The sequence below is a fragment of the Neofelis nebulosa genome, chromosome 4 (genome assembly GCF_028018385.1).
Source record: "Neofelis nebulosa isolate mNeoNeb1 chromosome 4, mNeoNeb1.pri, whole genome shotgun sequence".
Taxonomy (NCBI): domain Eukaryota; kingdom Metazoa; phylum Chordata; class Mammalia; order Carnivora; family Felidae; genus Neofelis; species Neofelis nebulosa.
This window is the reverse complement of record NC_080785.1, coordinates 129061072-129637787: the sequence shown is the minus strand read 5'-3', so window position 1 is coordinate 129637787 and position 576716 is coordinate 129061072. Positions and strand designations below refer to the sequence as shown.

Genomic DNA, 576716 nt, shown 5'->3' with positions numbered 1-576716 from the left:
GTAATCTTCAATTTTACCTTTTCAATTAGGATACATTTTACTTCTTTTCCTTAACTGATTTCCAATACTATGTTGGAATAAAAGTGATGAGAGTGGGCATCCTTATCCTGTTCCTGATCTTAGAAGAAAAGCTTTCAACTTTGCACTGTTGACTATGATGTTAGCTGTGGGCTTGTTGTATATGGTCTTTTTTGTTTTTTGTTTAAGGTACATTCCTACTATATACATTTTGTTGAGAGTTGTTAGCATAAAAAGATGGATGTTGAATTTTGTCAAATGCTCTTTCTCTGTCTATTGAAATGATCATATGATTTTGTTTTAATTTGTTATTTTTTGGGGGAGAGAACCAGAGAGAGCGCGCAAGAGAGAGAGAGAATGAGAATCCCAAGCAGGCTTCTGTCAGCATGGAGTCCAATGTGGAGCTCGAACTCACAAACCGTGAGATCATGACCTGAGCAGAAAACAAGAGTCGGTTGCTTAATTGACTGAGCCACCCACACCCCCTTGATGATCATATGATCTTTATTATTTGTTTTGTTAATGTGCTGTGTCATATTGGTTGATTTGTGGATATTTAACCATTCTTGCATTCTAGGAATAAATACCACTTGATAGTGGTGTTTGATCCTTTTATTTTTATTTTCATTTATTTTTTTTACCAGTATAATTCCCTTTATTTTTTTTTCTACTAGGAATGATTTTTAAAAATTTCTTTTAAATACGAAATTTATTGTCAAATTGGTTTCCATACAACACCTAGTGCTTATCCTAAACAGGTGCCCTCCTCAATGCCCATCAATGTATTGTTGAATTCAACTTGATAAGATTTTGTTCAGCATTTTCCAGTCTGTGTTCATCAGGGATATTGGGCTTTTTTTTTTTTTTCTTTTGATAGTGTCTTTGGTTTTGGTGTACAGGGTAATGAATTTGGAAGCATTCATCCCTCTTCAGTTTTTTGGAACAATTTGAGAAGGACAGGTACTAATTCTTCAAATGTTTGGTAGAATTCAACTATGAAGCCATATGTCTTGAAAGTTTTTTGGGGGATAGGTGAGGGGAGCTTTTAAGTTATTGATGGAATTTCATTACTTGTAATTGCTCTAGAAAATATTCAGATTTTCTGTTCCTTTGTGAATCATTCTTAGAACGTTCTGTGTTTCTAAGAAGTTATCCATTCTTCTAGGTTTCCCAATTTGTTGTCTTAATTATTCACAATAATCTCATATCACCTTTGTATTTCTGTGGTGTTAGTTTTAACTTCTCTTTCATTTATGATTTTATTTGGACCTTCTCTCTCTTTTTTGTTATTTATTTATTTATTTTTCTCCTGATGAGTCTGGCTATAGGTTTATTGATTTTGTTTATCTTTTCAGAGAAGCAGCTTTTGTTTCATTGATTTTTTTTTTAGTCTGTTTTTCATTTATATTTACTCTGGTCTTTATTATTTACTTCCCTGAGTTTTGGGCTTGTTTTGTTTTTCTTTTTCTATTTCCTGTACATATAAAGTTAGATTGTTTATTTGGAATTTTCTTATTTCTTAAGGTATACCTGTATTGCTATGAACCTCCCTCTGCAAACTGCTTTTGCTGCATCCTATAGATTTTGGAAAGTTGGGTTTCCATTTTCATTTGTCTCAAGGTATTTTTTGATTTCCTCTTTGATGTCTTTTTTGACCCATTGGTTGTTTAGTAGCACATTGTGTAGTCTCCTCATGTTTGTGTTTTTTTTTTTTTTTCCAGTTTTCTTCTTGTAATTGATTTCTAGTTTCATACAGCTATGGTTGGGGGAGATGCTTGATAAGATTTCAGTCTTCTTAAATTTACTGAGACTTGTTTTGTGGCTTAACATGTGGCCTGTCATGGAGAATGTCCCAGGTATACTTGAAAAGAATGTATATTTCTACAGTTTGGGGATGGAACGTTCTGTATATATCTGTTAAGTCCATCTGCTCTAATGCATTAAGGCTAATGTTTCCATATTTTCTGTCTTGATCTATTTATTTATGTAAGTAGGGTGTTAAAGTCACTGACTTTTATTATAGTGCTGTCAATTTTTTCCTTAATGTCTTTTAAATTTTACCTTATATATTTAGGTGCTTCTCTGTTGGGTGCATAACTATTTATGTATCCTTTTTTTGGATTCACCTCTTTCTCATTATATAATGCCTTCTTTGTCTTCTGTTACAGTCTTTGTTTCCAAGTATATTTTATCTGAAAACAGTATTGCTATACCACCTTTATTTTCAATTTGCATGGACTACTTTTTTCTGTCCCTTCACTTTGTGTGCGTGTGTGTTTAGATCTATAGTGAGTCTTTTCTAGGGAGCATGCAATTGGGTCTTGTTTTTTCATCCATTCAGCTACCCTCTGTCTTTTGATTGGAGCATGAATCAATTTACATTTAAAGTACTCATTGGCGGGTATATACTTATTGCCATTTTATGGTTTTTCTGGTTGTTTTTGTAGCTCCTCTCTCTTCCTTTCTTCTTCTCTTGGTCTCTTCTCTTGTGGTTTAATGGTTTTCTTACTGTTATTTTTGGGTTCCTTTTCTCATTATTTTTGTGTTTCTATTATTAGGTTTTTGGTTTGCGATTACCATGAGGTTCATAAATATATATGGCAGTCTGTTTCAAGCTGGTAGTTGCTTCAGTTTGAATGCATTCTGAAAGCACTATGTTTGTCCTCCTCCCATCCCGTGTTTTATGTTAGTGTCTTCATACTATATTCTTTCAGCTGTCATTTGTTCTTTCTGATATTTTCTAACTCTTTGTTGAAGTTCTCACAGTGTTCCTCCATTCTTCTCCTGAGTTTAGTGAGCATCTTTATGACCAATATTTTGAACTCTTTTTCAGGTAATTACTTATTTCTAATTCATTAGATTTTTTCCCCCTCATGTGTTATCTTGTTCTTTTGTGAAACATACTGTTCTGTCTTCTCATTTTGTTTGACTTTCTCTGTTGATGTCTTTGAATTTGGCCTAACAGCTACCTCTTCCTGAAGGAGTGAACCCGTGTAGGACCTGAGCAGCTGATGTGGACTGCATATGCCTGACAGCTTTGGCAGGCCAGCTGGAGCTAGAACAGTTTTGAGCCAGGGAGGTCCCAAGACTGGCCATGTCCCAAGACAGCCCCCCCTAGCTGGATGCTGGAGTTGGAGTGGGCATGGACTGGGTGTCTCAGGCTATAATTCACCTTGGCCACCTTGTTGAGATTGTTAGAACTGAAGCAGGTATGGGCCCTAGTCTAGCTGGCTGGTCTAGAATGCTGAACCCTGCTCCTACTTAGGCCATCATGGTGGAGGGGGAATGTAAAAAATGGTGCTCACCAATGCCTCTTACCGCAGAGAGAGTTCCAGCAGTTTTATGCCCATTTGGCAGATGATCTAGGGTTATGAAATGCATTTCTTTCGCTTACAGTCTAGTTGCCTTTTAAACCACTATTTATGTACTTTGCCCCAGGGCAGGTGAGTCTGCATGTGGGCTATTCAGTTATATCCCTTCCCTAAAGCAGGTTGTCTCATTGGGGTTGGGTTCTCATCATTTCTGTGTCTCCATCTGTCCTACCCTTCTCTCTCTGGTCTCTCTATCCTTTGTTGTGCAGAGGCTACTTAATCAGTCTTCAGTTCTTCAGGAGGAATTGCTCTAGATGTAGGTATAGATTTGGTGTGTCTGTTGGAGAAGGTAGTTGCAGGGTCTTGCTGTGCTGCCATTTTGAACCACCTTTCCTGTTACCTTAGGTAATTGTTAAATTTTCCTTATCAGTTTAAAAATTGAAGTTCAAGTTTTGATTAAAAAAGTAATATGTTTTCAATTCTTGAAAGATTAAAACAGTACGAAGAAAACAAAAATTGCTCAATTCTACTACTGTGACACAATTCCATTAATATTTTGGCACAGTTGAGTTTCAGTCTTCCAAATCTAGATTTTGCTAAGAAAATTTAAATTTTAAAGCACTCCTTTTTAGGAAGTTATTAAAGACATCTAGTCTATATGACCATATATTTTCTTTTTGGGGGACCACTTCCTAAGAGGAGAAAGCACTGTGGGGTTCTTGGAGATGCCTCTCTGTAATAATTCTGTTGTCGCCTCCTTTCCATACTGGTTCTCCCTCCTAATTGTCATGAAATTTTATGAGATGCAATTTGGGGATTAGTGAAAGAAATTCCTTCCTTCCTTCCTTCCTTCCTTCCTTCCAGTCCTCCCTCCCTCCCTCCCTCCCTCCCTCCCTCCCTCCCTCCCTCCCTCTCCCTCCCTCCCTCCCTTCCTCTCCCTTCCTTCTCATTCTTCCTCCTCCTTTCTCTCTGCCCTTCTCATTTCTTTCCTCAGCTGGCCCTTGATGAATAAAAACACAGACCTTCCCATGGGGATCTTATTAATCAGTACCTACATGACACACTAGAGATGTAGATTTTTCTTTGTTGTGACTGCTGTAATTTGATAGTTGCCATGCCAGTGGCCACCACATGTTTTCTTTTAGTTAAATGACATTTATTTGACATCCTTTGTCACATGAGTAATCTTTATTCTGTGCCATCCATTTATCTTCTTTCAGTCTTGCAGTGACAGTCTTTGTTCAAATAATAACAGTACCGTGAATCCATCAGTTACTGAGCATTTACAGTATGCCGGGTGCTGGTGTGAATGCTTTAAATATATTTACTCACCTAATTCTTGCACCCCTTTTAGAGGTCGCAGGTGGCGTCATGATTTGACAGGTGAGGCAGTGAGGCTCAGACGGTTCAGGAATTTACCTTAACATGGCAGAGCTGATAAATGCTGGAGCTGGGATTCCAATCCTAGTTTCTTGGTACTAAAGTTAGTGAATTAATCACATGTTCCCCCAACAATTGAAGGGACTTTATAGAATGGCATTAGGATGTCTCCCAGTTGAGTGACTTCATAGAACAAAATAGATTTATTTCACCAGGAAGTTCAGCGAAATGAGAAGAATCCTGTGAACTTTATCAAGGCCCAGGTTCTAATGGACTTGTTCTCCAGTCCTACTCACCAGTCTCTCAAGTCAGGGCATTCCAAACTTGAGGTTTACTTCCAGGGCTCTGTCTACATTCATTGATGCCCAAAGGCTCTGGTTTGGCATTTTGAACAAAGCCCCTGGAGGATTCAGACAGTGATGGGCTTCTTGTCATATCCATAGGGAGTCGTACCAGGAACTGTTGTGTGACTGAGGTAGTCATAAAGCAGAAAAAGCATGGTAGGTTATGAAAACACTGTGTTTGCTGAGAGGGAGACTCGTCATGGAGTGAGAGCTGATAAAATGAGATCTGGTCTCTCTCTGACATGGAAAGATGATACATCTTTAGGCAAAAGGAAGGTGGAAATCTGGTTTCAGTGTGGGAAATCCATCCTAGGAGAAAGGATGTGGATATTAGTGGTACTTCAGAATAAGCTCCATTAAGCATTCCTGAAACACCGTGAAACCTGAGTTTTCTTTTAATCAAATTTAGAAGATAGTTTTTTGAGAAAAAGAAATCAAGAATCCAAGCTCTTTATTATTATTATTATTATTATTATTATTATTATTAAAAGCTGATGGTGGGGGGAAATGAACAAAAAGTTTTCCTCTTTGGTAAAGACGTACCTGCAATAGCCACCTACTGTATCTGAGATCTTCCTTCACTAGGGAACAAAATTATTTTCAGTAACAATTATGAAATGAAACAGTAGTAATAGAAAAGAAACACAGACGCTCCAAATGTTTTTTTTGACTTTATAATCATGCCTTTGAAAAATAAAGCAAAATATTACTGCATCACAAAGGAAAAGAGCAATGGATTAAAACTTTAAATCATTTTGTGTGTTTTTTTTTTTAATACAAAATTTATTGTCAAATTGGTTTTCATACAACACCCAGTGCTCATCCCAACAGGTGCCCTCCTCAATGCCCATCACCCCCTTTCCCCTCCCTCCCACCCCCCATCAACCCTCAATTTATTCTCAGTTTTTAAGAGACTCTTATGGTTTGCCTCCTCCCCTCTCTCTAACTTTTTTTTTCCACTTCTGTTAAGTTTCTCAGGATCCACCTAAGAGTGAAAACATGGTATCTGTCTTTCTCTGTATGACTTATTTCACTTAGCATAACACTCTCCAGTTCCATTCCTGTTGCTACAAAAGGCCATGTTTCATTCTTTCTCATTGCCAAGGAATATTCCATTGTATATATAAACCACAAATTCTTTATCCATTCATGAGTTGCTGGGCATTTAGGCTCTTTCCATACTTTAGCTATTGTTGAAAGTGCTGCTATAAACATTGGGGTACAAGTGCCCCCATGAATCAGCACTCCTGTATCCCTTGGGTAAATTCCTAGCAGTGCTGTTGCTGGGTCATAGGGTAGATCTAGTTTTAATTTTTTGAGGAACCTCCACACTGTTTTCCAGAGCGGCTGTACCAGTTTGCATTCCCACCAACTGTGCAAGAGGGTTCCCGTTTCTCCACATCCTCTCCAGCATCTATAGTCTCCTGATTTGTTCATTTTAGCCACTCTGACTGGTGTGAGGGGATATCTCAGTGTAGTTTTGATTTGTATTTCCCTGATGAGGGGTGACATTGAGCGTCTTTTTATGTACCTGTTGGCCATCTGGATGTCTTCTTTAGAGAAGTGTCTATTCATGTCTTCTGCCCATTTCTTCACTGGATTATTTGTTTTTAGGGTGTAGAGTTTGGTGAGTTCTTTATCGATTTTAGATACTAGCCCTTTGTCTGATATGTCATTTGCAAATATCTTTTCCCATTCTGTTAGTTGCTTTTTAGTTTTGTTGATAGTTTCCTTTGCAGTGCAGAAGCTTTTTATTTTCATGAGGTTCCAGTAGTTCATTTTGTGTGTTTTAAAAAATTTTTTAGTGTTTATTTTTGAGAAAGAGATAGAGCATGAGTGGGGGACGGGCAGAGAGACAGGGAGACACAGAATTCCAACTAGGCTCCAGGCTCTGAGCTGTCAGCACAGAGGCTGATACAGAACTCAAACTCACAAACTGTGAGATCATGACCTGAGCTGAAGTTGGACGCTTAACTGACTGAGCCACCCAGAGGCCCCAATCATACTGTGTTTTTTGACAAAAGGGGGAGAATCCTTATACTCCTTTGAAGCAATAAATACACTTTTTGCTTTCAAAGCTTCTGCAAATTTGTTGATGATTTCAGTGAAGTTTATCTTCACGGGTTCAGGTTCAGTAGATGGATGGTAGAGTTGGTTTTGTTAATGTAGCTTTACTCATAGTTGACCACAGAATGTTTTTTTGTTTTAATTTCAAACCGTTTCTTTTACAGGAAGCAACAGATATGCAGATAGTCGGGATAAATTATTTTATTGCATTTCTATATATATATATATATATATATATATATATATATATATATATTTATTTATTTATTTATTTTTAGAGCATGAGCAAGGGAAAGGAGCAGAGGGAGAGAGAGCAGAATTTTAAGCAGACTCTGTATCCAGCGTGGAGCCTGACATGGGGCTCCACGACCCTAGGATCATGACCTGAGCTGAAATCAGGAGTTGGACGCTCAACCAACTGAGCCACCAGGCGTTCCTAGTTGGGAGAACTCTTAAACACAAGGCTAAATTTCACTGGGATCCATAAAATTTTTATATCACCACAAATTCCAGAAAGTCACAACCTCATCTGTGTCTTTTTTTTTTTTTTTTATTCGTGTTGGATTCTAGTGGCTTTCAAAGGTCTTTGCAGTTGAAAAATTTAAACACAAATACCCAAGTGGATATACTGAATGATAGTTCGAGTAACTCAAATTCTGTTTCTTGGTCTTTGTATCTGTTATGTTGCCTTTATTTGTTTTGAAGCTTCTGTTTAAACACAGGATTGTGTGACACCACAAGGGGCTGGAAGTAGAAACTGCACAAAACAAGCTCAAACCATTAGGAACTTGATCTTGAAACCAACACATGCAGTCAAGTTCCTGTTTGTTGGGAATGACTGTATAATTCATTTTCAGAATTTACATTCATATAGAATATGAATTAAATTATTAAAAGATAAATAGCAAAATAATTCTGATTTGAAGCTTATGTATTACTAAAACTGAATTGAGTCACCAGTTCAGTTTAGTAAACCAGTTAGTTTAGCAACTGTTTAGAATTTTGACCAATAGAAGTGATGTGTTTTTGTTTGTTTTTTTAAGGGCAGAGTATATTTTCATTGACATTGTTTAGAAGTGCCAGCTCATGGTGGTCATAAAATGAAGACCAGGCAGTTTTTATTGTTGTTTTAAAATTCTCTGCAGTGAGTGCCCTTCCTTAGTGCCTGAACTTGGGGGTGGTCACCGACCCCACACCCAGCCCTCCCCATGGGCTTTGTTACATCCCTGCTTAAAGGATTGCTTTGGATTCAGGTGTTTTGAGCTATTTCTGATATATTTCATGATTGTTTCTCTTCCAATACTTTTCTCCATTGAAGATTCCTGAGGGCAGTCTGGGCCGGAGTTAGGATTCTTGGGAAATGTAGCCTGGTGGAGGACATCCTCAGTCTGAGCATGGGAGCCCCCTCCGCCACCACCAAGAACGTAGGAGCCTGGTGTTGCTCACCAGAGGGAGTGAGTTTGACTTAGCCGTTGGCATGCTCGCTCTCAGCTGCCAGGAAGACCCCTGGCTGTGTGTCTCACCACAGTCAGAATGCCTTGTGACCCTGCTAAATGGTCTACATCAAGACTGGACGTCTTTGTCATTTGAGTCCTTTAGGGGGAGCTCAAGGGTACCAGCCCTTCCTCTTCCTACCAGAGACAGAAGTAGTGCCAATCGCGCTCTCTCGGCCCTGCCAGCCAGTCGTGGTTACTAGCTGTTCTTTATTCCCTTCCCCTAGTTGCATTTTCTTCTAAAGTGCCTGCTTAACAGCACATGGTAATCTTGATCAGCTAATCCCATTAGGAGATGGTCCCTTAGCTGGACAATCTCATCAGAAATTCCCCTGGAGAAAAAAAAAAATTAGCATTAAATTTGGTGGAAGGAATCTGAATTCCATACAGTACCTCCTTTCAAAAATATATCTCTTTTCTGATGAGACCAGAAAGATCTATACATTCATCCTTCTCTTGCTAGCATTCACTTCTTAGAGATTTTATTTTTACTGTAGAAAAAATAAATACAGCAAGTGTATTACATTTGGTTTTCATTGTGAGATAAAATACTTCCCGAAATGAAGAAAGAGTCTCTGAGAATAGTAAGTCCGTAGAACATCTGGAGGAGAAGTAAAGAAGATATTTTTGCAGATTTTTTGTTTTGTTTTGTTTTTTGTTTTGTTTTGTTTTGGTTTTTTATTTTGGGAAACAAATGGGCCTTCAGTTGTTAGAGATAGGGGTCTGAAAGCATTTTGTCTCATAGGAAGGATGAAATATGTTTATCCAGGAAGCCAAGGAGACATGAATCATGTAAATCAAAGCTTATTAGGTACAACGTTATGTGTGAGGCTTTGTTTGCCAGTCCTGGGCCTTCTTTATGGGATCCAACCTGGGGCAAGAGAGGTGACCCCTGCAGACTGAATTTCTCAAGTTCCTGCATCAGCTGGCTGGGTTGGGCCAATGGGATCTGTGGATGGAAGGTCAAAGGGCAGAGGTAGGGATAAAGCCGGGTATTCTCCTTCCCATCCCTACCTTTCTGTCTTGGATAGCATCTCCTTCAGTAGCTGTGATTTCTCTGTGGCCTGAGGCATGCAGGATTCTAGCTTCTGCTGGTGACCCCACCTCTGGGCTGGGATAAGGCCACTTTTTTTTTTTTAAGTTTATTTTATTTATTTTTGAGAGAGTGAGTGAGGGAGGGAGGGGTAGAGGGAGAGAGGAGAATCCTAAGCAGGCTCCATGCTGTCAGCACAGAGCCTGATGTGGGGCTTGATCTCACGAAACGTGACATCATGACCTGAGCCAAAATCAAGAGTTGAAGCTTAAGGGACTGAGCCACACAGACACCTCAAGGCCAGTTTTTTATCTTTGTTTATTCAGGGAAGTAATAGTTTCCTGCTGTTGCTGATCTCTGGGACTGCCTCAATGTCCTATATTGGCTTCTCAGCTCTTTCCTCCCTTGGATAACCAATTGTCTGATTTTTTTTTTTTAATTTTTTTTTTAACGTTTATTTATTTTGGGGACAGAGAGAGACAGAGCATGAACAGGGGAGGGGCAGAGAGAGAGGGAGACACAGAATCGGAAGCAGGCTTCAGGCTCTGAGCCATCAGCCCAGAGCCTGACGCGGGGCTTGAACTCACGAACCGTGAGATCGTGACCTGAGCTGAAGTTGGACGCTTAACCAACTGAGCCACCCAGGTGCCCCACCAATTGTCTGATTTAAATTCCCTCTCCTTCAATTACAGAGAAGTTTCCATTTTTTCTGATAGGTTTATGAAGGATACATTCTGAATATTTGTTTTTAGAAGTGGTCCAATGAAAACCATAGATGAGGCACATGTTTGTTTTATTTTTCACTTACTGATATTCTTTGTCCTTACCATCTTCCTCCTGGGATTCTGTCAAGGAACAGACCTAAATTGTTAAAGACTGGTATCTGGTGACATGAACCAATGTCAATGACATGACATTGGAAAAAAAAAATACTGGTTTCATACTAATAAGGTGAATTGATTGGATTAACCTTATAGGTTAGGATTGGGGTTAGGTAGGAGGCAGGTACTTTCATGGTCATAAGAATGTTCCTGTTGCTCCCACCATGACCTTGTATCCTCATGCTGCCCAAGACTTAGAGTCCTGGCAGAGAAAATGCCCTTGGCTTAGCTTAAGTAATGTGGCTCCCTCTGTCTCTACCAGAGGATACGGGAATGGGAAAAAAAGGAGCCCTATACTTCATTTTGCATAATGGGTGTGAGTTGCTGCATTAACCACCCTGCTAAGACCACACACAGCATAGAAGAGGTGATTCCCTGAGGGGAATTGGGTCACTGTTGAGGATATGCAAACTGGGCAGCCACAGTGGGACAAATATTCACCGCATGCCCAATGAATGGTAGTTCTTCTTGGTTATTGTTCCTATTCCAGCCTCTCGGGTGAAAGTCTGAGAGTAATTGCTATTTTTTGACACTTAATGAAGAGCATATTCTCACTTAAGTCAGTTTACAGATGAGAAAACTGTGGCCCAAGATGCTGAAGTGAATGCTAAGGTCTCATATCTGGAAATGTAGCACAGATAGGTTTTGATTCAGGTTTGTGTGACTCCAAGGTCTAGAATGGCAGCCTTGAGGTCGGGAAGCCTTTTTCCAGAGGTGCTACTTAGGGTCACCACTCACCCTCCCCAGATGGCCATTTTACACCTGGGTTGATTGAGGCTCCGAGTCAATTGCTCAAGAACATACATGGTAGGAAATGGTGTTAGGGGCTGTATCTCCAATCTTTGCGGGTCCAAAGACTTTGCCTTATTTTCTCATTCCTGAGGTATTTCACTGAGAACTCTGGTCTTGTGAGGCAAAAAAAAAAAAAAAAAAAAAAAAGATAAAAAAAATCTGTAGTTGTATCTACTTGGAAAAAGCTATGTGGGATTATCTTCCTTTAGGGACTCACAGTATACAGTGTATTTGAGGCTCTGAAAAGCCCTAAAATAATAAACTCTGTAGAGCTTTGGGGTCTAACTCCAAATTTACTAACCTAATTTGACCTTGGAACATGTAATACCCATTAACATTTGTATAGGCAGGATTGTCCAGAAAAACAGATCCAATAGGATACACATTCTAAGGTGGAGACCCAGGAAAGCCAGTGATATAATTCGAGTCTAAGTCCAAAAGCCTGAGAACCAGGGAGCCAGGGGTGTTAAGTCCCAGTCCAGGGGCAGGAGAAGATAACAGGAAATCTCTCAGCTCCAATAGGCCAGAAGACAAAGGGGTGAATACCTTCTTCCTTGCCGTTGTTCTGTGCAGGCCCTTAACAGATAGAATAATGCCCACTTATACTGGATTTTATTGAGTTGACTAATTCAAATGCTAATCTCATCTGGAAATGCCCTTGCAGACACACCCACAAATAATGTCTAGTCTGGACACTCCATGGCCAGTCAAGTTCACATATGAAATTAACCATCACAATGTATCTTCTGATGAATGTCAATTCGGAAAATTTTACTATCCCACTATCTTCCAATCTAGGTAAACAGATGAGGGTGCTCATGGCTGAGGATGACCAGTCCAGGGCCTGTGGCTTCTCTGAGGGATGGGGGGAAAATATCCTGGGAGCTCAGGTGTGCCACGCCACTGGCGGGGTCTGTGCCATGCGGTTTGGGTGCCAGTCCATAAATTTGGGGCCTTCTTCAGACCTGTCCACATTGCAAGACATAGCTTATTTTTGTGAGTGACTTTCCCTTTCTTTTTCTCCCCAAATAAAGAGGCACACCACCTTACTATATCACGTCCCGGAAACATTAAAATGGGTTTAAATAGATTTGGGACTGCTGTGATACCAGTTATAGTAACTGGAGATATCCTAGATGTTTAAAGACTACATTTAGGGTCAAGTACTAGCTTCACTGTTTACTTAACTCACAGATTATTGTATCCTGGGTTTAGGGGCAAACTCAGGATGTCATTTAAACTTTCCCTGACAAAGACACATAAACAAAAGGATTCTGTAATTTAATGGAAGAATTCTCAATTAAAAAAGCAGTGCCACCTCAAATCTTTTATACCTGACCTCGTCTTAGAAATGAACAATACTGCAATCTTTCCAAATAGAATTTTCTCGTCTTGGTGCATGCATGTGCGTGAATGGTGGTGGCAGTAGTGGTTGCTTCGTGGTATCCTCATTAGAGAATTAAATAATAAGGTCTCTGTAGAGTTACAGTGACTGTATTTGAATTGTCAGCCATCTTCCCATGGTACATTGCAGCTTGAATCTTTCGGCTGCAAAGCTGTGATGCTATAAATCTGGGAAGAGACAGGCAAATTACAAATTAGGCATATTGTGCTATTAGCTGCAGATTTCATGATAAATTCTGAACATAAAAACTTCCCTATGATGGTTCTATCTTTGAGAATGTGTACATACTCTGTATATATCTTTCAAAATGAGGACTGATGAATAATGGTTTGGTCGAGGAATACATACATAATGAAACATCACCTTTGATCTTTCTTGCTTTCTGTGAGGTCAAAGTTGGAATGGGTTATAAATCATGATTTATGCCTTTAAGTCTGTGGTATTTTCTTTTTAAAGCAGCCTGTTCCCCCCATTGGTTTGATTTTGAGTTGTTTAATTATTCATCAGCCTGTAGTATGTCCACTTCTTTACTCTTAGGTATATTTGTTTACTTTTGGATACAGATTGAGTTTCAAGGTTTGGTTTTGTTTTTCCACCTCCATGCATTGTCTTTGTGTTTATTGCATTATATTATTATAATGTGAAGATTTAGTTGGAGTAAATAGAAACCTAAAATACAAATGTGTATCCATGCAGTGAACTGCAAGTGAAATAATGGATTTTTAAGTAGAACTTTCAGGCATTTTCTTCACCTGATACATCTTTTTCTGTTTTGCTTGAAAACTCAAATTTCTAAAAGCTCATAGGAGCTATGGGGCCTCAAAAACATGACCTGTTTCACACACAATTATAATGAATTTAAAAATACAGCTTGACTTGGTAGTGTAGGCATCTGATGAGAAAGAATTTTTAAAAGCGATATTTCTTAGTAAGATAATTGGTTAATAGAGAAAACTTGAACTAATTTTTCAGTCTTGGAGAGGCAACCTGTTCCTATCAAACTAGAGAGACAGCATGCAAATTCCTTTTTTTCTTTTTTTGAAAAAATTTTTTAATGTTATTTACTTTTGAGAGAGACAGAGCACAAGCAGGGGAAGGATAGAGAAAGAGGGAGGCACAGAATCTGAAGCACGTTCCAGGCTCTGAGCTGTCAGCACAGAGCCTGATGTGGGGCTCGACCTCACAAAGGGTAAGGTCACAACCTGAGCCGAAGTCAGAGGCTTAACCGACTGAGCCGCCCAGGCGCCCCTGCAAGTTCCTTTTCATCTTAGTGGTTGTTTTTAAATTGTAGGTTGATGGATGGACAAGACTCTCTTAATGCATGCAGCCCTTAAAGTCCACACTTTTTAATGTGAAAATATATCAACCAACCTTTTAGTAAAATGTGATGTTATCATTAGATACTGGCAAAAAGCTTATTTCATACATTACTTCTGTTAATTTGTTTTTATGCCCCTGTTAAGTATCCCTGCCATGTCAGGCCTCATGGGAAAGAAACAGTTGACGATATACTTAAGACAAACCTGGGAGGGCCTCACATACAGGGTAAAATCCCCCTTTTTCTCCCCCATATTGTCTTGATACCTTGAGAGTTCTCTTAACTGCGAGATTGTGGAGCAGCACAGAATATTTTAGCGAAACCAGCGTCACCTCATTAAGCATCCTTAGCCAGGGTTGAATGTGGCCATGTGGCCACTCTAGTGAATATAGTCCCGGCACTAAAAAACATTTATCGCCGTCATTAAAAAAAGAACTTTTAAAATGAGTTTGAAAGAAAGTCATTACCTCCTTAACTACCAAATAAACTCAGTGGTCTATGTAGATTATGATGAAATATCTCTGGTGCTTCCATCTTATTCTCTTTGTTCCGTAAGCTGTAATTCATGCTGCGTCTGTGCTGACAGTTGGGTAACTGTGCTCTCTCCCCAGATCCCTCCCCACTCCATCCGCCGCCTTCTTTAACTTCATAGTTTTTGCTTTGTTTGCTTTATGCTCATGTTTGCATCTCAGAATAAACTTGTGTATTCCTTATCTTCTTTTCAAGTGTCTCTGTGTGTGTAGCCTAAGGTCTAGAAGCTTTAAATGAAACTTTGCTGCTTTTTTTGGTGGTGGTGGTGGGGGGGGGCAGGACCCACCTATTATTTTTTTTTTTTTATTTTTTTTATTTTTTTTTTTTTATTTTATTTTTGGGACAGAGAGAGACAGAGCATGAACGGGGGAGGGGCAGAGAGAGAGGGAGACACAGAATCAGAAACAGGCTCCAGGCTCCGAGCCATCGGCCCAGAGCCCGACGCGGGGCTCGAACTCACGGACCGCGAGATCGTGACCTGGCTGAAGTCGGACGCTTAACCGACTGCGCCACCCAGGCGCCCCAAGGACCCACCTATTATTATAGCAAGTATTGCTTTTGGATTTCTGTTAGTGTTTTTTGCAAATACCGTAATTCACTGATAAGTATAGGTTGTAATACATTGAGGAAAGCTTAAATGAGTTGACTCAGATCATCAGGGATGGAGCAGTGCCCAATTTCCCTCCCTTCAAACTGTCCAAGGTCTAAATATGCAGTGTCTGGAAAGCTCGACAAATCCTGAGAGGACATATGCAGCGCTTTTGCATTCAGAGAGGGCAGTTCAAAAAAGTTTTTCTTTCTTGTCATTTTCCCCAGCCTGCCTTGCAGCACATTCTGAACGTGGCTGTGCTCTGTCTTTCCAAGCAAAGATAGGATGGTTTGGCAAAGTCATTTGTAGGAACAATACGATAGCCCAGGGTTTGTACTCTTGTGCCAGTCAGCCATTTACTTGGCTTAACATTTCCGCAGCAATATCCAGAGGGCTTTGGGTAAGAATTAACTAAATCTCCTTTGTCAGCCAGGTCATAGTTTTAAAATTCATTGCAAATCATTGGTACCATTTTGTGACCAGAGGTTTCCTAAAATTAAATACAGGTATTCCAGTGGAAAGGGGCTTAGCAACAAACAAAGAGGAAGCGCATCAAAGTTGTGAATGCTGTGGATGTTCATGTTTATTTCAAGCTAACAATATCTCTAGTGGGGTGGGTTCCCAAGCTCAGTTTAAGTCCCCTTCCATTAGTTTTGTGCCTGGCAAGGAGAACAAGGGACTAAGCCTTCATGGCTACAGAATAACATTCATGGCTGCAAACAATGGGGAAACCTGGTTCCATTTCCCCTCCCTCCTTCCTGGATGTGAACTTACATACCCTCAGAGCTACACTTTGATCAGGAGAAAGCAAGGTTGTGAGAACAGACCAAATAATGGATGTGAAAGCGCTTAATAATGTGAATTTCTTGTGATTGCTATTTGACTTGATTGGTGGCAATGTCATGTGTGTGTGACCTGTGCACAGGCCCTGTGCTTCCTTTGAGGCTCTACTATTGCCATCTTAAATAGTTTTTCAAAATTTTATAATTTGCAAATAAGGGGGCCCACATTTTCATCCTGAGCTGGGTCCCCCAGTTGTGTAGCCAGTCCTGACTGTGAGCCTACTGTTGGTTTGTATGGCTGGATTTGTTCACTTGGTAAGTGTTACTGGGCCCTGCTCTAGGCATGTCTGGTTCTTCATCCCAGGTCTGTCTCCAGTGTTACATGGTTCCAGTCCTGGGTAGAAGTTCTCAATGCTGGTGCTCTCATCTGCAGGGCAGAGGCATATCATTGGGAAGCCACAGCCACTGAACCCAGAGGGACCCTCCTTTGCAGGTCCAGCTTCAAGACTTTGAGAAGCATTGAGATTATGCAAAAATTGGCTGACTTTCTGCTTCATGTTTGGATCTGCCTTTGCTGTTAGGGAGTCCTATTTGGAAGGGTACACACAGGGTGATGATGGTTGTCATAATAATTGGAGGTGGAGTAACACTGGCCTTTGGTGGCAGGGATGAGGGATGCTTGATTTCCTGCAATGCACGGACAGCCTCCCTGTTGCTTGGTCTTCCCAACTCAGGCTTCCTGCCATGGTTCTGCCTCTGTGATTAGCCTCAACCTCCATGAGAACAGGTCTCCCTCAAGTACCATGCTTCCTCCATTGCCTGGCTCTATGCCTGTGCCTATGCCATAGCGCCTGTGGAAGCTCCATCACTATTTGTATGCAACAAGCCCACCCTTCAAAATCTGTAATTTTTTCCCGGGTGAGGTATATGTGAAAAAAGAAAAGTTAGGCATGATGTTTTAGTACTATGTTGGCCTGTTTTTGTAAGTAAAACTTTTAGAAACTTATGTGTGAGTTTTCAGTACAGGGTGGTTGGTCAGAAAGTTTAATGTTTCAGCCATTCCATTTGGAAAGGTGAGAAACCATAATCAGGAATCACTGGAAAGGTTGGAATTAGGAGTCGTGGATGAAGGAACATTGAGATACTGCTTTTTGGGAAGAGAAGTTCTGTGGAGCTTACTTACCATGACACCTTTTCTCTAAAAACCACCTTCCCATGTAGCAAGTAAATCTTGAGTACACAAGTCTATCTTCAGCCATACCTAATGAGATTTGGGGGAACACTGACCTTTTACTTTTTGCCTTAGTCACTGTCAATATACTAGTGACTAGTAATTAGTGAATACTGTCATCAGTTCACTTTTGAGTTTTTACAGTAATTTTCTAACTTTAGGACCAAACCTATTATACCAGTAGGAAAAAAAAAAAAAGTAATAGAGAAGCTTCTTCTCTGTGATCCTTAAATGTCCCTTGTAACTTCCTCTTTGGTGCCACTGGAAGTGGCCATGTCTGCCGTAGGATCCCTTCACAAATGGGAATTTATTGGGTCACATAACTTCTGGCTTTAGTGGTTGCAGTTGTTCACACGATTTTATCAAGGACTTGTCCATCTCTTGCCTCAGGGTGCCTTCACTCTCAAGCTGGCTTTTCTTACATGGGGGCAATGCTAGCTTTGGGGGAGGGAGAAATGCTTCTTTCCTGACTCCTTCCACTTCTATGGAGGCAGAGAATTCCTAACCCCCATCACATTTTTCACGAGGGAGAAGGAGCTACATCCACTGATATTTGGACCTCAGCAATCTTTGGTTTTTTGGAACGAACTGTCTTCAGGATGTTCATTTTATTGGGCATTTGTGTGGAAAGCTTCCTAGGACTGGATATACCCCTGAGAGGATGATGCCTACAGTTTTCAGAGGTAAAGTTAGAGAGTACAATTTTGACTTGAAGTCAAGCTTCACACTCCAGCATAAGGCTGATAGCGTTTCTCTCTGTCATTCTGACTCCTCTGTCAGTCTCTCTTAATTAGGCTTGTATATAGGAGTGGGGAAAGATTGGTATTTAAACATTAACCTTTAAACTCCATCTGTGACCATAATTTATGCTTTTATTTTTTTTAATTGATTTATTTTGAGAGAGAGAGAGTGAGAGAGGACCAGTGTGAGTAGGGGAGGGGTGGAGAGAGAGAATCCCATGATGATGAAATCATGATCTGAGCCGAAATCAGAAGTTGGGCACTCCATTAACTGAGCCACAAAGGTGCCCCTGTGCTTTTCATCTTAACAGTTTAGCAATCCCAAAGAAAGTTTTCCATTCTTTGTACTATGTCTGCAGAAGTTTACACGTGCCCCTCATTGGTTGGGCCTGAGTCATGTGCCTAATCCTGAGCTGTGTCTGTTACTGATTGGCCACACCCAAGGATCACAAGGACCCTCAGGTCTCCAGGACACAAAGACTTAATGGAGGAAAGGTGAATGTCTGTAGACCTGTTTCTTAAACTGTAACATACATACAAATTATCTGGGGATCTTTGTAGATATAGATGCAAATTCAACAGGCTCCCAGAGTGGGGCCTGAGATTCTGCATTTCTAATGAGCTCTCAGGGAATGCTCATGCTGCTGGTCTGTGCATCACATTTTGAGTAGCACAGTCTCAAGGAACATGTGGTTACCATAGGTGTTGATATTGGGCAGAGAAAGAAAATCAGAGATGGCTGCCATGATCCCTTTCTGTCTACCCATTTTCCCCCTCTTCTTCTCAGTGAACATAAGCCTTAAAACTTACCTCACCAACTACAATCCACAGTGATATGTCCTTCCTTGAACTCCTTAGCATTTACTGCATGAACTTAATCAAATTATTTATGATAGTGAGCCATCCTGGCATAAAAAATTCTTAAGGCTAAATTCATTCTTAAAAAAACTAAAAGGAAGAAAGAAACCTTCCCCCCCCCCCCCCCCATGTGGGAGGACTGTTCTGTAGAGCTCTTACTGTAGTGCCATCCATTCTATAGGTAGATTGAGATTCAGCAGGTTTCTGTGGCCTGGCCCACCAAGATAACTTGCTGCATTGGAGGAAATAGGTCCTGTATTCCAAACTTATAACTTATAAAACAAGTTACCTGAAACAAAAACTGCTTGGTTGAGCAAGTTTTTTCTTCACTTGAGAATAAGCAAGAAGTCCTTTTATTATTTGATAGTAATGTATACCAACATGTTAACAGTGCTTTATCTGGAGTTGATGTTGTTTTCATTATCTAATGCATGATAACCACCCCTACCACAACAGCATTTTATCTGACTCACAAGTGTGTAATATGGTCAGGGTTTGATGGGCAAAGCTCATCTCTATTTTACTTGGTGTCAGTTGGGGTGACTAAATGGCTGGTGTCATCTGAAGGATTGCCCATATGTCTGGTTCCTGAGCAGGGGACAGTCAAACAGCTGGGCACTGGCAAAGCTGGACTTCTATGTATCTCTCACTACCCCTATTTAGTTTCTTCATGTAATCTCTCCAGTATGGAGACTTCCTTCTATGTTATAGTAGGATTCCCAAAGCACATGTTTAAAGAGTGGGGGTGGGGAAATGGGAAGGGGAAAAGAGAGAAAGGGAGAGACAGGGTTGGCAGGTGGTTGGGGGGACGAAGCTGAAGCCACATATCCTTTTATGACCTGTCTTTGGAAATTACACAGCACCACTTTCACTGAATTCTGATTGGTCAGTACATTTACAAAGATCTGCATAATTTCAAGGGGAGGGAACATGGACTCTTAATGTAAAGTGTCAGCATTGCAGTGTAGGAGGAACCTGAGTGATGGGATGCATGTGCGTGTGTGTGTAGCCATCTTCTGTCTTTCTTTCCTTCCTTCCTTCCTTCCTTCCTTCCTTCCTTCCTTCCTTCCTTCCTTCCTTCCTTCCTTCCTTCCTTCCTTCCTTTTAAATGTTTACTCATTTTTGAGAGAGAGAGTGAGCAGGGGAGGGGCAGAAAGAGAAGGGCATAGAGGATCTGAAGCAGGTTCTGCCCTGAGAGAAGAGAACCTGAGGCGGCTTGAACTCATGAATCCTGAGATCATGACCTGAGCCAAAGTCAGATGCTTAACTGACTGAGCCACCCAGGCACCCTCTGTGGCCATCTTTAGAAACTACAAACTGCCACAGAGACTATGGGTGACATTATAGCCTTGTAAAAACATATATCTTTCTGATGTTTTCAAGGAGAATATGTTGCTTTAATATCAAACAAATTACATTAAAGAGACTGATAAAAAGGACTTTGACAATAAGGTAAAAACAGAGAGGGAGGCAAACCACATGAGACTCCAAAATACAGAGAACAAACTGAGGGTTGCTGGTGGGGTGTTGGTTGGGGGAGGGGCCAAATGGGTGATGGGCATTAAGGAGGGCAGTTGTTGGGATGTGCACTGGGTGTTATATGTAAGTGATGAATCACTAAATTCTCCTCCTGAAACCATTACCACACTATATGTTAACTAACTTGGATTTAAATAAAGTTAAAAAAAAAAAAAGGACTTTGCATGAAATCTTGGAACCAAAGCCTTGGCCAATATGTAGTATGTTTCTCTGCCCTAATCTCCTAGGCGCTCTGATCACTGATTATGACAGAATTAAGCCTGTTAAACACAGAACAAAGCACTGACAATTGGACTGGCCAAATCACAAACAAATTGGTTTCTTCTCAACTCTTCTTGATATTACAGACCAGCAGCAATTAAAAAGCTCAGGATTTTCTAAGTAAAAGAGGTAGAGAAAACCTCCTTGAAGCAATTGCTGGTCCTTTCTGTTCAGCCAGACTGTGTAATTGCGAAGCCTGGCGTTGGGCTTGAACAGCAATATCCTAGCTGCAGGGCATGGTGGCAGATGGAGTATGGCGTCTAATAAGCTCCAACTCCCCATTGCAGGCTGGCCACATAAGGAGAGCAGTAATAACACACCCAGAATGAAAACATCCATCAAAGCCTGACAAACCTCTTGACATAGATTTTCTTTATGTTACTAAAGGAGCTAGTTAAATGTGATGAAACTGCTAATAAAAATTCTTTGGTGGTCCTAATGAAACAGCTTTGTACACCCAATCTCCTTCCTTGTTAGGTGAAAGGGAAAGCTGCATTAGAATTTTTGGTGGCTAACATTGATTGTGGTCTGGGGAAACTAAAGGTAACCGGATCAAAGCAACTCCACTCACTGGTCTTTTGAAGTTAGAGACAACCCAACGATGAGTTGTTTTCATGGTAGTCTTCACCACGGAAAGACTGACTTTGCCATCATAGTCAAAGAGCAGATGTTTGGGGAGAGCAGAGGATGAGAGGGTGGGATCAGCTTTTCCCTTGATGGACCTAATACGTTGTTGTCTCTTTCATCGAACATGGTCCCTCAGGCCACTGAGGTATTTCCTCTGGACTCAGCAGAATAGAGAGTGATGTGTTCCTTGCTGGTGTCAACATTGGCTGCAAAGGAATTTGACAGTAAGGTACTTCAATTGCACCATAGTGCCTTGGTCATTTTTAGGTTGTGTCCCCCTGTCATCTGACCTGCACTGACCATAAAACATCTGGAGTGATAGGGCGTTGCATTTGCCCACCCAGATTACTTCCTCTTTTCCAGTGTCCATTGCTAGAACCCTTGGTTCTGTTGGCTTCCTTGCTTCCCTGCCATTCTTCGACCAAGCTAGGAGTCCTGAGGTTTCCTATCCCCCTATGCTCCCCACAGCCATCTTTTCTGAGATCTGGCTACTTCACTGGTCACAGTCAAGAAGCAGGGTCTACGCTGACGCTATTCCCAGGACCCAAAACAGACCTTTCCACTTCCTAGTCTGGGGGCATTCCTCGTCCTTTTTCTTCTTTCTTTCCAGAGCTGTTTTCTTCCTTGGCCCATCTAGTGTTGTGTCTTTCATGGATGTGGACCTTTACACAACCCAGGGAAGGCCGTGACATCAGCCTGCCTCTGCTTCCAGGAGGGGGATACAGAGACAAAAACCTACAAATCAACTTCTCCAAAACATAACCTTCAATATTGATGGTTCCAGTGTGTCATGCTGATTTTTCAGATGAGGAAACCAAGGCCTAGGGAGATGAAGGGATTTGGGTAAAATCCCACTGTTAAGAAGCAGAGTGAGACCTGTGTTCTGTAAGTTGAAGCCCGGAATGTCTGAATACCTCTCCATCAGTCAGAACTATCAAGATAGGTTCATCCAGTACTATTCAAGTAGGCAATGCACTGCTGAATATTGGTTGTCAGCACAGCCAACCAACTTCTAATGTTCCCTGGAAAGAGCCATGGGCTTAGAGTCAGATCACTGGGTAATTCTGGCCTTCAAGCTGCCATGGTTGTGTGATCTAAGACTAGTTATTTAACCTCCTTTGATCTCACATTTTCAAAATCTAACATACTTGCTCAGTCAACCTCACAAGATGATGGTGAGGATTGGAAGAAAGTACAGGAAGCCTTTAGTAAGGTAGAAGCACCAGATAGGTAAAGCATAAACAATTGTGATTGCTATGGTCTGCCTTCACTTGCCTCAAACTCCAAGATATCATATTCTTCATCTCTTCCAGTCCTGAAAGCCTCCACAGACAGAGTCATGGCATCACAATAGGGGTATTAGAGGCATTTAGTTGCTTATTAAATGTGTGTGTGTGTGTGTGTGTGTGTGTGTGTGTGTGTGTGTGTGAGAGAGAGAGAGAGAGAGAGAGAGAGAGAGAGAGAGAGAGAGAGAGAGAGAGAAAGACCTGGGCCTGTCTCTTGCCTCATTGGGATTTGACACTCCTACACAGAAGTCTGGGATTCCATCATGTTGACAGAAGTCACTGAACAATTAACCTGTATCATTAATAGTTTGTAACCAACCTCCTGGCTTTGCTGATGTGTGGCCCTGGGCATCTCAATTAACCATTGTTCCTCCCTAGTCTGTTATGAAAGGGTTGACTATGCTCTGTGACAGTTCTATCCTGGAGGAAGAAGTTCTGGGGATTGAAAATAAGACTCCTCTCACATCTGTTTGCAAACACAGCCCCAACCCTTGCTCAAGATCTGTAGGTCTTAGGTGCCAAGTAGAGCAGAATGGTTCTTTTGTAGTGCTGTTACCATCTGCATAATGGGAATCCTTGTTTAGGTAACTGGTTGTCTCCCTTAACAGACTGAGTTGCCAGGGGTCAGTTGCCCTCTGTTCTTTATGATATCACCAGCACCATCTAGCAAGGTATTGTGTGTATTGTAATTACCCAATAACGCTTGTTTAAATTGAATTTTACTACTGATTTGTCTCCTCCAGAAAGAATGAGTAGTAGACTTGTTCGGAGCTACTGTTATTAATATAGCAAGTTTATTTTGTAGATAAAATGGTTGTTTAACTGCAGAGGGTGGATACAAGGAATGCACTTTATGTTACGTAGTATTATATGAAATATTATGCCACGGTAGAGAAAACCATGGCGTGCCACATTGACTCTAAAATTATTTTGGAGGTTGCCTTGGAAATAGGCTTATTATCGGTCTCAGAACTTAAGAGGGTCATGAAATCAGAATGTAGGTGTGTGGGGTATGAGGGGAGTACTTAAAAGTCAGTGTTTCTAGGTCCTCCCCCAGAGATCAGTACTCATTGTATTTGAGGTGAGGCCCAGGAATCTATTTAACAAACAACCCCAGTTGTTGAGGTAAAGGTGGTCCTCAGAAGGCAGTTTGAGAACACAGATATTTTATCCTAATTCATGAATAAAAAACTGTTTTAAGATATCTGTTTAAGATATCCGTGGCATTGGGATTTCTAAAGTATTGGAAAGTTGTATGACTCAAAATCTCAGAGAAGGGTAAAAACCTTAGACTTCAACTGAGGAATTCTGGGTAAGATAAAAATGGAAAGCTAATGTTCCAGTTCCCTACTACTACATAGAAAGTGACCCAGGTTGTAGCTTAAAATAACCATTTTATTTAGCTTTTGATTTTTGGGGTTGGGAGTTTGGGAAAGACTTGGTGGGGCAGTATGAGTCTGACCTGCAGGCCACCAGCTGTGCCTCTGGAGAATCCCTTTCCAAGATGGCCTTTCCAATCATATGTCTGCTGCCAACAGTGCTCTTTGGCCTCTTTTTCTTTCCACATCCTCGTAGGCCTCTCCATATGGCTCAGTTACTCAGAGCAAGTTAGTGTCAGTGTAATTGTACTTTTGTGTGGCAGCTAACTTTAAAGAGGTGGGGACTGGAAGGCACTGCCTCAGTTAAAGGCTATGTGCATACTTGGCAGAACGTCACTTCTGTCCTGTTGTTCCTGGAGTCTGCCCAGATTCAAGCACATAGGGAAATAGACTCTGCCACCTGATAGGGCATTGCAAGGTTTCACTGCAAAAAGAGCATCTGGAATGAGGGATATTCGGGAAACTGTATTTGGAAAATAAGATTTGCCACATGTAACTCACTGGGGTTTAAGCCGATGAAAGGTCTTCCTCTACCTAGGAAGAGAGTCATATAATATGCATAATTTAGAAACAAGTGCATTTGTTGATAATGAAAATGTTGCAGGTAGAATTTCACAGCACATGCTTAATAATTTCCATGCTTACAGAATGTTTGTTTCTTTGCATATTTTCATGGCATTTTTGAGAAAAGTGAACAACTCATTTTCTCATTTGCTGTTCTGTTTGTCCTGTACGTCTTGTTCAAGAGTGAGTCTCCACATAAGATGCGCCTCCAACTTATTGCATGGCCTTGGAATGTTCACACGTACCTCACAGGTCGGGCTTAAATTTATATATCCTCTGACTTCCCTTGAGTCTTAAAAAATTCATACGCTCATGTCTTTGTTCCTCAGTGGTATTTACTATCTTCCAATAATACTTTAAAATCTAATTTCATTGTTCCATTGGATGTGGTTCTTCCATTTTGATTTCTGCTTTTTCACTCTTTTGCAATTGGGGCTATCATATCAGTGACACTAACTAGTGGTTTTATTACACTAGAGCGTAAAAGAATTGCATTTCCTCTACATTTATAAATGTCGTATCCACATTCAGGCTGTGCATAGATTTCACTGAAATGCCTTGAACTTGTTAGTTGATCCACAAATAGCTCCTCTGTATATTTATGGTAATACTTTATGCTGAACAACAATTTCACACTTAAAACCATCCCTCCTGGTTTGTCTGTTTTAAATGTCATCTGCTCATATTTATAAATGTGGAATGAGCTCACTTAAATTGGATTTCTTGGGTCCAAGACACTTCTGATTTTCCTAATGACCAAATAACCAAAAAGCAGAACAGATTAAGAAGAAAAAAGAAATCTTGGGCATATACAATTTTCAGGCAGTCAGGGTTTGTTTAAAGCTGCTTTGTTCGGCAGGAATGGTTAATAAAAGAAACATTTCCCCAAAGAATTGTTGTGGTCTTTAATTAAACTCCTTTCCCATAGGTTTATAATGTGGGGTTGAACAATATTTGGTCAGTTTCTCTGCTTGGCTTTCTTAGTCACAGGCTGGACTTTATTGGATCTTGGGTCCTAAGGGAACATTAGGAGCTGAGAGAGGCAGGCTGCGTCAAATGAAAAGTTAATTGTGTTTAAGCCATCTTGGAAACCAGCCTCCAGTGTGCCTTAGCTGAGAGCTGTGCTCAACTATCAGGTGCCTGGCTGTCAAGCTGAGTCCACGGCCAACACTTTACCTGACCCAGAGAAAGTGCAGCCACAGAAAGGCTAGTGACAGCAGAAAAGGCCAATCCAGGGCCTCACCCTTCAGCTGTCATGTGCCCAGGGACAGTGGACGGTGAGGTGATTCATTCTGCCGGTGGCGCTGGAAGTGTGGGTTTGCTCTGAGGAAGGAATGCAGTGGGACAGCAGTTCCTACCCATAGTTCATTAAGACTCAGGGCTGTCTTGTGGAAAAGCTGTGATAAATTGCTCTAAATTATCTGGAAGCTAAGCACTCTGGGAGTTGTTGAAGTATTTTGTCTGGCTCTCTTCCTGTCCTTGAGTTGAGAATCGCTCTCTCAGAGCAGACACTGGCGGTGTGTGTCTGGCCTATCTAAAGCGGGTCAGTTTTAAAAAGAAATGCCCCCTTGTCTGCCCTGATGGAGGGCCATGTCCCTTTCCCCCTCTCCACCCCTGGCACATCCCTGGACACACCTCATTGGGAAGGAAAACACAGGGGTCTTCTGGGGGCTCTGTGAATACTTTGTTTCTTCCCCTAGCTGGTGGTTCTATACCTGCTCATTTTATGATTATTTATTCACTAGCCCACATCTTTTACTTACATTAGTGTATAAATTAACTTCAAACATGAAATTACTAGTAGATGACCATTTTTCATCCTACAGAAATGGCACTCTTACAAGGTTCAGTATATTTTACAAAAGGAAATTATAAAATAAGGTAGTATAAATACCATCAAATAGATCAGTAGTCATGAGGTATATTCAAAGAGGCATTTCCTTCCTTCCTTCCTCCCTCGCTCCCTTCCTCCCTCCCTCCCTCCCTCCTTCCCTCTCTCCCTCCCTCTGTTTGTTTGTTTGTTTGTTTCTTTCTTTCTTTCTAATGTTGATTTTTTGAGAGAGAGAGAGAGAGAGACAGAGTGTGAGTGGGGGAAGTGTAGAGAGAGAGAGGGGGAGACACAGAATCCAAGGCAGGCTCCAGACTCTGAGCTGTCAGCACAGAGCCCGATGCGGGGCCCAAACTCATGAACCATGAGATCATGACCTGAACCAAAGTTGGATGCTTAACCAACTGAGCTCCTCAGGTGCCCCTATTATTTTTTTTCTTTATTTAAATGTTATTTACTTACTTCATTTTTTTGTTTATTTATTTATTTAGAGAGAAAGAGCTTGAGTTCTGGAAAGCAATAGACAGGAAGTCAGAGAATCCCAAGCAGGCTCCATACTGTCAGCACAGAGTCTGATGCAGGGCTGGAACTCCCAAACCGTGAGATCATGATCTGAGATGAAATTAAGGGTCAGACCATTAACCGACTGAGCCACCCAGATGCCCCCAGAAAGAAGCATTTCTATAATCTCTGTTGGATGATAAATGTAGTAGCTGCCCCACTGAATAAGGGTCTTCATTTTCTTTTGCTTTGAGAGACCATGCAATGTGGTGGTTCGTGCTTGGCCTCCATGGGCGGACATGCTTGGGTATGATCCTCTGCTTGGCAAAGTACCAGCTGGCTGGCATTGGGGAATGCTCTGGACCCCAGTATTTTCATCTGAAAATGAGGCAAATAATAGTACCTCCTGGCTGGGATTGCTGAGCAGATTACATTAGATGCTATCTACCTTGCCAGATGCATGTCCCACAACATCCCTTTCGAATTCAGTGCTCTGCATGCTCTGGACTTCTTTTTACTTTGGGTGTTTGGGGATTCTTTTTGTCACCGAGTCTCTGCATGTGCTATTTTCCTACTATCCAGAATGTTCTCCTATGTGGTTCCCTCCTTGCTTGAGATCTCAGCTCATTTCTTGTGTTCTTAGCTTCTCTTGAGCATCTCTGACTAGGTCTTAATTGTTGTCTTTTACTCTCTAATGGAACCCTGTAACTTTCTGTTGTAATACTGACCATAGCTGCGATTTCAGAGTAAGGTATGTATGTTTTGATCCATCTGTCCCCCTCATTTGACTGTGAGCTCCTTATGGGCAGGAAGCAGGATGTGTTTTGCTCCTTGTTGTCCACTGGAGGACCTGCCTCATTGTTGGTCCTCTGGAAATATTTAATGAATGAAGTAGTTTGCATTCGAGAAGTTCTTCCATTTTAAGGCTTTGGGGAGAGTCTCTGTATTTCCGTTTACAAAAATCAAATGGGAAAGCATGTACATAAGCAGTGTGTATATGTTTTTGCGTGACAATAATTGATAAATCATCAGTTTAAAAAAACTCAGCATTTTTGTGCAATGTAGTGGGTAGGCAGTAAAGTACAAGGTTTAATAGCTGAGATGCTGACAGAAATCTAGGCTCAAGCTTAGTTCATTGTTTGATCTTAGATTTTGGAAAAGTTGCTTTTCTGAAATTCCTTTTCTGTGTCTGTACACTGGATATTTAAAATAGTACCTAGGTAGGGTGCCTGGGTGGCTCAGTTGGTTAAGCGTCTGACTTTGGCTCAGGTCATAATCTCGTGGTCTGTGAGTTCAAGCCCTGCATCAGGCTCTGTGCTAACAGCTCAGAGCCTGCCTGGAGACTGCTTCCTTCCTATTCTGTGTCTCCCTCTCTGTCTGCCTGTTGCCTGCTCGCACTCTGTCTCTATCTCTCACAAAAATAAATAAAGATTAAAAAACATTTTTTTTTAATAAAAATAGTACCTAGGAGCACCTGGGTGGCTCAGTCAGTTAAGCATCTGACTCTTGATTTTGGCTCAGGTAATGATCTCATGGTTTGTGAGTTTGAGCCCTGCATTGGGTTCAGTGCTGATGGTGTGGAGCCTGCTTGGGATTCTCTCCCCCTCTCTCTGCCCCTCCCCCACTCTGCCTCTTGGTCACTCTCGAAATAAATAACTAAAAAAAAAAATTAAAAAAATAGTACCTAAATGCTATGAGTTGAATTATGCCCCTTTAAAATTCATGTATGGAAATCTTCACACCCAGTACCTTGGAGTGTTATTTGGAGACAGGGTCTTTCCAGAGTTAATCAAGTTAAAGTGAGGCCATCAGAGTGGGCTCTAATCCAATATGACTGGTGTCCTCCTAGGAAGGGGGAATTTGGATGTAGGAACACACAGAGAGGGAAGATGAGCCAAGAGATAAAGAGAGAAGACAGCTGTGTACAGGCCAAGCTGAGAGGCCTGAAACAGATCCTACTCTTAAAGTCTTCAGAAGGAACCATCCCTGTTGACCCCTTGATTTTGGACTGAAGGACTCTAGAATGGTGGAGACCGAAATTTTTTGTTATTTAAGCCACCTAGTCTGTGGTACTTTGTTTCGGCATCCATCACAAACAAACACACTCAGTCAGTTTAATATACCGTGAGACCATATATTAATGCAAAAATACCAGTCACTTACAGTAGAGAACATTTATTTTTCTTGCCCATGGGCCCATGAGTTGCTTGCAATTCACCCAGACTGGAGGCCAGTTGGGTTCAGATCTACTCCTTGTGTGCCCGCATTATTCTACTCCTTGTGAGCCCGTACTCTGTAGGGCATGTTCTCTTGGAAGAAGGCAGAAGGAGAGCCCAACACAAGTGATGCAAGCCCCCTGAAAGCCTCTCATGGCCTCATGCCTGGTAGTAAAGCAGGTCCCCTGGCCAAGCCTACTTCCCATAGGCAGAAGCATATACTCTTCTGTAGTGGGAAGTATTGAGAGTCACATGGAAAAGGGGGAGAGTGACAACAACCCAATTGATTGCAATATCTACACATAGCAGAGTTGTCTGCACTAAAGCAGATTTTGCATGGGATGCTTTGAGCACAGTGCCTGACGCCCAGGTGGTGCTCAGTAAAATGGTTGTTGCTTTTGTCGTTTTTATTTTTTAACAAATTCTAGTGTTCATCTTCAGTGGTAAGTCTACATGAATTTGGGCCTTTCAAACTAGTAGAACTAGCCAAATAAATTGTATTAATATTTGCTTAAGTAAAAGTCTCTGTAGGCTGCATTATCGCAGCTGTGATTAATTCTTTTAAATTCTTTCAAATTGCATGTCTGCTTCAGTGGATTGGAACATAGATATGATTTCAAGCTTATGTTTCTCGTTAGGACATTGAAGCCACAATTAAATCTGCTTTTTCTTCTTTGAAAAAAATCAAAGGCTCTTAAAATGGATTGTTGTGAAAGGGCACATAAATAGGTTTTAATCAATAGTTGAATTCTCCAAAGCATCATCAAGACAAAGTGGTAAATGTTCTGATTAAATTTGTGATTGGTTAAGCTAGAAATCCATACAGTTGCATGTCACACAGTATTTAATAAATGGCGTGTAGAGTATCCTAATTGTACCCATTTATCACTTCCCTCTGTTTCTAGATGCATAAAGTTATCAAAATCAGGAAACTCAAACATTTCTATTTCCATTTCCTTGGTTGGGCTTTGTTCTGTCTTTCTTGGTGTATTGGGTCTGGTTTTGAGCTAAATATTTCTGACACAACCTTCATGACTCATTTACATTTAAATAGTAACAGGAAATCTCTTTGCCAAGAAGGCTATTGGAATCAAATTTTACACCAGATCTTTTTTTTTTTTTAAAGACGTTATTATTGATTTTTTTTTTTTTGTACATCAAAGTGCTTTTTCGCTTTTTATTTTTTTCGAAATCTAAGTATTATAGGCAGTGTACAAGTTTTTCATTTTTCATCTTGGGTGCTTATTATTGGTTCTGATGCTCATAATTTATACCAGTTGCTATAATGTTAAAAATTAGAAATGAACTTCTGAGGTGTTCATTGCCTCTGCTATTGAGATTTCATTAAAAGGAGTTTGAAGTATAATGCATGCCGTTGAACTTGTTGTCACATGTTGAATGAGATCTAGTTATAGGAAAGTGAGGATATAATTATATAAAAGGTGATGAAATCAAATAGATTCCTAATCAGCAAATGGAGGTGTGATTTATAAACATCCACATGATGAGAAGATTTAATGGGACTTGAAGCAAATTAAAGATGATCAAGGATAAACCTTTCTGGCTGAGAAAACCAGCGTCTTCAGTGGAGGATAAGAGAACAGAAACTCCCAGGCATCCCAGTGGATTTCACCTAGCACACTACCTCATATTCCTAGGAATGTTTTTAAGAAGGCATTAGAATCACAAGAAGGCTTCCCAGCTTGTAAACCAACATCAGCCACAGCAGTGCACTTAGACATTGTTATTCTAGATGTCAGTGGGAAGAAGAAATTCATTGTGTGTGGAGTTCTTGTCACAATGCTCCTGAACTGGATTTAAGAAAAGCCTCAGGAGGCGTCTGGGTGTCTCAGTTGACTGTCTGACTCTTGATTTTGGCTCAGGTCATGATCCCAAGGTTGTGGCCTTGAGCCCTATGTCGGGGTCCATGCCAGATGTGGTGCCTGCTTAAAATTCAATCTCTCTCTCTCTCTCTCCCTCTCTCTCTCTCTCTCCCTCTCTCTCTCTCTCTCTCTCTCTCTCCCTCCCTCCCTCCCTCCCTCCCTCCCTCTCTCTCTCTCTCTCTCTCTCTCTCTCTCTCTCTCTCTCCCCCTCCCTCCCTCTCCCCCCTCCCTTTGGTCCTCTCCTCCACTCATGCGCTCTCTCTCTCTCTGTAAAAATAATAAAATAAAAAAGAGCCTAAAACTTATTGAATAGTAAGTTTTATTGAGCATTTGCTCTGTACCAGGAGTTGAGAGCCTTACATATATTAGTTCATTTTATTCCTACCAAAAGTTTTTTGAGGTTGGTCACATTATTCCCATTTTTATAAGGTAAAACTGAGGCCTAAGGAGAATGGGCAATGGACCAAGTGGTAAATCTGGGAGTAATGCCTTGGCAGCCAGCCTTGAGTGTCCACAGTCTTAATTAACACATTTGTATTCAAAATCTCTTGTCTGTCCCTCCTTTGGCATCTCCTTCTTTCCCTCAGCTATTTGTGTAGACCCCTGTACCCAGTGCTCTGTGTAGGCACTGGGGATAAGGTATGTTTACAGCAGAAAAACTGCCTGTCTTCAAGGAGCTGATAGTTTACTCAGGAAACGAGTACTCATATAAACATATAATGTAATTGCACATTAAACATAAAGCTGAATAAGGAGCTTAATTGCATGTTAAACATAAAGCAGAATAAGGAGCTACAAAGCTGGGAGAAGAAATGTTGCTTTAGAGATGTTGATGTTTGAGAGATTTTCAACAAAGCTTATCAAAGTGTTGTAACATTCACTGAGTCGCTTACTGGAAAGTGAGTAACGTGCTTACCCAAGAAGGGTACCGTCATGACCCAAATGTAGTGTGCAAATGACTTGTGTTTATGATGTGGTGGGGTAGGTGAGGAAGACAGTAGAGAGGGGACAGGCAGTTAGGAGTGACTAGGTTTGAATAGGGTTCTTTCTTTCTGTTTGAGTCACACTGACATTCCTTCCGTCCTTACCTCCTGCCACCAGCTCCTTGTAGGGCTTTTGCTACACTCTTCCCTCTGCCCTCCTTTCCACACCCCTTCACCTGGAATTTGTAATCTTTCTGATCTCTGCTCATTTATCACATTCTCATAAAAGCCTTCCTTGCACAAGGCCTGCACAAGGCCATGTTCTTTTTTTATTAATTCTCCTAGAATGGTGTTCTTTTCTTTAGAGCCTACATCTCTGGCTGAGGATACATTTATTGGTGGGTTGTGTGAGTGCTGTCTTCCTGGCCTGTTGAACTATAGGCTCTTTGTGGACAGGGTCCATGTCTGTTTTAGCTCATTCATCATTTATCCCTAGAACTTACCAGAATATAGAGCTTGTTAAATCTTCTGCAGTTTATTAATAATGCATGAATATTGACAATTTGATATATCCTTCAACGTGGGTGTAAGTCAACTTTAAATTTTACTTTAGGAGTAGTTAACATTTGGATTAATTAGGGACCCATATTCCAGGGCTGCCATCAAATATCACTGTCTGTGAATTAACATAAGGGATGTTAGAAATAAGTGTTATTGGTGAAATAAATGGTGTTAAAGATATCCATTGGTTAGAATCTATCCTTGCACAAATGGGATTGTTAAAGAAAAAATGATTTATGACACTTGCTAAAAATGGTCAGGCAGACTTTATTCATGACCATCCCGATAGGTGTAGGGAACACTGCAGTGGGATTTTACAGTGGGGGAGAGAGATGGGACTCAACTCCAAATACAGCACTGGCAGCAAGTGGGGCTTGAGAGCAAAAGGAGCAGGAAGATGCTCAGTGGATGGAAGATCACTAAGAGGGTACATGTGTGTAAGAGGGTTTACTGGCTAAACCGACCTAACAGGATGGTTCCTGAAGGTAGGCCAGGTGATCAGACATCACCTGGGGGACAGTGAGGGATGAAGAAACTGATGAGATATTGAGAAGTATCATTTGTCAGAGGTCAAAGTGGGGTTCTGATTAAAACTGGCTTAGCAGGGTTCTTGCTAAAACCGGATTTTACAAGGATGTGCGCAGGTGAACCTAGGAGAAAGTTCCGGAGCTTGACTAAAGTTTAGTCAAAGAAAGAATCTTTGCCAGCATTTAGGAATAAGATTACGATAAAAACTCTGAAGAGTCCTAGTTTCTGTACTCCAGGGAAGACTCTGTTGCCTAAATTGATTAAATGAGAGGTGAACCTCCTTTGAGAACACTGTGGTATTTCCCTCAGGGGGAAACTTCGATGTAAACTGCTCTATAAAGCACCTAAAACCTAAAAACCTGAGAACAGAGACTTTGCTTGGCTTAGGCCCAGGTGGTTAGATTCTCTGGGACCTGCTTGCTCATAACTGTGTGTAGCTTGAGATTTGCTTACTTGTGACATACTGCCCAGGTAGGAAGAGGGGGTTGTGGACAGATAGAGGTCTAAATCCCCTCTAAACACTGGAGGTTCTCCAGATTCAGGAAAAGAGCTTGGCAACCATTAATGTCCAAATTGGCTTTGGTCATCTTACAACAAGAGAGCAATAGACAGTTGTTGAATGAAAGAGGCGGTGGTGGGTTAGAGAATACCAAGATAGAGTCAGCTCTTCTTGATGACTGATTTATGTGGATGTGAGGGAAGAGGCGAGGATGACTGATGTGTTGGTCCTGGGAGCAGGTGTGGGTTGGCTGAAGGACCTTATGACTCCTTCTTGTAAACTGGGCTGGTCCCTGACCCTATTAGGAAGCAGACAATGTTGGTCTTTGGTAAACTCTCACCTCTGTTTCACTGTGTCCGTTGTGAAATACTTCCCACCCAGTGCTCTGCCAAGTAACATCCTGTGCTGATGTACTGTGACTGAAAGTCTCACGGCCTTTGTTTTCCAGAAAAGGCACTTTGGAGTCATCTGTTTATCTAACGTGTATGGTGATGGCTATGGCTGGAAATCCCACGGTACTCCAGCCCGTGTAAATTGTGCTTTTTAGAAAACCTTTTATTTTGAACTCATTTTAGGTTTACTGAAAGTGGCCAAAGTAATCTAGATAATTCTCTTATATCTCTTTTTTTTACTTTCCCTAATCATAACATCTTATACAACCATGGTGCAGTTATCTGCAGTAAGAAATTGATGTTGGCACAGTATTCTGAACTAAAACTACAGGCCTTATTTGAAATGCACCAGTTTTTCCTCTAATGTACCCCCCTCCCCAATTTTTTCTTCTGTCACAGAATCCCCGTCAGGATCTCACATTGTGTTTCACTGTTAATTCTCTTTACTTTCCTCCGGTCTGGGACAGTTTCTCCATCATAGCTTGTCTTTATGACCTTGACATTTTTGAAGAGTACTGGTCAGTTATTTCAAAAACAGCCCTGAGTTTGGGTTTGTCCAATGCTTTCTCATGATTGGACTGAGATGATGCATTTTTGGCATGAATTTCACAAAAATAGTGTGTCTTTCTCAGTAACTTATAGGAAGGAGTTCATGATATTGGTATGTCTTATTATAGGTGATGTTTTCTTTGATCACAACTTAGTAAATTCACATTTGCTATGTTTCTTCTGTGTAAAGTAACTATCTTTCCCTTTGTAGTTGATAAGCAAATCTGTGATTTTAAGCCTGGAAGCAAGCCAAATGAGGGCAATGAAATTTGGGGCAGGAAAACCTGTTTCCCTCCTGCCAACCTCCATTGAAAAAAAGTATTCATTTGAACACTGTGTTTCGTCCTGGAAAACCTAAGCAGAATAGTCCATGTAGGTAAAATAAAACTATCTTTTGGCTGCTTCAGTCAGAATTTTTAAAGATTAAAATAGTGATAATTCCTTTCCCCATGCTGCTGTGATTGTAAAACCTATCTTTGGTCATTTTACTTTCTTGATTAAAAATGTTTGTGGGTTCCGACTGATGGTAGGATAATGTCCTAACTTCCCAATGTGCTCCCCAGGACCCTCTACAATAGGACAGCAGCCTACATCTCCGCTTTCTTTCTTTGTCTCTTGTCTGCCCTCCTCTCTCATGAATCCCATGCGTTAGCCATGTTAAACCAACACCTGTGCCCTGGGTCTCTGTTTTTGCTTATGCCGTTCTCTCAGGCAAGACACCCCTTCTCTTCTCACCTCTACCTTTTAAAAACCCTTGTTCTCTGTGGGTACATTTAATGATCTCATCGGTAATTAAGCTATTTTGTCTCAGCTCCAAACTCTCTCTGCTCTGCTTTGTGATGCTGAGGCTGGGCCACTACAAACCACATTTCTGCTTGTGCCAACTGCTTCCTGGAAGGCTGTACCAGGATGAGGGACTAGAGGATCCTGGAAGATGTTTTGTTCCTTCAAGCATCACTCCAGTAATGCTTCTTCACCCCGTCATGGCACTTCCTTCCCGTAGCAGCTCTGGAATATTCATCTGCTGTTTCCCCAGCATCAGCAGAACCGGCCACATTCTGCCTGCCAGACACCAGAGCTAGCAGGCCAGTGGCCTCTTCTCAGAGGTCTGGGTCCTGTCCCAATGGGAGTCACTCCTCTAAGCTCAGGAGCTAACAGCACCAGCCTGGTGGCACCATCTTCTCAAACATCTGAGTTTCAGTTCTGCAGAGAATATTCTGTAAGATTTTGAGTTCTAATAATTCCAGCCTCTTCCCTTGGTTCCTGTATTTGTAGGAGTGGTAATTCTCTATGTGATAGCTTAGTGTTATCTTTCTGTTTTCTATCAAGTTAACAATCTTATCCCTAGCTAACACTTATTTTTATTAAATTCTATTTCAGACAGACAAAGCTCTGGTGTGGTCCCTATCTCCAGCCTTGATCCTGAGTGATGAGGGAGTTGGTACCAGGAGCATTGCTAGGAACCTGGTTCTCTAAGATGGGTTTGGGGATTTGCTCCTGGGATCCTCAGCCGTGAGCACAGTGTTGAGTCTCGCCAATGGAAAATGCACTGCTGGTAACCATGGCATCTCATAGCTTCATGATTAATCAGATTTGTGGTGAAGCACATACTGAGGTAAGGATGGAGGGGGCCAAGTGACTTCTGCCCTTGACTCTTATGGCAGTAACAATGGGCGTTCATACAGCGGTGTGAGGTGGATTTTCACTAGTACACGGGGCTCTTGCAGAAATGGAGTGACAAGCTCAGGTTTTTAAGCTCTCAACTCCCATCCATGGACAGAGAACCAGAGAGCTTCCCTAGCAACCTTAAAAGACTTCCTTACTGAAGCCACAGACGGGGATGATGATGGTGGTGACACCATCATCATCATTTGTTTCCCTGGTTTCAGAGAAAGAGAGAGAACGTGAACAAACCCAGTTTGGTTCAGAAGTCTTCCCAAGTCCGTTTGGCCATAGCCAGGCAGGAATGCCCCAGGTGCAACATGGCTGCTGGCCGTGGGAGGCTTCCCCACAGGGGAGCACAGAGCCGATACACCAACAGCTGTCTTTTGACTGGCTCTGCATGGGAGTTCAGAGCCTGGCTTAGGGTGGAAACCCAGTGCTTGGTCACCTTGGAGGTGGGCAGAAGACAAGAAGAATTCTTTCCTACCTCAATCTCTATAACAGAGTCTGACCTTTAAACTGAGAGGGCCTCTGGCAATTTTCTGAAGTTGTTTCCTTGAGGGACTTTTGAGATTCAGGCCACCAGATTGGCTGCTCTGTGCCTTGGTAATCGAACAAGACTCAAAGTTGGAGAGGGGGACATTTTTCCCTTTTCTGCTTGGAACTTGTGGCTTTAGGGCAGCAGGGACTGAGGGAGCTCAGTGCTTTGTGGCACCTTGAGGGTCTTGGTCTTTGAGAGTCCTAAGGAGACGACCCCGTAGGCTGAGCAACAGCCTCCCTGAGAAGGGTTCAGGGCTGCTGTGGCAGGAGTAGGGGGCGTGGTGGGCCTTCTCCATCCTGGGGACGCCAGCCAGGGCACCAGAACAGAAAGATACATCAAAAGGATTCCCCTAAATAGCAAGAGCTTTTGAAGTGGGGGTTACAGGACCAGTGTAATTCAGATATAAATGTAATTTCATTTGTACTCATGCTGCTGAGGCTGGGGATTGCTCAGGTTACATTAAAACCTGCCTAAACAACTTTTTTTTCCTCCCTTTTTAAACAGCATTGCTATTCTGCACCATTAGCCTGTGGAAGGTTCTCCTCTTTCTGAAGACTTAGACATTTGAAACTCAGGCCAAGAGAATGACAAAGAAAGCTTTGGACATTAAAGCCCTTGTTTCCTTACGTGTTTTTTTTTTTCTTTTTTTAAGTTTCAGTGACACTTTTTCAGGGTTTCTAGAAGAATAAAGCTGACTGGCAAGGGGCTTCTGAGAGTATCAACTCCCTAAAGGCATTTTGGGGTTGGTTGTTAGCAGACTTGGCCAAGCACACATTGAAATAACTCATTACTCGTTCTACCTGTTGTTTTAAAAAGGCAGCATTGAAACTCTTTGAATATTTTGCTGTGGGGTTTTTGGCAGAACATATTTCAAATGGGGGGGTGATAAACAGTGGGGAAAAAGCAAATGAATTTCCTGTGAAGGGTGGCTAGTTGGGACACATGTGTATGTTGCTTGTGGATGTAAATTAGAATATTTGGAGACCCTGTGGTCTTATTTCTGAAGCTCTTTACTTATTATTCATGGTTTCATTATAGCTCCTTTTATTCGCATGCACATCTAAGGGTAGGGGAGGGGGCAGGTGCTGGGCTTGGCCTTAAAAAACAAACAAACATAAAACTCGCCATATATTTTAGAGTTATAGGTGCATGCATTTTTTTTCTCCCATCAAATCTTGCTTTCCCATTTTAGCCGCGTAAATGGTTGTCATAGTGACATTTGCTTCCAGCCTCTATGGCTTTGGTACAGAGCAGAGGGCTCCGGTAGTATCGGGTGACCATAAATTCAGCTCTAACTGTCCCCTTAGCTCTCTGAAACTAATCATAAATGAGGTCTGTCATGAACTGCTCCTGCTCTCATAGAGCAAGTGAAAATTACATTGAAATTAGGCTACAACAGCCCCTTTGTCTGAGTTTTTCAGAAGGTAGTGGTATTCATTTTTAAGGAAAAGTTTGCCCTTTCAGCATTTTAAAGGGCATTTAGCCAGTAAAAGTCATGGGGTGTGTGATCCAGCAATAAAGTAGGATGTTTAATTCCTTTGAACAATCTCTATATGTCTTAGGTATGGAGCTGTCTCTTAAAAGTGGTGAGTTGGTCCAAAGAGTAACTTTTATCCTATTTTCTTTTTTAAAGTTTATTTCTGTGTGTGTGTGTTTCTTGTTGTTGTAGTTTTTTAGCAATCTCTACACCCAATGTGGGGCTCAAACTCATGACCCTGAGATCAAGAGTTGCACGCTCCTCTGAATGAGCCAACAAGGTGCCCCAAAAGTATAACTTTTTCTTCAAGCTGATTTGAAATTCGCCTCTTTGGTAATATTTTGCTAATGTTATTTTGTAAAGTTTTTGTGTATATTACGATCTAGTATCATCTCTAAGGATATTTCCTGAAGGATTGTTTTTTAATCGAAAGATAAAACTATAATCCAGAGGCAAAAACTTTGGGAGAATCTCAGCATTTGAATGTTATAAGTTAGTTATTGCTAAGACTGGAAGGCCACAGAGATGGAGATACTCACTGCCAGGGCATGGACAAACCAGTTCCTTTTCTGAGTTCAGGATGGGGGTCTGTGAAGGATCAGGTATTTGGCACCAGCCCTTCTTAGGGGTCCTGTGGCTCTCTAGCTGTGGCCAGTCTAATATCCATCAGAGGATGGTAGTCAGCTGGAAAAAAACATTGAAAAAAACAAAACAGGGGCACCTGGGTGGCTCAGTCGGTTAAGCGGCCGACTTCAGCTCAGGTCATGATCTCGAGGTCTGTGAGTTCGAGCCCCACGTCAGGCTCTGTGCTGACAGCTCAGAGCCTGGAGCCTGTTTCAGATTCTGTGTCTCCTTCTCTCTCTGACCCTCCCGCGTTCATGCTCTGTCTCTCTCTGTCTCAAAAATAAATGTTTAAAAAAAAATTAAAAACAAAAAAAACAAGAGGGCAAAGATGACCCAGCATAATAATTCATTTGGGATGCTTTGGGATGCAAGAAAGAAAATGGCAACCAAGAGTGGCTTATTCAGTTTGGATTTATTTTTCTTCTCATAATAAGACATTGAGAGGTAGGGAATTCCAGAGTTGGTCCTCTGCTGGTTCACAATACCATCTCTGGATGATTGCCTCTGCAACTATCTTACACCTCCCCTCCTGGTTTAAACGGGCTGCTGCCCGCCCCCCCCCCCCCAGCAAGTTCACATCCTAAGTCAGCATCATCCAGAGATGGAAGGAGGGAGAAGATGAACATGCCTTACTTGCTTATCCATCTCCCCAGTTCTCTTCCCCTTTCTCTTTTTGAATTAGGGATCCTCCCCCCCCCACCCCCACGGTCCCCCGGCAATGTCCACTTACATAATTCATTGCTAGAACTGTATCACACCATCACCCTAGCTGCAAGAAGGGCTGGGGAAGTGAGTATCTGGCATTTTCAGTATTGGGGTGACGTGGAATCTGCCGATAGAGTAGAAGAAAGAAGTGAGCTCTTGCCATGTTGGCCACCAAGAGTGTCAGCCCTAAAGTTTTGGAAATGAAAAGATTGAATGACATTGCTTTATCCCTCCAGTTTTATTTATGAGGAAACTGGCACCAGAGAAGCTTGGTGTCAGATCCGAGATCTGAGTCTAGATCTTCTGACTCACGACGTAGAATTTGAGGTTGATGGTGACTAACATCTGAGTTGCATGTTCCAGCTGGCACAGCGAGGGCTTTGTTTAGCATGTATTAGTTTGCTTAATTTTTGCCTTTAGCACTGGGGGTGGGGGGTAGCCTTCAGGCTTCTCAGAGCAGAGGGCACATATGCTGTAGCTTCCCACTTGTGCTGAAAAGTAGCAAATCATTTCTTCCTAATTAAAGATCAAACATGATTTCAGATGGTCCCCTTCCTAAGATGTCATGGGAGACGTTCCTCTTATCTGTCACTGGTACTGATCATGTTGTCATTTTTGGCAACTAATTCCTGGAATGAATAATAAAATTATAATAATCTTGCACCAGAGGGAGGACGACCAATTTGTAAAGTCCATTAAGAACCGAGCAAAGGATTGTCCTCTAATGAGATGGAGCGCATCAGGAAGACGTACATCAAGCCTCTCTGTCACAGATACACAAAGGGACCTGGAGGGAGGGGCTACTGTAATGCTGGCAGACAGGGTGGGTTGTCTTGGATGCACATTTACATATCGTCATTGATCAGCTGCCTGAGAAGAGGATGACAAGCAGAACACCAGGGTTCTCCATTGTGAGGCTCAGGGTGTGTTTATGCCACCATTGATTCATTCCCCATGGGGTAAGGAGCATTACTCACCATTTCCTCATGTGCCAGAAAGAGAAATGGAATCAACGAGCATATCATCTCCTTGTTGGAAAATGACAGCTCCCTTATTATAAATCCCTGATAAATTGATGGAAGAGCTGTTCAAACTTTGTAGATAAAAATGTTTTCTGGGATTAATGGGAAGTTATTCCCAGAAATGACTTACAGTTCAGGAACCGACCTTAGTGCCGAGCTATTGGTTTTCGGTTTTGTTTTCCTTCAGATGTCACAAACCCCTCAAAGCAGCTGAGTGTAGTTGGCCAACGTTTTCCATCCAGCCCATCCCTGTACCCTATCACTTCCCTCATTTCCTGTTGCCAGACATTTAAAGATTTAGAGAAGCTAAATGATCCCTGCCTTTTGGAGGAATCTTCTTCCTTTTGAGAATCCTTTATGAGTGAACTCAAAATGTGAAAATCTACCTGTGACCTCTGGGGAGACATAACTGCTCCCTTGTAGGACAGAAGCCAAAATACTGTTTGTTATTGTGTCTGACAGGATTTAAAAAAAAAAAAAAACTTTATTCAGTAGCTATCTTAGCATTTTTGTTTTCAGTGTGCTTGTAAACCAGGATATTGAGCCACTTGACTGTCACTTTGGGAAGGGATTATGCCAACAATGGCTTATTTTCTAAAACATCAGGATTCTTCTCCATTGTGGCATCTAATGGTCATTGAGGGACTGTCACTTGGTATTTGTATTAATGTTGATACTCTTATTGAGTGAGTGCTTTTATAAGTGGGACTGGATCTTTTGTCCAGCACCAGGAGCATGTGGGCACTTAATAAGTGCCAATCAATACCTTTTGCTGATAGTGGAATGTAGACCTGTCCACTTCCCAGATGGCTCCATGGGGATAGATGCATTTATAGCTTGTGCTTTATTCTAAGGAATCTATGAAGGGCTGCCTACTATATTGCCTTTGTTTGAACTGTGCTGGGTGTGACAGTTACTCAAGCAACGGCACTTCTGTCTGCTGGTTGCTGGAGAGCTAGAACTATACTTTTCCTTTCACTTGATTTGCTTGGGGTAAATTAGAATTTACTCCCAAGAGTGGTCTGGGTAAGGATGGGAATGTTACTTCTAAGCCTGGCAGCCTTCTAAATTGCCTTAAGCCCATACTTCCACATCCTCCTTTGATTTTTAAGAAGTTGGAGGATGAGGGTTGAAGTTTTTGTTTTTGTTTTTGTTTGTTTGTTTCTTTTGCCATTCCACACTTCCCCTAACTTTTCCAAAGCAGGTGGAATTCTGATTACTACTATCTTCTTGCTGTTTGCACACAAATTGATTCATTTCACCTCCTCTTTCACCCTCCAAAGTCCTGCTACCAGATAGATGTTGACTATAAGAACATTTTCCAGAATTTGAGGATAATGGATGGGGAGAAGAGCATAGGGAACACATTAAATTTAAAAATTAGACAGCACTTGTTTTTTTAAACACTGCCTTGGTTTTCCTCACCATGAGGATTCCTTAATGGTCTTGCCTCCTCAGATTCTGGACCCCTGAAATGCTGTCTTGCTCTCCTCTTTGCTTAATAGGTCAACAGATACGATGGAGCATGTGCTATGCACTGGGCGCAAGACTCTGTATTTGGATACAGAGCAGTAAATGCAAACAGACACCAGCCCTGATGTGATGGGGCTTTTAGTCTACAATGAAGGGGCAGAGAAAGGAGGAGAGATTAAACACACAACTAACTAACTCACTCACTCTCTCTCTCTCTCTCTCTCTCTCTCTCTCTCTCTCTCTCTCTCTCTCTCTCTCACACACACACACACACACACACACACACACACACACACACACACACAACTGTGGTAAGCCTAAGAAGGAGAACAGGGTTCTGTGAACAAGATTAATATCTTCCCTGCTTCTTTACTATTTTTGCAAACCTCCTTCTTTTTCAGGTCACCTTGGAAATTCCCACTGCCTCCCTCCTTCCCTCACTTCTTTCTTTTTACCTTCCATTGACTCTCTTTGTTTGGATGGTCTCATTTCCGATCTGTCCCAGGTTTGAGTTCCTCACTTCTGTTACCCAAAGAGGTCATCAAGGTACTTCTTTAAAGAGAGTACTGTCTGCCCCCATAGGAAATAGGCCATCGCTCTTCTATGGGAGGACATTTGGGATTTCGTTATATTTTAAATTGCATTTACTTCTTTCCTGAAATACTGTCTCAATGTTGTGTTTTAAAGTATGAGATTCCAAAGTGAGGGAGGAAAGTTGTATGATCCCTGGGAGAATAATAATTTATACACATCTCATGGCAATATAGATATTTTCTTCTTTTTTGAGATATAATTGATATATAATACCATATTAGTTATAGGCTTTCAGCATAATGATTCAATATTTGTATTTATTGCGAAATGATTACCTCAATAAATCTACTTCACATCCATTGCTACACAGTTAAGATTTGTGTGCACGCATACACAATGCCTATAATTTCTTTTATTTCTTATTATTGTCCCTCCCTTCCTTCTCTCTCCTTACTTTCCACATTCACTAGATGGTGACATCTGACACCCATCAGTTACACATGTATGTGACAACCAACACTGTTCTAGTACTTGTTCTATTCCAGGCTCTATTCTGAGAACTCATTACAAATCAAGGTGCTTTTTTAATTGAAATACGCTTGACAAACAATGTTACATTGCTGCAGGTGCAGAACAACCGTATGTTACGTTGTGCTCACAATAAGTGTAGCTACCATCTGTCACCATGCAACACTAACACCATTGACTCCCTGTGCTGTACCTTTCATCCTCATGACTACTCATTCCATAACTGGAAGCCTCTATCCCCCACTCTTCTTCACCCATTTTGGCCATCTCCCCACCCGCCTCACCTCTGGCAACCACCAGTTTGTTTTTGGTATTTATGAGTCTGTTTCTACTTTGTTTTATTTATTTGTTTTTTGATTCCACATATTAGTGATATCAGCTAGTATTTGTCTTTCTCTGACTTATTTCACTTAGCATAATCCCCTCTGGGTCTGTCCCTGCTGTTTGCAAATGGCAAGGTCTCATTCTTTATGGATGAGTAATATTCCATTGCATGTATATACCACATCTTCCTTTTCCATTCATCTATTGATGGACAGTTAAGTTGCTTTCCATTTCTCAGCTCTTATATGCTCTTAATTGGTTCCAGGAGAAGATTTCATTTGGATAGGGGTATGATTTGGTTATTTGCCTCTCTGAAACCCTGCAGAGCAGCCCCAGGCTCAGAAGCTCCCAACGTCTCGTTAGAGTTATAGAACTTTGTTGTGTTTCATTATACTATCTTATTTTTAAGGTTGTCTTCTGCCTTTAGCAACTGACTCAGTTTCTTTTGAAAAATAACATTTTTAACATATATAATATACAACTATATAAGGGTTGGTGACCTGGATATAGCAAAATCATGTGTTTAGTTGGATCCATTAATGTTATGATATCCTGCTACCAAATGTGTCACCAGACAGTGGAGCAGGAAAGGTGATGTGGTATAGTGCAGATGGAAAGAGGACACTGGGTTAGTCAGAAGACCTGTATGAATCTGGGTTTTGCCACATGTCATCCACATGGCCTTGGGCAAATCTGTCTTCTCTTTCAGCCTTAATTTTCTCTCCTTCCAAATACTGTTGAAAACCAGACTCCTGTAACGATTAAATGAGAAAAAGCTTGAGAAAATGTTTGGCATGGCATCTGGCAAGTAGTGGTGTAGAAACATTTTTGTTTTTAAGTGGGAGCTGCAACATTTTATTGAATTAACAATTGACTATTAAAGTAAAAAGACATCATTATGAAAAGCTGCTCTGTTCCAGGCGCTGAGTTGTCAGTAATGACCAGGACAGCCTGGGCCCCATGCTCACAGAGCTTCCATTGGGAAAGACAGACAAGACACATTTACCAAGATTCCTGGAATTAGGGCTCTGATCAATGTGAGGGAGAGAGGGAGCATTTGACAAGCAGGTCTCACATTTGCTAGGGAATAAAAAAAGGTTTACTGGAACCACGGTGATAAGACATGGCTTAAACTGAGACCTCCCCAAAATATGTAGGTGCCAGCTAGGCAAAGAGGAGAGGGAGAGAATAACAGTCTAGACGTTACACACATCTCCCCGAGAACCTGACACTGACCGTTGGACACAGAGCAGATAAACTCATCCAACAAGCAAGCTCAGTTTATGGCACCCATAAAAGGGTTTCATCTATCCCAGTTCTCAAGGCAGTCTCTTTATAGTGGTGATCTTTCTTCCTGTTTTATATTACAACTGAAGCTGTTCCTTTTCCAAATTGCCTGGCAGCCAGAGGAGTTTTATGCATACTTGGGTCTCTAGAAACAAGCCATTGTTCCAAGTCCTTGATTTCTCCATCTCCACTGGCCTATTACACACCATTCCCTCATCTCCCTCACTTCATTGTCCTTAATATGAGACTTTGATTCTGTGATTGCCGTTTCTCTATTTTTCCTGAGAATCTTCTTGGATGAAGACAGGAAGATCAGATTAAATGCTGTATTAGATAGCATCTCCCTCTATATTTTTGGCTCACTTTGAAAGGAAGGTCTATGTCACCGTTCACCATGTTGTGCCGTGTAAAGAGAAGAACATGTCAGAAGCCAGATGTGAATTAGGATGGGGGTCGTGGCAGTATTGAAATGTTTCTATTCATTGGCTTTTTAAGAAGTCACTTTTCATGTAAAGGTAACTTGACGAGTAAGGGATGGTTTCATTAGCTTCCTGCTTCTCAGTTGTTTATTATTCCGAGCCAGTGACTCTTTGGTTATACAAAATTTCATTTCTACTTTCATTGCCCTAGAAATAGTTGCAGTTTTGCCTAGTCTAATTTCATCCCTTGCTGGCATACTAAGCATGAGCTACCCCATGAGTTTCTTGAATAATTCTTGTCCCCAATCACCCTTGGATTAGTTTATGAAACACCTGCTTTGTAAAATGCTCTTCTGCCTGGAACACTGAGCACCCCCCCCCCCCCACTCACCTGGACTGCTCCTTTTACTCCTTCTGGTCTCAGCCAACACATAACCTTGGGGAAGCTCTCTATGAAAGTACAAGATGTGCCTAGAGCTCCTTTTCCTCCTTCTGATATGTCTTTATAATTCTATCAGGGTACTTAATTGCAACTGATTGTATTTGCTGGATTACTTGTCAGTCTGCCCCTCACTGTACTGAGGTTGGGGGGGAGCCACCATGTTCACAGTTGTATTCCCTTTGTCTAGCAAAATCCCTAGACCTAGTGAATGTTCAGTAAATATTTACATGAATGACGGGTGCCTGGGTGGCCCAGTTGGTTGAGCATCCGACTTTGGCTTGGGTCATGATCTTACAGTTCGTGGACTGGAGTCCTGCGTTGGGGTCTGTGCTGACGGCTTAGAGCCTGGGGCCTGCTTTGGATTCTGTGTCTCCCTCTCTCTCTATCCCTCCCCTACTTATGCTCTCTCTCTCTGTCTCACAAAAATAAGTCAACATAAAAAATGATTTTTTAAAAAAATAAAAACAAGTAGAAAAATAATAGTTACATGAATGAAGGAATGAATGAATGAAGTAATGAGCTGAGTTATGTCAGTGTTATTATGTGGGATTGGTTTTGAATTCAAAATCATTGAAAGTCAGTGTATTTCCCAGTCTCTTGATACGTTTGTTTATTTTCAGTAAAGATCTATCCCTCTTAAAGATATGCTAAAGATACAATAGTAGCTTGGGTCACAGGTCATCTCTAGGACAATCCTTTATTTATTTATTTATTTATTTATTTATTTATTTATTTATTTATTATTTTTTAATGTTTATTTTTGAGAGAGAGAGAGAGAGAGAGAGAGAGAGAGAGAGAGAGGTTGCAAGTGGGAGAGGAGCAGAGAGAGAGAGAGAGGGAGACACAGAATCTGAAGCAGGTTCCAGGATCCGAGCTGTCAGCACAGGGCCTGATGGAGGGCTCGAACTCAAGGGCTGCGAGATTATGACCTGAGCTGAAGTTGGACGCTTAACCAATTCAGTCATCTAGGCGCCCCTCCCTCTCTCTCTTTTATTTTCCCTTTCTTTCTTTCTTTCTTTCTTTCTTTCTTTCTTTCTTTCTTTCTTTCTTTCTTCCTTCCTTCCTTCCTTCCTTCCTTCCTTCCTTCCTTCCTTCCTTCCTTCCTTTCTTTCTTTCTTCCCTCTCTCTCTCTCCCTCCCTCCTTCCCTCCCTCTTTTCTTTCTTTCTTTCTTTCTTTCTTTCTTTCTTTCTTTCTTTCTTTCTTTCTTTCTTTCTTTCTTTCTTTCTTTCTTTCTTTCTTTCTTTCTTTCTTTCTTTCTTCTTTCCTTTCTTTCCTTTCTTTCCTTTCTTTCTATATTCACTTATTTCTGAGGGACGGAGGGAGAGAGCACACAAGCCCAGGAGGGGGCAGAGAGAGAGGGAGCCAGTGGATGTGGGGCAGGCTCTGCACTGACAGCAGAGAGTAACCCAGGTGCTCCCAGGGCAATCCTTTTAGATTGGTATCTTCATTCCCATTTTATACAACTGACTTATCTCAAAGTAGTACTTCAGGAGCTGTTTTCTAATAGAAAGACTCCCACCAGTTAGTTCAGTGGCTGAGGCTAGAATATTGAGGGTAGAATAAAATAATTCAAATCGTGAATTGCTTCTGGCCAAGTGACTTATCTCTTGAATTTTCATCTGTAAAATGGGGATATTCATTCTCATTCAACTTCATAGAGTTGGTGTGATTAAATGTTGTATATTAGATCCTTAGAGCAGTGGCCTTTGTTAGCAGCTTGTGTTAAGCAGTAAATACAAAGTTCAAATTAATTTTAGGGGCACCTGGGTGGCTCAGTCTGTTGAGCGTCCTACCCTTGATTTTGGCTCAGGTCATGATCTCATGGTTTGTGAGATGGAGCCCCACATCAGGCTCTGCGCTGAGTGTGGAGCCTGCTTGGGATTCTGTCTTTTTCTCTTCTCTCTGCATCTCCCCCTGCTTGCCTGGGCTCTCTCTCTAAATAAATAAATATTTAAAAAAATTAATTTTAACATATATAATGCAATATTGGGCACTGGTTGAATACTCAGTAAATAACACCTGCTCTGGTAATGCTCACTCCAGTTCGTTTATGAATACGCTTCTATGCTTGCCTCTTCCTGAGGCATCAGGGAAAATGAAAGCATATTCCAAACTTCTGGGAGTGACAGCAAGTGCAGCAGTGCTAGCCACACCTCTGCCATCTTGAGAACCCCTTGTCAAAGGATATTTCAAGCATCGCTCACATCGGTCTCCCCTTTGCCACCATGTCTTTTACTTTCGCTTGTGGCAACTCCAGTGACAAAACTTCACCTTGTAACAGGGAGGATGGTGACAGGTGGCAAATGACTGTGAAGAAAAACTCTTGGGTAGAGGTTGAAGATGAACACGTGCTTTACAAATTTCCCTGGAGGGTCTCATCAGCGAGTTTCAGCCAACTGACATTATTCATGATCTAGCGTGAAAAATTGGTACTGAGGCCACTTTCAGCTTTGAAGTTAATGTGAGATTTTTTATTTTCTTCTGTGCATTTAAGATATTGGACTACGTTGGGGATGTTGTTGAACTAGGGGGCTAGCCTCATTCACCCCTGGAGCAGTGTTCCCTGCCAATTAGATTGTTGTGGATAATTAAATACTGTTGACATCTTCTTGGAAATCATCTTGAGACTTAATAATCTGGTTTTATGCTGGAACTGGTTTATGCTTAAAATTTCGTTTTTCATGGAACTGGGCTCACATTAGCATTTGATTCTTCTGTTCAGTATGCTTTTCTGCCTGGAAATAGAAGGAGTATACCTGGAATGTCTTCTCTACCTCTGGAGATGAGTGTATACCTAGGATATCTGGGATGTTACCAGAATTGGATTCACAGTAAATCTGGAGTTGATGTAGCTTAATTAGAACAATGACAGTCACGGGTGTGAAAGGAAGAAGAATATTATTTTAGAGTACGTATTTGTACACATACCTACATACGAACACGTGTGTGTTCTGACATATATAATATACGTTTAGTGCTTTAAAACAGTTGTCACTTGCCAAGATCTATAAATGACATAGAGGAACACCTTTCAACTTATAAATTATGCTTGGGATTGATAGTAATGTGAATGTGATCAGCCATTTTTACCTGTCCCATTCTGCTCCAATTGATGGATCAGTCTATCATGACATCACCCATGAGACATTCATAGCCTTACAAATCATTCTATCACTACATGCTATGTGTTATTTGCAGCAGCTTGATTTTAAAATTGAATTATTGGCAGGACTTCCAGGTATGGCTGAGTAAGGAGGTCAGCAAATGCTTTCCCCAAAATACATCAGTGAAGTGGGACAAAATTGACAAAAGCGACCATTTCAGCATTATGAAAATTAGCCAATGGCATAAAACAAGCTGAGGAGCATTCATGCTTGAAAAATTGCCAGAACTTGGGCACTATTGGGTGTCTCTGGGGTGTTCTGGTCTGGAGCTGCTCTCCTATTCCCAGCTCAGGTGGGGTAGATTTTGCTGCTATAGTAGAAGGCGTCTTGGATGAATTTGGTGTAGGGATATTATTAATGAAAGTGACAATCTTGGTGACCAGGAAGCAGAAAGGGCCAATGGCTCTACTAGAGTGGGTTTTGAGTCATGTTTTGGGTAAGCATGTTCCTGGCTGGGGCTATGCAGATGCATAGCTGACACCAGAGAGAACCTAAGCTATTTATACACCCCTGACCAACCCTAAAACTTTTCACATAGCCACAGAATACATTAAAGTGCCTAGCAATAAGCAAAAGCTGGGACAGATTTGAGAGTAGCCTGTTCTTTTTTTAAAAATTTCTTTCATGTTTATTTAGTTCTGAGAGAGAGAGACAGAGACAGTGTGGAGTGGGGGAAAGGACAGAGAGAGAAGGAGATACAGAATCTGAACCAGGCTACAGGCTCTGGGCTGTCAGCACAGAGCTCCAAATGGGGCTTGACTTTAAGGACTGAGAGATCATGACCTGAACAGAAGTCAGATGCTTAACCAAGTGAGCCACCCAGGAGCCCCAAGAATAGCCTGGCTCAAAGTTGAGCCATTGAAAGTTTCTGAATAAATAGAACCAGCAAAATAGAAACAACAGCCATTAGAGGTGAAAATCAGAATCTAGAGTTGCTACAATATATTATCTGCAATTTTCAGTGTTCAACGAAAAATGTGAGACAGAGAAACAGAAAAATCTGACTTGAAATTGGAAGAAGCCATAATTAATAGGACTGTCTCTGAATACCCCCAGATGTTGAATTTATCAAAGATTTCAAAATGGCTATTATAAACATATTCAAAGAACTATAGGAAACCATACTTAAAGAATTAAAGGATGGTCTGGGGTGGTATATTAAAGGATGGTGTGTATACACACACATACACACACACATATATATTCCTCAATATATAGTCTTATATAGTCCTTATAGTCTCAATAAGGAGATAGAAATTATGAAAAAAAACCCATGGAAATTCTCAAGTTGAATACATATATATACATATATACATATATATGTGTATATATATATGTATATATGTATATATATGTGTATATATATATACATATATATACACACACACACATATATACACACACACATATATACGTATATACGTGTATATATATACGTGTGTGTGTGTGTATATATATATATATATATATATATATATATATATATATATTCCTATTATATATTTCTTATAAAGGCACCTGGGTGGCTCAGTTGGTTGAGCGTCTGAGGTTCAGATCATGATCTCAGGGTTCGTGGGTTTGAGCCTCGGGTCTGGCTCTGTGTTGACAGCTCAGAGCCTGGAGCCTGCTTCAGATTCTGTGTCTCCCTCTCTCTGCTCCTCCCCTGCCCATGCTCTGTCTCTCTCTCTCTCAAAAATAATAAAATATGCATTCCATATATATATTAATTGGTGTAGATGATTATGGAGGCCAAGAATCCCATGATTTGCCATCTGTAAGCTGGAACACTAGGAAGCTGGTTGTGTCATTCAGTCGAAGTCTGAAGGAAGGCCTGAGAACGGGGGCTATGGATGCTGATGGTTTCAGTGCTGATCCCAGTTTGAATGCCTAAGAACCATGAGTACTGACCATTGATGGTAGGAGAAGATGGATTGTCTGTCTCAAACAGAGCAAATTTACCATTCCTGTGCCTTTTTATTCTATTTGGACCGTGCAGGGATTGAATGATGCTCCCCCACCAATCCAAATTCTACTCTTGTCCAGAAATACTCCCACAGATACACCCAGAAATAATGTGTTACTAGCTATTTGGGCATCCCTTAGCCCACTCAAGTGGATACATAAAACGAAGCATCACAGGAAGTATGACAATAATGAATTAACAGCTAGACTCTCAATAAGGAGATAGAAATTATGAAAAAAAACACACATGGAGAATCTCAAGTTGAATACAATAACTGAAAGGAATAATTCACTAAAGGGATTCAGGGTAGCTGAGGAAAGCATCAGTGAACATGAAGGTAGATCAATGGAAACAGTCTATTTAGAGGGAATAAAAAGGAATACAAATAAGAATACAGCCTCAGAGAACATGGGATATCAATTATACCAGCATAAATATAATGGGAGTTTCAAAAGAAGACAAAGAAGGGTATGGAAAAGCTCTTTGAAGAAGCAGTGGCTGGAAACTTGCCACATTTGATGCAAAACAGACACCTACCAAGGTCAACATATCCTAAGTCAGATAAAGTCAAAGAGATTATCATTTAGACACATTATGGCCAAAGTCTTGAAAGTAAAAGGCAGAGAAATTCTTCAGAGTGGTTAAGAGAAAAATGGCTTATTTCAGAAGGGGAAAAGATATTCCAAGGTAAGTAAAGGTTGAGAAAACGGGTTGCTGGTAGACCTAACAAGAAATACTCAAGAAATCCTTTAGGCAAAAAGGACAGGACACGACATAGAACTCGAATCTCCGGAAGAAATAACAAGCAACAGAAGTGATAAACTCTATAAGAAACTCTATAAATATATTTTTCTGATACCCTCTCTAATCTTTTTGAAAGACAAAGTGGTAATTACAGCATTGTATTATATATATAATACATACACATTCACAGAAGCGAAAGAGTAGGGAATTGAGCATGCTGACGCACTTTCTTTATATCATCAGAATTACATTAGTATTAATCTGAAGTAGGTTGCAATGAATTAAGACATATGTCTTAATTAAAATGTTACATTAAAAAGTAGTTATTTAATGCAAGAGAAGCCAATCGAGAAGAAAGAAACACGGGAACAACAACAACAAAGAAACAGAAAAAAATAAAGTGGAAAATGTAAATTCAACCATATCAGTCATTTCATTAAGTAAAAATGATCTAAATATCTTAATCAAAAGGCAGAGATTGTCAAACTAAATTTTTTTAAAAAGCCAGACAGTCTCTTACCTACAACATAAAGAGCATGATCCATAAAAGAAAAAACCTATAAATTTGTTTAATCAACTTGAAAAACTTTTGTGCTTCAGAGGACATCATTAAGAAAATGGAAAGACACAGACTGGAAGAAAACATTTACAAATCATGTATCTAGTTAAGAGTCCTTCAAAGTATATTGGAAAAACTCTTATAATTCAGTAAGAACCCACTTTTTAAAAATAGGCAAAAGATTTGGATAGATATTTCACCAGAAAACATGTAGATGGCTAGCAAATATACAAAAAAGATGTTCACCATCATTAATCCTTAAAGAAAATCAAATGAAAACTGGCATGCCGTACTGCTATACATCCACTAGAATGGCTATAATCGAAAAGATAAACAGTACCAGATGTTGGCAGTGTGTGGAGAAACTTAACTATTATGTTGTCCTGAAAGGAGTATAAAATGATACACCCTATTGGGAAAACAGTTTAGCAGTGTCTTAAAAAGTTAAAAAGAACTTGCCATGTGACCTAGCAATTTTACTTCTAGAGACCTACACCAAAGAAATGAAAACATGGGTTCCCACAAAGACAGGTACATGCAATAGCAGTTTTTATAACAGTCCCAAAATGGAAACAGTCTCAAGGTCCATTAACTGTAAGTGGACTAAAAAAATGTGGTATATCTATGCAATGGAATCCCATTCAGAAATAAAAAGGAACTCATACATGTTTAACATGGACAATTCTTGAAAACATTATAAGTGAAAGAAGCCAGATGCAAAATCATACATGTTGTGTGATTCCATTTATAGGAAGTTCCCAGAAGAGGCAAATGTAATAGAGATGGAAACCAGAACACTGGTTGCCCAGGGCTGGGGAAGCAAGTGAGGATTAAATAAAAGTGGACATGGTGGAATTTGGGGGGAGGAAATGGCTAAGATTTATGAAATGCAAATTATACCAGAAAGCTGCTTTAAAAAACATTAGTTCATGAAATATTGAAAAACAATAGAAAGTTTTATTGAACAATTCAGATAAGTTATGCCAGGATTTGGACTTCTGAACAAATGACCTTCGCCTCTAAGGTCAAATATGAGAAGAACTGTTTGAAATGAGTATTTGTAATAATACACACTTGTACTTTGCACTTAGGGTTTACACATACCCAGAACTATACTGTGAAGCCCTTGCTCCTGTTTTCCCAGTGAATGAATAGGGACCTTTAAGGATAAACACTGTTACATGCCAACTTGCTCAGGTTTTTTTATAATGCTACTTTATGGACACGTTTTCAAAATATATTCATATATAGCTTTACTTTAGTACATTTTAGCATACAGATACATTCTTCCCTCTAGTTGGCATGCTATATCATATGCTCTCATCCAACAGTGTTTAGCAGGCAGCAGTGTATGATTGTTGCTAATGAGTGTCACTGCGTGTATCCTACAGTAAGATCTTTTGGCCACTGAGTGTTTCCCCATGTTATTTTGAGTTGAGTGCGTTCTGCAACATGTGTTGTCAATTTATCTGCAGTCTCTCCTTCTACCATTGTTATGTAGAGTACAAGAAGAGTCACAGCTCATAATGATACCATAGACACACAAGTGATAGTAAGGGCCTGCTCCAGAGAGTCAGTGTAAGAGCCCCTAGTTTGATGTAGGTGTAAGATGTGTATGTAGTAAATGTGGCTGATGCACTTGTAGGCAAATGCTTGAGGAAATGCAGTTAACATCAGCAGGCGGGAGGGGACGGTAGGGTCCTTTGACTTTGTGATGGACACACCTTGCTAGCTGAGATGAGTGACCAACATTTGCCTAACAGATTGTGAAGGATAAAAGCCCAAGGTTGTCACATCTTCAAGGACCGAAGAGAATGGAAGTCATCACGTGATTGAGGAATTTGTCAGGGCAAGGATTTTCTAGAACACATCCTTACAGCACAGATTTAGGTAGTGTTCCTATATTCTGACAAAGACTTCCAACTCCCACCTCCCACTTCTGCTTCGTGGCTGAGGGGAGGCATAATATGCTTATATATTATTTATTTAAAAATTTTTTTAACATTTATTTATATTTTTGAGACAGAGAGAGACAGAGAATGAACAGGGGAAGGTCAGAGAGAGAGGGAGACACAGAATCTGAAACAGGCTCTAGGCTCTGAGCTGTCAGCACAGAGCCCGACGCGGGACTCAAACTCACAGACCGCGAGATCATGACCTGAGTGGAAGTTGGACGCCCAACGGGCTGAGCCACCCAGGCGCCCCAGTATGCTTATATTTTAAAAAGATAAGCATCTCGTCTTTCTATCTTCAGTGATACTACCCTAGCTTTATTGTATCAAGTCTTGTATTCCAATCCAAGGGCATACCACACTGCAGTTCGAGCGATATTTTTGAATGAATGTTTGGAAAGTGTCACTTGACTACTTTAAACCTATTAAAGGCTAGCCATTACCTTCATGATTAATATGGATTACAATGCCCTACCTGTCCATTCTGTCTCATCCTTCACAGTCTCTGTCCCCCTCCTCCCCTATCCTAACCTTTATATACATGGTTCCTCTTCTTTGGACCATTTCATTACCTCAGCCATCCCACTGCTCAAATACCCCCTCCCCCCACCCCATCATTTTCTTTCTTTTTTTTTTTAAGCTCATTTATTAATTTTGAGGAGGGGAGGGGCAGAGGGAGAGGGAGAGAGAGAATCCCAAGCAGGCTATGTGATGACGAGGCAGGGCTCTTTCCCACAGACGTTGAGATCATGACCTGAGATGAAATTAAGAGTCTGATGTTCAACTGATTGAGCCACCCAGGCACCCCTCTTCCTCATTTTCAAGTCTCTGTTTACATGTCTGAGAGACTCCCCTCTCCTTCAAGTGCTTCAGGGTGGTTTATGTGCTTCTTGCATGTGCTCCTTTAATATTTCCTAAATCCTGTTTTTTTGTATTTACCACATTTAGGGCAGACACTACTAATTACCTCCCCAAACCATTCTTTCTTCCTTATTAGCAGGACCCTGGTTTTTCTCAGAGTAACCTTGTGTCCAGTGAAAAATACTTGCCTTCCCAGACTCCCTGGCAGCTGTATGTGGTCATGTGACCTCATTAAAACCAATAAAGTGTAAGGGGATGTCCACTGGGTAGAATTTCCAGATAATCATTTCCATTTAAAATAGGCTGACTTAACTGGTCTATACATTGTTTTGCCCTGGTCTTTCACTCTGCCTCTTCTGTTTGGCATTCAGAATTGAGCCTTGGGGAGCAGCAGAGATCTTGTGAGAGCACAAATGAGGCAAAACATTAAAGATGGCAGAGCAGGAGAATGGAAGTTGTCTGTGGCCTTTGTCACACAGGGAACAGCCTTGCATGTCTGGGGCTGCTGACTCTTGTATTTATTTCTGCATGAAAACATACCTGGTTAAGTCAAATCCCTCTTAGATTAAATTGTAATATGCAGCTGAACTCATTCCTGATAGCATCGTTTTTTGTTTGTTTTTAGTTGGCTATTTGCTTAACTGACTTTATTTTAATGACTCATTTGCACAGAATTCTGTCCTCATCACTTCTGTATTCCCTGTGATTGTAGTGCTACTTGGCACAGAGTGGGTGTTTAGAAGTGTGTTGAATAAATAATTGGGTCAGTGAATGAGTCGAGGTGAAAATGTGTGGATTTTCTCATGATTTGTATTTAGTCTTCTGGGATATATATGGAGCTGGGTGTCAATATTCCATTAGAATTGTTGGCCTATGCTGTAGAACTGGATTTCTCAGCCTTGGCACAATAGCCATTTGGGTCAGATAATTTTCCATGTGGGGAATGTTTAATAGCCCTCTTGGTCTCTATCCACTAGATCCATATAGCACCCAAACCTTCCAGGTGGGGCAAACACTACTGTATCCCAATGTTGCTAGATGTCCTATGCAGGACAAAATAGCCTGGTTGAGAACTACTTCTTCAGAGCAGGGTTTCTGATGTTGAGTTCTATGAACTACTGGATAGGATGTACATGTTTTTTTTAAATTTTTTTTTCAACGTTTTTTATTTATTTTTGGGACAGAGAGAGACAGAGCATGAACGGGGGAGGGGCAGAGAGAGAGGGAGACACAGAATCGGAAACAGGCTCCAGGCTCCGAGCCATCAGCCCAGAGCCTGCCGCGGGGCTCGAACTCACGGACCGCGAGATCGCGACCTGGCTGAAGTCGGACGCTTAACTGACTGCGCCACCCAGGCGCCCCAGGACGTACATGTTTGAACTCTTAAATAACATGCAAAATTTGTTACGTGTATGTTCATTGCTTTGGGGAGAGTGCCTACAACTCTTACACATCCTCAAGAGAGCCATTGGTCCAGCAAAAGAACCACTCCTCTAGAATTTTCAAGCTGTTCTTAAATTTTTTGCCATGTTTTCCTTGAGCCTCCGGTATACTGTTGAACTTAATAACTAGAGAGGCTCAGACCACTGCTTAATGACATGTGAGTTCTAATCAGATGTTCAAGTCCAGTAAACTAGTATTGTTAAGAGGCTTACAAAACAAGCCATTTGAAATAGTTTGGAGATCCATGAGGTCCACAAAACAAGCCATTTGAAACATTTTGGTGAGCAGTTGTAAATAGGGAAATTGAGGACAGTATTTTCATGCCTTCTAACATAATGGTCAACCCACTTAACAGAGGAGAATCAAATTGCAGTTCTCAAACTCGAAGTGCAGGAGTAATTAGATGAAAAGGAAGAGAAACACTCATAAACAGATTACTTAAAAATAGTCTCAGGTGAATACCAGCAGGAAAATTTAAATTATAAAAAGAAATAAGATGGATGTAAGCATGACTGAACTGAATTTAATGGTTGATGTTCTCACTTACTTAATCACATAATGCCACTACTTGGGACTCTATTACTGAAGCAAATCATTTGTTGCATCCAAAGGGAGCTATAATAATGCAAAATGTGCCATGAAATACCCAATTAAATTATTTTAACACATTGATGATTGTGGGCTGGTACACGTGTCCTAGTCTTCCCTCTGCCTGACAGTCTGGAGGGTATGATATGTACTTAATACCTGGTTTTATTCCTCCACTCTGGCCTGTGTGTGTGTGTGTGTGTGTGTACATGTGGATTCACCACTCTGCTGTAGCCATGAAAATGTTTGAGTACAGCACAGTCAGGAACATAAAGAATAAAAATAATCTGTAAATAAGACAGTCACCTCCTAGAACATTCCTAGGGGAGGTTGGGAATATGACATACCAGGAACTTGGAAATGAGGTTTCCTAAACTTTATACTATGGCAGAAGCTTATTGTGGTGAATCTGCCAGGGGCATGTACCTTGCTAACTGATAAAATAGAGTTGTCTGTTGGAAACACACGCTTCACTTGTTTGCTTTGCTTTTGGGAAGGGGAAGGGAGAGAATGTGGCAAACTACCCTTTTCCATGTAAAGTTTTTTCATAAATGTAACTTCTAATGTTATTTTTGACTATAAGGAGTAGATGAACCATTTATAGTTTAGCTGTTTGTAGTACATTGTGAGTATTAACGTTACATGCATTCATTATAGGACAATACAAAAAAGAAAAGAAGTTTCTATAACATTACTACCAAAAGACAACCACTCAATATTTTCCTTTTCCTATGTTTCAAGTCTAAAAAATCTTTTTTTTAAGAACTGTTCTCATTAACAGAGAAAACTGTGCAAATAGCCTGTAATGCTTGGGCAGAGATAGAAATTGTTCATTTTTATATATAAATATTTTGAGTTTCTTTCCTCCAAAGCCTTGTACCCATACCTATACATAGAGGGAATGTGGTCCACCGAATTCTCTGTCATTTCTATCTCTCTCAATAGATCCACGATGCACAGAAAGCTTTATTGTTTTTGTACAAAAAGGTATGTTCTGGGGGATGGGATGAGAAGGGAGCTCTAGAAAAGTGCAGAAAAGAGAATTGTATCATCCTGAGCCTACCCTCCTGATGTAACTGAAGTCAAGGTGGAAGGATACTTAGAAACGTAAATGTCCATCTATTCAGTTTTAAATGAATGGGAACCTACTAACTATTCTAGAGAGCCAGCTTTTCATCTACACTGTGCTTTTGGGTAAATTATAAAGTTACCCCCCTTCTTGGTGGATGCAGTTCCAATTTATTCACTCACGTTTGTGGAGGGCTCCAATGTAGGCAGCAACCCTTGATTTTTTCACTCAGCAGTATGTGGAAGACACATATTATCATATGTGGATGAACCACCTCCACCACCACATCAACGTCCCCCTGTGAGAGGGAACACTAAATACAGTGTTGACTGCATTCCAGGCACTGTTCTGAGAGTTTTAGAAGTGTCATCCTTTTTAACCCTTAAACAACTCTAGTAGGTACTATTATTTTTTCCATTTTATGTTATTTATTTTTTTAATGTTTATTCAGACAGAGATAGAGCATGAGCAGGGGAGGAGCAGAGAGAGAGGGAAGGAGGGACCGATGGACGGAGGGAGGGAGAATCCCAAGCAGGCTCTAGGCTCTGAGCTGTAAGCACAGAGCCCAACACCGTGCTTGAACTCAAGCACCATGAGATCATGACCTGAGCTGAAGTCAGACACTTAACAGACCGAGCCACCCAGGTGCCCCTTCATTTTACAGATGAGAAAACAGAGGCCTAAAGACATTAGGTTGCTTGTCCAGTGTCCTCCACCTAGCGACTGGCAGGGGTGGGATTTGAAAGTCTACTCCCAGACTTTGTACTCTTACTCACTCTGCCATTCTAACTAATCTCTAGTCAGTAATTTCTTCTCTTGGTTTCTATTAAAATAATGTTCTGTGAACATTTTCATCTGACTGTTTCCTTAGGATAATTTTCTATTTAGTTTTTATTTAACACACTATTAAAGAACACTAAGTGCTGACACTACTCTAAACGTTTTGCAAAAATTAACTCCTTAATATTCCTATCAAGAGATTGCAGATGAGGCAGAGAGGGATTAACTGTAACAAATGCCAGAGCTGAGCTTCCAACCCAGGCAATCTGGACCCAGAGCCTGTTTCCTTAACCATTAAGTCATGTAGCCTCTTCCTCTCTTGAGGAATCAGGAAAGCATCATGCACCGTATACCCATATTTGGGTATAGAACTAGCAAATTGCACTGAAGAAAGAGTGTCTCATTGGGTGATTAGCATGTTAGGGGATTTTGTTCTAGCTAGCTCTTTCTATGCATATGAAAATATAATTTAGTTTATACTCTATATCCAAACTTATCCGGTTACTAATTTCTTTATTAAAAATAACTTAGGGGGCGCCTGAGTGACTTAGTCGGTTAACTGTCCAACTTTAGCTCAGGTCATGATCTCATTGGTGGGTTGGAGCCCTATGTCGGGCTCTGTGCTGACAGTTCAGAGCCTGGAGCCTGCTTTAGATTCTGTCCCCCGCTCTCTCTGCACCTCCCACCTTGCCCTATGTCTCTCTGTCTCTTGAAAAAAAAAAAAAGTTAAAAAAAAATAAAAGTGTCTGGGTGGCTCAGTCAGTTAAGCGTCCGACTCTTGATTTCAGCTCAGGTTGTGATCTCATGGGTCATGGGCTGGAGCCCTGCATGGTGCTCTGTGCTATCAATGTGGAGCCTGCTTGGGATTCTCTCTCTGCCCCTTCTGCACAGTGTATCTTTCTCTCTCTCAAAATATATAAATTTTAAAAAGGGTAATATTATTAAAAAAATAATAATTTAGAGGGGCACCTTGGTGGCTCAGTCAGGCTCTTGATTTCAGCTAAGGTCATGATCTCAGGTCATGATATGGAGCTCTGTGTCAGGCTCTGAACTGGGCTTGGAGCCTGCTTGAGATCTCTCTTCCCCTCTCCCTCTGCCCGTCTCCTGCTCATGCGTGCCTGTGTGCTCTCACTCGCTTGCTCTCTCTCTCTTTTTCACTGAAAAAATTTCTAGAAAACAAAGAATATAAAGAAAAAAGTTACATTTGTCCATGACAAATCATCCATACATAATCACTGATGTGTGCTTTAGGCTTCACAGGATTTTTTTCATGGGAGTATAAATACATATACACATTATAAATTGCTATCTTTTCTGGAGTGAAAATTATATTTGGCATTAGTCTGTAAAACTGTAGTTTTAATCTATTACCAAAACAGTCTCCATCCAATTTTTGTTTTTTTGCTGGAAAAAATAACACAGTGATGAACATCTTCTTGCATTATTCTTGATGTGATTTTCTGTTTCTTTAGATTCTAGGAAAAAGAAAAATCACACCAAAGGCTTTGAAAATCTTAGGGTTTTCCAGATGTACTTTTACTCAGCAGGTAATAGGCATTTTTCTAAGTTCTAAAAAACTGTTCATAAAGACCATTTTACTCTCTGAATAATAGGCACTTATATATAGCTAGTTCATAGCTTAATCATTTAGTTCTTGTTTTATGACTTCTATTTCAAGTGGTAGTTTTCATTTAAAGTCAACGTCCCCTTTTGATAAACATTATTACCTTACACCTCATTTAATCTTTACATAGTATTTGAATCATTGACAATTTTAGGAATAAAACATTTTATTTTGATTTTGAGAAATTTTCTCTTTAGCCTGAAAACCTTCCTTTAGAGTTTCTTAAAGTCTCATGGTGTGGGGCGCCTGGGTGGCTCAGTTGGTTAAGTGTCCGCCTTCCGCTCACAGCATGATCTTGTGGTTTGTGAGTTCAAACCCAGCGTTGGGCTCTGTGCTGACAGCTCAGAGCCTGGAGCCTGCTTCTGATTCTGTGTCTCCCCATCTCTCTGCTCCTCCCCTGTGTTTTCTCTCTCTCTCTCTCTCTGTCTCTCTCTCTCAAAAATAAATAAACCTTAAAAGAATTTTTTTTAAGTCTTATGGTGACAAATTCTCTTAGTTTTCTTTCATTTAAAAATGTTTTTAGGGGTACCTGGGTGACTCAGTTGGTTAAGCAACTGACTTTGGCTCAGGTCATGATTTCAGGGTCTGTGGGTTCGAGCCCCATCTTGTGTTCTGTGCTCACAGCTCAGAGCCTGGTGTCTGCTTTGGATTCCGTGTCTCCCCTTCTCTCTGCCCCTCCCCCAGTCATGTTCTCTCTCTCTCTCTCTGTCTCTCTGTCTCTTTGTGTCTCTCTCTCTTTCAAAAATACACAAACATTAAAAAATAAAAATAAAAATGTTTTTATTTTGAATTTATTCTGAAAGATATTTTAGCATGTTAACTTTTATTTTTAAAAGTAATATCTACACTCAGCATGGGGCTTGAACATGACCCTAGATCAAGGGTCTCACTCTCTTCTGACTCAGCCAGGAAGGTGTTCCTAAAGGACATTTGAGTTAAATACAGAATTCTCTTGACAGGGTTTTCTTCAGGATTTTACAACTGCTCCATTGTCTTCTGGTCTCCATAGTTCTTGATAAGTCTGTGATGATTTAAATGTTTGTTCCCTTGTATGTAATGTATTGTTTTTCTCTGGCTGCTTTTAAGATTTTCTGTTCATTTTTGGCTCTCAGTGCTTTGACTGTTAAGGGCTAAGCATTGTTTTCTTTCTGTTTATCCTACTTGAGGTTTGCTTAGTTTTGTAAATCTATAAATGTATGATTGTAACAAAATTAAGGAAATTCTGGATGTTATATATTCAAGTTTTTTTTTCTTCCCATTTCTCTTTCTCTTCCTTCCAGGACTGCAGTTATCTATAAACTAGTCCATATGGTATCAAATAAAAGTTCTGTGAGGCTCTGTATATTTTTCATAATCCTTTTTCTCTATTTGCTTTAGATTTGATCATTTTTTTTTAATGTTTATTTTTGAGAGACAGAGACATGGCATGAGCGGGGGAGGGGCAGAGAGAGAGAGAGGGAGACACAGAATCTGAAGCAGGCTCCAGGCTCTGAGCTGTCAGCAAAGAGCCTGACGTGGGACTCGAACTCAAGAGCTGTGAGATCATGACCTAAGCTAAAGTTGGACACGTAGCCGACCGAGCCACCCAGGTGTCCCTGATCATTTCTTTTGATCTACTTATAATTTCACTAACTCTTTCCTCTGTCATCTCCATTCTTCCAGTAGACCTATCCGTTGACGTTTAAATTTCACATATCTTAATTTTCAACTTGAAAATTTTCATTAGTCTTTTTTTTTTTTTTAGTTTCCATATCTCTCTTTATTCATTCTGAGAAAAATATGTTATTTAATTTATTGAACATGGAATACCTGTTTCACATTCCAGTGTCTGGGTTGTCTGAGGATTGTCCTCTATTTATTGTCTCTACTCTGGCTACTGGGTCCCACTGTCTGGTTCCTTATATAGTGAGTAATTTTGGATTATATCCTGGTTGTTGTGATGTTACCTTGTAGAAACTCTGGATTCCATTATATTCTTTTGAAGAGTCTTGGTATTTTTGTTTGACCAGGCAATTAACTGGGTTGAACTTGAATGGTAAACTCTCACTTTTGGGCAGCAGGTCAAATCTCAGTTCAGTTCTTTTATCTTCAGCTGGAGTGCTTTGCAATAGGCTCTGTGCATGTTTGGTTCAGGCCAGCCAGACATGTAGACAGAGGCTATTTGTGGAAACTGGACTTCTCTCTCTTGGGCTTTCTCCTCTCTAGCCTTCTCTCATTATTTTCCAGGTCTTGTGCTAGTTCCACACCCTGTCCTTCTGTTTTCTGGGTCAGAAGGATTGATATTTATCTTCTGGAGTTTGAGCTGCTTCATGTGCTAACTTCAGCCTGTCTTTAGGCTGAAAGCTGTAGAGACAAGTAACTGATTTTATGTCTTTCGAGTTTTGACTACCCTCAAGAATGTCTGCTTTTGTTCATGCTTCAGTACCTTTGTGTGTGTGTGTGTGTGTGTGTGTGTGTGTGTGTGTGTGTGTGTGTGTTGTCCAGAGTTTATAGCTATTATGTGCTGGACCCCCGAGTTCCATAAACACCTCTTTATACCAGAAGCTGGGTTTTTCTGCATTCTAAAAATGTTACATATTTTACATTTCAGCAGTTAAATCTCAAAGGCACTTACGCCCACCTGCAACTTCCATAGCACTTTCTTGGAGTCATTTATTACATAGGTCATTGAACACCAATTGGCAAAGTTACTTAATGTTTCGTTTACATGCAAGTGTGGGAGCCCCTGTGATCCCAGCACATAAGCCTGGTACATAGTACCACCTCCTAAAATATTTGAATAAATAAACAAATACAGCCAGGAGATGAAGAGGATTTAAACCACAGCAAAGGTACCCACAGTTGAGAGGATAGGGGTGCATTAAAGAGAAATGTTACAGAGAGCTTTGAGGAATTTGCTTATTGGCTAGATGGGTGGGGGTGTGAGGACCATGGAGGGAGGTAGCAAAGTCTTCAGGATTCTGGCTGGAGCTATTTGGTGGGTGGTTAGAGAGGGCAGGGGAAGGCAGCTTTGCTTTGAATAGGACTGGATTTCTGAGCGTTGAGAAAAATGACTCTTTAGTCTCGCCAGGTCGCTGGTCACTCCTAATTTTTGATTAGCGTTACGCTGCCCTTAGCCCACCTTGACTGGAACTGAGATTAAAGGGGCAGTAACCATCTTTCTAATTCTGAGGTCCTGATCAGGTGCAGCTGGCTCTTCTGTGAGAGAAGCAAGTGAGTCTGGAATCCAGGGCATCTATTAAGGAAGGGTGTTTCTCTATGATAAGAGGCTGAGTGTTGAAATTTAATCCTCCAAACCCCTGCTTCCCCAGGACTCCATTAAATTGTTCCTATTAGCGTGATGGCTCCAAGATACCAAAAGAGCAGGGGAAATATTAGAAAGCCCGAGAACGAGGGGAGAGATATTGGAAGCTGTGCTTCAGTCATGATTTAGGAGTCTCACTAAATTCGTAAGTGCAAATGTCTGACAGCCTCGGAACCTGAAATCTTTCATCTTCCTGGTGGAATATGAGTTAGCTTGTGCAGTAAAATGAAAACCGGTGGTGAGCGCTGCAGTAAAGTTCATGTTCCCTTAGTAGCAGGGTCGGGATGAGAGCATAATTGCACGTAGAAATGCTGCCTTGGGCCTCCTTTCCTGTAAGTGGCCACAATAAAGACAGCATCTATTACCTGATTCCAGGGCAACCTGCCCCATCCAAACTTTTCTTATTAGCACCTTTGATTTCATCTAGAGTCACAGGCTTTCAGCTAACCCTTAAGTGGAGAGCAGTTGTTCTTATTAGCCCCCGTCAAGGCATTTAGCACCAGAAATGCATCTCCTGATGGAGTCCCCCTGCAATTAAGAAAAACAGGTTTCCAAGGGGGGCAACTTACAGAGTGCTGTGACTTTCAGCAGGGTTTCTGTTGCTATTTATGTTTGGAGGCAGGTCTCACCAGGATGCCTGGTTCTCAGCCACCCTCATAGGCCAGGCACCAGGGGACTGATTGCCTCATCATCAGGGGGAGTTTTATGCTCTTCCTGTCATGCAGTGAGGGGTGGAGCCTGGGGGATGCTGGGTGAAGAAGGAAGCCTAGCAGTTGGCTGGTGACTAGAGGAATGCAGCCTTGAGCGTGTGCATAGTATTTTGCACAACAGAACACCACTGCTAAGCATCACACATGCATCTTTTCATAGATAATGATGTCCGGATCCCAGCCTAGAGCATTGAAATTAGGATCCCATGGGGTGGCCCCGGCATATTGGTTTATAAGCTTCCCAGGTGACACTCATGTCCTGCCTGGGTTGAAAACCACTGTTCGTGGGAAGTGGGGGTGAAGGACCTGACCTCAGTCTGGGCTTAGCAGAGGATTGCCATCCACATCCTTTGTCCCCACTTCTGGCTCCGATAACTGCAGGCCTCTTCCCTTCCACACAAATAGATGTCTGTCCTTAGATGGTACTGGTGGTGGACTGTCAGTTTGGCTGGATGCTGGAATGAGTGTCGTCTGAAGCCACGGGCTCAAGCATTGGATAGATGGCTGAGCTTGGGGATGGGGGTGGGGCAGGGGAGATGTGGGGTGGAAAGCTTAAAGTAGACACAGAATTAATTTTTGGCTGTGCAACCTTCCAGAAGTTACTTAGCCTGTCTGAATCTGTTCCCCTGCTTGTAAAATGCATTATGGAAAAGCAACACCTTGCTAGGTGACGTTAGTCAGCCGTCTTGCAGATCTGGGGCTTGATTTCCTCCTGGGGAGTGTGAGTGGCTCACTGGAAATTCACTACCACTCTGGGAAAAGCCATTCCGGGCACACATTCTGGGGATGAAAACTTGGTGTTTTATTTTTGTAAATGGGGAGCAGCATTAGCATTATTGTTTAATTCTGTAATCCTCTGCAATAGTGTTACCTCTTAGGTCAGAGTTACTGGTTTTCCCCAGTACTAGGAATTCTGGCTTTGGCATATTTTCATGTTTTTAAAATGTTATCTTTTAGGCCGGAGGTTTCAAACATCACAGGCCTCAGAATCATCTGAAAAGGCTGATTAAAAGAGATTGCCAGGCCCCACCCCTCGAGAGTTTGATTCAGCAGGTCTGGGGTGGGGTGCAAGAATCTGCATTTCTAATGAGTTCCCAGGTGATGCTGATACTTTGGGCTCAGAGACTGCACTTGAAGAACCACTGTGTAGACTTTTTCTACAGAGTGTTACAGCGTTTCCTGGAGTGCAGTGCTTCTTACTCTTAGCTACATCTTAGAATTACCTGAGGAACTTTTAAAAATACTGATCCCTGGGCTCACCATATGGCACCCAGATTGGTCTCTGTGGGTGGGGCCAGGGTACAACCATTTTATTTATTTTTTAAAGGTTTATTTACTTATTTTTGAGAGAGAGAGAGAGAGAGAGAGAACGCACAAGTTGGGGAGGGAGGGAGAGAGAGAGAAAATCTGAAGCAGGCTCTGAGCTGTCAGGCCAGAGCCTGATGTGGGGCTTGAACCCATGAACCATGAGATCATGACTTAAGCCGAAATTAAGAGTCAGACACTTAATTGACTGAGCCACCCAGGCCTCCCTGGGTATCATTATTTTAAAAATCTTTTGTGGGGTTGCCTGGGTGGCTCAGTCGGTTAAGCGTCCGACTTCGGCTCAGGTCATGATCTCGCGGTCTGTGAGTTTGAGTCCCGCGTCGGGCTCTGGGCTGACAGCTCAGAGCCTAGAGCCTGTTTCAGATTCTGTGTCTCCCTCTCTCTCTGCCCCTCTCCTATTCACGCTTTGTCTCTCTCTGTCTCAAAAATAAATAAATGTTAAAAAAAAATTTAAAAAATCTTTTGTGGGGGATTCAAGTGTGCAGCAAGACCCTCTCTGATTCTTAACAAGGCCACCATCTTTTCCGATGGTGGTGCATTACTAAAATAGAACCCTTCCTACCACTCATCCTCCTCCCCATTTACAAAAAGTTCTCCTATTTGCTGTCTACCATTTGCATAACTCTGATCAGATTTTAATATCTTGTGTGTTTGATTACTTGTGTATCATCTGCCAGTCAGTTACAAATCATCCTCCTGAGGTCAGGGACCTTGTCTAACTTGGTCTCTGCTGTTCCAGGTGCCTGCCAGGTAGAAGGCACACAGATAAATACATTGAATGAATGAATAAATAAATGAACCCTCCAAATTATGGGTTATAGGTACCTACTCTCTTCTGTTACTATTACTACAAGGTACCAGCAACCCCAGACAAATCCCAAAATAGAGTCTTCTAGATCACTGGGCTACATTTGGCCACATTGGAGGCCATGTACCAATAATTTCTTCTCCTGAGCTGGTTGACTTCTCATTCACCGTCCATCACAGTTTAGGTCAGACAATGGTGGGAGGGACGAGAGAAGACCAGCACCCGCATTGCATTTCTCCAGGAAATGTGACAGGGATGATTAAGTGGCCCTGGAGTCCTTTACACCATTCCCTTACAGAGGGGTGGGGCTGTGGGAGTGTCAGTAATCGATAATTGCCCATTTTACATGGAAGGTTTATAGGCTAGTCTCAAGAGTAATTGTTTCTGAAAGAGTAGTAAAATTAGGCAAGGAGGCCATCTAAAATGATGGCTTGTGAGGGGCGGCTGCACAGACAGGCTATTAGCATCCTGGAGGTCAGACCTGTCTCGGAGTGAAGGGCATCGTGTGTCCAGAACGAGGCATCCTAGCTTGAAGTGTAATCTTCCAGAGAGTTTAAATGGCAAGTGGAAGGTTCAGCTTCTTGAGGTAGAAAAGGCAGGGATGTGCTCTGGACCAGTGAGGTGAGTTAAGAAGGGTCAGGTAGAAAATCTGGCGATCAGAAGCAAGCAAGCTCTCTTTCAAAAGTCGTTTTCTTCGTCAAGCGGGAAGAAGTTTACCATAATCAATACAACTCCCTAATCTCTTTGCAATTGCAATATTTTCTCCTCTTCATAAAAAGTGGTGCATCGAGCCCATTTCTACGTGAAACTAAAGGTGAAAAACAGTTGAGCATCTCAGATAATTATCCTTGCATTTCAGAATTGTTGGCAGGATTGTCCCCAGTGTAGCTACCCTTACTTACAAGGTCAGTGAGAAGGTGTTGGGCCCATATATTTATTTATCACTTAAAACATTTTACTAGTATAGTAAAATATTCGTAACTAGGACATCAGACTTGTGCTTTCTGTTGTGTGGTGGTATAATGTCTCTCATTCAGACACATTTAGGTTAAAAAGTTAAAGTGATTTCAAAGGAAACTATTAAGGAACTCTCAGGATAAAATAAGAAGAGAGAATGGAGAAGTCCTGAGAACCACGACCAGGGCGCCCAGGCCTAAGCAAATGATTAAGCAAATGTTTTCTTTGTTTAATGCATGGAATTGTGAGAAGAATTGTTTTTGCTCAATATCTTGAGCCTAAAAATTTGAAGAGAGGAGCAAGATTAACCAGTGCTTGGACCACCTGTTTATTCTCTGATGAGCTGGAGGGTTCCCACATGGGCCCATTGGGCAGAAGAGGAAGGTGAGGAGATGCTACTTAACCACCTGGATTAGCCAAGCCACTGTTGGCTTTCTGATGTATGGAAGAGCACTGCTGCCATCGGATGATGTCCACATCCTCAGAAACCCTACCCTCGCTGTAGATGCACAGAACTCCTCAATCTTGTCTAGCAGCCCTTGACCCCAGCAGGGGACAAAGTTGGGCGAGGCTTAGCAAACTTGGATCTGTTTCTAACTCAGTAACTAGAGAGGGAAACAATTTGTACTTGCTGGCCACCCTACAACCCCAACAGTTGCCTGTCTTGTGGGAATGCACCAATTCAAAGAATTTAGCAGGGGAGTATTTTTAGATGGTTAACATGTGGGTCTTCCACTGTCAACAACTGCTAGTAGTTTTGAACACAGTACACGTTGACAACTGCTCTTAGCCCTTTGCGCGTGTTGATTTTGCTATAAGGGAAAAGAAACTTGGGCAGGAATTCCTAAATAAATAGGCACTTCTTTATTGTAGATACATACTGTCCAATATGGTAGCCACTAGCCACTGGGGCCATTTACATCGAATTGAATTAAAAATAAATAGAACCTAAAATTTACTTTAAATGTAAAATCTGAAGTTCAGCGTACAGTTCTCCTTTGTACTAGCCACATTCTATATGCTTAATAGCATCATGGGGCTCTTAATACTGTATATTATATTTGATAGCACAGATATAGAACACTCAGAGCAGGAAATTCTTTGGACAGTGTTGTATGAGTGAATCCCTTCTGAAACTTTGGACCAAATCAGCCTGTTCTCAGGGAGGATCATCCTGTCCTAGGAGGTTCGGGGGTATGTGTTTGTAGACAGGCATTCAGTAGCTTTTCAATTCCTAGCTATTTATTAGTATACTTGCATCACCCCAGGATGTGCCTCTTGTCGGCATATCTACTCCACCTGAGGTTGATTGGCTTCTCCACATGAGCGTTTGTATATTTTGGGTTTTCTAATTCAAAGGAATTCTTGCCATTTCTGGAGAGAGGCGATAGACAATCAAAAAGGAAAAGTCACAAATAAATCCATTCTTAAGACTTTCGCCCACCGATGGTATCTGCTTTAAAGGCAGTGAAATAGTCCATGGGCAACACTTGCTCTCTCTAGTAAAGAATAGGTTTAAAAGAATTTTAAAAATGTGATTTAGAGGTGGAAGAAAATTTATTTTCAAATTTTTCTAGGAAGAGTCAGGACATTGAGCTGCCAGAACTGACTCTTGCAAAACTCTGGGTGTTTTTTGTTGAATGGATCTTGTCTCTTGGAGCTCAGATTCATTGCTTCCCTTTGACTGATGGCAGAAAAAACATCGATTGAGCCTCTGCTAAGAAAACAAGTATCTCCACTCGATTCAAGAAAATACAGTGTGTCACACACTTAGTGAAAATCAATAATGCAGGAAAATTTACGGGCTGCTATTCCAGTCTCAGTTCCTCTAATTGTTAGAGCTGGCAAAGTCACTGGTTTTTGAGGTTGAACATTTGGGCAGTAGGTACCCATCACTAGCTCTCTGGTAGACCAGGAATGAGCCCCACTGTGTTGTTTCCTGTGAAAATGAAATGGGAGACAAGTGGAGAAAGCCAACTCTAAAACAGATTGGAAGCATTTGTGCTGAGAGCTCCTGGGACTTTGGGGTTTGTGATGCAAAAGGGAAAGATGACAAAGTGTGTGGAACAGGGTTTCTCAAAATAAGAATCCTCACCTTGTTCGCTTCACCCACAGAAGTTGTCTACCAGATTCTGATTAGGGTTTGAGTTTATGACCCTACTTTCAGGAAACCTAGGCATTGCTTATAAATAGACCTTATTTCAGGGCTCCTGGGTGGCTCAGTGGGTTAAGCATCCCACTCTTGGTTTTGGCTCAGGTCATGATCTCATGGTTTGGGAGATTGAGCCCCATGTTGTTGCATTCTGCACTGACAACGCAGAGCCTACTTGGGATTCTCTCTCTCAGCTCCTCCCCTGCTTGTGCTCTCTGTCTCAAATAAACATTAAACAAAAATAGACCCAATTTGAATAGAGAAGAAAAGGAAGAATCTAGAGGAGCCATGGAATGGAAGAGTTGACTGTTCTGGTCAGAATTGGGGGCAAAAGTCTGGTTACCATGCTCTCTTCCTTCCCGAGCCACTAATAGAAGGAATTTAGAAACAGGGTTGGAGAATTGTAGAATGCAGCGCAGGAGACAGCTGGAGGATGTGGGTACAGAAGGACGGATGAGAAGCTGTAACTGAGTATTGAACTCTGGCCGGCAATATGGTGAATTACAGCCCAGTCCTTGAATGATGGCTAGAAGCCATCAAGTGTCTCGATTTTACTAAGTTGTCATTCACATGTTATATTAGCTGAAACTGTAAATACTGCTTCCCTCTCAGAAGGGAAATTGGCTCTCCATGCTATGTGACCGCCTCCCTGGTATTGATTTTCTGTGGGTGGGCAGTGATTCATGGGACACCCCTCCCCTTTTATTTCTAGCTCTGGATTTTCAAGGGTCTCGTGTGAATTGTGCTAGTTTAGCAGCAGCCTGGCGTGCCACCTCATTGTGTTTGCAAATGATTGCTCCGGATTTGGGGAAGAGGGGAAGGCTGCTGAGGGAATCACTAAATACAAAGGGAAAGAAGACATGGAGGAAGAGGATCTTTGTAAATCTGTCAGGGATCGAAAGAAAAGCTTCTGAGGGTGGCGCTCTTCCCCTTTAACTCCCTGGCATCCCTGTGGAAAAAGAGGGGAGAGTAAAAAGTAGACTGTTGCTATTTCTCTGTTCTGTTAACAGTTTTCCAAGCCACTCTGTCTTGTTTTTGCTGAAAAATTTGCCCAGAGCTCTGCTCCAGAGAAAGGAAGAATTAAGTGTTTATGAAGACATTAGGCTGAGTGGTTCTCAGTGAGACAGAGCTAAGTTTGTCCATCATTAGATCCTGAGGTGCTTAGGGTGCTTCTCTGACTCTGTTCTCAGTTGGGATTTGGGATGTGAAGCTGACTTCTGCTGATGATCACTTTTCTTTCCGAAGCTGCCTTGGAGCTTCAATTCCGCTGCTTTTCACAACCTCCCCGCGAACTTGGCCCATGTCCAGGGGCGATGCTTATAAGTATATTGAAATCTGGAGGTGTTTTTCCATGAGTGATGCCTTGACCTTGATCTTTGACCTAGGAATCCATAGCCTTATTCTTGTTCGATTTTCGCTGTAATTCCATTCTGTTCTATTCGTTCTGTCTGCTTGATTTTAGGCAACTTACTTAGGCAGTTCTCATTTGAGGTGGGATATAATAGAAACAATATATAATAGTAACAGTCACTGCTATTGTTATACTTTTAGTAATATGTTACATGTTAATTTTCTCAATATATTACATGTTAATTACTGTATTTTTTTAATCGCTGTTGATATGATAGTTATTTTGTCACTGCTAATGGTTACTGAACTCTTACTATAAGCCAAATGTATGCCAAGTCCTTTTCATGTGTTACCTCATTTATTTTTTTTAAAGCTTTTATTTATATTTTTTGAGAGAGAGAGGCAGAGAGAGGGAAAGAGATAGAATCCCAAGCAGGCTCTGCACTGTCAGCACGGAGCCTGAGGTGGGGCTCAAACTGAGCAGAAATCAACAGTCTGGCGCTTAACCTACTGAGCCGCCCAGGTGTCCCATGTATTATATCATTTAATCCTCACTGAACCTTATAGGTAAATTTATCATTTTGCCCATTTTACAGATGGGACAACTGGGGGTTTCAGAGTTTAAGGGAACTGCCCTAGGACACCTAGCAAGGTAATGGCAGAGCTAGGCATTCTCCTTCTGTGGGCTTCATTTGTCACCCCTGTAAACACTGCTCTGTGATCTGGTGTGGCATGACAGGTGCCTCCAGGCCCAGGTGTCTGGCCTTTCTTCAAGCCTTCTGTTCTCAGGATGTTGCAGAAGCCAGTTTTAGCCTCCAGGAAGATATCATTTTCCAGTGAACTGATGATTGCCCTAAGCCCCATTAGTTGGCTGGCGCTCTGGGTTTCAGGGTGGCTGTTTAATGGATCGTGGAGCAGTTCACTTCTGGGTCACCCCTTCCTTGCTGACCCCAACGGGTGCATCCTTAGATAGGGTCTGGGGCTCTGTCCGGCAGTGGGTGCCTTCTGCAGGGTATGGTCCCAGGGGGAGTGCAGCGAATCCGATCTGTAGATTAGCAGGATCTCTGCCCCCAGTGCCGGCTGCCTCCTCTAAGTAATGTGTGAGGAAGTGTGCAGGGAGCCATGTGATGATGAATTATGGCTGGCGCTGGGGCTGGGAAGTGGGCAAAATCGACCCCGTCTTGTCTTTGTTCTCATTGACAAGAATAACAACAAATCCCAGTTGCTGAAGGTGGAATTTTCCACTGTCATCCCATGAAATCGAAAGGGTCTGAGTTTGTCTTACTCATTCTGCTCTGGGGTACCTGAACCAGCCCCCCCCCCCCCCCACCATGCTAGTTTGGGCAGTCAGGTGCTGGTGTATATTTTGAGAGCACAAAGAAGCAAACATCTGTAATTTGTTGTGTAACACCTGCTTGGAAATTTACAACAGTATTGTCCTTCTAGCCCATACTGGGGGCCCTCAGTGGGTCCAAAGCTCTGCCCAGTGAACTTCACCCTGGAGAACAAAATTACGGGAGGCTACATTTCCTGGTCACAGTGGGTTGCCTGGGACAGTTGCAGTACACACCTATTGTCCTGGAATAATTATTAATTTCCCTTTCACTCTCAAAAGTATCAGGCTGAAATATAAATTGTGTACTTGTTTTATGACCCAGTAAAGAGTGAAGGTGCTAGAGTCCACAGCCTGAGTTATACATCGTGGGTTTTCCAAGTCATAGCCCTGTGATCTTGGACAGTTAGCTTTCTGAGTTTCAATTTCCTCATCTTAAAATGGGAAGAATAATGGCAACTGTTTGTAAGGGTAGTTCTGGGGATTAAACAAGATCATATATGCAAAGGGCTTAGGATGAGGGGCTTACATGTTAAGCGCTCAGTGAAAATTGAGTCCCTGTGTAGTGAGTGTACACATTGTGGAGTACAAGAAATGAAAACTGGCTTGTTTTCTACACCCCAGTCACAGTTCTGGCTTGGACCCTTGCTTTTCTGAGGCTGGCAACACTTAACAGTCTGTGAGCCTCTGCTCGAATTTTAGCTCTGCCAATTAATACCTGTGCTACCTATGCAGGTTACTTTGTACTTTCTCATTCACTGTCTTCCTCTGTAAGTCAGACTGATGGTTATAGCTTAAAGTTTGCGATTCTGGAGTCTGGAGCCAAGTATCTGCTTTGACAGGTTGGCTCATCTACCCCATTGCTTTCTGACCTTGTGGACTTCCTTCGCTCTTTATCACTATTTCCCATTTGTAAAATGGGGATAGAATTTACCCTATAGTGTGTTGTGAGGATCAGAAATGTGGGCACGTGTAAGCCTCTGAACTGTGCCCCACACATAGTGAGCATCAATGAATCAGTGTTACTTTTCCGGGAAATAGGAAGGGATTTAAATGAGTATTCATGATCCCACCATCCAGAGATAGCCACTGTTAATATTTCAGTGTATTTTCTTTCATTCATGTTCATATATGTAACTTTTAACATACTGTAATGACATACAGATATGTTGTTATCTTTTTTTCTTATTCTTTACTTTGGTCAGTCATTTCCTCTGTGTTACTGGTTTTTACAAATTCAACTTTTATTAGTAGCCTTATATTCCATCATGTGGTGAAATCTATTTTTTATTCTGATATTATGTATTTAAATGATTTCTAACTTTGCTCTGATAAGTAATTGTTCAGCAAATATTGCTGAATGAAAAATGCATACAGTTTGGGACCACATCTTTGGTTACTTCCTTTGGATAGAGTCCTTTGTGCAGAAAGACTGGGGCAACAAATACGACTCTTGAAATATATTGTTGGGTTATGCTCTATAAATGTACCAAATTTACCTTCTTAGCCTCAAGTATAACACTGCTCATTTCATCACACCTTCACCAGCATTTGATGCCCTTATTTTTTCCTACTTACTAACTTTTGGAAGTAACCTACTCTGTGCTGTCCCATCACACTTTCTGCAGTGATGGAAATGTTCTCTTTCAGTGCTAATACTATAGCCACTAATTACATAGGGTTATTGAGCTCTTGAAATGGGTCTAGAGCTACCAAGGAAATGAATGTTTAATTGAATTTTGTTTATTTTAAAAATCATTTTTGCTAAGTAAATTATTTTTTATTTCAAAATTTTTTCCTATTTTTAAGAAATTTAATTCGAATGTAGTTAAGATATACTGTTACGTTAGTTTCAGGTGTACAATATGGCGATTCAGCAATTCTGTACGTTACTCAGTGCTCTTCAGGGTAAGCATATGCTTAATCCCCTGTACCTACTTCATCCCTCCCCGCTCCCACCTTCCCTCTGGTAACCACCATCTGTTTGTTCTCTATAGTTCAGAGTCTCTGTTTTGGTCTCTCTTTTTCTCCTTTATTCGTTTGTCTTGTTTCTTAAATCCCACATGTGAGTGAAATCCTATGGAATTTGTCTTTCTCTGACGGACCTATTTCGTTTAGCATTAGGCTCTTCAGGTCCATCCGCATTGTTGCAAGGTTACTTTGAATTTAAGTAGCCACATGTGGCTAGTGGCCATGGTATTGGGCAGAGGCACCTTGCACTCTGTTTATGGTGAATGCAGCAGGACAGCACGGTGCGTTGTCGTCCGGGAGCTCACCTAGCACTCTTTCTGGTCCCCACCAGAGGCAGGACGAAGTGGTAGCATAACTGCCAGTGATAATTTGGGCAAACAGTCCTGTTTTTTCTCCTCTCGCCACTCTGTAGCTTTCCCAGAAGGCCAGCAGCCCCGAGAGCTAGTGCTGCCTCTTCCATTGGAGGACATCTAAGTTGTGTGCCCAGTCAGGGCCATTTTCTTTCATCCAGTGTCCAGGGTGAGATGTTAAGCCCAGAAGAGCCGTCTCTGTCCGTGGCTTCGCCACCTGTCTCATGTTGGTTTGGAAGGTGGCGACTTGATTCTCCGCTTGCCTCTGCTTCCTCAATTGTAGATCCCGACCGTAGCTCAGAGTCCAGGGTTTTAGTTTCTTATTCCTCACATTCGAGGCTTGTGATGTCTTTTGTTGCTGTTTCTCCTAGTCATGTGACAAGTAATGCAGTGTGGTTTGCTGCAGGCCTGAGCCCAGTACCTCTGTGATGGAGAGCCAGCCGGCCTCTGTGAAGTGTGACTCCATCTGCTCAGCCCTGACCAGTGGGGCCGGAGCCAAACAAGGCCAAAGCGCCCAAGGAAGCAGGTGCCAAATGGCTGTTGGCAGCCATGGAGATGCCCTATGGCCTCCTCCTGACCACATCAGAAGAGAAATTAATGTCGCACCATATAATCAAGTTGCTTAATTCTTGGCAAGCTCAAGCTATAGATAATCTCATTTGTAAATAAATGGAATCATTTCAAAACCCTAACAGAAATAGGCAGTAAGACATGGTAAAAAGGTTTTGAAGTCTGCTTTTCGGTGACACTTGTTTCCCATTGTGTTCGGGGGAGAGTTACATGGTCCCCTGTGGTCTGACTTTGCCTTTTATTTTTTAAATCAACTTCTAATTCCACAATTTGAAGGAGTGGCCAGGAATTTCCACATGTCAACTATCATGTATGAATTCTTTCTAAGGCCAGTTCTTTTCAGAACTGCTGTGACAGTGATAAGGGACAGCCTTCTTAGATTGTGCCTGTGTGTTTGCTGAGTGGCTCTGTGCTAAATACTTCTCGTGGATTACTTCATTTGATCCTTACAACGTCCTCCTAGAGCCTGTGACATTTGTACTCTGATTTTCAGGTGCAGAGATTGAAGGGTGAAAAGGTAAGTTTCCTAATGTTAAGCGTTTAGTAGGTGATAAAGTGGGGATTGTAGTCTAAGTGTATGGAGTCCAGGGGCTATACTCCTACCCTCTGTGCTAGTCATATTTAGCACAATGAACATATGTATGTGTCAGACACTGTGCTAGACTCTTGATGTAGATTCTTCTTCTTTATTTAAATTCTCACAACAGCCTTATAAGCTGTGGGTACTACTCTTATTCGCAATTGACAGATGAGCGAAAGGGGGGTTAGGACTTTAGGGGTAGTAACCAAGGTGATGTAGCAAGGAATGTGATGAAACCAGGATGGACCATAGGTTGACCCATCCAGAGCTCAAATTCTTAGCTTCCAGGTTGTATTCCTTCCCTGCCAGCTAGAAGATTTATTTGGAGGTGGTCAAAGTGTTAGTACTGAGAGATTGTCAACCAATAAATAACATAGTCTATGCTTTTAAATTAAACAAACTGTGAATTGGGGTAGTGCCACAGGTCTGCGGTGATGCCATGGGACACATGTAGTGGTAGAGATCACTGCTTCCCAAAGTAGTAGCCATAGTGAAGCCTGCCTGCCTGCCTTCCTCCCTCCTTCCCTCTCTTTTCAAATTTGCAACTCATTGTGGTCCTACTGTGCATGGAAAATGATGGACCTTGTGGCACACACAGTCGACTAAAGTGTTGGCAAGACCCCACATTCAGAGACAAGGCCATAAACCTGTGCTTAGGTATCAGCCATGTCAATCTGCTGTAAGACTTTCTACATGCTTTCTCTTGATTTCTGTACATATCTCATTGTAGACTGGTAACAAATAGTCCACAGATCAGTGCTGGCCATGGACCACACTTTGACAGTCATTACCAAAAAAGAGATGTCAGGCTCATAATTCAGGGAACACTTACTCTAGCTCCTGCTTCTAGCTTGCTGTGTGGCCCTAGGAAAGTTGCTTAATCTCTCTGAGTTTAGCTTCTTCATTTAGTGGGTATATTTGGAGCAGGTAAATACCAGACCCCTGCCAGTTCCAAGCCACTATGACTCCATGGTGATCTTAAGGGTGTTCTGCACTAGAGAGGCCAGTGGCCAGGAGCAAAAGAACAACATGCATTTAGAATATGCTGAAAATGGTCTGTTTCTTGATGGAGCCTGGCACTGGCGACTCATGAGCTTAATAAAAGACTCTTGTGATTTATAGTCTGTGGCATCCCTTTGTGAGACAGATGAATTTCAAGGGTACTGGAGTAGGTCAAGGCTGCTGAAAATCAAAGCATGCCCGGTGTGCCAAAGCGAGTTGTGTGTGGTAAATCTTTTGAGCTTAATTACAGTGATGGTTACAATAACAGGAAATATAATGAGGTTTTTAAAGTACACTCCCATTGTTGGTTGTTAAATGTGGTTTCTTTCAATTTCAGGAAGGTGGAGTTGGAGTCCTGGGTTTCTGTATCAAAAGCATTTGAGCAAGTGATTCAAGGAGCTCCACTTAGATCGTAGCTTCAGAGAGATCCCTTTATTCTGTGATTTTAAGTGCCTGCCACCTGTAGTGTGGTCTGTGGCCCAGCAGCCTCAGCATCTCCTGGGAGCTCATTAGAAATTCAGAGTCTCAGGTCCCACCCCAGAGTAAACGAATGAGAATGTGCATTTTAACAAGATTCCTGAGTGAACCATAGGCATTAGGGTGTGAGAAGTACAACCTGATGTCACTGGAATTGCTCTTGGAAAGGGGAAAATGGAAGACTGAGTCATTCATTAAGTAACACTCTTGATGGTTGTATGGCAGGCTGTGTTCTGGACACTGGACTGGGGTTTGAAGGCAACAGATTTGGCCCCCTTCTGATAGAAGTAGGACCATGCGGTCATGTATGTGACACTGGACTCCGTGTTGTGACAGAGCACATGAAGGGCACCAGAGGGGCACCTTGCCTACCCATGGAGGTCGATGAAGTCTTCCTGGACCTATGGCTTTTAAGCCAAGACACAACTGTGTGATCAGAAAGAATGGGAAAGTACAGTTGTTTCTAGTGGAGGCTATGGGCATAGGGACTTTCTGTTCTGGAAAGACTTGAAGGCAGATTTATAGTTAGCTCCTGATTCCCTTAGATAGGTGGCTGGCAAACTATGGCCCACGGAGCTTAATCTAGCCTACTATTTATTTTTGTAAATAAAGTTTTATTGGAACAGAGCCGTGATCATTTGTTTGCATATTGTCTGTGGCTACCTTCATGATAAACAGCAGAGTTGAGTGGTTGCAACAGAGACTTTTATGGTCCACAGTGTGAAAAAAATCCTTACTGTCTGCATACAAAGTTTGCAGACTCCTTTCCTGGAGCAGTGGTTCTCGGAGTGTGCATTCCAGCTTGGCTGCATCCACATCATCTGGGGATGTTTTAGACTTGAAACTTCTCAGGCCCCACTGCAGACCCACTGAATTAAACTTTCTAGGGTGAGGCCTAGTGATGTGTGATGAACAAGCCTGTGATGCACATAAAGTTTGAGACACACTTCCCTGGATCCAACTCCTCTATGCTTTGGAGACTTCACATAGTCCCACCTTCTCCCTGGACTGGGAGATCCTTGCATACCTGACTTGTTCTTAAGACCCCAGCTCAGAAAAGACATGCCTTGAGCACCCCGTGTGAAGGTGACTCCTTGGACAGTCTGTCTCATCTCATCTTCTAGTTTTCACGGCACATACTCTCTTTCCCCCACTTACTACCCCTCCCCTGCTGCTTTTTTTTTTTTTTTCTGCCTGCAAAGTCATTTATTTTCTGTTTGCTTCGGTTCCTCACCTATAAAGTGACGATGATAATGAACTGGCTTTGGTTTGGGACCAGCATGTCTTGAGCTCTAAACAGAATTTATTTTCACTGGTCCCCTTGGCCTTTGTTCCACTAACTGGACCAACTGGATGTTGGAGCTGACAGACTTAAAGATAATCTGCTATGATCTGCTTGTTTATAGGGCATAGGAGCCCCCATCTGCTCTGTTGATGTAGAATGCTTACTGAATGCTTCATGTGTCTTAATCTCTTTGGTCCTCACAACCCTCCTCCTTGTCCCGAAGTTTAGGTGAAATACCTATGGCTCAGAGAGTTTCACTCACTTGGCTTACTGCCCTACATCTGGAAAATGACAGAATGATGGCCCATCCCCCAAGGTCTGTGTTTTTGACCGATGGCTGAAACTTGACCTAAGGCATCACAAGTGAACAGGATTTCTATCTGTGGTGGCTCCTTTTCAGGTCATATTCTTCTGTAAGGGTAGGATCTCACCTCCCAACATCAGCGTAAAGCGCACAGACACTATTGCAACTCTCTACTGGTGTGGCAGTGGTGGCCTTCTCTTCACCACGGATGCACGTATCAGCAAAATCTTGCTGGAGTACATGCCACACAGACATATGAGGCTCATACCTCTTGTATGCTTTGCTTCTTTCATTACTTTTGAAATTGTTGACACTGAACTTGGTATTGCTGGAATACCCTTTAGCAGCCAATTAGCTTAAGATTCGGGTGGAGGGGATGGGGGAGGGGAGAGAACACACTATGTGGGAAAGTGAATTGTTAGGGTTACTAACAAAGGTAAGGCCAGTAAAATATTCACTTACCCGTGGATCCCCTAAGATGCCTGTGGAAAAATATTAATATGTGATGACGAATTGCTAGCAAAAACAAATAATTTCTTAGACTGTATATTTTAAGGGTGAGGCCTTTTTGAAATAATAAAGGTATGAGATGGATGGTTACATAAAGCCAGGTCCTCCTTGTTCAAAGATTTAAACAGTAATAAGGGATGCTGGCTTTCCCAGGCAGTTCAGCTCAGGATTTTGTAATTACTTTCATCTTGATAAAATCGTAGGCTGGGGTATTTTTATTGCTTGCGAAGAAGAACTGCCCTCAAGATATCTAAGAGAAACCAGTCAAAGGCACGTTTATAAAGGTATTGACCTTAAGATAATAATAAAGTGTGTGGTTGAAGGAGTGTGAAGGCATATTGGGTTCATGCAGGATTCTCAGGGAAGGGGGTTGTCACTGGGGAACAGAAGGATGGAAGAAGAATTAGAAAACTGGAACCTAGCAAATGATTGAAATGCATTTGGATTCTTTTATTTTTTTGTCCTGACTTGGAGAGGCCAGAAGTATTTATAGAACATGGATGACCATGGTGCCCGGGGCTCAAGTGGCTTTCCTTGAGGCAGCTTCAGTGTTTGGGAAAGTGCAGGGGAAAAAAAAAAAAAAAGAAAAAGGGATTTTAAATAAAAATACTAGTTTAGGGCTGAAGTCTTAGCTGGTCAAGAAAAGTTCTATAACCAGAGCTATTCACTGGTGCTTCAGTCCTCAGACCTGAAGTACAGCCTTATGTTAGACAATCACTCTGGGACAAGTACACCTCTTTCCTCCCTCTCTGAAAAAAATATCATGAAAATCAAGCAGGCTCTGGTCCTTAAGTGTAGCATGAGCCTCAGTTGTGAGATTCAAGGAAGGAAAGAAGCTTAGAGCACTCAACGTATCTCTCAAATTCTTGCTCCTAGGTCACAATGCAAGATGGCAGGTGAGTTTCTTTCTTTCTTTCTTTCTTTCTTTCTTTCTTTCTTTCTTTCTTTCTTTCTTTCTTTCTTTCTTTCTTCCAGTTTTACTGAGATATAATTAACATTGAACAGTGTATAAGTTTCAGGTGAACAACATAACAGTTCTGTCTGTCTAATGAAATGATCATCACACCAGGTTTAGTTAACATCGATTACCTCACAGTACATTTTTTTTGTGTGATAAACACTTTTAAGATTTAGTGTCTTAGCAAGTATCAAACAATACCATGTTGTTAACCACAGTCACCATGCTGTATGTTATATCTCAGAACTTATTTATCTTCCAATTAGAAGTCCATACCTTTTGACCCCCTTCACCTAACCCCCGCCTCAGGCTCCAGTCCATTCTCTGTTTCTGTGAGTTACTTGTGCTGTTTAGTTTTGTTTTGTGTGTGTGTGTCTGTGTCTGTGTGTCTTTTTAGATGTCACTTCAAAGTGAGCTCATGCAGTATTTGTTTTTCTCTTTCCGACTTATTTCACTAGGTAAGTTTCTTTCTTTAGGTAACTCTGGTTTATTTGTTGTAGATGACTGAAGTCTGTGTTTATTACACTGGCCTCAGCAGGAAAGAGTACCACAACTGATGAAAATTGTCTGCCGTGCACATGAAAGAGGAGTGTGGTTTCATGTGTACCAAGCAGTGGACGTCACCATACTAATGTGGAGCTATGATGCTGTCCCAGAAAAGCACTATGCTATGCAAATCTTACGTACGTGGGGCAATAGTCACGTTCTTTCCTCAAATATTTTAGAGCAGTTTTAGCTTCACAGCAAAATGGAGAAGAGGGTATGGAGGTTTTCCATATATCCCTTGCCCTCATAAACACAGAGCCTCATCCCCCACCAGTATATTTGTTATAATCAATGAAATTGTATTGATACTCCAATTGCATCCAAAGTCCATAGTTGATATTAGGTTTCATTCACATTCTGTGGGCTTGGACAGGTGTATAATGACATATGTCCTTCCATATATCCATTATAGTATCATACAGAGTATTTGCACTGCCCCCAAAATCCTCTTTGCTTTTCCTGTGCATCTTTTCCCTACCAATCCCTGACAATAATCGCTATTTCTACTGTCTCCATATAGTTTTCTAGAATGTCATATAGTTGGAGTCACACAGTTTTTGTAGCTTTCTTCACATTGAATAGCCACATTCTTAACGAGTCACTTCGACAGGTTTCATAGCCAAATAGGTTTAATTTATTTTATTTTTTTAACGTTTATTTATTTTTGAGACAGAGAGAGACAGAGCATGAACGGGGGAGGGTCAGAGAGAGGGAGACACAGAATCTGAAACAGGCTCCAGGCTCTGAGCTGTCAGCACAGAGCCCGACGCGGGGCTCGAACTCACGGACCGCGAGATCATGACCTGAGCCGAAGTCAGCCGCTTAACCGACTGAGCCACCCAGGCGCCCCAGCCAAATAGGTTTAATTACTTAGGTTCTGCAGGTGGGTATGTGTCGTATTCTGAAGGCTAAAGCAAGAGTTGGGAGACTTTTTCTAGAAAGGGACAGATAGTAAATATTTTAGGCTTTGTGGGTCAAGAGACAAAATAAAGAACCATTTAAAATGTAACTGTTAAAAAATCTAAAAATTGTTCTTCTTTCATGGGCTGTACAAAAACAGGTGGAGTGCCAAATTTGGCCCATAGGCTACAGCTTGCAGACCTTCAATAAAGTGGATTTAGAGAAAGACTTGACCACGTAGACAGGGCATTTCCTCCTCAGTTTCCCACAGACCATGCGCCTCCCATAAACTGGCTGCTTCCTTTATTTACATTGGCTGTCTGAATTTAGGTGATTAAGTTTGCAACTCCTGGGCTATAGGAATGAGCTCTAAGGCATGAAATTATTTTTCCAATATTTATGTGTCATGTCTTCCAGAGTTGGTGTCATTATCAGTTATGAGGGAAACTAAGAGGGGCATTTGAGGGTGGAGAAACATTAGGAACTAAGAGAATAAGGGCCAGTCGGCTCTGGTAGACAGTGCTCTTTGGTTGGAGTAATTCATTAGAACAAAGGCCAGTCCTGACTTGGCCATTTATAAGCTGTGTGACTGTGGACCAGCCATCTTTCTGGATCTCAGTGTTCTCATCCATATAATGGGGATACTGCTATCGGCCTACCGACTGAATAGGCTTGTCGTAAGACTCAGATCATATTCTTTTATTATGTGAATCTGTTGGAAAGTATAGTGCTTAGTATTTTTGGACCCTGGAAGATTGAATGAAGGTGAATTTGAAGTGTGGTTTGATGGGCTGGAGAACCACATCCTGAGAGACCCAAACTGGAGAGCACCCTTGCACTCCTGAATGAGTTAGTAGAAATGAAAGAAGGAAATGTCACTATCAGGCAGATTATTCTTGAGTAGCTGTTACTGTGTAAAACCTGACAAATGGGAAATATCCATCTAGAGACTTAATTAGCGCAAGAAAAGCTCTCCTTGGTCTAGGTCTGGCCCTCAGCCATGTGGCCTCAAACGTGGGCTGTCCACACTTTCGTGACTGTGACTGTCTTTCAGGGAAGGATTCAGTCTGGTCAGGTTTGCATGGCCGATGCCCCAGAACCAGACTAATAATGAATTCATTTCTAGTGAAAACTGTAGTTGCTAAAGGGATCAAAATGCTCATGCTTGGATGATCAGCTATGTCTCTCCCTCTTGGCAGATCTATGCGGGAAGACAAGTCTTACCAAGAAGGCTGCTGGGGAGAGGGGGATCAGTGCTCAGCAGGCGAATGAAGTGAGTCCACAGGCCCAAGGCGGGGATAACCTGTTTCTATTATATATCAAGTGTCCCTGGATGGCTTTGCCCTGGAGACTAGAAAATTCAGTATTTTTCTTCAAGCGTTCTAAGTTATATGTGTGTGTTTGTGTCTCTGTGTGTGTATGTGTGTATAAATATGTGTGTGTGGGCCTGTCTACATATAGCACAGCATTTGGAAAAAACAGAAAAGCACACACACAAAAAAAAAAGAAAGCAGAAATCATCTGTAATTTGATTACTCACAACCTCAGTTGATATTTAATGGAAAGTTCTTTTCTATGTATACACACATGTCTAAGAAAATGTCACATACTGTACTAATCAGGGTTTTCAAGAGAAACAGAACCAATAGTATATACACATGTGTATATGTGCATACATATGCACATATATGTCAAGATATATAGAGCCATGGGAGCTTGAGTCCCACTGCCAGCAGACTTGTAAAACCCAAGAAGAGCCCGTGCTTTAGTTCTTGTCTGGAACCAGGAAGAGACTAATATCCCAGCTGAAGTTAGGCGGGCAGGCATTCCTTACTCTCAGAAGGTCTGCCTTTTTGTTCTATTCAAGCCTCCAATGCCTTGGATGGAGCCACCCACTTTGGGGAGGCTTATTTGCTTTACTCTGTCAACTGATTCAAGTGTAATCTCACCAGAAGACACCCTCATGACACGCTTAGAATAATCTTTAACCACATATCTGGGCACCCCATAGCCCAGTCAAGTTCACATATAAAATTAACCATCACACATACTGCTTTAGAAATGTCCTTTTCGATATATTAGGAACGTTTCCCCATTTCATTATATAACCTTTCAAAACAACGTCTAAATTATACCACATGTTAATCATCTCTCCATTATTGGACATCGACATTGTCATTCCTAGGTCTTGACGTAGTTACTGAAAATCCTTTCTGTCCTCCTAAGACAGCTCTAGTTTTGTTGCGTGAAACCGTTTTATGTAGATCTGATGTTTGGTGGCTCCTTCTTTGTGGCCAGTATTTCCTACTCCTTCCCTAAAACTTAGTGCAGTTCCTGGCATAGAGTAGGTATATGCCCCTGCGTTTCTTGCCTAAAACTATCCCCCCACCACCATTATTATGTCCTATACATTCATAGCATTTACCTCTATCTAAAATATTCTTGTTTATTTGTTACTTACTTACACATCCTCTCAACCAGAATGGAAACTCTATAAGCACAGAGACCATTATCTCTCATACACTTAGAACATAGACAGGCACAGAGCAGGTGCTCAATGACTATCAAAGAAAAGAAAAAACACTATGTGAGCAACTACTCTTTTAAAATAGCTAAATTTCCAGAATCTAATTTGTCATTCCAGGAGAGAAAGGTATATGATTCTCTTGTATAGTGAAAAATAACAAACAAACATAAACCTGATTTTGATTAGCTTTTGCCACAATTAGACCATGAAAGCTTGATCAGTGGTCTGTTTTTAGGCATTGACATGCATTCCTGATGGCATTCTCTCAAATAAGATTTCAGAAGCATGTCCTATGCGGGCTTCTTTCCTACTCTTTTTTAGCTTGGCATTTCTGTCCTTGAAGCCTTCCCAACCCCGGGGAAGGGCTGTCACTGAAACCATGGCAGGCAGTATTTGGAACACCTGTGAGTCGATTCCACATAAGAATCTAGCCCCACCTTCTGGGGCTTGTGCTGTAGAAGGTTGCTGGGAGGCAGTGGCAGAAGAGGGAAGGAGATGTATGCCTGGTTCAGAAAGACCTTATTGGCCTTTTCCCCTTTGTCCTCTTGATTCCAATAAGTATGAACCTTCTTTCTTCTCATAGACCAAAAGGCAGCATGTAGAATACCACTGTTGGTCAGGCATGGCTGGGCCATCGTGGCACAGGAGCCCTTCACTTGGGCATGGTATCTGCCAATTGAGTGGGTTCTGTCATACAATGAACATTACCGATTAGGTCTTTTGGTCTTCTCTGATTTTGAGTTGACTTCTATTCTCATGGATTAGGGCATTAAACCGTACTGGGGTCAGCAAGCTTTTTCTGGTAAAGGCTCAGACATAAGATAAGTTTGGTTTTGTAACTACTCAGCTTTCTTACTGCACCATGAAAGCATCTCTACACAATACATTTTGAATGGCATAGCTGTGCTCCAATAAAACTATATTTATAGAAACAGGTGGTGGGCTGGATTTGGCCCGTGGGCTGTGGTTTGCGTACCTCTGCACTAAAGCATTGTGATTACAGATGTGGGTTCTGGAGTCAAACACACCTGGCTTCACCCCTTTCTGGCTGTGTGACCTTGGGGAGAACAGCTCACTACATTGGACTGTCTCCTTATTCAAGTTCAGCCAATCAAGGAGTTCTGGTAAGAAAGCTGCTCTCTCCAGGGACTCCATGTTAGCATTATTTTTTCTCAAAGAAATTACACCAGGAAAAGTTTACATTTTACTCAGACTGTCTTCAGTGGGCAAGGAAAAAACCCATTCTGCGGCAGAAAATTAGACCCTCCTTTAACTTGGCAGCCTGTGATTCTGTGGCCACCCGAGGCACTGAGCAGCATAAGGCATCAGAAAGGAAACTGATCCATAAAGAGCCTTTTCTTTTAAAGTCCTGGAATAAACCAGACCATAACTGGCATCCTTTACAACTGTTAACTCGGATTTTTTTCCTCAAGAAAGTAAAAATAGGTTTCTGAAATCACATTTCCCTTTGCTTCCTGTACAAATGTACTCAGAATAGACAAAAGAGTCCCAACGTGCCTGCGAAACCACCTCCATGTGGTCCAGCCGACACCACCTCCCGTAAAGCCTCTCATGGCAGTGGCTGCTCAGCAAAATCCAGGGGGGTTGCTTAATGAGGGGTGAAGACAATATGGACTCAGGGATGCGGCCAGTTGCTTCTTCACAGTTGGTAGGCAGTGTTGCAGGTGCATTCTCTTAATGAGGGTTAATTTGTCTCATATTTTAATCTGACAGAATCTGGCCATGTTGTTGTGTATTCCTCGGAGGTGACTTGGTTGTTCTTGGTTGGCATAAAGAGAGAGAGTGGAGTATAATTTGGGGTCTGTTCGAATGATAAAGCAGCAAGCCGGAATTGGTAAGAAATCCTGCATTTCTGGTGCCTGGAGTAACAATTACATGGAGGAAGAACATTTTCGCACAACCAGCCAAGACGAAGGAGGGCTAAACTATGTTTTTGGAAGACTCCAGTTCGCAGTGGCTCACTATACCGTGAACTGAATCAGCATCCGTACCAGAGCGGTTACTTTGCGCTGTGTGTGTGATTTCGCCTCCAGGGCATTTAGTGGTTCTTACTCCAAGAGTGAGCACAGATTCTTTCCATCCTTAATTGGAGGCAAAAATGTTTTTGGAAAGGAAAAAAACCTGTTTTCACTGGAAAAAAGAAGTCATAAAAATAGTAGGTACTTATTGAAAAAGTTAAAATAAGTGAGTGAAATTGATCCACCCTCACTTTAATCTCAGTCATAGATTATCACATGTAAGTACTGTTAAATGTGTTTTAGATTTTGAGTGCAAGACATCTGGAAGCCTCCATGTATACATCCATGGTATTTGGGAGAGGTCTTTAATTTGCACGTGACGCAAAACAAACTCAACCTACCGCTAAGTCACAAGTGAAACAGCTATGTTACTGTGAAGTCGGAGAGCAGATCTGAGTTCTTGACTGGATCTCGGGGTTCATTGGGAGCCTTCTCTTCTTCCTGTTGCTCTCTCCTTCTCCTCATCCAGTTCTTCTCTCTTCTTTCCAATCCTCTGCAGACAGCTCTCCTTCCCTTGGTGGGAAAGATGCTAACCTACATCCTCTCACTGTCTTAGCTGCTATCCTAGTTCAGCAGCTCTCATGGACAGAACTTCTTTATCCAGGGACCTATGAAGGACATTGACTAGATCTGTTGGGGCTAATCTCTGTGGACAGGGGGGGCAGTGATGGGACAGACCAGGGTCACCTCCGTGTCTTTCACCAGGTGGAGGGATAGTTGTCGTTAGGGCCTCTGAAGCACAGGACCACATGAACTCCAAGGAGAGGAAGTTTATGATTCCAGAAAAAGGGGAGAAAGAATGCCAGTTAAAAACCGCAGCACAGGTGCTCCTGGGTGGCTCAGTTGGTTACGCGTCCAACTCTCGATTTTGGCTCAGGTCATGATGTAACAATTTGTGGGTTCAAGCCCCACACTGGATTCTCTGCCTGCTTGGGATTCTCTCTGCTCTTCCTGTCCCTCCTCCGTGCATGTGCTCGGGTGCTCTCTTTCTCTCTCAAAATAAGTAAATTTTGAAAAAAAATTCCATAAAACACACACACACACACACACACACACATACATACACAGTGCACCTCCCCACAGTGCACCTGTGACACACACACATGCACATCTTAATTTACATAAAGAGGAATAGAGTTTTTGCTGTTCCATAGCTTTGTTTTTTCCTTGGTGCATACCTTTGTGTGTGTCCCTGTGTGTCCTTACAGCTTTCGTCTTCTTTTTACATGTTTATTTATTCTGAGAGAGAGAGCAAGAGAGCACAAGTGAGCGTGAGCAGGGGAGGAGCAGAGGGAGAGGGAGAGAGAGAATCCCAAGCAGGTTCCACACTTATCGCAGAGCCCAGCATAGGGGCTTTTGATTGGAGGTAGGAGGGGATTCTGGACCCTGGGAGCAGAGTGCTCCTTTGGGGTGGGGGTGGGGGCTCCTATGTAGAATGTGGACAGATGCAAAGGTGGGTGGAGATAACCAAATACACGGGAGTTTCCGGGGACGTGTTGGAGCTCAGTGCTTCATTAGAGAAAGAGATGGAAAACTCTACTGCCACTTGGGGATTTGGTTCCACCTGTGCCAGTTTCCATAAGAGCCCTGAGTGCCCCCCGCAATTTCTGCCCATGTCCTTCTGCCTCTCCGCCTCCCCATCTGTGCATACTGCTTTGATCGCACACTTGTTAATATCTGAACAAAGCCCAGCCCCTTCCTGGGTTTCCACAAAGCGATTGGTGAGCATAACTTTTTTTTTTGAAAATTTAAGGAGTTTGTGGAAAGGAATAATGTGGCGGTTCGCGTGCCTCTTATGATCACTTTCTGGCACCAACATGATTTTTTCTTCATTCCTGATTGCCTTTATTTCTGGCATGAGAAGAAATTCTTCTGTATGCCTCCTACAGGATAGTTCTGTATGACATTTCTGAGTTCTCACCTTATAACCCCAAGCACTTTGCAAGAGGTCAAATAATTATTTATCTGCTGAAACAGTGTAGGGGGAAGAACACATGTGTTGGAATCAGGCAGGCTTGGTTTCAAATTCCTGTCCTTTTGTTTACTGACTGTGTAACTTTGGGTCAGTTACAAAACCTTCCCAGACGGGGTTTCCTCAGCTGTAAGATAGCAGTAGTAATGCCCCGCTCAAAGCATTTCTGTGAGCATGAAATGGACAATCTATCACATAAAATAGTGCCCGGAGCCTTGTAGGGCTGGGGGGTAGTGACTGGGTACCTCTATGAGAGATGGGTCTGAACAAGTGAGCAGAGGCTACATTATGCAACCTTCTACCTGTACACTCAGTTTTTGGCTTGAGGTTTAATCTAGTTGGGAGCCACTAAAGTTATATGAATAGAGGTAGGTCATAGCAAATTAATTCTGGGAGCATGGAGGAAGATGGGTGGTCCAGGCAGGCCCAGGCAGATGCTGATGAACTCTGGTGCTCAGACAACAGCAGATCTGAGCCATGTCGTGAACTGGCGTCAACAGAATTTGAGACATTATTAGATCCTACCTTGCAGTTGACTTCCATTCATGGCTTTCCCTCTGCGTTTATTTTTGTGATTTCTGGTATTTATTCATTGTGCGTATTGTGTGTGTAACCATTTATTGTAATTATTTTTCCAATGGCAATCAAGAGGACATCTCTGCAAGGTGTGTAGTCTTTATAGGCTCTGGTTCCCAAGCATGAGGGCTACTTATTCACTGTGCTGCCCTAGAGAACTCTGACCCAGCACACTGGGCACCTTAATTACTATGAAACGAGCCATTATTTTTGCACTTGTTCTCTGTGGAAGCCTGAATTGAGAGGTAGGGATCGTAAGGGTCTTTGATAGACTGGAAGGAAAAGAATCTGTCTTCCTAGCAAAATGGTAAACACTTCTCTACACATGGTAGTTATCCCTTGGTATGAGTATCATCCAGAATATATATCCCAAAAGGACCCTATCCCCAGCCACCCGCATTTCACAGGGTGTTTAGGCTCTTCTGACACCTACCGTATGGGGTGGGATCATCAAGGAGATGCAGTAGGGCTGTTTGCAGGAAAGGAGATCAGACAATGCCACAAGAAACTGTGCATTCAAAGCACAAAGCTGTTGGTAATAAATTTCCCTTTTGACAAAGGCACAGGGGCTTTAGAATTTCCCGGAATCTCAGGTGTGCAAGTTAAAGTTACCTCTAGGCTGTTTCACCTACGTTGCATGATTGGAACTTCTTTGATAAATCCAAGTCTCTGAAGGCTTGGCATCCAGAAAGGCTGATCTTTCATAAGGTTAAGCAGTCCTCAAATGACTTCCCTGGCATGAGAGGCACTAATCTGGCTTTCCCCCACCTCCACCCCAGCCATGTCAGTAATGCCTCCTGCCTTGTTCCACTCTGGAGTTTATTTACTGTGGGGTAGCACGAAATCCCCAATTTCTGTTTATGTCTGACATGCTGCATGTCTGTCAGGCTCATCGCTCCTTAATTATGAAACATTTAGGCGGACCTTTGAAATGGAAGCCAAATCTTACTAAAGACTTAATCATGGGTTTTTAAGTCATATAATTGTTTGTGGTCTCTCTTTCTTAGTCCCTTTTAAGCAAAGTAAGTTTGGTGTCTACATATCTGTAAGGTCATTGAGCTAGAAGAGGCGGGATCCAGTAGAAGTCTATGCAAATTGCACAAAAACGTGTGTACATGGTGCATGCATATGTGGGGAGAACAGACTCTTGTTGCGTATACTGCCTGTTCAATTAATCTTTCTAGATGCGTGTCCTCATTAATGAGTCTTGCATCATGTTGTCTCCCTGGGGTGGCCATGGAGAAGTGAGGCTTGCAAGCCAGGCTGGGTCTGCAGAATGATGGTTTTGTTTTTTGTTTTTTTTTTCACAGCCTGAACACCTTAGTGCTACCTATGAGCTTAGTGTGGGGGTCTCTGTCTACATTTGTCTTATAGTAGGATCCAGGAGCCTTCAAATCTCACTCCCAGAGGAATGTGAGTCTCATCTCTTGATGAAACCAAGAACATTTTTTCTGAGTTAGATAACGTTCGAGTTAGATAATGTTGAGGTCTGCCTAAGGGCTTAAATGTGAGGAAATGAGAAAACGTAAAAAAACAAAAAAACACACAAAAAAAAACAAACAAACTGTGGTTTATTGAACAAAGCTGCTCATCTTGAGTTCAACCAAGGCTCAAATAAAATGGGTAAAACAGTGAAATGAGGCCTTTTGCTTAGTCTTATTTCGTATTTTGCATGCTGTACTCAGAACTTTCTGTTGTCCATTTGCGGAGTAATGGGCAAGTTACCCCCTGTTATCCTTGTCTATACTTTACAGCCCTTGAAAAATCAAGCTGCCCTTTATTCTGACTGTTTTTCATCAAATACAAATGCTTACAAATGCGCCAAGGCACAAGGTCAGAAATCAATTCCGTCTTCCTAAAATTACTTACATGTGGGAGATGGCTGCTCCAGGGAGCCTAGTTCAATATCTCATATTTTACTTGTAGAGATTAGTTGTTTAGCTTCCTAATATCTGGAACATGCTACGGGATATATTCTCGGATTTTCTTTTAAAGCAAAGAATTCAAAAGTCCCTGGTGAAGGAGACCAGATAGTGTGAGACCAGAGGAGGGAGACCGGTGTCCAGTCTCAGTTTGCACATAGCGCTGAGCAGCTGGATCCTGAGTGCTGCTGGGTCGTTCCTCTGGCCCTTCGAGCATCTGAGGATGGTGTTTTGTCGTTAGTGCCTAGGAGTCTTTACCTTCAAATGATAGTAGTACAGTGCTTTGGTGGTATCGCTGGCCTTCAAAGCAGGCAGAGTTTTCTTCTCATGGATAAACTAAAACATTTGTCATAAAGATTCTTCTCCCCATTAATGGTTGTTTCCAATATGCTCACCCATTGTGAGCTGTGCTGCTAGTGATTTGATCTTAATAATTAACATATCAAGACCATCTGGTTGTAAATTATTTTTAAAAGGAAATTAATGATTTCAAGCTCATCTCTATAATAACATCCATCTCACCTGAATCCCAATAATTGTATTGAGTAGAACAAAAGGAGTAGAATTATATTCATTAAAACTTAAATGTATCCCTCCATCTTTCCAGCTGTCTGTCCATTCGTTCATCTCTCCACCCACCCATCATCTGTCATCTCCTCATCCATGCATCTATCCGTCCATCATTCATCATCTATCCATCCATCATCTGTCCATCTATCCATCCATTTACTGCTTACTGAGCACCTACTCTGTGTGCTAGGCACTGAGGTGGGAGTCCAGACAAGTGGTAGACAAGGCAGACAGGGTTCTAACCTCATGAAGCTTATAGTTTATTGGGAGAAATAGGAAAAAAAAAAAACGGTGAACAAATCGGGGCACCTGGGTGGCTCATTCGGTTAAATATCTGACTTTGGCTCAGGTCATGATCTCACGGTTTGTAAGTTCAAGCCCTGTGTCGGACTCTGTGCTAACAGCTCAGAGCCTGGAGCCTGCTTCAGATTCTGTGTCTCCTTCTCTCCCTGGCCCTCCCCCACTCGTGCTGTTTCTCTCTCTCTCTCAAAAATAAAATAACATAAAAATGTATAAAAATAGGTGAACAAATTATTAACAAACAAGAAATAATCTTTAAAAAGATAGCAAGAGCAATGTCAGATAGTGGTAACTGGCATGAAAGAAGTGAAATGGTTAGTGTGGGACAGAGCCCCCTGTACATTTTGTTTTTTGGGGAGCGAGGGGTGGGGGGAGAGACATGCACAGGAGAGGGGCAGAGGAAGAAAGAGAGTCTTAAGCAGGCTCCATGCTCAGTGTGGAGCCTGATGTGGGACTCATTCCCACAACCTTGGGATCTTGACCTGAGCCAAAACCAAGAGTCAACATTCAATTGACTGAGCCCCCCAGGTGCACCTTGGGAAGTCAACTTTTGAGCTGAAAGCTAAACATTAGAAAGACTGTGTCATGGGGTGTCTGGGTGGTTAAGTGTCTAACTTAGGCTCAGGTCATGATCTTGCGGTTTGTGAATTCGAGCCCTGTGTCAGGCTCTGTGCTGACAGCTTGGAGCCTGGAGCCTGATTCAGATTCTGTGTCTCACTGTCTCTCTGCTCCTTCCTTTCTCTCTCTCTCTCTCTCTCTCTCTCTCTCTCTCTCTCTCTCTCTCTCAAAAATAAATAAAACATTAAAAAAAAAAAAGACTGTGCTATGCAGAGATCTGGAGAAGAATATTAGCAGAAGAGTGAATGGCTAGTGCAGAAGCCCTTACGTGGGAATGAAGAAAAGCCGTATGTGGGAATGTGGTGGATTTGAAGAACAGAAAGGAGGCTCATAGGTGATGACAAGAGAGTCAGCATAGGTATGTATTCAAAGAGGATGACTTGGAGCTGCCTGAACTGGAATCCCAGTTGCCTTACTTATTAGCTGTGTGATCTTGGATAAGTTCCTTAACCTGTCTGTGCCTTTCCTCCTCTGTAAAGTGGGAGATAATGATAGCCCCGCCCCGCCCCCCACTATGTTTGTTGCTAACTAAATGAGCTGATACTTGTGAAGCACTTGAATAGTGCCTGGCACATGGCAAGCACTATCTAAGTATTTGCTAACTAACACAAGTTTTTATATTAAGTTGAGGAATTGCATGAGATCTATTTTACCTGTACTTAATAATGATAGTAATTCATTGACACAAATCTTAAAATATCATGGCTTTTGACTATAGAGAGGGAAAAGTGAATTGTTGACCTAGTCTGTATCCTCATTGTAGAGAAAAGAGAGAATTGCATGCAGATTCTATTTAAATTATTTATGACACAATATACATGACTATGTTTTTGTTACGAAACATTCACAGAATGCTTCCAAGGCTACATTTTGCACTCTTCTTACCCTTAATTCTAGGTCCCTCCCTGGAGGTCACTATCAGGCTCTGCTGACATTTATCTATACTTTCATATGCTTAAGCGACACATATGAAAATACATAGTTTTGTTTTTAAAGATAGATGGAGAACATGTTATTTTTTTCAAGTTGTGTTAAGATATATGTACAGTTCACCATCTTAACCACGTTGAAGTGCCTAGTTCTCTGTCAGTAAGCACGTTCTTGCCGCTGTGTTAGAGTATCTTGTTCTTCAACTTCTTTGTTGTTTTCACTTTTAATTTTAATTTTCTTTTTACTTAACACCATGTCCTAGATACTTTTCTTCAGTATATTTTTTATAACTTTTCTCATTCCTCTTGACCTCATCTTGGCATTTCACGGTGTTGTAAATAGTTCTTTGAATCATTTCTATATTAGTGGACATTAAATCACTTCCAACTTTCTGCTGTTGTACAAAAACTGACGCTTTAAAATAATTTCTTTCTTCACTGCTGAATAATAAAACACAAGCCAGAGCCATATTGGCTACAAGCACAACTTTTCAGTGTTTGTCATTGCTTGTAAAGCAGAATTATCCCTTCCATTTTGGCAGAAAGACATCTTTAAATCAGAGAGCAAGTAATGGGCAATTGCTCTGTGATCATCATCTAAGGTTCCAAACTGGTCTAAATGGAGCTTTAGCTTAATGAATTACGCAGGCGAGGTACCTTCTAAATAAAGCTCCGCCAGAGAGAATTGCAATCTGCTTTGTCTCCTGTTGTCCTTCCTTCATAATTTGAGGGGTGCTCAGATGTGACCTGTTAAATAACAGCGATGTGATTTGCAATCAGACACCTGTCCAGCTCGTCCATGGGGGTCCCGCCACATATGGGGCAGACCAGGTGGCCTCTGCAAGGCTGAGCAGCACTTTAGTGCCTGAGAGCCTGAGAGAGAGTGAGGTACCCCAAGAGGTGCTGGCTACTCAGTTCGGGCCCTGGAAACCCTCAGCACCCACGGATCAGTAGAGGTTCTCCAGAACTGTTGTACGAGCAGACTTTGGAGTGAAGTGAGGGGGGTCGGGTGTGGTTGTCAGAGAAGCATGGTGAGGACTGTTGGAAAGGACGTACGTATTACAGGTGAATTTAAATAGTGAGGTTTGTTTTTCTTCTTCTTCATGCTGTACATTATATCTCCAGGACTTTTTTTCTTATAAATGGAGGTGTGCACCCTTTTACCACCTGCACCCATTTCACCACGCCGCCCCCCCCCCCCCCCGACAAACACCAGTCTGTTCTCTGAACCTGTGATGGGTTTTGTTTTTTAGATTTCATATGTAACTGAGATCATACGGTAATTGTCTTTCTGTGTGACTTACTTGACTTAGCATAATGCCCTCAATGTCCATCCATGTTGCAAATGGCAGGATTTCCTTTTTTTTTTTTTTAATGGCTCAACAGTATTCCATTGTAAATATATACCACATTTCTTTTTTTTTTTTTTTAACGTTTATTTATTTTTGAGACAGAGAGAGACAGAGCATGAACGGGGGAGGGTCAGAGAGAGGGAGACACAGGATCTGAAGCAGGCTCCAGGCTCTGAGCTGTCAGTACAGAGCCCGACGCGGGGCTCGAACTCACGGACCGCGAGATCGTGACCTGAGCCGAAGTCGGCCGCTTAACCGACTGAGCCACCCAGGCGCCCCAATACCACATTTCCTTTATCCATTGGTCTCTGGGTAGGCACTTAGGTTGTTTCCATGTCTTGGCTATTGTAATCAATGCTGCGATGAACATGAGGGCGCAGGTGGCTCTTTGGGACAGTGCTTTTGTTTGTTTCCTTTGGATAGATATCCAGCAGTAGAAATGCTAGACAATAGGGATTTCTAGTTTTGGTTTTTTGAAGACACTGCATAGTATCTTCCATAGTAGCTACACCAAAATAAAAAGACAAGACAAGACAGAAAGAAGAAAGGAAGGAAGAAAGGAAGAAAGAAAGAAAGAAAGAAGAAGAAAAGAAGAAAGCAAGAGTTTGAACAGATGCTTTTGTTCACATTCTACAACAGATTCAGAGATGCCCCTTGTCCATATCAAGTATTATTGTTCCCTATTGTTGTTACCACTTCCTCGAGTGGCTTTGTGGAGATGAGAGGTTGTTGGACGGGCTTCCAGTCTGTCTCAAAATCCACAGTGACACTTTTCCCTGTGTCCCTGCTTATTTGTTTGCAAGTAATCTCTCTGCCACCTTTTTCTAATGAGGCAGGTTCATGGTCCCTATTTCCACAAACTAGGCCCTCTCTTCTACCTCCTCAGATTGGCCGATCATCCTAATAACAGTTCAGTTTGACATAGTAGAATTTAATATAGAAACATTTACTTTTTTAGAAAAGTCAGGAATGTTTCTGTCTGACACCAAAGTTTGGTCAGAATAGTAAAGAATGGGACTGTCTGGGCATCCGAAATTGTCAGGAAAGACAGGGTTTATATACAGTCAGGTGCACGAAGTATCTCATAAGTCCTATAAGCAAAACAAACCAATGATGACAATTTAAAAAAAGCCTAAAATGATCCTATCCAAAGGAACCATCCAAAATAGACCTTCTTAAGAAGATCTGGAAATGGGGTCTGGCTGAGGATGCTGTTTGATACTTTGAGTGGGAGTGTGCACACTGTGGTGTGCTAGGGATTCCACGTGGCCCCAAAGACAGGAGGAGCAGAAGCGTCGGGTACTCAAGTGGTTCCTTTGTTACCTGCAGACCATTACTGTCTCCAGTGATCATTTGTGTTATTTATTGGGGGCGTGTTCCGTGTATTTTGTAACCACTTCCAGACTGTCTAAAGGAGGGTGTTAACAGTTCAGGGACTCCCAGATTTGCTTTCATGCAGGAATGTCAGGTATTAATTGCCGAGGTTTCCTGGTCAGTGTTTGCAACATGGGACATGCCAATATCCTGTCAGTGTCTCTTTCTAGGTCTTGTGAAGAGACTGGTGTTGTGATGCTGCTACTAAAAAGTGGCCTCATAGCTTACTTAAATATGGTTAATGGGTTTGTTCCTAATGAGACTTGATGTTTACTGAGTGTTGACAAATGTACCAGGCCTCCTGATGAGTTCTTCTCATGCATTAGGTCATTTAACCTTTATAGCAACTGTCAGATATAGGTGATATTATCAAATTTTAGAGGCTTGGAAGGGTTAACTTGCTCAATGTCATATAACAGGTATCCCTCCCAAGAAATCACTTTTTGTGTTTTAAATGTTTATTTATTTTGAGAGAACGAGAGCAAGTGGGCAAGGGGCAAAGGGGGACAGAATCCCAAGCAGGCTCTGAGCTGTCAGCACAGAGCCCGATGCAGGGATCGAACGCATAAACCATGAGATGACCTGAGCCAAAATCAAGAGTCAACTGCTTAACCCACTGAGCCACCCAGATGCCCCCTCCAGAGCAATCACTCTTGATCAGAGGCAGCAAACTATGGTGTACAGGCCAAATCCAGCCTATTTTTGTGTATGGCTCATGATCTAAGAATAGTTTTTATATTTTAAAAATGGTTTTTTGAAAATCAAAAGAAGAATGACATTTTGTAATAGGTGACAATTATTTGGAATTCAAATGTGGGTGTCTGTATGCAAAATTTTATTTTAACAAAGCCTCCATCATTCCTAAGGCATCGTCTAAGACTACTTTGGCCCTACAACAGCAAGGTTGAATAGTTGCGAGAGCACTTGCAAAGCCTCAGATATTTACAGTTTGGCCATTTATTTAAAACGCCTGCCCACCTCTGTTCCTAATCATTGCACAGTTACCTGACTGTTAATCATCACTAATAATAATGGCCAACATTTCCACTACATCTGCTGTGCACCAGGCACTGTTCTGGGTGCTTATATTTACTCATTAGTGGCCCTTTGCAACAGATGTCATCTTTACTCCTTTTCTGTAAGAGGAAACTGAGGCATCAAGAGGCATTGTTGCAGGCACTTGATATCTATGAACACAACCCTGTCAACAGTCACTGACATGGCCTGCATTTGACAGATGAGGAAAATATAGGACAGAGAGGACCAGTGACCTTCCCTCAGTTACACAGGAAACCAGAGGCAGACATGTTCCTAAATCCCACTCTTGAGACCATCCCAGGGCTACAACATTTTTACAGAGGGGCTGTCGCCACATGTCCAACAGGTCAGGGTGTGGCTCTCAGTGAATCTACCAGCCTGCTTCAGCCTGGTCACATCCTTAGAGAGCCACCCCCCCCCCCACCCGCCCCTCCGCAACCCCCACTCCCATCCATCCCTGCGAACCGAGCCTCAGTAATGATCTCATTTACATCTGGGAAGGAGGAGAAGATTTAGTTCAAAACCAAGCAGGCAGAGACGTATTCCATTTACGTGTCTTTTAAGCCGCGTGCTAAAGCGGGTCTTGGTAATACCTTCTCTCCCTGGAACCAGAGGATTCAAATCCCGGTAGGCCGGCAGCAGGCCCTTCTCCTTTCATGTCAGATAAGTGGAGGCTCGCAAGGCATCAGTGGGAATAGTTCTGATGGTCTCGCAAGGTGAGCGCCTTTCCTTTCCCTTTGAAGGCGTTGCTTTTCAGGAGTTACTGTGGAGTCCCTGTTTGAATAAATTTAGATGGTATTTCTTGAAAGATCTGGTGCTCACACTATGGATGCATAAGTAGGACATCTGTTTTGGAAGCGTGAGAGGAAAAAGGTACTCTTTATATCCTTACCACGGCTTCCCTGCAAGATTTCTTTCCATTTCCTGTGAAACTGCTTTGCCTGCCTGCTCCCTCCTCTCCTCACACACACATACTTTGCATCAGTCACCAGAAAGTGCTCAATAAGTACCTCGTGCCAAAAGCAACTTCAATTTTTGTGATTTGTATTTACTCCTATAAATATTCATCTCCATTTAAAAATTGGACAGACAGAATTCCACAGACATCTGAAACTGCTGTAAGAAAACTGTTACGTGTGTATAGACAGGCCGCAGGCTCCAGGGCAGAAAGACACATGCATTTAAAATAGAAGACAAAATATTTAAAAACCCATGCTAAGTCAAGGGCAGAGTATGCAATCCTATAATTTCTGTTGACCTCCATTGCCTTGTGAGCATAAGGGGAAAGGCTAATTCATAGTAGGTGGCTGGGGGCAGTCTGGGAATGCTCCCTGATGGAGGGAGGGTTAGAAATCGGGTTTGAAATGAGAATAAGATGTATAGAAGAGCATTGGGGATGGATTTGCAACAGGGAATGGGCAACGTTATTCAAGAGGTAAAAAGAAAATAAACATACTTGATTTCCTTAGCATGACCCATTAGAGCATTAAGGGTTGATACACTCCAGCACATAGGCCAAACCTGACTGTCTGCCTACTCTGGTAAATAAAGTTTTCTTGGGGCACCGACACCCCCATTTGTTGGCCTATTATGTTGCCTTTGCCCTAGAGTGGCAGAGCTGAGTAGTGTGTCAGTAGTACAACAGAGACCTAAAGGCCCTCGGAAGCCTAGAATATGGAGTCTCTGATCCCTTTGTAAAGAAGGATTGCCCTCCACTCTGCATGGATAAAGATATACCAGGTGAAGGGAAGGAAAGGGGCGGGGGGGGGCAGGGGGGAAGGAAGGTTTAGAAGAAGATTAAGAACAAAAAGAAAGGTAAGTGGGGAGAGGCAGAGGCAAAAACTTCCTAGGTTTCATTTGTGCGGATGTGAACCCCCTTCTCAGTTCACTCTTTCTCCCTTTCAACCACATATGGCGTAACTGTTATTCACAGTCCTTGACAGCTCTACTCCCTGTGGGACTGTGGAATCACAGTGTCATTCCTTTTGGCGAAAGGAGCCCTATGATAACAGCTTGCCCTGAAGAGTTAAGTGTCATAGAAAATTTGAAAGTATAAATTCACAACTCCAGAGAGCTGTAGGATGCATGGCTGATAGCCACATGAGACCCGAAGGCCAGTGCACCAACATCCTGCTTGAGGAGTTCCACACGGAATATGACAGGCAACCAGACAGCTCACCACGGTGAACGTGGCACTTCCCCAACTTTTAGAGGGTTTTCTCTGGTATGACAAGTTTGGTCAGGTAAATTAGGGAAACACTGGGTTGCAGATAATTAAACATACTTAGTTGGAGCAGGACTTCTCAGAACCTTTAATAAGTCTCATGAAGCTCTGGGAGCAAATATATTTCATATGAGCTTTACCTTCCCCCTGCTTTTTTTTTTTTTTTTTTAACTGATAAATCATGGTACTTATGGAGCCCGTTTTGGGATGTTGTGGCCTATGCACTATTTTAAGGTCAATATATTTATATACATTTAAAGCTAGACAGAGTCTTAAAAGTCATGTAGCCACATGCCCTCCTAATGTTATGCATCTTCTTCCCAGGAAATTTTATAAAATCAAATTTAGGCCTGAACGTCTGTGCTACTGGCTTTAATGTTGCTCTTGGAAATTTGTTTTTGGTGTTTGGGTTTAGGGATTTTGTAATTGCAATATCTAATCAAATTCCAGTCTCATATTCTACACTCCTATTGGCCTCTGAATTCTCTCCTTCCCAAGGGGGTAATGGTGAAAAGGGGGTGGAAATAATAAAACTTTGTAATTGGACACTTAAAGGTCAGTCACTGGAAAAAATGAACCAGCACATTGCATCAATGGTTGTGGATGATGAGTTTCTGGTTTTTTTAAAAAAAGTCCTGTATTTCAAATACAGCCTAGAATCAGCCCTAATTGCCTGAACTGTGGGTTTCCAAATGAGTGTTTGGAAATTGGCAATCAGCGCGAGTCCACATCTGCTGTGATAAACTCCTGACTCTGCTGTGTCCTCGATCACGTGAAAAAGCCTTCCTTCTTTGCCCAGTAATACTGTCACTTCTTGTGGATTTTGCTTCCTCGGTGACATGCTCTGCAAAAAGGGGGGGGCTACCCCCACAGGCTTGGGGAAGTGTGCTGGGGTTTACTCAGAGCTCTAGGATAAACCTGATATATTTTCTTGAAGTCTTAAATAACTTTTTATTAAAGTATAAGACACACACACACACACACACACACACACACACACACACACACACACACAAGAACACACACGTCCTGATGGTCCAACCCAGGTTTTCAACATAGGAACATACCCCCATAACCGGCACCCCTGAAGTATTCATTTCAGTCCCACGCTTTATATTAAAGCAAGTATAGATAAATTACCAGATAATACACCTTCTGTTTAAAAATAAAATATAAGACCTCAATTAACTTTCGGAACACTTCAGGAATTACTATATTTTTTTTCTTCTTGGAAAAGCGGCCTGCTTCTCTAAGTGAAGAAATGTATTCTTTTTTGTCATTAGTTGCTGTTTGAGGACAAAGTGCAAGAAAAATGACTAGGCAGAAAGAAGAGGTAACCGGTATCCCCCTGAGTCCTTATGCTGTGTTAGACATTGGACATGCATCCCCCTACGTGTTCCTAAGAAGCCTGTGGATAAGTACACAGTACAAGCAGCTGGAGCTTCCAGATACTGTCTGGGAGTTACAGAGCTAACATCCCAGATCCATCTGACCTGAACATCTATTCTCTTAATTGCTCTGTTCAATTGCCTCCGTGACATTTCTCTGTTTCCTTTTGTTTGGGGCAAATGATCTCACAAAAGAATATTAGTGTTATTTTTTTTTTAATGAATCGAATATCCTGACTCCCTTTTGTACTGCTCTGAAAGTATAAAATTTATTTTTTAGGTTGGAGATACACATCAATGGTCTTGCTGTGTAGCCCTCTGTCAGTTTTAGAGGCAAAGCAATCCAAGTTGAATTTGGAATGAATTACCTTCAAATGGCCATGCTTTGCAATGTACTACTGTAATCTGGGATATTGCAAGGCAGCTTAATGTGCTGGGTGATGACACGTATGACCATTATGTGGCTCTCCCTCATTGAATGCGTTGGGCGCAACCCAAGTCATAAATCTGCCAGCAGACAAAACATAAAATTTACATGCAAGATCAAATCTCCCCCGTTCTGATTTTTACACAAGGGTCACCAGTGGGTAGTAAATTAAGATTCAGAATAAAAGTTACCTGCAGGTGCTAAATCACTAGAGCATGTCAGGATCATAGAATTTTCTTTTGTTAATAATGCTGCTGTTTGTTATCAGAGCCTGTGCTTACATGAACCCTGGGTCACTGTTTGTATAAGGAAAGGTGCCCTTTGTCCCTTAGAGATTTTGGATTTCTTTTGTCGAATGTAGTGACATTGTTTTCCCAAGCAGCAGGATATCTGGTACCAAGATCTGGGTTTGAAAGCTAAACATAGGCAAGTAGACATGCTTGGATGATCTGTCATAATAATAAATCTCGTGTTGCCAAGAAATTACACATATATTTTAATTTCATTAGCTTTCAAGAAATATTTATTGAGCACCTGCTGCCAGATACTGTTGTAGGCACTGAGTGTGCAAATATGAATAAGACAATTCCATTGAGAAATGATCAATCAGGAAGGATCAGTGTAAGAAAAAGAAATCACCCTAAGTATTTTAAGCATGTGGAGATTTAATGCCGGAAATCTGATGCTTAGAAAATCCCAGGAAGTGTCAAAGGAGTGATTGTCTGAGTACCTCTGAGGCCCAGTCCGGTCAGCTGAAAGGAGGTAACCACGAATCCATTGTCATCAGCACTGCTCTTGACATCTCCTCTTGACATTCAGAGAGTGGAGACTGCATACCAAATGCTGTTGTACAAAAACCCTACCTTTCTGAGCTCTTTATAACAAAGGCAGGGAGATGACCTCTGCCTTGCTTCTGCCTTCCCGAAGTTACATGAGTGCAGTGAGCATGCAGACTCAAATTTATATCCAGCTGCAAAGGAGGCTGGCACAAGTCATCCCATACTCTCCCAGTGGAAGACGAAGGGAATGGAGATCAGGAGAATCGGTCTGTAATATTCCCCACTGGAAATATGGTGGGGCACAGGCGCAAAAATGCATAACTTCAAAGTAATATGTGAAGTAGAGTCACTGTCCTCTGCACTGAGTGGTGTGGGAATAGAGAGGACCTACTAGCCTGGGGGATCTAAGAAGGATTCTTGGTGGGAGATGCATCCACATTGAAGCTCAAAAGGTCAGGAGGAGTAACCCAGGTGGAGAAGCCATGAGAAAAGTGGAGGGGGTATGCATATGCATGCATGCACGTGTGTCCATGTGTGCATACGTACCTACAAGCCACAAACATTTCAGAATTAACAGTAGCCTGTAAGTGGCTATCACCAGGACATGGGGGGGGGGGCGGGGGGGAAGGACTGGAGACAGATATAAATAACACCAAATTTAAAAAGGACTGTTTGCCATACCAAAGAATATGGCCACTCCATAAAATGATGGAGCATATTATGTATATTTATGGATTTTGCCTATTTTCATTCATTCTCCGTACTTTAAACAGTATCCCTTAATTCCTCTGGGGAACTTATTCTGCCCAAAAGCAGTGAGTATGGTTCACTTGAGACTGACCCCACCTTCTGACTGCAGTTAGAAGACACGTGACCCAGGCCTGCCCATGAAGGTATGATGTATTCCTGGCCATGGGATAGGAGATTTGAGTCAAGCTAATCAAAGACAAAAAGCATCAGACTTCAGACTCTGATTGCATTTACTAATAAATATGAGCATTCAAGGTTTGTTTTACGTTGCTAGGGTTCCTAAGTGGAACACATAAGCTTGGAGATGCTGAGGGTTCCCCAAGAGGCTCCTTGGGAATGATACTGACAAGGAGGAAAACAAAGCCCGGGGATGGAGAAGATTAAGTGATAATAATTTCCCTTGGATCCACGAGCTGTTGGCCGTGCTTATAGCTAGCCCAACAACCCCAGTCTCCTCAGTCACACGGGCCAGTAATCTCCCCTCTCTCGTTCAAGTCAGTGTGAATTAGATTTGTGCCATTTGTGATGGAAGAAGTCTTGAAGATTATGTGGGGCCGTTGAAAGGTCTTAAGACATGTATCAGTATGATCAGATGGAATGAGTGTGTATAAAACACAAAGCAGGGAGAGGAATGTGAAGGCTTATACCCGTATCCCAAGGAAATATGGCGTGAGCTGGGCTTGGCAGTCGTGGAAGGCACAGATTTGTGAAATGGTTGGGAGGTGAAGTCAGTAGTATTATGACTGCTAGTTTTATCTGGGCTAATGGCCATGTGTGATAGCCTCACCACTTGAACAAGTCATGTTACTAAGTAGTAACTTGTAGGAAGTACGCAGAGGTGATTTGTGCAAACCCTAGGTCTTGTCTTTATTTATTTTTTTTAAATGTTTGTTTGTTTTTGATGGGGGAGGGGCACAGGGAGAGGGAGAGAGAATCACAAGCAGGCTCTGTGCTGTCTGTGCTGAGCCTGATGCGGGGCTGGATCCCGCGAACTGTGAGATCATGACCTGAGCAGAAATCATGAGTTGGATGCTTAACTGACTGAGCCACCTAGCACCCCACTCCCCAGGCCTTGTCTTTAAAACCAAGCTCCTGTCCTCTTCTTTGCCTCTCCTCATCCTCCTCTCCTCCCCACTGATGGCCTGAAATATGGACATGGTGATTGTAAGGCAGGCTTAGACATGCTGATGAGACCAATGCTTTAGGAAGGCCAGGGATGCAAGAGCCTGGATTCTGATGAATTTGTAGAGCAAAACAACCTACGTTCTTGCACCACTAACCACTTTCTCCTTTGACCAAAAGGAAGGAAGATTTTATCTTGTTTAAGCCAACATTTCTTAGTCTTTCATGGCAGCTGGCTCATTGCCAAGACTAACATGACAGCCTTTTAAATTTGGAGAGTGAGGATGAGGAATGGTCCAGGGGGAATGATGGCTGGGCAGATTTGTGTTTCAGAAAGATGGCTCTGATGGAGAATGGATTTATTTGGTGAGTGTCACCATCTGGTGTCATGGAGGCCAGTGCACTGGTCTGAAGGGGAGAGAAGAGTGTTTGGGACTAAGGTAGTGGTAGATGGGATGGAAGGAGATAAATGGATGGACTAGAAATATATTTAGGAGCTAGAACCCACAGGACAGGATGACTGATTGAAGATGGGATTGAGGGGAAAGAAAGAAACAAATTGCCTTAGGCCATTGGGTAGAAGATGGCACCATTTACTGAATTTGGGACCACAGGAGTAGGACAGATTTGAAGGGAGAGAGTATGAAGATATGTTGGGTCACATTGATTTTGAGATATGACATCCAAAAGGGGATGTCCAATAGGCTTTAGGATACAGGCGCATAAAGCTTAAAAGGGAATGTGGGACTAGGGGTATAGACCTGATAAATAGCCATTGAATTGATGAGTACTGATGGAATTGCCCCAGAAGGGGACAAGGTCTAGAGCAGCATCTTGAGGGTGTAGCATTTAGGAGAAGGAAGAGAAGTGTGCAGAGTAGAGAAGGAGTTGTCAGAGAGATGGGGGGAAGGTCAGCATAGTAAATGTGGGTTGTGAGAGGAGGGTGTGGGTGAGAAATAGTTTGCTGCTGGGAGGCCAAAAGAGAATGGTTCTGGAAAGTGTCCATTGGATTTGGTAACAAATGGGTTGATGACCTTGACAAGAGTGATTACAGGGGAGAGGTGGGAGCAGAAACCACCTGGGAGTGGTTTGGGAAGTGAGAAGGAGGAAGATATGGAAGAGAAAACATAGACCTCTCCTTCTAGAACTTGGTTATAAATGGGAAATAAAGGATCAAGTGTTGGCTGGAGGATGACATTATATCCGAGGTGAAAGTGTATCTGGGTTTTTTCTTCCCTATTTCTAACTCCTATAAACCTGTGGATCGGTGGGTAGGTATGCATAAAGGATGTAACATTTTTCCTGAAAACACCTAGGAGTTGCTTATGTTAATATTTTAGCCAGATAAAACATTGTAAAGATCTCTGAACCAGCCAACTGGTCCATAGTGTGCATAACAGACTCACTCTACTTTCAGCCAACCAAGTGGCATTTATTGAGCAACTGCTGTGCACTCAGCACCGTGCTAAATGCTCCAAGGGAGACAGAAGGCATGGATGCTGGGATTTCTGTTCTGTAGGAGTTTAAAGTGATAACACCTTGTGAAGGCACAGCATTTAAAAATTACAAAGTCCTCTTGAGTACATTTCGTTAATATGACCCAGTAGCCACACACCTACAGGAATGGAATTCTGGGTATCCACAGAAGTGGTCTCCACATCACAGAACCTGGACCTCCGAGTGGAGAGTTGATGGGAAGCAGCGCTCTTGATCCCCACTCCTACCCCCACGATTGCCAGGAGTTCCCTAAGGACATACAGTATATGCAGAGGATGATTGGTGTGCTGGCAGAGATGCACATCAAGGGACAGGGGCTGATAGTTCAGGGTCCTAGAAGGGGGCAGAGCTGGGTTTGAGTCACAAAGAACCCAGGAGTCTGCATTTCACCTTCTCCTGCTTGTCATCATCCCTGAACTGAGCTTTTGTAGCTGGAGGGGTCCTTTGCCTTGCAAGGGATAGTCTCTTCCTCGGGTGATGTTAGCAGGAGAAGAGAGGAATGGATGGCTGGGTCTGGGGTAAGTTAGTGTGAGAAGAGTGTAAGGAACATAGAATATACAGCCAGGTCCCATGATGCCAGATCCCATGATAACAAAACCACTAATAGTTGCTGAGAGCTTATTACATTCCAGGTACTGTGCTAAGAGCTGTTCATCCATCACTTACTTACTTTTCTTTCTTTCTTTCTTTCTTTCTTTCTTTCTTTCTTTCTTTCTTTCTTTCTTTCTTTCTTTCTTAATTTAGTTTGTGAATAGATAATAGACTCACAGTTCAGAAAAAGCATCAGTGGATACTCCTGTCCAGTAGACAACAATGCTATTAATGATTTTTTTAAAATAATTTTTAACATTTTTTATGAAACAGCACAAGCAGGGGATGATCAGAGAGAGAGAGAGAGAGAGAGAGAGAGAGAGGCACAGAATCCAAAGCAGGCTCCAGGCTCTGAGCTGTCAGCACAGAGCCTGACACGGGGCTCGAACCCACCAGCCATGAGATCATGACCTGAGCTGAAGTCAGACGCTTAACCAACTGAGCCACCCAGGTGCCTCTTATTTATTTATTTTTTACAAAGAAAAAGGTGATGAATGGTTTTTGTATACCCTTGCAGATTATCTTTACCCTTATCTCTTTGTTTTTTATTTACTTATTTTTAAACATTTTATGTTTACGTAATCTCAATACCCAAAGTGGGGCTCAGTCTTAAAGAGTTGAGAGATCAAGCGTTTCACGCTCTACTGACTGAGCCAGCCAGGCGCCCCTGTTTCGTTATTTTTTAAAACACAAATGGAAGCATTCTTTACCCTCGTTCCGTACTCAGCATTTTCACTGAACAATATAACTTGTGGTTCTTCCCAGGTCAGAACATAAAAGAACCCATTTTTTTGTTTGCTTTTTTTGGGGGGGAAAGACAGACGTGTATCCCATCCCTTGTTTAGGTTGATATAATTTATTTAGTCATCTGTAAAAAGCCATTGAAATTTGTTTCCATTTGTTTGCAAATACAAGCAGTGCCGCAATGAAAAACCTTGCATAGAAGTCATTTTCCCTCATAGCTATATCTGTAGGATAAACTTCTAGAAGTATAAGTGCCATGTCAAGGGGTATGTGCCTTTGTGACTTTGTTAGATAATGCCAACAAGCCCTGCATGTTGGTTACATCTGTTTATACGGCTTGCAGCCATGTTCCACAGAGCACAATGGGCTACCCGACCTTTGCATTGCTGCCAATAAAGTAGGTAAAAACTGGCATCTTGGTATAGTGGTGGTGGACATTTCTCATAGCGTGAATGAGTATCTTTTTGTCTATTTGGTCATTTGCATTTTGCATTTATGTTTTCTTCTGTTTTCAGGGTTGTCTCTTTAACTTCCATTTCTAGAAGTTCTTATTTATGAGAGAGGTTAGCATTTTGCCCATGATTCTCTCCAGCTTGTCAGTTAGTCTTTCCTTTTACATAAGTAGTTTTGCCATGCTAATTGAAAAAAATTTTTTATATAAATGAATGTATCAATCTTTTGTATTTTATGCTGTTATCAAAAGGGTGTCTCCCACTATGATGCTATGAAAACACACCCCTGTTCTTTTCTCTAGGACTAGTTTAGCTCTATTTTCTTTTTGTTTTAAGTTTTTTAGTGTTTGTTTATTTTTGAGAGAGAGAGTGTGTGAGTCAGGGTGGGGCAGAGAGAGAGAGAGAGAGAGAGAGAGAGAAAGGGAGACACAGAATCCAAGCAGGCTCCAGGCTGTGAGCTGTCAGCACAGAGCCCGACACAGGGCTTGAACCCATGAGCCGTGAGATCATGACCTGAGCTGAAGTTGGACACTCAACCAACTGACCCACTGAGGTGCCCCACTTTAGCTCTGTTTTCATAATTCCCTCTTTGATCCATCACTGTTTATTCTGGTGTATGATTAAGGTATGTGTACGTCTTTCTATATTTGTGATGGCTACCCTGTTGTCCCAACACCATTTATTAAAACCCTTCTTTTCTTACTGATGTGAAATACTTCATTTATTTTACACCATTATTTCATCTAATTCTCGTGATACCCTTTGAGGTCAAAATTTGTCTACCATTATACAGATGAGGAAACTGAGACTCAGAGAGGTTAAACATCTAGAAGTGGTGTTGCCGAGATTTAAGTCTAAGCCTGCTCTAATGGCTCTATTATTTCTCTCAACAGAAATCCCAGAAGATGCCCTGTTGGGAACTTGTGTCTTCTCCTCAACACCAGTACCCTCATGTTATTGGGGTTCAGCTCTGGTCTGTCTCTGCTCCTACTCTCCTAGTGGAGACTGTCTACTGACATCCCCTCTCTGCAGCTTTTGGACTCAAGCGTTTTAAAAGCGAGAATGATGAGGTCAGCCTGCAGGCATCCACTGGAGTGTTCTTGCTGGGTGAGACTCCTAGGCCCTGGGCACCTGGCTGTTTACAGATCCACTGCCCATTCCACGTGACCTGTAGCCACAGTCAGGCAGAAGTGCCAGTCTATGTGGCATCAGCTACCCACCAAGGAGGAGTGCCCTTCATTCTGAGGCTTCGTAGAGGGTGGGGCGCTTTGCTCCACTGTCTAGGGGTATGGGCAACGTTCCTCATTTTTGGTGTGAATGATGTTTTGTGTCCTCTGTATAGATTAGGACTTCTTGGCTGAAATGACAGAAATCCAACTTGAGCTCACTTGAAGGGGAAGTTTATTTTCTCCTCTAATAAAACCATGAAAAAAAAGCTGTGGTCTTACTGGTCTGGGGATGCCAGGATTCAAGAACATCAAAATCATTAAGCATTTGTCTGTCTGCCTTCTCTCCCTTGTTGCTCTTTTTCCTTCTATGACACGGTAATTGCGAAAGAGGCAGCCAAGGGCTTACAACATTGTAGGTCACAAGATCTCAGGGAAAGATTCTGATTGACCAGTCTTGGGTCATAGATCTTTCATGAAATGATCAGTGTGGCTAAGAAAGGGAGGCATGGGACCTTGGATTGGCCCAGCCTGGCAAGGAGACCACCACCAGGGTAAGGGTGGGTGGGTAGTGACTTTGGAAATTGCACCAAATCATGTGGTTGGAGTGGAGAAAAACAGAGGGGTGACTTGTACCAAAGGCCAAAGAGAGAGCAGAACAACAGATTGACTCCTTTGTCTTCTGCCCTTTGATTCAGAGCCAAGTCAAAGTACTTTGCCTGGTGCCACCTAATTGTGGCACCAAACACTGCCTCCTTCTCCCCTTCATATTTTTAGGAAGTGACTCATCCTGTCTGGACGTCAGTGTGAATTTTAAATCAACCATCCTCTTCTTGAATTTGCGCCTACTGATCAGTTTGTCTTACATACATTCATTTGCATATTTATTCTCTCATCCAACAAGCTTTAATTGAATTCTCTGTGCTGGTGGGTCTGATCCATTACCAATATTGTGGGATTAGAGAGTCAAGATTTATAAATGTTCAGTGCTGCAACAGAAACCCCCTGGAACTAGCTCAAACAGAGTGGCAGGGTTTGGTTATGGTACATTGGGAACCAAAATTTCAGGAAGAGGCCAGAAGCTTAGAGGCTTAGAAAACACTCATGAGTTCTCCTGTGCCTCTCGTGTCTGCTTCTGCCCATGGACCTTCCTTATAGGTTTCAGCTGACTGACTGTCGCCCTGGCCACATGTGCCCTCCTGCGCCCGTCTTTCAAGCTTATGAATTTTAGTTGTGGACACTTACTGAGACCAGTTATATCAGTCGGCTAGGACTGCTGGAATGAAGTACCACAAAGTGTATGGCTTAAACAACAGAAATGGACTCACAGTTCGGGAGGCTAGAAGTCCAAAATCGTGATGTCTACTGGGTGGGTTTCCTTGGAGAGCTGTGAAGGAGAAGGTCATTCCTCTCTCCTAGCTTCTGGTGCTTTGCTGGCAACTTTTGCATTCTTGGCATGTAGAAGCATCACCCGACCTCTCTTTTCATCGTAACATGGTGTTCTTTCTGTGTGTGAGGTGTCTGTGTCTAAGTGTCCCTTTTTTACAAGGACATAGTCATATTAGCGCTCACCCTTGTGACCTCATTTTAATTAATTGCATCTGTTGTGATCCCATTTGCAAATAAGATCACATTCTGAGGTCAACTTCAACATATGAATTTTTGGGGGGATATGATTAAGCCCATGACACCACTTGATTTCCTTTTCTTGTCTAAATTCTAAGCCTCTGGAAGGATGCTGACTGGCCCATTTTGAGTCAGATGGCAGATGTCTACTCCCAATCAAATCACTATGGAGGTTTAACTGTGGAGGTAGATGGAGCCTACCCCTGTGGATTGGGGAGCTTTCCAGAAACCACAGAAAGGGTCCATTAGCTTTGCACGTTGACCTCTCCCATCCACTTGTAAACTGCTAATGCCCATCAGTGGTCATTCGTTATTGGCAGACATCTTGGCAATGAATAAGCAGAGCTGTTCGGACGTATCTCTATCTGGTAACTAGAATTAGGCTTAACCTGGCCAAACTGGGACCCAGTCACATTCCGTGAGCTTTGTTTTATCTGGCTAAATGTGCTTTGTTTACCCAAATATCTTTTCTCCTTTCTTATTTTCCCTAAGAAAGGAATACACTTTGATTTGGATTGTAAGTGTTCATTTAAAAAAAAAAAAAGAAAAGTGGAGGGGCACCTGGATGGCTCCCTAGGCTTAGGTTATGATCTCATGGTTTGTGGGTTCGAGCCCTGCATTAGGGTCTGTGCTGACAGCTTAGAGCCTGAAGCCTGCTTTGGGTTCTTTGTTTCCGTCTTTCTCTGCCCCTCCCCCACTCGTGTTCTTTCTCTCTTTTTCTCTCTTTCAAAAATAAAATAAACATTAAAAAAAGAAAAAAAGAAAAAAGAAAAGTGGATAACACAAAATACAAAGAAAAAAGTATGAAGCACCCTCAATCCCACCTGCCTGAAATAAACACTGTTAACAGTTTGATGCACTTACTTCCAGAATGTTGTCATGTATCAGTAATTGTATACACATGCAAATACATGCATACACATGCAAATACATGCATACATATGTTAATAGGATCACATTGTATGTAGCATTATGGCTTTTTTTACTAAAATGTTATTGATAGCATTCCATATAGTCTGTGTGGATGGACGTCAACTTTATAAAATAGCTACATAGCATTTCATAATGTATTTATCCATTCTACTAATGGATATTTTAGGTTCTTTTTTTTTTCTTTGTTTTCTTTTTTTTTTTTTAGAGAGAATAAGTTGGGGGAGAGGGGCAGAGAGAGAGGGAGAAAGAAAGAATCTTAAGCAGGCTGCATGCTCAGCACGGGGCCTGATGCAGGGCTGGATCCCACAACCCTGAGATCATGACCTGAGCTGAAATCAAGAGTCAGATGCTCAGCCAAGCCACCCAGGTGCTTCTCAGTTGTTTGTTTGTTTGTTTGTTTGTTTTTAACACGGGTATGTGAGTGATTTTTCTTATCCATGCATCTTGTTGAATCCCTAGAAGGAGCGTTGCCAGGTCATATTGTGCACTGTGCTGCAGAGGAAGAAATAGTAGGAGAGTATGAACAGCTGCCAGGTCATTCCATCCCTCTCCCCAACCTTTCTTAAAACACACACAGACACTTAGAGAAAATCTGCTTTTGAGTAGCATTCAGGAGATGAGAGAATGCCAGTTGCCCGGTAGGGGTTCTCTCGGTAGGGGTTCGTATCAGGATGCTCATGTTAGTGGCCCAATCTTCTTTGCTCTCCTATATCAATTTACAGCCTCCAGCCTTGTAGTCCAGCAGCCACAGGCACAGACCAGTGATCAGGCTCCTACCCTTCAGAGCAAATGTGGATGAGGTTTCCTGTTCTGTTTACAATGTCACTGTAGATTTCTTTTCTTCCCGTGTCTTTCTGTGTAGGTTGCGATCTTGTTTGTAAGATGGCCTGCTGCTTGCTGAGCCCAAACTGGGTGCCTAGCAGAGCAGGTAGTGGGCAGGCTGTGGCCCCAGAGGCTGGAGGAGGGTGGGTTTTATTTCAACCGGAGCAGGCAGGGAGTTTTGGCCTTTAAAGCCACCCACAAACCAACAAAAACAGCAACAAGAGATAAATTAAGTGGCCCTTTGCTCTCTAGGAAAATGCCTTGGCGTCCCTGATTTTAAAGGTCTCTGCATTAAACAGAGGGATTGATGAATGGCATTTTATTTAAGCCAGTCTTATTCATTATGTCCACAAAGTCTGCTTTCAAATCACTTCCATATGACAGGTGATAAAAATCAGGCAGTTGTGATGTCTGGGTTGAAAGTCCCCTGTAGGTCTTTGTTTTCTGGGATATTTGTAGATCCCTAAATCTTAGCTTATTTGTCGTTAGGTTTTTGGAATTTGTTGAAGAACTCTGCAAGGGGGCGGGGGTTGGGAAGATTGCATGTGTGTGCACGTGTGTGTGTGTGTGTGTGTGTGTGTGTGTGATGCATACCCACAGGCACAACTCACCTGGGTATCCTATTAGGGCATCGTCAAGGGAATTTAACCTGGTTGCAATTGGACCGCTTCTTAAAAGCTTCCTGCAAAAATATGTTCTTAAAAATGTCCCCACACTCCTTGTACGCTGTCATTCATCCCAAGTGTATTGCAGTTACTGACAGGCTTTGTTTCATGACAACCATTCATCAACCCATCGGCCACAGCGACCGTGAGGCAGCAGAATGATGGAGAATGAAGGCCAACAGAGAGCAGGGTCCACGAGGCCGTGAGTCCCCTGGTGTGAGAGGGAAAAGGAGGTACCACCACAATTTTAAGAAAACCTGTTTTACAGGATGTGAAGTTGGAGACATAGGTTAAGGGAGCCCAGAAAGGTTTTTAAAAGTGCATAGCCCAGGTGTGCTTGGAGAGAGATTAGACTATGCTTATAATAATTTATGAGGTAAATTTTACATACCCAGAGCTTACCATGCATCAGGCACCAGTGCTCAATGCTTTATACACATCATTTCATGAAATACTCCTAAAAACCTTTGGTGCCTTCATTACTATTCCCATTCTACAGACAGGAAAGCAGAGTCTGGGAGAAGCTAGATCATTTGCCCAGGATCACACTGCTAATGCACATCAGAGCTGTGATTTCAATCCTGTCCTCTTCAGCACCCACCTGGGCTCCTAGCCAGCCTTTATGGCCCCATAAGTTCATGTGCAATTTTTGGTTTTGGTGACAATGCCTTCCTGAGCAGTAAATTAAAGCAAGGTGTGTATTATGTCATCAGCAATATACTTCATTTCAACGCTGGAAAGATGGTTCTTGCCTTCCTGGATGCGATGCTAACAATCATTATTTATAATAATTGTTTGAGTTCATTGAGCATGGCCTGGGGGTCAGTTTTGTACTAAGAGCTTGACATGTATTATCTCATTTAATGCTATCCGATAGCCCTATGAAAGAGATACTATGATGATCCCTGCGTTTTCCAAAACATTTGCCTGTTTCCACCTGTTTTGTTTTGATCCCTCTCCTGCATTTATAGTTAGTAATTAGAAGTTTCATGAGGGTAGGCACCATTTCTGCTGCTTCACTGATATGTTGCTGATATCTAACCCAGAGCTTAGCCGATGTTGAGCGTCCAGAAAGTCAGTGCTGAATCCAAAAATGAAGCAGTAGGCTTGAGAGGCAGTCAGTGAAGCCTGGAGATGTTGGGTAACTAGCCTGAGACCTCAGATCTTTGTTAAGAGTCTTTGTTAGCATCCAGGGGGCTTGGGAGCACTTTGACAATCTTACCTCCTCCAAGTGGAAGTTAAGAACTTCACTTGGTGGGGCACCTGGGTGACTCAGTTGGTTAAGTGTCTGACTCTTGATTTTGGCTCAGGTCATGATCTCATGGTTGTGACCTCTGTGCTGAGCATGGAGCCTGCTTAAGATTCTCTCTACCTCGCTCTCTGTCCCTTCCCCACTTACTCTCCCTCCCCCCTCCCCCACCTTTATAAATAGGGGTGTCTGGGTGGCTCAGTCAGTTAAGCATCCAACTTTGGCTCAGGTCATGATATCACGGTTTGTGGGTTCGAGCCCCACAGTGGTCTCTGTGCTGACATTTCAGAGCCTGGAGCCTGCTTCAGATCCTTTGTCTCCCTCTTTCTCTGCCCCTCCTCCATTCGTGCTCTGTCTCTGTCTCTCAAAAATAAATAAATGTTAAAATTGTTTTTAAAGTAAGTAAATAAATAAACATTAAAAAAAGAACTTGTTGACTCCATGAGGTCTAATGTGAATAGTTGGAATAAAGAGAAATCAGAATATTAGGAAGATTTTTAAAGGGTAGACATTTGACCCAGCTTAGGAGTTGGGACAAGCTGCTTTTTAAAATTGTTTTGTGTCCACATTGGGAAATATCAAGGTTCCTACACAAAGACTGCACAAACTTGTTGCAAGAAGGGCCCTAGTTTCCCTGGCACTTCTTGCTCTGAAGTTAGTGTTTCTATGAAACCATTTAAAATCCTGCCCTGTGGCTCCGTAGGCTAGAGCACTGTGCCCCAGGCACATCTTTCTCTAAAACCAGCAGGGGAAACCTCAAGGAAGGAATTTTTAACAAAAAGCTATCGGGTTAGAACAACATGGATCCCAGAGGCTGTTCCCTCTCCATTGCCAAGGCTTGAGCTGTTCCCTTGCTTCTGGACGGGGGTTGTGGAGACCAAGAAGATACCTCATCTGAGCTTCAGAAAATATATTGCCAACTTGCAAACAGATGCCGGGTTCCTTTTTCCTTTTACATGTTAGTAGTTATTTCTTCCTTAACTATGAGAAGCCCTCACTGAGTCCTTTCTCTGATCAGACACTGTGCTCAGGAAGGGTTTGCCAGCCAGGGCACTAATGATTTGTGGCTGGAAAATTCTGTGTTCTAGGGGGCTGTCGTGAGCCCTGTAGAATCTTTAGCAGCATAATGGACCTCTGCTCACTAGATGCCAGTAGCACCCCCTTCCCATTTGTGGCAACTGAAAATGACACAAGACATTGCTACGTGTCCCTTGGGAGGCAAAATCACCCTAGCTGAGAACCACTGTGTTAAGTGATTTGCATACATTATAGGATTTAATCCTCCACAACCTACCAACTATTACTCCCCATTTTGCAGGGCTGGAGCCTGAGGCATAAGGTTGTTAAATGTTGCACCCGATGTCTCATTGCTGGGGAATGTGCACCCAGAGCTGAGGTTTTTAACTGCACTGCTCTGTGACGCTGAGAATTACACTGGCATCTTACTAGAAAGCCATGTTGCCTACCTCAGCTGAGCAATTTCTGTTCTATTTCTGTTCCTTTATCTGTTTAACACATATTTTTGGAGAATTTCCGATGCCAGGTCCCGTTCTTGATGTCGAATGGGAGACTGCCGTGAATGAAATCCTATAAATCCCTGCCCTGTGGGATTTAGAAAGTACAAATAGGCAGCGTCTCATTGCCTGAGCTCTCAGGACAAGTGAAGAGGCAGTGTGGCCACATTATCACACAGGTGACGGCCTATGTTGACAGTTTGCTTTTCTTCCTAGTATTATTGTTAGTTTTACTAATACTGATCTGTGTGTAAGAGCTTTACTCCAGCCAAGCTTTGACTTCCTGGTCACTGAAATTTAGCTTTTAAAAATAAACTCTGTTTAGTGGCTTTGGTAGAAATTGAAGTAAAACTCAGGAACGGAAAGCATATGTATTTTTAATGCAATATTGCAAAATAGCTGCTCAGCATTTTTCAAGTCTAATCAGTTAAATTTTTTTCTCACTTACTCTCCCTTCTTGGGTAAGTGATGTGGTTTTGATGTTCTTGCAAGTCATTGAATAATAAAGCATGGATTTAGTCCATTTTAACTCCCTCTTAATGGGCTAGAGTTGATGTTGTGATTTTTTTTCAAAAAGGAGAATTTTGTTTCATTTTGGGTTCACTGTAGATTTTAGCCGTACGAGTACACACATGTTTCTAACACTTATGGAAGTCTTTTGATAAATAGCACCATAAACGCAGGCAATTTTCTACATCTTGTTTGTTGGCTTTTGAAATTTACAAGGTTTCTTTTTAATACAATTGTCTATGCCAGCTAACAGGCGGTTTTACAGTCTGCGTATTTATCATTAGGATAAAAAAAAAAACACCTACTTTAGATTCTTTATTCTCACAGGAACATAAATAATTCCAAATAACCAGAAATAGATCGGCCACAATCTGATTTGGTAGCTCTGGGGAAATACCTCCTATTTTGCTAACTGTTAAGCCCCTTTCTACCACCATACATTTGAGTTTTAAAAGGTCTGGGCAAATTCTAAAATGTGTGCTATCAATACGACTTAGGTATGTCAAATACAAGAATGTCAAAATGCAGTTGTAAAGCAGTCATTGCATGATTGAAGTTCCTCTGAACCCTTTTCACACTTTTTATGTTAGGCTACTTTAGGGGAGGATCAGAGAACCTTGTTGAGAGAGGGCAGGTTTTCAGGCTCCATTTGAGACCGTCACAGGTCACAAATGCATAGAATTGTTGAAAATTGAGTTATGTTTCTGTTCTGTTGGGACAAGCATTCAGACATTTGTCATCCTTTTAAGACAATAAGACCAAATTGGTTTTTCCCTCAAATGCCTAAATTCACCTGTTAGGATAATTTTTAACAGTTATTTTAAAAATAAACTTTGTCTCCTACTCTATTTACATATAAGTAACTGCTGCCAATGTGTTACAAAACATAACACATGTATGTGTAGCTGGAGATATATTATATATACATATATGTGTGTGTGTGTGTGTGTGTATTACATAGAAATATGTGTTATACAGGGATATATCTTAGATGTGTAAACAATTATATTTTTCTCATTTGCTACTAGTTCTTACATATTTCTCACAAATGACTTTATCAGACTCTTTCAACTGTATACTATTTCAACAGGTAAAAGGAAAATGATAGAGACTTAATCAAGATTTACTTTGTTTTTTTCACATTAAAAAATACTCTGAAGGGAAAGGTTCAGGGCTGATACGGTGGTACCAGAAAGTCCTTAGGGAACCTGACTGTTTGTAGCTATTTGTTCTCTTTCCTTGGAGTGTGGCCATTGACTCATGGTCCAAAATGGTTGCTGGGATACGAGGCATCACAGCCAGTTTCCTGGCAACAGGATGGAGGAAGGAGAGAAGTCTCTGTTCCCATTCTTTTAAGAGACTTTATGGGAGTCTCACATAGTATTTCTATTTCCATCTTACTGTCTGGAACCTAATTACACAGTCATATCTCCCTGCAAGGTGGGGGTGGTGGTGGTATAATCTGACAGTTGGTTAGCTATGTACACAGCTGATAATCAGGATTCTGTCACTGAGAAAGTTGGACAGCAAGGCACATCCTTCTTCTAGGGCAGGGAAACTTAGGCTTGCTAAGTAAGGGTAACTCAGACCCTTCCTGTTTAAGACAGTTGCTTTCAGGTTAACTCTCTTTTGTGTCAATGCCGATTCCCTCCTCTGTTCTTCATTCTCTTCTCCTTGGGTGGCATCTGGTTAAGAAGAAGGTTAGTAACCTCAGAGGGGGACAGCTGGGTGGAAGGAGACACCTCTTATTTTTGCTGACCCGCGGGCCTGAATGGGTCCTGCTGTGGTGTGGCAGCCAAGGCCCAGGATGTCAAGCTGGCAGTCACTGCCCCCTGGCTGGTCTGGTTCCATCTCTGGGGTTTGCACTGGGTCCCTGCTGCTGCTGACTACAGACTTGATTATGCCTTCCATGCAGGAGGTCTCTCCCTGGCCTCTCCTGATCCACTAGCCCTCTGGAAACTTGTTGGCCTAGCGTGTTCCAGAGAAGCGAACTGAGGCAGGACCCCAGGCCCATATTTTTTACCTTATTTATCTTCATCCCACCCTAAATGCTTGTCTCAGAGTGTGCGATCTCCCCACAGTTCTATGGGATGCAGAATGCTGGCACAAAAGTTTCTGCCACCTCCTTCTTTCAAGGTCCAGTCCTTTGGGTGGAGGCAGGAGAAAAGCAGGGCATCTGTGGCCTCAAGTCTTTGTCCTGCTTTTCTTCCTTCTGTTCATGTGTCTCCCTGCTCTGTGGACTTCACTGTTCTGGGGTAAATTGCCTTTTCCTTCCCCAAGAGACTTTATGGCTAAGCCTTAGTCACCAAAGAACTGCAGAGGAAATAAAAAGAAAAAAAATTTATCATAAGCAGAAATACTTTGTAAAATGTCCTTTCGATATGTGCTAAGACTGTCTGTTTTCTAAATAAGTCAAAAACAGCATCACATTATCCTGCATTCGTAAGTGTTTGTCTGTGTGTCTTTATTGTAGAGGTTGTGAAAATCAGCTTTAATTCTCCCCTGGTCCAATTAACAAGAACATCAAATTAACAAAAATCCTGGTCACATGTTTATAATACTGTTAGTATTTGGTAAGATTAGAATATACCCTGTTTTAGCGAATACTGAGTTATTTGGATTAAAAAAAAAGACGCTATTTTTTACCACGATCAGTGTTTCTCGTTCCTGGCACGTGTTTTTTGAGTAAACGAATGAGTAAATGAATAAGCTATGGCTATATCTGAAATCAAGACTACATAAGGGAAAAAAGAACAATAAGAATTCAGAATCCTCTGGATTGGGCTTTTATTTTAACCTTAGGTATCCTTTCCCCTTTGGCATTTTGATTGTCTTAATTCAAACTCAGATGCCCCTTGGCAAATTTTTTTATCTTGCTCAGAGGCAATATGAAATTTACACCGTCTGTCTTTGGCAGTAATTGCTTTAGGGAAGCATCATCAACACACTCCTCCACCACATATCAGCTTATCCCTGTCGAAATGCATGGCACCCACATTAAGAACATGTTTTATTCTGCCTCCCTTTCTCAGTGACACTGAGAAAGAAGCATCGTTACAGACCGAGAGGGAGAGCCACTGTTTCTAAAGCAATAAACATTTTCCCTATCTTCTTCCTCTTTCATGTTGCTGGCTATTAATTGTAAACTTTCGTGATATCACAAACAGTAAAAAGGGCAATAAAATTGTTCCTGTGAATTGTGGGGCTTTGGGCCTGTGGCATTTATTTGTTTGGAAATTTATTTATTGCTTAAAATATTTTTTTTTTCTTTGGAGATCTAATAAGTCTGCTTGAGAGACCCAGGGTAGCCACTTTTTTTTTTATAAGGTGACCAAATATTAATCTAAAGATTAATAAAGTTCTGCCGGTTTCCTGGGGCTATACAAGGTACTATGATTTTTGGTTATACTTATCTTTTTTTTTTTTTTCTTTGAGAGAGGAAAATGCCTTTTGATTTCAGGAGGGCCTTATTGAACTGTAACTGGAAGTTTGAGGCTTTGTAATTTATCTGTCAAAGAGAAACAACCATCTCTGTATTCCTGGTATAATATTTGTTGGATGTGTTATTTGTGGAGAACATTTGCTTTGGAAGGAGAAGGCTGGTTTTGCACTCCCCTTAGTGTGCTCTTGGAATGATTCCTCTGGGTCAACTTGGATCCTTTGAGGAATTTATACCTATCCAGTCCCCTAAGTCCTAAACCTTTTAAAGCAAAATGTAAATGGGTATGAGTCTGAGTCTGAGAGTACGTCTAAGGTTTATAGGAGGCTGTCTGCTTCACCCATACTTCCTGCAATCCCTGGTCCCCATCCCTGGTCTGATGCAAACTAAGCTAATTGTTTAGGTCTTTGTTTATTTTTACTAATGGTTAAAGTAGTGCAGAAATACACACATATGCACAAAATAAAATAATACAGAAATACAAAAAAGTGTACGGTGCGAGTATCTGGGTAAACCACTCTTAGAAATAACTATCACTTGATGTGTATAAAATTACATGGATTTAAATTTTTTTAAGTTTATTTATTTTGAGAGAGACTGAGTGAGCCGGGGAGGGGCAAAGAGAGAGGTAAAGAGAGAATCCCAAGCAGGCTCTGCACTGTCAGGGCAGACACCGATGTGGGGCTCAAACTCACAAACTGTGAGATCATGATCTGAGCCCAAACCAAGAGTTGCACACTTAACCAACTGAGCCACCCAGGAGCCCCATATTACATGGATTTTTTAAAAATGTGTAAAATTTACACCGTATGGAAACTATGTGGTTTAGGAAATGGGGCAGAGCAGAGATGTGGTCATTATGGAGATCATTAATTCCCGCTTATACCCACCACCTGTCTGAATGGGTGATGTCACCAATCTCTGGTGAGATAAGAAGATAAGAATAATGCAGGTTCTGCCATTCCTAGATTTATGGTGTTAAATTATCATTGTCACCATGATAAGAGATGTTAATTAATATTTCCTTAATTCCTCTCTTAGAGTTGTAGACTGGTGATTCTTCAGAGTATTTGTTACCCCTCCAAAGAGAAGAACTATATATCCCCTCCTACTCTGGCCCCCAAGACATCAAGCTCCATCGTACAACTTGCTTTAGCTGTTTCATTAGCCAAGTGTATCATTTCCTACCAGAATTTTTAAGAGACAGTGTATGTTCCTCCATTATCTCTCCCTTCTTCTGTAAGGTATGACCTATTCCATCTGCCTTGGTCTCAGAGTGAAGATAACACTGAGTAGAGTGGTAGGAAACTCATATTGGCCATGTTACATGGGAGAGGAATTAAAGGCAGGTTGTTCTAAGTGACTGAGATCTGAGGCTGCTTGTTATATAGCATGACGTTACCTAAGCACTTGGCAAAATTAAATATGGCCAACCCTCTCAGGCTTCATCAGGTATTTAAAATTGGGTGAGTTTATGAAATTCAAGCATTAAGACTCCATGCTATATACAAAAATAAAGTGGTAAGTAGCAATTTTGAATATACCTGTAAGTCTGTGCTGTCTGTACAGTAGTCACCTGCCACACGTGGCTATTGAGTACTTGAAATGTGGCCACTCTGAATTAAGATGTAGTATAAATGTGAAACACACACCAGAGTTCAAAGACTTAATACAAAAGAATGTGGGGGCACCTGGGTGGCTCAGTCGGTTGAGCGTCCGACTTCCACTCAGGTATGATCTCACGGTCTGTGAGTTCGAGCCCCGCATCCGTCTCTGTGCTGATGGCTCAGAGCCTGGAGCCTGCTTCCGATTCTGTGTCTCCCTCTCTCTCTGCCCCTTCCCCGCTCATGCTCTGTCTCTCTCTGTCTCAAAAATAAATAAAAACATTAAGAAAAAAAAATTTAAGGGGCGCCTGGGTGGCGCAGTCGGTTAAGCGTCCGACTTCAGCCAGGTCACGATCTCGCGGTCCGTGAGTTCGAGCCCCGCGTCAGGCTCTGGGCTGATGGCTCGGAGCCTGGAGCCTGTTTCCGATTCTGTGTCTCCCTCTCTCTCTGCCCCTCCCCCGTTCATGCTCTGTCTCTCTCTGTCCCAAAAATAAATAAAAAACGTTGAAAAAAAAATTTTTTTAAAAAAAAATTAAAAAGAAAAAAAAATTTAAAAAAATACAAAAGAATGTGAAATACCTCAATAATTTTTATATTCATTCCATGTTGAAATGATAATGTTCCAAATTGATTGGGTTACCATAGATAGAACAGTAGCATTAATTTTGCGTGGTGCTTTTTACTTTTTTAATGTGGCTACTAAAAGTTTTTAGATGACATATGTGGCTCACATTAGATTTTTATTAGGCTTGCTGTAAGCTATGTTAGCTCTGGCAGTGTTTACCAGTGACACCTTGTAGAAGTAGCTTCCTGTCTGACACTCACACCTCATCTGTAAGGCAGGGAGAATAATATTGGCCTGCTAGGGATATTATGAGGGCTAAGTAAGATCGCAAACATAAATCGTGCATCCCATATGGTAAATGCTCTTCTTCTTTCTTCTGCCCTTCACAGTGATTTTTTAGAAGCTTCTCTTTGCATTATAATTTGTTCAATATTTTCTGCTCGGGGGGGGGCAGTTAATTTCATAATTTCCAAATGCCGCTGAAATTTAGAACCTTGGAGTCATGGGTAAGATGAACTGTTTGGGCCACACTTTTGCCCTGAATAACCTAAGTGAGGGAATCTCATTTTGCTTCTGTACTTTGGCTTCTCTGGAGGGTAGAGAATTGTCTTGGATTCCTGTTCACCCTGATTTCATTATTCACGTCTTTAGAAAATGCAAATGGCCAATGCACTCTAATGTATTATGTTAGGATGTTCATCTTGAAATCATTCATCTTTATTGATTCTTTTGACAAAATACATTTGGGGGTGCATAAAGCAAATTCCCTGTGGACTACAAATTAATTTCCTTCATGAATCTACTCAAAGATGCCAGGTGAGTTTATTTTTCCTGATGACTGATCCATGAGGCACGTTGAGTCACTTGATAAATGTGTGTCTTATCACTCTAAAATATTTTTATGTAAAGACTTCCTTCTACTTTAGTTAGCTATTCGAATTAATTTATCTGTATTTATTTTACAAATGTTTGGAATCCTCTTGAGAATTCTTTGCCTATGTGTATAGCAATCTGCAAAGTTTTAAAGCATCATTTATAACATATACGTATTGATCCAGCAGCCTCAGATTGTGGGGTTGCTCAGTGTTGTGATGAGCCAATTATGAAGCTGCGAGCTTTATGCTCTATGGCCCGTATGTCAGACATCACCCTGTTTTGTGGTTCTCACAGTACTTTTTTTCTGATGCCCCCGCCCTTGGTTTTTTTTTCCAATTTTTTATTTAAAGTCTAGTTAGTTAATATGCAGTGCAGTATTGGTTTCAGGAATAGAATTCAGTGATTCATCAGTTACATACAACACCCAGTGCTCATCATAACAAGTGCCCTCCTTAGCACTCATGACGCGTCTAGCCCATCTCCCACCCGCCTCCATCCATCAACCTTCAGTGTGTTCTCTGTCATTAGGAGTCTCTTATGGTTTGTTTCCCTCTCTTTGTCTCTCTCTCTTTTCCCTTCCCATATGTTCATTTGTTTTGTTTCTTAATGTCCACACATGAGTGAAATCAGGTGGTATTTGTGTTTCTCTGGCTTATTTCACTTGGCATAACACATTCTGTCTCCATCCACATCATTGCAAATGGCAAGACTTCATTCTTTTTGATGGCTGTGTAATATTCCATTGCATAAATATCCCACATCTTCTTCATCCATTCATTAGTTGACAAACATTTGAGCTCTCTCCATAGTTTGGCTGTTTTTGATAATGCTGCTATAAACATCAGGGTGCATGTGTCCCTTCGCATCTGTATTTTTGTATCCTTTGGGTAAATACCTAGCACCTCACAGTACTTTTTCTCCTTATTTCCATCAGTAAGGCTTAAGTTAAAGCCTAAAGTGGAGGTTGGATATAGCCTTCATGGGAAGCAGATAAAAGCTCCAGGGTATAGGCATTATGACTAAAACCTCCACCACCATCAGCACCCCATGTTGCTGGGCTCTAATATATACAAGGTGCTATTTGAGCCTTCTGCATATGAGCATTTCTTGAGTTTCTAATTTCCCATAAGCCCTGTTAGCCTGTCTCATTATTTGAGACATCCTTTTCTCCAGAACGGCCCCTGGGATTCTGGGCCTCCTTAAGCAACTTTATTATTTAATCTCAGGTTCAGCTACAAATGAAGGATGACCCAAAATAACAATGACTTAAGAAGATTGAAATTTATTTCTCTCCTATGTAAACAGAGACCTGAGGTGTAGGCATCTAGGACTGCTGGTGTAGTCTAAATCCCCAGGGGCTCAGCTTCCTTTCGTCCTGCTGCTCTGTAGTTGTCTGCCTTAGGGTCCAAAATAGCTGATTGAACTTCAGCCATCCTGGTCACGTGCTGATCAACAGAAAAGAAAAAGGTAAGGAAGGGTCTCCCTATAGCCTTTTCCGCTCAAATCAGCTTTCTATTTATTTTTTACTTTTTTTAAGTTTACTTATTTTGAGAGAGAGCGAGCGTACTTGCACAGGCAGGGGAAGGGCAGAGAGAGAGAAAGAGAGAGAGAGTCCCAAGCAGGCTCCGCACTGTCAGTGTGCAGCTCCATGCAGGACTTGATCCCATGAACCATGAAATCATGACCTGAGTCCGCAACTTAGCCGACTCAGCCACCCAGGTTCCCCTAAATCAGCTTTTTAGAAGTTACTCTTAACACTTCTGCTTACATGAGATTAGCCAACATTTACTTACTCACTTGGCTGTATAAAGCTGCCAAACAGCCTGGGAGATACTGTCTTGATTGGGGACAGCCCTGCCTACTGCCATAACTTAGAGGTCCTCTTAGTGAAAAAGAAGGGGAGAGAAGATATTGAGGTGAAGAACAAGTATTCTCTTGTGTACCATCTTTCATTTACTAGTCCTTAAATAGATAGAGGCTTTTGTGGTTCTCATTCTATAATACTTGGTTAGTCTGCTCCCAACCAAATGAGTAGTAGTTTCATTTTTCAGATAAGTAATTGAAGTTCAGAAAGTTTGCCTCTCTGTTAAGCCAAAGTCATAACAGTAATGCTAGTTATTATTACTCTGGACATTTTATGTGCATTTCTGCCATTAATTTTAGTCCCTCCACAACCCAATGAGTAGTCTCTACTGTATCCACTTTTATATAAGGAAATATTGGCTAACTTGTCCAAGGTCGCAGACTACTAGACAGAAGGAAGAACTGATAATAGCACATCAGCAATCTGCTTCAAACTTTTTGGATTATTTTCCGTTTTCTGTTGCTGTGGTAACAAGTTACCACAAATTCAAGGGCTGGAAACTACACCCGTTTGTGGTCTTGCATTTCCGTAGGTCGGAAAGCCTATGGGCCATTTCCTGAAATGTAGGGAGAAAATCTCCCCGTTTTAAGACTAGCAGATCAGTAAACTGATGAGTCACATTAATTCCATGTGCAAAATCCCTTTTGCCATGTGATGTAACATTCACAAATTCAGGGGACTGGGGTATGGAATCTCCGGGAAGCCATTATTGGGCTTACCAGAGACTGTGCCCCATAGTAAGACATACCTTTTACATTGCAACCCAGGACACACATGCGCTGCAGAGAGTTGGAATGAGTTTCACCAAACAATACTTAGCTATTCAATTCTACTACTGCACTTTTAAATGCTGGGCTTGACCCAGCAAATTGATTTCATGACCCACAACTTGAAAAACACTGTCTAAACTTCTCTCTACTGCTGTCATCTCAGTCTTGTCATCTTCTTCTCTTGTCTGGATTTTAGGAGCAGGTACCTCTCAGGTACAATTTATGGTTCTCGACTCTCCCCCTTTAAGAGAACCCACCAACCCAGCACCCTTTGCCCTCATTACTCATGGTCTCCCGGATATCTGTATTCCCCATGATTACCAAGCTAAGAACCCTGATGGGCATTTCAAAGAGTGTCACTGAGTGAGGTGGTCCTTGCTTTTCATAACCAAGGCTTGGGCGAGATGGTCACTTTCAAGATGGCAGACGGGGTTTACTTGGATCTACTGGTGATGGCTAAGACTGGGGTGCTGTAAAAAGCATCTTGACATCTCCTGAAGGACCAGTGGAGGGCGCTGGTATCGATGAGGGCTGACTGCTGTGGACACAGGAGCAGAGAGAGATGCCCCAAGGACCAGGCATTTGCTATCTCTGCAGTTTGTTGAGATCTGTCCCGCTGCCCTTACAGTTAGCAAAACCAAAGTCAGCATCCCTTGAAAAGCAAAACTGAGAGGAACGGTGGGAAACTTTAAGCAGCACTAGATCTGAATTTTAAGAAGAGGAAGGTCTCCTGTGTTTGTGTGGAGAACAAGATAAGTAAGGTCTAGCAGTTTGTGGGAGGCTGAGAAAAAATGATTTTTGTAATTTGGGAGCACGGAACAGGGAAGGATACAAATCACCTTCTTAGGCTAAAAGAATTCTTAGCTCATTAAAGCCCATTGCTGCTTTTATAACTAATTTCAGCATCATAAACCTGTACTTTATCATTTTGAGAAGTCTTCATATTTTCCTTGGTGGTCTGTCTGTTGCCTCAGACCAGAGATCAGAAGCTCAAATACCCACAAGAAAGACATTTGGAGGCAACATCTTGACCTGGTTCAGAGCCCTGCTCTGGAGTCTGGCTGCCTGGGTTTAAACCCCAGCCTTGCCACTGACAATGAACTTGATTTTCAGCAAATTGCTTTACCTCTCGGGGCTTCAGTTTATTTTTATGACGTCGACAACTGGGGGTGCCGCAAACTGGGTAGCATTTGCAGACTGATGGCCTGTGGATAATGTCTCCTGCTTTGTAGGGGCCTTTAGAGTAATAAATCAGATAATGTGTGAAGAACATGAGGCATGTCGTCAGTGACTGATAAATGGCAGTTACTAGTATTGCTTAGAATCAATGGCTCTTACTTGTACCATTGCTTAGCTATGTTGTAATTATTTGTTTCTATGTTTCTTTCTCCCAGAGAAGGCAGATCACAGGCCGACTTCAACTTCTGGAGGCTGAATGTCTATCACATTCTATGCCTCGATCCTTCTTCCCCACAGTCTCCTCTCCCTATGGCGGCCACATGGATCTTTACATCCGCATCAGATCCTGCTCCCTCTGGTCAAGCTCGCTGATGGTTCCAGTGGCCTACGGGCTGCTCCGTGATCTCTTCTCCCTCCCTGTACCACTCTGACTCCATCACCTGTCTCACCTCATTCTATGCCAGCACATGGGCTCCTTGTGATTCTCCCAACTTGCCAAATGTGTTCCTACCTTAGCTGTTGCAATATCTAGTTCCACTTTCTAGAACACTCTACACATAGAGATCTTCATGGCTGTGTTTTCACTTTATCCAGAACTTTGCTCAAATACCACTTTCTCATAGGGCCTCTCAAAATCACGTTTTGTAAAAAAGGAACCCCTCACCCCACAATCACTCTGTCCTGTTGCTCTGTGGTATTTTTTCCTAAGCATTTTGTCATATCCAGATATGTTGTATTTTGCTTATTAGTTTTTTGGTCTGTTTTTACCCATTTAAAATGAAAGCCCCATTACAGAAAGGACTTGGTTGGTTTTGTTTATAGCTGTATCCACTGTGCCCCAAACTCTGCCCAGTACGTAGTAGGGCGTCGATAATATTTATTGATTTAATGATTAAATCAAACGTGAACAGATTTTAATTGAGGGCCTACTATGTGTCAGGCACCGTATCAGACTCCAGCATATGCAAATCAAACAAGATTGGATATGTCCCTATCATCTTGAATTTTGTAATTGAATTTTGTCCCTATCATCTTGAATTTTGTGGTTGATGGAGACATGCAAGTACATAATTTCCCAATTCTGAACTTGAAGACCTTATGATAAAGTAAGTCGAGATGGCTCTGGGGAGATATTGGAAAGTCCTATTTAATCTAGGGTCTTCCAGAGGAAGGGGTATTTAATCTATACCTAAAAGGATCAGTAGGACTTGAGCTAAGGATGGGGTATTTTGGCGGGGTGGGGAAGAGTGTGTCTGGTTGAACTGGAAATTCACCCCATCACTGGAGACTTTTGTGGTGACCTGGGTGTTGGATACCACAGAAGTTTTACAAATGATAGCAGCCACACCTTGGGGGTACAGCATCTCTATGCAGTAAGGATTTAGAGGCAAAAATTTGATTGGAATAAGGATTGCTCTGAAGGAGTATTTGCCCAAGATGTTTGTACTTAGATCTTACTTTATTTTCACTGGGGACTTAGGGGGTCTGAGGAGATGAATTAAGCGGCATATTCACTCCTGGCCCCTTGTTAGTACCCCAGCCATGGATGCTTCTCATAGAGGCTGTCTGGCAGACCTGACCATGTATAATTTTCTGGACGAGGTCAAATTGTGGCCTCCAGCTTGTCCTCTTTCCTGGCTCACTTGACGTGAGAGAAGTTGACCCCATGTCATGAAGGCCCTCATACAGCCTGTAGAGAGGCCCATAGTGGGAGGAACTGAGGTCTCCTGCTGATATCCAGCACCATGGTAGTGGACCCTCCAGTCTCAGTCAAGCCTTCAGATGACTAGAGACCTAGTCCACATCTTGAGTGAAACTTCTTGAGAGCCCGTGAGCCAGAAGCACCCAGCTAAGGTGGTCTTGAACTCCTCACCCACAGAAACTATAAGGCAACACGTACTTGTTTTAAGCTGCCAAGTTTTAGGGTCATTTGATTCACAGGAAGAGATAACTGACCCAGAATTGTGCTCCGAGGATTGTTATTTCCTCCTGTAGTAACAAACACTTTGCTCAGCTCTTATCCCAACTTTCACACATGTTCTTTTTTTGTTTTTCTTCTCTGTGTTATGGATCTTTATTGACCCCACTGAGTAGATAAAGAAGTTGAGAAAAAATGTCTTAACAGATCTGTAAAAAGTCCATTGCAAAACCGGGAATGGTCACATTGGTGACTTTGTACCCTTGCACATTTTTACTGTCAGTTTGGCTCTTGCTATGGGCAAGGCATCTCGTTGTGGATACGGTGAACACATTATCTTATTTAATCCTTTCCTCTTTCCCTTGAAGTTGTTACTATTATTTCTCCCTATTTTCAGAGGAGAGACCTGAGGGTCAGCAAGGCTAAGGAATCTTACTAAAATCACACAGCTCATCAGTGGCAATGCTACTCTCTCACCAACTCCACTTTTAACTATGCTCTGAGGAGCTGTCTGCATTTTGGGGACAGAGGCAGGGAGACGAGAGATCCCAGTGATGACGGTGTAACCCAGGACTTCTCAAAGTTTAATGTGCATGCAAATCACCTATACATGAGCCCAGGAATATGCATTTCTTTCTTTCTTTCTTTCTTTCTTTCTTTCTTTCTTTCTTTCTTTCTTTCTTTCTTTCTTTCTTCCTTCCTTCCTTCCTTCCTTCCTTCCTTCCTTCCTTCCTTCCTTCCTTCCTTCCTTCCTTTCTCTCTTTCTCTCTTTCTTTCATTTACTTATTTTGGGGAGAGCCACAAGAGAGGGAGGGTCAAAGAGAGGGGGACAGAGGATCTGAACTGGGCTCTGTGTTGACAGGCTGACAGCAGCAAGCCTGAGGTGTGACTCGAACTTAGAAACCAAGAGATCAAGACCTGAGCTAAAGTCCGACGCTTAACCAACTGAGCCCCCTAGGTGCCTGGCACATTTCTAACCAGCCTCCAGGCCGGTCCAGTGCGGCAAGCCCCAAACCACACTCAGATGAGCATGGGTGTGTAGAAACTTGAAACATGAGACAAAATGACCAAAGGGACCCTGTGCACCCCCAGCAACCTTGTGCCTTGTCACAAAACTTTGGAGATCAGATTTCTTGGAATAGTAAGTGCTGACAGCGCTGTAAAAGGAAGGGCGCTCAGGAGCTTTGCCTCGTTTTTCGAAGCAGTTAGCCGGCTAATTTGGTTTAATCGTCGCAGGGAAACGCAAACAGAAAGGAGAGAGCACACAGCCCTCATCCACAGCGTTATGTTTCGGCCTTCCAGACCTCTGGACTCCAGGCTTTCACCAATACTGCATGAAGGATTTATATGTGGAATAAATATTCTTAAATCTTTATAAGGTGCCTAAAATATTTATGGTTGTTTTAGTTTGGTTTGCATGCCATATTGCGCTCTTACATTAAGCAGTTTTTACACCATCAAGCTTTTCCATTAATCATTTCGGCCTGTTCCCAGCAATCTTAACCGAGGGGAGATCTATTACATTCAGCGACCAGAGCCAAATGATCTAATTTCTCCTTTGGCTGTTTCATCGAATGGTTCATAAACCTATGGCTATTATTGTATTAGGAAGACACATTGTGGTCCTCGAGTGTCATGTTGACATGTTTACGTTTCTTTTTCTTAAGAGAAATCATGATTAAAATGGAATATTCTTTCACAGGAGGACGTTTTATAACAATTTCGGCCTGATGGAATTAAAATAGGGGAACATTTCGTCTCCCACAAATGCTGAATTGGTTGAATCAATGTCTCTGAAAGATGAAAATAATCTTGCTCCTCTCTTCTTAGGACATGGAACTATTTCAGAGGAGCTTTAAAGGAGAGAGAGATTTGCTGAGTGAGAATATTATCCCAGGAGTACAAAAAATGGTGGTGGTATTTTTTAGGGGACTTGGTGCTTGGAATGGGGCGGTCCTCATGGTGTTACTCCTTTCCTGTTGACTGAGTGTGTACACATTCTTGAGAAATAATATTCTGAATGTCTCAAAGTCCATCCTGACCCTTGAGAAGATGACAGATACCATTTTGAACACAGCTGGCTCTCGAACAACATGGGTTTGAACAGCAGGAATCCACTTTCATGCAGATAGTTCTTGATAAATACACTACAGTGTCCTTAGGGTACTCTCCATAACATTTTCTTTTCTCTAGCTTACTTGATTTTAAGAATACAATATGTAATATAACAAACAGAATATGTGTTAATTGACTGTTTAGTTATTAGTAAGGCTTCCGGTCAACACCAAGCTCTCAGTAGTTAAGTTTGGGGAGAGACAAATGTTACATGTGGATTTTCTATTGTGTGGGGGTCAGCCCTCCTAACCCCTGAGATGTTCAAGGATTAGTTATAATGTTGATGACTAGAAAAAGAGCAAAATTGAGTGAAATAAGTTTGGTTTCCATTATTTTTTGGAGTGTGTGTGTGTTCCTTTTGGACTGGAGGAAAAATGGTCATAATCACCCTTGCACCTAAGCCATATTTACACTTTTCTATGTAGTGACTAATGTTAAGAACAAATGGTCAGCCTCACTTCTTTTTTTTTTTTTTAATTTTTTAAAATGTTTATATACTTTTGAGAGAAAGAGAATGTGAGAGCAGGGCAGGGACAGAGACAGAGGGAGACACAGAATCCAAAACAGGCTCTAGGCTCTGAGCTGTCATCACAGAGCCAGACGTGGGGCTCAAACCCATGAGCTATGAGATCATGACCTGAGCTGAAGTCGGATGCTTAACCCACTGAGCCACACAGGCACCCCCTCACTTCTTTAATCATGGGACAGTTTGTCTGTTAGGAGAAAGCAAAGCCCCCAGTCTATTTAAGTTACAAAATTACCTTAACATATTAAACTTAACTATGATAACATATCCTAAATTTTCATGCTCTGGAAGGAAATAGGTTACTCTGAGTTTCACCAGTAAGAGAAATGGAGATAAGATCTAATTAAGTTCAGAAGTCATTTTTGGAAACAATCACTTTGATTCACCGACTCATTACTAGCAGTATGTTGACTCATACACAGCGCTGCCATATTCCTTTGAAAACCACACATCCGTCAGTATTTTTCACAAACATCCCTGTTTGCTTTTGGCTGTCATTTTGCATTATTATTGACAGATATGAACTGCCCACACCACTATCTGCTACCTAAACATGATTAATTTGCCACGGTATCCAAAACTAGACATGGCATTTGGGGTGGGCAATTTACATGTAATCAAAACAAGCCCAAATCAAGTCCATTGGGCTGAACCCCAGACCCTGGAGACTCTCCCACATCCGTCCATTGTCACGGCTGCTTTTGTGAATGCAAGTTGTAAGATTCAGTGTGTCTGTTGGTTTGCTGACAACTACAATTTTTAAAATAATATTTGCTGGAGTAGTCTGCTGGTAAGAAGAGCTCACAAAGGGCCAAAATTCAGTATTCTTGACCAGGATTCAAAACCTAACCTAAGTTTTGTTTGCAGGTTGACAGCCCAAAATGGTTGGTTAAAAATAGATGAATGCAGATGGCTGTATGCAAGAAAGTCACAGCTGTTCAACCTGGTAAGATTCACATGTATATGTTCTCGGCCAAGGTATCTAAAGCTTTAAGCAAAAAGGCACAATAGGGGTTGTCCTTGTTCTGATATAATTACCCCTTACCTCTGCCCTTCCTTGCTCCTCTCCTCGCTCCAGCATTATGAGGCATGAAACATGGCCAGGCTCCCTAAATCCCACAGGGCCATGATTATTTCATGATAACAATGCTCCCTGGAGTGGTCTTATTGGTATTATAAAAAGTGTTTATTGTGGAGAAAGGCTATATTTTTGGTGCTGGCAGCAAAGGCTATTGAGAGGCAAGCACAGCTGTGGTTATGGTTTGAATTGATTAATCTCATGCTTTAGACATCTCATTAGCCAATCAAAGTAATCTGAAAATAAGAAGGAAATTGGTAGAGAGGAGCAGAACACATTCCGAATGAGGCCCTTCCTTGTTTCCTGCTGCAAACAGCAGTGAAGCTTCTCCTGAGTTCTCTTTGCTCCCACTGCAGGGGAAAACGATTCATTGCACACCCTGCCCTCTCACAGTCAAATCCAGTGATCTGATTGGCTCTCTCAGTATTTTCTAAGCCATGAAGTGCCTCAGTTTTATCCTCAGAGACAAGATTAGGAGGTAAACATTGGAGACAGCCAAAAATCAAATGACGATCACCATAAATATGAGGATATTGGCAACACGATGGTTGGGAGTGAGGGGTAGCATCCACATGGCACACTTGTCCAGTCAGCACCCCCAGAATCACTACTCAGGGTGTAGTCCTTGGTGTAGGCTGCAGTGAGAAGTCCAGCTGCACATCCCTAACACAGACATCAAAATGAGTCTCGTTCATGGAGGGAGAGCAGATACTGCCGGACACGCCAAAACAGACACATTGTGGGCACAGATCGGCAATTAGGGATGAGCCTGGGGGCCCCTACAGTGAACAGAGGGGGTAGAAGTGATTGGTTCTTTTAGGCACAGGCATTACTGAGAAAACCCCGTTAGATCCATCTGTCTTTAAAATGTAGCCTTTATCCCTTGCCTCAGTAGCGAAAACATCATTATATGCCATTAGTGGAGAGATGGTGAGCATTTTGTCAGGAACTGTTTATTTGGCATCTTTTATGTGCGTTCTGGGTGCAGAAGGGTGAGGTTCACAAGTGAGCGAGGTCTGGACTTGGTCCTTGAGCCAGCGTGCTTACAATCCAGAGCATTGATAGATAATTCCTAACCCACTGAATGCTGTGGACCCTTTCATTCATCTGGTGAAGTTTTAGTTTCTGAATCATATTCTCAGAATATGTTTTAAAATTATTAAATAGCTATCATAGGGTCACAAGAGAGGCCAGTAGTACTGACAATTATCAAAATATTTTTATTTTTTTTTTCAACGTTTTTTTTTTTTATTTTTTTTATTTTTGGGACAGAGAGAGACAGAGCATGAACGGGGGAGGGGCAGAGAGAGAGGGAGATACAGAATCGGAAACAGGCTCCAGGCTCCGAGCCATCGGCCCAGAGCCTGACGCGGGGCTCGAACTCACGGACCGCGAGCTCGTGACCTGGCTGAAGTCGGACGCTTAACCGACTGCGCCACCCAGGCGCCCCTATCAAAATATTTTTAAAAATAAATCTGCGGTATAGTAGTAACATGCGGTTCCTTATTGCTGCATTAAATAACCACAATTAGTAGTGGGTCTACCAAATTAGGAATTGGTATAAAAATAATTTGATGTATCTATAATAAGTATGACATGTGAAAATATTTGCCATTTTTATGAATGGCAAAGTCACAGGTACTTGTTTCCTTTCTTTGTAGTTGAAGGGTATGTCTAATTTCAAGTAGATGTCTTTGAAAATAGGGGTGTGGATTTTTTTCCCATCTCAGTTCAGGGTGGCATTGGCTATTTAAAACTTGCCTTAAGAAGTCCGTGGGACCACATATATGTTTAAAACGCCTTATAATTCTCTTTTTGATTTCTCTCCCTATAGCACAGGTTAAAGCTGAGGTCAAGGGGAAGAGATAGAATGTTATCTGCTGGAGTCTCTAGTCACTGGGATCTCCACCCTGGGGATTGAGAAAGAGGCATGGTAGGTCTGGGATCCTCCCTCCAACCGAATCCTTTATTGGTCTGTCTTGAAGCTTTCCCTACTGTGTGAGCTGGCACATGGCGCTCCTCTGGCACTCCTCTGGCGGAGCTGCAGGTACCAAGCCCAGATGCTGCCCCTCCCCACTCCCATGCCCAGGGCAGAAGATGTGCTCCCACGGACCTTTGTAAGAAGAGTTTGTCAGGGGAGCCTACGTGGCTCAGTGGGTTGAGCGTCCTCCTCTTGATTTCGCCTCAGGTCATGATCCCAGGGTTGTGGGATCAAGCCCCATGATGGACTCCACTCTGGTCATGGAGCATGCTTGGAATTCTCTCTGTCTTTCTCTCTCCTCCAACTCCTCTCCCCTGTTCACAAGCTTTCTCTAAAATATTAAAGTAAAATAAAATAAGTTTCAAATAGACACTGCCAATTCATGGATATTCTGCAATCAAATGTACTTGCCATTTCAGCCCTAAGTGTGAAAATGCCCCTGACAGTATTGTGTTCAAGGATGACAGTGTATAAGATCCTAAAGTGAATACCTAGTTCCAGCTATGCTGAGTTCATGAGCAATGAATGTTGCTTGGTCTTACTGTGGTTTCCTCCGTCCTTGGTACTTTTGTACAACCTAATGAATTCAGCTTGCTCTGAGCGGAGGTGCTTGGTATGATTGTGCAGGTTGTGACCAAGTGTGTGAGGTCTGAGGGAAGGTGGGGCTGGATTTCCCAACCGGTGCAGAACTGAGTTCACCTTCTTGGGGCTTTTTATACCTCTTAATTTTATTCAAAGTATTTTATATGCTAGTAGGAATTTTAGGTCTTGATCTACATTCTTCCTTAATTTTTAAAAAAGTGTGTATTTTTCTAGCTCTCTCTTTCTCCTCTGCCTGAGCTAAATAAAGACCCCCTCTTTGGTCATTAAGGGAATTAGAAGCTCCCAAGGTGTAGGAGGAAGCCACTTAAACCTTCCTTTTAAAACTCTACTTTGTCCTATTTACAAAGATTCAATGTATCTTATATTCATGTTCACCCAAACTTGAGTCATTTCTATTCTATGTGTTTTCTTCTCGATGCTAACTATGTTTTTATTTAATATTTTTATTAACTTTTTTTTAAGTTTATTTGAGAGAGAGACAGAGATAGCACAAGTAGGGGAGGGGCAAAGAGAAGGCAGAGTCCCAGTTAGGCTCCACATTGTCAGTACAGACCCTGATGTGGGGATCCAACTCACAAAATGTGAGATCATGACCTGAGCTGAGATCAAGAGTTAGACACTTTACTGACTGTGTCACCCAGCTGCCCCTTTATTTAAAATCTTTAAGGGGCGCCTGGGTGGCTCAGTCCGTTGAACATCCGACTTCTGCTCAGGTCATGATCTCACAGTTTATGAGCTCGAGCCCTGGGTCGGGCTCTGTGCTGACAGCTCGGTGCCTGGGGCCTGCTTTGGATTCTTTGTCTCCCTCTTTCTCTGCCCCTCCCCCGCTCATGCTCTGTCTGTCTCTCTCTGTCAAAAATAAATAAACATTAAAAAATTTTTTTTAATTCATCTTAAAACCTCAGCATACACAATAAGAAAACTCCAATTTGAAATTATTAATGAAAAATAGGAATTAATTGCCATAAAGAGAGGTAACTGTGAGAGTGCCCCATGCTATGAAAATCAAATGTTAATGTTCAATTCTACTTAAATACTATTGTCTGAAGACCCTCAGCTCAAGGCCTACCATCTGTTAGAGCAAAGAATTATAAGCATTATAGAAGTTTTAAGGACCCATTTGTACCAATTTGAGACTTTTTCTTGAGAAGAACAGGAAGAAAGTTGAAGAGGGAATAGCTGTGTGTGTGTGTGTGTGTGTGTGTGTGTGTGTGTGTGTGTGTGTGTTGGTTTTATGTGAGTATAGTTGACATACAATGCTACATTAGTGTCAGGTACGAAACATAGTGATTCACCATCTCTATATGTTATGCTGTGCTCACCGCAAGTATAGCTACCCTCTCTTACCATACAGTGTTATTATAATATCATTGGCTACGCTCCGTATGCTTTTATTATCTATCTATATATATGTATTCAAAGCAAATGTATATATACATAGTCATATATATATGTGTGTGTATATATATATATATATATATATATATATATATGATAGATTTTTTATTCTTGTAACTTATTCAGTAACTCGAAGACTGTGTCTCCTTCTCCACTTCATACATTTTGTCCATCCGCTGCCCATTCTTCCCTCTGGCAGCCATCCCTTTGTTCTCTGTTTTTATGGGTCTGATTCTTTTCTTTGTTTATTCATTTATTTTGTGTTTTAGATTCCACATATGAGTGAAATCTTACAGTATTTGTCTCAGCCTGACTTATTGCACTTACCATAATACCCTCTAGGTTTATCCATGTTGTCACAAATGGCAATTAGCTCATCCTTTTTTAAGGATGTACCATATTCAATTGTCTATGTATATATGCACATATATGTGTATACCACATACCACATCTTCTTTATCCATCCATCTGTAGATGGACAGTTGGGTTACTTCTGTATCTTGGCTGTTGTAAATAATGCTGCAATAAACAGGGGCACATATATCTTTTTGAATTATTGTTTTCATTACGTTTCCGCAGGGGTGCGTGAGGGTTCCTTTTTCTCCACATCCTCACCAACACTTTTTTTTTTTCTTCATTTTAGCTATTCTGGTAGGTGAAAGTGATAGTTTATTGTGGTTTTGATTTGCATTTCCTTGATGATTAGTAATGTTGAGCATCTTTTCATGTGTCTGTCGGCCTTTAGTATGCCTTCTTTGGAAAAAAGCTATTGACTTCCTCTGTCCATTTTTAATCTGATTGTTTTCTCGTGTTCAGCTGAGTTATATAAGTTTTTTATATATTTTGAATATTAACCCTTTATCAGATAGACTATTTGCAAATATATTCTCCCTATTCGCTAGGTTGCTTTTTGTTTTGTTGATGGTTTCCTTCACTGTGCAAAACATTGTATTTTGGTGTAGTCCCAATAGTTTATTTTTGCTTTGGTTTCTCTTGCCTGAGGAGACGTATCTAGAAAAATGTTGCTATGGCTGGTGTCAAAACTTACTGCCTGTGTTCTCTTTTAGGATTTTTTCTGATTTCAGGTCTCATATTTAAGTTGTTAACCTATTTTGAGTTTACTTTTGTGTATGATGTTAAAAGGTGGTCCAGTTTTATTCTTTTGCAGGTATCTATTTTCCTTAGCATCCTTTATTGAAAAGATTGTCTTTCTCCATTCTGTATTCTTGTCTCCTTTATCATAGATTAACTGACCATATAACTGTGGGTTTATTTCTAGGCTCTCTTCTCTCTTCTGTTGATCTGTGTGTTTACTTTTGTGCCTGTATCATACTGTTTTGATGACTACAGCTTTGTATTATGTCTTGAAATCTGGAACTGTTATACCTCCAGCTTTGTTCTTTCTCAAGATAGAAGCTTCTCAAGCTCTTTGGGGTCTTTTGTGGTTTCATACAAATTTTAGTATTATTTGTTGTAGTTCTTTGAAAAATGCTGTTGGTATTTTGAAAGGGATTGCATTAAATTTGTAGATTTAATTTGTAGATTTAATTTGTAGGTTTATTCTGCCTTGGGTAGAATAGACATTTTAACAATCTTAATTCTTCTAATCCATGAGTATGGAATATGTTTCCATTTGTTTCTGTCACCTTCATTTTCTTTCATCAGTGTTTTGTTGTTTTCAGAGTACAAATCTTTCACCTCCTTGGTTAAGGTATTTTATTGTCTTTGCTGCAATTTTAAATGGGATTATTTTCTTAATTTTCTCTCTGCTACATTATTATTAGTGTATAGAAATGCTATTAGTTTCTGGGTATTCATTTTGTATCCTGCAACTTAACTGAATTAATTTATAACTTCTCATAGTTTTTTGGTGGAATCTTTAAGGTTTTCTGTATATAGAATCATGCCATCTGCAAGTGGTAACAGTTTAACTTTTTCCTTACCAATGGATATGGATACTGCTCATTTCTTTTTCTTGTCTGATGGCTGTGACTAGGATTTGTAGTACTGTGTTGAATAAAAGTGGTGAAAGTGTCTTGTCTTGCTCTTGATCTTAGAGGAAAAGCTCTCAGTTTTTCACCATTGAGTATGATGTTGGCTTTGGCATTTTCATATATGGCCTTGTTATGTTAAGGTATTGACTCTTCTTTCAGTCTTTGGTAGAATTTATCTGTGAATCTGTCTGGGCCTAAACTTTTATTTTTGGGTAATTTTTTGATGACAGATCTAATTTTGTGACTAGTAATTTTGTTACTTGTAATTGGTCTTTTCAGATTTTTTGTTTCTTCCTGACTAATTTTAGAAGATTGTTTGAGTCTAGGAATTTATGCATTTCTTCTTGGTTGTCCAGTTTGTTGGCATATACTTTTATATCATATTCGGTTATAATCTTTTTTATTTCTGTAGTGTCGGTTGTTACTTATCTTTTGCTTCTAATTTTATTTGGGTCCTTTCTCTTTTTATTTTTTTTGATGAATCTAAGGGTGTTTATCAATTTTGTTTACCTTTTCAAAGAACCAGCTCTTGGTTTTATTGATTATATATACATATATATAATTTAATTTGTATATTTAATTTGTAATATATATATATATATATACACACACATACACACACATTTATATATATATACATATATATAAATGTATATATATGTGTATATATATAAATGTATATATTATCTAATATGTAAATTTAGTCTCAAAGTCATTTATTTCTGTTCTTATGTTTATTATTTCCTTCTACTCACGTTGGTCTTTATTCTTCTTTTTCTAGTTCTTTTAGTTGTAAGGTTAAGTGTTCATTTCAGCTTTTTCTGGTTTCTTGAGTAGGCTTGTATTGCTATATATTTCCCTCTTAGAATTGCCTTTGCTATATCCCAAAGATTTTGGACCATTGTGCTTTTATTTTCATTTGTCTCCATGTACTCTTTGATCTCTTCAGTGACTCTTTGGTTATTCAGTAGCATATTGTTTAGCCTCTGTGTCTTGTGTTTTTTCCAGTTTTGCCCTTGCGATTTCTTGCTAGTTTCATACCGTTGTGGTTGGAAAAGATGGACAGTATGATTTCATTCATCTTAAATTTATTGAGACTTTTGTGGCCTAACGTGCTCTCCTCTGGAGAATTTTCCATGTGCACTTGAAAAGAAAGTGTTTCTCTCTTTTCTGTTCTGTTGTTCTTGGATGAAATGTCCTGTATATATCTGGTCAAATGCGTCATTTAAAGGCACTGTTTGTTTACTCATTTTCTGCCTGGTTGATATGTCCATTGATGTAATTGACATGTTAAAGTCCCTTAACATAATACCTTTATGTTTCTTAGTATTTGCTTTATATATTTAGATGCCCCAATGTTGGGTGCATAGATATTTATGCATGGATATTTATAATTGTTATATCCTCTTGTTGGATTGGTCTCTTTATCATTATGTAATGCCCTTTTTTTTTTTTTGTATTTTGTTAATCTTTGTTTTAAAGTACATTCTGTCTGAAGTAAGTGTTGCTAACCCGGCTTTTTTTTTTCACTCTCATTTGTATGGTAGATGTTTTTCCAACTCTTTGCTTTCATTCTGTGTGTCTTTAGGTGTTAGGTGAGTCTCTTATAGGCAGCATATAGATGGGTCTTGTTTTTTAGCTGTCACTCTATGCTCTTTGAATAGACCAATTAGGCCATTTACATGTAAAGTAATTATTAATAGGTATGTACTTATTGCCATTTTGTTAATTTTCTTTTCTTTTCTTTTCTTTTTTCTTTTTTGTAGTTCTCCTCTGTTATTTTGTTGCTCTTTTTGTGACCAGTGAGTTTCTGTAAAGTTATGTTTGGTTTTCTTTTTATTTTTTGGATGTCTATTAGAGGTTTTGGGTTTGTGATTTTAATGAGGTTCATATATAATATCCGGAGTGTATAGCAATCTGTATTAAGTTGCTAGTCACTTAAGCTCAAACACATCCTAAAATAACTTTTTTTTTTACTCTCTCTCCCACATTTGATGTATATGCTCTCATACTTTCCATCTTTTTATTTATAATTTTCTTACATCTAATTATGGCCATTTCTTTTCCATTTAAAGAAATTCCTTTAACATTTCTTGTAAGGCTGGCTTAGTGGTAATAAATTACTTTATCTTTTGCTTGTGAAATTCTTTATCTCTATTTCACATCTGAATGGTAGCCTTGTTGGGTGGAGTATTCTTGGTTGTGGGTTTTTTCCTTTCAGCACTTTGAATATATCACACTATTGCCTATTGCCTTCTGGCTTGCCACATTTTTGCTGAAAAAATCAGCTGGTAGCTTTGTAGGGTTTCACTTGTACATAAGTTTTTGCTTGTCTCTTGCTGTTTTTAAAATTTTCTCTTTATCTCTGTCTTCGACATTTTAATTATTATGTGTCATACTGTGGACTTCCTTGGGTTCATTGTGTTTGGAATGTTCTGTGCTTCTTGAACCTGGATGTCTATTAATATCCCTTGATTAGGGTTTTCAGCTATTATTTCTTCAAATAAGTTTTCTCCTTTTTCTCTAACTTTTTCTTCTGGGACCCCTGTAATGTGAATGTTTGTTCACTTGATGTTGTTCAAATGCTGTTCACTTACCTCATTTTTAAAATTATTTTTTCTTTTTCCTGTTCAATGTGGGTGCTATTACTCTGTTTTAAAGATTGTTGATAGGTTCTTCTGCATCTTCTAACCTGTTGATTTCCTCTAGTGTATTTTTCATTTTAACCATTGTATTCTTCAATTCTCATTGGTTCCTTTAAATATTTTCTCTCTCCCTTGTTGAAGATCTCATTGAATTCTTCAATTATTCTGTGTAGCCCAGTGAGCATCATTATGATCATTCCTTTAAATCTCCAGGCACATTGCTTATCTCCATTTCATTTAGTTTTTTTCCTGAGATTTTGTTTTATTCTTTGTTTTGGAGCATATCCCTGTGTCTCCCCACTTTGTTTGACTTTGTTTGTTTGTTTGTGTCTATAGATAGGTGGAACAGCTACTTCTCTTGAGGGAATGGTCTTGTGAATGGTCATCTCTTATGTATACTGTGTGTGCTTAGTGACTTTCGTTGGCTGGATGGAGCTGTGGCTGTTGTGGGCTGGAGGTCCTGGGGCTCTCCACATATTGGGCACCATGGCAGGACAACTAAAGCTGAAGTGGGCACAGGTTGGTGCAGTCCTTGGTGCTCTCCATGCAGTAGGTACCCTGGTGGGACAGCTAAAGCTGAAGTGTGTACATGCTTGGGTGTGCTAAGGTTCTACATGCACAGGACACCTTGGTAGGATAGCTGAGGCTTAAGTGGTTGTGAGCCCAGGTATCTTGGGGCTCTCCATGCAGAGGGTGCCCTAGCAGTGTGGCTGCAGCTGAGGCAGGGTGAAGTTTGGGAAGTGCCAGTGTTTTCTGTCCAGTGGCACCCTGCTGGGACAACTAAAGCTGAAGTGAGTGTAGGCCAGGGTGTTCCACGGTTTCGGGATGCTCTGCTCAGAGGGTTCCCTGGCAGGACAGATGAAGCTGAAGTGGCTATAAACTTGGGTGTTCCAGGAATCTCCACACAGAGGGTGCCCTAGAGGGGCAGCTGTGGCTCGATATAGGCTGGGAGCTCCCGGGCTGTTCCGCATAGAGGTCACACTGGTAGGACACCTAAAGCTCAGGTGGGCATGGGCTGGTATGATCTCTTTGCCCTCTCTGCAAAGTGTGCCCTGGCAGAACAGCTGAGGCTGAAGTGGGTGCAAGCTGAGAAATCCTGGGGTGCTCATTGCAAGGAGTGCTCTGGCCAGGTGACTGGAGCCAAGGCTGGTGTGAGCAGGGGGTTCTTGGGGTCTCTGTGCAGGTTGGCTGGAACCACAGCATGAGCTAGGGATTCCCATGGGGCTTTGTGCAAGGGTCACCTTGGCAGGAGACTGGATCCAAGGTATGTGTCAGCCAGGAGGCACCAGGGTTCTCTGCTCCAGGAGTGCCCTAGTAAGCCTTCTGAAGCTGAGGAGGTATGAGCCCGGAATGTTCTGGTTGCTTTGCACCTGCATCACCTTGGCATGAAGGCTTGGAGCTGTAGTGAACACTAACCAGGGGAGTCCCAGTGTGTACCACTCTGTGGCTGCCTTGGTGGGATGGCTGGGGCTGGTGTGGGCTAGGGACCCAGGGCTCACTGACCCAGTAGGTCAGTTACGGAGCCTGAACCCTTACTGGTCTGTACTTTCAAGGTGGAGAGGGAGCATAGCCCACGTTGACTCCTTCCTCCCAGAGAGAATTCCAGCAGCTTTTGGCAGAGTTCTAGGAGTGGCTCTCTTACAGGCTCGTTGACTCTGAAACTTTAGCTTTTGTTCTGTGCCCCAGTACATGCAAAGCAGCAAGCTGGCTGTGGTATCTGGACACTGTTGTGGTCTGCACTTGGAAGGTGGAGAAGGAGCATAAACCATGTTGCTCGCCAGTCCCTCTGACCCTGAGGGAGTTCCACCAGCACCTCTGCCACTTGTCACAGTTCTAGCGTTGTCTCTTTTCTATGCCGGTTGCTCTTTTATTATTTGTTTTGTTTTATTTTATTTTAATGTTTATTCATTTTTGAGAGAGAATGAGAAAGGCAGAGTGCAAGCGGGAGAGGGGCAGATAGAGAGGGAAACACAGAATTCGAAGCAGGCTCCAGGCTTGAGCACAGAGCCTGACCTGGGGCTCGAACTCACAAACTGTGAGATGATGACCTGAGCTGAAGTCAGATGCTTAAGCCACTGAGCCACCCACACACCTCATCCGTTGCTCTTTTAAACCACAGCCTTTTTTCTGTCCCCAAGGACAGAGGAATCCACCCTGGTCCCTCAGTATTGTTCTTCTCTACTGCAGTTTGCAATGTGGAGTGTGGGGGTTCCCTTTGTCTCCCCTTCTCTCTTATTGTTCTCTTCTGTCGTTCTTTCTCTCTCTTGTTATGCAGATGCTATTCAGTTAGCCCTCAGTTCTTCCTTCAGGAGGATTTATTCTTAAGGTAGGTTTATTCTAGTGTGATCTCTGGAGGAGGTAAGTTCATGGTCTTCCTATGTTGCCGTCTTGGACTAGAACCTCTTCTGTGTTTTTTAATTTAGTATTATTTGATGCCATATCTATAGGGACCACATTCCACACAGTGACAAATGGTACCTTAATGCAATCTACCTTGTGCAATAAAGGAAATCAGTTGGAGGAGGTATCTGCTTCCATGGAATTAAAGAAAGAATAGTCTCATTTTACAAGATGTAGAAAAATGGTTTATGCCAGCCAGCTCATTTCCAACTAAATGTGGATTAGCACTTTGTAGATTTTGTCACCTCAATCCAGTTGTTATTTCCAGAGCTTAATTTGAGTGGGTCTTGAAAAGGCAGCTGGCATGATTGGGGGTGGGGATGTTCTTTACCAAGGCAGACCTTCACCATGTCTAATCTCCATGTGTGTTCTTGGGAGCAAGCTAGCTCACAGTCCACCCCATAGGTACCGTATATCAGCTTCCAAGTCTCCTAGGACTTGCAAACAGCATGACATATAATTCCGATAGTGTATGGGACATGTTTCATGGCTTTGTCACCACAGTCTCCCTAGGAGAATTTAAACATGAAGGTAAAGGATCTATACACTGAAAACTGTAAGATATTGATGAAAGAAATTGAAGAAGACACAAATAAATGGAAAGATACACTATGTTCTTGGATCTTAAGAATTAGTGTTGTGTTAAAATGTCTATACTACCCAAAGGCATTTATAGATTCAGTGAGGTTTCTATCAGAGTTTTAAAAATTCATTTTTTCAAAAAATTTCATTTTTCACAGAAATAGAAAAAGCAATTTTAAAATTAATATAAAACACAAAAGACCCTCAATAGCCCAAGCAGTCCTGAGAAAAAAGAGCAAAGCTGGAAGCCTCACACTTCCTGATTTCAAACTATACTACAAAGCTGTAGTAATCAAAACAGTATGGTATCAGTGTAAAAAACTGGCACATAGACCAATGGAACAGAATCGAGCCTAGAAATAAACCAAAGCAAATTCTTAGAATTACAACACACTCTAGCTCCATCCATGTCATAGCAAATGACAAGGTTTCATTCTTTTTAATGAAATAAAAAGATTTATTCATAATTTCATAGACATTTGGGTTCTTTCCATATTTTGGCTGTCATTGATAATCCTGTAAACATCAGGGTGCATGTATCCTTTTGGATCAATATTTTTGTATCCTTTGAGTCAGTAAAATAAATCACTCAGAGAAAGACAAATACCATATGACTTCACTCATGTGCAATTTAAGAAACAAAACAGATGAACATATAGGAAGAGGGGAAAAAGGGGGAAAATAAAACATAAGAGACTCTTAATGATGAAGAGACTGAGGTTGATGGAGGGAGGTGGGTGGGGATGGGTTAATCGGGGGATGGGCATTAAGGAGGCCACCTGTGATGAGTACCAAGTGCTATATGTAAGCGATGAGTCACTGAATTCTACTTCTGAAACCAATATTAAACTGAAACCAGGTTAACTACCTAGAATTTAAATAAAAATTGAAAAAAATTTTAAATGAACTCTTGGGACTATATCTAAAAAAAGAAATGGTGTTTAAAGACTTTTGTAATGAAATCTGAGGTGTCCTGATGGTACGAGAAACAGCTCTTCAAGTAAACCAGAAATGAGATGATGGATTCAGGTGACGATATTGTCCGTTATTCTGAGTCAGGCAATGTGATACCCTTTGACTTCCTTTCTTCTATTTGATCATTCTGACAACTCCATTGGGCAGGTATTGTTACTCCCATTTTCCAGATGGGAAACCTGAGTGTTGATACGTTTAGTAATTTGATCAAAGTCATATTGGTCCATTCTTCGTCACTAAGGAGCTGTGATTTTTAGAAGGCCATGCCACTTTCTTTTCCCTGTCTTCCTCATTTCTAGAATCACGAACTTTAACCAGTAGTTTTGAGCTTGAAACTCAACCACAAACTGGGTGTTTTAAAATGGAAGATATGTATTCTTTCACAATTCTGGAGTCTAGAATTCCAAAATCAAGGTGTCCTCAGGAGCCACATGCCCTCCAAAGTTTCTGGGGGGACAGTCCTGCCTTGTTTCTTTTCACTTCTGGTGGCTCCAGACCATCTTTGGCATGTGACTGCATCCCTCCATTGTGTGCTTCCAGCTTCATGTGGCCTTTTTGTCTTCTGTATCTTCTCTTTTATAAGGATGCTTACTGGATTTAGGGCCCACCTGGATTAATCTATGATGATCTTACCTTGAGACCGTTAACTCTAAATGGCTTTTATGATGTTTAAGTATGTTCCTTCTATCCCGACTTTGTTGAGGGTTTTTGTTAAGAAAGGATGCTGAATTTTGTCAAATGCTTTTTCTGCATCGATTGACAGGATCATATGGTTCTTATCTTTTCTTTTATTAATGTGATGTATCACATTGATTGATTTGCAAATATTGAACCAGCCCTGCAGCCCGTGAATGAATCCTACTTCATTATGGTGAATAATTATTTTTATATGCTGTTGAATTCGATTTGCTAGTATCTTGTTGAGAATTTCTGCATCCGTATTCATCAGGGATATTGGCCTGTAGTTCTCTTTTTTTGCTGGGTCTCTGTCTGGTTTGGGAATCAAAGCAATGCTGGCTTCATAGAATGAGTCTGGAAGTTTTCCTTCCCTTTCTATTTTTTGGAACAGCTTGAGAAGGATAGGTATTATCTCTGCTTTAAATGTCTGGTAGAATTCCCCAGGGAAGCCATCTGGTCCTCGACTCTTATTTGTTGGGAGATTTTTGATAACTGATTCAATTTCTTCCCTGGTTATGGGTCTGTTCAAATTTTCTGTTTCTTCCTGTTTGAGTTTTGGAAGTGTGTGGGTGCTTAGGAATTTGTCCGTTTCTTCCAGGTTGTCCATTTTGTTGGCATATAATTTTTCATTGTATTCCCTGATAATTGTTTGTAGTTCTGAGTGATTGGCTGTAATAATTCCATTTTCATTCATGATTTTATCTATTTGGGTCCTCTCCCTTTTCTTTTTGAGAAGCCTGGCTAGAAGTTTATCAATTTTGTTTATTTTTTCAAAAAACCAACTCTTGGTTTCGTTGATATGCTCTACAGTTTTTTTAGATTCTATATTGTTTATTTCTGCTCTGATCTTTATTATTTCTCTTCTTTTGCTGGGTTTGGGGTGTCTTTGCTGTTATGCTTCTCTTTCCTTTAGGTTTGCTGTTAGATTTTCTATTTGGGATTTTTCTTGTTTCTTGAGATAGGCCTGGATTACAATGTATTTTCCTCTCAGGACTGCCTTGGCTGCATCCCAAAGCATTTGGATTGTTGTATTTTCATTTTCATTTGTTTCCATATATTTTTTAATTTCTTCTCTAATTGCCTGGTTGACCCACTCATTTTCTAGTATGGTGTTGTTTAACCTCCATGCTTTTGGAGGTTTTCCAGACTTTTCCTCTGGTTGATTTCAAGCTTCATAGCATTGTGGTCTGAAAGTGTGCATGGTATGATCTCACCTCTTTTATACTTACGAAGGCCTGTTTTGTGACCCAGTATGTGATCTATCTTGGAGAATGTTCCATGTGCACTCGAGAAGAAAGTATATTCTGTTGCTTTGGGATGCAGAGTTCCAAATATATCACTCAGTCCGTCTGATCCAATGTATCATTAAGGGCCCTTATTTCTTTATTGATTCTGTGTCTAGATGATCTGTCCATTGTTGTAAGTGGAATATTAAAGTCCCCTGCAATTACCACATTCTTATCAATCAGGTTGCTTATGTTTGTGATTAATTTTTTTATATATTTGGGGGCTCCCGTATTCAGTGCGTAGACATTTATAATTGCTAGCTCTTCCTGATGGGTAGACCCTGTAATTGTTATATAAAGCCCACAGCTAATATCATCCTCAATGGGGAAAAACTGAGAGCTTTCCCCCTGAGATCAGGAACACGACAGGGATGTCCACTCTCACTGCTGTTGTTTAACATAGTGTGGGAAGTTCTAGCATCAGCAATCAGACAACAAAAGGAAATCAAAGGCATCAAAATTTCAAAGATGAAGTCAAGCTTTCACTTTTTTGCAGATGACATGATACTATACATGGAAAACCCGATAGACTCCACCAAAAGTCTGCTAGAACTCCTACATGAATTCAGCAAAGTCTCAGGATACAAAATCAATGTACAGAAATCAGTTGCATTCTTATACACTAATAATGAAGCAACAGAAAGACAAATAAACTGATCCCTTTCACAATTGCACCAAGAATCATAAAATACCTAGGAATAAATCTAACCAAAGATGTAAAAGGTCTGTATTGCTGAAAACTATAGAAAGCTTATGAAGGAAGTTGAAGAAGATACAAAGAAATGGAAAAACATTCCGTGCTCCTGGATTGGAAGAATCAATATTGTCAAAATGTCAATACTACCCAAAGCTATCTACACATTCAGTGCAATCCCAATCAAAATTGCACCAGCATTCTTCTCGAAACTGGAAGAAGCAATCCTAAAATTTGTATGGAACCACAAAAGACCCCAAATAGCCAAAGTAATATGGAAGAAGATGACCAAAGCAGGAGGCATCACTATCCCAGACTTTAGCCTCTACTACAAAGCTGTAATCATCAAGACAGCATGGTATTGGCACAAAAACAGACACATAGACCAGTAGAATAGAATAGAGACTTCAGAACTGGACCCACAAACGTATGGCCAACTCATCTTTGACAAAGCAGGAAAGAATATCCAATGGAAAAAAGACAGTCTCTTTAACAAATGGTGCTGGGAGAACTGGACAGCAACGTGTAGAAGAATGAAACTAGACCACTTTCTTACACCATTCACAAAAATAAACTCAAAATGGATAAAGGACCTGAATGTGAGACAGGAAACCATCAAAACCCTAGAGGAGAAAGCAGGAAAACACCTCTCTGACCTCAGCCGCAGCAATTTCTTACTTGACACATCTCCAAAGGCAAGGGAATTAAAGGCAAAAATGAACTATTGGGACCTCAAGAAGATAAAAATCTTCTGCACTACAAAGGAAACAATCAAAATGAAAAGGCAACCAACAGAATGGGAAAAGATATTTGCAAATGACATATCGGACAAAGGGCTAGTATCCAAAATCTATAAAGAACTCACCAAACTCCACACCTGAAAAACAAATAATCCAGTGAAGAAATGAGCAGAAGACATGAATAGACACTTCTCTAAAGAAGGCATCCGGATGGCCAACAGGCACATGAAAAGATGCTGAACCTCACTCATCATCAGGGAAATACAAATCAAAACCACACTGAGATACCCCCTCACGCCAGTCAGAGTGGCCAAAATGAACAAATCAGGAGACTATAGATGCTGACGAGGATGTGGAAAAACAGGAACCCTCTTGCGCTGTTGGTGGGAATGCAAACTGGTGCAGCCACTCTGGAAAAAAGTGTGGAGGTTCCTCAAAAAATTAAAACTAGATCTACCCTATGACCCAGCAACAGCAGTGCTAGGAATTTACCCAAGGGATACAGGGGTGCCGATGCATAGGGGCATCTGTACCCCAATGTTTATAGCAGCACTCTCAACAATAACCAAATTATGGAAAGAGCCTAAATGTCCATCCACTGATGAATGGATAAAGAAGTTGTGGTTTATATATACAATGGACTACTACTTGGCAATGAGAAAGAATGAAATATGGCCATTTGTAGCAACATGAATGGAACTGGAGAGTGTTAAGTGAAATAAGTCATACAGAGAAAGACAGATACCATATGTTTTCACTCTTATGTGGATCCTGAGAAACTTAACAGAAGACCATAGGGGAGGGGAAGGGGGAAAAAAAGTTACAGAGAAGGAAGGAGGCAAACCATGAGAGACTCTTAAAAACTGAGGATAAACTGAGGGTTGATGAGCGGTGGGAGGGAGGGTGGGCATTGAGGAGGGCACCTGTTGGGATGAGCACTGGGTGTTGTATGGAAACCAATTTGACAATAAATTTCATAATAAATAAATAAGTAAGTAAGTAAGTAAATAAGAGACCCTTAACTCTAACTTCAAAGATTCTTTCCAAATAAGGTCACATTCACAGGTTTGGGGGTTAGGACATGGACATAACTTTCAGGGGCTACCATTCCATCCCTACACTGCGCCTCTGTTACCCAATCAGAGAAGGAAGAAACTGAAGAACACTGTGATGCTTCTAGCCAGTCCTGAAATAGTGCAACTCCCTTCTCTGTGTTAAGACAGTGGCATTGAAAAAGGTGAGGAAGAAATAAGACATCATGACGGAGGAAAGAGAGCTGTTTCATTCATGGCTTTCAGAGTCACCTGGTTTCCCTGACGGCACTGTAGTGCCAGTCTCACGGTCGAGTCACCCGCCTACACACCTGCCTTCCGTGCCCATGGCACACAGGTTTCTTAGAAAAGCTACCCTCGAACTGCCTTGATAGGCAGCGCCCCCCACATCTTCAGAATTCTCCCCAGGTCTTCAGCCGTTTCCCAATGGGCTGCCCCCTCTAAAACAAACGAAGTTATCATTCAGGAAGGGCCTCCTGATATCCTCAGATTTGCATACCCAGATGAGGCTGCAAAGCCATTTATCTCTCGAGAGCAGCCTGCTGTGGTCCCTTTTATTTTTTTATGGGATTGTCCTTAAATGGGTGATTAGTTTGGGGTGATTTATAAATGCTTCAAGCTTGGCAATTTCCTCCTTAATGAGTGGACAGATTTGTGTCTGGCTTTAAGCAGCCTTGGTTTTTGTTGTTTGAGCATGTTCGCCTCCCCCACACCTCCCCCCTGCAGCCCCCACTCGGAGTTGGCTTCAGCCTCAGTCAGCTTGATCTTTCACCACAGTCTCCCAGCATTTCAAATCTGCCCGTCTTTGGCCATTTATTTTTTTGGAAAGGCAGAAAATGAGACACACATGGCTTCTTCTTCTCGTTCCCCTCTCATTCAGGCACAAGAGGGAATTGCACTGACCTTGGCTCTGTTATTTATCCTTGCTGGGCCTTGGTTTACTCATTGGAAGGCAGAAAAATGACAGAATCTTGTTCTGTCTTAGGGGTTGAGAATGGAATTAGCTAACGTTAGGAAACTGCTTAGTGCCCTTCTCTGTTCCTGGTTAGCCCTTGATGAATGTTACCTGCTGTTTTTCCTGTTTTGATGATATGGCACGAGGCAAGCATGAAAAGTGAGGACCCTTTGAGCTTGATGCTCCTAAACCCCATTTTATCTACTTACCATTACTCATTCTTGGCCTCTGTACAGTGAGGCTTATCTGTGGTGATTCCAGCTTTCTCCCTCGCTGTGATGATACACCCTCACTTGCTCGGTTACTGCATTATATTTTGCTTTGTTCTATTTTTAATTTAATTTTTAGGCTTGCTGAAGTAATAAATGTACAGCAGAAGTCACCTTCCCCTTCCTGGGGCTCCCTTTCTGGAGGCAAAATTACTTTCATCTTTTTTTGCTATTTTCCGCAATTGGCTACTTCTACGTTTTTAAGAAATAAAGTTTTTTAGACTATTTACAGTCTTCCTAAAATGGAAGATGATAGATTCAATTTTTATATACTCTCCCACACAGACACAAACCCTCACATAAGCTTCCCTTTTCCTCATTTTTCCATTGCTGTTACATCATAATTTGGGGTCACATTCCTATTCTGTACTCTTATTATTTTCATTATGTAGACATTGTTGACTGCTGAGCCGTGCAGTGAATGATACAGTTAACTCTTCCTGTCCTCTACAACCTGGATAATTGCTTTCATTACTTATTTTAATTTGCTTAGCTTTCTGGGTACTTGTCACGAATTTTTTTTCTCAACTACTCTGGTAAAACATTAAGACCATTTTTAATATAGACCAACACATCAGATAAACCATCAGTTTTATTTCCTGAGAATCACTATTGTGTACCAACCCGACCTGGTTGTCCCATGAGCCAGCTGCATGATTATCTTCCCAGGGACTCCCTTTCCTCTTGTGATTGGTGTTCTCTTTCCTGGACCTGATGGAAATTATTCTTGGTTTACTCACTCATTTCAGTGTCCCAAATCCTCTAGCATCCTGGTGAGGCAGGATGTCTGGAACACCAACAGTATGAATGCTAGACATTGGGGGAAAAGACGTTTTATTGTTACGTTTGATTCACACTTTATTTGGGTGTGTAATTCTGGGTTGGAAGTAATTCTGAGAAAATTCGAGGCCTTGCTCTGTTGCCTTTTAGCTTTCAAGTTTGTTGTTGAGAAGTCTAATGCTGATTTTTTTTAATTTAATTTTTCTTTTTTTTTGAGAGAGAGAGAATCCCAAGCAGCCTCTGCACTGTGAGCGCAGAGCCCAGCACGAGGTTCCATCTCATGAACTGTGAGATCATGACCTGAGCAGAAACCAAGAGTCAGATGGTTAACCAACTGAGCCACCCAGGTGCCCCCTAATGCCGATTTTTTATCTTTTATGGGTGACATGCATGTGTTTATATGTATATATGCATATATATGCCTCTCAGAAAGTCCTTAGGTATGTAGGTATATGTGTACATACTTGTGTGTGTGTTTTAGGAAGTCCTCTGCCTTCTTAGTCCATCGTGCTCTAAAACTGTCCTAATGATTAAAGTGGACTTTTAGTTAGCTGCTTGGTCTGGGGATCCATGAGCTTTTTCATTCTAAAAATTCGTTTTCTGTTGCTCTTGCATATTTTCTAGTTTTATGCATTGGTAGATCCCCTTCCCTTCTTTCCTTTTTCCTGTTTACTCCTTCTGGGCCTCCCATTTTGGACTCTTTAGACTGAGCCTCTAATTTTATTGAATCTCTTCTACTTCCTGTATATTTTATCTTTTATTATACTTCCCGAGAGATACTTCTCAACTGTTTCTTCCACTTCTTGAACTATTATTTTTCTATCATAAGTTTCTAGATAGTCTTTGTTATTCTGAAAATGTTTCCTTTTATAGAATTCTCGTTTTGTTTCCTGGATATGATATATATATGTGTGTGTGTGTATATATATATATATATATATATATATATATATATACATATATATGTATACATATATATGTACATATGTAGACATAGGTATATATATACATATATATGTACATATATATACATATATATGTATATACATATATGTATACATACATATATATACATATATATTATATACATATATATATATATATATATACACATATTATCTCTGTAAGTATGGTGATTAGGGTATTTGGAAATTTAATTCCATTTCATGTACTATATATTTTTTCCTACTTTACCCCAATCTATTTGTTTTGGTACTAAGCTTTCATTTTTGAAGATTTGTCCACGAATCTGGTTGTCGTTGATTGTTCATTCATATTTTAAGAAGTAGGGAAGAAGCTGATTGAAAGTGGAGTGGGTATACTTGTGTATGTGTTTGAAGTAAGTGTGCATGTTGAGATGAGTGTGCAGCATTTCATATTTGTCTGTGTGTGTGTGTATGATGTATGTTTGGCTTATGTATGTTTGGGATATATGTGTATATGTGTCTTTGGGATATATGTGGGGGAGGAGTACCTATTTGTATATTTTTAGAGTACATGTATGCAGAGTATCTGGAGTGTGTGACTCTTGTGTGGGTATGCCTGTGTGTTTGGAGTGTGTGTTTCGTGGGAAGAGATTGGTGGCTTAACTGTAAGGTAAGCAGGTGGATTCCAACTCTTTTGTCTTGATAATCCTTAAATGTCTACCCCTGGAGATTTTTTTTCTCTTGTATCATTCAGTTTCTCAACTTGGGAATCCTTCAGTCTTCTACCTTGGGAAGTATAGACTCAGCTCCCAAGATGATTCTAGGAGCCACAGGGGGCTCATGATTGGTGTGCACACGTTTACTGCATCCCCCTTTTCTGTTCATGGCCTCATCTGACTCTTTGCTGTGCCTTGAGTTTTCATGATGGGAAAGCATGTCTGGTTTGGTATTTCCAGATAAAAGGATCCCCTTGACGCTAGAGGTCAGGATGGGTCCTAGCCTAGCACTGAGGTGTTGAGGATGGTCCCCTGGAAATCTAACTGTCCTTTTCACAAACTTTGAGCTAATTCTCCTCTTTTCGGCCTCACCCTCTGCACCTCCCTTTTGAGACCACTAGTACCTCAGCTCCCAAGTCCCTTGTGAGATTCAGCATTACAGACTGGCATCCTTGTTGCCTCCCTCCCCACCCGTACAACCGTTTCTGTGTTGAGAAAAAAAATGGTGTTTGTTGTTGTCTTTCAACTATTGGCATCTTATCTTCTGTTCTCTTTGTCCTTGTGAGTTTATAGCTTTTTGTACCTTTATAGTATCTTACTGAGATTTTGGAAGGAACAGAAATAACTGCATGAGTTCAATCACTGCTTTCCAAAAGTCTCACTCGTTGCGAACTTACCATGAGGTCCTTACATCTCCAAGGAATGTGACAGAAAGTGGGGGTGACATACATTTCTAGATGGATATATATAAATAGATATTTTTGCAAGGCTCTGTGCATTATGGTGGCCTGTACAAATGTGTTTCTTTCGACGTACATTTTCTGAGCATCTACCATATGGCCAGACATTGTTTTAAAAGGGGACGGGGGGAATGCAGAGGCTAGCAGACATCTCTGCTTTGAAGAAAATCACATTCTAGACAGTGGTGGGAGACAAAATACAAACACTGTCAGGTGGTTTTAAGTACTATGTGGAGAATAAAATATGTGAGTGCTGGAAAGTTACCAGAGGACTAGTTTAGGTTGGGTAGTCAGGGCAGGCCTCCGTGGAAAGAAGATATTTAAACTGTTCTCTGACTGGGGCGCCTGGGTAGCTCAGTTGATTAAGCATCCAACTTTAGCTCAGGTCATGATCTCACAGCTCATGCGTTCGAGCCCCATGTCGGGCTCTGTGGTGACAGCTCAGAGCCTGGAGCCTGCTTCAGATTCTTTGTCTCCCTCTCTCTCTGCCTCTTCCCCATTCTCTCTCTCTCTCTCTCTCTCTGTCTCTGTCTCTGTCTCTCAAAAACTAAACAAACGTTAAAAAAAAAATTTAAACCGATTTCTGATTGACCAGAAGGAGCCAGCAGTACCAAGGCCAGGGGCAAGGGCGACATGGACACTGGCAGTAGCTGGAGCAAAGGCTCTTCGGTGGAAACTGATGGCATGAAGAAGCATAAAGAAGGATGGCGGGTTGGGACTCAGCAAGTTTTCGTTGGCGGGGGGGAGAGGAGGGGATGTAGCATGATTTGACTGCAGCTTTTGTAAGCTCACTCTGGCTGCTCGTTTTGGAGCAGAAAGGAAGGTAGGGGCCAGGATGGAATCCACAAGGTCTGTTGGAAACTGTTTCAGTAACTCAGAGAGAGGTGCTGATGGCTTGGCCAGATGGCAGGGATGGGGCTAAGTTGTTTTGGCAGCCCAGAATGCAGGACTTACAGTTGGACTGGATATGGAAAGAGAATAATCAAGAATAATGTTGGCATTTTTGGTTTCTTTGGGAGAATCTGAGGAGCAAGTTTACAGAAAAGAGCAATTTTGATGGTTCTCGAATATGAATTTTAAAAAATCTTGGTATTACAGTATAAGCTATATACAGAAAAGCCCAACCATTCTCAGTTTTTACCAAGTGAACACATTCACATAAACACCATGCAGATCAAGACAGAGAGCATTACCAACCCCCAGGTTATGTTAATTTTGAGACTGGGGTGTCTTCCATAGCCAAGTGGGGTATTAACTGTCTGGAGGTAAAGGTTGGGAGCCATTGGCCTATAAATGGTACTTACAATTGTGGGACTCGATGAAACGAAGAGGGAAGAGATCATGGTGGAACCCAGGTTTTCTGCTGTTGCACCATGGGTAGTGTGGATAGTTGGATTGAGAGTCCAGGGGCAGGATCACACTAGACCGCTGGGTAGCAGCTGTTAGGTAGGCGAGACCAGAGACCATGGTGGGCTGGAAATCAAGAGAGGGTTTTGAGAAGAGCACGACCAGATACACTGAAAGGTGCTGAGAGACTTGGAATAACGAGGTCCGAGACAGGTTCTCTGGCCCCGTTAGCGTGAGTGTCCCTAGTGATGCTGAGGCATGGCTTCACTTGCGGGACAGCTGTCCAACTGAATCACTGAAGAAGGAAACTAGTTGTGAGGAAGTTGAGCCAGCAGTATGACACAGAAAGAGACTATCCAGTGAGAAGGGGACCACTGGAATGTTCTGGTGTGTATAGGGGGTTCTGGGACTAAGTGAGATTTTTTTCAAGACTGAGAAATGTTTTCCAAGTATGTTTACTCTTGGGAATGATCCAGTAACAGGCTGAGAGTGAGGTGGGAAGGAACGGGTCTGAGCTCTAAAGAAAGGCAAGCCTCCAGAGTACACATTTATTTTAAGCAATAACATTTTCCTGTTAGAACAGAAATTGTGAGCTGAGAGGGGGTTGTATATGCAGGTCAGCTGATGGGCACAGTGGTAGGGTTCTCATCTTACTGTTTCCATTTTCTTCCTGAAGTATCAGCAAGGGCTTTGGGTCAGAGGAGAGAAAGAGAGGTGCAGACAATGGTGCAGACAGGAGAGAAGTGGAGGGTGGGGACGGAAGAGAAGGTAGGAAAGAGCCATAGAGACCCTTGGAAAGAAAACACACCAGAGAGGTGCAATCAGCTTGGAAGTTCTCGGTGTCCTCCTGAGATCTGCAAGCAGGAATCTCTAGTGAGACCAGCCGGCATAGTGGTAGCTTTCTTTCCTGTACCCATGTTCAAGTGCTTGGGTGCCCCATTGGAGTAGGCAGGGGGAATATCATCAACAACATCACTTAGTACTGGCAACAACCCCACCAGGGGTGAGGTAAGCTGCCCGGGGACACAGCTCATCTGTCATGGAGCAGGACTCCCTTCTGACTCTACAAGCAGTGCCATTCTGTCCTGTAGAATTGCTGTCACAGAGTGAAGACGGAAGGCAACCTAAGCGTCAGAACAGGGACTTCCTCAAGTGTGGTGCTTTATGGTTTTTCTTCTGAGAAGAGTCCCTCTTTTTTCCCAGCAGGAAGTAAAACTACAGGGTGCCTGGGTGGCTCAGTTGATTGAGCATCCGACTCTTGATTTCAGCTCAGGTCATGATCCTAGAGTTGTGGGATTGAGCTCCATGTCAGTTTCCATGCTGAGCATGGAACCTGCTTAAGATTTTCTCTATCTCTTCGTCTGCCCCTTCCCCCCTCCCTCTCCCTCTGTCTCCAAAAGAAAGTGGGGGGGGGGAATAAAACCAAGAAGAAAAGATGTGGGAAGACAAACTCATTTCCAGCTCCTTGCAGGTCTAATTGTCAAAGACGGTCATGTTTAGTTTGCTTCCATTTGCACAGGATCAGTTTGCCAAGCACATCTTAACATGATTTGTGAATTATTCCGCATGCTGTGTCATCTGTCTTTGTTACCTTCTCGACTGACGGGGACAGTAATGAGTTCAGTCTATCAGGATAGTGGGGAACTCTGGTCCCCAAGTCACATACGCTCAGCCTACTTCTGCTTTCAGCCAAAGCCACGAGGGCTGTTGTGTGGGAGTGCAAGTGCAGCTTGAACCATGTGCTCCGCCTTGAGCGTGCCCATCTCTACGTTGTGCCCCAGGGCCTTGCTGTGAGGGCTCATTCACCTGGCATGCATGGTACCCAGAAGCATTTATATGCATGCACAGACACAGGTGTGTGTATGTGTGTGTTATTGCCCCTGAGGCCAACCTGAAACCAAGGGGAGTTGGGATGTCCTGGCCCTGCCACCTTTCTAGACACTTCTGGGAGGCATGCCATTTGCTCAGGAGGTCCCAGGAGCGTGGAGCCCCTGGTGCTCACAGAAGTACCCATGACAGTTGCCTCTTACATTGACTTTCTCTCCCCCCCCCCCACCTCCCCTGCCTTGCTCTTCCTGCCCTTTCTCCTATTTTCTGAGATTTCTTTCCAGATGAACCCCTATCCCGAAGTCCCTGTCCCAGGTTCTTCTTTCAAGAAAACTTCAGATACAGACTTGGGCAATGATTCTTTTAGAGTTACTCTCACAAAACTGAAAACATTTCAGGATGGTGTAGGTGAATTTGACAAGGGACAGGGTGGGTAGAAAGAAAAATATAAGCTGCTGTAGAGAAAGGGGTTAAGAGCTTGGGCTTTGGAGTCTGATAGACATGGGACCCTGAGGACTCTGCCCCATGTAGGTTAGACATTAGACAAGTGACATAAACTCTCTGAGCCTCCCTCTTCACATCTTTAAAATGGGCATGATGGGGGGGGCACCTGGGTGGCTCATTCGGTTAAACTTCTGACTTCAACTCAGGTCATGATCTTGTGGTCTGTGGGTTCGAGCCCCGTGTCGGGCTCTGGGCTGACAGCTCAGAGCTTGGAGCCTACTTCAGATTCTGTGTCTCCCTCTCTCTCTGCCCCTCCCCCTCTCATGCTCTGTCTCTCTCTGTCTCAAAAAAACAAAAAAACTAAAAGAAACAATTTTTATTTTTATTTTTATTTTTTAAAATTTTTTTTTTCAACGTTTTTTATTTATTTTTGGGACAGAGAGAGACAGAGCATGAACGGGGGAGGGGCAGAGAGAGAGGGAGATACAGAATCAGAAACAGGCTCCAGGCTCCGAGCCATCAGCCCAGAGCCCGACGCGGGGCTCGAACTCACGGACCGCGAGATCGTGACCTGGCTGAAGTCGGACGCCTAACCGACTGCGCCACCCAGGCGCCCCATAAAAGAAACAATTTTTAAATGGGCATGATGGGTAAGGGTTTCCCAACAGAGATGCACATAGAAGCGTGGAGTTCTTGTTAGAGATGCAGATTCCCGGCTCCCATCTCACGGAGGTGGAGTGGCTCGGTCAGTCTCTTCCACTTGTAGCCCCAGCATTTCTCCTGCAGGCTGTGTGCCCACCACGCCCTGAACAACGCTGTCCTGGAATCGTGTTAGATGGGGTAGAGCCCTGTGCATGGGGAGAAGGGGAAGAATTTCCTATATCACCTACCAAAGCCCTGCTAAATGCTCGTGATGAGGTTGATAGGGAAGGTTTATCGTCATTGTTCTTAAGGTGCCACCTTCAATTACTGCACCATGCCCATCACCTGCAACCTTCTTTCTCCAGAAAAGAAACAGGAATCGGAAGAGTAGGTGGTGTCTGTGGCAACCACCCAAGGAGGGAACAGATAACTGGGTGACCCTGGGCAGTCAGTTCCCAGGCTCCAGTTCCTGCGGGGCAGACAAGGATATCTGTCAGCTCTTACACAAGGAGAAGAAGCCTCCACCGCTGCTTGCCGTGGGTTCCTGAGGGTCTCCAGAAGGGGGTGCCCTGTGTGTTCGTCACCAGCCCAAGAGGGGCACCAGCTCTCTCGCTGAGATGTGCTGGGAGTTGATCTTAGCACAATGTTTATCTCCTCATGTAAACCAATCTAGCTGGTTAGAAAAACAAGTTTTATTGCATTCTTAGTGCACTTAGCTGGCTGGTCTCCTATAAAACCATCTGTCTGATGATAGAAATAACTTATCAGTATAAACGCTGGATAAATTGGATTAAGAAATCACCGTGTGCTGAGGAAGTGGACAGAATACATTTAGAAATGGAAGAGAGGATACCAAAAAAAAAACAAAAAAAACAAAAAACAAAACAAAACCCCAGTCAGGGAGTGAGAATGGAGTGGTGGCTGAGCCCAGCTGTAAGTCCCAATTCCTCTACTTGACTAGCTGTGTGACTGAGGGCAGGTTACTTGACTTCTCTGTGCCTCAGCTTACACATAAAAAGGAGAATTCAGTGAGAGAATACATGTATTAATAGTCCTTGCGGCCATGTCTGCAAATACTAAGAGTTCAGTAATGTCAAGTTATGGGAAAATTGTTGACATGTTGAGGTATGTGCTCTGCAGGGCTGGGACCAGGGTGAGTAGTGTGAGGGATGCCAAAAAGCTCAGTAATCAAGGTAAATAGTCCTTTCATGTAGTGTTTTTAAACCTCAAAATCCATGATGAACAAGTACCAATTAAAAAAAAATTTTTTTAACGTTTATTCATTTTTGAGAGAACAGAGAGTGAGTGGGGGAGGGGCAGAGAGAGAGGGAAACACAGGATCTGAAGCAGGCTCCGGGCTCTGAGCCATCAGCACAGAGCCCAATGTGGGGGTTGAAGCCACAAACCAAGAGATCATGACCTGAGCCCAAGTCGGACACTCAACCAACTGAGCCACCTAGGCACCTCCCAAAATTTTAAATAAAAACATGATGTGACCCTACAATTGTACTACCCTGCCTCACTTACCTTATGCTAATCCTGGCCCTGGACTTCCAATAAAACTTTATTTACAAAAACAGGTGACCAGCACAAGGGCTGTAGTTTGCTTCTTTTAATTTTTATTTAATTTTTTTAAGTTTATTCAGTTATTTTGAGAGAGAGAGAGAGCAAGCAGGAGAAGGGCAGAGAGAGGGAGAGAGAGAATCCCAAGCAGTCTTCGTGCTGTCACTGTGGAGCCTGATCCAGGGCTTGAACTCATGACTATGAGATCATGACCTGAGCCCAAAAGAAGAGATGGACACTTAACTTAAGCCACCCAGGTGCCCCTGATGCTTTTAATTTTTAAAAAGGATTGCACTAAAATGTTATTTACCCTTATTACTGTTTTTTTGGCACCCCCTTATATTTTGTACCCCAGGTGCATGTCTCACCTGTCTCACCCTAGTCCCCATCCTGGATATTCTCTCTGTGACTCTCAGAGAAATTCTAGATCATAGAGTCACGCTATGAGCTCTCTGAGGCTCTCTGAGGCAAACCAGAGTTTCCCATTTAGCCAGAAGATAGGAACTATTAATCGAGTACATGCATGTGACACTTTGTGGGGAGTGGCAGGCTGCAGGGGATGGCTCTGAGGTCACCTTAAGGCAAAACCCCCAGTCTAGAAAGAGAAAGATCTGCTTTCACACATTCTCTTTGCACCCACAAAGTCTGTTTTTGAAGTTAAGTGCAGGGGGCGGGGGGGAGGGACAAGCAGAGGCCAGGAGAAAGCTGGATGAAAAACTCCAGGACCAAGAGTTGCTGCCTTTTTCTTTGTTGTTTTAACCTTCTCGGTGCTCTTCCAAAGGAAGCATTTGTCAGTGCTGCTATCAACTTTAGTGCCTGGTGTTTATAGCTCTGGATTTAATAGGAAGGACATAAACATATACTTTTCATCCATTTTCACTGTTGTGCTCCCAGCTCAGACAACAGTTAGGATTATCATAACCCTTTGGAGGGAGCTATTACGGAGCCCGTGGTTTATTCCTTTCCTACCAGGGCCATAAAGACTGTGCCTCGGTGTTCAGAGACACACCATTAATGCCTCCCGGTCGTTATCCGAGGCCCCCACCCCACCCCATTTGTTAGGATTAATCCCCTTTTCAAGGCTTAAAGTCAACCAGTTTTTACCTCTCCCCTGACAGTTGCTCAGACATTGCAGGGCCTGTGTATAAGACTTAGGCTGTGGACTAACCTTTCCTGAGGGCAAATAAGTTAGGGCTTGGAATTTTTGCTCATTTGGCCCTTTGGCTAGAGCAGGGGCACTTCTGTGTCATTTAGACCCAGAATGCTGCCGACACAGCCACTCACTCCAGAGAGCCAGGGAGAAAATGAGCTTTCTTGCAGACTTAGCCACCAGCAGCCAGTGTGATCTGAGCCAGGCCAGTTAACCAGCCTGGGCCTCCTGCCAGTGGGTGGAAAATTCGGTCAAAGGTGGGTCGTCACCAGCCTGGGAAGACTGTATGTCTAGGAGAAAGGCAATGCTGCTGGGGGGCACTGATCTGAATGCCCCATCACAATTCTCAAGCCAGGGGACCATGACTACAGATTGTCTAGCTTTGCAGAGGATCTAGCAAGGGACAGAGTCCTTCCACTGTTAGGACTCTGAGTAAAGTATATATGAAATGTCTCAAATGAAAAAGGAGAACACAGACACAGACACAGACATAGTGCGCATACACACAGATGCACCAAGCAGCCATCCTTTCTTAATGAGGAAATTCTGACACAGCACAAAGAAAAGGTTGGTTTTTTATTATTTCCATACTGATCTTTGACTTGCTGGGGAGTTGTTTCTTTGAATGGAAGTGAGTTTTGTGACATCCGGGAGGACAAAAAAACTATTCAGTAGTTTTTTGTTTTTTTTTTTAACATTCAATTTATTAAAACTATAATCTTCCCTCACACTTTTTAATTCCAGTTTCTAAATCTCATGATCCTATTTATAAGTCTCGTATTTTAGCAATCTCATTAAAGGAGATTTTGTTTATTATTTAAGCTCATTTATTAAACTTAGTTAATTAAGCCTTTTTAAACATTTTAAACTTAATTTCTGAGCTAACTATATTTAGCTTCCTTTTTAAAAACTTCATTGTATTGTATGCATTTTCAAAACTTTCCAATTAGTCACCCAGTTCCTATAACTCTAATAAATTAAACTTACCTAAATATGGTTTTAAGATCTCTTAAGTGTTTCAGTACTGTTTTAAAAATAGATCAGAGCAGTTGCAAGCTTATGTTAATCAAGTGTCTGTTTCAGACAGGAATTTGTAAGAGTGATTGATTAACTCCCTCAAACTTATTTCTCACAAAAAATTTACGCAAGAAAGTAAGCAAAGATTTTCCAATGTAAAAAAATTATATGGGTTTATTGCTTACAGACCTTCCTTTACTTCTAAATCTTTATTTAAAAGATGCTTACCTAGGAAACATATATCGTTTCACAAATTCAGGTTCCTAAAATTCCCCAGCAATCAGAGATACCAGCTGGAATGTGGATTAGACTCATGTCATGTCCCTGATGGGCACAGTCCACACCAGGGTCTCCGTAACTCAGTCTACTGATCCCACAGATCCACTCAGACTGTGTTGGATTTTGTGCTTCTCTGACCTTTTAAAATATTTGAATTTGGTAGAACTCTGCACTTGGAATCATACATATTTTTATTGATACTAAAATTAATATCTGAGCGGCTTCTATATTTCACAAGGCTGTATTTGACTCATGAATACTGTTATGAACTGAATTCTGTGTCTCCCCCCCCCAAGTCTTTTACACATTTCATTTATTTGTATAAATGAAAAAAAAGATATGTTGAAATCCTAACTCTCAGTACCTCAAAACATGACATTATTTGGAGAGACGGTCTTTACAGAGGTAATTAAACTAAAATGTGATTATCAGGGTGGGCTCTTATCCTTTAGGACTAGTGTCCTTATCAGTGGGGAAGCTTGGACACAGAGGCAGACCTATACAGTGGGAGGATAATGTGAAGATGGTCCTGTGACGTTGGAGTCGGGACTGAGTGATGCACCGACAAGCCAAGGGGCGCCCGAGCCTATCAGCAGCTGGGAGACGGGCGTGGAACAGATCCTGTCGTAGCACCTGCCCCAGGGAGTGTGGCCCTGCCAACATCTTGATTTCAAACTTTTGGCCTCCCAAACTATAAGAGAATGATCTTCTGTGGCTTTAAGCCACTCCATTTGTATTGTTGTGTATTGTTGTGGCCGTCCTAGGAAATTAATCTACCTACTGAGGCTATCATTCCTATGACCCTTTGTTTCTGCCACTTGGAAGGATTTACCACAGCTTCAGAGTAAGTTGACTCCATTTTGGTTTTTTTTTTGTTTTTTTTTTTTTCAACTTTTTTTTTTTTTTTTTTAAATTTTTGGGACAGAGAGAGACAGAGCATGAACGGGGGAGGGGCAGAGAGAGAGGGAGACACAGAATCGGAAACAGGCTCCAGGCTCCAAGCCATCAGCCCAGAGCCTGACACGGGGCTCGAACTCACGGACCGCGAGATCGTGACCTGGCTGAAGTCGGACGCTTAACCGACTGCGCCACCCAGGCGCCCCTCCATTTTGTTTTTAAAAATGACATTCTGGGGTGTCTCAGTCAGGCATCTGCGTCTCATTTTCGACTCAGGTCATCATCTCACGGTTCATGAGTTCGAGCCCCTTGTCAGGCTCTGTGTTGGAAGCGTGGAGCCTGCTTGGGCTCCAATCAATAAATAAATTTTAAAGAAAAGTTTAAATAAATAAACTTTAAGAAATTACTAAAATAACAGAAAATAAAAATAAATAAAAATCGCCTTCTACCTCACCCTGCCCTTCGTTCTTCTTGTTGCTGTCTCCCAGCAACAATACTATCACCGTTGGATAAATACCATCCCCATTGGATAAGTATTGTCCCCCTTTGAAGAAGCAGTGTCCACTCTGACTCTTCATGACTGACCTCCCTTATGGACTTGTGAGTGCTCTTTCCAGTCTGACGTTGTCTTGTTCAGATCCTTGTTCATTCTTTATTTGTTCTCTCCTCTCCCATCCCACCAGGATGTTAGTTCCAGGAGGCTAAGGACCTCACCTGAATTGATGCCTGCCTGTATCTCTGGTATCTAGAACAGTTGCTTGGTACATAATAGGCATCTGATGAATATTTATCCTTTGCTGAGCTTAGAGCAAGTTCAAGATAATAAAATAGTTCCCCGCCAGTAGTTACTCGATACTTTAAGTTCTTCTTCTCCTTTCTCCATCTACTTGGAAGATATCAGTGGAAAACCCAACTCCTCTCCCTCTCTTTGCTCTCTCCCGGCTCTCCCTTTCTTCCTCTTCCCTTCCTCTTTTCTACTGTCCCTCTTTTTATTCTCCTTCCATGACAAGAAGCATCTTCCATATCCTAGGCACTATGCCAGGTATTGGCAGGTCCTTATGAAGCTTAGATTTATTGGGGTGACAGACATTAAATTAATTGTTAGCATTTTAATTAATGTTAGGAAGGAAAATCCCAAGATGGTGTGTGTGCTTATGATGCGGGACCTTCCTTAGTCTGGAGGGTGTGGGTGGAATGCAAAGCTTCCTTGAGGAGATGACATCTTAGCTGCAGACTAAAAGTAGAGGAGCGGTTACCAGGGAAAGAGATGAGGAAGAAGATTCTAGAAAATGGAACAACATCTGCAAAGGTCCTGAGTGGCAAAGAATGCTGTGGAAGAGATGAAAGTAGGCATGTGTGGTTGAAACATGGGTAAGGCTGAAGAGGGAAGTTGAAGGAGTCATGTTAAGGATGTGGGGGCTTTTCATAAGAGCAGTGGAAGCATGGGGTTTAGGCTGAGTGAGGTACATGACCAAATTTGTGTTTAAATTTTTTTTAATGTTTATTTATTTTTGACAGAACATGAGCGGGGGAGGGGCAGAGAGAGAGGGAGACACAGAATCTGAAGCAGGCTCCAGGCCCTGAGTTGTCAGCACAGAGCCCGACACGGGGCTCGAACTCACGGACCGTGAGATCATGACCTGAGCCAAAGTCGGACGCCCAACCGACTGTGCCACCCAGACACCCCCCAAATTTGTGTTTAAAAGAGATTATTTTGACTGCCTTAAGGAAGAAGCATGCACAGGATGTGCAAAATTGAATTTGGGAGGCCAGTTAAAAGACTACAGCAGTGGCCTTGCTGAAAAATCCTGGTGGCTTGGACACTGTGTAGCCCCTGTTTTAACAGACAGCCATTTGTGTAGATGACATTTTCTAGGTTGTCAAGTGAATGGGTCTCCTCACATATTCTATACAGCCAGGCAGTATAGCAGTTGGCACAGCCTTCTTGGAAGGGGTGTCTCTCAAAATGGAAAAAGATTTTGTGGGGCATCTGTGTGGCTCATTCAGTGAGCATCTGACTCATGATTTCACCTCAGTTCATGATCCCCGGGTCATGGGATCAGGCCCTTCATCAGGCTCCATGCTGAGCAAGGATTCTTTCTTTCTCCCCCTTCTGCCCCTCTCCCTTGCTGATGCTCTCTCTCTCTAATTAAAAAAAAAAAAAAAAGATTTTGCAGTAACACTTGTGGAATTGTTAAAGAATGAAAGAACGGAACAGAAGTGCAAAGATGAGTCTACTGAGTTTACTGCAGTGCTGGTTATGATAGCCAAACATTGGATGGCCCTTCCCATCTTCCCATGGTATGACTGAACACGTGTGTAGCCATGTGATGGTACACTCTGTACTTCTGAGCATTGATGCAGATATTCGTTCATTGACTTGGGAGAGTGCACTATCATTTTTTAGGGCAAAAACAAGGTTACAAGAGTTAGAATCCTATTTCTTTGAACAGACAAGTGTGCTCTGGCTTTTCAACAAACATAGGAACATTTCTTCCGGTGTTTTCGTAGACAAGAAACTATATGCTTGCTCTTACTCAGGCATGAGAAAAAGAAAGGACTGGTTGGGGGATGGTGTAGTAGGTGTCTTGCTGCGACACAGAGCTGAGGCAAAGTGACCTCGTGAGGTCACTCTCACTCATGCCATTGGTTTTAGGACTATCCTTGCAGGCTACAGGAAATCCTAAACACGTTTTGTTGTTTGTTTAAAGTGGTGCTCTCAATTTCATGAGTACTCAGCAAAGAATGCTGGCTCTGGAATGAGCCTTGAGAGTGTACCCCACTCTGTATGGGACTTTAATAGGCTGTCGACCCTTGCTGAAGGTTGACATCCTCATTAATGCAAAGGCACATATTTCAGAGGGTTTTTTGAGTGCTAGCTGAGATTCAGAAGTTTAGCTCAATGCCTGGTTGCTCACTAAACACTGAGAAATTGTTACTGCTGTTCTCTCAGTACGTACCTGCTCCCAGACACCTGAAAGGTTCCAGTTTTAATTGACTTCTGTTGGAGACCACATTCAAGAAAGGATGGTGGGGAGATAAAAACACTGGGTATAAGTAAGAGGCCTGGCTTTTTCAAACTCTGAGCTTTCCATGAATCCTTTTAGCACCACTCAGCCCTACTGGACTAAGTTGCTTTAACTATAAAAATAGAAGGCTAGGTTGAGCAAGCTTCCATGTCTATAAATCTGTGACTGCATGGCCTAAGGCACTGATAAAACTTATGTGACTTTCTTGTTGAGACTTCCAGGTAGAGACCATTATCTGTGTGCCTTTGGCTGGAAGGGATCTTTAGTGAACTAATAACAAAGAATTCTGTTTCTATTTGCTTTCTGACCCTGTTGCACCAGCTGATAGGCCTGCATAATGCTGTTATCAAGAATTTATGGTCACCTCCTTGCCTCACTCTTATCAGCAAAGCTAATCACATTTTAAGCTTTTTGAGTTTTTCTCCTTCAAATAATTGCTTGCCTTTACTGTCTAGCAAATCTTTAAATGGTGGTCTGATTCTTTGGTGTGGGAGAACTGGAAGATGGTTCTGGTAAACTCCAGTGATTTCTGCCTCAAGGAGGGACCTATTAAGAGAAAATGGCAGTGACACACTTTTTCTTTCTTTGCAAGGTGCTGTGGGCCTTGGCTCTGGCTGGCTCAATATTGGCTGACTTATTGATTTCTCTTCTGTGGGTGTCTCTAAAATTATCCATAATTCAAAGTTTATTACCAGCATTTCCCAATTACGTTTCTTAGTGAGTTGTTCTCAGAGATGTGATTGACTGGGTATTGTGAAAAGAAATACAAGAAGAAAAAAAAAAGATTGCAATGAAATAAAACTGGAGTCTTTGTAGGTTTTCTTTCTTTCTTTTTTTGGAGACTCATAAAGTCCCTTGTCATATCAAAGTCACTAAAACGTCCTGTAGTCAAGAAACCATTTCTACCTTGTTTAATCCACTTCTGTGAATAATGCTTTGTGTGTGTGTGAATAACAATTAGTGTTATAACAATTCTTAGCATCTTGGTGAATATTCGGAAAATAATCTAGACTGTGCTGTTGATCCTTTGAACAGAGTTGAACCCTAAGTGTAGCTTCTGTTTATAAGAACTCTTGAAAAACTTTTGACCTTGGCCACGAATTACCTCGCTAAGGGGTGACTGCACAAGTTCTCTTTGTGGATGTTCACTGGCTCTCCCTCCTTCTGTACCACACTGAGTGTATCCTTTGGGGTTCTGTGAGATGTCTGCTTTCCCAGATTCTTGGGCCTTTGTGTAGCTGAGTTAGGCTTCCAGGATCAGAGATGAGGGGAACATCACATCCTCTTGCTCCAGCCCCATACCTGTCTAGCAGCTCTGGCATAGGCCGGAAGGTAAGTGGCCCTTCTGGCTTCTGAAATCCAAGTTCTCCCATGCCTTCTTGCTCTTCTCTTATTGGGAATCTGGGCTGCCTGCTTCCTGTCTGGAGACTTGACATTCCCAGTCTTCACCTCATCTTCTTCCCACATGCTGACTGGGGTGGTGCCTGTGCTTGCCTCTTTGGAGACTGGCTCTGATTTTAGTTTTGAAATGGGCACTCAAAAAACAAGGCACTGGTGCACTTGGGTGGCCTACTCAGTTAAGTGTCTGATTCTTGATTTCAGCTCAGGTCATGGTCTTATGGTTCATGAAATCAAACCCCACATTGGGCTCTGCACTGATAGCATGGAGCCTGCTTGTGATTTTCTCTCTCTCTCTCTCTCTCTGTCTCTCTCTCTCTCCCCCCTTCCTTTCCCCACCTCTCAAATAAGTAAAAACTTACCAGGTAGTGATCCCATTTGAGAGAAACCAGGGATAGAAAGCATCCCCCTAAAGAGAAACCCCAGTAAACATTTTGCCGCTGTTGTGTGCTTGAGTGGGTTAGCTCACTAGCATCAATATGACAGTACTAGAAATGGAGTGGCCTAAACAATGGATATTTATTCTTCATTGTTTTAGGCTAGATATTCAGAGATCAGGATGTGGGCACATTTGGCTCCTTCTGAGAGCTGTGGGAGACAGTGTGTTCCATGCCCCTTGCCTAGCTTCTGGTGGTTTGCTGGCCATCTTTGGCATTCTTTGACTTGTAGAAGTGTCCTTTGATCTCTGCCTCCATCTACACACAGCCTTCTTCCCGCCTTTGTGTTGGACTCCAGATTTCCCCTTTGTATAAGGACATGGGTCAGATTAGGTGACAGCCCACCCTATGACCTCATTTTAACTTGATTACCCCTATAAAGGCTCTAAATAAGGTCACATCTTGAGGTGCTGGGGGTTAGGACTTCAACCTATGAATTTGAGGGGGACCCAGTTCAACTCACACATTGAGCATTAGGCAGCACCAGAATGATGATCATACTATGGCCTCCTCCACCCTGATGGAAAGCTGGATAGACATTAGCTTGACAAGACCCATGGGAAGCTGTGGTTTCCCCAGCAGTAGGAACATCAGACATTTTGGATCTATCCTTTGTTTAATGCTTATAGAACATCAAGCAAGTTTGTATAAATTATCTCATTAAATCCTTATAAAACCACCCCACGTCCCTTAGATTCCTGCCAAACTCATCCCGGTGCCTACCTCATCCTTTGGGATTTCTAATCATTTACTTCTGTTTTCCCACTCAAGCCCTGCAGGTCTCCTTGCTGTTCCTGCATATCTGGTATTTCCCCATCCTGTGTGCCCCACCACCCATTCCAACTCCCAGCTTCCTCCCTCCCTTCCCGTTCTCATCTTTCTTCAAATGGCACACATCAGTGAGGCTTTTGTTGACCATCCTGTTTAAAATAACAATACCTTTGGGGTGCCTGGTTGGCTCAGTCCCTTAGGCATCTGACTGTGGCTCAGGTCAAGATCTCATGGTTAGGTTTGTGGGCTTGAGACCTGCATTGGGCTCTGTCCTGACAGCTTGGAGCCTGGAGGCTATTTTGCATTCTGTGTCTCCTCTCTCTCTGCCCCTCCCCTGCTTACTCTCTCTCTTTCTCAAAAAAATGAATAAACATTAAAATTTTTTTAAAAATAACAGTATCTCAGAAACCCCAGAACACCTTACCCTTTCCTTGCTTTATTTTTCTCTGTAGCACTTATCATTGAATACATTCTATGATTTTCTTCTTTGTTGTTTATTGTCAGTCTGTCTGTTTTAGAAGGTAAGCTCCCAGAGGGCAAAGATTTGTTTTCTGTTTTGTTCATTGCGGTAGCTCTAGCCCATCACATAACATTTAGCGCATAGTAAGAGTTAAGAATATGTCTTTAGGGGTGCCTGGGTGGCTCGGTCGGTTAAGCGTCCGACTTCGGCTCAGGTCATGATCTTGCGGTCCGTGAGTTCGAGCCCCGCGTCGGGCTCTGTGCTGACAGCTCAGAGCCTGGAGCCTGTTTCAGATTCTGTGTCTCCCTCTCTCTCTGCCCCTCCCCTGTTCATGCGCTGCCTCTCTCTGTCTCAAAAATAAATAAACGTTAAAAAAAATAAAAAAAAAAAGAATATGTCTTTAGTGAATGGATGAGTGATTGGAGTAAGTGTTACTACCCCAATTTACAGAAAAGAAAATAAATTCAGAGTGCTGAAAACCAAGAACAGAGCTAGAAGGCAGGGCCACAAATTAAAATCCACACTCTTAGAGATATGCAACTGAAAATCACACTGAGGTATCACCTCACCCCGTTGAGATGGCAATTATAAACCAAACAGAAAATAACAAGTGTTGGGGAAGATGTGGAGAGATTGGGACCCTCCAACACCGTGATGGGCTTTTAAGATTGTACAACCGCCATGGAAGATAGTGTTCCTCAAATAATTTAGACTGTAACTTCCGTATGACCCAGTAATTCCACTTTGAGATATATATCTGAAAGAACCAGAAGCACAAGCTCGAAGAGATACTTGCATGCATACACTTGTTCACAGCTGCACTGTTCACAGGAACCAAGAGGAAACAATTCCATTGTCTGCTGACAGGTAAATGGATTAAGAAAATGTGGTGTATACGTAAAATGAAATATTGTTCACCCTTAAAAAGGAAGGAAATTCTGACCTATCCTAGAATATGGATGAATGTGGAAGACATTATATTGAGTGAAATAAGATAGTCACAAAAAGACAAATACTGTAGGATTCCATTTATGTGAGGTACTCAAAATAGAGACCGAAAGTAGAAGGGTGGTTTTGAGGCCCCGGGTGCGATGGGGAAGTTCTTATTTAATGCATTTAGAGTTTCAGTGTTACACATGAAACAAGTTCTGGATATCTGTTTCACAGCAATGTGAACGTACCTGACACTGGTCTGCATACTTCAAAATGGTTAAGATGGTAAAAAATAATAATGACAGTTATTGTTTATATAACATTGTATTTAAAAAAAATGTATTCACTGGAATAAAATGAGGGAGAGTTTCATTGCAGAAAATGGCAACTCATAAATGTGGAAGGAATGTAAAAACATAGAGCCCAAACCATCCATCCTCTGTAGCCTCTTGGAGTGTTACCTCTTGGGTATGCCTTCTCGGTGCTGGCGAATATCAAATGGTAATGACCTCAGCAAGAGCCGCCTGTGTTCACAATGAGAAGATACTGGTTCTGAACCTCACCATGAAACCAGATAGTGCCGTCTAAGACTCATAGAGTGCCTTTCCCTTCACAGAGAAGAATCCCTTAATCAAGAGGAATCCAATATTGGGGAGGTAGGCAGAGACCACATAGAAAAATGAAGGGCAGTTAAAAAAAAATTTTAAAAAAAAAAAAAAGGGGTGCCTGGGTGGCTCAGTCGGTTAAGCAGCCGACTTTGGCTCAGGTCATGATCTCACGGTCCGTGAGTTCAAGCCCCGCGTCGGGCTCTGTGCTGACAGCTCAGAGCCTGGAGCCTGTTTCAGATTCTGTGTCTCCTTCTCTCTCTGCCCCTCCCCCGTTTATGCTCTGTCTCTCTCTGTCTCAAAAATAAATAAACGTTAAAAAAAAAATTTAAAAAAACAAAAAGAAAAATGAAGGGCAAATGCATTTGCTACATCTCTAGTAGAGGCACTTCTACGTCAGAGCCAGACCACACCCTAGAGTAATGGTATGATTGGGGTGTTGAGGGAGTTTCTCTGAGCAGTTAGGGCAGGAAGTACAGAAGAGTTTACGCTGGGCAAAAGTCAAAAATAGGGCCTGAAGAAATGTTTATAAACACTACATACCCAGGAAGTTGTTTTCCAGCCAGGGATTAAAAGATGGGCAGCTTGGAGAGGGAAGAAATGGCTCCTCAGGGAATCTAGGAGACACTGGTGTGCTTGACAATGGCTGGGATGCAGGCACTGGAGGCATGTCTAGAGACACCTCAGGTCTTAGCCAGAACCAGAGCCTCCACCCCCAACCGGGACCTGTGCCCATGCAGGCGTAGTTATGGCCACGCACACCCTTGCAGTGTGAGGAACAGTTTGCCCGGATGCTTGTTGGCAGCTGGGAAGGAGGGAGAAGAAGGCGTGGTTTTTGAAATCTTGGTCTCATGAAAAGTCCTCAAATTTGGATGGCGACGGTTGGGTTAATTTTACGTGTCACCTTCACCGGGTGAGCCATAAGGTGCTCAGATGCTGAGTCATACATTATTCTGGGCATTTATATGCGAACATTTTTGGATGAAATTAGCATTTGAATTGGTAGACTGAGTAAAGCAGATTGCTCTTACCAGTGTAGGTGGGCCTCATCCACTTAGTTGCTGTGCTGGGTGGAACAAAACCTTACCCTTCTTCAAGTAAGAGAGTTTTTCTTGCCTGATGGCTTTTATGCTGGGACATTAGTTTTTTTCCTGCCTTCAGATGTGAACTGAAGCATTAGCAATTCCTGGATCTCAACTTGTCAGCCTTTGGACTGGAAGTAAACCATCTGCCCTCTTGGGTCTCCAGCTTGCCCATTCTCCCTGTAGATCTTGGGATTTACCTGCCTCCATAACTGCGTGAGCCACTTCTTTATAATAAATACCACCCCCCCATACATAAATAGGTGTGTATGTGCACATGCACACACATATATACATACATCCCATTGGTTCACTTTCTCTGGAGAACCCTGACTAGTGGTGCAAGTTAGGAGTTAGGAACTTATGGTCCATGAGCCAAATCCAGCCTGTACCTGTTGTTGTACGACCATGAACTAAGAATGGTTTTTACCATAAATATTTGTAATCATTGTGATGTCAGGAACATGAACTTTGAACCCCAAGTAAACAAAAGTCCTGCACCCTCACATTCTTCTCATTAGTGTAGGCTTATGTCACTAATACTTACACTTATAAACTTGGAAATTCATCAACAAAACATAGTGGAAATTTGTTTTCTTCTTCTTTTAAATGTAATTTCTACACCCCGTGTGGGGCTTGAACTCAGGACCCTGACATCAAGAGTCCCATGCTCTACTGACTAAGCCAGCCAGGAGCTCCCTGTTTTCTCTCTTGTTATATAAATGTCAAGATAACATTCTTGATTTTATCTCTTGACCCACCTATCCTAAAATACTTACTACCGGGTCTTTAATCAAAAGGTTTGCTGACCCCTCACCTAAATGCTAATCTTTTGCTCTAAGTGAAAAAAATTCTGGGTACCTAAAAGCCACCCAACACTCTTTTTGTGTTTTGCTTTTTCAACTTTAAAAAGTATCTGTGTTAATATTCTGTTAATTTTTAACATTAAAAAATGAAATCAAAGAAATTTTCCCAGTGGGCATAATTAGAGCAGCACTCGCATCTTTTCTTACTGAAGAAGGTAAATGCTGGTGAGGAGACAGGCTGCCTCTTCCCTGTCTGGCTGGCTGCAGGCTTTGTGTGCTGCCCAGGTTGGAACTAGGCTGGGTATTGATGATGTAGTATCAGCACTGACTTGGTGCCAGCCCTTTCCCCTGGCTCCCGGCAGCTTGAGTCCCTGCAGTCCTGTTTGTCACTGCTTTCTCTTATTTGCTGCCTTTCAACCCGTCTTTATGAAGCCAGCTTGGATTTGTCTTGGAGTGTGCTTTGTTCGTGGTGGAAATGGTGAGGGCTGGGCTAGCTTCACAATGCCCTGTGGAGAGAGCTGCTGCACCCCACCCAGGTCCTCCAGCCTTGCTTCCTGGGCAACACCTGGGAGGCTTTTTGCCCAAGGCCACTGAGAAGCCATTCTGACGGGAGAAAAAAGCCAGGCTTTCCAAACAGTGGCCTTGTCTGAAGCATGGTCCTGCGTGGTAGTTTTTATGTGCCCACCCATCAGGAAAGGCAGTCATGCTCACAGAGGTCAGGTTTTTCATCTACTAGTTAAGCTAAGAGGAGACCTACCCTTGCCTTCCTTGGAGAGGTACAACTTTGTTGTCTTCCTTGGAGAGGTAGAACTTTTCTGGTTCTGAAGAAAGGTTTTTCCTACCTCAGGACTTTTGCACTTGGCTTCTAGAGTTGTGTGGAACATTCTTGCCCGTGCTCTTTGCGTGGCTGCGCCTTTCTCAAACTTTTAGCTTGCAGGTTAAATATTTAGAGGGGTCTTCTCTGATAATCTGGGTTAAAGTATCATATCCCTCCCCGAGTGTTCATTCATGTATCATATTTTATAAACTCTGTGGTATTTCCAGGAACTCTTCTGAGGATTAGGGGTAAAAAACACAAATAGTCAAAACCTCTGTGTATTTGCAGTATTTGTCAAACTTTAGCATGCAGCTAAATCATCTGGTGGGCTTGGTAAAACAGATACCTTGACCCATGATTGCCTGAGTCAGTTGGTGTTGGGGAGGCCCAAGAATCTGCACTTCGAGCAATACTCCAGGTGCCGCTGGGGCTGCTGGTCCAGGGACCCCACTGGTCTGGTGGGTAAGTCTCCTCTCAGGCCTGTGCTTGCTTGTTTCCATGTCACAATCGTGATAAGTCTTTGCAAGTCTTTTTATTTCTTTGTTTACTCATGTTTCTTTTTTCTCAACGGGTACTCTGTGAGGGGAGATCATCTCTGCCTTGTCCCCAGTGTATCTCCCATGCCTAGCAGGTGACCAACATATAGTAGGTGCTCCAGAGATAGATGAAGGGGTGAAGGCCAGTGGACAGCAAGGAAAAGCCTCTCGTTCTTCCTCCCTGTGAACACCCCTCTCAATTTAGCCACTTCCATTTTCCATGAGAAATCTTAGAAGGAGGGACAAGCAGAACCTGAGTTAATCTCTCATCCCCAGTGAGAACCTCATGTATTTAGTCAGATGACTTCAGCGAAAGCAGTGCTTTATGACACACGCAGTAAGATTACAGAGTAGGTGAGTAAGAGGTAAGAGAGAGAGACAGGCAGACAGAGAGACAGATCGAGACTATGTGATGGTAGGTTGTTCACAGGTATTGAATGGGTGGTAGGAGGAAGGATTTTGCATCAGAGACCCCGTGGCATTTAAGCTTCCAGGCAGTCTTTAACAAGAGTTCCTAGAATTCAGGCAGTGAGAGAATTCTTGCCGAGGACCATCTTTGTGCCCAGGTTTTTTAGATTAGAGACAACTCTGTGCAGTGAAATCTCATGCAGCAACTAGGGGCAAGCCAGTCAATTTTACCTCATGCCTGGAGATAGACCCTTGTCCCCTGCCAGTTACAGCAGAGCTCACAGTGTCTTTGTAACTTAGAGCAAGACGTATTAGAAGTTTTCTAAAGAATGTTTTGGTATTTGGCACCATTTGCAATTGATGATTTCATAAGAGATACAAAGCGTCTTAGTCTGTTCTGGCTAATGTTAACAAAATACCATGGACTGGATGGCTTCAAAACAGCAGAAATTTATTTCTCACAGTTGTGGATGCTCAAGTCCAAGATCATAGTTGAGTTCCAGCAAAGGCTCTCTTCTGTGTTGTCAAGGGCTGCCTTCTTGTTGTATCCTTGCTTGGCAGAAATGGGGAGGAAGCTCTCTGGGGCCCCTTTTGTAAGGCCACTAATCCCATTCATGAGGACTCTGTCTTCATGAGCTAATCACCTTGCAGGGGCCCCATCTTCTGATACCATCGCCTTGGGGGTTAGGTTTCAACCTATGAATTTTAGGGGATACAAATATTCAATATGTAACACCAAAGGAGGCTTGAGTCATACCCTGAGGAGTTCCCAAGCCCATAAGGTATAATTTATTTCCTTGGCACCTAAATAAATAAAAGCCCCCTCAGCACAAATGTAGGGACACTGGCCTCATTTTGCCTTGGATCCATTCTACCTCAGATGAGAAACAACCTAGTATCTAATACTTCTTTGCAAGAATTGTGAACTCAATAAAAAGTGGCATATATAAATTCATTTTCTGACAGAGAGACTGTATGTAGATCTCATCAGTGTTTGCAACAATCTGTGCTCTCAAGAGGCCAAAGGAAATTTGGTTTGAGAGTTACAAGACATGAATTATTTTTAATTGTGATTTTAATTGTGATTGTGGACATACATCATAAAGTTTACTATTTCAACCATTGTAAGTGCACAATTCAGTGCATTACGTTTGTAATATTGTACAACCAGCACCACTGTTTCCAAAACCTTTTTATCACGTTGAACAGAATACTTTGTAACCATTAAGCACTGATTCTCTCCCTCTCTCCCTCAGTTCCCTGTAATCACATTTTGGCTTTCTGTCTATGAATTTATTCTGTGTGTTTCATATAACTGTAACGATACCTTATTTGTCTCTTTCTGTTTGGCTTATTTCATTTTGCATAATGTTTTCATTGTTTATCTATGTTGTGACATTTATCAGGATGCTCTTCCTTTTTATGGCTGAATAATATTCCACTGAATGCATAGATCACATTTTGTTTATTCATCTTTTAATGGACACTTGTGTTGTTTCCATATTTTGGCTGTTATGAATGGTACTGCTGTGAACATTAGTTTACAAATAGCTTTCGAGTCCCTGCTTTCAGGTTTTTTGGTTTTGTTTTTTTGTTTTTGTTTTGTTTTGTTTTTTTCTGAATAGTTTCCCAGAATGGCTGCACCGTTTTTACATTCCCGCCAGTAATGTATGTATTCTGATTTCTCCACTCCTCACCAACACTTATTATTTTGTTTCTGTTTTGTTCTGGTTTCAATAGTAGTCATTCTAGTGGATATGAAGTTGTACCTCATTGTGGCTCTGATTTGCATTTCCCCAGTGACTAGTGATGTTGAGCATCTTTTCATGTGTTTATTGATCTTATACATCTTTTGGGGAGAACTGTCTATTGAAGTCCTTTGCCCATTTTTAAATTGGGTTATCTTTTTGCCATTGAGTTTGATTAAGGTGGGCCCCTAATCTCATATGACTGGAGGTCTTTATATATTCTGGATATTAAATCCTTATCAGACATATGATTTGCAAGTATTTTCTCTAGTTATGTAAATTGTGTTTTCACTTTCTTAATAATGTCCATTAGTGCACAAAGTTTTTAATTTTGATGAAGTCAAATTTATCTATTTTGTCTTTTGTTTCATACATTTTGACATCATTTTTAAAAATCCATTGCCTAATCCAAGGTCGTGAAGATGACATGAGATTTTCTGGACTAGGAGATCATCAGCATTTGTTGTGATTTGGTTTAAGACAGTACACTGGTTTGTGAATCCCCTGAGTTATATGCACAATTTTGTGCTTGTCTGCAGTTTTAAAGAGATCTCTGTATTAAAGATAAATAACAAGGGAACATTCTGGAATCGTATGAATTACTGGCTGCTTGCTTTAGAGTTTTATCTGCTGACATCTCCCAAAGCATCACTTTGAGAGGCAGGTGTCTTGGCTCACCCTGTGGCAAGATCTGGAACAGGTAGTAGATCTTTCACCCTTGGAGGTCTTTTCTCTTTATATATGCTGAGTATTTATGAGTTTTAGTGGGTTTTAAGAAACACATTTAATATTTGGCCTTGTTTCTAAATGTAACACGATATACTTCCTTTGGAATTATGCTTGATGTTAATTGAAGCAATGAATTCCAAGTCTGGTTTGTAAATTGTATTTGCTCATAAGGGAAATCAGATCATGATAGCTTTGGTATATATTAAAGAAGTGACCCCAGTGAAGAGGAGGAAAAAGCAGGAGGGTTAATGGAGTAGAAAATAGAAACAGGTTGCATTCCTGAAAAGGCTGGGTCAGAAAGAGCCAGAAGATTGAAAAATTGATGAAGAAAAATTGGTCAGGTACAAGCCCTTCACCAAAGTACTCCTTAAAATGTTGGCTTGGAATCCAGAAAGGGGGCATGCACATGTTCTTAAGGTAACAAAGTCCATAAATGCTCATAACAAGCCTCGGGTTATGGTGAAGGTGGCTCTTAGAAACTCATTTTTTCATTAGAACCGATACCCCTTATTCCCAAGACTGCGCTACAACTGTTCTGGGTAAACGTGAGGCATTTGCAAAGCCCATGGTCCTTGTCTTAAATGTGTCCTTCCCAGGAAGTGGAAAGGCTTAAATTATATTTAATTAGGATTTATTCAGCTCCTCTGTGCTTTCAGTTGATCAGCACTGAGAAACTTGTTTATGGAGGTGAATGTTTACTGCCTTTGGAAATCTGTGGCCTCTGCTTAGGATACCTTGGAGATTACTTCTGGAGAGAAACTCTGAATGAGTGGCAGCAGGGGTTGGAAAACCGCCCTCTGATAAAGAGTCACCCTGTTAGTTCACACAGTGGGTCACAACTCATGGGAGGTGTTTCAGAAGGCTGGCTAATCAGAGAAGCTGTGTGGTCCTAAAACTACTTAAATTGTCTTCTTCATTTTACACTCAGTAGGACCATTACATCAGGTCAGATTCTTTACCTCCGGATAGTGGTAATACCTGAGAGGAACGGCTTTAGCTGGGAAGGAAGGGAGGTGGAAACTTACTCTTTCTTAGCTCCTGATCTGTGTGCTCTTGATAGGTGATGGAAAAAGAAGTCTGGATAGGGAGATGGGTGCTTACCAATGGTCACCTTGGTTAACTCTGCAGAAGTCAATTGACCAACCTTGTTAAAGTTATCATCTGCAATAGCATAGAAGTGGGAAGCAACAGGGTTATAGACAGATTTATCCCTGTGTTGGAGAAAGGCACAAAATGATTAATACAGGTTATGCAGATACTTACTGACTAAATGTTTATATGCCTCCCAAATTCGTGTCCTGAAGCCCTAACCCCCATTGTATTGGCATATGGAAGTTGGGCCTTTGGGAGGTAATTAAGTTTAGACGAAGTCCTGATGGGGTCTCCCTTATGGGATTAGTGTCCTTATAAGAAGAGAAAGACACCAGAGCTTCCTGTCTCCCCACAATGGAGAAGTAGCCATCTACAAGCCACAAGCCAGAAAGAGAATTGTCATCAAAACCTGATCATGCTGGCACCCTGGTCTTACACTTCTACTCAGTCTCCAGAAGTGTGAGAAATAGATTTCTGTTGTTTAAGCTTGAGCTAAGTAAGACATAAACAAGCCAGTCTGGCATCTGCTGCAATATGAGCCTGTCTCAGAGTGAAAATCCATGGGCCCCCTGTCAAGGAAATGCTATTTCTGAGCACAGTGATTAAGAATGGCTGGAAAGAATTGGTTTTTCCTTTCCCCTTAGTTGTATACTAGCTCTTTCACTTTGAGCAAGTAGCTTCCCTAAGTCTTGTTTGTTTTCTCACCTGCAAAAGGATAACGATCCTACCCATCTCATAGGCTCTTTATGCTCAAGCAGTTTAGCACATATAAACGTTTGGCATAGTTTCTAGCACACATTAGGTGCTCAATAAATGTTGGCCATATTGAATGGCTATTTATGGTCATGCAGAGAGTTTGGCTCTTTCCTACCTCACCAGTCCTAGCACCCACCATTCTCTCCACTGCTTTGTGAGCATAAGCTACACTGGCTGTCTTTGGGTGTTTTTGTTTTTTTGTTTCAAGTAAGCCATGTCTCTCCCACCTCAGGGCCTTTGCATATGCTGTTTCCTCTGCCTCAAATATAACCACTCTCTTTACCTAGTTAACTCACATCCAACCATTGGCTTTCAGCTCAACCATAACTTTTTTGGGAAACGTTCCTTGAATTCTGTGGCACTAGCTCTCTATCCACCCCCTGTTGTAACCATGCTGGCATATTTTTTCAAGTATTTTTGTGATGATTGGGTTATGATTTTTCTTTCCCAACAGAAAGCTTTATGAGAACTCACTGTGGCCTTAAACTCTGCAGGCACAAAAAAGTGCTGACTGAAGAAATCCATGCTGTGTTTTGATGTAGCTCCCAGAGCACAAGGGTGGCAACTGTTCCTCAGAGCTGAAAATGCTAAGTCAAACCTATAATGTCCGGGGTGGCAGCTAAGGGAAGAGAGCTAAATGCACAATTCAACCTGATCCTAATATATTTTTGAGAGACTGAGGTCTAGACACTTTCATTTGGCTTGTGAGGACTTTGGCAAGACTCAACAAATAGGTAAGCAAGTTTAACTCTACAATAGCCCCACTGAAGAAAGAGTCGTTAATGGCCCATTTTTCATTTTAAAAAGTAGCTGAGTGCACTGAGGTCAGCATTCTGCCATTGGAAGGCAAAACCACATTCCTGGCAAATCACAGGCCCCCTTGGACAGCGCTCTTTCAGGATCAGTTGAAACTGGAAGCTAAAACAAAATGGATCATTTAAGAAAAACCCATCTGAATGAAACCCAAAGAACCATGCTTTGTTTTGTACCTGCTTTAGGGAATTCACATTTAATCAGAATTGAAGGCTACAGCATTTGCCATGAGAATTCTTGCATATTATCTCGGTTTTAGTGATTTCTTTTTAATTAGTTGCTGCTCGGCAGAAATCCTAATGTGCTTCAAACAATCAGGAGACAAATAAAACTGGGAGTTACACTTGCTTATGGTACAACTGTGTTTGCTTTCTTGGTTTGGGGCAATTTTGCTAACAAGTGACCTGTAACCTACTTCTAAAGCTACCAGTAGATAATTATTTCGTAAATTTTCATACTTCAGTTTATGATACTAATTAGTTCTCCAACCAGTATTCCCCAGGCAACGTCTGTAGTCCTACCTCATCACATTTGTGATTCTTGCGACTTGGGATCTCCTGTTTTCATTTAAAAGATGAAAAGCTTAATTTAAGCCCCCAAATTCCTGTATTTTTATGTGTTGTCTGTCATATGTTCTTGCCAGGAGAGTTAGAATACTCTGTAATTTAAAACTCAAAGGGAACTGAGCAAAATGCTTGTCGTTTTGAAGCAATTTCTTTTATTGCAGTCATGACCGTATTAAAAGTAATAACATAACTTGAACAGACTTCAAGTTACTTCTTGAGAAACAGATGGAGGCACCGTGGTGACAGGTGAAGGGTTTGGCATCAGGTGGTTGCAAATTCAAATCACATCCCTACACTCAACTGGGCAAATTTCATCATAATCTGAGTCTAAACTGTTGATAAGGCCATCTGCCTTGCACAACTGCCCCACCTTTGGTGAGATCACATGGTGGTTTTGCACACTCATGCTTGATAATCTCTATCAGTGCTATGCAATAGAAATAGATTATGTGCCACATAGGTAATTAAAATTTTTCTAGGAGCCACATTAAAGATGAAATTAAAATTATTTTATTTAACCCAACACGTGTGAAATATTAACATTTCAGTATGCATACAAATTGAAATGTCCTTTTTAAATTTTTTAGTAGTCTTTTAAATTCATTTTATTAAAACATTTCAGTTTAGGTTAGCCATATTTTAAATGTTCAACAGCCAGATATGGCTAGGGCCTCCTGTATTGAACCATGTAGCAGTGAATCATTAATGAATTCTCATTTCTATCCCTTTGGGGTTTTTTTTGTTTGTTTGTTTTTGAGAGAGAGGGTGTGAGAAAGGGGCAGAGAGAATCCATGCAGGGTCTGCATTGTCAGCACAGAGCCCAAAGCGGGGTGCAAGCTCACGAGCCATGACATCATGACCTGACCTGAAGTTGGATGCTTAAAGGACTGAGCCACCCACAGGCCCCATCCCTTTGTATTTTAGAAGTACTGTTTAAACTTGAGTTTTCCAGCCAATGGAGTGACTGATGTGGAGAAGTGGGAATCTGTCTTCTAAGTCTGAAATTTATGTAGCTATGAGAGGAATAACCATGAGCACAATGACTGTTAGAGTATAGTTGCTGGTGGTTTCTTGAGTTTTAATTGCCATAGGCAGTATGGTTCTAATGGGGAAAAAAATGTATTCCTTGACATCAAAAGTGGGCATCCAAATCAAACAGTGCTATCGAGTACAACTAAAAACAGCTTGAAAAAGAAATCCATAGAATTGTCTAGTTTAGTTGGTCTAATGTTTAGGTTTTTAGATCTTGAGGCCCATGAATGGACTTTAGGGGGCACATAAGTCCTTTAAAATTATTCACAACTCATCAGTGTTATTTATTAAAATTTTTTTTTAACATTTACTCATTTTTGAGAGAGATAGAGTGTGAGTGGGAGAGGGGCAGAGAGAGGGAGACACAGAATCTGAACCAGGCTCCAGGCTCTGAGCTGTCAGCACAGTGCCTGATGAGGGGCTTGAACTCACTGACCATGAGATTATGACCTGAGCTGAGGTCAGATGCCTAACTGACTGAGCCACCTAGGCACCCCTCAATGTTACTTATTATAGGTCTATTTTTCTGTGTAGAGAATCCATAGCTTCTGTTAGATTCTTACATCGGCCAAGGAAATCAGGGAAATAAAGTATCAGCAGCTGGGGCAGTAGAAAAGTCTGTCGGTTCCAGAGGAACTTCTGTTGACACAGGAGCTAGGCTTTGACACCAGTGAGAACAGAAGTTCTAAATTGTCTCTTGTCACTATTACCCAGGAAAATCCCTCAACTCAACCACAGGCTGGGAAATGCCAGCACCACAAGGCACTTGGGAGCTCAAATTCACTGAAGAAATGGCAGATTCATGTCTCCTGGCTTATGCTCACTCCAGGGTATCCACTGGTAAAATGTGTTTATTTTTTGGTTGAGGGCACAAGTTGAATGCATCTGAATTAACTGTATATATCTACCTCTCTTGTGTCGCCATGGCACTAACAGCTATGGGAATAGGTGGTTGGTTCTAAATTCAAATTCTCATTTGTTTATTAAATGAGCCCCATTTTTCTCCTTGAGCCTCTTGCTCATGGATAAAATGATTTCTGATTTGTCTTTGAATTTCTTTTTGGAGTGGATTTGCTCAATTAGATTTGGAAACCTGTCACATTGCAAATTGTGACCAAATGTATTTATATGATGGAATGATTTTTTTTTAATTTAATCTTTATTTTTGGGAGAGAGAGAGAGAGAGAGAGCGAGCAAGTGGGGGAGGAACACAGAGAGGGAGACACAGAATTCAAAGCAGGCTCCAGGCTCCAAGCTGTCAGCACAGAGCCCGAGGCGGGGCTTGAACCCATGAACTATGAGATCCTGACCTGAGCTGAAGTCAGATGCTTAACCAACTGAGCCACCCAGGCACCCCTATATGATAGAATGATTTTACAAGTAAGTTGTAATGGAAGGATCTAGAATTGGACTTGTTTTTAAGTGGCACTGGCTGACTCCTAAATCTGGTGGCATGTGGGAAGCTCTGGTGAGAAACTTCTCTACTTGACTTTTGGGTCACATGATTGGACTGGAGCTCTTGGTTGTTGTGGCCATATACGTGCTTCTGACCTTGAAGGAGAACAGACAAGGGGAGGAAAGCTATTTCCCCTCAGAAACCTGCATACTTCCATGTGTCTTAAAGCAGTGTTTATGGTCTGTGAAATGTGAACTAGGAAGAAAGGTTGTGAGATAAGAGAGCACTACAGATGTGCATCATCTGGGAGCCGAAGGTCTGGTTCTGTTGGCTGGTGAACTTGGGAGAATATAGGAAAACCATGCCCCGAATAGTCCACCCTTTTGTAAAAACTTCTCTTCGGAGGGTTGATTAATGTAGCAGATGTAATTATCTTTGCAGCGCCTAATCTGGAAGAGACAATGAACAGACATCTTAAGCAATTCAGTGTCTTACCTTCATGACATTGTTCTGTTGCCCAGTGTGACTGACTCCTAGTCAGTCTCAAGATTTTAGCCTCAAAGAAGGCATTTTGGTTGAAGTAGGGGACAGGGGAGGAATATATGAGATGCCTACACACCTGGTCATTTCAATCACATTTTTGGCCATATCAGGCAGTAAACCAGATGTCAGACATCATTGCAAATGAAAATGACACCCTTCCAAATCCTATCTTGATTTTTTTTTCAGTAGGTATTATAGCTTCAATTGGTGTCAACACCAGAGCCAGGGAACAATTTGTAGCAAATTCATTATTTAAGACCCTGGGGGTTGTTGGGATTTTAAAACATACCAGTTTTGAAACCCACTCATTTTGGTGACTTATGTTATTCTGTGGCAATACCAGATAATTTGCAGAAATGGAAAGTTGGGGCTAGCCACCCAGAGGTGTTTTACTGGAAGGCAGTAATGGTTGCAATAGACCAAAGAGATTTCGTTGTAAACATGACCCTGATTGATAAACTTGCTCCTACTTATTCTTGTCTACAGGATAAATGGGCCAGGTTGAGGCTTTCTGCAAGACAGGAGTCAAAATGGAGGATTAAATGGTGAGTTAGATGCCTTATTCTTTCTTCACTGATAGACATTTGTTTCACGTCTGTCTTTGGGTTTTGGGCAGAATGCAGGTATTGGATGATCTGACATATATTCGCAAAGAAGTAGATAATGTAATGGAAGTAAAAAATAAACACTGAAAAAGGCTTTTATCAGCACCACTGCAAAAAAAAAAAAAATGAGGAATCACTTCAAAACATGTCAAATAGAAAATAATAATTTATTTTAACTTCATTTTAATGTTTGTAACTAATCATGATTTCATGAGCTTGCTTGTAAAACTCTGTCCCTTCAAATCTACAAAGCAAAGGTTTACTACAATGAGCACTTAAAATTCCACAAACCATCTCCATCCACAACTTTCCTGTACATGCAAATTCTTCCATTGGGCTGCAATATTTGCAAACATGCTTTAAACTTCCATAAAGCTGCATGATATTTTGCTTTCTGTTAAAACCTTTACACACTCTTGGGAACTTTAACCAGAAAAATGTTTAAATGTGTATCCCAACTCTAAACACTGCTGGTTTGGTTATGTATATTAAATCATTAACCACACAGTTTGGTAGTGTTGAGTTGAAGCCTTGACCTAAATTATATATTAATGGTCACTCATATGAAACACATCCAACAAAGTAACATTATAAAATAGAGTTCCATTAAAAATACACACTGGCAGTTGTATCTGTGTTTTCGGCAGGGGAAAAAAAAGCGTGTTTAACTTTTTTATATGAATATAGTTTTAAACAAATTATTCTGTGAAAGTATGCTTAATAAAAAGATCTTTTTGAAATTTAAACACTTTATGTAAAAGGTAGGAAGTAAAAAAGTACAATTGCTATTTGAAAAAAGCTCTGTTTGTTAATATTGCCTTTGTTAAGGGTGGTTTTTCTCCACTTAAAATAGAGCTAGTTGCAGAGCTGGCCAATCTGGACTATAAACAGGATGACCCTATTTATCTTATATACAAAAACTTGCCGCATTGAACGAGGCAGGAATTTCTACCCCAACGGTAGCGTTCTCTTTTATGTACACGACGCAGAAGTGAAAATTATACAGTAGTCACGGATAAGAAGGAATTGTATACTCTCGTGCCATCTGGTGATTTTGTGCCGTGGGTTAAGAGTTCCTGGATTGTCATCCAATTATCAAATATCTTTTTATTCCTCTTCTTCATCATCTTTTTGTGGCTCAGTTCAAGGATGTTCATCTCCTTCCTGTCGTCGGCCGCTTGCTGCTCCTTGAGGCAATCCAGCCGGCTCTGCATCATGAACTCGCGCCTGCGCCTCTGCTCCTTGGCCTTCACCACGTGCTGCTTCCTCTCCTCTTTGCTCCAGTAGCGCCCCAGCTTGAGCTCGCTCACCGCATCGTCGTCGGTGGTCATGCCGCTGCGCTCCTCGCGGATCTTGAGGGCGCGCTCCCGCAGCAGGCGGTCCCGCACCGGCCGCTTGGTGATGTAGCGCGTGCCGTCGCTGCGGACCTTCACTTTCCACTCCATCCTGGCTTCCGCCTGGCCGGCCGAGTTCAGGTCCTTGCACATGCTCACCAGGCTCATCTGGCTCTGCGCATACTCCACGGCCGACTTCTGCTGGATCAGCTGCATGTAGCTCTGGTAGTGCTGCGCGTGCGCCGGGATGTGGGCGTGTTTGTAGGGCGAGTGGGGGAAGGGGGACAGGTACGAGCCGGCCAGCTTCGGGCCGGGGCTGGGACTCCCGCTGTCATCGCTGGGCCTCCGCTCCCTGCTCTCGGGGGCCTGGCTGGTCCCCAGCTCTTGAGGAGGAGGGGGGCTGTAGCTGGCGCTGCCCACCTCAGGATCTTCGGTGATGGCCAGCAGGTTCTTTGGGGACGGCCCGTAAGCTTCTGTGGTCCCCACGGCCCCCTCGCTGCTGCCCTCTGCCACTCTCCTCAAGGAGTTGTCGGGGGACATTTCCAAGGTGAGCGGGGTGCTCCGGCAGCTCTCCCCCGTGTTGTAGGCGCTCGAGCTGTCTTTGTCGGATTTCTCCGGTAGCTCGGTGATGTCCGACAGCTCGTGCCTGCGGACGTCAATGCTGGTGTTGTAGTTGCGGAAGCCGCTGTTGTGCAGCATCCAGGACTCGCGGTACTGCTCCCGGAGCTGCTGCATCTTGTGCGCGCGCACGATGCTCAGGCATTCCAGCTCGATGCTGCGCAGCTCCTCGTTCAGCAGCTCCAGCTCTTTGTCCACGCTCTCGGGGTCGCTCTTGCTGGCGTCCAGGGGGCTACTGGCGTAGTACAGGCTGTAGGGGTTGCTGTTCTTGGCCTGGCACTTGAGCTCCAGGAGCTCCCGGAAGCGCTCGCACTCGTCCACGGGGATGCCCAGGTAGTCGGCGTCAGCGCAGTCGGCAGACAGGAAGGACTCATTGCTAAACGGCAGGTCGCCGCTGCCCAGGGTGTCCTGGCTGCAAGTGAGCTTCCTCTGCCCGGCCAGCGGGGTGGATGACGCGGTGGCGTCGTCGACGTTGTTCTCCTGCTCGGAGCTCTCATCGTTGCGTGTGCTCTCGTCTGTCCGTCCCACGCCGCTGTCCTTCTCGTGCTGGTTGGACAGGATGGTGGCGGTGTCTGTGGTTCCCCCATCTTCCTCATGCTTCTTCTGGACCAAGAACAAATGGCCAAAATGAGGGAGGCCCCGCCCGTGGTTACCAGGTTCTACCTTTCCGGTAGGGCAAGGGTTTTTCAGGACAGGGCTTTCTAAGGCTCAGGGGCAGCGTATGGGATCAGTACTAGTTCAACGATCTGGCCAGATCGACCGGTGCTAAACTCCTACACTTCTCATCCTCACTTTTCCTGTCTAAGTGGAGGGGAAGAGTCACTTTACCACAGTGAATGATCCTAGCCATTCAAGGTCCCAGTGCATGGAGAGCAGGAAGCCTACAGGGCCTTATTACTCAATTAGTACTTTATCAGGACTCTGACCACGGAAGGGGGCTAAAACAATCTAAGCAGCTCAGGCAACACCCAGGGAATTGCTCTACTTTTGAAAACATGACTTCATGTTTTCTGACCTGCTGTAGAGCTGGCCCGTGTGTTTTCCCAACAGCCAGCAAGTCAGCTGTACCTCCCATTACTGCTCAGCTTTAAAAGCCAAGCTGCACTCCCTTGGCCGGTGAGAGTATTAGCTTGCATTTTGTTGGTGTGCAAACAGAAAAACACTTCATTTTTTTGCTGCCTTCCGGGCCGGTGGGTTTCTGATGGTCTTTCACATCATGAGGGAGATGGAGGGTGCACATTTTGCTATCCCTCAGAGGGGTGAGGGGCTGTGGCCTTACCTGCTGCAGCATGCTGGCGGTGAACTGCATGGCCTGCTGGTGTTGCTCCTCAAGCATGTCCATGTGCAGGTGGTCCAGAAAGTCGTTTCTGTCATCGTCCATCCAGCCCTCATCCAGCTGCGGAGAAGAAGCAACAGCCACCACAGGCCTCAGAAAAGATTCCTTTTGTTTTCATTTTACTTACTTTTTAAAAGCAAGGATATTACCCTGGGAGAAGGGGAGAAGGCTCCCTCTTGCAGGAGTCATCAAAGTGCAATGTGCCCGTTGGTTTGGTGTCCATCAGAAAACTGGCATCTTTCACGTGAAAGAGACCTTCGACCCTATACCATGTCTGGCCAAGTCTCTGGTGTCCATGGTTTTATTTTTGCAGGGTGACACCCTTGCATCCCTAGCAGCTACCGTCAGTGGAGCAGGCCCTCTGTGTTCGGGGGTCAGGTCGGGCCAGCCCTGTCTCCTGGCCTACACACAAGGTTAGCAGGCCCTGAAGAGTGTCTAGTTGTGGTATGGGAAGAGTTCTTTTTGACACAGAAAATAGGTGTGCTAAAACTAGCTGCCTGGGGCAAGGCTCATCACTTGTTATTAGGCCAGGATCTTCCTAGCACAGACTCTTCAGGGAGCTGAGATCTTACAGCCTGTGGGCTGAATGTGGCCTGCTGTTTGTGGCCACTTCTGTGCTCCAGTGGCAGAGTCTAGCAATTGCACTGGAGACTGTATGGCCCCCAAAGCCAAACATATTTATTATTTGGCCTTTTGAGAAAAAGAAAGAAAATAAGAATAGTTCTTTAGTTTTATAAAATAAAAATTGTATTTGATGTGTAAGCTGTACATCGTGATTTAACATACATAAATGTAGTGCAATGATTCCTACAATCCACCCAATAACATAGCATTTCCTCACACAGCTACTTTTTTCGTGTGATGAGACTATCCAAACTCTCAGCCAAGTTGTAGTAGCTATGCAGTGTTACTGACCACAGCCATCATGTGGTAGGTTCCCTTGGCTCTTGGGTTAGAATTGAGGTCCACACAGTGGATCTAGGCTGAAACATTTGTCAAACTTTAGAAACTCAAACATCTTGATGGTTATGACCCCGGCTGTGTTTTCCATTCCATTATATTTCCTTCTCCTCCCTCATTCCCATGCTAATGAGCCTGCTGGGCCTGTGGTATAAATGCCAGGCTGCATGTCAGGGGTCTCCTTACACAGTAGATTTTAGGTCACATCAAATGAGACTACTTTTTCAGGGTACATAGTGCCTTCAAATTCAAACTCAGTGCTTGGGCAGTAGTCCATAGGGCCAACACACTTGGGTTTTTGGTTTTAGAAACACAGACCCAGGGCGCCTCGGTGGCTCAGTTGGTTGCGGGTCAGCTCAGGTCATGATCTCACAGTCTGTGAGTTTGAGCTCCACGTCGGGCTCTGTGCTGATGGCTCAGAGCATGCTTGGGGTTCTGTGTCTCCCTCTCTCTGCCCCTCCCCTGTTCATGCTCTATGTCTCAAAAATAAAGTATTGTATGGAAACCAATTTGACAATAAATTGCATATTAAAAAAAAAAAAAAGAAACCCAAATGCTCAGTATGCCACGGACTTCAACTTTGTATATTAAAGATTTAATAAAATGAAGGAGATCCAAATAAAAAAATAAATTTAAGAAATACAGACCCTGCTTCATTGGCAGCAAGTTGACTCACCTGGAGTTCAGGCCTTGCAATCAGCAAAGAAAAGTTCTTGTTTTCTTCACTGGTTAGAAGAGCCACAGCCTCTTCACGGTTCTGCACCTCTATCCCATTAATCTTTAAAAAAAAAGAAGAAAAGTGATGAGGCATCGGAGGGGTGGACAACAGCATAATTAGTTCACCCAAAATCATTCCATACTGTTCCAGGCGGCTGTGTCACCCAGTCACAGCTGGAACACCGAACTTCCACAGAGCTTGAAAAGGATGCTCATTTTCAGAAGGAAAGGCCCTGCTCAGACTAGTCTGTCACTGTGACAGGTGTACAAGGCTACTAATGTGGAAGCTCCTTGAACAGAAGTCGCTGAGACTCCAGAAGGCAGACTGAGAAAAATCACCATGTTGTGAAGAGGGAACAGCTGAGCAATTTCATCAGACAGAATACTCAGGCAGGAACCGAAAGGGAATTATTACAGACACTCATTATTACAGATCTTTTCAGAGAATATGGGAGAAAAAGCAGCAGCAGGTGTGATGTGACCATTACGGAAGGGGAAGGCACATAAGGAAATGGCATTACATGTGGTGTTTTGGTTGCCCGTTTGGTACCTGAACCTTTTTTAGGTGGGACAGAAAGTCTAGTGAGGGGGACTCTCTCACACCTGGTATGGAGGTGTTAGTCCCAAAGCAGAGGATTTCTCCAGGCGGCACAGGGATGGTCCCACTGAACAGGAAGGTGAGCCTGCCACTCAACTCCTTATGCCAGGGAACCAGGAGGCAGCAAAGGGGTGACTTGGGGTGACTGAACCCAGTTACCAGTGGAGACAGGCAGGGCCATGTCCAGAACCCAGTACTTCCATGCCCCGTAGTGAAGGCTAATGGAAAGCTACAGCACCCCAAACACAGGACTGCAGGTGCATCAGCACATTTAGGAATCAAGGTCTGGGTTACTCTACCAGGAAAGGGTTCTTAAGCAGCTGAGGTTTGGGATGAAGTCTGAGGAAATGCAGAATAAGCAGTGGAAGAAGAAAATAAAAATTACTCGTGGTGAGGGGTGTAATGGCAGATATAAACATGGTGGGTTAGAAATGAGATGGTGTGACTGAGAAGAGGCAGACGCTAAGCCCTGTGGCAAAGAATCTCAATTTCTGTGAGATTAAAACAGACTGCTGTTGAAACAAGCCAGTCTCATTTTGAGTCCAAAGAGCATTCGGGGTCCTGGTGAACAAACTACCCATAGAAGCCATTCTATGGTATGGTGGCATTCAACTCATGAAATTTAAAATGCTTCTCCATCTATTTTACTAAATTTGCCCAAGATGTTTCTGTTTTCGGGGCAAGACCAACCTTGACACATGTGCTCCAAAATTAAATTTTAATAAAAGGGAGGAGGCACCTGGGTGGCTCAGTCAGTTAAACATGGGACTTCGGCTCAGGTCATGATCTCACTGTTCGTGGGTTCGAGCCCCACGTTGGGCTCTGTGCTGACAGCTCACAGCCTGGAGCCTGCTTCAGATTCTGTGTCTCCCTCTCTCAAAAATAAAAAACATTAAAAAAATTTTTAAAACAAGAATTATCTTGGTTCACAAGTGGCCAAGATTACTGGCTTGACCTGGGCCCCTGCTGGGTGGTCTTTGACCAAAGAGAATGAAAGGAAATGAGGTTCGCCTTCTGTAAGGTGCTGGGGCACTCTCTCCCGTTTGTCCTAGGCCTCCCCACTCCCTGATGCATCTTACTTTCTGGGGCTTGTGATTCACTCATTCATTTAACTTGTCTGGCCTCACTATATACCACATCTGATTTGGTAATCCTGGTTCTTTAACCTCTTCAGCCCTAAAGCTATTGACGTAACCCATAAAATGTGCTCTCCACTGTCAGGCAGGGGACGAAGCTGCTGGCTGGAAGCTGACGTACCTGGATAATGCGATCTCCTTCTCGGATGCGCCCATCCTTGGCCGCGATGCTGTTGGGGTCGATCTGAAACAACACAATGAATATGTCAGCACAGAATAGAGAACTAAGACACATATAGAAATAAACAAGACTTAGTGTCATGCCAGGAGAGACCAGCATGGAACGCTCTGTTTCCAAGTCCTTTCCTGGGCGTGCTCTCGGATGCTTGCATAGCATCCCTGTTACGTGGCAGTGTGTGCAGACCCTGGGGACTTAAGGGATGGAGAGGCACAGCTGACTTGTGTTGCATTCACAGAAATGAAAACCAGTGTGATGCAGAACAGGTTCAAGGGTACCCTTCGCTATGTTGTTCATCATTAGCCATTGCCTTGATTATTGTACTAAATGCTTCAATTTTGGAAAACAACTTTAAAAACAAAATATAATTGAGACAGACAGGATTAAGTATGGGAAAAATCCCTCCAAATTCAGTCATAGAGGACCTTCTTAAGCTTGGTGAACATAGTACATCCAAAGGAATAATTATTAAGCCTAGTAAACATAACACTTTGTTCTTCCCACAGAGAGAGGTTTTATTTCCTCACGCAGTTGAGTGTCTGTGCTTGCAGACATGGGAGTATATGGGAAGGGATCCATGCTGACAGCAGTGGCTTTGCATTGTCTTCTCTAATAAGATCAAAATAGCTTCCATCTATGTACTTTGAAGATGCATTTAACTTACATGAAATCAACTATATACACATTCAACCAAAAGGAAAAAAAAAAAGAGTAAGAGATAAAGAAATATTTTAAAAAGTGTAAATGATTCCATCCACCATCCCATTCAATGAACACGAGAAGGGAAATGTGAATCTGCTCTTCTTCCCCTGGGGCTGAACACACAAAACCATGTAAACGGCTCCGTTTTATGGCCGATTTGCAGGCTTCTCCAGGGTAATTTTGCCTTATGTGCTGACATTTGAACTTAACTCCCATGTAAAGACGTAACTCCAAGGACTGTGTGATGAAGGGGACAAAGACATTTGTGTCTTTCCGAAGACTTCTCAATGAGCCAGAGGTAAGGCTGGGTAATATATAATAGAAAAAAAAAAAAAAAAACAAACCTCCTCTGGTCTTGAGACGATAGTTAGAAATATTCAGCCTTCATACCTCACTTATATAAATCCCAATGTCCTCTTCATCGTCTGTCCGGTAGCACACTGTGAGGCCCAGCTTGTCCTGGCTGTTCATTCTGTAGAGGTCCACTTCCTAGACAAAGAAAGGGCATTTCTAGTGAGCCTCAGAAGGCGGGGGGGGGGGGGGGGGGGGTGGGAAGGGTCAAAGGCTTAAAAAATATTTTGTTTCAATGATGAACTGGATTTCTTTGTATTTGAGTGTGTAGAGCGGTTAACTTACTAAACAAAAAGTGATTATGGACACAGGATCAATGCCCACGGCATTTCTGACCTTTCAGTCAATATAAAGTCATTTTGAAAATAGTTATTTTATTGATCCCCCAAAAGAAAAATTACCTATATTTCACTCAATGTCAAGACTTCTGGGGTAGGGCTTTTAAAAAGCATTTTTTCAATGTCTGCCACAAATGAGAATATTTCCAAAGGCCCAAACCATCCAGCCATTTCAGTACAAATGTTTCCACTGTGTTCGTTAGATTATTTCACGTTGCATTCCCTTAACATTCACAGTAATAGAACTTGCAAACAGATTACACATAAATTGATCCAAGAAAGGAGGGTAACGTGATAGCATGCAATTAATGCTTTCCACAACAGCTGTGATATTTACAGTCGAGAAATTAGTTTCAGCCGCTATTACCGCAAATTAAATAAGATAAAAGCAAAGTGAGCCCAAATGTGAGACACATGAGCACTGGGAACGTCCCTGTATATGCCAGTTAGTCTGCGCTTCAGAATGAAGTCAGAACTTTGAAAATTGTTGGAGCCTTGGGACGAAGTTCTGGGTTTTCTGCAAGTATTAATAGGCCACATTGCCTTCTCTCCCACACTGCCAACTACCCCGATGACATTCTGCAGCAGTAAGCCACAGGCCTGTTTGAAGGGCTGCCTGATAAGGTCTCCACCAGGTCTCTTGGCCTGGTTTTTACTGTTGACTGCTTGCCAACCAGGAGGGTGAAGGCATTCAGAGAGAATGGGACTTTGAAACCATGGTCTCTGGGGACCACTTCCTCTCTCTCTACTCTTCCTGGCGGGTAAGGATGCACTTGTTTTTGTGGGAAAGCTCAAAGCAGTTATACAACAGATACTTCCTGAACCCTCCCTTGTGAAAGGCAGGGTACCCAACACCATGGACATTTTCAAGGCTGAAGAATAGCGGGTACAAATGTCCTGGGCCAGTAATGCCAAAGCCCTGTGTGCAAGGGAGAGAGAGGCAGGCCGAGCATGGCCAGGTATGAGGACAGATTAGGTGGGACCCCATAGGCCAGAGTGAAGAGCTCTGATCTTATCTCAGCATCGTGGGAACCAGTGAAAAAGTTTTTTTTTTTTTTTTTTTTTTTAAATTTTTTTTTCAACGTTTTTTAATTTTATTTTTGGGACAGAGAGAGACAGAGCATGAACGGGGGAGGGGCAGAGAGAGAGGGAGACACAGAATCGGAAGCAGGCTCCAGGCTCTGAGCCATCAGCCCAGAGCCCGACGCGGGGCTCGAACTCACGGACCGCGAGATCGTGACCTGGCTGAAGTCGGACGCTTAACCGACTGCGCCACCCAGGCGCCCCCAGTGAAAAAGTTTTAAGTGACGACTGTCCCAATCTGACTAGTTTCCGCAGAATTTCTGGCTGACAGATGGGAGTATAATGTGGTGGTAAAGAATTGGGGCTGTGAAGACAGGCTGACCTGTGTTCAGATCCCAAATCCACCTCCTTCTAGTATCTTTGTCATGTACTTGTTGCTGTATCTAAGTGTCACTAGGAATTGCCACCCTGCTGCCTTAGGCAGGGTCAAGACTCATTGAGGTTAAGGCATGCAGAGCTCTTAGCACAATGCCTGGCCTACAGAAAGCCAATAGGAAATGGGAGTGTAATAATTACTGCAGGAGTGTTTACGTGCCTCAAGTCCCAGAAATTGCTTATAGCAGAGTGGGTACATCTGCCCCCCCCCAATAAGATGGCTTTATTTCCTCAACACTAACATGTTAGACTTCTAATTATAGCTTTAGCAATATGGCAAATTTTCATTAAATGAAATCCCATTCATTTCTGATACTTGAATTGGATGGAAATTTCTCATGTTTTGAGAACTGGACTTAAGCACAGTAATGGGGGAAGTGTGAGTTTAAGGGTCACTATTTAACTACAAGGGCCAATTCTTTCCAAATCCTTTGGAGTAACCAAATTACATACCTCAAATGTATTGTTAGTCACACATCCTCCTCTTATGTTTCAAACACATGCCCACATCTGTCTCAGGTTACTCTTCATTTGGGTCTGGGTAAGAGCAAAGACTCTCTGTTTTAGCCCTTCCCAAGGTTAGTGCAAATCAGCGGAATTTCCTGATGATTTGTTTGGGTCCAAATGCACAACTGTAGCCAAATGCTACTACCACAGAGCCCTGTGCTATGTATCATGGTGGAAGCCAGATGGTTTTGGAACAGGTCCATGTGCAACCAAAGCAGAGAGAGAGAAATGGAAAGGTTATAGGAAGAAAAACGAGCCAGTAAATGTTGTGATATTCCTTTTAACAGAATTGAAAACAGTAATATGAGTTATAGCTTTTTCCAAATAATTGAGCCACCAAGGTGAATATCTAAGCATAAAAGATATCAGAGTTCACATGTGCTTCCAAGTGTGGTTGTGAGGAAGTCAGTGCAGGCATTGAGGGAAGTGTTCAGAAACTATTACAGCATTTGGTCATAATATCCAAGAACAAGATTTGCAGGCTTGTCTCATTGGCCAAATTGTCTATCGGTTCAGGTACTGTGGACTCAAGTGGCAAGCTGTATATGGGGTGAGCTATATGGTCTCACATGGTACAACCACATATTGGTAACACACTGAAAATTAAACCAACTGGTCGACCTGGTCATCATCGTTTTTCATTGCAGACAGTCTGAGAAGCACAGCTCTGTGAGGACTCCATTTTGAGAACTCAGGAAAGTGAAAAGTCTAGAAATCATGTTTTAGAAAAGAACAGCATAATGTACTATGGTTATTCAAATGAAGAAGGAAGACTCATAAGGAATGTGACAGCTGAAGGTCTGCTATGTAAAAAATGATTACCTTTATTTGGCCTAGTTCCCAACATGTAGTCAGCTATCTTAAGGGCTAAGTAAATGATTTCGATAAAAACCTAACGTGAAAATCATTTCTACTATGTTTTTTCAGTTAGTGTTTTGACTGACAGATAAATTGGAAAACGATGGAACTATAAATGTGGACATTAGTTGATGTTGCCATTGGTAGGGGGACTGTTTCCCTTCTGAATCTGCCAGTTCCTTTCAACAAATCTTTGATAACCAGGGAGAAAACTTTCTTGCAACAAAATGTCAGACTGGAAAGGAATACATCCTCAAGTGTTAGTTGCTTTAAAACAATATTCCTGAATCCCTGATAAGTGAATCAAAGATACTACATTATACTCTCCTTGAACACATTTTATATTCTGTCATTAACCCCACATGTGATTAGCCAGTTAATAATAGTTTTCCAATAAATACTGTTGGAAATTACACACAATACATGATGGTCAAACATTCCCACTTTTTTGCAAGGGAGACAAAAGGTTCTCATTACCCGATCTACTCCTAGGTAGTGATGTACTGAGAATGCAGTGCTCCCTTCCTACAGAGAAAGATTTAGCCGACATTGCATTTAGCCTTTAAATCCTATTGCAAATCCTCCCAGGGCAGACTGTGAGGGTGACAGTCACATTTTCACTTTGGCCAGATTTGACTTAAATATCACAAAAGCCAAATTCCATCCTTGACATGGATACGAAGCTGGTTCTAGCAAGACACCCACACCATGTGACAGGGCAGAGCACAGAAGCCAGCTCTAATCTGAAACACTTGCCTTGAGAATGTTAAAGCTTTGTCTTCCAGCCCCAATTCCACTTGGCTGTGAAGCAAACTTTAGGACTTGCTTTCTAAAAGAGATTCAAGAATGGAAGGGTAATTCTAGTTTAAGGCTAGTCCTTTGGGAACAGCTTTCTGTCTTAGAAATCATCTGGTTTTAAAAAGGATGAGTGGTACCGGATGAATAATGTTGATATTACATTTCAAGCAATAATAAAGGAAGGGGTGTTCTGGAGTTTACTCCAGGTATGTACTTGACATTGATATTACCTAGGATGGCTTGGGCTATAATGTTTCCTTGTGTTAGCTGGATCTTCTGAGGAGCTCTAAACAAAAGCCAGGAAAATTTCATTAAGAAGGCATATGGTGTAACTTAGCTATGGTCACTCAATTTCCAAGGAGTGATTCAACATCCTAAAAAAGAGCCTGGTTGCTAATAGCTAAGCAAAGAGCAAACCATAAAAGGTTTTCAGAAGCTCTAGAAAAACAACATAGTAAGTAAGAACTGCTACCACTACCATCTTGACTCTCTCTAAATCTGAGTTTTATCTTGGGTGCTCCTAAAGAAGATTATATTAAGGCAACAGTAGCTGTGTAATAACGTGTGCAGTAAAAAAGGATCTAGCCAAATACACTGTGCACAGTAGGTGCTCAAAATTCAATAAAAGAGCTTGAGATTGCAAGGCAGAAAAAAATCCAAATGAAAACCAATCCTGGCTCTGCCACTCACAAGCTAGACTGTCCTGGGAAAGTCACTTCACTTCTCTGAAACTTCTCAGCTATTCTACAATTTCATAACCAGATATGGTGTTTGGGGGCTTAGCAGACAGTTCTCCAAGCTCACTGGGTAGTTTGTAAATTCTCAACATTGCATTCTGACTCCAAGCTAAAGGCAGAGCCTTACGCAACTGAGCACATCACTGAAAGCTTAGAGGTTATCAATACATATCTGTCTGTGATGATGGAGATAAGATTTCAAAGAAGACCATTAATCAAACTGGTATGAATAATGTATTAGCATTATCTGGATTACAGCTCCCCCACCACCGGTGTCCTGTTGCTTACTGGTCTAGATGGACTGTTGGATAAAAATGAACTGCTAAGCCTGACATTTCAGATGAAATTGAAACGATAGCCCAATTAAGAGAATTAATGGGGCCATTCCACCTGGGTGATTCAAGCTTTCTGTTTCAACGTCAGCCACTTTAATCAGAGGGGATCCTAGAGACTAATTTCAATGGCTTATCCCACTCTGGGAAGACGAGTCACTGAAGCATAACTCTACCTTATCGGTTCAGAACTGCTGTGCATATTTCTTTAAATTATCTCAACCCTTTCTGTGTCTGCATAGGGCTAAATGCAACACAGAGGTGTCTCTAAACAGGCTGCACTTCCCTTCAAAAACCTTCATTTGAGATACGGTAACAAGGTATTTATTCCTTCACTCAACAAATGTTCACAAGGTACCTACTATGTGCCAAGCGCTATCCAGGCATGAGGAATGTAGGTGCGAATGATTTGGACAAGAGCCCAGCTCTCATGGGACTTGTATTCTAGTGGAGGAGCCAGACAATAAGTAAGAGATGGCACTAGTGGGGCAGGGATGCTTTAGACAGAGTGCTCGGGAAGCCTCCCTGGAGGTGACATTTGGACAAAAGGCGGTGCCAGACTGGGCCACGCTAAGATCTAGGCAGGGGCTATTTGGACCAAGAGAAGAGTGGGTGGAAGGTTTTGGTGTGTACATAGTAGTCTGAAGAATGGTAAAGTGCTGATTATACTAATAGGGTGAGGAGGCCAACTCAGGGAAGGCAGGGCTGACTGTGGAAGGTTCCCCGGAGAAACCCTTAAAGGCTAAAGAAAAAAGTATAGATTCGCTGAGGCATCCTGTATCTTCTTCAGGACAATTCCAAATCCCTAATGATCTACTTAGATTATTCAAATGAAACCAGGTTGGGAGGTCATTTTAGTCTCCCCGTTGAAACTAGCTTTCTTCTCTTTTCTCACCTCAAAATTACATCATCAGAACACAACATAGGTGAGGGGAGCCTCACAGCCTGGAGAGGCGGCTACTGATGAAGCAACTGGGAAATTAAAACAATAGATTAAGGAAAAAACCTTCTTCAGACATCTATTTTCCTTCTTAATTGCCTACAGGAAGATCTAGAACAGGTGTTCAGTACCTGAAAATTTATGGGTAATTATGTGGCTGCTCAACCCTTGGGTATACTTGGGTATAATCCTTTTAGCTTTACGGTTTCACAATAACAGGGAATTGACACTTGCCTAAATACGATCATTTTGTGTGCTTTAAAAGACAGAACATCTGTTTTTCTCTACACGTGTGCTTCAGTATTATCCCAATACACTCATGTAGTTTCCTCCTATATAATAATCCATGGAACTAGTTATCTTTTGAAAGGTGTAGAACGTTGATGTCATTCGATGCAGAGGCTGAGTGGTGTGTTAACAGTGGACCCCCAACCCAAAACACACTCTTTTTGTAATCTCACCCCAAAGTGGGGGAATACAAGGGGATGGAATGTAGCAGAGACAGACTAGACTGTTGGCTGTTCTAAGAAATCTCTGAAAAGCAGGAGATGACAGGTATGTGCCAGTCTCCCTAAGAACCGGGTCTGTTTTAGCAAACCCAATTCTTGGCACTGAGGTTGGTTTATTAACATTCTGGAACTGACCAGACTACCTTCCAAAGCCTCTGAAACAGGGCAGTACTGGAGGTACAGACATCGTTCTCTTCCTGAGAAAATGCAACAGTAAGCTCCAGGAAGACTCTGGAGTCTTTCCCACTGGACTTAGAATAGACCTTTCATCCAAAACCACCAGGTTCACTTTATGAGATGTGCTTAGTTAAGAGAAATCACCTGGTGACAACTAAGCTGGTAAGGACAAACGTCCAAATGTGAGAGCAGCCTTCCTGCCTGGCATGGACTCATGACCATGTATTGGTTTTCTTAGGAGATGCCAAGCTCACGTCTGACAATCCTAATGGCTAATGAATCACAAGGGGCTTCAGCTCCTTAAGTGCAAGCAGGGTGGTGACTTCCTGATTTGGCATTTCTGGCACCAGTGTATTCAGTGTAACCGATGATCAGTGAAAGCAGGCAAATAGAAATGAAAATAATCATGGATTTAGCAAAATCTCAAGGCATCAAAGGTCTAACTTAAAACATTCAACTAATCTCTTAAATACTTGGGGTTGTTGGCCTCTGCTTTTTAATCATGAAAAGAAGAAAGTCTTAGCATAGTGCTGCATGTCTACAGGGGGCGGAGTCATTTCTAGTCCATAGGACTTCACTCTGCCCCAGGGAAGCGTAGATGGCATTGGAGTCTTGGAGGCACATCTTTACATGAGAGTGGATGAAATGGGCAACCAAAGCCCCACTGCTTTGACCCATGACAAGAGCACACGGAAGCTTGGACTTCTTCACCTCGACGTCAAGCCTCCTCCAGCTTTAACGTGCAATGAGGCACCCGGACATCTTGTTAAAATGCAGATTCTGACTTGGTAGTTTTAAAGGCCAAGATTCTGCATTTCTTGCCTTCTCCCAGGTGATTCTGTGCTGTTCCTATACACATTTTGAATAACAAGGTTCTAGGGAACGGTTTTAGAGTGGCGTCTACCAAAAGCAAGATGCTCGAAGATAGTTCACACTGAGAAAGTTACTTCGTTTACTAAGGCAGACTCAGTCTGGCTAGTCTTAACAGATCTTTAACACAAGCCAATCTCTTAAGAAAGAGAAAAAGAAGGAGTGGGGCAAATCAGCCCCAGGCTCCCAGTCCTTGCCAGGCACCACCAATTAACACTAGGATGCGGTAACACTGCCTTATGTCCACTGTCTATATTGTATAGCACCTTCTATTTATGGCAGTGATGCTGATTTTCTGTTGGAGATAGTTATAGAGCATTTCCTTTAGAATAAATTTACCTTGGTTGAAGTGAGTTGGGTTAAAGCAAAATAGAAAGTAAACAATGATTCTGGTGGTATTCAGATGTAACAAACTGTAAGGCAGAATGGGCCAGATTGGACAGATACTGTAGGAACTCAATGACCTTCCAGAAACCATCTGCAGGCTCTTTTAGACATGAGCATGTTTCTAGGAAGAAACCATAGCTTCCATCAGGCTCTCGAAAGTGTTAGACACCAAAATAGAACTCAAGAACTCACTGCTATCAACTCAAGTTTAACTAAGTGCCCATGACTTACCGAGTCTACACTATACAGCTGACTCTTGAACAACATGGGTTTCAACTGTGTGGGTCCACCTACATGTGGACTGTTTTCAATAACTACAATAAGGTACTGGAAGAAATGTATTTTCTCTCCCTTATTTTCTTTTCTCTACTTACCCAATTACAAGAACACAGTATACAACACATGTAACATACAAAATACATGTTATTCAACTGTTTATGTTACTGGGAAGGCTTCTGGTCAACGGTAAGCTAATAGTTCAGTTTTTGGAGATTGAAAATGTAGACGTGGATTTTAGACTGTGTAGGAGGTCGGCACTCTTAATCCCTGTGTTGTTCAAAGGTCAAATGGGCTCCATAAATCTAGCTCCTGAGATATTTAATAGCTTTCTAAAGACCTCTGTCACAATTACATTGATCATCAAAAAGCAGTGTTGTCCTATAAAGATTATTAAATAGCCCTTCTTCTTGTAAAGCACCGTTCCAGAGAATTCTAGACCCAGGAAATGTTAACAGGTACCTGGCCAAAGAGAAACTGTTAGAGGAAGAGAAGTAGGTGTGCATAATTCTGCCTATTCAATTTTCTCCCCCTCTCCAGGGCATTTACCATGCTCTTTAACGTATTCAAGACTGACAAGTCCTCTATGACAAAAATCTGTTCACTGTGGTTCGCTCTGACAGTTCTCAAACATAGGTGATGTGGAACCACCTTTGCGAACACTGTGTATTAACACCATAAGAGCTAGCGTCCTAGGGGAGGCACTGGCTGCTTCATGAACTGGCCCTGAAGTTGGGGCGATGAGCCAAGTATAAATAAAAGGCAGAATCCTTAATTTCCTTGAAAGGCACAAGGCTACATTTCATGTAGCAGTCAGTGGATGGCAAGTGCTGTGGTCTACAGTTGATGACAAGCAGGAACCCCGGCAGTTTATAGAGTCAGAATTTCTGCCATTCCAGTTTAGACCATATGCATTTAGCAGGACATTTAAATTTTCAAAAAGAAATGTCCCAGAGTCAGTCATAACTTTAGTGCCAAATACACTGATTTTCTGCATTGGGCTATAGGGGAGCAACCAGCGAAGACATTATTTGCACACTTCTTCAGCTTCTGTTCTGGAACAAAAACCCTTGGTAACTGTAAGGAAACCTGGACGAACACAGCTGTTTTCCACTTCTCTGCTGCTCAGCAACTCATCAACCTCACAGGTGTTGGTTAGTAGCCCAGATTACACGATGGTTGGCCATACAGCTGAATAAAGCATTACGGGACTTTTCCTGGCTTACCTTCTGATGGTGACACAGGGTTTACCCTTGACATCACGAATCTTTCTCAAAGGTCCCAATTATCCTATTCCGTAAAGTCACTTTTCAAAAAATGCTCTTGTATTTTTTGAAAACACTATGAAATACAGGAATCAGTGTTTACACAAAAGCATAAATAAATATATCTTGAAAGTTGGCTTTTCTCTTATTTTCTATCACTCTTACTAAATCACAAATGAGAACAACAACTCTGTAAACTGATGTCCTCCAGGGGAGGTGGGAGGGGGGACAGGTGATAGTGGAGGGGTATTAAGAGCATACTTACCGTGACAGGCACTGCGGTGCATACAGAACTGCTGAATCACTATATCGTACACCTGAAACTAACCTAACACCGCAAGGTAGTTATACTGGAATAAAAATAAATTGAAAAAACCTGAGAGGCCAGTGTGCCTACACATCATCTAGAATCTTGAGTCCTATTTGGCCTCAAGTAACACTTAAGGAGAGCCATGGATTTTCTAATTTTTTCAAGCTCAGTGTTAGTAAACTTTGGGCAAGCACTTTGGTGTTGGTGTGGGCTAGCTAATCATTTATCCACCTATTCTTGCCTCTGAGTACAAAAGGTGATGACTTCAAGAGCAGAAAGGTAGGGAAGCTCACTGTAGTTGCAAGAATGTGTGGACTTGAGAGCCTGATGAAAAGGAGATTACACGAATTCAAAGATCTACAACAGGACTTACTACCCTATCATTTAAGTAATTTTAAAAAAATCCTCCATTTCTGCTTTGTGATCCAATTGTTATGCTCTGTTTTAAAGGGAGTTGGGAGAAAAGCTCAATTACGCCTTTAAATGCATGAGTGAAAGTAGTTCTTGTACAAAAATCCACTCACAGTGGCTATTTTACTAACATCCATAAACTACACTTAAAGGGAACTTGTCAGTCTTGGGAAGGAGCCCTAAATCTAGACAGGCTGTGCGCTTACCTCCAACTCCAGCTCCTCCCTGTCCATGTCCTGATGGATGCTTCCAATGTAGTCATTGGGGTCATAGTACTCGTGGGCTGAGGGATGCCTGCAAACAGAAGAGAGACCTTTCAGGCCCCTTGCACTTGGAAGTAGCTGCTTTCATTCCCCCCCTCCCCCCGCCCCGTGACAAGGGTCCGTTGTGATGTGGCACAAATTCTCCAGGGTGCTGTCTCAGCTTGCTTCTCCCTGCCTGTGTTTCCCAGCAGGGTCAGGACCTGTCCTGTAACACTTCTGTCCTCTGCACTAAAGTCTGTCCCCTTGGAAGAAGATGGAGATGACAGTGGGGCAGCCTTAGGTGCTTCCAGGGACCATCCCCCAGTTGACTAGTCATGTGGGTCAACAGGACTCATTTCTGGTTTGTTTTTTTTTTTTATGTTTATTTATTTATTTTGAGAGAGAGTGTGAGTGGGGAAGGGGCAGAAAGAGATGGACAGAGAGAATCCCAAGCAGGCTCTGTACTGTCAGCACAGAGCCCAGTGCAGGGCCTGAACTCACCAACTGTGAGATCATGACCTGAGCCAAAACCAGGAGTCGGACACTTAACCGACTGAGCCACCCAGGCACTCCAAGAGGACTCATTTCTAACTCGAGGTTGGAGACATACTCCTATTTCCTGCTTATTGCTTCACCGATGGATTTTATCTTTGGGGAGAAAAAGGCTGGGCTTCAGGCTACATTCAAAGACATGTGTTGGCCTCTGAGTCAGGTCCAAAGGGACTGTGACAAAAAGTGCTATGCTGTCATCTAGGACAGTGTTTTCACAACTTTTGTCATTGTTCCCCAACAAGGAATACATTTGGCATGAAAACCTTGTATGCACATACAGGTATATAATGAGCATACATACATGCACACATAAAATGCATGAGTGATAAGCACACATGCATAGGCAGCCACTGCTCAGAGAACAGAACCTTGAGTCTCTCTCTAGGACAACAGATGTGAAACACTATTTACAGAAACACTATACTACTTACACTATTTACAGAACCCACCAGCTCTCTGGAAATAACATTAACCGAACGTCTAGAAGCAAAGGCAGTGGGAATGATAAGAGGCTCGGCCGGCAACTCTGAAAGGTGCCAGATGTGGGCGGCAAGTTTCAGCCTGATTGTTGACTGTGGGCTCAAACCTTCTTGTTCTCAAAGGTCAGCACAGCAATCAATGGGCTCTGGTCTTCCCTCCCACGCACTTACTTTTGAAAAAACAGACCAGACATGAATGGTCATTCCAACGAGGGCTGGCTTTCAGTTTTCTGGACCTATCAGGGCCTATCAGGTAAACATACTGCCAGCACTTAAGGGGCTTTTAGTACTGAGGATGCTGTTGGAAGGCCTGGGCTTTCAAGCATCAAGTTAACACTCCCCTTTCAATCCCGATGCGTACTCTTGCTCTCCTCTGACCTTGCAGCCAGAACCTGGTCTGACCTCTGCACTCTACTGACATTTCTCAAGTTTCCCCTTGGGGGTAAGTCATGTCATGTTAACTAGACTTAAGAGGAAATTAAAGGTCTGGTTTCTAAAAGGCCCATCACTGTGACAGTTCACCATCTGAGAGTCAGGACTTGCCATAAAGGCCTCATCAATACTGGGAGGCAGTTTTGGTCTATAAAGTCAAGTAACTGGCATGAATGATGGTACTCAGTGAATCAGGCAATTCTTTCACAGGACCAACTGGGACGCAACCGAGCAGCGGTGACTAAGAGCTGGGAGTTGAGGTGATGCGGGACCTGCCTTTCAATCCAGCTGCCTACGTAAGCTGAGGAGAACGGGTGAGCATGTGAGTTCCCCACTGCATGGGAGGGGCACTCGTGAGGCATAAATGAGCTAACAGTTCTTTGCACACTACCATGTGCCCTGAGCATGGATGTGATCGGTGGCCCCTCCTTTCCCCTTACACACTGTCCACTGCAGGGGAGATGACTTTGTCGGGCCTGGGCAATCGACCCTGGGTTCCTATAACGGCTAACAGATAGCACCACGGGATGAAAGGCAAGCCTCTGTCTGGCACCTGACAGAACCACAGGGAACGTGTGCTCACTCCTGCTTCTGAGTTACTAGCAGAAACCCAACAGGTATCACTCAGAAGTTTGCCACAGAAGAGGAAAAACGCCCTTTAAAATAAAGCACAAGTCTATGATCTGAACAAGGAGCAAGACACGAAGAGCCAGGAGTGACTCTCACATCACCTAGAGAGGCTGAGGTGGGGAAGTGGACACATTGCCCTCAAATATGCAAAATCACAAGGGAAAAGCTATCTTAAAGGGGCCGTCTTCTCAGCCAGTGGTCTGTCTTAAAAAATGTCTTGCTCTTCATTTTCTTCCCCTAAATATTTAATCTGTCACTGAATTAATGATGATTCCTGCTGCCACTTATTAGGGAGAAATTCCCACACATTATTTCCTTTAATCCAACACTGTACTCTAAATGCTATTACTATTTTTCCTCTATTAACACGGGGATAAAGTAAATTACTCCAGCTGCCCAGCTAGGGATGAGTCTGAGCATTGGGCTTGTCTGACTGAAGGCTCTGAGCTCCTCTGTATCTCTGGCAGGAAGGAAGGTAAGAGGAGAGTCATGTGGAGGGTGATTAATGCGGGGTGTTGGACCGCAGCTGTTACTTAATCGGTAAATTCGGTACTTATATGAGGCACGTGTGGGCTTATTAACACAGATCCAGGTTTGAAACGAGACCCAAGAAAGCAGAACACACAACCTTCAGGGCTCTCTTTACGCTCCCAACATACTTTGTTGTCTATTTAAAAGAATCATCAGCATTCCCTCTAGTTTTAACGCCAAACCTTCACATTGCCATTTGTGGTGATTACATTTTATTCTGAAATAACTTTGACGACATTTGTAAGTCATTTTGTTTTGGGAATATAATTTGAGTAACTCTGCTCCAGGGTTATAATAAAGTAATTAATATGTCGGTGCGGTTTTGAGCAGGATTCAATTGACTGCCTCTATAAACGATAAAGTTAAGCATGGGCAACGTGGAGGAAAATTGTAAGAGACATCAGTTTTTTTTTCACCACATGGAAGGGAAGAAACCAGCTTCACTGGGCTACTTTACCACACTTAACACGTTAGCGTTGTATGGTCACGTGACTTACTCCTCTGGCAGGAGATAGGGATCCAACACAGGTGGGGTGGGAGAGGACATCTTCGTGAGAGCCATGATGTGCTCGAAGGTGATGTCGGTCTGGGTTCCTGTGTCCACCAGTTGCGACTCGGATGGAGGCGTGAACATTTTGGTCCGTGGGGTTCTCCTCAACACCTGTACCACAATGGGCTCTTTGGCCGTCTTGAAAGCTTCCACAGCCTGGTCATGAGTTGCTCTGGATAAGTCTTTGCCGTTGACCTGTGGAAAAATATTTAGGGTGAGAGAGGCTTATAGTCAAGCAGAAGCAGGGAAGATTGTTCTCCTGGATGAACGCGTAAAAATAACAACTCGAGGGTGTCCAACAATTGCAGTTCTCTCTGGTTTAGGTTTCCTAAGGAATGCCTAGTGGGATGGGAATGAGTTTGAAAGACTCCAGATCTGGTATTAAATAATAAATCTCACAGTGGGGAAGTCTTGGCTTCCTACTGGGATGTCTTTAACACAGGTTCATCACCTGCTAATCTTGCTTGTGAGAGAAAAGAGCAGCCTCCGGGCTCCGAGCCTTTATCAGGCAATAATAGCTAACTGGAAATTAATTACATTGTTATGTTTTAATGGGGTGTATTATGTCAGGTGACATTAGCTTTCCCTTTATGGGAGTGATAGGAAGTTTTCTTTTTAAATGCTTTGCTTTTTTTTTTTTTTCCTTTCAAAAAAAGTCAATTAGAAATACTCAGGAAATGATAATCCAGGCCGTAGGTGGATATGGCCGCTATCAAGGAAGTACACAAATGGCTGGCATTCTGGCTGACGTTCGGGAAACGACAGCTAGTGTGACTGCGGTCCTGTTTCTCCCTGTGTACGGCCTTTGCTGCAGCCGCATCCCCAGTGCCTGTGTTTACTGAGTGTCTACCGTCTACGGCATGACTTCCATGAAGCCACCGCTCAACCCTTCTCTCAACATAGCCTGAGAAGTTGGCAGAGCAAAAATCACGTCCATCTCCCTCCTCCGACAGCCTCGAATAAACCACAAGAGATCACCTATGTAGTGGTGGGTCGCAACTCTGTACCACTGGAAAGAATCCTGGAGGCAGCATCCGATAAAAACTCAGTCAACACGGCTATCTTTAGCACGGCTTGCGCAAGAGGAAACAGAAGCCAGAACCTTATTTCTAGAAATGAAGCCATTCCCAGCAACCCGTTAGCCCAACTATTTAACTGACCCCACGTTCCAACAGTCTGATAATGTCAAGTGGCAACACTGCATGCGAGTTATCAGGCTCCGGCGTATTTCAATATTTTTCCCCAAGCGGTTGGTTTGCTTTTTTAAAGTCAGATATAAGATGACTGTATAGGAACCAAATTCTGCAGCATATACCTCTGCAAATGTTCCTCAGCTTCTCACATCTCTGGAGAACACTGACAAGTTCATGTCACTTAACACAGGAAGTCCTGAATTTAAACCTCTTAGATTAATATTCCATTTTTTCAATAGGCATGTTTGTAGTATTTCTTTATAAATGTCAAAATGAACCCTGAGCCTTTTCTTGTCTGACATACACATCCTCCCCTTAGCCCCCGCCCCCCCCCCCATTATCTTGTACTTCAAAGCACACTGACAGTTAGGGTCCCTCCTCTGAGGCAGAGGGCACTTTGGTTTCTTTGTCCGAGCAGAACACGAGTATTGATTACGCAGCCATTTTTCTATTTTTGCTAAGCCCCTTCACTCGGGCCCTACAGGGACAAGAACTCTCAGGACCGAGTGTCTTGTAAACAACCGCTGGGTTAAAGAATAGATGTCGGACTCTTTCCTTGTAATGAAGCCCAAGTGCATTGTGCCAGTGGAGATTATTAATGATCTGGATTCAATCTACTTAAGTAATTTGCTTACATCACAAGGGAGTCACGGAACAAGAACCCTGGGCTACACAATGGTTCAAATGCACCCTTCGCCGAAGCACTATTTGCTCTCAAACAAGAGCCCCGCTTCCTCAACCCGCGAGGATGGGCAACACCGGGGTTTAACACCCCAACTGTCTTCACCCCTCCTCCCTTAAGAAGGGGGTAAAAGGACACAAAGGAATTCTTTCCAGCTTTCCAAACAGCTGACCGTCTTGACCCCCTCCTTGCTCAGAGCCCAGCGTGCTGAAGGCTTGGGCTGGGAAGGAAGGGGGAGGGGGTGGGTGGTTCAACAGCAACGTGGAGATCTGTGAACTTCATGCTGTGGCAGAAACTCTGAGCCTTACTTTCCACTAGTGCCTGACACCAAGAGTCAAGTAATACAGGAATTTACAGTGTGATAGTCAATTTGTCCCTAGGTTAAATTAACGCCAGAGGCACCATGGGCAGGAGATGTGGGTGTGGCCCAGGCCAGCTAGCCACGTTCGTCCTCTGCCCTCAGTAGTCAGTCTAAGGCTGGCTCGTACCACATGTAGTTTTTACTCCCAATGAACTCAAACGTGAAGACTTCTGAATGGGTCTCACAAGATATATCCAATCTATGCTTTCTCTATTGACACGTAAATACCAGGCCTTTTGCCGAAAGGGAATGAACAAGAGATTTTCTTCCAGGAGTCTTTTAGTTGTGTCTAAAAAAGAATCCATCCTTGGAGTCTACTTTTTTTTTTTTTTTAAGTTTTATTTATTTTGAGAGAGAGAGAGTGCAAGCAGGGGAGGGGCTGAAAAAGAGAGAGAATCTCAAGCAGGCTCTGCACTATCAGTGCAGACAGAGTCCATGTAAGGCTCGACCTCATGAAACTTCGAGATCATGACCTGAGCTTAAACCAAGAGTCAAACGCTTAACTGACTGAGCCACTCAGTTGCCCTTAGGAGTCTGGTTTTTAAATATACAATTAGGTCTTGCAAATACAACAGCAGACAATGTCAGCTACCTGGTCAACTAGCATCCCTCCTTGACCCATGTACTTCCTCTCTGCTGAGAGAGAGTAGATTTTGTTTCCTTTCCACCAGATCAGAGAGCTTTCCCTCCTGGGAAGACTGAGGTGTGGGTCTGATTGACTTGGACCCATTATGATCGTCTTGTTCCTTCGGTGATGGATTTAAGCACGGACAGGCAACATACTTCTTCTGACTAGTAGGATAAGACTGGGAATCTTTTGAGGTCTTGTTTGTTCTTAAAATAGGACACGAAGTAGGAATGGCCCTTTTCTGCCTCTGGGCAGGTCATCTGCATGTGTTGCTTAAACTCAGGGGAGTATGTTGGGATCATGTTAAGAGCCAGTCTCTGAGGCCAGATTAACAACATACTGAGGGAATCAGAGCAGAAAAATGGGAGAACTGGAGTCTCTGATGATATCACTGAGCAAATGAACTAACCAAGCTTAGAACCTCTTACCCCGAAATTTCTTATCATATTCAATACCACATTCCTTATCCTTTAGACTACTTTAACCATTTTAACTTAAATCTTCACTGCTTGCAGCCCAGAACGTCCCAGTAGGTGTAAATATCACACAAATGTATTGTAAAATTAGGCAGGAATGTATTCTGATGTGTTCCTAGACACATCCTTCTATCTGTATAAAAGAATTTGTAAAAATGCTTTTCTGATTGGGAGTGGATCTTAATCAGCTCATTTTTATAGAAAAGTGATGGCAAATATTAGATTTTATGCATCAGTGCTACAAGACTGAGCAGATGTTTAAATGGTACCTACAAAAAGAAACACTAAGGACCCATGTGAATTAGTCTAAGCTAAGAGGATTCTCGGGGGCAGACAGCTGCCTTGCATCTCCATGCACACAGTTACAAAAAGCAGGAAGGCTTTTCCAACCCCTTCCCGCCTCTGACATTGTTAAAAGGCGCTGGTCCGACAACATCCATAACATCTCTACAGCCTAGGTTGAAGGAAAGCAATGGCAAAGCCAAAGGGGGAGGCCTGGAATGTTGGGGTGACTGTGAAGTGACGTTCCGTCCCCCCTCCGGGACGTCACTTCCACATATGGCTGAGTTCCAAAGAGAGGCCTTTCTGGCACCTGTGCTCACCAGAACAGTTTCAGGAGCCCAGTGCCATGTGTGTATGCTAATCAAAGGCAGTTCCATTAAACCCTGTGCACCATCTAAATGAGCTCCTCCTTCCTTAGGTTACAGCTCAGGGATGGAGTGCACAGTGTCTGCGACTATGAGACCCCACAGGGGTGGGGTCCTGATTGTGGGCTTTGGACAACTTGACTATTCTGAGTCTCAGTTACCTCATCTGCAAAATAAATGTAATTATAGTATTGTGCCTCTTAGGGTTATTATAAAGTTTAGTGAGATAATGTACTTGTAGTGCCTCACATGCAAATAACAGGAAATTTACTAAGATACTAGTACTAATGGGGATCCTATACCAGAATAGTCACATTTTCCCCAAGAGAAAATCATCTATAAATCAAAGCAGCAAAATGCAGCTTAATTAGGTAGTCTTAAGAGACATTTGTGTACTGAAAGGCTCCCTACCTATCTCCTGTTCCCGGACTACCAACATATACATTAATATTTTCAAGTCCTCGAGTTCGGATTCTCCCATGGGGGTGGGGGGGGGAGGGGTCAGGGGTGCAAGAGATAAATTTTAAAGACTTGACCCCTGCCACACAAGCTTCTTGACAGGGTATTTTAGGGATCATTACATTCTCTTAAAGGATGATGAGACAAGGCAGGAGTGTACTATCCTAGACGATCCATTTTTGCAGCCAAATTTGTTTTGAATTACCTTGTGCACATAACACTTATTACACTGTCATCTTGGAATCACATCACTGAGAGCCTTAGCGAGGGGATAACTCCGGTACACTGTCAACCATCCGAGAATGACAGCCTTTATTCTCAGGATTAGCATTACATCTACATTACACAGAACGGCTATGATGATGGCTGCAATTACAGATGGAATGCTCATCCGGTGACGTTTGGCCCGGTCAAATTAAATATCATTAACTCGCCCAATTGAACAGATTGCTTTTAAAACAGTTTATGCAGCTCTAAAACCAAGTAAATGGAATGTTTTGGAACCAGAAATGCTGATTGCAAACTTTATCTTTATTATAAATTAAAGGCTTAAGTTATTCACCTAAGGCTCTGGCTGGCCCCTTGGGACTTAGGTGCAATTATGGTGAGAATCCAATCAGTCTGTCTCAAGGCAGACATCATTGCCACAAATATGACATGACACTAAGGAACCTTCAAGAGGTCCGTTAGTGTAAGGTCTCCTGAGACAAGACAATTATTTCGAGGGTGTGGAATGATTCCTGGTTCCGATTAGGCCTGGGTAACAAGCCTGCAGCTCTTTGTATGAGGCACTCGTGACGGTCTTCTCCAAGGTCCTGAGAACTAACACAAAGCTGAGAGGCGTTTCCATTTGGGAGTAGATTTCACGGACAACCCATCTGTCCATCTTCCGGTCATTCAGTTCCTGAGAAAACATCTGCTGAGGTTATCCAGTGAGAGTCGTTCCTCTCTTGGAAGACATCAGGATGCCACTTGGGAAAATTTCTGGTGCAGAAATGAGGCTAGGGCATGTGCGAGCCACTCAAGAAATGGTCAGAAGGAATGTTGTTGTGGGCAGCATTTGCCCTAAGACATTTCGTGAGGGATCTGATTTGCTGAGGTGGCCAGAATGTTCCCACAGACTACACATCCTGGAACACAAATTGAGCCCATAACCCAGAGTAGGGGGGGGGACCTGGGTCGTCACTGTCTACCTAGAAATGCCATTGGTGAAGGTCACGTCATACATCTGTAGTATCGCCTTTCAAAACAGGAGCTTGGAAAGCTTGCACAGTGCTGTATAACTTAACTGTGAGCAGTTCGGGATACGTGCATATGTAATACTGGGAAAAGATATACCACAAGGTCTCTAAATTAGAAAATAAGTATCTATTTATGGGAAGACATTTGATTTCTGAGGATCAACATACTGCAATCACCTCTATTTCTACTGCATGTGCAAACGACCCCCAACCCCAATATAAAGTGCTAACGCAATTTTGAATCCAGCCTCCTATCAATTACGCCCCTGGCTAAAACACAACTTTCATAGGGTTCATTTAATTAAATACAGGGGCAGTGATTTCATTCTGTAAAATATCACACCTGTGTTGTCAAACTAATTAAAACTTAGGTTCCAATGGAAGTAGCAGACAATAATAAACTACATACCAACAAGTAAAAGGTTTCAAGCCCTGATTTGGGCTGAAAAAAATGGTTCTTCATTTGGAAAACTCCTCGTTCTGTCTTAATTTATTTCAAATGTATAGTCTGCTCTGGGGCTTGACATAGCGAAGGCCAACTTATCTAAAATGTAGGTGTTATGTCTGTTAAGAAGAAACAGGAGTTGGGGGCACCTGGGTGGCTAAATCAGTTAAGCATCACACTTCGGCTCAGGTCATGATCTCGCAGTTCATGGGTTCGAGCCCCACATAGGGCTCAGAGCCTGGAGCCTGCTTAAGATTCTGTGTCTCCCTCTCTCTCTGCCCCTACCCTGCTCATGCTCAGTCTCTCTCTCTCAAAAATAAATAAATGTTAAACAAATTTTTAAAAAAAGGAAAGGGAGTCTTAATGAACAAACAGTGTTGGCAGTAACTTGTTTCTGTGGAAAACCCTCACTTTACTATGTGATGTCCATGTGTAAATAGACAACACTTGCATAGATTTCAATTTCTTTGATGTAAAAACTTAAGGCATGCCTGCTTGGGTGGCTCAGTCCATTAGGCATCCAACTCTTGGTTTCGGCTCAGGTCATGATCTCACGGTTCGTGGGATTGAGCCCCGTGTCAGGCCCTGTGCCGACAGCATGGAGCCTGCCTGGGATCCTCTCTCTCTCCTGTCTCTCTGCCCTTCCCCTACTTTCTCTCCCAAGGTAAATAAACATTTTTTTAAAAACCCTTAAATCTCTTGTATGATACCTACCACGGACCACACTAGAGTTTGTCCATGTTAACTTCTAAATGTATCCTGATGCTGGTTCCTTGGGCTTGCTCCCTCTCCAAGGGGAAGATCACCTGCCATACTGCACCTGCGTGCTGTGCACACCTGAATTTATAGTTGAGGTAACTATCCTGTGAGAGGGGCCTTCCTGATGTCTGACTTAAGTATCTCAGATTTTAAAATCCTGTACTTGTTTTCTTAAAGAGAGAGTATTCCTGGCTGCCAGCCTCTAAATAATAAAATGGGTAACATGTCTTCAAGAAAGCGAGGCTAAAAATCATCTGTGTACTTAGTTTTTTGTAAAGTTAGTCCCAAAATACTGTAAAATGCTTTCTTCTCAAGTAAAAATCTACCTTAATATTTCATCTCCTTTACAAAGAAGCCGTGATGGCATCACCCCAAAGTCCCATTGTGATGACCTCCAAATGTCCATTAAACTACAACATATTTAAATTACTCTACATCTTAAGATAAACATGCACATTTCAAAAAATATATTTTTGAGAAAGAGAGAGAGAGAGAGAGAGGGGCAGCTGGAGAGGGGGACAGAGGATCCAAAGTGGGCTCCCTATGCTGTCAGCAGAGAGCCCAATGTGGGGCTCGAACTTACGAACGAACCATGAGGTTATGACCTGAGCTGCAGTTGGATGGTTGGATGCTCAACTGAGCCACCCAGGTGCCCCAAACATGCACATTTTTAAAAAAAATCATCTTAAAGGTGATAATTTAAAAATGCAACTCAACATAGGAAAGCCCAGTGTCGTGTTCTTGGAAACAAGGTGTTCCTATAGCTAAGTCTCCCCTACTTTCTATGATTCATAAGTTCTTTGGAACAAGTCTTCTCCAGTTGTATCCTTAATGCCTTTGCAGCAGGGATTGGTTTCAAGTTTAAATTCAGTTAAAAATGGTTGATCACATTCCACGGTCTGTCACCGTTCACTCCTGGCAGACATTCTTCCAAATGCCTCCAACCACCCTCGCCCTTCTCTTATTCTTCATACTCATCTGGAAAAGCCTTGACCAATTCTTAAGATCCAACCACCCGCCCAGTGTCCATTTGTACACGAGTGTATTGATGCTGGAGAATATTCACACAAGGAGAGGTCACTGAGTAGAATTCACAGCATTTTCCTTGATGTATAATCACATAGTTATTTTTCTATTGACTGCCTGCATTTTCTCACCAGGTCTTAAAGTCCATGAGGGCCTGAACCGTGTCTTTTGTTCCCCATAGCACACAGAGACCTGCTGGAATGCAGAAGGCTTGCCAACAAGTCACCTGAGTGACCTATTCATTCGTTTGCAGACACAGTCCCCTCACTGTGCACATCTGCTGGCATGGTCCTTTCGTGGTCCTTTCTACCCTTACACAAAAATATATTTTCTGCTCTATGATCTTATATGCTTAGCTAAGTTGAACACAAATCTGATGGAGTCTACTTTAGAAGTTCCAAGTTTCGAATGAGAATAAAACATATGTTTTATATATTTTTACATACATGCATATTTAGTGAGAAGCATTTTCAAAGTTAAATAATATAGCGTGGCATCCTCAATAGGATCCACATGCTATCAAGGAAAGTATCCTCTGCTTTGTGGACGGTGTGAACCATGAGGCCCAGAAAGGTTATGGGATGTCTGCGAAAGAGCACGGCAGCTCTACCCAAGCTTTCCTGTCCTCCGTGGGTTCTGTACTGCATGAGGTGAGGCGGGGCCGCTTCAAGTGAAAACGCAAAACCTCCCATTATAGGGGAAGGAGAAGACAAAGGCCAACGTTACAGACCTTATAGAAAAATCACAAAATGCAAAATGGTTTCTTTTCCTTGACCATTCTCTTCTCTCTCCTTCTCCCCTCCCCATCCCCCTGCCCTCTTCCCCCACACCCTCCTCCAGGGATCACTGCTTCTGGTTGGGCAGACTGAGCTGTGCTCCGGGTGCCCAAACAAGGAGGTGAGTAGGGTGGGTGGGCTCAGAAGAAAGGGAGCCCTTTTCTACCCGTCCCTGCCAAAGGAAGGGCAGGCAGGGGTCCCTCTGCTGGCTGCCACGAGGCCCGAAAGCCCGTACAGTGGAAGCATGTGAACACTTGGCCTCTGGGCACCTGCATTTTTGCCCTGGACACACAGAGAGCTCTGTCGGGGGGCTCAGCTCCCTTATCCCTAGGCCAAAAACGTGTCCTTCCCGAGTACTACCCTGTTGCCGAGTCTGGGAGAGGAGGCATTATCTCCCTGCGCTCCACTGCTCACCTGGGTATCTAATGAGCGGCCATAATGGCCACAGCGAAATGCAGGAGTTTCGGACACTTCCGTCATCATCAAGGCAACAGGGGCACAGAGCTCCCTCTGTGCCAGACGCTATTCTAAGCACTGTGCATGCATTTACCCAGGTGATCTTCATGTGGGGGAGATCATGTAACATTATCTGCATTTTACAGATGACATGGAAAGGCCGGAGAGCATCTGTGTAGCTGCAGACCTCTGGTTCAAGATGCCAGTGCCTTCTACCTCGCACTGGGAGAGGCACACTTAGTTCAGAGGTAGCCAAGCTTTATACATGTCAATTTTATTTAAAAAAAATTTTTTTAACGTTTATTTTTGAGAGAGACAGAGACAGAGCAGGAACGGGGGGGGGGGGGGGACAGAGAAAGAGGGAGACACAGAATCGGAAGCAGGCTCCAGGCTCTGAGCCATCAGCCCAGAGCCGGACGTGGGCCTCGAACTTACAACCTTGAGATCGTGACCTGAGCCGAAGTCGGACGATTAACCAACTGAGCCACCCAGGCACCCCTCTACATGTCAATTTTATTGCATGCAATGATCCATAAAAGCAATACAGCCGCCAATCAAAGGGGAAAGGTGTGGTTACATTTTTGCAAGCATCGCACCCAAGGCCTTATGAAAACCATTTTATTATGTCATTTCCATCTCCCTGGTGTGAACTTCATATTGGTCTCATAAATATCTCTTATAAACTTAAATTTGTTAGCTGTTTTCCTCAAAGACTAGGGGAGTGTTTAAGATAAAATTCCACCCTCAAGCCTCTAATCATAAAGAAAAGGACATATAGGAAGACTCTGGCAAACAACTGCTGTCATGCAGAAATTAAAAGAATATTAAGACAAATGTTTAATGATGTTTTATGTGACCATGGTCATTTAAGTTTCAAATAGGATCATAATGGAGATTGCATGAAGCTGTGCAAGATAAGGAAGGGGTTAGTTTCACATGTGTTAAGACTCTTCGGCTCTGGGGGGTGACAGCCTCAGTTTATTTTATTTTAATTTTTTTTAACGTTTATTTATTTTTGAGACAGAGAGAGACAGAGCATGAACAGAGGAGGAGCAGAGAGAGAGGGAGACACAGAATCTGAAACAGGCTCCAGGCTCTGAGTGGTCAGCACAGAGCCCGACGCAGGGCTTGAACTCACAGACCGTGAGATCATGACCTGAGCCGAAGTCGGACGCTTAACCGACCAAGCCACCCAGGCGCCCCAGACTGCCTCAGTTTAAATACAGGCTGATCACTTTTGTGTTAAGTCATCTTGAGCAATTAACCTCCTGGTGACTCAGCATTCTTATCTGTAAAATGGGTCAACAGACGGACCTAACTCACTGGGTTGTTGTTAGAATTCATGAGGCCATACATAGAAAGTAGTTAGGGTTTGCGCCCCGGGAGAGTGAGTGCTCAATAAATGTTAGCTGTCTGTTATCCTCATTCATTTCAAGAATTATTGGGGAACCCACTATGTGCCAGGCACTGATCAAGTGGTAACCAAAGCTCGGTGACACTGGGTGAAGAGTGAACACTGTCTGGGCTCTGGGGTGAGACACAAAGGGGTCTGAATCTCTGCTCTGCCATTTACCATATGGGATGCCAGGAGGACTACCCTACCTCTGTGCGCCTCAGTGTCCTCCACTGAGAATTTAGGTCATTCCAGCACTTCCTTCCTAGGGTTTCTGTAATCACTGAACGGTGTCAAAGGCCCTGGGGCAGGGCTGAATGTCACCATTGTCACCACCCTGCAAACCTGGACAAGTTACCAGAGTTCTCCCTGTACCTCATCTGAAAATGGAGCTGTCAAGATTCAGTGTAAAGGGTCTGGCTCAAAATCAGCACTCTCACAGGAGACACCAGCCCCTGTGTGGTTTCTAGACATTCCGGCTGACAAATCTTGGTAAAACCTGACTGCAAATACATTGTGTGAGGACATCAATAAAAAAGATTTTGTGTTGCACTCATGTCTATGGGAAAGAAGCCTTTCTCGATCCCAGCATCCGCCTCAAGGATATAGTATTCTGGAGTACTTGTACTGGATGTTTGCTTTGTGCCAGGAATTGTGCTAAATGCTGTAGACGCATGATCCTATCCCCTCTTCCCAATAAGAAGGTCATGGGTGAGGTCAGCGGCATTCTCTGTTTTTATAGATGAGAAAATCAAAGCCCAAGGAGCTAAAAGCAGCATCCTAAGACTTGTGTGAGTCCTAAGCGGTAGAGATGGGATTTGAATCACGTCTGCCCAAGTTCAAGCATAGGTTCTAACCCTCTAACCCCTGACCTGCACAGCTGGAGCACTGTGACCTGACCTCGGCCCAAAGCAAAGGTAAGATTAGGTGTACACAAGATGGGGGGGTAGAGTGAAGAAGAGCCTTCGTCACAAAAGGGGCAGGTGAGGCACAGATAGGAAATGCAAGGCTCTGATGAGAAGCAGGAAATTCGTGGCTTAAGAAAGACATCCACGGTTGACAGCTTGGTGGGAACGGGTGAGCCGGGCCAGGCTGAACCAAGGTGACTATGTCCATGGACCTATCCCAGAAACTCCCCTTGGTAATGGTCCATGTTTAACGAGCAGAATGAGAAAACACTGGTTTTGGACCTTCACTCACCCACCCCTTCCTACTAAACTGCGAAAAGCTAAAGGCACAGGAACCTCTGGTCTCAATTATCTTCTTACAAAGTTGTCCCTTCAAATTTTAGCCTCTTGTTTCTACCAACTTCCTGAGGCATTCTGTGGAGCTCTCACGATGGGCCACGATTTAAAATAGTCCAACTAGGAGGAGAGTAATGTTAGTCTTATGTTAAAACAGGAAACTCTTCAGCAGGAAGAAAACCAGCTCCATGAGACATTTCGAAGTCCTTGAATCTTATAGGAGCCACAGGCCAAGATATCAAATTTTAAAAGAAGCTTTTTGACCTCAATGATCTGTGTTTTATTTACTCCTCTTGACAAGATTATGATATTTCCTCTTTTTCAACAACACCAATGTCAGGTAACAAACCAATGGATGCCAGGAGAAATGAGAACTAATGATGATACACTTTAAATACAATTTCCTGACTCTTGTGGATTTGTGTCTTATATCTTTAGTGGAACTTCAACAGTGGTTTGAAATCTTTTTTGTTTGTTTTCTATATTTTTTAAATATTTATTTATTTATTTATTTTAGAGAGACTTGAATATAGACTCCCTGTAATGTTCTGGATCCTTAATCACAGTTCCTTCTTGGGGTCCCTCACACGTGCGCGGTGAGGCACCATGTCACCACCTGCTGGTTCCTGTCCAACGGAAGCTACTATATTGTTAGGAGCCTCTGCGTCAGAGAATCCGACATGTCCATTCTTTTGCTAGAAAACCATAGTAAGGTTGGATTATAGGAAGAAGAATGGTTTATGCTTCCAACTGATTAAAAAAGCCACTTAATCTCGTATTTCAACACCTCTCTCTACACAATGGGACACACAGTCCCTAGCCTCAACAGGAGAAGCCCCATGCATTTGCTCCTAAAATACTTTGTTCTTTGCACAAGCTTTCCCACATGATTGGTGTTTTAGAACTGTATTTTTTTTTAAAAAAAGCACATCATCTCTAATTATACAATTCCTACATTTTTAGTTTTAATCTTTACTGGACATCAACAGTTCCAAGTGGTATTATGATGGGTAATTTTCAGCATTTTTATTATGAAAAATTTTCCTGATCATCTTTTCCCTCTTAATTATCCCCATGAGGCAAATTGTAGAATAAAGTCTGCAGTTAGCAGGATGGCCTTTGCTACTCCAGCGTCCTCAGGGTCGGGGGGATGTGCTCCATATTTTATTCTCCTAGCTTTTGGCAATGCACTCATTTTGGAGAGGGATGATGGTATGTGTGTGTATTGTCCTAAACTGTGACAATATTCTCTGTTTTTAATTGCGAATTATTGCTCTATGTGTTGAGAAAATTTAGGTTAGAGGAGAAAAATATGTGTCTCTTTCCTGCTGGTTTGAGATATACTTCTAAATTTGAATAAAATTTCTAGAAGACAAAACACTTGATCCTACCCACTCACACTTCATCTGTACTATGTCTAAGAATATTGCATTTAAGAGTACTTAACATGCAGCGAAGAATCCAGATAGATCTTCAGTGAATTGCCAAGAGATTCATGGTTTGCAGATACTCCCCTTGCAACGAGAGACAACTTTCTATCAATAGACTATATAAATTCTCTTTACGTTGTCTCCACTGAAGTACAGAGTTACCTAGTGATCACGGAGAAATTAATGCAGAATTCTGGAAATATTAGCTTTGAAAGAAGAGCCAATGAAAGTCAGCAGGAATGATGGACTCTGGAGGCATGGAAGAAACAGAAATTGGTAAGATTTAGAACCTTTATGAATCAAAAATAAACTTAAGGTGGTAGTTCTTTCTCAAAGATTTATAAGTGTGATTTATAAATGGCACCAAAAGAATAATGATGACATCGTGGGATATTTATCGCCTCTAAAATAGGGAATAAAATGACTCTCCCTCTCAACTTCACAGGTACCGAGGGCTTTAAAATATGACCACATTATAATAATTGATCTTCGCTTTTTTGGTGATTAAATTCTGGGGAATAAGAATGGCAGAGTAATTACAAGTTTAAGCTGCACAGAACTCCAGCATAGAGAAGGCCCATGATACTAAGTTTTTGGATCTTAACAGAGATAAAAAATAAAATGAAAGATGTGTGTGAAAAGGATGAACATTACAGCCCTTCTAGATTCAATTCCACAATCTCCTGCTCCAGCAACTCTGCCCCGTTGTGGGAGCATCAAGTATGTCCCCAAGGATAAGGATACTCAACTGTTACAACCTCTTGACTTCATTTTCTTGCTCTCAGTTTTGGTTACCCAGAAGCATCACATCAGCGTGGCAGGTCCTTCAGACAACCCCCTCTCGGGTCCAGCAGGGGATACAGAGGAGACGGACTCCTTGCCTGTGGCCACCTAGAGAGACTTTGTTTAGGTGACAAAATAACCTGGAGTCTATTCCAGTGAACCCAGCCATGGACGACTCCAAGGAGAGGCTGGCCAAAGCACAATTGTGAACTCTCTCCTCTGCTGTCAGACTGTTAGTGACCTTTAATGAAGAAGCTAACCGGGTTGCTTTTGTGAGAGCAAAGAGGATAAAACTCTTTGCAGGGCACAGGAATTAGCGTGCGGACTCCCATCCCTGCGACAGACAAGAACCTGCAGCATTTTCTAAGATGATTTATTAGACCTGGGCAACATTTGCTAGAAACCTACCAAGAGCAAATCGTCTGGGAAGGAATTAATGATCCAAACACAACACTTGATAATGCAATTAGAATATGAGGAAATGCAGGGGTTTTCCAGAGAGAGAGAGAGAGAGAGAGCGAGAGAGAGAGAGAGAGAGAAGTAGGGAGGGAGGGGGACACAGGGAAAGATGGAGGGAGGGGGAACAGAGAGATAGAGGGAGAGAAACAGAAGTATGTGTACATGATTTTGGTTATGTCAAACCTAAAGCCAGAAAAAGGGTCTAACGAATTTCTTAAAGAGTAAAGTTGTCAGAGGGGAGGAGAGGACTGGGGTGAGATTTCTAGTTCTGGTGTTCGCATAGAGTTTAGCAAGTGTGCCCAGCTGAGTGGAAATGCACTTGCAGCTATGTTTCAGCAAAACGGGGTGTGGGACTGACAAAAATAAATCAGATGGCTGGCAGCCAAAATATGGATCCCCATCATGGAATGGCAGAGCCCAGCTTTGGGAACAGTGTTTGTCTTTAGCTCCTGTAGGCAACAGTAAAGATGTCTCCCCCGCCTGCTGCTGGTGTTTGGGTCAGGGATTCTTTTCCTTTAAACCTTTACTTAGTTGACTTAGAAACCAAGAGTCTGAAGCTCTGGAAGCTTCTCTCTGACCTCATTTCATCTTGCCTCATGGATGAGCTCACTGAAAAATGTGTTTTCCAGGGGTAACATCCCCCGTGTGTATCTAGAGGAAATGTCTGGCAGTGTATATACACTTGTTCTAACTGCTATCCTACGATGTGCACACACTCTCCCTCTGGGTTGTGTTACTAGGTTCCTTTTATTTTTACGAACGTAGGACTCTATACATTTTAAAAAATGTGTTGTTGAACACTATGTTCCCTTACCCCCTCCATTGGCTTTTTTAATCTGGAGAGGATATGGTTAACATTTTTAATGCCTCTCCAGAGCATTTCTTTATTTAAATCTTCGGTGTAGTCATGCTACACAGCCCTTTCATACTCTTCACATATTCTCCTCTGCTTTAGCTTGGCAAGTAGAAGTCAAGCTTGGGATGGCACCCTGGCAGCCAAGCCCTCTTGGGATACGAGAGAACACAGGGCACGTATGCACAGGGGAGTATCGGTCATGAAATACTTTTCCTTCAGTCCAGGACTCCTTTGGCCCTGCAGCCTCCGCCCGGCCGATGCTGACGGCTTCCGTTCAGACGGTCAGGAAGCCCACCCTGGCCACCGTGACTGAATCCTACACCCCGCACGGGGGGCCCTCCTGCCCGGCACCGGCCACCCGCAGAGCTGGGTACCGATGCATTTTCATCTCCCTCCACCTCCGGGTGCTAAGATCATGACTTCGTAAGCCTTGCAGCCCCTGCATCCTCACCAGTGGCCCCTCCTACGGGGCACACACTACATGTGTTCAATAAATACCATGTTGGACAAGTGACACAATCTGAGCACTTCCTCCAAACACGCTGTGTGTCTCTACCTTTGTGTGTTACGTTTGGGAAGACTTGGCCTTTCGTACTTCTTTTGAAAGCCTGTTTTCCTGTTTCCCCTTTAAGAGAAATGACGTGGCTACGGTGGGGGCCAATGATGTCCACACAAGTTGTCCTTCCCGCAGCCGCTGCCATCACTTTACCTGTCTGTCTCCTAGAGACCTTTTACCCCTAAAGATGACTCTTTTAGCCCAACTGTGGAGGCGTGGCTGCTCCTCCTCTGGAAATGCTGGCTTCCTCCCTTGGTCCCCAGAGCCTTGACTGTTTGACAATATGTAACAGGTGACACCATGCCATACAGACGCCAGGCCATGAGTGCTGGGAGCACAGGGCTGGTTTCAGTCTTTCCCTCAGCATGTGGGCCAGAGAACAAAGCAGGCCCTCAATAAATGCTGGCCTTGGGGCACCTGGGTGGCTCTGTCGGTTAAGCGTCCAACTTCGGCTCAGGTCACGATCTTGTGGTGAGTTCGAGCCCTGTGTCAGGCTCTGTGCTGACTGCTTAGAGCGTGGAGCCTGCTTCAGATTCTGTGTCTCCCTCTCTCTCTCTGCCCTTCACCCACTTGCACTCTGTCTCTGTCTCTCTCTCAAAAATAAACATTAAAAAAAATTTTTTTAAATAAATGCTGGCCTTACAACAACTACAGGGTGACTCTCTACTGGGATAACTTGCAAATGAATTCCTCTCCTGCCTTAACACGGTGCTAAGATGAACCTCCCTTGAATGAGGCATCACAGGATGAATGACGTAACCCCAACAGCTCTGGAACTGCCTCCCTTTCAACAAAGGAGGAAACTGAACACAGTTTCTTGGTCCAGACTTTTGACGATGCTTCTGCTGCAGATCTGTATTCCCTAGATTACCTTACACTGTCATTATACGCTCATTAGTAGAAGATTTACTTTCTGACCTCCAGCCATCCCAGAATGTAAACCCCCGAGGAGAGGGACTGTGCTTCTGACCACACTGCCAGACATTCAGTGCAATGCCAGGGACGCTGTTCAGATGGTGTGCTTGAGTCACACAGTCCTGTGTTCGGATCCCCGTTCTGCCCCTTAGCAGCCGTGCGATCCCAGGCCCGTGAATGAGCTTCTCTAACCCTCAGTTGCCTCGTCTATAAGATGGACATAACAACAGTACCTGCACTTTAAGGGGCTGTGTTGGAATCACACGGGATTCCACATATAACAGCTGTACATAAACCACGTGCATGGCAAATAACACCCCCCCGTTATTTATCATTGCTACTGGCATGAAACTTCGAATCAGTGGAACGTATTCGTCTTGGGCCTTCGCTGTCAATTCAGGGACAAAGAATACAATGCTGGAATTGTTTCCTCCTTTCTCTGGACAGTTCTTAACTGTGTCCAGATGTGGAGTAGAGTTGGTTCTGAAACTTGACAACCCCTTGAGAACAAGATGTTCTGACTCTTCACAGTGACTTCTCCCTGATGTTTTCCCCCATCCCCCCTCCCCCGTCCCCGTCACCATACGGGGCACAGGCACCTGCTCTCAGGTTCTACTCCTTGGAGGAACCCGGACAGAACCCTCATTGTGGGGGGCAGAGATGAGACAGACAGGCCAGCAAACTTGAACTTTCATTCCTGGACAGTTTCCAGCTACCTAGGTTTGTACTACAAACTTGAGGCTTAGAGAGTTGCTAGCGAGAGAAGAGAAAAGGGGCCCAGGGAAAGAGAGGCACCTTTGGTCGGGGAATCCTAACACCTGCCAACACAGTGATACACGCAAGTGAGGGCAACAGAGGGCAGCTGGTACCTAACATGCCAAGTGGTTGCAATACAAGTCATTCGTGCCAGGCGTTTTATAGCTCGATAAAAAGGAACAGAATCCTGGATGCAAAATACCGCTGCGATTCTGGGGGGAAATACCCACTGCTTTTCATCTCCTGATGCCAAGTGAAATACCGGTAGGAAGGATACTAATTTCTCTCTAGGTTTTCCAGACTCCCTAAACAGTAAACAGCTGCTTGGTAATGGAAAATCGGTTCATATTCTTTAGAGTTTTCTTTTATTAAAATGCATGTCACTTCTAACGTTACGTGCCACACCGCTGACACTTTTGGGCAGAGGAGGGGATTCATTAATTGCCACGTATGGCGAAACAGGAATGTGCTTGGGCCGCGGTACACTGTTTAACACACTGGGAGGAAACCGTTATTTTCCCACATGTCTCACAAATTAACTCTGTTTTCATTGGTTCAATGCTGTGAATCGTGTCTGCCTGCGTTATCTGGTTTATGCATTGTTTGTTCACAAAAAAGACAAAAATTTTCCTTCAGATTTCTTTATATAGAAACACACAAACATGTCAACCCCTAAGAGATGTGTTTGTAAAGACACAAGTTCTAAGTGTAGTCTCACAGATGTCTTCTGTTACAACAAATGGTGTCGTTTCAGAGAATTCGTTTGCAGATGAAGAATGCTTTATGTTAAGGAAAAAAGTAACCAGCATTTTAATACTTTTTAAAGATCTTTACAGACAGCTAACTCCTTCCTCCCCATTATTACTGCGTCTGGTTTACTTTTCTTCAGAGTTTAGAGGGGGGAGGGAAGCTTTTTAACATTTATTTTTTATTTTATTATTATTTTTTAAAAGCAGGCTGTATGCCCAGTGCAGAGCCCAACATGAGGCTTGAACTCACAACCTTGAGATTGAGACCTGAACTGAAATCAAGAGTCGGGTGTTTAACCGACTGAGCCACCCAGGCGACCCTGGAGGCTTTTTATAATCTATGATATTTCTGGGTGAATATCCTGAGTCTGGGTGGCTCAGTTAAAGGTCCAACTCTTGACTTCAGCTCAGGTCATGATCTCACAGTTTGTGGGTTCGAGCCCCACATCAGGCTCTGTGCTCACAACAGAGCCTGCTTGGGATTCATTCTCTCTCTCTCTCTCTCTCTGCCCATTCTCTGCTTGTGCTCTCTCTCTCTCTTTCTCTCTCTCACAAAATAAATAAACTTAAAAAAATAATCTATGATATTTCTTCTTGGGGCTGTTCTTCATATTTTATTCAGTACTGAAGACATTAAAAGTTTTGTTAAGATACACGTAAATATAAAGAATGCTACGCTGACTACTTGTGAGCCCATCCCCCAATTCGAGAGAAGAGCCTACCAAGTCGTCACTTTGACAAGCTGCAAATCACACGTCCGTGGGTGGCCAGAGTGCCAAGAGCTCAAGAAGGTGGCACTAGAGAGAGACCTGCCCTCCCAGGGGACCAGAGTTACCGCAAAACTATAGCACAGTAAAACAGACACTCTTAGTGCGAGGTTGGTGCAGGGAGACTCTCAGATGGCCAGAACAAAAAGGCCAGAAATAGCCCCAAACTTGACACAGGGAAAAGGGCAGTGCCCTTCGATGGAGAAGAGATGGGCTGTTCTCCAAGTGGTGCCGGGGGATCCATACTAAAAAAGTGAGGTCGACTCCAGCCTTACACCTTTCTGTGAAAAGCAACATTTATATATAGCTTTTGGAAGAAAATATAGGAGAGTAGCTTTATGGCTTTCACCATAGAAAATGTATTTCCTGACACAGACTAAAAGCACAGACCATAAGAAAAGACTGATATATTTGACTATGTTGAATTAAGGGATTTGGTTCAACTGGAATACATCATAAAGAGAGGGCAAAGACAAGCCACAAACTGGGAGAAAAGGCCTCCAACTCCTATCTCATAAAGGACCAGTATCCAGACTATGCTTTTAAAAATCCTATGAATCAAAGGAAAAAGATGAAAAATCCAAGAGAACTGGGGCAGACACTTGAACGGGCACCGCACACACACCAACGGAAGCACAATATGGCCAATATACACGTCAAAAATAGAATACTCTATTTCATTAATAATCAAGAATAAACCAGATTTAAACCAAAGTGAGATACCTCTTTATATTCACGGCAATGGAAAAATTAAGAAGTCAGGCAATACCAGGTAGGGATGTGGATCAAGAACCTGTCCACTATGATGTTGAAAGACTGCCTGGCATTAATAAAACCAAAGAGATATACACCCTAAATGCCTGCCTGCCTTCACTCTCCCCCTCCCTCCTGTCCTTTCATCCCCTCCTCAGTCTGTCCATCCATTCACCCATCCATTCATCCATATGTAATTACATACCTCTCACAGCAGTGGTTCCCAAGGGGTGCTCCCCAGATCAGCAGTATCTAAACTGGAGGTGGGGCACAGGACTCTGTGCTTTTACCAAGGCCTCCGGGTGATGCTGATGCCATGTTCAAGCTTGAGAACCAGTGCCCTAAAGGAACTTTTGTACCTTGAAATTGGTGTAAGAACGCAAGTTACAAGTGAAGAGTCCCCTCCTCTACCCCACTCCCTTTTTCTATCAAATAGAAAAAAAGAGGAAGAAGTGAGAACAACTTTAATACCCAGTGAATATGGGAATGAGAAGCAAGGCGAGGCAGATACTTAGTTGCTGGTGGGTGTCATACAAAGAGGCTTACTGGGGGGGGGGTGTAAATTGGCACTACCTATGAAGACCTCCACAATTGTTTATCCTCTGACACAACCCATAAAAATGTACACTAAGATCATTATTAAGGATCGGTCAGTGGTACTGTTTCATTGACACATACAGCTAGACCGAGTCCTGCAACCTGGAAGTGTCCCGGGAGCAGGGTCTATCCATCGGGACCTGCCATCATGGTGATGGCCACACGCTTCATCATCAGAAAGGGGACCGTGCTCTACTTATTTCACCCAGGATTCTGCAAATTACGATTCATTTGGTTCACAAGTCCTTTCTAAAAACACATTTTCTTCTGGTAGGAGGATTGTGCTTACCATCATTCACATTATTGGGGATTATGTTTATTAGATTAATTTCCCATTTACTATCGGGAAGGTAGTGTTTGTAGGAATAGGAGGATGTAAACATTAGGGGGATGCAGGATAATTCTAGAACCTCAGGTAATTCTGAGAGGGACACCGGTTGAAGAAAATTGAAGCTTAATCTGTAGAAGATACCCACACATTTACACACACACACGTATTACCTGCATACACAAGAACATGTGTCAATGTGTGATGTCTATATGTGCACATAAATTTTTAACAGACAAAACATCACGAACCTTCAATTTTCCACTTGTAAATTAGATGTTATAGAACAACTTGCTCGAAAAAAGCCCTGCCTAATCGAAACAAAATGACCTTTTGTTTTTTGGTATTAACCAACAAATGGTTATGTTTTGATCTGAACCTAAGTATCTGAGAAATGAGCTCTTCCTGCTACCAACTCATCCAAAGGAAGACTTAAGAGAATCTGCCCGAAATCTTGGGTAACTTAAGACTCCTACCTCTTGCAGTATTTTTGGTTTAACGTTCAACAGAGGTCCTCAAGGCTGAAGGAGCAGCTAACTCACCTGGAGGCCTGGTTCCACACAGACTGCTGGCTCTGCTCACAGAGATTCTGGCTCAGCAGGTCTGGAGTGTGGCTGGAGAACCCACGTTTCTAGCAAGTTCCTACGCGATGGTGATGCTGAAACTTCTGGATACCCCTCAACAGTCAGAAAAGCTCTCCTTGATCCCTTCTGCCCCTCACATCAAGATACTTGCATTCCACAGTCGAACGCTGATGTTAATAACTTTCTTTCACGTGTGCAGTATTTCAGCTTTTTCTTTATTACAAACTGATGGGTGTAAACAGATACACTGGGAGAAATTACCCTGCCAGGCCAGATGACCAGCAGACTGGAAAAGGAGGGACGCTTTGCCCAAAGCCGACAACAGACACACACACAACTCAACATGCCCTTGGTGAAGAATAGGGAAAGCAGGTCATCTGACGTAGACAAACTCATTCCTGACTTTTCTCACCGCAGTCCTTGCTGTTAGGCAGCAGAGTCTGATGGCATTTCACCAATGTTATGACACCTGCCACACCGGTGAAGGTGATGCTTCTAGAAACGTGGAGCTTTGTGAGCTTTAGAGAGTGGATGCTATGTTCCCTGCTGAATCCCACACTGGTCAGAGAAAGCAGGAGGGTTATTTTGGCTCTGGCATGCTTCTGGAGCTGCTGATGGTGTTCTTTTGTGCCTCCTCTCCCCCACACCCAATATAGCCATGACCTCTCCTTGCATTATTAATGAGTGCAAGAGAAGTCATTTATTAAAGCTACATTTTTTCAGTGTTCCATATGTTTCTCTCTGCCAGCCATGGCAGGCGTGTCATGGGAATGCAGAGAGGGGCAGTCCTCTCCCCTGTGACCATGAACCACCTGCCTCATGGCAGTATGCAGCTGTATCTATGGAAGCCATTAGGATCCTGGGACATTGACTCATTTGTCACTGCTAAATGCCTTCCCAGACCAAAGTGGGACCTACTTGATACATTCCTCATTCAGAAGCCAATTTGGTAAACACGTCCTGAATAGTTTACTGGTTATATGTCAGGACCTGGGGTGTCACATAGAACCAGACAAAGTCCCTGCATTCATGGGGCTGACATTTTCCTGGGGACTGGGGGGTTGGAGACAAGTTAACAGGTACGTGAAATTATGTTAAGTGCTAGGAAGGAAATAAACCGTATACAGAGAGATCATGGGTGGAGGTGGGGGAACCTCTTAGGTCAGGAAGGTCTTTGGGGAGAGGAATGTTCGAGCCGAGTCCTCAAGGATGAACTGGTGAACCATGTTACAGATGGAGGGGAACAACCAGTTGTAAGGTCTTACAGGGAAGGAATAAGGTGGGTTCTGGGGGCTACAATAAGCCTGCCAGGACCAGAGCAGACACACAATGGGCACACGGCAGGCAGCTTGCTGGAGAGGTAAGAAGAGGCCAGACCACACAGGCCCTTGCAGGCCACAGTTAAGGAGTTAGTTTTATCTTACGGGCAGAGCGGAGCCAGTGAGCAGGGAGTGGAATCTCAGTTCTGGGCACAGGGCTGGCTGGGCAAACGTGTTGGCAGAATGAATGAAAAGTAAATGTCTTGCAGCCCCTGTGGTCTCCAGCTGCACCTTCTCGATCCAAATCACAGTCATCTCGTCCAACAGCTCGTTCAGGGATTCCTGACCAGTACCCTTGTTTCCGGTCTTGCTCCTGATGCCCTACCAGCACATACAAAATCCATCGTGTTCAACCAATCCCATGCTGAGGGTAAAGGTGGTGACTAGACCTCCCAGGATTTCCAATGTAACTGAAGAGGATGATTTAACAGATGACACTGAGACGAGGAACAGAATATGCTCGCCTCATGGGAAGGCTCAGTGCAGGGATACGGAGGTGCACAGGACCTCACGGAGGTTCAGTGCAGGGATACAGCGGTGTGCTGGGGCTCATGGGAACACTTAGAAGGACATCTAAGCTGGGGTGGTGGCCAACTGGCCTCAGTTCTAAGAGGAAAGCAAGAGGACTCCTCTCTGGTCACCTAATGCTTTGTACAGCAAGAAGAGGTACGTAGAAAGAGGGGAGCGGGCCCTGGCCTAACCCTCGGCCTGTCCTTCCCATTGCTTCATCTACATTAAAGAGGTTTACGGTCCACTGTTAACTGATGGGAAAACAAGTACTAGTGACAGATAAATGCCCACCATGAAAAAACGTGACTTGCTCAGCCACAGGTAGGTGCCATGTCACTCGGGCAAGAAGAGACGGTTTTTGTTTTTGTTTTTTTTCCTCTTGCTTTGCCTATAACAAATCAGTTTGTGAAGCTGCTTCTAATAATAAAGCTCCGTGAACTGATAGGTTGTTGAAGCAAACACACTCTTACTTGCAGGAATGCTAAACCACGTTCAGCACTTCTATATGGAGGTCGAGTTCATGTTCATCCAATTAACCATCATTAACTCTGTCCACGCTCTATCATACCACAGCCTGGCTGACTCTCAAAACCAACAACTTCAGATGGCGTAAAAGGCACGGATTACTCCCATTGTTTTGTTGCTGCTCCTGAGAGGCAAAAGAACGTGAACTTTCTTAAATGATCCATTCTTAAAAGTGCCTGGGAAGGTGATGGGAACTCTGCTCTCGCTTGTGTCCACCACCTTCCCCTGGCATGAGGGACCAGAGGCCCTGTCTCAAGCCTTCTCATTTGTAAGAGAACAGACCCAAGCATCCCCAGGCTGAGAGAGGTGCCAAGCAGCACATGGCCAGCCCTGAGTGAGAACGCCGGGTCTCCGTGTGAGCTCCGCAAAGGTGAGCATGATTTTTAAAAACTAAGCTAAGCGTTCCGTATAATACAGGTCATCTCTTCACTGGTTTGGATAAATATGATTTCTATAAGAGAAGAATTCAGACCTCGGAATCACAGCACAGACATTGCGGCCACCCCCATTTGTGTCTCCTTCGTGTCTCAGTTTATCTTGGAAACGGGGATGGTAATATCCCCAACCCCTTGGTGCTGCTGTGAGGATTTGATGGAGAAATGCACAGTCAGCACTTGGCAAAGTGCTGGTACATAGTAAGTGCTCAGCAAATAATCCTGTGGTTGCTGCAATGAACGTCGCCGCAATTTTATCAGTATGTTTCCCTTGCCATCTTGAAAATGTCCATGGAGACTTCAGTGAATGTATTAGTTATTACAATTTCTACTTTGAAGCCTAAGTCCCAAACAGAATTAATTCCTTACTGCCCAATCGAGTGAGCAAAGATCACTATTCTGCAGAGTCTCTGGCTGACCTGAGACCTTAGAAGAGGTGGAGGGAATGGGCATGATAACCCCTTCTGCTCCCCCTGGCCTCTATCTGAAAGCCCTCATCAAAACATCTCTCCATACCCGCCTTCCCTGTGTCCTGAAAGGACACAGCTGTGGGGAGGACTCATGCCTGGCCAGTGATGAGGTCCCTGGCACCAAGCCAACGGATCCACAGATGTCTCCATCCCGTGACACTGCTCGCACACCCTTTGCCCATAACCAGGTGCCCAGTGTTAGCCAGGTTCTGGCCACAGCTCTAGAGCTCCCAGGCTCCCTAGCCCATCACCCCCCCGAACATGAGATATTCTAGGCAGTTAATCTATCCAAGTAGAAGAATGCCCCCCTTGATAGCCTGAAAGCATCTTCCTTTCCTGTTTCTCTCCTTTTCTTGGAAGCAGGCATGCTTCTGAGTGGTCCGAGATGGGGTACTTTTCCAGAGCAGGAAACAACTGCTAACTGAAACTTTAAAATGTCCCATGGGCACGGGCCCTGTCTTGATGCTCCCTGGTACTCTACAGTGACCGGGAAAGCACAAAGACTGCTATACCTCAACAGAAAGGGCAGGCAGGACACTTGTCTTGTACTGTCCTCAGAAGTACTGCAGACATCCCCTAGTATCTCGGCGTATCCCGTAACGCAGGGCATGCATCACTCATACGTGTGTGCTCTCTGCAGTGTCCTTTAACGACCAGGCAACTTCATGTGTTGCTGTTGTTTTTCTAATGTGATTAAAGGTACAATAAGGTATGTGTGCAACAAGAGGCAAAGCCATTGTTCTGCATCATTAAGCTCACAGCAGCCCCAAAAAGAAATTGTAGGCAGCTTGCCAAAGGCCCTAATGAAGAGCATCTCTTTGAATTATCTCTGGATGAGGAAAGGATCAAGTCTGAGCCCCAGAATATTTGATCCTCTTTGTGCTGCTGTTACGAGGGCTTACTGAAGCCAGACACACTGGACCTTCTGGAACTGTAATTTATGGAAACCTTAATTTCCCTGCTTTTAATAAGGCTTTGCATAATAAGAAGGGGAATGCAGTTATTAATTCCTGCAAGTGTTTTGTGAATTCCTTTATGCTATGGTTCAGGACTCGCAAAGAATAGGAGAAAGGGGATTTTACTTAGTTGGCACAAGGGTAATGGGTCCGAAAAGTAGTTTGAGTTTCCTGAAAATAAATCTGCATGGCTTCCTAAATTGCTGACAAAGTGTATTCCAGATGGAAGTCATTTATCAGCAATTTACTGCATGATGCGTTGGCCAGAAATATTTCCACATAAATTCACCTAGTAAAAACAAACAAACAGAATCCAGGCTCTTTCTTTTTGGGGGCCAGGGGGAAAGAGCCCAAATAATACAGGTGAATAAAGCACAAGTGAACGCAGATTTGCAGGACACAGGGCAGGGTAACCACATTGTGGAGGGGGCCAGTGTAATTAATACACCTACAGCAATGGATCCTAAATAATAGTTTTGTGCATGACAACCAAAAGAAAAAAAAAATACCCAGTAAGTTATTAAGACTCCATTTTTATGCCTTATATTATATACACAGTAGTGAAAGTCTTCACCATAACCACCCTGGTGATGCTTCTGCTGTTCTGCGTGGTTTGCTTCTGAACGTCTGACTCACTGAGAACAGGGGACTTCGTGCTCATCGCACATGATAACCTGGCAAAATGTGGATTACAACATCACCATATGATCACGCAGGGGATGGAGGGCAGATCTCCAGTGCCAAGGGCACTTTTGCCCAGGTTTCCAGTGTGCCCCCAGACTGCTTTCAAAGGACAGAAGAGTCCAGCGGAGTGCTGGGTGTGAGGTCTCAGGTCAGAAGTGTATGACCAACACTGATTTAAAATGCTTGGGTTTTGTAAGATATGTGCCCTCTGTATAAGGGGTGGTTGGGGGTGGGGGGCATGACCAAGCCCCCAAAGGTTTGACATTCTGTATGCTTCAGTGAAGACACACAGAGACAGAGACAGACACACACACACACACACACACACACCTTTTCTTTACCCAGGGTCATTCTATCATTAGATTGTCCACAGAAGCAGCCTTGTTTCGCTGTGTCTTTTTAATGCTAAGCGCCCTCTGGTGGCCTGTGCAAAAATGGTGCCCAACTGCCGGCTACTCCAGTTCTTTTTTTAAACTGTCTGGCTCTTTAAAGAATATGTTAATATGCGACTCAGTGTGATAAATTAAGGAATAAGCACCCTTTTTTTTCTGACCATAAAGGCCTTATTCTAGCATTCTAATTTAAAAAAAAACCTTTTTAACAGGATTATAATTTTTAGATCAATGAAGAAAAATTGGAAAGATTTAGAATGACTGAAGGGGAAAATACTTAACTGCCAAGTCAAACCTCAAGGTTCAGGATAAAACTTGAATATCTAAAAATAAAACACTCCACACAAAGGTCAGGTAAGTTATCTGGGTTATCCCTTACATGTCCTATTTCATCTCCACTGAAATTTCACGTGACTAATGATACAGAAGTTTCGAGAAGTCACCTGCTGTGGATGGAGGCACCCAAGATCAAGCCACCTGCTCTTGAAGTTGTTAACATTTTCACAGAGCGACGTACAGAAATGGCAAGAGTGAAGCATAAATGTGAACCACATGTCCCAGGACAAGAAGTTGCTCAAAGAGTCAAGTCTGCAGTAAACGCCTGTGCTCTGCTGAAAGGCATGCCTTCTAACTATTTGTAAACAGAGACAAAACGGCACGGGCATTAATCATCATCCCCGTCTCCTCTCCAACTTGTTCAAAGGGTGACCACGCTTTGACCCTTCCCAAGACATTCGCTGACACTCCAGAGGGCAGTCACTTGTAAAGGAGCTTTGTGACAGGACTGCCGGAAAGACACTTTATGACTGTCAACATCTTTACATATTCAAATACAGGCACCTAAGGAAGTGCCCCTGGGAGGGAAATTACCCAAGAGATTTAACAGAGAATACAGAGAAAAGTCCACAAGGCGGTCTCAGTCAGAATACAAGTACGCACCCGAATCCCTAATTCCTTTCCCAGAAGTTACCGTCTGCCAGGTGAGTGCCTGCCCACGCCCCCGGAATAAAAGGCAAAGCGTTACCTGACAAACTTCATAGAGCAATTTGTACTGCTCCTCTTGCTTCTGCAGGCTGCACAAACTGCATCCCATGTTTAGAGGAACGTCAAAGGAAGGCTTCAGTACGCGCCAGCACCCGGGAAAAGCAGCGTCCTGCGCGCAGGCATGAAGGTATCCTCGGAGAGCCTCAGGTGCATCAGGCGGCTGCAACACTTCACATTGGCGTTGCTCTCCAAGGCTGAAAACAACTCTCTCCCCTTCCACGCTTCCCCTCCTTCCCTCACAGCGTGCACACACACACACACACACACACACACAGACACACGCATGCACGCACACACACACACATACACACACACCACTCCCTCCTCTGAGGGACTCTGGCAGCTGGATTGTGGTCCAATGCACACGCTATATAGACTGCTGCTCATGCATATTAATCAGCTCTCATTGACTATTCATAACAGACAATGATACAGAAGCTATAATTGCCAACTATGACAGTTGAAATTTCTCTAATTAACAAGCAAGTGCTCCAGTGGTAGGGAATAATAAAAGACACTAACAATTTTGTAAGCCATTTTCTGGCAGTTACAAATAAACATGACTGCATTTTTAGCAAGGTCTCTTAGGATAATCCCTAACGCATTTAAGCTAAGTAGAAATTCATCTTTAAATATATCATAAAATTTCTGATGATATAAAATGTATTTAATGCTGCAGATAATGATGGCATATAAACGAGTTTTGTGGAATGCACATGTTTTGAATAATATTCGTATAATATTTAGTGCTTTCCCAAGTTGCAGGAAAAATCTGCCACATATGAATAAAATATAAAAATTTAAATTGCAAGGTATATATGTGTGTATGCAAAGTAACCCGGGGGTTGTAAGGAGACAGGCTGCCCTAAAGGTGAGCAAGCAGATAATCACTGCTAAAGTGCATTTTCAGTTCCCAAAGCAGAAAGTTATTTGTTACAGGGCTGCCCAGCTCACTGGAAGGAAGAGAAGCAGCCAGCTTCGTGCCATCTCTTCAGCTATGCAGACGCTGACAGATTCCTCGGAGCTCATGCCACTGAGCTAACTGTCCCTGTCTACTACAGATCTGTGTCTGATATTCCGTGTCTGCCTAGACTTAACCCCCTTCTGCTCTGTGCTGTGTGTCTAGAAAGCAGGGAGTTGCGATTACACATGGAAGGTGAGGACCGGCCGCATTTAAGAACTGATTCCTCTACCTTGCCTCTTGTTTCCCTTCATCCAGCCTCTGACCCACTAAGTTGGATGGCTTTACAAACAACAACTTTCTTTTCTCAAATGACTACCCCACCACCCCCAATGAAATGCAGAGGTAATATTTTTTCAGCCCAAATCATTCACGATTAAAAATCTCACCACTGTTTCCAAACCCTCACCCCACCTCCATCTTATAAAGGTTGAACTGTCTCCCAGGAGGACTCCCACATCCTGTCAAGATGCATCACAGGGACTGAAGAATAATGCTCCCTTTCTCTGGGAGTCCAGACACACCTGGGATGTGAGTAAAACAGTAAATAAAATCCCACCTGGGCTGGTGGCCAGCAGATACATCTGGTCCCATTTCTCGGACCCAGAAGATGAGGCATGGCAACTTGTCACAGATGAGCTAATAGTCCCGGCTTTTGCTGGAGGGGGAGGAAGGGAACCTCCATCTCAGACCCACACCTGGTGTCACTATCGTGGCTAGAGCCGACAGCTGAGGCGTGCCACCAGGGAAAAGAAGCCACAGATGGCGCTGGGCAGCAGCAGTGACCTCTGACTTGCTCTGATGTTGAGAAGGGCCGTTTGGATCCATGAGCAAGTTACTGAGGGCTCGGTTTCCTGATCTCTAAAGAGCTAGGCAACAAAGTACCTTGCAGAGTTTTGTTGGAACGATGTAAGAAAACACAAGCTGTCAAGCCAAAACCAGAGGTCATGCTTGTCCACTGCCCTCACCCAGAGCCTTCCATCTGTAGTTCTGCTCTCTTCTAACCCAAGTGAGATCTCAATTCCTTCCACTTCCATTTACCGCCACTCCACCTGGATGATCCTAAGACCCGCCCCATGCACCTTCTGCTTCCTCTCTTGCCTACCCGCGGGGTACCCATTGTAAGGTTGCCAGGTCGGTCTTTATAAAGCAGAAACACGATCACTTTTTTTGCTTAAAAACGCTGCTACGACTTCTCGTCAAACCTGGATTAGAGTCACATCCTTCACAGGGCTTCCCATGCCCTGTAAACTCTGGTCTTTGTCCATCGGTTTCTATCATCTACTGGTGCTCACTTCACTCCCAGCAAGCCACGTCCTTCCTCAGGGCTCCCTCCGCCAGAATGCCCCTCCCTTCTTCTTCCTACCCAACGCAGCACCCCCATCTCGGCTCAAATGAAGCCTCATTAGGAAAGCCTTTGTTGGGGTACCTGGCATGAATTTATTTCTCAATCCTCCAAATTACTGTTCTATCACCCCATTCACTTCCTCAATCTTCCTGTTCATTCAGGCTGTTTGTTGCTGTGTCCTTGGATAAGAACGTCGGCCTCGTGAGGGCAGGGAACTGTGTCTGCATCTCTCCGGGGCTCAGCCCTGTGCAGGCACTGGGACAACACCTGTCCTTTGGTTGAAAGAACACATGAAGATGGATGCCTCACAAACCCATGCCCTGTAGGGTGAACCGGAAGTACCCTATACAGAGGTCAAGAGGGAGCTTGGTTTTCCTCCCCCAAAGCTGTGGAGCATTAGGTCATTTTGTGGTAAGCTGTTGTGTGTCACAGTAGCTTATACCCACCTTTTTTCCTGCACGTCCACAGAAAAATAGACAAATGGGCTCCAGCTCAATGGATAAGGAACTGACGCAAACCCTTTTAGTCTTTGTTACAAAACTTTCCAACCTTGTTCAGAAGCGAATTTTATCACATATTGCCCTGTGCTTCAGAAATGTTTCTCAAACTTCTGGGTCTTAGGAAGCCTTCACACTCTTAAAAATTATTGAGAACATCGAAGGGCTGCTGTTTATTTGGGTTACACCTACCGATGTTCACAATGTTAGAAACGATCAGAAATAAAAAAATGCCGATTCCTTCATTTAAAATAGCACTAAGAAACCCATTACATATTAACATAACTAACATTTTTATGAAAAAATTACTGTATTTTCCAAAACCAAAAGAATTTTGCGGGAAGAATGGCATTGTTTTACATTTTCACAAAGCCCTCTATGTCTAACTTAATTGAAGACAGCTGGTCTTTCGTTTCTGCATTCAGTCATTTCTGCTGTGTGATGGCTTCTAGAAAACTCTACTGGACTGTACATGCAGGAAAGAATGAGAGCAAAAGAAAAAAAAATAACATCTTGATGTTTATCAAACTCTTGATGTTTATGAACATAGCTTTGACCCCATAGACCCCCTGAAATAGTTCCTAGGTGACAGTATTGAGAATTGCCACTCTAGAAAGACACATCTGTGAGCTAGGAGTCCAAGACTCTCACACTTGGTGGCACCTGGGTGGCTCAGGCAGCTAAGCCCCCGACTTCGGCTCAGGTCCTGATCTCACAGTTTATGAGTTCAAGCCCCACATCTGGCTCTCTGCTGTCAGCGCAGAGCCTGCTTCAGATCCTCTGCCCACTGACGCCCCCCCCTGACCCCTACCCCCGCTCCCAAAAATAAATAAACATTAAAAAAAAGAGCATCATGCTTGGGGGCGGGCAGAAGAGTGGAAGGGATACTAATCCAAAGGCAACTCATGGTTGGTTTTCCACTCTTACGATCAATTACATAGTATTTGGATTCAAGAATGAAAAACACTTGTACCCATTATGCCTAAAACAGGACTTACCAAAGCGATTATTTGCCGTAGCTATACCCCTTCCTTTGTACAACCATCTAGAATAGTTTCATTTGCAACATGTTGCTTTCACGGAGTAAGAAACACAACTGTGTAAAAGGAGGTTCACCGGTACTGTGATACGAACCAAGGCATTTCATATCGCGGATCCAAGAGGCACAGATCTTAGCGACAGGAAGTTCTTTACAACAGACCTGTTTCTGAGAGAACGGCTGTCCCAGTAAAAATGAAAAACTAGTTGGCGACACAGAGACGCACATTGTTTGGCGAAGATGCTGAATGTCCTTTTCAAGTCGGTAATCCCATCATCGGAAAGCGCCTCACAGGCTCACCCGCGCATGTGGGCCCTCAGACAGCCGCCTCCTCCTGCCTTCACAGGGATGAAAAATACAGTGCAAAGTAGGGTCACCGAGGACCAAGGAGACACAGACAGAAGAGGCACATACTAAGGGCCGAGGGTGCCCAGGGAATAGCTTGTATAATCATTCTCTGAACTTCCTAAAGTCATCAGGGATGCCGTGAGAGTCAGCAGATGGATGCGAGAACTTACGTTCACCTGACTGTGGAAACAACTATCTCATTCAAGCACATTCCTCCAGCACACAGACTGCGGTGCCTGTATGTCCGATACCTGTCATTTGACCTTCCTGGTTTTTCCTGATGGATGATGAACACAGGTGTCCTCAAACCAGAGTTTCAGTCGGAGGAAATATTCTTCTGGGAAGAGCAATGACAAAAACCAAGTGGGAAGATGGACCCAAGTTCATCAAGTTCTCAAGGGAGAAGCGGAGTCTCTTTGGGGGTCCGCACCAGGGGGCTGTGGAGCCGATGTCACGTCCCTCGACTCTCTCAGAGACCCGCCGGGTGGCTCTGCCTTGCCTTAAGCTCTTTTCAGCTTTCTTCTGGATCGTGACGATTCATTAACTTGGTTTCTTCCTGCTTTGAATCTCACTCTTTCAATTCCTACTGTACAATGCAGCTACACACACACACACACACACACACACACAGCTGATAAACCACCTCACTCAAAGCACAGACCAAGCTCCCAAGCACGCGGATCTCACCCATTCTGCTCTGCCCGGCCTCCCCTGTCTGTCTAGCAGCACTTCCTGCATTAGTGTCCTTCACGCCTCATGTTTGTGCACATGGTGGGCCCTCGGCTTGCACCACCAGTTCCAGAGCCTTCGGTGTGCCCCTTAAATCTGCCCCCCTCTACCCCTGCAACGGAGGCCCTTAGCACTTTTGCGGCTTCCTTTGGGCACGCTTCACACTGTGTGGTCCTTCTGTGTTTACATCTCTCTTCCTCACTGGGGAAGACCAGACCTAATTCAGCTATGGATGCCCACCCCTCCCCTCCCCCCAACCCCAGGGGCTCAATACGTATCTCATGAATTAATTCAGCATCTGATATTCACTAAGTACCCCCTCAGGTATGAGGCACCTCCCTGAGTTCTGAGAACACAGGAGTGACCAAAATGGGCACAGAATCCAACTCTCACAAGAAGGTCAAGGCCATAAACCTCGGCCTTTTATGCCTGCTATGGTCTGGATGTTGTGTCGCCCGCCAATTAATGTTGAAATCCTCATGTCCAGGGTGATGGCATTAGAAGCTGGGGTCCTCGGGAAGTACTTAGTTGATGAGGTAAGGGAGAGCTCATGAACAGGGTTAATATTCTTGTAAAAGAGACCCCACAGAGCTCCCAGTCCTTTCTGCAGGGGGATGATACAACGGCATCTGTGACTTAGAAGGAAGCCCTCAGCCAGACGGGCTGCCCTCTGATCTTGAACTTCCAGCCTCCAGAGCTGTGAGCAATACATTTCGGCTGTTCATAAGCCACAGGATCGACGCTGTTCTGTTAAGCAGCCCAAATGGACTGAGATTCTACCTTTTGTGGGATCAAAGTTGTTCCTATGAGCCTGGTAAACCGAGTCATGGCCAGAGATTCAAATCCACCATGGGCTGAGGAAACAGTTTTGTGTCTTTTCGTTAACCTTCCCCTTTGCTGGGGTGGTGTTTCAGTAGCCTGTCTGAACCACGTTTAGTGCTTGAACGAGGAGTAAGAGCCGCGAGAAAGCCAAGTGTGGATGAGAATCCCATCACCAGCGCGAAGAAAAAAAGCCGCTGCAAAGAGGTTAGAACACACAAACGCATGAATGTCACAGGAGCTGAAACCACACAGAACAGCAGCTCTAAGTGCAATTTTGTTTCTGAAAAGGTCTCTAAGCTCAGAACATCTGCGCAGGACCTCAGCTCCTATTTTTATAAACCAGAGCACGTCCTCCCTTTGGAGTGAGGTGATGCTGTCCGGAGGGCACCTGCTGGGCTCCGGGGACCTGAGGAACACCCTGGCTGCCGGCCACCAAGAGCTCTGCCATTTTCCCTTGAGGCAGTCGGGAGCCAAGGCGCACACGAGGCCTTGGGAGGGGCCGATGAGGCCAGGGCGAGGGCCACCTGCTGCACCCACCCACAGCCACCGTTCAAACACCACGCGGGCGGACGAGCCCCGGCCACCGGGAGCTGCTTCCTGAACCCCAAAACATGCCACTGGACAAGCCACCAGAGCAACAGGGATTCGTCACGGGGAGGCTGGGACACGCGTATTTTTGTGGAAGGTAGCCAGGGGAAAAGAGCTCCAACAGGCCTCAACTTCGACAGAAAATTCAAGTTTCCTGGCGGGCGTGAAGCCTTGGGGACACCCCAGTGGATGCTTTTGTTCCTTGAAGGCCCCGCGGCACGCTGTGTCCCTGCTGGTGCTTGCTACCGGAAGTGAGTGCGTGCCTCCATTTCCCCAGCTAGAGCTGAGATTCCTGGAGGGTGGACTCCTGACTGAGTCATCTCTATGACCCCTGAAATGCCTAGAACAATATCCAAACCCTCTCCAGACTGAGTTCCTCACACAAAAGAGGGAGCACACCCTTGGCCGTGGCTCAGGGAGTCCGGTGAGGAAGGAAGGGTAACGGGTCAACCTAGTCCAGCCCAGAAGAACAACTTGCGGGGTATAGGAAGGACATTCACAACCTCCTGGGACCTTGGGTTTCCCCATCCTGCAGGGTGGCACCCACCCCCCAAACCAGGACGATGGAGGCCTCCCTCCACACACTTATTCTACAAAGCCTGTAAAACTTCTGTGAACACAGCCTGAGGGTGTACCATAAGCCAAAAGGGAAGTGACAAACCTGGGGAGCCCAAACCCTTCCAGAATGTTCTAGAGCAGGGGGTGGGGAACTTCTACCACAAAGGGCCAGAGAGTAAGTATTTTACATTTTGTGGGCCAAGAGAGGAAATCGAGGACACTACGTAGGAACCATTTTACAGTGTAGAAAACACTCTTCATTGGCAGGCCGTGTGTACACAGGCTGAGGGTTGGATTTGGCCTCTGAACAAAAATTTGCCCACCAGACTGTCACAGTCTGAGCAAAGAGCTCATTTTGTCTGTGTAACACGATGAGGCACTGCTCCCTCCTCTCCCCATGTCATGAGGAGAAAACTGAGGGGCAGGCAGGCAAGGTGACTGACCCACGCACACATGGCAGGTAAGGGCAGAGACGAGACCCAGATTCAGACTGGGTAACCCCCAAGCCCGCGAGCCGCTGCACATCCCTTTGTTTCACACAACCTACTGTGTTCGTTACGAACACTGGTGCAGGCAAAGAGGCTCTAAAGGCCAGCTCCCTGGCGGGAAAAGTAGGAGGAGCTGCAGAAAAAACTCTAAGTCACACAACGTATTCACACTGATGCTGACCGACACCCAAAATCTGTAAGTAACTGGCCTGCCTTTTGCTGCAATGGCGATGTGTCTCTGTCTCGTGCTGGGTATTAGTTTCCTTTTTGATGTTTACAACCACCAGCAGCCTGACCCCAGGTGTCCCTCCTGAGGCCAGGGCCTGGGAAACGTGTCAGGTCCTCCCGGAACCTCTTTGCTCTCACACAAGTGACAGACTCCTCAAAAGCTACATTCTGAACACCATGAGGCGTGAAGAATTTTGTAGCTCTGTGACCAAGCTCCCGGCGACCCTGGGGGATGTCTCAGGCCTGCTGCGAACCACGCAAGTCTGTTCCAACCAATGGATGTGGGATTCCTGACAGCAGGAAAGAGGATTCCAGGCCTGGAGTATAGGCAGGAGATGGAAGAGAAGGAGACGTGACAGAGACAGGTGTGTGAACACAGGGAAGACGACTGGAGAGGATGTCAGGACAGGATCTGGGGGAATTAAGTTGGGGACATGCACATCCTTCAAAGTCCTGATGGGGTAAGCCAGGCTCAGCTTTGTGGAGACTGAACGCAGGTGACCAAGAAGAGACAGCAAGCGACAGGACCACACCGCCAGGATGAAGGACACTGGGCAAGAGGGAGGAGGGAGAGATTTGGAACTCACATGGCAAGAGCACCAACTGCGTTGCTGTGGATTGAGAGAAATGACTAGAATAACAGGCTGGGAAAGAAGTACATAAAGGGACAACTGAAGGGGACCAAACCTTGGAGGGAAAGAGGAGGAGACGGGACTTCACCTCAGTATGTTACAGGTCACAGACTGTAGGCTGGACCCATGCAACATCTTCAACGTTTTGGGTGAGGTGCTAAGCAAAAAACAAAATCCTGAAGTTTCACCTAAAACGTGTAGTTTCTTTGTCAACTTTAGATAACCCCCCCAAATCCGATACACGGGTGGCAAACGTGTGTCCCCTTGAGATGGGGGGGTGCTCTGTGGTCCCCACTTCCCTCGTGGGCCTCCTCACTGGCCGGTTTAAGTGGCCGTGGCAATACAGTAAGATAGAAAGCATAAGCAGGTGGGCGTGAGACCGCGGGTGGAGACTGCAGGCTGGGCTCCTCCGCCCGCAGGGAGGAGGCAGCGCGCCCCGACGCGGGTGTGCTGGTGTCGTGAGCTCACCCGGGAGGGGGTGTGGGAACCAGGCTGCTCCCAGCTCACCAGCTCTGGCCGGGCTGCTACGAGGAAAGCAGCGGCCAGACTCCGTGCTACAGGTGGAAATAAAAGCCTCGCTTCATACCTACCACCAGTGATTCACACCTTCGTACTAATTGCCTGCTCTGAGCCAGACACTGTGTAGGGATGAACGAGAGACATAAAACCCCCGCCCTCACAGAAGAGCCACCCTGCGCCTGACCTGTGGCTACCCCGGGACTATCGCAGCTCTAAGTTCAAGGATGGCGCCCAGGTGGCAAACATCGACAATCCCAGTAGGTCGACCTTGGCCTGGGTAACTTTCCTTGCCTCCCCTTCCCACTGGGGGATGGCAGGTCAGAGGGAGGAATCTTCCCATTTCTATGCTGGTCCATTCCAAATTTCCAGCCATGGGGGATCACCATTTTTTTTTTAAATTTTTTTTTTTAACGTTTATTTATTTTTGAGACAGAGAGACAGAGCATGAACGGGGGAGGGTCAGAGAGAGGGAGACACAGAATCTGAAACAGGCTCCAGGCTCTGAGCCATCAGCCCAGAGCCCAACGCGGGGGCTCGAACTCACGGACCGCGAGATCATGACCTGAGTTGAAGTCGGCTGCTTAACCAACTGAGCCACCCAGGCGCCCCGGGATCACCATTTTTGATAGATGGCCCCAACACAATGTACTTCGTATTTTTCTTTAAAACTACTCCCTTGTTGGGGCACCTGGGTGGCTCAGTTGGTTAAGCATGTGACTTCGGCTCAGGTCATGATCTTGCGGTTTTTGAGTTCGAGCCCCATGTCGGGCTCTGTGCTAACAGCTCAGAGCCGGGAGCCTGCTTTGGATTCTGTGTCTCTGTCTCTCTCTGCCCCTTCCCCATGTGTGCGCACGCGCGCTCTATCAAAAGTAAATAAAATGTAAAAAAAAAAAAAAAATTTTAAAGCTACTCCCTTGGTTTTATTTAAATAAAGTATTTTTGAAAACAAATTGATATCTATGGTACACGGGAAACCATTTTCATCTACCGTGTATAAAAATTACCACAAAAATAATCAAGAATTTAAAAACAGAAAAGGGGCTCATTCCCATACCACACAAGATCTTCTATCCTGCCATGTTTAACATGTTTTTGGAATGAACATCCACTTGGCACTGAATTTTAGCCACACCATGACGTTTCCCATGCCTGTTTTGCCAGTCTTCTCTGTCTCCCACTGTCCCTCCTATGCTTGGGTCTGTTTTATGACGACACCCCCAATTCTTCCAACCCTACTGTCCTTTTATTGAGCCTGTTAGCTCTACCTAGAACACCCTCTGCACACTCTGCTTCCTCAAGTTTGAATTCCGAGCTTTTAAATCCCATTCACGTTAAAGCCAACCCCAATTTCACCCAACAGAATTCACCTAGGTGAATTCGCCTAGAATTCTAGACCCTAGGTGCTGGGCTACAGCTTTGCTGCAATCTGCTGTTTGCTAGTTTCTTGGGGGCACGTCTTTCTGTCTTCCTAACCATTTGAACAAACAAACGTCATGCTAAGTGTTCACAATGGAATGGTGACTCCAACCAGCTTCTTCCTTCTAAGGGGAAAGCTGCAAGTTCCCAAAGACAGAAACCCCACAGTGTTTTATGACTAATAAATAGCTTCATTACAGTGATTCATCAATAAGCAGGTATTTACCAAGCATCTGAACTGCACATTGTACCCACTGAGGGAACAGAGAAAAACTGTGAAACCTTGTCTTTATATTCAAAGACCTGACACCCTCCTCTGGAAGACAGGGCTGAACTATTAAGGGGGAAGGGAAACTCTGTGCCGCGGAGAGCCAAGGTTGAGGAGAACAAGACCATTGCTCCTAATGGCCCCCATGAGATAATTATAACAAAGCTCCTCGGGGCCATGCTGCTGGCTCTGCTGTAATTAAGACAGCCTCTGCGGAGGAGGCAGGGTCTGAGCTGGTAGTGCAAGATGGAGGTAATCTGGATGAGGGAAATAACCCGGGTGGTGCGATGTGTGCGGAACAGCACAGGAGAGAGCCTGCCAGGTGGAGACGATGCAGGATGTATGGGCCATGGTGGGAAGTCCAGGGGAATGATGGCCTTGAGGACACATAAAAGGTGGGACAGAAGCCCCGTGTGAGGAAGCGGTCTGGGACTGGTGTATATGCTGGCGGGAAGGGGGGGAAAGTATAAAATGGCCAGAGGGTGACACAGGGTAGAGGCAGGGACGGTGAGAAAGGGCCCAGACCCGAATTCCGAACTGGGTGTCCTAATGGGCAAACTATTTAGTACTTTTCTTGGTGGACGCCAGGTTGAACTACCGCCAAAAGCGGGTCAGGGAAATGCAGCTTCTGCGTTTGAACGTGGGCCAGCCTCTAGGACTTAGGACCAACCCCTGCCGTAGACTGTTTTTTCCCAACAGCTCGCAACTGAGCCAGAGGCTCCTGCGCTGTTCATGTCTGAAGGAATTTGCGGTACAGGAAAGGCGCGAGCTGGATGGAGGGCTTGGGCGCTAACGGGGAGCTAATTCTTTATTTTAAAATCACTCAAAAGATAAACAAGTAGTTGAGAAGAAGAGACTTATTTGACGGGGGGAAAAAAAGCCACCGTGGCAAAGTGAGGCTTCATAAGTCACTTGTACCACTAAGGTTCATGTGGTATCAAGTCTGACGCTACTTGTCAAGCTTCTATCCTGGATTTACTTTTGATATAAAACAGCACTTCAGAGAATAAGTAGGCAAACAATATTATGACCAATGGCTTGTTTTAAGAGAAAAATGCTCTCACAAATGGCAGTACTAATTTTTTAACATTCTCTGGGAAAATACAGCAACTTGACATGCCTGAGAACTGGGTAAAAACTATTGACATTGTACTTAATCTTTAAAACTGATATATGTGTGTCCAAAAGCTAATAAAGTTCCCTCTAGTATAAATGGGGGGGTGGGGAGTAAAACACTAGATCACAGGCCACACTCCTATGCTTTTGATTCCGGTCTTATGGGCAGAGCCCAAGGGCAGAGAAAATTGAAGTGATTTAAAATAGCCTCTGATAGGATATATCTGATATTAGTGGGCTTGCTGAAGCGAAACCGTAATATCGGAGACATACAAAGGTGTAGAGCCCGTTAATGTGCGTCCGAATGTTTGGATGCCTGGGACCGCCACATCTTTCAGGTGACCCATCCACGGGTGGGCAGAGCTATGCAGGATAGTATGAATGAGAAAGCCAGGAAGTGGGTGCTCCAAAACCACATTTTATTTTATGGGATGAACGAAGGAGCACTAAGGGCACCTTCTTTCCCTTTACACCTTCCCCCTGGATAGGAGTCCCCGCCAATACACCGAGTTCTGCCCATCTCCTTTCTGGGTCCCCCTGACATGACCTACCTTGGGGCAAGGCAATTCACCGCTGGAAAAGAAATAAATACACAGTAATGTAGACGGAGGGTGTTTGTCAAAGCTTTGCTTGACCAAGCCGTCCCACAGTCCCACTTGCCCAGCACACACGCTAACCTATTAATTGTACTGAACATGAGACTGTTAGTTCTCTGCCCCTTGGGAGTGTACAGACCAGTAAAATTATAAAGGGGAAAAGCATCTAAGAGAGTAGCCAAATGTATGTACAACCTTGTAAGGACTTTTAAAATAACCTGTTAGGGGGCACCTGGGTGGTGCAACTGATTAAGCGGCTGACTTCAGCTCAGGTCACGATCTCACAGTTTCTGAGTTCGAGCCCCACATCGGGCTCTGTGCTGACAGCTCAGAGCCTGGAGCCTGCTTCCGATTCTGTGTCTCCCTCTCTCTCTGCCCCTCCCCTGCTCAGGCTCCCTCTCTCCTCTCTCTCTCAAAAATAAATATTAAAAATAAAATAAAATAATTTGTTAGTACCTCAACTGGAAAAAATCTTCAAAGATACAATCTAAGAATTTACAAAACAGAATAAATATGTATTTACAAAGTACTCACTGTCCTATTTAGCTGTCTGTAGATACATACTCTGTAGGAACGTACTCTCTGTATGCACGGCAGGTACAGACAGCAACACATCCCCGGGAAGCTCGAGAAGAACATGCAAACCGGGATGCTTCTGGTGACATGAAATTTCCCTGCCTGGAGGGAAGGGTTAACCAGGGTGCACAGAAGGATGGAGAATGAAGCACTGTTTCTTCTCCTTTCCTTCTTTAAAATATCGAATCGGAGGTGCCTGGGGCTCAGGTGGTGAAGCGTCGGACTCTTGATTTCGGCTCAGGTCACAATCTCATGATTCGTGGGATTGAACCCCTCATCGGGCTCCATGCTGATGGCACAGAGCCGGCTGGGGATTCTCCCTCTCCTTCTCTCTCTGCCCCTCACCTATTCTCTCTCTCTCTCTCAAATAAACTTTAAAGAACAAGAACGAAATACTGAACTGTAATGCTGCGAGCCAACCCGTTTTGTCTTATCCTCTTAACTTGTGCCTTCCGTGTCTCCCATGTGTTCAAGGCCGGGGGAGGCGGACCTGCAGTTCCTGCCTCTCCCACTTCATTGACTGCCAGCTTGTGCCAGCTTCTGTCACAAGACGTGACAGAAAAGAGGACAGAAGGAGTCCTGACTGATTCAGACTAATGTGGGCTGGGCCTGCACTGCTTCTCGCCAACCTCATGAAAATACACCCATCCTTGCAATGTATGTGTTTGTCTCCTGGCAATAACTGCCCCCCTCGCCTCCCGCAGGGGAACTTGGGTGGCTCAGTCAGTTAAGCTTTGGACTTCGGCTCAGGTCATGATCTCATGGTTCATGAGTTCAAGCCCCACGTTGGGCTCTGCGGTGACAACGCAGAGCATGCTTGAGACTCTTTGCCGTCCTCTCTGCCCCTTCCCTACTTGCACTGTCTCAAAATAAATAAAAGAGCTTAAAAAATATAACTCCCCTCCACCCCAAAGTTATCTGAACTGGGAGAGAAACAAACTCGGCACATCCTTGCTCTGACCGTCCTGCCATCGTCCAGCTCCTCCAGTTTCTAAGGAAAAAGGAGGCCTCTCTCCTTCTGAACTCAGGTTCTTGGCACTCACAGAGAGGATCTCTCCAGCTCCAATCCCTCCCACTGTGCCGTCCATGCCCGCCCCTGCGATCTTTTTCCTCCCCAGGCCTGTAGACATTTCCTCACTACTAACATGTCAAGAACCAACCCCCCCCCAAAAAAAACACATTTAATTACTTAGACGTTGGGGTGTACCCAAATCACCCCTTCCTGAGTGGGTAAGGTGGTGGGGTTAAATGCAGATTCCTAAGCCCTACCCAAAGAGGCAACCATTCAGCAGACCCAGGCACCCGTTTTTCATGCAGGTGGTCCATGAGTCACAGGATGAACATGCAGATTGTGACGTGGCCCCAAAAGTCAAAACAGGCGTCTATTTAAAACGAATCACCATGACTACCACCACCAGAGTACAATGCCTATTAAGCACCTTGGATTTCTCGCTATAATGTTGCATGTGGTGTGGTTGGGGTCGTTAGGCTGATGTTCATGAGCTTTTGAACCTCTGCTTCTTGTATGTTTCCTTCCATTCTATTGAAGCCTGGTCTTTGAGACAGAGGAGGAAGAAATCACAGATAATTAGGGCTTAAAATATTCTTATTTCATGGTGGGGATAACAAGTGAAACTACAAGTAATGATGTAATCCAACTTGTCAAAAAGGAAGAAAAGAGGAGACAGAAGGCAGGACAGAGCCTTGGGACCCGGCATGCCATGTCATCTTGTAATTAACTAACTGATCCTTTAAACTGTCAAACTCAGAGAGGAGCTCCATGGCCTGGCGTCTGATTAATATTCATATTTGGGCACTGGATGCTCTGATTTAGGTCCCAGTGGTTGTAGTTAAACATCAGTCTTTAAAAAAGAGAGAGAGAAATAAAAACCTGCCTGGCCAGCCAAAATCTCCAGGTTTTACATTCATAGGGAAATGAGGGGAGGCCACCCTGAAGTCCATAATCCATGGCAAGAACAAATCCTCCACGGATGCATATTGATTTCTGCATCATGATGAGGACTTGTATATTGAAAAAATAATTATTTTGCTTCTTCCTACTGGCAGCCACATTGTTAATCACACTCTGGGCCTCATTGTTAAATAAGCGAACAGCGCGTGTAAAATTACATAGCATTCGGTAATATAATCAAGCTTTTAATTTCAAACAAAAATAACTGAATATGTAATTTAATCAAAACATGCTAGAATCTATCATTTAAACTATAATAAGGGGCAACCTGGACTTTGATTCTTCTAGCACAGGCTGCAAAAGAACATATTTCCCTCCCTCATACAGACGTCCCTGGATGAAAAATATACTTCCATCCAGGGTACAACAAGTACCTGTACTAACAAATGCGTTTTGCAGAAAAGGCAGTTCGCTTAAGAAAACAAAACCAGCCCCCCACCCCCACCCCCACCCCCCCATGGTGTGTGAACCCAGGTCACACTCGCAACCATCAACAGCCGGCTGGACACCCTGGGGGTTGCTCTTCCAGAAGGTGGAGTCATGAGGAAGCGTTCTTCGGAAGCACCGGACCAACCCGGCCTTTGCCTTCATGCTCGGGTCACGTTTTAAAAATCAAAACCCTTCCAAGGAAGAAAATGATTCAACCCAGCTTCACTGTGACTTCCAACAGCAGCGGCTTTTAGGAAAGATTTCCCAAATTAGGGGCACCTGGTGGCTCAGTCAGTTGAGGGTCAGACTTGGGCTCAGGTCATGATCTCATGGTTAGGGAGTTTGAGCCCCACGTCAGGCTCTGTGCTGACAGCTCAGAGCCTGGAGCCTGTTTCAGATTCTGTGTCTCCATCTATCTCTGCCCCTCCCCTGCTTGCCCTCTCTCTCTCTCTCTCTTTCTCAAAAATAAACAAAAAAACTTTTAAAAAAAAGATTTCCCAAATTATAATTTGCGCCTTGTCTCTCATGGCATAAGTCCATCCCACAGTACCCTATCCTGGATCGAGACGCCTTGCAGCCCACACACTTTCTCCACTGTAATTCCTCTTCATCCTATAGAACTTACTCTCGGGGCGCCTGGGTGGCGCAGTCGGTTAAGCGTCCGACTTCAGCCAGGTCACGATCTCGCGGTCCGTGAGTTCGAGCCCCGCGTCGGGCTCTGGGCTGACGGCTCGGAGCCTGGAGCCTGTTTCCGATTCTGTGTCTCCCTCTCTCTCTGCCCCTCCCCCGTTCATGCTCTGTCTCTCTCTGTCCCGAAAATAAATAAAAAACGTTGAAAAAAAAAAAAAAAAAAAAAAGAACTTACTCTCAAGCTCTTGTTAAACTTACCACTATGCTATTTCAACTTAGATTTGAAAATGGGTGACACTGCTAATGAATGCTCCATCTTGGGATCATAATTCACAAGCGTACTGAAAGTAAGTGGTGTGGAACAGCTAGACTCAAGTTGATGAATTCAGCCAACAGATATTGAGGCCCAACCATGTAATCAGATACATTAATAAGTCTCAGTTCATTTCCATTTGGTGGGGAGAAAGGCCATACCACTCATACAATCAATATATTTTTAATAAAGGAATAGCCCACTCCTAATAAATAAATATATACATTACAAATGATTGAGAAGAAACTCATGGCCGAGCTGGTGCAGGGCACAAGTTTAAATTCCACAAGGCATTTATGGACTTTGACTAAGCAGACGAGGACAAGGATGAAAACCACCCAACAGCATTAAGATTATGTTGTCTGGGTCAGAGCCACCTATGAAACATCAGAGCTAAAAACCTCTGGAGCAAAGACCAGCTGATGGCCACCCATTAGGAACCTTGGATCTTTAGCCCCTTTGGATGAGACCATCAAAGTTAATGGTCAAAAATATCGTTTCCTCTGACAATTATTTCTAAGATGACTTGGAATGGTTCTCACGCTTTAAAAAAAAATAGCTGACACAATGCCAAATTCACAAACACCCACCACTACTTGGTGGGTCTAGGCCATCGGGGAAACCTACCGTCACTGCCAAGCCTGACCTGTGAACTCCACATGGGGAGGAATCCAGTACCAAGGCAAGGAGAGTCTTGACGTCTCACTTCAGAAGTCAGCACACAATGTCAGTGCACTGCTTGCCAGATGACATCCTGTGCTGTGTTCCTAGGAGCTGCAAATACTCCTTCGGGAGGAGAGCAGACTTGGGGACACCGAAACTGGCTCAAATCCACAGGCAGTAAAGTAATTAATGGTGCCTTTCAGGGCAAGCGCAGTAAAAAAATAATTGCTCTCAAATTTTTACTGCTAATGAATGATTGGTGTAGTCAATATTTGTGTTGTTGGGAGTGGACGTGTGTGTGTGTGAGTGAGAGAGAGAGAGAGAGAGAAACAGAGACACAGAGAAGGAGGAAGAGTCTTTTGGATGCAAATACCCAAACCAGTCTATCAGCCTGGTTAACAACTTTGAACCTCCAGACCACAAATACTGAATACGTTGACTTTAAATGTCTAGGGGGAACATATGCCATGGATCAAAGAACACACTGATTAATCCAACAGAGACTAAAGTCTGTCACTTTGGTCATGGTGCAAAAAGGAGCCAAACAAGGTCACTAAAGAGCGTAAATAGATGGGAGAGAAAGACCAAAGTTAAACTGGTTTCAAAGAGGGGTTGAGCTGCCAACCCCCTGTCTAAACGTGACTGGATGAGGTCCATGTATCTCTTTCCCCGGCTCATCTGCCCGCTTGTGTTAAAACAGCACTTCCCCTTAAGACAACTACCAGCTTGCTGACGCCAGGTAACTCTCACTTATGCCGTAATCATTTACTATTACATTAGGTCATCAGCTCTGCCTCTACTGAATCGCAGGGACGCTCCAGCTTCTCATCACACACACGCAGCCCTGTAAACAGATGTAAAGATAACTCTGCTCTTGTTTAATGGGAAATCGGTTCTCATAAGTAACAGGAATCCACTGTGAGTATGAACAGTGAACCCAGAGAGAAAGTTCTGAGAGCCAAATACAATTGGATCTTGGCTAGTGTACTTAAGAAACAAGCTGCCGGGTTTTTGTTTGTTTGTTTGTTTGTTTAATGGGCCAGTTTGCCCACTGGTTAGAACACAGATGCAGCTGAGGCCATGGCAGTGAGCCTGATTCCCATGTGAAGAGGACAAATGGCCTTGTAGCTACAGAATGAATCCTTAATCTCCACATCATTCCAGAAATATGCACTCTTTGGGCGGGGGCAGAGCACATGATTAAAAGACAGAGTCAATATGGTGGGTTAGTAGCAGGGTCTCAGGCAGAAGTGGGGGGAGGCGGGGGGCGGTTAGACTGGGCCACAAACACATTTCCTTTCTCTGCCTCCAACACGGGGATAATCATTTGTCATCTTCTGCCAAGACACCACAAAATATCTGCCACAGAGAATTCTCTAAAACTGATGTGGGAACAGACACCTTGTGCAACTCTGTTTACATCGGCTTCCGTCTCACTGTGCCGAAGACAGAGCCGTGTGCTGGGAACTGCATGCTCTTACAGGGAACAAAATAGGAGGCCGAGTCAGTTCGGGCTGGGCCAGGCTTCTTGGATGCCCTCACTGCCGCCTCCACGGTATCATGATTCATGCGTTGATTTAATACTGGGAATTCCAAATCACATGCGTTTTTTTCCCTTCAGCTCTCCTTCTGGGCACCCTATTTTACTTGGTTCCAAGTTTTGAGTTACTGCAAGGCCACCCCCCACCCCCGGGCAAACCAGGCTAACGCTTCACTAAGAGGATATAGTTGAAAAATTTTATAAGTTATTCATGAAGTAACAACTGGTCGGCACCAAAGCAAGCTCTGCAAGGGAAATTCCTTTTAACCAGCTACATATCTGGGGTATTTTTTGTTTTAAGTCCATGGCAGTTGTCCTTAACTTGTTCTTCTGCATAATTTATTGGGCAGCTGTCAAACATGCATGTTCTCTTGTCGCGTATCTGACATCTGTACGCTGAGAAATGACATCAGAAATGGGCAGCAAACAAACGGACACTCCGAGATTGAATAAATGACAGCAAAGGAGTACAGTGAGGAGAGAAAACAGTTGGGACAAAGTATACTACATCCTTTCCCAGCGGGCAGGCCTATGAATGGATTTACTGTTAATTCTTCAACAGTCCACAGGAATGGACTTATTTCACAGAAACACTTACTTCAGAATGACTGGCAAGCTTTTGTTTAAAAAAGCACAATCATTTTAATACATGTGAATTTGTCTTCTTCTTGCCTGAACTACACACACACACACACAAACTATATATATATATATAAATTATGCATAATTATACAGCCTATGATGATTTTATAAAGTCAACAATGTTGATACCATAATGAAATACATGGTTTGAGAAACTCCTAAATCTCCTGAAGAGAACGCCTAATGCCCGCAAATGGGCCAAATAACGCAATTCTGGCAACCTCACCTGCACAGACAATTGATCTCCCTGCTAACCCATGAAGCATTGTTGCTAAGCTAACACACTCATTCTTTTTGATCTCTTTCCATCTCCTGCATTGTATTCTGTGCCTCTCATCCACATCCAACATCAACAGGTCATTTGCAGAGTGGTCAGTGTTGGCCAATATAAATAACTATTATAAAACCTCTAGCATGTTTTAAATCAACAACCCAAGTGGCCTACGCTGTTTGAAGACTAAATTCCAAATATTTTGATGGCAGAGGGTAGCCTGGGCCTGTGAAAAGTACAGGTACAAATTATCATTAAATAATCGGATCACAGCAAGCTATTCTAGCACAACGGTCTCTATTTTTAAACCAGCTTGAAAACAAATAGAGATGACAGCGCCCCTTGGGCAGGACGGTAAGCCTGGGCTTTGTACCACAGGCAGGTGTGTTTCAGATACGGCTGAAATTACCAGTACATACGTAAATCTACAAGAGCCAGAGAATTTGAGAGCCCAGAGCAACTCAGAGCAGGCAGAGGTAGTGACTCTTAGTCTCTAGCTGCCTCTTTCTCTGCCCCACCCCCAAAGCCCATTAGCAATGACCCCCCCCCCCCCACAACGCTCACCTGAGCAAGGCAATGCATTGCGACATCAATGTGCCTCCAAACAAACTCTCCCTTGACAGAATAGAAACGGGCTGATGTGAACAGTCTAAGAGTTGCTGATGTCTCCCTTTGAGAAGGATATGTATCCTCACTCCAGATTTACCACTTCTGTTTGCCCAGGTTGTTATTGGAATTAATCTGTATTATCTAAGAACACAATCATTAAGCTGGGTGGAGTAGTATCTATAAATGCTAAGGACCAAGTGAGCCAAGAAAAATATTGACCATGACCATGATGAAGATCTACATGTTACTGCCATGGAGAGATGACTAGAACATGGTGCTGAGAAACAGGAGGTTCTAGAACAAGCACAAACAGTGCAGCAGTATTTTACATGTAACTCAAAAGGTGGATAAAACAATGCAGGAGTAAGTAAATATATAACATCCAGAGGATGTTTACTCACATCTCATCTCTGTGTACTGGGATATCAGCTGATGTGAAGTCTCTTCATTATTATTATTATAAACATTTTTTTTCTACTGATACTTGGGTATGATTGACTTCTCATCCCTAGGATATTGGTCTTTGAATTTCTACACTCTCTTGGTGCACCGGCTGATTTCTTGTAGAGTTACATCCAATTCTGCATCTCTTATTTCAAGGTTTGATTAGTAGTGTACAACTGAACCCTTACCATTTTGGAGTTCCCTTCCCAATTTTCATAAAAAGTTTAAGTTTTTCTAATTGGGAAAAGAAGCTCTTTTCACTGTGAAGCAAGAATCATGCTGAGTAATGACCAAAGACGATACTGAGATCATCATCACAGATATGCTGTAAGCATCAGTCAGCACCATGCATGCATGCATTATTTAATCCTTATGATACCTCCACAAGGTAAAAACTCTTGCCTAGCATATTCTTTCCAGTTTGCAGACAAGAAAGGTGAGGTCGAGAAGGTTAGGTAACCTACTCAGAATCACACAATAATTGTTGGAGCCAGAATGTAAACTTACTTGATCCAAACCTAGAGCCTGAGTTGTTGTTATTTGTTTTTTTGTTTTTGTTTTTTTGGGTTTTTTTTGTCTATTTATTTCTGGGAGAGAGAACACGATGTGAGCAGGAGAGGGCAGAGAGAAAGGTGGGGGGGAACAGAGGATCCAAAGCAGGCTCTGTGCAGACAGTAGAGAGCCCAACTCAGGGCTCAAACTCACAAACTGTGAGATTATGACCTGAGCCAAAGCCGGATGCTTTACCCACTGAGCCACCCAGGTGCCCCTAGAGCTTGAGTTTTTAATGACTTTGTGACAATGTGTTAACATTACGAAAGAGGTATACTGTGGTCCCCACACTCGTAAAGAAAGACAATTCAGATAAAGGAATTCAATGACATTCCTTGAAGGAAATCAAGACTCTGGCCAGTACAAGTCACCTATACAAATCTACTTTTTTAGCCCAAAAAGGCTCTCACTAGCAAGGCATATATGATTTCTGAGCTTTTTTTTCTCACCTGTAAAACATACTAAAATAAATCTTGTTCCAAGGATGAGAATGCTTTGTTTCCAAAATCCTCTGAGAGGATGGGATATAATATCCCACATTTAACAATGATGAGTCGCTTTTCTCTAGCACTGAGCAAACAAAACCATAACACTGCATTTGGGTTTTTCAAACACAAATTGATACAAGTCAAAATGTACATTTTCTTCACTTGTTTTTGCCAGGCCAACTGTCCTCCTCTGACCCCCTGCTAATTTTCCTGATGATGTTTGAACAGAACCTGCTGATTTGGGTAATTCCATGTCCATGCACAAAAATAATTGATGACATCAGCATAGTTAGGGGAATTAGACTTATTACTTAATTACAGAACCAGCAGAGGGAGCACAAACCCTGCATAAATAATAACCATTTCTTCTGAGCTTCTTAATAGTGGCAACGGTCGTAGGGAGAAATACATTTAAAGCTAAATTATGAGAAGATGGGTCTTTGCTTTCTTGGAATGGTGTTAAGGCAGAAATCCAACATACTGTCTGTACAATTTACATTACATAAATGTCACCTTCTTGGGTATTGAAGAGGAAGAAGGAAGTGTTTGTGCACATGTGGACATGTGTGCATGTGTGCCTCTTCGTACCATGGTGAAAAACAAATGACACCCTCTCCACTGGTGAATTCATTAAGGTCAGATGATGAGACTGTCCTAGAGTTGGCAAATATTTACTTGTTCAACCATTATATCAGAACGGCTTTCATTGTAGCTGTGCACATCCTGACAAAGTACTGAGAGAACAGACAAACTTGATTCTTTTAAGATGCATTCAAGGCTTACATTTACAGTTGAAGAAAGGTTCCACACAAAATAGCATAATATTGTGATGGTAAAAAAAATAAAGATAATCGTATTTGTAAAGAACTATCTGCCTTAAGTACGGCGAAGGCTCTTAAGTAATGGTCATATTTTTGAATTTGAAACAGATGTTGTTGACCTTTTTATTCTGGAAGAATAAATGACCAATAGCCAGTAAAGAGATAGGTTCAACCAAAACAACACTTTCAGGGATAAATGGAAGAAATAGGGCACCCATTTATCCTTTATTTGATAGGGTGGGTCAATGGCTTTAAAAACAGCTAAGACCACTCCCCCACCCCACCCCCTGCCACCCAGCAAGATGTACAATTTAGCCACAGAGATAATGGAAGACTTGATTTCTGTGCTATGGATTTCCTCTGTTGATTTTGCCAGGATGGTCTCCCCATCACTAATATGGGGAAATTAAAAAAGCAAATCATGGAACTTATACATTGAAATTTAAATGACACACAACCTGCCACACTCAAACAAAATGTTTATTTTGAAAAAGTCTCCTGTGGAAGGATAGAGGGCAATGAATTTCAGCTTTAGCTCATATTCAGAGAATTACCAAGACCCAGGAATAGGGAAATGGTGTTGGTGAAGAAAGGCCCCAGTACAGGTTTGTCTGCCTCAAGTGAGAACCAGGTCAGAGGATGATGGGGACGGCTGTACTGTACCCAGGTGCCCCCAGCGCTTCCGCCAACCTCTTCTGCATGAGGCCTCTGTCCTATGGGCAGTGTTTCCCACTATCCTGCAAGCCTACTACCCCAGGAAAGTGGAACGGAAGAGGCAGCAGCAGACCGGCCATGGAAACTGGACAGGCACTCTGGTGCAGAGAGACCTGGAGCCTGGTTATCAACAGGGAAAGATGTGACCCACCCTTGCCTTTCCCCCCCCCTTGCTTTTTATCTTTATTTACCCATCAAAGACTCTGAACACAGTGGACCCTCCAAATGTGACCCTGGTCAACTGGCTGCAGTTTACTTTGGGCTGGGTGTGCTTTCTTGATGAACGTGATCAGAAAAATGAGGTGGTCCTAGAGGATGGAATCTACTATGGTGCCCACAGTTAGGACTGTTAGCTGACTGCTTCCACATCTGATACCACCATCAGATGGCATCTCTCTTTCAGGGATTGGTGGCCTCTCAATAGTGCTTTCTTCCACTGCTTTGAAAAAAATCCAAATGAGTTCATCTTACTGGGACAGGTACTCCCCGTGAATGAGTAGTACGTCTCAGAGCAGATGTGTGTGGATCCTTCTTTCCATTTAGTTTTCCTCCAATGTTTTGCATATTCGAAGGTTTAAGGGCAAAGCAGGATTTACTGAATACCTATCATATATACTAGTCCAGTGTGAGAAGCCTTAGCTACATGGTTTCACTTAATCCTCCAAGTAGCTTTATGATTTAAATAAGCACTCCCTTTTCTTGCTAGTTCATAGACTGGGGAACCTGGAGATCAGAGCAGGTCAGCAACTTGCCTAAGGTTAGTATGCGGTAGTCACGAATCACATCCAGAAGTCTGTGAATAAAAGGGAGATGGTAGAATCCACCACTCTTAGAATTCTCAAACATACATTGTGGCGATTTTGTTGTTGTTGTTTTATGCAACTAAAGCTTGCTGGTTTGAGAATTAACAGCAAAAGAAAATGTCTGAGCAAAAGAAACCCCCTGGAAAAAAAAATCAACTGGTGAGAGAATAATGATTGGAAAAATAATGATCTAGGCTAACATTCTCTTCAGTGATCTCTAGTACCTGCATCACGGGTTGTGTCCTCCACAGGAGTGAGCTTTCTTTTCCAGCATGATGGCAAAGGTCATTACAGACCCAATCAACAAGCCAACTAGCTCCTCATGTGTCAGAGTCATTAAGACCAAAATAAATGGGACCGACAGTCTGAGGTCTGGAATCCTGATCCGTCTTAACAATCCACTGAAAACCACAGGTTTTCTATGAATTCAGAAACTTAAAAATTCTCTTCAGGGAGCATGTTTCTGGCAAGAAAGTCATTTTCTTTATTGATGATACCGTATTTTCTAAATGAAAAGTTTAACATTGAAAGTGATATGAACATACTCTTATTGAGTTTTCGTAGTTGATCAAGAACGAGGCAAGAAAATAACAATGTTTATTTTCATCCAAGAAATGCATTTACCATAGCTTGTCTATGGATTACATATGAATATAGGGATTCATACTGTATTTATTACTATAACTCATTATAATATGTGTCAAGTGATCTCAGAATGAGTCAGTCAAGAGAGACCAGTATGGAAGGCGGGGGGGGGGGGGGGAGGGTCTTATCTGATCATGTTAGGAAATGGTTGGAATCCAAACCCAACAATTATATCAGTGAAAATAGCCAGGTTTGACTAGAGCTAACCATTTGTCAGGCCTATGCTATGTGCACATGTTTTTATTTTTAGCATTTCACAGCCATCCTGAGCCAATTCTACATATAGTTGAGCAAGCTGTAGAAATTTAGGATACGTAGTACAAATTTGGAGAACCCAGAAATCTTTAAAGGAATCCTTTGGACACTTCCCCCACTTAACTGAATAAACACCAGAAAGACTGTGTTAGTGAAACTCACCTCATGAACATATGAAGCACTAATTAATAAGCACAAATGTGTTTGTGTCAAAAACAGGTAATCTGCTTCATTCATCTGTTTAGAGACACTGTCTCTGCATTCACACCCCCAAACACAGTTTAAGTTCTGGTGACAATCTAGGAAAAAATGCAAAATGTTTCCAACAGATTACTGGTTTGCTTTTTCAGAAAGACCTAGAGATAATATTAAGTCATCCGGATGGTTCTTTGGCCAGTCGATGTTGTATCACAGACATGTCACACACTTGTGAGAAAGTACATGTCACAGCAACTGCCAAGTCATCCAGAGTCTGAGGTTCCCTAAGGACAGGGGTTCGGCCAGGGGGCGGCCAGAGAAAGGGCCATGATTCACTCTCACAGCACCACGGCCTGGACAGACTTGTCTCTAATTGCCTGGCTGTCATCTCTGAGATACTCCTGGGTGATATTGTGGCTAGAGTAATGAAGAAAATAAATACACCGAATCCCATATATTCCAGGATCCTGAAATGCTCTATTTATTTGCTCAATATTCATTAATGAGGAAAAAAAATCAGAGTATCATCTTTCATGTTATGCATCGACACCGTATATCATTTTTGCTTGAGTGTAAATTGTGATGTGAGTTCTTTCAATTGTATGAAAAGCAAGGTGTCAAAGAGACGACTAATTTGCAGTGATGCTGTTCTTTGTGCTCACATTTCTGATTGTGGAAGTCTGCAGTTCGAACACCAGCATAATCAGCTCAAACAATCTGAACGGTAATTTTGCTCGAGAGGTGGAGAATCGTAATTTCATCACGGAAGCGTTGCATAGCTTGTGAACCTTTAAAAAGGAACTTGATTCCATTCAAGGTCTAGAGGCTTTCACCCTATTGTATAATGTCACAAAAAGTCTCTAAAGCATTTTAGATTGGATATAATGACATGTCAAGAGAAAAGCAAGTCTCTACTTGGCCTCCAGATCCTTCTGAGTGTGCCATCAGGGGGCCGTCCCAGTCTCTCAATTAACAACAGCAGTGGCTGCAACCATTTATTCAGTGGCCACCACCAGATAAGAGGTACCCTGCAAAGCACTTGGCACCCATTACCGTGTTTAGTTTCTACAACACCCTTTTGCTGTGGGCTTTACTTGCCATGCTTCTACACACAAGAACAAGAGGCTGAGAGGGACTCAGTATTAGGCTCAAAGTCAGGATTCACACCCGGACTGTCTTGGTTTGGGCCACCCAAGTAGACCGCTGCCTACGGCCGCTCTGCTTGTTGTGTGACTGCTCACTGTTGGGACCAGCACTGGCGGGAAGGAAATGGCACAGGGAGAGGAGAGGCTGAAGTCTCGGTCTTGCAAGAGATGTGCACTCAAGCAAGGAGAAAAGGAAAGCTTCAAAAAGAACTGGTCGTCTTACTGGGGGAGCAGTGGCAGAATTCTTGCTCTCGGGCGGGCTCACTGCATTGTGACCTCAAGGAGGGCCCATCCTTGCTCCGTCAGACTTAGGAAGGAAAGATCTGGCAAAATCAAGAAGCAGACAGCTGAGATAATCATGTGCAACAGTATTTGGGAGCTGTCTGGTTACTCAGAGTCAAGAGGGTTTTTGGCTCTAGGATCCCCAACAAACAGCATGAGACATCACTGGATAATTCGTATGCTACTACTTATTACAGACATTCAATATATATTATATTATGCATATATATATTGAATGTCTATATAAATGAATATGTATTTATTGAATAAATAAAATAATATATATATTTACTGAATGCATATATAAATGAATATATATATATATATATATATATATATATTTATTATAAACTGATTTATAACGTAGAAAGTGGGGGGGGTCTCTTTTTTTTATCTGAAAGCCAGATTCTGCTCTGCTAGGTTTTCAGAGACCCCCCCCTCATCCAAAGGTGCAGTTGCTAAGTTGTCCCCAGATCAAGGAATTGTATGAATCTTGTAATAAATCTTAATTACAAAAGAACAGAGTATCCGCCTCTCTTTGCTGGACTAGAAAGGAAGTGCTCACAGGCAGAGGTGGTGTAGTATTGGGTGTTTTACCCACAGAGGTAGCCTGGCACCTGGCACATAATACGAAGCCCTCGATAACTAATTCATGAATAATAAAGGGTATTTTCTTTTGGGTTTATTCATTTTTGCATTCTGAACCTCAGGCTCTCTTCCTTTTCTATGTATTTCTCTTTCTTCCCCTCAGGTCCAGCATCCCCTATTGAAAACAAAGCGACTTCCTTAGGCATGGTGGAAGAGGACAGGATCTGAACATCCATCGGCTCGTGTGCTTCTAGGTGGCAGAATCTGAGAAGCAGACTTGGAAAACAAAACCCTAATTAAACCAAACAAAATATCCCTTTCTAATTTTCTATGGAAAACCTCTGAAGGGACCAGAGTTGATGAACAAAACCACACTGCCATACTTCACCATGATGAAGCAAACCCTAGTGGGAGGGTCAGAAAACGGCTACTGGGAAGTCACAATTATTGTTGTATATTATTTGTGTTTAGTGCCAGAGAAACGATTTTCTTTTTGCAATATCTCTGTCCCAATAAAATTAAGAACTTAGCGTAGGATCCAAATTCCCCCCAAAGGAGTCAGCTTAAAAAAAATTTACTAGCTCTCCTGCCACTGGGATTTATGGTTTCTTCTTTAATAGCAACAGTCTGATACACTAGAAGTTTCTTTGGTCACTACATGGATTCATTTATCTTTCTTTTGAAATATGCACTGAACATTTTAAACAAATTCTGGTGCTCCGAATTGATTGAATTTTGCATCGAGGAATGAATTGTAAAATGGCTTTTGGAATGGGTCTCCGGAACAAGAAGACTTTAAAATAAAAACAGATACTGAAGACTGTATTTTCCTGATTGTCAGTCAAGCTAATTATGCTTTACTCTAAAGCTTTGTCTATCATGCAAGAAAGCAAAAGGCAATTGGGGGCTTTCTCTTTGCACAGGCTGATGTCTGGGAATATAACACCAGTTTATTCACAGCAGGAGGCTGCTGTAATTGGCATCCCATTTTCCCCTACTAGAGGGTAATTCTCAAGCGAAGAAAACACAATGTTAACAAGATTTTACAAATTTGACATATGGTGTTCTATCTGAAATGACCAACACAAGTTCCTGGTCTCCCCAAGCAAACAGTTATCACTAGATAGGACTACAAGAGAACATGACGGGGTGTAAAGACACCTGGCATTCTGTTAGCCGATTGGTAAACCTGCCACCATAGGAAAACAACAAATAAAAGCAACAAAAGGTAACACACCCAGGATAGATGTGTCTTAGAGAGGTAGTGAGGACAGAACAACAATAGCCTCACCTAGAACACCAGGCTTCGTTAACGACATTTGGTTGTGCCTAAGGCATTCGAGGCGAAGATTCAGACCAAGGAGAGAATGCTTCCTGAGTCCCGTAAGGTGGGGGTAGGGCTGGTCCACAGTGTGAGTGAAAGCAGTAATCATACAGGATGAACAGCACCTAGAAACGGTTCTTAGCTTATATTCATTCCCTCCCTAAACACAGAGAAACTCTAGAATGAACTTATAGGTAAGGTCAGATTGCCTTGATGTGAATCCAAAAACTTTATCACAACATCTTTCTTGTTCAAAGTAACCATATACCCCCCAATGGGGGGATTCTGTTTTAATTAAAAAAGGAATGGAAGAAAATATTCTAGTACATAAAAAACAAAGCAGAAATACATAAAAACTTTCCAGGACAACAGGGATTTTTCTCCCCCTTCCCCTTGAGCAACATTTCATTCTTTCTTGGTAAGGCATTGGGTAGATTCCAAAGAAGGGCAAACATGGATCCCTAGGAATTTATCCTGGATTTGCTACTAAGATACTCACAGTTTATTGTCTATAACTGTTGCCAGACCCCATCTGATATTCCATCTGACCCCAGCTGAAGAGGTGGTGCGCGGACTGGAGATTCCTTTTAAGGTTGGTGATCTCAAGGGGATTACACAAAGGGATTAATGAGCGTTTGCAACCACCAGGTACTGGCAGTAAAGGCACAGAGTCAGGGCAAGTCCTGATTTTCATGGGGAATTAAACTGCCTTTTGTTACCACCTGCTGACACATAATTGACAATCAATGAGAATCTGCCCAGGTGAAGGAAAAAGCATGGTAGAGCCACTCTTTTCTTTCAGTGCACTCAATCCCGCAGACACCGCATACCCCGCAACAACTGTTTCTCCCGTGAGCCTATTTGCGCGTTCCTGCCCATTTCTTCCTTCCTTTCTGGATGTGCTACAGTGGTGATTCTCAACAGCACCTGAACTATTTTTAAGTAGTACAAGGACAGGCTTTGAATTAACACTGAATCCCATCACAAGGAGCGTTTTGCTCTTTGCAATGTCTGACTACCCTCTAGACCGCAAAAAAAAAAAAAAAAAAAAAAAAGTCAGAGGTCTCAGATATAAACAAGTAGGAAGGAATCTCAGTTTGGGGCCGATATGTGTTTTTGACCTTGCTAATATGTGCTAATCTAAAAGGGAGATGTGAAATCAGAGTGTCCAAAAGATAGTACAACCCAGCTGGCATCTATTAGCGGGCTGTTTTCAGTGTAATTCATTTTTACAATCATTTTTTTTTTTTTTTATGACAAGTATTACTGATTCTCCATTTCCAGAAGTTAGAGAAAACGGTCACTGAAAACATTACTCACGCTAGGCGAAATAAGCTAGCCACAGAAAGACAAATATTTTGATTCTACTTATATGCAGTATCTAGAGTAGTCAAATTCATACAAACAAAAAGTAGCGCCGGTTGCCAGGGTCTAGGGGAAGAAGGGAATGGACAGTTGTTTCCTGGGTACAGAGTTTCAGTTTTACAAGGTAGAAAGTTCTGGAGACTGGTTGCACTACAATGTGAATTATATTTAACACCACTGAACTATACACTTAAAAAATGGTTAAGATGGTGAAACTGATATTTTACTGCCACGAAAAAACATTAGAGAAAAAGCAGAAGATAATGTGACTGTGAAGAAAGGTCAGAAAATGTAACATTGTGGGCCTGGAAGACAAAAGGAGGCCTGAACCAAAGAATGCAGGTAGCCCGCAAAAGCTGGAAAAGGACAGGAAATGGATTTTTCTCCAGAGTCCTGCCAATGCCTTGATGATAGCCCAGTAGGGCACATTTCAGCCTTCTGCCTTCCAGAACTGTGAGATAATAAATTTGTGTCGTTTTAAGCACCCCTTATCTCCTTACCCCCTGAAAAACACAAGCACACAAACACTTTTCCCCTGAGTTAACTAAAGCATATTTGGAAATGCTATTTGGATGAAGTCCGTGTCTATGGAAAAACTGTGAATACATATGAACACCTGATGTTTGGTGAACACACACCTCATCTGCTGGGCTATAAAAGGCAAACAAAGTTTTCCAGGATTTATTATATTTAAGAGGCCTCATGACCACGGGGACGGATTCAAATTAGATGTCAATACACTTCACATACAACTTGACTGCAGGCCAACGGTCTTTCATTATTAAAAGCACCTCCCTCCCAAACTTTCTCATCACGCTGACTGACGGAAATAGGAACCAGGAATTAAGTTGAGGAACGGGAGGCAGCAAGCCTAGATTGGGCTCATCACTTCATTTCCAAGCCTCAGTTTCTGAAACTATGAAATGGGTGAATCAGTACTTCCCTCTAAAGAGCTGCTGTGAGACTCAATCAACATGCAAAGGCCACTTTTGGCACACGCCTGGTTCCTATTATTAATATGATTATTACCAGGCATTCTTCTTCTACCAAATAGCTATTTTCTTTCTGGGAAAAAAAAACAATTAAGAAAAAAAATTCATCACTTTAGCATATATTAAATCTGAGCAACTCCAGCCACCAGCCCTTCGATAATTTGGAGGTCACATTATTTGGAATGATCTAGGACACTGCCATGTTGGGGCAGGCATGTTCTTGGGGACGGCCCTTCCATTTGCTCAGCTCTGAGTGAAATTTGCCAGTGCTGTGTGCCTGTTCACCGGGTCACGACTGTGACTGTAAGGGCCAGCCCAAGAGCTTGAACCATTTAATGTTTAAAGCCAGGCCTGAGCGCCAGGTTTTTCCACAGCTGTCACTTATCAGCAACACAATACCCTAGGGATATGTATTCATCAAATACTTATTGACTGAAGCTGCAGGGTTTTTTTTTTTCTTTCATAACGTTAGAAAATATTGCTTCTGATTTAAATAGTTTTCTTTGAGGGATGGAAATCAAAAACAAAGATCCATTTTCCAATTGTACGTGTTGGCGAAAGGTGAGCACTTCTGAAAATATCTTGGGAGCTTAAGGCAGGGTTTCTCCACACTGGCACTACTGACCTCCTGGGCCAGATGATTCTACATTGTAGAGACTGTCCTGTGCTTTGTTAAGATGTTTAGCAGTACCTCTGGCGTCTACCTGCTAGATGCCAGCAGGACCCATACCCCTAGCTGTGACAATCAAAAATGTCTCCAGACACTGCCCCAAGTCCCCTGGTAGCAAAACTGCCTTCAGCTGAAAACCACTGCATTGGACTATGATACCAACCCTGAGATTACGAACAGCAGCTGTTTCCTTAAAAGAAAAATTAAAAAATACTTAACACAGAAAGAGTCACAGTTATGGCTACTAGTTGTGAATAATTTAAAAGAAGCCTCTTTATATTTTTATAGTGTCCTTCAATCCAATAAATATAAATTAAATGTAATAAGTGAAATAGCTTTGTAAATTGCAAAGTGCAGTGCTAATGATTATTAAAATGATATCAGCATGCTCTGGGACTATACAAAGCATGGGCTGCTTGAAGAACTAACTTTTTATTAAACCCATGCTTTGCGGCAAATACTTTACTCACACCATCTCATTTGAATTTCAGCCTCTGATTTGTATCAATGAGGGAGCAAAGGCTCAGGAAATAAAGTAACATGATCAAGGTCATTTGGCTAGTTAAGAGGTGGTGGCAGGATCTGAACCTAGGGCTATAACTCTCCAAAGCCAGTATCTCCTATCCCACCCACTGCTTGCCGTATGCTGTGGATGCCAGTCTGGAATGGGAGGGAGGCACTCCTATGTTGTTTGACAAGCCCTTCTGGAAACAACGGCACATGTATCTAGAGAAGCCAACCAGGGTTGGAATGAAATCTATAACCTGGAGCTGAAGTCATCTGACCTGGTTAAGTTGAGCCTAAATTCCAAATTCAAGACCCACTGGGCCAATCATCCAACGAGCCAGTCACAAACTGACATTTTTAGGGTCCATTCTTAATACCCACTATCCTTTTTCTCCCTTTAGATAGTCAGAAAAAGAAGCTTTGATGCAAATAGGAGAAACACATGTCAAACTGACCTAAGTAACAAGAAAGAATCTACGTTCCGTTTTTCAGTTTTTAAACTTAGTATTTGTAATGGGTTGAAATGGGTGCCCCCAAAAAGGTTTTGTTGAATTCTTAACCCCTAGTCCCTCAGAATGTGACCTTATTTGTACGCAGTGTCTTTATGAGGTAATCGAGTTAAAATGAGGTCATTAGGGTGGGCCCTAATCCAATATGGCTGGTGTCCTGATAAATAGGGAGAATTCAGACACAGATGTGAAAGAAGAGAGAGAGCACACCAGGTGAAGATAGAGACTGGAGTGATAACACCTACAAGTCCAGGAACATCAAAGCCTACTGGGAACCCCTAAGAAGCTACAAAGAGTCAAGAAGGAATTCCCCTACAGCCTTCAGAGGGAGCATGGCACTACCAACACCTTGATTTTAAACTTCTAGCCTACAAAACTTTGAGATGATACATGTCTCTTTTTTAAGTCATCGAGGGACTTTGACAGATGAGGGAAATGAATGTTACGGCAGTCCTAAGAAACTAACACAGTTTCTATTTCAGAAGTTAATCCGTAAGCAGACTTGGGAAAATAAATGCACATGGTATGTTTTCAGGGGGTTCTAGAACACTGTGTTTGCATGACTGTCAAGCACACGGAGCTGTCTAAGGTGGCTTGTCAACTGAGTCGTGCCCGCCATATGCATGTTTTGGCCCACTGCCATGTAGTGACAGGGCCCTCACCCATGCCAACTGGCAGCTGGGCCCCAGGTGGACTCTGTCCACATCCTCAAGGCAGATCTCTCCTAGGTCCGAGGCAAAATGGCCTCCTGGCTTCCCCCCGAAGGCTTAGAATGTTTATTCACATGAATTCTAATGGATCTGTAAAAAAAAATTACCATCTTAAAGTTTCTATTATATTTCTGTTAACATTTTCTATTACATAAATATGTTCAGAGGAAAAAGGAGGGCTATTTACTACACACTGAAACCCAAGGGGCATTAATATTCATGCCCATCTGAAATGTGGGCAAAGGCAAGGATGAAGTGGTGGGCTATGGAAAAGAGCAACAAAAACTTTTCTGGAAATTTTCTCAACTTAAGTACAGAGCCGATCTATTGCCTTTAAGATACCAGGGTAGAGGAAAATCGATGTGAAAAGTTAATAAGCTCACATCTGGCATTAGTAAAGCAATGCAGAAAACCACACAGCCCATCTCCTTGGTGAGCTAGGCCAGTGCTGTTATTTAATTATTGCAGTTCTGGCTTTGTTAGACCTGCCAGCGCAGGATTTGTTTATAGGTGTCCCTTCCTTCAAATCCGCCCGCAGAGGCTCACCCTTGTCATTTGTCAGGGGCTAAATAGCTCCGGGCCAAGAGAAGACATTTACTTACAGAATCTTCAGATTCTTTTAAATAGGCCTTTGGGATTTTGCCACTGACTGTTCTGTGGTGAGAGGCTCTGGACACCTTGCACTGGGTGTTTCTTTTAATTGACTAACCTCGATGTCGCTGATCAAAACCACTGTAACCCACACATGCCCTCAGTCTGAAGCTTCTAATGACCTTTCCCTGGCCCTCAACACATATGGCCGAGACAATGCAAACATCATTTGGAAGATGAGTAAATTCAATAACTCAATTACAGCTACACCAAAGCACCATTTATCAAACTCGGACCACAGCACTTTGTCTCTCTTAGGTCTCTGTTTTTCCACAGCCAGGCATTTGGGGAAAGTCACTAATCAATTTAGGAATGATTAAATTGGAATTTGTAACACTTCCCATTATTAAACCTTCAATCTTCATTACGGCAACTTAATGATTACATCATGGCTGAGAAAAACAAATTATGGGTAGCTGGCATCATTCAGAGAGCTGCAGGAGCAAGTAAACTGTCAGAAACACCACAAGTCTCATACGTGTCGGTGTATAAATGATTGCTCGATGTGTACAAAGAACACCAAACTGCCATTCACTGTAGATAAAAATACACAGGAAAACTTGACCTAATATGTTGGCCTATACTGTACTCTTGCTTTTTTTCTATAGATTGAGTTGGTTAACCTGGGATGAATGGATGGGAGCTGGGAACCCTTCAAAAATCTATGCAAATCTGTGTGCAAATGAGCTTCAATCCCAGAGAAAGGTCCTAAGATCTTACCTGACCCCTACAGGGGTACAGAAATAGAGATGGTCTCTAGTTAGTAAAGGGAAGGCATGTTCTATAGCTTTCCACTCTTACTTTCCTCTGATGTCCCTTGTCTTCTTTCAAACTCCAGTGTTAGTTCCCCGATCAAAAACTCTTTCACAGGAAATAATTTTTTTCTCAACTCCTAATAACATGGCCAATACTTTATGAGGGTACTTTGCAATTTCTACCATTAACCATATCCTCAATATTCTGGCAGTCAGAGGAAACTCAGCAGGGTTACCCATGGGACTTTAAGTACTGACATTCTTGTGGATTCTAATTGTGGGCAAACAGGAAAGAGGATGAAATTCAAGGAAGTGAGGGTGATTATTAATGGCGAGGAGAAAAAGAAAACATGAATTCTCAATATATATTAGGCCCATTTAAAAACGATACTGGGCGCCTCGGTGGCTCAGTAGGTTAAGCACCCGGACTCTTGGTTTCAACTCAAGACACAATCTCACGGTTTGTGAGTTCAAGTCCACATGGGGATCCGTGCTGACAACGTGGAACGTGCTTGGGATTCTCTCTCTCTGCCCCTCCTCTGCTCGTGCTGTCTCTCAAAATAAGTAAATAAACTTAAAAAAAAATATTACACACTATAGAAATTTACAGGGTAGATACAGCAATGACGATGATAAAAGTAGTACTGAGAGTCTATCGGGCGTCAGATAATGTGCTAATAAGCACTTTAAAATTCAATGTTCACTATTAACCCCCTGAGGTAAGTATTATTCTCCTCAGTTTACAGATGAAGAAACGGAAGCTCAGAGAAGGGAAGCAGCCTGCCTGGTTACAGTAGCCAGCCACCAAGATGGCCCTCAACAGGCCCCCTCTGGTGTTCCCAGTCTTGCAGTCCTCTCCTACTATGTACCAGGGCTGGTCTGGGTGACTAATGGAATACAGCAGAAGTGACCAGATGTTACTTCTAAGGTTAGGGTATTAAAACTACTAAGGCTTCCTTCATCTTGGGCACTCTCTCTGTCTCTCTTTCTTGCTCTCAAGGAAGCCAGATGTAATGTCATGAGCAGACCTTACCATGGGAGAGTAACTGAGGCCTCTTGCCAACAGCCGTGGGAGGGAACTCAGAGATGGAGGCCCGGCCCTGCCCAGCCTCAGATGGCCGCTGCCCCAGGCAACAATCTGAGTACACCCTCGGGAGAAACCCTGACCCACAGCCACTCAGCCCTAAGCCACTCCAGATTCCTGACACTCAGAAACTGGGTGGCAGAATACAGGTGCGTTGTTTTAAGCTACTAGGTTTGGGGGTCATTTGTAAGGTAACGATCATTAAAATATTAATCACACACCTAGTAAACAGGAGAGTCTGGATTCAGACCCAAACCGGCCTGGCTCTGGAGTTGGTGTTCTTACCCTCCTTCAACGTTCCTAAATCACTCCTTTAGGCACCTAGGACCTCCCTTTTATGGGAAAGCAGAAATTTCTTTCTGCCCCCACTGCCACCTTAGGAGGCACTGGTAGAAGGAGCTGTGGCCCTCCTCGGCCTGCCAATCACCAAAGACAAAGGTCAAAGGTAACACAGCTCATCATCCTGACAGATGGGAGAAATCCCAGCGCTTAGCAGGTGTGCTGTCTCCCTGCTTCTATCAGCTTTGGAAGTTAATTTTATACACACAGGATTTCTAAAGCTGCCCGCTATTAATGGCATTCAGTGGGGAAAATATAACCACATCTCATAATTGCCTTATTTATTTAAAAAGGTGGAGTAGATTAAACTCACCAAACAGCATCTTCCACCATGGGGTTTACATATTAGAGCAAATCTAATGAACGATAAGGTCACTGTCTTGCATTCGTCTTCATTTAAAAATGGATGCAGTGAGAAAACACCTGCCTTAAAACACTGTAGGTCCATAATCTCCTTGCAGTCCAAGCTTCATTTATGGTGAGAGTGCAGAGCAAACGCTACCATTACGGTGACAGTGTTCACTTTTAAGCTCAGAGAATAGAGAGGCATTAAACAAAAGCGGACCAGTGGGAGACCCATCCATTTCAGGCCCTGGGAAAGGTCCCTCTTTGCCAAGTGAAGGGGGGAAAATGAGCCGTAAGGCATTAAGAAAGGAGCAAGCTGTGAAATGAACCAAGGGGTAGATGGTGCGGTTCATGACCCTGTAGCCTCATAACACAGTCCTTCAGCCACAGGGTCGCTAATGAAGGGCGATGCCTGGAAATTAATGGAGTGGTATGGGGTATTCGGGTGAAAATGGGAGCATGGTGATTCTTCCAGTCCTTTCTGCTCAAAGAGTCAGGGCAGAATGGTTATTAAAGCTTCCAGCACTTTGGTAAGTTAATATTTCACCATTATATGATTAGAATGAGCAAGCCCAGACATCAAGTACCCAAGCATCTTCTTTTTGAAAAACAGAAGGGACCCCTAGTCCTAGAAGGAAGAAAGAGAATAAAGGCAGGTCCATCTGATTCTAAGCTCTGATGTTCTGATGAGGCAAGGGCCTTCATTTTCTTTTGTTTTAATTCAAAAGGCCCCTTTAGCCAAGTGGACCCTGCAAAAATCCTCCACTGGGAGCTCACGTCCTAATCACCTCCTTCCAAAAGCCTCACAAATAGATATTTATGGCAAATACAAAACACTGAGCATGCTGACTTATGAAAGGCCATTTGTTCCATCTGTGAATTGAGACCTGAAACCTTTCCACTTTCATGTTATCTGTCATTTTTCTCCCACAAATGAAATGAATAATTCCTCCTCATGGCAGTCAATTTCAAATTCACAGGGTTCCCCCACCCCTGAACCCATTATATTTTGTTGCATAAAACCCATCTCATAAAATAAACCTCTCAAAGTTGTAAATTAAAAAATAAACATTCTTGAGAAAATGTCAAATGCAGGCCTGAGAGAAAGGCCAAAAAATCCATTTAAGGGAATATTGCAGGGAATCCGTCCCCAGAAAATTGGGAGAAAACACTCAGACTGGTGATTGAATATAAATTCACCGCCTTCAGCCGATTTGTAATGAAATGAACCTTTAGCTAGGGGTTGCTATATACTTTTAGAACGGACTATGAGCCATGCCTGCAGTGGAGGGAAATCAAAAAATATGTACCAGAATATTAAAATAAAAGCGAGGGTGAACAAATGGAGAGGGCAAACAGAGTATCTGGCACCATGTCTGGGTGTGCAAATAAAAAGTCACAGAAAATACTCCCCCCACTGCGTGGCAGGTGCATTTAACCTATAAAATGTACCCATATACCGACTGCTCAGGCTGGTAGGCTTTCAGTGGCAAATCCTGAATGCTAGAGACATTTTCCTAGGGTCTCTGGTCGCTTCCCAACTTCATGGTTTGGCACGTGCTTCAACATACTCAGAAGCACAGTACACAAACACCACGGTGGCAGTCACCTCCAAGATGGCCCCAATCATCATGCCTTTTGGTATTCACACCCTGTGTACTCCCCTCCCACATCGTACCAGAGTTGTTCTGTGCGACCAACAAAATACGCAGAAGCAGTGGTGTGTCATTTCCAACATTAGGTTATAAAAGTCACCGCATTTTCCATCTGTTGTTCATTCTCCCTCCTTCTTTTTCTTTCTGATCACTTGTCCTGGGGGAAGGCGGCTGGCATGTCTTGAGTAGCCCTTTGGAAAAGCCCACCTGGGGAGCAACTGAGGCCTGGTGCCAACAGCCGGGGAAGACCGGAAGAAGCCTTGGCAACAGCAAATCTCTGTGAGGGAACCACCATCAACACAGATCCTCAGGTGAGCCTTCTGACGACCATCCAGGTGGCCAGCCTGACTGCAACCTCCTGAGAGGCACTGAACCAGAAGAGCCCAGACGAGCTTTCCCCAGATGCTTGACGCTCAGAAACTGTGAGACATTAAATTTTTGCTTTTGCAGACATGGTAAACTTGGGGGATATTTGTTATACAGCAATAGACAGCGACTACACCCACTGATGACACCACGTATTTAGTGAGTTCTTACAATGTACCAGACAGTGCATGGAGTGTTCTTCACGAACTGTCTCACTTAATAATACATCACACACCCTATGGTGCAGATCCTACTTTGTTATTCCCAGGTTATTATACAGCATTGCAGGGAGGATTAAATGACATATAAAGCACTTGGAAGAGTGGCTGGCACTTAGTGAGTACCTTCTAAATGTTAGCTATCAAGACTGTGACTATTCCCGTCAGAGGAGAATATCACGGGTTAACAAGAGCTTGCTCTGGGCCACACTGCTGGGAGGTAGCAAACACACATTACACATCTCCCAGATTCCAAGGCCCATGTTCTAAAACCAGAATGCTTCTTCCTCTGACAAAACAGTCTCCAGTAAACAAAACAAAACATATGCTATAAGCAAAAGTAATTAATTCACGGGTTATCTATGGTCTTGGATTAACCATGATTTTTGGGTCTTAGATTAAAATCCTCTTTGTGTGGGGTGGTGGGTCAAAAATATTCCTGAAGGCTACAAAACTGTTTTTAAACATTAAAAAATACTGAAAGCAAGGACTTAGCAAAAAACAAAAGCCTACTAACAAATTGAGATTTTTATTTGGTGTAAAAATTTACTGAATACCAGCGGCATTTACAACATGAAACTGACTGAACGTTGCCCTGAGTCACTAAGTTGCACCTATCCTTAAGATGAAATCAAATAACAGAGGGGTCTATGTGCACTACTCAGGCCAAATCCTGAACCTGCAGAGAAACTAACTTAAGGGTTCTGTTACTAGGTTCAGAAGTAGTTGTTGAATTAAAAACAGTCAGAGAGGTCCAGCCCTCTGACGAACGTTTTTTGTCTTGAGCACATCACAGGTAGGCTTATAATCTCTGTGAGATTAAGTACTCTATAAAAGAATAGGAAATAACAGAAGCTACAGGCTGGTAATGTTCAAAAAACTCATTTCAACCAAGTCTCATCCAGTTGATTAATCAACATCCACCTTTTATCTTCGGAAGCGAGCCTTCAGTTCTACATAATTCGCTGTTGAATGAACATCTGTTCACTGCTGAGATTTACTCAGCCTAAGTGCTTGTGGAATGAGAAACTAAGAAATGTGGCTTTAATCCTATTCCACCTTGAAGAGGTCTCTCCTCCTCTGTGGTTAGGCAGCTTGAAAAAGGTACTGGCTTTCTGCACTCTCATTACTTTATGATGCTCTCGTCATTTACCAAAGTAACACAGCGACTTCAACACTGCCAATGAGGGCATCCATACTCTTTGAGCCTGCAAGGAGTCAAAGTTAAATTCCTTCTGGCAGGGTTTTCAAATTGTGAAGGGAGCAATCAGTAGAACCAAATCCCGCGGGACTCTAATGCGAGGAGACGTTCCTTTTTGCCAGTATACACTTGTCCACAGTCAACCCGCCAAGCTCCTTTCCCATGGTTATTTTGTGGCTGTATCCGGTAAGTACCCAAGAGCACCTAGGGGGCGTCATCCCAGACTGCTGGAGCCTGGAGAGCAGGCACCTGCTGATATCGCTCCAATCTAGCAACCACGTGTGAGCTCGGCCTGAGAAGCAGATCACCACTGGTGTGGCCACCAGAAGTACTTCAAACATGGTCTTTGTAATGACAGCTTGTAAGGAAGGACCCAGGCCTCTCCCCACTCCCCCTCCTGGAACAGTTTAACCAGACAGGTGGGGCAACCCAAAGCAATCCTGCCTCCCTTCTTGTACCCTGCCCCATGCCCATGCTCCCAATTCATCATGTGGGGAGCTCAACTCAGTCTACACAAACGTTGCAGGTTCTCACCCATTTGCTGAAAACACAGAACAAAACAAAACAAAACAATACAACCTGCTGGAGGGATAGACTGAGTAGGAGGGGTAGCTTATGGGAGGAAGGGAAGGAAATTAGGTTACGTGCAAGGGACACTGTAGTGCCTTGGAATACAATTTCCAATATAGACGCTGGCACCAGGTGTTCCAATAAACCCTTTTGTTTGTAATGTGATTTTATTGGGGGCAATCCAATTACAGAGAAGTTCAAACCACCATCCTTAGGGTAAGACCTGAGGCCAGGGTCTAACTATTAATAACTCTATTAATACTCCTCTTCACCAAACAAACCATGTCTGCCCTTGGCTGTTGTGACTGCCTGTCAGAGAGTGCCCTGATCCTAAAACCGCTGGGGCATGAAGGCCAGCCAACCTGAGATCAGCCACAGCTCGAAGCCACTGTTGTCAAAACTGTGGCCAAGACGTTATCAAGTCCAGCAGAGTTCGCAGCTCTCAGAACTCAGCAGCTGGGACAGGCCCTTGATAAGGTGGTTATTTCCCACTGCTCAGAACTCCAAGTGACCCTCTAGAGTTTTCCTCTGCTGAAACGGTATCAGTTCAAGATCCAAGTGAGTAGGCTCAAACCTTTGGTCCTCTGCACACACGGATGGGTCTCTCTGCTCGGAAAAGCTGCCCACGGTCAGTCTGACTTGCTTGGCTAGCTCTCTGCTCAACCATGTTTAAGACAGGCTCTGCTCTGTTCTTTCCTGGACACCGTCTCCAGTCGGCTCTTCAAGTCCAAATCGGAAAGGAAAGCTCTCCCGGGACCTCCTCCCTCGCCTGCTCCCCACAGTCCATGCTTGTTTCCATACCAGCCCTGGGTCACTGACAAGGGCAGTTGGTAGTTGCACCTCTCACTGTACTACACTGTGTGTCCTCAAGACAGGGGACCTTTCCTTGGTCGATCTGCACCCCTCCCACAAGCAGACGATGGATCGGTCTGAAGAAATGCTGTCAGTGCATAACCTTGCTCCCAATTCGGTATGTTTAGAGTGTCTCCTGCCCCTGTGTACACACGGCTTTCTCAACCACAGGCCCCACACCAGTTTCTTCCCCATCAGGGTCCCAGGAGAAGCACGTTCTGCACTTGGCGCCCATGTAGTTACTGGGGGTGGCACTACTGAATCTTCCACTCACAGTTCTGTGAATGAGGTACTTGTATTATTCTTAGTTTAGGGCTAGGAATTAGGGATCAGATAAGTGACTTGCCCAAGGCCATGAAAGTGTAGTAAAAGACACACGCGGGATTTGGCCCAGTCTGTCCTGACCCTGAAATCTGTGCTCTTCACCACTATGTGTGCAAACAGCTTATCCTTATGGGCTTTTGGACCCTTCGACACGGGGGCTGTATATGGCCATCTGAGGTGTCAGAGGGTAAAAGGGTCACGTTGCCCTTGCAGGAGTATGTCACTTTGGAGAATAATCTTCTCCTCTTACCTCAAAGTAACAAAAAAATGGAGGTAACACAATTTATTAAACTTTATAAAAAGGTCAGATGATAGGAATCTATCTCCTAAAAGACAAAGAGCTGGATATATGGAAACCCAGAGTTCATGAGAAGGAAATCACTCATTCTACCCTTGAAAAGAAAAAAATGGAACCAAGTATTCAAATTTACGAGCAGGTTGTTCATAAAATTTATAGTATCGTTTTAAAAACTTAAGGGAAGGGGCGCCTGGGTGGCTTAGTTGGTTGAGCATCCGACTTCAGCTCAGGTCAGGATCTCACACTCGGGGAGTTCAAGCCCCACGTCGGGCTCTGTGCTGACAGCTCAGAGCCTGGAGCCTGCTTTGGATCCTGTGTCTCCCTCTCGCTCTCTGCCCCTCCCCCACTGAGGCTCTGTCTTTCTCTCTTTTTCTCAAAAATAAAACAAACAGTAAAAAAAAAAAAACTTAAACGTAAGAGACATCAGAGATTCTCCAATCCGCCTCTCTCACCTTATGAAGGAGGACAGAAAGGTCCAAGAAGAGTGAAAAAGAGCAGAACGACAAAGCTAGCGAGGGGACACAGCAGGACTAAGCCCAGGTGTCTTCCATCCCCGCCCAATGTCCTTTCCATTATCCAAGCGTGGCAAATTGTTTCAACACGAAGGGCACCTCTGACTGACCGGCAGTGGCTGCCTGGAGTGACAAGCTGTGAAGGCTCTGAAGCCATGGGGGGAGGGGGGGGGGTCTGAGGATAAGAAGGCAGTGAGTGATTAATCAGGCCTGATGCAGGGATGGGTCAAAAGATGAAAGAGTCAGCTGCTCCCTTCTTAAGGTCTTTATTCACAGAAATGTGTCTACTTAATTGTCGTGAACTCGTAATTTATCTCAAGAGCAATTACATTAATACCATCACAAGAGTCTAGTTCATCAGACTGTTACAAATCTATTTCAAAGAGAAAACGCATTTTGATTTGCAACACGGGATCCCAGAAACCTGGACTCTGCTTTAGAGGAAAGCCACCAGAAAGGGAGATGAAGGTAAGCTCAGTGGAGAGCAACACACTGGAGAGTCTCAACTCTTCACCCTCCTCAACGCTTTTACGTTAGATGTACATGCCATGTCCCACTGGCCACCGTGGCCACCACTCAACTAGGCTGTATCAGAACGGCTAAATCATACATTTACTACCTGGTTCCTAAAGGCATCTGACGTGTTCTTTTGTTTTGTTTACACATCTCTGACAGTCTTCAACTCCATTTTCTAAAACATCACATACGCGAAAGTACCTGTGCAACATGCTAAGAGAAAGTTCCTGTCTATTTTGTGATGGCTCTGAGCAGGCTCAGCTGAGTACCCTAAGACCCTGCAGGAAGGGAGGGGCCCTAGGATATCCACAGGGCTGGTCTGGAAAGCCCCCCAACAATGAAAGGACCTGGGTTGCCAGACACCATCACATAAGTAATACAGCCTTTGAGGGATCTTGAACTGACAATGTTTCTGAGGACAAGACATTTTTTGGTGTTTCTGCCAGGAAGATCCAGAAACTGTCATACATGCCTGGGTCAATCCAAAGTATCCAGCCTCTCTCCAACACTCCTCATTACACTAGCATGACTGGTCCCTGGACACCAAAGGCTTAGGGAATTGCTACTGATGGTTTCCTATGCTATTGTAAGTAAAATAAAATAAAATGTTCTTGTGCATTAGAGAACCAACACGCCTACCTTGCCTTTGCTTCATAATCCAGAGTAGAAGAGGAAATTTTCCCTCTACGGCGGGGTTTAATGAACAAGATCACTGTGGTTGTTACAGATATCCCAGGCACCCGAGTGGCTGATCAAAGCACAGAGGGAGAACATCACCAAGAAAAATCTCCAGGGTTAAGGGAAGAGCTTCATTTTGCAGCAGTCCAGAAGAATCCACAAAGATACACCTTCTGGAGCTCACTCTCCCCACTTGCAAAGTCAACATAACGAAGATGTGAGAAAGAGCAGTTAACATGTAGCTTTTAGGCTAGATGCACGTTTGTCATCAGGATGCTCTGTCAATGATGTCTTCACAGGGCTGTCAGTTGTCCCCGGGAAGAAACGTGTCTGGGTTCACAAACGCTGCGGTACTTCCAGAAAAGGACAATTTAGCTTCTAGTGTTCATCAGGGGCTATCACGGCAGCTATCGTAATGCTGTTTCTGGTTTCCTGTCACTAGCTCTTGCCTGTGCAAAGTGTCGGCCCTGTAGTTAACCAAATGTATGCCTATTCTTTAAGATGCAAATACAGAGGTGATGGAACCTATGTGCTATAAAGTGAAGTTACTTATCTGGTTGATCATGTTATCCACAACATACAGCCTTATAGACCAGGGGGGAAGGGTTTAGCAAGAAGCTACAAATACAACTGCTTCTACTGAGCAAGGGGTCCTGCTTTCTTGGAACCACAGCCTACTCAAGAATTCGGTGGGAACAAAGTCCACTGATGATATCAGCAAGCGAGGCTTCAAAATTAGCCGTGAAACACTCTCTACCCTTGCTTTTTCCTGATTTGTTTTCAGAGGATGGACAGAATGTCAATTCTCTTGGTCCCCTTTCTAGGAATAAAAACTGCAACCCCATCACTTAAAAGAGGAATTGGGTTTCACTGACAAAGCTGGCAAAGGGATCCCAAATGGAGGAGACAGTGGACAGAAAAGCACAGAAGCATGACATTCTTGGATGTACCTGTAACACAGGATGGCTGGTGTGTCAGGCTTGGGTTACAGCCAACTGGAGAGGTAAGTGGGGGCTGGGAGGGGCCGGGAAGGGCCCTGGGGACCTATGGCAGCCAGAAGAACTTTATTCCATGAGGTAAAGATGAATCACATCATGGCTTCAGAAAAATGTTTAACTCTTGCAGAAAGTGTAACAAAAGGATTGCAGGAAGGAGAAAATGGACGGCAGGTGGGAATTAAGGAAAGAGGTACAATGACCCTGGCAAGATAAAGGGGGGTCTGGGGTGGAAATGCAGAGGAGGGATAGATATGAGAGACAATGACAGGAAATGAGAGCTCACAGGAACTGACAGGTGAGTGAGTGAGCAAGCAGAGTCCAGAATATTTGCAAGATTGGTAGCTTGAGCAACTGGGTGGATGGCAATGCTAGGCAGACTTAGAGGGTAAGGACAAGGAGAAGGAGGGAAAGCAGGAGTCTGGCTCATAAGCCTTAGGCTTGACGTATGTGACATCTGAGGAGAGATGTCCCAGAGACGGGGTGGGGGGGAATACAAATCTGGGTTCTGGAGATGGGGCATGATAGATATGGGAGGTGCCTAAGCAAAGACTGCTCAGAGCGTGTAGGGAGAGGTGAGGTCACAGGAGCACGGGGAGGGGTTGCTCAAATGTCCCAAGACCCAGGGGTTAAGAACTGACAGTGCTTGCTGGGTAGGACAGCAGGAAGGTCTCACAGTGTCCTGTGCCAGAAGATCTTCAGGAGAAAGGTGGGGAAAGAAGCCAGAATGTGACACAGAAAGTCAAAAAAAAAGGACAGACTATTCTTCCAAGATGACTAGTAGCTACCAGCAGATAGCGAGGAGGCAGGGCCATCAAGGGGAGGAAGGTGTAGCCTGGGGAGGGAGCCTTGCTGCAAAGCAGGGCCAACAGGCCAGGAGCAGCAGCACCACCCGCGAGCTTGTTAAAAATTCGGAACCGGGGCGCCTGGGTGGCTCAGTCGGTTAAGCGTCCGACTTCGGCTCAGGTCACGATCTCGCGGTCCGTGAGTTCAAGCCCCGCGTCGGGCTCTGTGCTGACCACTCAGAGCCTGGAGCCTGTTTCGGATTCTGTGTCTCCCTCTCTCTCTGACCCTCTCCCATTCATGCTCTGTCTCTCTCTCTGTCTCAAAAATAAATAAACGTTAAAAAAAAAAAAAAAGTTAAAAAAAAAAAATTCAGAACCTCAGGTCCATCTCCAGGATAAAGGAGTCAGAATCAGCACCTGAGCAAGATCCTCAGCTAATGTGTTTGCATATTCAAGTCTGAGAAGCTGGTAATGAAGGAGGCTTGGACTTCCTGTGTGAGCAGGACCGGAGGCACCTGGGAAGAGGGAGAGCAAATGCTCTCCTAGGAGAAGTGAGATGAGGTGACAACAGAAGGAGGGAATTTGACCTTAAAATGAAGCCAGAAAAAGCCAGATATCCTAGTATTTTCTTCCTTTCCTCAATTTCCAACAAATACACCTGGGTGACGAAAGTAAGCTTTTTACTTACAGAGAACTGAGGGTCTCAGTTCTCTGATGCATGAAACAGGGATAATGGGGATTAATTTCACAATTAATTTAATTTATATCATCATCAACACGACGGAATGGGAAATGCTTTCCTCAAATCCTCTTTACATCTTTTGAGAATGAGGCCCTTACAGAATCTGAACCAATGACAGAAGGATATTACAGTGTTTCAGATATGGCTCCACCCAGATTCTTCATCGTAGAAGTAGTTTTCCTACCATGATTTGGCTACTAATGGTCTGGCAGCTTCAGAGTCAAATATGGTTTGCATCAGAAAGAATTACGTCCTCCATTTAGGACAGACAGTACTTCATTCTTCCAGCAACTTTGTGAATGAGATCTCTGTCAAGTAGAAACCTAGAGGGGTAGCAAGACATGTTCATTTTAAACTAGAAGACCATGAAAAATGTGTTTTTTAAATACAGGCACTGTGAGAAACATAGCTAGCATGCAAAGGATGACAATTAAAGTAAGTCAATTTCAGGAAAATTGGTAGGTAATCTGATGTGTGTTGATGTATCCGTCTCCACACATAATGTTTAAGAAGAAATTTGGAAAAACTTACAGGCAAGGCAAGGCTGATAAAAACCTGTAATTACAACCAAAGGGCGGCCCGTGTAGCCTCTTTATCAAGTAATTAACAACATGTCTGGCCACAACGGCCTGTGACTCAGTGTTTCCAATTTCTTTAAGTGAATTTTAAAGCTATTACCAACGCCCTTGCCAACACACAGCAAGAGATGGGCTGAGGAGCTTTTGTGCAAAAAACTTTATCTTCATCAGAGGAAGGTAAGTGGATCAAGCTGACAGGGAGCAGGCAAACAGCATGCGGCAAGGACGGAAGAGTGTGGTGAGGGAAACAGAAAAATAATCAACACACTACCAGACACTGGGGTCGGGGAGATGCCAATGGCTGTAAATGGCTTGCTTTTAGGTCAACAGCTTGAATCCGGCTCCGATGGGCAATAACTCCAAATTCTATGGCCTGTGTAAGAGCCCATGGATGGGAGGGGTGGGATTACAATCCAGGCCCAAGTACACAGCTGGGAATTTCCACGGCTTTAGACTTGGCAGGGCACACACAGACTGGAGAGGAGACTGGGAGAAAAACGATCATTCAGCCGACCGATATGATTTTTCAAACACCAAAACAGCCCCATTAAAACCAACAGACAAAAAAAGCCATACGCTGGCTTAGCAGTTGTAGAGTTTCTGTTTGGGACAATGGAAACGCTGTGGATATAGACAGGGTGATGGTTATATAACCCTGAGAATGTAATTAATGCCACTAAATCATACATTCAAAAATAGATGAAATGGTAAATGTTAGGTTATACACAATTAAAAAAAAAAAAAAAACAAGAACAGAAACAAAGGAAAAACCATACATTTAACTTATCCAGTCCATGAAAATTTCCTCAATGTAGCATCAGCCAAGCTGGGAGGCAGACCTGGGAGGTATTTTGTGTTGTGATTATTTATGAAGCTACCAGTACCTGTTTGTCATCGATAACATTCAGACCTTAGTGTCACACATGTCAGAAGTCAGAGACGTTTAACTTCACATCAGAAAAACTAAGTATTTTTAAAGTGTTGGAGGGGCACCTGGGTGGCTTAGTCGGTTGAGCATCTGAGTTTGGCTCAGATCATGATCTCACAGTTCATGGGTTCGAGCCCTGCGTCGGGCTCTGTGCTGACAGCTCAGAGCCTGGAGCCTGCTTCAGATTCTGTGTCTCCTTCTCTCTCTGCCCCTCCCCCGCTCATGCTTTGTCTCACTCTGTTTCTCAAAAATAAATAAATGTAAAAAAAAATTTTTTTTAAATAAAGTGTTGGAAAAATATTAATAAAGTAGCCTAAGAAATACCCTTAAACCTATGCTCTATTATAAGATAAATATGCCTTGGAATCAAAATGTCTTTTGCTCCAAATTGGAAGTCCATTGTATTTATACTGTCCTCCCTACCACCAAAAAACTGGCTAAACATATAAATACTCAACATTTCCAATTTATACAGGAATCAAATGGATTTTCATAGTGAGTATGATTAAAAAAAAAAAAATTTGCCAGTACTGAGCACTGACTTCTATAAAGAAGGGATCTAAATGTCAACTTCTGGTACTGATTTTCATTAGCTTCAGTATCTCTGAACCTAGAGATGTTTCCTAAGAAACAGTTTTAGGCTTTGAAATTCAAGGCACTTGAATAATTTTTTTTTTTTTTTTTTTTTTTTTTTACCAAACTTAGATAGCGTTTAATTCTGTATCTTATTATCAGATGGTCAAGTTCTTCTTCAAAAAGAAAACAAAGAACTTTTACCCCTGGAAAAAATAACACCAATGCAATAAACACTTACGTAATAAAATGGAACAGAGGAAACCCAAACTATCATTTCCTACATTCACTCTGCACAACAAACAGGAGAAGGCTGCCTTCCCTTTCTATATTTTCTGGGAGGCCAACTAATCAGTTCATTAAAATACACAAGATGAAGACGTCACAATTACCCAAAGCCAACTAATTACCGCTGAGACTGCCCGGGACACAACACAGCTCTCTCCTCTAGCAACATCCAAGCCTTCTCTGGCTGAAAACAAAAACCAAGTTTTTTGCAGAGTCAAAACAAATGTGCCACCATTAAAGAGCCAAAACATTCACCATCTTGAATTTCTGCAAGTGTCTTAAGAATGGTTCTTATGTAAGCCCGTAATTTGTGTGTTGCTATCTGACACCCAAGTGTGGAAAACATTTGGAACCCATCTAACTGTCCCAAGGATTTCTCACTCACTGCCTCAAGTGTGGCCTTTTACTGCTCCCTGTTCAAAGCATTCAACTTTGAGGCCATTTCTCAACAGGGCAAAGCCTCCCAGAAATATCACCTCATGAGAAGGCCAGAAACCATTTTCTTATCTCAGAGCAGTGTATAGAAAACACACACACACACACACACACACACCATACACCAACTGCAGGCTGATTTGCTCCAACTTTAGATATGCTCTTTTCAATAAGGGTGTGATGGAGGCATTAGGCTTTTATATTTTATGAGGGCAAATTCAAGGCATGGTCTGTGGCTTGACTTTTAGATTAATTGTCAAGCCACATGCCAGTACAGGTCCTCTAGCTACTAGATGAAATCCCCCTTTGAAGGAAATGGATGAAAATCTAAGTTTTTGTCCTAAAAGTTTCCTGGGGGGGCGGGGGGGGGGGAAGCTGAGCCTTTTGGGCAGAAATAACCCACGAATGAGGTGTACAAAGATACAGGTACAATTTAAGGAAAAGAGCGCTATAAGGAACTAAACTTGTCTCCAAATACCTCTACCAATTCCGTATCAACCTTTCCCACCTTCTCCCACACTGCCTTCATTATTCTTTGTGCCTCAACCACAACATCTGCTTTCAGTTCCTCCAACAGGCAAGCCCTTTCTGGCCTCAGGGCCTTTGCACGTGCTATCTGTCCTGCTTAGAACAACCTTCTTCCCAACTCTTGCCTTGGTTGCCGCCTTCTCACAGCCTGCATTCTTGGTTTAAATGACCCATTTGCTAAAAGACCACCTGCCTACCATTTCTAAAACTGTCACCTTTTTGGGTTTTCTTTGCCTTGGTCTCCGTATTTATTTCTTATCTTAGTAGAAATTATATTCATTGGAGGCGGGAGGGTGGACAGATGGCATACTCTTTTTTACCTGTAGGACCAGCTCCATGTACTCAGAAGAGCCCCATGCTTGGGGCTTAATGCTCTGCAGTCACTATCTTGAAAGTCTTAATAATTTTACCTTCGAATTTGTGTTTTGAAACTGAAATCTGATTATACGATGTATCTGCCGGAGGCTTATAGGCTTGTCTCACGTGGCGTCGCCCTGGGTGCTGCTGGCTTCCTCTTCCCTGCCTCTGCTGCTGACTCCACCCTTGGTGGGGGCTGGGCCAGGAGAGGGTTGGAGTCAGGTGTATGTGACTGTGGCATCTTTAGGTGGGGCATGGCAGTGGAGGTTTCCCAGTATGTTCCGTGCGGGGTTAGGGCTGCAGACCCATGGAGATACCTTCCTTCCCCGGCGGGGTCACGGGGCGATGGGCAGGCAGCTGACGGGAAGGGGACCCAGCAGTTTGTTGTGCATGTGGCAGATTGCAGGGCGGGCCCCCAGAAGCCTGTGAGGGTCTGCACTTGCACGTGTTCTGTGGATAGCTCTATGCCTGAGGGAGCACAACATCAAACAGCAAATAAAAACCCCACAGTGGGTAGACAGAGAGACCACGGGAGAAAAGGAAACAGCATTATTTACATGTCTTTAAATGACTGACCCCCTCTTCAGAGTTTTCAAACACCGTGGTTCTCTGCTTTCATTCCACATTGGTCCCTGCAAATCAGGAAGCTTACCCTGTTTACAACTATATCCCTGGCATCCAGCACAGATCCTGAACTTTTTTTTTTAATGTTTATTTATTTTTCAGATAGAGAGAGACAGAGTGCAAGCAGGGGAGGGGCAGACAGAGAGGGAAACACAGAATCCAAAGCAGGCTCTAGCCTCTCAGGTGTCAGGACAGAGCCCGACTTGGGGTTTGAACCCACAAACTGTTGAGATCATGACCTGCGCTGAAGTCGAACACTTAACCCACTGAGACGCCTCCCTACCTCCTTTTTTTTCCCCCAACTTCTGTTGAATAGAACCCTCTACGCCTTTCTGTCAGAACTAGTTTCAAGGGGTGGGAGGAGGGCTTTCAGAGGGCACACTACCGAAGACTGAAGGCAGTATCTGACGTCCTCGCTGGGCTTCTGGGCAGCTTCCTGGATGCGTGCAGGCACCCGAGGCGGCGGTGGTGCAGAATGTTTCCGGGCTACGTGAACCCACCAACGTGATTACAGAAGAATGATGGGATCTCACAGGAGCCTGTGGAATCAAGCCCCATGACTCATGACCACGTCTCCTCATCTGAGAGCCTATGCACTAACTAAAAATGCTCTGCTAAACTGACTTCAATCGCCACTATCTGCCCTACAGAACCTTAAAGACATGAGTTTTCTTCTACACAGCTAATTTCATCTTTACACCCCAGCACCCGTCTCCCTCTGTGAGGATGTGTAAGCAGCAATGCCTGCCTTCCTCCCCCGGGGGGAAAGGAGAGCCCCACGTGGGCCAGAAGGCTCTGCATGGCTGGGGTAACACTGACCATCCCATCTCAGACACCGACTGTCACCACTGCACACAGAACCCCAAGTCCCCTGCAGGCCACCAATGGGAGGGAAAATACTGAGCCTTGTCAGGATTCCTGTTTATGTACAATCAGGTACCCTGAAGCTTTTTGGATCCATGCATCACTCGGCCGAGAAAGACTCCAAGCCCCTCTTATCATTCATGGCAAGAGTGATTCGTGCTTCACTGGCATGGGTGTCCGCACCCAACGTGGGCGAAAACCTCACAGCCACATTTGTACCTGTGGCCAAAGATTCTATCCTTCATCAATTCTCCGGCTAGAAGTTCAAATGCATGCCATGTCAGCAAAAACTGGGGGTATGTGGTTACTCTTCTTTACTGCGATCAGCATGAAATCCTACGTAAGGAGAAAAGGCTGCTGAGAAGGTACATTCAGACTCCAATGGCCCTTCTGGTGGAGGCCTGCTTCTTTGGCAGGCACGACGCCACAGAACTCTTGCCTGAAATAAAGAACGCAGGCAGGGGCTACTGGTCTCTGCACCTCTGAACTTCAAAGCAATTAAAGCAACTGGGCCCAACTGGCTGCCAAAGAAAACAGTGTCAGAGGACTCCCCAGCCAGAGGTAAGTGCGGGTGTAGCAATCCTGAAATGCACAGCACCTCTCTCTTTGCCATCTCAGGCTGAAACTACAGTATCAGGAGCCAATGAAACCCTGCCAGGCAAACCCTCCAAGGTCAGGGTCAGTTCAGTAAACTCCAGGAAGGCTCAGGGAGCCGGCTGCGATTCCCAACAGTCCCAATGGCTAAAGGCTCACACGCCATGACCTTCTGACCCTGCTGGCAGCCAGGCAGGCTGCACAAGTAAGTCCCTGGCCAGGAGGGCCCCTGCTCAGGTTACAGAAACTCCTATTTTAAATCCGTGAAAGTCTCTCCGGGGTGCTTAGGAGGAACTCCCGCAGCCAGGTCATTCCTGCTTCAGGGACTACACGAAGATCAGCCTATAAATGACTCAATGGTCCACCAGGGGCTCCTCCCCAAAAGAAGAACTCACAAACCATTGTAAAGAGCAATCTTAGAAGATTCTGAGAACCAGCAGTGAAAACCAGCCAATATTTCTCATGTGCTCGACTCCGGGAATCCTCTTCCTGGGCCCTATCATGTCTGTACACCGATTCAAGGGGTCTCTGAGATTTGTAAACTGGTTTTCCAACACTAAGGAATCAAAATATTCACAGAAAATCCTGTCGTGCTGTCTCCTCTTGCAAAAACGTGTAAGTTCAGGCAGCAGGGGCTTGTGTGTCTTTGAGGCAGTGACCTGTCTTCTTTTGTCTGTCTGAAGCCAGGCTGTGTGCCCATGAGCCCCCTCCCAACAGTGCCCCACCTCACTCTTGTCCTTTGCCTCCTTTGCCCTAGGAGGCGCTTGGGTTTATGACCCTTGTCCTGAACATGCTCTGGAAAATGCAAGATTTACCACCTGTCCAAAGCACTGGTAGAGGATATTCACTGAGCGCCTCTGTGCAGTTCCGCGCTTAGCAATATGGGAGCGCACAGGCGTGTTAGAAAGCCTCCCTTCACAGGACCTGAGAGCAAGGGGAAAGATGAGGCATATTTAAGAAAAGGGGCACTGGGGGAAGCAGTGTGGTACTGAGCTAAGCTGCGCCATCTGGATTTTCTGGGAACCACCAAACATGAGCATTTCCCTTTCTTCCTCTACTTACAACTTGGAAATATTTCTCATACAAAATTTTATACGAAAAGAAATATGAAAGTGGGAGGGAGGGTAGCTCTGAGGCCCCCATCTCTTTGGCTTTCCCTTCTTATTCCAGACCTTCTTTTCGGCCCCAGAGAGACCTCCCCTGGAACTCGAGGCTCCCCAAAGCCCAAGCTGAGCCCTCAGGGACCTGCATGAAGCCTGAGGTCTCTCCATACTCTCCTGCTGTGTCTGTCTGAGATGCCCCATGGAAACGAGCAGGGGGGTGTGATGGGAGAACTCCCTGTTACGCGCCACAAGAATACAACTGTTAAGAGATACGATGACAATACTCAGGACCTCATCTACAACATGGAGCCTATGAGTGACTGGAACTGTAAGGTAGAAGATCAAGTATCGTGGTACATCTCTAAACCATGAATGAGACTCATCACCCAAACATTCAAAATGGCACCCTAGCAGATGAGGATGCCTACGTATGCACGTGCCCGTGTTTGTACCCACACCCCTCCACACACACACAATATGAGCACTTGGCAAAAACCAGACAGACTGCAGGCTCAAATACCTGGTATTTCTGTAATGCGTCTCTCTTTTCACCTATACTGTATCCCCACTTGGTAACAGCTCCTTATTCCTCCCCTCCTTCTCTCAACACGGTTCAGCTGAACTTGACCCCATTACTAGTTCCAGAGATGAGCATGTGCCTGCCTCAGCCCGGCCAATAATACGGCTACAAATCTTTGGCATTAGTGGTTGGTTAAAGGATTGCACATGACCTACACTGGTACAATCAGAGACTGCCGTAAGATTTTCGATGGAATTATTAAAAAAAAAAAAAAAAAAAAGAGCTTGCTTTTACCCTGGGTGGGGCTGGGCTGACAGGAACAGTCTTGGAAACGCTAGGGGCCTTTTTTACCACCGTGTGTGTAGAGCGGGGCCCCAAATGAAACCAACCAGAGTTAAGCACAGCTACGAGATGCAGACAAATCTACGTTAGATGACAAGATTTGAAGAGCTGGATCTCGTTGAGCCAAAAGCTAGATGTGCTTGTATTTTTCCACTGCTTGAGCCAATGAATTGCCATTTGTTCTTTTTTTTTTTTTTTTTAAATTTTTTTTCAACGTTTTTTATTTATTTTTGGGACAGAGAGAGACAGAGCATGAACGGGAGAGGGGCAGAGAGAGAGGGAGACACAGAATCGGAAACAGGCTCCAGGCTCCGAGCCATCAGCCCAGAGCCTGACGCGGGGCTCCAACTCACGGACCGCGAGATCGTGACCTGGCTGAAGTCGGACGCTTAACCGACTGCGCCACCCAGGCGCCCCCTGCCATTTGTTCTTTGTTTTGTTTACTGCTGAGGCCAATTTGTGCTGGGGTTAGACACATGCATTCCAAAGAATCCTGACCAATATAATCTTCCTTCACTGAGCAATGCTGTACTTCAAGCTAGTTAAATATCTTCAGTGCATACTAAGGCTTTCTTACTACAAACGAAGAGAATTAAAAAGTAAAAGGCTATTTTCATGATCTGTGTATTCCTATCTCCGACATTACTCATTAAACAACTGATTCTGACTACATGTCCAAATCTGACCATTCCTTAAAGTAACTCCCTTTCTCTTGGTTGACTATGAAGCTCAGGGCACGACAGTCCTGACACATTTATAGACAGCTACTCCTGGGAAGATGTAGGAATAAAATCTATGTGTACCTTCTGTCAAGCCATTTGCCCTCATCCAAAGCAGCACTAATATAATTCAAATACCTCACGTAACACTTATAAAGGGAAATACTTATAACCTATCAAGTACTATTTGCAAAAGTTTTGCGGCACCTGCTTATGGATTGTTTTTACTGAAATGGAGTATTTAAGAGCTGCTGGTTGTGGACATAAATTTCTTTACTTTCTTCAAGAAGCTTAATTTATAAAGTAATTTTTACCCACCTATGACATTTATCTTCTGCATTATTTTAAAGACACTTATGTAACCACATGAATTTATTCAGTTTCTCCAATGCCAAAAGACAAAATCCAAAGACTGTAACTTTTTTTTAACGAAGAATATGACTTCTGGCTCCTCAGCCGGCCATAGTGTAAGACAAAGCTTACTTTTCACGCACTAAACAGAAAAGAAAAAAAATCTAGTAGTGCAAAACCAGTAAATCAAAAAATTGCTTTACAGAATGATTTACCAAAGAGTTCCTTTCAACAGCAAGATGTATTCATTCAGCAAGTGTCTTACCTTTTACGTAATTTTTAAATTGTCCAAGTAATATAAGAACACATTTTGTTTGACAAAAAATTAAAACACGCCCAGCATAGCTAAAATTCCTGCACTCATCTCCAGTTCCGACAAGAAAGCAGTGTTGCCTGTCTGGGATGTGCCCTCCCAGATATTTTTCCTTATAGGTCTATACTGCTTGGTATGGATGCGTCTTTCCACAAATGCTGTCAAACATCATGCAGCATTATGTAACTTCGTTTTTTCTCCCAATAGTTGTATTTATTACAGATCAGTCCCTATTAGTTAGTGCACATATATTTGTCTCATTATTTGATATTCCATACTTTATTCTGTTGTTGATTGGCATTTAGGTTGCTTCTGATATTGTTTTTCCTCCACTACAAATAATGTTGCCATGAGCCTCTCTTATACCAATAATAAAGGCCTTCTCTTGGGTTGATTCACACTCATTTTTCAGGCAAACACATGTTATATAACAAAAGGTGGCCAACAGACAAAAATACTGCCCCAAACTATCATAAACCAAAGGTGGTTTTTCCTAAATTTTTAAAGAAACAGATTATTTTTGGGGCACTTGGGTGGCTCACTAGGTTAAGCGTCTGACTCTTAATTTTGTCTCAGGTCATGATCTAATGGTTCATGGGTTTGAGCCTTGCTCTGGGCTCTGTGCTGACAGGGTTGGAGCCTGCTTGAGATCCTCTCCCTCCCTCTCTCTCTGCCCCTTCTCTGCGTATGCTCTCTCTCTCAAAACAAATAAACTTAAAAAAAATGTTTTTTAAAGAATTAGATTCTTTGCTTTTCAAAAACTGTTACAGAACCATAGCTCGTATTCAGTTTTACGTGATCAGATACCCTGTTCTGATCACAGATGGTTAAGAAACCACTGAAATATCAATACAGTAGCATCCTCCAAAATGCCCAATGGCTGGGGTTGGAGCAAGAACAGGGAGAAGGAAGGGCAAAGGGGGCTTCTATTAAATTACCAAAGGCAGTAGGGGACCTGTGGATGCCAGGTGGCTCTGATCTAGGTTTGCCGCTTACTGTAGCTGTATCCTCTGGAGTGAGTTATGGAACTTCCCCACGCTTCAATTTCCTTGCCTGTAAAATAAGGATAAGGACGGTACCTTCCTCTACATTGTTGTGATGATTAAATCACTTAATACATTTTCAGTGCCTAGACAGAGCCGGCCACGTAGAAAACCTAATGGATATTAGTGAACGTCATTGTTCTTACTATTGTTATTGTCACATTTCTTTCACTGTTTGGAAAACAATGTCCCCATAAGAATGGGGGTTTATAAAGAATATCAGGGGAAGTCCTCGCTGCTTTTGAAGTCTTTTATTAAGACTGAACTTGAACTTGGCCTTTTAAACTTCTTTCTGATCTCCCCCCATCCCCCTTTTCCGATGTGAGGTATGTCACATTTCACTTTGGGCCCTGAGTATCTCCTAGCTCAATTACTAGGGCTGTGGGACGTTAATCGCCAAGGCTCCAGTCTATACCAGTGTCACTGCCAGAGTAATCCTCCTAAAACACAGCCTTAACAAGCTCTGCCCCCACCCAACAATGGTTCCTTGTTGTAAACTGGATTAAGGGAAGGCTCCTCATCCTTTTACTTTGGCAACTCAGTAACCCAGCCTAGCCCACCTGTCAGGTCCCACCTCCGCTCAAGACTGATCCCATTTTGGGGCGCCTGGGTGGCGCAGTCGGTTAAGCGTCCGACTTCAGCCAGGTCACGATCTCGCGGTCCGTGAGTTCGAGCCCCGCGTCAGGCTCTGGGCTGATGGCTCGGAGCCTGGAGCCTGTTTCCGATTCTGTGTCTCCCTCTCTCTCTGCCCCTCCCCCATTCATGCTCTGTCTCTCTCTGTCCCAAAAATAAATAAAAAAGCGTTGAAAAAATAAAAATTAAAAAAAAAAGACTGGTCCCATTTTAACCACCTACTTTGATGTTCTGGGCCCTTTCCACCTCTGTCCACCACAGCCACACTTTGCAGAGACAACTCCTCTCTTTCCACATCTGTCTATCCAAAGCTCTGATTTCTCCGTGATGTCTAACCTAAATAATGTAGCCCATGTGGATCACTCCATCAACTCTTCTGCTCATTTTGAGCCTTGATTGTTTGTTTTTTCTCATGTAACATGGCTCGATTTTTGCACGTCTGGTCTACCAAGACAGATTCCGATTTTCTCAAGCGGAGGCATGGTGTCATACATTCCTTATGTAGTTCACATGCTTTTCTTCCCAAGCAAAGTCTGTTAGGTGATTCAGACATCTTGTAATCTTCGGAACTATCTGGATAGGTTATTTTAAACTCTTGCTGAAATTTTGCTATGACTTCAAGAACTCGATTAAAGCTGCAAAGTCCACACACAAAAACCACAGCCGCTTTAGTTTGTTGTGGGGCTGTTAACAACCAAACCAATTTCTCCATTTGATTCCCATCTCTGATTAAATTGTGTCAACTGCCCTCCTGAGGAGGGCATCTTTCCAAGTCCTTTGTACACTCAAGTGGGAAGTAGATATCAGAGGTGATCCCTTTATTGAGAGTCCCATGTACTGGTGTTCCCACTTCTAACCTAGCGAGGATTCATTCAACATGTATCTGTTGTGTGCTTACTATGTAAAAAAAATAAGCAACCCTGTCAGGGAGGAAGGTATAACCCTAGGCTCTCTGGGTGTCAAAGGAAAGCCGTGCAAATTTGACTCTCTGGTTCCATACTTGGTGGGAACAAAGTGGCTGACATTGTCATCTAAACTCTAAAATAAGCTGTCAAACGAAGCTCCTTGGATTATCTCCCGCTCTTAGAGTCGTGTTATCAAGGAAAGACGAAAAGCATAACAACAGCTGAAAGGAGAGAAAATCAGATGCTACCACACATGCATCTTGATTAAGTTGACTCATGATGCACAGAGTTAAGTGTAAAACTTGTTGTCTGAAGTAATTATTATGTTTTCAGTCAAAATTATAACTTGGTTGCAGCTCAAATGATAGGTTTTTACAGCAAAGATTCCATTTCCATAACGGTGTTCTTCACTGTCTAAATAAATGGCTTCTCAGAAGAAAGGGGTCTGTCAAGATAGACGTGAGAAGAGAAAGGAAGATACGTAGTTTTCTAGAAGTTTAGGCCAGCATCAAGTACAATTATTTTCTTCAGTATTCATTAAATATTACATTTAATATCTTTCTGAATGATCTTTTATTAGTGTGGTTCCCCTTCGCGCCCCCCCACCCCCCCCCAAACAGACACACCTAAGTAAGGCTGCTTGATCTGACTTCCTTTTTTGCAGTATGTTATGTTTTGGAACTGGCATCCTGAAACCAGGCAACTGAAAAAAAGGACAATTTTCAATGTGTAGCTACAGAGAAGGCAGCTTGGTCAAGGATGTTAAGTGGTCAGACGTACGGCAAGTCCCTCAGGGGTCCAGGCATTTGTAAAGATCGGCCGTGGGATATCTTACAGAAAACTCTCCAGTGTGGCACACGGTGGCAAGAGGCTCTCTTCAGCTGAAAGGAATGACCGAGAGGTATGGTATCAGAGCGCCACCTCCTGGCAGAGCTACAACAATGTTTTACACACTGCAGTCCTTCCTAGAGAAATTTTTTTGACCCTCTTAAAATAAGAAAAAGTGAAATTCTTCTGAGGCACGAAAGAGATGCGAAACACAGTTGTGGTTTTGCATTTTGGGGGCTGGATATATGGGTACTACTGGGCAGGGAATATTCTACTACCACAGCTAGTTTTATTTTAGATAAGGCATTTTTATTGCAAAGTTTTCTCGATCTCAGTTTTAAAACTTTAACACTTTATTATAAATATAAAACGTCCTCTCAAAGAATTGTGGTAACTGTTTTTTAAAAAGAAAATAAACAAGTTTCAGATAGCTGTATGTGTGTGTGTGTGTGTGTTTAAGTAGGTTCAATCTAGATTTTAATGGTTCCTTCAAAAATTTTTCTATTAGGTGCTACTTTTACAAGCAAATGTGTAAGTGGCACATTATTTACCTAGAAGATTCTACTGAGGTCATAAATCTGATGTGAGTTCCATTTACAAGTGACAGGTGGGTTAAACATCTGGGAATGCATAACCACGTTCTAGCATTACACATGGGTAATTCTTTATGTTTAAACCTCAACGAAGTATGATTTCATAGTTTAAATACTGAACCTTAAAAAAAAAGCAATTTATTCATTTTAAATCAAACCTTTATCCATAATGCTTCATCCCAAAGAGCATTCCCACTGCTGTCTCTTCAGTTTCACCTAACGAATAACGAAAAAAGTCCTTCTTTCACTCTGTGTTACTTTTTGATTATAGAGGACACCATCTACTGCTTTTCCCCGTGCACGCTGCAAAGTCTTAAAGGACAGAATACGAGTACTTTTCCAAAAATACAACACAGCATTTATTGTGTCTGAACTCAACTGTCTCAGTTCAACCACGAGTGTGTCTCAAGAAACATGGTAAAAGCTTTGAAATTCTTAGGGGCAGAAAAGCATCACAGACTGAAATAAAAAACCTACAATTAAAGCTTTTATACAAAATTTATACATAGATCAAGTTCTGCTCTCTGACACATAGGCAAGAAAGCAAGGGGGGAGGGAGAGAAGTTGGACAGATGCGTTTTTGTATTATGTCTACAACCTCCACATTTGAAACAGAACTCAGTGAAAGAGAAATCCCAGCATGTAACTCCTTTTTTGAATAGAAATGCAAACACGGCATCCCAAAGTCACAGGGTACATGCCTGTGTATCATTTACTCGTACTTCTGTCTTCTTTTTATTAAAAAAAATCATTTACTCGTATTTCTGTCTTCTTTATTAAACGGAAATTAATATTACACTCGTGGCTGTGTATGCGTGTCTGCCTTTTGTGGGTACATTATTGTTTTCCCAGGATGACCAACCAATGCACCTCATTCTCACCATTAATTAGAACACGTATGTGGTTAAACACACAGGAATACGGGGTTAGTTAGCAAGTGTTGTGTAACAAATGAATTCACATAAAATTTACATGTGATTTAATTAGCTGATAATGGGTCATTAATTGAGGGGCTGAAGAAAGGAAACAATATTCTTTTGGACACATAAAGGCGCCATTCAGGAAGAATAGATTTGTTTTTACTGAGCCCTTCTCGGCTAGGAAAACCACCTGTGCAAATACGGGGCTCAAGTCAGATGACAAGCAGGGTTTTTATGGTACCAGGAAGATTTTCATCTCCATGACAACTTTCCTGGTTCCAAATAGAGAATGTTATTTTTCTGGAATCAACATCTCGGCCCCACTAGCGGACTCAATCCGAGCCTGGCGCTCATCTGAACACTCCTTGGGCAGCCATAATGCTGCTTCTGCCAAATCATTATTAGTTGGTGATTATAGATCTGACATATTTTATAAGAACTCTGTCTTCTGAGCCCTGCATTTTTAAGGAATGAAGTAATGCTCTGAGTCAACAACTCACCCGAACGACAAACCACTGCTCCCATCCCCACAGTATATTACTTATTGTTAAGCGGGTCCATACCCATGTTAAGTGGTAAGATTTCATTTATAAAGATAACCGTTTGGGGATCACACATGTGTGTGCACATAATTTAAGAAGAAGAATTGCTCAGATACTAATTAACCACAGGACTGGATGATTGGCATGTTGAGAAATGCACGGGGAAGCTTCCTAGGAACTCTACTCAAAACAGGTACGGAAGAAACCAAACAATGGTGTCGCTGTGCAATTGTGCTCGTGATACGGAAAGAATGGTTTTTCTAGCAACGCCAGCAAGTGCTTCTGGTTCCCTGGAAATACCATTCCATCAGGTTTCTGCTCTTTAGACAAATCCCATTCCTGTTCTACAGTCTCTCCACACCCTGGAGAGGCAAACGTAGAAATCAAGAGCATGAGACAGAGGAACTCAAGGCAGGGTTTTGCTCTTTTGATTAAGAATTAAGCCATACTTTCACACATAGATGTCGTTTTATTTCACTGGTTTTCCACGAATAACCCATTTGGGCACTTCTGATACTAAGGACCCCTCAGACAGAACACTTCTAATAAGCCTCAAGTCCCTAAAAGTTACAGGCTTGGAAGACAGACTTCGGGAGAAGCACAGACTTGTGTTAAAAATTCGAAGTCACAGAAGTTCATTTAGGCAACTTTCTTCACTGGGTCAGGTTTGTTACTGTTGATTTTAAGAGAACTGAGCCACAATGCCCTGGGTAGATATAATACTGCACCAAAGACTCCCAGACAAAAATCAGCAAACACTGATTACCTGTATCAGCAAAAACATCTTCCAGGAGACAAACCACTAGACGTATCAGCCTGAAAACCAAAATTTTCAAATAGTATATCTTGTGAAAGATACTCAGTTACAATTTATCAAATCTCTGACACTTGAAACTTAATGCATTATTTATTTTATATGCTTATTAAATAAGCAATGTTTATTAAAGATGGTTTATTTGTATCGCTCGAATCTCCAAAAAAGGCAAATGGGAGTAAATACTTACAACAAAGATGAAAATGTTGGTTATATTTAATATAAATGAAGCTTTTCTACATCAGTAAAATAGAAGAAGATGAACATATGAACCAAAACATGGGGATGATAACAAGCCTTGCACCAAAGAGGAAATATGATTGGCTAATGACAAGGTCAAACAAGATCCAACTCTGTATGTAAAACAGGTACTAATTTAATTTTAATGTTATTTAAAAAATTTTTTTAATATTTATTTTTGAGAGAGAGAGACAGAGTGCAGCCAGGAAGGGACAAAGAGACAGGGAGACACAGAATCCAAAGCAGGCTCCAGGCTCTGAGCTGTCAGCACAGAGCCGGACACGGGGCTCAAACTCACAAAACCACAAGCTCATGACCTGAGCCAAGTTCAGAGGAGTTCAAAGGCTCCACTGACTGAACCACCCACGCGCCCCAACAAGTACTCATTTAAATAACAAGGTGCCATTTTTTCACTTATCAAGGGAGCAAAGGTTAAAAATAACCCAGTCCTAACAAAGGACAAGGGGAAAATATGCTCAGATATTACCTATGGGAAAGCAGTGGTGCCCACCTTCCAAGGGAGATATTCATAATAATGGGACAAACACTCCACTTCTAGAAACTTTGAGGAAAAATGCATAAATGGACTGAAGGATCCACATATAAAGACCTTCAACACAACATTGTTTATAATGACAAAAAAATGGCAATAATAGTACGAGAAGCTATAACACAGCCATATGTCAACTACATAGCCATTAAAAGCCCTGACGCTCAAAACTACCTCACGACAAAGGATACCATTTATGGTATGCTAAGTAAGAAGAGGCTACCGTACATCAGGGAAAAAAATGATTTCTTTTAAAACTCTGTGTGTAAGCCAAAATTTTCATTCTTGCTTTCTCTAATGCAGTTATTTACACACCCCTACACACCATCAACTACAGATAAGGTAGGAAGGAGTAACAGGTTTTTTCTCCACATTGTCGGGGGACAGGTGACTTCTCTGAGCATCTCAGGGCTTTTAGAAACCAGACTGTACCACTTCAGTAACTTGGAGAAGTGATGGCGTTTGGTAATGTCAGGTCTAATTAGAATCAGCCCAATGAGAAAGGACTTTTGGCAGTTGAACACTTGGCACAGAAAAGACAGATTTAAATGAGGCTTTCATCAATCTCTAAAACTGTACACAAGAAGGAGTGCTCAGGTGTTAATAACTGTAAGTCAGACTTACATTTTATAATCAAGACTCAACTACTGGGGGCGCCTGGGTGGTTCAGTTGGTTAAGCGTCCCACTCTTGATTTCCACTCAGGTCATGATCTCATGGTTCATGGGATCGAGTCCTGAGTCAGGCTCTGTGCTGACAGCATGGAACCTCCTGTGAATTTTCACTCTGCCTCTCTCTCTGCCACTCTTCTGCTCATGTTCTCTCTCAAAATAAAGCAACATTAAAAAAGTAAAAAAAACTCAGCTACTGCCACCCTGTTCTCCATTTGTCACAACACACAGGACTATCGACTAGAAACTTACTTGAAGAAAACCGCTATCCCTCACAGGCTGGACACTCCCACCAATCCCTCTCACCATACAGCCTGGAATAAGTAAGTTCCCTGGACAGAGCACCTCCCAAGGCAGGCCTGCCTCTCTTTGGTTATCATAGCCTCGTGCCTAAAATCTGTCTTGAGTCATCTCTAAATTCTGGGGACAGCAGCACAGAAGTAGAAGAAAACAATGTGAGTGAAAGAAGAAACACCAACCGGTTTCTCCATACAGAATTCTGCCATCCTGGCAGTCAATTTCACCTCAGAGCAACACATCAGGTTGAGGGTAGTGCCTCAACGGGGACCAGTTCTGCAGCTACTTTTCAAGGACCACCGATGACCCCTGGGACCACCAGGGGGCGACAGAGGAGTGACCAGATTTCCATCCTTAAGATCAGCCAAGAGGCCTCTAATTTGGAGAGCAGGACTTCCCAGGTAAGGCCGGTTTTAAATTTTAATCACAAATATAAGCAGGGTCTTCCTAACTTCTCTGGAAATAAAATGATAAAAGGCTTTCTGCTGCAGATGTGAGAAAGGGGAAGGAATGACACGTGAAACTGATAAGTTGGAAAATAAATACTTTGCTCTCTGCTGTCCACACCCCTAGCCATAACCAAGGCTTCCTCTTGCAAAGGACAAAATAAATAAACAAACCTCTGGCAAAAGAGCCTTTAGCATCCCTGGGAGGTTCTACTCATATATTACAGCCGTGGTATAAACGGACGGACCTGAAAACTTTCTGCTGCAGCAAAGACAATTTCACCCACTCTTGTGCTCAACATGTGTTACCCATAAACCTTGTGTGGCCATCAGTTACTCAAGGCCTAGTGAGGGCTCTGCTACTGGTGTTTAATGCTCCTAAGATACCTTAAATCCTTTGTGGAAGGAGGCAAGACATAAATAATAATTTTTAAAACAGAGGCTTACTCTGCTATTTACATTTTTCATGTGTTTGACTTTTCCTTTCTTATTTCCCAAGACCCCCGTGAGGAGGTGCCTCTGCCTTCATGCTCACGTTGGAAACCAGCCACCGTGGGAAAGGAGGATTGCAGGATAACACATTCACTGAGTACCTACCATGTAACGGGCGCTGGGTGCCTTCTGGGAGCGGATCCAGCAGGACACAGATCCCCGTGGGGTCTCTGCCCTTGGAAGACAGAAGAGCTGGCTCTCCACATTCCATTTGTCCCCTAATTTCTCCACAAGGTGTGAATTACTCATCACTTGATTTCCTCCTGCCTCAGTTTCCTGATCTATAGAAACGAAGGAATCGAACTAGATGACGACTAATGGTTCTTCTGGATCTCACAGTGCTACGGCTCAAGGGGGCATCCTGTCAATATTTATTTTATTTATTTATTTATTTAATTTTTTTTTTTAACGTTTATTTATTTTTGAGACAGAGAGAGACAGAGCATGAATGGGGGAGGGTCAGAGAGAGGGAGACACAGAATCCGAAACAGGCTCCAGGCTCTGAGTGGTCAGCACAGAGCCCGACGCGGGGCTCGAACTCACGGACCGTGAGATCATGACCTGAGCCGAAGTCGGCCGCTTAATCGACTGAGCCACCCAGGCGCCCCATCCTGTCAATATTTATTAGCTAACTGATAGACTGGACTTTGAGCCGTGGGGGGCAGAAGTGTCCCATCGGGAAAGACACACCAAAATGTCATTTTAAATCAGGGTCTCAGGCTTTTAGGCCTTGGGAGAAAAAATATCCTCCTAAGCAATCACCAGCCGCAACTTTCAGCTCTGACAGAGTAATCAATTCTTGCCAGAAGTCGCCTGAGTACCCAACAGACAACTTCCTGCCTCCAGTCCTGGCAAGGGCAGCTCTTCTCTAGGATGTCTCTGCAAATGGCTGCAAATGTTTCCACCTGGGGGAAACCAGGGGCCTCCAGCCACCTTTCCTTGAAAGCAATAGTTGCAAATGTTTTGAAAACAACAGATTATCTTTAAAGAAGAAGCAACAACAAAAAGCCATTTGTTTCTTCTGCCATGACTGATTCATTTGTTGTACACTGGGGGTTGGGGGTGGAGAGGAGAGGCCCTCCAACAAATGTTTCCTATCAGAGGCAAGTATTTTGATAATCAGGGAAACATCAAATAAATGTGCAAGTAGCTCAGAAAATTACTTAGCGTGAAGGGTTCAGTAGGATCCCTACTGCGTTCTGTCTGCTGTCTCTTTGGTCTTTTCTCCTATGGATTAATCTGTTGGCCAGAAATCAAGCACAATTACAATAAATACAGTCAGTGGCTACGTAGGTAAACGCAGTACTCCGTACTCTTGCATACAATGTTTACAGTCTGGTCTTGCCCAAGAACCAGCAATTCCATTCCCCTGTCTGTCCCGGACAAGAGCTGGTAGCACATAAACATAAGGGAAAGCGTGCAAGGAAGCTTGCAGCAGCATTGCCTGGAAAAATGAGTGCAAACAACGTGGCGATCCAGTAACAGGGGAATGGATCCAGTGTGTGTTCTGCAAAGAGGCCTGAACCAGAGGGAAAATTTAAAGGCCCCTAAGTAGAAAGTAAAAGACTGAAAGAACATGTATCAAATTCAAAGCAAGCACTGAGTGGGGAGAGGTTGTGATCCAAGGAGGGCTTTAGTTATATATTTAGTCGTTCTAATGACGACCTATGAAGAAAAGGATATTCAGGTATTACTTTTCAATATATAAGCAGAGAAAGGAAAAAAAATACCCCCCCCCCCCCCCCGCTCCAAGCAAAACGTGGCAAAATGTTCACAGTGGCTACTTTTATGGGGGGCAGGAGTATGTGTGACTTAATTTCTCCTTTTCTCTATTTCTTCACCTTTTCCCAAAGTCCAATATGAAAACAAATAAGTAAGCCTTTGTCCTCATGTGGTCTCCCACCCGCTCACAGTTAGGAATAAGGAAGTCTACTGAAGCGGTCTCTAGTCAATGCAAAAAACAAGGGCCAAGGCAGGAAGCAGGTAGTTACTATTCCCTCAAGTACTTCTCCAAGCTAGAAAAGTGGCCCCCGTTTCCAAACCACTCCCACCCCAGCCCTGGGTATCTGCGGACCCCCTTCCACAATCCTTCCAGTCCTTGGTTGGATTCCACACTTGGGCTTGCTTGTATACTTGGACATGGGGCAAGATTCTCCCTTCTCATGTTCCCACTGATACTTGAGGAAATGACAGTGCTGCACATCTCAGCCTTTTCCTTAAATCGGATCCTTGGGGTATCAGGCCTGGGGCAGATCGGGGAGGGGGAGCAGACGGAAGGAGAAAATGGCAGCATTTCTCACCGCCCCAAAGTACGGTCCACAGCATCAGCAGACAAAGCAGGGCATGCTGTAAAAAGCAGTTCTGCTGGCAAACAGAAAACAGATCCGTGCCTTTGGACCAAGGCTTCACAGCCGCATCTGAAACAGACATCTCATTGTGCTCAGCTTTAAAAGAAGCCCTTCCCAAGCAGAGGCCTTTCGGGCTGACAGTTAAATCACAACGGCCGGTATTTACACGAACGGCTTCCAACTGTCTGGGCGAATACATAATATTTCTATTTCACAGAAACCAGGGACTGTAACAACACAGAAGCTGGCAAGACCAGAAAGTAAACCTCTGATTAGTACGAATGTGCTTAAGAAGCAAAGCTTATATCCTTGCAGGAGTTAACATAGTCCTTCTGCAAACAAGTTTGTTTTTTCTTTAATTAAGTGACAAATGTAATAGATCAGAATACACCCATACATACATGTCTCGAGACGGCTTTATGCTCATTAAATCAAGTATGCTGCCGTGAACGCTTTCAGCCATTCGGGCATTAGCAGGGAAGCTGTGTGGTTCTTAGTTTCTTATTAAAAGCTAGCAAAGCACTGCTCGGTCAGCCCAGAGCAGCAGCTAAGCATTCCAAATGCAGACAGGAAACACCTGGAACTCTGTGCTCCGCTCGGACCACACTTTACATTTCAAAACAGAGGATTCTGAATTGTTCATAAATATTTGTCTTGTTTTAATAAAACACTCTTCAACCAGTTTCATAAACCCTTGGTTCAGAAGGCTAAAACATACACGCTACTAGTCGTCCACATTCTTTTAACGTTGCATGTATTTATGTGGACAATATCCTAGAAACATAAAACCCAAAGAAAGGCATTTAATAGCGTCATAAGGGAATTTCAGTGTGTGTGTGTTTTGGTTTTTTTTGAGGTGGGGGTGGGGGGGGTGGGGGGGTGGGGGGAGGGGACAGCTCTCTGCCCCTATAAATAAAGCCCAAATCACGCATGTTTTCTGAAGAGATTTTAGAAAATACTGACTTGAACTGTAAGTTAAACCTAAGTTTCCCTAACTTGCCTATTGGGGTAAATAAGACCCAGACAAACCCTTCTGGAGGCTCAGAAAAGCTTTAATAAACTGATTATTGAACCTCCAGCTACAGGGGAAGCAGAAGCTAGCGTAGCCAAATTTTCATACTTGCACAAACATGTCAAGCCTTTTAAAATGCTTTAAAAATCTGTTTTTACACACGGAAATGAAATTAGCTCAGCTTGCATGTTGAAAATTCTGTTTGTAAAAGCTATTTTCTTATTTTCAGACTCCTCCAGATTTTCCATCATGTAGAAGACATGTATTGCTTTCATTTAGTTAACGTATACTTTGATAATAAGAATACGGAAAACGTCACACTGACATACACACATTTAGACATCAGAAGAGCAAAGGAGACGGAACGAAAAGGAAAAAGATAGGGCTTCTTCAGAGCAGTTTCTAGATGCGGTGTGTCAACCCAGGAAACTGGAATGTTGGAGATGTCTGTGGAAATTACTAAGGGCAGGTTCCAGGTTCCAGGGCAGACTTAGCCGGGAGTGGTGGCCTGGCTGGGAGCACAGCTAACACAAGGGCCACTGAAATGGGACTCCGAAGCGGCACCAGATGAAGCTTCAAGCCCAAACTGCCTGCCAGAGTAGGGTGTCTTACTCTACCCTGCCAATGTTGAGTCTTCCAGAGTCAAGAAGAAAATGCAGAGACCCAGGCTTACACCCGGAGTTAAGCGGGACAGTAGGTCATGAGAATACCAACTTGTGAGCATGGTCCAGTGACTGCAATGAGTGAGCTGCTGTCCTTTTTATCTTTCTTTAAGCAGTTGTGATTGAAAATTCCTCAATTGACCATAAACTGCTTACTCTGGTCCAACTAAGAATTATCAGCCCACTGGCCCCTGGTTAATGAAGATTAGGCTTGGCGCTGATAAGAGATTTCATAGAAGCTCTTCGGAACCATAAAAGGGAGTAGTCAGAGGTAATGATAAACTAATTCTGCATCCATGGGGCAGCAGCCGCTCAGCATCAGGTTAATGATTAACTTGCTGGACTCTGGCCAGTTAAGAAGTTGTTTAACCAGCGCCCCTGAGAAGCAAACCTGTGAACATTCACATGTCCACATAACAACAGCGCCGTTTCCTTCCTCCATCTACACAGAGCTTCAACTGTAAGAAAGTTTTCACCTCTCTCTGCCTCAAACCCAGACATTTAACATCCAGGTCCTGAACTCAGCAAGCTAGGAGTCAAGAACGAAGCTCCTATAGTTTTCTTGGATCCCTGAACCTTTATTGCAAAAAATCCACCAAATAACTATCGCTCTCCCACTAAACAAAAACATTTGGACCCATAGTTGAATGCCCCTTGGTAAAAGCTTAGTTTGTTATTCCTGAATGAAATAACTTCTATCACTCTTGAAAATGGATACCCACAAAATTTAGGCTCACTGATGAGAATGGGCTTACAACACTGGATTGAATAGAAGGATCATATCTGTTCCTACATGCAAAACTTTAAGTGACCTTTGGGTTGGTACTTTCATAGACTAGCCGCCCAAGTTTAAAGGGTCAGGCTGCCTTTGTCAAACCCATGGGAACTATTTGGGGGCAGTTAATCTAATTTTAGGAACAATGCATTTGAAGAGGGTGATTAGTAATGCAAATGAAAAATCACCTTTGGTTGGGATAAGCAAGACAAACAGGCAACTCCTGTGGGAGGAGGGGACACTGCTTTGATCCTGCAGAAAGATTTCTAAAAAGAAGGAAAGGCTAAGTCTCCAGGATGTGGGGTCCGGGGTCTGTTTATCCTACTTAGTTCAAGTTGGAACTAATTCACTGAAAAGTTTGAGACGACCTAAATCACTCTTTCATTGGGGCAGGCCTGAGAGCAAACAGTAGTAGATTCAGGCAAAGGGACTATACTGAGTATCTGTGCATGTGTCTTACAGTGAAGTATGCTTCTATCCAGATCTTCTTTGGGAAAAAAAAGAGCTAAGGAAAGGGTAGGATCGAAGGCTTAGCAGCAGAGAGAAGCGAGGTGGCTGCGATGGGTATGCTCATGACTTTCTATCTGGGCAAACTCTCTGGTCTTGATTCAGGCCATGACGATCATGAAGACACAAATACACTCACATTCCAACAATTCCGGTCAATATCTGACCTAAGAAATTTCAACCGACACATCTGGATCTTTTATATTCTACACTCCAAGTTAGGTTAACAGTCTGAGCCAACTGTCTGGAGTTCTGATTCTTTGACCTGCTTTCCTGTTCTTCAGTGCTGGTTTGTAACCCATTTAATTGTCAGAATCCCAAGCAATAATCTATCTAAGCTACTTGGTTTTGATGCGGGCAGAACTGCAAACGCTCCTGAGCTACATTTGTGCAGCTGTGGTCCAAGAGAATGACAGGTACCAAAGAAGGCTTGCCAGGTGCTAGGTGGGAAGATGAGCATTTCTCCTGCATTATCTCATTTAACCCTTAACAACTCTGTAAGCAAGATGTTATTCACAAATCCGTTTTACAGACAGGACACAAGTTATGCTAGAGCGCAAAGTCAGAAAGTGATAGAAGACATATCGGATTGAGAAGAAATCACCCCCCCCCCATACTGCTTCCCAACATGAAAAAGCAACCACCCCAAAAAAGAGTGTACCCTTTATATGCTCATTAGCTGTGTAACACAGAAGGGCTCTAAAGATCCAGGAGCCTAGGTGTTCTTCCGGGGAGCCTCCTTTTTCACCAATAATCAGCCTTGCGCAATGTGCCTCAAAAAGTTCCTACAAGGGGGGTGCATTGGTGGCTCAGTCGGTTAAGGGTTTAACTTCGGCACAGGTCATGGTACCCCGGTTCATGAGTGCAAGCCCCATGTTGGGCTCTGTGCTGACAGCTCAGAGCCTGCAGCCTGCTTTGGAAACTATGACTCCCTTCTATCTCTGCCCTCCCCTGCTCAAGCTGTGCCTCTCTCTGTCTCTCAAAACATAAATAAATGTCAAAAAAACCATTTTTTTAAAGTTCCTAGAAGGAAATTGCCTAATCTACACATTCTTGTTTCCAATGTAACCCCACCCAAGACTTTATTTTTTAATTTTTTTAATTTTTTTTTTTATTTTTGAGAGAGACACAGAGCATGAGCAGGGGAGGGGCAGAGAGAGAGGGACACAGAATCCGAAGCTGGCTCCAGGCTCTGAGTGATCAGCACAGAGCCTGATGTGGGGCTTGAACCCACAAACCGTGAGATCATGACCTGACCCCAAGTCAGTTGCTTAACCACCTGAGCCACCCAGGTGCCCCTCCACCCAAGACTTTTAAAAGATGGATTTCTACAGGTAAGCAGAGGCCAGGATATACCCAGATCGTAATGACCCCCTATTTTTCTCTCCTTAAAGAATAGCTCTGAATGATTGGATTGCACAGATGAAATCAAGACTTAAAGCTAAATGTGGTTACCTATAACTGCTGGAACCACTTTCACATGTATTTCAGTCAAATTTTGATTTGAGTGACCTTTGGGTCAAACAAGATGCATGGAAGAAAAACATTTTTGAAGTATGAAATAAAAAAATAAGTTTACCCACACTTTCAAACAGTAGTCCCAAAAGTTTAGCCATTGTTAACAATTTCTTGCGTGTCCTTCCAGATAAAAGCATATACCAGTATGTAGATATCATTAACAGAAATAAATAACTGTTTCATTAATAAAGCTTGAGATCTAATCGAGCACTTGTAGATCTGCTTTATTCATTTTAACAGGGCAACCCATTGTATAAAATGTATTGTCACTTATTTAGCAGTTATATTTCTAATTTAGGAGAGGGGTATCTTGTGGTGGTGTTGGCTTTCCATTGCCTAATGTTACAAGGAGCACCTTTGCCTGCATGCACACGCGTGCACGCATCCGTATCTTGGCATTCTCTTGTGATTTTATCCCCAGACTGATAATGAAAATTTATGAGCCAGAACGCATTATCTATTTTAATAGATATTGCCAAAAGCTGCACCAATTTAAATTCCCACCAATGGTTTACGAGGATGTCTACGTCAACACACTCATCAATGCTGCATATTATCAGACTGTTACACCTTTGCCAACCACGTCTCAGTTATGAATGAAGTTGAGCACCTTTTCATACATTAACTGATGGTATTCTTGGCTAACTTTTCTATTGGCTAGTTTGTCTTTTCCCTATTGATATGTAGGAGTCTATTAGGAAAGCAGGAAATCGGCCCTTTGTCTGCTTCTGCTGGTTTAATTTTTATCGTATTTTTGCCACCGTATGTAAATTCTAAGTTTTGTAGTCAAATTATCAATCTTTTTCCTTATGGCGTCTGGGTATACAAGGTAAAAAAAAAACAAAACAAAAAACAATTTGATTCAGACCTATAAATAGGTATCCATGAAAAATGTAAAAGTAAGCCTGGCCAAAATTACCCTCGAAGCCTGATATTTAAAACAAACACTCCAGAGAGAGGTCTACACTTGTTGCAGTTCAGAAAGTTCTGGACACCTGCCCAAACCTTCCAGAGCAGAACTCTGCAAATCCATTTATGGTCCTGCTATGTTGCTGCTTGTGATCATTTGCCTACAGACTAGAGCACTGAGGATTTTTCCAGGTTAGAGCAAATGCCTCACACAATGGAATACTGAGTCCCAGTTGCTGTGCCCAGCTGAGCTGTAACCAAAGCTGTGCTAGCTAGTGTTCAGGTCGAACTCTCACTGATCCTGGTTCCTCAAATTCCACCACCATGCAGAAAATCAAAACGCTTCTTCTTCTCTCCTTTTCTTTTAAGTAGGCTCCACGCCTAGTGTGGTGCCCAACCTGGGGCTTGAACTCACGACACTGAGATCAAGAGTCAGAAACTTAACCAACAGAGCCACCCAGGCACCTCTCAAAATACTTTCTTTATTTAATATTTGAGGGGAGTGTTCATTGGCTACCACAAAGTAGGTGCTAAAGCAGTCCAAATGTCTGAGGAAGCGGGGTGTGTGTGTGTGTGTGTGTGTGTGTGTGTGTGTATGTGTGGTTACCCAATGGCATGCAGCTACAGGTGGAAGAAAACAAAGTGTGATGAAGCATCAAGACCCAGGCTTACATTATATATCCTCCATTTACCAGCGCTGTGCTTGGAGTAACTTACACAACCTCTCTGAATATCAATTTCCTTGATACTGATAAGGATGATGATAATTCTATTATCTTTGTTATTCAAGTAATAATAAGATCAGACATTTAATGGGGCGCCTGGGTGGCGCAGTCGGTTAAGCGTCCGACTTCAGCCAGGTCACGATCTCGCGGTCCGTGAGTTCGAGCCCCGCGTCAGGCTCTGGGCTGATGGCTCGGAGCCTGGAGCCTGTTTCCGATTCTGTGTCTCCCTCTCTCTCTGCCCCTCCCCCGTTCATGCTCTGTCTCTCTCTGTCCCAAAAATAAATAAAAAACGTTGGAAAAAAAAAAAAAAAAAAAAAAAAAAAAAGATCAGACATTTAAGAGTTAGGTGCTTGGGCTACGTATTGTTACCTGTTATTCACGTGCGACAGCTTTTAGGAAAGTTATAATACAATTCCAAGCATATTACAGTATTTTAAAAATGTATAATCCTGGTGTACCAAAGATTTTCCAAAGAGGTTTTCCTTCTACACGAAAAGAAATCTCATCTTGACTTGCAAGATGCAAAAGCATGCATAACATGCTTTCACTTTTGGTACCTAACATATAGTTTATAGAAGAATAAGTTATTTTTAGATAAGCAACCAAAACCCCCCAAACTTATTATCACAGTTAGATTTAGGCCTGAAAGGATGCCACAAGACACTTTAAAAGGCTGGAAAGCCTGGAAGACTGAGCTGTATTGACGAGTATACTCCCAAGATGACACACAAGAAACTCAGATATTATCTGTAGAATCTGTAGCCATGGCAATCAAAATATTCAGTATGCCATATAATTGAATCCATATCTGTAATTTACACATCTGCTTTGAAAACCGGCTTCATATTTCACAGGCAAGATGATGCAGAGTTTCTGCAATGCATTTTGCTAATACATTCTGAGGACCAAAATATTTGCCAGCTCAAAATTATAAATGGGTGTAAGCAAAAGCAGTTGACCTCATAGACATGACTAAAATAAGCTCCTTTGATGTGGGATACCATATAGATACAGCAACTCCCAGAGTTAGTCTTTCAGGTCAAAGTAAACAATACGCAATATGGTATATTCTCAAAAAATTAAAAATAGAATTGCCATATGATCCAGGAATTCCACTCCTGGTTATACACCCAAAAGTATTACAAGCAGGGTCTCGAGCACCCAGACTTAGAAGCAGCATTATTCACAAGAGTCAAAGATGAAAACCATTTCAGGGACTGAATAAATAAACGGATAATAGCAGATGAATAAACAAAATGGAGTATAGATAAACAGTGGAGTATTACTCAGCCTTAAAAAAAAGAAGGAAATTCTGGGGCGCCGGGGTGGCTCAGTCAGTTAAGCATCAGACTCCTGATTTTGGCTCAGGTCATGATCTCACAGTTTCCGAGTTCAAGCCCCATGTCTGGCTCTGCACTGACACTGAGGAGCTTGTGATTCTGTCCCCTCTATGCCCCTTCTCCACTCATGTGCACGCCCGTGCTTGCGCTCTCTCTCTCTCTCAAAAATAAATAAAGTTAAAAAAAAAAAGGAAGGAAATTCGGACACAGTAAGTGATAGTTATACAACAATGTGAATGTACTTAATACCAGTGAATTGTGCACTTAAAAATGATTAAGAACGCTCAGGCAGTTAAACGTCCAACTTCCACTCAGGTCATGATCTCACAGTTTGTGAGTTCAAGCCCTGTGTCGGGCTCTGTGCTGACAGCTCAGAGCCTGGAGCCTGCTTCAGATTCTGTCTCCTCCTCTCTCTGCCCCTCCCCTGCTCATGCTCTGTCTCTGTCTCTCAATAATAAATAAACATTAAAAAAATTGTTTAAATGATTAAGACTAGGGGAGAGGGTTCAAGATCCTGAGGCTCACCTCCCCCCAAGAACACACCATAAGCGCATATGAAACAATTTTATCCAAAAAGACTTGAAGACTCCAGAACAACTCTACCACACCACACCACACACACACACACACACACACACACACAGGGGTAGAGGGGAGGAAAAGAAAAAAGCCACAACCAGATCGGTAAGAGGGACAGAGAAGCACCCTTGCCAGGACCCCCACCCCTAGCCCCTGGCACCATGACCCACAAGAGGGAGACATAACATAAATGCACAGCTCCTTTCTGAGGAGGAGTGTGAGCCCTACATTGGGCACTCTACCATCTGCATCAGAAAGGTGAGTCCCCACAACTACTGGCTTTGAAAACCAGTGGGGCTAATATCCAGGAAAGCCAGAGGACTGTTGGAAATGGAGACTCCATTACTCTGGCTGTGTATGAGGGAGATACACTGATTACTCTTAGGGAGTATACTGAAGGAGCAGGGGTGTGATACAGATTGGTACCAGAAAAGAGGTAACAGTGAGCACCCCCCTTTTTAAACTCTTCTTCTTCCTTGTTAGCACAGGGTGGGCAGATGCTATTTTTGGCATGATCCATCTACCACCCTAGTGCTGCTTGCTTCACCCCCATTATTTTCCAACAGTCTACCAGACCTGGCCCAGTGCTCAACCACCTGGTCTCCCACCATGCCACATTCAGCACCTGTGCTCACCCTGCTGTTTCCATCTTCCTAAGCCACTGTGGCCTCTACTCTGCCAGACCCCATGGGCAGGACCGGCCCTAGCCCCTTAGCTCCAAGAGGGGGGTACCTGTGAACATGTGGCATTGCTGGCCAGTACGCCTTGCATTTCTGGGCCTTCAGGACTGAAACAAATGTAGACACAAAACTAAGAAAGCTACCACTCCATAAAGTACTCCACAGACAACAGAATTAAACATCCCTCCCCTCCCCCGCCTAGTGTTCTAGTGACCACTCCTTCAAGACAGGGAGAAATACTTTCTTCAGTTAATACACAGAAACAAAGGAAAAATGAAGAGACAGAGGAAGAACATGTTCCAAATGAAAAAAAAGAAAAAGAAAAAAAAGACAAAGCCTCAGGAAAAAAAAAATAATGAATTGGAAATAAGCAATTTATCTGATCAATAGTTCAAAGAAGCTGTTCACCAAAGATGTTCACCAAACTTGGCTGAAGAATGGGAAGTGAGATCCTCAAATAAGAGAGAAAAATTTAAAAAAGCAATAGAAGTGACAAAGCTCAAGAATATACTAACCAAACTGAAAAATACACTAGAGGGGTTCAACAACAGACTAGATGAAGCAGGAGAATAGATCAGTAAGCTGGAAGACGGAACAACGGAAATTACCCAAACAGGGGAGCAAAAGGAAAAAATATTTTAAAAGGTGAAGATTCCTTAAGGGATCACTAGGACTACATTGAGTAAAACATTCACATTATAGATGTCCCAGGAAGAGAAGAAAGAGAAAGAGCCAAAAATGTTGTTTCAAGATATAATAGCTAAAAACTTCCCTAATCTAAAAGGAAAGAGATATCCAGATCTATGTTGCAGAGAGTCCCAAATAAAATGAACCCAAAGATATCCACACCAAGACACATTAGAATTAAAATGTGACAAGTTCAAGGTAAGAAAGAATCTTGAAAGCAGCAAGGAAAAAAAAAAAAAAGAACCCAACTTACATATAAAGGAAACCCCAAAAGGCTATCAACAGATTTCTTAGCAGAAACCCTGCAGGCCAGGAGGGAGTGGCAGGACATACTATAAGAGTTGAAGAGAAAAACTTCCACCACAGAATTCTCTACCTGACAAGGTTATCATTCAGAAATGAAAGCGAGATCGAGAGTTTTCCAGATAAGCAAAAGCTTGAGGAGTTCATCATCACTAAACCAGCCCTACAATAAATGTTAAAGGGACTCCTATGAGGTGACAAGAAACGGCACTAATTAATAACAAAAAAAAACCATATAAAAGTAAAAATACCACTATAAAAGGTAAATAGATAGTAAAAGTAGTGGGCCAATCATTTATAAAGCATAAAGGTTAATAGACAAAAGTAATAAAATTAACTAAAACTACAATAATTAAAGCAAGCATAAAATAAAAAGATGTAATATGTGATATTAAAAATACAGAATGTGGGTGTGTGGGGTGGAGTAAAAACATAATGTTCTGAAATATGCTCAAATTTATGTTGCTATTAGCTTAAAAAAGACTGTTAGATATACAGGATGCTATATGTGAACCACACAGTAAGCACAAAGCAAAAACTCATAGCAAATACACAAAAGACAATGGAAGAGCAATATAAACATCACACACACACACACACACACACACACAGGCCATCAAAGTACAAGGGAAGAAAGAAAAAGAAAGGAACAGAAAGGAACTAAAAAAGAGCCAGAAAACAATGAACATAATGGCAGTGAGTACATACCTATCAATAATTACTTTAAATATAAATGGACTAACTGCTCCAATCAAAAGACACAATGTAGCTTAATGGATAAAAAACAAGATCTATCTACATACAGCCTACAGGAAACTCATTTCAAGAGTAAGTACACACAAAGACTCCAAGTGAAGGGGTGGAAACAGATATACTATGCAAATGGAAACGAAAAGGAAGTTGGTATTGCTATACTTACAGCAGATAAAACAGATTTTAAACAAAGGCTGCATTGAAATGTAAAGAAAGACATTATGTAATGATGAAGGGATCAATCCAGCAAGAATATATAATGTTTATAAATATTTATGTACTCAACATAGGCACACCAGGATATATAAAACAAGTATTAATGGACATAAAGGGAGAAAGTAATAGCAATACAGTAATACTAAGGCACTTTAACACCCCACTTACATCAGGAGATAGATCATCCAGACAGAAAATCAGTAAGAAAACATGGACCTTAAATAACATATTAGACCAGCTGGACTTAATAGACACATGAAGAACATTTCATCAAAAAGCAGTAGAAAACACATTTTTCTCAAGTGGACAGGGAACATTCTGCATGACAGATCAAATGTTGGCCAAAACAATTATCAATAAATTAATGACTGAACTCATATCCAGCATCTTCTCTGAACAGAATGGTATGAAATTATAAATCAATTACAAAAGGAAAAGTAGAAAAACCATCAAAATGTGGAGATTAAACAATACGTTACTGAAAACCAATGGGTCACTGAAGAAATCTAAGAAGAAATTTTAAAAATACAGAGACAAATGAAAACAGAAAGAAATCATTCCAAACTCTATAGGACGCAACAAAGGTAGTTCAAAAAGGGAACAGTACAGGACTACCTCAAGAAAAAAGAAAAATCTCAAATAAATAACCTAACTTTACACTTAAGGAACCAAAGAAGAACTAACACAGCCCAAAGTTAGAATGAAGAGAATGGTCAAGATGAGAGTGGAAATAAATGACACTGAGACTGAAAAAAACAAAAACACAAAATACAACAACAAAAAAGGAAAAGATCAATGAAGCTCAAAGCTCAAGTTTGAAAAGATGACAAAATTGATAAACCTTTAGCTAGACTAAATAAGAAAAAAAAACTGAGGGAGGGCTTAAACAAAATCAAAAATGAAAAAAGAGATATTACAATTCAAACTATAGAAATAAAAAGGATCATAGGAAACTATTACCAACAATTACATGCCAACAAACTGGACAACTAGCAGAAATGGACAAATTCCTAAAAACATACAATCTTTGAGGTCTGGATTATGAAGAAATAGAAAATGTGAACAGACCAGTTATTAGTGAAGAGATTAAATCAGTAATTGAAAACTTCCCAACAAACAAAAGTCCAGGACTCGATGAATTCACTGGTCAATTCTACCATTCAATACCCATACCAGTATCCTTCTCAAAAACAGCAAAATATTAAAGAAGGGGAATGTTGCCAAACTACTTTCATGAGGCCAGCATTACCCTGATATAAAACCAGGCAAGGCCATTACAAAAAAAGACAATTACAGGCTAATATCCTTACTGAAAACAAAAAACAAAAAACAAAAAACAGGCAAAAATACTCAACAAAATACAAGCAAATTTAATTCAACAATACATTAAAAGGATTATACAACATGATCAAGTAGGATTTATTCCCGGGATGCAAGTATGGTTCAAACATCTGCTAATCAACCAACATGATACACCACATTAACAAAATGAAGGATAGAAATCACACGATCATCTCAACAGATGGAGAAAAATTTGACAAAACTCAACATCCATCTATGATAAAAACTCTCAACAAAGTGGATAGAGAGAGAACATATCTAAAGATAATAAAGGCTATATATGACAAATCCACAGCTAACATCATACGCAAGAGTGAAAAGCTAAAATCTCTTCTTCTTAGATCAGGATCAAGTGAAGAATGCCCATTCTTGCTGTTTTCATTCAACCTCATGTTGAAGTCCACAGGAATTAGGCAAGAAAAAGAAATAAAAGGCATACAAAGTAGAGAGGAAGAAGTAAAACTGTCACTATTTGCAGATGACATGATACTTTACACAGAAAACCCTAAAGATGCCACCAAAAAACCAAACAAAAAACAAAAAAACAAAAAAACCCCCAAAAAACCTGTTAGAACTAATTCATGAATTCAGTAAAGTTGCAGGACACAAATCAATCTACAGAAACCAGTGCTGTTTCTATAAACTAATAAACTATCAGAAAGGGGAATTAAGAAAACAATCCCACTTACAATTGGGTCAAAAAAAAAAAAAAGAATAACTAGGAAGACATTTAATCAAAGAGGTGAAAGACCTATATACACTAAAAACTACAAGACACTGACAAGGGAAATGAAAAATACAAGTAAATGGAAAGATATCTGATGTTCACAGATCAGAAGAATAAATATTGTTAACATGTTCATACTACCAAAAGCAATCTACAGATTGAATGCACTCCCTACCAAAATTCTAATGGCACTTTTGTAAAGATTTCTTTTTTAAAAAAAATGGTTTTTTATTTACTTTGAGAGAGACAGTGAGCAGGAGAGGCACAGACAGAGAGGGAGAGGGAGAATCCGAAGCAAGCTACACACCATCAGTGCAGAGCCCGATGTGGGGCTCGAACCCACAAACCATGAGATCATAACCTGAGCTGAAACTAAGAGTAGGACGCTCAACCAACTGAGCCACCCAGGCAGCCCTCCAATGGCATTTTGACAGAACTAGAAAAATCTTAAAATTTGTGTGAAACCACAAAAGATCCTAAATAACCAAAGAAATCTTAAGAAAGAACAAAGCTGGAGGTATCCTGTGCCCTGACCTCAAACTATATTACAAAGCTATAGTAATCAAAACAGTACAGTACTGGCATAAAAAGACACACAGATCAATGGGACAGAATAGAGAGCCCGGAAATAATTTAGCTACACATACACAATTTATATCAAAGGAATAAACAGAAAAAGGATAGTTTCTTCAATAAATGGTGCTGGGAAAACTGGACAACCACATGCAAAAGAATGAGACTAGACCACTATCTTACACCACACATAAAAGTTAAGTCAACATGGATTAAAGGCTTGAATTTAAGACCTGAAACCAGACAATTCCTGAAAAGAAAACATAGGCAGTAGGCTCCTTGACATCTTTTTTAAAAATTTTCAAAAATGTTTATTTTTGAGAGAGAGAGAGCATGTGCGAGCACAGAAGGGGCAAAGAGAATGGGAGACAGGATCCAAAGCAGGCTCAGCACTGACAGCAGAGAACGCAATGCGGGGCTCGAACCCAGGTAACTGTGAAATCATGACCTGAGTCATGACCTCTTAACCGACTGAGTCACCCAGGCACCCCTCCCTGACGTTAATCTTAGTGATGTTTTTGTGGATCTGACTCCAAAGACAAGGGAAACAAAAGCAAAAATGAACAAATAGGACTACATCTAAAAAGCTTCTGCCCAGCAAAAGGAAACCATCATCAAAACAAAAAGCAACCTGCTGAATGAGAGAAGATACTTGCATATTACATATCCAACAAAGGGTTAATGTCCAAACTATAAAAGAAATTTATACAACTTAAGACCCAAAATAACCCAATTTAAAAATGGGCAAAGGAGCTGAACAGAAATTTTTCCGACAACTTACAGATTGCAAACAGGCACGTGAAATGCTATCTGAAATCAGTAACTATTAGGGAGATGCAAATTGAAACAACAATGAGGTATCAGTCCAAATTGGTTAGACTGACCATCATCCAAAAGATAAGAAATAACAAGTGTTGGGGAGAATGTGGACAAAAGGGAACCCCTGTGCTCTGTAGGTGGGAATGTAAATTGGTACAGCAACTATGGAAAACAGTTTGTGGAGACCACTCAACAAATTAAGAATAAAACTACCATATGATCCAGCTATTCCACTCTCGGATATTTATCCAAAAAATACAGAAGTATTAATTCAAAAAGATACATGCACCCCAATGTTCATAGCAGCACTGCCTATAGTAGGCAAGATATGGAACCTCTGTAAATGTCCAATGACAGAGGAATGGCTAAAGATGAATGGAATATTACTCCCAAGATAAAAAAGAATAAAATCTTGCCATCTGTGACAACATGGAGCGACCTTGATAATATAATGTTAAGCGAAGTTAGAAGGGAAAGAGAGAAACAGTATGACTTCACTTCTATGTGAAATCTAAAACAAGAACAAAACAAAACAAACAAGAAACAAACTCACAGACACAAAGAAGAGAGTAGTGGTTACCAAGAGGGAAGGGGGTTGGGAGCAGGGTGGAATGAACCACGGTGGCCAAACGTATGGTGATAGATGGTAACAAGAGTTCTGGAGGTGATCACATTGTAATGACTACCAATGTCAAATTATTAATTTTGCACACCTAAAACGTACACTGTATTTTACACTAATTTTACCATAATCAAAAAGAAAAAACAGGAAGAAAAGGAGAATATGGTAATCAATTTTATGTTCTGCGTAGATTTTACTACACACATATACCTAATACAAAAGGAGTGAGGTATATACTTCTGTAGTAAGGAAACAGATGGCATAATTAACACCAACAGGGCTGACTTCCAACATGAGTATGGGGGGAGGACTGCAGGACCAACACAAGCAGACTGTTACCGTGTCAAGGCCCATGTTGTGCAGATTGTGTCTTAAGAGTGCACTAAGCTTCCCTCTACATCCATAGCCGCCCTCAGATAACCTCGCAGGCAGAGGGTGAGAAACAATCCCCCAAATCCATTTCCTTCCTCATCCCAAAATCCTGCACAGCCCCTGCTTCCTACCCCCACCCCGCCGTGGCCAAACCCTGTTAGAAACCAGACAGCACTGGACTGTCGTGTGGACCCCTGAGCAGAGTGCAGGGTGGAAACAAAGGCCACAGATGTGAGAGGCTATCAAGATTCAGCAAAATCCCTATATACCATAATAGAGGGAATGTCCAACACTGTTGAATGAAAAACAGCAAGTTGCAAACCAGAAGGCCCGCTATTATATGATTCAAGGTAGGGGGAGGGGGACCACCACAGTAAGTGTATATTCTACCAGGAAATGCAGAACGCAGTCTAACGGGATATACACCAACTGGTAAGAGACACCTGGGGCAGAGATGAGGGGAAGGGACTTTGGGCAGATCTGTAATTTTTCAAAGATTTTTAAGAAAAATGTGCTCATGTGCTATTTGTGCAGTTCCATTTTATTAAGAAATGAGTAAATGCAATCATTTCACTGTTTTTTATAAAATGCAGGTGCCTCTAGCTCTTACAAAATTGGATTAGGTAGCCAACGTGCAGACATGTCCTGGAGGCTTTGAGTAAAATGTTACAACAGAACAAGTTCCATCATTATCAAGCTCTGCCTGTACCAGTGGTTCTCAAAGTGTGGTCCCTGGATCAGCAGTACCACATCTCTTGGCAACTTGATAGAAATACATATTTTCAGGCCCAACTCTACTGAGTCAGAAACTGTGGGACTGGCGTTTAGGTAGAGAGCTGTAAGGGATGTCACGCTGGGTCAAAAGTTCAAGAGTAGATGATGCTGGGCTCTGTGAGCCAGAACCATCATGGACAGCAGATTAGGCTATACACTGCACAACTGAAGGAGGCACTATTCACACAGACTATGATGAGAATGATATCTCCTAGGTTAGTGTGGTGCACTAACCTGGGAATTTTTAAAGCAGTGGGAAACCCACAGGAGGGTTTAATGCAGAGAGAATACATGATCAGATTTGTATCTGAGAAGGGATCATAAGCACCAGAGTGATAGGAGAGACAGAGTCAATAGAATACAAGTTGTTCTTATAGCCAAACCTCAAATTCAGACTATGAGATACTTAGGTCTGGATTAGCAGATGAACAGGGGGAAGAAAGAAAGACCATCAAAGATTTGCAAGTTCATTTAATACAGAGAGAGGTGACAGACAAAGATTGAGAGAGGGAGAGAGGGAGAGAGGGAGGGGGGGGAGAGAGAGAGAGAGAGAGAGAGAGAGAGAGAGAGAGAGAGAGAGAGAGAGAAGGAAGGAAATGGAAGCAGAGGAAGCAGACTTGGTCTTGCAGAGGAAGAGATGAGCTCTTTGAGAAGACAGCTGGAGGAAGAAACACAAAGCCAGGGGACCGGTCTGGCTGGAGATACTGATCTGAAAGCCATCAGTGCCCAGATGGTAATGAAATTCCAAGTAAGGGTAAGATCAGTCGAGAGGAATGTGCAAACACTGGAAAAGCAGTGTGCTAGGGACTGGGCCCTGCAGAAGTGGGATGCACCTGGTTTGAAAGCTAGGAGGCTGTAAAAAAAACAGCCAGAACATAACCAAAGAACTATTGGCATGGAAGAGTCAAGAATTTAATTCAAGCAAGACACATCAGTGAGAAAAAAAAAAGGAGGAGACAAGCACAGGGAAACAATGCCAATGTACTCTGTCCCTGGGGAGCATTCTGCTGCTGGTGGGCTCTTTAAACTGGTCCGTGTGCATGCACTGCTGGTGCCCCCCCCCCCCGACCCCTGCACAGCCTCAAGTGAGACGTCACGCTTCTGGACACCTCTTCTAGGGCCACTGCACACCCCTCCCCTCCATTCCCTGTTAATTCTCATTTTTGAAGACTTAGATCGGCTGAAGGAAGCTTCGCCAAGCTTCAGAGGACTCAAATGTGTGTCTGGGAGGGGTGGGTGGGCAGATGGCACCAGATTAAAAAGATGCTGGGTTTGCTTGCCGCTCTGTGGTGTCTGAATGGTCTCCAGCATAGCAGTGTGGAATCAGGAACGCCATCACATGACCTAAAAACTTGTGTCTCTCCAAAAAAACTTCATGCCCTACAAGACGCTGAGGAGGAAGGGAGGCAATTCTAGAGGGTCTGAGAATCCAGAAAGCCCAAGATTGACCAGAAGCTCGTTAGAGTCAATGATCCTATTACATACTTTGCTGTAAGTCTGAAGTATTTTTCATGTTGTATTGCAGTTGTTTACTTTTTACCACTTTCACCCTGATACCCTTCCCTCCAACCAGACTGTCAACTCTCTGAAAACAAAGGTTGTCTCAATCATCTCTGTACTCTCACTGCCCGAGCTGGGGCTGCCATGCAGTAATCGGCCCCTAAAACTATTTGTCAAATCAATGTCACAGGGGGCACCTGGCTGGCTCAGTCGGTTAAGCGTCCGACTTCAGCTCAGGTCATGATCTTGCGGTAGTCCGTGGGTTCGAGCCCCCGTCGGGCTCTGTGCTGACAGCTCGGAGCCTGGAGCCTGCTTTGGATTCTGTTTCCCTCTCTCTCTCTGCCCCTCCCCCACCCATGCTCTGTCTCTGTCTCTGTCTCTCTCTCTCTCTTTCTCAAAAAAAAAAAAAAATTTAAAAATGTTTAAAAAATCAGTGTCACAGGAAGGATGATTTAAGTGCTGGTCAACAGCACACCTCTCCATTTATCTGAAGTTCTAAGACTTCAGTGTGTCAAGCAGGGTTGAGTGAATATAACTCCCTGAGTCAACTTTGGCTGTGGGCTGTGTGGGTACGGTTTATGAGTTTACAATAACTAGAGAAAATTTTTGTGATGTGTAAAAATTATATGAAATTGAAAGGTTTGTGTTCGTCAATAAAGTTTTATGGGAATACATCCACACCCAGTCATTTCTATATTATCAATAGCTGCTTTGGGGCTATCTCAGTACTGTTGAGCAGCTGTGACAGAAATAGCATGGTCTAAATGCCTCAACTTTTTATTCTTTTTTTAAAAAAAAATGTTTATTCATTTAGTTTGAGAGAGAGTGTATGTGCGTGAGAGAGAGAAAGAGAGAGAGAGGCAGGGAGAACACGAGCAGGAGAAGGGCAGAGAAAGGGGGAGAAAGAATCCTAAGCAGACTCTGCACTGTGAGCACAGAGCCCAACACGGAGTTCGAGCCACAAACCGTCAGATCATGACCTGAGCCTAAATCAAGAGCCGGACACTTAACCAACCGAGCCATCTGGGGGGGGGGTCTGTGAAATTTTTATTCTTTGATTCTTTATGGAAAAGGTTTGCTGACCCCTAATATCAAAACACTAAATCAGGAGATAAACATGAGATTTATCACGATAATTAGTTGATAAGCAATTATCAGACTACAATCCTCCTAACAAGTAGAGTCCTTTAAGACTTTCCAATTATTGACATGGAAATGAAAGACGTTTTAACCTACCGTGGGGCACAAACATCAAAACATCCTAGTGGTATAAAGAAGCAGACTCTGGACTCACAAGACCTTGCATTTATCACTATGCTTATAAGAATGTCTGACAGGTTATTTACTTCCTAAGCTTCAGTCTCCTTGGCAGTAAAATGGGCACTATAAGACTTTATCAGAAGATTGTTCTAAGAATCAGATAATACAGCGTATTTTTACCTCTCAAGCTTGTACTTGACATCCAGTAAGCATCTCGTTAATCAAACTTTCTTCACTGTCTTTGGAGGAGTGTTTCATTTTGATATGTGCTCTTTGATATTTCCACCCTAAAATGAATTACTTCAAGGGTCCCTGGGTGACTCAGTCGGTTGACCGTCCAACTCTTGATTTTGGCTCAGGTCATGATCTTGGGGTTGTGGTATCAAGCCCCGCATCAGGCTCCACACTCAGGGTGCTTAAGATTCTCTCTCTCTCTCTCTCTCTCAACCCCTCTCCTGCTCTTTCACTCTCTAAAATAAAATAAATAAAATTAAAAAATAATTTAAAATTAATTACTTCTATCAGACTGCAGGTTTTTACACCTAATGATGAAAGCTGAATTATTATGCTAGGACATAAATGCTGACTATGAACTCACTGATATCTTAAGGATGAGTGTCTGAATAAAATGTTAGATTCTTACAAAGATGTTCTAGCCAATGAAATATGACAAGAAAAAAAGCAATAAATGGTTAAGAGATATTTGAAAGAGAAACAATTCTCATTATCTAGAAAGAACATGATAGGCTACTTCAGAAAAGCTTACAATAAGCTATAAAACTATTTCAATAGTTACCGATTAGAAGAGCTATATGTATGTATACATATACATGTACACAGGTACACGTATGTATATATACATACATGCACACAATGTACATGTATATACACACAGATGCACACACATAAAATGTCAAACAACAAAAGAAATGCATAGTAATTCTCTGCAGAAAGATACAATATGTTACTGAGGGGCACAAAGGAATGTCATGAAAAAATATGGATCATAACACTTCAAATAAGTGAAAAACACCACCACAAAGGCAGAACAGTTGCCTAAAGGTCCAAAGAGAAATATGGTGGCTTAACTACAGGGATGGAAGAGCTTCAAACAAACCTCAACCTCGGTATCTCACAGCGGGCTGACGCACAGCCCTCCCATTGCTCCGATGTTGGCCAGCGCTTTCTGGAAGCTGCTTTCATTTAGGCCAGAGCAGATGCAACTGGCAGAAACGAAGCAGGGGGCTTTCAAAAAGCAGCAGGAAATGAACAGGCAGGGAGCACATCCACAGAGACCCTGGCAAAGGATCCAAAGTGTTCTGTAAAAGGAGTTGGGAGCCTGGGAGCTGATTCTTTGGATTTACAAATCAGGAAGGAATAGTTTCAGTAGTGTGAAATATTTCTTACACACAGATAGATACCAGAGGCCATGGTCACCCTTCCCTGAAAGCTTTCTGTTCACAGTGAACTTGTATTATGGTGTTTGGGAAATATCTCAGACTATAAGGGCTGACTTATAATTTAATTTATACCCCTGACAAAGGGAGACATGGTGACTGAAGACTACCATTCCTTTTTAGAGGCAAGGCTGCAAACGTACCAAAGGATTTTGGAGACTAGGAGACAGTCTGCCTGACAGACCTAAAAAAAAAAAAAAAAAAAAGTGGGAATTTAAGTAAAAGTAGAAGCATATACATATTTTACGTTCCTGTAATACAAAACTCCTTTCTCCCAAAGGTATCCAAAATCAGTCTTTAAAAAAGGCTTGAAAACTCCAGTGATTCCTATTACTGCTAGCAGCCTAAAGGAAATCACAGGGACATCTAAAGTTCCATGGGATGAACAAATTAGCTGCACAAAACACATTAAGTGCAGAAAAAGCAGAGACCTCTGAAAGCAGGTTGTGACCCACACAGGCCGCTCTTCGCAGGCTCCCTGCACGGGTTGCACTGTGGTCAGGTGTGCCCTGGGAGATCAGAAAACCCCTTCATTAAAAATGAAAGAGAACTTGATCTTCTCATACTGCTTTGATCTGAGATCAGCAATTTCTAATAAAAGGGATTTTTTTTTTTTTTTTTTTTTTGGCCTGGACAGGGCCACAGAACCAAAATCTGTATTTAGAGCGTTATGTTTTCACTGGCAAGCCCTAGTTTAATTAATTATGATTTATAAAGGGATAGCAAGGGTTAGTGACATTGTTACCCAGGCATGCAAATTAAAAGTGAACATAATCCTACTTTACATTTTGGGAAAATAGCCGGTGTAGCTCAGGAGGTAAAAAGTACCACAGAGACACAAGAGATATGTGATTTTCAGTACTTTTTTTAAAAAAGAAATGGCAGAATCAAAAGGCATGGGTAGGTACTCACAAAAAGGTTTTCAGGAAACATTTCTGGTGGTCTCCCTGATGTTGTTCTTGTTAAGAGCAGAGCAAATAAATTAGCATTCATTAATTTTATGCATAGCGTGCTTCACCATTTACAATTACTCTGCTCTTTTGAGGACTCCCTTGCTCAGAGTTATGACTCTGTTATATCTTTTTTTTTTTTTAAAGAATGTATATAAAGGCAGAGGAACATCATTTTTTATGAACACATGTCAGGTTCTAAGGAACCAAGCCCCATAAAAGACCACTAAGGAAATATTTGGAGGCAGAACTTCAAAACTTCTCCTTCCTTCTGTTTTCCCACATTTGGAAGAGGGGAGGGGACTGTGAAATGTGGCCAGTTATGGGCATTCATGAAAAGGCTAAATCTCTTTCATGTTTCTAAATTTGAACACATGTAATAAAAGAGAGAAAACACTTAAAGCCACAGAGGCAGCTGCAGAATCTTCAACTGATTGGGAGTTGTTTTTTAAGATCTAAGTATTCTTTCCCAGGACCCATGTTCACTCATTTGGGGCAGCTACTTTATAGGAGCTGCTGGCATATAGATTTCTCCCACCTCTAGGCTTACCCACCATGTCCCCTCTGCTGAAGTCCTCGGCTCCCCAGTGGTCACCTGGCTAACAGCCATTCTTCTAGGTCTTAGCTCAAATGCCACCCACTCAGAGAAGCCTTATCAGATTCACTGGCCTCACTTAGTTTCACCTGCTTGTCCCACTCTCCCCACCCTGTCTCCTCCCTTCATAGCACTTGGCACAGTGTGTTGCTTTTATGCTCTTTATGTTGCTTATGTTCTGTCCTTGCCCCACTCGACTGTGAGCTTCGGGAGGGACCCTGTGCCAGCAGAGCACAGACAACTACAATGTCATGATTAAAACGCAGGTTTTAGAGGTGGATTGTTCGGTCCCAATCCCAGCTCCATCATGCACAAACTGTGTGACCTCAGCAAGTTACTGAACTTCTCTGGGCAGTGGTTTCTTCAACTTATGTAAAGAAAGGGTTAATAATATGTAGCCTTATGTTTTTGATGGTTAAAATCAAATGTGACACTAAAGGATTTAAAATGACCTTTGTCACACAATAAGCCCTTTATAAAAGAGCACTGTTATTATTTACCACTGTATACCTACCTAGTACCAGGCACAGCTGTCATACTATAATGTGCACAAATACTAACTAAATCAATACACTTTACTATAATTGTATCAGAGTACTCTCACAACCCATGAAGCGTTCCTACATCCACTTCACAGGTAAGGACTAGAGAGATGACTGATGCCCTCTCTGACGTCTCACAGAACTCTAGAAACGTCCCATTTTTGAGACCCAGGGCCACCAGCAATCAACTCAGGATATTATTTCCAGTACATCTCTCCTGATAGTTTTTGCGTCAACCTGCTGAGGGCAAGCGTGATCAGAAACGAAGTAAACAAGAACAGATCTATAGGCGTGAGACAATGTTCCTTCAGTTATGAATATGGTGTGATATGGACTGTCTCCCATAAACCCTTTGAACTTCAACTTTTCCCATCTGTGAAATAGGGATAACAGAGATGAAAGGAGGTAACAATATATGGAGAACATCTCCCACAGGGCTTGGAATTAAGTAGATCCTCAAAAAAAGGTAGCTTCTGTTATTTACTTCCTCATTCTCTCCAGGGAATGTGAACCAGTAAATGATTTTTAAGGACATAAGCTACACTTATCCTGGATCTCATCAATTAAGCATCCATTACAGTGGTGCCTGGGTAGCTCAGTCGGTTAAGCATCCGACTTCGGCTTAGGTCATGATCTCATGGTCCATGAGTTTGAGCCCCGTGTCGGGCTCTGTCCTGACAGCTCAGAGACTGGAGCCTGCTTCACATTCTGTGTCTCTCTCTCTCTCTCTGCCCTTCCCCCACTCATGCTCTGTCTCTGCTCTGTCTCTCAAAAATGAATAAACATTAAAAAAAAATTTTGAAAGGAATCCATTACAAACAGCTATTTTGCTTTCAAATTATAGGGCAGTTAGAAAGCTGAGGTCCTTGGATTTATAGCAGATACTATATGAGGCCATTCTCCCTGGAAGTTTCTAAATTGCCTTATGAAATATGAAATATGAAAATCCAAAAATCCCATCTGTACTGGAATCTGACTGCCAACCTGGCCATTTCCAATTCCTAAATCTAGCCCCGCCCCCCAATATCATACATTCTGAGCTCTTCTTAGAATTCTCAAACTCATGAATTAAGTTCTTTTAGGGGAAGTGGCTGTCTTTCTTTAAGCTATCTACAGTAGTCCAACTAATTATTTAAAGACTTTGCCCACTTCCACTATTAGAAAGATTGATTTTCCAGAACTCTAGTCAACGGGGGGCTAGCACTGTTCCAAGAAAACAGGGGGAATCCTAAAAAGTCGTGTTTCATCTCACGTCCCAGACCACACAGAAAGACCATGTGACCTAAAAACCAAATGATGCAAATAAAAGCCTATTTACTCAGACTGGGAAAAATGTAAAAAACATGTAACTCTTCCCCATGGTAAGCTGATGAGTAAGGCTCCATTCATGAGGTTGGTTTGCTCACTGGCTTACATCTTTTACACAATAAACCTGGACAAATCACTCAGAACTATGAACGTCAAGGTCAATGGGCAGAGGGCTGTGAGGTCCAGAGCTGCCCATCCCAAACTAGACAGGCTGCAGCCAACATCACTCCTTATGACTGACACAGTCAGTCACTTTGGATTCCTCCTGGCCTAGACCTGCCAGAAAAACAGGCATGCTTGAGCAGCTGGTTTAAAAATATGCTGGTCTCTTGCTGCAGCAACGCGAGTGGGAGCACCAGTCGCCAGGCTCGAGGCGGAATTCCACGGATCGCTTTAAAAAAATGGCAGACAAGCCAGACATGGGGGAAATCGCCAGCTTCGATAAGGCCAAGCTGAAGAAAACGGAGACGCAGGAGAAGAACACCCTGCCGACCAAAGAGACCAGTGAGCAGGAGAAGCGGAGCGAAATTTCCTAAGAGCCTAAAGGATTCCCCACCCCCGTTATCTTCGAGACACCCTAGTCGTGGAGGAAGAAGAGCCACCTGCAAGATGGACACGAGCGACAAGCTACACTGTGAACCCGGGCACTCCGTGCCGACGCCACCGGCCTGTGGGTCTCTGAGGGGACCCGCCACCAATCGGACTGCCAAATTCTCCGGTTTGCCCCGTGGCAAAAAAAAAAAAAAAAAAAAAAAAAAAAAAAAAAAGCTGGTTAATCCGATGAACGCCCGGTCCTGCTTTCAGACGGTGTGCCAGGAAGGTCACGCTAAATGGCTTCCCTTCCAAAGGTCAGGAAAGCTGGCTAAGGAGTTTGAAGACTACCGCTCCAGAGAAAAACATTTCAATGGGAGTAAAAGCCAACAGATCAAGCAGCAAGTGATGATCAATAATATTTAGATACATCATGAAATACACAGTACAGGTCTCCTGAAGTTAGAACCATACCACAGAAACAGAGTGTGGCCCCAATTCAGCCCAAGGAAGATGAGAGAACTCTTGAGGATACTGTCGGAAATAACAACTCAGAAAGCTGACCATCTTTTACACGCAATTATCAAGTTATAGAGAGGATTCCAAATTCTGCTAATTATCATTCATCACCCTTTCTGCCTGCATTATTAATTATCTTGGTATTATACCAGTGCCATATAGTGGGGATCAAAACAAAGTAACAAAAGGAACCATTCTTAAAGGCTAGTGAAACAGAATGAGGAATGCCTTCCCAGAGGACCGGGTACTAAAAATATATTTTATATCTGACGCAATTTAACACTGAGGTCTGTGCATCACTGCCTTTAGGAGGAGGGGAAAGGCAGACCGCCACAAGGAAAAGTGGGTATTTTTAGCCTCAAGAACCTTTTCTACACAAACAGCTAATAGAGGTTGTTTTATTTTTTTTTTATTTTTATTTTTCAATATATGAAGTTTATTGTCAAATTCGTTTCCATACAACACCCAGTGCTCATCCCAAAAGGTGCCCTCCTCGATACCCATCACCCACCCTCCCTTCCCTCCCACCCCCCATCAACCCTCAGTTTGTTCTCGGTTTTTAAGAGTCTCTTATGCTTTGGCTCTCTTCCACTCTAACCTCTTTTTTTTTTTTTTTCCTTCCCCTCCCCCATGGGTTTCTGTTAAGTTTCTCAGGATCCACATAAAAGTGAAACCATATGGTATCTGTTTTTCTCTGTATGGCTTATTTCACTTAGCATCACACTCTCTAGTTCCATCCATGTTGCTACAAAGGGCCATATTTCATTCTTTCTCATTGCTACGTAGTACTCCATGGTGTATATAAACCACAATTTTTTTTTTTATCCATTCATCAGTTGATGGACATTTAGGCTGTTTCCATAATTTGGCTATTGTTGAGAGTGCTGCTATAAAGATTGGGGTTCAAGTGCCCCTATGCATCAGTACTCCTGTATCCCTTGGGTAAATTCCTAGCAGTGCTATTGCTGGGTCATAGGGTAGGTCTATTTTTAATTTTTTGAGGAACCTCCACACTGTTTTCCAGAGTGGCTGTACCAATTTGCATTCCCACCAACAGTGCAAGAGGGTTCCCGTTTCTCCACATCCTCGCCAGCATCTATAGTCTCCTGATTTGTTCATTTTGGCCACTCTGACTGGCGTGAGGTGATATCTGAGTGTGGTTTTGATTTGTATTTCCCTGATGAGGAGCGACGTTGAGCATCTTTTCATGTGCCTGCAGGCCATCCGGATGTCTTCTTCAGAGAAGTGTCTATTCATGTTTTCTGCCCATTTCTTCACTGGGTTGTTTGTTTTTTGGGTGTGGAGTTTGGTGAGCTCTTTATAGATTTTGGATACTAGCCCTTTGTCCGATATGTCATTTGCAAATATCTTTCCCCATTCCGTTGGTTGCCTTTTAGTTTTGTTGGTTGTTTCCTTTGCTGTGCAGAAGCTTTTTATCTTCATAAGGTCCCAGTAGTTCATTTTTGCTTTTAATTCCCTTGCCTTTGGGGATGTGTCAAGTAAGAAACTGCTACGGCTGAGGTCAGAGAGGTTTTTTCCTGCTTTCTCCTCTAGGGTTTTGATGGTTCCCTGTCTCACATTCAGGTCCTTTATCCATTTTGAGTTTATTTTTGTGAATGGTGTGAGAAAGTGGTCTAGTTTCAACCTTCTGCATGTTGCTGTCCAGTTCTCCCAGCACCATTTGTTAAAGAGACTGTCTTTTTTTCCATTGGATGTTCTTTCCTGCTTTGTCAAAGATGAGTTGGCCATACGTTTGTGGGTCTAGTTCTGGGGTTTCTATTCTATTCCATTGGTCTATGTGTCTGTTTTTGTGCCAATACCATGCTGTCTTGATGATGACAGCTTTGTAGTAGAGGCTAAAGTCTGGGATTGTGATGCCTCCTGCTTTGGTCTTCTTCTTCAAAATTACTTTGGCTATTCGGGGCCTTCTGTGGTTCCATATGAATTTTAGGATTGCTTGTTCTAGTTTCGAGAAGAATGCTGGTGCGATTTTGATTGGGATTGCATTGAATGTGTAGATAGCTTTGGGTAGTATTGACATTTTGACAATATTGATTCTTCCAACCCATGAGCACGGAATGTTTTTCCATTTCTTTATATCTTCTTCAATTTCCTTCATAAGCTTTCTATAGTTTTCAGCATACAGATCTTTTACATCTTTGGTTAGATTTATTCCTAAGTATTTTATGCTTCTTGGTGCAATTGTGAATGGGATCAGTTTCTTTGTCTTTCTGTTGCTTCATTATTAGTGTGTAAGAATGCAACTGATTTCTGTACATTGATTTTGTATCCTGCAACTTTGCTAAATTCATGTATCAGTTCTAGCAGACTTCTGGTGGAGTCTATCGGATTTTCCATGTATAATATCATGTCATCTGCAAAAAGTGAAAGCTTAACTTCATCTTTGCCAATTTTGATGCCTTCGATTTCCTTTTGTTGTCTGATTGCTGATGCTAGAACTTCCAACACTATGTTAAACAACAGCGGTGAGAGTGGACATCCCTGTCATGTTCCTGATCTCAGGGAAAAAGCTCTCAGTTTTTCCCCATTGAGGATGATGTTAGCTGTGGGCTTTTCATAAATGGTTTTTATGATCTTCAAGTATGTTCCTTCTATCTAATAGGGGTTGTTTTAAAACCTTGCAAGAAACATCTCACACAAAGAGGGATAAAATGTGAACAACCTATGTTCACCGAAAGAACTCTGACAAGAATAATATATACTCAAAAATATTCAAGAGGCTTTTGTTTTATGTTCCCATGGCTAGGGCTGGGGAGCCAAGATTTGGGATTTAGGTCCACCAGTGCAAATAAAAATTAAGCATTTCTGTCAGAAAGCATTGTACACCCTGTCTTTCTTCATAAGCTGGGCTTCATTCATTATCCCACTAAACTTGAACTCAGCAACCTCAAAAATGTGACTCCAAGGGCTGCTCAGAGTTCCACTCCTTGTTCAGAACCTGTTAGGCAGAGACTGTAGGAGTGTTCTGACCTTTGCCTCTGCCCCTTACCACTGGCACGTCAATCTGCTTATCTGACGCATTAAGACAAAACTGAACTGAGGGCAGATGACCTGGACACAGGGGTGCAGACGGCTTGTGGGGTCTGTGCTACATGCTCTTCACTACCCTCAGTCCCCACCCCCCTCCTGATTACTCTGTACCCCTGGTCACTTGCACCGCTGTCTCTGGTGCCCTCCCTGCCTCACTGCACCCTGATGCGGCCCAGATCACCCATTTCCAATGCAAGCCAGCAGATACTGACTCCATTATCAACCCACTCCGTTAAGCAAGGGGCTCCAGGAAAAAGCAAAGATACAGGGAACTGTAAGGACACTGCTTATCCCCAAGGGGACGGCAAGGAAAATAAATCTTTTTTGAAACACGTGCGGTGTAACTAGATCATCTTGATGAACTCATTAATTCTTTAAAAAGAAGGGAAACAAAGAAAAGCGGGAGGGGAAGGAAAAGGAAGCATGAAAAGGAAACAAGGAATTCACTAAATGGCGCCTGGCTTAGCCTTTCTTTAGGGAACCCAGTCTATTTCCTGGTGATCCCTTCATTCTTTGGTAAGCCAGTTCCTGTGCTCTCCCGTCTCACAGCACATTAAAGACACAATGGGAAGACAGAGGGAAGGGGGAGATGTGCTCTAAAAACCCAGCAATAGCTAACCGCCCATCGGTAGGGAGAAGATGAAAGAAACTGCAACGAAACCAAAGCCTGCAGATCTGTGAACTCCCAAGTACATGCTGGGAGTTTGAAAAAAAAAAAAAAAAAGTGACACAGTAATTCCTTCTAAAGAGCAGGACAGTAACAGTCACCGTCCTTCTTGGAGATTCACAGTCATCTCCAAAGATGTGAATTACACTCACTCAATGCTCTTGAAGGCAACAGGAAAGTAGAGCACACTTTATGAAGAGTTTCATACAAGTGTTTCAGTGCACCATCCGAGAAAGTGTCTATGAATTTCCCGACAGAGCTATAATGCCTCAAGAGCCAGCTGTTCAGGCCACTGAATTAATGAACAGGCAGAAAGGAATGTTTTTTTGTGTGTCTTTGTTTTCCCCAGCTCTTCTGAAAAGCAGGCACAGGAATTAAGAACATCAACGAGACAGGAAGGTCTAAATTCTGTGCCACTTCACTAAATGCCCTACTTGGGGCCAGTCACGTCATCAGTCGGTGCCTCAGGTTCCTCACTTGTAAACAGGGGGGAGGAAGAATACCTTCCTCATAAAGTTGCTGGGAAAATTAAATGAATTAATGCACAGCAAACCCTCAGAGCAAGGGGTGCCACAGGTGAGCCCTCTGTCAATGTTTGCTGTCAACACCGGCGACATTATTAGCATGATTTTACTTCTTAGCCATTTACTTAATTCCTGAAACTTGTGATAACCACTACAGAAGCTTACTGCGAAGCCACAAAACACAGATTCTCTTTCCACTTCGGGAGTCAAATTATGCCCTCCCTGCAGTAGTCTTGTTCAACCGTGCTCCCCATCAGCCTGAAGTCAACAGTGAAATGCTAGAACAATGATGACAAAGATGTCTAGAAAGGTCTAGTTCTTTTACTGAGCACAGGGTAGACGCTTTTTATGACTCAATACTTATGCAATAAAAATTAAGTGGTTACATACGACCACCACCAAATGACAAAATTACGATTATGTATCGGTTTACATATGAAATCCTTCACCAACATGGATGCTAGTTGAGAACTACTTATTAACATGAATAACCCCAATATCAATGCCAACATATTCACATTTTTGTAAAAACCAAGGTATTCTTGGTTCCTTGAGAATAAAAAAAAAGCAAAGTAATCAAAGTGATCTTGTAAAAAGTCCTGATGTACCAGGTTATGCTAAATCTGGGTCAAGCCTAAGAACCAAATGGCCTACAAAATTGTAGATGTCAGGTCGCCTGGGTGGTTCAGTCGGTTGAGGGTCCGACTTCGGCTCAGGTCACGATCTCTCGGTCGGTGAGTTCAAGCCCCGCGTCGGGCTCTGTGCTGACAGCTCAGAGCCTGGAGCCTGCTTCGGATTCTGTGTCTCCCTCTCTCTCTGACCCTCCCCCATTCATGCTCTGTCTCTCTCTGTCTCAAAAATAAATAAACACTAAAAAAAAAAAAAAAAATTAAAAAAAATTGTAGAGGTCACTCAAAGTAGAACGTGCCTCTTAAATTGTAGCTAAATAACAGAGATCAAATTTTTTAAAGTAAATTCAAGTCTTACGCCCTGAATTTATTGCTTAGGGGAAAAAAATCAGAGAAATCTTCAGTTTACATTCATTGCTTATGTACGTCAAAACATAATCAAAACTTTGGAATTCTATGGAAGACATATTACTAATTCACTGAATGGACCAGTGAATCAACTGACATTTCTTCTGTCACTTGTGACAAATTTAGCAGGCTGTGATGAAGACCAGAAATGTATAAAAGCTTTGAAGAAAAGAAAACCAGGGAAATGCAAAAGATTATCACTAGACTGTAATTTTTTTATTGAAGTATAGTTGACACACATGTTACATTAGTTTCATGTACACGACATGGTGATTTAACAAGTCTGTATGTAACGCTCTGCGCACCTCAAGTGTAACTACCATCTGTCACCATACAACACTATTACAGTACCAGGGACTATAGTCAGTCCCTATGCTGTTGGTTTTATCCTGGTGTCTTACTAATTCCATAACTGGAAGCCTGTATCTCCCGCTCCCCTCCACCCATTTTACTTATCCCTGCACCCTCCCCCTATGGTTCACCTGCAAATCTATCTGGTCCTGTATAATTTTTAATTACCTTTGATCAAGAGTGCTGATCTGTTCCGTATCTTGATTGATAATGAATTATCCTGCCTGTTTGGAACCAACTGAATCCTGCCTTCTCCATTATAAGCCATATTCCCTATTCTATTGATGCCCTCACTCTAATTTTTCCCATTCACAATCTCTACCATTTACCATGTTTGCTCATGTGGTACTTGAGAATGACTTGGATGGGCATCTATCGCCCCACTCAACAGCTGGTCGTAGGGGCTGATCCTCCTTCCGAATCCTGTGTCCCAAACCCCTTCCCACACACTACTTCTGATTAGTTGCTGTCAAAAGTGCCTGTTTTAATCAAACTGACAGCCTCCTTGGAAGGAAGTGCCTCTTCTTCAGTCAGGGGTGTACAAGGGATTTCCTTTCCTCATCAGAGCCAAATACATCTCAAAGCCCATCTGTAGCCTCCAAACTTCTCCCTGCCACACAAAGAAAACAGACACATTTGCTCACTGAGTCCAGTCAGCCTACCGTCTGGACTGGGGACCGTTAACACTTTAGATGCAGTCAGGGAGCAGGCAGGAACACGAAGGGGCGAGGGTGTGCTCGTGTCCACCTGAGGGAAGCCAGCACTTCTCAGCCCCGACTGACATGTTGGTCATAGGGGAAGGGTGTTATTGCCCGAGTGGCAATTTTCAAATATAGCCAGAGACCCAGACTTCTCCGTAAAAACCTCATTTTTAAACGTCGGCCACAAATTCCAAACATTTTTAGACACAGTGATAGTTTGAACAAACATCCCTCTTGGCCACATCTAGCCTATAGGCTGCCAGTTGTAGAGATCACCACTCCCCACCCCACCCCCCCCCAAAATCAAGGGAAGATGAATAATAACTCCTAGCTCTACAGTATTTGTAAAAAAAAAAAAAAAAACTAACCAATAAGGAGCACCAATCATGTGCTAGCCATGGAAGTGCTTTCCATGCATCACCTCATTGTGATTCTCAGCCACCCTGATGATGATGAAAGACACTTAGAAAGTTAAAACCTTGTCTAAGTTTCCCCAGCCAGGCAGTAGCAGGATTGGAACTTGAGTCTCAACTTTAAACACCACCAGCTTTCCCCTAAAACCACAGGATTTGCACCTAGAAACAACAATAGCACAGAAGAGACCTCGCAGGAGGGGCCTCTTAGGCCCTGGGGAAACCAGAGAGATGACATTACAGATCTCCGTGTCATTTACTAAGCTCTACACTGCCAAACCTGTTGTTTGGAGGTCAGTGGTCCAATGTGGACATCTCCGAAGTCAGAAATAATACTGTCTTCAACCACATTTCAAATGATTCACCCCTTCAGCATGACACTTGCTAAAAACTGGTATTTGACCTGCCAAAAGTAGTCAGATTGCTGGCCACCAAAGGCATCTGCAAGCAAAAGGGCCCTTGATGATTGATGATGATGATGATGATGATGATGATAAGGAGGAGACGAAGAATTTTTAGACAGTAAGCCAAAAACGTTTTTAGAAGTGTTCACTCACTGGGGCGCCTGGCTGGCTCAGTCGGTTAAGTGTCCAACTTCGGCTCAGGTCATGATCTCACAGTCAGTGAGTTCGGATCCCGCATCGGGCTCTGTACTGACAGCCCAGAGCCTGGAGTCTGCTTCAGATTCTGTGTCTCCCTCTCTCTCTGCTCCTCCCCCACTCACGCTGTCTCTGTCTCTCAGGGATGAATAAATGTTAAAAAAAAAAAAAAAATTAGAAGTGTTCACTCATTGATTCCCCTTGCATCTATAGGTTTCATGTTTAACAAGTTGATTTGGGGGTGCTTGGCTGGCTCAGTAGATAGAGCGTGTGACTCCTGATCTCAGGGTTGTGTGTTTAAGACCCATGTTGGGTGTAGAGATGACTTAAAAAAAAAAGAAAAAAAAAAAAAAAAGCAGATGGGCCACCTGGGAGGCTCAGCCACTTATAAGCATCCTACTCTTGATTTGGGTTCAGGTCATGATCTCACGGACATGGGATCGAGCCCTGCCATCTGTCAGCACAAGCCTGTTCTTTCTCCCTCTCTCCCTGCCCTTCCCCAGCTTGTCCTCTCTCTCTCTCTCTCTCAAAATAAATAAACTTAAAAAAAAAAAAGGTTGATTTTAGTCTTATTATTTCAACATCAAAGAGAGAAAAAAGGTTCAACATCAAATGGATCAGAAGTGAAGTATTTTTACAGAAGAAGTCCAATAACCTCATCCAGCACTCCTTCTTAATTAAGTTAACTTAAGCAACTTTCCATATTTTCCTAATGCTTATTTTTTGGCACAAATTAAAGCAAAAGCAACCGAATCCAAAATTAGTGCACAGGCCAGTTGTGATTTTTATTTGCCTTAATTTCACTTGACAATAGAGCCATTGTGAAGGATACACTTCCTCACAGGAGTTCCAGCTCTTTCCTCTTACACTAACCCATTCAACAACAAGCTTCAAATTATTTACAGGACTGTACGACTATAGGAGTTTTTAACCATGTATCAACCCACTGCCAGCTTTCAATTCCAAATGCAAAAAAGAAACAAATAAATTCAGAAAACCTCTAGGCACAGTCTACTATGAATTCAGAGGGCATTTTTTTCCTGGAATTATGTGAGCTGTATTCCACTCTACTTGATGCAGCAGACTAAGCCCTGCATCAGACAGGTCTTACAAAGATGGAATATACAACATGAGAAACGCAAGACAGAGGTAAGCAAAGAACTCAGCTAGGGATAGCACTGCCATCTCAGCTTGTTCCACTTTGTACTTTCTGTCCCCTCACTCTGGAATATCTTTCACAAATATTACCACCATTACCTCTGGGTCTTGTGACCTATTCAATGACACCTAACCTGAACAGTCTATCCACACCCCCTATTTCCTACTGACAGAACTTCCTTCCTTCTTTTATTTTTTTATCCCAGCACTTAGCACCACCCAACATCTTGTGTACTGACTCCTTGGTTTATCATCTACTCATCCCCCGTTAAAATGGCCCGTCCAGGAAAGCTGTACTGTTGCCAGTTCCCTTCAATGCTACATCCTCAGAATCTAACAGTTTCATCAGTGAGATCTTTTGAATGTAACTAAGTAATAAACAAGCGAACAAATGATAGATCATTAATGACCGTGCCCACCAGAATGTAAATGCCTGAGAGCAGGGCTCCTGTGTGTGTCTTAGTCTCCCTATAGCCTCCACAGCTCCATACCTACAACAGGTCCCGGCATACAGTGATGCAGGGCTGAAGCAGTGAGCGGATGAATCACACACTCCAGTCCATTCTGTGGCCAAGCTATTTCCATTGGCTGGAAATAGCCATGCTTCTCCGTGTGCAGTCAAGACTGGAACGGAGTTTCAAATTCAAATACTGCTTGTTTTTGATTGGGGACACCTCCACATCTTTGGAGGTAAACTCTGTAGCTACTTAAGTGCATCTTTTACGTGTTAATATATTAACCCTTAAAAGAGTACTATGGAAAGGAACAGACTCATTCCAGTCACCTCATGGGATGGGGTGTTCGTGGAAAGGAATATGTTTAGGGGAACCAAGGGAAAAATGGTGATCAGATCTCAGAAGGTTCACAGAGGAGTCTGTGAACCTTGAAGCAGAAGGCTCTCAGCCTTACCCTAAGGTAGCCCTACTTCGCTTGCAGGCTTGTATTTTGCCATACTTCTCCAAGATTTCCCAGTCTTGTCCTCACCTCTTGTGAGTAACACCTTTGGACACTGAAAATTCCTGATCACCTTTCTGGCAATGAGGACTAAAAAAGAGTGAGGATTCCATCTCCATGTTTCTAATGGTATGTCATTCAGTCTCCCCAAACTACTGTAAGACATGTCTAGTTTACAAAGGACAGCACTGAGAAAATCAATTTTGCCTTGCCAAGTGCACGAGGCTGTGTTATTGCTCAGAATGTTTGCTGCCCTTCCCTGGGTGAGGATTCTCCTTCTCTGTCCTAGGGATGTCAGACTTGATCAAGTCACTTACTAATGACACATGGCTGGGAGAGAGCATGCCCCTTCTGAGCAGAAGATTCAGGACCATCACCTGGATCTACGTCGTCTTCTCCTTCTGCCTGCACACAGACATGTCCCAGGCAGTGGGCCACTCCTTCAGCCTAGCTTCTGGCAGGCTGAGGGCACAGAAAACAGCTGCTGCTGACCCAAGATGGACACATGACAAGAGCAAGAAATAAACCACTGTTGCAAGCAGCTGAGCTTTTCAGACCATGCGACTGCAATAGAACTTAGCCTAAGCAGAACGGTACTCTGATGATCCTTTGGCAGTGATCCTTCTACCCTGTTATTAAACATGTAAACAAAGAATTGGTGTCGCCTTCACAATAATCAAGGTTTCCACCTTGATTACACCTGAATGGAGACTAACTGGCTCAGCAGTGGCAAAGGCCAACATATTTCAGCCAAGTCATGGACCCCCCACCCCACTCCCAATGCTTAAAACATCTGAAGTGAAAACAAAGGCCCTAGGCAAGATAAACACAGACACACACCCACAGAAGCGGCTTTTTGGGGATAGAGTAGCTTGTGAAAGTTTCACCTGACAGTTCACATAGGCAGACGGCAGCTTAAGAACAAATCAAGTTCCATACAGGCCCATAATTAGAGTAATTACACACTTAATAACCTGCATTTCCTAAAGTGTCCTTCATGTCATCTGTTGCTACGTATGGGGTAGACCCTGCACGTAATGTATACCTTGAAGGTGACTGTAGAATGGTATTTATTATGCACATGTACACAAACAAGCAAAGCAGATTCCAGGTATGCCCTGGAGGCACTCGGCTTAGGATTCAACTGCAGGTAAAGGAAGAATTTACAAGGATATAACTTTAGTGTTTTCTACTATTACGTATCATGTAACACCAGTGTTAAAAGAAAATATGGTATGACCTAGATAGGCTCTGTTAAAAACACGCATGTGCACGCGCGTGCACACACACACACACACACAATTTAATAAATGTGACAGATATAAAAGCCAGGATGTTTTTGTGATGCTAAGTTGACTCTAGAAAAACCCCAAGGAATGTTACTGTAATTTCTTTGTTTGGGCTACAACTTTTCATCACGGTAATCAATACCAATGTCTACGCCACTGTACTCCACAGTAAGCCAATTCTGACAGATATGGCATCTGTTAAACTTAATGACTCACAGCGTTCACGTGTACACCAAAGAGATGTGGCAAGTCTCCTTAAGTAGCTAGATTAATAAAATCGAAAGATTCACTGCTCCTTATCAAATTCTCCTGGAGTCCCTACAACAGCAAGGGTTGACCAGATGGAAGAAGAGGAAAAATTCCCACAGCTGGATCTCCAGTAGTAAACTTTGCGGTGGTCCAGAGCCCGCCCAAACAGCCCAGCCATCACTTCTGCCAGGGCAGACGCTCTGAGGATGTGGCTTTGCTGGCATGACAGGTATGTGTGTCATTCTGGAGCCTCTGTGGTACCCAAGGAAAAAAGACTCAGACGCAGATCTGAAACCTCTGCCCCCTTGCAAAGATTTCCAGCTGTTTCTAATCCTGAGCACTGAGAAACTTATTTTAAGAGACAAAGGTTTCTTTAAACCAATATCCATAATTTAGAGACTGGAAGGAGAGTCCTATGCTAGAATGCCACATGTGTTCTTCAGATGTCCTGTCCTTAAATCCCCCGTGGTGGCAGGTTCTCCACAAGAACATGTTTCCCACACTCAGGAACGACTGCATCAGAGACAAAAAAGGGAATGGACCCAGAGGGAAATTTGACCCAACAGATCTACTTTACTGGGTATAGGGTAGTAGACACCAAGGTCTTGACCACTCCAGGAAACATGTTAGGCTCACAGAGAATTTCTCCTATACTGCAAGAGTCCTTTTCCTTGCATATCAGCCTCGGGCCACTGGAGAGGCTTCTAGGGCTGGTGTTAAGATGTGTAACCATGTCTGATGGGGCAGTTACCCTCTCCCTTGGTCCTCCACTGAAAGGCAAGGACCCATACTGTCAGCGCTCAGAAACACTGCATGGTTCTTACAACTGCACTTCTCCATGTGCCTCTCCTAAAGTCCAATGAGGTCAGGGAGTATGAGTTCCGGCCAAGAGAATGTGAGAAGAGATCTGCCTCACTTCTGAGCCTGGCCCAAAGAAACCTCTCCTGTGGATCTTCACTGGCTTTCCCAGGGAAGAGAGAGACTCAGGAGATCTAGAGAAGGTGGGCTCTGCACGGTGGGAGAAGCCTGGATCCCTCAACTGGGGCAAAGAACAGAAATGAGGGCATCTGGCTCTTGATGTGAACAAGCAATAAACATTTATTGTGTTGGACTTGTGAAGTTGGGGGATTATTTGTTATAGCACTTAGTCTATTCTAATACAGTGATAAATTTGCTTTAATTGGCCAGATGGCTTTAATCTACGAGGCACAACTGTCAAATACCTGGGAACATGTGGAGACCGGGCATCAAACAAACCCCAGGCAACAGTCTTAACTTTCAATTTTTTGTGGAACACTATCCAATCAGGACAGCACTAGTTCAAGAACAGCCAACAGAATCCAACTATTATCTTCTTTAAGAGACACGAGAGGTCTCTGTTTCATGTTCTCCTTGAGTAGAAGCTGCCACCACGGGGGATTTAAGGACAGGGGCATCGTAAGAACACACGTGGCTCTAGACACAGAACCCTCCTTCCAGACACCAAATCACAGTTATCTGATTAAGGAAACCGTGTCTCCTAACTCATGTTCAACATCAGCATTCAACTCACCACTGGGGCTTCAGGAACCAAAATGATTCTTTAAAGCTCTAACACATCTTGACTGGGGATGGTCACACAGTAGACGCACAAGCTGTGTTCACTTGTCCCAGGTCTGGGCTGTTACCTCACAACCTAGGATATGCCGTGATGCATTCTAGTTTATTTTCCACCTCCATTTTACCCTTCAGACTTCCGGGAGTTTGCATGTGTTTTCCAGCAGCCACAAAGACATCCTCTAATTGCTTCTGAATGAAAGCAGAGACTTCATTTCCTTGCACATAACGGGATGCATTACGCACATTTCCAGCACAATGAGGCTGTCTCCCTTCCTATGAATTCTGGGCAGGGGCTCGCTGGCAAAGAAGAGCTTTTTCAAATCAAAATAATACTCCTTAAAAAGGCAATCTAGTTTTTTCAAGTTCTTCAAAATGAGCTTAGCCAGAACACCCGTGACTCCCATCACATATATTTACCTGATGTACGTTTATAGGAAACATAATTCAAAAATTGCAGGCCGACTTTGACACTGTGTACTACGCATTTTTAAAATGCACTTATGACGTCGAGCCCTCTCTTTTGTGGTTTCCTGATGCTACTACCTCTCGCTCAGAGTAGTTCCCTGGTCTTTCCTTAGGTGAGGCAACACAGTTAACCTGCAGCAAAATAAAGAAAGCACTTAAGGCTGGAGCAAGCCTTATTTTACATCTACTTTTCTCCTGCATAGAACATTTTATTTCTTCATCTGGTTTTAATCTTACACAACGATGTAGGTAAAGGCAAACTCTATGACCTGGTAATTAAGCCCTCATGGCAGCCCAGCAGATGCACACGAAATGCTTCCTAATCACTGTGATGGGCTGGATGTCCTCATCCAGAGGGCTGTATATCTTACAGGGTCTTGAAAGTTACTTAATCGAATTGCTTACACAAAGACACATACCGGACAAATGGCTTTCTTGTCAGAAAGCGTATTCCCAAAGAAGTGTTATTTTTAGCCCCAATGGGCTTTGACCAGAACAGTATATGGCTCTGCCCCACTTCCAACCCCTATGGGAACACGACCACTTCCACAAATCTGTCCCTAACCTTCAAGGCTGACAAGGAACTTGTGTTTTTTCAAGGGTCAGCTTCACGGACTTTACCGTACTTATTAAAATATAACATAAGGTAATTATTCTTCAAACTAGGCAGTTCCCTCCCATTTGAGCCCTTAAGTAGGTTTTCATATTCTCCTAACTACTTAGTTTTGAACCACAAAATATTTAGGGAAGTGACATTTAGGGACGGTGTGGTAGCCTGAATAAATTTTAAGCACGCGAAGTTTGCCACGTTTACAGACGTCACTGTAGAGAATCAGGTTTTGTGTGTTTTTTTAAGTTTTAATTTTTTAACTGTATATATTCATTCTGAGACAAAGAGAGAATGAGAGAGCATGCAAGCCAGTGGGGAAGGAGCAGAGAGAGAGAGAGAGAAAGAATCCTAAGCAGGCTCCACGCTGTCCTTGCAGGGCCCAATGTGGGGCTTGAACTCATGAACCGTGAGATCATGACCTGAGTGGAAATCAAGTCAGATGCTTACCCAACTAAGCCACCCAGGCACCCCTCAGAGAATCACTTTTAAAAAAAGGTTGTGGTGGGTTTAACATGGCCACAACTTGTCTGTTTCTCCTCTCATCAAGAGGTGAAATCCATTTACTCACTGCCAATCTAGGCGGGCATTATGACTAACTTTGACGGAGACCTCGCAACTTCTACTCTTCCCTCTCCATGTTCTGAGATTGCCCCATCAAAAAGCCTGTTAGCCTCGGTAAGCAGGAAAGACTACATGGAGAGAGGGACCCATCAACATCTAGCACCAATCACCAGACTGCGAGTGTGGCCATTTGGACAATCCAGCTGTTATATGAATGAATCCAAGTAAGGCCAGGGGAAAAACGGCCCACACAATCCACAGAATTATGAGGAATTATACATCAATGTTGTGTTAAGTAACAGACACAGAAATGGTTCTGTACACAGCGAGAGGTAACTGAAACCAAAGGCAAAAAAAGGGACAAGAGACTTACTTCTTATTCCTAGTGGGTATATCTGTAATTCCAAGAGTCAGATTGACTGGAAAGCAGTCTTTTAAAGGTTAATTTTGAAAGCGATCAGTAAGTGGTTAATTGTGGATACCACAAATATCCTTTTATACGGTGAAAGGGAAAGTATGTTGAAATGCTGTCTGGATGAGGATTTACGGCTCAGAATGAAACACCCTGTGATATACAGGATTCAAGAAGGGCTCTGACTCTAACAAGTCAGACAAAAGTCATGATGGTATGCTCTGGAAAACTACAGGATGAAGAAAGGAGCTCTCATGAGGTGACAAAGACACTGGTGTGAACTATGCAAGGGAAGTTTTAATAAGACTGTTTTATAAAATAAGATAGTAAAAAGGCAGTATTTCTAATTTAACATGTTATTTTGTGTATGACTCACCGGAGATCCTAAATGTGTAGAGCTGAAACATTTTATGTTATGAGTTAATACTTCACTATTTCATCTCCACCTGTAAAAGTTTACATATTAAGGCTGGCCTCTTCCAAAACAAAACAAAAGTTGTTCTCTGTTTTTCTCATTGGGGAAATGCTAGAATTTGGCCTACATTTGGGTAGGTATTTTATATGGTATTTTATAAAATGATAAAGCTCAAAGATATAATAAATGGAGACTACAATTTGGCGGAAGTTACTCCGAGGAGGTACAAAAACTATTATTTTTTTGGAAACACCTGTGGTTAATTAAATTACCCGCCAAGATGCCTTTTCATCCAATTCTCAACAGAGAATTGCCCATTACTAGTGATAGAGGCAATGAAAGGGTCTATCCTAAGGTACGCTAAAATTCCCTGTGGAGCAAAGAGGTTATGGGAATTTGTGGTAAACCTGAAATTCCATTTATGGAGGTGAATAAGAGCTTTGAGTTAAATGTCAGCAAAAATGTTGCCTAACCTCATGAAAATATGCTCTGCAATGATTTTTCGTCATCTAAGTGTGACTCACCTGTGGTATATATATTTGTAAACCCTACTAAGAGATCCTGCTTTAAAGGCACATGTTCATTGTAGAAAATATGAAAAAAATTAAGACTATGATGAACAGACTGTTCCCATTATTTCGCCATTCAAAAATGCCCAATTTAGCTAATACTTACTGAGTGCTGACTGTAAGCCAGACAGTGCAATTCTTTATAAATATGAATTCATTTAATCCATCTAAGTTCATGAGTTATACATGAGATTGACTGACTGATTTATAAATGAGGAAACCGAGGCAGAGAGAACTAAAGTTAACTTTTATTTCCATGGTCCACGGTCTGTAATTTCCATGGTCCACGGTCCGTTATTTCCAAGGTCCATGGTCCGACAGCCTTAAAAAGGAAGAGTTGGATGTTCTGGCTCAGGCTCTCACTACATACGGTGCTGACAATGAGCTGGCATTCTACTACTTTCCTTCCAGTCTTTTTTCTGTATGGTATCTATGATGTACGCACTCCAGACTTATACTGAGATTTTTTTTTTCAGAGCCCTAATAACCTTCTGTCAAAGTCTCACCTTTGCCACAAAGTCTTTCCAGGTGTCTCTAAACCCACACTGATTTCTCCTAGGTGGCTAATTTAGCCATTTCAAACATTGAGTATTTACACTGAGGAGTTAAGTTCAATACATTTCACAGGTCATTAAGCACAGGGTGCAGGGACCACATCTTATTTTTTGTCTCCCAACTTTCTGAAGAGGTCTAAAATTTTGTAAATGCTAGAAACATCTGGGTGCTTGACATATTTTCAGCAGAGGAGGATATTAAAAGAGTAGTATGTGAGTAAATGATTTCCAAAAACTCTTTGGAAATATTCTAGACCTTGGATGAAAGAGATGTCATGGAAAGTGAACTTGGGGGAAAGCAAATAGAAGAGTAATCTCAAGTTTCTCTAGAGAAGAACTATGAACAATGTGGTCGATGTTGGGATGGGTCTCCAAAATTCTAGAAATGACATGGGCAGAAAGTACACAATCAAGTTCTCACTTTGACAGCATTATTCAATATGGACAGAGAAATGCAAAGCACAAGAGAAATCAGCATGTTTTACAGGTCTCTCTGGATGACCAGAGAAGCAGAGAAAGCAGCAGGTCAGCAGGGCCTGGGCAGGAGCACACTGGGGCGTTTGTGTTGCTAAGAACAAAGTCCCCATCATCACACAGCCTGGGTTTCAATGTCAGCTCAATCACTCCGTACCAGTAAATCTTTAGCAATGGATTTTTCTAGAAAATTTCTAAGTTAAATTCAAACAAGTCATTCCCATGGATCAAGGCACCATAAAAGGTCATTCTAAGACCCACTTGCTGACAATCACTGTATGAAAAAACACACATACTAACTTCACAGAGCTGCATGCAACGTCATCTGAATTGGTACTTTGTGAACCCAAAACACATCACTTCCAAAAATGGAGTCAGCCATGGCAAACGCTGCTATGGGCACCAGAAGTGTCTGGCACGTCCGGTGACTTCAAGTTATTCTTTTGGATTCACGTTCTACAGATTTAATTACAAATATACACAGCTCGTATTCACGGATAGCTTTAAGAAGGTCAACACGACACCCAGGGAAAAACGTCAAGGGCACATATTTTCCGTTGTTCCAAGTATCACTAAGCAGAGCCAAGAGGGGTCTAGGGTCCAATTCAGCAGGCAGGCAAACCCAGAGCCCTGCGCTGTGAGGCGGGCACCTAGCCTATGGCATCTTTCAACAGCCCTCCACAGAACTGCCTTATCCACATTTGACTGACCCACTTCCTCCTCAAAACCGCAAGATGAGGCAGCATCTGAGAGATAAGGGAGTTGCCTTTTATACACACTAGGCAAAACTGAGTCTTGTACTGAAAACAAAAAGGACGTCTCATCCAGACTTTAGATTGAGTCTTAGAAGTTGCAAATGAGATCTGGCCTTATGGGTTTGTTTGTTTGTTTGTTTGTTTAGTCTTAACTGAAACTTTAAAAATAGAAGCAAATATTTTTTTCTTTTTTTAAGTTTATTTATTTACTGTAAGAGAGCAAAGGAGGGGCAGACAGAGGGGGAAGAGAGAGAAGCCCAAGCAGGCTCCTTGCTGTCAGCATGGAGCCCAGCATGGGCTCGATCTCGCCGACCCTGACCTCATGACCGGAGCTGAAATCAGAGTCGGGTGCTCGCCCGACTGGGCTGCCGGGCACCCTGACATTTCAAATAGATCAAGGATTCAGTATTGCCTTCAGACTCCTGCCTCTTCCACAGTTATTTCCAGGGATAGCTCTCAATGCACCTGGCACTGACAGACACCACAGGCATGTTTTAGAAAACTGGACCAACTATTTCACTTAGAAATGAAGTTCACTGTAGATGGGAAGTAAGCTCAGCACAGTCCATCCTTGGGGCTAGAACACAGGACACTTCATACTTTAACAACCAAAACAGACTATTAAAACTGTAGACTAATAAGCACTCTGAAAAGAAAGAGCATCACCTGCCTGAATCAGATTCGGTACGTTTAGTTGTCACTATCCAAATAAATGTTATGTTCGTCAGAAAAAAAAAAAACCTGAAAGAATAAAACATGTGTAATCAACTATTTCAACTAGTTTCCTGTGCTTTCCCAACCCCCTCCCCCACTGCAGTTAACCCTGTGCTTCTTCAAATTGTCCTCTGCACAATCTACCCCCATGGATGTTATTGAATGCGAATGAGACCATGACACCTCTTGTTTTAAGCCTTGCTCTTTTTATTTAACAATGCATCTTAAAATGGTCTATTTGTTTGTTGTCTTTGTTTTTTTAAGTAGGCTCTAAGCCCCAATGTGGGACTTGAACTCACTACCCTGAGATCAAGAGTCACTGGCTCTACCAATTGAGCCAGCCAAGCATCCCTTGAACAGTTACATATATTTGAATAGTAAACAATGGAGGTTATCTTAGAGAAAGACATTCAAAGGTACCATCACTCCATGGTGCCAACGTACTAAGTTTCACTGCATTTTTTCCAGTGACTACCTTGAATCGCCAACTATCTGGATTTTTTTCCTGGAAAGAGTCTATAAGATGGCTTTTGAAAGAATCCAAAAAAATCTCAAAACATCGGGTACTTTATTTTGAGAAGGAAGGAACTAACTGTTGGAGTTACTGTTAAAAACAGCATTTTCTGGGTTATTATGTGCCAGGCATCAACCTGCGTGGCAGGTTTCCTTATAGATTTCATAACGTGCATGTGATTTGATATGAAAACTGAAGCCAATACTGTACCTTTTCATCAAAATCTCCACGTCATAGTCCCCACCTCCAAATACTTACACCCATACAAACAAATCACAAGACAACAAAAACAATTTTCAAAGGAAATTTTTTTTGGAAAAAATCCACTTAGATATCCTGTTCATTTCAAAGCATGCGTACCTACAATGACCTTTTTAAATTATTTTTTGAGTAGCTTTGACACAGTGTTGCATTAGTTTCAAGTGTACAACATAGTGATTCCACAAGCTTATGTGGAATCTCACATGCTCACCATAAGGGTTGATATCATCTGTCACTATAATGCCATTTATCATAATATCATTGACAAGGCTGACATTTAATAGCAATGATAAAAATAACTGCTAACATCTATTGAGCCCCACTGGGTGCCAAACACCTGGTATTTCAGGACAGGGCCTGGGAGGCAGGGAAGCTGAAGCGGTAGACAGGGCTAATGAAGTTGAATACGCACCTGCTTTATCCTGTGCCTTCAAGACGCCTCTCATTAGTACCTTCCAGGATGAGGATACCACCAACATCCTTTTCAGTGAGGTTATAATCTGAGGATCAGAGAGTTTAAGAAACCCTTTGGAGAAGGGATGATCGCACTGTGAAAAATCCTATAAACCAGTGCCATGAAGTTGATGAATAGTTAAGTTTTAACAAAATGTTATACAACTTTAGCTACATACAAAAACTGCAAAATGGACAGAAAACAAATAATTTAGACTGCTCAGAAGTGTCTGAGTACCTGGGATATACATAGCAATTTTGCTTACATTTATTAAGCACTTACTACATACAAGGTACAAAGAGGAAGAAAATCTATCAGACTAAACCATGAGGAATTGCCAGTATTTGACCATTCTGACCTATACCAAAAAGAAATTTCATATGGCTCACCCTCAAAGTTCTAGTCCTTGAGACATCCTTAACTAGAAATTACTCACAACATGTTGCCAAAAACCCCTGGATCTTTAAACCTCTTGGCTATACCAAAATTCTGATAAAAATGCTTTTTCCCTCAAAGTCTTCAATTTCAGTGTGGTAGAGAATGATGTGACAGAGTTTTTTCCATAGGATGACGGGAAGGGCCATTCTAAGGGAAGTCAGCCATAGCTCAAGTAGGAAGGAAAGTCACCACTCTCTCTCAGCGAAGCTGAAGGCCTAAGTTCACCCCTTGGCTCTGTGACTCCTTGGGTGAGCCCCAGAATGTAAGCTGTACCCACAGGAACAGCTGTGTCAATGGAGAAGTTGCATGTGTCCTAAACACTACTTCCCAGCACCTAGAATAAGTCTCCACACAGGGAAGGCACTCAGTATCTGCTTAAGGAGTAACTCAATCAATTAATCACACTGGGCAGAATTCACTGGATGAAGTGCGACTTCTATTTGTCTGCCAGAAAGTAAAGTACTGGAACACTGAGGGGAAATTAACAGACAATGTGTATAGTGTTTGGTTATCTGTAAACCTGAGGACCCACATATCACTGAAGAGTGAAGACCAGCAGGAGGCAGGACAAAATGAACAAAATCTTACCCACTGCTCATAGAGCCAAAGGTCCTCACCGTCTATCAAGTAAACTTCGACCCCTTGAAGGCGTTTTTGCAATGGACTGACGGCTGTCTGTCCTTGGATCATACAAGAGCAGGCTTACGCACTTTGAGAAATAACTGTGTGCACCTAGGACCCTGGTGCAAGCCCTTTCACCTGTGACGGGGCAGCTTCAACACAAGTATTGCTGGTAATGGATTTTTCCCTGCCATGGGGTTTCAGGTGATGCTCAGACTTCAAGGTGGCACAAGACCTAATTTACACTTTTCCAACTTGCCTAAAACATAGCTGCTAATTTAAAATTTCCGCTCAGAATGGCTCCCCCACTCTCTCTCTCTCACACACACACACACACACACACACACACACACACACAAACACACACGCACACACACAGTATACATAATATTTAATTGTATCATCTTCTTGTTGAAGCTAAACAAGGACTTTATCAAATTTTATGCACAAGAAGACAGAGCACACTTCTCCAGACTCATCCTCTGAGTCAATGTCATGTATGAATGAGTGGATGACTTTTACTACATTGTATGTGTCCACGTGAATAAATAAACACACTCTGGAAAGAGCCTGAGTTCAGCAGCTAGAATGCAGGGTGAGGGCTTCCAGGTCCAGCTTTCTTTCCCACTCCTTCCAGGCCTGTGCATTTCCATGCACCCAGGCTGTGGCCCCTGAAAGGCCCAACACCACCCTGACTGAGGGAAGTGAGATGAGATGTGCAAAGAAGAAGGCAGAATTCCTCCCCCGCCCCCCGCCTCCCCACGACAACAGCCCAAGAGAGGAATCCTAAGCTCTCGAGTGGCTGTACATAATCCATCCCCTTTAGGATCACAGAGGACAAGCGAGAACCTCTCACTATCTGAACTCTGAAAACAGGTTGACTCCTTTCATTTTTGGGGGTGTACAGAGTAAAAGCTCTAAAGTCCTAATGGCAGTAGTTTCTTCCTCAAAGCTTATAAGCTTTTCTTGCTGAAGAAAAACACTCAAAAAGGTCATTAAATGACAGGAGTGCTACCCTAAAGCCTAGTTTATGGTCCCGGATGTTTCGGTCACCATTCCTGCAAGACAGAAGTCACTGGTGCAAAGGAATTCCCCTGGTAGGAAATCCATGGCTGAGAAAGTCATAAAGACTTAACTTAGCGACCAGCCAGCGGACGAGGTGGGCAACACTGCCAGGAAGCACCCCCCCGAGCTTCTGCAGCGGGCATCTTGCTCGCCCAATGGGCCAGAGGGGGGAGGTTCAGCTATGTAGATCACTGGCTCTCTCCGGGAGAAGCTGAGGACCAGACCAAACCCACTGTCATGCAGAGTTTAAATGGGATTAGCGCCACTTCTATGGCACCTTCAAAAGGGTAGAGAGAGAGTCTTTTCTGTTTTTGCTGAAGCTGTGAGTGTGCTCAAGTTTGGTGGGTCAGACTAGAGACGGAGTCAACCCTGAAGCTTGATTTTATTTAGTCTTGGCAAGTCCCGACTTCCTGGTTCTAAGGGGAAAGGGAGGGAGGTGTTTAAAAGTCTCATAAAAAGGCTCCAAATGCTTCTTGGACACCAAAGAGCTCTTACAAAACTACATTTTGATGAGCTACATGTAAATGAATCAGAAACATATGGATTTCATTTCCTTTATAATACACAGGGGTTTAGGAATGAAGAGGTGGGGGGAATGCTCCACAAGATGAGTCTGGGCTCTGGCGAAAATGTTAAAAAGGGGAGGGGGGAATGGGTAGCGTCAGACATTTGCTAAACCTAAATGAAGACTAGGACAATAACCGCCCCATCTCTTCCTCTGTGGGCCTTTGGTATCCAGCAACCAAGCTTAGATGTTAGTGAGAACAAGTACCACATACCTGGAGGCTGGGGCTTTCTTTGGTGACATTTGGGGACCTGGAAATTTTCCGTAACAGGCCAAAAAAATTCGATATTTTGTGGCTGTTGGGAATCATGAAGCAGCATATATAAGAACTTTATATCCCTGGGATTCCACTAAAGGGAATGCGGGTGGTGTTTCCATAAGACGGGCAGACTCAATGTGCCACAGCAAACAAGGAATCCTCCCAGGCATGGGCTAATTGGAGGTTCTTCATAGCACCACGTCCTGGAGGCTTGATGTTCCCAGGGGAAGCTCAGTCCTCTCCAACTCCTGGCATAGGGGCAGGGGACGGAGCAGGCACGCATGCACACTGGAGAGCTGTGGTTTCGACCGCTGCCCTTTCACACGTGCGTTTTATTAAGCTAATGAATTATGAGGAGGTAATAAAGAAGCTAGGAGTAAATGAGGTTTCTGGAGTGAGCCACTTGATAGGATCAATCACTCAACACCTATTTTGGCTAAAAATTAGACTGTTTTCATTTTACACGTCAGAAAGCCAGTGTGTCCAAGTCAAGAAAAAGTGATTCTCACCCTAGAAGAAAAATGAAATATAAAAGCAAAAGCAGGAAAGCAGATGCTGGAAGGCCTAAAAAGAAACGGCCAACAAGCAAATGTTACAAAGACAGTCCCAAGAACTGATGAGAAGGAACTTGAAAGCAGCAGGATGAGAGAGAGAAAGGCACCGAAAACGGCACCTGCCCAATGTCAAACGCAAAGGTAGCTGGCTATCGGTGGGAGGGAACCTCCTACATCACAAGAACCAGTTCTTTGTCTAAGTCTCTTCTCACCTCTGAACACAAGCACAATCACTTTCTGTTGACAGTAATGTTAAGCTTAATTATACAGAGATTCCACTTGAACATTTCCTTCCTTTTAAAGCTGAAATGACGCCATTATTTTTCATTTCATTGCAGAATAAGGGGCGCTCTGTTTGTAAAGTCCAGGGATTGCTAAGACAACAATGGTGAATGCCGTGGCAGTGCATGACTTCAGTTTTCATGATTACTATTAATTAAGGGTCTGTCAAATGGATAGAATGGGCTCTTTTCTTCTCTATCAGCCAGCACTGGGCACTTCAACCAAGAGAAACTACATGGCAAGAAGGAAAAGTGAGTCGAGCCGCGCCATCGCTTGGGTTCAAAGCCCTATCCTGGAAGGCCGTGAGCATGTGACACAGAACAGTTGCTTTTACAAGTTCACCCCTCTGTTACAGTCAGGTGTAGACACATGGGCAGCAATGCAGTAAGAGGGATCCCCGGACGAGGCTGAGGTGGAACCCTAGAACTTCAAACACTTCCTAATGGGTTTTTCACTACAACACTGAGACAAGTATTTGGAGAGTGAAAGGGGACTAGGACAAGTCCCAAGAACGAGATAAAAAGAAATTTCGGGTGTCCATTTAAAGAAGAAATCTATATGTCCGGTCATAGACCGTACATTCTGCAGCTAAGGGGCCCTCTTCTGGGGGCCAAGCACCATGTTTTTTATTCTTGTTGGCACTACAGTCCCACAGTCCAGGCTGCCCAGAGAATTGTTAGTGTTGCTGCCACTCATGTGTTCCCCAGCTACCTATCTCAGTAAAGCTCCCCCATCGATGGGCCATTTGCTAGCCCGAGTAATAATTCCATAGGCCCTTGCAATGTTTTCTTTTCTTTTCAACTCTTACCCACCTCCAATCCAGTTCCTTTCAGATCCTGGGGATCTAGCTGCCTGCCAGTTAGCATACTAGTTTAAAAAAGCTAATGGCCCAGCTTACTTAGGAATGGGCAGTATAAAACTTTAATACTTGTGCCTAATGCAGTTGTTCCACTAAAAGCAACACTGGGTATTTGTGTAGGCATCACTTTTTTTTTTTTTTTTTTTTTTTTACTGTAATAGAATCTTATAAAGCAATTGGAAAGATCCTTCCACACTAGGTTCTTAAAGTGGGTTCCCAGAACCAGCACATCAGCATCATTTGGGAACTTGCTAGAAATGCAAACTCTCCGGCCCCACCTCAGACCTACTGAACCAGAAATTCTGAGGGTGAGGCCCAGTTGCCTGGTTTTAACAAGCCCTTCAGGAGATGGTACCACAGACTCAAGCTTGAGAATCACAGTTACCTGGCCCTGGTTCTCCATCCTGGCTGTGCATTACAAACCTCTGGAGAGCCTTTCAGCCTATCAATACCTGGTCCCACCCTAGGCAACTCAGCCAGAATTCTCTGAGGGTGGGGCCTGGGCTTCACTCTTTATTTACAAGTCCCCAAGTTGATTTAGTGCCCTGTCAAGATTGGAAACCACTGTTGTTGCTGCATAGCCCTGCCCTGCACAACTTCAAGCTAAACCTCACATCAGCAGACATTTCCAGCACTGCAAGCAGTGACCCTGAAGCAACTTCACTGTGGTGGCCTGAGCGCTGCATTCTAAGCATAAAAGCACCACGGCTTCCACGCAAGCAGGTCTTTTTGTCTAATATCCTATTTGGGCATCAGAAAGAAATATACAGGTGACAGTGATCAGGGCAAGGGGAGAATGAATTAGTTGATGTTCAAGAAAACAAAGTCCACATCTGGGCCCACCTCTGAAACCGGAAGATTTGTTACCACAAGAGTCAGACGGGCATCAATGCTCCAAAGGGTCCCTGCCCTACAGAAGCCGATGTTGCAAAACGTTCTTTTTCACGTTCATTTTGAGAATATCAGAAAGAAAACCCATTAAAGCTGAACAGTACAGAAAAGTTGCGGATGCTCTCAAGGAGCGATGGTTTATTCCTCTCCATATGCCATTATCAGAGTTCATATTTGAGGCAGTCACAACTGTACTGTCATTCACTTAAGATCAAGTGAAACAAGAGCGCTCACACGAGGTCCATGCTGCCCCCCCACCCCCGCTCTGTGCGAGGCTGCTTGGGTTCAGAGAGTCCCCGGCAACTGAGGGCAGAGGCAGCCGCACCGCCATCTTCCCACGGGTCGGGCACGCCTGAACACACCCATTTCCAGCATCCTAAAACACAACCCACGAGGAAGGTGGTCACAACCCAGGAAAGGAGCCCTGGTTGGACTCTGCTTTGCCATCTGTCAACTGGGATGGCCACCTCCTGGCAAATTCAGGTCAAAGGAGACCATGCTGGAGAAGCCCTGCTCTTAACAGTCAGGTGCGTATCTTCAAGCTCCTAGATCAGGGGCACATGTCCAAAGAGTAGTGCCTTCCCTTCTTCCTTACTATGCTTTGCCAGGGCCCTAAATTCCGCTTTGAATATTCCACCCCACTAAATACATCGTCTCTGGACTGCGGACTGTAAACTTGCCGCTATACGCTCTTCAGTCTAGATTCCACTCTAGTTTACGTTCATCTTCACATCAGAGTTCACAAAGAAGAGGAACAGTTACGCCACATCCTCAGAGCAGACTCTGAAGTCAAACCAACAGGGTTTGTCTGCCCACCGCTCCACTTGCAAGTTTTGTAACCTTACTAAGGAAGATCATTCCGACTATCTAAAGCTTCAGCTTCTGCACCTGTAAAATGGGGAAAGTTATGTTACCTACTTGGAGATTAGAATAAGGAATGAAGGGATCTGGTGGGGGTTTTTTGTCTGAATTTTAATCTAACAAAACATCCATCTTAATTCGAAAAGAAGTCTTTAAAAAAGCAAAGAGATAGCAAAGTCACACACCAACATTAGAACGCTCCTTCCACATCCGAGGACAGAGGGAAAGGGATCAAGCAGAATTGGAAATGGAGTCCCATCTGTCTTCCACAGTATTTACCCCTTAAAAATGTTCCAAGCCATTATGGTAAAAGGTCAATACTTGTTAGAACACGCCCACATCTGTGTTTTAGTCACTACTCACTGCATTTGAGGATATTTAAATCTTGAGTGTATTATCTGATGAAAAATAAATTTAAGGGAAGGAAGCGCAACAAAAACCGTACACAAAATAACCTTTACAGTGATCACTCATAAAAAACATAACGTCATCAACTAGAGAAAGTGTGTTTTTCAATTTTTTTCCAACATTATGCTATCACCAAGTTTTAGTGTTTTCATTTTGTCACTTCCATTGCACCTAAGTAAGAAAATGTTTTCTTTAGAGATGGATACTCAAGTAAGCTGCAGTACAGCGAGAAGAAAAGGAGAGAGAGGAGCCAAAGGAAAGCCAATGTACCACAACTTATGACCTATGCTGAATGTAAGTAATGGCTACCATTGTTCCCGTTTCTTTGGCTACATCTGAAACTTACATAATTATTTTCCTAATTGTAATATTAGAAGCTCAACAAAAGAGTCCTGGAAGCGTTAAGGGACTTATTTTTGGATGCCATGCCCTTGAAGCAGTCAACTACTAATCCTCTTGTTACACACGGTTTATTTTTCATAGCAATACAATGGCCATTACCTTTCCCCTAATGTACCAGTGAAGAAGCTGATGCTCAGAGAAGGCCTCACTTAAGGCCACATTGCTAGGAGGTGGCTAGGCTGTCAGACCCATCCACGTCCAAGCAACTGATGTCTATGGTCTCCCAGTCCCTTTCACAGCTTCTCCTTCCACGTGGACACCCCTCTCTACTTGAGGGCAGGGTCAGTTCTAGAAAGGCAGAGACTCCAGTCACCTGGAGCACGTTTATGTTCTGACTTCTTTCTCCAGCATCCTCTTCTGTCCTCACGGTTACTCATCCTCTCTGGGGCTCATCGTCCTCACCTCAACGCTGCCTCCTGGATTTCTTATGGGAATGAGAGGGGTGAACAGGTGCATGTTTAACTACATACCTTAGAACAGTCACTGGATATAGTAAGTGTTATATAAATAATGTTTTATTAGCAATTAGGGAATAATTACCCTGGTACCTTCCTACCACTCACAACTTGCCCATTCCTCATGAAGTGTCCTAGTGACTAATTTTAATTGGATAATAACTAGATCTAGATGGTTGGTTCATGAGGATTTCACACAGTTACCTTACTTAACTCCTTATGACCCCATAAAATTAGGTTATTCTCTTCCCTGGGAGAAACAAGGAAGGTAGATATATACAGAGTGTACAAGTTGTGTGTGTCTGCCTAAAATAGCTTTCAAAAGGACAGTTCATTTTGATCAAGCAGATTCTAGCAGAAACAAAGCAAGACTGCATAAAACATGCTGCTAAGACATCACTGTGTTATTCAACAAGTTCTAATTGGACTGATCTAGATGTCTGCCTACAGAGTATCTGCCCAGGGAAAATAAGTGCCATTGTTTGTAAGAAGTATGACTAATAAACTGTTTGGAATTTGAAGATACTCAAATATGGTGTTTGGAAAACAGCTCCCCAGAGTGAAGGTAAATGTTTTTATTCACGGATAAACAGAGCACAGCTTACAGAGCACAGATGCTCAACATGATGAGTCAGTCACGCATTCTCAGCAATGTTTTATTCTGTAATAGCCAACACCTACTATCTGTTCCCCACTCCGGCTTGATTCTCTGGTGGAGAGGATCAGGTGACCCTAGCCCCCATAATTTAAAGAGGCAATGCTACCACATAAAATAGAATAATCAAGGGCCAAGGGTAAGACTCAATGAATGTAAAAATAGCAGTAAAAAGAGAACATTTTTTTTTGACAAAATTATCTTATTTACTCTTCCTAGCTGTATGAAATAATAACCATTATCCCAATTTTATAGATGAAGAAACTAAAGGCCAGCGATCCAGACACTCTGACCCCACAGTTCACATCCTTAAGCATTCCACTGTATGGTTTCAGAAAACACAAGAGAAAAACGTCAATATAGGTTGGAGCGGACAGTTGGCAAAGGTAACAGGGAAGAGATTATCTTGTGCTCTGGCAAAGGACTGGTAGGATTTGGACAGATGAGAAGGGCATGGACGGGCGGGGGGGGGAGATGAAATGTGCATGGCACACAAATGACAATGTAGTTGATCCTCACCCGAGGCATGAGGGGTTAGAAGGGAAACAACAATGAGAGTGCGTGGGGGTTGGGGAATAAAGATACCTACAAGTGTATGTAAATGTCTCACTGGCAGCTGCAGATGCAAAACAGAGGCAAAGAGCCATTTTAGCAGTTTTATATAGATAGATAGATAGATAGATCTATCTATAAAGTTCTATCTGGATTCATATGCCAGCTATCGAACTTAGTAGCTCTGTTACAGTTGTCGAATTAGAAAATGTATCTAGATCTCATTTTATTCCAATATAAAATAGGAATAATGAGAATACCTTTCTCACAGGATTGTTCTGAGGATGAAAACAAACATACCAAGGATGATAATAAGAACAATGCCAGGCACGTAAGCACTTTCTAAGTGTCCTTTATTGTTTCGGTTGTTGTCATCATCATGGTTCATGTTAAGTATGGTCTGTATATCACCTGAATGTACATTCATGGAGAAATAGCTACCCCATGTTATCCCAGGCAACAGTTTAAAAAACTGGAGAACTGTTCCGTACATCTCAACCTGGAAAGACCTTCAAGACATAAAAGGTTAAGAGAAATAAAGAAGCCAAATTCTGGAATTCCCATCCATAGTCACTCATTGTGACAAGGCAGTAACCGAACGATCTTTCACACAAACATCTTCAGGGTCTTAGTAACTATTTCTCAGTAGAAAAAACCTTTGCAGACCCCCCACATGGTAGGGGGAACAGTTTTCTATACTGATGCATTGAACAGGGCGAAGCACATCGTCAGGGCTGAGCCAAAGCCCTCAGTGGCAGGGAAAGGACCAGATTCCAGCAGGCCTGACTGGCTGTCGCCTGTTTTAATCACCAGACAAAGCAGATAAGTTGCAGAGGGGAAAGAAAAATTAAACATGTCTGTTTTTGCGTTTTAGAGGCAATTAGGGATTTATAGCCAAAGTGTTGTTATTTTTTTGATTCAGAGCCAGTAATTATTTTTTTTCTTTCAGTGTAGATAATTATACCATAACCATTCACATTTTAAAGGAACATTTTAGAGCCACTACTTTATCCCCCTGGAACAAGCACTACTTACTAAAAAAACTAGCCATGTCCCTTGGGACCGTCAAGCAGCTATGAGCGCAAGGCCTTGGAGAAGCTTTCAGAAGGAGAACCTTTGTTTTCAGAATAAAACAACAAAACACAACGGCTACAATGGTTATCAAAATGCAGAGCCAAACTCTGAACCCACAAACCCATAGGGAAAACCCAAATTTTCACAGATTCCTCTAGTCCAGGATATTTAGAACACTTCAGTTCTCTTAAGTAATTATTTTCCCAGTGACATTTTGTAAAAAAAAAAAAAAAAATCATTCTCCTTGGCATACCCTCTCCTTATGAGCAACAAGGGTTGTCTTCAGACTTGTTCCTGCATGATGACCTCCAGCTCCACATTACTTGAGTCTGAATCAATGCCATGTCTCAAAGTCCTCAACTTTGGAAAGATAAAGCTGACAAAAAACATACACAGTGAATACACATGGTCCAAGAAAGAGAAACTCTAAGATAAGAACGAGCTTCAGGGCATGAAAAGATGGCAGGGAGGGGCCAATGGTAACCTTGATTCTCTACGTCTGAATTTAAAGCAACTACTGTTTACAATGTATTAAAGTAAAAAGAACAGGCTTTAATACAAGACTGTTCATAGATGGATTTATGTCATCCCTCCATGTTCGTACCCATAAGTAAATACATACGTTGATTCAATACTGTGTCCAAAACCTAATATATGCTGGGTGCTGTGCTCATCACTGAAGGGAGCAAAGTGACTCAGAAAAGGCAATAATTACAAAATATGCTTCAGAATTCACAAGAGACAATTCTGAAGATGTCTGCTAATCTCCAATTTTCCTTCCCAAATCTACCACAATGAGAAAATGCTCTCAACTTTCAAAATCCTTACCTTTAAAATGAGCCTAATAATACAAACTCACTCTTTCATCTTTGAAACTAAAATAAACACCAAGGAAATCCCCAACATAATAAGCAATAATCATTATCTACAAATGTAAAAAACAATTTGAAAATTAAGACTTAGCCAAAAATGGTTTCAGAAAATGTAAAATATAAACGTTATTTTATAGTAATATAAAATATATTCAATATCTGGAATAAAGAATACTGTAATTCTGTTATTTTCCTGTTGACAAATGTAATGCTATGCCCCCAAAAGAGTGCTATCAACGTTTACATATATATTTTCATCAAGAGATTTCAGATATCTAAATAAAGCAATGAGAGGTAAAGTTAATTCTCAAAATAAAAGTCACCTTTTCCTTTATTGACTATTTACCAAGAGCTTCCTGTGGGCCAGACACAGTGCCTGGTGCTGAGGACAAAATGGTGACTAAACAGGAAGGAGGTGACATTTATCAAATAATCCTACTAATATTAACTATAAACCCTGATAAGGAAAACTAGCCAATGTCTGGAGAGGAGTCGACGCCAGGAATCAAAGGCAACCCTCAAGAAATGACACCCAAGCTACTCTCCTAGGGACCCTGAGGTCATAGGGAGTTTGTAGAAGCAACCCAAGAACGGAGGTAGCTTCCAGCCCCAGGATCTTCCCTACGCGTCCCTCTGGAGAATGCTGGGGCCAGCGGATCACGGCACCCAGTGCAGAACTCCACGGCTAACCCTGAGTTCTGTGCACCTGACCAGGGAACAGCCTTCCCCACCCTGTGCTGCCCCCTCCCCCATACCCCCACTCTGCCCTCCCTCCACAAGGCCTGCAGGACTGCCCTGCCAGCCTGTTCCTCACATTGCTGGAGCCCTGTGGGCAGGGTCATGGTGGTGAGACACAAAGCAGCAGGCTGGCCCTTGGGGAAACACAGAAGGGGCAGAGGAAGGAGGGCCTGTCTGTCCTTCTTTCCTCTGGTCCCCACACTGCTGCAGCTGGACCCTGCACAGGATGGTCAAAGCCACTTCTCCCCTCCTCCCAGCTCCTTTACAAGAAAAACATCCAGGGCCTGGGGTTTCTCAACTCGAAAACAGCTCAACCACGGGAAGCCAGCTGCTTTCAAAAAGAAACAACAAAAGTATTCTTTATTTTATAAGCCCTTTTCCTTTTCCAGAAAAAAAAAAAAAAAAGTACTGTATTAAAGACCACAGCTGCTTCACGTTAATAAAATCTGAATTATCTTTGCTTGGAACCTGATCACTAGTTTTAAGTTAGGAAGTTGGATTTCTATGACTATTTCTCATCTTATGATTTGAATCCTTCCTTCTTGTGGTGGCAATAAAACTGAATATGTGGTCATTCCTTCTTTCTAATTCAGGTGAATAATGATACACTTTAAATCCAAGACCTCGTATTTAAAAAGCTATGTAATCAAACAAGTGGTTGAAAATAAAAGCAATTCCAAGTCTGGAATGTATCTCAGCATTTTTAATCAATTAATCTCACTGGCTCTTTTCTTCCACTTAATATTTAAATGTCATATTTTATGCCTTATGATTAACATATTTCTGAAGAATGTTTAAAGATATGGGAGACTGGGGGTGCCTGAATGGCTCAGTAGGTTAAGCGTTCAACTTCAGCTTAGGTCATGATCTGCAGGTTTGTGAATTCAAACCCCACATCAGGCTCTGTGCTGACAGCTCAGATCCTGGAGCCTGCTTGGGATTCGGTGTCTCCCTCTCTCCCTGCTCCTCCCCGACTTGTGCTCGCTCGCGCGTCCTTGCTGTCACTCAAAAATAAATAAACATTAAAAATTTTTTGAAGAAAAAGATATGGGAGACTCTGGTCATAATGATTCAAAAAGGCAGGCAATATATTAACATTTTAAAGCATCATTTCAAATCATTTCACTGACTCTATTGAGTTTTAGAACACTAAACACCATTTAATTCAACTTGTGTCTTACGAGCAAGAAGGAGAAATATGAAAATTCACAGAGTAACCTAAATGGTTTAATCACAGTATTTTTCTCCTATGGTTAAGAGTAGGAGAAACACCAAAATACTAACAGTGGTTATCTCTTGTTGGTGGGATTTCACCGTCACATAGTTTTCTGTACGTTCTATAAAAGGAAAATGCATTATTCTCACAAAGTAAGAAAAGTTTTTATCTTTACTATGGTTTTTTTTTAAGATTAAAGAAACCAAATATAGACACTCTGCTACCAAAAATAGGCCTCTGCAGTATAACCAGTTATTTTCATATAATGAAAATGAAACTCTTGGCTAGCACTACACTGGGAGGGAAAACTCCTTGGGTATATTGGGAAAAAAATCTTCAGGAGCATGTCTGGAAAGCTAGTAGACAATTTTTTTTTTTAATTAAGTACTATATATTCATGTAAATGTCCTATTCTTTCGCACAGTGTACGAGAGGTCTTTGTAAAATATAAGCATTATTACAATGGCTCAAAAATATCTTTCTTTTAAAAACTAAAATTTTCTTCCTTTACCATATAATAAACCCCCGCTGCCACCACAACCATCACAAGAAAATTTATGGTAAGCTCCAGAGTAACCACTCAATCAAAACAGAAACGTAGACAAAAAATAAATGATTTACCCTTCAGTGTATTTTGCCCCATCCCAGGCACAGCCAGCACCCGGGCCCAGAAGTGTGAACATGTAAACTGTCCTTCCTATCCCTCTTCCTGCCCAGGCTCTCTCCACTGCTCAGGGGGCCGCATCTTCCAGACTGATGTTAAAGTCAGGAGAGAAGTGGGCGGCTCCAAGCCTGTAGAGAATCCAGTCCAAGGCAAACACAGCTAGCTTCCTCAGCCGTTCTAAATGCAAATGCAAGGGAGGAGTAGACTAAAAACTTTACCTAAAACATGCTATGTAAGCTTTACCATAATGTCTTAAACCATGCACTCTCAGAAACCTGTGAATTTCATCAATGATCCCCGAAGCCAGGAACACCTGAGGGCCACACTGTTTGACAGCCTATGCAAGACAACACAAAACAGTCCCAAGGACATGGGAATGCTCTGCTTGGCCAGCTGCCAGATGGCCCAAGTGTGCACGGCAAGTGATTATGGCGTATGCTATATGCACATCACTAGGATTACACCGCAAGAAAAATGCTACAGGAGTGTTAAGACAGGGCTCCTAACCTCAAGAAGCCTGTAGGTACTCCCAGCAACCAGAACAGAACACCCAGGTAGCCACAAGGAGCCAGGGGCTGTGCATGGCCATTCTCTGGCTAATGTGTTTCAGTGGGTTTGGATTTAACACATTCTGCCTGATTGACGAGGGCTTTCCGAACCTCATGGCTGAACTGGAGAAGTTACTGAGATCTGGGTTCTTAAAAATTACAGTTTCACGCCAGCAACATACTGAACTTTGATTCCTCTTGGTTCTGATGCTATTTTATAAGTCAGGGGAATGGGACCCTCAAATGATAACCATGTTAATAAAAGATTAGGCTATGCCATTCAAGGAGGTCTTATTTATTTAGGATTATTTCTTTTTAAAATTTGTTTACACTTAAAAAGAATGAATTTAGGGGCACCTGGGTGGCTTAAAAAGAATGCATTTAGGGTGGCTTAGACAGTTAAGTGTCTGACTCTCGGTGTCAGCTCAGGTCATGATCTCGGGTTCATGGGTTTGAGTCCTGCATCAGGCTCTACAGGGATGGCATGGAGTTTACTCATGACTCTCTCTTTCTCTCTCTCTCTCTCTCTCCACCCTCCTCTCTGCTCCTGCCCTATTTGCTCTCCCTCTGTAAAAAATAAGCCTTAAAAAAAAACAGAATGAATTTAAATAAAAATATTTTTTAAAATAACAATACGGACAGAAGAACTGTGGAAACGTGCCACACCACAGTATCATCTTAGTTTTTCTTTGGGATCAATATTTACGCTCACAGAGAACACGCGAGCACACAGTTCACTGTCAAATCACAGTTAATATTTTTTGCCAAAGGCAGAAGCTGTGGCCCTGCCCTGCCCCCCATCCCTGCCTGACATGGTCTAATTAGTGCCATGAACCCTGGAACTTCTATCTCTGCGGGGGACAGAGCCTGCACCAAACAGTGCCTGCTCTCAAGGCAACCAACAATCTGAGAGTATTAACATGACTTTAACGCCAAAGGTTTAAAACCCTGTCTGTTAAAACCGTGAAACTTTTTTCCTTAAAATCTCAAGAGAAGAAAAACACTGTGCACAGTCCTTTTTAGGTGCCAACGGCTACATTGGGCAATTGATTTTGATTCTAACACAGGTCCTGTTTTTTTGGCTTTACTGATGACCCTGTTCAAGAGTTTAAGAAAGGGAGACTAAATAAGACAGGCTGACTCGGGTAGGGGCAGGTCAAAATTCAACCCTAAAGCTGGGTGCCCTTCCCTCACCCCGCCATGGGAATATAATCTAGGGAGCTTAATTTTTATAATCAGATTGAGAAACAGAGCATGCTGTAAGAAAACCTGTGCCACTGTATACATGGTAGAAGAAATGGGAAATCATGTAAACATATCTGCTCAATGGCATGACTGATACATTTTGCTCCATAACGGGAAATACCCAATCTACTCATTCAAGTTTATTTTTTTATAATGTTTTATTTACTTATTTTGAGAGAGGGAGAGATACAGAGCCAGGAGGGGAGGGGGAGAGAGAAAAGGAGACACAGAATCTCAAGCAGGCTCTGCACAGTCAGCGGAGAGCCCAATGCAGAGCTCGAACTCACAAACCGTGAGATCAAGACCTGAGCTGAAATCCAGAGCTGGACGCTTAACCGACTGAGTCACCCAGGCGCCCCTGAAAGGGGTTTAGATACAGCTTTGTAATGTCTGTTCCTCTTCTCACTGGATGGACTATGGCCTTTGGCAGATGGATCCCCTTGCATAACCATCAAATTAAGTGTATAGAGATGGAGGTTTTTAGAACAGGGATGTTTCTGTGTTAATACAGCCAAGGCTGACCCTCACTCATAGGCAGGAATACTGCATTAAGATTAAGAATCCTTAGTACAGAAAGTCCCTTGGCTCCAAGGGGACAGTGCTCATGTGCATGAAGTAGGTTTGGCACATTTGCAACTACTCGACTCTATCTGCTAAATCTAAACGATGTTGGTCAGAGAGCAACAGGGAGAGGAGCAGGAAAAGAGAAGGACAATCATGTAAACAGCTCCTCTGGGGAAACCATTTGAAAAGTAAGTGAATTCACCCATTAGCACACCATGTCCCACTATAGCATTCCAGATAATAAACTTCAGACAATGACTTTCTTACCTTGCCTGCAGTTAGGAACACTTTACTTCTAATGGATTATTGGATGCTTGGGGAAAAATGTGTAGTAGATTTCGTCGATACATGGGCTGGATAATGTTTTCTTTCCACATCTGCTAAAATGCTTTTGTGGAGCTGTTTTCAAGAAAAGTAGCAAATATTTTTGAAAGCTCTCCACGTTTCATGCAATAGCACTCACCCCTACTTTGGCAAACCCCACACCTTCTTCCCTCTTTAGAATTGCTCTGAGCACAGCAAGCTGTCTTTCTGTCCAGGGCTCCGATGGAATGAGTGTCCCTGCTCTGATTACTCAGCATTTCTAGAGAGGCTGCTGGACACACGAGTGAATGCTGGGCTGCAGGGAGCAAGGGCGTCCTGCACAATGGATGCTTTTCTTCTACTCACCAACGGAGATCCCTCAAGTGTATCCAACATGTAGGCACCTGAGAATGGAAGCTTTATAACTTAGCATCTCACATTACTAGTCCGTTCACCTCTCAGGACACGGCTATTATCAGAGAAATACTGGACTACTTCTGAGGAATCACACGTTTCACATGATCAACACAGGAAAGGGTGCTGCAGTTTGAACTTTGAACTGGCACATGTCTGGATTTTTCTGAGGCCAGGGTTTGGGAAATTTCAGCCTGAACTCATTAAGTCCTAGGTCTCCATTCCAGGACAAGCCAACCTAAAAGCCAACTCTTTCCTCATTTCTTTGTGCTATTTTAAATCATCACAGCTTGGTACCATTAATATGACAGAGAAAACCAAATCATCTTTTTTTGCTGGAAAAGCTGTCTTGCTGTTTTCTCGAAATACCCACATAAGCTTTACAAATTTCAAGAAGATCCATTCTGCTCACCAAACCCCACTGACAGCATCGTCAATTTTGGTCAGAAACATCTTCTGATCTGGGTGGATTTCAAATCTTTAAATCGGTACAGAAAAGCCTCAGTCTTCATGACATTCACATTCAGGAGTGAGTGGACTGCACATAGTAGGAACTAATGGGCACTTGATGAATTCATGTCACAGACACATACATAATAGTCATGAAAACTTCCTCACAATAGTCAGGGTCCAAACTAATAAAAAGCAATCTAAAGATGTAGGTTATGCAGAGAGTGTGTGAATACTGGACATTATGTTACAAGATGACCGTGGGGTGTGATTCGTAGAAAACACTGACCTGAGAAACGCCTGATGTTAGGTTTCATTAGACTGAAATTAGAAACGCTTTCCAGAGTTCTTTTGAAAAATTAAAGAAAAAAGGCCTCATTCCCTGCAAACTGCAGACGAAATAGGTCATTACTCAGACCTCACTTTGCTTTTGCTTTTGGAGAACCTTGTTACAAAATATGTGCCAGGCACCAAAACCTGTATTTACCACGGTCAGCCCCATTTAGGCTGGCCATTTATGCTCCCTAGCCTTTATTTAGTGCAACAGCATCTAAAATTTACAGAGCTTGAAGAGAGAGCACCCTAACATGGCTTTCTGCACTTTCTTCACTTCTTTTTCTTTTTAATTTCAAGAGAGAGTAAGAGAATACTTCACCAAAAAAGGTTCCAAGATCCATTTCTCAGCTGCTTCTCACCTTAAGGATGAAGTACATCTCCCAGTGTTACTGGCAACACACAACATCTCTAAGCTTAACTCTTTTCCTTGTAAATGAAAAACACATTTTCAGACTTTTTGGTGGTACTTATTTAACTATGGGCTGCCACTTGCCAAATTATATTTTCTATTTGAAAAAGGGTAGATGAGATAGATAAATCAAAAGGAATGTTAGGACAAAGGTGGGTAGACTTAGAGAAAGAACATGCCTCATATTATCACATTTAGGCAGCCTAAAACTTTGTATTAAAAAAAAAAGGAGGTGGGGAGCCTGGGTGGCTCAGTCGGTCAAGTGTCTGACTCTTGATTTCAGTTTGGGTCACGATCTCACAGTTCATAAGACTGAGCCCCATGTCAGGCTCTGTGCTGACAACACACAGTCTGGTTGGGATTCTCTCTCTCCCTCTCTGTTCTCCTCTGCTCACGTTTTCACTCTCAAAATAAAGAAACGTTAAAAAAAAATAATAAAAGTTAGCCATTCTTTGCATTTGACTGTGTTGACACTCTGGAGTCCAAAGTCTAACACTTATGGCTACCATTTTATGCAATTTCATTTATAAGCCAAGGGCCACTTGCCTACTGCAGGCTTTTCTGCAAATTTCTATGACAAATAACAGACTTTCAAATGCCGGAACTTTCCTCCAGTTTACAGCAGCATGGAAGAGTCTCAACAGAGACCACATGGCTCCCAGTGCCACAGATATTCACCATTTGTCCCTTTACAGAAGAGATTTACTGTTACCTGCTGTAAATTCTGTGAAGCATTATTATTATTCCAATTGTACACGAGAGGCTATTTCCTGATAGCCACTACCAACTGCTACTTCTACAACATCGAAGCTATCTAAATACAGAATTGTTATAGCAACAACACATATGATGCCATTTCTGGAGGCCCAGAAAGGGAAAGCAATGTACTAGAAGTAATAAAGCAAGAAGATACAGGAGCTGGTAAGTGATGCAATCTGCCTCCATGGCTCAAGCTCACAACCTGGTGTAGCCTCTCAGTCATTGGTGTTGCTGTAATTATGATCACCAACAGGCGCTATCTGGAACACATACCTTCTTCCCTGGGCTTCTGGGCTGCCATGAGAGCGGTTACTGGTTCAGAGGATGTGGCTCTGCAGTCTTTGATATTCCGCCCTCTTCCTGGCTCTGGGTCTTGCTTCCTGAGCTACGCCTTCTAGAGTCAAACCTGTTTAACTCTACATCCAAAATCTCAGAGCCAGGGCTGGCAATCCCAGCTGAATGACTTATAGCTGCCGACCTGAGCCTGACTTTTTTTTAAGTTTATTTATGTTTGAAAAAGAGAGAGAGAGACCAGGGGAGGGGCACAGAGAGAGAACAGGGGAGGGGGCAGACAGGAATAGAGAGAGAGAATCCCAAGCAGGCTCTGCACTGTCAACATACAGCCTGATGTGGGGCTTGATCCCACAAACCCAGTATCAAGAGTCAGATGCTTACTGACGGAGCTACCCAGGTGCCACCTGATGCTATCATTTCAAGTCTGTAAAATTTCGTTTCCCACCTGAGAGTTTTCTACGATCCTGAGACTCACCCATGCGCCTTGCAGGGCTGTGGCTATTGTCTCCCCGTGTGTCCATGTGGCCTAGTCTCACCTGTCACCTAAGCCAGCATCTGGGTCTCTTTGCAGCAGCAGCCATATGGCCTCAATTTGGGATGTGTGTCATGGGGAGCTAGGATCACAACCCCAGCCCCATCTGGATTCCATCAGCTTCTTCCAGCACCTGAACCAACTTGTCCCACCAGGGACTAAGTCTTTGAGGCTCCTTCTCTCCCCCTCTCTTCCACTGCAGGGCCGAGTTCAAGTTGCCACCTGATCGACACAGCAGCCCATGCCGGGGGTGACCCATCCCGTCCTATGGCTGCTCACTCTTCCAGGTCACACCTGATGCCAGTCAGGAACCTTCCTTCTCAGCATCACCACGACAACCTGTCACCCAGGGGTCTGAGATCAGCCCAATGTGGGCCGGAATCCTAAGCCTGCTGCTGGCCAGCTGTGCGAGATTGGGCAAGTCTAACGCCTCAACTCCCCTTTCCTTGGCTGTAAAAAGGGGAATACTAACATGACTGTGAGGTTGAAGCGATGATGCCAGCACAGGTCCTATGTGTGCCGCCTGGCACACAGTAAGTGCTCACTAAATGTCAGGGAGTGCTATTTCTTGATAGCCACTACCAACTGCTACTTTTACAAATCAAAGCTATCTAAGTACAGAACTGTTATAGCAACAACACGTATGATGCCATACAGGATTGTGTGTGCTGTGTGTTTTCTGGGGCCATAGGGAATGAAATACCCACTGAAAATCAACAGAAGTGAACAGATCACTTATTCTCCGTAGGCCCACGTTTCCTCTGAAAAGGAGAAAAGTTGGATGCGCCGAGAGTTCATGTTCCTGAATACTGTCTCTAAGAATAAAGCAGATAAACCTGTAGGCTGACTTCAACTTCCTCAATACCCTAGGAAGATAGGACAAATCTTACAGGTTCCCAAACGACCCTGCTTGTTAAAAACTTTATTTCCGGGGCGCCTGGGTGGCGCAGTCGGTTAAGCGTCCAACTTCAGCCAGGTCACGATCTCGCGGTCCGTGAGTTCGAGCCCCGCGTCAGGCTCTGGGCTGATGGCTCGGAGCCTGGAGCCTGTTTCCGATTCTGTGTCTCCCTCTCTCTCTGCCCCTCCCCCGTTCATGCTCTGTCTCTCTCTGCCCAAAAATAAATAAAAAACGTTGAAAAAAAAAATTAAAAAAAAAAAAAAACAAAACTTTATTTCCGATAAAAGGCGTTCCTGTTATAAAAACCAGGTTTGTCTTTATTGCTCAGGCCATTTTCTGAAGCTTATCCTGTGAGATAAGGATTTTTATGTCAAAGAAATAAGTGACAGCTGAGAAAAGTAAAAATAAACTCAGTACCTTTGTCAACTTCAGAAAGGTCCAACAATGGAAAGCCAAAAGGTTCAAAGTATTCACATAATTAGGGAAAAGGACAAGGTACCAGAAGCTTCAAATTTCCAGATGCTACATGATGACTGCTTGACAATTTTAAGTTACCTTCCAAATTTTCTGGGGTGACAGGAAGGAGGAGGGATGGTGTGTTGGGCAACTTTGCAGTGAGACTTACTCGAACATATTCCCTTTCCTGGTTTACACAAAATGACATCTCTTCTAATACAAGGACTGTAGAAAACCCCAACTGGGAAACAGTCATGCTCACTCACCAGATTGAGACTAAAATGTGATTTTATAATCTTACTGGAATATTCCCATGACCTGTGAGCACAGGATTCATTTCATAGAATACTGAACGACTGGCTTTATCACAAAACTACCAGAAGGCATAACTAAATCTATGTGAGAATTCCACACCGAAAGAACTCTCCCTTTGTTCCAATTTCATAAAATGCTCATTATCTGAGGGCAATAAATACATTTACGAAGGGGGCTTCCAGTCAGAGAAGCCTGGAATGGCAGTGACCATTTACTGCCCACCTTTCTCTTTCACACCTTTTCTTTGATGGGACAATCCAGAGTTAGTAACCCTCAGAGACCATGAATGAATCCCGTTGGGGCCAAGCCAATCACAGGAAAATTATGTCTTATAATGGAGTTGGGGTGTGACCCACTCTATTTAGCAACTCAATATAAAGGTACGGTCTGTTTCAGGACTTCTAGGAAAGCATCTTTGTCTTGTTGCTGTCTCTGGAGGCTGTCCAGATGTGATGTTAGGACCTGTGGCAGCCATCTTGTGACCATGAGGAGACCGAGCTGACATGCTAAGAATGACCAAGAAGAATGTAGCTTTTTGACAAGGTCACCGAACTACTCAGCTCACTGACCTTACAATCACTCAGTCCTTTTACCTAACACAACATGTTTAAGCTGTTTTGATTTACAAGTTCCATTATCTATTGCTCAGAACATCTCTACAGTAATAGAATTGGATCCATGGAAAAACGTTAGACAAAAACCTAGTTCTTCATTACGTGTGCCCTCCAAAGGGCATCCAGAAATGGGTTGCTCTTCCCCACCCCAAATGGCAAGATGTGAAAAGAACAAGTTTCAAGAGCCTGTTAGCTTGAACAGCATGGACACTGATCACTGAGGACACAACTGGCACAACTATGATGTGTGTAGATACTTCTACAACAAGGGCACAATGTCTTAAACATCCTCCTGTGTTGAATTCTGCAAACTGTGAAATGAGGATTTAGGAACAAGCCTTCTAAACTACATATGGAAATGATGTAAGAAGATAAAAAAGAAAAAAATCAGTGACTACGACATCCCTCAACAAACACCAGGTACGGTTGTTATTAAAAACCACAGGCCAAAATCATGGCCTGGGATTTCAAAGTTCTTAACAAATGCCTTAGGGGTTCAAAACAAAACTGATGATTAAAAATTTTTATCAATTGCACACAAATAGAACAAACACTGAAATTGCTTCTTATTCAAAGTCCATTTAATTACAAAAAAAGCCCCCCAAATTAGTCCTATTTATCTGGCAGACATAATTCAGAGAACTCTACATATATTAAGGTAAAAACCAGGTTAATTTATGGAAAAAAATTTTTAACAATGCTCGCACCTCAATCAACCTTCCTCCAGACTGCTTTCTGCCTTTTAAACATAAACTTTCAATGAAGTAGGCTTAATATCCAGCGTGGAGCCCGACACAAGGCTTGAACCTATGACCCTGAGATCAAGACCTGAACGGAGATCAAGGCTCAGGGGCTTGGGGTGCCCGGATGGCTCAGTGGGTTAAGTGTCCAACTTTGGCTCAGGTCATGTTCTCACGGCTTGTGAGTTTGAGCCCCACGTGAGGCTCAGTGCTGCCAGCCTAGAGCCTGGAGCCTACTTCGGATTCTCTATCTCCCCCTCCCTCTGCTCTCTCAAAAATAAACGTTAAAAAAAAATATATTTTTTAATGTCAGGTGCTTAACCAAAGGAACCACCCAGGTACCCCTGAAAGGCTTACACTTTTAAAACTTCAGCTACTACCTTCCTTGCTTAAACAGTAACAGAGGGCCTCAGGTGTGTCGGGCACTAGACGAGGGCAGCAGGTACAAAAACTGGGGCCTCTTTTCACGGAGTGCATGGTTTAAAGGTGGGGACAAAGTTACATAGTAAATACTAGTAAAAAGAAACACTAAAATAAATTTTATTTCAAGAAATAAAATTAAAACTTGGGGCTAATGCGGGATGCCTAGGTGGCTCAGTGGATTAAGTGTCTGACTTCGGCTCAGGTCATGTTCTCATAGCTCGTGACTTCGAGCCCCATGTCGGTCTCTTTGCTGACAGTTCAGAGCCCGGAGCCTGCTTCAGATTCTGGGTCTCCCCCTCTCTCTGCCCCTCCCCTGCTCTCTCTCTCAAAAATAAATAAACACTAAAATAAAAAACAAACTTGGGGCTAATGTTAATAAGGGAATAAGGAAGGGGCTAAAGGAAACGGGGTAAGGAAGGCAGTTTTACTTCCAATGGGAGAAGTAGTCAAGGTTTCTCGGACAGGTGACAGAACTGCTCTGATCCCAGTGAGACAAAGGCACCAACCAAGGGACCAGCTATGTGAAGCCGGGAGGCGACAAGAAATGGTAGCTGGCACCAAAGCCACAGACCACGCCAGCAGTCGTATCTGTAAAAAGATACAGATCCTCACTAACCTGCTCTTCTGCCTGGAGCTGGTTACGATGACAGAAAGTCCTCCCGTTTTTAAATTCAAGGTTAAAAGCCCTACAAATGGTAAAGTGCCCTTGTTATAAACCTTCCAAAAACCATGAGGCTTTAGGTGCTCCAAAAATAAACTTGCTGGTGTCTTATGTTTCATGCTGCATCTCTGAAGCAGTAAATTAAAACTACTTTTGACTTGAGACATTTTACAGCCTTTGAGCTACCTGGAGATCCACAGGGCTCTTCCCACATCGGAGCAGAGAATCACTCTTCCTGCAGAATTTTGGTAAATGCATGCCGGTGCCCTGATGACGGACACATTACACCACAGAACTACCCTCTAGTGACCCAAGTGAGAAAGGCCAATCAGCAGCGAGCTGAGGATTCCTGTGCCAGTCATCTGATGCACCAGCACGTGGCAGCAAATGTGGCCTGGAATCAGCTGGCAAAAAACCAAACCCTTTTTGCGGCATACCCTTTTCATAGCCCTGGCTCCTGATACGTGGTGTTTGCCATGCGATTTCTTAAAAATTAAATAACCAGCTACAGCACTAAGAGGAAATTGAAATCCTGTGACTGGAACAAGTGACAGGCACATTGATAAGCCTACAAGCGTTGTTTTGGACCCACCCAGAGCACTGTGCTGGAAATTGTCTCTATTTGATGAAGGTAAGCCAGCCGCCCAAGTTTGAAAAAAAAAAATTTTTTTTTTTTTACATTTATTTTTGAGGGGGGCGGGGTGGGGGCAGAAAGAGAGGGAGACACAGAATCCAAAACAGGCTCCAGGCTCTGAGCTGTCAGCACAGAGCCCGACGTGGGGCTCGAACCCACAAACTGTGAGATCATGACCTGATCTGAAGTCGGACCCTCAACCTGGGCGCCCCCAGACCCCTAGTTTTTAAAAGAGATTTTCTGGGCAGCAAGGGAAAGGCAATGGAAGTTAGGGAGCCCTGACAAAATTCCTATTTCGCTCCTGATCTATCAGGATGTACATGTCATTATCCCATTTCCAGATGAAAAAACTGAGGCCCTAAGAAGTCAGTGAACTTGCCCAAGGAATGTACTACGGCCAAAACGTTAATCAAATTCATGTGGTTCCAAATCACATGACCTTTTTCCTCATCACGTTGCCTCACCCCGTCAATTATGTTCAATTCTTCTTTATTCCTGGAGTCATCACAGGACACAAGATTTTAGAAGGTCCTTCCTCAAACTTTTAGTTCCTAGGGAAGAGGAAGCTGGAGAATGTTGCATGAAATGAAGACTTGAGTTTCACTCAAAATCACCTCAGGTGAACATCCCGAGACAAGCAGGTTAAGAATCTCTTCTGAGGAGGAGTGGAGGGAGGGGCCGCAGGCACACCTCATACCTATACAAAGGCACCTATTCCTGCGTCTTGGGGGGTCACATTCTTTCAAGCCTCTGATTTCTACTCTGACAATTCCTACTGCACCAAATACCTTTCTCTCCTTTACTCTGTACCAGCTCCTCCTCAGTGAAGTTCTCTGAGAAGAGAACCAGAACCACCATGCCACCACTGCACCCCAAAGCCCACAGTGCTCAGGGCTCCCGGGACATTCTAGCACGGTGGCAGTGTTCCCAGGCACCCTCTTCACTGCTCTGGGACTTCTCCAGGCAGTACCCAAGTTCAAGTCTCTTTCCTCTCCAGTACTTGGCATGTTGCCTTTGAGTTGCAAATTCAAACACATACCCACCAATCCTTCACCGGGTCCTGGGATAGAAACGGCAGCTGTCAAGATGAGGGACACTGGAGGGGTTCAGAGCAAGGGCTCTGGGTAATATGACATGTAGCTCCTATGTCCCCTTAGGAGGACATAAACATTGTGCCTTGGTCTCCTCATCACTAAATGGGGATGAGCGTCTTGCTGTTGTCAGGGTAACAGGCAGAGAAGGTTAGGAGATGCTGATACCTGAGGGTAGCTGGGAACATAATGGAGGCTATGTTAGCATTCGCTCACTTCCGATCCCCCTACCCTGCTTCATTTCCTTCCAGGCACTCACTGTCCAGCCAACACATTATATACTTGGTTTGGCTTATCGCTGGCTCTAACCTCCTAGGATAATAAGCTCATCAGTAAAGGAGGCTTGTTTACTTCTCTGGGGTGTAGTGGCACCTGAGGCAGTAACTGGTAAGCACAAGGCCTCAGGTATTTCTTGAATGAATGAATGCACGAACTAACAAGTGAACAAATGACTGAACTAACGAATACTGACTGGGCAACTCATAGAGCATACAGTCTAGAAGACACCTGAGGAGGGGTGGCGCCTGGGTGGCTCAGTCGGTTAAGCGTCTGACTTCAGCTCAGGTCCTGATCTTGCCGTTCCTGAGTTTGAGCCCACATCGGGCTCTGTGCTGACAGCTCAGAGCCTGGAGCCTGCTTCAGATTCTATGTCTCACTGTCTCTCTGCCCCTCCCCCACTCACACTCAGTCTCTCTCAAAAATAAACATTAAAAAAAATAGAAGACACTTGAGGAACATTAACAAAACTGAAGACCTTGCAATGGCATTTGATGTCAATAATTACAGGGGTATTCCATTTTTTGTGTTAGTCGCCAAATAAAAGCAGCACATCAAGAAAATTCCTGGACATGAATTTATTGTTCATATCGCACTAAGTGGCAAAGGAGTCCTCACTTCACACCCATACCTTACCTGTCCCCAGCCTCACCATTATTAATGCTGTGTGAACCCACACCCTCACCCAATGATGGAACTATGCTTTAGCAGAGCCCTTTAGAAAGGACTAAAGCCTCTGTAGGAAAATCTACCACTCCAGTTGGCCAGCTGCCTAGCTTCAGGTTTCCCCAAAGGCTAGTCTTTGACTGATGAGGGGTCAGGGCCTTCCTACCCACAAGGAAGCATGGTGGAGGAAAGTAGGAGCCTCAATGTGTCCAAGGGGCAATGGCATCATTTCCCCTGGGGACCAAGAATGGGGGAGGAGGAGGACCCCCACCTCCCAAATTCCTCTCTGGACTCATGCCTTTCAAAATGTTCCTCAAAAATTTCTTACAGTGCTTACTTTGTTCTCACCCTTAGCGTGCTGCAAATGAGTGTTCTTCCTGTTTTTTCTGATCTACCTAGTTGTAGGCAATGTCAAGAAAACTTGTGCAGGAAGTAAAACCAAGATAAAGGTCCTGAGTTTTAGGATCACCATAGTTACCTGTTCAACTTGCATGAAAACCCTAAATCAAAAAACATCATTTGACTCCATTCAATGTATGGACTGAGTTTTTAGAAACTCTGTCTAAAAACTTGTATTTTTATAAAAGCTTTCCTCATAATTGAATTACAACGTTTCACCTCACACCATGCATACCCACAATCTTGGTTCTACTGCAAACATTCTATATCATTTATAAATGCTCCGGAGCACTTCTTTTCCTATTTTTTAAAAAAGGTCTTTGCATTCCTTTCTTCTCAATATCCAGTGGTGAGAAAAGTGATTTATCACCTGCCATGGTCCGCTACTCAGTATTCCCACCATAAACCCTGGCTTTGTGACAAAACCCTTATCTTCAAACAGAGATAGCATCCACCATTACTGCTTTCTGTATCAGCGTCCTTTTATTTAAGAATGACTCTCTTCGTTATAAATCCTTAAGCATATTAGTTGAAGACACATTCACAGCAAATGCCTTCAGTGAGGGGCAATCCAGCTCAAACCACATTCTCACTTCTAAGCAAGGGCAAAATCCCTAAGTAAACACGTTCCACAGAGAATGTGTGCTGAAGTACATTTTTCAAAGACCAATGCCATTTGGTTGCAGTCAGCTCTGGAGGGCTACATACCTTTTCAATCAAAGCCACAGCTGCCGGAGGGTGAGTCCTGCCCTGGGGAGAAGGGCCTTGAGAACTCCATCCATCTCCAAGAGGTGGGCCCCACCTCACCAACAGACTCTGCTCCCAGGGTTCACATCTAAGTCGGCTGGTTGGAACCCTGAGAGCAGAAGCCACGCCCTGAAAGTTGGGACGGTCACAAATGCTTCCCAAGTTCTGTTTGGTAAAGACAGACACATAGCTTCCTCTCTCACAGGGTCAGGCAACGCTGAGACCGAGTCTGGCCAGGACAAAGACTGGAAGACCGGGTTAGGTTTGGTGAAAACGTCCCGGGCAATGCTTGTACTTGATGTGAGCAAGGGACAGCATGACTGTTCTCAGAAAATTAATTAGGCTTGTTGTTGACAGAATTTTGACTCACACACACACACACACACACAAATCTTAAAAATCACTTCATTTAGCATCTTACTTTTACACGTAAGGCAGCTGGACTGAAATGACTAGGATTCAGGTCCCTACAGTCATTCCACTCTTTTCAAACTTGGTAATAAAATAAATAAATAAAATATCCAATCTGTTTGCTCACAGCTATGTGTTTTCTAAGTTTTGACCCATTTAATGTGTGGTCCCATGGACTGATTCTCTTTCTCTTTTATCTCTCTTTCAAAAATTTTAATAAGCTCTTCCAATGTATCAAAGTTTATGTAGTCAGATTGCTAGTTATTAACTCAGTGTCTTGGAAATCCAATACTACGTTCTGTTCTAGTGGAGGAAAAAAGTAAAGAAGTCCTGGATCGAGGCGCCTGGGTGGCTCAGTCGGTGAAGCGTCTGACTTCAGCTCAGGTCATGATCTCACAGTCCGTGACTTTGAGACCCACATTGGGCTCTGTGCTGACCGCTCAGAGCCTGGAGCCTGCTTCAGATTCTGTGTCTCCCTCTCTCTCTGCCCCTCCCCTGCTCATGCTCTGTCTCTCTCTGTCTCAAAAATAAAAAATAAAATAAACATTAAAAAAAAAAAGAAGTCCTGGATCGATTAATCACAATGCTTAAAATATCATTAACTTCCATCTGCTCCTTCCAGTATGTTTCTCTTCCTCTTCCATGGGCCTCAAGACCTTGCATGGATGTCAGGCAATCAAGCTATCTGGTGATCTCTATGCGAACAACTTCCATAAATCACACTGTGCATTCCGTCTGTCAATAGAGCATATAATTCAACTACCGCTGGTTGCTTCACCAGTCCAGGCACACCTGAGATCCAGGGAACAGTGAGACAGCAATACGGCAAAGGAGCACAACTGTCCAGAGAGAGCAAATAATTAGGTACTGATTGAAATAATCTGACCAACCCTAGAGGGGTCAAAGAGAAAGAAGCCTGCTTTTCTAAGAGCGCCCTCCTCCCAACTTTCTAATAAAAATGCAGATTCCCTTCTGTATTTGGGAAAACTATATATAACTTGGATTTCACTAGTTTAAAAGGAAACTTGGGAAAACTTCTGGAGTTTTGGAAAGATTGTTTCTGGAGCTTTCGTGCTGGAGACCTTGGATAAATTAAGTAAATGCCACCAGCTCATTAGCAAAAGGGAGGTTTTCAGCTTTTCTTTTGTATCCCACAGTGCGCCCCAGGGACTATGGCTTATCTCAAATTCTATAGCTTATCTCAAATTCTATAGCTTGTTGACAGTTGGCTGGAAACCAGTGGTGGCTTGCGTAAGTGCTGATCAGTTTTGCTGGCCCCCGAAAGCCTCTCTGAGGTCCTAAGTGACCATCCTGGCAGTAGTACAAGACCCCAGAACTGATAGCTAGGGCCTTCTGTTGCCTGCGAATGACAGAACATGTACAATGCACCTCAGGAATGACTGTTTTTATTACAAGGCATATAGCAAGTGACAGTGGAATGTAAGGGACGAGGAGGAAAATGAGGGACAACGGCCTCTAAGATGAAATCTAACCACAGAGCCAAACCTATGTATCAGAAGCAACACTTTCTAGCCAACGTCAGCCGACCACAGCCAGCAAACCAAATGTGGCTCACTGTCTGTTTTTTTTTTTTTTTTAAATAAAGTTTTATTGGAATGAGTCATGCTCGTGTGTTTACATAATGTCTCTGGCTATTTTCACACTAAGAAGGCCAGGTTGAGTAGTTGCAACAGACTATGTGGCCCCCAAACCCCAAACATTCACTATGTGACCCTTGACAGAGAGTAAACCCTTTTCAGTGATAAAATGCACATGTCCTGGGCCATGTTCTTTCATCCAAATCTATACAACCCTCCAAAAAACACCTTATGAGGCTTTATAAAGGGCCAAAATCATATAAAATTGACCTCCCCATACACAGGGGTCATTACCACATTAACCCATGTTGTAACACTTTAAAAAAAAAAAAATCACAGCAAATACTCAAGGGAGTTTTCACCACACTCAGGATAAGCTGTTCACTTCTGCCTTTTCACAAATGCAAACTTTTGGCTGCCAGGAAGAATATGTAGCTAGACTCCTGAGTACACCCTCTAGACATAAGTAGACTGTGGGCGACAAGAAGGCCTAAAATTAAAAGGGCAAATACTCTACATTCTAACATCACAGAGAAGTAACAGTTGCCAGGATTAATGAGCTGGCTCTAGCCCTGTCCGATATTTGACACTCAGCCTGTAAAGAGAAAAAATGTCCAACATTAATTACCTTCTAGGGCTAAAGGCTGCCCTCCGAGTACATTCTAACTGCCGCTCTCAGAGCCTCTTGACTGCTAATCTCCTCAGTATCAAGAAAACCTGCCCCAGGACAGAAGGGCCTTCTTGGCTAAAGCTCTCCAAAGCTTCGAAAACCAAACTGAGTATTTGACCATGCTAATTAGGCAGCGAGAGGCTGGACAGCTAAGAAAGCTTTCTGAGCTCACTCTCCCTCCCCAACCCTTGTTTAAAAACCTAAATGAAATCAACTGAGTTCAGTCAAGCAAGCACAATTTTATTTTCCCAAAACAGCCAGAAGGCAGCAGCCGATACTGACTCCACCTAAAAGAAGGGGAATTTTAAAACAGATTCAAGTTTTTCCCCTCCTCTAGACCATTGCTGTCTCTGGCAGTTCAGTCCTGTGCTCGACAATCGCTTCATTCACAACCAAGTCATACTAGGGCATGCCATCAAGTATAACTAACTGGGTTTTATACCTCTCGGTTCACGGAAGGGCTGTGATAAGATGCCTCTTCTTTGAAGTGTAGTATGAGAGAGCAACGGCATGGTTTATAAAGAAAAAGTTAGTAAGTTCATATACAGAAAACCTCTCAGCTCGGAAGGATTTCATCTTGCAAATACTCGTGCTTCTGTGATTCAACATAATCGCCTAAGAACACAATGAACACAAACAGCGTTGGACCGTACTTAAAAGGAAAAAGAGGGCTTTATAATTACAGAGCTAAGTCTTCAGGAACCTGACAAACAAAGAGTAAATACAATATGTGTGCGGTTCACCGATCACCAAGGTGCCTGCCACGTTCTGGAAAAGCCATCTCTGCATGAGTGACTCCAGTGTTAATACATCACACCTCTGAGCATCCCGTTTCCAAGGCAAGTGTTCTTTCCAAAGTGACATCTGTGGCCGGCACAGCAACGCTACACACAAGAAAACGTTGTCCCTGGAATGCACATCTCATCTTTGGCTCCCAGAAATCAAACGCGGTAACTGTCTCAAGGAGAAACCTGAGAGGTGGCGGGCAAGTCACATAGCAAACTCACCACCAAAGCTCATAATGTTTACCGTGGGGCCAAAATGCGATGTGTGTTTAAAAGACAAAGTGCTTACAGAAGCTCAGGAAAAGGTCCAGAATGAAGAAACAGAAAAGCATCTGACAAGAACACGTGTTGGGGTGTGGGCAGCGCGCTGCGGCAAATGAGGCCTCAGCCCGTCCCCAAGTCTTCCACCTGTCAGATGACGGGATGGGAACAAGCCCCTCAGCGCTTCCTGTCTCTGTCTTCTCGTTATACAAGCAGGAGACGAAATGGACCAACCTCCAAGGATCCTCAGACTGCTTCTGTGGCTCTCCACTCATGTCACTCAAAACCAATTTTTATATAATAACTCGGCAGTAACCCTCTCAACAAAAGTATGTCTGGCTGCCAAGAATACTTACAAGGTCATGGAACCTGAAAGTCTGGATGAAATGTGACAGAGAGAGAGGTAAGGGGCAGTATGATGGGAAAGGGAGGGAGGGAAGAACACGGCGAGAAAAACCCAGTGAAATCACCTTTAGTTCTTTTGCTGTCATTCTGCAAGGAAGATGTCCCTTTGAAGAAATCACACACACATGCACTGAAGTACACTGGGCTAAGGAACGGCCCACTTTCTGCCAAAGTCTTTCCTTTACCCTTCCTCCCCCCAAACTGGGAAGTTCAGCTCTTTGGTTAAGAACTGGCGAACAAAGTCTAAGATGAGACAGATTAAAATAACACAGTTAGCAAACCTGACGGTGTTACCCATCGCCATTCAAAACTAAAACAGATATGTAAGGACAGCCACCCACCTCAGTAAGTGCTAGAAGCTGAGCCAAGTATCCTCAAGACCTGAGATGTATTTTGTCCCCACTGCCAATGCTCAAGTGAAGACAACTGGTGATCTCTCCAAGTTGCCCCGTGCCAAATATCAATGCCACAGATCTGAAGTTTTCGTGGCAAACTTTCGTGTGTTTTCTGAATGTAAAAATACATGATCCAAACTACAAAAATGTAGAGAAACAAGTTTTCAGGGTGATGCAAGTCAAATTCTAAGACCCCGCCAAAGAGTAAGAAATTTCTCTTTTTAAGACCATTTACTGGTCAGAATACAAGCATCAGCACCTACCACAAGCTCCCGGAGATGCCTGCCGAAATCCTCAACCTTTAGCCTTTTCAAATTCTGCTTGATTCAACTCCCTGACTACTCTTGTTGACAGAAACCAATACCCATTTATCCTATATCCTGCAAAAGTGAGACTTCACGAAATTGTTATCTGGTTGGTGTGGGTTACTATGCATTTAGTGATAGCTTTGAGAGTTATAAATAAAGAAGTCAAAGTCCTAGAGATAAGTGGAATTTTTAGAGAAAGAATCAAGAATCTGAATTACAAAGAATACAAAAAAGTGAGGATAAAACCAAGCACAACACATACTCTCAAGATACTTATTTTCAAGGCCTCTGTTAGTGTGGACTGCAAGGTTACCAAAGACATTCACTTTTGCTGACCTCACTTTAATCCACAGTGTGACGTGATGTTTCAGGACATGACTAAATTAGTACTTTCCTTAAATGGAGTCATTCACTCATTCTGGTTGATGCCTCTTTCTATTAAAGGTCAATATTCACCCATTCATTCAAGCAAACAGGGTTTCCCTGCTTTCAAACTCCAAAAGAGACCTTAATATAATAACTTTCCAAAATCATCCTTACAGAAAGAACCCTGTGGAGAGCCGTGGAGAGCCAAGGAGAGCTTGCGTGGCCCCAGGGATTTGAATCAATTCTATGACTAACTTCTGCACTGAATGGGTCTCTGTACCAAGTTCTCTTCAAGCTCCCTGGATTCATTTACCCTTCAGACTGTAAAGTGAAAGAATGCACATAAACCCCACACAGAATCAGACATGTAGATGTTTATGAGAGCTAGGAATAATAAATAACAACAGGAAGCAAACGTTTACACAACCCGCCTTGGAACTGAGAGATTCCAGGTTCATTAACTTCTCAAGTCAGACAGCTTCCTTCTTTCCCCACCCTGTCCTTTGTTCCCAGGGAGGGCACTCTACAGAATAGGTCAGTGTGCTCCCTCCGCTCTGCTGGCTTAAGTCAACGGGGCACACGAGAAGAGAAGCAAGGGAGGGAAGACAAATGAGGCGTGGATTATTTGTCCTTCCTCATGGGGTGGTCTCTAGACAGCAGTGTCCTTCCAGAGAGGACTGTTCCTGTCTGGGAAGTCCCTCTCCACAGGGCCCCTTCCTTCTAGGATCTGGTAACTCCTTCCTGCCCTGCCCTGCTGGCCCAACTAGGTCACAGCACTGCTCTTAGCACAGGATCCTGCCCCACCTCTAGGCTTCCCCTACACCAGGGGTCAACAAATCAAGGCCCAGGAGCCAGATTCTGCCCAAAGTACATTTTGGTTAATAAAGTTTTATTGGAAACCACAAGCATTCATTTCTGTGCTGTCTATGGCTGCTTTCTGCACTTAACAGCAGAGCAGTTGAAACAGAGGCCACATGGCCTCCAAAGCTGCAGATATTTACCATCTGGCTCTTTACAGAAAAATGTGCCCCACACTCTTACCATACCCTTGAAAGTAATCCTTTAACTTATCCCTTTTGATTTATCTTATGTTAAGTTATGCTACCTATTTATTCCTGGGATATTGCATGATAGCCTTAATTACTCCTATGATGTAGTTTTAGCTATGGTAATTATTCCCATTTCATTCACAACAAAGAAGTTTAAGATTCATTTTGGAGGAAATATTTAGGTAAAAGAGAATGAAACGAGTTAAAAAAAAAAAAAAAGCCAAAAAGCAGTTTACAGAGAGAGAGAGAGAGAGAGATTGATTGACTCATGGGTGAAGTGTTTAAAATTTGTCAATTCGTTAATGATCCACAGGATTTTCCCCTTTATTTAAAAAGATAAATTAATAGCAGCCAAGAATCTAAGTTTGTTTTGGTGACTGATGAGGAACCTGCCCCCACTTGCCATTTCCTGCCATTTCCTTGCATTATATGCTTGGATATGAGACACATGAATACTTTGCTGAATGAACTGGAAAAGATTTTGCTACAGATTTCTTTCCTCATTCATGAAGGATGTCAAACAAGTTCATGGGCTCTTGATTGGTGAACAGAGAGAGCTACATGGTTAAACACAGGTCTCCGTGGGCAGCCCCCAACCCCTAGATTTTAGATATGAACTCTGTAATATGTGAATCCTGTCGAAAAACAGAAATCTTTCAAGGTACACTGAATTTGGAAGGCCCCACCCTGTGGGGTCTGAGACCAATAAACGGCTACCACTAGATAACAATAAATAGCCATCAATTCAAACTTCCAGTTACTTAGCACTTTAGATGTGCCAAGGCCTATACAAACACTCCATGTTCGTTTTCTCCATTTACTGAGGCCTACAAGCTTCATTTTAAATGCACTACTATTACTTTCATTGTTGGGTGTGAGAAAATGAACGTTAATGGTATTTAGAACTCGCCCCACTCTGTAAACGACAAAATTTAAAGTTTATAACCTGCCTTTCTGAAGGAGGCAGGCCAAAAATTGCCACTGTATGAGAGGGGCTGTCACTCCATGAGAAATAAGAAGCCTGCCTTTGATTATCTGACTATAGTAAGAGTACAAGTCAGAGATTATTTCATCAACCACTGCCATCACTGTTCTTGGAGCTCCTGGGAGTTTCAAACTATTATTGTGGTCCTGACCTTAAATGTCAGGTAGAGTGTTTGCTCTGGGGGTCTATGCTCTTAGGTATGGAGCTAGTTTGGGAGGAGGCCTTATTTACATTCACACTAAGCTTCCTCAGACCTATGTAGAAAAAGTGACAAGTTTCAAACCCCACTAGAGAAGCAAGGGCCGCAGATGAACTTATCCCAAGAAAGGAAGGTCCTTCCTGTCTCCCTAAATCACCGTCTATTGTTTCCCACATTATTTGGCACCTCGTACGCAGGTCTACAGTGTGAACTCTTCCTACGGATGGTCATTTATCAAGTGGGAAAATGGAAAGCCCATTTTAGGACGGAGTTAGTCTTGGCTGAGGGAAAATAAGGATTTTGAGAGCTTTGTCTAGGACCCTGCAAACATAGAAATTCTTAACAGGTTCATGGATGGGTCCCAAGGAGTCTGAGTCCCGTAAAATTGTGTGAGCGCACACATGAAAGGAACAAGCAATGAGAAAGAATGAGAGAAGAGGAGGATGTGCATTTTTTGGCAAGAAGATCCAAAACTCTCATCACATCCTTATTGAGGGGTCTGTCTCCCCTGAACCACAAAGCATTACTGAGATGAGAGCTAACACAGTCCTTGTGCCTTGTGTGCAAATCAAGTTCACGAGGCATGCTGAGGTAGATGGGCAAACGTGTCAGCAGTTAGCTCCTCCTCCTTGTAAGCTGAGAGCATGTGCCATTACTCTTTGACTTAGGCCTTACCCACCATTTACTCACAATGACCCTGTGACATCACTATTCCCCACAGAGTGGAATTCAACACAAATAGGAGAAGGCTGGACTGGACTCCACCCAAAAGGTTTAGTTACTGGGGCACCTGGGTGGCTTAGTTGGTTAAACGTCTGACTTCGGCTCAGGTCATGATCTCGCGGTCCGTGAGTTCGAGCCCTGCGACGGGCTCTGTGCTGACAGCTCAGAGCCTGGAGCTTGTTGTGGATTCTGTGTCTCCCTCTCACTCTGACCCTCCCCCATTCATGCTCTGTCTCTGTCTCAAAAATAAAAAAAATAAAAAAAATTTAAAAAAAGGTTTACTTACTCAAGTAACACCAGGGTCTTTTCTGTGGCCATTTTACCTACAAAGCAGTATCCTGACACACAGCCTAAGTCTTAAAATAGGGCTTTTATTTCATCTCAACCTCAGTCTGACTACACAAAGTGCACACGGACCTCCCCACATACCCTATCTGTGGGTTTGCTAATTCCCTATAAACGACTGTGTTCTGTAATTGTTATTTTTCCAGAGACTGGTTTGAATTATATCTTGCTGCATAACAATGAAATTTACCTCAAACCGATTCAGAAATCCAATACGGCCGACTTTAGAGTAACCAGTCAACAACTTCAGAAGCAACACCCCAGAAGCAACCAGCCATGGGTTTTATTTCAGTAAAATGCCCTTTCTGGTGGGTGGGGGGGGGGGGGGCAGAAAGAGGATGAATTCTGGAGTCTGAGGTTTACCTAACTATACATTAAGGTCAAACCTACTCCCATATACAGAACAGCCCTTGAAAAAGTAGAAGTAAAGTAACTTTGGGATTCTTTTTCAACAAGTTTGTGTGCACACGTGTGTGTGTGTGTGTGTGTGTGTGTGTGTGTGTGTGTGTGGCTTTCTTCCACTCAGCTGAGTAGGCAAAGAGAACTTATGGTCTGCTCACTGTGTTTGCCAGTTTCCCCCAAATTTTAAAATAACAAAAACACTCTCTGTGCCATGACCATATGTCTTTACACATTTTTTTTTTTTTTTTTTTTTTTTACACCACAGAAACCCAATGCTGAACACCCAACAATGTTACATTAATCTTTGAATAAATGTGACTCTGCTTTTGGAAGATAAATCCTTCATGCTGGCTTTGGAGTTTGTGCGGTATGTCTGTGTGTGGGTGTGAATGTGTGAAAATTGAGCTCTATGTATTTTACTTGAAATCTTTCTGATTATAAAGAAATAATCTGCTCATGGTAGAAAATAAAACTGCAAAATTATATGAATGTATACAGTACACGTAGTTCTTGGGGTCCAAACCCTAGGACCAAAGGAAGTACATACGTACAAAGACATGCTTACAGGACTGTTTGCAGAGGCAAATGTTGCAAAATAATTGAAGGATCTGTCAATACATGTGCCAGAGAATAAGCTGAGGTTATATTCATATGATGAAATCACATGCATCTATTAAAACCAATTACATAAATCTGTATCTATTTATGGTATGTGCAGGACATACTGTTAAAGAAAGTAAAAAATGAGTACAGTAGGATTCCATTTGTGTAAAGACAATGATCTAAAAAGAAAGAAAAATCCAACATCCCATATGCGTGGGTATGTTTCTATTTTTGTATAATGATGCAGAAGGCTGTGAAAGGATATGTGCCAGGCTGAAACACTGCTTACCCCACAGCACAGAGTAGGAAAAGGAAAGAAAGGTAGGCAGAGAACGGTCTTTCTCATTTTAAAACTTCACTGGTTCAGGGGTGCCTGGGTGGCTCAGTAGGTTGAGTGTCCGACTTTGGCTCAGGTCATGGTCTTGCCATTCATGAGTTCAAGCCCAACGTCAGGCTCTGTGCTGACTGCTCAGAGCCTGGAGCCTGCTTCGGATTCTGTGTCTCCCTCTCTCTCTGCCCTCTCCCACTGGCACTCTGTGTCTCTGTCTCTCTCTCTCTCTCCCTCAAAAATAAAGATGAGAAAAATAAAAAAAATAAAACTTCAATGGTTCAATGATTCGGGAAACTGCACATAACTTTACAATTGGGTGGTAGTATGTTCAATAAAAGATGTCTTTTTAAAGAGAGAGAGAAAAAGACAACTAAATATTATAAAAAGATTTCGGAAGCCACCCCCTTCCACCCTCTAAAGTAGGCCACTGCTGACAACTTGTATACAAATTTTGATTATTCCCCTTACCTACACTAAGTTTTTTTTAATGAAATTCTTTATATTCAATATTAATATAAAATATACAAGTGACATACATGTCACAGATGTAGTTTTTTAATATGTGTATTCATTTAATGAGGCTTAAACATGTTTGCACTGGCATGGGTCTGGCTGGACAGAAAAGCGACATAACCAGATGGGGACTCATTAATGGCTAGATATGGCACTGAGCTGAGTCTCTGTGGTGTCTGCCGTGAAATGGAAACAAGACCCCCTGCTGTTGCAGGGCTGCGTGAAGGATACAAAATTCATCAGGATAACCAACTTCACTCCCCGACAAACAACAGGTGCTCAAAAAATGGAAACTGTAAGAATGACTCAACAGTAACAATGACACTGAGTACTTGCCATGTGCGAAGAACTCTTCTGAGGGCTTCTAAAAACTTAAGACATATTAAATCATTGAAGCCACACACGTAACTTCTGAGATAGATGCCCTCACCCTCATTTTTCAGACAAGAAAATGAAGGTTCCGAGAAGTTGGGTAACTTGCCCAAGGCTAACACAGCTAAGAGTACCAGAGCTGGGATTCAAACCCATGCAGCTAGTTTACTCTTACCCACTACAGACACTCTGCTGTTCAAATACTGCGGCTGTGGAAGGTCTTTAGAGAAGGTAAGTTCTATAGGACAATCTGTGTGTACCACGTAACAAGTGATACAGCTAAAACAGCCTTGAGCCAGCAGTCAATTTTCTCAGCACCAGTTGCCAGGCCTTTTCGTGTGGGGACATACATGTGCGCTCGCTTGGATACCCCAAACTAGCCCCTCTATGACGTTCAGCACCCTCTGCCTATCTCTCCCCATGTGTCCAGCCAGTTACGCCCCACAAAGAAGCCCCGTTGGCCAGGAGCTTCTCTTCGCCCAGAAGTACTTTCAGCACTCAAAACAAAATTTAAGCAAAGAGGAGGAGGAAATGCCACAAGTAAAATAGGACAAGGTAACCTCAAGGGCTCGACTCACCTGAACCACACGGCTCTTCACTGAATGGCCAACAGCATTTGCATCCCAGGTGTGCGGCTCAGACCGTGAGTATCCCATTAGCTTATGATGGAATGAAGGGCCCCACATCAGGCTCTGATCATGGGAGTCCCATGACCAGCCTATTAAACTTACAGGTGACCCTAATGTCATGAAAAAATAACTTCTTTCTAATCTCCAGAAACCAGGGATGTTTAGCAACGTGTCTACCACCACTTTTAGGACTCTCTTAAATTAAATCAAAATGGCATTTCTGTTTCCCCCAAGATCTAAGAGACCTCAAGTTCTGGCAGTGTCTCAGTGGTGGTCTGTAACATTACACCATCAACAATGAGCTTTATGTTTTCACTTCCAGTGCCATGGCACTTCTTTTCTCTCTCTGACAAGGCCAGGACATTCCTTCCTTCTGTCTGGTGTGGTGAATGGGGGGGGGGGGGGGGGAGAGAAGGACACGGGGAAAAAAAAAAAAAAGCATGCCATTTATAACCACAGAGTTTGCTTCAATGCTCTTAACAAGCAGAATCTGTCATCCCTGTGACAGGAGCATCTTCTGTGGTCACTACTGAACTTTGGGTGCCATGGGGTTAAAATGACAGAGGAGAGAAATAAGAGAAGAAACACCTTCTCCCAGGAAGAGGGTACTGTTTTCCAACAGACCGCTCCCACTCTGGAGCTGAACATAAGCTCCTGACGTGTTTTGCTCAATTAAGGCAACAGCTACATTTCTAGCAAAAGTCACCCAGTTTTATTTCGTGACTGGATGCTCTATTTAATGGTGTGTGTGCGCACGTCTATGCGAAGAAAATAAATGGAACCTGATTTAGAAGAAAAAGAAAAAATTATTATTAATAAAACCACCTACTTTTTGTTTGTTTTCTTAAAGTTCCTTCAAACATTTACTTTCAATCCGTCTAGAGTTCTTCTGGTTTAGATTCTCGTGTTACTTACAGGACCTCCTTAAACCACATTTCATGGCAGTTTCTCTAAAGGAGATACAAATATAATACTGCATTCTATTCTTAATATTGTACATTCTCATCTGGGTATCAAGCTAGGCAAAACGGTACATCAAATGCATTCAAAATCACCAAATGTCAATGAAAGCGGCTCATTATGCACAGAGCTTAGTATTATCCTTACAACCTCTGTAACACACATCACTTACTTTTAAAAATGTCCCTTTTCAAAGAACTCTGCCATTCCCCCCTGCCCAAAAGAAGAGAGAAACTGCACTGTTCTTGTCTTCTTCTGAAACCTCTAACAAAAAGTTATGTTTTTGTTGTTGCTGTTTTCAAAGTAAACTTTCAGGATGAGGTTGCCTCCACCTTCCAAAGGGAACATTTCAGGTTTCAGCTGGCCGGCATATAAACGTACAAGCAAACGCCCTCTTTTCTTGGCTTAAGTGTTCAAATGAAAAAATTAAGATAGCTGTTCTGTCTTATTACTCTTAGCATTCCAAAGCATAGGAATTCACGTTTTAAACTTTCTGTTAGCAGATGTTACTGGGAAACAGAGCAGGAAACGTCTATTAAGAAATTTCTATCTGATGTATTCATGTATATTAACATTCACATGGTTTTTAGCCTTTTATTCATTCTATGAGGACACTCATCTATTTCCAGCTTGTCACCTTTTTCTCATTAGTTCAGCGCAGAACACAAATCTCAAACGTCTCAGAAGAAAGGTTAACAGTAGAAAGGTAACATATATCTGTTTAGTCCAACAGGCTTCAAACATCACCTCCCTCATCAGATCCCTCCTGGGGAGTGGGACTGATGGTAAAGGAGCAGTGAAGACCATTCCCCAGGCCTTTCTTTAATGCTTCATTTATATTCCCCCCCAAAGAAGCCCTCAGAAAGTTCCACTGGGGTTTACTGCTTCACTGGCAAGTTGGTTTAATCAAGCAATTGTGGTAAAGGAATTATTTCCTGGAACATGTATGAAAATTCCATGGCAACGATAGTGGCTAAACTTTCATCTAAGAAAACTGCACACTTGAAAAAGGAGTGAAGGCATCTTCCAGAACTTGCTGGAAGTTGCTATCAATTTTATGTTCCTAAAATCGGGCCCTTTAGGAAGACAAGAACAAAGCCAATGAGACAGAGACAAAGATGACCAGAGTTATTTATTATCCAAACAGGATAGTAAAGGCTTCAGCTTCATAAGCAAAAAACACAACCGCTATAAATACATACATACATACATACAAACAAACAAACTTTACTGCACATAAATTTAATTAACTGGAGGTAACACAGTTTACTAAATCTTATTGCTAAACATGACTAATAAGAAAAAGGGTTTACTTAGGGGCACCTGGGTGGCTCAGTTGGTTAAGCTTCCAACTCAGGCTCAGGTCTTGAACTGGTGGCTAGTGAGTTTGAGCCCAGTGGCCTCTGTGCTGACAGCTCGGAGCCTGGAGCCTGCTTCAGATTCTGTGTCTCCCTCTCTCCCTGCCCCTCCCCCACTCCAACACTCACTCACTCTCTCTCTCTCTCTCAAAAATAAAAAAATAAAAGTAAATTTTTAAAAAAAAGGGTTTACCTAAAACATAAAGATTACAATGCTTTATATTACAGATAAAACATAAAGATTACAATGCTATATACTACAAAGCTCATAAATGCTGTAGAGTTTTTCTTAACTTTAGTTTATAAAACCTAATGTGTTATACCAAAAATTCAACTCTTTATTTTTTTAGGCTATCTTTATATTTATCTTTTAAAAAAAGGTGGGGGCAAAATAGGGCTTCTTCACGATTTTCCTCTGGCAAGCCAATTTACTCCCTTGTTTCCAAATAAAGGAACTCTACTCCTAAATCCCCCTGGCACTGACAGCAAGGTCTATTTTAAGCCACTGCTATTCTGGGATGGACAACTGGCAGATTCCACCTGTCTGCAGGAGGTGTTGTCAAAGTCTCCAATTCCCCGGAGACCTCATGACATAGTGTCACCTGCCTCTAATGCTTCTAATGTTAGACCTCCTGCAGTTTTACCCTCAGAAGTGGATCGTGTGACTTGAAAATCTATTTCCAGCTCAGGAAATGGATATTTACTGGTTGAATACTCTGCAGCAGACACAGTGGTAGGTCCCAGGAACACAGCAAATACACGGCTCTATCAATGTGTCTCCCATCCCGGGTGCTTATCCTCACACGGGACTCTCCATGGTCCTTCATTAATGACCTATGAACGTCACAGGGACACCTCACCAGTAGGGTCTAACAAATGCTGAATTGAGAAGCCTATCTGGGTACAGCTTACCCACTTCTCCATAGACTCTGGAAGGCAATGATGACCCCTACCACACGAAGCATCCACCCTGAACATCAGTCAGACACAAATCTCATCGGAGAGATGACCCTGCACATGAAAGCTTCACTCTTAGAAACAAGTTAGGCTTCCACAGGCTGAACTTAGGTCGCTGTGTGGTAAGTCTATTATATTATAACACAAGTGACCACTAATGCCATCGGTCTGCTGGTGGGCGTGCACAGCCCGTGAACTTTGCCTCAGGCAAGAACTTTGTAAGGGGAAAGTTGATAGGTAATGAGACTTATTTTTGCAAATATGGTCATACATTCTAATGTCACATTTGATTCCATTCTTCTTGTAAGAGCTGAGACTTAGGCATGCTTTCAGCAAATCTGACAGATTCCAAGGGATAATATCCGAAAAAGACATCTGCTATCAACATGGAAGTTATCAACATGCTCTGTCCTCCAGAGCAGAAGGTTTTTAAACTGCTGGTCATTGCCCTTTAGTGAGCCATGCCATCAACTTGGTGGGTGGCAAAGAGCATGAAAAAAAGAATAAAACAGAAATACCAGACTGCTGCGTCTAGTCAAGTATCTCTCATCAACATTTTTTTCAATTTTTGTGCATATGCACCCAGGACCCACTCTCACTTGTTTTTACATAAAACCTATTTCTTACTGTCGGTCTTTGGAAGAGCAGTCTCCACAAGGAGCTGTTCCAGGTGTTTGCATTACTGAAGTGTAGGTGACACAGTGTTACATTAATTGCAGGTGTACAACATAGTGATTCTCTGATAAAGCTATACATTATGCTGTGCTAACCCCAAAGTAGCTACCTTCTGTCACCACAGTCCTATACAACACCGCTAACTGTATTTCCTATGCTGTACCTTTCACTCCTGTGACTTACTCATTCTGTACCCCAAGCAGTTCCTAGATCCATGTTTGGGTTGCATCAATCGACAAATGTTCATACTACAAACTATGAATGGAATGGAATTCAAACTACAGCTACGACTGGAATGCCTACCCACAGCATGGTTGTTGTTGTTTTTTAATGTATAAAAACAAATAAAAGTTGATCAACGATGGATTCCCTGATTTGCGGCATATGACACTAATATTCACCTTTTGCCTGTGAAGTTCTTTAACAATGATGGAATTATTTTTCTTTGTAGTGGACTGTAATCTCTAAAAGCTCCTCATTCCTCAACCAAACAAACTTGAGTAGCTGCACAGAGCAGTTAGCCCAGACTGGCTCATGGCCACACAGGAAAGATGAAGTCACAAACAGGCGACATGTACTGTAGGTGGTTCTGGGCTATGCTTTTCAAGGACCCTGACGGACCTAATGAGCACACCTTTCTGTTGTAAATTTCCAAGCAATGTGGAGGGGACAGAAACAATATGGGACCTAAATGCTGGTAACATCATTTTTAGGAATAAAACTGTCTAGGTGTGACATACGTATAGGAAGTCAATAAACCTTACATGTACATCATTATGCATTTTCACAGCCTGAGTCCACTCATTAACCATGACCCAAAGGAAGATTAGAATGGGGTCCACACCCCAAATCTCTCCTGGGGCTTGCTTCCAGTCATCATCCTTATGAATCCAAAGAATAATTTTGCTCTCAAAGAGAAAGCAAGGCTCAGAATCAGTGATCAGCCAGTGATAGTACAAGCTGCAATTTACCAACTCTACCCTTTCATTGTTTTTATTTTTATTACTATCTTCTCTTTACACCACATGAAAATGACTTTCCACTTACAATCATGACACAGTCTCCTTTTTAAAATAAGTTTAAGTTAGGGGCGCCTGGGTGGCTTAGTCGGTTGAGCGTCCAACTTCGGCTCAGGTCATGATCTCACGGTCCGTGAGTTCGAGCCCCGCGTTGGGCTCTGTGCTGACAGCACAGAGCCTGGAGCCTGTTTCAGATTCTGTGTCTCCCTCTCTCTGACCCTCCCCCGTTCATGCTCTGTCTCTCTCTGTCTCAAAAGTAAAATAAACGTTAAAAAAAATTTTTTTTTTAAATAAGTTTAAGTTAAACAAATGTATGTTGCTTTAAAACAATGTTAGGTATTTCACAAAAACAGGTGGCACAGAGATGATAAGAAGATAGATGACTGAAGTTTGACAAACACTTGTTTCAGTTTGCTGATCAGTACGAAATGCTACACAGGCCTAACTGACCATCCATCACTCCGATTTTCTGCAGATGAGGGTGCACTCTCTCTCCTGTCGTGCGGTGTATTGCAAGGCCTAATTTCCTCTCCCACCTATGTTCATAGAAGTTTAATGGCTGGTCCTTCAGGGAAATAATATGACACTGTTTTTACACCCTCTGGCTTATATTTCTCCCATGTATCATGCTTAACAAGACTGGAATAAACGGATTCAGAACGAATGGAAGCTTATCAGATTTTTCTCTCCTTAAACCTCTATTTTAAGCTTTGAGAGCTCACTTACAACTGGGATCAGTTATAACAAAAACCTACCAACAGCTCACATTGAATGCCTTTAATGTTCTAATTATGGCAAAAAGCAAAGGACGCTTATATGTACTTAACTTTCAAACTAACTAAAGGGGGAAAAGGAAAATATTTTGATAGAAAGAGCAACTTCCTTTCTTCTCTTCTTCTCTCTGAATTAGTCTAATTCCCTATATGTTCTATTAAATCTAGTGAGTTCAGCAGATGAGACTGCATTTCACTTACAAGACTGAGTATATATGGCCAAGTAACCTACATTTACCTATAGGCAGGCTTCACAGGTAATTAAATCACCTTGTCACAACAAAGATTTCCTTGCCTCTATTTTACATAATACCATCTGCCCACAGGATTCTCCTTTCCTTTCTTACAGAGTATAAACCAAGGTTACCTACCAAACAGGGACTATATTAAAAATAGCTTAGACCTTCAACTGGTCTTGAGTCTCCATTGAGTGACTCATACAAAATAAAAGCAAATCTCGCAAGTGACTCACGTTAATTTAAGGAAGGGCTATGTATTCAGGCATACACACTTACCCACAGATTCATATACTCATAGAGAGTCAATATGTAAAACCTATTATTTTACAAGCTCTTTAGGCAATCAAAAACTTTTATATGTCAAAACACAGTAAATTAAAGGACTCTGTCTAGTAATATAAGTTAAAGTGTCATTTAGAACTTCATTAAAACCCCAACACCAAGATTAAGGCAACATTTCTGTGAACATGATTCCATGAAACTTAGCATTTGACGTCCTGTGTGATCACTTTCCTTCTGCTGGTTCATACAGCAAAGGAAATTAGTTCTCTAGATACCAAGACGCTGATTAGGGCACCAAATGGAGAAATTAAAACCGTCACCAGCTTGTGATACCATCACTACTAGTCCTCTAGAAGGAAACAATGAAGTAGAAGGTAAGTCAAACTTACCTTTTAATCACGGAAGAAAATTCAGATGTTGCTCTATTGATAGTATCAGGAGCTTTCAATAAAAATATGATGAAATACTTTTTTTCTTGCTTGATTCCTCCTCCTCTACAATTCCTTTATCACCCGCAATCTCTTCTAAGTCACCATCAACATCAATACTCACCAAACGTTCTTATAAGCGTATTTCCAAAAATGATATAAAGCGTTAGAAATCCATTAACAATGCCACAACAAAATCGTACTTAATCCTATTTTATTTGAGCTGTTCCCAGTTAAGACAGTTTAAAAACAAGTAATAAATATGTGTCCCTTATGCAATTTCCACGCCCCATCAGATCCTGGCACACAGGCGATTGTATCTCTTCCTCTCTTTTTGTCAAGACAACGCTTACTGGGGCGCCCCGGAGGCTCAGTCAGGTAAGTGCCTGACTTCGGCTCTGGTCATGATCTTGCAGTCTGTGAGTTCGAGCCCCACGTCGGGCTCTGTGCTGACAGCTCAGAGCCTGGAGCATGCTTCCGATTCTGTGTCTCCCTCTCTCTGCCCTTCCTCCTCTCTCTCTCTCTCTCTCTCAAAAATAAACAAACATCATTAAAAAAAATTTTTTTTTAAAGAGACAATGGTTACTATCAGTAACGGTTTCTAGTTTAATCTCTACACTTTATTGTATTTTTCAATTTTTCTACATTGGTGTATTATATTAGCATCAAGACACAGAAAGAAATTAAATGTGACTTGTAATCTTAAGGGATGAGGTAGTCAAACCCTTCACAGTTTTAAGAAAATCCCAACATTCTTCATGAGTCAACTTAAAAATGGAAATCTTATTCTGTTCTGGCATTTTAAAAATAGCTGATATTAAACACGCAATTGTTTTACTTTATTTTTAGAACACTTAAGTCAGCACATATGCAATGAATTACCATGTTGTTCACACTATGATGTAAATTAAGAATTATTTCTGATTGATCAATTACTGTGATTTATATGGCCTTAGGAAGTGACAGCTCTTTCTCAATCCAGATTCAAAAGGTCACTAACTTAAAAAAGAACTCCAAACCAAATTAAAATGATCTACTCACAACTGTAATTTCAGGCTCACGAAACTGTGCCATACAATCATCATCAAAGCTTGAGCTCGCTGCAAGGTCCCTCCAGGCCAGCCTCTACACAGCTACAGGAAACAACCCAACAAAGCTACCTGGCGAGTGTTTATTCTGGGGCCAAATTTACAGTATTCAGACATATGCATTATTTTCTTTATTATAGCAACCTTATAATATATGAAACAGTGTCCATATTTTACAGAAGAAAGCAGTGCCCAGAAATAATAATAAGCTTGCCCAGGGTCATGAGGGTAGTGTGAAAATTTAGACAGGGAAACCTCGCTAAAGTAGACGTGAGATGGTAGAAGGAGAAGCTGGTAGGGAGAGCTGTACACTCAACGTCAATTACAAGAAGAACTGTCAATTACAGAACTCTGTAAGAAAAACCCCAGTAGGGGAAGATACGTGTTGTATCTCCTACAAGAAATCAAATGCCCCTGGCAACTTAGCCAAAGAGAAATCATCATCACCCTGAATTCCTGATTCCCTTTAATGTAATTTTATTCAAAACAACTCTTCCCAACTTCCTCCTCCTCTTCCATACAATAATGTTCCTCTCTTTGGTTTGTTGAACTTGCCTATAGATTTGCTGTAGGTTGCTTACCCCGGATTCCAATTCTCTACTCTTCCCAGACAAACCCACCTTTTTCTGGAAAAATAGCTGGTAGTTTTAAGGCTAACAATAGCAAATGGCAGGACTAGAATTCAAAATTTGCTCTAATTTCAGAGTGTGTGACTCTTAACCATTCTATGTACTGACTGGCTTTCTTATAACCCTAGTGTCAGCCATCTTGTTCTATATACTGGCCTTACAGGTAAACACCCTACAGTCAGGGACCACAGTTTAGCTCTCTATGGATCCTGATCTCTCTCGTAATAAGGGGAATTTGATTCACATCCACAAAGAGATAATACACTAGCCAAGGATTTCTCTTCCACTACTATCCTAAGAATCACACAACATGAAGATTTTTTTTAAGATTTTATTTTTGTTTTGAGAGAGAGAGAGACAGTGAGTGAGCATGTGAGCTGGGGAGAGGGGCAAAGGGACACGGAAAGAAACAATCTTAAGCAGGCTCCATACTGAGTGCTGAGGCTGACATGGGGCTTGATCCCATGACCCTGGAATCATGACCTGAGCTGAAATCAAGAGTTGGACACTCATCAGACTGGGCCACCCGGGCGTTCCCACAACCTGAAAAATTTCAATAAGCCACAACCGTATCATTCTATATAATCATCTTCCTCCCAAATTTTTAAACAAACACCTAATAATTTTTTAGGTAGGAGTTCCAAGTGTCTGCCTAATGAATTCTCAAATCGTTGTGTCTGGCTTTAGCCTCTACTACAAAGCTGTAATCATCAAGACAGCATGGTACTGGCACAAAAATAGACATACAGACCAATGGAATAGAATACAGACCACAGAAGTGAACCCACAAATGGATGGCCAACTGATCTTTGATAAAGCAGGAAAGAGTATCCAATGGAAAAAAGACAGTCTTTTTAGCAAATGGTGTTGGGAGAACTGGATAGCAACATGCCGAAGACTGATACTAGACCACTTTCTTAAACCATACACAAAAATAAACTCAAGGGGCACCTGGGTGGTGCAGTCGGTTAAGCGTCCGACTTCAGCCAGGTCACGATCTCGCGGTCCATGAGTTCGAGCCCCGCGTCAGGCTCTGGGCTGATGGCTCGGAGCCTGGAGCCTGTTTCCGATTCTGTGTCTCCCTCTCTCTCTGCCCCTCCCCCGCTCATGCTCTGTCTCTCTCTGTCCCAAAAATAAAATAAAATACATTTAAAAAAAAAAAAAAAAAAAAAAAAAAAAAAAAAAAAAAATAAACTCAAAATGGATCAAAGACCTAAATGTGAGATAAGAAACCATCAAAACCCTACAGGAGAAAGCAGGCAACAACCTCTGTGATCTGAGCCACAATAATTTCTTGCTCGACACACCTCCAAAGGCAAGGGAATTAAAAGCAAAAATGAACTATTGGGACCTCATCAAGATCAAAAGTTTCTGCACTGCAAAGGAGACAATCACAAAACTAAAAGGCAACCGAAAGAATGGGAAAAGGTATTTGCAAATGACGTATTGGATGAAGGGTTAGTATCCAAAATCTATAAAGAACTTACCAAATTCCACACCCGAAAAACAAATAATCCAGTGAAGAAACGGGCAGAAGACATGAATAGACACTCTCCCAAAAAGACATCCAGATGGCTAACAGGCACATAAAAAGATGCTCAATATCACTCCTTATCAGGGAAATACAAATCAAAACCATACTGAGAAACCACCTCACACCGGTCAGAGTGGCTAAAATGAACAACTCAGGAAACAACAGATGTTGGCAACGATGTGGAGAAATGGGAATCCTCTTCCACTGCTGGTGGGAATGCAAACTGGTGCAGCCACTCCAGAAAGCAGTGTGGAGGTTCCTTAAAAACTTAAAAATAGAACTACCCTACACAATAGCACTCCTGGGAATTTATCCAAAGGATACAGGAGTGCTGATGCATAGGGGCACATGTACCCCAATGTTCATAGCAGCACTTTCAACCACGGCCAAATTATGGAAAGAGCCCAAGTGCCCACCAACTGATGAATGGATAAAGAAGATGTGGTTTATATATGCAATGGAACACTACTTGACCATGAGAAAGAATGAAATCATGCCATTTGCAGCAACGTGGGTGGAAATGGAAGGTATTACGCTGAGTGAAATAACTCAGTCAGAGAAAGACAGGTATCATATGTTTTCACTCATATGTGGAACTTGAGAAACTTAACAGAAGACCATGGCAGAAGAGAAGGGGGAAAAATAGTTACAGAAAGGGAGAGGCAAACCATAAGAGACTCTTAAACACAGGGAACAAACTGAGGGTTGATGGGTGGAGGAGAGGGGAAAATGGGTGATGGGCGGTGAGGAAGGCACTTGTCGGGATGAGCACTGGGCGTTGTATGTAAGCGATGAGTCACAGGAATCCACCCCAAAATCAAGAGCACACTGTACACACTGGATGTGAACCAGTTTGACAGTAAATTTTATTAAAAAATAAATAAGTAAAATAAAATAGAAAGTCTCACAGCAAAAAAAAAAAAAAAAAAATCATGGTGTCTGGAAACACGGTATTTCTTAGTAACAATCATTCTGTGAAAAGAATAAAAATTTTTTTCTTTGATTAGAGACTGTCAAAATTGATTCCGTTCCTAGAGTTTCTCAAAGGATTGAAAAATAAAAAACATATATATTTAGCACATTTTAAAACGCAGCAGAAGGTCTCTTTTGAGAGGTGGAAGAGGAGTTGGAAAACCAACATGCGTAGGCTTTCAGTTCCCCTGCCCGGCAAGAGCTGTCAAATGACTCCCTAGCACCAGCAGGAAAAGAGGAAGCGATGAAAGATGGAAGTTCAAAGAATCAGAGGAGCCAAAAAGACAGCAGGGAGTGCCACCCTCAGGAGAAAAGGGGTGGGACACAGACTCTGTGCAGTTCAAACGGCTACCAAAATAGACAAAGACGGGTAAATGGTAAAAAGGTCTCCTTGGAGCAGTGTGGCACTCGGTGTGGTGTGGCACTCGGTGTGGCAGAGGCAGACAGGCTCTGTCCCAGCTGCGCTTCCTGGTGAGGCTCCTGGGAACCATTCATCATCATTAGAGGAAATGCTGCCGCCACTTCCCACCCCCCCCCCCGGGGTATTCAGAGTCCCCAGTGAAAGTGGCATAATGGCAAATCAGCACACACAGCTGCCATCCACCCCAAGTCTTCCCATTTGCAATTTGCACTGACAATTTCCAAATCAACGCTCCCTCCTCCTGCTCCCTCCTCCTGCTCACCGCACCCTAATCTATAGGCAATGGGCTTAGTTTCTGTTTCCAAAATGATGCCAGTCTGCTGCTCTGAAGGGTCCCCAGACCTGTGTCTCTCCAGCTCTCTTTGCCTTATAGTGAAAGAAAGACAAAACCTTATTTTAAAGAAAATTGTTCTCAAAACCCCCCCAAACTTAAAGGTTAAGTGTCTAGACATCATGTGTAAAGAAGATGAGTGAATATAAAATGCATTTTATCTGTACAGCTATCAAAAGGTTTGCGGTTTTATTTTGTTTTCCTTGGGAAATTACCAAATTATACTTTTTTTGGCCTAATTTTTATTCAGAAAATTTAACAGGGACACCAGTCCCTTCTGATTTATTCTAGATTTTCAAGTACTCTGTGGGTGATCTAATTAAATCTTTTTATTAAAAGAGGACCATGAGGGATAGATTTAAAACTTCAGTAGAACCGGAACTCCTGCACAAGTACACAGGCCAACATCAGTGAACTTTGATCAACTTACGCTGAGAACAGGGGGGAGGTGCTCTGCCAAAGAGGAGTGTCCAGGGCCCTGATTCCAGAGTTTCAGCATAAAGCTAGCTGCCTGCACGTGTCCATACATGGGGCAGAGGCCATGAGCTTTCAGACAGGAGAACGTCAAATAACATTTTCAAGAACTGTGAGCAGGAGCCAGCCTTGTGACATTCAAAACGAAGAAGAAAGTCACGCCTGGGTGGCTCAGGTCATGGTCCCATGGTCATGGGTTTGAGTCCTGCGTTGGGCTCTGTGCTGACAGCTCAGAGCCTGGAGCCTGCTTTGGATTCTGTGTCCCATGCTCTCTCTGCTTTTCCCCCACTTGTGCTTGGTCTGTCTCTCTCTCTCTCTCTCTCTCTCTCTCTCTCTCTCTCAAAAAAAATAAATAAACGTAAGAAAAAACATTTTTTTAAAAACTGAGAAGAAACTTCCAACATCACATGTTTCATCTTTACTTATTTATGGATTAGAAAACTAATGCTCACTTTGGAGACGTCCAACATTAATGTTACTTGAGAAATTTATTTTTTTATTTTTATTGTTTAGCTTCACCATCTTTTTTTTTTTTTTTTTTTAATAAAACTTATCGTCAAATTGGCTAACATCCAGCATGTACAGTGTGTTCTTGGTTTGGGGGTAGATTTCAGTGATTCATAGCTTCCATACAACACCCAGTGCTCATCCCAACAAGTGCCCTCCTCAATGCCCATCACCCATTTTCCCCTCTCCCTCACCCATCAACCCTCAGTTTGTTCTCTGTATTTAAAGGTCTCTTATGGTTGGGGCACCTGGGTGGCTCAGCCTGTTAAGCATCTGACTCAGGCTCAGGTCATGATCTCACAGCTCTTGAGTTCCAGCCCCGTGTTGGGCTCTGTGCTGACAGCTCAGAGCCTGGAGCCTGCTTCAGATTCTGTGTCTCCTCTCTCTGCCCCTCCCCTGCTTGCACTCTGTTCCTCTCTCTCAAAAATAAACAAATGATTTAAAAAAAAAAAAGAGTTTCTTTTGGTTTGACTACCTCCCTTCCTCCCTCTCTGTTTTTAACTATTTTTTTCCCCTTCCCTTCCCCCATCGTCTTCTATGAAGTTTCTCAATTTCCACATATGAGCTGACTTCAGAAATTTCAAGTCTCCCCCCAATCTCCCACAAAATTAAGAACTATAAAATGTTTATTAGCTCAGAGGATTTTTCCTATGAAAAGACAAATATATAGAAATGCTTTTAAAATACACAAATTGCATCATGCCATATGTTCTGTTCTTCATCTAAGTTGTATGTTTATCTGGCTGGTGTGCAGGGATGTCTGTTACAAAGATGTTCAGTGAAAACCTAGTTGTTCTTGGTTTGTTTTTTTTTTCCAAAAGCTAGTTTTAATAGCCCAATAGTAAGACAGCAACAACACTAATACACATAACAAAGTCAATACATCAGTACAGTCATTAGAAAGCAATTAATATAGATCAGAGAGGGTATATTTGGTTTTAACTGGTCACAATGTTAATTCAAGAGATGACTACTCCTTGAAACAGGTCAGAGTTTTCTCAATAATCCTATAGCAGCACTATATTCTTGCCAAAACACGTAAGAGGAAAACAGATCTCAAAATTATTTTTGCTGACTTCTATGTTTAGCTTTGGTATTAAGTTCTTGGGTCAGAAGCTAAAATTTTAATTTAAAAGAAAATCAAGGGGCGCCTGGGTGGCTCAGTCGGTTAAGCGGCCGACTTCGGCTCAGGTCATGATCTCGCAGTCCGTGAGTTCAAGCCCTGCATCGGGCTCTGTGCTGACAGCTCGGAGCCTGGAGCCTGTTTCCGATTCTGTGTCTCCCTCTCTCTCTGCCCCTCCCCTGTTCATGCTCTGTCTCTCTCTGTCTCAAAAATGAATAAACGTTAAAAAAAAATTTTTTTTTAAAGAAAATCAATTCTTCCTATTTGTACTTAATAGCAACAATCTTTCGACCTGCATTATCTCCTTGATCCACCCACACAGCATGACAGGTAAGGGAGACAGTAATGCTCTTCCTCTTTTAGAGATGAAGAAATCAAGGCTCACCACTGAGGATACCAAGACCACAGAGTCAGTAACTGGGCACAACTTCAACTTGGGCATCTTGATCTAAAACACAGGGCTTTTTCCACCATTAGGATGAAAGAAATTGGCTGCATTTTAGAGGAACATCATTTTGCCAGTGTCTTCCATTGCTTTAGTGTAGGACATTAGGGTAAAATGAAAATGGTTCAACAGAGGGGCAGGAGAAGAAAAAAAAAAAACAAAACCCAAATACTATGGAGGTGTTCGCTGCATTTTACATGTCAACACCAAAAAGACTGACTTTTAGCTGAAGAAAGAGTACTCTTTCTTATAGTGGAAAGCCAACTAATAAACACAGAAGGAATGCAATTAGAAAATAACCACTTGTCAACCACCCTAATACTGATCAATTCAAGTAAAAACCATAAAAGAATGCTAAAACCAGTGTATTAAAGTTTGAGGAGCAGCGAAATATTTACATAGCCACAAAATATCCCCCTGTAAGATATGAGGTAAAGGAGAAAACAACTGGATAGTGGAGAAGTCTGGCAGACAGGACTTGAACCAAGCAGTCCAAATTTATGTCAGCAATTGACATCATGTGACTCCCAACAGGATGTGCTGAGAAGGACACACTATCACTTCTGTGGTATTCCCATTCAAAATATATGACCTAAATCCATATTCATGAGCAACAAACAGATCCAAACTGAGAGGCACTCTACAAATGACCTTTTCTGTAAAAGACAAAAAACTTCAACAATTGCTGTCAAGTAAGAGACACTAAAGAAATATGACAACTAAATAAAACATATGATCTAAGATTTTCTCTCACTGTAACGGACATTATAAAGATTATTAGTGAAATCTGAATAAATTTGGTAGATTAACAACACCCCCCATGTGAATTTCCTGATTTAGACACCTGTACTCCAGTTCTGTAAAGTAATGTCTTATTGCTAAAAAACACACACACTGATATACTTAGGGATTAAGAGTAGACAGAGAAAAGAATTCAAGTAAATGTAATAGATGTCAATATTTGGCAAATCTGGGAAAAGATTATGCAGGAATTCGTTTACATATATCTGAAATTATGTCAAAATAAAAGCCAATATGATAATAAAAAGAGAGTCTTAATAAAAGACAGTAATTTTTTTTTAATTTTTTTTTTTTTTTGAGAGAGAGAGACAGAGACAGAGACAAAGACAGAGAGTGACTGGAGGAGGGGCAGAGACAGAGGGAGACACAGCATCCAAAGCAGGCTCCAGGCTCCGAGCTGCTGGCACAGAGCCCATCACAGGCCTCAAACTCAAGAACCTCAAGATCATGACCTGAACTGAAGTCAGATGCTAAACCGACCGAGTCACCCAGGCACCCCAAGTTGTTTTTTTTTTTTTTTTTAAATAAATGCTTCATCAGGTGAATGATAGGCCATTCTGCAATTTTTATTGGTCTCAGAACAGTATCTTCTAACAATAACAAACGGTAAAATCTCATCGTGTTCTATCAAAGCCTGGTTCTGGAAGGAAAGGTATTGTTAAAGCTTTCTGGTCCGTCCTGCAACCCAGCCTTATTAGCAATGACAGGCTAACCAGACCTACAGCAAACAAAACAGAGTAACTGGAGTACACAAAAGCCGCTGAGGTCTCACGGCCTCTGTGACCACAACCGTGGGTCTTCATATCCTCACGCTTTCAAGGGGAACCTGTATTTACAGGCGACGGTACAAAATAATGGCTCTGGGCCACCGTCCACTTTCACTGCACTCCACATGTGCACTCTCCAAGTACAACAGGACACTGCATTTAACCCAACAACTGTCACACAAGTATGCTCACTACCACATGGGAGTCTCGCACAATGCAGCTGTGAGCTCAGTTCTCCAACCTAAGAAGCCTGAAAACTGGCCATCAATAAATAAATAAATAAATAAATGTGGGCGGCCTCTACAAGTGGTTTAAGAGTTGCTCTGGAACTACATCATGTGGTCATGCATTTGCCATGCCAGCCATGTAGCTACAAAAAAAAAATTTGAACCAAGACTCTAATATACCGATAGCACATGCCTCCAAGTGAATTCGCCAGTTCCCTAGTAGGCTTTGGTTTTGCTGTGCTTTTCTTGGCATGAGCACTATGCCCAATGAGGTATTTGCATAACAAGTCAAGTACCTCATATGGAAGTCAACTGAGGGAAGAGCGAGATGCTCCAATGCTAGGGAAATCGGCTGGATGGACTCAGGGAGAGATGTATGCTCCCCACATGGAACATCCCTAAGGGATTTTTCAGGGTAATATCAACCATATGTGATTTTTCACCTTTTGGTTTCTCCAAATCACTTACAGTAGAATTGGGCAGAATGTGACTGGTGGTCCAGAGTAGACTCTAGAGGTCACAGAAAAAAGCACTCTATTTGTGATGGATTCTGTTTACATTGGTTAACACATACTCAGCTGGCACTGGGCAGATTTTTCCAAAGGTTTCAAACTGTTACAAAGAACAAAAGCAAAGTTCCTTTAAGAAATGTGGTGGTACTGAGATATGAAGAGTAGTGCGTTGTCTTTGAAAGGGAGTTCATAAAGCAGACTAGGCTCTGAGGCAGAGAAACTAAACCACTGGGGTATTTATGGTACACAAAAGGTACTGTGGGGAAATTAAATTTCTAAAGAGGAGCTGACTACATGCAATCAAAGGTGAGGTGAGAAGTTATGAAAAGGGTCTGAGGCAGCTCATAATTAAGGACAGGGAGAACACACACACACACACACACACACACACACACAATCACAAGGAAATACTGAGTAAGTTGGAACTTGCTGTATCTCAGTGTCAGATGTGAGGTAGGGTGGGCACAACAATCTGTCTGTCCCAATCCAAACCAGACAGGAGAACACGGGATGCAAATATTGGGTGTGGGCTCCTGGAATAGTCAGGCTCCAAAGCTGTAGCTATGTGGGCTGGGAGGACACTTGGTCAGAGGGGGCCCAAGACTTCTAGCCCCAGAATGAGCCAGCTCAGGCCTTCTCAGGCCTTGAGGGCCCCCAGACAGGAAACTCCAGCAGTCAGGCTACAAGGGGGGGGGGGGGGGGGCACATTCACAGCTCTGCTCCTGAGCAACTCACTGTGCATCATAAGGTTTTGGAGTAAGATAAATCTCTACTCCAGTGATTCTCTCTGGTACCCCCACTATTCCCTGAGGTAGTACTGGAAATCTGTGGGGGCATTCACTGGCACAAGGATTGGGGAGGGGGCCAAGGAGGCTCCAAGTCCTACAATGCACACAGTCCCATGCAATGCACATTAAGCCTCCAATGCAACTGACACAAATCCTGCCAGACTTTTGTGAAGGTAAAATAACAGACGTTTTATAATTATTGGAGTGGAGAACCTAACTCTGTTTCATATTTAAACACTAAGGGTTTTTTTTTTTCAGTTAAATATATACAGATTGTACACCCTTGTTCATAACAGCATTATTCACAAGAGTCAAAAAGTGGGAGCAAACCCAGTGTCCGTCAATACAGAGATAAACGAAATGTGGTATAGGCATCAATACACAGTGGGAGAGTATTTAGCCATAAAAAGGAAGCAATTCTGATATATCTTACAATAGGGATGAACCTGGAGGATGAATCATGTCAGATGGAATGAGCCAGACACAAAAGGAGCAATATTGCATGATTCCACTTACACGGAGTGCCTACAGTAGTCAAATGCACAGAAACAGAAAATGGAATGGTGGTTGCCAGGAGCTGGGGGCAGAAAGAGCACAGAGTTGTTTCACGGGGGGGGAGTTTCACTGAAGGAAGATGGGAAACCTCTGGAGATGGATGGTGGTGATGGCTGCATGACAATGTAAATGCCACAGAAGGGTAAGACTAAAAATAGTTAAATGGTCAAGATTGGGTTATGTTTATTTCAGCACACATTAAAAATACACACACACACAAACACGGAAGTGTGCAAGTCACAAGAAGACTGGACTTGGTTGTACCAGAACTCAACCACAACCTGTTCACCACTGCAGAAAATTCAATCGCAGATGGCGACAGCGCTCCCAGTGCCAGAGTCCCCAGCAACACCTTCCCGCTCTGGCAGCCTCTCCAGCTGGTACATCAGGTTGGGTCTAGCAGGGGGCGCCAGCACCTGGCACCTTCAGGGTACCTTCCAACGTCACCGTGTCTGCACACATACACCCTGATACATGGGATTTATTATCAGTTATCTTCATTTTCACTTTTCTATTACAGTACATAGAGATCTTACAAGTAGGGGTGTATGCATCTATTACTTTCTTTGTAAAATTCATTTCACAACAGTATCGGGGGCAGTGAAACACTATTTGTTAGAAAAAAACTGAAGGGAGGCGGCCTGGCTTTGGTCTCAGGGAGCAGACAGCAGCAGCAAGAGCCTAAAGACCGCAGGAAAGCACGAGACTCAGTGAGTCCCCGTGGATTTCACAGAAGCACCCTTTCATGAGAATTCAAGTTCTTACGGGGAAGGTCTGCTGGTAGTTGGCCCACTCCCCCGAAAAGGAAGAAATATGGTAGGAAAGTAGAAAGCGCCTGACTCTCCTTAGTGATGAAACACAGGCACAGTTAAAATCATCAAATTCGTGCCCAGTAATCAACTCCGACACAGACGAGGTGAAACAGGGTACACTTTTTTCAGTCATGGGAATTACCGTATCATGTCAAAGGAGATCAGGGTTTAACAGAGAAGGGCACGGTGTGCCGATTGCAATGACACATATGTTGTTTCTCTGTTGCGATCATCCTTCTTTCCATCTCAACACTGGGACATGATTCATATTTTACATACTGTCCAAAAGGGGAATGTGACTTACCAGAAACCATCCTCAACATTTCAAATACAGATCCCCCCTCTGCCAAGAGAAAATCCTGCCCAGCTGTAGATTTCTCATTTGCAAAACATAAGAGCAATGAAATTCCATTACTTAGAGAAACTGGCTGTTCCACCAAACCCCTGGCAACGGAAGCTGTACTTATCTTTCTGAACAATAGCCTCAGAAAATGTATTCTTTCTCTCTCAGACAAAAAGAAAAAAAAAAAAAAAAAGACAGTAAGTATGCCTTTGAGCTCTTGAGAAAGTGCTCTTGTCCAAGCCAATTTCTCTTCGGGAAAATCCACTCCCCTGACCTGGGAAATACAAAGACTGACCCTAAAACATGCAGTAAAAAGAGCTCCAAGTTGAAGAACGCTTCAAAAAGTCAATGGGGATGTAACAATATTAATAATGTCCTTAAAACAAAATCAAGTATCCCTTTAATACGTAAGTGACCACGATGTACCCGCTCCCGCAGAAAAGTGACTCTTAGACCCTAACATGTTCAATTTGTTTTCCTGGTGACGTTTAACTGCATGTTTTCCTGAGGACATAAATGATCCTGAAGTGTTCTGCTTCGCACATTGCGGAATTCATTCAAACAAGAATGGAAAGCCAGACTTTGTTCTCTGTCTTCCCAAGGCTCCTTTCTCTGGGGAGAAGCATGTGGTCAAATTCCAGTGGGTTACATGAACTCCACTCATGGCTTATCTCATAGTTAGAGTTCCCACTCGGCCCAAAGTTTTGAAACGGACCATGAAAACACTCAAGAAATACAGACGCTACGCCAATGTGTTTGGAATACCAACAGTGCTGCTTTTCCTGTTCCCCGTTTAATGTGCCGAGTTACATGGCTACAGCCTTGGAGACTTTCTTGTGGGATTCAACATATTACCTAGGATTCTCCTATTTAGTTTTGTCCTCACAGGAGACCCAACCACTTAGTCCATGTATTTACCCATTAAAAGAGCAATCAAAATGATCAAAAAACAGCAGCAGAAAACAGTCATTTGTATCCAACTTTGCACCAAGAGCCCATACAAGGAGACAATGAGTAACTGTCTCCCTTTGGGCAACCTGGGGCATCTGAGGCCATCTATGTGACCCTATTCCAGTGTGTTGGATGGTGGGCCAAGAGATCTACCTCCTCCATAGAAAACCCACAAACCTGCTCTATAAAACCTTAAAATGCTCCATGAAGAACTGAATAGAGAGAGTTGGGAATGCTGTGAGTGACTATCCTATCAAACTTTGCCTGCACATCCCTGGACCATCACTTGGTAAAACCAACAGAAGACAGAACGATGCATTTGTAGCAGTAACTGTGTGCCGCGAGCTGGGAGGACATGAGCAAGCCCCCAGAGCTGCCACGATCTTACCCTGGGAACCAACGTGAACACCGACACAATGTGCACAACGGGTTGCTCATCTGGTTCTAACTAACAGACAACTCTCCAACGGCTTTCGCACAAAACTGTAACTGAAGCCCACAAAACAGATGCAAGGCTAAAGGAAGAGAGCCAAATTGTGAACATGACACTCATAATCTGGCTTCTCTATATTTAATATAAACAAAAACTTAACACCAAGGCAATCAGCGCTCCATAAAGTCCCACACAATGGGAGAGTTCTCCTGCCCAACCATCAGGAGGGTTCAGGCCTCCCTCCCTGACCAAACTGAACCGGACGAAGACGGGATGGCATTCAGCCTATTAAAAGACACTGCCCAGCATTCACATACCTCAATAATCCTGTCATGAATTTGCAGGCCTCCGTCCTTGGCTGCGGGCCCACTGTCAACTATTTTGGATACAAAGATTCCTTCAGTGGACGATCCATCTTGGTTGTCCTTTGGGTTAAAAAAACACACACATGAATGCTAGGCATTAACTTGGTTAAAGCTTACACTCTTTATGATGGACTCAAGCTTATGTCAAAAGTGGCAATGGGGTGAAAGCCCATCTGTTACCCCTAATTTCTGTCTTAATCTAAAATTAATACATGCACATGGTACGATGTTTCAAAACCTATCAAAATGTGTAAGTCCTTGCCACCTCCTACCCAGTGTCCTTTTCCCCTTTATAGCATCTTTCAGCAGTTTCTATACCCTTTCCAAAACATTTTTCATAGATCACCTTTCTTCAACATGTATCTGTTCCTTTTTCATGCATACAAACAGGAGTGTGTTCTCTCAATTCTTGTGCACCTTGCCTCTTTCGCTTAACCTCACAAATCTTAGGGACTTTTCTCCAGTCTTCCTTTCTACCTCACTCCCTTAAATGGCTGAACGGTATCCCAGTAATGGGATAGTAAGCAGCTTCCATTTGTCATTCTCAGAGACAATGATGTGTCTCATACCTTCTTCCAACCTGTACAATGAAATATCTTTTGCGGTATTTATCTAGGGCATATCCCTAGCAATGCAACTGGTGGTCCAAGGATATGTAGATTTGACGGGCATTGCCAAATTAAGCACTCGTAGCTCATGAGAGTGTTTTTGCATAGCCTTGCCAGCACAAAGTACTATTAGAACTTTTAAGCACGCAACAATTTGATTGTGAAAATAGGTGTTTTATGCGTGCTCTGATTTACATTAGAAAAGCTCACCACCAGCACCCCAATCCTAATAAATTCTCATCTCCGATCTCAAATCCCTTTAGATCTTTCAAAGTCTGGACTGAAACTTTCTGGGAAAAGCGACGGCTCGCTGCTCAAACTCCTTCCTTTATTTAAAATCAAAAAGCTCCAACAAGCTCATAAAAAAAAAAACCCTCACAGCTTGTTCATGAACTTCTTTCCAAACAGCACTGGGATGAATTCTCTCCAAGTGTGTGGATTAAATTTCTAGTGATTAACAGATGGATTTATAAGTTAAACGGCCCAAGTATGTGTTGTTTCCAAACAAAAGCATTTGAAAAGTAATTTCAGGATCTTCCACAGAAACTCCAAATTCTGGAGTTGCCATAAGGCCGTAAGATGATCTATTTTAAAAATAATTTCTGTATACAGAAATACATATAAATCCCATTTGTTAAAAAGTAACAATGAAAATATAAAATTTTTCTCTTTACACAGAAAAGAAAAAACCCATATTCTAAAGGAGAAAGGGAGGACTTTAAAGTAGTTCAATCGACCGCTTCAAGTGAAAGAGCAATGGATAAGAATAAGCAAATGCACACTCTGTACCTCTTCTCTCTCTCCCTCCATCCTCACCCCTGTCTCTCAAACACACACACACACACACCCTATAAGGTCATAAGTAGTATTCGAAAGAAATCAAAATCACAACCTAAAATGAGCATTAAGTGTTTTACCCAACATTTATCCCCCTGTGACAAAGACAGGTCTCCAAACTGACATCTGGATTCTATCAACACTCTTCCAAGAGAGAAGGGTCAGCGAGACTGTGGGTGCTGTGCTAGATCAGCCATCCTCAACAGGCAGCCCTGCCCAGCATCACAGCACCCTGCATGGGGCCACTGCAGACTAACCCTTCACTGTCTGGATTTCTCCCTGCCTCCTTTCTCTCTCACAGCCGCCTCACTAATGCACTAATCCCAGCACATTCATGTATCTCCCCACGTGCATATCTCAATTTTAAGTACACAGTTGGGCAACTGCTTCTATTTACTGACTACACGCTAGACAGCAGGCAGGTAGGGAGTACCCTGTGTCCACTGTTTCATCCTTCTAATAACTAAAAATGGTAAGTACTATACTATTCTCCATTTCATAGAGGAAAAACCTGAGACAGAGAGGTTAAATAACTTATCAGAGGTCACAGAGCTAAAAAGTAGCACAGGTCAGTTTCAAAACTAAAGGCATTCCCTTACACAAGCTCAAAGTGCAATACTGCCTCCTATGGAGAAAAATCTCAACAAGAAGCATTAATTCGGAAGTTCCACATTCCAGGCTATGGAATATTCCACAGGAGAAACCTGAAGAATCTCAATGGACCACACAGGATTTGATTTGTGGGCAATTGTGGGTTCCCTAAGAGGTGATGTCAATATACCCAATGAAAAGAGATCTGCACTCACTCTGAATTCGTTGCTTTACATTTCTTGCCGGAAGAAGGAGATGGCAACAGGATTTTGATGTTGGTTTGTTTTGCAGAATACTACTTTGTGTACAAGTAATTTTTCTTAGGACAATCAGTAAGTTCAAGCAAAAGCAGAGGAACAGGCAAAAGCAAACAGCACAATTCAGGTTAAATTAATAAGACAGTGGTAGGAGGTGGAGAAAGAATGGAAAAAAAAAAAATACAGCAAGGACAAAATCCAAGAAAACCAAAGCAATCCCATCCTGGAAAGCTAGATGTGTCTCTTCAAAGACATTGCTCGATTCTTTGGCCCCTCTCTGAATACATTTTAAGTCCAAGTTATTTATCAAGGTGAACTAACATGGCTCGGGATTTGTTTTGTTTTGCCAGCTTGAGAAAAGGAACAATCAAAGGGATTGTTTCCATCAGAGGGGTACCTGAAGATGAAGAATACCCGCCAAAGGCCGAAGTGACAGGTTTGACACACCAGACTGGCTGCTGTGTCTGAAGGGATATAAGAATTAATGAATGAATGATGTGACTCTGCGAAGGGCAGTGCATCATGCAAGGAAAAGCCTCGTGTCAGCGCCCCCCGGCCGGGCTTATGTCACAACCCAACCAAGCATCTAACACAAGAATCCCTTGGGAAACGCACACGTCATGGGTACTGCCTTCCACTTCCAGTTACTAACAATGAGTGTGCATTGTTGCATCTTGGCTTTTTAGCGTGTTCTCAATGACCTGCCAGATTTCCAGGCAACAGTTCAGAATACATTTAGGGTTCATTATGCTATTTCTGCTAATCAGGACAAGTTTTTTAAAAACACTATTGTAACCACATGCATATGGAATTAAACTTTCCTCCAGGGGACATGCACGCAGTTCTTGAAAAAAGACCACAGGAACTAAGAACACTTATGAATGCTACAAAATTCATTCTGGCTTTCACTTCAATCAGCTTTTTAAAGGAGAAAGAAAAAAAAAAGCACCTAAAACATGTACTTTGATAAGCACAAGAAAGAACCATATTCCAATGAGGCTGGGAGTGGCCTTTCTTCCCAGAGAGGGACAGAAAATAAATACGATCTTCACGGCCTTTCACGTATCAAGTTCTCCAACCATCCCCAAGACACAGGCATGCCTCTCCATTTCAAGCATTTTGCCAACCGTGGGCTCCTTTTTCCTACATATGCTTTGGTGAGGCAGAGAACAGACCTTCCTGGTTTGGGCTCTTTCTGCTGTGGAAGTTGCTGAAACATCTAACGGTGAAGTGCATCTTAGCTGGTTGAAGTCATTTCTTAAAACTATTAACAGTGAGTAAGGACAGGAGAAATAATATTTACGAGGCCAAACCAAGGACGGCCTCTGTCATTCCCCCTAAGCGGCAGAGCACAACACATTCTAAAACGAGTTGGGGAACACGGACCGCTCATTTCCTGGGACCAATTACTTAGACATCCGAGCCCCTCCCTCAGCCCTTCCCTTTGCTGGAGAGTGTAGACTCCTGGCAGCAAGGACTCAAGCAGAGCAGCATTGCAACATGTTGCCAAGCTGTTCTGCCAAATGGCTACAGTCAAAAGGAAAAAAGTACCAACGGGACAGAATTCTACACTTTCTTAAGAAAGTCACCGAGACAAGGAGACAAACACAACCGTGTGTGCCCATCCCTGGGGCTCAACAAAATGTCCCCACCCCTCTTCATTCTCACAGTTTAATCTCGTGGTCTGAAGCGTTCTTCTCTGTATGTATGTTTTATAGGACAGATAATGGGTCAGTCCATCATTTAATGGCTACATATCACCTGTAAGTTAAGTTGTCATTTCTTAAAATTAACCCTGTGTGTTTTTGAAACTGTGGCTTTGGCCTAAAGCCAAGGGAACTCAACCCTCATTTCTCCTCACGCTAACTCCCCCATCTTCTCCCAGTTTCTTTCTGACCACTTCCTGCCCGCTCCTCTACTCTAGCCATGCTGAACTCTTTGCAGTTTCCCCAAATGCCAACTCCGACCCTATTCTAGGCTTTGCATGGGCTTCCTCAGGCCTGTTCACTTTCCTCTAGCTCAAGTGGTCTTCAAAGATGGGCCCATGTACAGCAGTGCACTGGAATGATCAAAGAACATACAAGAAATTTTATTCACACTCACATTTTAATTTCATCTTTTAAAATGCTGCTTTTTGCATGAAACTTTTTTAAGTCACGTACCATAGTTCAGCAGTGAAAATATAATTTAGAGCTAACTAAATAAGCTCAATTTTTTACAGTTAAGAGCGCTCAACTAAATACAGTATATCTGGGCCCCAAGGGTGAGCCAGACCTAGGCACACAGTTTAGCCACATACGGATGCCTGGTATCTCCTTATCCTTCAGGATCCAACTTAACATCTTCTCCGCTCTTTATCACCCTGGCCAGCGACACCCCTTGCTGCTTGGTCTCTACCACCTGCCGTGCTCCCATTTTTTTTCCTGCATCACATGTCCCCCAATCTGTAACTGTTATTATTTACCTGTTTCTTGCTTGATGTCCCCACCAGGACACAAACTCCATGACCACAGGGACCCAGTCTCCCTGGCCTCCACAGCATCTCCCAGCTCCTACCAAACAGCCCCTGTTCACGATTTTCTTTTCCTTCCCTTTGACTATTTTCCTTTTACACTAATAGATGAGGAAATGGCGAGCAGAAGAAACGAGCAACAGACGATGCACATTCAGATAACCCCACATGAAAGGGGAGATCCTGCAACGCGCCCTTTGCCATGTCTGGTCCCCAGAGCCCTTTCAGCGGCCATTTTCCTCCCAGTTAAACCTACTGGTCTGAATTTGACCTCCTCTTTCTGGAGGGGGAGCTAATGATGAACGGGGTGAGCTGCAGTGGGAGGAAAAGCAAAGGGACGCAATCGTTTACAAATGAGGAACTGTCCCTAACTAATGAAGAGCTGACAGAGCAGAGCTCCAGATCAGACTTCCAGGCACAGAGTCCCCGCTCCAGCTGGGTTACTCTGTTCCAACTGGCCGCATCTCACACAACGTTCTTCACTCAACTGCTACCCAACCAGACATGCCCCCTCCAAACCTAAACGGTTTAGATAAGCTGTTGTATTACTAGGACGATGCTATTTTAGGAGACCACAACTAAATAAAAACTCCTGAGGGTGAAGATGTTAGATAAACAATGAACTCCCTAATTAAAGAGAGCAGAATGAGGTGAGCGAGGTTTCTACTTCTCACTCCCCAAACCTTGACCCGTCTTCCTCCTACAGCAGGGAAAGGAAAAATTTTAGTAATTAACATACCACACAAGGCCGGCCACCAATAATATTGAATCCCAGGGAGCCAGAGTCTCGATGTAGGACAAGAGTCAGACTTTTGGTTTCTTCTCCCTGTAGGGAACAGAGGAGTTCAAAATTTTATTTACAAACAGGGAATAAATGGTAGCAATTTCCTTTCTATCTAAGCAGACTCACGGGCTCTTAGCTCATCATTAAAACCCCACGTCTCTTGGGTAGTTTAAGCAAGGCAACTTTTAGGGCCCAAGCTGAAACCGTGTCCTGTGTTGAGGAGGTTACGAACGTTTCTAGATCCCAACCCTGCAGTGCCCGCATAAGAATGTCTGGCGATGTCCAGACATGCCTAATGAACATTATCTATCAATGACTCCTTGGTCTGCACACGCATCTTTCCTTTGACTGGCCCATTGCACGCCAACTGTCTAGACAGCTACTTTCTGTTTCTCAACCATCCTCAACAGCGCCATTCTTGTTTTGTCATGAGAGGTTCAAGGAGCAATGCTCTCGGAAGTCTGAGCACACGTATGGCCTGTCAATAGTCATCTGTGTTTGAGAGACTTGGGGGAAAAGCAGTCTGTGCAAAGTCAGACGCGAACGTGGAGGGGAAAGAGAAAAATCCTGTATCTTACTGCAAAGCAAGGGGGAGGGGGGCAATTTCACAAAGTAATTACTGTCCAGTCCACAGGAGATGCCGAGACGTTTAACAGAAAACACTCTGTTCAAAGGAGGGCTGGTCAATGTGAACCCCTTTAAATCAAACAAGCAGAAGTCACCCAGGCGGGTCTCACAGGCAATGGTGAACAGTCAGAAGGGACAGAGATTCCATGGCACCTCAGTGAACACTCTCAAGTAACAGACAGATGAATAAAAATAGGTTTAACCTTACGTGCACACTGTCATTAAATAGGCATTGACATCAACATTAACCTCATTGAGACACCGCTGAAATGTTTCCACTTATTTGAATGATACACAAAACTTTACACGTAGGGACTGCAGAGACGTGCAAACGCTTCACTCACGTTTTCTGTTTAAACATGGTATTAAACACTACATTTTTTAAGATATGACTACTTCGTTAGAAGCTTAAAAAAAAAAAAAAAAAACCCGTAACAGCTTATGACAAAATAGATTTTGTTCTGATATTTACCACTTCCTGATCAAACCTTTGCCTTCTCCTTTTTCTGTGGAAATAAATGACAACATTTGAATGGCATGAAGGCCAAGTATCTGACCCAGCTACACTGGCAAGGGAAACCACTCTTTCTGACAGGCAGTCAATGGCTTTTCTGAAGCACTGCTCCATTTACAGCTAGAGTTGTCAACAAAGAACTGTGGTTCTGTATTTGGGCAGCAGAAATGTGCCCAACACTGGGGTGCCTGGGTGGCTCAGTCAGTTAAGCGACTTCAGCTCAGGTCATGATCTCGCGGTTTGTGACTTTGAGCCCCGCATCAGGCTCTGTGCTTACAGCTCAGAGCCTGGAGCCTGCTTCGGATTCTATGTCTCACCCTCTCTGACCCTCCCCTGCTCACTTTCTGTGTCTGTCTCTCAGTAATAAATAAATGTTAAAAAAAAATTTTTTTAATGTGCCCAACAGAACCAAATATATATATATATATATATATATATATATATATATATATATATATACATACATATATATCTAAGTATATATATATACAGGCACCCCGTTTAAAGCTCTTAGTAACCACAACTGTTTCTCCTGCCTAGTGTACAGAATTTAAAATATTAGAATTTTTCAAAATTTTAAAACTGTTACATAAGCCTAAGCATCAATTATTAAAATCCTGTAAAAACAAAAATGACAATTTTTCAATAGAAAAAGACAGTCTTTAGGGGCACCTGGGTGGCTCAGTCAGTGAAGCATCCGACTTCAGCTCGGGTCATAATCTCAGGGTTCATGAGTTCAAGCCCCATGTTGGGCTCTGTGCTGACAGCTCAGAGCCTGGAGCCTGCTTCCAATTCTGTCTCTCTGTCCTCTGTCCCTCCCCCACTTTCACTCTGTCTCAGTCTCTCTCTCTCTCTCTTTCTCTCTCAAAATTAAATAATAAAAAAAAGAAGAAAAAGACAGTTTTTAATGAAAGAACTAGGTGTCCTCTAAGAACAACACAATAAAATATTCACTTCCACCTGCTTGCTTACTTGATATGTAAAACAGAGTGTTTTTTTTTTTTTTTTTCAACGTTTATTTATTTTTGGGACAGAGAGAGACAGAGCATGAACGGGGGAGGGACAGAGAGAGAGGGAGACACAGAATCGGAAACAGGCACCAGGCTCTGAGCCATCAGCCCAGAGCCTGACGCGGGGCTCGAACTCACGGACCATGAGATCGTGACCTGGCTGAAGTCGGACGCTTAACCGACTGCGCCACCCAGGCGCCCCAAAACAGAGTGTTTTAATGTAAAAGGCAAACAACTCTCTTACCAAGCTGCTGTACCTAAGCAAAAACAGAAAAGCCTCTATAATAACAAACTACCAATTTTGCAAAAAAAAAAAAAAAAAATCTCCAATCCCTGGTACCACCATCCAGAGTATCCGTCTGTCAGTGGTACTGATACAATTAAATTTGATCTACACAAGTTACCGGCCAAGAACGTCACTGTTCTAACAGAATAAACATTCGGGATCAACCAGATAGTTCTGAAATGTAAACGTGAGGATTCGCAAACTGAAATAGTTTATATCTCTCTGCCTTGGAAAAGCAAAATCCTGGTAAGTCCGCGTCTCACTTTGCTATCTTAGAGGGGTGAAAAAGTTGGAAATACATTGGAATTTGACTGAGTTATCACACATATCTTGCATTTCTGGCTTTCCTAACTAATGATAGAAACTGCACGGTTACACAGTAATCCGAGGCAGATGGCTCTAGTCTGGCAATCTCAAATGATGTACGGAAGAAAACGCACAACGGAATTTTTTAAAAGACTAGTTTCAAACCCACTGTGTGATAACCCTTGCTCTAAAAATTATAGAAAAACAAGGAATTCTTATTATAGGGCATTCACATTTACTGGCTGCTTACCATGTCCCAGAAATTATATTAAACATTTATTTAAATGCTTTATTTTCTTTAATAAATCCAACCCATCTCCTCCACTGGCACTATTACCACCCTCATGATATAGGTGGGAAGAGCTAGTAAGAGGTCTAGCTGGGTTTTAGACCCAGGCTCTCTGATTCTAGACGCCAGTTACTCTTCTACACTACTCCCTTTTCATGTTGAATGCAGAAAAGAAGGCCATGTGGGCTGGTAACCTCTTAGGTCTCTCTCAAGATGGTTCAATGTTTGGCGTTCCATAAAGGAACTCATCATAGGAGCTCTCACCCGGGAAACCAACATCAACACAAAACTCCCAACTGTGCACTGAACTAATTATCTCCAGAAGACCCAATCTGAGATGCCCAGACACCTAAGTCTATACCTAGACTCCCAGATCTCTCTCCAGGGACAAGCCAGACAATGCCTCAGACACAGCATTCCTCAGCCAAACAGCGATCTGCAAAGAACATTTTGGAACAATCAGTTTGACCATCTAAACTTCCCTGCCAGATGCAATCACTGGAGAGAAAGAAGGGGTATTCTCATTTCTACAAGTATCTTGATGTAGTCTGCTGTCCAGGAAGGTAAGAACTGGCTTCAAGTGCCATTGCCTATTTTAGGACTGATTTGTAATAGTAAGTCAACGCAGGCAAGACTCACCACACGATGCTGGGAGCAAAAGAAGAGAAAAGCTGCATATGGGCTGAATTTCTTTCATTTCTCCATCTAACTTCCAGAGGTCTCTTCTCCTCTGACACCCCGAATTTGACTCTGGTTTTCCCTTTCCATTCCTCTCCCCACAAAGCAATCTCAACTACTCTACTTTTTAATTCTTCACAAATAAACATTAATCGAGAATTTAAACACTGGGCTTCACACAATGTACTTAACACGTTAACGTTAATTCCTGCTTATATCATTTAACCTGGTACTGAGCTGAAAATGCTTCAGGATGGAGGGCATTTAAATGCTTCTGGCTCAATTATGCTCTATGTAATTAAAGAGACATATATAAATGGGACAAGGGCAAAGGCTCCTGTCAATGCCCCTTTGCTGACTTTTCACGGAAATGTTAACGACGGGTTCTTTCGTCTAAAGAAAAATTTAACCGATATTAATCTGTATGGGGAGTTTATCATAACCCATGCTTTGCAATGTTCTCAATGGCCTAATGAAGTAATACAAACAAGGGGAAGAGCTCTATTTCACATAAACACCTGACTAAAGGATCAGCTTTGTGAAGCAGGCACTGTATCCACAGTCTAACCTGAGAAACTGAGGCTTCAAGAAATTCAGACACTTGCTTAAGATCACACAGCTGCAAAGAGGGAGAGCCAGAAATCAAGATCCATGGGACTCCAACATCCGTGTTCTTTGTACTCCGTGGGTAAATTCTGGCACTGTATCTTAAATCCTTTTGCCTCACAAGAGTGAACCTCCACATTAAAATGTCATGAAGGATTAGACATCTAATTAGTTTTGTAATCAGAGTTTTAAGCAAGGTTTCTTTGGACTATGTAATAACAGTGGCAAAGATTAGAGTGTCTATTATACCGTGAAGGGTATCATAAGAGTATTACGCCCCTGACAGGAACGGGGTGATGGTTAAGATCTCGGACTGCACAGTCAGAACCTGAGGTGAGTTTCCTCATACCCAGAATGGGCATAATAATGGTTTCTTCTCACATCACGGGGTTATTATAAAGCATGAATGAGATAGACAACTGCCGACCAGTGCCTCAGTACAGTGCCCGGCCAACAGACTTGCTCACAAGACGAACAGGGCACAGTGTGTGGTGAACGCTATGACACTGAGCACTGAGGGCCCTGGTTCTCTTTAGCCACATAAATTACTCTGCCACAAAGTCCAAGCAAATCCCAAATTAACTCAGTCCATCTAAGGCAAGGTTGGGAGAGCCTCAAGTTAAGCAAAATACGATAGTTATGTATTCATCATACCATCTGGCCGTACGATGGGAATTCTTCCACGTATGTGTCTCTGTTTTCCCCCCAAAGTCTGGAGACAGAGTGGCACGTTCTAGGAGGGCTGGTTAAGTGCCAACAGATAGTCGGTATTTTAGAGATGGTAGCAGGATGACAAGTAAACACAATAGGAGCAGCTGGGGTTGAACCTTCAGTGCAGCGAGCTAGGACGGGCAAGTGATACTGTCCCGGTGGGATACGGGGACAAGGAGGGGAAGTCAGACACATGACGTACCCAGGCCTTGAGGGAGGTGGCCATGAGAGAACAGGGAAACAGGTGTTGGCTCACAATGGGACAGGAGAAACAGTAAGTCCAAGAACGTGTGGACTTGGATAGGGATAGCAAACCTAGAAGATGCTGGGGAGATGGAAAGTGAGGGGGAGATGGAAAGTGAGGGGTAACTGGCGACCACTGAGGCATGTGGACTGCTCCACGTTCTACCAGATCAGTGGGTCCTGATGGGCTGGGAAGAAAAGGTGAAAAACAGGAAAATCAGCAACAAAAATGTTGGTGACATGGCATCTCCTTGGCTGCTTTCCCTAGAACTGCCCCTATCCTATTCCTCTTCTCTGGTGGCCTGTGTCTCTTTCCTTCAGGAGCCAGGACCCAGGAGACAGGCATGTCTCACCAACAGCCTGGGCAGCAGATGGAAAACGACGCCTTCAGTCGTTCTCTGGACCCCAGATACAGCACGGGCTCCTTGGGGTGGGGGGTGGGGTGGGGCTGGAAGCTCTAACAGATCCTCAGCTCCCCAGCCTCCACCCAAGAACACAGCTCACTGCTGGGTCCCTAGGGCAGGGGAGGACCTCTTGGGGAGGTGCTTAGGTCTTTAGAATTAAGAAAGAACAGAGATATATTAGCCTTGGAGAAGGAGATGTGGGCACCAAGCCCTAAATAAATGGCACGAAAAGTCCACATAACTTACACCATTAAGTCACAGCAGAAATGGAAACTCAATGTTCATGAACACCATAGTTGATTTCTCTGAAAATAAGCTTTGCTATCATATTCGAACAAGTAAATACTGGATCAATGTTTAAATTGTCCAAAACACAATCTGCTCAAATTTCAACTCAAGGTCTAAGTGGACAACAATATGGGAGGAAAAGTCAACGGTGGAAAAGGCAAAAATCAAATTTACTTTGTCAAAGTCACCTTACATGGTGGCTGGGGGGGGGGGGGGGGGGGAGGAGTCTTTGTTTTTTAAGTGTCCAAGGACATGAAGTGTCTCCTACAGGAAAAGTCCCTTTTCCTTAGTATTACTCTGTCACCACCCTCCTCCAAACAATCTGGCCTCAGAAGCTTGGATGTGTGCCATCTCCTAATCCATGCGGTGGCCTCCAGAGCCCATCCATGCCACTATCAACGTGGATTCTTTCTAAACACTCCTTTCCGCCCAGTGACGGGTGTCCCCCAATCATTGGTGTTGTGGGACTCACAGCCGAGAACTGGCTGGACTGGAAAGCTGCCCAGTGGGTTCTGAGAACTGTAATTGACTGACCGCCAGTCTATGTATCTGGGGTGACAGGACACCTCTCAGCCTCAGATTATGCAAAGCTTTCAGAGGGTCCCACAGCTGGGAAACAGCTCTGTCTGTGCACTAGTGACAAGAAAGCACAAAAATGTACAGCGGTGGGGGCTGGGAGACCAGGAGGCAGAGCTGGCTGCCAGAAATTCCCTACTGAAGAGATGAGGGTATCTTCACTTCCTTACACCGAAATGTGTTTGTCCTCTTTGTCATTCAAACTATGTTTCTAATGGCTGGCTGGGGTCAATCTCCTCCCTGTAACTCAACCTCCAGTTCTAAAGAAGGGATATTCTTGGGGGAAGAACAGGGGAGGACTGTTCAAGCCTCAAACTGAAGGTAGTCATGAGGTTGATGCAAACGAACTGAAAATGGATGAGAGGTGCCCGGGTGGCTTAGTCAGTTAAGACCCACTCAGGTCACAATCTTGCGGTTCGTGGGTCAGGCCCCATCGGGCTCTTTGCTGACAGCTCAGAGCCTAGAGGCTGCTTCGGATTCTGCATCTCCCTCTCTGTCTCTGCCCCTCCCCTGCTCATGCTCAGACTCTATCTCAAAAATAAACATTGAAAAAGACATGTATGAGACAGTCAATGGAAGTATCAGTGGTGTGCATCTGTCACCAAAATAGAAGAAAGCAAAGATGAGAAAGGCAAAGAGGATGGAAAAAGAGGTGGAAAGAAATACAAAAAGAGCTTCTCTGAAGTCATACTATCTACAGAATAGTATACATAAACCCATCCATAGGCCACACAAGTTATTTTTGAAAAACAGTATAGAGAAACAGTCCCGAGGTTCAAAGGTACATATGTAGTGTCTATTGTGCAGTTTTATTTAAATAACGTAAGAAATCCCTAAAAATTTACTTCTATATTCCCATGAGTTTGATTTCAAGTCTGCACCTTTAACTTTTATCAACTCCTGTCTCTCCTGGTGAACATCTACAAGCAAGCCTTCACCGGAAAACTAACAAACAAGAACAAACTTCATTTAAGGAGCTACCAAATTGTCACATTTCCATAGGGTAAGCAAGCAAAAGTTACACAGCTGGAACCCGGTTAAGTTCTCCCTTATAGGAAGGCAGGGGCTCTGCCCAGCCAACCTCTCCTGAGCCTTGTTACTTTCAGTTAGACAGACACAAACACACCTAACAACCCCCTAAGCCTCATTTTATTCATGAGCTTTAACCACCTCCTTTACATGTTAGCCCAGAGGCTACCCAGACACAGCGAAACTGACCTGGCATGTTTCTCTTCTACCCAGTGGCCACCAGGGGAAAAGAGTCAGATAGGAACCCAGAGAACTAGTCACTCAGGGCAGCACGACTCTCACAATGAAACTGTGACCCTGTGAGCAAAAACCCCTGCCCATCTTCTCCATTACACCACTTCAAATTTCTCATGTTTCTTCAGCAATTCCTTTTAAAAAGATCTAAAAAACCTACAGGTGCCAGGCGCTCAACAGATGTTCAATTAATGCTCGTTAAGGCTTACTGTGCACCTAACACCAATCACCTGGTTTAATCCTAAAGCCAACTCTATCAGCCCAAATAGTATCCCATTTTAGAGATAAGACAAATAAGGCTTACAGGAGGTTACAAGATCCTCCCAGAGGCCCTTAACAATGAGCCAGAGGAAACATGTGAATCCTATTTTCACCAACTCCAGGACTACATACGGCAGAGACACAGACACCTGAAAACAGTGCCTAGAAAAATTCTAAGGGTGACCTCTCTGCCCAGGACTCATTGCTGCTTAACCGCTGCCCAAAGAATAGTTCATCCCTCCCCGTTCCAGGGGACACTGCTGCAGGACCCACTCACACACAGGCTGCACGGGGTCTCTGTCCCCTAAGCTCCCCACGAATGTATATATGGAACGGGTGAGAAAGGTGGATGCCTGTGTCCATCTGTTAGTTATTTTCTTTACAAGACTAATCATTATGTTATACCACTTCCCTTTTTTATTGGAACAGGCTTATTAGAACACCATTAGTTCAGGGGGGGCAGAAGCTAAGCCATGGCAAAAGAGCTTGAGTAAACAAAGAGTAGAAACACTTGTGTCGTGTTTTCAAAGACTCAAGTGGGTGTCTGACCCCATGGGTTAAAGCTGCTCAGGTTGACCTCTGTATCCAGTGGTGCCTATCATGGTGCCTGGCACAATGTGTCTAAGAATGTGTGGAGCTAAACAGCAAGAATACACTCGGAAAATATTCTATTTACTTTCTACCATCAACCACTCTGTAAATTATTAGCATGAAAATTAGAGAAATGAGCCACTATTCCATCCAGGATTCCATTTCTTTCTTTTTTGTTTTACTGGATTCTCTTTTCATAGGATCTGTTTTATGTTCTGTGTGTTCTACACCAGACCTATAAAAATGGGAGTCACGGCATGGGAAGAACACACTTCATCAACATGGACCGAAAGCCATCAAACCAACTAGAAGGAGCCAAAGGAAGACAATGGGAGAAGATGTTTAATCTTCCAGGCCTCGGTTTCTCCGCCTGTAATATGGAAGGTAATGGTTTGTTGTACCTACCTCACGGGGTCTGAGGATAAAATAAACACCTCCAATTAACATAGTGCCTGCATATATAAATAATAGCCCTCTAGAAACATGTATGAGACCTCACAGGAAACAGTGCCTCGGAAGAAAATGCTTTTCTTATTGTGGCCATAGTGTATGAGCCTGGAGTCAGACACTGGGCTCAAATCCCAGTTTTATACTTGGAATCTCTGTAACTTCTGGACTTTACCTAACTTTTATCTAACGTGTTTTAGAGAAAAAAAAAAAGAGAGATCTACCTAATGAAAAAGATAGAGGAGCTCATATACATACGTACATAAAGCACCCTAAGTGTATGGCACCCAACGTAATTCAATGAATACTTCTTTTCCTTTCAAGCTCCTGGTTCTATACTCTAATGCATAACAGCCTTATAGATTCTTAATTTTTTTTTTTTTTACATTTTATTTATTTTTGATAGAGACAGAGCACAAGTGGGGGAGGGGCAGAGAGACAGAGACACAGAATCTGAAGCAGGCTCCAGGGTCTGAGCTGTCAGCACAGAGCCCGATGCGGGGCTCAAACCCACAAACCTTGGGATCATGACTTGAGCCGAAGTTGAACCCTTAGCCAACGAGCCACCCAGGCGCCCCACGGCCTTATAGATTCTTATGCATCAAATATTTTTACAAACAGGCAAGCATTATTTCCAAACGCAAAAGGAACCACTTATGAATAAATATCATCAGAATTCCCAATTCAAAAAGTTCAGTTCTAATTATTCAATTAAGAGTAGCTAACATAATGTAAACCAAATCTTAATTCTGTGTATCAAACATTTAAATTAAATGGATTGACAGCCCACAATTCCTTTAGCTCAACTGGGCTACTTTGTTAGATGCACTAGGAAATGGTTATTCGCTGAAGCTTTTCCAGAAACAGAAAATACACTGGAAGGTGAACACTGTGATAGATACATTTCAAAGTGTTTGCACATCTGGAAAGCCTTTTGATACAATTGTCTATTAGATTCACTTACCTCCAGGAGTTCTGAAATGGACAAAATCGTTTCTGGGATTTGGTGCTTGATACAATTTGATCTGGGTGGATCCAGCAGAACGAAAAGAATGCCTCCCAAAAACCTGGGAACAATTTTGTTAACTTGGGGGTCACGGAAAAACTCATTCTTTTTCAATACAAGCTCACTGTTGGTTTTCAGAAAACTGAAAAGTTGTGATGGCTGACAAGACAGCCTCTCCAATCTTGAATTCACCCACAAAACCCACACATATTGAAAGCTTACAGTGCACATGGCAATCTTGTGTCCAGGACACAGCCCTGAAGAAGAGGGACGTGCTTCCTCCTGGGGAGACACAATAAACAGCCCTTCCAATTATTTAGTTACAGCTTTGATAAACACCATGCAGGAGGAGGACCAAAGTGAACACCTCAGGGCACCAGACCTCATCTACGAGGTGAGAGAGGGCTTCGTGGATGTAGGAGTGCTTGAGCTGGGATGGGAAGGATAGAAAGGTTATCTAGTGATGAACAAACCTTAAGGGCTGGCATAAAGGCAGGGCAGAAGGCGACATTTCAAAATTTGTGGATTATCTAGTGATGAGTATTTGCAAAGACTTGTAAGTAGAGAAAAGATCAAGTGTAAAGGCCCAGGGGCAGAAAGGAGCATAGGGTCATATTCATGGAACTTCCTGAGACTCAAGAAGCTAGGAAGAGAGAAGCAACAGGGTAAGAATGCAAGCAGACAGACAGGTGGTGGCTGGCAGGATCCAGAGCACCATGAACCTTACAGCCACGCAAGTGAAACTAGAAAACAAATGAAGGGTTTCAGAAGGCTTCAGATTGACATTTCTGTTTTTCTTTGTAAGTTTGAGAGAGAAAAAGAGGGCGCATATGCACAAGCAGAGGAGGGGCAGGCAGAGAGGGAGAGAGAATCCCTGGCAGGCTCCTCGATTGTCAACACAGGGCCTGACACGGGGCTCAAGCTCACAAACTGTGAGATCATGACCTCAGCTGAAATCAAGAGTCGGACACTTAACCAACTAAGTCACCCAGGCGCCCCTCAACCTGACATTTCTAAGAGATTATTCCCGGTGGTAGGTAATTGCATGAGAGCAAGAAAATATGTAGTGGGAGCAGTTGTGGTATAGGCAAGAGGTGGTGGTGGCTGAGATCAAGACTGATTTTGTTTCCGAGGTGACATCTGGCAATGTCTGGAGACACCTGTGATCACCCCAACCTGAGCAGTGCTACGGGCATCCAGCAGATAGAGCCAGGGATGCCGTTAAAGATCCTATAAAACAAGGAACACTGTCCCCGCCCCCCCCCCAACACACATACAATGAAGGATTATCTAGCCCAAAATGTTAATAGCTGGAGTTGGAAAACCGATGGTTTGAACCAGGGATATCACTGGATGGGGAGGCAGAGCAGTAAATAGATTCCAAAAGTATTTTGGAGGGGCACCTCCATGGCTCAGTGGGTTAAACATCCGACTTCGGCTCAGGTCACGATCTCATGGTTCATGAGTTCCAGCCCCACAATAGGCTCTCTATTGACAGCTCAGAGCCTAGAGCCTGTTTCGGATTCTGTGTCTCCCTCTGTCTCTGCCCCTCCTCCACTTGCACTCTGCCCCTCTCAAAAATAAACATTTAAAAATTTTTTAAAAAGGGTTTTGGATGGAAAATCACTAAGACTTAATGACGGACTGGATACAGAAATAAAAGTGCAAAGGTACCAAGGAAGAGTCCCCGGTTTTTCAGTAATTTTCAAGAAAATTTATGCTCAGAACTTTCCCTTGCTTGGAAAGCCAGAGAAGTCTATGAAATGCTTTTTCTCTTAGAATCAGGTAGGTCAGTCAGGGTGGAAAAACTGAGGCTGGCAGCAAAACTCTTGAACTTATTCAACCAAACCGTCATCACCAAGTCTGCTGCGGCCCAGAAGCAGCTTCTTATTGGTTAAAGATGCCTGGTCAGACCGTAGTTAACCACTGTGTAACTGCTGGGTAGGCCTGGGTTTTAGAACTTTACCCAGGTCTTTTGTAAAAGGAGACTAATATGTGTTCATCTACGTCTGTACTTGAACCCTAACTCTTCATCCAGAAGAGTAGCTAACCCAGCCTGACAAGCAGAGCAGCATCACCTGGGTGCTTGTGAGAACTACAGACTCTGAGGCCCCAAGCCAGCCCTAATGGATCAGTATCTTGAGGAGGTAAGACGCGGCAATGTGTTTTAACAAGCTATCTGGGTGATTTCCGATCACAGGGATGTTTGAGAAGCAAGCCCTAGTACCCATTTTAGAGCAGGAGAAACAACGTCTATGTAGGTACAGCACAGACAAATCCTCAACACTCAGCGAGCGTCCAAAACCCAAAGGTTAAGGTCATTTTTAAAATGCCAGATCATTTTATAGAACAAGGTTTAGGTCTTGAAGGGCTGGTAGGGAAAAATCTAAGTGTTTCTTATCTACTTCAGCTTGGGACAGATAAACATTATGACTTATTAAAAAAAAAAAAATCAAGTGTTGTGCATCAGAGTTTCCAAGCAATATAAATCCTTCTGCCTTTTGGAAGAGAATAAACAGTACCCAGCAGGAACAGAGAGTCGACCCAATGAAATAAACAAGTTCTTAAACAGCTCGCAGTGGGAGAGGTTTTTCTGGCTGATGCAGGACCAGCAAAAGCTTTTCAGAGAGGGCCACTGAGGGTTAACTTTGGGGCAAGAGGAGCAAGCTTCCCTGAGGCCTCAGTTGAGGCCAGCCAGGGTCTGAAGCCAGAGAGAGGAACTTATGCAAACTGCAGGCCAGGCCATTCTTGGCTGTCCTTGAGGCTAGCGCTGGGGTGCATAGGAGTCCCAGGGCAGGCTCCAACTCCAGACCCGAACTTTCTCTGTGAGCTCAAAAAGCAACAACATCTTGTCCCTAAGCTTAATACCTTTGATTATCCTATTGGCTCACCCAGCACAGCTCCAAACACAACCACAGTTCAGATTCAAGTATCCTATTTTTGATTATGAGAGAAGGTTTAACCAAACACTCCAGAAAGAAAACAGAAAGGCAAGAAGAAATAATAAACTAGCTTAACAATGAATGATGTATCAACTCTGGGGTAGTGAATGGCTTATTTATAAATAAGCATCACTTAAAACTACGCAGGAAGTTCGCATGACAGCATAAACAAGAGAAACTCAGGAACTCTTCTGCTGCAAACCCGATGCCTGCTAGAGGACCAAGTCTTGCCCTCTGTTTTGGTGAGCGGGCTCACACCAGTCTTTTGTATGCCTGTGCGGTCCTGGGTGAGCCTCTCAGTTGTAAATATTTGCCCTTCGCCCAGAGCTGGCCAGCTGCTCAGACTGCGGCTGACAGGCCAGGGGGCCAGGATGGGGAGGGGAGGAGCGGGGGAGAGGGAAAACTTGCAGGCCTGGTGTGTGCATAAAGAGGGGGGTTGGGAGAGGGCAGAGAGAGGCGAAGCAGATGCAGGCCCCTGGGGCAAATATGTTCTCCCGCAGCCATATGGAACAGGCAACCACACAGTGGCACCACGCCCCTCCCCGTTTGCATAAAACGTGGCCTTTACAATCAGGAAAACCCTGGTTCTCAACAGGCGATTTTGCACGCGTCCAAACACACACCCCACCCCCAGAGAACACCTGATAATATTTGGAGACATTTTTAGTTGTCATGTCTTGGAGGCAAGAATGCTACTGGTATCTAGTGGGTAGAGGCCAGGGAAGCTGCTAAACATTTTACAATGCAGAGGACGGCCGCCTCCAATAAAGAATGATGGGACTCAGTATGTCAATACATCCCAACGCTGATAACTCCGATGTAGAACCCGAATCCTCACTCTGTTCCCGGAGTCACAGTATGACTCTGGACAAGTTCTATGACCTCTCTGAACCTGCTTCCTCCACCTGAAAGGATTAAGTAGATAATGCCTGTAAAGTGCTTCCCACAGTTGCTAGAACATAATAAACACTCAAAAAATGGGCCTTGGGTTTACACTGAGAGGCAACACAATAGTGCTTATGACCCTGGGCTGGAAAGACAGGCACATGAGCGTTCAGAAGGCAACTCTGGCACTAAAAGCTATGACCCAGGTACATGACTGCCCCTCACAGGGGCTCAGTCTCTTCATCTACAAAATGGGAAGCATCCCAGCTGCCTCACTTGATTAAAAAGTAAACACCTGAGAAGTACTTAACATAAGGCCTAGAGCAAAGCAAGCCTTCACTCAGGGTGACCATTGTAATTACACCAACTATCAGCTCAAGGGGATGGCCCCAGGGGGATGTTAACATTTTGCTGAGCACACACTCTCCACCCAGCACAGGGCCAGGTCTTTGTAACTATTCTTTCCCAGGAGGCTGACAACCACCCATTTTACATTTAGGTAAACTGATGCACCTGGATGTTAAACTTCACAGTCACTCAGTTGGTGAGCAAAACACCCAAGTTCTAAAATAGTTCCAATTTGAAAGAACTTCCTCTCAATTATTACTTTATGATTGGTGGCACTTTCTTTTTTTCTGGAATCCCCGCATGAACGCCACAGACGGGGCCTGGCTGTGTTTTACCCGTGTCACATCTCTAGGGACCAGTTTCTAACTTTAGAGAGGCTACGGAACTTGCTCAAGGTCAGCCAGCCAGTTGGCAGCACAGCCCATGTCTGAATCCAGCTTTCACTCCAGGGGCCTTTCTTCTGGAATCCTTCTGAACTTATTCAGAACTGTGTGTTTCATTTGCTCTTCCTGAAATTCCTAAGGATGCATGGATACAGTTTACCCTGTGTGTCGATATCGCAATCCTTGGTGCCACAGGTATAGAGAACTAGGTTTTTCAACCTTAAGAAGTTAAGCAACTTCCCCAAGATCACCTAGCTGATCTGAGCAGCAAAACGTCTGACTTTGGAACTGCACTCATTCTTACTCCACGCTGTGGGGTCCTTTTAGTCTTTCCAGACCCCCGGAAGCTGCTGTAGCTACATTTCACCCGGTGTATGTGATCTGCAAGGACCATAGTTTCCAAGCTTAAACTGTTTCAGCGGCCCGCTCTTAGTGATACAGCGAGTAAGCAGTGGAAGGAGGCGGCAGGGATGCTCCTGGGAAGTTCCAGGCATCCCGGTGCCCAAAGGGACCAGGAGGGGCCCTGGGTACCCAGGGGAGCCCGGCAGGGGGTTGGGGCCGGTGGCGGGCGCCTACCTTGCCGCCGGGCGGCGCGGCCACGCAGCGGCTGAGCGAGTCGAGGCGCGCGCTGTACTCCGTGAACTTCTTTTGGTAGCGCAGTGCGGTCATCTGCAGCTCCAGCTGCGCCGCGGCCAGCTGCGCCACCAGCGACTTCTCGCGCTTGCCCGCGCGCAGCGCCTCCTTCTTGAGCGCCTTGTGCAGCGCGCCCAGGCGGGCCTGCAGCGCGCTGTTATGCGACCGCAGGGCCCTGGCGCAGCAGTGGCCGCCCGCGCGCTGCTCGCCGTGCGTCAGGGGCAGCCCGCAGCCCTCCTGGCAGCGGCCCACCGGCCGCGCGTCGCACGCGTCGCGCATGTGCGCCTCCACGTCGCGCCGCAGCAGCACCTGGCCGCAGCCCGCGTGGCGGCAGCGCGCGGGCGCGAAGTCGCAGCGCTCGAGGTGCTCTGGCAGCTGCTGCAGCTTGACCACCCGGCCGCAGCCTCGCGCCGCGTGCGCGCACTTGATGTCCAGCTTGAGGATGAGGCGCTTGAGCGGCAGGACGTGGTTGAGCTCCTTGGCCGACAGGCGACCGCGGCAGCGCGCCGGGCAGCTGCCCTCCTGCACCACCCAGGGCAACACGCAGCCGGCGCAGAAGACGTGGCCGCACGGCGTGGTCAGCGGGTCCTCCAGGACCTTGTGGCACAGCGCGCACTTCAGGTCCGGGTCCACGTCGCCGTCGAACCGGTCCAGCTCGAAGCCCATGGTGGCGGCCGGGGCCCGGGGTCGCCGCCGGGCGGCCGGCCGCCCCCTCCCTCCCTGCGAGGCAGCCCAGACGCGCCGGCTGCGCCTCCCGCTCGCTCGCTCGCTCTCCCCGGACTGAGCCTAATTGCTCCAGACTTCCTCGGAAAATGCCCGAGGAACAGGACTCCTCCAGCCGTATATGCGCGAGCGCGTGCGCACGTACATCCTGCCTCGGCTGTCTCCGGCCCGCCCCCTGCCACAAGGAGGAGGCAGAGGAGGATGGGGAGACCCCGAGAGAGGACTGGCCTGCCCAGGACGCCAGTCTGAGCCCTTCTCTCCGGCGACTCCTCTCTGCTCTCTTGCAGTTTTTGCTAGAGGGTACCAACACAGGCCAAGAAAAGCTCACTGAGTTTGGAGCGGAGGCTGCTGTTGCCGCCCAGAGACTTCTCCTGGAGCCCCTTCCGGGACAGATCGTGACTTTTAACTCCCCTCCCCCGCCCTCTCTTTTCTTGGCTGATTGCAGAGAACGAAAAATATTTTGGGGTCAGCTATCTCAGCACTTACGGTCTTTATTTATTTCATTCCAGGGAAAGTTACTGAGCCTGCGGAACGCTCCAGCAACTGCAGTTCCGACCCGAGGTTCTGCGGACCCCAGGATTTGGGCAGGCCAAGGATTCCAGGACCAGAGGGCGAATCTGCAGGGGGGAATGTGCGGGGAAGAGAGCTGCTCACAGGCTGTCGGGATGGGAGAGGGTAGAGTCCTGGCTCCGTCCATTTCACTTAACACCTCTCAAGTGTCCGCGCTTCTAAATCGGTCCCTTTAAAAATCATCAGTACGATGTTGTGAGAGAGTGTTAGCGCCATTTAAAAATTGTTTTACCGCATGATAAGAGAAGTAACGCTGGTCCTACAAAGTGAAAAATCGCACAAGTATAAATCTGAGAGAAGTTCCCCATAACCCACCCTCACATCCCCAGTCATGTGAACTGTGTTCAGTTTTTTTTTTTCCCTTTGTTGTACACAAATATTACTTTGTTATATTTCCATTTTCCACTTAGGGGACACTCAGGCTGGGAGAAGAAAAAAAAAGGTGCTGTCAGATGTCCTACAGCAGTGTTTCTCAAATTTTAATGTGGAGGTGGATTCTGATCCCGATCCGTAGGTCTGGGGCGGGGCCTGAGAATCTCCAAGTTAAAAGAGCTTCCAACAAGAGGCTGATGCTTCCGGTGGCTGTACCTCCACCTGATTGGAAAGTGGCCATCCTTGAACCTGGACTTTTTTCCTTCTACTCAGGGGCAGTTTTTCAAGCGGTGTCGTGACACTTGTAGTTTTCAGCAATACTCCAGTGTGTTGAAGGAATACGTTGAGATTGCAAGTTAGATGATAAAATACATAGCAACATCCATGGACTTGGTGATTTTCTTTTTCTCCCAAGGTCATAGACATTGATGAGAAACATGCAGTCAGCGCCAGTAAGGAAGAAACCAAGGGAAAGAATTCTCATTTGGACTCTGCTGGCAGTTTCTGAATAGTGAAGTGGAAAAGTTGTATCTCTGTGTTTAGTGTGGCTCTGAGGTCTAGAAAGTGGGATTACAACATCCATTTTGTCTAATTGCTTTTACTTCTCTCCTTTATCTGGCTGCTACAGCCCCATGACCTTCACTAGTTAACTGCTTCACCAGAGTGAAAGGATTCCCTTGATGTCCATAGGATTACTTGTTTTGAACTGACCTTTAAAAAGATGTCACTGACTAGGTTTTTCAATGCATCATTGAGGTCACTGGACAGTGTTCTTTAATCAGTGTTGGTGGCATTTGCTGTTTGTGGTAGAGGCTTTCTTTTCATTGCTGTAATCAATTAACGCATTTCTTTGATAGTACATGGGGTGGAATATAATTGGCCTTTGTTCAGAAAAGCATGTGCCAGGAATCCTCCATCAGTATATTTATTAAGCAGCTCACAGGTTCTCAGATAATGAGTAAGAAACACATTCTTTTCAACAAAGGTGTGTGGGCTTGTCAGTTTCACAGGGTGGGCTAGTGTCAACAGGGGGATAATCTTCAAACCAAACTGGTTTTGAGAAACCGGGGGAAGCTCATCATACACCATAAATGGGAAATCAGTGCTTGCTTTGGGTGTAAGCTTCTTTTAGGAGCCACCCACCACCACCTCCCCCTGCAGCCGACTGAGAGGCTGTTGATAAAATGCTACAGCTGAGGCCTTCGAGAAGCTGTGGAGGAGTGTGGATCAGCTTCTTTGGGCAAAAGCAAAGTCTGGCAGAGCCCCTCCTTATTGGTTAATTTTAGTATCAAAAATTTTGGAGGTCGGAATTAAAAAACACCTCCTAGAATGTCAGAGTTGGCGGACCATGCATATTATTTAGGGGCTAAATTTAACAGGGGGGCTGAGAACTAGAAAAGTTTAAAACAAGTACGGTTTAAGGCAAGGTTTCTCAACCTTGGCTCTACTGACAGCCAAGCAATTCTTTGTTGTGGGGGCTTGTTCTGTCCATTCAACAACGTTTAGCAGCATCTCTGGTTACTGCCCACTAGATGCCAGTGACAACCCCATCCTCACACACACACACACACACACCCGCCAGATTTTGCCCATGTGCCCTGGGGGCAAACTTGCCCTGGATTGAGAACTGCTGCTGGTTTAGGGCAACCTTTCATTAATTGCTGAAGTCAGGCAAGCACTAGCAGCCCACAACCCCTGCTAGCTGTAGAATGACCTAGGGAATGCAGCACAGAGAATGGTGTTAAATTGGAAAGCTGAGACAGCACACTCATAAACGTGAATACAAGCTTAGGAAGGTGAGTGTTGGGTCTGGCAGGCCCTCTGAGAAAACTAGCTAGTTTTTCTGACCTGGATGAGATACCAACTCAACAGTCGCAGAACCAGCTGACTGTTCATAAACATGATTCCTTGGGGACAGGTGGATCGGTCATTTTGCAAACGATCCTTTTTTTTTTTTTAAATATTTAGTTTGGGGAGAGCACAAATTGGGGAGGGGCGGAGAGAGAGGGGGACAGAGGATCCCGAAACAAACTCTGTGCCGACAGGCTGAGCCCCATGTGGGGCTCGAACTCACGAAATGTGAGATCATGACCTGAGCCCATTTCAGACTTGCAACCCCACTGAGCCACCCAGGTGCCCCTGCAAATGATCCTTATGGCCTCCACCATCTTTGCCATCCCGCTTTCCTCTTACAGTCAGGTTTGGCACTTCCTCACCAAAAGTGATCCCAAGCCTAACTGCAATGCTACGTTCACTATCACCCTGATTTTGGCTTTTGTCCTCACGGTCTCTTCTATCGGATTGCACCAGACGATAATGTGTGCCCTGTTGAGAGCTAGTACTCTGTGCGAAGCATTGTGCTCACTACTTGACCTTCATTTTTTCATTAACCCTCACAGCACGTCACAAAGTACTTGTGTGTGTTGTTGGCTCCAGTTTACAAGTGAAGAAACTGAGGTTTACAGAGATTCTGTGAGTTATCAAAACAGCAGTCAAGAATATAGACAGAAGGATTCCACAACCCTCACACTTAACCTCTGTGACAACTATGCGGTTTCCTGCATAACTCTTAACTCAGGAGTTACTACCTTACAAATGATGTAGAAAATCACTCCATGCCTTCAACATGACTCACCTGCCTCTTCCCTCCATCAACCCTCAGCTTCCCCTAGGCTTTAGATAATTTGTGTGTTCGGTATTAGAGAAGGCAAAAAAGTCAAGGTTTTTTGCTTTTTTTGGCAGCAGCTTCCCTAGGCTTAACTACTTACATTCTACTAGCTGAAATAGTTCCATACATACAATTTGATTAATAAACCTTTTTTTTTAAACCAACCAGAAGTACTACCAGAGAGTAGTAAGCTGTATTAGTCACAGGTGAACAGGTGTGACGCGTCTTAAGCAGATTGCTTGCCTCCTGACATAGCCAATGTCAGCCCTTCTAGGGCCTGGGGCGTTTCATTTGGCCTTGGGCAGGAAGAAGAACATGTAATTTTTTATCCTAGAGACTTGAAAATTTGGCTAAGTCAAGATGAGCTACCACAGTGGGGGGCATTGGCTAGAGAACAGGGGGAGTTGTGAAAAAGCTTCTTACAAATTTGTGCAAGACTCTGGTGCTGCACAGTGGTGAGCCCTCCTTTCCTGTCCCTTCAGATGGGACTAGCTTGTACAGCACCATGTATATTCCCATGTATAACATTCATCACACTTGGAATGCCTTAATTTCCCCAATAGTTAATTAATTCGTAGCCTCTGTATGCTAAGAAGGTGCTGTCGTGGCACTGGGGTGACAGGGGTGAACCAGATGGGCAATGGTGCCCAGCTGAGTCCTCGTTCCACGGTGCAGAAAACCAAGTATCAATAAACAAGTGACCGACAGCATGATGGTATGTTGGAAGTCCTCTACAGCAGTGCTGATCAAAGCGTGGTCAGAGGCGTGGCATCATCTGGAGACCTGCTGAAACTACAGGATCTCAGGCTTCCTCCTGGATGTACTGAGTTAGAATCTGCATTTTAACAGTGTCCCCAAGTGGTATGTATGCACCTAAAGTTTGAGAAGCACTGCTATAAACACTATGCAACAAGCTGTTGTGCTAGAGAGAAATTAGAGGAGCCCATTCCAAATAGGGAAGTCTGATGAGAGGAGAAATGGGAGTTGTTTGAAGGGTGAGAATGAGCTGGCAATAGTCAGCGGAGAACATTCCAGGCAGAAGCAGCAGAAAGTGCAGAGGTCCAGAGGGAGTCAAGCACTTGGTTTAAGTTAGAGCTTGCCTAGGACCTAAAACAGGGTGAGAAAGGGGAAGGATAGCATTGAGTAAGGGTAGAGAAGTGGGTAGAATCCAAACATCCAGGGCTGGCAGGCCACACAGCAGACTAAAGGGTTTCAAATGACCTGAGAGTGCCGGGTGGCATGGGTAGGTTTTGGTAGCAGAGGGGCACAGCTTGATCAATGTCCACCTCCCCATCCCCATTCTATTCTAGAGCAGGGCTACCGTATCCATCTTCTTTCCCACATATTTAACACTTAGTAGAGACTTAAAAATGCTGAACAAACTGCTCCCTCTTGCTACTCGATGTAAGTTTCTGCTTCTAAAATCCTAGGCACAGATTGGTGCTACCATACAAGGTATCTGTATCACATTATGAATTAAATAGGCTTCTGTGGCCTGTCATCATTTAGAACATCATTCCCATAACAAAATCTATCCTGAATTTTGAACTCCCACAGAAAGAGCTGGATCATTATCTGGTTGTGAACTGAGTGGCTTTTTTTAACAGAAAAGGTCTGTGTGTGTATGTGTGACAAATGTGATTCAAAACACTTGTGACATTGTAGACATTTGGAGCTAGAAGGGAGCTTCTCTTTTATCCTACAAATACTGCTCCCCTGTCATGTAGAGAGCATAGAAGACAAGACATATGAAAAAGGGCACAGGATCTAGCTCTTACCTTAGTGAGTTCACAGGGCCCCAGTGTTGCCAGCTGGATGAACTCACCATTTAGTTTTCATACTAAAACAAATGTATTAGGTATCATATCCAATGCAAACTACACGGTATCAAAAGGGAACATGAAAGCTCAAACAAATTAGATGGCTTTCTTTTAAAAACATTTTTTTATTAATGTTTATTTATATTTGAGGGGGGAGGGGCAAGGGTCGGGGGGGAGACAGAATCCAAAGCAGACTCCAGGCTCTGACCCATCAGCGCAGAGCCTGATGTGGGGCTCAAACTCAAGAGTCATGAGATCATGACCTGAGCCAAAGCCAGATGCTTAACTGACTGAGTCATCCAGGTACCCCTAGATGACTTTCTAAATACATACGATGAAATGTACAATTGCAGATGCTTGGTTATCCTTACAACCTAGTACTGCAGAGAAAGGATTGGATCAAATGTCAGGAGGTGAGTGTTAACTCTGGTTCATGGAGTGACCTAGGGTTAAAGTCTGTGATTTCATATAAATGTGGATGTGTATGTATATGCAATTCAGTGAGGGTAAGCAAACTCCAAATTCTCTAACACTAAAGAATGTGTTTCTTACTCTTGTCCAGTATAGATATCCATGTGGTCATTGGGTGCCCTCGTTGCTTCCACCTACTGGCTTTCCCCTACTTCAAGGACTCTCCTCAGACCTGCCTCCATTCAGTGGATGGGGAGAAGAGAAGGGAAGGGAAGGGAAGGTGTCCATGGAAGGTGTGTGTAGGCAGGACTGGGAGTGCTTCCTTCCACCCACAGCCTCCTGGCTGTAATTCAGCCATAGGGCCACAATGACAGCAGGGGATTGTGGGGAGTGTGATCTACCTATGTTCTCAGGTAGGACAAGAATTAGGTTTTGTGTGCATCTAGCCTATCTATGCACGGATGTGTGTGTATGTATACACATACTTATGTGCATAAAAACAAGGTGTATATGCACACATACATTTGTAAGTGCAGGAGAAAAAAAGATTAAGTTTAGCTGAGGAAAACAGAACATCAAAATAACCATGAAGTCTGTAAGCAAAAACTCTCTTTGTCCCTGAAGTAAAAAAGTCGGATTTATATCTAGTAGCACAAAGCTGATACCCTGGCTTCCAGGTCATCAAAGACTTAGGATTCTTTAATCTCCCTAGTCTATTGTCAGTAGGGCCTGGCCTCCCTGCTCACTTTGTGGACCAAGATGTCCACTGCAGAGCCAATCGGTCCAAGAGGAAAAGTGAAGGAAAGAGGGAAAGACCAAAAATTACCCCCCTCCTAATTTAGCCTTCTTTAGGACCTTTCTCAGAATCCCTTCCAAGTACTTTCTCTTACATTTCAGCAACAATCCCTACATGCAAAGAAGATTTGTGAAATAAAGTCTTTCATAAGGTGTATGAATACACTGCTTTCCGGTGTATATTGTGAGATATCATTTCCCATCCACTAGGATGGCTAATGTCAAAAAAAAAACGGACAATAACAAGTATAGATGAAGATATGGAGGAATTGGGACTCTCATACACTGCTTGTGGCTTTGTAAAATGGAACAGCCACTCTGGAAAATTTGGCAGTTATGCAGAATGTTACACATTGGGTGACCAGATGACCCAGCAGTTCCACTCCCAGCTATATAACCAAGAGAACTGAAAATATACACTTGCATGTGAATGTTTATGGCAGCATTATTCATGATAGTCATAAAGTTTAAGCATCCCAAGTATCCATCAACTGATGAATGTGTAAGAAAAACTAATATATAGTGGAATATCAGTCACCATAAAAAGGAACGAAGTGCAGATTCATGCTATAATATGGGTTACATTGAAAACGTTATTCTGAGCGAAAGAAGCCAAACACAAAAGACTACATAATTGTGTGATTCTATTTATATAGAATCTATAGAGACACAAATCAGATTAGTGCTTGTCAGAAGCTGAGAGGAGGAGAAATGGGATGGATATGGGATTTCTTTTTGAGGTGATGAAAATCTTCTAAAATTAATCATACAGATGGTTACATAACTTTGTGAATGTATTAAAAGCCACTGAATTGTATACTTTAAAAGGGTGAATTTTGGGGCCCCTGGGTAGTTCAGTCAGTTAAGTGTCTGGCTCTTGATTTTGGCTGAGGTCATGATTTCACAGTCTGTGAGTTTGAGGTCCACATCGGGCTTTGGGCTGATAGTGCAGAGCCTGCTTGGGATTCTCTTTCTCTCTCTCTCTCTCTCGTTCTCTCTCTCTCTCTTTCTCTCTCTCTCTCTCCCTTTCTCTCTCCTTCTCTCTCTCTGTGCCCCCACTTTGTGCTTTCTCTCAAAATAAATAAATAAACTTAAAAAAACAAAAGGGTGAATTTCACGGTATGTGAAATGTATCTCATATACCGAGTATTCAATAAAGCTGTCATAAAAATACAAAAATATTAATAGCGTTCAGCTAATAAGGAATGGATATTAGATACACAGGGAGCACTCTGCATGTGTCTATATACATGCATAAGCTTTTTTTTCAAAATTATATTTATGAAAAAATGTTTTTTAATGTTTATTTTTGAGAGAGAGAGAGACAGACAGACAGAGCATGGGCAGAGGAGGGACAGAGAGAGAGGGAAACACATAATCCGAAGCAGGCTCCAAGCTCTGAGCTGTCAGCACAGAGCCCAACACAGGCTGGAACTCATGAACCGGGCTGAACTCATGACCCATGAGATCATGACCCGAGCTGAAGTTGAACGCTTATTGAGACACCCAGGCTCCCCTCAAAATTACATTTATTAAGCTATTATCTATATCTATTAAACTTGTATATATTAAACTATTTTCTCATCTATGCCAAAAACTGTATTTTAAGAAAATTATTGATTCGAATTGCATTAGAACTTGTTTTACCATCAAGTTTCTGAAAGTCAATTCAAAGTGACTCAGGCATTTAAAAAAAAAAAAAAAAAAAAAAAAAGACAAGGCCACATCAATGAAAAGTCCAGGAGGTAGAAATGGCTTCAGGCATCTGAATCCAGGTGCTAACATGAATGTGTTAAGAATCTGCTCTACTCTCCCCTGGACTGGCTTCCTTCTTAGGCAGGCACTCCCCACGTGATTAGACAGAAAACCCTTGCAACCCAGGTTTGCATAGCATGAGCTTATCAACCCCAGCAGAGAGAACATTCTCTTTCCAGTAGTTCCAATACATTTCCAAGGCATGACTCTTGGGCTGCCTTAGGTCATTTGTCCATTCCTGAACCAGAGAGTGGGGACAAACTCACCCAGACCACAAGAAATGAAGGCAGGGGAGGTAGCATTTCCCCAAAGGATGCAGGAATGGGCAAAAATACATGCCCACTAGAGTCTTATTACAGAAGCCATCACTCATCTTAGGGTGGAGGGAGAAACACTGTCTGTAAAATATATGCATAACCATTGTCTAGGGATGAATTTCAAAACAGCCAATCAGCTCACCTAACCATTATCAGTTTTACCTTCCCCGACTGGAAGCAATCGCCTGTGAAGGGAAAACACATACACATAATTATGGCCATTCAATAAATTCAAAACGGCTCCATGCAACAATGGACCCTCCTCCTTCAGCTAAATCACATGAAGGTACAGTTTCTAAAGTCGAACCCGTGTATATCAGTGCTGGATCCCTAAGACCTATGACAGTGTTTGGCTCACATTTGGACACTCACAAAATATGTTGACTGTCTATGTAACTTACTCAAATATTTGTTGGTCCAGAAACATTTTGCAGGTTTCTAAATTCTTAGAGACTCTTGATTATTCCTAGCAGAAAAGAAAAGAATGTGATCTGAAGAGTGAATCCTTTGATCACATGGAACCCCCATTAAAAATAAGATGACTCAGTCATCACAGGGGTATCAGAGGGTAAAAATAAATCATAAAAAGGAATATTCATAAATGAAAACCAGGATCCCAACCCTCACTAATAAACATGACATTTTCAATTTGCAAAATCTGTTTTTCCAATATTTAAGTTTCACTTTACAGTGTCTTCTTTAAAACAAGCAAGCTCTTTAATCTCCTTGCAGGTCAGGCCTGTGATCTAGGAACTCATTAATTGTAATTTTTCTCCTGGCACCTTCTCCATCACTCTCATTTACTCTGTCTGTAAAATGATGATAATAATAATCTGTGCTCACCTAACATTCGGTAATAATTGCTAATTAACTAATTTTTATATGTAGAAACCTGTGAAGACTTTACACAGGTGCTAAGTTATTATTTTAGGCTTGGTGGGGAGGGGGGAGAAGATCCGACTTTCTGTTTGCAAGTGTGATGGCTCACACTCTAATGCTGTCCACTCCATGAGGATACAGTATTATAAACTGCTTTCATGTATCATCCACTGCTGATTGATTTGACAAACAAAACCTTGCAGTGTGATATCACTTTCTCTTGTCACCTTGGGTCTCAAATAGTCAGAGCTGTGCTCAGCGTGTCATCTATCGGGGCCTTTTTACAGCAAAACATAACCACTTCAACACTGGCATCAACAGAGTCTGAGTTCAAATGATGTCGAGTTACAATTCTCGAACTAGTGATTTCCAGAGTGCCCCTTCCTCATCTAACATAGAACACACAATTGCTTTTCATTTACATACTATTTGATTGTATTAAAATAAAAAAGAGAGTTGCCCATGCCCTCTTTAAAAAGGAGAGAGAGATAGATGCTCATTGTTTAGGGGTTTTTCGCTTGCCTTTCCTTTTTATCATTTTTACAACAAAAGAATAACTTCTTTTCATCTGGGAGGGCTTCAGGCAGAACATTTTTGAGATGTCAGCCAACCGAGAGAAACGTGACATTACCGTTCTTTGAAATCTTGTCTTGAAACTGTGGTTTTGGTACCCAGATCAACCCGGCATTTGGCAATGAAAAAGCTAAAACAAAACATTACTGAAAATAGTCCTACAATGGTATGGTGTTCCTAGGATAATCGTTTGTTATATTTTAACAAACGAAAGTCACTCAAACCTTTCGATCTATTTTCATTGCTGCGCAGGAACAGACACGAAACATTTCACAAAGCTGGCCACGAGCTACTTGTTACAGGCGCAAAAAGCAATCATGGAAAAACCTTCAGCAATGGTAACATTTTTCTCTACAGGTAAAATGGAAAATGTGTCCAAACGCGGGCATACTCTCTGTAATTTTGGCAAATAGCACACTCAGTCTTGACAGTATACACAAAGCCTTAGAAGTTGAATCCAAAAAGATGAAAGAACTCGGAGGACAGTGAGTCAGTTTGTCATTGGTGGGAATCTCTGCAGTAACTTATAATTTATCCACGGGTTGTGTAAGCTTAAAGATGAAGATAAAGCCGCACTCAGAGAGCTCACCGAGGGGTCTTTAAGTTCTGGGAAGTAAGTGAAATTGTGTTTCTAACTTCTGTAATACATGTTTTGATTTTGTTACTTCCAGAGGGCAGTAATTGACTAGCAAAGACAGGGACTACCCAGTTTGTAAACAGAATTGCCAGTGATAGTCCAAGAATTGCACACAACTCCAGGGACAGCAGCCCCCCTTACCTGAGGGGATACGTTCCAAGACCCCCTCTCCCCCTGGGGGATGCCTGAAACCATGGGTAGCTCTAAACCATGGACAGACTGCGGGGTTTTTTCCCTATACGTACATACCTGTGATAAAATTAAGTTTATAAATTAGGCACAGTCAGAGATTAACGATAACTAATAATAAAATAGAACAATTATAACAGTATACTGTCATAAAAGTTATGGGAATGTGGTCTCTCTCTCCCTCAAAATATCTGCTTGGACTCACCCTTCTTTTTTTTTTTTTTTCCTCATTAAAAAAAATGTTTATTTACTTTTGAGAGAGAGAGAGAGAGAGAGAGAGACAGAGCATGAGCATGAGCAGGGGAAGGTCAGAGAGAGAGGGAGACACAGTATTCAAAGCAGGCTCCAGGCTCTGAGCTGGCAGCACAGAGCCCGACGCAGGGCCCACGAACTACGAGATCATGACCCGAGCGGAAGTTGGACACATGACTGACTGAGCCACCCAGGCACCCCTAGCCTCACCCTTCTTGTGACCTGAGATGATCAAATGTCTGTGGATGCCGTAAAGTGAGGTGAACAACATAGGCACGGTCATGTAGCATCAGGCTACCGCTGACCTTCTGACCACGCACCACAAGGAGGCTCACGTGCTTCCATGACCTTGGGTAACAGAAACCACAGAAAGCGAAACTGCAGGTAAGGGCGGGGTGGTGGGGGTGACTATCATAACAAAAACCTAGGAATGCCTTTTGGAAAAAGTCAAAAGAAGTTCCACACTTCGCCCTTTATTTGGGAATGGTAGAGTTTCTTCTTCATGCCAAAACCCCCACACATGGACTTCTGACCTTTTTGTTTTGTGGCAGTCGACAAAAATGAATTGAATTAAATAACATATACATATACACTTAATAGTAACACTGACCCTAAGTCGGTGAATAACACCATTCTACTCATTAGAAGGAATTTCATCAAAGAAACAATACAAGTAATTGTGCTCCATCTTGGGTCTTGGCAAACGTTCTCTGTAAAGAACCAGATAGTAAATGTTGGCGGCACTGTGGGCCATGTCGTCTCTGTCACAAGTATTCAGCTGTAACGTTGTAGCACAAAAAAGCAGCTGTAGAAAATATGTAAATGAATGGCCGTGGCTGGATTCCAATAAAACTCTATTTTCCAAAGGGCTGGATTTCGCATGCAGGCCTTAGTTTGCTAACGGCTCTCACGTATGAATACCCTGCCATTTGGGCAAGACAAAAATCAGCTCAACTCAAACCCATTAAGACCATCAGAGTGAGACAGAGGGATGTGGACTTTATACTAAATAGATGTTCAATTCATGTTGATATTTCTAACGAAGGGGACAGTGGAATATTATAAACTTGGGAATCAGAAAAACCTACATTCAATACCGCTTATTGGCTGTATGACCTTTGCAAGTCACTTACCTCAGTTTCTTCATCTGTGAAAGGGAGATGTTATTAGCGCCTGTTTCACAGGGTAGATGTAGATTTGAATGGCATACCGCTGAAATCAGGAAGCCTATGGAAAGTGCGTGGCACAACGCCAGGCGTTTTCTGTGCGAGACAACATTAGGACTGAACTAATGACCGTAAGGGGGGTCAGCATTCTAGTGGAATTGCATTGTCTGTGTTTCCTGAAGTTATCATCTACAAACCGGGCCCAGATTCTCTGCCCTAGACACCTGCAATTCGAGGACCCAAATGCCTTTGTATACAGACTCTGAATATGGAGCGATGGACTAATACCCAAAAGGAGTTTTGCTGACACATGTCACCAGAAAGGAATTAGAGGAAGAAAAGGCCCTATCAGAGCTACCTGTGAATCATAACTCTCTTGGAGTTATTTATTATTCTGCGAATTAACCAGTGAGTCCCCACAACAATTTTACCAACCCAAGACACAACTGAAGAATGTTGAAGAATCCACACTCAGAAGAATGAGAGGTCCTGTCTCTACAAAAAAAAAAAAAAAAAAAAAAAAAAAAAAAAAAAAAAAAAAAATGGTGGCAATAGTCATTAAGGCAATCCCTTGAAAGCAAACAGCTGGATGGCACTGTCTTTCAAGGATAAATGTGTCCACAGGGCTAAGTGTAAAAACCAAAGTATCTTTGCCACAGCCCTGTGACGAGAATAGCAGTGAAGATGCCTTCATTACCGGATGCGCATTTCAAACATACCAGGGAGACACTTGTTCCTCCTTTGTTCACAGGGATGAGAGACAGAAACTAGAGAGATATTTTATTGAAGAAAGCATAAGGTCAAGTCTTATTCTCCCCTCTATATCCCCCAGATTGAGCACAGTCCTGGGTATACAATAGCCGCTCAATAAATGCCCAGGACACTCTGGACTGACAGAAGAGAAGGTGCAGTGGCTTTCTCAAGCTTCCAACGGCACGGACACATGGGGCTGGAGCAGTGTACTATTCAAAGCCCTTGTGCTGCACTGTGGGGCATATTGGAGACAGTAACCGATTGCATCATATTATATGCTTGGCATAATTATACTGCAGGCTTTTGTCTCCTTTGGTGCCAGTCAGTCTCAAAACACATGCCGCTTCCTCGCTTTGCTTATGTAAAGTGCTGGGGTTGCCCACTTGTTACAATTGGGATTTGTGAACTCTGTGTCCACGGTCTGAGTCACCGCAGCCTGGAGGCTCATGCTTGGGAGAACGGGGATGGCTTTTCCCCAGAGAAGATGGTCAACAATGGGCATTTCTGTCTGGGAAGAAAAAGAGGAAAGTGGCAGACACGGACTGCTTGGGGCCAGATCAGATGGAAACTGTTGATCAAGTTCACCTTTCATTTTTTAAAACATTAATAATCAAGCTGCTTTCCCCCCTCTGTTTTAAAAAGGGAACTCGATCTGAGGAGAGTTACAGGCTCTCCCCTCTAAATCTCCCTCCCATCCATTTACTTCAAGTCTTTGCCACCCTCCTCATCCAAGCCACCAACTCCCTTACCTGGACGATTGCAATGGTTTCCAAAGTTGTCTCTCTACATCCCAGCACACCCCTTTCCATTTCCACATCACTGCCAGAGTGATCTTTTTAAGATGGAAAAATGGTTCTGAACCACTGCTGCTTATAACCATTCAACAGTGTCCCGTTTCTTTTAAGAGAAAGAATTGTAACTCTATACCTCGCTTCTCAGGCTGGGCATGATCTCACCCTGCCTCTCTTGCCAGCCTCATTTTGTGCTTCTCTCTTAGTTCTGTGCTGCAGCAAATGCAGGCATTCCCAATTGTCCTTTGGTATCCATTTTCCCTTGTGTTTAAAGAGAGAAAAAAAAGCTGGGTTTCCCCAGGGCCCATGACTACCCAGCCAAGAGCTACTTTTCTAGTTTTTCTGAGTTCTGGAGAGTAGAACAGAAGGAGAAGTGATATTGTCCCTCAAAAGGAAATAAGCCTGCTCCCCATATCCTTGCTTTCCCCTCCTACTGGTCAACAAGCAGGCTAAGCACATAGGACCAGGGGAGGGTCCAAAGGATGTCCCATAGACCAACCCCAGCCTATCACAATCATGTCAGTAAAGTATGGTTGGAGCATAGCCACATCCATGGACTTAGGCATTGTCCGTGGCTGCTTTCACACCACAATGTCAGAGTTGAGAAGCAACAGAGACCATATGAGCTGCAAAGACAAAATATTGCCAGTCTGGTCTTCTACAGAGAAGTTTGCCAACCTGTGCCCGAGGGGTACAGACCAACAAGACAGAAGGGGCCCAGGTTGATGGCCTTATAGAGCTGATATATCAGCTGACTCAGTCCATTTGGGCTGATAAATATAAAAAATAAATCTGTCCTGTTGCAACTTTGGTATCTGGAGCTTCTGTTGGAGAGGACTTCAACCTGAGCATTACTGAGGTTTTGGGTAGGAGAATTCTTTGTTTTTGGAGGCTGTGTTGTGCGTTGTAGGATGTTAAACAGCGGTCCTGGAATGTACTCACTAGATGCCAGTAGCATCCATTGCCCAAGTTGTGACAACTATAAATATCTCCAGACATTGCCAAATATCTCTTGGTGGATAGAAATTACTTCTAGCTGAGAAGCATCATGTTAGAGCAACTTCACCAGCTACGCTAAGCATCTCTCTCTCCTCAAACCTTCTAGAACCCCTCCCCCACTGCTCTCCCTAGCAGAAATGCTGTGATCCACTTCTCATCTGGTTATCTCTCATGTAACTTTCATGCGTCAGCTTCAACATCACTTCCTCACAACCCTCCACTGATCCTCCCACTAAAGAATGCTCTGAAAGTCGCCTGTAGTGTCCCTAGGCAATAATATTGTGATTATTGATATATTGTTTGTCATTCATAGACACACATAATAAATAAGTGGTTCTTAACTGGCTTACTCACGGGACATTGTAATTTTGTGGGAAAAGCAGAGGACCAGTAACTGTAGAGGAGGCAAGCCTGAGCCTTGCTATGGTCCTGCCTGGGGGCACTGGGTCCATATTGCTGGTTATAGAATAAAGAAGAAGCAGCCAGGGAGAAATGGGGTCTCTGTACTTCCCAGCTCTAGAATTCCCATAAACCAAGGGACCTGCCTTCCTTCTGTAGCAGCCAAAACATCTGCTAAAGTTAGTGCATTTCTGTATTTCAGAGCAACATATGGATTTCTACTTTGCCTTTGGTTGTGAAATCACTTGCATTTTAACCCTGTCCTTTTCGGCCTGTGAAGCTGTATGTGATATGATTTATTAACCCTGCACTATACTCTTTTAAGTTAAAGATAATCCCTACAATCACATCTTAAATTCACGTGCAGATAAATATGTGCCCCCTACATTCTCCAGCCCCTCCATTTATCCTAATTGAGAGGCTAAACCTTCAGATAGATCTAGATGCTTCCTTAGCACAAGCCATTAAGAGATGTGTGTGGCCTACCTAAGTCCTTTATATTTTTCTCTCTGTTCAGTTAGAGTTTGTCTTGTCTCTCAATCCCTCTCTGTAGACTTCTGCACTTTCAAACCCAGAATCTTTTTCTCAAGATCCTTAGCATTCTGTAAGTGAACTTATATACTGTTGAAAATAAGGGCACTCTCTTTATCCTCTCTTAGAAGAACATACACACTAGTCGTGTGCACATGTGCATGTAATGGTTGCAAGAGATATTTGACCACCATACCAAAGGCATGTCTTCTGTAGCAGATCTGGTTTTAAGATTGAGTTCCACCAGTTATTAGGATGCCAGTATGTCTGTGAACAGTTGTATAAGCTCTGAACCTTGGTTTCCTCATCTTTTAAATGGGTCTAGTATTGCTTACCTGAAGCTATGCAGGATTAAGGAACACAGTGCCTTGCACATAGCAGCTGTTCAAAGAATATTTTCTTTCTTTCTTTCTTTCTTTCTTTCTTTCTTTCTTTCTTTCTTTCTTGACAGTTGGGGAGGGGGTAGATGGAGAAAGAGAGAGAGAGAGAGAGAGAAGTAGGCTCCACACTCGGTGCAAAGCCTGACATAGAGTTTGATCCCACAACCTGGGGATCGTGACCTGAGGGGAAACCAAAAGCCAGACGCTCAACCAACTGAGCCACCCAGGTGCCCCAGAATATAAGCTATTTCTATGTTCCATCCATTCCGTCTTTACCAGAATCCCTGAGACAGGTCACAGACCTTCAGATAACTAGCTGATTCATGGAACGGACAGTGACTGTGCTCTGCTAACCAGACCATATGGGACTTCACCACTTTACCTTGATCCAAATACCTGAGGGACCCCCCGGCAGACATTGTAAGACACTTCTAAGAGCACATGAGGTAAGCAATACCCTTGCATCTTGACACTTGCACATCTGTGACGTGTCACTGTATGCATGCATGAACAAGCACATGTATGCAAATTCATGCCTGTGCTAATACAGACACAAAAATACCACCTGCACACCCTCCATTGAACCTTTGTATCTTGCTCGAGAAATCTTCAGGCTTGCCTGTCTCTCTCCCCTCTCCTCTTCTCTGAAGGTTGTGTAGGGTCATGGATATATGGATGGAAGGTGTACATAATGGCTAAGAAAAAGCCACAGAATAAGGAGACAGCAGGACGAATTGTGGATTACATCAGAGTGAGGATGAGCTGGGAAGATAGGAATATGAAAAAAGTGTCATATTTTTTAATATTTTGAGAGAGAGAGGGAAAGAAAGAGAGAGAGAGTGAGCAGGGGAGAGGGGCAGAGGGAGAGGACAGAATCCCAAACAGGCTCCACCCTCAGTGTGGAGCCCAACACAGGGCTCGATCCCACAACCTGGGGAAAACGACCTGAGGTGAAATCAAGAGTCAGATGCTGAACCAACTGAGCTACCCAGGTGCCCCAAACAAAGTGTCAGGGTATCTCAAGATGTAAATAATCAAACTAAGCAGAACTAAACATTCAGGAATTTTATACTTAGTTGCCATTTACTTGGCACTAACTCTATGACAAAAGTTTAGCAACGAATGTACAAATTATTCACAACAACCCTAACACAGTAGATGCTATTACCTCCATTTGACAGATGAGGAACTTGAGGCCCAGATTTGCCCAAGACTTCCTGTGGACCTGTGAGTGACGGAGCGGAATTTCTAACTCCTGAGTGCTTGATGCCAAACCCTAAACTCACCAGGGGTAGAGCAAGGCCCCAAGGATTCCACACAGTAAGAAGGCTGAAAATCCTTGAGGTAGCAGGCACTAGCACCCACCCCAAATCCATTCTCCCATCCAGGCCATGACAATATGGCGGGGACATGGCTGCCCAGCCAGGGACAACACTCGTAGCACCGCTTGCATTGAGATGGACCTTGTCACTCATATTCACTAATGGAGGAGATGCGGCCTGTGTCCCTTCAAAGCCAACATTTTTAAGAGGCAGGGGTGCCTCCTCCATGTTCTTTTTTCCCCTCCCTCTAGCTGGATTCCCCAGGCAACCAACAGTGAAGGATGACTGAACTTGGAGACGGAAGGAATCTGGGTCTCTCAATTACCATGTGGAAGCAAGGGAAGCGACAGGCCACCCTCCCTCAGGACACTTCCGTAAGCTAAGCTAAGCAAGAAAACCACTTGTACTGTGATTCTGCCATTATCATTTTTAGGTCTTCCCGGTCACAGCCCTTGTACTATCTTAACTCCTACAACTTCTTTCTTTGCCGTGAACAACAAAAATTGCCCCTTGTTGGTCTAAGAAGATAAAAAAAAAAAAGCCCCCCAACAGCATAAGCAAATGTTAAATGAATCCCAGCTCCAGGAAATAAACATCTCCATAATTTGGAGACAAAACTCATTCAAACATCACTTATGAGACACAGCTATTATTTAGAACTATCTAGAACTGTTTATACTCTCTCCTCTTCCCTTCCGATAAAGCAAACACAGTGAGATACAGAAAATGTGGATAGCAGACGATGTTCATAATATTTCAAACTCTGAAAGGTGTTCTGATGATTAAAATATCTCAAATTAATAATGGGAGAGGAGAATGAGTATTTACTTTAAAAAAAAAAAAATCGTTAACTTCTTTTTCCTCTGGCCTGAAACAGTTTCTCCTCATTTTCTTCAGTCACACTTTATTCAGTGGAGTGTCTGGCTTTCTGAGCCAGCTTGTCTTTTATGAATTTTCCAGGTGGTTTGAAATGCAGAGTAATTAAGTGACTCCTGCAAGGTTGCATACAAAGAGCTGCAGCCTTGAATCTGCAGCCTCCTCCCCTGGCCTCTGGGCTTTCCTCCTCCAGGCACCCCACCCTCCATGCACAAAACCAAGCAGAGATGAGGTCTTTTTTTTTTTTTTTTTTTTTTTGCAGAAACAAGCGTAAAAACCTCCTTTTTAAGCTTCACATTGACGTACTTACTCACCATTCCTAAACTATTGCATCTTAAAAAGTTTGGAAATTTGTATTTGGTATGCCAAATCCCAAAAGCTTAGAGATGAAAAACTACCTTAGTGGGAGTTTGTGCCTGTTGAATATGTCCAGACACCTGGAAATAAACTCTCTGCTTTTCTCTCTGCTCCACACTTCATACTTCGTGCTCTAGCGGAGAAAGGGAAAGTGCATGGAATTAAAATGCAGACATGGCACCCGGTTACAGCCCCCCTGTGGTTCTGGCTTTATGCTTTTGTACAACAGGCTCAAACAGAGACAATAGCTAGTACACGAGCCTAATTACTCTGTGTGTGCAAGCCGCAGTCTGGACCTGGGTTTGATTTAGTGCTTTTCAATAGAACTTAGAGAAGACGGTTAAGACTTATTGCCGCAATTGCGGTTTCCAAGCTGTCACACCCACACAGAAATGCTGGGTTAGGCTCCACTGTTTAAAGCTACAAATATTTCACCTAGGTCCACACCCTTTCCTGCTAAGCTTAGAAATGGGTTTATAAGTTTTGTCTTGTAAACTTCTCTTAAGGTCCTTACATTTAAAGGCTTCTTATTAGGGCCCAGGTCCCTAACCCTGATAGAATTCTCAGCCATTGACCTTGTTCAGTGGTCAAGGGAAAGCTGTGAAGGTGAATTTGTACAACGTGATGTCACCCTGTTCCTTTAAGAATCCCGAGAGTGACCGCTTCCATAAACAGCCACCCTCATATCTCTGACTTCTCCTACATCTACCCACTTACATCCTTCCTTTTGAGGGTAGGAATTTGACCTTTTAGTTTTGACCTCTTAATTTTGGGGTCATCCATCAATGGTCCACCCTCATCAGTACCCACAACTACCTTTGACACATATGGCCATCAACTAAAGGTAAATCAACTTTTTAAAAAGTATGTATTTATTTTGCATGGGAGAGGGGAAGAAAGAGAAGGAGAGAATCTAAACAGTCTCCAAACTCCTCAAGAGTTCATGATCAGAGCCGGTATCAAAGGTCAGGTGCTCATCTGACTGAGCCAACCATGCACCCCAAGTTAAGTCAACTTTTATGTTGATTGATGGGATGAATGGAAATATCAGATGTCTATATGAGTCAGTATATTTTAGAGACAGAAGTGATCTCTAAGTATGGCTGTTGCTCTCCCTGGTCCAGCACCAATATCCTCTTCTGAAAGTGGTTCTCTGATCTTTCCTCTGAGGTCTTGTACACCCCCTGTTTTTAGGCCAAGGTATAACGCACATCTCTTGGATTCAGGGATTGGTAGGGGACCCAGCTTGGCCAATCAGCATATTCTGGGCATAATGTTGACACATGACCCCAGTGCCACAGACTGAGTGGTTGTGTATCCCCTAGGAATCCATATATGTGATAGTATTAGGAAATAGGGTGTTTGGGAGGCAATTAGGTCATAAGGGCAGAGCCCTCATGAATGGGATTAGTGCCATTATAAAAGAGGCCCCACAGAGCTCCCTTGCCCCTTCCATCATATGAGGTGATAGCAAAAGTGTGGTCATCCAGGAAGTGGGGCCTGGCTCAGACCAAATCTGCTGGTGCCATGATCTTGGACTTCCCAACTCCATAATTGTGAGAAACAATTATTTGTTGTTTATAGGTCACCCAGTGTGTATTATTTAATTGTAGCAGCCCAAATGGACTAAGACACTAAGGTAGTACAGTCAGAAGAAATCCATGAAGTTTTCTAGGATTATTGCAATGGATAAGTTCTCTTTAACATAGGCTATGCTAACAGAAGGATGTAAGTCTGGCCCTGTTGGGCACCAAGGAGAGAGAGCTGGCCTAGAATGAAATCAACATGGAGGAAAAGAGATCCAAGAAATAAGGCATGACTGTGTTCTGGTGACACATATGACCTGGATCCATCTGTGCCTGAAAACATACTGATTGTTGGCCTTAAGCATGTTTGAACCAATAACTCCTTTTTTTTTTTTTTCTTAATACAATTTGACCAGCATTTATGTCGGGGTGACCAGAAGAGTTGAAAACAAGTTAAAAGAAGGCCAATGTGACTATATTCAATGATTTTCAACGTGTAAGCTATAGAGTTTTAAGTAATAAAACTAAGATTCACTGGGCTCCTTTCTTTAGTCTTCATCTATTGCCTCATTCGCTCATTGGACTTCAAATATCTTTTGTACTATGTTGTCCAGTTTTGCCTGGGTGCCTCATACTACCTTAGTTATTTCCTGATGCTCAGAGACATGTCAAATGTCACATTTCCAAAATCAAATTCTTGATTGCTCCTCCCAAACACCCTCTTTTCTTGAGCACCCTCATGTCAGTAAAGGCCGCCATCTTGTGTTCAGTTTGTCCAAGCCAGAAACTGGAGACAGGACTGTGCTTTCTCCCTGCCCTTCACCTTGCATGTTCAGGCTATCAGGATGTCCCATCTGTTGTACGTCTTCAATGGGCGTCAAATCAGCACCTTTCCTCCATCTCTGCAGCCTCCAGTGTAGCTCGAGGATCATCACCTCTGTCCCGGGTCACCAGAGCGGCATCTGTCTATCATCTGATTCGTTCACAGTCACTTTCAAATCCGTGCTCTACGCGACAGCCATCAAAAGTCAATTTAATTGTATCATGCCCTACCTCTGCCCAAGATACTTTGCTTCGTGGTAGACACAGAATTAACACCTCACTGTGGTCTAAAGGGGCTCTGTATGCTCTGACCTCATCTAGTGTCATTGTGTAGCCACTCAACTACCAATACCCATCCCCACAAAATTTTCTTGCTTTCTAGAACACAGACGGGCCACTTCAGGGTAAGCTTGCAGTAATGTTCCTTCTGCCAAGTGTGCTTGCTCTTCCTCAGTTCTTCATGTGTTTTTGAGCTTTCTGTCATGCGGTTCCCCGCCTGAATATCAGGCCATTCTGTGCAGAGGTCATTCTCCTCTCAAGACTCCATCTGCTTCCTTCATATACTTCCACAATTTGAAAATACTTACTGGTTTACTTACATACTACATGTCTTGCCACTTGACCGAACTCCATACAGGCACATGGTAAGCACCTGATAAATATAAGTGAATGAAAGAAGTCCTGTGAATCCATCTGCAGACAAGCCATTTTCCAGAGACAGAATAAATAACATATGTTGCACACACATGGGCTCTTTGTCAAATGTTTGCAGATGCTATAGTGTGTACCAAAACACAAGTACCTTTACAACATTAGTGAGTTGATATTGGCTTTTTTTTTTTTTTTTTGGTCTTGAGGTATTTTCTAAATTCATCGTTCCTTTACATGAAAATTTCCACCTCCAGACCACCATGCCCTGGTAATTTGTACAAGCTTATTCTCTAGCACTCTCCCATGCTTTTGAAAGTTAAAAATTGATCTTAGGGCTTTCATGGTGCAAAGTTTTAATCTGGGCGTTGCTGAAAATGAGGAGATGTGTTCTCAGGAAATAAAACAATGACAAATTTTGTGAGAAAGTATAATAGACCATAAACCTGAATAGAAGCTAAACACTGTTTCAGTGCTAATTCATTCACACCACTCCCCACTACCTTCATCAGGCTGTGTTACTTATTCAAAGATGATTAATAAGAAAAAGGTGTACATGGAGCTTATGCATAAAAACTGGAAAAATAAATGGGTGCCTGGGTGGCTCAGTCACTTAAACGTCTGACTTCGGCTCAAGTCTTGGTCTCACTGGGTTGACAGTGCAGAACCTGCTTGGGATTCTCTCGTTCTCTCTCTCTCTCTCTGCCCCTCCTCTGCTCGTGCTCTCTCGCTCTCAAAATAAATAAACTGAAAAAAAAAACCCTGAAAAAATAGTATAAACAAGAACTGTATTATATAGATATGTATCTTTATGTAAAAAGAATAAGATGAAATATATAAAAGATGACAGAAATAATCTCTAAGGAATTATATATATACGATATAATCTCACTAAGAAAATATTTAAAATAAGAGATATGAAGATTCGAAGGAGAGGTGCTAAGACAACAAAGGGTGATAAGTGGGTTGGGAAAGAAATGAAAGAGAAAAAAAGGCAGAGTGAAATTCATAGTAGACGGAACAAAAAACCCAATCATAACTCCAAACTGATGACTGAAGGACTGAAGAAATCCTGCTAAATACAATGAAATATAATAAAGATCTAAACATGGTTATAGAAAGGATAAGTACGGGAGGTACAACTTATACGTAACCAGAATTGCTGAAGATTAGTAATAAATGCGGTGAAAAAATACATGTAAAGACTCTTGAAATACATTTCATTTGGAGACAGAAGGGCACACCACATCCTTGAGAAAAGGGATAGATTACAAGGAACAGAAGATACATACAAGGAACAGAAGAACATTAACTGGGAGCAGTTAATGTTATTGCAATTTTTTAAAAGCAAAAAAATTTTGAATGTTTTTCACAAAGAATATTCCTGTTTTTTAAACAAGAAAAATGATGGGCACCTGGTTGACTCAGTTGATTAAGCATCGGACTTCGGCTCAGGGCACGATCTCATGGTTTGTGAGTTCGAGCCCTGCACTGTGCTCACTGCAAGGAGCTTGCTTCAGAACTTCTGTCTCCCTCTCTCTCTCTGTCCTTCCCCACTGCTGTGGGCTCTCTCTCTCTCTCTCAAAAACAGATAAACGTTAAAAATAAATAAAGAAAAGAATTCTATCTTAAAAAGAAAAATGAGGCATTTCAGAAGGGATGATCAAATAAAACCTAACGTGGAAGATGTTTCACAGGGAATGTTTTTTTGCTGTAGGGAACAGAAACTGACTGAAATTGGCTCACAACCTTGCTACTCCTGGTGTGGTCCCTTTGCAGCAACAGTGGCCTCCCCTGGAAGCTTGTAAGAAATGTGGAACCTCAGGACTTACCCCAGATCTATTGAATCAGAACCTGCAGTTTTAACGAGATTCTCTACTGATTCAGATACACATTATGGTCTGAGAAACACTGGCTTCAATGATGGGAGATTTAGTTTTTGTTGGTGTTCTCAACCTTGGCTATACAGCCAAGCATAAACCTTAAGTAGCTTTAAGCAGTCCTGGCATGGAGGCTGTACCCCTTACTAGTTAAATTAGAAATTCTGAGGCTTAGTCTACTACATTTTATTTCATTTTTTACCATTCCAGGAGATTCCGCTATGAAGCCATAGCTGAGAACTACTGCACTAGGGGTTGGAAGTAGGTGGGACTTCAAGGTTGGTTGCTTCCACAATTCGATAGAATGATGGATCCAAGATCTTCTCATCTCTCTGCTTGACCATCTTCAGGGTTGGCTTTTGATTCATAATGTTTCTTCTTTCCTCACAGTCTGCCTGCCTCCCTTCTTCCTTCCTTTCATTTCCTCCATTTTTCTTTAAAAAAAATTTTTTTTAATTTTTTATTTTTGACAGAGAGAAAGACAGAGCATGAGCAGGGCAGGGGCAGAGAGAGAGGGAGACAGAATCTGAAGCAGGCTCCAGGCTCCGCACTGTAAGCACAGAGCCCGATGTGGGGCTCGAACCCACAGACCGCGAGATCATGACCTGAGCTGAACTCAGACGCTCAACCGACTGAGTCACCCAGGCATCCCATTATTTCCCCCATTTCCCCCTGCTTTTCTGCTTTCCTGTCTTCCTTTTCTTCTTGTACACATAGGGAAATATTGAATATAATTATCACCAAATGTTAAAATGGTTATTTAGGGGAATTTTGAGTGATTTGGGGGCATAATTTTTAAAGTGTGTCTATTAGTTTATGTACCTCAGAATTGTTTTTTTAAACGTGGGTTGGGTCTCCATCATTAAAAGCCCTAAGAACCATTGGCTTACCCCAAACATCCTCCTCTCACACGTGAGGAAACTGAGGCCCTAGAGCATAGCACTGAGGGGAGAGGATTGACAAGTCCTGGTGCTACTTCGTGCCATCTGGAACCATGAGTAATGCCCACGGTGTGGCTCTATCTCTCACCTCTTGGGATTAAGTGGTTTCAGCACAAAGTGTTGAGAGCACTTTGAGTCAGCCAAGGTAAAGGAATGGGAGGGATAGCGCAGCACCTAGGGAAGATTTAGCTAAATGACTGGTGCCTCAGAGAGGCATGACTGCTGGGAGATGTTGATGGCGCAACAGGGAATTACACTCAGGTCTCCCCTCCTCCACCCTCCTCACCCACAGCCACCTCTTTGATATTTGGCTCGGGAGTTATCACAGGGCTCCCATTGTTGAGGCTGGTTTGTCAAGAGTTGGCTGGCCACTGCTAATAAATGCATTTCCTCTCCCACTTAACAGCGGACGTGGAGCCAAAGTAAACCAACGGAGCTTCTCCAGAGGATGCTTCAAGGCTACGGCAAATGCTGGCTATTTCAGACAAAGGAACAGGCCAGTGGGAGATGTTTTTGTTTAAGTACCTAAGACAGCCACAAATTCTACCGCAAATATCACCATCGGCTCTGTTTGCACAGACAACCAAATCTCTGAAATCTACCTTTTTTAATGGAGGGTGGGTATCAGGATCTCTTTCCTGGAACACGTTTTCTCAGGTTTTCGCTTTTCTCCTCAGTATTCGTCCTTAGTTCTCAATTTAAATGTCCCCTCACCAGCAGGCCTTCTCTGATCTAAAGAGGGTCACGTCTGAAGTTCCTTTTCTTACATCCTGTTTGTTTGCTTGTTTGTTTGTTTAACATCTATTTCTTTTGAGAGAGGGAGAGAGGGAGAGAGAGTGCGCATACGTGTGTGCACACACACAAGTGGGGAAGGGGCAGAGAGAGAGCAAAAGAGAGAAACCCCAGCAGGCTCCTCACTGTCCGCACAGAGCCGGATGTGGGGCTCGATCCCACAAACTGTGAGATTATGACCTGAGTTGAAATCAAGGGTTGGCTGCTTAATCCACTGAGTCACCCAGGTGTCCTGATCCTTGTTTAGTTTATTCAGAGTGATTATGGCCAGTATCATTAGTCTTCCCCCCACCCCACTCATCCTCCTGCTAAAAGGTAAGTTCCATGAGAGCTCACTATGTACCTAGAGCCTTTATTCCAGAACCTGAAATATATCAGGTGCTCAATGAATATTTGTAGTGTGGATAAATGATTCAAACGTCTTTCTTTACCCTTGCTCCCAAATAGAGACTATAGTTTTTATCTGAGAAGACATCCTATTTACAACTTAATTTTAAATAATGGTCATAGCTCCATCAACAATAAGTTTGTGACTGGTCACGTCAGTGCTATTACTAAAGATGGGAGAGCATCCAGCTCTGTTAAGTCCTATCAGTGAGACCTGGGGCAAGTTGTTTAGGTCTCTGAGCCTTGGTGTCCTTATCTGTATAATGGGGGTCACGTTCATTGGGAGGATAATATAGAATATACTCTAGAAGCGTTGGGAAAACTCTTTAGAGTTACGCCATGTAGGGGGATTGCTTTCAATATACTGTCTATTAGAAGGTAGAACTTTAAGATGCTGTTGTAACCCCATGGCTTAGGCTCCCTCAGAAGGGAGCCTTAGAGGAGCATTTGTGTGAAAGTGATTCATTAGGCAGTGCATCCAGGGAAAAAGAATGGAAGGGTAGAGTCAAACAAGGATACTATATTATGTACCGTCTTACTGAAGGTGACTCAGTCCCATGGGGGAGTTCTGGACACAGCAAGGCTCCTGCCTCAGTTGTCCCAAATGGGGGGGAAGCCCCACACACCCCTCTCTCAGTGGATAGGATCTGCCCCCCGGGAGCTGGGGTGCAGGAATTCCCAGGTACATCTACTTCAGGAAAGAAAAGCAGGCTCCAGCAGCCCGAGGGCAGGATAGTATTCCAAGAACTAGTCAGCACAGAAATGGTAAAAGGATTAAGGGGAGAGTAAACAGGGACAGCGCATTCACTAGGAAATTCCTGTCTCAATCACAGACTATTGTCCTTGGCAATAGGGTTCGTGTTATGAGATGAGATTTGGTTTGAGTACACTACCACCTTGTATTCAGGCAGCATTTCTCACTTCTCTTTGAAGTGCTTCTCCACATAACTCATGAGACAGGATAGCTGAGAGCGGGCTTGGTCGGATCACGTGCGAACCATAAAAAAGTACATTTTCAAGGGCAATAGGTTAAATAAAGGAATGAGGTTCACCGGTTTTACAACCATGAGTGGTTTCTATTTTTCAATAAGTCAAACCCTTTAGAAGACATGGCTGAATGGGCAAAAAGCCCTCTCGGGGAAATTCATGCTTTTACAGTTTGATTTTCTTTGGGGTAAGGGGGGAAAATGCAAGCTGTAGTTTAAAACTATTCATTTCAGCATGACCCTGAAAAAAAAAACAAACAAAACTTTCAGTACTTTTGTGACAGAGGATATTTTGTAAAATATGCTGTGAAAGTGTTATTTTGGGATTTGAAGTGTTTTCCATAATCAACTCTATCTAACTGGAAACATACACGCTTCTTTACAGGACTAATATGGTTTGTCTCCTTTTCCATCCACTAGAATGCTCCAAGTTTACTGTCAACAGCTGACTTGCAGGGATGCCACAGGCCAGGAGCAAGCTGTCACTGTATTAGCCTCTGGCTTGTCCTTGGCATGTAGAAGCCCTTCTCTTTTCCCTCTCTCTACATGGAAGCTTCATGGCTCAGTGGAAAGAGACCAGGTTTGGACACAGGCACAATTCAGCCTAGGTTGGTAAACTCGGGCCAATGTACAAATCCTATGTGTTGCCTTTTTTTGGATCACCCGTGAACTAAGAATAGATTTTGCATGTTTAAATTTTTAAAAAAGTTTATTTATATTTGAGAGACAGCAAGAGACAGAGCACAAGCAGGCAAAGAAACAGGGAGACACGGAATCTGAAGCAGGATCCAGGCTCTGAGATGTCAGCACAGAGCCCGACGTGGGGCTGGAACTCACGAACCCCAAAATCATCACCTGAGCCGAAGTCAGACACTTAACTGACTGAGCCACCCGGGGGCCCCTAGATTTTACATGTTTAAATGGTTGAGGGTTACCTGGGTGGCTCAGTCGGTTAAGCATCTGACTTCAGCTCAGTTCGTGATCTCACAGTTTGTGGGTTCGAGCCCCACGTTGGGCTCTGTGCTGACTGCTCGGAACCTGGAGCCTGCTTCGGATTGTGTCTCCCTCTCCCTCTGCCCCTCCCCACTCACATTCTGTCTCTCTCTCTCAAAAACAAATAAACATTGAAAAATGTTTAAATGGTTGAAAAAAGTGAGAAGAAGAATTGTAATCCAGTCCCGTGAAAATCATATGAAATTCAGATTTCAGCGTCTATACAGAAGGCTTTATTGAAACCCAGCCATGCCCAGTTGTTATGCTTTGACTGCTTCTGCATGACAAGAGCAGGACACTCAGTTGTGATAGAAATGGCCCACAAAGCCAAAAATATATATTTTCTGGTCCTTTACAGGAAATGCTGGCTAACTCCTGACCCAGGATAATTCACTTCTCTGAGTCTCACCTTCTTCATCTGTAAAAGGAGTTAATAATGGGACCTATCTCCCAGGCAGGCGGCTTAGTGAGGCAATATAGTAAGTAGTCAAGAGCACAGACAAGTAGGATTCTAACCCTCATTCTGCCTCTTACTTAGCAGGTAACTTTGGGCAAGTAACTTAATCTCTCAATGTCTCAGGTTTTGCTTCTGTGAAATGGGGATAATGAAAGCCTTTGCATCCTAGTTATGAGTTTATTATAGTCACACCATTTGAAAAGTTACTTGGCACTTGGCATTAGGTGTTAGGTAATGTCAGCCGTTGCTACTGTCACAGGGTTGCTGTGAGGAGAAACATGCATGCTCTTAAAAATCAAGAAAGGTGGGGGCGCCTGGGTGGCTCAGTCGGTTAAGCGTCCGACTTCGGCTCAGGTCATGATTTCACGGTCCGTGAGTTCGAGCCCCGTGTCGGGCTCTGTGCTGACAGCTCGGAGCCTGGAGCCCTTTTCGGATTCTGTGTCTCCCTCTTTCTCTGCCCCTCCCCTGTTCATGCTCTGTCTCTATCTGTCTCAAAAATAAATAAACGTTAAAAAAAATTTAAAAAAAATCAAGAAAGGTGAAATTATGGTCTTTCTTTCAAAATGCTCTGGTAAATGGGTAAAAGGGCAAAGGCTCTGGAGCCAGATTCTGTGAGTATAAATCCAGGCTCCCTCCCCCACTAGCCCCATGGCCCTACGTGTGTTGCTTAATCTCCCTGGACTTCAGTTTTATTATCTGGAAAATATGGGTGATAATAATAATGATCACCTCCTTGGATTTTGGTGAAGATTAAATGAATTTGAACATGTGTAAAGCACTTAGAATGGTGGCTGGCCCAAAGGAAGCAAGTATTGCTTTCTAATACCTATTTTATTATTTTTTAATTAATTTTTTTTAACGTTTATTTATTTTTGAGACAGAGAGAGACAGAGCATGAACAGGGGAGGGGCAGAGAGAGAGGGAGACACAGAATCTGAAATGGGCTCCAGGCTCTGAGCTGTCAGCACAGAGCCCGACATGGGGCTCGAACTCACTGACCGTGAGATCATGACCTGAGCCGAAGTCGGCCACTAAACCGACTGACCCACCCAGGTGCCCCTCTAACACCTATTTTAGAATGCTATTAAAATAGATGCATAATCATGAAAAAAAGTTTATTCAACAATTGCCTAAAAATCACCTCTCATGGACTAATGATACATACGCACCATGATTTGGGAAACACTGACCTGATGGGTGGTGAAATTTGGGCAGAGGGGAATAGGCAATAGCTCATCTCTGCCCTTTTCCCAATCAGGATCAGCCTCTCAAAATATCTGCGAGCAGAAGCAGCCGTGGTTACCCGTCTCCAGACCCTGACCTCACAGGAAATCCCCATTCACTGCTGTGTCCCACTGGCCCCTGATCACATCTTTCCTGATTATGTAGTCCAGATTGCGAGCCACTTCTCCTGTTTCTCAGTTACTGTCAATGCGGCTTCAACCTCCATCCTGAGGAAGCTTCTCTGGCTCAACTTTTACTATCTCTCAGACACAATCCTGGCCCCGGAGCCTGCCTGCTGGCCAGCAGGAGTGGAATTCTGACATTCTGGCTGCGTGATATCTGAATACTCTATTTGGGAGGAATCCCAAGATAGGAGTAAAGGCAGACCCACTTCTCACTGCAAAAGCCAAGAGGGTAGGGTGTGTATTCCTTTCCTGCTCCCTGGCAGCATGGTTCATTCAGGACTCTGGATCTGGGTGGAATGACACAAAGGCCCCAGATCAGGTAGCATTCAGACCCCAAGGCAATGGAGGGAGCCATCAGTGGTGATGGCTCCAGGGTAGTGACAATGGCCCTGATGGAGCACAGTGACTGGATCATTCCTGTGGCTAGACTTGGCCTTCTGGCTCTTGACTAAGTTGGCTCTCTGCCTTCTTTGATTCATGAGCTATCTGACATCCTTCCAATAAATTTCTTCTCTGAACAGGCTAACCAGAGATGTTTCCATTGTTTGTAACCAGAATCTTGATTTGCACACCAGGGTTGGACAGATGGACCATAATGTATGTTTATACTCAAGGCCTGCTGCACCCTCCATCGTTGAACTGGAATCTCTCCCGAGAGGCTCCCCAGGGAGCACAGTGACCTACATTTCTACTCCGCTTAGTTTTTCAGAATCGTTATTGCCACATTAGTAATTTTTTGCTATTTGCCATGCTTTTCTTGCATTCCACATTCCTTTCTGACCATACTGTATTCATCTGGTTTACAGCATTTTAAAGTGTTGGAAGCCAGAATTAAACCAGCAAGAGTCGGGGGGGGGGGGAGGTTTTATTAAAAATATAAGTCAAACTTCTTCAGATGAAGCCAAGTGACAGTATTAGGAAAGAATTCTGTCCAATTTTCTTTATTGAATTTTCAGTGATTTGGTAGCATTGTGTCATCTATTCTAGGCATGGTTTTTAACTTTTAATTTTCACTGTCTTCTTGGATTTTTTAAATTGCATGTGGAAAGCACGTCTCTTTGAGCTCGTGGGGGTAATATTTGGAGACAAAATGAGGATGCGCTTTTGTCTCATGAAATATTGAAACAATATCAAGAATGTATAAAATATACACAGACCGACTTCCTTACACAAAGTAGTCTCTACTACCCATATAGTTCCAAAGAATAGAAGCCAGGGCATTCATTCCAATGTCATCCAATAACTTCGATTTGTTTCTTTCCAATGGTTTCTCCTTTGGGGTATATCGATAGCCCAATTTATGTCCCTTTCCAACAAAGATATTTGTTAAATAATGTTTTGTGAGCCCACCTTCTTCCAGGCACACAGAGACAGGAAGAGAATATGTCTTTTCTTTGTACCTTGGTTCTTCCATATCAAGACTCATTAAGAACAAATTTATAGTCCGTGTTTGATTTATCTTTGTATGACGAGAGCTTATCCCTGTGCCTGGTATACAAAAGGGGCTTAATAAAATTTGATGAATGAATTAATAATGCTACTTTCAGACAACTCATGACATAATAGCATAGGTAAATGGGTACAGGTATAAATGCTGCACAAGGAGATAGGAGTTATTAATGGAAATAGAAAATGAACTAGGGTTAGTATATAAGAGAGGAAGGATATCAGTTTATCAGAGAGGTTGGGACCAATATCTTACCTTTTTTTTTTGTTTGTTTGCATCCCGCATGTAATTCAATCTTCCATCCACTTTCAAGTCCCCCTTCTAAAGTAAATTTATGGAAAGGGGGGATTTCACTGGTGCTCACAGAAGCTGCTGGGCCAGTCCCCATTGACTTCTTTCTGTATTGTCTCATTGTCTCTGTGTAGCCTCTCATCTTGTCTTTTCGGAGTGTCATTCTCTCTCACCACCTCTCTCCTAGACTGGATTGTTTTTCCTTCCTTCCCCCAACGCACTTTAAACAAAACTGTTACGAAAAACAGTAGACTTTTAATGAGCTTTTGGGTAATCACAGACCATAGCCAGGTATGATTCCAGATTCAGTGTTTGACCTCCCTATAATCTTAACCTCCCTACAATCTTATTGACCACTCTTTACTCCAGGGAATTTTCTTACTGATTATAATAAGGCCCTCCTCTACCCAGCAGACACTCAGCTGCTCAGATTCTGGTGGTGAATTTTCCATGAGAAGCAGGTAAGCTCTTTTCCTACTCTTCACTCTTGTCTAAACTTTCCTTTGCATTTCCAAAAGGTCTTGATTGTGCTCTGCTACACAAAGGACCATTGACATTGGGTGTCTAGCCTTAGACTACAAAGAACTGGAAGGAGCTTCACACTTAGAGATCACACATTTACGCAGGAATCCTTTCTCCACTGATCAGAACAAAGAGTTCTCAGTGGGAGTGGAGAAACTGTTACACACCCCAGCCCAGTGATAGACACGAATAGGCAATCAAAGGTGTTTAATAGCAGGGTAAATGGAATGGGAAGGAGACAGAAAGGGCTGGTGATTAGGGAGGCAAGTTCTTATAGGAGTTAAGCACAGATCAGTACAAGATTTCAAGTTAGTCTTGGCAAGGAAAAGGGAACCATCTTTCCTAGAAACAAGCGAGGGAAGATAGGGACAGCCAAGATCAAAATTAAATGAATCACAGTGTAAATGAATCACATGTTTCCCCTTGATTTCTTCTGTACCAAGATATGAACAGGATAGGGTTGGGAACATTTTCTACTTTGAGATTTGTCCCAGGCCTCCTCTGCTGGGAGTGGCACATGTGGCAGGTCTAGAGAGTGAACTGTGAACTTGGGGAAATGATCAAGTCCAGCGGAAACAAAGAGTTTGGAACACTCCCTGGATATGTGGAAACATCTCTAAATGTGCCTCACAGAACTATAGGTGGCCTTTCATTGAATTTATAGGCATTATTTCTCTTTCAAAAAAATAACAAGTCAGCAAGCCTGGCTCTTATTTCTTCCCTTTGGTTTGTCTGGGACCCCCTTTCTCATCTCGGCCAGTTCCAAGGTTGGCCAGCACAAGGAACAAGATGTAACTGGACTGCAGCCATTGCTTTTATGGTCTGCTACCTCACCAGACTACAGAGATGCACAGAACTTTCCAGCTTTGCACTGAGCAAAGGAAAGGAAAGAGAAACAATAACAAACCATACTTTGCTTTTTTCCCAGGATGTTCTGACTTTGGAAAGGGATTATCTTAGGCTGAAGTAATAAGCAGCGTATCATGGGATGGGTATATCAACATTCGCTCTCTCCAATTTGAAACAAAGTCCAAACTTGTATTTTTATTCCCGTCTACCAATGGGAACAATAATAAGCGATGAGTTACTTATCAATTCTCTAAACCTCATAGTTGACATAATTTCATGATTCGAAGTACCTCTGCAGATCATTTAGTTTTACCCCTTTATTGGAATTTGAATCCCTTTACAAAGCACCCACAAAACAGTCGTCTGGCTTACCTGTGCCAACCTCCCATGTGGAGAACTCATCATCTTTAAAGACAACTTCATTCCTTCCTTTGCCAGATATGACTAATGGAAAGTCCTCATTTATATAGCATCTCAGTCCATCTACCACCAGCCCTATTTCTGTTCTATGAAGGTCAGAATCTTCACTCACCCAGTTGCTCTGGCTACACATCTGAGAGTCATTCTTCACTCTTGTCTGTTTCTTATGCTTGCTCTCCAAAATATCAGCCAACACCATCAGATGTACCCTCAAGTTTATGCTGGAATTTATGACTTTTATTTTTTCTTTCCCCCCCTAGTGTGAGCCCTCATCATTCCCTAGCAGAGGTGACTACAGTAATATCCTAACTGGTTCCCATGCTGTCATGTTTGCCTGCCTACATGACACCCAAGGGGGATGCTCTTTATTCTACCATGTTTCTCTCCTCATCAAAACTTGCTGACAGCTTCCCAATGGACACACACTGTAGTCACCCAAGGCTTGGCATGACCATGTCTCTTCCTTTTTCCCTATTCTCCTGCCTCTTTCTCCTTCAGTGACTGCTCTCTACCCACTCCTGGACATCCCTTAAAAACCCAAGCATTTGTATCTTTTGCTCCCTCTGCCTGGGATGCTCTTTCTTCAACTACCTCGTGGTTGGCTCCTTTGCTTCATGTTGATCTCTGTTCAAGTGGTCACCCTTCAGAGAGGCCTTCTCTGAGCACTCAGTCTCAAATGTCACCACCATTCTTTATCCCCAGCTTTGATTATCATCCTACTGTTTATCATCTTCTGACATATTGATCTCCAAAATGTGTTTATTGCCAATAATCCCTAACTAGATTGCAAGCCCCATCAGAGCATGGATTTTGTGTTTATTCACTTTTGTAACCTGACACATTTCAATAAAACTGTGTCATGCAAAGAGTGAATGAATGAAGAATGATAGTCATCTTTACTCTTTCTTCTGAACAACAATCCCCCAGTTATTTAAAGATATTTACTTTTCTTCAAGTCAATCTTTCTCCAGAATAAACAATCCCATTCCATCAGTGGTCAACACATGGTTTCCAATGCCCTTTCCTCCTGGTTTCCCTTTTCTCTCCTCCATCTAGTCTGCCAACTCTCCTCTCACTGGGGCTGGTGCCCGATGAGTGCAGCAGTTAAGTGTGTATGTTTTGGAATCTGAAAGGTCTGAATGACTTGTTTACCTTACCACTAGTGACTTGTTTACACTGATGCAAGGCACTTGTTGTTCTTTGGTAATAAGTAATAGTAACTGGCTAAATTAAACAATAAAAACATGAACTTATGAGAATTATATGAACTGGCTAAGAGATCTGATAAAAAAAAAATCAGGCCCTGAAGAGTCAGAAATAGAAAGAGCTTGGGGACCAAAGCAGTAGGGCTACTTCCTCAGGGTACTGATGTTGGGTGTTCCCAGTCTCATTATTTTCTTGCCTTGTCATACTCCATTCACGAATCAAGTGCCTGCAACAGATAATGCTGTGGGTTTGGTTTAATTCACATTTCCACCATTTGGCCTGGAATTGGACTGATGTTTAGTAGGACTGTACATAATGGTAGAGAGGAAAGAGAAAGAAAGAAAGAAAGAAAGAAAGAAAGAAAGAAAGAAAGAAAGAAAGAAAGAAAGAAAGAAGAAAGAAAAAAAGGAAAGAAAGGAAGGAAGGGAAGGAAAGGAAGGAAGGGAAGGAAGGGAAGGAAGGGAAGGAAGGAAGGAAGGAACAGACATTGGGCAGGAGCATGGGTGAATGCCCATTTCACCTTCTAACCTGTTTTCTAATTTGTGAAAGGGGTATAATAAATGATTCCTCATTGGTTATCTGAGGTTTAAATAGAATAATATATATAAAGGGTTTAGCATCGTGCCTGGCACAGAGTAGGTCTACAGCAAGTAGGTCTACCGATTTCATTGGACCCCCAATGAAATTCAATACGCTAGATGTGGTAGAGTGGGATGCCATTTTCCTCATTTCAGACCCTAGTAACAGAGGCAGGAATGGAACACACATTTTCTCCAGCCATGGTAATGACTGACTCTTAACTCCACTTCTTGTCAGCCAAGACCTCTGAGTTGTTTCCATCGGTGCTTCTGTCAGCTCTTAAATCTCCTTCCTCACACTGACACAGCTGACTGTTTGGTCTTTACATTTACTTCATGACACTTAATCCTGTTAGATAATGACCCATCACTGTGTCTCCTCCATAGCCTGGAATCTGGATTCTATCTTCTAACAAAAACTTTTAGCTTTGTGTCATTTGCACATTTGTTACCAGATTAACTGAGATTACAAGAGAAAATACATATGAAATGCATATCTTTTGCAGATATGAAGCACAACACAAATTAAAGGTGTTATGTTTAGTTACCCTTGGGGTCTTCCCAAGCAGTGATGGACACAAATTTCTTAGCACGGTGTCTGTTTTCCAGGCATATGCCCAGTTCCTTGTTTTCCAGGTTCAGTTCCACCAGGTGAAATAATGCCCTGCACCTCCCAGAGCAAGCGAATCTAAGTACTTTACAAGCAAGAGTATGTGGGGCTTCCCATTAGCATCAATCTTCTGGATAACTTCAAGGAATTCAAGTTTTAAGCAGACAGCAATCTAGTTCTGAAGCCATATGGGCATATGTTCTCCATCTTTTAAATTTGACCTTGGCTGGCTTCAAAAGCAACAGCCAGTGCTATTTCAGGGCAAATGTAATTTACATTATCTGATTGTCAACAATGCAATACCTCTGCTCTACATGGTCATGGTCATGGAGATAGCTACAATAAAGACTTTATATCAAGAGCTCTGCTTAGGGATTTAGAGTAATGCTATTTGCATAACTTCAGCTTCTTCTGTGGAAACCATGCAGAGCAGAAATGTTCTGTGAAGAATGTATTAATGATATATGCCTGCTGGGTACATGTCCTTCACCTTTTTACAAATTTACTTAGATGCCAAATAAAACTCCTTGGTACTACTGTTCTTTTGACTGGAATTAAATTCATGCCACCATATTTAAACAAAATAAAGACGTTTTAGTGTACAAAGATGTTATGTACCTATGTGCTTTAAGCCATGGTCAGTACACCTAGGTGCCTAATGTGTTGTCTGAAACCGGCAATATTGTTTAATATTCCTATTTCCTATGCCACTGTAAGTGTTCATGCCTTTCCCATTAGTCGTTCATATTGACATTATGTTTATATCTTTGAGGAAAGTAAATGCTTTTCCTGTCCGGTTCAAAAACATTTTCAGCAGATACCAAGCTCATTGAATTACAGTTTTTTTGCCTTCCAAATCCAAGCATCTTTAAAGCATGTTACTAGGCCTTTGAGAAGAGATTAAAGGTCTTTGTTCCCAAAACCAGTCCTGGGTCCTCAAAGGAAAGTGACGATAGCCATAACTGAGCTTTAATGGAATAAGGCAGGAGTGAATGGCTGAATGCAAGAGGGAGCTTTTCTGGGGAATTCTGACTGGTAGCAGAGACTTTTCTTTCTGTCTTCAAGAATTCTCCACTCGATAGGTATGATCAAGCTACATTTCTGGTATTCTTGAACAATTCCTGAGCCACTGGAGGGTACTCTGGTTTCAATCCTTTTCGAGATAAGGAGTGTTCAGTTGTGACAGCAGACATTTTCAGGATGGAGCACGTATGTTACAGTGCGGCGCCTGGGAGTGAGAGAGGTTGGCTGGATTGTGGCATAGAGGATTCCAGACAAAGGCCTTGGAACATGAGAGTGTCCCCTGCAGAGAGATGTGATGAGTTCATCTCAGTCCCCAGCTCTGCTCCACAAACATGCAAGTCTTCTCACAGCTTTTATGCTCTGAATGCTAAGTGGAAAATGTAAACCCGATAATGCTTCTCTCCCATCTATTTATTATTTGTACTTGGATGCATTCTGGCCTCACAAGTCGAGCTCATGATCTTCGGTGTGAGATGCTTTATATGGACAATGTTTTTATTTTTCCTCTATACTACTTCTTAAACATCCTGGGGCCAGATTCCATTATTTCATCTTTCTCTTCTGCCTTCACAAAGCAGAGGATTATTCCCATCAACTGGCCTCCTCCCTTTTTATCTCTCACTAGTAAGAAGGGATAAAACCTGTATAAGTTTCCCTAGAAGATAAGACCCAAGGGAACCTACAAGGTGAATAGGGAGGTGAAATGATATAATGAATTAAAACAGAACGCAATTTCAATGGCATCAGGACCTGGCATTTGGGAAGTAGATATCAGCCGGAACTTAACAAAGTATGAATGAAAAGAAGAAAAATATAGCCTGAGGGGTTACATGGTAAAACTTTGCAACCTCCTTTAGCGGCAGGATCTCAAAAATGTATTTAAGCTCAGGATAACCTGTGGAATTTGGTGCTGATCATGCAATCTTGTGAATGGCCCTTAGATCAGAGATGATTCTTATCTTGGGGCCTGTTCTGTGTCATCCTCTCCGGTTCAGTCCTCCGCGCTGCTGATGATCATCAGAGCCCTAGGCTGCACTGTGGAATGTCACATGTGTTATAACAAACGCCCTTCTATGTGTGGAGGCACATGCAAAGGGTATATTGTAGCATTAAGGACCCTGCTGGGCAAATCTTGTTTCACATCATGTGTGGCAAAATGATCTGCTTTCGGTTTTGTTGTATGAGATTATTTCACTTTGTTTCCTGTGTATTTGGTTCAATTCCAGAGCCTACTGGCATTTAAAACACACTACACCATGCTAAGTTCTAACACATTATGTAGCTAAGGTAGAAGAATGATTAGGGCGCTCAAATGCCTCCAGATGAGGGGGAAGATTCCTCCAGAAAACAAAAGGGTGAAGAAGAAAAATACTTGAAGCTGCAATTCTCAAATTACCATGCAAAACATTCACCTTGGACTCATATGCGTACGTGCACACACACACACACACACACACACACACACACACACATGCATGCACACACACATGCACGCACACACACACACAATCCTATGCCCCATCTGAGGAGGATCTGATTCCTAAGTGTTGGGTGAGGCTTTCTATATTTTTAAACAAATTCCTAGGTGATTTGGAGGCAGGTAGTTCATTGACCATACTTTCAGAAACACTTAATTTGGAAAGTACTCCATGGTAAAGGAAAGAACTCACACATGGGAACCCAGCTGGCCTGGGTTTGGCTGAAGTGTTGATTGGTCAAGTTTCTCAACTTCTTAAAGCTTTATTTTGTTCTTCTATAGAATCAGTATAATGGTAGCCCCATGAATGGGTATTGGTGATACTACAACACCTAGTACATTATTGGGTATACAACGGAAGATCAATATACATCACAATTCTTTTTCTTTTTCTTCTTCTTTTTTTAAAAAATCATGTTTAAGGAGGTGCTAAAGTGACCTAAACACTAGACAAACTCCTGCAAAGTAGGGAGTAGGGCACTAGGGTCAACCAAAGAAAAGGGCTTTAGATAGCGGTAGGTCAACAACTTGTGTGGGCCAGTCCATTCTATTTGCAGCTTCCTTGTTTTTATTCTCTGTGCCATTTTGCTCTTTTCTTAGTCAAAGGTTAACATCATAAAAGCCTGTTTTGTTATTATGAAGTCTATTCCCTTGTGTATCTCCTAGAAAAATATGAAGTGAGATATTTCCATTTTTCTTTGTTTTCCCATGCCAATATAAGGTGTTACCACTGAGGCTGTTCTAGTATTCCAAAGAGGTACTTGAAGACAGTGACTAGAGTAAGGGGAAAATGCCAGGAAGGTGTGTTCTGAAACTCAAGTACTCTGTAATGATGGGAGCTATACGCACGCTCCGTTTTCCAAAGCAGGATTCAGCGCTCCAATGTACAGGTTGCAAAAAAGATAGAACCTCTCAGAGAGTTAGTATTGGCAGTGGGGGAGGCATTGCCAGTTGCACAGTTGCACAAGGTCCCATGCTTAGAAAGGTCCCACACTCTTTTAACAATACTCTCCTGGCACCCTCTTGAAATTTTTAATAATTCGGAAAAATGGCACTGCATTTTTCATTTTGCATTGGGCCCCATGTTTTGTAGCTGGTCCTGGATGGATAGTAGGAGGGCCACTGCAGTTATCGTTAAGGACACCATCATGGGCATTGAAAATATTGATGTATTCTGATTTATACTCTGAAGTGATTTTTCTTCTCCTGCTGAGTAAGAATAGCTCAGAAAAAAGGGAAAGAAGAACGGAAGCAAAAAAAAAAAAACAGTAAGAAAGGGGTCATTTTAGTATCTAGGTGCGAGATGATGGTGGATTGGGATAGATTGTGGAAATGGAATATTCCAGGCCCCAGGAGGAATTTGAGTTGAGATACGTTTGTGGTGGCAGAGCCAATGAGACTGAAATTTAACCAAAAAAAAAAAAAAAAAAAAAATGCTGATGTTACAAACTTCTGCCGTCAACAAGACGGCTTTTTGTGAAATCAGAGGAACCGTGGTGGTGGCTCAGGAACCATGCTGGTGGGAGCAGTCTGTTCTACACAAGATTTTCAGCACTGACCCTGACAGCTTTCGGGTCTGGAGTCTAATGACCAAGCCGAATGAGAGCTCTGCAGAGCGGGTTTCAGGCTGACCCAGGTCGCCCAGCAGCGAATCTCGTGCGTGGGGCAGAGGAAGAGCCTAACTTGCAGCTGTGCCCCCAAGCTGCTGATGACAGCAATTATTGATGGCAGTCCTTTGTCCTCACTTGGTGGCAGTCAATGAATGAAGAGGCGAATGTTGGACTGGATACATCAGTATAAGCTTGTTAAGCAGAAACAGCAGAAGAAAACCACCCAAACACCAGTTAAATGGTTTTTTTGGAGCTCCAGTGTCGTCTAGACTTAGAGGGGGCAGCATTTAAATATTTATAGTGGTTCCTTGTTTACTACATTTTATTTTATTTGGCCTTTGGAAAATATTACAAAGATGAATGTCATGGTTGTTACTGATGATTAAATTCCATAATTAATTTTAAACTCAACATGACCTGCTGCTATTTCTTTAATCTAACTAATGAGACTCCTTGGAATTTACATTAACCAATTAATCAACATGACTTTGGGGGAAGATATTAGGGCTGCAAGTCCTCATAGCCACAAAGTCAACAGTCCATTCAAATTTCAAAACCTCAGAGACCCAAGCTTGTCTTTTCCCCACCTACATCGACTTTAATCATGTGTATGAAGTGCACTGAGTTACCATTATTTTTCTTTCATTTCTTTAAGTTATTCTGGTTGTGGACCTGAGGATGTCACATGGTCTTGAGATAATGAGCTTCTTTTGTGGTGGCTCCATGACAGGCTTTTGTGTTTCCTCCACTAAAATAGAAAAAGAAAGCTAGGTTGGCTCTTCTGAAATGAAAAACGCTTCTCCAAATCTGTGCTGACACTTTGGGTTAGCAAGTCTACCATACTCTGTTGAAATGAAACCGGAACCCTAAAAATGCTCACTGCCCACTTACTGATTGTTTCCCTTCAGAAATAACTGAAACACAACTTAAAGATTTTCAAATCGCTTCTGCCTTGCACTGTGTTGTGTGGTCCTGGATTTTTGGTTTTGTTCTTGTTTTGCTAATGCAGTATCATCACCACTTGGTGAAATGAATGTAAAAGAAAGGGTCGAGGAAAAATTCCTTCAAAAACAAGATAACGCAACCAAATGACCTAGTGTGTCATCAGAATGAACCCTTTTAGCCTGTTTTTCATGTGTAAAGCAAAACTGGGGCCTCAGAAAGGCAGTGGCCAACAGGCAAATGTATGTGTTTGTTTTAATTTGTGTATTCAATCGGTCTTAGAATCCACTTTAAAAATACATAAATATTTTCTTTGGAAATGCAGATACTTCCTGCATTTATGAAGGGAAAAATAAATGAAAGCTCTGTTTGTTTTGCATGACCAGATGTGGGCTGGAAACAAGGTGGGGTGGAGCAAAAAAGACTGGGACTGGCTTGGGCCCCCATTCTAGCACCAGCTATGACCTTGGGCAAGTCCCATACTCCCTCCCCGGCCTCACTGTCAAGTGTAAAATATCAATAAAATACTGATGTGAATGCTAAGGCTTCTTCCAACTACACAATGTGTCAAAACCAGGAGCCACTTCCTTTTTTCCTTCGTTTTTACATTTTCAATAATTCAATGGATTTGTTTGAACTAATTGGAAACTCAGATCAGTATATTTCCCATATCATTTCACTGTCTCCCCCATTAAAAAAAAAAAAAAAGAATTCTTTACCCTCTGGTGAACCTCCAAGGCAAAGCAGGATGTCTTTCCAGAGGGATTTAATTAGGGGCTTATTGATTTTCCTCACATTGGTCCATTGTCTCTTCGTTTTTTAGTTGTTTATAAACACATAAACTTGCATTTAAGTGTTTACAGGCACAGATCATGTAAACAATTATTGTAGAGTCAAGAAAACATATAATCACAGAATGCGTTGGTTGTTGATACATTTAAAAATATTTGACTTTACTCCTGGAAAAAAAAAAGGGTGAAAAAAATGTGAACAGCCCAGGGCGTACATATATTTTATGTAAACTAAGATCCAATCTAATCTATGCAGCCATCCACCCATCTTTCTTCCTAGCAGAAAACACTGATGTACGTACTATAATGGCAACATCTGCTTGTCTTGGGGATCATTTGAACCTCAGTAGTAAAACTGTTAGAGTTGTCATATAATTTCACTTTTTGACTAAGTGATGCTAGTCTCCTCTATCAAGCATTTGTGTTTTTTTGTTTTTTTAAAAAATACTTATTTATTTTTGGGAGACAGAGAGACAGAGTACAAGCAGGGGAGGGGCAGAGAGAGAGGGGGACACAGAATCTGAAGCAGGCTCCAGGCTCCGAGCTGTCAGCACAGAGCCCGATGTGGGGCCCGAACCCACAAAGCGGGAGATCATGACCTGGGCCGAAGTCGGACACCCAACCAACTGAGCCACCCAGGCACCCCTCCTCTATTAAGCATTAAGGCACAACTATGAAAGGCCCAATGAGCTACATATTTTACAGAGTTAATACAGTCTCTTGAATGATTTCCTCCAGTCCTTCACAGATTATCCTTTTTTTTTTGGTAGTTATATGAATTTCTTTATTTATTTTTTAATATAATTTATTGTCAAGTTGGCTAACATACAGTGTATACAGTGTGCTCTTGGTTTTGGGGGTAGATTCCCATGACTCATTGCTTACATACAACACCTGGTGCTCATCCCAACAATGCCCTCTTCAATGTCCATCACCCATTTTCCCCTCTCCCGCACCCCCCATCAACCCTCAGTTTGTTCTCTGTATTTCAGTCTTTATGGTTTGCCTGCCTCCCTCCCTCTCTGTTTGTAACTATTTTTTCCCCTTCCCTTTCTCCATGGTCTTCTGTTAAGTTTCTCAAGTTCCACATATGAGTGAAAACATATCTCTCTTTCTCTGACTGACTTATTTCACTTAGCATAATACCCTCCAGTTCCATTCACATTACTGCAAATGGCAGGATTTCATTTTTTTCTCATTGCCAAGTAGTATTCCATCCTTTACAGATTATTCTAATACTGCCTTCATATTTCCTTGCAGAGCTGCTGGCATTTTTCTGACTTTAAATGTACTTTTTCTTCAGGAAAAAGAAGTTTCATAGAAATTGACCACTGCAAAATGTTTACCGAAGTACATTTCCCTTGCTTTCTTCTGAATAGATCAACTTTCACTGGGAATGGGATTTGGGGTCAACTTTGAAATATATTACTGGAAGATACAACTAAAATATTCATGGACACAAAAAATACATACTGTATGATTCCACGTATAGAAGTTTACCTACAGCAGAATTCATGGAAACAGAAAGTAGAATGATGGATGATTGCCAGAGGCTGGGGGCAAGAGAGTTGGGTGGGAATGAGGAGTTAGTATTTAAAGGATACAGAGTTTCAGTTTGGGAAGATGAAAAGCTTTGGAGATGCAAGGTGTGATGGTCACATCACAGTGTGAATGTCATTTAATGCCACAGAGCTATATACTTAAAAATGGTTAAAATGAAAATTTTGGATTATGTATATTTTGTCACAATTAAAAAAATTTAAAAATCTTTCAGAATGTTATGAATCTTTCATTTATTTTTTGGCTATAGCAGGTATATATTATTATTCCAGAATGCTGATTTAATTGATCAGGTTGTAAAATACTTAATATTCTAGATGTTCAAGCTGATATTTGGTGAAATTCCTTAGCACAAAAAAAGAAAAAAATTACAGTTTAGATTTTGAATATATTAATACTTTCTTAATAACTTAAAATATAAGGTAGTAAAGGCAACAAATGTTGGCATAAGATATATCTCCAGAGTTACACTTTCCCACAGAAATACAACTGATGAATGGATAAAGAAGATGTGGTATATAAAGGACCTGAATGTGAGACAGGAAGCCATCAAAACCCTAGAGGAGAAAGCAGGAAAAAACCTCTCTGACTTCAGCCGCAGCAATTTCTTACTTGACACATCTCCAAAGGCAAGGGAATTAAAGGCAAAAATGAACTATTGGGACCTCAAGAAGATAAAAATCTTCTGCACTACAAAGGAAACAATCAAAATGAAAAGGCAACCAACAGAATGGGAAAAGATATTTGCAAATGACATATCGGACAAAGGGCTAGTATCCAAAATCTATAAAGAACTCACCAAACTCCACACCTGAAAAACAAATAATCCAGTGAAGAAATGAGCAGAAGACATGAATAGACACTTCTCTAAAGAAGGCATCCGGATGGCCAACAGGCACATGAAAAGATGTTGAACCTCACTCATCATCAGGGAAATACAAATCAAAACCACACTGAGATACCCCCTCATGCCAGTCAGAGTGGCCAAAATGAACAAATCAGGAGAATATCGATGCTGGAGAGGATGTGGAGAAATGGGAACCCTCTTGCACTGTTGGTGGGAATGCAAACTGGTGCAGCCACTCTGGAAAACTGTGTGGAGGTTCCTCAAAAAATTAAAAATAGATCTACTCTATGACCCAGCAACAGCACTGCTAGGAATTTACCCAAGGGATACAGGAGTGCTGAATGCATAAGGACACTTGTACCCCAGTGTTTAGAGCAGCACTTTCAACAATAGCTAACCTATGGAAAGAGCCTAAATGTCCATCAACTGATGAATGGCCAAAGAAATTGTGGTTTATATACACAATGGAATACTACGTGGCAATAAGAAAGAATGAAATACAGCCTTTTGTAGCAACGTGGATGGAAGTGGAGAGTGTTATGCTAAGTGAAATAAGTCATACAGAGAAAGACAGATACCATATGTATTCACTCTTATGTGGATCCTGAGAAACTTAACAGAAGACCATGGGGGAGGGGAAAGAAGAAAAAAAGAGAGGGAGGGAGCCAAACCATAAGAGACTCTTAAAAAGTGAGAACAAACTGAGGGTTGATTGGGGGGTGGGAGGGAGGGAAGGGTGGGTGAGGGGTATGGAGGAGGGCACCTGTTGGGATGAGCACTGGGTGTTGTATGGAAACAAATTTGACAATATATTTCATATTAAAAAAATAAAAAAATAAAAGTATGAAAAGCTGCATACCAAAATAAATATGAAAAAAAAGAAGATGTGGTATATATATACAATGGAATAGTACTCAATGATCACAAAGAATAAAATCTTGCCATTTGCAACGACCTAGATGGAACTAGAGTATATTATGCTAAGCAAAATAAGTCAGCCACAGAAAGACAGATATCATATGATTTCATTCATACGTGGAATTTAGGAAACAGCAGATGAACATAGGGAAAGGGAAGGAAAAATAAGATAAAAACAGAGAGGGAGGCAAACCATAAAAGTCTCTTAAATACAGAGAACAAACTGAGGGTTGCTGGTGGGGTGTTGGGTGGGGGATGGGCTAAATGGGTGATCGGCATTAAGGAGGGCAGTTGTTGGCATGAGCACTGGGTGTTAGATTTGAATTCTACTCCTGAAACCAATACTACACTATATGTTAAGTAACTTGAATATAAATTAATTAATTAAAAAATAAAAAGAAACATACTGTTAGTCACATATGCAATTCTAAAGTTTCTGGTAGCCACACTTGAAAAAGTAAAAAAAAAAAAAAATTAGGTAAAGTTAATTTCAGTAAGACATTTTATTTAATCATATGTATCTACATTATTGTCATATCCATGCATAATTAATATGAAAATTATTAATTAGATACATAATCTTTTTTCATCGTAAGTTTTTGAATTGGTGTATATATTAAAATTAAAGCACATCTCAATTAAGGTATTATATTTTTATTGGAAGTTTCTGACTTGTATGTAGACTTCATAAAATTTGCAGTTGAAAAAGTATGTTTTCCTACCTAAGTTGTTCCAGACATATCTATACATTTTTAAATAACTGACTTGAACATCAAAAAAATCATTTTCTTTAATATTTGCATCCACATTGACAAGACCAGTTCATTTCCTTTAGAACTGATTTGACTTTGAAATAAAAGCATACCAATTTGAGATCTATGTGCATCTAAATTAAATAAATTTGCTGCTCTTTGTCAATTTAGGATTATTAGCATCAAATCCAAAATGGTATAACATAAATGGAAAAGCAACTCTCACTTTTTGTCAACAAAGTATTCCTCAAATTTTTCTTAGTTTTTATAGCCCATTTATATAAGGCTACCAATTATAATAATATTTTCTGCAAGTTGATTCATGTTAGAAAATGGGTAAAATCATTACTATTGGTATATATTATGAGAAATTTACATTTTAACATAAATTCTCATAATTGTTTAACTTTGTCACAAGCTTTTTTGTACATAAAGACTTTTTTAAAAATTTTAAAAATGTTTCCATTTATTCTTGAGAGACAGAGAGAGAGAGAGAGAGACAGAGCATGAGTGAGGGAGGGCAGAGAGAGAGGGAAACAGGATCCAAAGCAGGGTCCAGACTCTGAGCTGTCAGCATAGAGCCCAACGCAGGACTTGAACTCACCAACCGTGAGATCATGACCTGAGGTGAAGTCAGACACTTAACCAACTGAGCCACCCAGGCTCCCCTAAATACTTTTTAAAACTTGCTTTAGGTTTATAATCAAATTGAGAAGAAGTTACTGAGATGTCTCATATATCATCTGCCCCAACATATGCATATCAACACCATTCACCACTCACCAGAATGGTATTTTTTTTTAAAACCAAGGATGAACCTATGTTGACACAATAATCATCCACAGCCCATAGTTTACCTGAGCATTCACTCTTGGTTTAGTTTATTCAGTGGGTTTGAACAATGTCCAAATGCAAATAAAAACCACAATGAGATATCATGTCATGCCTGTTACAATGGCTATTATACATATAAAAAGAAATAACACGTACAGATGAGGATGTGGAGAGAAGGGAATTCTTGTATACAGTTGGTGAAAATGTAAATTGGTATAGCTACTGTTGAAAACAGTATGAAGTTTACTCAAAAAATAAAAATAGAACTACTATATGATCCAGCAATTTTATTTCTGGGTATTTATCTGAAGGAAACAAAAACAGTGACTTGAAAAGATATATGCACCCCTATGTTGTATCATGTACAACAGCCAATATGTAGAAACAACCTAAGTGTCCATGAGTGTATGAATAAAGAATATGTACACACACACACACACACACACACACACACACACACACACACGAATACTATTGAGCCATAAAAAAGAATAAAATCTTGCCATTTGTGACAATATGGATGGACCTTGGGCAGTATGCTAAGTGAAATAAATCAGACAGAGAAAGATAAGTACATATGAGCTCACCAATATATGGAATCTAAAAAAGAAACAACAAAACAACAAAAACAAGGTCACAGATTCAGAGAATAGATTGGTGCCTGCTGGTGGGTTTGGGTGGCTGGCGGAAAAATGGGTGAAGAGGGTCAAAAGGTACACAAAAACAAGTAAGTCATGGGGATATAATGCACAGCATGATGACTAAAGTTAAAAATACTGTATTGCATATTTAGGAGCTGCTAAAAGAGTAATTCTTAAAAGTCCTCATCATGAGAAAAACAAAATTTTAACTATGTATGGCATTAAATGATCATGAGACTCATTATGGTGATTGTTTCACAAGGTATACGAATAATGAATCATTATGTTATATATCTGAAACAAATATAATGTTATATGTCAATTTTATCTCAAAAAATACTACTGTCATCACTAATATAGTTTAATCATAAGTCTTGAAGTCAGATAGCATCAATCCTCCAACTTTGTTCTTTTTCAATATTGTTTTAACTATTCTGGGTCTTTTGCCTCTCCATAGAAACTTTACAATCTATTTGTTAATATTCATAAAATAACTAGTTGGGATTTTCATTGAAATTGAATCTACAGTTGAAGCTGAGGATTGACATCCTGACAATATTGAGTTCTCCTATCCATGAACATGGAATATTAATCCATTTCATTAATTTTTGATTTTGTTCATTAGAGTTTTGTAGTTTTTCTCAATTAGCTCTTGTATATATGTTGTTACATTTATAGCTAAGTATTTAATTTTTGGGTACTAATGTAAATGGTATTGTGTTTTTGTTTTCAAATATCACTTGTTCATTGTTGGTATACAGGAAAGCAATTTACTTTTGTATATCACCTTTGTATTCTGCAAACATGCTATAATCTCTTATTAGTTCCAGAAGTTTGTTGTTGTTGTTAATTCTTTCAGATTAATTCTACATAGATGATAATACATCTGTCAACAAAGTTTCATGTATTCCTTCCAAACATGTATACATCTTATTTCTTTTACTTGATTTACTGCATTAACAAGGATTTCCAGAATAATGCTAAAAAAAAGTGTTGACAGAGGACTTCCTTTCCTTGTTCCTGATGTTACTGGGAAAGCTTCAACTTTCTCACCATTAAGTATATTATTACCTGTAGGTTTCTAATAGTGTCTTTATCCAGTTGAGAACGTTCCTCTCTATTTCTAGTTTACTGAGAGCTGTTATCATGAATGAGTGTTGGATTTTGTCAAATGTTTTTTTCTGCATCATCGATATAATTATGTGACTTTTCTTCTTCAGTCTGTCGACATGATGGTTACATTAATTGATTTATGAATGTTGAACCAGACTTCATATCTGTGATAAATCCCACTTGATCATGATGCTTTTTATACTTTTTTTTTGGATTTTATTTGGTGATATTTTGCTGAGAATTTTTGCATCTATGTTTATGAGCTATGTTTGTCTGTAGTTTTCTTGTAATGTCTTTGTCTTGTTTTGATATTAATGTGGTGCAGGCCTCATAGAATAAATTTGGGTGTGTTCCCACTGCTTCTTTCTATCCTCTGAAAGAGATTGTAAAGAATTGCTGTAATTCATTCCTTAAATGTTTGACAGAATTCACCAGGGAACTCCTGTGGGTCTGGTCTAAGACGGTATTAGTTATTGATTCAATTTTTTTTTTTTTAATTTTTTTTTTAACGTTTATTTATTTTTGAGACAGAGAAAGACAGAGCATGAATGGGGGAGGGTCAGAGAGAGGGAGACACAGAATTGAAACAGGCTCCGGGCTTTGAGCTGTCAGCACAGGGGCCCGATGCGGGGCTCAAACTCACGGACCGCGAGATCGTGACCTGAGCCGAAGTCGGCGCTCAACCGAATGAGCCACCCAGGCGCCCCTTGATTCAATTTCTTTAATAGATACAGGCATATTTATATAAACTATTCTTGTGTAAGTTTTGGCAGATTATGTCTTTTAAGGGATTGGTTCATTTCATCTAGGTTACCAAACTTGTGGGCATTGAGTTGCTCATAGTACTCCATTATTATTCTTTTAATTTCCATGGGATCAGTGGTGATGCCTCTTATTTCACTTCTGATATTAGTAATTTGTGTCCTCTCTCTATCTTCCTTTGGTAGTCTGGCTAGGGATTTCATCAACTGTACTGATCTTTTCAAAGAGCTAGCTTTGGTTTTGTTGATTTTCTCATTTCTGGTTTTCAATCTGCTCTAGTTTTTATGATCTCTTTTCTTCTACTTACTTTAGATTTAATTTGCTTTTCTTTTTTTCTAGTTTCCTAATTGTTTTAAAGGTTTATTTATTTTGAGAGAGGGAGAGAGCGTGAGTGGGGGAGGGGCAGAGAGAGAGGGAGGCACAGAATCTGAAGCAGCCTCCAGGCATTGAGCTGTCAGCACAGACCCAATGTGGGGCTCAAACCAATGGGCCATGAGATCATGACCTGGGCTGAAGTCGGACACTCAACTGACTGAGCCACTTAGGTGCCCCTCTAGTTTTCTAAGGGAGAAACTTAGATTAATGATTTTAGATTTTTTTTCCTTTGTAATATAAGCATTCAGTTGCTATACATTTTTTCTCTAAGCACTGCTTTTTTTGCTAAGTTGTTACTTTAATTTAGTTTAAAACATTTAAAAATTTCTCCTGAGATTTCTTCTTTGATCTATGTGTTATTTAGAAGTATGTTGTTTAATCTCCACATATTTTAGGATTTTCCAGTTATTTTTCTGTTACTGATTTCTAGTTTAAATCCATTGTGCTCTGACAGCAGATATACAATGATTTGTATTCTTTTAAATGTGGTAAGGTGTGATTTCTGGCCCAGAATGTGATTTATCTCAGTGGATGTTCCATGTGGACTTGGGAAAAAATGTGTCTTCTGCTATTGTTGGATAAAGTAATTTATAGATGTCAGTTATATCCAGTTGATACAAATAAGCTTTTAAAACTTCAAATTTAGTTTGTTCACATGTAGTGTGATAGTGGTAAAAAATATAAATCATTCTGGCATTTTTTTTGGTTTTGATCATTGAATATGTGGAAAGGATTCATTTTGTTTCAAGAGAATTTAGAACTATAATTAAATCTTTGTAAAAATTTTCCCTGTCTTAACCAATATGCATTGGCAAAGTACATGACATCATTAAAATCTGTCTTCTATTCTCATCAATACTTCTATAAAACGGTGATGATTCCTGACATTTACACATATATTGAATAATTTTTAACAATTACACCCATGAAGTAGAGCACGTGACTTTTTTTTTTTTAAGTTTATGTATTTCTTTTAAGAGAGGTTGAGAGAGAGCATGTGGGAGGGGCAGAGAGGGAGAGAGTCAGAGAGAATCCCAAGCAGGCTTGACACTGTCACTGCAGAGCCCAATGTGAGGCTTAAACTCACAAACTGTGAGATCATGACCAGGGCCAAAACTAAGAATCAGATGCTCAACAGACTAAACAACCCCAGCGCCCCAAGCATGTGACTCTTGATCTTTGTTGTGAGGTCTAGGCACTTGTTGGAGGTAGAGTTCATTTAAACAACATAAACATACAGCTTAAAAAAAATTACACCATGATATTTTTCATAAAATCTACTGTAGAAACTGAATACACATAATTTCAATATGAATCCTAGAGTGGAGCAAGGCAATAAAGGAATCATCTGTTTTGTTTTGTTTTGTTTTAAAGTTCCATTAACTTTGAGTTTTTAACTGAATATACCTGGAGCATTGTCTATCATGATAGAAACTAATTTTTCATGTCTAGCTGAAATTCTTCTTTGACAGATATAAAAAGTTGGAAAATATTTGTACATGTTTTATTTATTTATTTTGGGTTTGATTTTATATTTCTTAGTAAATTTGGAAGTTCTTTACGACAAAACATACCCACAATACTAATGGGGCTGTGTATCTTATGTCACACAACTCATTTAAAGCCAAAGTAAAGTTCTTACAATGTTTTCAGAGTTTGAATCATTTGATCTTTCATATTGTTAGGAAAATCTGGGATGCTATGGTCAGTTGCTTTCTAGCTTCATTGAAGAAATTCCATTTTTTATATTTTTTTGTCTTTTCCTCATAATTATCTAGCATAAGTTTCATAATGGGATTAACTTATTTAATCATGTTGCTCTTTTAAAACTAGTTTTCTATTTTGTGTGTGTGTAAGAATCCAAAGTGTTTACAGCTAGCCAAAATTATAACCCAGATCCTTTTAAAGAAACATTTAAAATTCACTTCTTGGACATTTAATTTGGATTTCACATGACTAATTTCATTGATTCCTTTTTGACTTTTGAGAGGAAACTTCTTACCAATATCATTGAATAACACTTTGTAATGGGTATTTGCATAATGTATATATAAGTATTAGACTCAATCATTCTCTTTTTTAATGTTTATTTATTTATTTTGAGAGTGAGAGAGAGTGGGAGAGGGCGGCACAGAGAGTAAAGGAGAGACAAAAACCCAAAGAGGCTCCACACTGTCAGTGCAGAGCCCAAGGTGGGTCTCAGACCCACAAACTGTGAGAAATCAAGAGTCAGACACTTAACCAACTGAGCCACCCAGGCACCTCTTAGACTCAATCATTCTTAACTGAATGATTAGAGTCTCTGCTCAGAGCTTAATGTGAGAATTTAGAAGCAAATTCAGGCTTCATGGCAAATGTTCCTATCTGGGATTGAGAAGTCTGTTTACTGTTTGTGATCTTAGATAAAAATTACTTACATTTTCTGTGTCTAAAACTATGGAATATAACTGCTAAACAAGAAACTAAAACAGCTCTAAGACCTGGGAACAATCACTGTCTCTATCATATTCTCTGCCATCTTCTATTTGCTGCAAATCCCGTTAGCTACTAAACGCCTTTTTCTGTTTTGTTTTTGGTTTTGTTTCCCCCCCACCCCCACCAATTCTGCTGCTTTATAACATGGCTTCCACTTGCTGTGGTACCAGTTCTACTTTGCAGCACCTTTGCAGCATTGTTCCAGTTCTTTCTACCAATTCTAACTGGCTCAAGCTTTCCACATTTCCCAGGTGGAACTCCTAAGAGCAATGACATGACTTGCCAGCCTTTTCATGTTTAGCACATCGCTGGCTAGCCTATTGGGCAGCTATCCATCCCTGAGCCAATCAGCTGTGGAAATGAGGTCACTTGGGAGAAGACAGGGCCATGAAGGCAGTAATGGCTCTGCACAGGGTGGCTGCCTTTAGTGTGGGCAGGCAGGAAGAAATTATGTGACATCAAAAATACCCAAGATTGGCGTACAAGATCACTACAGCTCCTATTCTGACAAGATGTATGCCAAATCATTGGAAAGATACAGAAGAATTTTCTTAGGAAATAGAAAAGATTTGTGAAGGAGAATTCTTTATCCCAAGAGAAGAAGAAAATAAGGATGCCAGTGTTATCAGTGCACCTCAAACTGATGATGTCTAAATTCGATGTCCTTCTACCATTTTCAACCACAACACAGCTGAATGCCCTGCCCTTCACACTGGTTCATCGATTCCTTCTCTGGTAGTAAGCTCCTGGCTGGTCTCCCTGCAGCCAACTCTCTGTGTTCTAAGTTCGTCCATGCATGAGAAGAGTATATTATATTTTGCTTAAAAATGATGCTTGATTCCCACTTCCCGGAAGTAAGTTGTGACTTCTAATTAATTCCATTTAGAAGTAAATATGGAATATACACTGTGCAAGGTGCCTTCAGGAATATAAAAGCACGAACAGGATATCTACTCTGCCCTCAGGGAATGTACAATCTAAAAGAAGTTTTATGAGTTATAACATTATCTGTAATGCAAAGGAGTATCTGGTGTCTTAATAGAGGTACAGATTAAGAAACTTTTTTATAAGCATTCAAAACAGGGCTAAAAACAATGTTGTGCTGTGAATATTTAACACCTAACTCTGGGTGCTGTGCTTGGAGGAAACCCAGTTGGTAGTGTTTGCAGATTTCCATAATGTAAATATACCCATTATGGCCAATTTCAAGCTGCCAGTCTGAAATCACTGTTGGGAAGAGACATGTCATAGCCCATCATTACACAGTATTTCCATCATCCAGATAGGATACCTCAAGAACACAGATAGTAACAAACTGTAGTAAAATAATTAGGACGTTTTCAATATAACTTAATCCTAAATTTAAATAATTTGATTTTTAGTAACAGGTGTGTTTAACAACTCACCTAGAAAATTCCTGAAATTTAATGACTGCTAATGTCCTCCAGTATGCTGCTGGTTAAAGGGCTATGAGGAACTTGGATTCTAACTTGGGGAGGGACAGATGGCAAAGAAGCCTCTAAGGTGAGCCTCAAAGCATCTGTAGGGTTTAGCTACTAGACACGGGAGTGGAGGGGAGAGGCATGTTCCTGAAAGAGGAAATGAGAAGAAGGAATCGAAGAACAAAAAGCTTGAGGCATAACTGGAAAAAAAATGAGTAAACCACTTCTTTAATCCAACTCAGTCACTAACTATTGACCCAACTCAGGGCTAATTCTCGTCTCCAACTCCACCCACTTCAGACCTATGATAGTGATAAAAATAATAAAGGTAATGACAGCTAATATCTGTTGGATGACTGCTCGGTGCCAGGTACTGTTCTAACTAAGGAACAAACCTTGTTTCCTTATTTACCATGTTGCTGAGCAGTCACTGTCTTCTCTGGGTGAGGCTACTCCATTCTGCTGCTCACCACAGAACCTGCTGTTCACCCTTGTCTTTCCCACACCACAGTGCAAGCTGCCATGTGTCACCGAGCTTGTGCAAGGGCTTTATGCAGAGTGAAGAAATCCTCTGGATCCTTGACTCAGAAATGTGAAAACAAAGTAGAGATGACCATATCTTTCTAGAAAGATAGGAAAGAGTATATTTCTTTTAGATGTAAAGAACACTTCTACGGGTTTGATGTGGAGATATCTGTTCTGTTTCATCAATTTATATTCTCTTCACTCCCCACACCCCACCATTGGCATTTGAGTTTGAGGTCCTATTCTGTGGGCAAGACGGTCCCATCCACAAGGAGTGAAATAAAAATTAGTTTTGTAGCCAAGGACTTGCTGTACTTAGGAAGTCTGCAAATTTACAGTGTATTCAAAACTTTTGAAAGTCAGGTGGAACTTGATATGTATCAAGATAGTTATGAGACAGGGGCTCTCTGTACATGAGTTCTGAGCAGTTAGGATTAAGGGAACAGAAAGAGACTTGGTTTTGTTCCTTTCTGCCAATTTCTCATACACCCTATCTCTTTGGAAGCAGTCCTATTTTTCACAATTTCAGGGTAAGAAATTATAGGAGCATCTCACTGTATTGCCACTTAGATTCCAGGAATGATGGGAAAAAGAAAAAAAAGTGAAACAAAACTAAGATGAATGATATTCCAAATATGGTGAGACCAGTAATTCTGTTTTTATTTGGAAATCCATTTATTTTGGTAAAATCCACCTGTTCTCAACTTGGAGGAAATGTCTACTTAGGGAGAAGCAATTTCTATGCTCAAGTTTAAAATTTGTTTTTAAGAATAGATGAAATGTACAATTGGAAGGGAAGTGAGAGCACACCTGAGGACGCTTATATGGATTACATATCACACTTCTCACAGAATCATTATTAATTGAGAAATCCTATAGCTTGAGACACCAACCGGAAACAATGTAACTTGCTAATTACAATGGTAAAATGTGTGTGTGTGTGTGTGCATGCACTCTTATGTGCACGAGCACAAGGAAGGGAAATTAACCAAATGATGGTTTATTTTCTTATATTTGTTATTTGACTTGCTTCTACAAAATACTCAAAAGGCAAATAGTCTTTCTGTTCTCTAATAAGATATGCTGAATTACATCAACATTAACATTGCTTTCACATTAAAGATAAACTCACTCATTTGCTAAGGGTAACATGAGGTATATGGCTTTAGAATAACGACCTCCATCCTTGCCAATAAACAACTTTAGTGAACTCAATTTTCTCTAATTTATAGTCAGCCTGTTTAAATTACTGTTATTTGGCTGGGATTATTTCATAGGGATTTAATTGTGCCTGTAAATCGAATTTCTTTCAAATTCATCTCTTGATTCATTTTATTTCCCTCCCCCATGTCTCATTTTGCATATGCTCCAAAACATATCAATAATTTATGCCACAAAGCCTTGTTTTCTCCTTTGTAACTACACACATGTTCTGCATTGTGTAGTGATGTCAAAGGAAATGTGTACATTGTGAAAAGGTCTTGAATTTTTCATGAACATTGGTGAGGGCCAAATGGCACTTTATAGATCTTTGGGAGAAGAACCAATCTATTTTGTGAAAGGGTTTCAAAACTGAGTAAAAGCAATAATAGAATAACCACTAACAAAGATAATACTTGCTGAGCGTTTTTTTTTTTATAATGAACATATCTAAACATTTACACACACTATCTAATCCTTACAACTGAATTGTTAAAAAGGTCTCATGACCTCCATTTTACATATCAGGTAACTGAGGCTTAGACACGGGAAGTCACTGGGTAACATCACACAGGCAGGGAGTAACAGAAGAGGAACTTAAACTCAGGCCTTTTGGACCTCAAAACTCAAGTAGTCTTTTCATAAAATCACTTACGTAACTTTCTCATATGTGGGCCACAATAGTTGAGACAGATTGGTTCTGCTTCAGTTCTAAATCTAAAACTAGAACCTCCAACTCTTCTTCTTTTCTTAAAAAAATTTTTTTTTCATCCTGTCTATCCTACTCTATTCCTGCTGGCTTTCAACTGACCACAAAAATCAAATGAATAAAACCTGATGGCATTTGCAGCACAGGGGGAAGGGAATGACTTCATCTGCACAGACGTCTGTAGGGCACAGGCAGTGTGATATCACCCTGAGCTGATCCGGAGTTGATGAAGAATATTCACTCATTATTCATTGAACGCCAAGTATGTGCTAGATTAAGGGTCAGCAAACTGTGGCCCATGGGCCAAATATATCCTGGCTTCTGTGTTTTCAAGTAAAGTTTCATTGAAACACAGCCATGTGCATTCATTACATATGATCTATGGCTACTTTTTTGTTACAACAGGGACATTGTATAGCTGTGACAGACACCGTATAGCTTGCAATGATGAAAATACTTGCTTGCCCTATATAGAAACTGCTTGTTAACTCTGTGATAGATAATGATCAAAACAGACACAACCCCTACCTTTATGAAGCTTATTATTTTGTGAGACACATTAATAAAAAATATCATTATATTATTAGAAATTATGATACACACTATGAAAGTGGAGTACAGTAGGTAATATAATTTACTGGGCTTATCATTTGCCATTGGTTCTTGCAATTCAGCCATTTGGGCTTTATTCTTTTACAGTCAAAAGTACTTTTTGAGTGGGATGACAAACATCTGCTTACTCACTCATTTATTCATTCCTTTAAATCCAGTGAATATATCACTGCCATGTGATACCTGCCATGTGCCCGACATTGTATTAGGCTCCAGCACAGGGGACTGAACAAAAGTTGGTTGCCCATTTGTTGAGTCTTTGGCCTTTTTTCTCAGTTGGTTCAGAACTCAGGAAGGGAAGAGTTCTATTTATTGAACCCTATCAACCTCTCAACAGAGTCCATTGTGAGACCTGGCTCTTTTTGCTCTTGAATTCTCTGCAGTCAAATGCTCTACCACTGAGCTATACCCCCTCTTTGCTCTTGAATTCTCTGAAGTGGCCTACTGTTCTGACAGTCTATCCCCCCTTTGCGATGAAAACTAGCTTGACTGGGTTTCAACCTTTCAAAACTTGGAATTTTGTGACTAAGTCAGCTAGATGAGCATTTGGCTTTACAGACTCTGCGGTGGGAGGAAGCAACGGAACGAGGTGCTAGAAATGGCTTTTATGTAGACAAGCATGTCTGTCCTAGTTCTGTTCTTGGCTTCCTATCTTCCTTCTCCATATGTTCTTCTTGTTGATCTGATCTTATCCTTGAAAACTTCAACTACCATTATTCTCCCAGTAGCTTTCAGGACATAGCGCTGTCTCAATTCCTTAGTTCCAGTCGCGGGATGCTCCAGTAGAGTTGAATAGCTCATTAGTGCCTCAAACCCAACAGGACACCTCCACTTGTTCTTTACATACTCTCTACATATTCCTCATCTTGACTACACCCTTGGAGGAAAACATGGATCATAGAAACAGCTGAAACCACATGTCACACCCGAGTGAGGAAACAGCTGCAGGCCTAGGGTGGAGGCTACACTGGGAGGAACATCCAGGTGAATTCTGTCTCCCTAAGTCTGGCTCAGTTTATGATCTTGAGGATGTGTCTTTCCCATCCCTCCTAACTGTGACCTTGGTCTCTCCTCAACTCAGACTTTGTTCTCTAAATCTAAGATCTGAGTTCCTGAACTTGATTTCGTACTTTCTGGTTCTATGTCACCCTCAATTTAGGAACACTTATTGGATACTCGCTGTTTTATATACGTTACCAATGTTAGTCCTAATACAATCTTGTGAGGAAGGTAGCATTATTATTATCATCTATTCCCAGATGAGGGGGTGAGACACCAACAGATTTAAGGGACTTGTCCAAGGTTACACAGATGGATGTGGTAGGAACTAGCATTCCAACCAGGTCTGATTGGCTCCAAAGTAATACCCTAATTCCTTCTTCCTGCTACTGAGAATTGATTTCTGTTCCCTTCATACTTAATGTACTATTTGGGGGTTCTGATCTTGAAACTGACTTTAACATCTATACCAGGGATTAGTAAACATTTTCTGTAAAGGGCTAGACAATAAATATTCTTGGCTTTGCAGGACTTAAGGTCTTTATCGCAGCTATTTTAGCTCTGCTGTTGTGGTATGGCCATAAACAATACTTAAATGATGGGGTGTGGCTCTGTTCCAATAAAGCCTTATTTTAGAGGGTGAAATTTGAATTTCATATAATTTTCACATGTCACTAATTACGATTATTCTTTTCAGTTTTCAAAAAATATAAAATGATTCTTACCTTGTGAAACATACAAAAGTAGGCAGTGAGCCACATTAGACCCACAGGCCAGAGCTTGCCAACACCTTTTTTCTATATCATGTTATTTGACTTTGGGTTTATGATTTTTCTGAAATCCTTACCCATTAGCTACCACTTATGTTGAGCATAGTAGACACCAATGTTCTGGACATTTTTACATATACTAACTAATGTGTTCTTCACAGCGGGTCTGTGAGGGATATGTATTACCATCTCAATTTTACAAATGAAGAAAATGAGCCACAGAGACATGAACCAATTTGCACAAGGTTGTATGAAGCTAGGAAATGGGGGAGTCTAGATTGGAGCCCAGGCAGACCCACTCCATGGCTGACATCTTAAGCACGAAGCTATGCTTCCGTTCTGGTTCCAATGAGATCACGTACCTTAGAGCATTTTAAAAACTATAAAGGATTATATAAATATAAGTTAACAACTGTCATAATTATTAGTGTTACATCTTTATCTAGGTTTCTGATGGGTTTGGATAGCAATCAAATTGATGTTAATCAAAACAAAAACACCCAGGCATGCCGTGGGATGATATCTATTTTTCTGTCCATCTTAGCATTACACATTTTTAAGCACTGCATTTCTGCCATGAATAAGTAAGCAATGGAGAAGACTTCTTTTTGTGGGTAGTTTGGTATTTGCTTCAATCTCTCCTGAACTCAGCATTATGTCTCAGTTCTGATTACAACTCAAATGAAGCCACATGTATGAAAGAAGTTGCATATCAATAAGGGTTGTGATTAAGTGTTGTGTTCTTCCCCCACTCTTTTATTTCTTTAAGGTTCTTAAATTAGATAGCAGGAGAGACATGACTTAATTATTGAGAATACTTTGGAGCCAAATGGAAAATTATACTACTACTTACTCAGATGCCAGGGTAATTAGAGCCCAATTATTTCTCTCATTTGGCGCTAATGAATGAAGATCAATTAAAAAAATAATGTAACTGTGAATTGCTTTTATTGAGCAGAGAACGCGAAGCAGCTGAAATTGTCTACTCTTTCACTAATTGAAAATACTAAATGAAGGCAACCCAGAATGTGATTGTCTCCATGTAATTTTAGAGCGGTTTGATTTTCAGAAATCATGCAGATGGCCAAATTCTTGTATTAGACTTATTTCCTGGGTACAGCCCGCTGGTCTTTCTTCCATGAGGAAAGTCAAAACATGGCTCACGAAATTCTTATTTCCCTAGTGATAACATCAGGTTTGTTGGCAGGACTTTATTGTTGCTTCTGTGTTGGTCGTGCTTGGGCTAAGATGGAATGTCTGATTTGCTTGGCTATTTTACTTTTCTCCTGATTAGTATATCCATTTCATCAAATGTGTTCTGAAAACAACATTTATTTGTACCAAAATCTGATTGAAAGAGACATCTCCGTGATTAAAAGTTTAGACTCAGCTTATGTGGATATGGACTTACCTGCTAAGAGATAACCTTGGACTTCAGTTTGCCCTTTAACATAATGTTTAAGCAGCATCCACTAAAAACAAAACAAAACAAAAAAAAAACCCAAACAAGCTTCTGCTATTTTATTTTACTTATCTTTTTAATATCTTTACTTTATATTTTTTTAGCATATATATTTTTTGAGGGGGTGGTATAAGAATTTCAATTCTGCAGGTTTGTTTGTGGTCTGAATATACATTCCCACGAAGGAGTTAGAGGTCAGCCTGAGCCGCTGAGTTCTACAGAGGAAGTTATGGCACCATTTATAACAGTGGCATTCTCCCTCCTCCCCACCCCCATGCACACTTCACGCACTCAAATAACTTGCGAGATTCGAGATTCACAAGTTACGTTTGTTTACCTCTATTATCTCAAATGCTTTAAGAAGCCAATAAGGCAGCTTTTATCCTTAATTTACAAACAGACAAACAAACAAACAAACAAACAAACAAATGAGGCTTCAGAGAGCTTAAAGGGCATCAAAGCATCAAGACCCGGGCTGTTGAGTCCCACTGTGGTCTCCACCAATGGTGACCCTGGAGTTGTGTAGTGTGAAACCTGCCTAGCCAAAGACAGCACCCTGACTTTGACTCCTAATTTGAATGCCTGAAGGAAAATGCAAAAAGAAAACCAAAAGAAAATTCTGAAGTGCATGAGTCAGAATGGAGGCAGACCGTAGAAAATTTGCTCTCTTAGCAATTCCCCAATTGAAAAAAAAATGGGTGTGACCAAAGTCTGAATCAGCTTTGGTCATCCGGGCTTTGCTACGTGGCTGAGCAAGTGGAAACTCAGAAGAATAAATCCCCTTTGTCCTATGATGGAGTCAAAACGTTTACAACGTGTCCCATGTTCGGGTTGTGCAGTTACACTAACAGGGAAGGACTCAGGATGGGGATTCTAAACCTGTTGATCAAGGTTTGGCTTTTGCCTTTCTGGCTCTGAGTTGCTGCGGACTTCCTGGTTAAGTACTCCTCAGCACCGTCAGGAGGTGGGGAGCAGGTGTAAGAGAGAGGTTCAGCCTTCTGGCAACCAGGGGACTCAAATTATTACTGCCAACGGAGGCCATGCATAAAGTTCTAGGATTGCAGTGACAGGATTCAAAGCAGATGCCATTTTTCTGTGTCATGTAACTGTCTCTCCCCAACTGTAGTTCACGGTTAACTAACACTTTATTTTTAATAATCCCATTTTCACCTTGTAAATAGTACTGCTATACCTCTCATTGTGGCTTTTGTGTGTGTCATATATTAGAAAGATAATTTTGCTAAGTGAATACATTTGAGATATTCCATAATTTTTCCACCGTATTTTGGCACGTTTTCATTAAAAACAGAAGGTAGCAAGAGCTTAAAATAGAGCAAATAACTTTTTCGATTTTTTTTTCAACTCTGGGAAGCTTTGTTCAGGGTGCTGAGGAGAAAGGAGGGTGCATAGGAAGGGAGCAGACTAACTCTGGGATCAGAGCACTTGGGATCAATTCCGACTCTTCCACATCCAAGCCTTGGGCAATGTTCTTCTTTTCACGTTTTAGTTTCCTCATCACTAAAACAGGGACAATTATCACGAACTTCCTCATGGCACTGTTCTGAGAATGAATGGGATCTTATGGGTCAAGGGCTTGGCATAATACCTGCCACATAGTGAGGCTCACTAAGTGTGAGACTTCATTATTTCTCTCTTTAACTAAGATTAACACATCTATCTGTGGGGAAATTCCAGGTGAGCGGTGCATTTTCCCAAAGGCATGGGGGAAAGTGGCAGAAAAAGGGGGGAGTGGGCTCTGTGGCTGCTGTGGCTGAAAATGGCATTTGGTGAACTCATTCAACAAATGTTTGCCAAGTTTTGCTAGGAGGAGAGCTATACAAGGCATGGGAGATACAGGGGTGAACAAGTCTGCTCTCGTGGAGCTTATGAACTAGTGAGGGATACAGATAAACAGATTGTAAAAATAAACATGTAATATGTGCTATAAAGAATGGTGAATCCAGGTAGGGGATGGGGATGATGAGGTTTGTGCATAGCAGGTGTGAGTTTGGGGGGCGTGTTTTAAGAGTGTGGAGAAGGAACTCCTCTCCGATGAGGTAGCATCTGAGCAGAGCCCTGAAGAGAGGGAGGAAGTTACAGCAACAGGGGAGTTGATTTCCACAAAGAGAGAAGAGTAAGTACAAAGTCCCTGATGTTAGAATCAACTTGGTCTGTTCCAGGGATAAGAGCTCTGAATGCCTAGAGCAGAGGATGTGTGTTGGATGAGGGCACTGGTAGCGCATGTAGGTCGATGTAGACCAAGCTAAACTCTGGGTTTTATTCTGAGTCTGCGGTGGGAAGCTAATGGGTTAGACACAAGAGAGAAAGCACCTGATTTGCATTTTTCCAAGTTTACTTTGCATTCTGAGCAGAGGACTGATTCAAGAGGGCAAGAGTGAAAGCAGAGAAGATAGATGGTGGTTCTTGTGGCTGTCTGTAGGAAATGATGGTAGCTGCCATGAAGGGTTGGAGGAGTAGACTGACTGAAGGTACCATGGAAGCACTTGAGGATGTGGTTATGAGGGAGAGAAAACAGTCAAAGATTTATGACTTCAAGGAGCGCCTGGGTGGCTCAGCCGGCAGAATATCCGACTTCAGCTCAGGTCATGATCTCACAGTCTGGTTTGTGATTTTGAGCCCTGCATCAGGCTCACTGCTGTCAGCGCAAAGCCTGCTTTGGATCCTCTGTCCCTCTGTCTCTGCCTTTCCCCTGCTGGCACTCTGTCTCTCTCTCTCTTTCTAAAAAATAGATAATTCTTAAAAACAACAGAGATTTACAACTTCAAGATATCTGGCCTGAAGAAATAGATGAACAATGGTATTCTTTACCAGAGTGGGGCAGACTGGGAGACAAGAGGGTGTAGATCATGAAATTGAAACTTCTATTTGAGATGGCGATTCAAATCATGTCAAGTAGAAAGTTGGATATATGAGTGTGAACTTTAGAGGAGATTTTTGACCTGCTGAAGTTAAGCTGGGAGTCATTAGCTTATAGGTGGTGTTCAAGATTCCATAATAGATCTTAATATTGATTAACTCAAGTGTGAAAGTTTATCATCAGCCTCTTCCCTTGTATACCCAATTGTTGAATCTTAAACTTTATTATGATTGTCCTTATTTCAAAATCATTTAGACAAGTTTATTAAAAATACGATTGCTCAAAGCTATATGTCTTAGACAATTATGCCTCTCTATGTGACTTTTATCCTTTGATTTTATTTTGTGTCATAAATGTACACATATGCCTACTTCTTTTCCTTGGCAGCTCTTCCAGAATTTGAGAAGAGTACTCACAATAATCACGGCTATCAATGTTGAGCACACTCCAAATGCCAGCCTTTAATCCTCACAACAATAAGGGAATGTGGGGATTGGGGGTGCAGACAGGTGCAAGGTATCAACCCCGGGAGAAGAAGAAAAGCAACGTTGGTGGCTTTGTCTTGACGTGGCTAATTGGAAAGTGTTGTCTCTATCTGAGATATTTCAAAAACTCTACCAAACCCGGTGAATGTGATCCCCTTCTATGACACACGTGTGCACTGATGCTAATTTATTTGGAAATGGTCAGGAGGGTGCAGGAAGTAAGAATAGGGTAGAGATGGCAAGGAATTTCCATCTGTGTCTAGAAACTGACTTGAATGACTTGAACTTGACCTTGAGACTTGGGCAGGCACAGGTCTATGTTGCTTGTAAGTGACAAAACCTGCATAAACTGGCTTAAGAAAAAGGGTAAGTAGTGGGTTAAGTGGCTCATGTAGGAGAAGATGAAGCAATTGACTTTAAAAAAGGCTGAATCTAAGTGCTAAAATGAAGTTTCCTACTTTCTGAGACAGGGATTGAGAAGTGGGCCAGTGTCATTGGTGAACAAGAATCAACTTTCCCTTACTAGAAATAGGGTGAGGGAGGAGAGACAAAACCAACAAATGCCCATCACAGGCAAGATAAGGGAAAGGAAAATGGACATGACTTCAGAGGTTATTTGAAAGGTGAGATTTTGTATTTTTCAATTAGTACTTGAAGCAAAACAAAACAAAACAAAACAAAACAAAACAAAACAAAACATAACAACAGGGGCGTGTGGATGCCTCAGTCGGTTAAGCATCCAACTTAGGCTCAGGTCATGATCTCATGGTTCATGAGTTTGAGCCCCGCGTTGGGCTCTGTGCTGACAGCTTGGAGCCTGGAACCTGCTTCCGATTCTGGGTCTCCCTCTCCCTGTTCCCCTCCCCCGCTTGTACTCTGTGTCTCCTTGTCCCTCTCAAAATAGATAAACATTAAAAAAAGAAAAGAAAAGAAAAGAAAAGAAAAGAAAAGAAAAGAAAAGAAAAGAAAAGAAAAGAAAAAAATAAAAGAAGCAAAACCCAGAACAGTAAGCTCTCAGTAAAAAGGGGCAAATGTGACCAAGAGGCGGACTTAGAAGTTTCTCTATACAGTCAAGGGAAAGGTAGGAATGGTTGCTCAGGACAGCAAAGGGTCTGGCCAGACCACTCTGGCTCTTTAGTGCAATTCTACCATGTACAACCTATTCAAGAGGCATAGAAACACTGAGGTTTTCCAAAATCCCTGACAAATGTTTAAGCTCCTATCATTTTTGCACTGGTGCTGTTGACAGCTTGGTGCAGGACAAAAAAGGAATGCATCTTGGTCAGCCTGACATGGCTTCAAGTCATAGTGCTGCCATTTGTTAGTCATGTGACACAGGAAAACTTTCTGTACCTCTCCAAGCCTCAGGTTTCTCGTCTGCAAAATGGGAGTGCTAATGGGGTGTCCTCAGAGATTTGATAAGGACCCAAAGAAACCTGACATGCACGGTGTCTATGGCAGCGCTTTGCATGAAAGAACCTCTCAAAAAGGTGATGAATCTTCCTCTTCCTCCTCCTCTTTATTAATATTGCTCTTATTTTGGATAAACCGGATTCACAGTGAGTGCTAAAATGCACGTAAAGCTGACTCAGGACGTTTTGTCATCTGCTTATGCTCAAAAGGATTGTGTTTTGTCTAGAAATAACAGTTTTTTTCGAGTGACTAATAGCTTGGTTTTGGGTGCAGGGAGACTAAGCTGTTTTGTCTGGGATCAGGTAATCCTAGTAGTTAACCTCTCTGAGCCTCAGTTTCCCAATAGAATCATTCTCATAGGGTTGTGAAAATAGAGAAGAGCTTGAATCATTGCTCTATTGTGCATATCCTAGTGCCTAGACCTTATAAGATTTTAATAAATACCAGTAACAGTAATAGCATCTATCATTATCTGTAGCAATTTCTGCAAAACGGCCTTCAGCCTTGTGAAAAGAAGGGTTCTGAGAGAAAGACAGAGTTGTCCCTGGAGGACGATGCAGTTGTCAAATGGTGAAGCTTCACCATCCGGATCACCTTAGTCATCCTCGTTAGAGTTGGTTGGAATGTGACACCAGTGTCGATTTGCCTCTGGGTGTCTTTTGAGGATGGAAGTCTTGACTCCATTCTGCCCATGATTTATTTAGAAATGCCTGGGAGCGGAGAAACACAGAACGTCCTGAAAAGTCGACGTGCGCATCTTGTCCCAGGGTGGTTTCGTGATGGTTCATTTGCTGTGTACACGGCTTACCTTGAATTTATAGACTCTGAGAGCACCAGTGAATGCAACAAACTGGCTTTTTGCTACTCTGGATCGTCTAATATAGTTTATAGTGCAACCATAAATTTGGAACCATTTATGGAAACTTATGACTTGCAAACATCTCCCCCAGTTTTATTACTTAGTAAGAAATGGGTGGCGCTCACAATAGTTCTAAAAACTGTAAAAGCGTTTAGAAAATTCAAATGGCCATACAGCGCAGGATGCAAGCATTTATCTTTAGTATATTGAAACCTAATTTTTTACTAAAACGTCAGCTTGTTTTAAAATACACAAGATGATGGGATTGGAATCTTTACCAAAAGAACTTGTCTTTGCTCTTTCCACTTCAAAAAAGAAAAAAAAAAAAAAGAAAAAAAAAGTTTTGCTATGCCTAGGGAGGAATTTAGCAATTAGATGATTTCTATAAAATAGCAATTGACATATGCCCTATTTTTTTCTACCATCAAAGATGTTTAGTTGGAATAAAAGCTTTCTTCTCCACAATCTGACATTCTCCCTGAATTTTATCTTACTCTGAAGTCATTATCTTACAATTAGGTCTGAACTTAGGGGTAAAACAACAAGAACATGAACCAGGAACTGCAGAGCAATGGCCTTCCTTGGGTTGGAGCTGTCTGATGCTATCTGGGTTGCACAGCTTTTTATCATCCTGGTGTTTAAAGCGAAAGGTCTCGTTCTGTTGCCTTCCCCCCACCCCATTATTCTTTAAAGTTGAACCTGCTGAGTAGGCTTAGGCCTCTGTGAATCAGGACGAGATATTGTTATCATAAAAATGAATGTGGAGGTCAGACATTTATCTTTGTCTCTGTCTCCCCTGCAGGATTCTGAGAAAGAAAAATTATGGATGAGGTGCTTTTATCTAAGCAAAGTTCAGATGGAGATAAATAGTGTGGGGTTGGGAGTAAACAGAAACAGAACAGAGTGAGGGTGAGACTTGGGGGAGAAGATTCTGTTCTATTGAGTCCTATAATTGCCACCATAGAAGGGGCCCTACAAACACTGTAGTGTGACTCCATCAGGGCACAAAAGCAGTGCGGCATGAGAGATGCGAGAAGGGGCAGATCCCTTTCATGTTGCTCTTGCACTAGAAATTTAAGGGCCCAGGGAGGTACAGGTTAAGTGTGTGGGGGTTTGAGGTCAGATGGTTTGGTATGAATCTTGCCTATGCCACTTTTCAGTTGTGTATGGGGAAGAAATAGAAATTCTCTAAGCGTCCCAGCTGTCAGATGCAGAAGAACAGTGTTCCATACAACATGCATTATTAAATGTATTACCTAAAGTAATAGAAAGCACAGAACACTGTGCCTGACAGAGGAAGACCCGTGCTTCCTCCCTCCCTTCCTTCCTTCTTTCCTCCTTCCTTCCTTAATCCATCCTTCCTTCCTTCCTTCCTTCCTTCCTTCCTTCCTTCCTTCCTTCCTTCCTTCCTTCCTTCCTTCCTTCCATCATTCATTCACTCAAGAAGAAATTATTGAATATTTATAATGTATTAATACTGTTCTTGACACTGCAGATACAGTGATTCACACAACATAGCACTCTTGATCTCATGAATGTTGCTAGAATGTTGACTATTATGATGGTAATAATTAAGGACAACTGAGACTCTAAGAAGTCATGCTGCCAAATACTAAAAGGCCTTGACCTAGAGCAGGGTCTTTAGATTCCCACGCTTCTCTCCCACTGCCCAGACCCTCCACCCCCATCCCATACGATGCTGCTTCTGCTCAGTTTGTCACCTTCCATTTTCTTTGTTCTGATATTGATTTTTTAAGAACAAAATGCATTTTTAAACACAATTTTAGATTTATGAATTGTGAAAATAGTCCAGACAATTGCCATATACCTCACACTGTTCCCTAAATCCTACAGTAGCATGGTATTTTTGATACAATTAATGACCCAATATTGATACTTTATTCTATTTTCCTTAGGTTTTCTTTTAACCTAATGTTCTTTTACTGTTCCAAGAAACCATCCAGGACACCACATTGCATTTAAGTCATCATATCTCCTTAGCTTCCACTGGGCTCCGTCTGTGTTGCTGACTTTCCTTATTTTTTGATGACCTTGACAGTTTTGAGGATTACTGGTTAGGTATTTTGTAGAATGTCCCTCGTTGGGATTTGTCTGATGTTTTCCTCATGATCAGACTGCCGTTACGTATTTTCAAGAGGAAGACCGTGGGGGGAAGGTGCCATTTTCATCACATTATATCAAGACTACAAACCACAACATGGCAGTTCGCTGTTGATATTGACCTGGATCTCCTGGATGAGGGAGGTTTTTCCCTCTTTTGAATTCCTTTCCATAAATGCACTCTGGAAGGAAGATATTATGTGTAGCATACACTTAATGGAGTGGGGAGTTACACTCCATGTCCTTGAGAGGGGCATATCTGCAGGAAGTATTTGGAATTCTTTTGCAGAGGCTATTTTTTTAATTGCCATTTTTAAAATACATCCAATCACTTACTTATATCAGCATGAATTCATGGATACTTATTTCATACTTTGAGTTGCAATCCAGTACTCCTTTGCTCATTGAGAGCTCTTCCGATCAGCTTGATGTGCCTTCACCAATGTGCTGGTTTTTTTGTTGCTGTTGTTTGTTTTTTAGTACTTCTACTTTCTGGCACTCCAAGGTTCTCTAGGTTTATCTTGTATATTTTCTGTCCCAGTCCTTGAGTCAGCCATTCCTCCAAGAAGCTCCGGCTCCTTTATACTGGAGAAAGGTGTTAGAAGCCAGTATCTGGGGGTGACTGCATGGCTCAGTCACTTAAGCCTCCAACTTCAGCTCAGGTCATGATCTTGCGATTTGTGGTTTCGAGCCCCGCGTCAGGCTCTGTGCTGACAGCTCAGAGCCTGGAGTTGGCTTCAGATTCTATGTCTCCCTCTCTCTCTGCCCCTCCCCTTCTCACACTCTCTCTCTCAAAAATAAAATAAACATTAAAAAAAATTTAAACTGCTAATCTCATTTAAGAGGAATGACATGAAAAAGAAACTGGTGTCTGGGCCCTTGGTGTTCTCATTTCTACTGTGATACTATTGTTTCTATGCATTCCCAGCTGACAGAGCAAGGAAATATATGAGTGTTTACTAATTTCTATCTATATACATATCTATAATTATTTCTATATGCAACTTTCTGTATGTAAAGTAAGCCAAACATGAGTTCACAGTAATGTCTCCAACTCTAATCCATTATCACACAGACCATTCTTGCCTCCTCTCTTCTCATATCTGTAAATTTCCAGTTCAACACTAACAGAAAACTCCTACTATTCACCATCCATTTACTTATTCAATTCCAGTGTACATGTATTATGGCATCAGAATTATTAACACACACTCCTGTGTAAATCAACTTCATCACTAGCAAAGAGTGATTATGGACATGTTCTCATCTTCTCTTTAAGATTAACTCAACAGATTCTCCAAATCCCTTTAGAGAGATTGTCTCATATGTGTGTAATACTGTCAGAGGGCTTTGTCACATTCCACATTCCATCCTGGGATCTCCAACCTCCCAAATGATTTCTAAAAAATTTTCATACATTATGGTTGGCTCTTTGTACTGTAAAGTTTAATGGGTTTTGACAAATATAGTATCATGTATCCACCATTGCAGGATCATACAGAAAAGTTTCACTATCCCATAACTGCCTGAGGCTTCACCCTTTCAACCCTATCCATCCCACCAAGCCCCTGGCAACCACTGGTCTCCTCTCTGTTGCTCCAGTTTTGCCTTTTCCAGAGGATCATTTTGCTGAAGTCATCTAGTATGGACCTTTACAGACTGGTTTCTTTCACTGGGCAATATACATTTATGATTCATTCTATCCTTCCTTCCTTCCTTCCTTCCTTCCTTCCTTCCTTCCTTCCTTCTTTCCTTCCTTCCTTCCTTCCTTGCTTCCTTCCTTCCATCCTCCTCCCTCCATCTCTCTTTCTTTTTGTGGCTTAATAGCTCAAATAGATGCATTTTCCAAAATACATGCATAATTCAAATATATGCATTTAATGCTAATATTCTATTATATGGGTGCACCACAGTTTATGACTGCATTACCTACTAAAGGACATCTTGGTTGCTTACAGTTTTTTGGCAACTATGAATAACGCTGCTGTAAACATTCACGTGCATTTTTTTTTGTGTGAGAACATAAGTTTTCAAATTGGTCAGCTAAATATCTAGGGGAATGATTACTGAAATTTATGCTAACACTATGGTAAGCTTTCTAAGAAAACACCAAAGTGTTTTCCAAAGTGGCTGTGTTATTTGGCATTTCTACCAGCAAAGAATGGGAGTTCTTGTTGTCCCACATTCTTGCCAGCATTTGGTGTTGTAAATTTAAAATTGTTTTTGCCATTCTAATGGGTGTATAGTGATATCTCATTGTTTTAATTTGTAATTCCCTAATGAATCTTTTCATATGCTCATTTGTTCACTGCTGGCATATAGGAAAACAACTGACTTTTGTATATGAAACTTGTATCCTGTAACACTCCTATACTCACTTACTTGCTTCAGGAGGTTTTTTTTTTTTTTAATTTTTGTTTTGTTTTGTCTTTTAATTCTTTGGGGTTTTCAGCATAGATACTTATGTCATCTGTGAACAAAGTCAGTTTTATTTCTTCCTTCCCAAACTGTATACCTTTCATTTTCCTCATTTTCCTTTCTTATTGCACTAGCTAGGGTTTCTAGTATAATAAGTGAATAAGAGTTGTGAGAAGGGGCATCCTTGCCACCATTTTAATCTTAGAGACAAAGCAACCAATTCTCAACATTAAGGATAAGGTTACCACAGGGGGTTTTGGTAGATGTTCTTTATCCAGTTGAAGAAGTTCGTTCCCCTCCAGTCTTTGTTGAGTTGATTTTCAATGAGTGTTGGATTTTCCAAATGCTCTTTCTGGATAAACTGATATGATCATATGATCTTTTTTCTTTAGTCTAGAGAAGTGGATTATATTGACTGATTTTAGAATGTTGAACCAACCTTGCATACCTGGAATAAATCCCTTTTGGTGATTTCATTACGTATTTACTTACTTACTTATTTAAACTTATTGCAAGGGAGGGGCAGAGAGAGAATCCCAAGCAGGCTCTGTACTGTCAGTGCAGAGCCCGATGCGGGGCTCATACCCACAAACTGTGAGATCACAAACTGTGAAATCAGGACCTGAGCTGAAATCAAGAGGCTTATCCAACTGAGCCACCCAGGTGCCTCCCCCCTCAGTAATTTTATATATTGTTGGACTTTATTTGCTATATTTTTAATTGAGGATATTGATCTATAATTTTCCATTGTTGTGATGTATTGATTTTTTTTTTTTTTTTTTTTTTTTTTTTTTTGGTTTTGGAGAAATACTGGCATCCTAAAATGAGTTGGTCGATAGTATTTCTGTTTCTATTTTCTGGAAGAGACTGTAGACTATTCATATCATTTCTTCTTTACATGTTTTGGAAAGTTTATCAGTGAAACCAACTGGGCTTGGTGTTTTTAAAAATTACTTATTAATTCAATTACTATAATAAACATGGACCTATTAAGATTATCTGTTACTCCTTGTGTGAATTTTAGTAGTTTGTGTTTTTATAACCAATTGGTTTATTGCATGTAAATAATTAAATTTATGGGCATAGAGTTGTTCATATATTTCTTGATTATACTTTTAATGTCCATGGTATCAGTAATAATGGTTTTTCTTTCATTTGTGATATCAGTAATTTGTATCTTCTTTCTTTTTCTCTTGGTTTGCCTAGTTAGAAGGTTGTCAACTTGATTGATCTTTTCAAAAAACCAGGTTTTGGTTTTGTGGATTCTATTATTTTCCTGTTTTCAATTTCAATGATTTCTCTCATTTTTGTTACTTCTGTTCTTTTTTTCTGCTTCATTTAGGCTTAAATTGTTCCTCTTTCTCTAGTTTCCTGACATGAAAACTTAAATGATTGATTTTAGATTATTCTACTTCTTAATATATGCATTGAATGCCACGAATTTCTCTCTAAGCACAACCTTCAAAGAACTCCATAAATTTTAATTAGCTGTATTTTCATTTTTTATTTGGCTCAAAATATTTTAAACTTCCTTATGAAACAACTTCTTCTCCTCCTCCTTCTCCACCCCCCTTCTCTTCCCCTTCCTCTCCCCTCTCCTCCTCTTCCTCCTTCTCCTTCTCATTCTTCTGCACTGCTCCCCCCACCCCTTCTTCTAACTAGGTGTTATTTACAAGTGTGTTATTTAATCTTCAAGTATTTGGGGGTTTTGTTATTTGTTAATTTTATCATGATCTGAGAACATAAATTTGTTAAGGTTTGGCATTATGGCTCAGAATGTGGTTTTCCTTGGCAAATCTTTCACAAGATTGAAAAGAATGTGCATTCTGCTTTTGTTGGCTGGAGCATTCTGTAGGTGTCAAGCAGGCTGAGAGTGCTGGTCACATCCACTATATGCCACAAAGTTTCTGCCTGCTTGATCTTCCAATTACCAAAAGAAGGTATTAAAGTCTTTACTCATAATAATTGATTTATTTATCTTTGCAGTGTTATCTTTTTGCCCCGTTTCACACTGCTGTTAGATGCATACATATTTATAACTTTTTAGTCTTCTTAGAGAATTGACCTCTTTATCAGCAAAATGCCTCTATTTATCCCTGATAAATCTCTTTTTCCGAAATAAGTTTCAGATTTTTTATGTAGGAGGTGATCCCAAGATCAAGAGTGAGTGAATGAGGAGAGTAAAACAGGGAAGAAACAAAACCCAACAGCAGTCATTGAGGCTGTCACTCTTGGAAATGGGACAATGATTGTACTGGAACAGCTGAGATACATGTGGAATGCTTCCCAGAATTATTTACTCCAAAGATGGGAAGCTAGAACATTTATCTATTAGCTCTCAACCCTTCTTGGATGAGGGAGGTTCCTGAGGGTATTAACTTCCCCACACTTAGGGGCTGGGCTTGCTGTGGGTCCAGGAGAGTCGAGCCCTGACACAGGAGGTGCTAAGGTAGGGTATGAGGTGTGGCCATGCACTTGAGATGAGTGTCTCCTGACAGCACAAGGAGGGGGGAGCTGTCCACTGAAGCTGTGACTAGAATAGGAAGCAAGCAATGCTGACAGGATGCAGAGCAAAACGAGGCATCTGCTGTGATGGGTTTCTACTGCAATCTTTAGCGTGGAAAATTACTGTAAAATACACCAGTGTACTTTCCTACCTGGATAGTGCCAAGGGATGCTATTTACGTCTCCTCACTATGCTGAAAGCCATCTTAAATAAGCATACCAAGTAAAACCAGTATGCTTACTATGGCCCGCAGCTTCACAACAGATTTTTTGGCTGTTCATTTCCACTCAGATGGCTGCTCCTTTGCAGATGGATGCAAATTCTGAAACTTGAACAGACAGTACACATGCGGGATGAGACGGATTCGTTGCGTGAACAGTGAGAAATTAGCAGGTCTGTGTCTGAACATCCATTTTTCTCAAATCCTATTCTTTCCTTGTATACCTTTATGTTGCATGCTTCCTCTGCAAATTAAGTGTGCTGAAAGGATATGCTTATCCGAGAGGATCAGTAAGGTGAAATGTGTTCAAATAACTCAGTTGTCTGACTGAGGTGTGGGTTACTTGCAATTTCTTATGACGGTAGGCCAGAAGGCAGAAGAAAGAATCACTGTCATAGTCAGTGTAAGTGACTTTCATCACCATGAGAAGCTAGAGGTGCTACTGCATAATGGGGGCAGGGAGAAGTAAACCTGAAACCCAGGGCATTCACTAGGGGTGTCTCTTGCTGTTTCCATACCTCTTGATAATGGTATACAGGAAAGTGCAATAACCAGTCCCACAGTGACAAGGAAACTACACTGGGTATTTGAGTCCTTACCAGGCAACCATGCCTGGTGAAGTGCTAGCCAAGGGTGAAGGATATACAGAATGGTTGGTGGAAAGAGATCTATTGAATATTAATTCTAGCCTCAGGACTGGCTGCAGCTGTCATTTAGGCTGGTTCACTAGCCCTCTTGGATTGAGTCTTGGCTGAAATTATGGTGTCTGCCACTTTAAAGAAGCTGCGTAATTATTTGAACTGAGACAGTAAACGCATAGCAGAGTTGTTCAAAGGGTAGATCGGAGCACACGCATTGCGTGTATCACCTCAGAACTTCTTATCTATTCTTATCTTCACCTCTTATTTTAGCCCATCTGTGATAAGTGGTGGTTCCACTCATACCTCAGCCAGCTTTATTTCGGGGCTTTATTTGACAGTGCTTTATTTTGGGCTTCCAACGCATGTCTCCTGCTTTCTGTTCTAGAATTTCTCTCATGCTGTGGTGTGGGATGCCCTTGGCAATCCATTTGGCACTCATTCAGGCGCAGTGTATGGGGAAATAACTGATCCACAGAGAATAGGAGTCAAAGGTAAATGCTTCCTTCTTCAGTCCTCTGGGGTGGATGGACCTGAGATGCATTTCATTCATCTAGCTTCTTTGAAAGCCCCATAGGATTAAGCATCCAGTTTCGCCTAGTGGTTGTTAGTATTGTCAGTAATGCATCCACGTATTTGGTCTCATTCATTTTTATGTGTTTATTTCCCTATCCTGCACTTCCAAATAAGCTGCTTGGACATAAGTTGTTTTTTTTGTTTGTTTGTTTTTAATTTTAAGGGCTGCTTGTGGGGAAATAGAAATAAATCAAAATTAAAAGCAGATTAAGAAGCATAATTTTTACATGGACAGTGAACATTTTCAGTTTATTTATTTATTTATTTTTTAAAAAATTTTCTTTTTCAACGTTTTTTTATTTATTTTTGGGACAGAGAGAGACAGAGCATGAACGGGGGAGGGGCAGAGAGAGAGGGAGACACAGAATCGGAAACAGGCTCCAGGCTCCGAGCCATCAGCCCAGAGCCTGACGCGGGGCTCGAACTCACGGACCGCGAGATCGTGACCTGGCTGAAGTCGGACGCTTAACCGACTGCGCCACCCAGGCGCCCCGAACATTTTCAGTTTAATGTAACTCAAGAATCAAAGCGTCCTAGTAATCTTTGTCATTTTGTTTAAATGATCACATGTAATATTAAAATCATCAAGGGTTCTTTGCAGATATAATACCAAGACAAGTCTTCTTACCAGACTGTAACACCTAGACAGAATTGTAGAGCCGACGATGAATTGGAAGTTCTGACATCTGAGGAACAAGCACAAATATGTTGCCATTTTTTTTTTTTAGTCACCGAGAGTGGGGCTGAAGTTGATGTAGTTGGAAGGGAGGGGTGGTTATCATTTCTTAAAGTGCGTTATAAGTTTCCTACTCTTTTGGTCTGTCTCATGTTCTTACCAATGATATTGCAGTTAGGCACTGAAGATGATTCTCACACTTTCTCAAACATCTTTTCATTGTGGACTGAACTTCATTAAAGATACTTCGCTACTGATACTGCATTTAAAATGTGCTGTTTTTTGGGGAATATTCACGTTCAAATTTTTATTTATGGGTAACGAAGCACCGTAAACATGGAGGCTTAAAACAAAAACATCATTTGGCTCAGGAATCTGTGGGGTATCATGGGAACATCTTGTCTCTGCTCCACTTAGTATTAGCTGGGGTGGCCCAGAGGCTAGAGTCTGCAGAGGCTCCCACATCTAGAGTTTAAGCAGGGTGTCAGCTGGGGCTGTGGCGAGAAAGGGAAGTTAGATTCCGCATTTTGATGGGTTGTGGGTCAAAGAATTTACAACATGTTTTAAAACCCACAGAGTGTACCTAAAGAGTAACAGATCCCCCTGATTCTCACATAACTACGACACAATTTTTCATGAGAATTACTTGCTTTACGATGCTTGATCTTATTTTCTAGAGCAATTCTGCAATAGGGCTTTCTGTGATGACATAAATGGTCTATATCTGGCTCTGTTCAATATAATAATCACTAGCCAGATGTGGCGATTGAGTGCATGCCATATGGCTGATGAAACTGAGTTTTAAATTTCATTTAATTTTCATTAATTTACATTAAATAGGCGCCTGTGTATAGTAGCTACTATACTGGGCAGCTCAGGTCTAGAACAACAAGTATAAAGAAATAGAGTTCAAATTCCAGCAGTGATGTAAGTACTGGGCAGGCTTTCTAGTACAACCCTACAACATTCCAATTACAAGCAAAAGGCTTCCAGGCCTGACTGCATTCAAAGTACAGACGGAGATGATTTGGCCTAGGATGTCCTAGATAGGAGACATTTCCCAGCGTGTGGGTGTGGAAAAGCAGAATAATCACTGGTGAGAATAGTCAGGACAACTCCTCAGGTGGGCAAGATGCTGGAATGGTTTAGACATGCAGGTCCTTGCTCAACAATCCATCTCTTCACACAGAGACGCTAGCCAACTTCTTTTGGCGTGAAGTGTGAGTGCTCCTTAAGCTTGGATCTCACAGGACGATGACTTCTGAAATTCCTGTGTGTGCCTGTCTTCTGTGCCTGCCTCCCCCAGCCTCTTTGCCCTCCTTACCCTTGTCTTTCCTGTTCCTTCCTCTTGAAACTTTGTGATTCTGGAGGCACAATGTTGAAAATGTCATGGCCATCCCATCAAAATAATGAACAACTGTCATCCAAAAAGATGCCTTGATCATCTACTATGTGTAAGGCTCCATGCTGGGTACGTCAGTAAGAATCAATTTCTGCTCTTGGAACGCTACCATCTGGTTGGTGAGATTTAAGAGAACAGCTACAATTTAAAGAGAGTTTACTGCTTGCCAAGTATCATGCTAATTTTTTTATGAATATGATCTCATTTATCCTTTAAAAATCCTATGACACAGAGACTTTTTATTCATGCATTATAGATGGAGACACTGATGTCAAGTGAGGTTAAACTAGCTCATTCAAAGTAAAACATCTATTAAGTGGCCTAGTGGATTTGAATCTAGGCTGCGTGAACAGCAAAGAGGACAGGTGGTAACATTTGCTCACCTGTCCCAAAGACAATAGGTTGAAGAAGGAGTTGGTAAGAGGTGCTGTGCAAAAAGTATCTTTTCAGCATTACCACTTGGAAGAAAATATCTTTAGAACAACAACTAGGTAAGTGGGAAGGAATAAGTGGTAAATGAGAGAGGCTTTTTGAGAGTCACAGCCCTTCCATGAAAGGTTGGGTCCTGCCAACTTACTCTACCTGGGAAGGAATGTTATATTCGGTGTGCATGTTTCAACTTACTGAGCTCACTGGAAAGCCTTGAGGAACTGCATTCAAATGCCAGCATAAGCCTCCCTGAGACAATGAACAGATCCATATCACTATGAAATACAATTGGAAGGACTCTAGGGAGGGGAAAATATCTCTACAGAGGGCACAGAGAAAGATACAGAATTTGATGGGACGATCCTTTATCTAAAACTAAATATGAGCTAGAGATCAGTTGTTCAAGTCCTGGATTCAGAGACCTGGATTCGAATCCCACCTCTGTCATTGACTAGCTGAGGAACCCTGAACAAGATACTTAACTTCTTTTCATATTCCTTGTTAGAAAAGTAGAGACAATAACAAGGATGTGCTTGCAGGTTTGTTGTGAGGATGAGATGAAATAATTCATGTAAAATGCTCAGGGCCATGCCCGGCACATAATAATGCTCATTACGTGATAGCTGCTGCTGGTTTTAAAAGTCAGTGGAGAAGAGTGTGGCCTCTGGGCCACCAACTACTGGCTGTGAATCGCAGTTCTACATAATAAATATGGGACCCTGTGCAGGCTATATTACGTCTCTGTGCCTTGGTTTCCTTACTTACAAAATGGAGACAAAAATAATCCCTTACACCTCACACTCATTAAGGTAGCTATTATTAAAAAAAAAACAAAAAACAAAAAACAGAAAATAAGTACTGACAAGGATCTGGAAAAATTGGAATCCTGGGCTCTGTTTGTTGGGAATGTAAAATGGTGTGGCTGCCATGGAAAACTGTACGGTGGTTCCTCAAAAAATAACACAGAGAATTACGATGTGATCCAGCAATTCTATTTTTTAAAAAATTTTGTTTTAATGCTTATTTGTTTTTGAGAGAGGGAAAAAGAGAGCATGAGATGGCGGAGAGGCAGAGAGAAAGGGAGACACAGAATCGGAAGCAGGCTCCAGGCTCTGAGCTGTCAGCACAGAGCAGGACATGGGGCTCGAAGTCACAAACCGCAAGATCATGACCTGAGCTGAAGTTGGATGCTTAACTGACTGAGCCACCCAGGCAGTCCACTACTTTGTTTTTTAAATATTTATTTTTTGAGAGAAAGAGAAAGAAAGAACACGTGCAAGAGGAGGAGGGGCAGAGACAAAGAGGGACAGAGGATCCCAAGTAGGCTCGGTGCTGACAGCAGAGAGCCTGATGTGGGGCTCGAACTCATGACCTGAGCCAAAGTCGGATGCTCAACCAACTGAGCCACCCTGAAACAGAGTTTCAGTTTGGGAAGATGAAAAACTTCTGGATATGGATGTTGGTGATGGTTGTACAATAATTTGAATGTACTCAGTGGCAATGAACTGTACATTTAAAAATGGTCCAGATGATTAATTTTATGTTATACGTATTTTATCACAGTAAAAAAGAGATAAGGTGTCAACTGTTTATAATATTACCTGGGACTTCATCTAAGGCTCTGCTAGGATGATGATGATGATGATTATCAATATTAGTATTTATTTTATATCTTTGTGCACTAGCCCCAGATAAAGCTATGTAAATTAACATTCACTTTGTTTTCATATGACAAGGATAATGATCAGCCAAGAGTTAAAGAGAAGAAGAACACTCAAACTAACCTACCTGCCAGATTCTTCAGAACACTGATTATTTAATGTCTGAGAAAAATGAATATTAATGACTTTCAACTTCTTTCTTTTATCTTTATGACCAACCCTGTAGCATCAAAATAAAGAGGATAAAAATACAGGATGATTCAACTGATGGCTTATTTTTTGCAATAAAACATTTTAAAAATTCAGGTGTCTTACTAGTGATGGAATCTTGGAGGAACTTTGGAAACAAACAAACAAAAATGTCATCTCATCATTCGTTAAAAGATTAAGAAAAATGCTGCCAACCATGAGGCTGGAAGAAATCGCTCACATGCTACAACTAATAATGGTAATTTTTAAATGCCCAAAAGTTGAGCTGTCAACGTCTGGGAAACTGTGTGTTCCCACTGACAGGAATTTCTAACGCTGAGGAGAAAAAGGAAAATAAATGACAGCCTTGTTCAACTTTGCTAATTTCACAAGCTGAGGCTTATTTCTGGGATGTGCCTGAGAACCAGGGTCACTGTGGCTAATGCTCCCAAATGAGACACCAGACTCCAGAACTGAACACTTTATACTTATGATTTGTGTTGACTTCTGTGTAATAGTTGAAGAAATGAAGTACAGGCATTATGTGTAAGGCCTCGGGAATCAGACTGGTCCAAATCTTAGGTTGGTCACTTACTAGCTGTGAGATCTTAAACAAATTACTCCTTGTGGCTCAGTTCCCTCACCTCAGAGTCAGGACAGTAACAGCTTCTGCCTCAGTGTTGTTGTGATACCAGATAATACACAGATATTTGATAATTAGATAATAATTAGGCAACAGTTTTGATTATTAAATAATAATTACATAGTAAATTAGGTAAGAATTGATAAGTAATTAGGTAATAAAAATAAGATGATACAGGTAAATGTTCAATAATCATTAATGGTGGTGGTGGTGATGATGATGGTGGTGGGAGTGGTAGTTAAGATAGAGGAACCCAGGAAACTATTACTCCATTCCAGGGTTGCCACAGGGGGTGTGCTGGGCAGACGATGAAGCTTACCTCACCAAGAATGCTTTTAGCAACTAGTGACAGAAAAGCCAATTGAAAGTGGCCTACAAACTATGCAGTGGTGTTTGGAGAGAGCATTCTTACTCACACTGGTTGGCTCAGAGCCTCAGCAATCTAAAGGATAGCTTATCTGTGAATCCTTTGGCCCCCCTCTCATTCTGGTTGCCTTTTGGTGACAAGATGGTTACTGTCACCCCACATACCATCTGTAAGCGCAAGAAGGAACAAGGGACAATGGATGGCATCTGCTTCTTTCATTAGGCAAGCAAAAATATGCCCAGAAACTCAAGACGTGTTTTGCTCATAGCCTGGTGGCCCAGAACTGTACCCAAGGCCACTTGTTACTCGGAGGAAGCCTGAGAAAGAAGTATTTAGCCAGCGACATTGCCTCTGTGAACAAACTGAGGTTGTGACAGCAAGGGAGAAGGAGGAAGCAGATGTATTTACATCGGGTGCACTTGCCCTCACGTTTTCCAGGCAGAAGAGGGGGTGAGACGTTGGATGCTAATGTACAGGATTCTGAGGATGACATCAGAAAGACAATAATGACAGCACAGAGCTCAGCTGCAGCAGGTAGCATGCTACAGTCAGTCTCCTGTTGTTCTTCTGTCAGTCTTCCAGATGAGCAGTTTGCGATGTAGGTCACACGGCCCAAATCCAGCTGCTGCGCTGTTTTTGTCAGGCCGCTTGCAAAAGGAGTTAAGAATGGTCAAATTTATGTCCATGAAGTTTTACAAAAACAGATAAACAGGAAGGAAGCCGACGCAACAAAGACCCTAAGTGGTGCACGAAGCCTAAAAATATTTGCTTTCCGGTGTTTATGGAAATGCTTTGCTGCCTCCCATTCTGGTATGTGGATTCCTTGAGAGTCGCGTTAACATTCTATCTCTGTATCTCTGTGACGCTGTCCGGCACATAGTAGGTTCTCAGTGAAAGCGTGATAAGGAATGACTATAGAAAGAGTGACATGGACAAACAAATGCATTGCGTTCCAGTACTTTCTAAAGTGCATTGCGTTTCAGTACTTTGTCAAGTGCTTTTCATTAATAAAGAGTGTCTACACCATTTCACTTAAGGCCTGTAATAGCCCTGCCAACGTCCAAGTTCCCTCAGCTAATGACTCCTGCCTAGAATGTAAGTCTGTGAATCCCGAGTACTCTCTCTCTCTGGCCCTGACAGTATGGAGATGATTACCTGCTTGTAATCATCTCAGTTTCTTATTTCTTTTCTTTACTCTCACACAGTGAGCTCTATGAGACAAGCGCTCCTGTCTGTTTTATCCACTGACTGCTGAGTCCCTGAGTCTGAAAAATTATCTGTCCAATTAATGAGTAAGTGAGTTTGAGCCCTCCCATGTTAGAATATAGGGGGTCATGTTTTAATGTGGCAGTGGTGTTCTTTACTCTCTTTCTGTCAGGGATTGGTTTGAACTGTTTATCTAGTTCCTAAGGAGAGAGTTATTGCTGGGCTGGCTCAACTCTGAATTCACATTTATGACTCAAGCAACTGGGAATTTTGTTCCCTTATTGATTGAAAAATATACATGTGGGCACCAGAGCTCTGTTTTCACTGCATATACAGAGGTATACAGTCCTTTCTTGACATCCTGCAAGACTCTTCTCATATAAATGCCTGCTAGTTAATTCATTAACTCACCCATTATCAAATGATGTTTGAATATCCATGTTGTCAGGCAATGTGCTGGGGTTCATTGGTGGTTCCCACTCTAGAAGAGCACATGATCTAAGTGGGGAAACAGATGAAAAAGAAATAAGTTCCAAGTAGTCATATATATGTGGGCCATGAGGTGACATTTTGAGGTTGAATTTTGTGTGTTTCTTTTGAATGGTACCTTGTGGCATCCACAGAGAGTCAGCTCTCTACTGAAGATGTTAATCAAGTTCGAAGAATTTGGTGAAACAAACCAGCTATCATGTCTCAGAAGTGTCAACCACAGGACATTTTATTGCTTTGCTCATTGGCTTTGTTTTCCCGGTTATAAACCTATTTAAGATGCTTGCTATCTAAACATAGGCTGTGGGGATGGGGAGAGTGAAATGCTAGGTCTCAGATGTCCTGTGAACCCTTGTCGGTCAGTACCTGCTACTAACAACACTATTAAACTCATGTGAGTTAACATGAGTGGCATCTTCAATTTGTAAAATGAACTTTTTGTTTTGGAATAATTTGGGGATTATAAAACAGTTGCCAGAAAGTGCAGAGAGTTCTTATATATCCTTTATCCAATTTCTACTAACACTAACGTCTTCCATAATTGTGGTACGTTTGTCAAAGCCAGGAAATGAACATTAGCATCACTATGAGTGAAACTCCAGACTGTGCTTATGAAGCTCAGATTTCCTCCTAGTGTCTCACTTCCGTTCCAGAAATGAAAATTGTATTTAGTGTTACTTATTTGGGGGATAAAGAATTATAAATTAGATAGATTTTTTTCCTTTAAAGTCTATTTGTATAAATCTGCATTAAAAACTACTAAAATAGAGTGACTAATTTAAAATTTGCTTAATGTTTATGAGAACTTAATATACGTCAAAATAATTCACAACATTTAACATAGAGACCAACAAAGACAGAAAAATTGTTTAGAAGAATTATAGGCTCAAACTTTGTTTTATAGTAATCATAAAAGAGGTTAAAGCACATGCTAATAAAATAATTCCAGTATAATAGCACATTTGCTTACTAAAACATGCATCTAAAGCACAAGAAACATCCTATGAACACTATTTTAAGTGATAAACATTTATTTAGAAATAAAAATTCTTTCAACTCTGCTGTATGCACCTCTCTTTTCCATAAATTCTCCAACCTTATGTATAATCAGGATTGCTTGTAAAACTGTTTTCCACCTAACGGTCTGAGACTTTTTCTGCTACTTTTAGCCAATAATTAATTTTTATGGGCAAATCAGGGAAACGCTGACAGGCCTGTGACTTCTGAATGGTGTCTCTCTACTGAGTTATATTTAAACTATGCTAATCCTTTGTGGCCATGTCACATCTGTACACGTCAGGTACTTCTGAAAACTGTTCCTTTATGGAAAGAAGTTGCCTTAACCTTACACACACTCCCGTGGTCTGGCTGCTTTCAAACCAGACTGAAAGAGGTTTCCACTCTGCATTTGGCCAGGGTATTAGCAATCGTATTAACATGGAATATTTCAAACTATGAGAAGGGGTGCACTTGGTAAGGGGAAAGATGTAGGACATCACTCATTAGGGTTTTTATCTGAGCCATAGGGTAGCCTTGTCTATTTAGTATTTCTCAAGACTAGACAGATAGAGTGGAATATTGAGAACAGGGACATTGAAATTAGTAATGTTGTAGATATGAACTCTACCACTTACGAGCCATGTGACCGGAAACCAATTACTAACCTTGTGAACCTCGGTTCACCACTGTGTAAAATAAGAGGAATAGTAACAATGACCTCCTAAGGCTATTGGATAATTATATCGAGAGCATGTAGCACAGAGTCTGGGATGGAGTTACCATCTACAAATGTTAAATGCCACTGCTGCTAGCCTGCGCAATATTAATGCTCTTCCTGGAGAAAAGTATGGGAAGCAGGAGGTTTCAAGAATTTAGGAATGGTTCTTTGGTGCAGTATTTCACATGGTATAATATGCAGGAGTTCCCAAACCTATTTGATCAAGGCACCTATTTTCTCTAAGCTGCTTGTGTTAGTTTCCGAGTGCTTCTGTAACCAATTACCACAAACTTAGCAGCTCAAAACAACACAGAATTCTTTTCTTATGGCCCTGGAAGTCATAAAACTATAATGAATCTTACTAACTTCTGATCAAGTTATATGCAGGGCTACATCCCTTCTGGAGGCTCCAGGGGAGAATCTGTTTCTTTGCATTGTCCACCTGCTTGCTACAGGCTGCTGTCTTCCTTGGCTCATGCTCCCTTTCTTCAACCTCAAAGCCAGCAACACAGAAGCCCCAGGCTCTCTCTCTCACTCTCTCTGACCTCTGCTTTCTCTGCCACATCTCCTTGGATTGTGACCCTCTGGGTTTCCTTTTGTGAGCACCCCTGTGATTAGATTAGTCCCATTAAGATAGTCCAAATAATCCCTCCATGGCAAGATCATTAACTTAATCACATCAGCAATATGTATATTTGCCATAAAGGTAACATATTTCAGATTTCAGAGGTTAGGATGTGGACGTCTTTGTGAGGCCAGTATCTTGTCTATCACACATGACCTAAGAATTCCAGGATTCTGAGAAAATAGTTAAGAAAAGCCCTGAACCTCGTGGTCAACAAGTTAGGGGATGGGAGGCAGGAAGGCAAGGATAGGAGTGTAACTGGGAAATTTCATTTATATTGGTTATAAAATACGGGTGTATACCAGTCAGGGTCCCAAGAGAAAATGGATGGCAAAGCAGGATGGTAGGATAAGCAAAAGAAGCATTAATAAATTAAAAGTAAAGAGGCTTCAAAGGTGTGTACAGGGATAGGGAACCTGCCAGAATAGTTCTAATCTTGCAATCTTTTCTCCCTCCTGCTAGGGATATGCATTGACATAACCCAACCACAAAGCCAAAGAACAGGAGAGCTGGGGATGTAGAACAGTGGTTCTCAACCTTGAGCCTGTATCAAAAACCAAAGGGGCTTCCTGAAACAGACTTCTGGGGCCTATCCCCAGAATCTCTGATTCAGTAGGTTTTCAGGCGAGTCTGATGCCACAGTCTGGAATTATACCTTGAGAACCAATGACGTTGACCAAACAGGTTAGCCTCCAGGAGCCCAGAGCAGGTGGAGAAGGATGATGAATGGGTCTGAATGGACCAACTGAAGTTATATGCAATAGTAGGCAGTAAAACAACAAATTATGGACCAAATAGTGTTGATTTTAAGTACAATGGGAGTCCTAGTGTGTGGAAAGCTGATGGGCTGGAGGAGTTGAGGAAGGTTTCATGGAGGAGGTGGAATTTTGCTTAGTGAGAAGGTCAAGTTTAGAAGCATTTGGAAAAACAGTTTATTGTCTAAGAAAGGGGCAGAGAGATAGGTAACAGTATCTGGGACTTATGGGATTGGGAAAAGGGAACCAGTGCAGGTTTTTGAGTAAGGGAATAATGTTATGAATGACCAGGATGATTGGAAGGGAAAGACAGCTCACTTGGTGACGCAAGGTAAGAAAGTTGTTAAAAATACTTGTATTGTAGAAAAAAATCCCTACTAAGTTTGGGAACAAGAGACTAGGTTTCTGTTTTAGGCTCTGTTATGAACTAATTAACTAGCTGGATAAGGTTGGTTCAACCATTGAACCACACTGAAGGGACTGGAATTATTTTATTACAAGAGTGTGTTAACTGCCTGGAGAGAAAAGAGCAAATAGAAGAAACATTTCAAATGCTACCAACATCTACATCTAGGAAATAGCAACATCTGCCAACCAGTGTGTAAACTTTGTCAACTTTTGGTAAGGAAAAACTTCAATTCTTGCTGGTGGTGACTTGTTGCCAACCATGCAAGGATTATTTTTGTGGGGGGAGTAGACGATATACATGATTAATGTGAAATAAAAAAGAAATTTTACATCACTAAAATTAATTTACTTTGCTTAAAAAATTTTTTATCCATCCATCCATCCACCCATCATCCATCCATCCATCCGCTAATCCATCCATCTATCCATCCATCCATCCATCCATCCATCCATCCATCCATCCACCCATTTATAAATTAATTGCTGCTATAAATGAGAACACCAGACCTTGAAGATTTTGAGAATCTGCCTACTAGTGTATGGTAGCTCTTCTTGAAGAAATTTGCTCTCTTCAAAGCAACAAAGATGGAGCTGACATTCACCATCTGCCCTCCCTGAGATAAGGTTTTATGTGTATTCTAATCATGGTGTCTACACTGCTCAGGAGGGAAAAAAAAGAGTATCATTTCCTGGAAACAATTTTAATTTCTGTTCAAATACATTAGCTTCTGCTTTGTATTCTATACTTTGATTTGTTGTAATGTTTTGGATACAGAGAACTTAAGTTTATGACAACTTACTTTAAAAAGGTAATCAAGGTTCTGATATATTTCAGAATGACAGAAAGAGAAAGAAAGAAAGGAAGGAAGGAAGAAAGAAATAAAGAAAAGAAGATGGAAAGAAAGAAAGAAAGAAAGAAAAAAAGAAAGAAAGAAAGAAAAAGAAAGAAAGAAAGAAAAGAAAGAAAGAAAGAAAGAAAGGCATAGAAATGGTACTCTTTCCCCCTAAAATTATTGGCAATGCCAAATCTGGAGAGTACGTGATACTTGCCTTCAATGATATGATCACTAATAGTAATAACTTAACCCTATCTAGTGTTTACCATGTACCAAGTAGATATTTCATAGCCATTCTGTCTTTTTTTTTTTTTAATTTTTTTCAACGTTTTTTATTTATTTTTGGGACAGAGAGAGACAGAGCATGAACGGGGGAGGGGCAGAGAGAGAGGGAGACACAGAATCGGAAACAGGCTCCAGGCTCCGAGCCATCAGCCCAGAGCCTGACGCGGGGCTCGAACTCACGGACCGCGAGATCGTGACCTGGCTGAAGTCGGACGCTTAACCGACTGCGCCACCCAGGCGCCCCGCCATTCTGTCTTTTAATCATCACAACAATTATATGAAGTAGTTATTATTTTGAGAACAAAGAAAAAAGAAGAAATAGAAGCTTAGATAGGTTAAGTATTTGCCTGACAATTGCACTGACCTAGGTGTTGATGCTGAGTTTCAAATTCATGTCTGATTTATTTCAATAGACCATGCTTTTTACCATTACATTCTTCTCTTTTAACATTCTCACCCAAACCCCTATTAAATCTCTTTTCTTTCTGTTTTTTATTAATTTTTTTTGATGTGTGGTTTATACTCAAAGCCTCTACTTTTCCTACTATATGTTATCTACTGCTGCATAACAAATTACCCTAAAGCTTAGGTTAAAATAACATTTATTATTTCAGTTTCTGTGGGGCAGGAATTTAGCAGTGCTCAGCTGGGTGCTTCTGTCCTACAGTATCTTATTGCAGCTGGGGCTACAGTCACCTAGAGTTTTGACTGACGCTAGAAGATCCACTTTCAAGATGGCCCACTCATTGACGATTGGTAGGAGGGCTCGGTTCTCCACTGACTCTTTGCGGGAGACCTCACTTCCTCACCACATGGACGTGTCCATAGGGCTTCTTTTTTTTTTTTTTTCAACGTTTTTTTTTTTTTTTATTTTTGGGACAGAGAGAGACAGAGCATGAACGGGGGAGGGGCAGAGAGAGAGGGAGACACAGAATCGGAAACAGGCTCCAGGCTCCGAGCCATCTGCCCAGAGCCTGACGCGGGGCTCGAACTCACGGACCGCGAGATCGTGACCTGGCTGAAGTCGGACGTTTAACCGACTGCGCCACCCAGGTGCCCCCATAGGGCTTCTTGAGGGTTCTCGTGTCACGGCAGCTGGCTACCTCCTAGAGAGAGTGACCTAAGAAAGAGCAAGATAGAAGCCAGAGCCCCTTTTATGACCTACCTTTGGAAGTGACACTCATTATTTCTGCAGTATCCTGTTGGTTATACAGGTCAACCCTATTCAGTGTGGGAAGCTGTGAGTGCCAGAGGGAGAGAATACTTGTAACCCGGCTACATACCTCCTATTTGGGAAGGTGACTACACATTTACACCTCACTTCTTTCTTAACACTCTGTACTTTATTTTTAACCCCCTTCCCTGGGTTTTAAAATGCTTCTACCCAACAGATATTATAATTTCCTTCCCATTACATTTCAAAGTTTTGCAGGACTGAACCATCCCTTATCATCTCCTCATTTTCTTCTTGGTTTTTCATTCAGATCTAGGGCTTAGCATAGTGCTGGGCACATAGGAAGACGACTTGATAAACACTTTTTACATGAGTGAACACATCCAATGACTATATGCTCAATTTCCTTCTGCCTCTGTGCTTCTGTACTTCTTACTCTTCATTAGTGCTCAGTCACAAGCTGGGCATAATTGGGCCAACTGGGGTGTTTTATTTCTCTAAATTGCACAGAATTGTAAAAATTGAGGCAACATTTAAATTTTTTAAACGTTTTTTTTCTTTTCTTTTCTTTCTTTCTTTCTTTCTTTCTTTCTTTCTTTCTTTCTTTCTTTCTTTCTTTCTCTCTCTCTCTCTCTCTCTCTCTCTCTATCTCTCCCTTTCTTTCTTTCTTTCTTTCTTTCTTTCTTTCTTTCTTTCTCTCTCTCTCTCTCTCTCTATCTCTCTCTTTCTTTCTTTCTTTCTTTCTTTTTCTTTCTTTTCTTTCTTTCTTTCTTTCTTTCTTTCTTTCTTTCTTTCTCTCTCTCTCTCTCTCTCTATCTCTCCCTTTCTTTCTTTCTTTCTTTCTTTCTTTCTTTCTTTCTTTCTTTCTTTCTTTCTTTCTTTCTTTCTTTCTTTCTTTCTTTCTTTCTTTCTTTCTTTCCTTTTTGAGAGGCAGAGAGAGACACAGCGTCAGCAGGGGAGGGACAGAGACAGAGGGAGACACAGAATTGAAAGCAGGCTCCAGGCTCTGAGCTGTCAGCACAGAACCCACAGACCGTGAGATCATGACCCGAGCCAAAGTCAGACACATAACTGATTGAGCCACCCAGGTGCCCCTAGGCAACATTGAAAAGTTCGGGAGTTTCTCACAAAAATATGAGTTCCTGCTTTTGGTGAAAACGTTGAAGATGTGGCATGGAAGTAGTTGCTGGAGCCAAACAAGGAGGTCCCCTCTAGAGACGGTAGGTTCTCTTCAGCTCATGATGATTCTCACCATTTCTGCTTCTCCTTCCGACACTGAGACTCCTCCAACTTGCCATTTATTACTGTGCTTATGATGTTATTTTTCTTAGAATGCAGAAATGTCCCTAAAATCCATGCCTCTATAAAAGTGGGAAAATGAAAGACAGCCCAGGTGCTCACATGATTTTTCTTAAACCTCCCTGGTTAAAATAGGCAAGAGTTTGTGACCTGTGTTCTCTGAGCCATGGTTGACGAAAATGATCCCATCAGGTACTCTCCCCAGCATGCCTCCTGAATCCTTATGTTTGATGTCTTTTCTTTCTTATCACCCAAAGCCTGAAATGGAGGGTGAGGTCATTGTTCAACTGCAGGAGAGACTAACTTTTCTATGACTAGGTGGTGAGCAGAAAGTACCACGGACTGCTTTGCCTTCTGGTAAGAACACATCTCTACATACTGGAATCATTTTGTTTTGTTCTAGAAACCCATTTGGCCAAGGCTTTGGTTCTGTTGTTGGAAACTGTTGTCTTATTTCTACTCATTTTCCTATTTAAAACATCCTGGTGTGCTGAGATCAGATTTCAAGCTTCTGTGTGTGGATGTATAAAGTGACCGAAGGATAGGAAGACAAGAGTATGTTACTCAATAGGCAAAGTTGTAGGTAATTGAGGGAAACTTATCTCCACAAAGGCAAATCAAAGTCTAGACTGAAGAGAAGGACCAGTTTGTCACCACAGAGGCAGGTGATGGCAAGGGAGACAAACTAATTACAGCTGTATGAGTATCTGTTGTTGACATGAAAGTGAACAGAAATTCAGAAGATCTTCAACTTTAGTTATTTGAGATATTAGTTAGGAATTGCTTTTTGCTCTTAAAAACAGAGACCCAACTAAGGGACTCAAATCAATTTAAAAGATCTGTCATTTGCAAGGTCATTGATAATAGTAGTCTAGGGGTGTTATGGAAGCTTTATAGATATGTTGTAGATCCAGCTTTCCCCATTGTTTTCCTCTGCCAGCTTCGAAGCTTAACTTCCATCTGTAAGTCACAAGTGGTTGTTGGATTTCCAACCATTGTGTCAGCTTACTGAGTAGGAGCCTAGAGAACCGCACAGCAAAAGGGTTCTTCCAGCTGTCCCTGTCCAATACTTCTGCATATATCTCATTGGTTATTCCTATGTATAAGGGAGGGGGGGAAATGTTTCTTCAGCTAGATTCATTGCTTAGGGTTCTGGTGGTAAGGACCAAAGAATGAATAAATGGAACAAGTTGTGTCAAATCTTTCTTAAGGGAAAGTAAGAAAATTAATTATTATTTGACAGTTTATTACGTGCTGGGGCTGTGCTATAAATGATCTCATTAAATAGTCACACAACCATACGAAATAAGAGGTAGTGGGGCGCCTGGGTGGCGCAGTCGGTTAGGCGTCCGACTTCAGCCAGGTCACGATCTCGCGGTCCGTGAGTTCGAGCCCCGCGTCAGGCTCTGGGCTGATGGCTCGGAGCCTGGAGCCTGTTTCCGATTCTGTGTCTCCCTCTCTCTCTGCCTCTCCCCCGTTCATGCTCTGTCTCTCTCTGTCCCAAAAATAAATAAAAAACGTTGAAAAAAAAAGAGGTAGTATGTCATTGCCTTGTTACAGGTGAGGAAACTGAGGCTCAGGGAGGTTAAGTAACTTGACTGAGGTTAAGCTGTAAGTAGTAAATAGTGAGTGGGCCAGCATTTCCAAAAACTGTTGCTTTGTCCTTGGAAATTTATAGGAGATGAGATATCCTTTCTTGAGAACACTGGAGTTTCTCATTTCTCTTAGGGTTATAGAATTCCTGTAGACCAATATGAACTCCTAACCTGAACTCTCCTGCTCTTTTTTATTGAGACTTTTAAGACAATAAAACAACAGTTAAAAGCCTTTGAAGACCACAGGAAAGTGATAAACTATCTAGATTTCCTCCATTCCTGGATGTTTAATTTGCATATTGAGGCTCTACAAATGGATGAGGTTTTTTCCTTGAAGCTATATATGTACTTTGCTCATGTGAATCAAGATCTTCCTCAGAAGTGAATACTCCTTGATCTTGTTTATGCATTTTGCCACCTCAGGATGAGAAGTGAATTGTACTTATTCTAGTTGAGCCAAGTATAAATTTTGTCCTACAGATCAGGACAAAATTGTGAACTGTGAATTGCCCGGTATAAAAAATGACATGTTGTTGTCTTATTAGGCTAGTTCTTTGTTATTTGTAAAATGAAACTCAGCAAATTATGCGTGAGGTTTTCAAAGAAAGTGTATTACTCATAAAGTTCATGATGGGAAATTTGGAAGTCTGGCCAGACTAAGCATAGTGTCATGGGTTTTGTTTTTAGTGGAGAACAAAAGAACGGATTTCCTCAAACTCAGGAACAAAATAAGTTGCGCCTAGAAGATTGAGCTGTGGATCAAATGTTCAAAGCTTGGATCACATAATATACATCATTGTCATTTCAACCACAATACTAGCAATGAGTTAAAAAAAGATGTATTATTGCTAATTCCTCCAGGGTCTTTTTCAATCTCTTCCAGAAAGAAAATTCAAAGCTTGCTGTGTTAGCATATCTTTTGAGAAGCCTGGATGCCAGTGGGCAAAATACACTAGGACGGAAACTTTCCAGAGGCCGTGAGCATGTTGCTTTTGTTCATTGTATGTCGGCTGCTCTGAGCACATAGTAGGCAAATACTCAAAAAGTAGGTGAAAGAATATCAGATTTCCTAGTTCCTTTTAAAGCCTGAAGACCTACTTAGGATCCTACTTATGGCTTCCAGATCTAGAAACTACCTCTCTGGTCACCTCCCCACTTCTCCCTACCCTTTTGGCCTTTATATACTTTCGTAAAATGAGATGGTCTTCTTGGAAATCACCCTTTGCCTCTTACTCATCAACCCTTATGACTTTTTCTCAGTCCTTTTTCTACCTGGTCTGACACAGCACTCATCAAGTTTGGCTTGACCTTGAAGCTGTCTCCTCTCTTTGTTCCTACAATGCTATACAGTCTTGATTTTTCCCCCCTTTTATGACCGCTTCTCTGTCATTCTCTGAATGCTTTTTTTTTTAAAAAAAATGTTTATTCATTTTTGAGAGAGTGAGAGACAGAGTGCAAGCAGGGGAGGGATAGAGAGAGAAGGAAACACAGAATCTGAAGCGGGCTCCAGGCTCTGAGCTGTCAGCACAGAGCCCAACATGGGACTCAAACTCATGAACTGTGAGACATGACCTGAGCTGAAGATGGATGCCAAACCAACAGAGCCACCCAGGCGCCCCACTCTTTCATTTTTATATGGAAAGTCTCTCATATTCAATTAGTCACTGAGGTCTCCTCATATCTTTGTAAATTCTTTTGTTAGGGATCTTGTCTCTACATTTGTCTTCAAATACTCTTTTCAGTTTATTCCTATCCTGCTTTCTCTGCCCCATACCTTCTATGTTCTCACCTCACACCTCCGTTATTTTGCTGCCTGGAAGACACTGGCACACGTCTAGAGTGGAAGTGATCTCCTCTCCCCTCCTCCAATACACGCATGTGCACATGTTCACACACATATACACTCACTGTGATGGTTAGTTTTATGTGTCAGCCTGACTGGAGCATGTGAGTCCCCAGCTATTTGGTTAAACATTAGTCTGGGGGTATCTATGCTGGTATTTCTGGGTGAGATTGACATGTGAATCAGTAGATGGGTGAAAGCAGTATGCCCTCCCCAAGTGCAGCTGGGTATCATTCAATCCATTGAGAACCTAACGGGAATAAAAGGTTGAGTAAGAATAAATTCTTTCTCTCTACCAGATGGTCTTTGAGCTGGGATGTCAGTCATCTTCAGCCTTTGGACGTGGACTCAGACTGGAGCTTACACCATCAGCTCTCTTGCTTCTTAAGCCTTCAGACTTGGACAGGGATTATACCATGGGATCCTCTGCATTTAGACTTTTTAGTCTTATCAATTGAGCCAACTCTTTATAATCTCTTATCTCCCCCTTTATAATCTCTCCTCCCCCCTTTATAATCTCTCTCTCTCCAGAAATATATCCTATTGCATTCTGTTGGTTCTATTTCTCTGGAGAACCCTGACTAACACACTCACATGCCCATGCCCCTGCCCACACACATTCACACCACTCACACTCACATATGGAGGTCCTCACTAATGGCTTTTCCAATTCTGAACCCAGTGCCTCAAAGGAAAATCTTCAAGGTAGCTTTGACCCACCACCCTCTCCTTCCCTCTTCAAAACCAACCAATCAGAAAGTACTGTTGACAACTTTTTGTGATGCTTTTCAAAGGCGACTTCTTCCATTTACGTTTTAAAATTATTTTAAAAATAGTTTTAGTCTTATCGCAAAGTTGCAAAATAGTATCAGGGATTCCCCTACATCCATCACCCAGCTTCCCCTAATATTAATATCTTGTACAATAATCATATACTTTCAAAGGTAAGACATTGACATTAGTACAGTACCATTAACTAAACTACAGGCTTTATTCAAACTACAGTTTCCCCTTCTTTTCAGTTCCAGGATTTCAATGGCATTTAGTTGTCATTTCTCCTTAGTCTCCTCTAATTTGTGACAGTGGCAATGTCCATCTTTATTCTGTGGATAATATGTCTTCTGGGTTTCTCCACTGTAAAGTTGCTACTTTTCTCTTTGAAATTAATAAATATCTTAGAGGAAATACTTTGAGACTGTACAAATACACCATGTCTCCTCAGTTTTTTCTTTGCCTACCAGTTTTAATGTTCATTGTTGGGTCTTACAGACTAATTACTGGTGTGGTGTTCTAATGGTGATTTTCTATTTCCCTTACTCTTTTGATCCTTATTCATTCCTTTAATTCCATTTGAAATGAGAACTATTAAGAATAGTCACGTTTTTTTTTTGGGGGGGGTATTTACTCTGCACCTGGTATTGGAATATGAATTTAATGTTCACTGTGTCATTTAAAGCCCACAGTAACTCTTTCAATTAGGTGTGGTTATCACCACCTTACAGATTAGCAAAGGGCACTCATAGAGGTGAATAATTTGACCATGGAAAATTGGATGAGGCCAGCATCCCACCCATGTTTGCCTGATCTAAAGTCTGTTCTCCCCACCCTTACATAATCCTGCTATTACTTTAGTTTATACACTCATGACATGAGAAGGTAAGAGAGTGACCACCGTGACTACCAGGGCCCAGTTTGCTTCCCTATTCCATAATTCTATCATGTTACCTATACTCAAGACATTTCAATGGCTCCCATTAAAGATAAGATGAGGTCTGAAATTCCTAACCCACAATGAAGGCATTTGGCATTTGAACCCAAACCAACCTTCCCTTCCTTCCTTATATCTGTTCTCTACTCCTGTAAATGTTCCCACCACAGTAGCCTGTCAATTCATGGTGATTTCTATCTCTCTGTCTCTCTCTCTTAAAAAAAAAGTTTATTGAGAGAGAGAGAGAGAGAGAGAGAGAGAGAGAGAGAATCCCAAGCAGGCTTTGCACTGCCAGTATCAAGCTGCATGTGGGGCTCAATCTCACAAACATGTGAGATCACTACCTGACCCAAGATCAAGACTCAGACACCCAACCCCTGAGCCACCCAGGTACTCCTTTCCTATCTCTTGTCTTTGCCTTACATTTCAATAGCTCTTTCTCTTTCTCTGTCAGTTAATCCCGCCCATCTCTTAAAGCACACATCCTCTGTGAAGGGGAAGTCCTACTGGCTCTATTTTCCAAACATATCTGGGAGCTGGTTCAATCTGGATGCTTCCACTACTAATCCCCAGGCCCAAGCCTCCATCATCTTATTCCATCATTACTTATTCATGAATGCATTAAGTCAAAGTGCACACAAAACCCAGAAAGTCCTGATGAGACCTGCTCCACCTCCCTGCTTCCCTACCATCACCTCTCCAACCTGGGCTCTTTCTGTTTTCATCTTTATTAGTTCCATTCCAACTACAATGACCTCTGTGCTGTCACTAGAATATCCCAGGCACACTGAAGGCTTTTGACTTGCCTGATCCCTCTACCAGGAATGCTCTTCCTCCAGTTATTTATACAACTAATTCTCTCAGGTCCTTCAAGTATTCACTCAAATGTCACCTCCTCAGTGACGTCCAACCTGACCTTGAAAAGTATCCAATCTCCCTAATCTTCATCTGCTTTCCCTGTTTCCCCTGTACTCACAATCGTCTAATAAATGCTATGCTTTACTTCTGCTTATGTCTATAGTTGATTGTCTATCTGGAATATAAGCACCAGGCAGGCAGCCATCTTTGTATTTTGCTTACTGATGTATCCCAAGCACCAAAGACTGAACTTAGTATACAGAAGATGCTGAGGAAATTTTTGATGAATTATATGAGTATCTCATTCACAATAACCTCTTCCTATGTCATTTCCCCACCCCCACCCCATCACTCTGTGGTATACCTAATGTTGGAACCATTCTTTTGGCATGTATATATGCCTCATTTTGTTTCTTGTTTCACATTACATTCATAGACATGGATGTCAAGCAGAGTTCAGCAACCTGGTTACATTTCCTTACTGTCTTATTTATCTAGACGACTCTTTCATGCTCATTAAACTTTCATCTTTCCCCAGTGTCGGGGTGGAAGAGAACTCTCATTTCCTATTGGCTCCTAAACATGTGCTGCATCAGTACTCTAGTTCTCAGTGTGCCCTCTGGTTGTATGTGGGCAAACCTACTACCTGAGTTCTTTCCTTTTCACCTCCTCAAGCAGTTCTCTCCTGGAGGTGAATCTGCTCCTACCTACATAATCCATTTCTCCCTCTCTCTTGGATAGGCTCAGCAAAGGTGAACAATCTCCCATCTTTAAAAACCCTCCTAAGTCAACACACCCATTTTCTGCTACTTGCCCATGTCTCTGTTTCTTTTATAAAAAATTCTCATTGGACTCCCTGTCTTTCCTTCCTCAAATACCATTCATTCTTCCCTAATCCATTTCAGTCAGGTTTTTGTCCCTACCCCTTCACTGAAACTGTTCTTGTCCAGGACCTCCATTTTGCCAGATCCAATGGTCAATTCTCAGGATTTGTCTTACTTGATCACTTAGCAACATTGGGCACATTAGATCATTCCTTCCTTCTTGAAACACTGGACTTAAGGCTCTTCCTTCCTTTCCCATCCTGAAAACGTTGATACTCCAGGATTCAGCCTTTGATCCTCGTTTCTTCCCTCTCTGCATGTATACCCTGACTGATGTGGCTTTGGAACCATCTCTCCAGTGATGATTCCCAAATCTTTATTCCAACATGGACCTCTCCCCTAAGCTCTAGTCTCATATAGCCCCTCAACACCTCCCCTTGGATGTCTCATGGCTGCTCAAAACTTGTCCCAAATAGAACTTTCACTTTTCTCCAACTCAGCAAATGTCAGCCCCATTCACTTAAAAAAAATACAACTATGAGTCATCATTGATTTCTTCCTTTCTTTCACAAGTCAATCCACCAACAACTGCAGTTGGATCTACCTGTGAAATATATCTCAAATCTCATTCCTTTTTGTCTCATTTTTCACCAACATCCTAGTCTAAGTTATCACTGTGCACCCGGATTATTGCAGTAGCCTCCCTCTGGCTTCCTTGATTACATTGCTTCTTCCAATATGGCCTTAAAAATAATATTAGAATATTGCTTCCTGAGCCAAAACCTTTTATTGTCATTTTAGCAAATTGAAAATAAAATCCAAACTTCCTACCATCGCTTTTGAGGCTTTACGTGAGCCTTCCTGATACCTCTCTGATCTTGCCATGTGCTATTGTCCCTTTAACTCACTTCAGTCTTGTCACTCTGGAGTTGCTCTATCTTGGAAATCTCAAACCTACTCCTGCCTAAGCGCCTTTGTACTTGCTGTTATCTCCACCTGAAATCTTCCTTTGCAAGATCTTCCCATGACTTGCTTATTTCATTCATTTTTCCATGAATGTCTCCTCCTCAGAGAGGCCTTCCCTGACACCCAGTCTAAAGTTACCTCCACCCCATCACCCTCCCTCCTTGTGCTCTGCCTTAATTTTCTTCATAGTGCTTGGAACTGAAATCATTTTATAAATTTGTTATTTCCTTGACTGGCCTATTAGGATGGAAACTGTGAGCTTGTGAAACATCTTTGTCTTACTGTGGAATCCCTAGTGTTTAGAACAGCAGGTAACTGAATAACGACTAGTTGAATGAAGAGATATAGTTAATCATTTATTGGAGTGCATATTTGGGCCAGGTGTAGGGCAGAGTGCTATGAATACAGAGATGAATGAGAAAATTCTAGCCCTCAAGGAACTCACTGTCTTATACAGTAGTTCTTGATGTGTCTTCTTTAGACCAGCAGAATTGGCACCAACCACCTGGGAATTTATTAGAAAGGGAAACTCTCAAGCCCTAACTGGAACTAGTGGATCAGCAGCCCCTGGGGGGAGGCAGCAGTCTGTGTGTTAACAAGCCCTCCTTGGAACTCTGATGCCCTGTGGAGTTTGAGGACCACTGCTCTGATGGTGAAGTCAGACCCCAACAGGTGATCGTAATGTATGGGGGCCAGGGCCATTAACAAACGCTGGACATTTTAAAGACATTCTTTGTTAAAGGTAAGACTGCTGCTGCTGCACCAGTACAAATAAATGTCCCCAACATACTTGTCATCCTCCCTTTTCTTATCCTTTCCATTTTTCTTTTTTAATTCTTATTCTTTTTTTTTTTTTTTGAGAGAGAGAGAGAGAAACACACTGTGAAGGGGGGAGGAGCAGAGAGAGCGGGAGACCCAGAATCCGAAGCAGACTCCAGGCTTTGAGCTGTCAGTACAGAACTCGACGCGGAGCTCAAACTCACAAACCGTGAGATCATGACCTGAGCCAAAGTCAGACGCTTAACCGAATGAGCCACCCAGGCACCCCTTCTTTCCGTTTTTCTAAACAGAGTGAACTTATATTCTGAACAGAGGGGAAAGAAAAACAAAAACAAAAATAACACACCAACAGCTGGTCTGAGACCAAGTGAGTTGTAGCCTAGTTTAACCAGTTTTCTAAATCCAGTTAAACGAGGCTATAACTCTGGGGCTGGCCCACGCTCCGTGTTGTTTAAATTACAGAATCTCCAAAGGAATTGGAACAACAGGCCCAGTGTTGCCCGCTGTGAGCCAGCAGAACACCACCTAAACAATAGAAGTCACTCACAAAACAAGGACTTAATACAGTGCTAAGAATGGCAACTTCAGAGGAAAGTGAGTCTTGATCTTAGAAAGCAGGCCAGCAGGCCCCGTTTGGGCCCCTCTCTGTCTACTGACCACTGTTTGAACGTCTCTGCTTGAAGTTTTTGCCTGTTCAGAAGGGCTGTTGCCAGGACAGTTTTTAATGAACACCGGTGGGCATTTCCCTACCACCCTGACAAATACCAATCTGCCTGCGAGGCTCCCTCTGATTGTAGCTACAGATAAGAAAAGATCTCCTGGACATTTCCACCTCATATTTATCCACTGAGCAAAACTTTGAGAGCCAGTTTAATTGGCTTGAATACCTCTCAGACTTGCTATCAGCCGATAAATCAGCAGGAGGTGCTTAGAAAATTAGGTTGGCTTTAATCTTATTTTAAAACTTGGAGTTGTAGGAAAAAAAAAAGAAGAAATACAAAAGAGAAAGCATTTGACTAAGTTTTGGTGGAGTGAAATTATTGGCCATTTCAAATGTTCTAGGATGTCGACTGAAGCCCATATGAAAACAGTTAAATGCTATTCCAAGAGAATCCAATATGCTAGGAATATGATAGGGGACAGTGAATGGAAAATTCTGTAATTACTATGTTCATATTTCATGGTAAAATATATTCAAGATTAACTGTATTCTAATGGAATGGTGCCTGCATCCAAAACATTTGGGGGCCGCTTGGTTGGGTGGGAAGGAGGAATAATTTAATTAGGCCACAGATAGAGTTTTCTTAGAATTCTTGGTCATACATAGCTAGTTTTGAATTTCTTCTTTTACAACTTGGAGCCACTGGTCATGAAACCAGCATTGTTGGGAAATAAACCTGGTCAGAAGCCTTATGCTTTTGGTTCTACACGTGTGGGCCTATCTTTGGTGCAGCGGGAGCATGAAGAGACAGGACATTGCTCCCATGCACAGAGCTTGTCTGTGGGTTTCACAGTCGTACACTGACTTTGGAAACCAGTCAGTTTTTCTGAAAATATACACAATGTTAAACCACAGGCCGGGTTTTCAATATGTTGTAAACATTCTCACAGAGAGAGCAAAAATAGCCCACTTTGATTCATTGCCTGCCAGTGCTTGCTCTCAAGAGTGGCCAAGAGGGGCAGAGAATCGAGAAAAGAAAAAAGAAAAAAAAAAAAAAAGAGAGTGAGCCAAGGAGAGGGACAAGAGAGAGAAAGGAGGAGAGGACAAAGGAGAGGGAGGGAATGGGGGAGAGGGAGGGGAGGGAGAGAAAGAGAGAGAGAGTGAAAAGATTCTAAAATAAACCAGCAGCCTCAAGTACCTTAGAATGTTCAACTTCCTAAAAACATCAATTCAAGGGCAAACCTTACTTGCAGGATCCTGGGGTAATAACAAGTCACGGTGGGTGTGTAATGGTACCTGGCAATGGCAGAGTGAATGCCTGCCCGCCTAGCCCCACAACTTTAGAAATTCGCTTGGATTTTGGATTCATGCGGCTATGAGCATTAGAGAGGAAATACTCCTAACGCTCATGCAGAATTGCCAGCGGGGCTCATTGCTACTTATTACTGTGAAGCAATGAGGGGTTTTCCAGGGTTTCCCAATTCTCAATGTATCTTGCACTTAAGAGACAGAAATCACTGGAGTCCACTTACAGATTGTAGAGAGGGGGAAAATACAGGGAGAAATGGTGTTTATGATGTTTATGGTAGGCAGACTTAAAAAAATATTCAAAGGCGGGCACTAGGGTGGCTCAGTCGGTTAAGTGTCTGAGTCTTGATCTCCGCTCAGGTCACGATCTCACGGTTTTGTGAGTTTGAGCCCCACATCGGGCTCTGTGCTGATGGTGCAGAGCCTGCCTAGGATTCTCTCTCTTCTCTCTCTCTGTCCCTCCCTCACATGCACTGTGCTTCCCCCTCTCAAAATAAAGAACAGGGGCGCCTGGGTGGCTCAGTCGGTTAAGCATCTGACTTCAGCTCAGGTCACGATCTTGAGGTCACTGAGTTCAAGCCCCGCCTCGGGCTCTGGGCTGACGGCTCAGAGCCTGGAGCCTGTTTCAGATTCTGTGTCTCCCTCTCTCTCTGCCCCTCCCCCATTCATGCTCTGTCTCTGTCTCAAAAATAAATAAACGTTAAAAAAAAAAATAAAGAAACATTAAAAAATTTTTTGAAAAGAAAAAAATATTCAAAGGAAATAGTGCTGATTATGCTAATATTTTAATTTTAAATTTTTCTTTGGCTTATTTAACAATAGTTTTGTCTTACTCTTCTTTATACTTTTCATTGAAAATTTATGGAGTTTAGGGGCGCCTGGGTGGCTCAGTCGGTTGAGCGACCGACTTCAGCTCAGGCCACGATCTCACGGTTTGTGAGTTCGAGCCCCGCGTCGGGCTCTGGGCTGATGGCTCGGAGCCTGGAGCCTGCTTCCGATTCTGTGTCTCCCTCTCTCTCTGCCCCTCCCCCATTCATGCTCTGTCTCTCTCTGTCTCAAAAATAAATAAACATTAAAAAAAAAAAATTTAAAAAAAAAAAGAAAATTTATGGAGTTTAAGTTGTTTTTTTATAAAGGGATTTTTAACTGAGTTTAAAAAACCTTACTGTCTATTGAATCCCATTCCATATTCCTTTGAGTAGCTCATATCTTTCAAAGGACTTTGCTCCTGAATCTCACAGACTCAATTTTAGAACCAATGTTCACTATTTCAGCCCATCCTATTTGCTCCATTTAATGATATATATGATTCTAGGGTCTTTATTTATTTTTTATTTTTTTAATGTTTATTTATTTTTGAGAGGGACAGAGACAGAGCATGAGTAAAGGAGGGGCAGAGAGAGAGAATCCTAAGAGACACAGAGACACAGAATCCAAAGCAGCCTCCAGGCTCTGAGCTGCTGTCAGCACAGAGCCCAATGTGGGGCTCAAACTCATGGACTGTGAGATCATGACCTGAGCCCAAGTCGGACACTTAACTGATGGAGCCACCCACATGCCCCATTTCTAAGGTCTTTATAGACCACCAAGAAAGCCATGCTTTTCTACTTCATCCAGATTCTTAGGTTCAAATCTCAGTGTCACAGTTTAATTGTGTAACTTTAGGCAAGTTATATATTTTCTCTGCAATAGTTTTCCTTACTTGTAAAATGGAGACATAATAACACCTACCAATAGGTTGGTGGTGGAGGTTAAATGAGTTGATATGAATTAAGCACTTAGAATAATAGCCACCATGTGGTAAGCGCCAGAGAGATCCTAGTTTTATTCTGAACCAACCATTCATGCATATAACCAATTTTTACTGATCAACTATTCTTGGCCACCCTTCCTCTGACCACAGGGCCTTTGTACGTATAGTTCTCATTGGAATTGTTTTCTCCTCTTTCCTTGAGTAAACTGTATATCTTTCAGATCTTAGCTCAAATGTCATTTTTTATTGACAGCTTCCCCTGATGCCCCCAGAACAGATCAGATTCTCAATGTCCGGATTTCCTTTCCTTTATAGCATTAATCAGAATTTATAACTATGCATCTGGCTTTTATTATTTAACTATCATGCATCCCTCACTAGACCATGTACCCCACAAGAACAAGGACCATGCAGGATTTTGTTTACCATTATGTCATCAGTGACATCAGATGCTTAATAAGTAACTGTGGTCTGAACCAATGGGTAAGTCTGTCGTCACGGTGCTCAGGATTAATGGTGAAAAGATCAACAGTCCCTGCCCTGAAGGATCTTGCTGTCAGTTGGAGGTTGGAGTCCAGTTTGGAATCAACTTCAATTATCTGGGGGAATAAGGAGGAAGGCCAGACCTAACACAGCGACAATGCACTGGCTCACCGGGCCCAGTGGCTTAATTACCTGCCTTGGCAGCCTCCAGGGCAACTGAGGGCACGGTCCCCAGGGCCAGTGAGCATCTCAGTAGTAAAGCGGAATAATGGGCTTCTTCAGAAAGTTGCACTTGGGAATCCTCAGTTCATCTTTAATCTCTGTCCTCATGTTAGCCTGAACATCCAAGAAGTTTCTCTCCATTTTTTGTTCCCACATAATTTATCCAGGCTGTCACTGACAGTGCCTCTGCAAAACTTTCTCTCTTCCTGAAAACTAATTTTACATTTTAGTTGTGAATTCAGTGGTATTTGTGATCCTCGGAGGTCTATTCTTTTTGGAATGCGGCCCTACTGTTCTATGTATAACATTTGACTCTGCATCTTTACATCCTGCTTGGTATTCCACTTCAGGCCTACATAATCCATCCACAGTGTAGGGAGATAATGGAGATTGGAGTCTCAAAACCTAAATCCAGCTCAACCTGTATCTTTATTTCGATTTCCTTTTTTAAACTCATACGAACAATACCCTTATAGTGATGAACACCACCAACGTGTATTTATTAAGTATTCACGATCTTAGTGGGCTATAGAGTATTGGGCTTTAGGTTACAAGACTTTAGTATCTCTGCCATTAGCTGGCTATATGAACTGGGTTTACTAATTCCTTAACGTATTGTGCCCTAGCTTTCTCTCTGTCCTGTGGGAATAAATGCAAAACCTGTATCATTTAAGTGTGAAGTTTAAGTGTGATAATGCATGGGAAGCACTTAGACCCATGCATGTACAGAATTGGAGCACAGTGATGGTAGGAATACAGCTGCTGATGCTGATGATAGGTTCCTCAGTTGTGAAGTCCATCATTATTCAACCCAGAAATTTCCTTTAAGGTTATCCAGGACTGATTATGTATCTAGGTATGTGGCTGAGGCAATTCTAATTGTCTCCAGAGGATCACATCTTCAACTTAAGTCACATAGAATCCCTACAAACTCTTTTTAAGGACAATGAATAATATACAGTTTAAAATGGACAAGCACATAAAGAAACCAGACACCAAGAATGAGAACCAGTAGAAACAACAAAAAGCAAAAGCCACACTATCAAGACTTCAGATATCGTACTTGTCAATAAAAGGTCATAAAACAACTATTTTCGAAATAAGTTTGTTCAAATAAATAAAAGGCAAGCTTCAGAATAGCTACAAGCTATTATCCAATGCCAGAAAAGGCAGAGATGAACTCTGATTATCCTTGTAGCTGAATATTTTTCTTTAGCTCTTCTATCCACCTTGGTCTTCTAATCAACCTGGTCTGCCAATTTCCAATTTTAGGTCAAAATCTGGCCTTGAACCCTAGTCCTCACACCTGGGGCACTCATTGGTATTTTCCTTCCTTTGAAGAGGTGGGTGATTCCACTTCCTGCACTTCCTGGGCAGAGCTGGAACTCTTCCCATGAAGGGACAGATGTTCTGGGACCTCAGCTTGTCTTAGGGCAGTAGCATATCTCATTCCCTGTCCTCTGTCCACTTTGATTCCTGTTATAGGAAAGAGGCCTCCACATGGTTAGAACAATAAGGAAATTTATTATTTCGCATAACAGAAAATCAAAAGGAAGGCTGGGCTTTAGAGTTGGTTAATTAGTGGTTCAGCAACAATCCCAGATTCTTTGTTTCTGCCTTGCTATCCACACCATGGGCTTCATTCTACAGCTGGTTCCACTCAGCATCTCAAGATGGCTGTCAGAGGCAATTAGGACTATGTGTGTGTTTGCTGGAGCTCAGTGAGAGAAAAGCAGACTCTGCCCCAAACCACTGGATGAAAGGATTTTCTTGGTCTGATTGGGCCAGCACAGGCCATGTGACCATATAGTCTAAAAACATTCACTGATTGGCTTAAGTCTGAATTCCTGAACCAATCACTGGAAAGGAGGAATTTACTATGTAAAATGTAAATTATTCATGATTTCCCACAGGGCTGAAACTAGCCTTGTGAGGATATAGAAGGGGTTGTTATTTTCTTCACAATGATTTGGAAAAACAAGTGGATGAGAAGCTAAATGTCTTGCAAAGTATAAGGAGACTATAATACAGTGTCATACAATAAGGAATTGTCCTCTTATCTGCGGGACATTTCAAAATATAATAGCCTTATGGAGATATAATTCATATACCATAGAACTCACCTATTTAAAACACTCGATTTTTTTTAGATTATTCAAAGCTGTGCAACTACAATCACAATCAATTTTAGAACATTTTCATCACCCCCCCCCCCCCGGCAAATAAATCCCCATAGCAATCACTCAGCCTCCCCCACTGTCCCAACACACACAACACCTTATCTACTTCTGTCTCCAAAGATTTGCCGATTCTGGGCATTTCATAAAAATAGAACAAAATACATGGATTTGGTGACTGGCTTCTTTTCACTCCACATAATGTTTTCAAGGTTCATCCGTGTTGTAGCATGCAGTGGTATTTCACTTCTTTAGCCTAAATAATATTCCATTGCATGGATATACCACATTTCGTTCATTTATTCATGAGTTGTTGGACATCTGAGTTATTTCCACTTTGGGGCTGCCATCAATGACTGGGCATTCATGCACTGGCATGGGTTTTTGCATAGACACATGTTTGCATTTCTCCTGGGTATATATACACCCAGGAATGGAATTGTTTGGTCATACTGGTAACTCTGTGTTTCAAAAAAATTTTTTGATGTTTATTTTTATTTTTGAGAGAGAGTGCAAGTGGACAAGGGGCTGAGAGAGAGAGGGACGGAGGATCCGAAGCGGGCTCTGCTCTGATAGCAGTGAGCCCAATGTGGGGCTTGAACTCATGAACAGTGAGATCATGACCTGAGTTGAAGCTGGACACTCAACCCACTGAACCACCCAGGTGCCCCTAATGTTTAAAATTTTGAAGAACTGCCAGATTGTTTTCCAAAGCATTTTATATTCTTACCTGATCTGCACATGGAAACATCTGTGTTTCTAATTATTTGAGTGCATTCGATGACCGTGATTTACATATAAACATAAAGCATTGTTTTGCAAAGTATTCCTACCCACTGGATTTTCCAAGAATGCTGGCACTGCATGAAAAGAGGAAATACCTTACTATGCCTTATTTGGAACTTTACTAGGAAATGGTCACCACTTCAGAAAATCACATCACTGACACCCATACTGTTGTATTTGAGTAACCAAAAAATCCCACAACTTAGGTCCACCCTCTGCCAGTGGTCCTCAACCAGATCTGATTGTGCCCACCACCCAATGGCAATGACTGGAGTCATTTTTGTTTGCTTGGAAAATGCAATGGAGGTGTCACTGTCATCATGGGTAAAGCCCAGGGCATTCCCCACAACAAGTAATTATCTAGCCCCAAAAGTCAATCGTGCCCTGGTGTATTCTCAAATTCATAGTGTACCTTCACTTAAGCACAATCTTTCAACTTTTTATTATGTACTTTTGTGGAGTCAGTCATGCCTGGGCATTTTCTGATCAAAATGCATATAACTTTAGTATGTGAAATTTCTACCTATCTTTTACACAGCAGTTAGGGAATCATACTGATTTTATAAGATATGTATCTCTGGATTTCATTTCATGGTAAATACAGGGGATCCTACAAATTAGAAACCCACTAGGGAGTCATTGCTTTGGATCTCTCAGGTTCAACAATGGGAGCTGGGCTGATCTTCTTCTGAGGCCACCAGGCCCTGCAAGGAAAGGGTTGATGCAGAGAGGAGCAGGGACTCTCTGAAGAAGGTCAGAAAAGGAGAATACTGGGCAGAGAGTCAACTGTGTCTACTACAGTTAACCGAAGTTTACCAAGATCCTGGTTTTCAATCCCTACCTTGAGTGCCTAAATTACCCTTGGTACCTTAAAATCCCCTTCCTTCCTTCCTTCCTTCCTTCCTTCCTTCCTTCCTTCCTTCCTTCCTTCCTTCCTTCCTTCTTTCCTTTCCTTCCTTCCTTCCTTCCTTCCTTCCTTCCTTCCTTCCTTTCCTTCCTTCCTTCCTTCCTTCCTTCCTTCCTTCCTTCCTTCCATCCTTCCTTGCATCTGTTCTCTTTCTTTCTTTCTTTCTTTCTTTCTTTCTTTCTTTCTTTCTTTCTTTCTTTCTTTCTTTCTTTCTTTCTTTCTTTCTTTCTTTCTTTCTTTCTTTTTCTTTTCCCCTCTTTCCTTCTCTTTCTTTCCTTTCTTAAACTCCTTTTAGTAGATTCTGTTATTTGCAACCAAAAAGAACCAGAAGTAAAATAAAGGCAGGTAGGAAATAACTACAAGTGGGGAACAAATAGTACAGCTTCCTCATAAGCTTAAAGAGGGACTGTTATTGATACGATTTAAACCTGTTTTTCCCATTGGGTCTTACCAGCAGCAGATATTGCTGTAGAATGTATCCATCTAAGAATATAACGATAGATGGAGGGTCTTAACTTTCCGACTGAGAATGGTGCAGAACTTGCATGTGGACAGCAGAGACCCCAGAACAAAAGAGCTGTCACGGGAAGAGTAAGAGCTGAAAATATTTCCTGCCCCTGGGAAGTCGGTGCTATGAAACTTTCTTCTACTCAGCAATCAAGAAACACATTTCTTCACTGGTCCATGAAAAACAAGGTAGTTCTATAGTTGACTAGTTAACCTTTTCTTTGCAGTGTAAAACTTCACTGTGCATAAGAACCTCAGCATGTGTATGCATGTCCACATGCGCCTGTGTTGGTTAAAGTTCAGAGTCCTCCACTTGGCCCCGAGGGGTAACTATCATGGTAGGGCTGGCGTGTACATGGGAACCTATACTTGAAACAAGACGCTTCCCTTTTCCTTTCTCTGCTCCCTTTGATTCAAGCTTTGAGAATTGTCCTGTAGACATAACGATATTGGTCTTTTTTTTTTCTTTTTTCCTGACTGTGGCAAGAGCTGGGAAAGAAAAAGCTGCCAGGGTTTTTCCTGCTGCAGGGAGCTTACTCAGATCTGTCTGTCAGCTCGACTTTCTGGCTGCTTCCAGACGGCCTAAGAAGTTGGCTCTTCTGGAGCTGGCTGACATTCCCTCTGCAGTGGAATTTCCTTTGCTGCAGAACCTGTGGCCTGCATCCTGCTGCGCACAGATTTTCTTGCTGCTCAGTGAGATCTCCTTAAACCAGCCTCAGCCGAGCAATGGTTGGAAATGGGGTGCACAGGCCTGGCGGGAACACAAAGTGCAGCTTGGGCATCAGGCACGGTTAGGCAATGCAGAGGAAAATGTCTGCTGTCGCCTCTCAAGGGTGTTGGGCCACTGACCATGTCAACTGCCTTATGAAATGTGCTCTTATGCCCCCATAAAGGACTACGCTTGATAAAGGCCAGGGTTAGAGAATTTGATGGATGTATTTATATGTGTATCTAACCCCTGATGGGCTGAGGTTTCTGCAATTCCAATGGACTTTGATGTGGAGGAGAAAATACATTTCAGCAAGAAATCTCTGTCGGAGAGAAGGCTTGGGTGCCCTCCCCCACCCTCCAAAGGCTTCTGAACCAGACAGAAAGCAGGTTCCAAGGATATGAAAAGTTGAAGTGCTGAAGAAAACAGTAATTTCAGCTGGGGTTGCTGGTGGGTGTGGAGAGATGACTCAGATTCATGAAAGAGAATCAAAGAAATGCTGGAAAGGAAAAATATACTTGGTAGCATATGGCTGTTTTGCCTTTTTCTTGCTGCCAACAGGGGCAAAGTCTTTAAGAAAAGGGAACAGAGGCCATACAGGAGTGTTTGGGTAAACTGGAGAGGTAAGTGCTCTTGCTAAGGGCAGAAGTGTCCTTCGGAAGGAATGTAAACCATCCTGGTAAGGGAAATTTGGTACCATAATGGTGCCCGCTCTTCATGGATAGCAAATATCAGAACTTCAGGTCACTTTCTGCCTAATGCTTGCCTGTGACAGACATTGCCAGTGGATCACAGCATACTTTTTCACTCCAGGCAACCATTAGCAACTGATCAAGGTTAGCATTCAAGATGAGATAGAAGAAGATACTCAAGTATTTGACCAGGGAAGATCTGAGAGAATATCTTAGACTAGATGACGTGCAGGAGCAAGATGAATGTCACAGAATGATTCCAAAGCCTCAGGAATTTGGGGGGCATACTCTGTATTTATTTTCTTAATGTTTGTTTCTTTTCGAGAGAGAGACAGCATGAGCAGGGGAGGAGCAGAGAGTGAAGGGGCCAGAGGATCCAAAGTGGGCTCCGTGCTGACAGCAGAGAGCCTGATGTGGGACTTGATCTCACGAACTGTGAGATCATGCCCTCACCCGAAGTCGGACACTTAACCAACTGAGCCACCCAGGCACCCCTGACTTCTTTCTAAAGACTGAAGAACCTTGGACACTTTGTATCAATGATAATTAAAGCAACTATCATTTATCAGACATTTCAACATGCCCTCAGCTATTTTTCGTGTCATTTAATCCTCACTCTAGAGCCACGATGGGCTGAAATTCCCATTTTGTAGATGAGAGAATTGAGGCTTAGCAAAGTTAAGACACTTGCCTGAGGTCACACAGAAGTGTAACTGCAGAGTATCAATTTTAAGCTGCCACTCAAAACCTAGAGGCCGTGGGCCCAAGGAGATCTTTCTCAGTCTGAGTGAGCCTGGGGAAATGCAAAGGCATGGCCCAAGAGAGAATTCTGGCCAGCTCCTGCAGATTTGTTTATCTCCTAAATTACCTGCGTAGAGATTTCTGCCTTCTCTCTGGCTATAGAGGGTGGGCTTTGTAGTAAGGAGAAGCATGTAGAAATTGTAAGCTGACACCTCACCCTGGTCATTTCCATGACTTATGAGCATACATCAGACACACAGTTGCTAAACACTCTTGCATGATACTCATTTTCCTCGGATCCCAGCTGCCTGGGAGTTCGGAAAGAAAGCCGGGGCCAGCTCTAGGGTCAGCCGAACGAACAGATGGGGATGAGCAGAGGTGACACACGATCGCTCCTTGGCATCTGCTGGGCCTGTCGTGGCTGCTTTGGCTGGCCGATGCCTTGACCCAGCTAATCCTTTTGGTCATCCTGTGCCGGCTGTGTTGTGTCACTCATCCCAGCCCCTGGGGTAACTTCTGCTCACAGAGGGTTTCTTTCCTTCAGAAAGTCATGCTGGTAGTGTTCTGACTGCTTGCTTCAATTTGGGCCTTGGCCTGGCCTTCAGCCAACAAACTTTATGCACGAACTAAAGGAGTATCTAAGATGCAGACTCTAGGTAGTTTATTGATAACATTAGTCTATTTCCAGGCCCTTCCCTTTCTGGAATTGGCCATCTCCCACCAACAGTGCTTATATACTTACTACAGTTAGCTAGATTTTTAAGAATGTCATGCTGAAAAAAAAAAAAAAAAGGAGAACACAGGTTTAATTTGGGGAAGTTCTTTGGGTCCATGGCCACTGAGGTCATTCATCATGAATCTACTTCCCTATTAGTTACTGAGCACCTATTATATGCCAATCAACCTTATTAGGAGCACTACTACATCAGCTGTGAAAAAAAGAAACCCAACTTCATTAGTCTCACCGCAGAACTTCTTGTCTACTGAAAAAGTTTGAAAAATATGCTAGTTAGAAACAAATTAGTATAATTACAAGGGAGCCAATCTATAAAGGAAAAAAATGTTTCAGGAACTGATGTGTGAAGACCCGAAAGCAGGAAAGAGCTTGGTTTTTGCTTTAGGAACTGGAAGGTGGCCACTCGGGCTGAAATGTAGAAGGGCAATGGTGACGGGCAGGAGTTTGGGACAGGTTGGATCACGCAGCATCATGCTAGGGAGCTTAGATTTTGAGTTTCACTGGAACACACTGAAGGGTTTTCATCAGAGAAATGGCATAATCTGGGCAATATTTTCAAGCAGCTTGTTTTCCTACATTGTGGAGAATATTTTGGACAGAGTTAGAGTGGAGGAAATAAGACAAATGAAGAGGCTATCACAGTACCTCGGGAACACTAAGATGGCTGTAATGGGAATGGAGAAATATCAGAGCGCTGTCAAAATTATTCTTTCTGGTCATTTGGGAACAAAATGACAATAGGTTAATGACCTGTGTGACTCATTTTCTCCATTGTGAGTTTAAAAATTATTTAAAAAATCTATTTAGACATTGTGCTACTAATACTGTATTATCTGAGAGTCATCTAATAACTAAACCCAGGTTTTCTCTGAGAATATCCACTGCAATGCTGTGTTTATAATAGCACAAATTATACCCTCAATGTCCCAGATATCCTACTTAGGAACTTGTCTGATATAGACAGATATTCATAATGAAGGAACTGAGTAAATAAGACATATTTAAGATCAATATGGACAATGTGATGCCTTATTTTGGATGACATCCGCAAAGAAAAATAAACCTCTCAGATGACATCCAGTCAGATATTGACAATGGTGAACAATGGGTGGGAGAAATCAGGACAATCTCTTTTCTCTCTCATTTCTATTTTCTGTTTATTCTATTTTATACCAGAGTATCATTTTGTATAACTTGGCGAAGCAATGGATTGGTAGTAATTGTGCTTTTCTATGATTGCTAAACATATTGCTTTAGTCATTGAGCTTTGGCACATGACTAATATGTTCTTCTCCCTTTGATCTGGCTCATAATCTTCATTTGCTTCCTTCTGGAATATCCTCCCTACTCTCTTCCTTGTATCTAAATTTGGTGTTCCATAAACAGGGTGTGACCACATAATTTCTCATGCAAACTGGGATGCTTTCATATATGAAAGGAACCGATAGTATGTCACAACCCAGCCAAATCAGTACATCTGGTCAACCTCTTATAATCCCTTGCTCATTTGGCATCTCCACCCTATGTGATACTCTCTCTGCCATTTTTATCCTTCATCTTTTGGCAATTGGTAGAAACTTAATTTTTGTTTTATATTTTTTTCCATATAGTTATTTATGTCTTTGACTGTTATTGACCATTTCACCTGCCTGTGTCTTACTTCTTGACTAGACACCAAGCTCAGTGATAAAAGGCACAATATTGTCCACCACACCTCCCTGACTTCAATACCTAATAAATGCTCAACAAATATTTTCTCTATTTAGTGGTGAAATTATTATATCATTCCAGGCATATGAAAAAAACATTTACTCAGATCAGAAAGAGAGTTAAAGCAAGTCTTTGGGGAAGGTGCAGCTAGCAGAAACATAGCCAAATCAAGGCAGGTTTCCAGTCTTCCAAGAGTCAGGGAGCCCTATGGAAGTACTCTAACCCAAACTGTGGAAATTGGGAACAAATGCGTTTGGAAACTTCACATGTTTGGGGGCGGGGTCCCTTTACAGGCTTGTAGGCCACATGGCAGTTTCAAGTTTTGGTACATAAGGCTTCGGAGTGAAAGTCAGATGTGATTAAAAATACACATCTTACAGATGTCTGGATGCTGTTCAAATCCCCAAAAGTGTGATAGAAAACCCAGTTGCTTTCCAGATTTTTAGGGCAGGAAAAAAAGGCCATCGTGGCCCCTTTGTCTCTTTATTGAATGGGTATGTTCAAGTGACATTTTAAATTTGTAGTGTTATCTCAGCTGCTTGTTTACCTTTTTAGCAGTCCTGCTCCCTGCCCCGAAACTGAAAGCAGGGTATTTGGGGGAACATGTGACACGTTCCAGGAGATGAAAAGTTCTCATTATTTTTAGCATATGCTAAGCAAGCCTAGGTAAGCGCAATGCACGTACAATTTATGGAAATGAAAAAAATATAAAATCCTGGATACTGCCTCCCTGATACCAAAATAGAACACAGTTATTTTCATTCAGCATTTTCCTATGTTCTCATTTTTAAAAAGAGAATTTAAATTTTATTTATTTGACTTATTTTTTTATAAACACTCTCTAACCACATCCAGCCGTCTGGCTTTGTTTATAATAACCTGTTTACTCATCATCAACTTCAACATACAATCTGAACATCTGTCTCCTTCTACCCCAACATATTTGCTTTCAATCTTCATCTTAGCTTGAACTTGAAGGTCAACGTCTCTTTCTTTGGGGCTCAAAGGAGTTGCAGAGACCCCAGAGACGCTTCCTTGCAGTGGGCCTAAGAGGTATGTTTAATTTTAAATTTCACATCCACCCCCCCAAAATAAAAAGGGGAAAAAAATTGGTCTCTGTTACACAGGGAGAAAACAAAGTGGGAAAGAAAGGCACTTTGTTTTGCCAGACAAAGACAAGCTATCAATTTTCATAAATCTGCATTCCCAAGACAACTGCTCACGTCTGGTAAGAGGTCCATTTCTTTGAACTTACATACCAGAAAGTAGTTTTTTTCCCCCTTGCCTCAGAAGAATACAGTTAATAATAGTATATGTATAACATAAGTAATTGAATGTAGATAATTTTATTAATTCCAACAATTCTATTTTATAAGGATGGGGTTCCTTGGGGTGGGAAAATGGTCCAGAGCCAAGCAGGCAAGTCCTAAAAAGAGCTTCCATAAATACACCTTCTGGTTTTCTACAAAACATTTTTGGCAATCGTAATACATGTGTGTGTGTGTGTGTGTGTACATTTATATATCAGTTGCTAATTGCAAGATGGGCATTTAATTATCTGATTGAAACAAGGAGAGTCTGGCACATCTCAAATAGGATTGGCAATCTGTAAAACAACTGTTTTGCATCAGAGACTCAAATAGTAGTAATATTTACTGGTTTTGTCAATGTAGATGCTGTAAAGTCTTATAACTTTTCTGCTTATTCTTTTCCTTCTTCACCTCCAGTTTTAACTGCTGGACAGCTAACATTTCTTGCACAAATAAAACCCTAGCCATACATACATATCAACATCAAGCATGCACATGTATAGTATCTGTCAGCCTTAATCCATTCCCAAGTGAAATTTTATGGCTGGGTCTTTGACACAGACAGGGCTCATGTTACTAAGACTGCCTAATATACATATAGTTCATTAAATAATGAGATCTCATAAATCACTAAGCATAAATAGCATAGATCAGTTGATGCAACACATTGAAAGAGGCCAACACTTGGATTTTAAAAATTGATAATTGCTTCTGTATATGCATAGTATATTCATAGTCCGAGGGTTGGTTTTTAGAGTTGTCCAGACCAGGAATTCTGGCTGATGACCTGAGTCACTTTGTGTGCCCGATAGACATTTAGCTTCCCTGGCCTCTCTCTTAGAGATATTAATTCAGCAGGATGGGGTAGATCTTGGGGCTGTGCAGTTTTCATGGAGGCTTCAGATAATCCTCGTGCTGGGGCGATAGGGGGAATACTACTAGACCCGTGCCGCTCAGAATGTGGTCCCTGGATGAGCAGCATTGGCATTTCCCGGAAGCAGGTTTAGAGACACAGAATCTCTGGCCCCACCCTAGGCATACCAATTCAGAGTTTGTACTTCAGCAGCATCCCCATGTGATCTGTGTGCACACTAATGTGCGGGAAGCAGTATAAGCAGCTCAAGACCAGTATAGTGACTACCACTGTCTTTGTTATAAATCCACAGCCCCAAACTCCACTTTATTTTATTATACTTTTTGGCAGTTAAATATATCCTATAATTTCATATTTTGAATCTCAGTTCAGGGAGTATATTTTCATGATGCTGAACTTACTGGTTGAGTCGATTAGTCTGGTCAAGTGAGTGGTTAATCTTGTGAAGAGAAAAAAAAAATCCCCAAACCATCAGCCCAATTATTCATTATAATGTCAACGAAAATACTTCCTGAGTGATTGAATCATTCCTGTTGCAAAGCCTTGTCCTGATGGGACACTATGTTGGCTTGCCATGACTTAGCAACAGGTTCCACCTTGTATGTCTTTATTGGAGTCATGGTGTGTGGGTTAAAATCCTGAATTTTGGAAAGGAAAAGAGTAGGTTTGAGTCCAGGTTTGTCCACTTATTAGCTGCATATTCTTGGGCATTTTTTTTTCCTCTTTGAGCCTCAGTTTTCTCATGTGTTATAAATAATAAGAGGTTGTGCTTCATAGTGCTGCCATATCCTTTCCAAGCTATGAAGTTTAGTTTTTATCATTGGAAGGGCTTTCATAGTTGCTTTTTGTTTTATTTTAAATTCAGATAGAATTCACCTACTGTAGAATTCACCCTTTAAAGTGTGTAGGGAATAGTTTGGGTTTGGGAATGGCTTTGGTAGATTTTGGGGTGGTGTTTTAAGATTTGGGGATGGTGTTTTAAGACCCAGGAAGCTTTATCATCAACAGCCTTATATGTAAATATAAGCAAGTTAAGGAGAACTGACTTGATGTCCTTTAATTTATGAGTCTTGATGGCCCTGTTGAAAAAACCCAGGGCATTATCCAGGCATATGTGGTTTGCTTACAATGAATCCTCTGCTTGAACTTTAAAGCTAGTTCTCATATACCTGTGATTTCATTTAATATTTATTACTAAGCTTGCAAGAGCTGTAGGACTTTTGAATAGCATTGGTTTCCCGTGAAAATCAGTTACCGAATGACTGTGCCGAAGGGGGATTAGAATAGGTGGCAAATTATTGTGTAGGTGGCCTTGCTTCCAGCCCAACATTTGAGTTCAGTAATTTCAGATTAAAATGAATTTTCAGGGCAAGGGATAAAGAAGCCACCAGAACCAAAACACATAGCCTGGAGTTTGTTGTGGGGAGAAGGAGCAAAGATGGCTTCTTTGGCGATAGCTTATGTATGCGAAAGAGCTTCACCCCAACTTACTTCTTCACCCAGCCCTCCCAGAGGAGCCTTCCCACTGCTTGGTCTTCTCAATATTTGGTAAGATCCCAGGGCTATTAACTCTGCTAATTATATTCAAGCCAATTCACAAAAAGATATTTGGGGTTTCAAAATCATTTTTCATCCAATAATTTCTTGCAAGAGAAATAAAAAATACAATTGATAAGAGTAACATTTTAAAAACTTAATTAGTAAACTTGTTTTGCTTGTGTGTGTGTGTGTGTGTGTGTGTGTGTGTGTGTGTGAGAATGACTGCCTTCAATGTTGGTAAGGTGCTTTCGATCATTTATTCTTAATCACTGCTCATGGGTGGAGAAAATGATATGATATATTTTAAGCTTTGTCAAAAGTTTGTATTTTTTTGAACATTGTATTTGGACTGGCATTCCTCAGATTGACTATAAAGAAATTACTAACAAAAATTACCTGTACTTAATAGATTTTCTTGTTCCCAAAGAGTTATAGGTTAGTAATTTTGAAACTACTTTCTGTGTAAACTAGAATTAAGCAGATAATAGATTGCAGATAGCAGTAGCAATGTTTCAGATTATTGGAGGAAGGAGTTACAAATACAACAAAGGGTAAGAATTAGAATACATCCTATTCTGTTAAATTGGAACTGGAGGTCTTAACAATTGGAGGTCATAAACCACTCATTATTTTTGATGTGAAAGGTATGGATACAGTTATGGATACAAGTGAAGATAGGTGTGTGTATGTATATTCACATGCACACATGAGTGAATGTGTACAAAACTTTGGGTTTTCCAGCTCTGTGGGTTGAAAGGAACTAGAGGCAATAACACCTTCGTAAACACATGCATGCCTATCTCAGTCTCAAAATACCATTTTTCCCCAGAAGGAACTAAGACCCCTTAGAGAAATAGCTGACCCTAGGGGAGAGGCAACAAACAAATAAAAACAAACAAAAACAACACAGACCTGGAACTTCATGTTATGTCTGAAAGTAGGAAGTGCTCAAAGAATTATGGGGACATGCCAAAAGCACACAGGTGCCAGCCAGCTGGAAGGAACCCCCAATAGCTAAATACCGAACACTTTGAGTATCAAAATAGAGATAACAACAGATGATGACCAATTAAATAAAATAGGAAACCACGAGTCCATATGGATATAAATAATTAGTTAGGGAAAAGGGAAGTTACTCCTTATAGGAGACTGGACCTGATAAACGCAGAAGGAACGATGGAATTAGAAATCCACAGGTATCACAGTATCACAGTAACAATGAATTCAAGCTAACGTAGTCAACAGATACTAAAATAGTGAAAATATGATGAATAATAGGGTCTTTCCACAGTTTTACAAAACATGAATTAATTACAAAGGGGAAAAAGGTATCTTTACGGTGGAGAAATGTGTCAGATACCACCTTAACCAGGTGATCAAAGTTAGCATCCTGAGTAGTGAGACAAGCCAACAGCAGGGGCCTTATGATACGATACAATGAGAAGAAAATAGTATCACATCTACAGTGTTCCTGCTGCAAATGAGTAACCTGAAACCACTCATGAGAAAATATCCAAGAAATCCAGAGTGAAGAACATGTTACAAAATAATGGGCCTTTATTCTTTAATGATGTCAATATCATGAACGACAAAGAATAGTTGAGGAATTGTTTTAGATTACAGAAAACCAGAGGCTTATGACAATTGAACACAACGTATGATCCAAGATTTTATTTGCTATAAAGATCACTATCAGGACAAATGGAGAAATCTATATAAATTCTACAGATTAGACTATATATCATCAATACAAATTTTATATCTGATTTTCATGTGTGCTTTCCTTAATTTTAGGAAAGATACACTGAAGGATTTAGGGGTGTAGATGTATTATGTCTTCAAGGTGCTCTCAAATAGGAGAGGGAAAGAGGTTGGGAGGGAAGAAGGGAAGGCAGAGGGGAAATGGAGAGAAAGGATTAGAGACAAGAAGGAGAGGGGGAGAGACAGAGGAGGCTGGGAGAGAGAATCAGAAAGCAAATGTGGAGAAATGTTCAAATGTGGAAAATGTAGGTAAAGGCATATAAGGGATTTTTAAAAATATTTTCCTTCCATCTCATCTGTAAGTTGAAAACTAGGTTGAAATAACAAGTTAAAAAAGATGTATTTTTGGTTGGATAATTTCACTTCTAAGAACATAGGGATATAAGAGTACAGATAATATTTATGTACAATGTGTTTATCCTAGCATTATTTACAATACAAAATTAGAAATAATGTACATGTAGAATAATAAGAGAATGTATAAATGATTAGACATAAGCATGACATAAGCATTTAAACATATTATGTAGTTAGTGGAATCAAGTTTTTCAAAGAGATATAATTAAGTGGAAAATGCTGTAATAATTATAAACTCAATTATGCAAAAAATATATACACTAAAGAAGGGGTATATTAATATGTTGATGGAACCTTTCTTTAAAGAGAATAACTAAAGATTATTTGAAATATGTGTTGATTTTCATATTTATTCCTAATTAACATATTTCTAACAAGAAAGAAAAGCATTTTTTCTTATTTTTATAGCTTCTAATTTGAGATTCTGTTTGATTTGAGAAAGGGTGAGGTTTTCAGGAAAAGGATATGATAGTGAAAAAAAGAACAAGAAAAACTATTTCAACTACAAGATTACCTCAAGTGTGGGGCACTTTAGAGACCTCAATGTATAAACAATTAGTGTGCTAATTACAAATTGCAACTTGTCAACACTTGGGTGATTTAATTTTTTAATGCACGTATTTCAAAGTAAGGTGATTACATTTACACTTCCTAAAATACACATTTCCTTGTTTCAGACAGACCCTCCCTCTACTGAACACATGCAAATCATATATCCTTCTAAGATGTGATTTCCAAGGATGGGAGATGGCTTCTGATAAAATGGCAGATGCTTTCTGTAGAGGATGGAAGAAATCATCACAGGGATGGTAGCTATGATTCCCCCTCATTTAAAGAGCTTGTAAAATGTTGGTAAGAAGGGAAGTTGATTGAAGATCACATAGGAATATTTAAAAAATTTGTTAGTCATAGGTAATTTGAAACCATAGCAATGGTCGTGGTGAACAACATTGAGGCGATCTTTATCAGGCTGCAACCTTTCTTTGGTAGTAGACACACATACTATTTATTGAGAATTTCTTCTTCAGAGGTGGTGGGTTCAGGTATTTTTTGAAATAACAAAGATTGTGTAGAATGTTCCACATTACTGAAAGAAGATATCAGAAGAGAATTCACAGGAGGAACATTGCTTAAGCAAAATTAAAAAGGCCTTGAAGTTGGGTTTTCTCAAAACCAAGGTGGTAAATGAAAGCCAATAATAACAACAATAAGGAACATGTATTGAGCACCTACTGTTTGCTTACTCTTGTGCCTTCCTCACTTCCTGTATTGCTAGTACCTAAACTGGACAGCCTTGAGAAGCTAAAAATAAAAATTGTCCTGCAATGACTTGGTATCATCTTTTGTGCTTAGGATCCAAATAACTCAAGAAAGATAGCTTGCTTGATTTTGTTTATGGGAGATAGGACTTGAGTTCAAGCAAGAAATCCCGGAAGCTGGGCTTCAGGTGAGCTGGAGGATTTGGCAAAGGAAGGCATGAGGCGATGTTTCCATTAAGGATGATTGGAAAAGAAAGAGGCTGGAAAGGAAATATCCATGTGCTGTTGGATTGCCAAGAAGAACATGACTCACCAATGAGAGATTTGTTATCTGAGACTCTGAGTCCCTTCTTGAAAAGTGATACTTCTCCCGAGGTGGATTGGACTCAGGAAGAATGAGATGTGGGAATCTGGATGGGTTCCATTTCGAGGGGGAGTGATACCAGACTGCACTCTGCTGCCAGTACCTTAGAGGCAAGGTATTGCATTTCCCCTGGACTTTGTTACAGATGTGCAAGCCTGATGGACAAGGGGAAGCACAGGAGACCCACCATTTGGAATGAGCAAATCTTCCAGGGAGCCTTTTCTCATGCCTGCAACTCGTCTTTTTTTTCTTTTCTTCCTCCTCCACATTTTTTCCCACATGTTGAAATCCTGCTTTAGTTTAAAGGTTAACCCACAAATACAGTCTCCACTGAAGAATCTTCCTGATCCACTGAAGAAACGAATTCATCCCTTCCTGGTGCTTTCATATCACTGTTTATTCTTTTTGTCAAATCATGTCTTAGGCTGGCATGGCTTGCCTTCTACTCTGGCAATTGGTATAGATGTTGGTCCTCCTTGATATTGTGAAAGTTCTTTGAGGGCAGGGACTAAGACTTATCTTGCTGTCCCTAGACCATCACTCAAGGCCTTGCCCAAGTGAAAGATCAGTAAGTATTTATTTGTGAAGTGTAATTAAGTGGTCCATCTGTGTGATATGCATTTACTTAGTGAAGTCTGTGAGAGGGATAAGAGGCATACCATGGGAATAGGGGGACAAGATGCAGTAGGTAACAGATCCAGGAACACCAGAAAGAAAAGTTAGCCAGCTATGTCATTTACCCTCTTTTCTGTGAAATGAATTTACGAGTTGATCTTAAGTCAGTAATGGCACTTAAGGCACTGTGAATTAAGGTTAGGGCAGCACTGTGCTGCTGGAAGAATGCTGGACTGAGACTCACTGTCTGCTCCTCTGACTTTAAGAGGGCATTTGACTTCTATGCACCTTATCCTCCTCACCTGAGAAATAGAGATGAACTACAGTGCCTCGCTTTCCACTGGTTTGTTGTCAAAATTCATGAGGCCACTACGAAAGTGATGTGTAAGCTCGGAGTACTCCTTACCGTTGTTGGATCAGCATCATTGGCATCACCTGGGAGCTGGTTAGCAATGCAGGACCTCAGGCCCCACTGTAGACCTCCTAAATCAGAAGATACATTTTAACAAAGTCTTCAGGCAGTTTGCATGCCCATGAACTGTTTCAGAAGTACTGCTCTCAAGGGTTGTAGAATATAACATGTGGTTGTTAATAAGGTCTGGTCTGTATGTGTTGGGGAAAATGAACGTGAACTCAATCCTGATGACTGAGCATTGGAAGGGAAGCCAGCTGGCGAGTGGAAGGGTGCTAGCACCCATGGATCATACTGGTGAGGTAGGAAATGAAGGACCTCTTCTGTTGCTAGTAAAATGGTGGGCATGCCGATCCCTCAGACACGTGCTCCCTTGATGCCACCTACGCTCAGTACTTCTCCCTGCCCTTTCCTTTCATCAAGACTCATCTGTCCTATGTTCTTCTTTCTCAACAATCCTGGCCACATGAGGGTTAGGTAGTACAAAGTAAGGGTTTAGTGTTAGGTGGTACCTCAGAAAGAGGCGTCATGCGAGAGAACTTCCCAAGATGCCATTTTCATTCCAGGGAGTTAGGGAGGTCATGGAGAATTTGGAGTGTGAAGGAAGACCCAAGGAGCTTATTAAACAACACCATGTTGATAATCATGGTTGTTAATGACCAGGACTCTGTGTATCTCGAAGTGGTAAGGCTAGTGTAGGACTACTGGATTTGCATACATGGAGGGCAATGAGATACTTAAGGAGAGGTTAGAGGAAGGTTGGAAATGACAATGAAAGCTACTATGCATTAAGCACCTACTCTGTGCTGGGCATTATGCTGGATATTTTGCCTTTACAAATATTATCCCACAACTAACTAAAATTTAAATAAAAAACCAAAAAGATAAAATATTATCCCCTTTCACCCAAACTGTAACTCTATAATCCCTATTTTACAAGCAAAGCAGTTGGGGTTATTAAACACGTACAAGGTCACACAGCTTGTGGACAGTGGAGCTGAGATTGGACCTCAAATTGGATGAATGGCAGAGCTTTCTACTGAAAAGAATGGAAGAAACAGAACTCCCTAAAGAAGTATCTAAGGATATTTAATTTTTGATACCATCAAGATATATATATAATAAAATTTAGAAGCACTGGTTAGGACAAAACAATTCCCTTCTTCATACTTTATTTCAGTATGAGACAATATTTCATAGCGGAAGTCGAGACTTTGGATAGTAACTAGAATACTCTTTAAACTTTGTCCTTGATGTTGTACTTGAAAAATAAAACCAAAAATGGTGACCACTTTCATTAGAACTTTGTTTTGTCTTTTGCTGACTTACCAAGAGGTCTAGTACGAAGACGTGGGGAGGGTTAATTGAGTCTGACCTAAAAGAGAATTCCTACACATGTATATGAAGAAGTAAGAAGTTTTGTACTCGTAAAAATCTATCTTGAAGAACAAACCGTACATTCTTTCTGTGTATTTTTAAACAATGGATTGTAAAGCACCCATCATTTTAAAGATAGTTTTGAACTTATACAATTAAGAAAGGATAGAGCATTACTGTACACTTTCTAACACTTTTTTTGGGGAAAAATGACAATTTTGGGCAGTATATATACTTAGACAAGTATATACACTTGTCTAAGTGTATATACATTTTACCAGATATATGATATGACAATTTTAATTTCAGAAGACTAGGACTTTGGAATGATATAACATTAATAGATTCTATAATAATAGTCCTTGAATTTACTCTATTTGCTTTCTAATAGTTACAGTGTTAGGGGCTGAGACACACATGATGGTGTTTTTCCTAACCATTTGGGAACACAGATCTGCTTGTGTTCCCAAGCAGATCTAATAGGGGATCTGCTATCTAATAGGGGTCATTTCAAAAAATAGCTGGGTCAAAGCAACAGAAAACCTTTTTGCAAATATAATATGAGTGCATCTGTTCTAAGGAGGTCATATAATTTTCTCTAGCTTTATGCTAAAATGAAAGCAGGGAAGATTTACATTTACAGGGGAAGCAGGAATGTTTCAAAGGCTTACGAGTGTGGATATGATATCAGCCATTGCTTCAAGGCCAGCCTCCACCACTGTCTGTGGGAAGTTGCACAGGTTATTTAACCCCTAGTTGACAGTTATCCAATCAAAGAGTGACAGGAATGGTATCTCTACAATGTAGACAGGATTACTGGGAGATCTAGATGGAATGATGCATACTAATCTCGAGCATGGGGACCTGCCATACTGCAGTTAAGAGAAAGCTACTGTTGCTGAAACTAACAAACATTACATCGGATTATTTACAAAGTAAGGAATTCTGACTTCAGTCATATATGGCAGCTTTGGATGGAAATTGGGATGAATTAGAATTAAAATTGTTGGAATATACTTTCGAGCTTGGCCATCCCCAGCCCCTTCCTAGTCTCTGCTTAATTACCAAGAAGCGTGGTTTCATTCTGGCTGCTGTGAAGTCCTTAAGGCTCAAAAGGCAACAGTCAGGACTTCTTAAAATGGAGTTCTGGTAGATTTACTTATTTGTATTTGTGCCAAGCTCTTTAAGATGCCCTATAATTCTACCAAGAACTGGGTTTTTAAAGTTCTCCCAGCTTGGAGAATTTGAAAACCAATATGTAGAGGATGATGGGAAATTTGATAACTAGACCAATATGCAGCGGATAACGTTCCCCAAAGATCAGCAAAATCCTGGATCAGACTGTGGTCTATACTTCTGTTTTTCGTTGAAATGTTTCTGCTTTAAAGGCCAGCCACGATCTTCACTGAGATGTGATAGAGTACTATGTGGGGAAATGATAAATCACACATGAACTTTTTCATCTTTAGATAATTATGGTTTAAATTTTATTGTTTACGCATAACAACATGGATGAAATTGTGTCTTCTCTGCATCTGGTTTGAGAATTTTTTAACTGAGGAAATGTGGCCTTTGCTGAGAAGTTACATTCAGCCAGCTGTGGGGTAAGAGCAAGTGTGGGGCCAGGACAAGTTTTCATGCAGAAGAAGGAAATGACTTTACATTTATAAGAATCAGAAGCTGGAGTCAAGGCAAGGGGCCAAGAGAGAATGAGAAGCTACATGGGGAAAAAAGAGGAGAGACAAAGGGAAACCCATCAGTTACCTAGAAAAGAGCCCTTAGTACAAGAGAGTATCTTGTAGGGACCTTTACGGAGGTAATCACTGTAGGCTCTAAGGTGAAAGTATCCTCTCTCTCACTTGAAAACTTCCACAGAATTTACGTCGCTTACCAGTGCTCACGGCCTAAGCAGATTCTTTTTAGAGAACACAAAAAGGTCCTGAGCCTGCCTCCAACTAGGCATGAGGGAAAAATAGAGCCTGTGTGGGAGGAAACCAACATATGGTACACACAAGTGGCACATGCTAATTGTGGAGAAATGAGAAAATATGGGTGAGTAAAAGGAAAGCAAGGAATCGTTCAGATTTAAACCATCCTGAGACAGCTATTCTTAATGTGTTGATGGCTTCTGGTCCTTGTTCTAGATTATTGTGCACATTTGTGTTGTTCTATTATACTTTTCTTCAAATAAAGTGTGATCCAAGCAGTATATATTGCTGTACATACAGTATATAACCTTCTCGATTTGTCTAACAATATGCTGAGGACATCCCTCTAACTGCAGGGTGGCATTGGCAGAAGCTAGGGAGAATAATCACATGAGAAACATTGATTTCCAGGCTTTTGCTATCATAATTATTGGCCTGATAATATCCTGACAGCTAAATCTTGAACGCTTATCTGGTTATTTCCTTCAGATGAATTTTCCCTTCTCCCCTTTCGTCCTTTCCCCCTTTCTTTCATCTGTCTATCAACAAATAGCTGCTGTCTTAGTCAGCTCGGGCTGCTGTGACAAAATACCACAGACTGGGGGACTTAAACCCCAGAGATTTATTCCACAGTGTGGGAGACAGGGAAGTCCAAAATCAAGTCGGTGGCAGATTCAGTTCCTGGTGAGAGTTCTCTTCCAGACTTGCAGACAGATAACCTCTCTCTGGGTCCTCACATGACAGAGAAGGCAAGAGTAAGGAAAAGAGCTCTTGTCTCTTCTTCCTCTTTGTAGAAGGACAGTACTTCTATCATGGTGGCTCTGCCCTCATGACCTCATCAGGCCTTATTAATTTCTAAAGGACTCACCTCCAAATAATATCACAGTGAGGGGTAGGGTTTCAACATAAAAATTCTGGAGTGGACACAAAGCATTTGGTCCCTAACAATTGCTGAATGTTTCCTCGGTATTGGGTCCTGGTTGAGGTTCTGGCGATACAGATCTTTTGACCTTCATGTGGGAGATGTTGACGCTAATCAAATAGCCAGGCAGAAAGAATAACTTGTGAAAGTCATGGAAGATTTCACTGAAGAAGTAAACTTGAGCTGGGCTGTGAAGGATGAACAGGAAATAATTAGGGGAAGACAGAAAGGAAGAGGAGCTCAAGAAGAAGGAATAGCAGGTGCAGAGACTTGAAAGCAGGAAGGAATATGCCACAACAAAGGAGTAAATGAGGATCAGTATTAAGAAAGTAGACGTAGTCAGGAGGTTTCCAGGAACTGTTGCTTCAAAAGGATATAGTATTTCCAGGACTTATTTTAAGTAAAACTGCCCTTAAGAAATGTGATATCACAGGTAATTGTATTATGTTTTAAATACTCTATTGAGTTAAATTATTCTCACGGGAAAATTTAAATAAAAAACTATTGGATTTATGGATATTGTTTGGAGGAGGCTGAGTAAACCTGAGTGAACCTGCAAGAACATATAAGAAATCGTACTTGAAGAGTATTTGTGACTCCTTTAACAGCCCGTACCTAAAAGCTCTTCCGGGTTGGGCTAGGAAGAGATACACGTATCCTGAGTGAACAAATCAGCAGTGGAACCAAATGAGCTTAGTCACATTTGGTAGGCTCTACCAGAGGATCATTTCATCAGTCACTAATCCTGGGCACAGTCTTTCCTCAGCCAGAAAGAATAGGGCATCTACAGAGCAAAACAATGTGTACCAAGAGCAAGAATGTTATCGCTCAGTTGACGGAATTCCATGATATTCTTGGACAAGGTCCAGAATTAAGACATAACTTCATGAACGTTTCTGTGGTTTTTTGACATGCTGACAATACTGGTGAGGCTTCGAAGTATTATTTATTACTCAAATGGAATATTTGGCAATCAATTTGCTTTGGCTTAGAGCTGCTGCTAGCCCACACAGAGCCTTTGTGTGAAAAGGAAAATGGCACCCATGGCAGATGCTTGACTTGGTGATCTTACATGGTGTCTGTGTGAATTGGGGAAAGACAAGCCTCCTCCTGCTCTCGTCAGTGTAGCATCACACCAGGGTGTGCTGCTTGGTGAGGGGACCATAGGGGACACTTCAGCTACACTTGCCCCCTTTTCCAGGCACCTATGTGTCAGGTACGATCCACAAGGACAAGCCAGTGATCTTGCTTTGCCTTGCTCTCATTTTGATGTAAATCATGGCTATGAGGTTGCTTGCCTCATCTTTATTTTGGTGATTTTTCACAGAAAAAGTGAGAAAAAAATTTTTAAAGAGCAAGGTTTAAAAACCACCTTTTCTCTTTTATTTGACTTCCCAACATTTGATCCGATATGTAACCTTATCATCATACTGATGACAAGGGATCATATTGCATGAATAATTTCTGATTTCCACAGGGAAAGTCAGCAAATCTGACCCATTTTTACTTATGATTGAGGAGATAGTTAATTTTAAAGTCTGCTTTTTTCTTACAGTGCTGAGTTCCACTATGCTCAAAGCACAACTTCTGTTTGCAGATGCTTTTCTGGCTTTACCTTTCTATTTATTAGTGGTCTAGAAGGACCCCACTTTATGACTCTTTGTTTACACTTCTAGAGAGGCCAAGTGGGGAGCCGTCTAAAGGGAACATACGTCGTTTTTGAAATTGTTTTTTTAAAGGATTTTAATTGCCACGGAACTGACAGAGAAAAACCCTGGTTTCCCAGGCAAGCTCTCCTCTCAAACCACGATGCCCAGGGAAAATCATTAATGGCAACAGCAGAATATAGGGTGCTTCATTGAATCAATGTTCTTTTGTTCTGAATTGTCCTTCTCAAGCATACAGCCACTATGCCAAATATTGGCCCTATTTAGGCCAATCATTAAGTAGAGCCTGGCACCAAATTTACAACAACTATTCGAGAAACAAGGCTAGCTGGTTCTGTTCAATCGCAATGCATGCATGTGAGCTCAAAAACTTCTAGGGGACCCCTGGTGGCTCAGTCCCTTAAGCATCCGACTTTGTCTCAGGTCATGATCTCATGGCTCAGCTCAAGGGTTCAAGCCATGTATTGGGCTCTGTGCTGATAGCTTAGAGCCTGGAGCCTGCTTCAGATTCTGTCTCTGTCTCTCTCTGCCCCTCCCCTGCTCATATTCACTCTCTCTCTCTCTCTCAAGTATAAATAAACATGAAACAAACAAAAAAACCTTCTAGATGTACACAGTCTCATGGAAACTTGGTCTGCCCAAGGGTTTCTTTCATGCTCCTCCATGCTACTTGAATTATTCTGTAGCAATTTGAATTTATATTCCTCCTTTCATCACAACAGTGCCTTTTCCACTTAAAGGAGACATGACCTTTTTTCTCTCACATCCGTTTCAAGATAAACAAGAAGAGATTTCTCTCCTGCAACGTGCCAAGCTTGGTTGGCACTAAAAGCAAAGGGAGCAAGGAAGAAAAACAAATACAACGGAAATTATTTAAAGGAGGAGAGGAGACAGGGAGGAGGCAAACAGCAAGCAAACACAAGGCAGGCTCAGGGGTTTCACACAGAATAAGGCTTCATCAATAATTTCACCCCAGAAACACCCGCACTCCTATCTCATTCTGGAAATTGTGACCATGAGGCTACACCGGTAGGATATTCTAGGGCTGAGAGCTGCCTTATGTACACTTATTTATCTTCTAGTTAAGTGGCAAGTAAAGCAGGATGGGTTTAGGAAATTTGGGGTTTTGTCTCAGCTCTGCCATTACCTTGTGTTTTAGTCAGCTATTGCCTTAATTATGCTGCAAAACAAACCATCCAAAATCTCAGTGGCACGCAACAATAAGCATTCATTTCTTTCTCACTAGACTGTGGGCTGGCGGGCACAGCCCTGCTTCTGGCCGTGAGTCTGTGGGTCAGTTGGGGTGGACCTGCTCCAGGCTGCCAATCAAAGTGAGACTTACTCCGGGGTCTCTCATGCTGGGGCCAAGCAGAAAGGGCAGCAGTTACTTGGGGGCATAGTCATCTCATGGAAGAGGTCAGAAACTCCTGAAGGGCCGATGGGAACACACTATTCCTCTGATGGTCTGTGCTTAGAATTGCCACACTCTGGCTTTCACTCTCATGGACGTTTCTTCCTCAACTGGCCAAATTAAGTCATCGAAGCAGGGGTAGGGGTGAGGGGAGAACACTTCTCCCCCTTGGAGGGGGGTGAGGAGTGAATATTGGCTCAACAACAGAATATGCCATAACTTGATACTTGATTTCAGGTAACAACTATATTTCTCTTTCTCAAATTTGTGAAATGAGGCTTTGGACCACAAAGGCAGAGAGAAATATATTCTGCCTAAGACCCCTAAGACCAAGTGAGGAAACAATGGTTATTAACTATCTTTAAAAAATTAAAAAAAATTTTTTTTTAATTTTTGAGGGAGAGAAAGAGACAGTGTGAGCAGGGGAGGGGCAGAGAGAGAGACACACACAGAATCTGAAGCAGGCTCGAGACTCTGAGCTGTCAGTAAAGAGCCCAACGCAGGGCTCGAACTCACGAACCGTGAGATCATGACCTGAGCCGGAGTTGGATGCTTAACCAACTAACCAAGCCACCCAGATGTCCCTAACTACCTTTTTAAAAAGTCAAAATTAGAAGACTTAATGGTCTCCAAAAAGGAGACTTAATGGTCTCCTAAAAAAAATCATAATTTAGGGTGAGCATATTATCACATGTCAGAAGGTCAATGAAAAAGTTGTCATTGGTTTTTAACTTCTTGAATTTTTCTATTGCAGTCCATTGGAGAAGCAACCTCATGGCGACCAGGTTGTAAAACTAGCCAGGTTACATATGGCAATCTCCCACATCCACCCTAAGGTTTCTGTTATTGGGCTCAGTCAGCAAATATGGCCTGTAGGCCAAATCTGTTTTCATACAGCCTTTTGTGTGCTAAGGATGGTTTTTAAATTTTTACGTGTTTTTTTTTTTAAAGAAAATAATGTTTTGTAACGTGAAAATAAATAAAATTCAAATTTCAATGGCCTTAAAAATCCTCCTTGAAACATAGCCTTCCTCATCCACCTACGTATTGTCTCTGCTTTTGTGCTACAGCAGAAGAGGTAAGCACTTATGACAGAGACCATAGGGCCAGAAAAGCTACTGTAATTGTGTTTCTGAGAAGGTATGAGGCCTAACAATTTTGTACCATGAGACAGAGAAATGAACACAGTATTTGATGCGTTCCTCGGCCTCCCCTGAATCTACATCACTCTGGCAAAGCAGGGAGTTCAAAGGCGTGGTGCCTGGCACTCCCTTAATCCTCTCCACAGACTGCACCTCAGATCCACCAGATCCTGTGATGAAGAAATACCTCCTTTCTGTTGCCTAGGTAAAATTCCGTATTTCTCTCCCGTAGGTGTTTCTTAACACAGGCTGGAGTGAAACAGCCAGCTCTTCAAAAGTCCACTGAGCATGCCTCCATGCCAAACCCCATATATGTTTCATATGGCATTTTGGGTAATGCCAAAAATGGCTCTTGAAGGCCCTTGATGGACATCGATTTACATTTCCCGTTGGTTTACACTGACAATTTGTTTCCTGTCTATTGTTTTTCGCACACATTTTTTTCAACCTTCGTAAGCTTCGATTTTGATTTAATTTTTGTTTTATAAAAACAAATGTCATCCCATGAGGGGAGATAGCTTTTGTTATAAACACACATGTGTAGGACTGTAAAAGTTAATGAAATTCACAACCAAACCTTATAATAAAATGGCCTCGGGACAGAAACAATCTGATCAGCCTCCAGTGAGTCACAGATGATCGACTGGAATCGCACACAGGTGGCTGAGGGCACAAGGCCGCTGGCGTCTTGCCTCACAACACACAGGGGACGTGCATTTTATGACCCAACTCTGCGTGCCCTGTCGTGCTTTATTGTTTGCATATTTCTGTTTAAACCTGCCCTGGCAACGTAGCTGCAGAGAAATTACAGTCTGCAAAACCACACTCATTAGGAGAAGTTAGCAAATATTTCATTGCCCGAGAAAGGACCAATTTCTTTGCAAAGCACCGTCCAGATGAGGTAACTCAAGCTTTGGGGGCCCCGGCTGAGGTTTGCAGCTTTGAAAAGGAGCACAAAGGAATAACTCCCCTTCATCCTTACTTGTCTTTAAATCTTTTTCTGTTAAGTCTGTGGGAGAAGGGAAACTATTTGCTATAGTTTGGGCTGCATGCTTTATTGAGTTGGACAGAGTCATTGAGAGAGTGGACATGACTCTCAGCTTTGGGGAGTACCAGGATGGAGACAGCTTCCCAATCTTCCGTTCCAAAATTAAATCATGAGCTCTATTACAAATCTTGGGTGATATTGCAAGGTCAGTGAAACTATCTGGGTGGGGGGCTCCATTTAGAGTACTTGGTTGTGTATTGATGCCGAGCAAGCCAGGGGTGGGGTAGAGGAATACATTCTAAGAAAGGTAATATGGGCTTTATCATGGCACTGACTGATGCTACAAGGGGAAGTCTGTGGGATCGTCAGCTACATGAGGCTATGAGCGACAGAGAAACCTATCCAAATTGGAAAACAAATGCAGAAATAATTCTGCATTGCTTTGAGAACAAATAAATCACCTGGGGTGTTTGAATCCTACCAATGGTAGCACCACCACCACCAGTAACCACTTCTAAGGGTATCTGTGACCGTTTTCTGATGGCATTTAGACGGCAGAATGGTCAAGAGCAGGCTCTGGAACCAGACACCAGGGATGGAGGGCCGGTCTGCCCAGTAAGAGCTCTGTAACTTGGGGCAACTTACCTACAATCTGTGTACCTCTGTCTCCTCTGCAGAAAGACAGGGATAACAAGAGCACCTACCCAGAGGGTTACTATGCTGATGCGGTAAGTCAATCAATGAAAGAAGCTTCACGCAGTGCCTGGCACACAGTAAATGCTTCAGTGATATTAACTATTATTAATGTAATTATTTGGTATATATGTTCCTACATCTACCCAGGACTCTACAATCATACAGTTATTTAAGCAAGAGAGATGAGAACTAACAGTTAGTGCATGCCATGAGCAAGGTCTTAGCTCACCACTCTCTGTTTATTGTCGGATTTACTTCTTCTGACGGTCTTACGGTGGTAAATACAGATAAGAAAACAAATTCTAGAAGGGCAGTGAACTCAGAAAGCACCCATCAGCTACATGTCAGTAGAGCTGGTGTCAGCCACTTACTTACCAAGCTGTGCCTGGTTAAGAGTTGGAGCTTTGGGTTTAATTCTTGCCTCTGTCTCTTACTAACTGATCTCAGACAGTTTAACCCCTTTAAACTTCATTTTCTGCCTGAAAGAAGTGGATAATTATAGAAACTACATCACAGGTGTGCCATAAATATTAACATTCATGAGTGTGTAACACAGTACACAGTACTTAAAAGATAGTGATCGACAGCCACTAGCTATTGTAACATGAGATGTGCACGTACATTGACTCTGTATTTCCCCATCACAACATCTGTCGTGTGGTTAATACACCCATCATCACTATAGGAGTGTGACCTATGTGATACTGGATACCCAAAGTAGAGTAATCACTCTGTGTCCCCAATTCCTGGGACAAATATTCTAGCTCACATCAGGTATTCAGTAAATAAATGGTTGTCAAATGGCTAAATAAATCAGTGTTTATATTTAACTCACTGCACTCTCAGTGCAGAGCCCAATAAGGGGCTCAAACTCACAAACCATGAGATCCATGACCTGAACAGAAGTCTGGTGCTTAACCGACTGAGCCACCAGGTGCCCCTTAATTCATCCATTCTTATGTTTTCTTTGAAGTTATGAACAAAAGGCATTATACTTACAGTAGAATATTACTTATCCTTAACAAAGCAGGAAACCCTACCACCAAAAGGTGCAGGGATTAACCTGGAGAACCCCCTGCTAGGTGGAGAGAGTCCATCACAGAAGGATAAATATTGTAACACTTACATGCAGCATCTCAAATACAAATACTTATGTAATGTGTTGAAAATAGCCAAACTCTTAGAAGCAGAGACTGGAATGGTGGTCTCCAGGGACTGTGGGGAGGACGAAATGGGGAATTACTTTTCAAGGGGTAGAAAGTTTTAGTTATGGGGGCGCCTGGGTGGCTCCGTCGGTTAAGCGTCCGACTTCAGCTCAGGTCACGATCTCGCGGTCCGTGAGTTCGAGCCCCGTGTCGGACTCTGGGCTGATGGCTCGGAGCCTGGAGCCTGCTTCAGATTCTGTGTCTCCCTCTCTCTCTGCCCCTCCCCCGTTCATGCTCTGTCTCTCTCTGTCTCAAAAATAAATAAACATTAAAAAAAAATTAAAAAAAAAAAGAAAGTTTTAGTTATGCAAGAGCGCTAAGTTCTAGAGATGTGCTGTGCAACATCGTGCCTATAGTTAATAGTTGTATTACACACTTAAATTTGTTAAGAGGATAGATCTCATGTTAAGTGTTCTTACCACAATAAAAAAAACCACTAGAACTGAAGTTTTTGAAATAGTTCCCATTAAGTTCAAGGGAACTGTGCCCCCCAAATGTTTTCCAATTTCTTCCTTAATTTGGCTTGAAGAACTGACATTTACAGGTGACCCTCATAAGCCTTTTTGCTCTTTAAAGAAAGAAGGATGGTGATAGCAACACGTTGTGTCCAGTCTGGCACTTTGGAGATCCTACTTAGTCACACTGCACCATTACCATCATGGTGCTCGTACTGTTAACTCTTTCTCTATGCGGCAGACCATACCAAGACCTTTCGATAATGTCTTTTAAAAAAACGTTTTACTTGTTTTTGACAGGGTGAGTGGGGGAGGCATGGAGGGAGGGAGACAGAGGATCTGAAGTGGGCTCTGTGCTGACAGTGTACTGCAAGCCAATGTGGGACTCAAACTCATGACCCATGAGATCATGATATAAGCCGAAGCTGGATGCTCAACCGATTGAGCCAACCACTGCATGCTGGGACCTTCTCAACTTCTTCTTTAACCCTCCCATCAACTCTATGAATGAGAATTCTCACTTCTATTTTCTTAGTGGAAAATGAACCGACGTTCAGAGAGTTTAAGTGACTTTCCCAAGGTCACACAGCAGGAATGTGTCAGAGTGAGGGATGGGACACCACTCAGTCTGACTCCTCAACCACACCCTTGTTGTCTCCCTTTATGCACCCATTTCTATGAATACTTATCGAGTACCTACCATTACGTAAGTAGATATTTTTAAAGAGGCTAGAACAGTGTCAGGCACAAAATAAGTACAGTGTGTTTGATACATACATAAACACGCAAGTCCTGGGCTGGATTGGAATATATCAACGAACAAAGCACTTCACTATCCCTGCCCTTGTGAAACTTACATATAATGGAGAGGACAGATGAGAAACAATGAGCATAATAAACATGTAGCAGTGTTTGGTAAAAGGTCATAAGTGCTGTGGAAGAATTAAAACCAGGCATGGGAGATCCAGCAGGAATGTTCATAGGGGTGGTGGGTTTTAGTATTCCATGTGGTGGTCAGGGCAGGACTCACGCAGGGGGTTTATGAGGGAAGGTTCCCTAAGGTAAGGATACTCTTGAAAGAGAACAGCTAGAGCAGGTGACTGGGGGCGACTGAGGAACTGGAAGGAGGCCAGGGGGTTCGGGCTAGAGTGGCAGGATATGAAGTCAGAAGGAGGAGCAGGTGAGTGACGGCAGGCACTCTATCGGATATTCTGGTCCAAGCCACTCTGATTAGGATCCCACAGCCCGACCCCTACTGTCTGGTCTATTCTTTGCAATTCTTGCCTGGGGGCATTTAGAAGGTCTCAGTAGCCACTTCCAATGTTTGACATTTGGGGGTGGTGGGGCGGAGAGAGTTAAAATAGGACGCTCAATCGTCCGCTGGTCAGCAGGGTCTGCTCAATCCATGAACATTAGATCCTGCAAAGGGCAAAGGTTATTTGGGTGGCTGCAAACCTATAACATCTGTCAGCCACGCACTGATAAAGGAGCCAAAAACGGTTTGAAAAAAATGAATGTGCAACAGAGGGAAGGGCTCTCTGGCAAGAACAAAAGGCTGAGCAACAAGAAATATAAATAGGTGTATATGTGTGCGTGCATGCGTGTGGACATGCATATTTAATTCAATTGGATCACTAGGTACTAATCGCCTGCTATGAGCGAGTCAAAATGGGCACACAAGACAATTTTGTGACATGGAACGAAGTTTCAAGCATCTTGAAAGCCTGGAAAGGGCACTGACATTTGGAGTCAAGAGCAAAGATTGGCAAATTGTTTCTGTGAAGGGCCAGAATGTCAGACTTTTGGGCCCCATGGCCTCAGACTCAACTACTAAACTCAGCTGCGTAGAGGGAAAGCAGTCACCAAGGATTCACAAGTACGTGCAGCTGCATTCCAATAAAACTTTATAAAAGCGGACAGCAGTCTGGACTTGGGCCATGGGCAGCTCTTCGCTGTGCCCCGAGCTAGGGACTTGTACTGCTATTAGTTCCTCGGAAGTGCCTCCTCACTGAGTATCCCTTCTTGCTGTCAGGATCCTCTTAGGTGTTTCTCCTACTAATCCTACCGTAATTCTTAGAGCACAGATATCGTAATCTCTTGGAGTGCCTGGGTGACTCAGGCATTTGAGCATCAGTCTCTGTCCAGGTCAGGTCGTGATCTCACGGTTGTGAGACTGAGCCCTAAGTTGGATTCTGCACTGGGCACGGAGCCTGCGTAAGATTCTCTTTCTCCCTCTCCCTCTGCCCCGCCCCTACTCACGCTCTTTCTCTCTCTCTTTGAAAAAATATTATAATCTCTATTTCACAGACGAAGAAAGGGAGGCACTGCTCAGAGAGGATGAGTAAATTAACTAGGGTCACACAGCGATTAAAGTGCCGAACTGAGAAGCAAGCGCATCACGGAACGCCATTCCTCCTGGCGTGTTCTCTCAGTTGCAGCACATGGAACCTCACAAAAAAAGACATGCAGATCATAATCAGACGTTCGGCCCTTTGTACAAAGCATGAAAAACCAAACAGAATGAAACTATGATTTCAGTCACTGTGGATTCTAACATTTACAATGTCCATTTTACTTCTGGGAGAGGGGGAAAAAAAAAGACATGTTTCTACTTTGCCTTCTTTGGCATGTGTGTGAACTTCCCTCCAGAGATTTCAAAGCTGCTTGTCTCTGAGGTTCTGCATTTCTCTTGGAAACAATCTGTGTCTTTATGAATGCCAGAGGGGGGCTTTGAGGCCTCAGAGGGATGAAGGAACTCTGCCCTTGTCCTGTGCCACAGGTTGGCAGCCTCGAGAATGCAGTGGGGGGAGCAGGAAGGAACATTACTCCTCGAGTCACTTGAAAACTTAGCACCTGCACAGAAGTAAGGCCACAGCCACGCCCTGCTCTCTCCATTCTTCCGTGTGCCCTTCTCCCCATGCTCTGAGAACATCGGCCTTCGTCTGTCCACAAATTAAATGCCAAGCTCAGTCCTGACTCATGGCCTTTGCACGTGTCCCCTCTGCCTGGAAGGCTCTGTCCCAAGATCCTCACATGCCTGGCATCTCCTGTTACTTAGGTCTTGGCTTAGTCCTTTCATCTTTAGAGGAACTTTCCAGAGCTCCTAGTGTCAATGTCCCAACCGCTAGAGGACTTTCTCTATCACATTAGCCTCTACTTGTTCTTGTCCCTTCATTCATGTGCTTTTTTATCTTCTATTTCCTCTGACGAGATCATACACTCCACGGAGACGAAGACCTCACCTACTTTGTTCATCACTGCCCACAGTGCCTAGGACAGTGCCTAACACAGAGAGGGCTTTTGGAGGATGTTTGTTGAATGGATATATGACCAACGACAGTAGCAAAGCGCATATATGGACTGCTAATTATGTGGCCAGCACTGTCCTGAGTCTGCATATGCACTTTCTCATTAATTTCTCAGCAACTCAAATTCCCCAAGGAATGCTGATTTATCCCCATTTTATAGAAGACAGAGTGGAGACCTGGAAAACTGAGCCCAGCAGGTACATGGCTATACAACTGGTATGTGGCACAGCTATGATTTTCACTCAAGCCCACATCCAACTTTGAAGCCGCCATTTGCATGATATGGGGAAACCGCAAGACTGAACTCTACACATTTGTTACCCTGAAGGATAGTGAACATGTTCTAACTAAGGGGCAAGGAGCCCGGTCAAGAAAGGTAACAGAACTACGTCAGCCTCACTGTCTCGGGGAGCTTACACAAGGGTGAAGGAATTGCCATCTGTGTCCATTTCAAAGAAATGTTTGAGAAGGAACAGCAGGCAGACCGTCTGCACCTTTTCGTGGAAGTCCACGGAACAGCACAGGGCGTGGCTCCTTATGGCGTCCCAGGGGACACGGCGCTTTTGTCATGTGGTCTTGCCGCATTATCAAGGTGAGTTTTTAAAGAAACAACTTTCAGGGGAGACTGGAAATCTCAACGGGGAGCCCTACTCTCCACCCAGTGTGGAGTGCTTAAATTCTCCTTTGGGCCTGCCGGTCTCGTCACCTCTGCCTGTTTGGGGGCTGGATTAAGAAGTGACACTTAATAAAGCCTTCTCCAATTCTGCCACTTCCATTTGGCCTTTTGGCACATTTGCTTTGAGTTTCCGGCTTTGATGTGGGGCCTTGTTCAGCCAGCTCTGGGGTTGAGTGAGAGCTGCAGGGAGTGGGGAGGGAGGCTTTGTGTTTGAACTGGCACAGTGATTGATTAACCCTTTCTGCAACTCCTCTGGTGAAAAATAGACGGCTCGGCAAAGCAGGCTCCAGATGGCCACAGGATGTAGGCTACATTTCCTGAGATGCTGATTTCAGGGGTTGTATACCCTGTAACAGATTGAGTTTGACATGTGGCCACACTCACATGTGAACCCTGGGAAGACTGGTTTCCCCGGAGTGCCTTTTAGGAGTTTGGGAGTGGAGATTTCATTCTCTGAGCAAATTTCAATCTCAGGGTAGCCCTGGTCCCCTCATGGCAAACAAAGCAATCCGAAGAGAAGGGACAAAAATAAACTCCAAAATAAAGCTTTTTCATAACTTATTTTGCTCTTGATCTTTTGTTTTGCATTTTGTAAACTCCACTGTCAACTCCCAAGTGTTGAATACAATTGGGTAAAAAGAAAGAAAAAAAGAAAGGAAGGAAAGGAAGGAAAGGAAGGAAGGAAGGAAGGAAGGAAAGAAGGAATCTACAATACTAACTTTAAATAACTGACCTTCTAAAGAAGTTTGAAACACAACACTGTTGCCATAACATTTAGTGACTAAATCAGTATTTTCATCTCTGGAACATCATTTAATATTTTAAGGCGAGAGATACTTGCTCGTTTTACCCTATTTACTATGCAATTCCAAGCACGTTTACTCTGGGGTAAAGTCCAAGGAAGCCAGCTCTTTTTTCTTGCTTCAGTGAAAAAGGAAGCGAGTGTTTACAAACATGTTTTTAATCAGACTTCTTTTATTTTATTTATTGTTTTTGCCCTTTACCAAGCACGTTGCTAGTTCTTTCGAGGAAGAGAAAAGTACCATGTGAAATGCAATACCACTCTCTCCGCTGCTTTACCACAGGCCCAGCCTTTACAGTTACTAGTTCTGAGAGAGGGGAGACTTGGTTATCTGCCATCATGCACCAGTTTGGAATTCTGGGACCAATTTCAGCAACCAGGCCAATCTCCTCATACAACCTTTGAAACCAAATAAAAAAAACGGAACAAGTATGCCTTGCTCCGTTTCTTAAGTGTGTTTGTAGTGGGAAACTGGATGCAAATGTACAGAATGGTTCAATATGGATTTGGGCATATGTTAAAAACAAGCCAGTAAGACAAGGCATCAGTTGTTAACAGTAACTCAAGCTGTGCCATTGGATCACAGCACATGCAGCCTCAGCTATCAGATATGTGATCTTTAGCCAGCTCATCATTTCCTCTGATTAGTGCCAAAGAGAAATTGTTATGTCTATTAGGCCTGGGAAAATGCTGTTTGAATGGGGCTGGACAATATGTGGACCCATGTTGCCATTCTTCCATGTCTCACCCATGGCAGACATCACTAATCGATTATGGCACTCTTTACCACTGAGTCCATGAGGCCTCAGAACCGTGTCAAAGTGAGGTGCCAGGTAGTTGGTCCATCATTGTTGGAATTGTCACCACATGACAATCCGCCGGGGCTACCTCCAGGTGACACCAAAGTGTCCTGCATTTCTGACAGCTTTCTGCCATCAAGAAACATTCCTCCTATTTGTACCCATATGTAATTCCCTCCCCTTGAGTGTGGGCTAGACCTAACAATGCACTCTAGTGAGCAGAATAGGGCAAAAGTGATGAGGGAATGTCACATCTGACACAGGGCTACAAAAGACTATGACTTTCGTCTTGCTGACACTTGCTCTTGCCATCTCGCACTGAGGAAACCAGTTGCCATATTGTGAGTAGCTCCATAGAGAGACCCAAATGGCAAGGAACCAATGGAGGCCTCCAGTCACTGGCTCACGGGGAACAAAGATCCTCAGTCCAAAAGACAGTAAGTACTGAATTCTGCAAAAAACCATGTGAATAATCTTGGAAGTAGATGTTTCCCAGCTGTGCTTTGACACGTCTACAGCTTTGGCTGATACTTTTACTGTAGCCAGAGGACCCAGGTTTTCACTCACAGCAATTATGATAATAAATCCAGTTGTCTTAAGGCAGCTCAGTACTGGGTTGATTTGTTACACAGCAATAAATAGCTAATGCAGCAAGATTCTGGCAGACTCCATGAGAGGAAGGAGACAGGGATAGAGGGGACTTGTTCGAATATGGAATCTGAGACTCTGAAACAAAGTTCAAATTTTTCCGGGATGGAAAATACTTAAAGTCATGTCACAGCTCTATGTTGAGATGTGGCTTTGGGATGAGTCTGTCACTCTTATCAAACATTTACTGCATATTTAGTTCAAGTATGGTTCCCCATGAGATCTTGAAGACACAAAGAAGCAAGCCTGATGTAGTGGACATCAACTCTTTTCATCTGCTCAGTAACATTTTTGTTCCTTTAGCTTCAGCAGGCTGACTTTTCCTGAAAAAACCACCTCGATCGCTCCTAGACCATTTGCTGTGGGTAGAACTGACCCCATCTAAGGTTACATCTGACAGTGAGGTTGCTAGCTTGGTAGAATGTAAGCTTAGGGGTGTTGGTGGTCATCCTTATTCCTACTTGAGGAAACGTCAGTCTGAATCATACCAAAGAGGAAAACAAAGCTGACAGAAGCAAAGAAGTGCATCCCTGACAAACTCTCTCCAGCACCTTTTTCCAACTGCACTTGAACTGTAACTTTCAATTCTATTAACCAATAAATCCCTGTCTTTTCTTTCTTAACCTTATGCCTGTTTGAATTGGATTTCTGTAGCTTGCAGCTGAAATAATTCAGAATAATGCAATATGAACGTTGTGAAAACATAGGCATTTTAAAGAGCTAGTCCTGAAAGGAGGCTTTGAGATGGGCCTGGCCCAGCAGGAAGACAGGGTCCTAAGTAGGTTTCTAGGTTGCTAAGTCCTTTGGAGACAACACAGATATTTTTTTTAAAAAGGCATGTCTCGTAATATGAGTCCTATGCATGACTCGTGGTCTACCAAGACTCCCAGAGAAAATGAGCCAGGATATTAATAATGTTCATTCACTCAGCAAATATTTATTAAGTATTGACTATGTGCCAGGAACTATTGGGGGACTGGGGACACGATGACAAAACAAAGTGTCAGTGCTTGTGGACTGTGAAAATCAAGTCAGTTTGGGAAGGTCGATGAAAAATAAGTCTACCAGTGTTTGGTGAGGCTGCTAATGACAAGTACCAGAAGAGACCAAGCAAATAAAGGCTAGATAGTGATGATAGGGGCTAAGGAACGTGGGTGCCATTGTAGATATGGTGACCAGACGAAAGCTTATTGTAGTGTGAACATGCAAACAGACATGTGAAGGAAATGGGGAATGATCTGTGCAGATAGCTGGGGGAAAGTTCTTTGGTTGGAATAGACTATTTCATATGTTCGGGGACAGCTACAGGGCCAGTGTGCCAGGGATAAGTGGGAAAGGAGGAGGGGGAAATAAGATGAGTTTAGGCGAGGTCAGATCACATAGAGCATGCAGGCCACTGTAAGGATGTGATCTTTTACACTAAGACCGATGGGCAACCAGAGGAGTGCCATGCTCTGACTTACTAGGCTCCCTCTGGCTGCTCTATTGAGAAAGGACTGCCAGGGGACAGGAGCGGAAAGAGAAGACCAATATCAAAACTATTGCAACAGTCTTGGCAGGAACTGATGGTGGCTACTAGGTGGGTTTGGATTCCAGACATATGTTGAAGATAGAAGCTGAAATATTTGCTAACACATTGGGTACAGCACATAAGAAAAACTATGTTGTGTTAGGAAGAACAGAAGGGTAGGACAGAGAAGACTGGGAGATTCTGGGTTGGACCTGCTCAGTGTATGGTGCCTCTTAGAGGCTCAAGTGGTGGATGGATGTGGAAGACCAGAGTACAAGGGAAGGTCTGGGGTGGAGATATGTATTTGGGAGACACAGTGGACAGCGGTAGTTAAAAGTAAGACTGGTTGAAATCACCTAGGGAGTAAATATAGACGGAGGAAAGAAGAGTTTCAATGGGTTCCTAAGATATTCCATCATTTAGAGATCGGGAAGAAGAGGAAGTTGCTGAAAAAGAAAAGTGAGAGAAAGTTCAAGCCACGGGTCTGTGTTACCCACTACAAAACAAAAGCATTAATCTTTGTGCTTCTGTTTTACCTAATATTATATCCCTTTCACTTAGCACAGTACTTTCTCATTAAATGGTAGAAAAGTCAGACTATAAGCACACAGAATCACTAAGCAGTTTTCTTAGAGATAAATTTTAATCAAGGCAAAGAGCACTGGCCTTAAAAAAGATACAGAGTTTCTATTGCAATGAATTGTGAATGCAGGTTGAAGGGCAGGTGCTGGGGAAATAGGCAAGTTTCAAGCAATCATGTGATGAGTCAAAACCGCAAAGGCAGGCAAACCTGAAATCAGGGGATACGCAGAACTAGGTTGGGGAAACAGTGGGCCAGAAGTATACTAGATGAGGGTCTTGAATTTCTAAGACTCTGAAATAGAAGGTGGGAAGCCCAAATCCAGGTACCCGATAAATATCCAGAACATGAACAGGGACATCAGTTGAACAGATGTGATAACCGAGTAATATCAATTAGTTTGTTGAATTACCCTTGGTATTTTTGGGGCTTAATCTTCCTTTTTTCAGAAGATTTTCTTATCTTTCATTTGGAGAGAGAAACTAATTACTAAAGCAGAACAATTCTGTGGGTTTGTAGGTGGAGGTACTTGGAAGTCCTTGGATAGAGGGAAAACGGGAGAGAAAAGTTTCCATCAACACTGACATTTGGTCAACCAAGCAGGATATGGCTGTGGTCATTCTCAGCTCTCTGCTCCATACAGGACTGATACCCAGATTCCTAAAAGCATCTGTGTCTTAATCTTTTCTGTACCTTCCTTGGTGCTTAGCAGTATGTTGATGTGCAAAGACCATGGACTTTGAGCCAGCTGATTTAAAAATTTGTTATGGTCTTGGACACCTTTTATTCTGCATTTTGGGGCCTCCTGTTCCTCCATGGACATGGCAAATTTCAAAGCTTGGCCTTATCACTCATTCACCTAGAATGCCCATTTCTTTACCTATGAACAAGGGCAAAGCCCACTGTAAAGAAGAACACCACCAGCAATCAGAACTAACATGGCAGAGTGCCTTCAATGTGTCAGTGCTGCACTGATGCCTCGTTTTATACTCTTTGTCTCTTTGTTTTTACAGATGGAGGAATGGAGACTTAACAGAGTTAAGTGATGTGTCAAAGTTCACACAGCTAGTGAATAAGAAACCATCAATTCAAACCTAGGACTTTTTGATGGCATCCTGACAGTGTCAGAGGCATGTGGGGTGGGGTGTAGGTAAGGGCTAGGTGAAGTGGGGCTAAATGAACATGGGTTTGAATGATCGGCTACTTGGCCATGGGGACCGTAGTAGGTATTGAGCAAAATTGATGGCAGTGCTGATGGGAACACATCTCATGAATGTGTAACAAGTCTTCCACCTTGGTGTAGATTATCTGCCTATCAAAAGAAATGTCCTGATGACTCAGATGGGTCGGGGGAATTAGGCTATGGTGTTCTTTCTGTGATCAACAGCCTCAGTCCCCTAGGGAAGGAAGGTGGGAAACACCCACCTAGTGAGCATATGTTAAGCTAAGTGGCCACTGAGTGAGGTACTTCCCATGGGTGATTTTTGGTATCTTACTAGAACAATCCACTAGGGTAAGTATTTAGTCCCCCTATGTTACAGATGAAGAAACTTAGACTCAGGTGAGTGGCCAATCTTGTCCAGTATGAAAAGGGAATTTGCCTGTTTGTTTGTTTGTTCCAGATTCTGCTTGATTCCAAAGCTCATGCTCTCTCTCATATTCCTGGGGAAAAGGTCTTCTTTAAACCAGTACAAAACCAGATGTGTGTTTTCTTGCCACTTTAATCTCTTCTGTAATAGCTTCCCTTTTCCTCTCCAATTGTCCCAAACAGTTCTGGGGAACATGCGAGTAGTGCAGGCCAATATTTCTTTCCTTACCTTCTGTTTCCTCTCCTCTCTGAGTCTCTTAAGCACATTTGAAACTTGTCCTCATTCCTGTCCCCCAAAGTGAAAGTTGCTTTTGGTTAACTCAGAACTGCAGGGATAAATTCTTGGGAAAGTCATGTGCTTTTTATTATTATGTTGTTTATTCATGTACTTGAAACACATTTATATTGTTAGGCTATTCATGGAATAAAGCATTCAGATGAAAAAACAAACCAGTGAGTTTGGAAGTCATCTTGAAGAAACAAAGAGAAATCTCCTAAGGAGGAGCACATTTAACTCTTCTGGTCTCCTTTCCTAATTCAGCAACCCTGTTGACCATTGCTTTCAGTTGAAAGGATTCCCATTTTCTCCCTGTGAAAGTCATCATGGAGGAAACTGCGAGTTTGCTGTCAGCATTATGAAGGAAACTGGGTCCTCAGAACTTACTGGAATCACATGCAAAGCAAACAAAGTCAGTGTCAATAGCGCCTCCAGCTTTCCATTTCAAAGTTCTCATTGGGAGTGTATATTTTTATGGAGGGTGGTAGTGGGGAATTAGTACCCACCAAGTACTGTGATCAAGCACTCTGCAGTCTAGCTTCGCAAAGCGTGGTTCTGGCACTGGTCATACTGGTGTAGTTGGGAGCTGGTTAGGAATGTATAATCTCAGATCCTGCCATAACTCTACTCAATCACAATCCACATTTTCACAAGATTCCTGGGCAACATTCCATGCATATTAAATTTTGAAAGACAATGCCCTCCTAGGCACTTGTTTATACATTTTTCACCTTTAGGGAAGAGGTATTCATGTCAGGGTTGCTTAAATGAGAAAACACAAGTTCAAGGTGGATAAGTAACTTGGCCAGATCCTCAGCTAGTTTGTGTCAGGGCCATATGTGAACGCTGTTTTGTCTGACTTCAATGCTTGTCTATTTTCTACTCTCTCATATTACCTTCATTTTTTTCCTAAAGCTTAGGTTGCAGCGTGCTGGTTTCGTCTCAACAAGAGGAAACATGAGACCTGAATTTCCACGAGGGGAGACTCAGTGAAGCTAGAATGCAGGCCCCAAAAATGGTGGACCAGGGGAACCAACAAGCAAGTCAAACGAAGACAGGCTGTCACAGGTGAGGATGAGAAGGTCATGACCTTGATGATCTGGACTGTTCCCTGTGTGTACTCAGACCACAGTACTGTGCCCTGGAAATCTATTTGTGCCTCATGGAAACTCATAGCCATGTCTAGCTTTCCCTTCCTCCCCAGCTAGAAAAGTCAGAATTCTTTTTCCCCTTCGAAGTTTTCTAAATTAAATTTTATAAAGAGTGACCTTGAGGGCTTAATTCAACCCACAGATGGGCGTTATTAGGCCTACATGATGTTGGCCCAGATAATGTTTTAAAATTCTTCTAAAAACTCAACTACCTGCCAACACATTTAAAAACATTTCATTAAAGTATAATATATACAGAAAAGTACACATTTAAGTGCCCAGCTAGATGAATGTTCATAAAGAACACGCCTATGTAATTAGCAGCAACATCAAGAAATAGAACATTACCAGCACCCCAACGTTCAACTTGTACTTTTTACATAAGGGTAACCAATATAATGACTTACAGTTGCATTGGTTAGTTTACTTGACAATATTCAAAACTTAGAAATCTCTGGCTTCTCCTGAAAAACTGAATCATCTAGCAACATTGGGCTCATGGTCTCACAGGGTAACAATCAGCTGGAGATGAGCAGGGATGACTCTCTTTATTTTTGTTTATTTATTTTAATGTTTATTTATATGAGAGAGAGAGAGAGAGAGAGAGAGAGAGAGAGAATCTTCGTGATAAAAGCACAGAGCCTGATGCAGGGCTCAAACACACAAACTGTGAGATTATGACCTGAGCCGAAATCAACAGTTGGACACTTAACCAGCTGAGTGGCCAAGGTGCCTGGGACCACTCTGTTTAATCATGCATGCTGTCTTTAGTTTTCCACAATCCCCACCACTCCCTACTATTCAACACTTAGAGCTAGTGGCAATGGCCTTTAATCAACACACTTATAGTCAACAGTAGAATTAAGAATTAAAACAGAATTATGTAAAATTATGTCTTATATTCTCTTGCTTCCCTCCTTTACATTACATGCCAGACTCCTATGGGCATTTGAATTTGAGATTGCTGCTCTAAGCCTGAAGATTCCCCACGTCAACCTCAGAGAATATCTCAAATATTTCTTTTTTTATGTTTATGTATTTATTTTGAGAGAGAGAGAGCATGACCATGACTGGGGGAGGGGCAGAGAGAGAAGGGGAGAAAGAGAATACTAAGCAGCCTCTGTGCTGTCAGCACAGAGCCTGATGCCGGGCTTGAACTCACAAACTGTGAGATCATGACTTGAGCCGATATTAAGAATCAGACACTTAACTGACTGAGCCACCCAGGCGCCCTCACATATTTCTTAAGAATGTTATGACAATCCTTTGTTACCCTCACAATTGACTTTGGGGGTGCTAACTAAATGGTCAAGTATCCTTGTTAAATTTAGTGCAAAGGGAAGGAGATTCAGTTTCTTAACAGATTTGCTTTCTTTTCCTCTGTTTGGCATAGGTAGGTGTTTTTGTAGAGGTTTTGGGCCTAGTACAACCAAACACAGCCCGGGCAGGTTGGCAGGAATGACCACGTCCACACCTAAGTTCTGAGGGTAGCTCTTCTGCTCTGAACTAGTCATTGCCTCCTGCATAACTTCCTTCCAGTTTCTAAGCTGGAGAAAAAATTTTCTCACAGAATAGGTGTTGCTCTGGAAAAGAGGAAGAGAAAGAAAAGTAAACAAGGAACTGGGTAGGAGCCTTCCATATAAGGAAAGAATAAAAATAACGTAACAGTTGTATCATTTCCAAATTCAAAGTGTGGGCTGTGAGGACAGCAAAGCCAACGCCAGGGTGAACATGTAATCCTTTTCCTGAGGCCTTAAGTCTATCCTCTGTTGAGGGGAGCCCCATCATAACCGAAGAAGACCACTCGAATTTCAATGAAAGAAAGTGCTGTATTCCCTGCCACATAACACAGGTATGAAATGATCCCCTGAAGTGGTAACAATTTGAAAATAAGTTTAAAAAAATTTTTGATGAATGATTCTAGGCTAATAAGGGGAAGTTACAGGCCGAAGTTTTCAGCCTTGAAGTTGTTGTCAATGAGGAGAGACTTTCCCTCCCTTAAAGTTTCCATGTACTAAGCTTACATTTGGACCTGGATATCTTCCTCCAATGGCAGTGGAAAACCTGGATATCCATTTGCAAAATAAGAAAAATTGGATCCTTATCTTACACAACAGACAAAAGCCAACTCAAAAAGGCTTACAGATTTAAACATAGGACTTGAAACTGTAAAACGACTAGAAGAAAACATACGGGAAAAGCTTCATGAAACTGATCTTGGCAATGGTGTTTTGGCCATGACACAGGTGTTTGACCAAAAACACAGGCCACACAAGTAAAAATAGACAAGTGAGAGTAGATCAAACAAAAGGTGTTGATGGAAACAATTAAAGTGAAAAAGCAACCTGTAGAAGGGAGGAAATATTAGCAAACCATAGATCCGACAAGGAGTTAATATCCAAAATATATAAAGATCTCAACTCATTACGGAGAAAACAAATACGCTGATTAAAAAATGAGCAAAAGAAGTGAAGAGACACTTCTCCAAAGAAGACCTACAAATGGCCAAGAAGCAAAAGGAAAGGTGTTCAACATTACCAAGCATTAGGAAAATGCAAAGCAAAGCCACAGTGAGACATCACCTCATTCCTGCTGGGAAGGCTATTATTTTAAATATGTATATTATAACCCCCCCCCCCCCCCCCACACACACACAGACACACACACACAGAAATACTATACAGCCTTAAAAAAGGATATCCTTTCATATGCAACAGCTTGGCTGAACTTTGAGGACATTGTGCTAAGTGAAGTAAGCACATCACAGGACCAATATTGCATGATACTATTTATCCAAGGAATAAAAAGTAGTCAAATGCAGAGAGTGGAATTGTTCTTTCCAAGGGCCGGGGGAGGGGAAATGGAGAGCTGCTATTCAACTGTTTTAAACTTTTACTTATGCAAGATGATTAAGTTCTAGAGACCTGCATTGTGTTAACTGACAATACTGTACACTTTAAAATCCGTGACGAAGGTAGATTTCATGTTAAGTGTTCTTTGCACAATTAAAAAAAAAATCGGGGCTGGATATGCCATTTCTTCTTAAGAAAACTGAAAATCAATTCCCTGATGACAGCAAACATCCCTTTAGGCTCTGAAATATGCTAATCAGTCTGTGTATGACTCCATAATGACAGAAACTATAGCTCACCTAATTTCAAAATGGACACTGTGAGGTCAACAGTATGAGATTTTAGATTTTATGGATGAGGAAATTGAGGCAGAGAGAAGTAAGGCATCAAAGTTGCCAAACTGGTCCTCTCCAGCATATTGGCTAATCCCAACACCCTCTGCTTTTAAAAACCACGCGGATTGCTTCATCACCATGAAAACATGGTTTTAGAGTTGATCTCTCACGCCAGCTCCCCTCCCCCAACGTTCAACCTGGGATGATAAAGAGACAGAGATTGAGTGTCAACTGGGTGAGCACTTATCCTGGCTTGGGTTCTTCTTTGTCAAACGCCATCACGTGAAAAGTATGAGGTGTTGTCACAGGAATAATTGGCCACCCAGGAAGGAGAAGAAAAGCTGTTGTCTTGCTTCTAGGAGTGCAGGATAGGCTCTTCTGGATTCTCCTGGAAACTCCTTAGCAGGAAGTGTCTTTGGCACATTTTCTATTCCAGAAAGATTGCTGCTAAAATTATCTGCGTTAGGAATGTGACAGAGTTCTGGCCCCCGAGAATTTGGTATGGAAATAAACAGCAGAGTTGATTATCTCTATTCAAACTTAAATAAAACCGTATGAAGGGTTCAGCCAACCCTCCCCCACCAGCCCCACCTCATCTCTGTGTTTTTTGGAACATCTATTACAACAGGGCTTTTTCTTTTTCCTTTTCTGTCTCCTCCTCCCCCCACATCACAGCCCGTTACTCCCAGCTGTGTGCTGCAAATCAGCATACACTTCCAAGTCTTTCCCAAGTGTCTAGAGGCTAGAGGAACCCCAAACATATTGCCACCAAACCTCCTTCTTCTGAAATTTTCAGTGTGTATAAATTCAGAAATGTAATCAGCATGATTAGGACTCAGCTGCGCGTTGCTCATTCAAGTTCTATGCTGCAAGAGCCATTTGATGTCAAGTAGAATTTTTTAGTCTTCTCCCCTCTTCCACCCCAAGTCTTTTATCCTAAAACCAGGAAGTCACATTTGGCCAGCTGACTATGAACTGTAACCACAAAAAGTTGGACATCGGTTCAAAGCTCAGGACTCATGAGAGGCCTGAATATGTTTTAACCTTGGTGGAAGGCATTCTGCAGTCATTCGGGCTCAATACACCTCCACAACGGCTGATGCGGGCAGCGGTGTTACTGGTGACATGGTTGGTAGGATGTTCTCACAGGCTGAGGAATGTGTGAAGGAAGCAGCCTTGTTCTGGGAGGGGCTGCACAGGACTGGAAGAGGAGTTAGTTTCATTTTCCACTCGGATGCAGTGGTGGAAAGAATCAGTCAGGAACCTCTCCTTCTTTCTTGGCTGTCTCTCCCTGAGCTCAGATGTAAAAACAAGGGTCGCTGTTCATCCTCTTACACTGGGGGAAGGAAACCTAAGCCAAGCGAAGTGTTCACTAAAAACACTCACTTAGTGGTGGATTTTCCCTCCTTAGCCCCGTCTCCTTCTATTTCACCCTCCTTGGCCCTCAGTCTTTATCCTTCTACAATACAGTGTACCTTGAATTCCCTGGGCACTCTTGTGGCTTTTTTGTCTTCCTTGGTGCTTTTGTACATGATATGCCTCTTCAAGGACTTTTCCTCCTCCTCGAGTCTTCCTGAAAGCACCTTGATACCCCTCAGACTACTCTTGGAGTATTAACTCTTGTGTAAAGGCTTACATTAAAAGAATCTCTATCTCTACCTCTATCTCTATCTCTATCTCTCTATCATTCCATATTCTTTGACACCACTGGAAAGACCTCATCACTTCCATGTTTCACCTTCCTGTTTTGCATATTGATACGGATAGTGCTTTTTAAAATGATTATTAACTTCTATGAGTCTGTTTAGCCTTCCAGACCACTGTGGTCCAATAGAACTTTCTGCAGTGATGGACATGTTCTACACCTGCGTTATATGGTATGGTAACTACAAGTCACATATGGCTGTCAAGCACTTGAAATGTGGCCAGTGCCCTCGAGGAACTGAATTTTTAATTTTACTTAATTTTACTTAATTTAAATGTAAATAGTTGCACATGGTTAGTGGATACTATATTGGACAGCACACTGTAGACTGTGATCTTCTTGAGGATAAAACTAATGTATTACTAATTCCTTGTTGTAAGGGCTCAGTAAACATTTACTGAATTCAGTTATTGTAGATACTTATGACAATAGTTCTGTTAGGCAGGTATTACTAGCTCTAATTTCATACTCATACACAAAAGCAAAACAAAACAGAACAACAGCAAAATGTGGTTCAGTGAAGTTAAGTGATCCAGCCAGGATCAGAACCACAATCTATTTAAAATACCGCCCCCCCCCCCCATTTTTTCTGCTTCCATTGGCAGGGCTTTGGTAGTTGGTGAGTAAAGTTGTATGTAAGTGGGTGCATATACAAGATAGGAGGAAGCAACATTTTATAGAACAGTTAATTGTCTCCATACAATTAGACATGCAAAGACTTGCCTGGAAATCTTTGGAAGGAAAATCAATGGAAGGAAAGAAAAAGGGAAAATAAAAGCAAGCTAGCACACTGCTTATGCATCTTTAGTTCCATGCACACATTTAAAGGATATATTGGCTAAATCTCTTTTAAAGGAGGAGTGTATCATAAAAGAAAGTTTACAACAGCCAACAAATTGGGCAGCTGGTCTGCAATCTGTGATTGTTAACTTTCAAACGCCGATAACCTCAGACTTGGCAGATGAAGATCAAAATGGTGGAGGTAATGCTGCCATCTACTGGTAATCATGCAAGTTGGCTGGTATTTCAAGATGTGAACAAATATTCCAGATGCGGTAATCACAGTTACCTATTCTTTGAATTTATGACTTAGCCTTATACATTAAAAACAACTTCAAAACTATTTTAAATTTGGAGAAAAAATTACCATCCTTCAAATTTTCTTCCTTCCTTCCTTTTCCCCTTTCTTTTCTCCTTTTCTTTCCTTTCACAAATATATATAGCCACCTGAAGTTTTCAGGTCCTCCTCCCCTCCTCATTTAGCTGAGTTGCCAGTTGAAACAATCTGATAATAGTTTCAGTTGGCTTTTCTTTGATTCATGTTCTAGCTCCAGACAAATGATTGTATCAGGCTGCATTCTGATGGGACTACACATAATCATGGACCCACCCAGGTCTTACAGAATTTCTTTTTCTCAGCATCAAATCTGTTTCTAGATCAGTGATGAAGGCTGTACCTGAAGATATGCTGTTAGGACAAACTTTGGGATTTGGCGATAGCACTGAGGGTACTCCCAACTGAAAAAATATTAAAGTTCCAGTTTTAACCAAATGGGATAGACTAACAAATACTCTTTGCCAGAAACCAGAACTCATGCTGCCATTTTGATTAGCCATAAAATCCCAAGAGGCAATATGGGACATGGGATTTTGATATTCTATCAGTTGGATTCTTAGCAGAGGGATCTAGACTTTATCTGACGATTTTATAGTAAGAGTCACCCTGTCCCTACATGTTTAAGCAGTTGGAAGTAAGGGAAGCAATATGAGCCTGGGGAAATAGATGAAGAATGGAAAAGAAGCACTTATACTGTTAGATTGTATGCATGCATATGAGTTTCAATGGACTTGTGGTGACTGATGGTAAGTAGACCATCATCTTATCTCTCCCATCTAGGACATAGCTGCCTCGGTGGGTCATTGCTCAACCTTTGAGCACCTAATTAGTCTTTGTTTTAAGCAGCATCTTGGATGTACTCTGAGAGATGAATGACATTGACACATATTCATGAATTCATTGATTTAGTTATCCGTTCAACAAATATTGAACACATACTAATTGATGTATTTATAGGGACACAAAACAGAATGAGAAGTGGTCCTTATCTTCAAAAGATACATTGCATTCTCTTACATATATTGCATATACTGTGTGCTAGGTACTATGTTAAATGTTTTATAACTATTAAATTAGTTACTCATTTGTTCAACAAAGTTTACTCAGGACCTACTCTGTGTTAGGCATTGCGCTGAGTGCAAAGATGAAATGATACACAAGTTGGATATGGTTCCTGGTCTTAGAGATATTGGTGCCTTTTGGGTAGGAAGAAAATTAAACAAAGAAACACAGTGTGTTTAACTTGTGCAATTCATTTTGGCCGCTCAGCATTTGATTTTCTTTCTACATGAAGAAATGCCTTATCAGTGTGGATGGAGCAAAGACCTCTAACTATAAAAGCTAAAAATGCTGCGTATTTTTTCCCAGCACCACTTGCAGCTACGTTACAGGCATGTCACCCAAGTTTTGCCAAACGGACACCACCTTGCTAGAATTTGAATAGGTTCTGCCTCAAGGAAGAGAGAGGGCACTTTATTTCTCTGATGGTGGTTGTGATGGTGTTAACATTGTCTGCATCAAAATCTCTCAGGAACATAATTTTAGCTAGTTTTATTTATTTATTTGTTTGTTTCTTTCCACTTCCTTTACGCCAAATTCACCGGCCTTCCAGTGATGCCTGAGCTTCTTATTAGTCTTGTAACAATTCCTTTTCTTTTTGGTCAGTGTGAATCACCACCTGTTGTGTGGAACCAGGTACTCTGACAATATCCACTGTGACATGGGAAGGACAGCCATCATCGATGGTATCATCAATGTACAGAGATTACTGCCCTACTAAAGCAATGGACAACAACACTTATATCTTAAAGACAAGTAGGAATTATCTGGGGTAAAGGTATCAGAGGAAGAAGCCAGAAAATGGATAACAGGCAGAGGAAACAGCACATTTGAAAGCCCATGGCACTGCTCTGAGGTAGGAATTCTTAGGCCTATTTTTACATTTGAGAAAACTGAGGCTAGAAAGCAGTAAATCCAGGGCTGACTGTAAAGTTCAACCACTGTGGCTCTCTTCCAGTTGGAGTCTGGAGATATATTTACACCAGTGGATTCCAGTACTAATTTTTAAAGAACTTTTTATTTTGGAGTGTCTGTGTACAGGAAAGTGGCCAACCCCTAAAGGTACAGCTTAGTAAGTAATCACAGGACATTCATTTAACTATGACTGATCAAGGATTTAGAACACTGGACAGCCCAGAAGATTTCCATCTGGCCCTTTCTAATCAATACCCTTCTTTCCTCTCTAGAGGTAATTGCCATACTGACTTCTAACACCATGGTCATCATACCTGGTTTTTGACTTTGAATAAATGAAGAAAATATCATACATATTATTTCATGTGTCCTCCCTAACTCAATATGAGGATCCTAAATTTCATGTATGTCTTCGTAGCTTGTTCATTTACATTGCTGTATAGTATCAATTGCATAGAATCATTTATCCTTTAGAGTTGATGGGCATTTGATGATTTTCAGATTATGTTATGGCCATTACAAATCATGTTGCTAAAGACATTCTCATTCATGTTTCTTCTTGGGTAAATGAATTTGTTGAAAATATACCTAAAAGTAAAACTGCAGATCACAGAGTGTGTTGTATTTTGAACTTTAGTGGATAATACCAAACAGTTTTCTGAAATTGCTTTCCATTTGAAAGTTCCAGTTCCTCCATGCTCTGCAATGTGTGGTATGGTTAATATTTTTAACTTTAGCCATTCTGGTGGGTGTAGTGCTATACCACTGTGATTTTAATTTGCATTTCCCTGAAGACTTATGATGTTGAGTAACTTTTCATACGTTTATTGGCCAGAACCTCAGTGCTATTTATCAGACGGCCACTTCCTGGCATGTATTTTAGGGTAAAGTGCCTTATGGATGAATCCATATGATTTCCAAAGATAGTGCAGTCTTTTTTTTTTTTTCTATTCCCCAAGGTCATGGTTTTAATTATTTCTCTTAAGATAGATACCTTCTAGATTTGTGGGGCTCTGTTCTTTCTCAGGAAGTGACTCTCTTGGGGCTAACTTTCTATATGTAGAGTTGGTTCAATAACTGTTGAAATTCAAGGACAGACTGAGGAAAAAGCCACTGAGGCCCTTGATCGGGTCACTAATGGTCTCTTGAATGTTGTTTGGCAAACACTGGCCTCAACAATATTTGTATTTTCCCACACGTTCACTGGGCAAAAGTCTCAATGGACATGTTACTGTGAATTTACGATTCTCTTTGAGGGGTTTGGGTTAGTTCTGTAATAAAAATTCCGGCATATGGAGACATACGTCTGGTTCCCACACATTTAAGGCTAGAGAGAGCATAGCTACATTTTCTTAAGGTCAGCTTACTGATGTCTCCAAAGATAAAAGGCACCTTCTGATTGAAGGCTTGTTCTGAAAATATTTTTGGCAAAGGATTTCCAAGTTCCATTCTCCTGGGATGATCAAATTGAGTTCTGTTTTGTCTGTTGTTTTGAAAAACTCACTTTGGCAGGGAAAAGGGTTTATTGCAGGCCCCTCTGCTTTGATTTTAAGATTTTATAATTAGAGGCAAGAAGAAGACAATTGTAATCAATGAAAACAATTCACTCAGAAGACGGAGTCGGGTACAAACATATAAAAGAACCCAATAACAGAAATTACAGCTTTGCTTTTGGGTTTTGCCAAAGGTTTCTTACACTTAGAGGTTTTCAGTCAGGTTAAGTCCATAACCTCTACTATTTTTAGCTTTAAACCATAAGGTACTGGTACAATTCTAGCCTCTTGCGCCAATGTCATGATGTCCCCAATCTCTCAAAGATATGGACATTAACTACCCACAAGATTTTGAACAAAGCTCCTTTCTATTAGTCAGGATTTTGTTTGTAAGCAACAAGCCCTAAGTATAGTTTTCCTAACAATAGGGGAATTCATCTAAGGAATATCAGAGGCTTACAGACTTAGCAGGAAGCTGTGAACTAGACTTGGAACATGGACTAGATTCTAGAAAGCTGCAGAGAGTTGAGTATCAAAGATCATAGCAATGGTCACATGGTAGAAAGGTCAGTTTGTCATGATGCTGGGCCCACCAAAGTCTCTCTCCTGGAAAATACATTTCAAATAGCAACACACAAAGGATGGGTGTTGGAGTTGATTCATCTCATTGCAGGAATTGTGTGAATAAATTCTCTTTGATTTCTACTCTCCAAAAGCTGGAACTGTCCTGATTCCTGTCTTTCCCTGTGCATCATTGTCCATCTCTTCCATGTACATGGTGAATTACCAAATATTCTTCCAGTCAGTGATTTCAATGGCTGTTGGTGAGAGTTTTCTCTTACTTGAAACCAAAATCTCTAACAGACACTTATGATGGTAGATGTGGCCCAGGCTTGTGTTCTGCTTTGAGAAGGAGAGAGAGAAGATGCCTCCCTACTTTTAGTGAAACCAGAAGGCTCATGCGGTCTAAGGACAGGTCCTGCAAATGGTCTCCTTTATATCTTCATATGAATCACTCCTTGTAGTCATACACGAAGGCCCTGCAGAACAGGGTGATTTGGGCATAATGGGCCCTCTAAAGATAGTTTAGGCCATCAATTATCGGTTTTGCAACTGGGGTCTCAGCGTTCTAGGGATTCTCAGTAAGTGTTTAAATGGCTAGTGGGACAATGAGAAAGGGGTTTCCTCTACCACTACATTTATTCAGAGTCCTTATACTATTATCATTTTATATATTGGGATTCTAAGATTTGTCCTTTAATAAACCCTTTACATTTCAAAAGCACTGCAGTGAACTGTCATTATCCATTAACACTTCATTTTAATTCATTTATTAGTTTATTGTAAGAAGAGGAAATGATACTTACTGGGTTCCGACTGAATTGCAAGCATTGGACCAATTCTTCACCTATGTAATCCCATTTCATTCCTTACTATCATGAAAGTCAGCTCACCTGTTGGCCAATCATTCATTAATCACATTTATCACGAAATTCTTCTCTTACAAATTTGGCCCTAAGTTTGTCTGTTTTATTAGCTTCTTAAGGGGCTGGAGTTAGACTGGGTTGATCCTCATTAGTATTTGTTTATTAAAAACTTTGCTTAAGTTTTGCTCTTATGTTTATTGTTTCCTTCCACCTGCTTGATTTTCTCTGTTATTCTTTTTCAGGTTTTTGTGGTGAACATGTAGCTCTTTGGTTTTTAATTTTTCTCTTCCTTCATATATGTTTTTAAGGTAATACATTTTCCTTCAAGGAGAGCTTTTACTCTGTTACGCATCTGGGGTTTTGGGTCAGTTCTTTCTGTTTTTCTTTTTTTGTTTATTTTTGAGTGAGAAAGAGAGACAGAGTGTGAGTGGGAGAGGAGAAGAGAGAGAGGGATACACAGAATCCAAAGCAGGCTCCAGGCTCCGAGCTGTCAGCACAGAGCCTGATGCGGGGCTTGAACCCATGAGCCATGAGATCACGACATGAGCTGAAGTTGGAAGCTCAACCAACTGAGTCACCTGGGCACCCCTTGGGTCAATTATTTTTAAAAAAATTCTTTTGCTTTCTTTTTTACTAATTGCTAACAGAAGAATGTTTTACAATTTCTGAATGTATTTGGGGCCATGGCTATCCTATTTTCTTGAGTTCTAATTTTATTATACTCTTGTCAGAGAACACAGTCTGTGTGACATAGATATTTTATATTTGCTCCTTTGTTATCTGTAGGACTTAGATTCTGTAATATTTGTTGCCTCATATAAGTTGAATGTTTGAAAATCTATGTTGCACATACATTTGAAGAGAAACAAAAGTCATATTGTAGGTTGGAGTTCTAAATAGGAAATACATCAAACTTGTTAATTATGTTCATAGCATTTATATCCTTAGTTGGGGCATAAGATTTACAATTGTTAGATCTTCTTGAGTGATAGAGCCTTTGATTATAATATGATGCTCTTCTTGATGTCTTATTACAGCCTTTGTTTTAAAATCTAGTTTGTCTGATATAAGTATGGCTACTCCATTTTTCTTTTGACCTCCGTTAGTATGACAGATCGTTCTCCAGCCCCTCACATTTAATCTGCAGGTGACTTTAGGTCTCAAATGAGTCTCTTATAGGCAACATATAAATGAATTTTTTTTAACCATCGTGCTAATCTCTGTCTTTTGATTGGAACATTTAGTCCATTTACATTCAGTGATTATTGAAAGAAATGAATTTAGTGCCATTGTGTTACCTGTAGAGTTGGTGTTTCCTTATTAATTTTAAGCTCTTCAGAGAGTGCTTTCTGAGCCAGATGTGTTACATCTCCCTTAGTGATTGTAGATGGATCATTTTTTTTTTTTTAGTTCTATTAACCTTTGAATTATATTCTGGAATTCTGTTAGCCATGTATAGATAGGCTCAGAATAGTTCCATCTTCCTTTTACCATTACATAACATCCTTGTCTCTTACTGATTCTTTCATCCTTGTCTATATCATGTGATATTCATATTTTCTACAAGAGCTGGTTTTGATTAATGTTGGCTTTCTATTTATATATTCTTTTAGTTTCAAATTTTCTACGCCATTATGTTTTACACACATCATTTGTAAGCTATGAAATTTGTTTTATTTTTACCTACATCTGAGAACCTGTGCAGGGAAACTGGCAAATTGTATTCATCTTTTTAAATGTGATTACTAATAAATTTGGATTTATTGTTACTACCTTTCTTTGAGCTTTCTCTTTGCCATGTTTTTTTTTTCTCTCCTTGCTTCTATAAAACTGGTTGAGAGTATATAGGTTCATAGCAGAGATGGGATTTATTCTTTAAAAAAAATTTTTTTTAATGTTTCTTTACCTGTGAGAGAGAGACAGGCAGACAGAGTGTGAGCAGGGAAGGGGCAGAGAGAGAGGGAGACACCGAATCTGAAGCTGGCTCCAGGCTCTGAGCTATCAGCACAGAGCCCGATGGGGGGCTCGAACTCACGAACCGCGAGATCATGACCTGAGCTGAAGTCAGACGCGTAACTGACTGAATCACCCAGGCGCCCCGGGATTTATTCTTTATAGTGCTGGGAGTAGAGGTCCCCTAACTGGAGTGA

The 576716-nt window shown here is 42.3% G+C and overlaps 2 protein-coding genes and 1 long non-coding RNA gene across 6 annotated transcripts; 2 read left to right on the top strand and 1 right to left on the bottom strand.

Annotated features, from left to right (window-relative positions):
* Positions 1–182388: 182388 nt before the first annotated feature.
* On the bottom strand, positions 182389–422456 carry PDZRN3 (PDZ domain containing ring finger 3). 4 transcript variants are annotated; one of them, XM_058726209.1, is made up of 10 exons: positions 421606–422456; positions 406321–406407; positions 400729–400836; positions 203707–203954; positions 200550–200637; positions 190210–190308; positions 189061–189123; positions 187165–187266; positions 185472–185588; positions 182389–184795 (listed from the first exon to the last, which is right to left on the bottom strand). In XM_058726209.1, the coding sequence occupies exons 1-10, from the start codon at positions 422326–422328 to the stop codon at positions 183239–183241; spliced, it is 3192 nt and encodes a 1063-aa protein (XP_058582192.1). In that variant the 5' UTR covers positions 422329–422456; the 3' UTR covers positions 182389–183238. The 4 variants fall into 4 exon arrangements, with proteins under 4 accessions (XP_058582192.1, XP_058582193.1, XP_058582195.1 ...); XM_058726210.1 differs by lacking the exons at positions 400729–400836; positions 406321–406407; positions 421606–422456 and adding an exon at positions 365031–365156; XM_058726212.1 differs by lacking the exons at positions 400729–400836; positions 406321–406407; positions 421606–422456 and adding an exon at positions 251166–251289.
* LOC131509896 (thymosin beta-10-like) lies at positions 321379–321613 on the top strand. The gene has a single exon (XM_058726213.1). It carries the CDS (start codon positions 321454–321456, stop codon positions 321586–321588), a length of 135 nt encoding a protein of 44 aa, XP_058582196.1. The 5' UTR covers positions 321379–321453; the 3' UTR covers positions 321589–321613.
* A 72101-nt stretch (positions 422457–494557) lies between the features above and the next one.
* On the top strand, positions 494558–574961 carry LOC131509894 (uncharacterized). Its single transcript, XR_009260765.1, has 4 exons — positions 494558–494873; positions 563428–563580; positions 571338–571587; positions 574809–574961. It is a non-coding gene; the product is annotated as an uncharacterized LOC131509894 (long non-coding RNA).
* The last annotated feature ends 1755 nt before the right edge of the window (positions 574962–576716 follow it).

Coding starts and splice junctions, on each gene's coding strand:
- PDZRN3 (XM_058726209.1), bottom strand. CDS start 422,328: ATGGGCTTCGAGCTGGACCGGTTCGACGGCGACGTGGACCCGGACCTG. Junction 406,408..421,605: donor CCGCGCCGCCCGGCGGCAAG/GTAGGCGCCCGC, acceptor TGTTCCCTACAG/GGAGAAGAAACCAAAAGTCT. Junction 400,837..406,320: donor TTGGTGGCCGGCCTTGTGTG/GTATGTTAATTA, acceptor TTTAACCCAAAG/GACAACCAAGATGGATCGTC.
- LOC131509896 (XM_058726213.1), top strand. CDS start 321,454: ATGGCAGACAAGCCAGACATGGGGGAAATCGCCAGCTTCGATAAGGCC.